The sequence below is a fragment of the Oncorhynchus gorbuscha genome, linkage group LG03, assembly GCF_021184085.1.
Source record: "Oncorhynchus gorbuscha isolate QuinsamMale2020 ecotype Even-year linkage group LG03, OgorEven_v1.0, whole genome shotgun sequence".
In the NCBI taxonomy this organism is placed as follows: domain Eukaryota; kingdom Metazoa; phylum Chordata; class Actinopteri; order Salmoniformes; family Salmonidae; genus Oncorhynchus; species Oncorhynchus gorbuscha.
Genome location: NC_060175.1, coordinates 41086157 through 41662872, shown reverse-complemented (window position 1 = coordinate 41662872; position 576716 = coordinate 41086157). Strand labels below are relative to the sequence as shown.

At 42.2% G+C, this 576716-nt stretch overlaps 5 protein-coding genes and 1 pseudogene across 6 annotated transcripts; 3 read left to right on the top strand and 3 right to left on the bottom strand.

The window, feature by feature from the left end:
* The first annotated feature begins 15817 nt into the window (after nucleotides 1-15817).
* LOC124020282 (leucine-rich repeat-containing protein 38-like) lies at nucleotides 15818-37845 on the top strand. Its single transcript, XM_046335634.1, has 2 exons — nucleotides 15818-17397; nucleotides 35751-37845. The coding sequence occupies exons 1-2, from the start codon at nucleotides 16770-16772 to the stop codon at nucleotides 35996-35998; spliced, it is 876 nt and encodes a 291-aa protein (XP_046191590.1). The 5' UTR covers nucleotides 15818-16769; the 3' UTR covers nucleotides 35999-37845.
* Nucleotides 37846-81597: 43752 nt separating this feature from the next.
* Nucleotides 81598-95362, bottom strand: LOC124031383 (short-chain dehydrogenase/reductase 3-like). Its single transcript, XM_046342542.1, has 6 exons — nucleotides 94651-95362; nucleotides 89415-89558; nucleotides 84756-84875; nucleotides 84135-84373; nucleotides 83876-84001; nucleotides 81598-82082 (listed from the first exon to the last, which is right to left on the bottom strand). Exons 1-6 carry the CDS (start codon nucleotides 94843-94845, stop codon nucleotides 81998-82000), a joined length of 909 nt encoding a protein of 302 aa, XP_046198498.1. The 5' UTR covers nucleotides 94846-95362; the 3' UTR covers nucleotides 81598-81997.
* Nucleotides 95363-98104: 2742 nt separating this feature from the next.
* Nucleotides 98105-105829, top strand: aadacl4 (arylacetamide deacetylase-like 4). The gene is made up of 4 exons (XM_046335621.1): nucleotides 98105-98356; nucleotides 102197-102422; nucleotides 104798-104861; nucleotides 104980-105829. The coding sequence occupies exons 1-4, from the start codon at nucleotides 98180-98182 to the stop codon at nucleotides 105767-105769; spliced, it is 1257 nt and encodes a 418-aa protein (XP_046191577.1). The 5' UTR covers nucleotides 98105-98179; the 3' UTR covers nucleotides 105770-105829.
* Nucleotides 105830-106234: 405 nt separating this feature from the next.
* Nucleotides 106235-108922, top strand: LOC124016996 (uncharacterized protein C1orf158-like). Its single transcript, XM_046332330.1, has 4 exons — nucleotides 106235-106380; nucleotides 108089-108194; nucleotides 108405-108593; nucleotides 108803-108922. Exons 1-4 carry the CDS (start codon nucleotides 106235-106237, stop codon nucleotides 108920-108922), a joined length of 561 nt encoding a protein of 186 aa, XP_046188286.1.
* A 2232-nt stretch (nucleotides 108923-111154) lies between these two features.
* On the bottom strand, nucleotides 111155-113403 carry LOC124023856 (annotated as a pseudogene).
* A 6173-nt stretch (nucleotides 113404-119576) lies between these two features.
* On the bottom strand, nucleotides 119577-402935 carry LOC124031382 (immunoglobulin superfamily member 21-like). Of its 2 annotated transcripts, none has more exons than XM_046342539.1 (10): nucleotides 402492-402935; nucleotides 297335-297447; nucleotides 252261-252382; nucleotides 212501-212619; nucleotides 159376-159491; nucleotides 145124-145619; nucleotides 130871-130977; nucleotides 127606-127798; nucleotides 121390-121428; nucleotides 119577-120101 (listed from the first exon to the last, which is right to left on the bottom strand). In XM_046342539.1, the coding sequence occupies exons 1-10, from the start codon at nucleotides 402628-402630 to the stop codon at nucleotides 120019-120021; spliced, it is 1527 nt and encodes a 508-aa protein (XP_046198495.1). In that variant the 5' UTR covers nucleotides 402631-402935; the 3' UTR covers nucleotides 119577-120018. The 2 variants fall into 2 exon arrangements, with proteins under 2 accessions (XP_046198495.1, XP_046198497.1); XM_046342541.1 differs by having other exon boundaries at nucleotides 130892-130977.
* Nucleotides 402936-576716: the final 173781 nt, after the last annotated feature.

Genomic DNA, 576716 nt, shown 5'->3' with positions numbered 1-576716 from the left:
CTCATGACTTTAATGGAAAAAGTGACACATGAAATAACTATACAAAATACAAAACAACAAACGGAACGTGAAACCTAATTACAGCCTATCTGGTGAAACTACACAGAGACAGGAACAATCACCCACGAAATACAAAGCGAAACCAGGCTACCTAAATACGGTTCCCAATCAGAGACAACGAGAATCACCTGACTCTGATTGAGAACCGCCTCAGGCAGCCAAGCCTATACAACACCCCTAATCAGCCGCGATCCCAAATACTACAAACCCCAATACGAAAATACAATATAACATAAACCCATGTCACACCCTGGCCTGACCAAATAATATAACGAAAACACAAAATACAATGACCAAGGCGTGAAAGGCAGGACCAACGTGGGAATCATTGTGTCATTTGAGCACCCAAGTCCTGGGGTTGAGGACGGACAGAATGAAGGATTTGGGACAAGGAAATCAGTGAGCACGTCCAACTTGTTAAGGTTTTAGAAGTCGTGTAGTGTGTGCTCAGCATTGTTCAAATAACATTATTTCAGGGGGAGAGAACTAAAAATAGCTCAGGTCTTGACATTACACCTTACCTCACTGATAGTGTTACTGTGACATTGCAGAACACATTCTGTTCGTGCTGGCACCATGTATAGATGGTAACAAAGTAATTAGCAAGGAGAAATTATCCAAACTTTGATGCCTGAGGTTAAACACAAACACATCCACCAATAGAACAGCTGAGTGGGAGTGAGAGGAACATTCTGTTGTGTAGGGGAAATACAACCCTGTTGTGTAGGGGAAATACAACCCTGCGACCAACCAGCCATCCCATCTGCCCTGGCAGTTGGTAAAGGGAGGGAGGTGTGTGTTGACTGTTGACAAGTCACGATAGAGTCATTGGTTGACAGGTGCACTGTGCACACTTCCACCGGTGGCAAACAACGTGACAGAGTTGAGAGCAAGGAAAGTTGTAACAGATTCGCAGATTTGCAGACCTAAGATTTCATCTCTCCCATACAGTACAGTATGACCGTCCATGGCATCAGCTCTCGTTGTATTCAGTGTTCGTGTAGGGTGGCTGGTGTCACTATCTCCCAACACTCCCATTATTATACATGCTGAGATATGACACACTTAGAAAGCCCTGGTTACTAACTGGTCGTCCCAGGGTTAGAGGGTTGTATTAGAGGGATAGGTGAGTGTTGTGTGTTTCCCCTGACTAATGGCCGCCCCGTCCACTGATTCCAAAAATATCAGGACCTCTTGATGGAGTCCTGGGCAATTATATGCACACAACATTTTCACCACACAGCTGCAGTGTTGCTTGTATTACAGACCTTGTGTTGTTGTGTACATGAACTGAAACATTATTTTCCCGGGTGATAGAAAATATTGAACACATCATGATTGTCAGAATGCTGTGACTCAGCAAGTTGCTTAACCTGTGTAATAAAATAATTTATGCCACTTAGCAGATGGTTTTATCCAACATAACTGACAGTATAGTGACTGCATACCTCTTCAGTATGTGTGTGTGATCCCTGTGGGAATTGAACCAACAACCTTGGTGTTGCCAGCTCCACACAATTACCAAATGACCCACACCCATTTCAGATTTCTTTTAAACTATATGTGTTTAATGTACACATTTCATAATTCTTGCGGGTTTGTGCGAACATGTGTGTGTGTATCTTTGTGTGTCTGTGCATGCGCTTGCATGTGTATGTCTGTCACCATGGTTGAATATGACAAGATGTTTGTGATTCCTGTCAATTCAATATCCCATAATCCTTAGACTCCGCATCCGTTAGTGAGGCTCCAGTGTTGAGTCTGCTCCCCATGCACGCCTGAGCTGCTCCACTGCAACTGGCCTGAACACACATCTGACATGGGCTGTGACCTCTGCAGGATGAGCAAAGACAGATTACATCTTGCAGAACTGGTCAAAAGGCATCTTCATCAGATCCCATATGCATATGCCTGCAGTATGTACACAACCACACACTGGCTGTTCATTTAGCTGCATATAGATATTGAACTATGTGTGTTGTACAGTAGCTGTAGAATACAGATTGGAAACTAATGCCGTGTTCTGACAAATAACTAAGGCAGGCATGAATCCCCCTCCCCCTTGAGGACATTACCGTTTTCTGAATCTGAATCTGACATGGCAGCAGCTCTTATGTCACCACATTTTAAATGTGCATAAGTACTTTAGAGTGGTTCCAGTCATATAGAATATGATATAATCTTTATGGCTCACCAAACGGATGATAGGTCATACTGTACTCTCCCACAAATCCGTAAGAGATTGGTGAACGTTGTACAGCCAAGGGTGTAGGAGCTGGGGGGGACAAGGGGGACATGTCCCCCCCCCCCCATGTTAGAAGCAGGTCAAATCGTCCCCCCCAATAAAATGTTTTAACCTTTTCACATGTGCCAAAAATGGGTGTGATCATTGCATACGATCAAACTGGTGTGATTAGAGCGCTTGATTGGAATGCTTATTTATAACATCCATTTCAATTAGTGCAACAATCAGCATTTGAGCTGGCCACACTTTTTTTTCACAGAAACATTTTGCACAAACACAGTCCTTACAAAGTTATGTTCAGACATTCACAAAAGTAGCAACAGCATAACACAATCATCCAAACTGTAAAATGTAGGCTACATTTGTCCTAGTGCTAACTGAGGAAAGATTGACATAACACAAGCGGTAATATTTTTATAACTTTTTGTTTTACTAGGCAAGTTAGTTAACAACAAATTCTTATTTACAATGATGGCCTAGGAACAGTGGGTTAATTACCTTGTTCAGGGTCAGAACAACCGATGTTTTACCTTGTCAGCTCAAGGATTCAATCTAGCAACCTTTCGGTTACTGGCTCAATGCTCTAACCACTAGGCTACCTGCCGCCCAAACTCTTGGCTAATGGACCTACAATATATATTTGCTAATAGCAATTACTATGTATAATCAATCACATCTTTCCAGAAATTGAAATTAATCTGACGATGGGTAGTTTGTGTGCGCCCGAATGTTTATTTGTTTTCCGCATCAACCAAAGATAATAAGAGGAGACAAGATGAGTTTGGTCTATAGTCTGCATGTTGAATGGGGTGTGTCGTCTACGATCATCCACTTCCCTTTTTTCACTTCCAGAAGTTCACCCAAAAGATCAGTGAACCATTCCTTCACCTCATTATAACATCTTTGGTCTGACAGATTACGTGACACCCAGAATGCATTGTATAATGTCAACAAACATGGCGCCACACATAGCTGAGAAATAGCTTAGCTCATTATCATCAGTACAACCTTCAAAAAAGTATTTTACACATTATAGTTGTCTAGTACAATAGATGCAATAATCGGAATGCATTATTTGTCACAAGTACTTGAAAATATGTGAATAAAACTGTAAATACATTATGCACCATACATACATACATACATACATACATACATACATACATACATACATACATACATACATACATACATACATACATACATACATACATACATACATACATACATACACACACACACACACACACACACACACACACACACACACACACACACACACACACACACACACACACACACACACACACACACACACACACACACACACACACACACACACATACATACATACATACATACATACATACATACATACATACATACATACATACATACATACATACATACATACATACATACATACATACATACATACATACATACATACATACATACATACATACATACATACATACATACATACATACATACATACATACATACATACATACATACATACATACATACATACATACATACATACATACATACATAGATGCCGTATGCGCCTACAGTAGAAACGATCACACGATATACAGAAAATCAGGAACTTGCTATCAAAGTAACGCACACATGTCCAAAGTTGTTATTTGTAAGGAAAACAAGGAAGGCAAAGCGTGCGCATGCAAGAAAATGTTCCAATTCTTGCAAGACTGCGCAAATATATGCATACTTGATCTGCACAAACATGAGTGAAGTGTGGTGGGCTCTCCTCAAAGTTTATCTGGCTCAGTAAAGCCTCAAACGTAAATTGTCTGCAGCGCTGAAATGGGCTACTTCTATGTGAATTAGAACACAATTCAAACTGTTGTTAGAATATACAACTTGCTAGAAAATAATTTGAAATTGACAAGTTGAAACATGGCCTATAGATCATTTGCAGGCGGCTCGTGTTAACTGTCCTGTTGCGTAATAATCACATTTTGCAACAGTGAGTGCATTCTGACATCACCTGCATAAAACAACTCACGCTGGGGCGATGGTTAGAGATATTTGGAAATCACATGTGAAAAGGTTAAATAAAAATAAATCTACGATACTTTTATTCTGAAAAACGTGTCGCCTCCTAATTCGTTGAGGGCTTTTATTTTGAAAATGCCACCACTTCTGGAACGTGAGTCACTTCACTCGTCTCCACTGACTGCTTTGTTCTCCATTTTGGTTGTTACAAGCAGTGTGGCAGTGTGTGAGTGAGAGAAAAGCACTGTGCAGCACCATGCGCCATCATTACTAAAGCGATTTTAGCATGTAAATCTTGCTGGGGCAAACTCAACCAATGTCTTTAGATGCATGCCAGTGAAGCCACTACATAACACTAAACAATACATTAAATGCACTATAAAGGTGACAAACGGTGCCCACAAACTGTTAGGGCCTACATGAAGCTGTCCCAACAGTGGAGCTTTCCTGTCAGCAGCATGGAGGGAATCCTTACCACCGCTGCACCTGCCTATCAGTAGAGCCTCATCTGGCAGCAAAACATTTAGTCATATTTACTGCCTTTTTAACAACGATAGAAGATATGGCTGACTTTCTTAAATAAATATGGTTTCTTCTTACTCCTTGTGGATTTGTGTAACACGATAAGAACAGCATTCTCCTTCAATAATAAGAAATGGTGACATGAGTTTTGAATTTTGAACCATACACAAACATTATTACATTTATGTTCAGTAAATTCATAATGTTTGTTCTTACAGTATATCATTAACACGTATATCTAAGTATAAGCAAGTGCAAGCAAATGAGCTGCGACAAGGTAGGCCTATTCGTTCAGCATTTTCGAAATGGACACCGACAGAAATTCAGATAGATGTTAGTTCAGATACATTTGAAAATAAAAGAAAGCCGCACACTCTTGGAGCTCAGATGCAAAAATGATTTCGCCTCTGCGTTATATTGGCATCGAACATGTAACCCTCCCGAGGAGAGGGGGTGACCTTGATAATTTATTGTTAAAACGAGAGGCTGCCTGGATCTTTAATTTAAAGACCCTTGCGCCCTTCGGTCTCAACGTAGACTTTGATCTTAAGCCATTCTTGTGATTATTGTGACTTTGCCATTGTAATTGTGTGTAAACTTGTATAGTCAAATATATCTATGATCGCATGCTATCCATTTGTTTGTATGCTGTTCTTTGTATGACATTTTAATATTTGATTATTAACCAATGATATTAGGCCACCCCTGGCCATGATTACAGACACCTGTGTCTTTTGACACTATATAAACGAGTCATCCCGCAGTGTTTGTGATTATACCCTGATGAAGACAGCTTGGCTGTCGAAACGTTGGTATTACATTTTTGCATCTGAGCTCCAAGAGTGTGCGGCTTTCTTTTATTTTCAAGTTTCTACTCCGCTAGCCAGCACCTCGTCTTAATAGGTGTGCGTTTTCCTTTTCTTCTAGATAGTTCAGATACATTTAGCAAGATGTTGAGGCCTTAACTTTAATAATCTTTAATTCATGACACACACACAGAGGGAGAGAGCGAGGGGGGGGGGGCTCAGCGGTTAGCCTATCTAAACATTTTATTATGTGGTCTAAAAAGGAAGGAAAATACAATCGCTAAGATCCACTTTTAAAGACAATACACCAACACACGGAAAGTGCATTGCACAAACAAAACAACCCTCGCAGCATGAAATGGAATTACATTGTTCTATGAATTTACTTTTTGTTTAACAAATATATTTGAATGGCAAAAGACTGTGACTGGCAATCATGGTTAAAGACCCAACCACATTATATAGTATCCCCCTCCTCATGGAGAAAAGCAGATGAGCTAATTATATTATTTGTTGGTTGTGAAGGTCTTGACTTGTCTATATGCGGTGTCTAGCTGAGCCAGAACGTTTTATTTCCCCTGTTAAATCAGTTTAACAGCGTTGCCTAAATGTGATGCACAATTCTCATGTTTTGACCCTTTCAGATAAATGTTTTAAATCCTTAAACCTGGACTTAGACCACACACTATCTTCACCGAATTGCAGGCAGGGGAAGCAAATTCGTTTTTTGGGGTGAAGCTTGGAGTTAGACACTGCTTCCTTCCCAACCACTCATTGGAAGCCTAGTGGTTAGAGAATTGGGCTAGTAACTGTAAAGGTTGCTGGATCAAATTCCTGAGCTGACAAGGTACAAATCTGGCATCCCCCTGCACCTCTCTGATTCAGAGGTATCCCCCTTTCAGTGTTGAATTTCCAACTTGTTTATGATTGAAGAGCACCAAGACATTTTATCTCTAATATCTCTTCATGTGACAAGGATTGAAAAGGATTTGCCATGGGTCATGAAGGTGTGTTCCAGGTAAGACTTTGTTTCATAATCATGGCAGGAGAGTGACAGTCATGGACAGACAGACAGACAGACAGGCAGAGAGAGAGAAAGAGAGGCCACAAACCAACATGTAAGATAGTGAGAAGTGCCTTTCCAAGCTAATAGAGTTCATATACTGGTGATCTGTTATAGTGTGGATCCATCTGAATTATCATATGATCTCTGAAAAGTATAGCAGCTGAAGTCCAGCGGGTGTATTGCATGTGGTCACTTCATGCAGGAGAGAAGCAGCAATGATTATATTTTATTTTTGATAATTGTGTAGAGTGGAGTTTGATTAATTCCAGTTTTACCTTTCATGCCTACTTTAAAAACATTTTTAAACACTTTTTAATTGTGTATGTAGGGCAGCAGGACTAACAACCTGACAGTGGAAGTGAGAAAAATACTAGGAAATGAATCATACAGTAGCAGAGAAAGTGTACAAAATGCTTAACTGAATATATCCACATTAACAGTTACAATGGTAATCAGCACAATATAAATCGCCATGGTCCTAAGACTGTTTGGACTGTACCAGAGTAGGTGCCCCACTGCAAGTCCCCGCTTAGTCTTGTACATTTGGCTATTTGTAAGTCAAGCTTTGTCTATCACTGGAAATTAGTATTTCAAAATAATTGTTCACCAACAACAACAAAAACGCGTAGCATAATGTTCCCCCCCAATGTCAGAGTTTCTCCTACGCCCCTATGTACAGTGTGTGTCAAACTGGCACTAACAGTAAACATCTCATCCTGTCTCCACTTGACGGGAGTCTAGAAATGTTCACACCCTGACCTTAGAGATCTTTTTTATGTCTCTATTTTGGTTTGGCCAGGGCGTGAGTTGGGGTGGGCATTCTATGTTTTGTGTTATGGTTCTCAATCAGGGACAGCTGTCTATCGTTGTCTCTGATCGGGAACCATACTTAGGAACCCTTTTCCCACCTGTGTTTGTGGAAGGTTGACTCTGTTTAGAGCACTTTGCATTTGAGCTTCAGTGTCAAGGCACCAATGAAATGTAACACTAGTACGTAGCACATTTATACTTCCTATATACAGCTCAAGATTTCAGGGAAAAAGAACACTGGAAAGCATTTGTTAAGTCATTGAGTAATCTGATTGGAGATGCTGGTATGCATAGACTAATCAGATGTTAAATTCTGGGATGCACTGGACTGGATATTATTCTACCACCAATCTGAAAGAGCAAATCAAGATCCAGAATCTTTGACTGAGCTCATCATAAAGAGCCTGAAACAATCAGCTTAAGAACTGGGGCTGGCTGGGTAATGTGTCTAAAGAAGGAACCACACAGCCACAAGGATGACCAGCATAGTGCCTGCCTGTTAGTTGAGGTGATGCTCTGTGTTGTATTCTGTCCCAGGTTTTGTGAGGCCTTTATGACAGTGACAGACAGCAGACCAGGGGTAGCTTGTGTGGACACTGTTGAGGACAAAGGTTATGTCTGGGTGATTCTGGCTCATAACATCATGATGGGGAGTCAGAAGTACCCGAGCCTCCCTGTCCACTGTGCCCTTGCCTGACAGACCACCTTTCCCACCTCCCTTTCCTTCCTGGCCTGGCACATGGCAAGCGTCCCAGATTCCCAAATGCCAACGGATAGCTTAAGACGTGACAGTTGCCCTCTGCAACTTGAGTGTACGTCTATTACATTCCCAGAAGTGTTGAAAGAAGGTGACATTTGGAGTGTGGCCCCTATAAACCCCCTACCTCCTGTCCTTGTTCCTCATTACCTTATTTCCCCTGCCCCCCTGCCCTGCAATGGCAAAGACCCAACATGGGGCACTAGCCAAGCCAAATAACACACTGCACTTGACATTCATCATTTATTGATATGCCCTGCTTTAATTGCAGCTGGAGAGCCTCACATAGTGGATGAACCGTGGGGAAGGAAGGCCCTCCTGCCTCGGCCCCACACTTAGCACACTGGCCTCTGCTCAATGCTGGGGTTATACAACCCTGGTGACACGCAGCTGCCTGCCTAACGCCTTGCTGGGGTTTTCTATAATTTCCCTCTCCACACGCTACTCCCTACTCACTACTCTCTACTTACTATTCACTACTCACTACTCACTACTCCCTACTTACTTCTCTGTACTTCCTACTCCCTACTTACTATTCACTACTCCATACTTACTATTCACTACTCCCTATTTACTATGCCCTACTTACTATTTACTACTCCCTACTTACTATTCACTACTCCCTACTCCCTATTTACTACTCCCTACTTACTATTCACTACTCCCTACTTACTATTCACTACTTCCTACTCCCTACGCCCTACTTACTATTTACTACTCCCTACTTACTATTCACTACTCCCTACTCCCTCTTTACTACTCCCTACTTACTATTCCCAATCCCTACTTACTATTCACTACTCCCTACTCCCTATTTACTACGCCCTACTTACTATTTACTACTCCCTACTCCCTACGCCCTACTTACTATTCACTACTCCCTACTACTTATTTACTACGCCCTACTTACTATTTACTACTCCCTACTTACTATTCACTACTCCCTACTCCTTATTTACTACGCCCTACTTACTATTTACTACTCCCTACTTACTATTCACTACTCCCTACTCCTTATTTACTACGCCCTACTTACTATTTACTACTCCCTACTTACTATTCACTACTCCCTACTCCTTATTTACTACGCCCTACTTACTATTTACTACTCCCTACTTACTATTCACTACTCCCTACTCCTTATTTACTACGCCCTACTTACTATTTACTACTCCCTACTTACTATTCACTACTCCTTACTCCCTACGCCCTACTTACTATTTACTACTCCCTACTTACTATTCACTACTCCCTACTCCCTAATTACTACGCCCTACTTACTATTTAGTTCTGTAGCTCAGTTGGTAGAGCATGGTGCTTGTAACGCCAGGGTAGTGGGTTCGATCCCCGGGACCACCCATACGTAGAATGTATGCACACATGACTGTAAGTCGCTTTGGATAAAAGCGTCTGCTAAATGGCATATATTATTATTATTATTACTATTCCCAATCCCTACTTACTATTCACTACTCCCTACTCCCTATTTACTACGCCCTACTTACTATTCACTACTCCCTACTTACTATTTACTACTCCCTACTTACTATTCACTACTCCCTACTCCCTAATTACTACGCCCTACTCCCTATTTACTACTCCCTACTTACTATTCCCAATCCCTACTTACTATTCACTACTCCCTACTCCCTAATTACTACGCCCTACTTACTATTTACTACTCCCTACTTACTATTCCCAATCCCTACTTACTATTCACTACTCCCTACTCCCTATTTACTACGCTCTACTTACTATTTACTACTCCCTACGCCCTACTTACTATTCACTACTCCCTACTCCTTATTTACTACTCCCTACTTACTATTCACTACTCCCTACTCCTTATTTACAACGCCCTACTTACTATTTACTACTCCCTACTTACTATTCACTACTCCCTACTCCCTACGCCCTACTTACTATTTACTACTCCCTACTTACTATTCACTACTCCATACTCCCTAATTACTACGCCCTACTTACTATTCACTACTCCCTACTCCCTATTTACTACTCCCTACTTACTATTCACTACTCCCTACTTACTATTTACTACTCCCTACTTACTATTCACTACTCCCTACTCCCTATTTACTACTCCCTACTTACTATTCACTACTCCCTACTTACTATTCACTACTCCCTACTTATTATTCACTACTCCCTACTTACTATTCACTACTCCCTACTCCCTATTTACTACTCCCTACTTACTATTCACTACTCCCTACTTACTATTCACTACTCCCTACTCCCTATTTACTACTCCCTACTTACTATTCACTACTCCCTACTTAATATTCACTACTCCCTACTTATTATTCACTACTCCCTACTTGTTACTTACTATTCACTACTCCCTACTCACTACTTACAGTACTCCTTATGTTTACTCCTTACTCCCTACTTAATACTCCCAACTCAATACTCCTTACTTATTACTCCCTACTTACCACTCCCTACTGACTAATCCCTGCTCGCTACTCCCAATTTACTTGTCCTTACTCACCACTCCCTACTCACAACTCCCAATTTACTTGTCCTTACTCACAACTCCCTACTCACTACTCCCAATTTACTTGTCCCTACTTACCACTCCCTACTCACTACTCCCAATTTACTTCTCCCTACTCACCACTCCCTACTTAATACTACCTACTCACTACTCCCTACTTAATACTCCCTACTTAATACTCTCTACTCTCTACTTAATACTCCCTGCTTAATACTCACTACTCCCGACTCACTACTCCCTACTTAATACTCCCTGCTTAATACTCTCTACTCCCTACTTAATACTCCCTACTTAATACTCCCTACTTTATACTCTCTACTCCCTACTTAATACTCCCTACTCTTTACTCCCTACATGTTACATACTACTCTCTACTTAATAGTCTCTACTCCCTGATTAATACTCCCTACTTAATACTCACTAGACCCTACTTAATAATCCCTACTTAATACTCCCTACGTGTTACTCCCTACTTACTACTATCTACTATCTGCTCTATAGGCTGAGGGGGAGGATGTGCAGTCATTATCCACTAACTTGGAGTGGGGTGGAAGAGGGCTTTGACTGGTCTGCGACTGATTGAAGATCCCCTCAAACACAACCTCTGGTCTAATCCTTGGATAGTGAGATCGATAGTGAGATCTCATTGTGGGAGATGCTACACTGCAAGAGCATAGAGATACACAGATTGTCAATGTGAAAACGCAATCTTGATCAAGTATGGGAAAGATTGGCTTTTCACAGTTTGTGCTGTATTCAGTACAGACAGCTACACATTGTTTTGACTCAAACACTCCAATATGGCTTTTCTGTTTTTAATCTATATCTGGACTGGGATTGATTCATCTACATAAGCAGCAATAGCAATGATATATTGAGCATTGAGGCTTAAGTAGCGCAACTGTGGCTGCTACATTAACGGCAAGGTCATTGACAGCAACGCTGATTGTTATTCTTCTAAATGAATCCCTCAGGACGAGGCGCGAGGTAAACCTGGATCAATTCTGGTGCTCAGCAGACAAGGACAGTAATCGCTGAAACCCAGGCTGATATTTCTCTGTCATGTTGCATTTACACTACCTTGAACACCTCAGTGATTCGACATTGGTCTAAATACCGGGGGATCAATTTGTGCTAGTAGCTGTCACGAAAGTGATGTTTCATACAGCCTTGCTTTTGACACATTAAATAGCTTCTCACAGTTTTTAGATGAAAAGTCTTACATAAATCATCCTGTTCTGTACTCTTGGTACATACTGCATAATACAGATATACAGTGGAGTTGTAATAGCAATACACCTATAGTGTGAAAGATAAGTATGGACTTTGACAAAAATTATCTGCAGAATATGAATAGCCTATTTGTGCCTTAGTAGAACAGTGCTGAACAGCCCACATGTGTATACTTGTCCAAAATACACCCCAGCATCTCCCTCTCTCTGGCAGCCATTATGAAGATCTTGAAGCCCTGTGCCATCACTCTCTAGTTACCACACTGCACCACCATTATCACACTGAAAAAAAGAGACTGTCCCAGGGGTCATGGAGGAATGAGCCTCAACAGCCACTTTGATGGTGTTGTTTATGTCTAATTGTACTGGCATCTTATGGTAATCAGGCCTAATTTAAAACCAAAATCAAGGATCCTTCAAAGGTTCCTATTACTCAGCCTTGCTCTTACACTGCATTAGACAGCCAAGAGAATGTACACACAACAGGGGTGGACTGGGACCAGAAATCGTCTCTGGCATTTCAAATACACCCATTATTGTCTTTGAGGCCCCCACAACGGCCCATTTTCCCCCTCCATTATTGGCAAAATAATGATTAGTAGGCTAAAAAACAAAAAAGGTTAGACAGGCCCAATAAGCTGGAAATTAATCAGCCCATCTGGCATTTGCCCAAAATGCCAGATGGCCAGTCCACCTCCGACTCACAAGATAACATTTTATGATTGAGCATAAACAGTATAGCTGTCCTCAGGGAGATAGAGGCCATTATACCGGCTAGGAGTGGTGCTGCTGATGCATTTCAATGTGGAAACTTCTCCATTTTAACTAAGGACGCTAATTCAATCAGTATTTCTGAAGTTCAGCGTTGCAGCGTGATTGAAATTTAAAAGGTAAACACTGCATATGTCAGGTCAGTTAGAAAATTACAGGTTGATGCTCTATTCAACCTGATACAGGTTGAATAGAGCATTAAATCCCTCTCAACTCTCAGTCCATTTTATTCTTAGCTGCTTGGTAATTACTCAGCTGGCACAAACAGGCCACAACAGGATGGGAGGAAGCAATATCCTAAACACTTTCATGAATATATATATATATATATATATATATATATAGTAATAAAAAATGTTGATAAAAAAAATACACTTGGAAATGACACTCATATAGCCTACGGTCTTTGGATTTGTCAATTTAGACAAAGTGCATTCGGAAAGTATACACACCCCTCGACTTTTCCTACATTTTGTTACGCTGCAGCCTTGTTCTAAGATTGATTAAATAGTTTTTTTCCATCATCAATCTACACACAATACCCCATAATGATGAAGCAAAAACATTTTTTTCGAAATTTGTACAAATTTATTTAAAAAAAACGTAAATAGCACATTTAGTTTATTAAGTCCTTTGATGAATCACCTTTGGCAGCGATTACAGACGCAAGACTTCTTGGGTATGTCGCTACAAGCTCGGCACACCTGTATTTGAGGAGTTTCTCCCATTCTTCTCTGCAGATCCTCTCAAGCTCTGTCAGGTTGTATGGGGAGCGTCGCTGGACAGCTATTTTCAGGACTCTCCAGAGATGTTTGGTTAGGTTCAAGTCCGGGCTCTGGCTGGGCCACTCAAGGACATTCAGAGTTTTGTCCAGAAGTCACTCCTGCACTGTCTTGGCTGTGTGCTGAGGGTCGTTGTCCTGTTGGAAGGTGAACCTTCATCCCAGTCTGAGGTACTGAGCACTCTGGAGCAGGTTTTCATCAAGGATCTCTCTGTACCTTCCTCCGTTAATCATTCCCTCAATCCTGACCAGTCTCCCAGTCCCTGCCGCTCAAAAACAACCACACTGAATGAAGATGCCACCACCATAATTCACTATAGGGATGGTGCCATGTCTCCTCCAGATGTGACTCTTGGCATTCAGACCAAGATTCTGGTTTCACCAGACCAGAGAATATTGTTTCTCATGGTCTGAGAGTCCTTTAGGTGCCTTTTAGCAAACTCCAAGCAGGCTGTCATGTGCGTATTACTGAGGAGTGGCTTCCGTCTGGCCACTAGACCATAAATGCCTCATTTTGGCCGGGTGGCTAACTTTAGGAAGAGTCTTGTTGGTTCCAAACTTCTTTTATTTAAGATTGATGGATGCCACTGTGTTCTTGGCGACCTTCAAAACCTCAGAAATGTTTTGGTACCCTTCCCCAGATCTGTGCCTCAACACACTCCTGTCTCGAACCTCTAAGGACAATTCCTTCGACCTCATGGCTTGTTTTTGCTCAACTGTGGAAGACGTTAAGGTGTCTGAATACTTTCCAAATGCACTGTAAATCATTTAGAGTCCTGGGTCTGTTTAATACAAAATCCCTGGTACAAAAAAAACATGCAAAAAAAGTCAGCTCATTCAGTGTTTTTGACATAAAACCTGTCAGTGTTATTATTTAATTTTCATAACAGCGGCGCTAAATCCTAAATAGAACACAAAGCACTATTAATAAGCAATCTGTGGCTTGGCCATGAATACAGAGATGGCTTGCCGACCACAGTCTGGGTAACACTGCTCATAGATACTCTGCCTGGCAAGTCTTCACACAAATCATCAGTCGAGTAATGAAAGAATGCCCAGCTTCCATTAAGCTTGGCATTTATGGTATAATAGAGATGTGCTTTCCCTTGCAAAACATATGAAACACTACATCATGGTGCTGGAATAGGTCAAAAAAACTTCAGCTCACACCGTAAAGCAGGGATGTAAGATATTGATTTAAAGATGACGAGGTCCTGTACACCATATATGAGTTGCTGTTATTCACTGACACCTGGAGCTGTTTGCATTGCCAAACACTATGCATGTTATGGGTCACTATTGGTAATAATGGCTCAGGCAGTTTTTTTAATTTACCCATTGATATACAGTATACTCCACATTCTCCCATTACATCCCATCAGACCGAGCGTGCTACTATTCCAACTCCCCCCACGTCTCTCAGGACCCCGCTCCTCCACTCCACTCTGTCCCTGTGCTACAACCTTGGTCTAATTCCATTTCCCTTTTGCTACAGATCCCATTGGGGAAATCTAATTTAGAGTCTGAATTCAAATCTGTTCCACAGTTATGGTTTGAGAGGCAGTCACTGGTCCCTTTGTGTTTTTGCCATTAAGGATATAGACTCTAGACACACAGGGGATTGATGGCTGTATGAAGCAGTTGTAGCCTAATCTTCCGTGCCAGTGCATCAAAATTATAATTGTATATCCTGAGCTGACTAAAAGTGCTGATGTTCGGCTCACAATACAAACAAGGGCAAAGGTTTTTACGTGCAGGTCATTTCCAATTGCAGGGATAACTAATGAAGCCTCTGTCTGACTGTGCCGTGGGCAGGTTGTGTAATGGTGTCTGTCTGTCACTCCGGGACAAGATCTTCTCGGCAATGGTGATGTAACTGTGAGGCTGTCTATCAAAGCATTTCTCGCCATTGTGAGAGACTCAGGGATTATAAGACTGTAAGGAGAGAGAAGTAAGATTGTGTTTGTGTTAGGACAAATAAAGAAATCTTACATTCATTACAGATTCATTAGTGAAATATAAACGATAAGTGATTTTTTTATCTTGAAATAAATGTTGAATTGATTAATTCGCCCAAATAATCCAGATAATTTAATCATGCATTTATTTTCATCAGTAACATAAAAAACTGGCATCATTTTTCATAGGGAATGGGCCCTCATATTTTCACAGTAGGAAGTGACATCATGTGTTCTCAACATTGTAAAGGCACACCTCCTTCATAGCAATGAGGAGGAGGGCATGAGATAAACCCTGGTAGCACATTCTGAGACAGACAAACATTCGATTGACTGCTACTGTGCTAAATTCAGGATTGTCATCCACGTGAATAACAACTCCTCCACGGATATTTGGATTCTCTCTCCATAGCAACAGAGCGTCGGGACCCAGCTGGGGAGTGTTTTATCTAGCTCTGCTCTGCCGACGAATGGCAGAGCAGAGCACAGGGAGGTAGAGACAGAATTTAAAAAAACTTGCATTCACTTCAGCTGTGTTACTGTGCGATTGTCTCTCTTAGATCAGCAGGCAGATCGACAAGCATTTCCACGCAGATACCAGAGACAAATGGAGAGATGCAACAATTTCACTCTTCACTTGATCTGCCTGAGACTGAATCACCCCAGCGCGTATCCTTTTGTGTCAGAGACCCATGTGTCCTCCTCAATCAATCCCCCAAGACCGACTGTGGGTTAACCCGGCAGACAGAGCCCCCTCCTCAGCCTCCCTCTCCCTGTCTGTGCCTCTAATGTTGCTCTGTTCCTGCTTTGCCAGTTTCTATTTACCCCAGCTAAGTAACCTTCCTCTTTCTGCAAAGCTCTCGCCCTTACTCTCGCTGTCTCCCTCTCACTGCTTGCTATCTCCCTACCCTAGCTTCTTCAAAGCCAGCAGCTTGCTTTTCTCTCCAGGCTGCTTGCTACATGATCTCTTGGAGAACAGTGCTCGAGGCTGCTCTCTCGCTGCTCGATGCCGGAGCTCTCTCAGATTTTCATCTCAAGAACGTCAAGATGCTCCTGCAGAGGGATTGATCCCACCTTTTCCCCTCTTGTTCTCCCTTTCCCCTCCCCTTTCCTAATCTCCTGACCTCTGACCCTCACGCCCCCTTCTCTTTCCAGACACCCCTTCCCATTCTTCCTCATCCCAAGTCTCCACTCCTCCTCTCTGCGCTTACCCTGTTGACCATGTTGCCATGTGTCTGCTGGCTCCAGCCTCTCCTCGTCTTGCTGTCCTCTGTCTTACGGGCTCAGGGGGAAAACTGCCCAGCGAGCTGCCTGTGCCCGGATCCCCACACTGTGGACTGCAGCGGCCGTGGACTCACCCGTCTTCCTGATGAGATCCCCTTGGACGTCCGCAGGCTCCTTCTGTCTGACAACTGGATCCCCCGCATTCCCTCTGACTTCCTAGTGCTCTACAGTGACCTGGTCTACCTGGACCTGCGGAACAACGCTCTGTCCCACATCGAGCCGGGCACCCTCAGCACCTCTTCCAGGCTGGTGTTTCTGGACTTGGGCAGCAACAACCTGACTGACATCCCCTCGGGCACCTTTGGGCAGTCCCGTAGCCTGATCAAACTTCGCCTGAGTAACAACCCCTATCTGAGCATGGTCAACGAGGACGCGTTCCTGGGCCTCACCTCGTTGCGTGAACTGGAGCTGGAGCGTAATGCCCTGTCTGGCCTTCAGGTGGGGGCGCTGAGTCAGTTGCCCTCTTTACGGGTGGTGAGGCTGGAGGGCAACCCTTGGGTGTGCAACTGCAACTTTGCCAACCTGTTTGCATGGCTGGAGGAAAACAGTCACAAGCTTCCAAATGGTAAGTGGCTTCGTCAGGGGGATGCTACTTTGCTTACAGCTTGCTTGACCTAAATAAAAAGGAAAGCCGTGCAACACTAAGATAATATTATCTTAGCAAATGTTCTGCCATGCTATTGCTGTGTGTTCTATTTATATTTTCCCAGTAGAAAGAGGAACCTCTTAGTCTGTTCTAATTTTGGCTTCCTCCTTCTTTCCTGGCTAAACCCACAGTGCCAGGGAGAGTAATGAAAGAGAATGAGAGACGAGCTCTGGGGGGAGACCTTCAGGGGGATGGTCTCAGATTTATTACACAACAGACTGTCTGTAGCTTCACCCACAGCAGCAACACAACAACAGAAAACCAACACCTCACGTTTTCTGCTTGAGCATGAGATGTTGCCATGGCTGTGTGCGTAGTGTACTGTCCATGCCAAACACCTGCCTCTCTCCTCAGGCCGGTGGTCTATTAACGTTGTGCTAAATCAATCAATTAGTGAGTGCTGTTTGTATGACCAATGTATCCAAGCCCTTCCTCTCTCCTTCCTGGTGGTGGAGGCTGGAGGCCATCGGGTCCTTCGCCATTGTGTTTCTGCCTGGGTTAGTTAGGTAAAATTGCGGCATTGATGTGTTGGCGTGGGCCCCATCTCTCTCTCTCTCTCTCTCTCTCTCTCTCTCTCTCTCTCTCTCTCTCTGTGTCTCAAGCACGCAAATCTGGAAAACAACAAAAGACAAAGGGGATGACAATTCTCCCACAGGAGTGTGTATCCCACAAAGGGTAACATCTGCTTACATGGAGATGATTAGACTGAACATCCAAACCCAGAGGTTATTGTTCTGGGATTCATGTGTTAGTAATGCAGAAGGAAACAAAGCCCAACTGAGGAGATGTTCATTTCTTCCACTCTTTCAAGATAGAAACATAACAAATCCCAGACTATGGGATTCACAGTAGCCTACACTGTAGCAACTCAATAGTTTCACATTTTACAACCTCGTCACTTTAAGAATTTACTCCACATTACTCCAATCACTAATCGTTGTATTTGGAGCTACTAACAATAGGACAGCCATATGTTGTTTGCTTGACATCCTATTTTAATATTATTTAGATATTGTCCTTGATTATCTATTCATGATAATCATTTTTAGCAAGACTAGCACTAACATACGGCACACTGTTTGAATATTTGCACGAAGAGTCAAATAGTTCAGGTCTGCTAAAATAACCCCTGATGAATGTGGTAATACACTGATGACATCTGTGGATGTACAGTATACTGCACATGTGCACAGTATTCAATTCCAAGATTCACAGCATAAACATCATGAATACATAAGTGGGCATATGAACCAATAGACATAGTACATAAATAAGCGTGCACAGCTGCCAAGGTCATTCCACGGGGGACATTAGATGACGATCTACATAAACATGGGACATCAACATAATGTAAAGACAAAGATCGTCCCATAAAAGCCTAAATAGGCTTTTATCCTTTTAAAAATATGATTTCTTCCGGTGATTGATGAAGAAAGTATTGCTAAGATACACTAATACAATCTATAATTCAGGCAAAGTGGGTAAAGCTTCTAAAAGCCCAGGGATCCTATCCATTATGTCTGTGTGCGGAGCTACAGTAAATATTAACATCATGATCACATAACCTTACTTCTTTATTTTTCACCCTGTTTTTCATTTCATGATAACTATCTTGTCTCATTGAGCTCAGGAGAGGCGAAAGTCAAGTTACGAGTCCTCCGAAACATGACCTGCCAAACACTCGCTTCTTAACCCAGAAGCCAGTCGCACCAATGTGTTGGAGGAAACACTGTTCAACTGACGACCGAAGCCAGCCTGCAGGCACCCGACCCGCCACAAGGAGTTGCTAGAGCGCAATAAACCAAGTAAAGCCCCCCCAGTCAAACGCTTCCCTAACCCAGACAACGCTGGGCAAATTGTGCGCCACCCTATGGGACTTCCCAGGCTGTAGTGATGTTGCAACACTGCGATACAGAAATCTTAGACCGCTGCACCATTCAGAAATCTCTCGTAACTTTACTTCTTTCTTTTTAAATCATAGGAATGCAAGTAGTTATGTTTTGTAGAGGCTTATGTGGACACAAGCAGTGGGTGGACATTGCAAACTGCTGACAACTAACAAAAACATTCTCACACATTTAGTTAGTGCTGTACCATGCAATTGTCTACCTTGTTTGTCTCCCTCCTACTCCTCAATAAGAAAGCATCCGCCAAAAGTTGGGTCTGTGTGAGAAGTTGATAAATTGGCAGGGATATCTCATTCCCCCTGGTAAGAAGCTGCAAATGCATTCATCACTTGTCCTCAGTGTTATCTACTGCAGGCTGTAATGAATTCTATTAGATATGCTGGAAGAGCACACATCAGCGGCAACTAATAACAGGCCATTGGCCCAGTCAGGCAACCCCTCTGGCATACCTGCCAACTGGGCCCCGAGATGCACTCTCATATTGAGTTAGCAGTGTAGCGTCTCACCTCATGTAATGTATTTACATTCAAATCAGTGTTTGCTGTGTGACCTGGCTAGGAGGCAAAAACCACCTGCTAACTATTAATAAACCATAGTGACCTTTTCTATTTAGCATCATCAACCAAACATACACACACACTCACACACAGACTTTATAGCTTTATTTAGCAGTAGACCTGAAGAACACTATGCAGTTTGCATCAGCACTGGGCATATGCGTGATACAGTACATACTGATGAATGCATTTGCAAGTAGGAAATTCGTAGAGCACAGGGGTGCAGTATTATTCTGGGACTGCCTCTGTGCTCATTAAAAGGAGGAAATGTTGTTGATGCATATGGGTAAAATTAAGAAAGCTGTACATTCGAAATCAAAGGAGAACTTGGGATTTCAAGTCCCTGGCTGAAGCTCCAAAGGCATTTTCAGGTAAATGTCATTTCTCATTGGACCAGGGTATCTGAAAATCTGTGTATGATTCAACCAGTCTCTTCTCAACTGCTCACATTTTGGAGGAAATGTTGTGAACCACACATACAGAAACTGTTCCAAGGATAGATTAGAGTCAGACACACCTACACACTGCTAACAATAACACGTTGCTCTTGCTGAACAGATGTGTTGGTGTGAAAACTTCAAACCACCCAAAAATGTATTGCATATTATGACAGGACCTGATTTATGAGTGGTGAGTGTGTGTGTCTGTGTGAGTTTGTGTGTGTTTGTGTGTGTGCATGCGTGTACGCTTGAGTGCATGTGTGCATGTGTTTTTGTGTTTGGGGGTAGGTCTGTTGACCACCACTACTCCTACAGTAAAGGATGGACAGTAATTTATAGAACAATGCTGACTTGATAAGCTCTTCAACATGTATCAACACTTCACAGAACCATCATCAGCATCCTCCTTGGGCGCATGATTTGTCATAGAATAATGGTACCCTTGAATCCAGAGCTAAAATGGTAATGGTTAGGATTGATGCACAACCAGCATCAACAGTCAGTTTATATTACCATAGAGTGGTCATGGAAACATGGAATAATGAAAATATAGACAAATTCCTCCACCCATCAAATCCTTCCCAAATCACCACCCAAGAATCTCCCCTTCTGTCCTAATCCTGTTATCATGGATTAGACCCTGTTTTGCATTACTTTAGCAGCAGCAGTGTAGGCATGCTCCGGACCTGTTTGTGCCTGTTCTCACATGCTGATTTCCCATGTGATAGACATACTGTATTGTACCAGTCCACTGCACTGCACACAGCATACGTTATGCATACTCTGTTTGCATAACTCTGATTGGGTAACTGTGTAAACTGTGTTATAAATGCCAAATATGTTGGGCTTTTATGGATTAAAAGGGTCACTGTCAAAATTGACAGATGTCCAAGACACATATTATCTAATTATACATATTGATTTCAGAGTCCCAATTGACTGTGGATCCCCATAGACAGTCAGTAGATAATGTAACTGTTGTAAAATGAGTAATAACAGATATTACTCTGCATAATATGTAAAGATTACCAACCTTGCAAATCAATTGACAACCTCTCTCCATAAACCTGTCAAGGATACAGTCTTTGTAATCAGATGTTTGTCAGTCCACTCTTCCGAGGGGACGTTCCTTTGCGCAGGTCTGCCATCAATCAGGTGCCTAAATGTTTTATCAGGGAATGAGTGTCAACATGATCCACTGCTGTCTCCAGTGCTCTTGGGTTAAGGAGGAACATGTATTATTTAGAGAAACACAGTTCTATAGCACCAACCTGGCCTCAGGTAACATAGTAAATGTAAATCTGGGACACTCCAATTAATATGATAAGTTTGGTTTTGTATGGTAAGTATTCATTTGTTTCGTATGATCCATTTCGTATGATATGTTACAAATTGCAATTTGTAAAATATATTAACAAAATTGCAAAACCTATGACATGATACCAATTCCAATATATTGTGGCTCATGTTAGCTAGGTGGTGAAGGTGGCTAACGCTAATGCTAAAGTAAGCTAGGTGGCGAACGTTAGCTAGGCTCTCCAAAAATGTCAGTTCCAATACCACACTTACAATGTGCAGGGATACTGGACTGATAGAGCTAGATACAGTGCCTTGCAAAAGTATTCATCACCCTTGGTTGTTTTTCCTATTTTGTTGCCTCTCCTATTTTGTTGCCTATATTTTAAATGTATTTTAATTTGGATTTCATGTAATGAACATAAACAAAATAGTCCCAATTGGTGAAGTGAAATGAAAACATTACTTTAAAAAAATTAAAAATTAAAAACGGAGAAGTGGTGCATGCATATGTATTCACCCCTTTTGCTATGAAGTCCATGAATAAGATGTGGTGCAACCAATTACCTTCAGAAGTCACATAATTAGTTAAATAAAGTCCACCTGTGTGTAATCTAAGTGCCACATGTTCTGTCACATGATCTCAGTATATATACACCTGTTCTGCAAGGCCCCAGAGTCTGCAACACCACTAAGCAAGGGGCACCACCAATCAAGCGACACCACCAAGGAACTCTCCAAACAGGTCAGGGACAAAGTTGTGGAGAAGTACAGATCAGGGTTGGGTTATAAAAAAATATCCAAAACGTTGAACATCCCACGGAGCACCATTAAATCCATTATAAAATATAATATGGCACCACAACAAACCTGCTAAGAGAGGACCACCCACCAAAACTCTCAGACCAGGCAAGGAGGGTGTTAGTCAGAGAGGCAACCATGAGACCAAAGATTACCCTGAAGGAGCTGCAAAGCTCCACATCGGAGATTGGAGTATCTGTCCATAGCCATAAACTCCACAGAGTTGGGCTTTACGGAAGAGTGGCCAGAAAAAAGCCATTGCTTAAAGAACAAAATAAGCAAGCACATTTGTTGTTTGCCAAAAGGCATGTGGGAAAACTCCCCAAACATATGGAAGAAGGTACTCTGATCAGATGAGACTAAATTGAGAATTTTTGGCCATCAAGGAAAATGCTGCGTCTGGTGCAAACCCAACACCTCTCATCACCCAGAGAACACCATCCCTACAGTGAAGAATGGTGGTGGCAGCATCATGCGGTGCGGATGTTTTTCATCGACAGAGACTGAGAAACTGGTCAGAATTGAAGTAATGATGGATGGTGCTAAATACAGGGAAATTCTTGAGGGAAACCTGTTTCAGTCTTCCAGAGATTTGAGACTGGGATGGAGGTTCACCTTCCAGCAGGACAATGACCCTAAGCATACTGCTAAAGCAACACACGAGTGGTTTAAGGCAAAACATTTACATGTCGTGGAATGGCCTAGTCAAAGACCAGACCTCAATCAAATTGAGAATCTTTGGTATGACTTAAAGATTGCTGTACACCGGCGGAACCTATCCACTTGAAGGAGCTGTTTTGCCTTGAAGAATTGGCAAATATCCCAGTGGCTAGTTATGCCAAGCTTATAGACTCATACCCCTATTGTTTCACAATAAAAAATATTTAGCATCTTCAAAATGGTAGTCATGTTGTGTAAATCAAGTGATACAAACCACAAAAGAGTACTTTTAATTCCAGATTGTAAGGCAACAAAATAAGAAAAGTGGGGTGAAGTCTTTCGCAAGCCACTGTATATATGGGGTAAGGTGACTAGGGATCAGGATATATGATAAGAGAGTAGCAGCAGCGTAAATGATGATTGTATGTGCTTGTGTTTGTGTGTGTGTAGAGTCAGTAAAAATGTGCGAGCATGTTATGTGTGTGTTGGAGTGTCAGTGTGTGTGAGTGTGTAGAGTTCTATGAGTGTGCATAAAGACAGTGCAAACATAACATACAAGGGTCAACTCCAATAGACCGTGTAGCCATTCTATTAACTATTTAGCAGTCTTATGGCTTGGGGATAGGGTTAGGTTCGGCTTAAGGTTAGGTTAAAGGGTTAAGGTTAGGGTTAGGGGAAGAGTTAGCTAACATTCTAAGTGGTTGCAAAGTAGGAAAACATGTGTAAGTTGTTGCAAAATTGCTAATTAACTAAAATACTAAAGTTGTCCAAGGTGAGAATCAAACACGCAACCTTTTGGTTGCTAGATGTTCGCATTATATGTCTACCCATCCACACTACCTTAGTTTTTGTTTAAAAGGTAAAGGTATACTTCGGGATTTTGGTAATGATACCCTTTATCTACTTCCCCAGAATTCATGGATACCATTTTTACGTCTCTGTGTGCAGTTTGAAGGAAGTTGCTAACTAGTGCTAGTAGATACCCATAGACTTTCAGTCATTGCGCTAACCCTAGTTAGCATTGGCTCGCAAAACTACCTCTGACTTCCTTCTTATTGGACACAGAGACATAAAAATGGTATCCACGAGTTCATTTGACTCCGACTTGCCAAAATCCAGAAGTATAATTTTAAGTAATCTTCTGTCTTATGTAACCATACCAAACGTAACATATCACACAATTTGAGTGCCCTGGATTTATATTTACTATGTTACGTCTAATCTATAAGACCAGGCTGATACCACAGTGACTAGCTGGGTAACAAGAGCCACAGTCATCCACAGGGCAGGCCAAAGCAGGGCATAGCAGTGCAGGGCGGCCTAGCTGCCATGGGTCCCATGGGCCAGTGTCTGAGGCCTAATAAGACAGCTATCAACACTGTTCATGATCCACAGCTCATGTGACAGGGCCAATGTCAAAATGTTCCTTCACAGCCTATCAGGTTACTCCACAAAGTGCTGTTACCACACTGCATGAGCAGCTCTGTAAATATGACGTCACTGTGAATTCACTGGCCTTCCACATCACTGTCTCATATTATATTCCGTATGGAGTTAACATTGCATTACATTACAAAATCATCAACTGTCTTTGCCTCGGGCATGGATGTCAGGAAAAATGTATTATTTCACTTGAGAAGAGAATGTATTTGACCTTGGCCATTTAATATTTATTTAACATTGAATGAATTCAAGCTGACATTGAAGTGTATAGCTTAGAAAGCAATCAAAAAGGTGCTACGTTATGAGTAATAGATGTCTAAATGGCAAGTATATCATTCTGAGAAAAGAAAGATCAAGCTAGTGCTTTTTCCAGCTGTGGATTGTGTGTCTGTTTTATGTGCGCACGTGTGTTGAATGAGCCGTGCTAAATGTTTGTGCTGAGAGTATCCCCATGTGACTATGAGATCACTGAGTCCCTGTGCATAAGGTAAACCCCTCCTGATTCGAATGACTCACACTTGGCCTCACTGTCACATGAAGGGTTGTCACTTTGTTCTTTCAGACACTCTATCTCTATTTGTCTCTTCCCACTCTCTATCTCCCTCTGACTCTCTGTTCTTATTTTTCTTTGATTTCTTCTCTGTGATTGTCTTTGAATAATAGAAAATACATGTATACCCATTCCACAGTTTAAATAGGAATTATGAGATAATTGCCTTTATGTCATGGGTCAATCTAATGATTCTCACTCTTCTGCTATCGACGTTGGAATAAATCACGACAGCCACTGTTGTGTTGAAGTGGGAGGAGAGACAATCCTCCAAAATCAGCCTACGACAGCCAGCTAGATCAATCGCCCAGGAGACAGGAATTTGGATACAAATGGATACCACTATTCCCAAGGCTGGCTGTAATCCTGATTGTAATCCATCACGAGGCAACACGAGCTGTAACATAACCGTGTGGTTGCCCATACCTGTGCATGCTGGCCAACCGGATTGGTTTCTAGCTGTATCATATTCTGGATGACTATATATTGGTGCACCTTACTCTTGTGGCCCATACTGTATTTATGGCGATAGCAGTAATAGACTATGGCTATTACTCACCAATATCTGATCCACCTCTACTCAGACGACACCATTCTGTATACTTCTGGCCATTCTTTGGACACTGTGTTAACTAACCTCCAGACATGCTTCAATGCCATACAACTCTCCTTCCGTGGTCTCCAACTGCTCTTAAATGCAAGTAAAACTAAATGCATGCTCTTCAACCGATCGCTGCCCACACCTGCCCACCCATCCAGCATCACTACTCTGGACGGTTCTGACTTAGAATATGTGGACAACTACAATTACCTAGGTGTCTGGTTAGACTGTAAACTCTCCTTCCAGACTTACATTAAGCATCTCCAATCCAAAATGATATCTAGAATCGGCGTCCTATTTAGCAACAAAGCATCCTTCACTCGTGCTGCCAAACATACCCTCGTAAAACTGACTATTCTACCGATCCTTGACTTCGGCGATGTCATTTACAAAATAGCCTCCAACACTCAACTCAACAAATTGGATGCAGTCTATCACAGTGCCATCTGTTTTGTCACCAATGCCCCTTATACTGCCCACCACTGCGACCTGTATGCTCTCGTTGGCTGGCCCTCGCTTCATATCGTCGCCAAACCCACTGGCTCCAGGTCATCTATAAGTCTTTGCTAGGTAAAGCTCTGTCTTATCTCAGCTCACTGGCCACCATAGCAGCACTCACCCATAGCGCGTGCCCCAGCAGGTATATTTCATTGATCACCCCCAAAGCAAATTCCTCCTTTGTCTGCCTTTCCTTCCAGTTCTCTGCTGCCGTTGACTGGAACGAACTGCAAAAATCTCTGAAGTTGGAGACTCATATCTCCCTCACTAGCTTTAAGCCCCAGCTGTAAGAGCAGCTTACAGATCACTGCACCTATACATAGCCCATCTGTAAATAGCCCATCCAAGTACACCTCAATCCCATACTGTTATTTATGTTATTCATTTTGCTTCTTTGCACCCCAGTATGTACTTGCATACTCATCTTCTGCACATCTATCACTCCAGTGTTTAATTTCTATACTGTAATTATTTTGCCACTGTGGCCTATATATTGCCTTACCTCCCTATCCTACCTCATTTGCACACACTATAGACTTTTTATATTGTATTATTGAATGTATGTTTGTTTACTCCATGTGTTACTCTGTGTTGTTGTTTGTGTCGCACTGCTATGCTTTATCTTGGCCAGGTCGCAGTTGTAAATGAGAACTTGTTCTCAACTAGCCTATCTGGTTAAATAAAGGTGAAATAAAAAACTAAAAAGATTTGGTGGAAATAAGATATTGCTCTGGCAATGATTGAGAATTTGATACACGAGCCTGTTAAGACTACAGTGGCCGTTTTTCAGACAATAGATTTACTGGTAATTACTGATATAATGTTTAAATTACTTATTTGATCAATGACAAGACATGACAAATGACAAACAGGCTAGGCCTGTCTTATCTGAAAGGAATGTTACTGGCCACCATGCTTCACCCATGAAGCAACGTGCCCCAGCAATATTTCATTGAAAGCAAAGCCGAACCTTCCAGCTCTGATGACCGACATAGTAGTACAACGAGAAGCACAGTTTTATAAGTCAGAACAATAAAAATGTGACAGTTCAAGGACACTCATAGGCCTCTCTGTCGAACAAACGTGTCTATAGCCCCCTCTAGCGGTTGGCTGTGTCATTACAATCCATTTGGTCATCTCTGCTACTTCACGTCAAAGGGGCGTCCTTAGAAAAGCAGCTCTTTCGGTTGACTTGCTCACTACACAGACATGACACTGGATTCCTATGAAACAGGCAGTTCTAAATATATAACTTTCATAGCTGTACAATAAAGAATGCGACCTACAGACTTCCTAAAATACGTTATTTATTATTTTACAAATTACAAATTACAAAAGTAATTTTGTCAAAAACAACGTCTCCTTGTCGATAGGGTGGACACGCTGAATAAATGCCCAAAATGTTGATTTAGATGTTCACAAATGTCATACATTTTGATTTGCACTAATGTCATGATATTTTGGGTAAAGTAATAAAAAGTTTAAATATTTTGGATAGATGTGCCTAAAACTGATTGTAACTCACATCAACAGCATCCTCCCAGATACCTTAGACCCACACCAATTCACATACCGCCCCAAAAGATCCACAGATGACGCAATCTCAATCGCACTCCACACTGCCTTTTCCCACCCGGACAAAAGGAACACCTATGTGAGAATGCTGTTCATTGACTACAGCTCAGCGTTCAACACCATAGCACCCACGAAGCTCATCACTAAGCTAAGGACCCTGGGACTAAACACCTCCCTCTGCAACTGGATCCAGGTGGTAATGGTAGGCAACAACACGTCTGTCACGCTGATCCTCAACACCGAGGACCCTCAGGTGTGTGTACTTAGTCCCCTCTTGTACTTCCTGTTCACCCACGACTGCATGGCCAAACATGTCTCCAACACCATCATTAAGTTTGCTGATGACAGCCTATAGGGAGGAGGTTAGAGAACTGGCAGTGTGGTGCCAGGACAACAACCTCTCCCTCAATGTGAGCAAAACAAAGGAGGTGACCATGGACTACGGGAAAAGGCGGGCTGGACAGGCCCCCATTAACATCAACGGGGCTATAGTGGAGCGGGTCGAGAGTTTCAAGTTCCTTGGTGTCCACATCACCAACGAACTATCACGGTCCAAACACACCAAGACAGTCATGAAGAGGGCACAATACAGGCTTTTCCCCCTCAGGAGACTGAAAAGATTTGGCATGGGTCCCCAGATCCTCAAAAAGTTTTACAGCTGCACAATCGAGAGCATCCTGACCGGTTGCATCAACGCCTGGTATGGCAACTGCTCGGCATATAAGGTGCTACAGAGGATAGTGCATACGGCCCAGTACATCACTGGGGGCGAAGCTTCCTGCAATCCAGGACCTATATAATAGGTGGTGTCAGAGGAAAGCCCATATAATTGTCAGAGACTCCAGTCACCCAAGTCATAGACTGTTTCCTCTGCTAGCGCATGGCAAGTGGTACCGGAGCACCAAGTCTAGGGCCAAAAGTCTACCCCCAAGCAATAAGACTGCTGAACAATTAATCAAATGGCCACCGGACTATTACATTGACTAACCCCCCCTCCATTTGTTTTGTACACTGCTGCTACTCGCTGTTTATTATCTATGCATAGTCACTTCACCCCTACCTACAGTACATGTACAAATTACTTCTAACTCGTAACTCCGCACACTAACTTACCAACTACCCCCTGTATATAGCTTCGTTATTTTTATGTTATTGTGTTACTTTTGATTATTTTTTACTTGAATATATTTGGTAAATATTTTCTTAACTCTTCTTGAACTGCGCTGTTGGTTAAGGGCTTGTGAGTTAGCATTTCACGCTAAGGTCTACACTTGTTGTATTCGGCGCACGTGACGAATAACGTTTGATTTGATTTGAACTACATGTCAAGAATTCATTATGATATCATCATATTTGTATATGGTTTATTATACTTTTATTCTGTACTACATAATATGAGTTGAAAGTGTTATGTTCAGGTGAAAGCCAATGTCCATAAGCCCATAGCAAAACAGTGCAAAACGGATGTTAGCTCAAGAGGCTAGCTGTTCTGTCTTGTAACATCTGCACATAATACCTTTGTGGTTTAAGGTTTAGAGGCCAGTTGCAGAGACTGTAATCCCAGCACCCAGAACCAAATCATATAAGTCTGTCACAAGATACTACAGAGCCTGTGACAGACAGGAACTAAAGGAGCTGTCTGTCATCTATAGGAAATCAAACTAGGATGTTTGTCTCAGAGCCAGACAGTATTTTGGAGATCGTCCCAGTCAGAATTATTGTGTCCGAATTATATAATAGGGAAGATTTGTGTAACAGGTGTCCACTGAAGCTTAGTGTATGTACAGTAAATTGCACAAATATTTGGGGCACAGTGTTCAAATATTTGGGGCACAGTGTTCAAATATTGGATTTTTTTTTCTATTAAAGCGGCAATCTACAGTTGCTACATCCATTTTTAGACTGATAAATGTATAATATGCACCCATTGATTCTTGAAGAATATAACTTAGATGAACTTAGTTAAAATCTCATCCCCCATCATAAATTGTAACGCCAGGGTAGTGGGTTCGATCCCCGGGACCACCCACACGTAGAATGTATGCACACATGACTGTAAGTCGCTTTGGATAAAAGTGTCTGCTAAATGGCATATATTATTATTATTATTATTATAACCCAAAATACAAGCGTGTTTTATTTACTCCAGTGTTTGTAAACAAAGTAAATGTCAACAAACCCTATATAGCCTCAACACATTGTTAAACCTATGAAACTATTGATAGTTGTTACATTTCTCCAGCTCAATCCCTTAGTTTTTACCAAAACAGGACGTTTTGTTATTGTTTCAACTGCTGATTGCTGCTTTAAATAAATTAGAATACCATAATACTGCTCCATTTGCAAAATAATTAAGGCCTATTGTTTTCGGTGTAAACTGATTTCACCCATTTTCAGTCATTTCCACATACCGAAAAAGTGTCTGTGGTTTCCTGCATAATGTATAAAATAACATGTTAAACCACTGGATAATCAGTACAGATTAAAAATATCCACTGTCAGCTGAGCAGGGATTCATTTAGTGCTGGGAAATGGGGCCTGTCGTCTTGCCCCACAGGGAGCAGGATAAAGTTAATATCAGCAACTCTAACAGGACCCTGTTAAACAGGCAAACTTTGATATCCAATCTCGTTAATCACTGTGTAGGGTGATGCTGGGACTGAGTGGCCAGAGAGACAGGCCCATCTCAGAGCCTAAGGCTGGGTCTCCTGGGTGATGAGTTTGTCATTTAAAGTGTGGTGTGAATATAAATAGAGACCATTAATCTCATACTTAAGTGGGCAACACAGCTGGCATAAGCAATGCATAAGATTCCCAAAACTATACCCGACTCCTCTCAACTTCGAGTTGAATTGATATGAGTTGAATTGATATGCAGCCTCTTTATACATTTTCTTTGGCTGTTCATGTGAACTTTCCATCTGACCATGTAATCCCATTATAAAAGCCTAAGTAAGTTGTCATTTGATTTTATTTGATTTACTAGGATCCCCATTAGCCGACGTCAATGGTGACAGCTAGTTTTACTGGGGTCATGCACTTCAAAGTGTTGTGAAGAACAGCATTGTGACACTTGTAAATGGGTGGAGCATATGGTGGATGATGTAACACTTTCATTTGAGCCTTAAGTTTATGAAACATATAAAATAAACAGCATTATGCCACACTGCATATATGGCAAGTTCTAAAGCAGAGTGGATTGTAATGTTGACAGCAGAACATGCTGCTACAATCTGGGCTATCTGTGTGAGAGCATGTGTGTGTGTCTGTGAGAGAGCGTGGGAAAGCATTTGTGAGTGCATGCTTTGGCATGTGGCAATGGTAAGTATGCACCCACCTCCTCTAGGCTTCCTTTCTGACCACCTGGGAGTTGACATTTGCATCGATATGTCTAGATTTTTCATCCCAGTGTAAAGAGGCAATTTATTTACTGTACATACGGTTCTCCTTTCAAGCGGCCAACCATGTTTGAGGAGGAAAATGCAGTTCTCATTTTATACCTACCTTTGCTAGGGGTTCTGATTATTAAACCGTGTTGATAATAGCCTGTGCTGTGCTACAATATTGAGGGAAGAAAGGGATATGGTCAACTATACAGCGATGACAGTTTAGAGATCAGGGGTCAATAAGTGTGTCAGTGTCGGTGACTAACCAGTGGCCTACAGAGCTTGTGTTAGACAACTATAAAAATGCATTTCAAGCAAAAAAGACACTTTGTATCAAACATTCATCACCAGCCGGCCTCCACCCAGTACCCTGCCCTGAACCTTAGACACTGTTACTAGCCGGCCTCCACCCAGTACCCTTTGATTTGATTTGATTTGTTTAGCTTATAGGGAAACATATCTGACTAAAGTACAGTGTCTAAGGTTCAGGGCAGGGTACTAGGTGGAGGCCGGCTAGTAACAGTGTCTAAGGTTCAGGGCAGGGTACTGGGTGGAGGCATGCTAGTAACCGTGTCTAAGGTTCAGGGCTGGGGTACTGGGTGGAGGCCTGCTAGTAACCGTGTCTAAGGTTGAGGGAAGGGTACTGGGTGGACGCCGGCTAGTGATGAATGTTTAATATTCTGATGGAGGTAGAAGCTGTTTATCAGTCTCTCAGTCCCAGTTTTGATGCACATGTACTGTCTCTGCCTTCTAGATTCTAACGGGGTGAACAGGCTGTGGCTTAGGTGGCTGAGGTCCTTGATGATTGTCTTGGCCTTCCTGTGACACAGGGTGCTGTAGATTTCCCTCTGCAGAGCCCTGTGGTTGCGGGCGGTGCAGTTGCCATACCAGGCGGTGATACAGCTCGACAGAATGCTATCGATGGTACATCTGTAGAAGTTTGAGACGGTCTTAGAAGCCAAGCCAACTTTCTTCAGCCTCCTGAGGCACGTCACTGAGGACAATTTATGTCCTCAGTGACATGCACGTTGAGGAACTTGAAGCTTTTGACCTTCTTCACTGCGGCCCTGTCAGTGTGGATGGGGGAGTGCTCTCTCTGCAGTCTCCTGTAGTCCACGATCAGCTCCTTCATAAACAGCCATGATTGTAATTTAGCACACAATACATGAGCTAATTAAACCAATGAATAAGCTGTTTAACAACGTAGTTTTGTCAACCAACATTTTTGCAGCAACAATTGTCAAGAGGCTTGTTTGTTCATTACATTGCATTGCTATTCTCGACAGCATACGAATAACCGAAGGCAGTAATAGCTCAGCTGGCAATGAAATCCTGGATTGTAAGTGCGTAGCATGACAAGGTTGTTTGAAGTTGCCAAAATACATTATAGCATTTTATTCTGTTCAGTTTTGGGAGTTGTGCAGCCAAAGCACCTGAAAATCTCTCTCACATAGCGCATAGCTAAAAGCCTTCCATTTGCGGAGGTAGAATCAGTGGAACTACAACAGCCTGTGAACTAGCCAGCTCTCTCGTCTCACGTAATGTTATCCCATCAGCACAGCACAGGGCATGTCAATGGCACTTTAAATATTTAGTCACTGTTAACAAATTGGTTCAGTGAGGCGATGATCCACATCTCGTGTAACCTTGGGACTCAGCCTTAAGACTAATGACGTTACAATGGAAAAAGACCAATGGTTTGTTCTTCCCTTAAAATGAATGGGATGAGTGAAAACTAACCTTGAAATCCACAATGTGTTGTGTTGTCATCACAGCCACAGGAAGATGTTTTTAGATGGGGATTAATTTGCATAGTACCATACAGTGGAGCAGACCAGGTTTTAGGAATTCCACACATGGGAATTTTTGTTGTTGTAGGGTTGGTAAAAATGTGCCTTTTATAAAAGCCTTTCATGCAATTCTACATCATTTACATGATAGAAGACATAAGCAGAATATTTTTTTCAACCACACAAATTACCAAATGCAGGCTACTGTGTAACACGCCATTCAGGTAGGATGCAATTTTGTAACTTGTTTTTATCATTATTCTTATTGAATATCATTGCTATTAAAGTAGGTATAGTGTCAAGAAAAAGTATGTGAACCCTTTGGAATTATCTGGATTTCTGCATAAATTGGCAAACAATTTGATCTGATCTTCATCTAAGTCACAACAATAGACAAACACAGTCTGCTTAAACTAATAACACACAGACAATTATACGGTTCCATGTCTTTTTTGAACACACCGTGTAAACATTCACAGTGTATGGTGGAAAACGTATGTCAATCCTTGGATTTAATAACTGGTTGACCCTCCTTTGGCAGCAATAATCTCAACCAAACGTTTTCTGTAGTTGCGGATCAGACCTGCACAATGGTCAGGAGGAGTTTTGGACATTCCTCTTTACAAAACTGTTTGAGTTCAGCAATATTTTTAGGATGTCTTTTGTGAACCACTCTCAAGGTCACGACACAGCATTTTAATTCGATTTGAGGTCAGGACTCTCACTGGGCAACTCCAGAATATGTATTTTCTTCTGATGAAGCCATTCTGTTGTTGAATTACTTCTGTGTTTTGGGTCATTGTCCTGTCCTGCAACACCCAACTTCTGTTGAGCTTCAATTGGCAGACAGATTGCCTTACATTCTCCTGCAAAATGTCTTGATAAACTTAGGAATTAACTTTTCTGTCAATGATAGCAAGCTGTCCAGGCCCTGAGGCAGCAAAGCAGCCCCAAACCACGCTGCTCCCTCCACCATACATTACAGTTGGGATGAGGTTATGATGTTGGTGTGCTGTGCCATTTTTTCTCCACACATAGTGTTGTGTGTTCCTTCCAAACAACTCAACTTTAGTTTCATCTGTCCATAGAATATTTTGCCAGGAGCGCTGTGGAACATCCAGGTGCTATTTTACGAACTTCAGACGTGCAGCAATGTGGCACCGTGGCTTCTTCCATGGTGTCCCCCCATGAACACTATTCTTGTGTAGTGTTTTACGTATCATAGACTCGTCAACAGAGATGTTAGCGTGTTACAGAGATTTATGTAAGTCTTTAGCTGACCCTCTAGGATTCTTCTTAACCTCATTGAACATTCTGCACTGTGCTCTTGCAGTCATCTTTGCAGGACGGCCACTCCTAGGGAGAGTAGCAACAGTGCTGAACCTTCTCAATGTTTGGACAATTTGTCTTACCGTGGACTGATGAACATCAAGGCTTTAAGAAATATTTTTGTAACCATTTCCAGCTTTATACAAGTCAACAATTCTTAATCTTAGGTCTTCTGAGATCGCTTTTGTTCGAGGCATGGTTCAAATCAGGCAATGCTTCCTGTGAATAGCAAACTCAAATTTTGTGAGTGCTTTTTATAGGGCAAGGCAGCCCTAACCAACATCTCCAATCTCATCTCATTGATTGGACTCAAGGTTATCTGACTCCTGACTCCAATTAACTTTTGGAGAAGTCATTAGCCTAGGGGTTCACATACTTTTTCCAACCTACACTGTGAATGTTTAAATGATGTATTCAGTGTAAACAAGAAAAATACAAGAATTTGTGTGCTATTAGTTTAAGCACACTGTGTGTGTCTATTGCTGCGGCTAAGATGAAGATCAGATCAAATGTTATGACTAATGTATGCAGACATCCAGGTAATTCCAAAGGGTTCACATACTTTTCCTTGCCACTGTATATGTATTCATCTTGCCAGTTCTTTAAATAAGCTACATGTGTTTTGTTTCACTCTGTTGAGACATTTTTGTTGGATAAATGAATTCAATCTGTTTTTTAATTGTGTGCTCTGTAATTAGTTTAAGATCATAAGTAGGCCTTTTGTAAAATAAATGTTATTAGTATATTGCTTTAATTTGTTTTGTACTGCACCAGCCTTTCTTGGTAAGTGCCTGTTAAAAAGGTTTGAATCATTTCACATGTGTTTGTTTTATTCTGCTGAGACATTTTCTTTCGCCAAATTAAGCTCCAACTGTAATGTGGCCTAATTTTGGCAAAATTATTTCAATATATCGGGGGGTGCAGCACCCCCAGCACCCCTACTTCCCTCAGCTATGGTTGTCATTGATGGTTTCATAGAGCCGCTGTATGATTGGTAAACGATATGTCATAGCGACTGGGACACTGGTGAGGATGACAGACCGATTTATAATGCTTACATCTTGAGATGAGTTCAGTGAAGGTGCTCCTTGCCTTCCGGCTGTTCCAGCAATGCCGTAAATAAAAACCAGAGGTTATGACAAGTGATTTATCTCTTTAATTGACTTATATTTAACCTCAAGGATCATAATTCATAGAATTTGAAAATAATCCATACATTCCATTTAGTAAAGAAGACGTAAAAAAAATGTGTCTTGAATAACAAAGGTTATTGCATCTAGAGGTCAAAATCTCTAGAGTTGATGTTATTTGTGAAGGTTAATATAATAGTTTCTGCCAGAGGAACGGTTTGTTTTACATGATGATAATGATAATGGGGGCTCTATTGTTGGGTTTTCTGTGTGGTCCTAAACATATCCCTCTTCTTTGTCCCCTTGTAGGAGTGGAGGGCATAGAGTGTTCACTACCCATGGATGGCAGACAGGTGTCCCTGAGCCAGCTCTCACAGGACAGCTTCCGGGAGTGCCAGATCACCCTTACTTTAACAGACTTACTTATCATCATCTTCTCCGGCATCTCTGTGTCTGTAGTGGCCATCATGACCAGCTTTTTCCTGGCCTCCATTGTCCACTGTTTCCAGCGTACAAGCAAAACCTCTAAGGGAGATGAGGAGGAGTGTGAGGAGTGAGACTGTCTTAGCCTCAGAGCATGCCTGAACTGACACTTCATCTGGTTCAACCTTGAGACCAGGCTGCTACCCAACAACAACTTTCCGCCTCACACTGGTAGAGAACTGGGAGAGGAATAGACTGTTTTAGTGGCACATTTTGCAGTGGATTGTGGGGTTTTATAGGAGCCCTGATATTGCAGGAGATATTGTCCTCTCTAGGTGGGAAAAATATATAAACATGTCCCAGTATGAATTATAGTCACAGACAGAATATACAATAGTCTCTGTCTGTGCTGGTGACAGTATACACTCTTAGAAGTAAAAAGGTCTGGAATATCTTTTTGGGTTTCAAAAAATTGCCACAGAGGTGGAACCTTTCCCGTTCAAAAAGGTTCCCTGAGGAACCCCTCTGAAAAGATTATTTGAAGAACCTTTTGCTACATTGAAACATTAAAGGTTCCTCCAAGAACGTCTCAACTAACCAAAGGTGCAAATATGAACCATTGACCGTCAATGCTTCCTTGAGGAACTCCAAGCATTCCTTGGGGATCGCCAGGGTTATGGAAGTCTCCACTAATTCTAAGAGTGTACTGTGGTTGCTCTTTGAAAACATACTGTATAGCTCTGTTATACACACAAATTCACTGGTGGCTGATGATTCCATAGGAACACCAAGATGTAGAAAAAAATCTCAAACAATGTTTAGAAAGAATTGCATGTTTTGCAGTTAGCTTTTCGGTGCCCAGACTCAAACAAAGACATGCATTCTTTGACGAAACATCTCCAATCAACAGTGGATGAACAGAAGAGAAAAGCAAATAATGCAGACTTTACAGGAAAACTATTTACATTTTAGGTTTGACATTTTTACATCTTAAAGATGTTTATACAGTCATCAAACTGTGAATAATTGTGAAATGTATTAACAGCACTAGCTATAAGTAGCAGCAGGCTCTTTTAAAGCCCAAAATGAATGCACTGAGCAAGTGAAAACGTTTGTAGGAGGATACTGTATGTGTCATATTGAACCAGGGCCTTAGACTGCCAGCCATGTAAAACACATGATACACTATATGGAGTGTCCTACCTTCTCAAGGAGGTTTTCAACATGTTTTATTCTGAGATTGCTTCACAAGTTAGCTAGCATTCTACAAAAATGGCTTTGCTGTTTCAGCATGCGATAGTGATTCAGGGCAGCAGCCTGGGTAAGAGGGGTGTGCTGTGATGGACAATATAATGAATCTGACACATGCAGATAGACTCCGATGTATAGGTCTACAAATGGTTTTATCTACAATATATCTCCACAAATGTCTGTGTCGATGGAAATATAGTAAGCAAAATTTTAGACAAAGAGGATAAATGTTTCCTAGATTGAGAATTGTGAATTGTGTAAAATTCCATGCATATATTCTCATAAACAATGAGAATTAAATAGGATTGATGTGTCAAATACTGCACTGTAAATGGTGACCATTGTACCTGAGTTTGGCCCATAAATTCATAGAGTGGACTAGTGTTACCTATATCTGCCAAAGATTAAGTGTAGAGGAAATTGGTGTTAGGAACTTACATGTGGATTATGTTGTGGACAGTGTAGGAGAGTTGGTCTTTAAAAGGAATCTGCAGTATAACCAAACATTTTATCAATGTAATTGTAAAATCACTTATTTATGGTCTCCATGCAGATTGAAAATAGCCTCAAACCTTGGATAGGTTGCTTATTCAAAATTATCATTCCAGCTATTGGTGTTCCCTCAAATGCAAAGAAAAATTACATTATATACAGTACCAGTAAAAAGATTGGACACGTACTTATTCAAGGGTTTTTCTTTCTTTCTTTTTTACTATTTTCTACACTGTAGAATAATAGGGAAGATATCAAAGCTATGAAATAACATATGGAATCATGTTGTAACCAAAAAAAGTGTTGAACAAATCAAAACATATTTATATTTGAGGTTCTTCAAAGTAGCCAACCTTTGCCTTGATGACAGCTTTGCACACTCTTGGCATTCTCTTAACCAGCTTCATGAGGAATGCTTTTCCAAGGAGGGAGTTCCAACATATACTGACACTTGTTGGCTGCTTTTCCTACACTCATCCCAAACCATCTCAATTGGGTTGAGGTCGGGTGATTGTGGAGGCCAGGTCATCTGATGCAGCAATCCATCACGCTCCTTCTTGGTCAAATATCCATTACACAGCCTGGAGGGGTGTTTTGGTTCATTGTTCTGTTGAAAAACAAATGATAGTAACACTATGTGCAAACCAGATGGGATGGTATATTGCTGCAGAATGCTGTGGTAGCCATAATTGGTTAAGTGTGTCTTGAATTCTAAATAAAACACTGAGAGTTTCACAAGCAAAGCACCCCAACACCATCACACCTCCTCCTCCATGCTTCACGGTGGGAACCACACATGCGGAGATAATCTGTTCACCTTCTCTGCGTCTCACAAAGACATGGCGATTCGAACCAAAAATCTCAAATTTGGACTCATCAGACCAAAGGACAGATTTCCACCGGTCTAATGTACATTGCTCATGTTTCTTGGCCCAAGCAAGTCTCTTCTTCTTATTGGTGTCCTTTAGTAGTGGTTTCTTTGCAGCAGTTCGACCATGAAGGCCTGATTCACACAGTGTCTGTTACTTGAACTCTGTGAAGCATTTATTTGGGCTGAAATTGTCATGGTTCAACTTGTCAACAGAGGGCGTCAGAGACCATCCTAGAGACAATTATGACACTTCGGTGCACTCTATTAGTCATTATGATTTCCCCTTTAAAAGAGGTGTGTTTTCCGTTTCTCTTTACAGAAGATTGAATTGTTTACCATGTGCTTTTGTTTCCTGAGTGAGTTTTAGAGACTTAGTATTTGTTTGTTTTTTCCAGTGTACTGTGATCCTGTGGCTACTGTTTCTCAGTAAAGTATTTATGTTTATCCTTAACCACTGATGGTTATATATATATTTGTTTTATTAAATGCTCGTGATTCACAGAATTGGGGGTGGAAGGAGCACAGATGGTTCACTGTGGGGGTAGTCCTGAATCAGGACAAGGGGTGACAGTGAAGGGTGGGGATACAAATATTGGTTAAGGGTATAGTAATTGATGCAGGGAATCTTGTTGGGTCTGGTCTCTTCTCTGCATCTGGGTCCAACCTCGCCATGTCACAGCAATATGAGGTGCTGTTAACTCTAATGAACTTATCCTCTGCAACAGAGGTAACTCTGGGTTCTTCCTTTCCTGTGGCATTCCTCATGAGAGCCCGATTCATCATAGCGCTTGATGGTTTTTGCGACTGCGCTGGAAGAAACTTTTAAAGTTCTTAATTTTCTGGATTGACTGACCTTTATGTCTTAAAGTAATGATTTGCTGTTGTTTCTCTTTGCTTATTTGAGCTGTTTTTGCCATAACATGGACTTTGCCATTTACCAAACAGTTTATCTTCTGTATACCACCCCTACCTTGTCACAACACAACTGATTGGCTCAAATCCATTTAAGAAAGAAAGAAATCCCGCAAATGAACTTATAACAAGGCACACCTGTAAATTTAAATGCATTCCAGGTGAAGCTAGTTGAAAGAATGCCAAGAGGGTGCAAAGCTGTCATCAACGCGAAGGGTGGCTACTTTGAAGAATCTGTTAAACACTTTTGTTGGTTACTACATGATTCCATAAGTGTTATTTCATAGTTTTACTGTCTTCACTATTATTTTAGAATGTAGAAAATAGTAAAAAGAAGGAAAACCCCTTGAATCAGTAGATGTGTCCATACTTTTGACTGATTAAATATATACTACCGTTCAAAAGTTTGGGGTCACTTTGAAATGTCCTTGTTTTTGAAAGAAAAACATTTTTTTTGTCCGTTAAAATAACAGAAATACAGTGTTGACATTGTTAATGTTGTAAATGACTATTGTAGCTGGAAACAGCATATTTTTAATGGAATATCTACATAGGCGTACAGAGGCTCATTATCAGCAACCATCACTCCTGTGTTCCAATGGCACATTATATTAGCTAATCCAAGTTTGTCATTTTAAAAGGTTAATTGATCATTAGAAAACCCCTTTGAAATTATGTTAGCACAGCTGAAAACTGTTGTTGTCACAGTCGTAAAGAGGAGACCAAAGCGCAGCGTGATTAGAATACATGTTATACATTTTAATAAAGACGGACACTAAACAAACAACAAAACAACAAAACAATAACCCAAGAAATACCCAAAGAAGATGGCTGCCTAAATATGGTTCCCAATCAGAGACAACGATAAACACCTGCCTCTAATTGAGAACCAATCTAGGCAACCATAGACACATATAAAACACTTGGATGATAAACAACCCCATAAACCTACAAAACCCTAGACAGTACAAAAACATATACAGCACCCATGTCACACCCTGACCTAACCAAAACAATAAAGAAAGCAAAGAATACTCAGGTCAGGGTGTGACAGTTGTGCTGATTAAAGAAGCAATAAAACTGGCCTTTTTTATACTAGTTGAGTATCTTGAGCATCAGCATTTGTGGGCTCGATTACAGGCTCAAAAAGTTCAGAAACAAAGGACTTTCTTCTGAAACTTGTTAGTCTATTCTTGTGCTGAGAAATTAAGGCTATTCCATGTGAGAAATTGCCAAGAAACTGAAGATCTTGTAAACGTGGTGTGCTACTCCCTTCACAGAACAGCGCAAACTGGCTCTAATCAGAATAGAAAGAGGAGTGGGTGGCCCCGGTGCACAACTAAGCAAGAGGACAAGGAGATTACAGTGTCTAGTTTGAGAAACAGACAACTCAAAGGTCCTCAATTGGCTGCTTTATTAAATAGTACCCGCAAAACACCAGTCTAAATATCAACAGTGAAGAGGCGAAAACGGGATGCTGGCCTTCTTTCTGAAACATTATATTTACATAAGTATTCAGACCCTTTACTCAGTACTTTGTTGAAGCTATTTTGGCAGCAATTACAGCCCCAAGTCTTCTTGGGTATGAGACTACAAGCTTGGCACACCTGTATATGGGGAGTTTCTCCAGTTCTTCTCTGCAGATCCTCTCAAGCTTTGTCTGGTTGGATGGGGAGTGACGCTCCACAGCTATTTCAGGTATCTCCAGAGATATTTGATCAGGTTCAAGTCTGTGCTCTGGCTGGGCCACTAAAGGACTTTCAAGGAGACTTGTCCTGAAGCTACTCCTGCATTGTCTTGGCTGTGTGCTTAGGGTCGTTGTCCTGATGGAAGGTGAACCTTCACCCCAGTCTGATATCCTGAGCGAGCTGGAGCAAGTTTTCATCAAGTATCTCTCTGTACTTTGCTCCGTTCATCTTTCCCTCGATCATGACTTGTCTCCCAGTCCCTACCGATGAAAAACGTCCTCACAGCATGATGCTGCCACCACCATGATTCACTGTAGGGATGTTACCATGTTTCCTCCAGACGTGAGTCTTGGCATTTAGGCCAAAGAGTTCAATCTCGGTTTCATCCGACCAGAGAATTTAGTTTCCATGAAAAGCCCTCATTTCAGCAAACTCCAAGTAGCCTGTCATGTGTCTTTTCCTGAGGAGTGGATTCCGTCTGGCCACTCTACCATAAAGACCTGATTGGAGTGCTGCAGAGATGGTTGTCCTTCTAGAAGGTTATTTTTCTTGGTCACCTCCCTGACCAAGGCCCTTCTTCCCCGATTGCTAAGTTTGGCCGGAAGAGCTCAAGGTAGGAAGAGTCTTTGTGGTTCCAAATGTTTTCCATTTAAGAATGAGAGAGGCCACTGTGTTTTTGGGGACCTTCAATGCTGCAGACCTTTTTTGATACCATTCCCCAGATCTGTGCCTCGACACAATCCTGTCTCTGAGTTCTACGAACAAGTCCTTCGACCTAATGGCTTGATATTTGCTCTGACATGCTCTGTCTACTGTGGGACCTTATATAGACAGGTGTGTGACTTTCCAAATCCAGTCCAATAACTGTAATTTACGACAGGTGGACTCCAATCAATTTGTAGAAAAATCTCAAGGATGATCAATGGAAACAGGATGCGCCTGAACTCAATTTCGAGAGTCATAGCAAAGAGTCTGAATACTTATGTACTAGTCAAAAGTTTAGACACACCTACTCATTCCAGGGTTTTTCTTTATATTTACTATTTTCCACATTGTAGAATAATAGTGAAGACATCAAAACTATGAAATAACACATACGGAATCATGTAGTAAGCAACATAATTGTTAAACAAGTCAAAATACATTTTAGATTATTCAAATTAGCCACCCTTTGACTTGATAACAGCTTTGCTCACTGATTGGAATCAATGTGCCCCATACACTTTTAGCACAGAGAATTCATATAATAATAATAATAATATATGCCATTTAGCAGACGCTTTTATCCAAAGCGACTTACAGTCATGTGTGCATACATTCTACGTATGGGTATATAAAATGAATACTTAAGAGCTCTCAGACACCGCCGTTGGTTGTTGATTATGTACTGATTTTTTTTTTCAATGGGATAGGTTGATCAGTAGAATATATTCTAGGAAGATTCTAGTTCATATTACAACCCTCAGATGATAGTTTTTCATCCTCTGAATATGATGTCTCCTATCATTAGTGTTGGTTGCCAAGGACAGCAGGGAAGATGAAGTTCATATATTTTTTGGGCAACTACATAAATGTTTTATTATAGTTAGTTTCTGATAACCTGTTACATGTCCATCATACGCCATGTAGTATAACATAGATATGTGTTACCAATATGTCTGTTTAGGCAGTTTCCTATGAACATAGCCTGGTGCATGAAGTAATGATAATAGCAATCTGTTAATTGTCAAGCATGTTTGTCATTCATCATATTCAATATAAAGGCAATTAATTATCCTGACTAATAATCTACCACCACCACAGTGGGCAATGTGAAAGGTATTGTTTTTCTTTTTACCATGAATAAGTAACAATCTGTAATAGCGGATATATCTTACATGAATCCTTAGAATATTGGAAGTTGAGGTCCTAAGAGCCACAGAAATACACCTTGTAAGTACCGCAGACTACTTCTAACTACCATGTAGTTACAGTGAAATTCATTACAGATATTTTTGTTAGCTTTGAGAAATTTTCAGCATGTCGTTTATTTAATTATTTTGATTATTTGTAAGTTAACAAACGTATCATTAGATACAAACAAAGAAGCATGTAACCCTAGTTTTTAATTCTGATTTCCAGATTCATTTGTATAGTTTTCTATTAAAGTTTATGGGATGCAAGTCTACTGTGTTTTCACATATCACATGGGAGGTCCCCTGGCTGTCTGTGCCAGTTCACCTAAACAATGGTTGTATAACCGTGAAGAACACGTCATCAATGGATACTCTCCTATGTGTTTATCTCGACATAAAATGAGACGTCACTCCACTTAATGTTGAAAAAGTCGAAAGAGGTTTCAAGGCTATTGAAACCATTTGTATGTTTGCAAACATTTGAAAGGTGTGAGTTGTGTGAATCCATGTCATAAAGATTGTAACAATGGTTTGTCAGTGTGAAGACTGTCTAAAACCATACGAGACAAAGTCAGTTAGGCTTCGTCTGTATTTGTAATGTTACCAGACCTGTAAGCCTTCTCGCGTAACGGCGTACTATTTTGCTCATGTCATGACATTTTTCTCTCAGGCTGTGTAATCTTGTGTTAAGTACATAAATCATTAGCATTTGCATGGCCTGGACATCCTCTTATTCTTTTACATGCATCAATACATTGTTACCTGGTAATTAATCACTCTTCAAGTGGCATATGCAGTAAAATGTGTAATACAGCTGTACATCTGATGGTAGGCTATATGCAATCGGAATGTTACAGTTGGCAGCACTTAGGAAAATAATGTTCTCAGAATATTTGTTTTGCTCCGTTTGCTGTGTTGCTGTGCGTTTCGTTGCCAACCTTACTTTGCTACCTGACAACTTTACGGTTTTTACTTTTTAATTACCATTTACATTTTTTGTTTTTCCCTCACTCAAAAATGTTTTCATTCATCTTTTTCACTCTGGACGTTTTATCTGGACATGGTTCATCAGGACCTCCAACAGCAGAAGCTAAGTAAGTAACATAAACATGATGCCTTCTAATTGCAGTGCTAATAATATACAGGAGAATGATCACCCTATGGCGAGGATAGCTCTGCTGCAAGCCCAGCTTCTGATGCAAGCGTTAGGCAAGGGTAATTTCAGTGTAGGAAAGGATGAAACAGCGTCTGTGCCACCAGTAAGTACAGATAGTAACTTTAGTATAAATCCCCTCGCACGGTCCCCGCAGCCGGACAACTTTCTCATGGCTTCTGGAGGGAAATGCTGTAGGAATGCTCAATCGGTGTCGCTCATTCAGCCGACAGAAACTTTCAACCGGTTTTCTCCATTAAACAGCCAGTTGGAGTCTGAGGCCGAGACTTCTCTTGTCTCTACTCCTCCAGTTACGGGGTCTGAGAAGTCGAAGCTTCCCACCATTAGCTCTGACAAATTGAAAACCCTAGTCATTGGCGACAGCTTTTTTCCATCTACGTAACATTGCAGAAATAGGAAACTTTCTGTCCAAAAATTATGCAGACAAATTAATGCATGCTTTTGTTATTTCTAGGTTAGACTACTGCAATACTCTACTTTCCGGATAAAGCACTAAATAAACTTCAGTTAGTGCTAAATACGGCTGCTTGAATCCTGACTAGAACCAAACAATTTGATCATATTACTCCAAAGCTAGCCTCCCTACACTGGCTTCCTGTTAAGGCAAGGGCTGATTTCAAGGTTTTACTGCTAACCTACAACACAGTACATGGGCTTGCTCCTACCTATCTTTCCGATTTGGTCCTGCCGTACATACCTACATGTACGCTAAGGTCACAAGACGCAGGCCTCCTAATTGTCCCTAGAATTTAAGCTAAGCAAACAGCTGGAGGCAGGGCTTTCTCCTATAGAGCTCCAATTTTATGGAATGGTCTGCCTACCCATGTGAGAGACGCAGACTCGATCTCAACCTTTAAGTCTTTACTGAAGACTCATCTCTTCAGTGGGTCATATGATTGAGTGCATTCTGGCCCAGGAGTGTGAAGGTGATCGGAAAGGCTCTGGAGCAACAAACCGTCCTTGCTCTCTCTGCCTGGCCGGTTCCCCTCTCTCCACTGGGATTCTCTGCCTCTTACCCTATTACAGGGGCTGAGTCACTGGCTTACTGGTGCTCTTTCATGCCGTCCCTAGGAGGGGTGCGTCACTTGAGTGGGTTGAGTCACTGACGTGATCTTCCTGTCTGGGTTGGCGCCCCCCCTTTGGTTGTGCCGTGGCGGAGATCTTTGTGTGTAAGTTGGTGGTTGAAGATATCCCTCTAGTGGTGTGGGGGCTGTACTTTGGCAAAGTGGGTGGGGTTATATCCTTCCTGTTTGGCCCTGTCCGGGGGTATCATCGGATGGGGCCACAGTGACTCCTGACCCCTCCTGTCTGAGCCTCCAGTATTTATGCTGCAGTAGTTTATGTGTCGGGGGGCTAGGGTCAGTTTGTTATATCTGAAGTACTTCTCCTGTCTTATCCGGTGTCCTGTGTGAATTTAAGTATGCTCTCTCTAATTCTCTCTTTCTCTCTTTCTTTCTCTCTCTCAGAGGACCTGAGCCCTAGGACTATGCCTCAGGACTATCTGGCATGATGACCCCAGTCCACCAGGCCGAGTTTCAATTGTTCTGCCTGCAGCGATGGAACCCTGACCCGTTCACCGGACATGCTACCTGTCCCAAACCTGCTGTTTTCAACTCTCTAGAGACAGCAGGAGCGGTAGAGATACTCTTAATGATCGGCTATGACATTTACTCCTGAGGTGCTGACTTGCTGCACCCTCGACAACTACTGTGATTATTATTATTTGACCATGCTGGTCATTTATGAACATTTGAACATCTTGGCCATGTTCTGTTATAATCTCCACCCTGCACAGCCAGAAGAGGACTGGCCACCCCTCATAGGCTGGTTCCTCTCTAAGTTCTTCCTAGGTTTTGGTTTTTCTAGGGAGTTTTTCCTAGCCACCGTGCTTCTACATCCGCATTGCTTGCTGTTTGGGGTTTTATGCTGGGTTTCTGTACAGCACTTTGAGATATCAGCTGATGTAAGATGGGCTATATAAATAAATTTGATTTGATTTTGATTTGCAATTCCAACAGCAAAAGTTATGAACGTCATTGTCAAAGCAGGATGTTTAATGTACATGTGTGTGTCAATGTTTAGCAAAATAAAAACACTTGAAAAAGTGCATTTTTAAAATAAATATGTCTTGTTTTTACCTTTTTCAGTAGGCATACACACACACACACACTCACAGGCATACATGCACACACTCTCACACACTCTTCTATAACACTCTAAATGAGGTGCACACTCTTCCCCTGTTGTGATCATCGTACAAAAATAGATCGAATGCGGCATCCCACACTCCACAGAGAGGTGAAGGAAGAGGCAGCATCTGACTTTGGTCAACTATATCCACTCTCAACTCACTGCTCCACCTTAACTTTCAAGGACTAAATTTATGATGATAATGGGCTAGTACACAGTCAATTTCCTGATACCAGTCATGAATACCAAGAATACCAATAATGGTTTGTTGTATGGGCTCAGCCATTCACTGAGCCCTGCTGTGTTCTGCAGTAAACATCTCTGTAGTCACTGCACACTTTGTTACCTAGCACAACACTGTTATCGTACAGTGGGTATGCAAACGCTACTCTATTTTTGGCAACTGTGAAACAGAGAAGTAAGATATTTTACCAAACCATTGTATCCCTCTCTCCATTCTGTATTTGAGCTGGTTGGTCCAGATATATTCTTCCAAAAATATTTAAGTCATTTATGATGAAAAAAGGTTGATGTACTGTTATTATACAAACGTATTATGAGGCCAAGTATAACACACTAAAGGAAATGCACAATTCCAAATGAATGCCACACATAAATTATTCACTTCACATCTGACAGTGGGGCTGCTTTTGCAGATTTCTCAGGTGAATATAAGTCGTAAGGGCATGGCAGTTGGCTGAAATCCGGCTTGTGTTTTTTCCCTTGAAGATTTTTCCACGTGTCTGGCACATACGCAGGTTTCTCACTATTATGTCCTATAGTGTTTGTCAGAGGCTGTCTTTACAAAAGAACAGGGCTGGAGAGTGATTTGACTAAAGCAAGATTACCCTATAGGCAAAGAGGGCACAAACCCAACCAGAGACATAGCATGGCTATTAATGGGAAGACTATCTCTGGAGAATTCCAAAATGCGAGGAAGGGGCATAAATAGTATGGAGTGTGTATAAGACCCTAGTGTGAGCCAATGAACAGAGCCCAGGGAGGTTGGTGGTGATGAGGATTCTCCTGCAACTATTTACCTCATTTGGTTGTCATGGCTACACAGCCAGAGGCTGGTGCTCTTGGAATGCAAGGTGGGAATGGAGAGAGGAGAGGGAGAGATGTGGAGCATGGCCCTGAGCATGTCTGCATTGCCTATCCCTCTCCCACTGATCTAACTGGACCTGGCATTTGTAAAAAGTCCACATAAATCACTATGCCTCTGTGAGCTGGTCTCTGACTCCTGCCTCCGACTAATATATTTTTTTATTTTTTTATTTCACCTTTATTTAACCAGGTAGGTTAGTTGAGAACAAGTTCTCATTTGCAACTGCGACCTGGCCAAGATAAAGCATAGCAGTGTGAACAGACAACACAGAGTTACACATGGAGTAAACAATTAACAAGTCAATAACACAGTAGAAAAAAGGGGGAGTCTATATACAATGTGTGCAAAAGGCATGAGGTAGGCGAATAATAAAAATTTTGCAGATTAGCACTGGAGTGATAAATGATCAGATGGTCATGTACAGGTAGAGATATTGGTGTGCAAAAGAGCAGAAAAGTAAATAAATAAAAACAGTATAAAAACAGTATGGGAATGAGGTAGGTGAAAATGGGTGGGCTATTTACCAGTAGACTATGTACAGCTGCAGCGATCGGTTAGCTGCTCAGATAGCTGATGTTTGAAGTTGGTGAGGGAGATAAAAGTCTCCAACTTCAGCAATTTTTGCAGTTCGTTCCAGTCACAGGCAGCAGAGTACTGGAACGAAAGGCGACCAAATGAGGTGTTGGCTTTAGGGATGATCAGTGAGATACACCTGCTGGAGCGCGTGCTACGGATGGGTGTTGCCATCGTGACCAGTGAACTGAGATAAGGCGGAGCTTTACCTAGCATGGACTTGTAGATGACCTGGAGCCAGTGGGTCTGGCGACGAATATGTAGCGAGGGCCAGCCGACTAGAGCATACAAGTCGCAGTGGTGGGTGGTATAAGGTGCTTTAGTGACAAAACGGATGGCACTGTGATAGACTGCATCCAGTTTGCTGAGTAGAGTGTTGGAAGCCATTTTGTAGATGACATCGCCGAAGTCGAGGATCGGTAGGATAGTCAGTTTTACTAGGGTAAGCTTGGCGGCGTGAGTGAAGGAGGCTTTGTTGCGGAATAGAAAGCCGACTCTTGATTTGATATATACCTCCTGCAAATCTCTGACTCCTCTACAATATGACTAATAGGCTTCCTAAGGCCTCTTTTTTGGCATCAGGCTTTTTGGTGCCATATTGACATTAGAAAAATCCTGCTACACATATCAGTAGATACTCCTACACTAATCATTTCAGATTAGAGATGTTACATCCAATCATCTCTGTGTTTTGTCTTTTTACACAAGATTGCAACATCATACACATTATAATGTCCCTGCAAGTACATGCCCAGCACACATTCTCTGTATGGAAAAAGATTGCAGTGGATTAAAATTCTATAAAAATACTAATACTTGTTTCCACCCCCTTATATACAGTGGGGCAAAAAAGTATTTAGTCAGCCACCAATTGTGCAAGTTCTCCCACTTAAAAAGATGAGAGAGGACTGTAATTTTAATCATAGATACACTTCAACTATGACAGACAAAATGAGAAAAAAATTGTAGGATTTTTAATGAATTTATTTGCAAATTATGGTGGAAAATAAGTATTTGTTCACCTACAAACAAGCAACATTTCTGGCTCTCACAGACCTGTAACTTCTTATTTAAGGGGCTCCTCTATCCTCCACTTGTTACCTGTATTAAGTGCACCTGTTTGAACTTGTTATCAGTATAAAAGATGCCTGTCCACAACCTCGAACAGTCACACTCCAAACTCCACTATGGCCAAAACGAAAGAGCTGTCAAAGGACACCAGAAACAAAATTGCAGACCTGCACCAGGCTGGGAAGACTGAATCTGCAATAGGTAAGCAGCTTGGTTTGAAGAAATCAACTGTGGGAGCAAGTATTAGGAAATGGAAGACATACAAGACACTGATAATCTCCCTCGATCTGGGGCTCCACACAAGATCTCACCCCGTGGGGTCAAAATGATCACAAGAACGGTGAGCAAAAATCCCAGAACCACACGGGGGGACCTAGTGAATGACCTGCAGAGAGCTGGGACCAAAATAACAAAGCCTACCATCAGTAACACACTACGCCGCCAGGGACTCAAATCCTGCAATGCCAGATGTGTCCCCCTGTTTAAGCCAGTACATGTCCAGGCCCATCTGAAGTTTGCGGAAACATCATGCTTTGGGGCTGTTTGTCTGCAAAGGGACCAGGACGACTGATCCGTGTAAAGGAAAGAATGAATGGGGCCATGTATCGTGAGATTTTGAGTGAAAACCTCCTTCCATCAGCAAGGGCATTGAAGATGAAACGTGGCTGGGTCTTTCAGCATGACAATTATCCCAAACACACCGCCCGGGCAACGAAGGAGTGGCTTCGTAAGAAGCATTTCAAGGTCCTGGAGTGGCCTAGCCAGTCTCCAGATCTCAACCCCATAGAAAATCTGAAAGTCCGTGTTGCCCAGCAACAGACCCAAAACATCACTGCTCTAGAGGAGATCTGCATGGAGGAATTGGCCAAAATACCAGCAACAGTGTGAAAAACTTGTGAAGACTTCCAGAAAACGTTAGATCTCTGTCATTGCCAACAAAGGGTATATAACAAAGTATTGAGATAAACTTTTGTTATTGACCAAATACTTATTTTCCACCATAATTTGCAAATAAATTCATAAAAAATCCTACAATGTGATTTTCTGGATTTTGTAAAATAATTTTGTCTGTCATAGTTGAAGCGTACCTATGAGGACAATTACAGGCCTCTCTCATCTTTTTAAGTGGGATAACTTGCACAATTGGTGGCTGACTAAATACTTTTTTTGCCCCACTGTATGTACTGTAAGTGACTAAGCTGCCACCAGTCCGAATCACTGTCATCCATGCAATGACCTGGAAACCACTGTGTCAGGAAACTCTGCAGCTTAAGGAGGAAGGTTTGAATGAATAATGGCATGCTGGCCCTCAGTGGGATTGGAGGTGAGAGAGGAGTGTCACGTTGACAACGGTAACGACAACGGTAACAGGAGCGTCTCCTCATACTAGCTTACCCAGGACTGGCATGAGTGCACAGGGACACGGGTGGTTTCAACTCTAGAGCTTCATGAAAGTAAAGTGTGGGTAAATCCTGAGGTCTATATATGACCATACAATGATTGTCAGTTTCTAAAGCCTTGTTGACCCTGCAGACCTTACTGCTGAAATCTGTTTTGGAATAGTGTCTGTCCAAAAACAACAATTTACAAGTGACCAAATCGAATATATGTGTGCTCAGACAGCAGTCATTTGGTGACATGGCTACATAAATTGTCATAGTAATGATGGGTGTGTCCGCAGTTGTGTAGGCTGATTGGTGGTGGTGCTCATGCTTCCTATCACACAGAAGTTATGTAGCAAGCTGTAGCAAGCTAAGATGACAACAATGCCTGTCATGGATGTTTCCCAGTTGCTTTGAATGGTCGAAATTGTAGTGTAAGAACACTTAAAGCGTCAAAGGATAAGATTATTCAACTTTCAAAACAATACCTTTTTGGCTAACTAGTTCTGTAGCTGTTTAGCTTTCTATCACATTCACTCATTTGTTTGTGTTGCCCCATGTTCTTGTCAAATTGTTAACGGAGTAGCTGGCAACAAGATTCTGTATGCCAAATAACAGTCTGAAAAACACAAATAAATCAGGTTTGACCGTTCAGACACATGGCCAGGAATCAGATTTGTATCTGATTTCAAAACCCTCACAAAAGTGGTTTGAAATGTGGCTTAAAATATCAGATTCCATGTTCTTTTTGGCTGTTCAGACTGCAAGAAAAACAACAAATTTGAAGCGGATATGCAAAAAAACTGCAAAGCTTTGGGAGGAATACCTACAATAGCGGTGGACATCCAAGCATTCACTTGGCTAAGGGAGCGGTCAGAATTTACACAATTATTACCTGGAGCAAAATGGGGAAGGGCCATGCTTTTTCAATTTCAGTATTTTTTTATTTAGTCCAGGGGAGGGTCATGTAATTTGTAATCGATTATATGTCATAATGTTCAGAGTTTGAGAATTAGTTTCTTATTATTGTATCTCATGTGTGCCCCTAATCCCTGATTCTCTGCTGGGCAGATTTCTGTCTGTACATAAATAAATAAATAATTTTTGATTGTCTTTTGTTTGGAGCGCTCCATGTGAACATTGAGTCTGTGTGTCTGGTTTCTCTGTTGAGGGAGCATGCGTGCCTGCGCATGCATAGACGTACCTGGCCTGCTGTGTGGAAATATAGGAAAGTGTTTTTTTAACATCCATTGCTAATGATAATATACAAAAACTATAGTTCCTCACAGTAAGCTATTTGACAAATCTTTACACAATCTCCCACTCGATAATCACCAATCCTCATTGTAAATGAGCAATGGAAGTTAAAGGCCTACTGATGCATTGGCCTATAGGCCATTAGATCCGTGTGCTCATTTCCAATGGATCATGGCGTCTCAATGTGTCCATATTGCAGAGACTTAACATTTAGATGATAATTTTAATTGATATTTTATGCTAAACAATGTGATAATGATTTTGAGAAACAAACATATTATTGTTGAAAGAACACTATTCCATGAAAATGCACATATGAAAATCATAACTGGCATGTTACAAATTGTAAGCTTGCCCAAACTTGAAACTCACATGCCACCTATGAAGGCTTATGAAAATAACTGCCTTCACATTTCCATTGTCGGATTTTGTATACAGTGCCTTCGGAAAGTATTCAGACCCCTTGACTTTTTCCACATGTTGCTACATTACAGCCTTATTCTACAACAAATTAAATAAAACAATATGTCCAGCAATTTACATACAATACCCATGCTTTGATTGATAAAAGCATAGGCCTACTCCTTGTTATCTTAAGATTTAGAAAAAAGTTAAATGGACCTGATTATATAACATGCAAAAAGACGCGAATCCAATGCATATGGAATATCTTTGGTTTGTCAATGATATTCTGACACTGCACTACAACCTACATATATATAGCCAAGGAGACTCTTTCACTATCAATTGACTTTCAACATTTCAAAAAAGCTATTAAACAACATACTAACACTAAGCAGGAATGAAAATGAATTATTTCGGCTACATTATGTTATTTTAAGGCTACAGTCTGCCATTTAAGAAGCAAATTGTGAAGCATATGTGACATGCTACAGGCTGGCAGGAGTGTTCAGCATTTCAAAAGCAACTACATGCCTATAAATGTCGCATTTAGGCTGTGTACAAATAGAAATAAATAAAAATAATGACTTTGAATTAAATAATGAAACAAAAAAATGCCTTATTAGGCTATACAGTCAATCTACAGTGCCTTTGAATTCACTTTTAGAAATATGAGTTTGGTCAGTCTTTGGTTTGAGGATCATGTGGTTAGCCATGCATGCCTAGTTTGTTAATTTAGCCCATCAGATGCTCTTATATTCCCATGCCCGTATCACAGTCAACACAAATCTATTTTGTAACAATATCATGGAATAAAATATAGTACATTTGAAAATTATATGTTCCCAAATGAAAAAAAGTTACAAGTGCATATAGGCCTTCATGATAAAATTAGCTGCTGTGTTAAACAACAAATGGACTTTTCTAGAATTCATCTATTTTCAGATACTATCAGGAATGTTTAATGTAACCACAGGCACATGGCTGGTGGGAATCATATTATACAACATACCACCAAGACAGTAATAATACAAGTGATATTAGTCTGTAGATAAGCACATCTAAAGTAAACAGGAGTAGTGAGGGGAGCAAGGTATATGACATAAAAACATTATTGTATAGATTTATCCCCATTAAACATGTGTATTATTTGCGTAGTCCTTTGTCCTGGGAAAAGATGGTATCATATAAATTACCCAACAAGATACAGTGGGGCAAAAAAAGTATTTAGTCAGCCACCAATTGTGCAAGTTCTCCCACATAAAAAGATGAGAGAGGCCTGTAATTTCCATCTGTAATTTTCATCATAGGTACACTTCAACTATGACAGACAAAATTAGAAAAAAAATCCAGAAAATCACATTGTAGGATTTGTAATTAATTTATTTGTAAATTATGGTGGAAAATAAGTATTTGTTCAATAATAAAAGTTTATCTCAATACTTTGTTAAATACCCTTTGTTGGTATTGACAGAGGTCAAACGTTTTCTGTAAGTCTTCGCAAGGTTTTCACACACTGTTGTTGGTATTTTGGCCCATTCCTCCATGCAGATCTCCTCTAGAGCAGTTAGGTTTGGGGCTGTTGCTGGGCAACACGGACTTTCAACTCCCTCCAAAGATTTTCTATGGGGTTGAGATCTGGAGACTGGCTAGGCCACTCCAGGACCTTGAAATGCTCAAGAGACATCAGGTGAAGGGGCTCAGAGACCAGAGAAGATCCAGACAAAGATTAGGAGTTTTTACCAATTGTGTAGACTTTTCACTGAGAAAGCGTAACAGAAATGAGCTCTGTGACCACAAAAGCAATGGCAGCAACTCCTACTGCTGTCTCCTACTGCTGTCTCAGGGAAAACATTACGCAAAACTGTTACTAACTTTAGCTTTCTGTGGTATTAGGAGAATGTTATGAGGTGAATAATGACTTTCTGTATGATCTATTAAATAGTTGTAGGACTCGCATGGTTGTTGAATGCAATCAAGGGTGGTCAGAGAGAGGGAAGAACAGCAATTATAGGGAAGTTTAACTTTGAAACCTTGGCACACAGAGAGCAATAATTTCTCTAAGGGTTGGTCAGCATGAGGGAGGACACTATCAAATTATAAAGTTTTATCAGGGAATAGCTACACTGTTTGTATTCGGTCATGTATCCGGTCACCTTGCCCTGGTTAAATGCAGTGGTTCTAGCTTTCAGTTTTGCGCGAATGCTGCCATCAATCCACGGTTTTTGGTTTGGGAATGTCTTAATAGTTGCTGTGGGTACGACACCGCCGATGCACTTGCTAAACACCGCTGATGCACTTGCTAATAAACCTGCTCACCAAATCAGCGTATTCGTCAATATTGTTGTTTGACACAATGCGGAACATATCTCAATCCACGTGATCGAAGCAATCTTGAAGCATGGAATCAGATTGGTCGGACCAGTGTTGAACAGACCTGAGCGTGGGAGTTTCCTGTTTTAGTCTCTGTCTATAGGCAGGGAGCAACAAAATGGAGTCGTGGTCAGCTTTTCCGAAAGGAGGGCGAGGGAGGCGCCTTATATGCGTAGCGGACGTTAGAATAACAATGATCTAGGGTTTTACAAGCCCTGGTAGCACAATCGATATGCTGATAGAAGTTAGGGAGTCTTGTTTTCAGATTAGCCTTGTTGAAATCCCCCGCTAGAATCAATGCAGCCTCAGGATATGTGGTTTACAGTTTACATAGAGTCAAATAAAGTTTGTTCAGGGCCATCGATGTGTCTGCTTGGGGGGGACTATATACTGCTTTGATTATAATCGAAGAGTGAGGAATTCTAATTCAGGTGAACAGAAGGACTTGAGTTCCTGTATGTTGTTATGATCACACCACGTCTCATTAATCATAAGGCATAATACCCCCCCACCCCTCTTCTTACCAGAAAGATGCTTGTTTCTGTCGGCGCAATGCGTGAAGAAACCAGCTGGCTATACCGACTCTGATAGCGTGTCTCGAGTGAGCCATGTTTCCGTGAAGCAAAGAACGTTACAGTCTCCTCTGTCTCTCTGGAATGCTAACCTTGCTCGGATTTCATCAACCTTGTTGTCAAGAGACTGGACATTGGCGAGTAGTATGCTAGGGAGTGGTGCGCAATGTGCCCGTCTCCGGAGCCTGACCAGAAGACCGCTTCGTCTGCCCCTTTTACTGCGTTGTTGTTTTGGTTTGCCGGCTGGGATCCGATCCATTGTCCTGGGTGGTGGGCAAAACAGAGGATCCGCTTCGAGAAAGTCATATTCCTGGTCGTAATGATTGTGAGTTGAAGTTGCTCTTATATCCAGTAGTTCCTCCCGACTATATGTAATAAAACCTAAGATTACCTGGGGTACCAAGGTAAGAAATAACACGTAAAAAAAACTAAATACAGCATAGTTTCCTAGGAACGTGAAATGAGGTGACCATCTCTGTCGGCGCCGGAAGTGTACAATGACACCTTTGTTTTTAAGCCCTTATTTTCTAATCTCTTAATATTATTGTTGGGTAGGATTTTAACAGCTAACGTTTCGATGGCAATAACAAATAGATATGCTGATAGTGGACAACCTTGTTTTACTCCTCTTGACAGATAAAAACTTTCTGAGATGTAGCCATTATTTAGTATTTTACACCTAGGTTTACTATACATAACTTTAACCCATTTTACATGGATCGTTCTTACAGTATTACAGACCCCAAGTCATAACCGTAGGATAAATAAAGGGCAGATAATGGAAGCTCTTACAATATTGTAACGGCGTTCTTCTGTTGAAGGAGAAGCGGACCAAAATGCAGCGTGGTGGTTACTCATGTTCTTTAATGAAGAATCGACGATACATGAAATAACTATATAAATACAAAACAACAAACGGAAAGTGAAAACCTATACAGCATGTCTGGTGAACAACTACACAGAGACAGGAACAATCACCCACAAAATACACAGTGAAACCCAGGCTACCTAAATATGGTTCCCAATCAGAGACAACGAGAATCACCTGACTCTGATTGAGAACCGCCTCAGGCAGCCAAGCCTATGCTAGACACACCCCTAATCAGCCACAATCCCAATGCCTACAAAAAAAAAACAATACGACAACACAATAAACCCATGTCACACCCTGGCCTGAACAAATAATGAAAGAAAACACAAAATACTAAGACCAAGGTGTGACAAATATTCGGTGATGACATTTCTCTAAAGCAGGCTAAAGGCTCCATGTGCACCACGAAGTCAGAACAGTAGGCTAAATTATGAGGGGAAAAGGGACCAAATTATTAGGGTGAGACACTTGGGCTACTAACACCTTACTACACAACATACACTTAATAATACTTTCTTAGCTACAGCATACATATCTCCCTGGCATATTAAATCATTTATGCAGCAGCGTATAAGACATTTTTGTGGTGTGCTCAGTTGAAGAGGAAGGTGGCGTGGCGGTCCTTCGTGGGCAAATTGTGTCATCAAACTTTGTCATCAAAGTCTGGAATTCTCTGGATTTATGGTGCTTTCAAGACAACTGGGAACTCTGGAAAAAACAAGGTTGAACTAGTGATCTTCATGTTGTAGCTCTAGAAAGAGGCCTGAGTTCCCCCCACCTTGCAATTCTGAGTTGGATGACTGCTCAAAATGTATTTTCCCAGTCGGAGCTCATTTCATTTCAATTTCCCAGTTGTCTTGAAATCACTGGATTCTGAAATTTCCCAGTTCTGAGTTTCCAGTTGTTTTGAGCGTGGCAGAAGTCATGTTGGATTGACAGCTTGGCCAATGTTCAATGTTTATCCTTTTAAGCTTGGAAAATATACTCTTAAACCTAGACTTGGACTACACACTTCCACTGAATAGAGGGTTAGTGATCGCTTTGCAATGCTTGCAGTTAGCCGCTGATTCCTTCCATCCCACTCATTGTTGAATTTGCAATTTCCAACTTGTTGTGCAATGTTTATGTCCAATGGCTGATGAGCACCGATATGTTTTATCCATAATTTCTGTTCATATGACAAGGATTAAAAATGATTTGCCAGTAGATTGTCGACTTGATTCATGATGATGACTGCTAGCTTTCTAGCTAAGGTTTTGACAGTATGATTTTGCCATTTGTTTTCGCTTAAGGTAGGGCTCAGGTAGGGCTCAAAACCAGGTAGGGCTCAAAACCAGGTAGGGCTAAAAACCAGGTAGGGCTCAAAACAGCTGGGGCTCTGCACCTGCCCTGAATGACCGGTCGTCACTGCATACACATAATCTGCAGAATGTGTTGTTCATACTCTGATGAGCTTTTTTTAAATTATAGGCTGTGATATGAAATGTATTATGATGACATTGAGAAATGAAACATGTTTCCGAATCATACTAAACTTAATGCCATCTCTTTTCAATTTTGCATGACAATGGTGATGTACAGTAATAGGTAGAAGATTGCCATCTAGTGATGTGGTTCTGTGACTACACTGCACTACTCTGAACCTACTTAGCTACAGCAAAGAAACAGATATCCTTCAGGTAGGTACAACTGAATTAGGAAAATTATTTTGAAATTAGGTCAACTATACCATCACGTTACTTGAAAAAGATAGTAAACTAGTAGTTAAAATATGGGTGATTTATACTCCCCACACTGATGTACTGCAATATGGAGAATTAAATGCCCATGGAAATTAAACAAAATTATGAAAGCATGTTTGCTTGCTTGCCTGATGTAGATAATATTTCATTAGAAATAAGAGGCTGGCTATAGCCTGGAGTTTGGTTGAACAAAGAGAGGGTTCATTCCCACCAGTAGAGGGCACCGTAACAATGTAGGAATGGCAGGTACGTTATCATGATACAGTCCTTTTTTATAAAACAGTAACATCTGAAACATAAATATAACAGCCAGAGGGATTTCACAAAGAAATAAGAGTAGAAAAAAACAAAAAAACACAAATCCACATTCTATATATTGTTGACAAAATGATTATAGAACAGTTACAGCTTCGGTTGGATAAGAATACAGGTTTGTATTCAATCCCTCCAAAGGAACACATTTCAAACCGAATTTAAAAGCAGAATTGGCCAGCTCACCTTAAAATCTATGTTTTATCTACAATTTATCTTGTGGAGACTTGGCTTGCCTTTGAGTCCTCGTGTGTCATCCCCACCCCATATAATGACACAATGAGGGAGATTTTACAGTATTATATTGTCATTCTAATGATGTGTTTAATCCTTAACTTTGTTTATTGGACTCATCGATTTGGCTGAGATTCAGCAGAGATCAAACTATTATCCACTCCACCAACACACTAGATCTGTTCATGGATATTATCTGATTATAGTATTAACAGGGTACTATACTATTATTACTATCTGAGAAAAATAATAATCCTACTGCAATTTATTTTTAAGATGCAGCCATTTTGTTGCAGTCCTGTCAATGACATGACTTGTCATGTCCTTATATTTGTAATGCAAGTCAGGTTAAAGGACAGGTTGACTTTTTTCACGTTATAAAAGTGTCCAGACACTTTTTTTGCGATTTCTCTTGGTTTTGCGAAACTTACCCCACCACCGATGGACTTCCTCATGTTCGTTCTGCAGTTCCAGTGGCACAGATTAACACCCAAATACATCATTTTAGAAGTGGCAATACTTCTTCTGTGTACTTCCGTGTAGCCTGTGCATGCACAAATGGAAAAGTATCGCTTGAGTCCAACTAAATGGAATATAAAGTTGCATATAAAGTTCAGAATGACACTATTTCATGTGTACAATATCTAAAAAAAGGTGAACCTGTCCTTTAACTATCAACTCAAACAGTTGTGCCACCACCACTGTACCGCAAGGGGGTGCAAAAATATATTTTTTTCACTCGTGTCAGCTGTACAGCTGACATTTTATTGATTCTACAGGTTAACAGGTTAACTTAATTTGATCAAATCAAATCAAATCAAATTTATTTATATAGCCCTTCGTACATCAGCTGATATCTCAAAGTGCTGTACAGAAACCCAGCCTAAAACCCCAAACAGCAAACAATGCAACCCCAAACAGCAACACTCTTTTGTTGCTGATCATTTTTCTGCACTGCAGGAAATACAGATGAGATTTGTGATTTACAAAAATGAACTGAAAACCCACACTAACACACAATTATGTTAACATTATTGCACTTTTCATGCAGTCTACTTTTCGCCAGCTGATAGCCTAAGCACTGATCAAGCAACATTCTGGATTAAAGGTGCAATATGCAGTAATCACTCCACCATTTCCTGATTGCAGAGATTCTAGTAGTTTGCCAAATTTCAGTTTATATGACAACACAAGCAGTCATTGTGTAGATAAACATTCTACCATCTAAACCGCTCTGAAATATATTTTCCATAACCCAAAATATTGTATTTTCAGCTGTTTCAAGTTGGTGTCCAAAACCAAAAGTTAAAGACGCAAAAACAAAACTTAAGAACAAGAAGCATAGAAATATTGTATATAGAACATATCTACTGCTTCTAAGACTTCTTTCAATGAGAATGACAGATCTATAACTCACATTCTATGTGAATTTGGTCGGGTCGCACAAAAAGTTACATATTGTAGATTTAAGCGTTCAAATGATGTTGCTGCAGAATCATTAGGTCAAATTAAGATCCTAAATCTGCAGGCTGTTTATTCATTAAATAATGTTGATAATTTTAAGAATAGGCTGTCACTCAGAGATAAATCAAATCAAATGTTATTTGTCACATGCGCCGAGTACAACAGGTGTAGACCTTACAGTGAAATGCTTACTTACAAGACCTTAACCAACAATGCCTTAAGAAGTTAAGAAAAAAACAGTGTTAAGTGAAAAATAGAAAAAAGTAACAAATAATAAAGCAGAGGCAGTAAAATAACAAGTGAGGATATATACAGGGGGTACCGGAACAGAGTCGATGTGACGGGCACCAGTTAGTAGAGGTCATTGAGGTAATATGTACATGTAGGCAGAGTTAAAGTGAGTATGCATAAATTATAAACAGAGAGTAGCAGCAGTGTAAAAGAAGGGTCTGGGTAGCCCTGTGATTTGCTGTTCAGGAGTCTTATGGCTTGGTGGTAGAAGCTGTTAAGAATCATTTTGGACCTCGACTTGGCACTCCGGTACTGCTTGCCGTGCACTAGCAGAGAGAACAGCCTGATATAGAGGTCCTGGATGGCAGGAAGCTTGGCCCCAGTGATGTACTGGGCTGTATGCACTACCCTCTGTAGTGACTTGCGGTCGGAGGCCGCACAGTTGCATTACCTGGCAGTGATGCAACCATTCAGGATGCTCTTCATGGTGCAGCTGTAGAACCTTTTGAGGATCTGAGGACCCATGCTAAATCTTGTCAATCTCCTGAGGGGGAATAGGCTTTGTCGTGCCCTCTTCATGCCTGTCTTAGTGTGCTTGGACCATGATAGTTTGTTGGCGATGTGGACACCAAGGAACTTGAAAGTCTCAACCTGTTCCACTGAGAATGGGGGCGTGCTCGGTCCTCCTTTTTCTGTAGTCCACAATCATCTTCTTTGTCTTGATCACGTTGAGGGAGAGGTTGTTGTACTGGCACCACACTACCAGGTCTCTGACCTCCTCCCTATCTCATCGTGGTCGGTGATCAGACCTACCACTGTTGTGTCATTGGCAAACTTGATGATGGTGTTGGAGTCGTACCTGGCCATGAAGTCATGAGTGAACAGGGAGTACATGAGGGGACTGAGCACGCACCCCTGAGGGGCCCCTGTGCTGAGGATCAGCATGGCGGATGTGTTGTTCCATACCCTTACCACCTTGGGGTGGCCCCAGGTGGTAACGTCCAGGATCCAGTTGCAGAGGGAGGTGTTTAGTCCCAGGGTCCTTAGCTTAGTGATGAGGTTTGAGGGTACTATGGTGTTGAAATCTGATCTGTAGTCAATGAATAGCATTCTCACATAGGTGTTCCTTTTGTCCAGGTTGGAAAGGGCAGTGTGGAGTGCAATAGAGATTGCATCATCTGTGGATCTGTTGGGGCGGTATGCAAATTGGAGTGGGTCTAGGGTTTCTGGGATGATGGTGTTGATGTGAGCCATGACCAGCCTTTCAAAGCACTTCATGGCTCCAGACTTGAGTGCTACAGGTCGGTAGTCATTTAGGCAGGTTACCTTAGTGTTCTGCTTGAAACTTGTTGGTATTACAGACTCTGTTAGGGACAGTTTGAGAACATCAGTGAAGACACTTGCCAGTTGGTCAGCTCATGCTCAGAGTACACATCCTGGTTATCTGTCTGGCCCTGCGGCCTTGTGAATGTTGAAGGTCTTACTCACACCGGCTACAGAGAGCCGTTGTCCAGAACAGCTGGTGCTCTCATGCATGCCTCAGTGACACTTGCCTCGAAGTGAGCATAGAAGTAATTTAGCTCATCTGGCAGGTTTGTGTCACTGAGCAGCTTGTGGCTGTATTTCCCTCTGTAGTCTGTAATAGATTGCAAGCCCTGCCACATCCGACGAGCATTGGAGCCCGTGTAGTATGATTCAATCTTAGTCCTGTATTGACGCTTTGCCTGTTTGATGGTTTGTCGGAGGGCATAGCGAGATTTCTTATTAGCTTCCGGGTTAGAGTCCCATTCCTTGAAAGCGGCAGCTCTATCCTTTAGCTCAGTGTGGATGTTGCTTGTAATCCATGGCTTTTGGTTGGGGTATGTACTTACAGTCACTATGGGGACGATATCCTCGATGCACTTTTTAATGAAGCCAGTGACTGATGTGTTGTACTCCTCAATACCATCGGAAGAATCACAGAATATATTCCAGTCTGTACTAACAAAACCATCCTGCAGCTTACTATCTGCTTCATCTGACCGCTTTCTTATTGACAGAGTCACTGTTGCTTCCTGCTTTAGATTTGGTTTGTAAACAGGAATCAGGTAGATATAATTATGGTCAGATTTGCCAAATGGAAGGCGAGGGAGAGATTTGTACGCATCTCTGTTTGTGGAGTAAAGGTGTTCTGGAGATTTTTTCCCCTCTGGTTGCATATTTAACATGCTGATAGAAATGAGGTAAAACTGATTTGAGTTTCCCTGCATAAAATTCCCGGCCTCTAGTAGCGCCGTATACAGTTGATTGATTGTGGTCTTAGTGCCAGCATTGGTCTACGGTGGTAGACATTTATGAAAAATATAGTTGTAAACTCTCTCGGTAAATAGTATGGTCCACAGTTAATCATGAGATTGGAGGGCGAGGGAGAGCTTTGTACGCTTATCTGTGTGGAGTACCTCAGGTGAGCAAAACCTCGAGACTTCCTTAGATTTTGTGCAACAGCTGTTGTTTACAAATATACCTAGGCTGATGCCCCTTGTCTTACAAGAGGCCGCTGTTCTATCCTGGCAAAAAGCTTAAAACCCGCCAGCTGTATGTTAATCATGTCGTCGTTCATCCGCGACTTGGTGAAACATAAGATATTACAGTTTGGTAGGATATACATGCTTGTAGTTTGTGTATTTTATTAATGATTGATTGGCTAATAGGACAGATGGTAAAGGTATCTCCATCTTTTCCTCCTACAAATGACGGGGACGAGGGCCTTGTCGGGTGTCTGGAGTAAATCCTTCCCGTCTGACTTGATGAAGAATTCCTCCAGTACGGGGTGAGTGTTTGGCGACATGAGTGAAGGAGGCTTTGTTGAAAAATAGGAAGCAGATTCTAGTTTTAATTTTGGATTGGAAATGTTTGATGTGAGTCTGGAAGGAGAGTTTACAGTCTAACCAGACACCTAGGCATTTGTAGTTGTCAGAACCGTCCAGAGTAATGATGTTGGACGGGCGGGCAGGTGCAGGCAGCTATCGGTTGAAGAGCATGCATTTAGTTATACTTGTATTTATGAGCAATTAGAGGCCACGGAAGTTGTATGGCATTGAAACTCGTCTGGAGGGTTATTAATTAATTACCTACAGTGGCTTGTGAAAGTATTAACGCACCCCGGCATTTTTCCTATTTTCTTGCCTACAACCTGGAATTAACATTTTTGGGGTTTTGTATCATTTGATTTACACAACATGCCTACCACTTTGAAGATGCAAAATATGTTTTCTTGTGAAACATAAAAAACTTGAGCGTGCATAACTATTCACCCATCCAAAGCCTTTTAGAGACACTTTTTGCACAAAGTACAGCTGCAAGTCTCTTGGGGTATGTCTCTATAACCTTGACACATCTAGCCACTGTGATTTTTGTCCATTCTTCAAGGAAATACTGCTCCAGCTCCTTCAAGTCGGATGGGTTCCACTGGTGTACACCAATCTTTAAGTCATACCACAGATTCTTAATTGGATTGAGGTCTGGTTTTTAATTAGGCCATTCCAAGACATTTAAATGTTTCCCCTTAAACCACTTCAGTGTTGCTTTAGCAGTATGCTTAGGGTCTTTGTCCTGCTGGAAGGTGAACCTCCATCCCAGTCTCAAATCTCTGGAAGACTTAAACAGGTGTCCCTCAAGAATTCCCTGTATTTAGCGCCGTCCATCATTCCTTCAATTCTAACCGGTTTCCCTGTCTCTGCCAATTAAAATCATCCCCACACCATGATGCTGCCACCACCAGTCTTCACTGTGGGGATGGTTTTCTCTGGGTGATGAGAGGTGATGGGTTTGTGCCAGACGTAGCATTTTCCTTGATGACCAAAAAGCTAAATTTTAGCCTCACCTGACCAGACCACTCTCTTCCATATGTTTGAGGTGTCTCGCATATGCCTTTTGGCAAACACCAAACATTTTTGCTCACTTTTTTCTTTAAGCAATAGCTTTTTTTCTGGCCACTCTTCCGTAAAGCCCACCTCTGTGGAGTGTACGGTTTAAAGTGATCCTATGGACAGATACTCCAATCTCCGCTGTGGAGCTTTGCAGCTCCTTCAGGATTATCTTTGGTCTCTTTGTTGCCTCCCTGATTAATGCTCTTCTTGCCTGGTCCATGAGGTTTGGTGGGCGGCCCTCTCTTGGCAGTTTGCTGTGGTGCCATATTCTTTCCATTTTTTAATAATGGATTTAATAGTGCTCAGTGGGATGTTAAAAGTTTTGGACATTTTTTTATAACCTAACCCTGATCTGTTCTTCTCCACAACCTTGTCCCTGACCTGTTTGGATAGCTCCTTGGTCTTCATGGTGCCACATGCTTGGTGGTTCCCCTTGCTTAGTGGTGTTGCAGACTCTGGGGGCTTTCGGAACAGGTGTATATATACTGAGATCATGAGACACTTCGATGGCGGACAGGTCAACTTTATTTAACTAATTATGTGACTTCTGAAGGTAATTGGTTGCACCAGATCTTATTTAGGGGCTTCATAGCAAAAGGGGTGAATACATATGCATGCACTACTTTTCCTTTTTAAGTTTTTAGAATATTAGTTATTTTTTATTTTCACTTCACAAATTTGGACTATTTTGTGTATGTCCATCACATGAAATCCAAATAAAAATCTATTTATATTACAGGTTGTAATGCAACAAAGTAGGAAAAACACCAAGAGGGATGAATCATTTTGCAAGGCATTGTACCCTTTATTTAGCAGACTTTTTGTGCAGTCATTATGTAGTATTGTTTGTGTTTTCATGTCAGGCGCTTCGCTTATTTTGTATCATTCCATGTTCGTTGTTATTAAACTCACTAACTGCACCTGCTTCCTGACTCCCTGCGTCTACGTTACAATGCATCACTTATTTTAGATCTATGTTAGACAGAACTGGAACGGACTAATACCACATTCCTCACCCCTCACTGTTTAACATCCAGCTCTCTCTATATTCTCTTCCCTCTTTTGCACGTACACATGCAAGCATGCACAGACACACACACTCCACATGCACTCACAATCCTTCACCATCAGGATGTAGGGGTAAGGAAGTGGAGTGGAGGGGCTATACACTTGAAAGGGCTCTCGTCTTCCTGAAAGAGAAGTCAAGAAAGCTAACTAGGTGACATGGAGTGGGGGTGGTGGTGGAGGGGTTTGATTCTTCTCTGGAAAATGTATTGGCCTAGTTGGAAAAACACACCAAAAAAAAGAGAAGAGCAGGAAAATGTGAGGGGTGAGGGGAACCGGAGCTGTGGCCTGTGGATGAACTCAACAGGGACTTTGCTTGGTGGGGTCATCCCAAGTTCAGGTCTTTCCCTCACTGACTCCACGAGAGTGGAGGAGCTGTCCGTGGCTGACGGCCTCCAGCCCCCGCAGAGAGCCCCCCAGGGTCCCTGTAACACAAACCCATTTCCAGCAGTCCTCTGGGCTGTGTGGGGGATTTGGGCTCACCATGGGTTAGGGAAGGTCACGCTGAGGGGCGAGAGGGTGGGGAGCCACCACGACCAATAAATATCTGCTTCACAGATAAGGGCCTGTTTTTTTAAAGTGCCCATCTCTATTTACCACTCTGTAAAGGTTCCAGTTACTCTCAATAGAAAAGCTTTGGTTCAGTAGAAAAGTCCTTATAGAGGAGCCACACTGACATGGGAAGAGTGGAATCTAAAACAGTCAGTTTTTTGGGGTGTTAAGTTTGTTATGGCTGCAATGATGATTTGATAATATAATAAGTTTACTTGAAGTTCCATCCCAAAAATACTTGATCAATGATATTCATTTTTCAAATGAATAGTCATAAATACTCACACACGTATGATTGAAAGGGAATGACAGGAGGTCCAGGTGGAGACATGACTGGTACAGATGGACACAGAGACTCCAGCGGTCTTTGATGGAGACAAATGAGAGACAATCTATTATTCTGCACTCACTGAGCCAACAGTAAGTCAGGGGTGGCCAACTAATCAGGCAGTTTGCACAGACAGCCCAGCATGGGTTCTTTGAGTGGATAAGTGGTCCCTCCCATTATGTCAAGAGTAAAGGCTGTACCAGGATGGTGGGGAGAGGTTGGCAGGGAGTTAATGAGACCTGTTCTTCCCCTGCAGAATGGACATACTTGTTTTACGTCTATCACGGCTAATGTAAGCATTCAAGCTCCAACTTAGGAAACAGAGCATCGCTACCCTATCCTCTGGGTCAGTTGTGTCATTAAAAGATGTGATTACGCTGCATTGTTGAATAGATTTAATTGTATTGAATTTTCCTCTAATCTTCAGTCTCTTTCAAAAATCTATATGTTGTAAGTTGCTTTTTTAAATACAATACTATATTCAGCAGTTTGACATAGCCTACACCTGATGAAGGTGTAGGCAGTGTAGGCGGGGCTTTCTGCAACAATAATAGAATTGGCTTTTTGCTGGTAGGAGTTCAGTTTCTCTTGATACAAACACCAACAGTCGAGCTTACTGTATACGGGTGGTGCCAGTGAGATGTGTCTACTGAGCCTTCATATAGAAACCTGCAGTCACAACTTCTAGGCGGCAGGAAGTTCCACATTTAAAAAAATGCAATCAAAACTAAAAGTAATTTTGCCTGTGTCAATAACATCCCTTACGGAAAAATCACATGCATTTGACATGTGTTCTTATGTGAAGTTAATGTGATAACATGTCAAAGCAACATGATAGATCACATGAAACTACACATTTGAAAACATTTGATCTCATGTGAAATCATGATATCATGTGAAGTGTTCCAAAACCACATGGTTTCACATGATTTCACATGTGTAATTCCACATTAAATAACATTTTACACGTCGAAGATGTGAACATTTCACATGTGAAATCATGTGTTTTTTTCATTAAGGAATGAACATGCTGAAACTTGTTTATGAGTGTGGTCTGTGTGGTTAAGTTATAACACAAGGTGTCTGGTATGTAAAGCAATTTGTTCCGAATGTGCATGTCTGTAGGAGCCGTCTTCCTGAAGTGCCAACATGCTGTGTAGAGACTGTTCCTGTCTTGTGACTACGGCATGCGAAAACTACACGTGAAAACATTTGAGCACATAAGAAAACATGATATCATGTGAAATAAATGTGACAACATGGGGATGCAAAATTTCAATATGTGATAGTTTCAAACTACACCTACAAATGCAGTTCCACATGTAAGAGTTCGATTTTCACATGTAAATGTTTCTTACATGTGGAATTGCAAATGAGATTTCACGTGTTTGTTTTTCATATGTGAACTTGCAATTCCACATGTGAATGTTTTTAACATCTGAAAATGCAATTCCACATGTGAGAATTCAATTTTCACATGTGAAAATTCTAATTTGATTTTCACGTGAAAGTTTCTGCAATTCACGTGAGGTGAAAACATGTTATTCGTCTCACATGTGAAAAGGTGGTAACATGTAAACTCAAAATGTAATACATGTGAAGATATGGTTTCCACTCAGCATGTGAAAACAACTATTTTCCATGTGAAATTCTTATTTGAAACGGCAAATTTCACGTTATATTTTTTGTAAGGAAAGTAATTAAATGCTATGAGGGGTTTTAAGGTAAGTGGTACGCTTTAATATCTTTAATCAAAGCTCATGACCTTTTACATTAACACTTAACTACCACTGACTTTTCAATATGACTCCAACTGGGATTTTAACTCACAACTTTGGAGTATGGCAATATTTCTGCTTCACCAGAAAGTCTGACGCATTCTCAGAAGTCCCCTAGAAATTCTCTGCATTCAGCAAAATAGTGCCATCTGCACTGCTTTTTTAGTTATCAGTTAATCTGACTTCTCTTATCATTGATTTCATTGACTTATTTCAGCAATTTAAGGGTTTTCTGCATAGTTGTCTAATGTTGGTGGGACATATTATTCTGTTTTAATGTTACTTCTGAATCACTATGAGAAATATAATAGCTTTTCTTAATTGCATTTTCTACAAAACTGAGATTTACTTGGATGTCAAATGTAGGAATATGGGTGAAATCAGTCATTGACACAGCCATGGTGGTGCAACAGGAAGATCAGAATGCCATGAACCAAGAGTTTCTGAGTCCCAAATCCCAAGTGAGGAGAATCACGTAATCACGTATGTCAAATAAAATATATAAGTTGAAAACACTGCGACTGTTTGGTGACATTCTGGGGACATCTTAACAACTCATTTTTGTTTGCAAGGCATCACCTGTGAAATCTCTTATAAAAAATATTCACATGTGAAATGTTTTAACCACATGTGAAAGGTTAGGTGATCACATTGGAAACGTCATGTGAAATATCATCACATGTGAAGTGTTCCATATGAAATAACACTTTGAAATCATGTGGTTTTTCAAGGGATGAACTTATTGAAATTTGTTTTATGAGTCTGATCTGTGTGGTTGAGTTATAACACAAGGGGTCTGGTATGTAATTTGTTCTACATTTGCATGTCTGTAGGAGCCGTCTTCCTGAGGTGCCAACATAGAGGCTGTTCCTGTCTGGTTAACTACGGCATGGTGGAGAGAGAAAGAGGGAAAAGAAAGAAAGGGAGTGAGTAATAGAACAGAGCACAGAGGGAAAGCTTGAGAGAGGTTGAGGGGAGAGGGAGGGTAAAGAGGTGAAGGAGGGTGTTGAGGGAGCTGAAAGGGGGTGAGGAGTGGGAGCGAGAGGGGGGAGAAGGGGGGCTGTGCGTGAGGAGAGGACCTCCTCGTGAACTGTGCAGTCGCGAGCCGGGTCATCGGGGCGAGGTTGTGAGAGCGTGCCTGAAACAGTACACCCAGGGGTTCAGCCAGAGTTCACACACTCAATGTGCAGGATCCATGTCCTTCAGTCAGCGCTCGCCAGCCAGCCCAGCCACACTGTACAACAGCACATACACAGAAACACAGCCACATAGCACACACTCACACAAACATGAGCTCAACACAGACAGGCAAACACATATACAAACATAAAACCTTATCAATCTGCTTAACTTTGAAAGATGCAGACCTAAATACACACATGCAAACATAACACATTGCCCCACATTGTCCAACAAGTCATACAGAGAACATGCTGCTACCATCTCAACGCATCACACGGATGATGACACATGATAAATACGCACACAACAACATGATCTGATGAACTCTGCAAAGTAAGTAAACAGAACTGTTTGCTCCAGGAAAAAAGGTACTTCTGTGAAACTAATACTGTAACTGATATTTCTGTCCGTAGCCTGTAAAAAGAGCCGCATGGTTTGAACTGTGAGAAAGATTGCACTAATTTCCAGTCAGTATGGTTTAAATAGGAAAGGCCACTAAGCCAGCATCCCCTCTGTGTTAATGAGCTCTTTGTGGGAAGCTGTCTGCTTTACTCCCATTGAAGACTGGTTGGCCCATTGTCAAACCCAGAGCTTGACCTGGTGCTGAACTCAATTGTCAAACTGGCAGTGTAGTGTGGGACTTTGGTGAGGGAGGAGGGGCAAGAGTGTGGCTAAGTTGAGTACAGGAAGTTTTAAACATTATGTGTCCCTTGTGATTTTATTTCGCTGTGCTCAATATACACAATCAGCCAAATATGTTTCTATTGTTGGAAAAGGCACAATTTCAGGACAAAACCATTGGCACACAATTCTTATACAATCACAGTACTGTTGGTGTGAAAAATGTTGGATATTCTATGTGCCTCAGAGGCCTATCCGTCTGATGGCCTGCCCTCCTCATTCTCAGGCGAGGGATAAGTCGTTTCTCTCCTCTGTCACATGAGTATTTGACAGGCAGGCCCAGCTGTGGCTGTCAGGCGCCAGAGCACCGCGCCCTCGGAGCCTGAGGCAGACAGGGCCCATAACCCAGAACAATTCAGCCTTTGTGGATCTACTGGAAACCATCAACTGCATCCAAATGACCGCAAGCTGCAGATACAAGCCAGATGTTGGAATTCCATGGCTCAGTTCAATCCCAGTCCAGTCCGGCTCATCCCAGCCTGGCTCAGTAAAGCAGTGGCAGTCAGGGTAGTTATGGAGCAATGGAAGACACAAACTCATCCCAATGGCAAGTTAGATTGGGATGTCCACAGTGAAAGTAATCTGCTGAGAGGGGTAACAAGTACACTGTAAACACCAATGCAATGTAGAAACAAAACATATTTATTAGGCCAAACATTACTGCTGTATACAGTAGCATACAACAAAACCATAAACATGTAAACCAAAAGTATATTCTTTAGAATACAGTAAAGAACACAATTGTGTGTGTGGGGTCCCGGGGGGGTGGTCCAGGAATTGGTGGGGGGGGGGGGCAGTCACCAGTGCTAAGTTACGCTTCATCTCTTCTCCGGCCTGGGTCTGGCCACAATACTTTGTCCACATCACAAGATACATTTTCTCTTGCCAAACATCAAGGGAAGTATCTCCTAACATGGCGTATCCAACCTTGGACAGAGGCAACCTCTATGTCCCCACATGCATCCTACATTCCCTGGAGAAGCGGCATGCGGGCATAGGGTTGACGATCATACACTTTCCAGCGCCAGGCTGAGAAGAATTCCTCTATGGGATTTAGAAAAGGTGAATATGGGGGTAGGTACAAAACTACAAATTGTGGATGGGTGGCAAACCAGTTTTGGACCAGAACAGCCTGGTGAAAACTAACATTGTCCCATAAAAACGACAAATGTAGCAGGCTCCTGATCTGGATCAGGGACAAGCATTGTGTACATTGCATCCAGAAAAGTGAGCATATGGCCGACGTTGTACGGACCCAGTGTGGCATTGTGATGGAGGACCCCGTTTTGAGTGATGGCAGCACACATAGTTACATTACCCCCACGCTGTCCAGGGACATTGGTAATTGCCCTCTGTCCTATTACATTTCTTCCGCGGCGCCTGGTTTTGGTGAGGTTGAAGCCAACCTCATCCACATAAATAAATTAATGGCGAATTACATGGGCATCCAGGTCCAATACTCTCTGTAAACGACAAAAGGATATACAGATGAGTAACTATGGTATGTCTGAAGTACTGGAAGTAGTGTTGCATACATACCTCTACAAAGTTATGTCGCATATTCTTGACTCTGTCAGAGTTTCTCTCAAATGGCACCTTGTAAAGTTGTTTCATCGTCACTCGTTGCCGTTGAGGGATGCGTTGTATGGTCGACAGGCTTACAGCATTGCTGATGTTAAATATGTTGTCATTATTCAAGATATGCTCTCTTATCTCCCGAATCCTAATTGCATTGTTGGCCAAAACCATATTTATAATTACAGTTTCTTGTACATACGTAAACAAGCGTTCTCGTCCTCCAATATGTCTTTGCCTTTCCACTCTGTACAGAATTCAAACACAGTATGTGTTCAGCACAGGAACTGTAAACAATGTACAAACAAATGTAGTACAGCATGATAACCAACCTCATTCATTCATTGCAGTGCAGTAAATGGATGGCTCTAGTTGCATACCTGTTCTCATTTCTGAAGGTTTGAATTATGGACGCCACTGTAAATCGACTCAAATTGGGCTGGACTCTCAGTCCAGCCTCTCTCATGGTCAAACCGTGGTTGATCACATGATCAACAAGTGTTGCCCTAATCTCATCATAGATGGGTCTCCTTCCTTCTCTTCTTTTCCCCCGTCCTCCTCTTCCTCTTCCTCTCCCTCCTACTCCTCTTGCTCTCTGTCCATTGTTGGCATCCATTGTTAAAAACAGGTAATCTGACCTTTGACCTATTTATAGGCCTATACTACAGTAAAGCAGTGATTGGTAAGTGATCAGTTAAGCTATTAGTGTTTGTGAGGAGTGTGTGTGTGACCTGGTAAATAATTGTAGCATTTTGATTGGTTGTGTTTGGAAAAGGAAAGCAAGTCACTTCATGTTAGATTTGTGTGTTTTAGGTAGAGAATTGTGTGTAGTGTTTTGAAAAAAGTGTTTTATACAATTGATAACTGAGTCAAAGGCTGAGAAATAGCTTATGGTTTTGGATATTTGGTGTGTAGTTTTGCACATTGAGTGAGAGGTTTCAAAAATTGTGTGACATGAAAAGATTTTGTGTGTAAGCAGTTGGAAAAAACTTTAGTAGTACAGACTAACCTATAAACAGAATGTTCAGGATGACATGATGACATCTTGTAAGGTCTTCCAGGGCCCAATTCAGACATGCCCAAAGCTGGTTGTTAAAATACTATTTTTTTCCTCTGCAGGATAATTACGACAAATAGTGAGAGCCCCTGTCTCCACAGTCGATCTTTCACCTCAGAGGTGTTGAGTAGACAATTACTCATTTCAGCTTCTGTGTGAGGCACAGACTGTTTTTGTGTGTGTGTGTGTGTGTGTGTGTGTGTGTGTGTGTGTGTGTGTGTGTGTGTGTGTGTGTGTGTGTGTGTGTGTGTGTGTGTGTGTGTGTGTGTGTGTGTGTGTGTGTGTGTGTGTGTGTGTGTGTTTGTGTGTGTGTGTGGGGGGGGGGGTCGTTCCATGAAAATAGTACCTTTTGTGTCCTTTTGGTATTTTAAGTAGAAATTGTGCATCAACATTGAATTTTAAAATTGAAATGCCCTTTAATATAGACCACATGGAAAATGTAATAAATCTGATGTTTAATATGAATAAAGACTTGCTAATGGCAAAATGAAGCTTCTGTGCATCCTGTGTGACTTCTTTTATCCCACTTAACCCCAACATTTCTCCAAGTTTTCAACATTATTGTAAAGCCCATGTGACCTACTTGTTGTGTGTATGTACTGGCATGTACAGTATGTGTAACTTATAGATGCACATACACACACACTACATATTCATGTTTTTAAATTTATGTCAATTGTAACATATTTTGTCTGTAATGTCTTTTTGGTTTTGTGTCGGACCACAGTCACCATTGACGTCGGGGATCCTAATAAATTAAATCAAACAATCATTGTAAAGCCTTAGTTATTTTATTGCTTTGACAAACTCATTACTGAAGACTATTATTTATTTCATGTGATTAGGCATTCATTTACATCTTTCCCTCATTTTAAAGTCAACCCTGTTATGTGAACTGAACTCTAGTTTTAATATGTTGAAACTATTCCTTTTAAAATATATATACAGTACCAGTCAAAAGTTTGGACATATTCAAGGCTTTTTCTTTACTTTCACTATTTTCTACATTGTAGAATAATAGTGAGGACATCAAAATTATGAAATAACACACAAGGAATCATGTAGTAACCAAAAAGTTATTTATCAAATCAAAATAGATTTTAGATTCTTCAAAGTAGCCACCCTTTGCCGTAATGACAGCTTTGCACACTCTTGACATTCTCTCATCCAGCTTCATGAGGAATGCTTTTCCAACAGTCTTGAAGGTGTTCTCACATATGCAGAGCACTTGTTGGCTGCTTTTCCTTCACTCTTCAGTCCAACTAATCTCAGGTCTGGTGAGGTCAGGTGATTGCGGAGGCCAGGTCATCTGATGCAGCACTCCATCACTCTCCGTGGTCAAATAGCCCTTACATAGCCTGGAGGTGTGTTTGGTGTCATTGACCTGTCAAAAAACAAATAGTCCCATAGTCCCACTAAGTGCAAACCAGATGGGATGGCATATCACTGTAAAATGCTGTGGTAGCTATGCTGGTTAAGTGTGCCTTGAATTTTAAATAAATCACAGACAGCGTCACCAGCAAAGCACCCTCCGTCTCCATGCGTCACGGTGGGAACCACACATGCGGAGATCATCCATTCACCTACTCTGCGTCTCACAAAGATACAGTAGTTGGAACCAAAAATCGCAAATTTGGACTCATCAGACCAAAGGACAGATGTCCAGCAGTCTAATGTCCATTGCTCGTGTTTCTTGGACCAAGCAAGTTCTTCTTATTATTGGTGTCCTTTAGTAGTGGTTTCGTTGCAGCAACTAGATCATGAAGGCCTGATTCACACAGTCTCATCTGAACAGTTGATGTGTCTGTTACTTGAACTCTGTGAAAACATTTACTGGGACTGCAATTTCTGAAGCTGATAACTCTAATGAACTTATCCTCTGCAGCAGAGGTAACTCTGGGTTCTTCCTTTCCTGTGGCGTTCCTCATGAGAGCCAGATTCATCATAGTGCTTGATGGTAATTGTGACTGACTGCACTTGAAACTTTCAAAGTTCTTGAAATGTTCCAAATTGACTGACCCTCATGTCTTAAAGTAAAGATGGACTGTCATTTCTCTTTACTTATTTGAGCTATTCTTGCCATAATTTGGACTTTGTCTTTTACCAAATAGGGCTATCTTCTGTATGCCACCCCTACCTTGTCACAACACAACTGACTGGCTCAAATGCATGAAGAAGGCAATACATTCCACAAATTAACTTTTAACAAGGCACACCTGTTAAGACACTAACAGCTTACAGACGGTAAGCAATTAAGGTCACAGTTATGAAAACTTAGCACACTAAAGAGGCCTTTCTACTGACTCTGAAAAACACCAAAAGAAAGATGCCCAGGGTCCCTGCTCATCTGCGTGAACGTGGCTTAGGCATGCTGCAAGGAGGCATGATGACGGCAGATGTGGCCATGGCAATAAATTGCAATGTCCGTACTGCGAGACGCCTAAGACAGCGCTACAGGGAGACAAGACGGACAGCTGATCATCATCGCAGTGGCAGACCACGTGTAACAACACCTGCACAGGATCGGTACACCCGAACATCACACCTGCGGGACAGGTACAGGATGGAAACAACAACTGCCCGAGTTACACCAGGAACGCACAATCCCTCCATCAGTGCTCAGACTGTCCGCAATAGACTGAGAGAGGCTGGACTGAGGGCTTGTAGGCCTGTTGTAAGGCAGGTCCTCACCAGACATCACCGGCAACAACGTCGCCTAAGGGCACAAACTCACTGTCGCTGGATCAGACGGGACTGGCAAAAAGTCCTCTTCACTGATGAGTCGCGGTTTTGTTTCACAAGGGGTGATGGTCGGATTCGTGTTTATTGTCGAAGCAATTAACATATTGTCGAGGCCTGTACTCTGGAGCGGGATCAATTTGGAGGTGGAGGGTCCGTCATGGTCTGGGACGCTGTGTCACAGCATCATCGGACTGAGGTTACTGTCATTGCAGGCAATCTCAACGTTGTGCGTAACAGGGAAGACATCCTCCCCCCTCATGTGGTATCCTTCCTGCAGGCTCATCCTGACATGACCCTCCTGCATGACAATGCCACCAGCCATACTGCTCGTTCTGTGCGTGATTTCCTGCAAGACAGGAATGTCAGTGTTCTGCCATGGCCAGCGAAGAGCCCGGATCTCAATCCCATTGAGCACGTCTAGGACCTGTTGGATCGGAGTGTGAGGACTAGGGCCATTTTCCCCAGAAATGTCTGGGAAGTTGCAGGTGCCTTGGTGGAAGAGTGGGGAAACATATCACAGCAAGAACTGGTAAATCCGGTGTAGTCCATGAGGAGGAGATACACTACAATACTTAATGCAGCTGGTGGCCACACCAGATACTGACTGTTACTTTTGATTTTGACCCCTCCCCCCCTTTTTTAAGGGACACATCATTCCATTTCTGTTAGTCACATGTCTGTGGAACTTGTTCAGTTTATGACTCAGTTGTGGAATCTTGTTATGCTCATACAAATATTTACACATGTTAAGTTTGCTGAAAATAAATGCAGTTGACAGTGAGTGAACATTTATTTTTTGCTGAGTTTTGTAGAAATAAAGAAAAACTCTTGAATGAGTAGGCGTGTCCAAACTTATGACTGGTACTGTATAGATTACACCTCAATTGCAATGTCAGGACAAGATAAGATAAGTGTGTTGAATATGACTGTCAGCTCTACCACATAACATCACATGAAAAGCTTGTAGGTAGAAAAAAAGTGGATAAATCCTCTTAATAAAAAAATGTCAGTCTTGTTCTTGACATTTGTTTTGTTATTTTTCCAGGTGGGAGATGTAACAATCCGGGTGAATACCGCTGCAGTGGTTATGTGTGTGTGTGTTCACAAGCACTTTCACAAATGACTGTACCACCTCCACTGTCAGTGGACCACCATGTGTAGGAGGATGCTCTGTTTACACCACCCACACTTTGTAAGCTCTCAGTCTTTGTGTGGGTGTTCTTTAACGCACAAACTTATACGTTTTGTACATTTGTTAGTCCAAGGGTTTTGGAGAACAATTTATATCCACGTTGGGATTCCATTTTCCTGTTTGATGCCCCTTTACATGCTCAGCTGTCTGGTAGACTTCTCGTTCTCCGACCCTATCCTCTCTGTCAGTATTTGGGGCGGCAGGTAGCTTAGTGGTTAGAGCGTTGGACTAGTAATTAAAAGGTTGCAAGATTGAATCCCCTAGCTGACAAGGTAAAAATCTGTCATTTTGCCCCTGAACTAGAGAGTTAACCCACTGTTCCTAGATCATCATTGAAAATAAGATTTTGTTTTAAACTGACTTGCCTAGTTAAATAAAGATAATAAATATTTAAAGGGGTTGTGGAAATGCTAGCCTAATCAATGTGAAGTAGGAGCTGCTGCCATGTGCAACAATGTGGACTGTCCAAATTCAACAATTGGAGAAGTCCAGAGCCAGTGGTGAAAAAGGAGGGAAAGTTATGTACCAAAGTGATCAGAGTGGTTTGATTATCACCTATATAATTACTGTATTTTTCCACAGTGATATTGCTGCCTAGACAGCTATCTTAGCTACTCACTCCTCTGGGAAAGAGCTATTCTTCTGTCCTGCACTGCTTGATAACCCACATCCACTCCTCAAAACACCAGCAAACAGCTCTCTGGGGAAATGCTTTCATCATGACGCACTCTGTGTATTTGGGCTGTTTCCATTTAGCTGGGTTCAGGTGTAGTTCACAGAGGCCGCCTCCAAACCCTGGTCACATGACTAGTGCTTAGGCCGTGGACGTGAGAGGCCCTTGTTGATGGAATATTGCCTTGGCATGGATTAACAGGTTTTCCATGCCAAGCCAGCAATAAAAGTGCAGTTTGACTATACCACCTTTTTATGTAAGTCCAGAAAATGAGATATTTATTCCATCAAACGTTCCTGTTAATAGTAACAAATGGCCAAAAAAGTCCACACAAAAGTTCACATCTGGTGTCTCACTCAGTCGTGACTTGGCTGCAGTGATTTGGAGAGAGAGAGAGTGCATAAGCTTTTTAAGATGGTCCCTGCTTTTGCCCAGGGCCCTGTGGTAAAGACTGTATCCTCCTCCCTTTGACCCACTTGTGATTCACCTTGATCAAGGCAGGCTGCTAGCAGGGCAGCAGAGAGAAGCTGATCTGAGGCTGATCTGACAGTAGAGTAAACTGATTCTGTGCACCTTTGCGTAACCTATACTGAACAAAAAATATAAATGCAACATGCAACGATTTCAAAGATTTTACTGAGTTACAGTTCATAGAAGGAAATTAGTCCATTGAAATAAATCAATTAGGTCCTAATCTATGGATTTCACATGACTGGGCAGGGGTGCAGCCATGGGTGGGCTTGGGATGGCAAAGGTCCACTTACTGGGGAGTCAGGCCCAGCAAATAAGAATTAGTTTTTCACCACAAAAGAGCTTTTCCCCCTCCTCAGATGATGCTTCAGGTGAAGAAGCCAGATGATGAGGTCCTGGGATGGCGTGGTTACACTTGGTCTGCGGTTTTGAGGCCGGTCGAATGTACAGCCAAATTCTCTAAAGTGATGTTGGATGTGGCTTATGGTATAGAAAGAAACATTACATTCTCTGGCAATAGCTCTGTTGGACATTCCTACAGTCAGCTACTTGTGGCGTTGTGTTATGCGACAAAACTACACATTTTAGAGTGACCTTTTATTGTCCCCACCACAAGGTGCACCTGTGTAATGATCATGCTGTTTCATTAGCTTCTTGATATGCCACATATAAAGAATATATCCACGTCAGATGGATTATCTTGGAAAAGGATAAAAATTTGAGAGAAATAGGCTTTTAGTGCTAATGGAACATTTCAGGGATATTTTATTTTGGCTCATGAAACATAGGACCAACACTTTACATGTTGAGTTTATATTGTTGTTTCAGTATATAAGGAAGCAGTTCAGTAATAAAGAATCTGCCTGAGACGGTCCATCTGGGAACAACATTTTTCAGCCTAGCCTCCTGACGTGATGCCTGGTGGGCTTTATAAATATCCCCGGCCCATTCACACAGTGTGAACTGTGTTTCACCTACACACACCCTTCCCTCCAACAGTTTGCCAAGGCTTTGCTTTGTTTGCCCCTGAGCGTTTACCTCCCACTTTCTCCAGTTAACTGTCAATGTTCAAAAGCATAACATTCAAAGACACACGCACACCAGTCCCCTCTCAGTTTGACCTTAAGATAATCATGCCTTTAGCAAATATCAGGAAAGATTAACAAATTCCATCCAACTTTAGGGTAGAAAAACTGAAACAAATCGCAAACATTGATTGACCGAACCCAGGTCTTTCATGCCAGACTGTTTCAACACAGAGATGCATGAAAGTGATCAAGTTTCTTTCACGAGAGTCGAGACTCCGTTATGCAATTCCTTGTCAGCTGGGCACGGCGCTCTCTGTGATCTCTGTGACAAGGTTGCTGTTCCTGATCAGATATGCCCACGTGATAAGCTGTTCCAGAAATAAACCTTCATGAAAAACAAGAGATAAGAGGAGAGGAAGTTTGCAGCTCCAACCCCCCCCCCCCCCCCCCATATGAAGATATGGTGTTCTGCACAGTTTGTTGAGTGACCAGTAGGGCTTTGTGTGGCCAACAGCCAATAATGAATTGCACTACACTCTTAGAAAAAAATGGTTCCAAAAGTGTTTTTCAGCTCTCGCCATAGGAGAACCCTTTTTGGTTCCAGGCAGGACTGTTTTGGGTTCCATGTACTATAGAACCCTTGGTGGAAAGGGCTCTACATAGAACCCAAAAAGGTTTTTACCTGGAACCAAAATAGTTATGACTGGAACCAAAAAAGGGTTCTTCACAGGGTTCTCCTATGGGGACAGCCAAAGAACCCTTTTAGGTTCTAGATACCACTTATATTTCTAAGACTCGTATTGAATTGGTACACTTTTCAGTCACTTAGTAGTATCAAGAAAATACTTTAAGATTTTGATTTTAAAAAATTACAAACTCAAGTAATTGCAAATATCAATCAATGTTAGGTAGTATATGAAGTAGTAAAGCAATGAAAATCACTCACATTTGACCATCATGGAGCTGTATAGTTGCTTGATTACTGTCAGAGTGGCTGGCCAGGTCACCTTCAGTGTACACAAACAGTTTGGCCACAGCGTGTGTGTTCGGCCACAGCTATAACCAAAGGCATTTACTGGCCTTCGACACCCTCTGAGCTCACTGGTCCTTTGACCTCTAACCTGCTGCTCAATATTTCTTATTGTTTGACAGGCCAACCGAGGCTGGAGGTTGGCCCCTTGCTGGGGGTTAGTACTGAACCTTTTATCACACAACCAACCTGCCTCTTGATGGATGAACATAGCATCAGAGTGGCAAGAATGCTAACAAAAACGAACTGAAAAATAGGATAAGGCAGTGCAGCAAGTAATACAATGAATGCACTCTTGGTCCTCCTATTTTGGGACATATCTGAGACATTTGTTTCTCTCATTGGAATACAATAACTGCATTGAGTCAGAATATTTATTGCAGGATAATTCCATTCCTCATTGTACTCCTTCCTAGCACTTATCAGGATTTTTTTTTTTTTTGGGGGGGGGGGGTGTGAGGAACCTACAGCCAGGAAAGTCAGAGTCAGGGGATCCATGAGATTATGGGAAGTGAGAGACGACAGAATCCTCCACTGCCCAGAATTTGACATGCGTTCGGCATCACTGCAAAACCAGCTAAATGGACTCCAGATCCTAGAGCCTATAACATATTTAATGGATCATTGGAGGGGGACTTTCCAAGCCCTTCTGTTGGGATTCCAAATGCTTGGAAATCATATAGGAAAGTACACTTAGGCTTGCAGCTTTAAAGTGAAGCACAAATGTGGTAGATTATTACAGTTAATTTAAGATCAATACAACAATAGTTCCTAATTGCTGATGGGGGAGAAGGCTGTGAAAGAGAGGACAGTGGACTATATCTGTCTTCGATTGAAACTTTTTATTTTTTTATTTCACCTTTAGTTAACCAGGTTGGCCAGTTGAGTACAAGTTCTCATGTCCAACTGGCCTGGCCAAGATAAAGCAAAGCAGTGAGACGAAAACAACACAGAGTTACACATGGGATAAACAAACGTACAGTCAATAACACAAAATAGCTATTGTCTTGATTTGAATCTAAGACAATTGCTGTGCTGAATTCTTCATCAGCTCAAATCCGTTACTATTACTGAAACTTTAGTAACTTTACAAAGCTCTGCATCCTATTTCTTTGGTTACTTCATGCCAGAATGTCATAAGTGTAGAGTTATTCTGGATGAGGTCAATCAAATCGTGTAACATGTACTGTAATTCTCTCAATCTCTCTCTATGCATCAACATCCCAACCCTAGTCAACCCTCTGCTGCCCCATGGTCCATCAAGCTCAGAGAGAGTGTGTGTGTCTTTCCAAGCCCCCCCCCCCTGTCTCCCCTCCTGATTTATCCACTATTTGGCTAACCTTGCTCTGAACCTGCCCCGTGAGACTCAAGCCATTTCAGCCCTCCTCTTCCACCATACTTGCACTACATGGCTCCCTCATCGACCTAGTTCTGTCTCAACATGCCTCTATCTTCTCCCTCCTCTTTCGCAACAGCTATAGCCCACTCAGGGAATGAAAAACAGGCCCTTAACAGAGGATAAGGTTCTCTCCCAGCAGAGCACATCCTTTCTCCCTCTATCCAGCCTGGTGTGGGTCACCTAGTGATCACAATGAGCGGCCCTATCGTGAGCGCACAGGAGGGCATTTATGGTTCGCTTGGATTCAAATGAATGTTTATGAGCCTTGTCTGGCAGCCAAAGGGCAGACACTATTCCCGTTTTTACAGTCATCTCTTATTGGTTGGCCCGGGGCTATGAGTGTGTGCTTGCCTTGACTTGTGCTCAGACATAGGGTATGTCACAACAACACAGCTCTGGGTCTCTAGATCTGTACACTATAGATCACTTCATTAAGTGGGTGAAGTTTATCTCTCATAGCAAGGAGTGGAAATCTAACTGTACATTCTTCCTCTGATGCTATGATACAGTATGTGAAAGTCAGAAGCAAGGCCCATTCATTAATCATTAAAGTCATTCTTCTAAATCAGGTATGCCCCCACACCACATATACTGTAATTTGGACAGGTTATCTTTGATGATCTCAGGAATACATGTTGCAAGGTCTTTTGAACCATGTTTTAGATTACTCAATAAAACATCTAATGGTTTCATGAATAACCTTTTTCCAGCATGTAACAACTTGAGCCGTGATTCAATCCGAGTGGCAAGTCGACAATGCAGCTCTTAAATGCAATTTAAAATGTCAAGCGCACTATAGCATTGTTTTGGATTGGATTCCAGGCCTCACCTACTTTACAATGTATAAGTTAACAGTGTACGGCTCTGTTTTGCCTTCCAATGAATGTTGCTTATTTCCTGTTTGGCATAACTGTGTTATCATTCTCTATCATTTCATCTGGTTAGCTCTGCTGTGCTGACGACTCACTAGACATTTGCCAGTCTATGTGAACAAAGGGACACTTTGGTTGTCTGTAACATCAATTTATTAATGTGATTCCATTCAAAGACACATGATTGGTAGAAAACAAAGGATAATAAAAAACAGACTTGAAACAAAAAACTGCTGTTTATCCAGACTAGTTTTGCATGGCTTCTGCTCAATGTGTGAATGGTATTTAGTCCGTCCAACTACACACAGGAGATCAAGAAGGAGACCAGGATAAGTTCCAGCAGCGTGTAAGTGAAATCTACCCCGTCGGAGCAACCATATACAGTACGCTAAAGTCTCCAAGACACCTTCCTGCATACTTTCAAAGGGCATCCATTGTTTCCCAATGTCCTGTAGCCCATGGATACTTCCCTTCAACATCCACCAGACATAGTGAGATTCCTCTGATATGTATTGACATTCAGGATGATTAGTTTTTATGTCCTCCCCTTGAATGTATTCATGCAGGTATAGCTTCCAGAGAACTTGTGGATCTCTTCAAGAGCAGCTTGTGGCATGAAGCTAGGGTGTAGAGACAGTAAAGAGATATGAGGTTACATATGAGGTTACATATGAGTGAAAGACATGTACAGTTGAAGAAGGAAGTTTACATACACCTTAGCCAAATACATTTAAACTCAGTTTTTCACAATTCCTGACATTTAACCCTAGTAAAAAAATCCCTGTCTTTGGGTCAGATAGGATCACCACTTTATTTTAAGAATGTGAAATGTCAGAATAATAGTAGAGAGAATGATTTATTTCAGCTTTCATTTCATCACATTCCCAGTGGGTCAGAAGTTTACATACACTCAATTAGTATTTAGAAGCATTGCCTTTAAATTGTTTAACTTGGGTCAAACGTTTCAGGTAGCCATCCACAAGCTTCCCAGAACAAGATGAGTGAATTTTTGCCCATTCCTCCTGATAGAGCTAGTGTAACTGAGTCAGGTTTGTAGGCCTCCTTGCTCCCACTCGCTTTTTTTCAGTTCTGCCCACAAATTTTCTATAGGATTGAGTTCAGTGTTTTGTGATGGCCACTCCAATACCTTGACTTTGTTGTCCTTAAGCCATTTTGCCACAACTTTGGAATTATGCTTGGGTTCTTTGTCCATTTGGAAGACCCATTTGCGACCAAGCTCTAACTTCCTGACTGATGTCTTGAGAAGTTGCCTCAATATATCATCATAATTTTCCTACCTCATGATGCCATCTATTTTGTGAAGTGCACCAGTCCCTCCTGCGGCAAAGCACCCCCACAACATGATGCTGCCACCCCCGTGCTTCACGGTTGGGATGGTGTTCTTCGGCTTGCAAGCCTTCCCCTTTTTCATCCAAACATAACAATGGTCATTATGGCCAAACAGTTCTATTTTGTTTCAATAGACCAGAGGACATTTCTCCAAAAAGTGCGATCTTTGTCAATGTGCAGTTGCAATCCGTAGTCTGGCTTTTTTTATGGCGGTTTTGAAGCATGGCATATAATAATAATAATAATAATATAATAAAATAATAATAATAATAATAATAATAATAATAATAAGCAGTGGCTTCTTCCTTGCTGAGCGGCCTTTCAGGTTATGTCAATATTGGACTCGTTTTACTGTGGATATAGATACTTTGTACCAGTTTCCTCTAGCATATTCACAAGGTCCTTTGCTGTTGTTCTGGGATTGATTTGCAGCAAAGTACGTTCATCCCTAGGACACAGAAAGCGTCTCCTTCCTGAGCGGTATGACGGATGCGTGGTCCCATGGTGTTTATATTTGTGTACTATTGTTTGTACAGATGAACGTGGTACCTTCAGGCGTTTGGAAATTGCTCCCAAGGATGAACCAGACTTGTGGAGTTTTTTTCTGAGGTCTTGGCTGATTTATTTTGATTTTCCCATGATGTCAAGCAGAGGCACTGAGTTTGAAGGTAAGCCTTGAAATACATCCACAGGTACACCTCCAATTGACTCAAATGATGTCAATTAGCCTATCAGAAGCTTCTAAAGCCATGACATCGTTTTCTGGAATTTTCCAAGCTGTTTGAAGGCACAGTCAACTTAGTGTATGTAAACTTCTGACCCACTGGAATTGTGATACAGTGAGTTATATGTGAAATAATCTGTCTGTAAACAATTGTTGGAAAAATTACTTGTGTCATGCACAAAGTAGATGTCCTAACCAACTTGCCAAAACTATAGTTTGTTAACAAGAAATTTGGGGGGTGGTTGTAAAACAAGTTTTAAGGACTCAAACCTAAGTGTATGTAAACTTCCGACTTCAACTGTATGTACTTTAAATAGCCAAAATGATATGAGACAATACCTTTTGAGGACAACGAGAGCATGCATGGTCCAGGGCATGTAAACGTAGGCTGTGTTAGTTCTGACTGCATCCACAGTCCTTTCAGCAACTGTCTCTGGCTTGAGGGGAGGGAAGAGCGCTGGAAACCTACAGGACCAGAAAACCCAGAGAGATTAGCTTTACAGTAACTACAATACATGCATGTAGAAAATGGTGCATATCAGTAGTGGTGGTGTAATCTAAACTAGATTGTGAAGAACCATGTTGTAGGCTTGCTCACCTGACTCTCATGCCCTGGAACATCTCAGTGTTGGTGTGGAAGGGGAGCACGGTGGTGCAGCCCACTCCTGGACAGTCCAGCAGGCCCAGAGTCAGGCTCTCCATGAAGGCCAGGGAAGAGGCCTTGGAGGTACAGTAGTCGATGGCCCCGGGGATGGGCGACTGGGACAGGATGGAGTTTATACAGACCACGTGGCCGTGCTGGAGCTCCAGCATCCGTGGCAGGAAGGCCTTTGTAGTCTGGATGAGGGAGAAGAAAGGGGGGGGCATTGGGGAAAATGTACAGTTATACACATGAAAAAGAGACACACAGAGGAAACAGGCCCAAGTGGAGCCACATATTGAGTTTCAATTTTTTTTAGCTGATGATTGCATTTATGCAACCTGAAAGTTTGATCTCTATTCAAACAGAGACTGCTATAGGTTTCAGAGGCCCTCTGATGTTCTACCTAGGGGCTGAAGCAGTAAGCCTATAATTTGGAAATACCCCAACACTCCTGTAAATTAACCTGAGACTGACACGAAGGGACATTGGCCAATAAAAGCACTTTTGGAGAATGATAAGACTGATCTAACTGTAAGGAAGCACGCACCTCTCTTCCTAAACCTCCACAACACTTACCCAGAACTGTCCCATTGTGTTGATATGTTGAGATTTCAAAAGACAGTCATCGTCGCTGTCCATCAGACTTTTCCCATGGACCACTGCAGCGTTATTCACCAGGATCGTAACATCTCCCACCTGTAAAAATAATAACAAAACAAATGTCAGAAACAAAACTGATGTTTTTTTATTAAGAGGATTTATCCACTTTTTCTACCTACTTTCTTTTCATGTGAAGTTATGTGGTAGAGCTGACAGTCATATTCTTATCTTGACATTGACATCTTGACATTGTAATTGAGGTGAATCATACAGTATCAGTCAAAAGTTTGGACACGCCTACTCATTCTCAAGGGTTTTTCATCATTTCTACAGTGTAGAATAATAGTGAAGATATCGAAAATATGAAAAAACACATAAGGAACCATTTAGTAAGCAAAAAAGTGCTAAACAAATCAAAATATATTTTATATTTGAGATTCTCAAAGTAGCCACCCTTTGCCTTGATTACAGCTTTGCACACGCTTGGCATTCTCTCAATCAGCTTCACGAGGAATGCTTTTCCAAAAGCCTGGATGGAGATCCCACATATGCTGAGCACTTGTTGGCTGCTTTTCATTCACTCTGCAATCCAACTCATCCCACAGCATCTCAATTAGGTTGAGGTCGGGTGATTGCGGAGGCCAGGTCATCTGATGCAGCACTCCCTCACTCTCCTTCTTGGTCAAATAGCCCTTACAAAGCCTGGAGGTGTATTTGGGTCATTGTCCTGTCAAAAAACAAAATGATAGTCCCACTACGCACAAACCAGATGGGATGGCGTATGGTTACAAAATGCTGTGGTAGCCATGCTGGTTAAGTGTGACTTGAATTCTAAATAAATCACAGACAGTGTCACTAGCAAAACACTCACACACCATCTCTTCAATGCTTTACGGTGGGAACCACACATTCGGAGAACATCCGCTCACCTACTCTGCGTCTCACAAAGACACGGCGGTTGGAACCAAAAATCTCAAATTTGGACTCATCAGTCCAAAGGACATATTTCCACCTTTTAATGTCCATTGCTCGTGTTTCTTGGCCAAAGCACATATTGTCTTCTTATTGGTGTCCTTTAGTAGTGGTTTCTTTGCAGCAATCTTATTTTCCTGTGGCGGTCCTCATGAGAGCCAGATTTATCATAGTGCTTGATGGTTTTGGCGACTTCACTTGAAGAAACTTTCAAAGTTGTTGAAATTTTTCAGATTGACTGACCTTAATGTCTTAAAGTAATGAGGGACTGTCCTTTGTTTTGCTTATTTGAGCTGTTCTTGCCATAATATGGACTTTGTCTTTTACCAAATAGGGCTATCTTCTGTATACCCCCCTACCTTGTCACAACACAACTGATTGGCTGAAATGCATTAAGTAAAGAAATTCCACAAATGAACTTTTAACAAGGCACACCTTATTTAAAAATATTTTTTTACTCCTCCGAGGAGGACAAATATCTTTTAGTTTTTTTACAGCTTTTCTGCTACATATACAGTTGAAGTCAGAAGTTTACATACACTTAGGTTGAAGTCATTAAAACTCATTTTTAAACCACTCCACAAATTTCTTGTTAACAAACTATAGTTTTGGCAAATCAGCTAGGACATTGATGTCATGGCTTTAGAACCTTCTGGTAGGCTAATTGACGTCATTTGAGTCAATTGGAGGTGTACCTGTGTATGTATTTCAAGGCCTACCTTCAAACACAGTGACTCTTTGCTTGACATCATGGGAAAATCAATAGAAATCAGCCACAAAAATAGTAGACGTCCACAAGTCTGGTTCATCCTTGGGAGCAATTCCAAATGCCTGAATGTACCACGTTCATCTGTACAAACAATATTACCTAAGTAGAAACACTATGGGACCATGCAGCCATCATACCGCTCTGGAAGGAGACACGTTCGGTCTCCTAGAGACGAATGTACTTTGATGCGAAAAGTGCAAATCAATCACAAATCAACAGCAAAGGACCTTGTGAAGATGCTGGAGGAAACAGGTACAAAAGTATCTATATCCACAGAAAAACTAGTCCTATATCGACATAACCTGATAGGCCGCTCAGCAAGGAAGAAGTCACTGCTTCAAAACCTCCATAAAACAGCCAGAATACGGATTGGAATTGCATATGGCGACAAAGATAAACGATCGTTCCTTGCTGAGCGGCCTTTCAGGTAATTTTTGGAGAAATGTCCTCTGGTTTGGTGAATCAAAAATGGCCATAATGCCCATCGTTATGTTTGGAGGAAAAAGGGGAATTCTTGCAAGCCGAAGAACACCATCCCAACCGTGAAGCACGGGGGTGGCAGTATCATGTTGTGGGGGTGCTTTGCTGCAGGAGGGACTGGTGCACTTCACAAAATAGATGGCATCATGAGGTAGGAAAATTATGATGATATACTGAGGCAACATCTCAAGACATCAGTCAGGAAGTTAAAGCTTGGTCGCAAATGGGTCTTCCAAATGGACAATGACCCCAAGCATACTTCCAAAGTTGTGGCAAAATGGCCTAAAGACAACAAAGTCAATGAATTGGAGTGGCCATCACAAAGCCCTGACCTCAATCCTATAGACAATTTGTGGGCAGAACTGAAAAAAAGCGAGTGTGAGCAAGGAGGCCTACAAACCTGACACAGTTACACCAGCTCTGTCAGGAGGAATGGGCAAAACTTCCCCCATCTTGTTCTGGGAAGCTTGTGGAAGGCTACCTGAAATCTTTGACCCAAGTTAAACAATTTAAAGGCAATGCTACCAAATACTAATTGAGTGTATGTAAACTTCTGACCCACTGGGAATGTGATGAAAGAAATAAAAGCTGAAATAAATAATTCTCTCTACTATTATTCTGACATTTCACATTCTTAAAATAAAGTGGTGATCCTAACTGACCTAAGAAAGGGCATTTTTACTTGGATTAAATGTTAGGAATTGTGAAAAACTGAGTTTAAATGTACTTGGCTAAGGTGTATGTAAAGTTTCGACTTCAACTGTACATACATTTTACATATATATTTTGCATGCACATTTTGAATACACATTTTATATACATGTTACTTTTATATAAAGTATAGTTGAATAAAAATAATACATTACCAAACATAAGCGCTTTAATCCCACCCCTCAGCCACTCTCAGCCAATCCTACTGTCACGCCCTGGTCATTATATTTTGTGTTTTTGGTATATGTTTGGGTAAGCCAGGGTGTGACATGGGTTTATATGTTGTGTTTTCGTATTGGGGTTTGTAGTAATTGGGATTGTGTATGATTAGGGGTGTGTCTAGTTAGGCTTGGCTGCCTGAGGCGATTCTCAATTGGAGTCAGCTGCTTATCGTTGTCTCTGATTGGGAACCGTATTTAGGCAGCCTGAGTTCGCGTTGTATTTTGTGGGTGTTTGTTCCTGTCTTAGTGTTGTAGTCACCAGATAGGCTGTAATAGGTTTTCGTTTCGTTTGTTGTTTTCATATACAGTTATTTCATGTACCGCTATTATCTTCATTAAAGTCATGAGTAACCTACACGCTGCATTTCGGTCTGACTCTCTTCATACAACAGACGAACGACGTTACACCTACCTATCACCATAGACCAGCCTCGTTTGGTTTCCATGTGCCATATATATTTCAATTGTGCTGTGATGTTTTATATATTTTTTTAACCTGTCTAATGTGGCGGGCCAGGCGCACGCAAGCTGACATGGTTGCCGGGTGTACGGTGTTTCCTCCGACACATTGGTGTGGCTGGCATCCAGGTTAAGCGGACAGTGCGGCTTGGTTGGGTCGTGTTTCGGAGGACGCATGGCTCTTGACCTTCGTCTCTCCCGAGTTCGTTTGGGAGTTGCAGCGATGAGACAAGACTGTAACTACCAATTGGATACCATGGAATTGGGGAGAAAAAGGGGTAGAAAATGACAACCTTTCCTATGAGTATTATTTATTGACTGACAATGGCTTTCCAAATGTTTTAACCATTCCTTAACCTGTGACCAGAAACAAGCTACATAGGGGCAATACCAGAATAAATGATCTATTGATTGTCTCTTTGCAGCAAAATCTATAGAGCTGAGAATGTTGTATGCCCCATATATATAGCATTCTGTAGGTGGCAAGAATTTTATATAATAATTTACATTAAAAACTCGAAATGTTGAATCAAGTGCAAGTGTAGTTTTTTTTCTTCTCCATGTGCCATGGAATTGGTACATCAGAAATCTCTTTCCATTTAGTTTGTAACCTGTATGGCACAACTGTTAATTGAAAGGCATGAGAGAACGCCAATAGTGTGCAAAGCTGTCATCAAGTCTACTTTGAATAATATAAAATATATTTTGATTTGTTTAGCACGTTTTTCGTTACTAAATGATTCCATATGTGTTATTTCATAGTTCTGATGTCTTCACTATTATTCTACAATGTAGAAAATAGTACAAATAAAGAAAACCCTGGAATGAGTAGGTGTGTCCAAACTTTTGACTGATACTGTATGTCAGATGGGGAGAGGAATTAAAATACAATGAATCCCTGCCAGTTCTGTAGACAGGAGTAACAGCACTGAGATAAACATTGACCCATGAGCGTTTCACTGGCTCCAAACAATATGTATGTGTGGATAAAAATTGGATTTATAATAGATCTAAATAGTGTACCTTCTCCCTGACCACCTTGGCCTGCTTGTAAACTTCCTCCCGATTGGCCACGTCGCACAGGAAGTAGTGGCACTCTGTTCCAAATTGGGAGATCTCTTCGCATGTCTCTTTCAGACACTTCTCTGTGCGGCCCCACAGGATCACCTGTAGAGGGTAAACATTAGCCAAGAGTTATAAAATAGGGTTATAAAATTGCATAATAGTGTAATATGCTCTGAATAAAATATGAGCAATTAGCTCAGCTGAATGAATAGTAATATTTTGCTTTTCAACAATCAGTCAACAATCAGCTATCTGTACACTTATTGTTGTCGAAATCCTGAGAAAACATGGCTAAAATAAGTTTCATGTGTAGCCAAAGCCAAACAACTATGCCGATGGCACATGCTCTCAACAGGTGTACAGACATTTCATGTTTGCAGCATTTGGCCCTAGGATGAGATGAGATAATTTGGTTGAAATGTTCCTTTCATTCAGAGAACAGAGAGGCCATGTTTAGAAGCAACAAATAGTTTCAGAGTGAGATTAAGGGGGTGGGGTTGCAGTGTGAATGAAACGTCTCTTCATCAGCCTGGAGAGGGTAAATTAAACTCAGTCATTTGAGCAGGGAACATGGGCTAGGATGGAGGTGGGGGGCAGCGATTGGGCAATTAGATCCGTCAGTCTATGGGGTCAAGGAAAGGTAATGAAATCAGGGGGTGAGCCCTCCTCATCTCTCAAACACACATTCTCAAAGAGATTACACGGCCTGTTGGGCAGATGAACCCAGTCATTTCTGGTCAGGGAGTCTGAAAACAGTTTGTGTGTGAAGTGCTGATGGGGCCAGTGTAGGGCTTGGCTGGTTGCCAGTGACCAAGGTTAATATTTTTGCAGAAAGTCCTCTGGAAAGTGATCCTGTGTGTGTGTGTGTGTGTGTGTGTGTGTGTGTGTGTGTGTGTGTGTGTGTGTGTGTGTGTGTGTGTGTGTGTGTGTGTGTGTGTGTGTGTGTGTGTGTGTGTGTGTGTGTGTGTGTGTGTGTGTGTGTGTGTGTGTGTGTGTGTGTGTGTGTGTGTGTGTGTGTGCCTTTCATCCACCCTTACAGTATGATATCAATATTGTGTGAATACAAACAAATCTTTCTACATGTAGATAAGGAAGATAACAAACACAAGCAGAGGTCACAGTGACATCCTTGTCCTGATGGAGAAGAGTACAGAGACAGCCAGGCTATAGCCACTCATTTATTTAGGAATGAATAGGAGGATAGTAAATGTATATCTCAACATCTTAAACATGCTTAGCTAGCTTGCCGAAGGTTTTGCCGCTATCTGTCTTGCTTTACTGCAACACCACATCTAGGGCAGCTGTCTGTGACAGTGTATTCAGATCCCACCAATGTTTTAATGATGCTAGTCCCTATGGGCTTATGTTTACTTGCATAATGGGAGCATTAAAACTGTAAAGCGAAATGTTTGCTTTGGGGGAGATACGGGAGGGTCACAATCTGCATGATATGCAGTTTTGAGCAAGTTCCAAGAGTAAAAAATGTTTGGCTTTCCACTGGATGGGTCTTTGTTTTCGTTTCTTTAGATTGCTTTTTTGTTTGCTTCGTTTGCCAGCCCATTTAAGTAATCAGCAGAGGTGAACGGATGGGTCTAGGTAAATTACTGAAAGCCTTTAATAGGATTTCATCCTAACAAACAAACCTGACATTTCTCATTAAAAATCACCACTCACCCTGTGCTCTCCTGTTATTTAATTCATTATGCTTATCTGCCAGTCCCAACACACTGGGGCTTCAGGATAAACAATGGCTGGCCAAATCTAGAGCTATCAGCTTAGAATGCCTAAGTGTTACGGAAAACGAATTCTAAATTCCCTCACATCGAGTGACTAAGTATCTCTGATAAACCAGTGATTACTCTGTCTGAGGTGCCATATCTGACTAGATTAAACAACATTCACCAATTGTGTAAAATTGATGGTCTGTTCAAGGACATGATTTATTCAAAGACATTAAGTCTTGCAAATCGCCAAGTGTTGGTGTATCAGGGTGCAATGATGTGGTGGACCTCATCCACATCCCTACAACAGAACGCAATAATATTTCACAAGGAAGAAAATGGGTTCAAGGATGGGCACGAACCCTCTTCTTCACACCAGTTGTAGGGGATAGGGGCTAACAGGGAGGGGAAACAGGGAGTTCAGGAGGCAGTCGCCTGCCCTACCGCTGTCTAATTAGTGCGGAGACAACAGGGTCAGTTGCAGGGCAATACCCAGCTGGGAACAGTGTGCTTCCCGCCTCCACAACCCATCCACACACACACACACACACACACACACACACACACACACACACACACACACACACACACACACACACACACACACACACACACACACACACACACACACACACACACACACACACACACACACACACACACACACACACACACACACACACACACACACACACACACACAATAGAGCTTGCCAATGTGTAAAGCCACTATCAACCTGAGTAGTGGCATATGTTCCCAGTTCTCCTAATGAGTAGCCGTGGCTGAGAACGATGCCAATATCTCTTACTATCTTCAATTGTACTTTCTTCGCCACATGTTCAAAATATTATGATCCACAAATTGAGTCGCAAAAACAAAATGCACAACTAAGTACCTTATTAAATTCTACATGCTGACATTTTTAACCAAGGGCATTTTGGATTTCTGGTTTGGGATGCCAGTGGAATATACTTGAATTGCATAGGGTACATTGAGAGCATATGTGAATATGTTGCTTCAACCTCTGAAACATTTATTGTGGTTGTGCTAGAGGCCCCCTCCCTCTTTCTCTGTTCTCTGAACTTGGGTGCTCAGCTTTTGTAAAGTTGCTGTGGTTTATTGTTTTAGTGCTTCACTCTGTAACGGCTCTTTTCACGACACACACAAGGCCTCACTCCCCCTCTCACCTCCCTCACTCCCCCTCTCACCTCCCTCTATCCCCCTCTCACCAGTCTCTCCTTTTCACCTCACATCATTCTTTCATCAATGCTGTGGCTAGTGCACTCCCTACCGTGAAAGCACCAAAGCTACTAGAGAGAATAGAGAAATTCCGTCTGCCAATCACAATGGACCTCAAACTGGGGTAAAGTCTTTCCTAGAGGTTATTTGTAATGAATGTCCTACTTCTTTTTAGCATATCTTAGGCGGGGAGTGATTGTGAGGCACATTAGTGCAGGTGTTGTTTTCAAAGCCTTTCACACCTTGATAATACCCAACAATGGGGTCCTGACAAGAATGGTGACTTCCTTTGTTGTGCAGCTGCAAATTATAGCGTTTAAAAGCCACAGTTTTTTTGTGGGTTGTTCCCGGAGGAGATGTTGATGGAAGGATGAAGAGCAAGGCCAAAGCACTTAAAGTTAAAATGGGATATTTTAGCTTGGACACATAATGTAAGGATATGCAAAAGCTGCTACATGTGGTGCTCCATCTGACAATTCATAAAGCTATAATTGTTCCTCTAAGTTTGCATCGGTGAAAATACAACTAGCTATTTAATAATTTGTAAAAAATAATACTGAAACAAATAAAGTGGGGTGGGTTGGTGGTATTCACATGGAATCATTGTGAAATGCTTATGTCGCCATCTGTGTGTCTGAGACTCTGTCCATTACAATTCAGAGCTAACAGAACACTATGGTGGCTCACTATGCACTCAGCTGTGTAATGTTTGGATTGTAATTGGAATAGTGGGTAGTCCGACCAGTAGTGGCGGCCTGGCGGGGACTGTCAATGTAGTCACTGGGGCATTTCAAGCATAAGTGGCTGTTTCTTGTTAAGGAGGAGGGTGGGAACAGGTTATTTATAAGAGCTTTGGCTGACGGATGCATGTTTTGGATGGGTGAGGCAGCTGAAACATGCCATTTTCCTCTGTGGGCTTAATTTCACCTCAATAATAAACTCAGTGTAAGGTAGCAGGTTGATGTTTATTGTCATGTGTCTTGTCCTGGGGGCAGAACTGGGCGATTTCTCCTTTGATAGGCCAGCTGCTAAGTCAAAATTGGCTATATTGTAAAAATTCATGAAAACAAAAATGTGCTTTTGGTCTTAAATTATGGTTAGGCTTAGGAATTATGGTTAGCAGTGCAGTTAAGGTTAAGTTAAGTTTCTGCCTTGCTGGTTTGCTTGAAAAACACATCTGAATCAGTGTTTTATTATGGCATTGTGATGTCTTGTGTAGGCACTTGGCACAGTTAGTGTTTTTCTGCTAATCCCAGCAGGACTACAACATTTCTCCTGTGAGGATAAGGTGATTAGCTTTTAAACATGTTTCTTCAGAAAGTTGAAAAACCTCATCCCAATTCCATAGAAGTGATATGTTATCACTTGATCAAGGTCACTCCTGTTGGCAGTCATCAACAATAAAACTTTATTCTGGACATTAATGATGCTTGATCTCATCCAATATCAATGTTAAGCCATAACTCCTTTTTCTGAGCTTTGGCTGAACAGAAATCATTCCGTGAGTCACTATAATACACTAGCAGTCAAATGGTCAGAGGGAGACTTTTGCCCTTCTGCAGAGCTACTCCTGAGTGGCGCAGCGGTCTAAGGCACTGCATCTCTGTGTTTAGAGGTGTCACTACAGACACCCTGGTTCAAATCCAGGCTTTATTACAACCGGCCTTGATTGGGAGTCCCATAGGGCACTGCACAATTGGCCCAGCATCGTCAGGGTTTGGCCAGTGTAGGGCTGTCATTGTAAATAATAGTCTGTTGTGCCAAAATTGAGGGCCCTGTCCTGCAATCTGATTGGCATGATCTACTCCGTTCATGTTACAGAGGAAACAATAGATTGGAGGAACATGTGGACAAACTAATGTCGTTGCCCTTGCAATGTTGGCTACCTGCTGCAAACCTGTGGTGCTTTTGGTTTAGGAGGATACGGGATACGTCAATACAAATAATAGTTATGGAAAGAAGTGTGCATAAAAAATACTAGGTATCTCACAGATGGTGTTCCGAGGTTGGCTACAGGGTATCAACTCAGTTATCGTTATAACCATGTAGCCTAATCAATGAGCGTACTAATTCAAAAGATAGAAAACATGCACAGGTCTGGGGAACTATAGGCTATTTTAGCAGTGCTTATATTACTCAAGGTTAAGTGAACCCAATCACGTTTGATGCTCAACAAGTTGCATAATACAATTAATAAAGTGCGAATACTAAACGCATGCATGTGTTTTATTTACCTTTTTAGCCCCCTGCTTGGCAAACTCCTGAGCCAGGTGACGACCGATACCTCGTCCCCCGCCTGTGATCAGGACCACCTCCTTGATCAGGGTTCTTCGTCTACTTGGTAGAATTAAGTACACACTTGCTTTCAATATGTAGTAGACAATGTGTATGGGGAAAAACACTATACAGCTCAAACACTTAAAATCCATGTTCCTTCTTCTTACAGTAACCTAAATGCTCGGAATTTTTCGAACACAAACAGTTTGATATAAGTTTGATATCCTCCAATCGTGATGTCCTTGGCAGAGCGGATTTTAGGTAAATATCTGGTTAAAACCAAACTCAAACTAGCCAACTGCAGCACTTGAAGTCAATGTTTCATAACATTTAGGCTATTATGTCCCAAGCTCAGAAATGCGTCAATATACGGAGCTCTGGCATTTTTATCGATTATTCAGTTTATTGGCAAACTATTTTTTTATATATTTTTTTACTAATGACCATATTACACCGGTAATCCGCTGTTACTTTTCAACTATCCTAAAGAAGGCGAGAGTGTCTCCGAAGGCATGCGCTACTGAATCGTCTACACAACAAGTGTGTTGTGTTCCTATCCTTGGCCGTTACCGCCTCTGACTCCGATAGCTTACTTTATAGCGCTCTGACTACCCGTCCCCGCAGTGTTGAAAAAAAGACCTGCGATCTGAAGGAAGTTTTTTTTTAAAGACCATTAATCCTGATTGACAGGTTGAATGGTGAGGAATATATTGCTTTACTGTGTGTCGACTGTGACTGGTTTTATTTCTACCCAGCCCCGAGAGGCGTCTGCCACAACTGCTGTGTTGCCGTGAAGTCATATTTCAGTATTTCAGTCCTCTATTAAAATCAAGAATTTTCTTCCTCCATAAATTATTAACAGTGAGCTAAATGCTCTGTTTTACGGTTTTTGAGATGTGCCAATGTTTCTCAATTCCCCTTCAAGCTGTGACACTCTCTGAGAAATAATAGTTGGATAAGCTTCTCATGCACTTGAGAAGTGCCATAACACACTTTGATAGCTTACTTTGAATAGTTTGATGAGACAACATTCACCCAAACTGGTTGGGCTTGATTACATCACATGTATCCTACAGTACTAGTATCAACGTTTAAAAAAAACACACACACACTTTCACATAAGATGCTGCGTGATGCTGCTCCTACTCTGTTTATTATATATCATGAATGCCTCGTCACTTTTACCTCTACCTACATGCTGTATTACCTCAATTACCTCAACTACCTTGTACCCCTGCACAATGACTTGGTACTGGTACTTCCTTGAATATATCCTAGTTGTTATTTTATTACGTTATTATTTCCTTATTATTTAAATTTATTTAGCAAGTTTTTTTCTTACTTTTTAACTCTGCATTGTTGTGAATGGGCTCATAAGTAAGCATTTCACAGTAAAGTCAACACCTGTTGTATTCGGTGCATGTGACCAATACATTTTTATTTGATTTTACACGCACGCACGCGCAAGCACACACACACACACACACACACACACACACACACACACACACACACACACACACACACACACACACACACACACACACACACACACACACACACACACACACACACACACACACACACACACACACACACACACACACACACACACACACACACACACACACACACACACACACACACACACACACACACTATCTCTCTCTTGCTCTCTCTCTCTCTACATGTATCTTTGTATCTCTTTGTGTATAATCACAATGTATCAGATATTTGTTATGACTGTGTGTTTTGCTGCTTGTAATAAAATATATTGATCCACTCCTTTTTTTAAAGTGTATACGGTGGGAGTAAAAGTGATGAATAGATTTTTTGGAGAACCACCCTCACGTGATGAGTAACCTTGCCTAAGACCTTAAGTCTTGCATGAGCTCCCTGAGCTAATGTCTAGACTTGAGTTCAGTGGGCTAACACAGTGGTGACCAGGTGACCCGAGTTCAAACCCAGTTGTCTACATCTGCATTGACCTACCTATTACAGGTAATACACAGGTTTTACTATCTGCATTGGCCTACCTATTACAGGTAAATACACAGGTTTTACTCTGTGCATTGGCCTACCTATTACAGGTAATACACAGGTTTTACTATCTGCATTGACCTACCTATTACAGGTAATACACAGGTTTTACTATCTGCATTGGCCTACCTATATTACAGGTAAATACACAGGTTTTACTATCTGCATTGGCCTACCTATTACAGGTAAATACACAGGTTTTACTATGTGCATTGGCCTACCTATTACAGGTAAATACACAGGTTTTACTATCTGCATTGGCCTACCTATTACAGGTAAATACACAGGTTTTACTATGTGATGTAAAAGTTGGTCAATCTAGCTGACATGAAAAAAGGGTGCTTTTGGCATATATAACGGTGGCATACATAATTACACACTACTTCATGTGATAAAAGTTCATTTCAATGCATGAGAAGATGGGGCGCTGTGAAGACTAGGCATAAAGACCCCTGATCTAGTGATCTGTCACTTGAAACACATCTCTCTCTGTGACAATACAGAATTGGGTCAGTGCCAGAAATTTGGCAAGGTAAGAATTAGGGACCTGCATAAATACCTCCTAAACAAATCCAGTAAATTCATGGGCTGCAGACAAGATTCCAGTCTGTGATTTTTGGGTCAGGCCCTGTGATTTTTGGGCCAGGCCCTGTGATTTTTGGGCCAGGCCCTGTGATTTTTGCTGGGTATAGCTGATGAATGGAGGGCTTTTTCAGAAACTGGGATGGGTTTAAGAGAGCAGTTTGACAATGGCGGCTTTGTGCTGGGCTCAGCTTCTCAGAAAAAAGGCTGAGAGACTCTTTGGGACAGCTAAAAGGTTGACTAGTCCTAGAAAACAGCTCCAGTTGCTGTCATGTTCATGCACATTTCACAGAGCTACAAATCATAATGCATTGAAATACAACACCAAAGTATTTTCAGAGATTTCATTCTGAATTATAATGAACATAAATTGTTTTGTAAACACCACCACATTATACGGTTTCAATTCGAAATAACATTCATTTGTTTACAAATGTGTCTAGACTAGAGATCTTATCTGACGGAGAACATCATCTGCTATCACTAGGCATCACTGCCATCTACAGATTAACATTAAAAGTTCAGATACCAGTGTCCTCTGCTTCACAATAAATGATATGATTTATTTAAAAGGACATTTAAAAGGAATTATTACAATTGTATTTATGCAAATCTATATTCATAAAAATATCAAATTGTGAAATATGTGTTTAATGTGTAATTGCTTTAGTCCATAAAATACATTGAATAAAATGATGAATGTTCCTTTGTCACTGGCACTCAAAGTCATCTAGATAGAACAAGGTCAGAGCAGGGTGTACACAAAGTTGTAGGAGGGGCAAGGATACCCAAGCAGCTGGATAACATATTCACACTTAATGACTTACTTCTACTGTAGCCTACTTGGGATCGCACTACAGCACCATGGACATCAGCACTGCAATTTTAATAATTGGCTTTGCTGCAGTGATTGCAGCCTTCTTCCTTCTGGTAATTGGTCTAATGTACTCTGAGATGATGAATTCAGACATTCCTCAAGGGGTTGCAAATCGAGGGAAACTGCATGTAGTTCATGGCTTGTTTGTTGGCATATCAATTGTGGTGAGTATCTACGGAATTGTTATTGCTTATTATTTTATGTTTTATGCAAGTCAAATCATGTTCAAGTCTGTAGAAGTAATGAATTATTCTTACTCTTTGGTGAAAACAAAAACATGCTTGTACTCGAATACTAAAAGAGAACTCTGCTCTTTTAAAAGATGCTTGTCCTTTCTCTCTGTAATCGAAACACTGATAAAGCGTCAAGTGTGTAGATAAGAGAACAGGTCTGAATAAATGATGAAAAGCCAAAGTCATTCAGGCCTTCCATTGTTTGGGTAAGGACATAGCAGCAGAGTTTCACGATACTAGCTAGGAGTGGTGAGGAGGAGGAGTCTACCGTGTCCGGAAGAGACTTCACCATTCACTTCCGGGATTCAGGTTCACTCAAACATCGTTTTAAGCTTCGATTTACTATTGACAGTTACAGCTGTCTGATTTCGGGAACTGTATATGGATTTGGTCTCTTTAAATACTTGCCACTGATTTATTATTTTGAGTCTCTGATTCGTTTAATCAGACTTTTCACCTCCGGCTCCTGATATCAAGGCATAAAACTTCAATCTAAAAGCAGATTCAGCTTTGAGATCTTGGAAGTGTGACAGCCTCTCTCCTCAATGGGATTTTTAGTAATTTCACATACACTCATACAGTAGTGGGCAGATACATTTTCATACTGGTCCCCCATGAGAATCAAACCCATAACCCTAGCCTTGCAAATGCCATGCCCTACCAACTGAGCCACAGAGGATATTTAGTAAGATTGCCATCAGAGCCACATATGTACACAGTCTTGTGCCCTTAACCCTTTCTAAACAGACTATTGTATTTGTTGATTAAATCTGACTTAATTTGTACTATTATTGTTATGTCATTTCTTTAGTGGGTAGATCAGCTTCAATATTGCAAATATATTGTGGCTTGTATCAATGTAATTGTCTGGATCATTTCCAATCCCCCATACTATTTTGGGGTAAATATGCATATATACTGAACAAAATTTTTAACGCAACATGTAAGGTCTTTGTCCCATTCTTCATGAGCTGAAATAAAAGATCCCAGAAATGTTCCATATTTCTCTCAAATTGTGCAGAAATGTGTTTACATCTCTGTTAGTGAGCATTTCTCTTTTACCAAGGTAATCCATCCACCTGAAAGGTGTGGCATATCAAGAAGCTGATTAAACAGCATGATCATTACACAGGTGCACCTTGTGCTGAGGACAATAAGGCTACTCTAAAATGTGCAGTTTTGTCACACAACAAAATGACAAAGATTTCTCAAGTTTTGAGGGAGCGTGCAATTTGCATGCTGACTGCAGGAATGCCAACAGAGCTGTTTCCAGACAAATGAATAAGCCACCTCCAACGTCGTTTCAGAACATTTGGCAGTACATCCAACCAGCCTCATAACTGCAGACCACAGGTACCCATGCCAGCCCAAGACCTCCACGGCTTCTTCACCTGCGGGATCATATATCGGGGGTGGGGGTGCTCAGGAGTATTTATGTATGTAATAAAGCCCTTTTGTGGGGAATAACTCATTCTGATTGGCTGGGTCAGGCTCCCCAGTGGGTGGACCTGGCTTCCAAGTGGGTGGGTATATGCCCTCCCAGGCCCACCCATGGCTGTGCCCCTGACCAATCATGTGAAATCCATAAATGAGGGCCTAATGAATTCATTTAAATTGACTGTTTTCCTTCTATGAACTGTACCTCAGTTATCTTCTTTGAAATTGTTTCATGTTGTGTTTATATTTTTGTTCAGTATATATACTGTATATATTTCAAATATATTTTTGTTCTTTATTATTTTCCCCTAACCCTACCACCCCTAACCAAATTGAAGTAAACTAATGGACAACGATAATACAGACACAGTGTACATTAGTTTTCTTTTGTTCTGCTTTTAGTCCCATCCTTCAGCTACTCTCAACCCATCCCATCTATCTCTAGCTGCCCTATATTTTTCCACTGTGCTGTGATGTTTCACAACAGTTCTCAACCTTCATATTCTCATAGCAACTCTACAGAGCGCCAATAGCTACCATGAATGGCTAAATTACTTCCGGACACGAATGGTCCACAGAGCTCCTCCTCCTCCTTGCCACTCTATTGGAGTCAATACAAAGTCCACCTATTGGTGAAACCTTACCTCTGTCATGGTGTCATTATGGCCCTATTCCCTGTATTACAATCTTTAATATTGCAACGATTCACAAGCATGTATGTGCAGACAATTACAGGGTTTATTTTCTTGTCTGTAGGCTACACTTTAGCTTCAAGACAAAAGCACAGAATTGCTATAATGGATGTCCTCAGTACCGTTAACCTAGCAAAAATGAACAATTAAACCTCATAAGAATTTAAAAGTACAGCAAACCTACCTTACAACGTTACAACACAATTACTCAAATGTAATCTAAATGTAAACCAGGCTTCATTTTTATCAACATCATGCAAATCCTTACCTGGTGAAATCCATTTGCAACTGAAAATGTGGGTATAAGTGAATTCACTGTGAAGAGCTGTTTTATATGGAAACCATATAAATGTTGACATATCATGCCACATGATTTGTCAACATGCACAATTAGTCTGTGCTTTAGTCTGATCAGCAATAGCCTACTGATAACAACCACAGCTGCAGGTAGCCTAGAGAAGCCTATGCGCTCTGATCCCATCTGGATCTGGCCAGGGGAAATGTAACATCACTTTTTCATAGCCTAAATGATGTATTTATAGCCTAAAATAGGCTCATTTATTTGTGTTCTGAGAAAATGTGAATGTGATTTTGCTTATATTCACACTTCGGTTGGCTATGCTACCTAGGCCTTTTTAATACCAAATTATTGTCTGGAATGAATCAATCAACACATTAGTGATGATATGCTGTCTGACTATCTTTTTAGTTACAGGTGCAAAGGCCGACACAATGCAACCTTGCATACAGCAAGCTCAGCCTCGTTAGTTTTTAACCAATCACATTTGTTGTCTCTGTCTGTGAAAAAGGTTTTCATGTTTTCATCCTCCCTAGAGCCAGGATTATTTTTTACTGTATGCCCTGATTAGAAAAATGATCTGGTCCCATCATAGCCCATAAAAAACTTAATTTTTTTTTTTTTTATGACTATGTCATACTCTACAACTATGGTCTGGAGTTGGTTAAGTTAGCCTACTACCAGATCAGAAAAAAATCTGTGACCCAATAAAACAATCCCCCAACTACTCTGGGACCTGTGGTACCACCTCTGAAATCACGACACAATGTTACAAATGAAAAAACATATCCTATTTGTATGATCCAACACAGTTATATATATGTTGGGGATGGGCTTCCATAGTTTTACGTGGCTCAGTGCAGCCGGCAGCTACTGTCACTATTTCAGAAAGTAACAGGCTGTTACTGCAATTTTAGTTAAAAACTCAAAATAAGTCTCAAATATTAGGAGAAAGTACTGTGTATACAGTAGGAGTGTTATCTCATCAAGACAATTCTGTATACACTGCACTGCATCAAGGTGGGCAACTGTCGAATGAGTGTTGTGCGCAACCTCTGGGGGTAGTGGTTGAGACGTAGCAAGTATCCAAGTTTACATTTGAGTCGCAGACCGTATTTAAGTGTGAAGAGGCTCCTTAAAATTAACTGAGCTGTTGCATTCATTGTAGCATAATTTGCAAGCAACAAGAAAAGCTATATTGTTGTAATTGAAAAATATTCCAGTTCACAATGGTTCGTGTTGACCTTATTTCTAAGATAGGCTATAGGCTAAGCCACCTGAATAAAGCTGCATACAATGTATTAGTCCTTTAACAAGATATGCCCCCCTTCTCTGTCTTGTCAGGGCCGTATCCTGGACCGACTGGGTCTGTGTCATCAGGTCAGGTTCACCAGGTGGTTCAGAAGACGGTTCCTGGTCCGTATAAGACCAGTTCCCCCAGGCCTACGTGTGAAAGACCTGACCTTCTCTGAGGTGCCAGTCAGAGTGTATGAGCCCACGACTGGTTCAGTGGGCCTGAGGAGGGGACTGGTGTATTTCCATGGAGGAGGATGGGTGTTGGGCTGTTTGGGTAATATGATAAGACAAAAATAATGTCTAGATGAAATACTCTGAGTCGATATTGACGTAATAATAAGGAATTCTCCTCGACCACTCCCACACATTATTTCCCATTGACCCCAGTGTAAAAGAGTCAACTTTGTTGTTGATTTTTTGTTATAAAGAAATACTGTAACAAAAGATGACGAAAAGCTGCTGTGTTATGCAATATACATGTAATTGGGTCAGAAATCCCAACATACAGTTCGCAATGCTCCCACAAACGGAAGTAAAGCCTGTGAGAAGAGCCCTGTGTTGTGGGAAATTGTGGGGAGCCGGTGTCCAAGTAGGATATATGTACAGTGTATTTGGAAATTATTCAGACGCCTTGACTTTTTCCACATTTTGTTACATCACAGCCTTATTCGAATTATTATAATTATTTTTTAAATCCTCATCAATCTACACACAATACTCCATAATGATGAAGCGAAAACAAGTTTTTAGGAATATTTGCAAATGTATTAAAATAAAAAACAGAAATAACTTATTTACCTAAGTATTCAGACGCTTTGCTATGAGACTCGAAATTGAACTCAGGTGCATTCTGTTTCCATTGGTCATCCTTGAGATGTTTCTTCAACTTAATTGGAGTCCACCTGTGGTAAATTCAATTGATTGGACATGATTTGGAAAGGCACACACCTGTCTATATAAGGTCCCACTGTTGACAGTGCATGACAGAGCAAAAACCAAGCCCTGAGGTCGAAGGAATTGTCGGTAGAGCGCCGAGACAGGATTGTGTCTAGGCACAGATCTGGGGAAGGGTACCGCAAAATATCTGTAGCATTGAAGGTCCCCAGTGGACTCCATCATTCTTAAATGCAAGAAGTTTGGAACCACCTAGACTCTTCCTAGAGCTGGCCGCCAATCTAAGCAATCTATGGAGAAGGGCTTTGGTCAAGGAGGTGACAAAGAACCCAATGGTCACTCTGACAGTGTTCCAGAGTTCCTCTGTGGAGATGGGAGAACCATCCAGAAGGACAACCATCTCTGCAGCGCTCCACCAATCAGGTCTTTATGGCGGAGTGGCCAGATGGAAGCCACTCCTCGGTAAAAGGCACATGACAGCCCTCTTGAAGTTTGACAAAAGGCACCCAAAGGACTCAGACCATGAAACAGGATTATCTTGTCTGATGAAGCCAAGATTGAACTCTTTGGCCTGAATGCCAAGCGTCATGCCTGGCGGATACCTGGCACCATCCCTACGGTGAAGCATGGTGGTGGAAGCATCATGCTGTGGGGATGTTTTTCATCGGCAGGGACTGGGAGACTACTCAGGATCGAGGGAAAGGTGAATGGGGCAAAGTACAGAGAGAGACTTGATGAAAACCTGCTCTAGAGCGCTCAGGATCTCAGACTGGGGTGAAGGTTCACCTTCCAACAGGACAATGACCTTAAGCACACAGCCAAGGCAACACAGGGGTGGCTTCGTGACAAGTCTCTGAATGTCCTTGAGTGGCCCAGCCAGTGCCCAGACTTGAACCCTATCGAACATCTTTGGAGAAACCTGAAAATAGCTGTGCAGCAACGCTCCCCATACAACCTTGAGAGGCTCTGCAGAGAAGAATAGGAGAAACTCCCCATATACAGGTGTGCCAAGCTTTTAGCGTCATAGCGGAGAAGACTCGTGGCTGTAAACACTACCAAAGGTGCTTCAACAAAGTATTGAGTAAAGGGTCTGAATACTTATGTAAATGTAATATAATATTTTTTTATTTTAAAAGATTTGCTAAAATAAACAATAAAACGTTTGTGCCTTTGTTCTGGTGTATTGTGTGTACATTGATGCGGGGGGGGGACTATTTAGGCTGTAACGTATCAAAATGTGGAACAAGTCAGAGGGTCTGAATACTTTTCTAATGCACTCTAGCTCAGTATGTGTCAAACATTTAATCACATGTAAGACATTTAACTTGTTTGGTCTAGTCTGTTTGTAACTCTATTCACTACTTGTAGCTGTATAGTCCGTTTATTTGTGTTGTTGGTCTTGGCTAGCTTAATTTTCTGGTTGGTGGCTAGCACTCACTCACGTGGCTGCTAGCACCATCATTAATTTTCTTTATTTTTTTCTGCGAAGTAGTGAGAAAGCTTGGGAGCAGGCAATATTGAAAAGTAATCTTTAGACATGTACTTTTCTTAACTGTAGTTTTACAATTGACTAAAACAACAAGAAAATTGTGTTTGAAAAAGTTTTTGCTGTGAGCAAATGGGGTAACCCAGCTAACCACAGGTTGTTTTCCTGACAGGCTGCGTGGCTTACCGATTGGGAGTATTGCTTGTCTTGCAAAATGTTCATCCTCTGTTTACTAAGCCTAAAACTAATTTTCTGTTTCTCGTGATTAGACACTGCAGATGATGTCTGTAGGCACATTGCCAAGGAGGCTGAAACCACTGTGATTTCTGTTGGGTAACTTTTACTTTCTGCCTCAAAATGTGATTCCAAAGCTGATTAATGCAGTGAAAGGGGCTGTGAAACTGTCAAAGACTTGACATGTTGCTCCTTTCTCTACCCTCATGCCTTTTAGATATCGGCTTGCCCCTGAACATCGGTACCCCACTCAGCTGGATGACTGTGACGCTGCAACGTGCCACTTCCTGTCTGTGGCAGAGGCAGAGTTCGGGGTGGACCCAGGCAGAGTGGCAGTCGGGGGTGATAGTGCTGGGGGAAACCTGGCAGCTGCACTATGCCAACGTCTGGCCAAGAGAAAAGATGGACATCTGCTGTCTCCCTGTGCCCAGGTTCTCATTTACCCAGCTCTGCAGATGGCAGATTTCAACCTGCCCTCATACCAGCAGAATCATGCTGTGCCCATATTGTTCCGTGGCCGGGTGGCATTCTACTTCCTGCAGTATCTCAACGGGGACACGTCAGTGTGCCAGGACCTGCTGGAGGGGAACCATATCCCTGCTGAGATGAGGCTAGCCTTCAAGGAGTGGCTCTCCCCAGAACACCTCCCTCCTGAGTGCAAAGTGCGGGGCGAACTCCAGCAGGTACACTCAGCCTTAGACTACAAAGGAGAGGTGTACCACATAATCAAAGACGGTTTGGATCCGGAGGTCTCGCCGCTTCTAGCGGAGGATGCTGTTATCCGTCTGACCCCACCGGCCTTTATCCTGACCTGTGAGTACGACGTGCTGAGGGATGATGGAATCCTGTACAGGAAGAGGCTGTTGGACCTGGGACTGGACGTCACATGGCATCATGTTCCAGACGGCTTCCATGGACTTGTGGATTTTTTCAAAAAGGGCTGGCTAACCTTCCCGTCTGCAACACAAGCTATAAATAGTATTGTAAGCTATGTAAAAACACTTTAAGAAATGAATGTTGAAGTTTGATCTCTCTTTCATGTTCCTGGCAAGGGAAAGCAAATAAACACCTACACAGCTTAGTACATGTTTTACTCTTATTTTAATCAATTAAGGCATTTGTTTTCATTTCTACAGAAAATCTAATAATATTCATTATTTTTTTAAATTAAGACATATATATCATGTATGAGCTATAGACTAACTGCCGCATAATTCTCTGACATTTTATGATACATTTTATAATGCAATTCTAACGTTTTGCATGCAGGTCTTATACAGGTCCTGTGCCTCCTATTTGCCTCCGCTACTGCTCCAGTATTCTGTCTGTCAATCACAGAATGTTTGCTGTATCCATCGCAACAGAGCTTCCTCTCCTGTTTGGTGCCTAAATCACAATAAGATCAGGAGGAATGCAACATCATCCGTTCTGTTTGATCTGACTATGCTCTGATATTAGGACCAAACCAGCTCATGGTCGATCAGCTGTATGTGACACATCATGTTCAGTACCATGTACAGTATGGGCAAACAGGAAAATGGACCCAACCTGGCTGGAGAATGGCGCAGAGGTATGCAAACAAAGTTCTAATTGGAAACTGGGTGGAAGAGAAGCTGCAGGTAGGGTTTATAATCTATTACATATTACATTTTCAGAGGAGACTGTCATGCCTCAAAGAAGAAAAAAACATTGGGGACTCAGCATTCTCCACCCTAGGCATTAGGCAATGGAATTCCCTCCCCACTACCTTAATCACTAGTGACTTAGATCCTCCTCCATGGAGGTCAAAGTGTGAATCAAGGAGAATCAATCCAGCACACATTGACTTATTCTTATTGCACTCAAGTTTCAAGTGTCCTGTATATATGGTATTATTTGTTCTATTTTGTGTTTCCTGTATTTGTTTTAATCTGTTTTGTGCAGGTGGGTCTAATCCTGAATGCTGATTGGTTAAAACCACATTCCAGACTGTTGCTATTCCACAAATTACCACCAGCGAAATCTATGACGTGCACAATCCACTGTCTCATCAGTTTAGCCAAACAATTTATAAACTTGACCTCCACTATAAAATGCATCTATACATTATTTCACATTTCCTTTAGACTAACATTTATTTTTCAACAGCAGAGATTTGAATAAACCTTGCTGTCTGTCTCTCCGACATTTGCAACATTGATTCAATATTCACATTTGATCTCCAGCTGTCCCATAGCTATAGAACAAAAAGACTGAACGACTGGGCCGCATCTCTAGCAACATAGCGATAGAACGAACGACGAGCCGGCTTGGGTAGCAACCCTAGATTTGTGTCGGGACTAAATCTTGTGGAATATAAATAAATTAATCAGAATAACGTTTTTAATGAAAATATGTCAATCATGATTTGAATATGTTGGTTGGTAACCCGTTGTATAAAAGTGATAATGCCCTTGAAGCCGGTGTTTGGAGGATATATCGGCCCTTCGTCTAGGGCTTAACAACACCCGTGCCAATATATCCTCCAAACCCCAGCTTCTTGAGTATTTATCACTTAAATATCCCACTATACTACTATGTGAATGATGTGTTTATGTATTGAATTAACTTAATTTAGGACTGCCGATGAAAATGAGTTAGGCTTAGATAACTCTGTTGCAAACATTCACTATTTGAAATTTGTTTAAAAATTGCAAATGGTCCCTTTAATGTAAACTACGACTATAATCATATAAGTTTATTTGGGGATTTTCAGCTAACTTCTATGAATTGCTGTTGCTATTATACGTTGCCTGTGATGAATGTTGATAATTCATCAAATAATGCAACATTTGGCAAGAGTCATGAACAGTAATTATCAAGAGTTTAAATTACAGCAAAGTGTTGGCACAGCAGCCTTTCCTTTCTATCCAAATGAGATTATCCCAAGAAAAACCTGCACTGAATGTGAGAATGTGCTGTATCTCCTGCTTTCGGTAGCCAAAGATCTTCAACAAACTAGTTCAATGGCTGGTTTCCAAGGGTTCTGCTGCTTCTCAGTTGGTTTGCAAAATCTATACAAAAATGATTAGAGGGCTTCATTTAAGCTATCTACATCAGCACAGACTCCCAGTGTGAGAGACTTGAGAGTCAATCTAATTGCATTGATGCCAAGCAGGGCCATGGGCTGCTGCTTCAGGATCTGACTAGAGGGATAACTTTAGAAATACTGTACAACAGCATGGATCGATGGTGATGTGTGAGTTTTGCTGAGCTCATGCTGGGCTCAAGCTTAAGTGGCTGAGCATTCCCTCTTCTTCTCATCCTCCTCTCTCCCTTTCCTCCTCCTCTTCCCGTCTATTTACCTTGTTCACCCGAGAGTGTAAGACAGCCACAACAGCACCAACTGTGCAGACTACCAGCCACAGAGGGCCAGACGTCATCGTGAGACAAATGGCGCCATGGAAAGCTGAGGTCAGCCTTACACAGCAGGATGATGATGTTATTAGCATTAGCAAAAAGCTAGTGAAGTTGGGTCTAAAAGTCTGTTAGAACAAAATCCAAACCTAGACCATTCGCATCCACCGAGATAATGAGCTAATCAATCAAAGAAACAGTGTGCCCTCTTGTCATTGTTTTAAAGCCATGATGACCAGAATAATAGTGTGTTGTGGTGTGTTCCAGGGCCTTGCTGCCAAGCTGCTCCTCTCCCACCATGGCACGCTGCCTTCCCATTACCTGGTCACCCTCTATGATGAGATGTACAGGCGCCAGGGCTCCTCCACCCTGCTCACATTGTGCTCCTGGCATCCAGACAGGCTGGCCAGGATGCCAGAGAAGTCTGACCACCACCGTTATCCAATCTTGTCAGCTGTAATTACAAACTGGTGTCAAGTAAATAAAAGAAGTCAAGAAAAAAAGAAGCAGTGTTCCACAGTTAAAGTTTAGGCAGAATAATAATTATTACAAATATGTCACAGATATACTGAAACTAATGGCTGCATCACTGTAACAGCTGAGCTCTCTCTCCTTCCCTTCCTTCTCCCTCCCACCTCCAATAACTTTGGCCTGGTGGAGTCTAGACAGGTCTGTCTGGACCAGCAGCAGCCCCCCTTCTCAACGCGAAGTGTGTACAGGACAGCGTACCAGAGGCACCCACTAAGTGCATTCTGCCAGCCCCGCTTAGCCAGTGTGCCACGTGACCTTTCCAGCAAGCTCCATCTTGCCAATCTGAACAACAAGGACCTGGAAATCAAACAACAGTCTTGGAGACAAGTCCAAGACAACTCAGTCTCCGCGAGCCTCTTCCCTCCCCTCTCTTGGGTGTAGTAACCGAGCTCAGGCTCACAAGCTGTTTAGATACTCAGGGGCCGTACTCAATGTGGTGCTGTTTGAGGATTACATTTTTTATTAGTCTGAGGCATGAAAAATTTAATGGAGCAGAACATTTGGGAAATCAAACGACGTAAAAATTAAACAGGAGTCTCATTATAATCTCTTAAAGTCTAGGCTCTCTCTTCCTCTGTGTGTGTGTGTGTGTGTGTGTGTGTGTGTGTGTGTGTGTGTGTGTGTGTGTGTGTGTGTGTGTGTGTGTGTGTGTGTGTGTGTGTGCGTGCGTGCGTGCGTGCGTGCGTGCGTGCGTGCGTGCGTGCGTGCGTGCAGGAGAGGGAGGGATGGAGAGTCCGCAAATCATCTGATAATTTAGGATAATCACATGTAAATTATTTTTCTTCACACTTATCTAATATTTGCTACTCAAAGGGCTGTTAGTAGTGCCCTACCCTAGGTACTTTGAAATCAAAGAAAGTGTTGATGTCAGAGCTGACCTGGGTATTCATTCAAATCAAGAGCCATGAGTCATGTAAGGGGAACTCTGAGGGGACCATTCCATTAGGTGTTTAATTACAGGGAATCAAAGTGTTTAATTAGGAGGAATCAAAGATGCTTATGTTTGATGGTCAACCATCTGCCTCAGCCAGTGCAGCTGAAGCCCTTTGCCTGCTTCTCTGTTACTCATCTCAATACTTAAGTGCACTGCTGATTTTGTGTGAGTCAGAAGACGGGTAGGTAGTGTGTTGTTGGTTATGCTACACACAGTGCAAATTACTCCTTTGCACTTTCATCTTTAGTTATTCAGACACAGAGTCTATATATACAGTGTACACACACACACACACACACATATATATATATATATATATATATATATATATATATATATATATATATACACACATAGACCAAACCACATGATGGCGCTATTGCGGCATGTCACAAACTGAAATCCCAGGCAAGGGTGCTGTATCACTCACTGTTGTTTTTAGTCTATGATTGCTCTTTGTAAGAACAAACAGCTTGTTTTAAACGAACAAAGAATTATACTTTTATTTCAAATATGTATATTGTCAATGTAATTACGCAACACATCCATTAACAGCCACATCTATCCTCCTACAAATGCATTAATGAAGTCTGCTGTCAGAAACGACACATCACACAGAGCAGAGCTCTGTTTGTTAGATTGTTGATGACTTATCATTGGAAATCTGTCACTGTTTGGAAGGAAAATGAATTTCATTTGAATCATGTTTAACCACATGACACAATAGCTAGCACATTGTTGCACAAAATGCTTACCGTTTTTTTTCTTCAAAGGGTTGTATGACTGCTTAGATAAGTCACCTTCAATGAAATCTGCATATTTCATTCTTCTGTTGATTAATACTGTACAAATGTAAGGATAAATATTTGTACTTTCATTACAGTCATTCGTTATTTTGGTACATGAATAACTGAACATGGTTCAGTGCTATCCTTATATCAACAATGTTGAAAACAACAGCAGAAATCAGGCGTATACTATGCCCCAATCTTGGAGGAGATTCAAAATGAGCAATTACTTTTGTTTATTGAAGCTCATATACATTATGCTGTAAGTCACAACCTTTTACATCATGTCATATTTATAGATCACATGTGGGTAATTATATTGAGTCCAGTCCCTGTGTGAGTAATATTTGTTCCCTATATAGTAACCAACTGTGATGGATTATTACTATATTACCCTACTGCTCCAAAGCATTATGGCTAGAGTGAATTAACTTAAGAATTTTTTATGAATTATTACAGGGGAGAAAGTGCACATCTTGCATGATTTAGAAGTAATGTAGTGCAAGGCAGGAGGAAAATGAAAAGAACAAAACACCTTCACAATACATAGAATTTCTATGGCAGTGTACCCTAAATAAATCTAAACAAGCAGTAATCGAATTACCATTAATGATGTTAATATTTTACTTTCATTGCCTCTGATTAAGACAGCTGTGCTTCTCAGTAGGATACACTCAGCTCTGAAAAATGGCCTTGGTGCACAAGTAAATTAGATACTCCCTCACTGCTCTGTCCTTGTCTGTGCTGAGGAGAAGCATTCCAGGTTACACACTGGTCTGGTAAGCCTTCGTATCAGGAAGTGAGAGGACAAACGGGAAAAGGATGCCCTTGGCTCCAGAGAGGACACTCAAATCATCTGCTACAAATCTTGGAGAGATCTCTTCAGCCAGGAAGCTCATGGTGAGCTGGTGGCTCATGCAGTAGATGGTGCCGTCCAAGGCGACACACTGGAAGGCGAGGCATTGGTCAAGGCGTTTGGTGCAGCACTCATAACATAGTCGTGCCACAGTGTGATAGCGGTACACACTGATGCCGAGCTGCGGGCTGACATCAAAGCAATATAGGAAGTTCCTCACTCCCACTATCTCGGTGGTTCTCTCTTTGCTGCCCGTTATTGAGCTTTTCCTCCACACGTTGATATTTGGGTTGTAGCGCAACAGTGTGTATCTCAGTGTTCCTCCTAGAACAAAGAGCTTCCTGTTGCACACTGTGACATGATGGGCCACAGCAAATGTATCATTGGGCAGTGGGGCCACAAAAGTCCATCTGTCAGAGCGGGGGTCATAGCGCTGTACGGTAGACAGACACTCCCCTCCGATTGCATAGATGTAGCCCTGCAGGGCTGCCAGTTTGCAGTGGGGCCTGGACTCGTTCATAGGACTGATCGCTTTCCAAATTGATGTTACGGGGTTGTAGCAGAACACTCTCTTGGAAGGCTTCATCTCTCTATCTGCGCCCTGCTGGCAGCCCCCCACTGCTACAAATAAGTAGTTGTCCATAGTGCACATGGCACAGCCTTTGGAGATGACTTCCTGAGGGATGGGACACAGTGGGTGCCAGCTGTCTTTATAATCATCATAATAGTAGAGACCACTACATGGTATGGTGGTGACTCCCAGCTCCCTTTTTGTCCCTTGAGGACTACTCCCCACCCAGTCCTGAGGGCCCATGTTGCCTGCCATTAGGAACTGCCTTCCTCTCATACTCTGTTTCTGGATCTCATCCTGATCACCTGCTCTCAGCCTCCCATACAGACCTGGGTCCCTGAGGATCTGGAGGTAGTTGTCAGACATTACTCTAAGAGCTGACTGCTGCAGAGGGGCCTGCCAATGCTTCTTAGACAGCTCCACCTCCACGCAGTTGCCCAAATCCAACTTGGCCTTAAAGATCTCCAACTCTGAGCTGCCCATGTTCTCTGGAGGCAGATTTATACATTTGGCCCCAGCTATGGTTTCTAGGCTGTGCTCCTCCCATGCACTGGGAGGAGCACAGTGTCTGTGGTAGGACTGAGTGGGCTGGTGAACTTAACTAAACGACGGAGAGTTTTGACTGTGTGATATTAGATTGCTTCTTGTGTAAATATTTTCTCTCTGGATTTTAATGATTTGTATGATCCTCTGATAAAGAGGCCCAAGAGTGGGGAGGCTCAGTGAGGCTGCTGCCACATCTTCCAAACTCCACCGACTGTGAGTCCAGTGAATTCCCCTCAAACAGACCTAATATGGAGTCTGTGATGGAGTGCGAGGAACATTCCACATAGTATTCATAAATCTTTCCTCGCACAACGCTCTGCTTCCCAGGTCCCTCCATCACGAGGTTGGCATCCTCCACTGTGATCTCTGCCTTTGAGAGGAAGGTGGAGTAGGCCCCATGCAGCCCCAGATCTTGCCTCAGTTACCTGCCCACACCCACCCCCACACTGCCCTCCAGCCTCTGCAGAAAGTAAGGGGACAGATGGCCCGATGGGCTGGCCAGACCACTGTTATTAGGATAAGGGAGTTTCAAGGTGGATCCAAACTTGCAATTTCTGATCTTAATCTCAGCCTCTTCAACTAACATGGGGATATCTATCTCAGCCTCCTCGACAAACACAGGGACTTCTCCCTCCAACTCCAAGCTGTTGTCTTCTACATTTGATCCATCCTGCGGCGTAACCATTTCTTCAGTGTTTGCGAGCCGGCAAAAATCTTTAGTGTGGGGCAATTCTTCTTCCCCTGTTCCTGTATTGGTGTTGTCAGGTCATCCCTCACAGGGCTAATCTGTGAGTGGCCAGGCTGTTTGTCCCCATTGTTGCTGGAGTCATGTTTGGCTGTGCTTTGAGGCCACAGTTCCATTTTGCAGTTCCGACAGATTCCATTGGGTGCTTCAGTGGGCCCGTCTGAAGGAGGCCTGTACCCATGGGGCTGTAGAATCTGTATACACAGGAGATGAGCAGCACAGCGGCCAACGAACACGTCAGCCTCCCCAGCAGGTGAATGTCAAACTGGACACCCAGCAGGTCTGCTATGGGCATATCTAAACGGACAAGTTGCCAAGTTTAACAACCTTCTTGTCTGGGTATTTCCTTCAGTGCATCTTAGCCAATGGTAGCCGGCACCCAGCGTGCTGCAGAGATCTGATGACTGTGTCTGTTCTCTCTTCTCTCTCTGGACAACATGTAAACTGATACATGCAGCAACACTATTTGCATAACAGGTGATCATATTTGCTCTTTCCTTCACTATGTAGAAAATAACATATTTATACCGGGATGTTTTTTGACTCAACTCAAGATGAGTTTATGATGTTGTTTACTGAGTGAGTATTTAAGTGTTTTAACAACTTGGAAACTACTGTATACCACCACAAGGTTAAACTTGAATTCAGACTATTTGTGCTGTTTAGACTAATGTTTGCATTATGTGTAGGAGTGGCCTGGATCATATGTCTCTATAGATATATCACACTCCCTCTCCAGTTAAACACATGGCAGGTTGCTATCTGCTGAGAACAGGGTTTGACTAAGGCGTGCAAAAGGCTGATTGGAGGCATTTGAGGCCATAATTACCAGGATACAGTTGTTTTCACAGGCAAAAGCCAATAGCAAATGTCTCTTACTATGGAACACACACTATACAACACATTTGTTTTGGCTCAGCTACAGAGGGAAAAAAGACCAGGGGTGATGTTCATATAAAATGTAACTATACATTTGGTAACACTTTATTTGGATAGTCCATCTGTACACGCTTAGAAAAAAAGGTGCTATCTAGAACCTAAAAGGGTTCTTCAGCTCTCCCCACAGGATATCTCTTCAAAGAACCCCTTTTGATTGCAGTTAGAACACTTTTGGTTCCAGGTAGAACACTTCTGGGTTCCATTTAGAACCCTTTCTACAGAAGGTTCTACATGGAACCAAAAATGGTTCTACCTGGAACCAAAAAGGTTTCTCCCTGGAACCATAAAGGGTTCTCCAATGGGGACAGATGAAGAACCCTCTTGGTAACCCTTTTTTCTAAGAGTGTAGATGCTCTACAGAGTATCAGTAACATTTCAAATAACTATGTACTAACCCTTATCCTAACCATAAACTTTACCCTAACCCTAACCTTTATTCTAAACCTAAACCTAATTGTAACCTTTGCAAATAGTTGCTTATCAACAGATAAGTTTAATATCAACAGTTTGTTGATAGTATGACAATCTGCAGAGCATCTACATATGGAAAATTCGGACTATTCAAATGAAGCGTAACCATACATTGGTAATTTAAGCACAGACTTTAAGTTTCGAACGAAATGACTGTGTTAAAGTATTAATGATGTTGTCACTTCTATCACACTCCAATGAACACGTATTGTATCATGTAAGAGGGGTGCAGTCAGACAACCGTCGGAGCCTCAATGCCAAAAAGGAGTGTTGACTGTATGAGTCTGACAATATCATCCATATTTATAGACTGAATGGGCATACACACATACATCTCTGTCACACTGGAGTCCTGTCGCTCAGTCACTGCAGTTGAGCTGTCAAATTTGAATTTGTGTTGCCGATAATGCTTGACTGAGTCCAGGGTCACAACAAAGAGCTGGTCCAGCAGCGATGCAGTGACACACAGGGAGACGTGTCACTCAGGTAGCCATTTGAACGAGTGTCCTCTGTGACATAGACACTATTTGGCCATCTGATAGCATAGCTTCCAGAGGCCCGTAAAGGGATCTGGATTCAGCAGGCACGGTTAGTCGTGAATAATTCACTGGTGTGCCACAAAGGCAGCTCCTTCTCTTCTGTGCCGCCGCTGTCTCAGGTGTACCATTCAGGAGCACTGCAGAACAAAATGATTGCCAGCATGTGCAGTGTTGTGCGGAGACTCTTTCACCTATTCCCCTTCTGTGATATCATATGGACAGAAAGTGGGAAATGTAAAGAGTTTAAACAGCCGTAACTATTTGAGGTGAACCATACTACTGCAAGCGTTATTCTTGGAGGATGGGATGGATTGTGTAATAGATTAAGATCATGAAAGGGAGGCTATGGGGAAGTGAATGCTGTGGCTACATGACTAGCAGAGGACGAAATAACCTTAAGGTAATTCTGATTACAAGTTTAGCACTGAAGTATGAACAAACAAAGCAATTGATGCGTATATGTAATTCAAGCAAATATATTTACCATACTCTATATTTTTTTCATTTGGTCTGAGCCCCTTTGAAAAGGCACTGATGTACTCATGAAAAACTATTATTGCATACTTCACAAAAATGATTACATTGGCAATCAGATATGCATGCCCTTCAAATAATGCGAACACAGCAGAAATGCATACTATAGAGCTAGGATGTCAAACAGTTTTCATAATTCAATGTGGTGTGCTTTAATTTGGTCTACTGTCTCTTTTATCATGGATGGCCTTCAATGAAGATCCACATGTACTTTTTGTAAGTTAAAGACTGGAAGCGTTCTTTTCTCAGATGGACTCTGAGAAACATAAATAGCAAAACAAATGAGTATAATCATGCACTCACAGAATTGATAATTTTGTAAATAAAGTAATGAAGTGCATTTTATTCAGGCAGAATAATTCAAGTCATTAAAATACAATTTGCATAAATCATAGCTGATCCAACAAATGTAAATGCCTGGATATGGCTAAACACCATTGGGACTTTGAACCGGTGCTTTGGTCAGATGACATGAAAATAGAACTCTTTGGCCTTGCACATAAGAGGTGATTTTGGCGTCTAAATGAGAATGCATAAGCAGAACAAAACCCCATACCTACTCTAAAATATGGTTGTTGATCTTTGATGTTACAGGGCTATTTTGCATCCAACGGTCCTGTGGCCCTTCTATACCTGCATTGCTTGCTGTTTGGGGTTTTAGGCTGGGTTTCTGTACAGCACTTTGTGACATCAGCTGATGTAAGAAGGGCTTTATAAATAAATGAGATTGATTGATTATGGTCAAAGACCCCATTAACTTTTCCTAGTACCAGGACATTTTAGCCATAGACCTGGTTGCCTCTGCCTGTGAATCTTCCAGCAAGACAATAACCCCAATCACACATCAAAATCCACAAAGAAATGGTTAATTGGTCACAAAATAATTTTGCATCTCAGTCTCAGGACTTGAAACCCATTGAAAACCTATGGTTTTAATTGAAGAGGGCTTTCCATAAGTGCAGACAAAGGATATTAAGGAACTGGATTGTTTATGTATGGAGGAGTAGTGTAAGATCCCTCCCAATGTGTTCTCCAACTCATAAAATATTTTAGAAAAAGGCTCAGTGCCATTATCCTCGCAAGGTGAGGTATTGAAAGGTATTGAAAACAGGGGTGTCAATCATTTTGACCCCTTCCTTCTTGAGAAAAATATGTTTAACTTGTTAAACAAAATATCTTTCTCTGAGCAATTCTATCGGTATAAAATAATATAATTTCCCAATTATTTTGAGAAAACAGTATATAGTACATGACCAAAAGTCTGTGGACACCTGCTTTTCAAACATCTCATGCCAAAATCATGGGCATTAACATGGAGTTGGTCCCCCTTTTTCTGCTATAACAGCCTCCACTCTTCTGGGAAAGATTTCCACTAGATGTTAAAACATTGCTGCGGGACTTGCTTCTATTAAGCCACAAGAGCATTAGTGAGGTTGGGATCGGTGTTGGGTGACGAGACCTGACTCGCAGTCGGCATTCCAATTCATCCCAAAGGTGTTTGATGGGGTTAAGTTTAGGGCTCTGTGCAGGTCAGTCAAGTTCTTCCACATCGATCTCTACATAAGAAATGTTTATGGACCTCGCTTTGTTACATAGGGCTTTGTCATTCTGAAACAGGAAAGTGCCTTCTCCAAGCACAGAATCATCTAGAATGTAATTGTATTCTGAAGATTGTATTCTGAAGATTTCACTTCACTGGAACTAAGAGGCCAAGCCTGTCCCATGAAAAACAGCACCAGATCAGTATTCCTCCTCCACCAAACTTGACAGTTGGCACTATGCATTTGTGCAGGTGTCACGCCTTGGTCATTGTATTTTGTGTTTTCGTTATATTATTTGGTCAGGCCAGGGTGTGACATGGGTTTATGTTATATTGTATTTTCGTATCGGGGTTTGTAGTATTTGGGATCGCGGCTGATTAGGGGTGTTGTATAGGCTTGGCTGCCTGAGGCGGTTCTCAATCAGAGTCAGGTGATTCTCGTTGTCTCTGATTGGGAACCGTATTTAGGTAGCCTGGTTTCGCTTTGTATTTCGTGGGTGATTGTTCCTGTCTCTGTGTAGTTTCACCAGATAGGCTGTAATTAGGTTTCATGTTCCGTTTGTTGTTTTCATATTTGTATAGTTATTTCATGTATCGCTTTTTTCCTTTCATTAAAGACATGAGTAACCACTACGCTGCATTTCGGTCCGACTCTCATTCTACAAACGAAGAACGCCGTTACAGCAGGCATCTGCCAAACCCAGATTCGTCTGTCGGACTGCCAGACGGTGAAGTGTGATTCATAACTCCAGAGAACGCGTTTCCACTGCTTCAGAGTCCAATGGAGGCGAGCTTTACACCACTACAAGCCGACGCTTGACATTGTGCATGGTGATCTTAGGCTTGTGTGCGGCTGCTCGGCCATGGAAACCCATTTCATGAAGCTCCCGCCGAACAGTTCTTGTGCTTCCGGAGGCAGTTCGGAACTCATTTGTGAATGTTGCAACCGACGACAGACGATTGAAAGTCACTGAGCTCTTCAGTAAGGCCATTCTACTGCCAATGTTTGTCTATGGAGATTGCTTGGCTGTGTGCTCGATTTTGTACACCTGTCATGCTTTGGTATATATAGATTAGCTCTGTATATGAATTCTTTATTTTATACAGTAATGTTTGGCTCATTTTTGTGAGGGTGTCAATCATTTTGGACCCCACTGTATCCAGATCAGCATAAAGGGGTTTAATGTCCGTGTCAGAATACTGTATATTCCAACCTAATTATTTCCAGAAACTGAACTTGAAATATTTGGCAGTTTTATTGTAGATCTTCTGTAAAGAAAAGGCCCAAGGGATAATCTCTTGACCCCTGTAAGGTCATCAAATATTCCTGCCAAATAACTCCATATACACTTTGTCATGTCCCCAAAGTAGAGAAAGTCATAGTTGATGTGTTGAGAGGACATTTGCATAGATTCTTAATTTTTCCTCATATATTGGAATATGATTATTCTAAAGGTCATGTATGTATATTAACCTGTTATCCAATATGTGATCAAATAAATTATTAGGTAGGCCCATCTATCTCCCATAGTAAAGAGAGTAAGGCCGTTTTACTGTATGCCATTTAAAACACCCTTAGGTTGTAGAAGTAAAGTCAAGGCAGATGATTTGATAATCTCTCCATTTTAATACAGGTGATATGAAACAAATGCAACAACCCTGTTAGCACTCTGCTTCAGGCGAGCATCTTCCTGGAATGGTGGCTAACATGATCCTACTAGGAGATGTCAGGGGGAAGAGTTACATATTGTACATAATGCAACGTCACTTAAGTATGTAACAAGTAAATAACTGGATTACAGGCCAGTGACAATGAGATGCAGTGTTGACCACTGCAAAACACGAAAAGGAGAACGAATTGTCAAACGTCACATGCACTACAAATCCAAAACGGCAGACATAATGTAGGAGATTTGCATTGTTTTTTCTGTCCTCATTTTCAAACTTGTCACACAGATGTAGAGACTGAATGAATGGGATCAGAAGGCTGTAAACTGTTCTGTCCTGACAGCCTATAGGATTATCTCTGGCAACAGCGATAAAGGATGAGAAAATACAAACAAAGGCTGTGAGCAGCTGCAAACCCTCCCAACTCTTCACCAACCAATCCTCACCTGAACCCATAAAACCTCTTTGATTATCTTCAATATTTACACAGATGTACACAAAATACACTCAAAAAAGGAGATTTTCCATTTTCTCTTTGCGTTTAGTCCTCTTGTACATTCCAAGCCATCCAAGAAAAGAAATACCTGTAATCGTGATAAAAAAAGAATGTGCTCATTGAGCGTTCACATTTGTTCCCAGTTGTTCATGTGTAGCTTAAAGACTGGGTACAACACAGCCCAGTGAATGGGACAACTGGTTGGCCCTCCCACACTCGTCGGCTCAGTGTCTCTCTTCACACTTGCAACATTTGAACATATCAAAACAAACCCAAATGCTTTTTATTTTCCTTTTTTAACAACTAATTTTATTGATCAACAGGCAGAGGTGTGACAAGAAACAAAAAGAAGGTGTGGTCGGGGGAAGGGGTATACTGGAGGTGGTTATTCTCATGTTCAGGAAGTTGTTTTCTTTATATTATAATCTTTGTTATTATTTCATTTCAAAAACAGAGTAGAGGCCCATCGGGTGGTGGCACTGGCTCCTGAAAGACTGATGCATGGAGGGCAGGTTGGATGACTGGAAAAGGCTTGCAGGACTGTGTGGTGTGGTTGTATGTGTGTCTGTTTGTGGTGTGGTGGTTTTTTGGGTGGTATGTGTATGTGGTGTGTGTATGTGTGTTGGAAAGGCTTGGGATTGTTTGTGTGTGTGTCTCTGTGGGTCTACTGTGTGTTGTGTGTGAATTGTGTGTGTATACAGAGTGTGTGTTGGCTGGGAGGGTTCACGTCAGTTCCACAGTCACTGTGAGGGCCAGGGACAGCACCATCCATATTAGTCCTACTACATCCACACGAGGGGCTCCATCTGCAAGGGCCAGAAAAAGAGAGAAGAGTCAGATACAATCACTATTTATAATTGCCAGTCACTAGACAAAACAGACTTTAATCTCAATAAAAACACTGATTGGTCAGTTACTTCTTGGTCAGGTCATAATTTCCTTTCTATGTAATGAAAATGAATGCAACCAAATCATGTACTGCCAGAGCAGATCTGGTCAGATATTGTGTCTCGGTAAAGCCTTTCAAATCAAGGGCAATTTGGGAATCCTGGCTCTTTGCTTTTATGTCAACTTAACCACATTCTCCACTGATGTTAATGATGCTAAACATGATATTCCTTCTAGAACTACAATTGTAATAGCCCTACGCATTCCGCTTGTTTAAGTAGGATTGCAATAAACAACTACTACGGCCCACTGCCCCACTTCCCATGCGTCTCTATACCTCAGTTAATTTCCATTATCATCAATATTCTAAAACATTTGTTAGGACAGCGAGAGGGTTGAAACTCTGACAGAGATGGATGGTGGCCCTTAAAAGGTATGTGGTTTGTTGCTGTTCTCTGCTGTGGCCTCTGTGCTGACTGACAGATAGGGTGGACTTCCCACACACACAGAGGGAGGAGTTGGCAGATCAGCCACTGAGCGATCAGACACGTGTGCGACCTCTCGGGGCCATGTTCTACACCGATTTGACTTGCATGCGAGGCATATCTGCGCCTCGCTCCGCGATCAGTACCTTCCTCACTGACCTGATTCTGTCCTTGCTGTGGCAAACCAGCTCCTGCCGGATCATTTGCATATTAAAATTTACATCCGTAAGATATGGCAAGCAAAGCAGCAGAGAGAGAGACTGAGAAAGAGAACTATCATATCCCTCTGCGCTTTTTTTGACAATGCCTCATCTTAACATATGATAATTGGAGGTGCTGCAAATGAGGCCCCACAGTGTGTATGAAACAACCCTAATCTCACAGTTCTCACAAATGTATACAAGTGGATGGTGACTGAAGGAGTATTGTATCTGAACATAGGGGGAGAGATTTCTGTTGACGATAGAATGACAGACAGTGTTCACCTGTCGTCAGTGTGTCTGTCCATCAAACCCTAACCAAGAAGTAGCTAGTAGCTAGTCATTTGTTACTGTCCCATTTTGGATACAGATTGCATGCTTGTCATCTCAAATGTATTCAAATACATCTTCAAAAATGTGTGAGAAAAACAACATTCAAACAAACAGAAAGGTGAAATGCTCTTTAAAAGACTACAAAATAAACTTTCTTTGTGAGTGGTCTTCATGGGTGCCATACTTACTGTTCGGATTCTGAGTGTTTTTCATCATGGCAGGATTTTCTGTTGATAGAGATGAAGGGAAAATAGAGAGAGGGTAAACAGAAAGAGAGAGAGAGATATTGTTTTAACACTGTACAGCCATAATATGTTACTATTACACTAAACACTTTGAGAGTGTAATGTTTACTGTTCATTTTTCATTGTTTATTTTACTTTTGTTTATTATCTATTTCACTGCTTTGGCAATGTAAATATATGTTTCCCATGCCAATAATGCCCTTTGAAGACAGACAGACAGACAGACAGACAGACAGACAGACAGACAGACAGACAGACAGACAGACAGACAGACAGACAGACAGACAGACAGACAGACAGACAGACAGACAGACAGACAGACAGACAGACAGACAGACAGACAGAGAGAGACAGAGAGACAGAGAGACAGAGAGAGAGAGAGAGAGAGACAGAGAGACAGAGAGACAGAGAGAGAGAGGGAAAAGAAGTGAAGTGATGATGAGAAAATAGTGAGCTGACATGGGTAAGGGATCTAATGAAGCTGAACTCTACGTTCCTTAAGCTCATGTTAAATGACATCCCACTGGTGATCCTGTATTCATGGAGCTGTGGACATTGGGCTCTCTGGTAAGTTAGAGCAGCAGTTAGGTGGGGCAAGAGGGCAATAGCAGAAAAGAAACTGCTGATCTATTAGCATCCACATGCGATTTCCCTACTCAGTCCACAAAGACAGAGATAAATCAGTGTGTTTGTGACAGCCAGCCTCTTCACTGCTGAGTAAGACCTTTAAACAGGTTAACATTTACAAGGCTGCAGCACCAGACGGATTAGCTGTGTCACGCCTTGGTCATTGTATCTTGTGTTTTTGTTATATGTTTGGGTAGGCCAGGGTGTGACATGGGTTTATATGTTGTGTTTCGTATTGGGGTTTGTATTAATTGGGATTGTGTATTATTAGGGGTGTGTCTAGTTAGGCTTGGCTGCCTGAGGCGATTCCCAATTGGAGTCAGCTGATTCTCGTTGTCTCAGATTGGGAACCGTATTTAGGTAGCCTGAGTGCGTGTTGTATTTCGTGGGTGATTGTACCTGTCTCTGTGTTAGTCACCAGATAGGCTGTAATTAGTTTCACTTGTTTGTTGTTTTGGCATTTTCAGTTATTTCATGTACCGCTATTATCTTCATTAAAAGTCATGAGTAACCTACACGCTGCATTTCGGTCTGACTCTCCTCAAACAACAGACGAACGACGTTACAAGCTGGCAAGTGTCTTCACTGAAATGTTCAACCTCTCCCTGACCTAGTCCGCAATACCTACATGTTTCAAGCAGAACACCATAGTCCCTGTGCCCAAGAACTCCAAGGTAACCTGTCTAAGTGACTATCGCCCCTGAGCACTCACATCTGTAATTATGAAATGCTTTGAAACGCTGGTCATACCTCACGTAAACATCATCATCCCAGACACCCTGGACCCACTCCAATTCACATACTGCCCCAACAGATCCACAGATTATGAAATATCTACTGCACTCCACACAGCCCTCTCCCACATGGAGGGGACTAATGTGAGAATGCTGTTCATTGACTACAGCTCAGTGTTCAACACCATAGTGCTCTCCAAGTTCATCACTAAGCTAAGAAACCTGGGACTGAACACCTCCCTCTGCAACTGGATCCTGGACTTCCAGAGGGGCCAAGTGGTGAGGGTATGCAACAACACACCCACCAACATGAGGGCCCCTCAGGGGTGTGTGCTTAGTCCCCTCCTGTATTCCCTGTTCACCCACGTCTGCATTGAGGTGCAAACTTCAACACCATTATTAAGTTTGCTGGCGACACAATGGTGGTAGGTCTGATCACTGGAAAGATGTAACGGCCTATAGGAAGGAGGTCAGAGACCTGGCAGTGTGGTGCCAGGACAACAACCTCTCCCTCAACATCAGCAAGACAAAGGAGCTGATCATGGACTACAGGAAACGGGGGGACGAGCACACCCCCATTTACATTGACGGGGCTGTAGTGCAGCGGGTCGAGAACTTGTTTCCAAACAGCTACAAGAGCATTAGTGAGGTTGGGCACTGATGTTGGGTGATTAGGCCTAGCTCACAGTCAGCATTTCAATTAATCCCGAAGGTGGTCGATGGAGTTGAGGTCAGGGCTCTGTGCAGGCCAGTCAAGTTCTTACACACTGATCTTGACAAACCATTTCTATATGGACCTCGCTTTGTGCACGGTGGAATTATCATGCTGAAACCGGAATGGGCCTTCCCAAAACTGTTGCCACAAAGTTGGAAGCACAGAAACATCTACAATGTCATTTTATTCTGTAGCGTTAAGGCTTAAGAGGGTGTGAACGATGCTGAATTTGAAACATCACATGCACTACAACTCCAAAATGGCAGACATACTGTAATGTAGGATATTTGTAAACTATTTCAATTGTTTCTACATAAGACAGAATCGAGGCAGTCGGTCACATATGTGACTCACCACCCGGATTCCGTCTTAGGTAGCAAAATTTGAAATGTTTTTTTTACATTGTCAAAAAGTAGAGACTCAGATCTACCAAAGGGTATGTCATACACTGCATGTTCGAAGAACAATGGGGAAGTAATTCTGCTTTGAAAGTTGATAAACTTGTAAACACATTTTGATTAAAACAAATAAAAATGTACGTTCAAACGGCTCTCCTGGGAAGTCGTGACTTGTGACATATGCCTAGTTTCCTGAAACCAGTCACATATATAATGTGTCATGTCCAGACACACCAACACAGTCATGAAGAGGGCACAACAACATATTTTCCCCCTCAAGATGGTTTAGCGTGGGTACTCAGATCTGGGACCATCTTGATTGGCTGTATCCCCGCTTGGTATGGCAACTGCTTGGCATCTGACCGCAAGGTCAAACAGAGGATTGTGCGTATGGCTCAGTACATCACCGGGGCCGAACTCCCTGCCATCCAGGACCTCTATACCAGGCAGTGTCAGAGGAAGGCCTTAAGAATGGTCAAAGACTCCAGCCACCCAAGTCATAGACTTGGTCTCTGCTACCGAACAGCAAGGGGTACAGATGCAAGTCTGGAACCAACAGGACCCCGAACAGCTTCTACCCGAAGCCATATCACTGCTAAATAGTTAGTTAACAAGTCACATATGTTGTATGGACTTACTCTGTGTGCAATACTAGTGTTTAACATGATTTTTTTAATGACTACCTCATCTCTGTACCCCACACAAACAATTATCTGAAAGGTCCCTTTGTCTAGCAATGAATATCAAGCACAGATTCAACCACAGAGACCGGGGAGGTTTTCCAATGCCTCGCAAAGAAGGGCACCTATTGGAGAACATTTTAAAAAGCAGACACTGAATATCACTTTGAGCATGGTGTAGTTATTAATTACACTTCGGATGATGTATCAATACACCCAGTCAGTACAAAGATACATGCATCCTTCCTAACTCAGTTGCCCGGAGAGGAAGGAGACCCCTCAGGGATTTCACCACGAGGCCTCATGGTGACTTTAAAACAGTTACAGAGTTTAATGGTCCTTCTGTAGCTCAGTTGGAGAAACCTGCCAGGATGGATCGGGACCACCCAACGTAGAATTGTGCACACATGACTGTACTTTGGATAAAAGCACTAAATACTAATTATATTATTAATTTGATGGGAGAAACCTGAGGATGGATCAACAACATTGTAGTTACTGCACAATACTACCATATTTGACAAAGTGAAAGAAGTAAGCGTGTACAGTATAAAACTATTCCAAAACATGCATCCTGTTTGCAACAAGGCACTAAAGAAATACTGCAAAAAGCTATTAACTTTTTGTCCTGAATACAAAAGTGTTATGTTTGTGTCAAATCCAATACAACATATTACTGAGTACCACTCTCCATATATTCAAGCATTCAAGCATAGACACGGGCAAATTAATTCACCTTTCAGCAGGGCAATAACGCAAGGCCAAATCTACACTGGAGTTGCTTACCAAAAAGACAGTGAATGTTCCTGAGTGGCCGAGTTACAGTTTTGACTTAACTCTACTTGAAAATCTATGGCACGACCTGACAATGATAGTCTAGCAATGAACAACAACCAATTTGAAAGAGCTTGAATACTTGAAAAAAAAATAATTGGTCAATGTTGCACAATACAGGTTTGGAAAGCTCTTAGAGACTTACCTAGGAAGACTCACAGCTGTAATTGCTGCCAAAGATGCTTCTACAAAGTATGGACTCAGGGGTGTGTATAATTATGGAAATGAGACATCTAAAACCATGTTTTGACTTTGTCATTATGAGGTATTTTGTGTATATGGGTGAAAAAACAAATATTGAATCCATTTTGAATTCAGGCTGTAACACAACAAAATGTGGAATACGTCACGTGGTATGAATACTTTCTGAAGACACTGTATGTACATATCTTCCTCAATTACATCATACCCCTGCACACAAACTCGATACTGGAACCCCATGTATATAGCAATGTTATCGATACTCATTGTGTATTTATTATTACTATTATTATTACATGTTATTTATATCTTTTTGTATTATGTATCAATTTTCTTTCTCTCTGCATGGTTGGGAAAAGCCTATAAGTAAGTATTTCACTGTCAGTCTACACCTGTTGTTTACGAAGCTTGTGACAAATAACATTTGATTTGATGAGTCACTTCAGTGTAATCACCAAGGGTACGTGGATATGTTCATGATCAAGATATGAGAACTGCTTTCTGCCAGTGGAGAGTCTCAATAGCATGCCATCCTTATACTCTGTTATACCTGATGATGTATAATGAACAGTTTGCCAAGAGAGCAGAGCTCCAAATATCCACTCTGCCCCTGGAGAGAGAACACACTAGGCACACACTGGTTGAATCAACGTTGTTTCCATGTCATTGTTAAATGACGTTACACCGAAGGAATGTGGAATAGATGTTGAATTGACATCTCGGCCCAGTGGGAAGTGTCCCATTTCGAGGCCGCGGGGGACGGTTTCAAGGTCACTCAATCACCATTCTGCTCCTCTAAACATGAGTGGAAGCCATCTACACGAGGACAGAGACATAGACACACAGACAGCCAACATTCTGCATGTAGCGTCAGGGTGTTAAATAGGCATTAGTGTTCTTTCTACAAAAACGCTCCCAAAGGTAACACCTTCCCAAAGAGACAGTTTCACTACCATATTTTTTAAACATTGCTCACTGGAGGATGTCCGGGTGCGGATTTATCAAACGATGGACAGATCATTTCTTAATGGCAGTGCAGGCAGATTACTGTGTGGAATGGCCTTCTCTGCTGAATGGACCTGAGCTGATTTACCCTCTGATTGTCCTGTGGTAGCTACACACATGTCCATATATATATCAATTCCAACTCTTGCATGGCAGTTATCTCTAACACGAGAGTAGATAATATATAATACAGGGGAGAAGACCTTCATCCTCATTGCAGCGGTTTTGATTAAAACAGAGCAGCTATGATTGACAGGCCTCTGATCAAGTTCTCACGCAGGAAGCAGTCATTCCACAGGGCCCAAGGGCAAACACACCAGGGCAGCAGGACATACAGCAGTAATAGAGTCAGGAAGCAAGCCAACTCCCACATCAACTAAAGCAAACTCAGGACTTTGGCACTGCGATAAATAGCAGCACATCATGAAAAGACTGATCTAGCTTGCTCAAGGTGGGTCGTTGAACAAAGAGATGACACTGTCAACAACAAAGATCATTTATTCTATTATGGGCCTTTCATGTGATTATTAGTAGTCAGTGTTGGAGAGAATGGGTACATTACATGCTGCTTGTGGGATTCCCATGGCTGTTGGATTTCTACTCACCCACATGAGGGGCATTACTCACTTGCATAAATCAGCCTTTGTACTAGAGGCATTGCTGAGTCATTTAGTGATACAATCACTTATTACTCATGCATTTAGTTCGCATTGATAATTCATATCTAAAAATGGGCAGATAAATATATATTTTTTACATAAATGCATTGCTTAATACTTCAGAGTATGTGGATGCATAATATTAACAGTTGAAACACAATTTTAATGGTGTTTGAAATTTGAATGAGGATATTCCTTTGACTAGTGGGAATAAAACATACCATGAACAAGAACAAGTACTACATTTGTGATTCTCTGCAATGCCCTCTAGGATGACAGAATATGGTAATGAGTTTGGACACATACCAAAGACGATGAGGCGGGTGTGCGTGTCCGTGGAGCCCAGAGGATTCTGGGCCGTGCAGCGGTACATGGAGCCGTTGAGTTCGGCTGGCACTCGCTCCAGAATCAGCTCCTTCCCATCCCGCTCAGCACTCCCATCAAGCAGACGGCCCCCGACCCGGGTCCAGGTGAAGAGGGGCTCAGGGAACACCTCATTCTATTAACAGACCACCACAAGTGTGTGTGAGAGAGGGTTGGACAAGAGGGGAAAAAGTTTAAGTCCCAGTCAAGAGATTAAGAGCAAAGGCTACATGAATAATACAAGCTCAATTCCCTAATGCAATGGTACGTTAGCAGTATGAATTAATAATCAACACTACATACTGACGCCACACACACACTCACACAAACACACTTTTGAAATCACCACATACGCTGCTGCTGCCTATTATCTATCCTGTTGCCTAGTCACTTACTACTACTATATGTACATACTGTACAGTAGCTACCTCAATGACCTCCTTCCCCTGCACATCGACTCAGTACTGGTACTCCCTGTATTTAGCCTTGTTATTTTGACTCCTTATTGTTATTCGTTATTTACTATGTATTTATTTCTCTGTTACCATTTAAAAATATATATATATCTTTATTTTTTAATATTTTGCTCTGCATTGTTGGGAAAAGGACCCCTAAGTAAGCATTTCACTGTTAGTCTACACCTACGAAGCATGTGACAAATAAAATATGATTTGATTTACATTTGCAAATGTTTTCAGATGCTCATGCCTCTCAAGAAATTTCCCAGTTTCAAAATATTCCCTTTTTCAAAATGTCATATAATTCTCCCTCTGAGGGAAGAAGCCTTTCTGCTGTACTCCTCTGGATGTCTTTTCTGCCATCTGCTGGATACAGACATGTTATTCAAATCAAAACAGCTGGAGAACATGTCAGTAGAGGAGGAGAGGACGTTTAGTAGTAAAGCGCAACGAGGGGTTGTTGCGCTCAAATGTTATTCAAAGGGAACAAAACACCATCAGGAATTATGATCACTTCACACATTGTCAAAGAAGGACAGGCGTTTCTTCTGTTTCTGTGAATCCAGCTAGGGAACCCCGTTTCATCTAGTTTATACTGCAGGGCCGAGGGCCAAGAATGTTGCTGTCATACATCTTGAGCGAAAGGCCAGAATAAGATAGATGTCTATTCCTGAAGTGTGATGCAACAGAATGAAATTCCATTGAGATAAACTATTGATAATCTGACTAGATATTCTTTTACCATTTTGAAATGTGACCTCCCAGCCCTTTTAATAAAGGCCCAATGCAACCATTTTTATCTCAATATCAAATCATTTCAGGGTAACAATCAAGTATATTACCGTGATTATTTTTAATGAAAATGGTCAAAAACAATAAAAAAATAGCTTATTAGCAAGAGCAGTTTCTCAAGCAAGAATTTAGCTAGGACTGTTTGAAAGTGGTCTGAGTGGGGAGTGGAAAACTGAAAACTAGCTTTTATAGGCAGAGGTTTGAAATTCTCTTTCTTATTGGTCTATTAAATAATTTGCCGCCTTGTGACGTCACCGGGCAGGCCAAAACTCCATCCCACCAAAACAGGCTGACATTTCAGGTAGTCTTTTCAAACAGCTCGCACACTACAAGGACATTATTATCAGTTCACAATTGAAAATGTATATAAACACAGATCAATCACATTTTTGACTGCACAGGGTCTTAAAGAAAATACCACGACTTGACTCTTGTCACTATGTGACCCATACTGTAGAAATGCTTTAATGAACTGAATGTATGCCTTTAAGGAGCTGGTGTGTCATCATTCTGACTAAGCTAGTGTGATTTGTGTAACCTTTAAAAATGACTGCCCTGATAGGAGTTCTGAAACCAAAGAATTCACATGGTGACAGAAGTGAAAGTAGTTTGTTGATCAGGGGCAGTCATGGCATAAGGTTCTATCAAGATAAAAAACATGAAAGGTCCTATCACATATCCCCAACGGCATTACAGAGCCTAAATGAAAAAGACAGCTCCAATAAAAGCACCAGGGCCTTTCTTATCTTCATATGGATTAATACAGAGTGGGGACAAAGCATATCAAGTGGAAAGAAAACTAAAAGCCCACCCTGTGTGATTATGTATAATTCTGATATTATAAACCGTAGGGGATACTGATATCTTTTTTTTATCACACAATGAGAAGACAAGAGAGGTATATGTCTTAGCACTAAATCTTATCTACTAGTGAAACCCTAGAGCCTTGGTCCAGTGAAGGATAAGGGAGATTTTCTTTGGGATGAATCTCCATTCACGGATGTTTGTTTCCGAAGGGCCCAATTGGCTCTATGTCCCAGTCAAGCCTGTTTATAGTGACCATTCTTAACACTATTCAAAGGAGATCTTCAAATAATATGACATTAATGGGTGGAGATAGTCGTATACATCTGCCCAGACTCTAAACTGCTACACTAAACCCAAGGCACCGAATAAGTGCCATTACTAGATTGAAAGTGGCAAACCAGAATAAAGCAATGAAAAACAAACACTTTATAAAAACACAGAGCGCTATCATGCCCAGAAATTCATGAAGCAGTGAATGAAAAGCAACAAAGGTGATTGGTGTGCTGGTCCATTAGCATGGCCTATCAGAATTTGCCTTGTACTCTCCACCTGGTTGGCTCTAGCAGGCAGCGCCAACACCGTGGCATCCCTATTCCTGTCACTGAGATGGGGATCAGCTACTACTGGAAACATATCATTTTTGGGGGCAGAGGATGATAGTTACACAAGGACAATCTCCTGACTGGAATGCTCTAGCAGGTACAAACCCAAACTCTGCTCTGCTGAGCAATCCTCTCTCTAACAGCTAGCTTGAGATGCATGCCTTAAGGAGATAGACTTAAGAAAATAAAAAACCATCAGAGAATTGGAGCTATCCATAAACAAACACATTTTGAATGGGTTATTTATTTCTCATTGAAATAGTTTATTGCCTTGAGGCATAGTCAGAACCCCACATTGAAAAATACATGTGAAAAGATAAAACAATTCCCCCATAATTCTAACAAGTCACTTTTTCCAATAGTGCACTTTTTTTCCAAACAAAAAACAGTATGCTAGTCTTAGACCGAGAAGACGTATGGTATATCTCTCACCCTGTAAGAATGGCCACTATATAAGAAAACTCGACAGGCTTAACTGCACATCTCCCTATCCCGTCCTATCCCAAACTGAACATGGCCCTCCGGTTTCATAAACCCCCATGCACTTACCCCAGGAACCCCGGCGCCTACCTGGAATCCTTGCACGGTGATGCGCACCGTATCCCCTACCTTTGCCCTGGTGGGGGTCATCAAAAGCTTGGGGCCCTTAGGAGCCGCTGGGAGAGAGAGAGAGAAACAAAAGAGAAAAGAAGTGTCAACCCAGTGGCATGTCAAGTAAATACAGGAGGTACCTATTTTGTTTGGAGGGAAGAAGAGGAGATGGAGGCGAATACAATTTCCTCAGGACCTCCATGTCCTTTCATCCACAGCTAGGGCCACTGCAGATGTACTCCCCCTTGGAGAGAGAGGGGACTAAATTGGATAGACAGTCATTACTGGAGGAGAATGGGAGCGCACCAGTTGGAGTGTGGTGGCAGCGAGAGAACTAATTCCCTTGTCTTAGCACAGACGGAGCCCCCAGATGGTATCCATTAGGTTCCTATTGAAACAATGGGAGTTTCAGGAGAAGGGACAGGGAAGCTTTCATATTGTTCACTTTCAGAGGGGCCTATATGGATTATGTATGGAGCAGAGATTGAATGAAGACATTGACTGATTTGCATATGATTGAAAGGTGCAATATGCAGAAATAATCAAGCTTTGATTATTTGAGTCAGATGTGTAGTGCTAGGGAAAAAAACTAAATGTGCACCCCTTGGGGTCTCCAGGACTGAGTTTGGGAAACACTTGTAGAGACTCATTGTACAATCTAAACCGCTGTGAAATATCTGTTCAATAACCAAAGATGTTGTATTTTCAGCTGTTTGAAGCTGGAGTACAAAACTTAAGAACGGGAAGCATAGAAATAGCGTACATAGAACATATCTACCGCTTCTTAGATTCGCTTTCAGTAAGATCTATACCTCGCATTTCTATGTGAATTTGATCAGGTCTCCCAAAAATGTACATATTGCAGCTTTAAGATTGAGTGTCATCCATTTAAGATTAAACTATGCAACCTTAGTGATGTACTATACATCATTGTAGCAGGAGGACAAATTGTAATTCTGTGGTGATGTGGTAGTCGTAGGGGCTTAAATTGGGCCTGCATAAACTGGTTCTGCTTCGCTTCAGTTGACTGACAATTTCCCTCTAGATAACCATATAGCACGCTTTCTGATCCCTTATGTTAGACAATGAACCAAATAGAAGTAATGAGATTTGGTTGGACGAGGGGAATCCTAAATAGGTCAGATATGCACGCCAACATCTAGTTATTCAGGAACCTTACAATGAATCAAATTCACTCTTCTCAATATAAATCACAATGTGCTTGTTTCAATTGATGAGCGAAACTAAAATAAATAAATAAACAGATAAATGACCTAAATTTCACCCATAAATCACGTCACAAAGCGTCGGCTGGAACTAATGAAGCATGCCTTTTCTTGGGCAGACACTGATTCTTATCCTGTATCTGGCTAATGGATTAGGAGATCTTCCATCACATTTGAAAATATCTGAACAAAAATATAAACGCAATATGTAAAGTGTTGGTCCCATGTTTCATGAGCTGAAATAAAGGATCCCAGAAAAACGAACAAAAAGCTTATTTCTCTACATTTTTGGCACAAATTTATTTACATCCCTGTTTGTGAACATTTCTCCTTTGCCAAGATACCTTGTGCTGGGAAAAATAAAATGCCACTCTAAAATGTGCAGTTTTGTCACACAACACAATGCCACAGATGTCTCACGTTTTGAGTGAGAGCGCAATTGGCATGCTGACTGCAGGGATTAAATGTTAATGTTCATTTCTCTACCATAAGTCGCTTCCAACGTCATTTTAGAGAATTTGGCAGTACGTCCAACCGGCCTCACAACCGGCCTCACAACACACCACGTGTAACAACGCCAGCCCAGGACCTCCACATCTGGCTTCTTCACCTGCGGGATCGTCTGAGACCTGATGGAACTGTGCGTTTACACAACCAAAGAATTTCTGCACAAACTGTCAGAAACTGTCTCAGGGAAACGAATCTGCTTGTTTGTTGTCCTCAACATAGTCATGACCTGACTGCATTTCGGCATTGTAACTGACTTCAGTGGGCAAATGCTCACTGAAGTGCTCTTCACAGATGAATCCCAGTTTCAACTGTAATGGGCCGATGGCAGACAGCGTGTATGGCATTGTGTGGTGTGAGTGGTTTTCTGAAGTCAACATTGTGAACAGAGTTCCCTATGGTGGCAGTTGGGTTATGGTATGTGCAGGCATAAGCTACAGACAACGGACGCAATTGCATTTTTATCAAAGGCAATTTGAATCCCCAGAGACTCATTGTAGTGCCATTCATCCGCAGTCATCACCTCATGTTTCAGCACGGTAATGCGCAAGGATCTGTGCACAATTCCTGGAAGCTGAACATTTCCCAGTTCTGGCCTGCATACTCAGACATTTCACCCATTGAGCATGTTTGGGATGCTCTGGATCGACGTGTGTTCCGGTTTCTGCCAATATACAGCAACTTCGCACAGCCATTGAAGAGGAGTGGGACAACACTCCACAGGCCACAATCAACAGCCTGATCAACTCTATGCAAAGGAGATGAGCATGGTCGTCACACCAAATACTGACTGGCTTTCTGATCCACACCCCTACTTTAAAAAAAGTTATCTGTGACCAACAGATGCACATCTGTATTCCCGGTCATGAGAAATCCATAAATTAGTGGCTAATTAATTTATTTCAATTGACTGCTTTCCTTATTTGAACTGTAACTCAGTAAAATCATTGAAATGGTTGCATGTTACATTTGTATTTTTGTTCAATGTACAGTATATCAAGTCAGGTGACCCTTTAAGATAACATGATCTCCTTCCTTCTACTTCTGTTACTATCTTCCAGAGATGTGAATTAGATTGTGGCGTTACCGCGTAGAGCACAGAGTGGTGAGATAGATGCAAGACAAGAGAGAAGCTTGTCAATACATACCTCAATGACAACAACGACTCCTTACAGTTACTATGTTGAAATGAAATGGATCTAAGTCAGGCTACCTAAACGTGGAAAAACAATTATCTGAAAGAACTGGACAGAACTGGGGAAACTATAGTCCAGCTCTTTCATAGAGTTAGGCCTAAAGTAGACATATCAATTATCAGCCCTAAATTAAAGATTTGACATTGAATCAAGCTCATCATACACATCAACATTACAGTATTACACTATAAGTGGTCTCAAGTCCATGATGAAGATGTCACTTGTCCAGTTACCTGGGGAGTGTGATTGCTACATTGTCTGCTTCCCACCTCCCACTTCCCGTCCGAAAGGTATTTTCAGTACTGGTGTCATGACGTCACAGTGCTTGCTGGCACCGTTGAGAGGATGATGGCTAATTTCTGGGACCCACTCCAACAACGACAGTTGGCGTCCAACGTCATCACCTTTGATTAGAACAGCATGCAATGTGACTAACATACTGCGGCACCTGGGAGGGCATTGGCCTCACAGGGAAATAAGCCCTACTCTCCCAAGATGTTGACCAGCAACCCAACCTCCTCACTGGTCAGCCTGGAACTGTTAGCATTGTGAGATGGGTCAGTGGACACACAGTGCTCTTAGTAAACAACAGCGCTCTCTGCATCAGGTGTGCTTTGTGATTCAGCCAAACATCAGCAGGCCTAGCTTCTGACTCTACAGATTTGGATGACTGTCGATAACTCAGAAATAGACAGAGAACCTGCAGCATTGTCTGGTTGAGTTGTAGTTGAAAAATAGTGATGGAAGAAATGTGAATGATTATAAAACCAGTGATAAAGATGCAACTAGCTTGGCGTGTTGATTCAATTTGGCATTATCCGTATGGATGGCTGTATCTCACAGGAGGGAGCCACACCTTTGCCGTGGCAATGTCCACGACGAAACATTAGCATGGAAGTACTGGGGTCACTGATGCCAGGAGAGGTGTGGCGACTGATGAAAAGTTGAATTTACAAAATGTATGTTACTATTTGCTTAACACTATAAGGATTGTTTTAGAGTGTTCTCATTTGTTCCAAACTCATCCCTCTTGAAGGGGGGGGAAATAATTGTTCATCACCGTATATTGTTTGAATTTTTATTTGCAATGATGCTGGATGGTAATGTTTTTTTGTTGTGCTTGTTTTTTACTTGTTTCCTTTTGTCCATTCAGAACTTGTATCTACTAACTCGTCCTCCGTTTGGGTCAGATAGTTGATGGGATAATTTTGTTGGCTATTTTCTATATTAATGATAGGGAAACTTTATTCACAACTCTTGTCATGAGACATTTACTGCGTAAACTCTATTTTTCATACATTGTAGAATGTTGGCAAGTTGAAGTGTGTACTTTCACTGTATTGCTATTTGGAATGTTTTCCAAGGCTTTCACAAAGACTGGAGATTCATCGAATTTGCAAACTGACTCCGATGATGGGCCTGAATTGTCCAGCTAACCCACACCTTCTGATGGAGGTGATGGAGGATTCCACGATGGGACAGCTGAGCATTCTATGCAGGGTACCTCTAAAGACTGACATTCCACCCTGGTGGGACTATACCTTCTATGAGGAGAGCTCCAGGACTGTAACTGCCATGGATGAGCAGTTCATGCAAGCCAAGCTGGGGGCGACCATCTTCTTGAGTGCCTCCACTGCCTTGGCCAAATACGCATACACCTGGGACTTGGTGTATCACGCATGCGTCTTGGCGAGCCTGCTTGTGGTAACTATAACACTGGTTCAATGCTGTTATTTCACAACTCAAAGGTTCCAAACGGGGGATTACTGTAGTTGCTAAAAATAGAAAGAGTGAACAAATGTGAACGATGATGAAGGCCAGCGACGAAGAGGTGTCTGGTAACTAGCCTGGCGTGTTGATTCAATTTGGCATTGTCCGGATGGATAGTTGTATATGCATCTCACAGGAGAGAGCCATACCTTTGCTGTGGCAATATCCAGGACTAGACATTCCCACGGACGTCCTGGGGTCACTAATGTCAGGAAAGGAGTGACAATTGCTAAAATAGGCGAAATGAATGTTACTGTGTGATTTAAATTGTCGTGTTTAGTTTGTTTCAAGAGCTTGTAAAGAGCTACACAATTTCGATGTCTCATTGCATTGTATGTTTTCTGGTTGATGTATTTTGGGTTGACTGGTTATCAGGCACATTCCTGTTGTCTGTTCATAACATTCAAATTGTGTTTATTAGATTGTAATCTGGATGTGTTGCTCCTGCCTTTTATTTCCACTAGGAAACTGCCAATAAATCTTAATTCAGGTTGGGATGCACTGCTTGAATTTGGTTAAAAGGGCAGTGAATTCACTCATACTTTGAGGACTTCTTAGCAAGCTTGTGTGTGTGTATCAGACACACATTTCTTTCTCTCAGAGATCATTCTGAATTGAAGACATGTGTAACCACGTTAAATCTTATTTAGTTGATAGTAATGTACTCTGTAACGCATCATGTATTTCATGTACACTGTAATTGTTTGAGTGTTAATTATTTCATGACTAATAAATCCAATTAGTTGAATTGAGTAAATATATTCCTAATTTTACAGAGTGATTATTTGATTGACTTTACAGTCATAATTTAGTAGGTCTATAGGTAGTTGTTATTTACACTACAGATAGCATATGATTGGGTTCCACCTTGACATCCCTGATCTACTTGACTCAATAAATTAATGCTAGAACACTGGTTGCCAGGATTAGCTATTTGTATCTAGCCTCTAAATAATTGCACAATGGTGCAAGATAGACACATGTTCATTATAGTCATACTGAGTCGGTGATGCAAGGATTAGCACAGGACTTGTTGCATTTATTCACATTATAATGGAGTCAGATTGATGAATGTATACATTTATAAACTGGGTGGTTCGAACACTGAATGCTGATTGGCTGACAGTCGTGGTATATTAGACAGTATGCCACTGGTATGATAAAGCATGTATTATTTTTCTAATTACGCTGGTAACCGGGGGTTTGTGGTATAAAGCCAATATACCACAGCTAAGGGCTGTTTTAAGGCACGACGCATTGCGGAATCGACTCCGCGATGCGTCGTGCCTTAGAACAGCCCTTAGCTGTGGTATATTGGCCATATACCACACTCCCTTGTGCCTTGTTGCTTAAATATAGAGTGGTTTCACTGTGTGGGAGAGAGAGCGAAGACATAACAAACAATTGAAAAGGGGTGACTGTGGGATCATTGCGTCATCATCAATCCAACACTATCATTCATCTCACACATCCAACCTGCAGCCTGCACTGGACTCCTTACAATACCAAGATGAGAGTGTGATAAATATGGAGATGAGACACAGGTGAACATAGAGACACACACACGCACAGATGCATGCATGCACGCACACGCACCACAAACATCAACACACAGACAGACACTCTCAAACTGTACACCAGCCTTCCTGAAATAGAACATCTGCTCTGTGATTATCACGGTCTGGGGAGGAAATGACTGGTGGACGCAGGCATGGATCATATTTCAGAATCGTATATGAAATGATAATTCCTCCAGTCTTTTCATGCTGCTGAATAATAGATGATGCAAATAAAAGGAGTACAGTCCTTTTAATTATTCAGATGCACTGAGTTAATGAATTCTGGAACTGAGGCGAATGGTGAGACCCAGGCAAGAAACTCATAGAGGTGTGGTCCATTCTGAGAAGCTCCCAAGGCCCCATCCCAAATCAATTTGTAAGGCGAGCACAGAGCAGCTTGTTAATATTCATGATATGTAATACAACTTTGGTCAGTTGCCAGAATGTCGCTCTGTCTCATTCGGTGTGCATACCATCCACTGCTTTCAAGTACATCATTCGCTAATGTTCGGTCTCTGGACAATAAAGTAGACGAGTTCAGGGCGAGGATCTCCTTCCAGAAAGACATCAAGGACTGTAACATAGTCTGTTTTACGGAATCCTGGCTTTTTACGGATAAATTGTTCCTGTCCATTCAGCCAGTGAGGTTCTCCATCCGTTATGCGGATCGACAGGAAGAAAGAACTCTCCAGGCAAAATAAAGGTGGAGGGGTTTGTTTCATGATTATCAACTCATGGTGTGATTGTGGTAACGTACAGGAACTCAAATCCTTTTGTTCTCCAGATCTGGAATACCTCATCAACATATGCCGAATGCATTACCTCCTGAGAGGTAATTGTCTTTGATCATCGTCATTGCTGTGTATATTTCCCCCAAGCTTACACTGAACTGTGAACTGCATATCCTGAGGCCACACTTATTGTATCTGGGGACTTTAATAAACAAAATCTTAGGAAAACACTACAGAAATTCTATCAAGATATCTCCTGTGCTACACGCACAACAAGGACCCTGGATCATTGCTACGCTCACTTCCGTGAGCATTACATAAGGCCCTCCCCACCCTTCCTTTGGCAAATCAGATCACGCCTCCACTCTGGTCCTCCCCACCTATAGGAAGAAACTTAAACAGGGCAGCATTCAGTAAGTTTTTATGTTCCGTAACGTTCAATTGAATGGAAAGAGTGCTGTGATGAACGACCAGTTGAAAAACAAGAAGGGTTTGGGTTGCAGGTTGGGGAACGCTGTCAGCATGGTCACTGCCCTTTACGTCATTCATTGCTTCAAGCCACACCTCGCCACACCCACCAAACCGGAGCAAAGGTACCTCAAAGGTTATTCAATAACATACAATAACGTTTTGGGGGACTGTGCTGACCAATCGGAATCTATGCTTCAAGATTGTTTTAATCACGCGGAATGGGAAAATGTTCCAGGTCGCCTCTGAGAACAAGATCGACAGATAAACTGACGTGGTGACGGAGTTCATCAGGAAGTGCATAGAGTATGTTGTTCACACTGTGACGATTAGAACCAAACCAAAACCTGTGGTTAAATGGCAGCATTTCTGCAAAAATTAAAGCGCTTTTAACCATAGAGACGTAACTACAGACGTAACTACCAGCTACAAACTCAGTAAGACAATCAAAGAGGCAAAACGACAGTACAAGGGCAAAGTGGAGTCACATTTCAACGGCTTAGACTTGAGAAGTACAGAACCAGTCAAAAGTTTGGACACACCTACTCATTCGAGGGTTTTTCTTTATATTTTACTATTTTCTACATTGTAGAATAATAGTGAAAACATCAAAACTATGAAATAACACATATGGAATCATGTAGGAACACAAAAAGTGTTAAACAAGTCTAAATATATTTTATATTTTGATTCGTCAAAGTAGCCACCCTTTGTCTTGATGAAAGCTTTGCACACTCTTGGCATTCTCTCAAAAAGCTTCATGAGGAATGCTTTTCCAACAGTCTTGAAGGAGTTCCCACATATGCTGAGAAATGTTTGTCTGCTTTTCCTTCACTCTGCAGTCCAACTCATCTCAAACCATCTCAATTGGGGAGAGTTTGGGTGACTGTGGAGGCCAAGTCATCTGATGCAGAACTCCATCACTCTCCTTCTTGGTCAAATATCCCTTACACAGCCTGAAGGTGTGTTTTGGGTCATTGTTCTGTTGAAAACAAATGATAGTCCCACTAAGCGCAAACCAGATCGGATGCAGAATGCTGTTGTAGCCATGCTGGTTAAGTATGCCTTGAAATCTAAATAAATCACAGACAGCGTCATCAGCAAATCACCCACACACCATCACACCTCCTCCTCCACGCTTCATGGGGGGAATCACACATGCAGAGATCATCCGTTCACCTACTCTGCGTCACACAAAGACACAAATTTGACACAAACTTGAACTCATCAGACCAAAGGACAGATTTCCACCGGTCTAATGTACATTGCTCGTATTTCTTGGCCCAAGCAAGTCTCTTCTTCTTATTGCGGGCCTTTAGTAGTGGTTTCTTTGCAGAAATTCGACCATGAAGGCCTGATTCAAGGTGACATGGTTAGAGCGTTGGACTAGTAAACGAAAGGTTGCAAGATTGAATCCTGAGCTGACAAGGTAAAAATCTGTCGTTCTGCCTCTGAACAAGGCAGTTAACCCACTGTTCCTAGGCCGGCATTGAAAATAATCATTTGTTCTTTACTGACTTGCGTAGTTAAATAAAAAAATATATTTTTTATAATCATGCGGTCTCCTCTGAACAGTTGATGTTGAGATGTGTATGTTACTTGAACTCTGTGAAGCATTTATTTGGGCTGCAATCTGAGGTGCATTTAACTCCAAAGAATTTATCCTCTGCAGCAGAGGTAACTCTGGGTAGTCCTTTCCTGTGGCAGTCCTCATGAGTGCCAGTTTCATCATAGAGCTTGATAGTTTTTGCGACTGCAACAGTTCTTGACATTTTCAGAATTGACTGACCTTCATGTCTTAAGGTAATGTTGGACTGTCGTTTCTCTTTGCATATTTGAGCTGTTCTTGCCATAATATTGACTTAGTGTTTTACCAAATCAGGTTATCTTCTGTAAACCACCCCTACATTGTCACACCCCCGATTGGCTCAAACACATTAAGAAGGAAAGAAATTCACTTTCCACATATTCACTTTAAAAAAATCACACCTGTTAATTAATTGAAATGCATTCCAGGTGACTACCTCATGAAGCTAGTAAAGAGAAGGCCAGGAGAGTGCAAAGCTGTCATCAAGCAAACGGTGGCTACTTTTTTCAACACTTTTTTGGTTACTACATGACTCCATATGTGTTATTTAATCGTTTTTTTCCTTCACTATTATTCTAAAATGTAGACGATATTAAAAATAAAGAAAAACCCTTGAATGAGTAGGTGTGTCCAAACGTTTGACTGGTATTGTATGTGACAGGGAGTCCAGACATTTGCGGATTATAAATGGAAAGCCAGCCACACTGACGCCTCGCTCCCGGATGAGCTAAACACCTTCGCCCACTTTTTGAAAAAAAACATAGAGCCGTCAACGCGCTCCCCCGACGGTCACTTGGACCATTTAAGCATGTTAACCCAAGCCTTATCTTAAAAGCATTTGTAGACCAGTTGGCTGGAGTGGTATACAGTATATACCGTATACCGGGGTATTTGGAAAAAAACACAGGATGGTTTTTCAATACAGTCAAAACTATTTCTTCAAAGATTTTCTATAAATTAGAATATTAGTAGCTACTTCATGAGTAAATACCTGCAGTCAACTTGTGCAATGCACTACATTACAAAGCTTACCGTAGTTCCCCAGAACAGTTGAGCCAGTCACGTGTTTGTTTGTTATAGCACAATGGGAGAAAGCGGGAGATGATGAGTCCATATTGTTCTGTATCTATCGGCGAATTTCTGTTGTGTGGCGCACATGAGGTGATGAAGTTACACTTGTATGCAATTCACTACTAAATATTTGCCATCAGATATCTAATAATGGATTTCTGCCAGAAATCAAAGAGCTCTGGATGAGTTATCTGTACAGTTGTCATTTCTTTCTACTTGCTTTCCCCCTCTGCTCCTTTCCTTCAGAAAAGCATGCATCACAACTTTGTTAATTTGCACTATTTCTCTAGTTCCCTTTCGCTTGAAAATGTCCACACTCAAAGAAAATGGCAATCGGTAGCTATTAGATATGCTTGTATTACTTTAGGAGCTGTATTTGCTTGTCTTTGCAATTAGTTTGTTCGTTTTCACTATTAGCATTTAGCTAACAGCGTCTATGTGATTTTGCTATTGGTTTGTGCTAATTTTGTTAGCATTATGGGAATTGAGGCCCAATGGGATTTTCTTATGTTTTTAGCACCACCTAGCCGATAATACCGTAAATCCCGGGATGAGAGAAGACCAATATGACAATATGATCATCTGGATACCACCCCAGCCTAATTACAGACATATTCAATCTGTCAATATCCCAGTCTTTTGTACCCAATTGCTTCAAGATGTCCACCGTTGTTCCTGTACCCAAGATAGTGAAAGTAACTTAACTAAATGACTATAGCCCCATAGCACTGACTTTGGTCATCATAAGGTGCTTTGCGAGGCTAGGGAACGACTATCACTTGTACCTTAGCCAGCACCCTAAACAAACTACAATTTGCATATCTCCCCAACAGATCCATGGAAGACATAATCGCCTTTGCACTGCACACTGCTCTATCCCACCTGCACATGAGAAATACCTATGTAAAAATCCTGTTAATCGACTACAGCTCAGCCTTCAACACCATATTCCCTCCAAGCTCATCACTAAGCTCAAGGCCCTGGGCCAGAACCCCTTCCTGTGTAACTGGGTCCTGGACTTCCTAATGGGTTGCCCCAAGTGGTGAAGGTAGGCAACAACTCTCCGCCATGCTGATCCTCAGCACATGGGGCCCTCAGGTGTACATGCTCAGCTCCTTCCTGTACTCCCTGTTCACCCATGTCTGGTTGGCCCCCATGTCTCCAACTCAATTATCAAGTTGGCTGACAACACAAGAGTGGTAAGCCTGATTACCAACAACGACAAGCCAGCCTACAGTGAGGAGGTGATGGCCCTGGTGTAGCGGTGCCAGTCCCTTCACAAAGACAGCGTGTTGAAGAAGGCGCACCACCAACTCAACCTCAGGAGACTGAAAAAAATTCAGCTTGTACCCTAAGACCATCACAAACTTTTACAGATGCACAATTGAGGGTATCCTGTCATGCTGTATCACTGCCTGGTATGGAAATTGCACAGTCTGCAACCGCAGGGCTCTCCAGAGGGGGGTGCGGTCAGCCCAACGCATCACCGGGGACACACTGACTACCTTCCAGGACATCTACAGCAGCCAGTGTAGATGGGAAAGACAAGAAGAAGATCATAAAGGACCATTTAGAAGGCTGGAGACAGTACAGGTGCATCAAGGCTGGGAACGAGAGACTGAGAAACAGCTTCTACAGTATTTTCAGGACAACAAACACTCACAACTAGCCGGCCTCCGCCCAGTACCCTGCCCTGAACCTTAGTCACTGTTATAGCCGGCTATCAACTGGTAATCTACCCTGCGCCTTAGAGACTGCTGCCCTACGTAAATAGTAATTGAACACTGGTCACTTTAATAATGTTTACATACTGTTTTACCCGCTTAATATATACTGTATTCCAATCATGATTCATCCTATAGCACTACCACTGTACACACATCTTCTATTCATATACTGTCCATACTGTCTTTACACACCATTATATGTATATATATTTCTATTCGGGTCTCTGGCATTGCTCATTCTGATAGTTACACTTGTATGCACTTTGTCTTTTACATGTTTATTATTGCTTGGTACTACCACATTGTTGGAGCTCGAAACAAACATTTTTCTGCATCTGCGATAGTATCTTCAAATCTGTGTATGTGACCAATAAGCTTTGACTTGATATTAAATCAGTGAAATATGTATTACTTATGGACAGTGCAAAAACTTCCCTCTGATTCAACACTGGTTGAATCAACGTTCTTTCCACGTAATGTCTATGAAATTATATTGAACAAACGTGGAATAGATGTTGAATTGACGTCAGTGCCCAGAGGGTTCCTTTTCATTTCCTCACCAAACACAGATCTGAAAGCCAGGGCCAAGGGACAGGAGTGAATGACAGGTCCCGGGAGCAATTAGCTGGATTAAACTGTATAATCAAAAGATAGGTTCTGGCCCGTCTGGGGGAAATACTTCAAATGTGTCCAGTTTTAGATTAATACATCAAACCAGGATAGACGTATATTAGAGATAATGTTTTCAAGTGGTGACATAATTCTAACCATACGTGATATTTACTACAGTATATGAACACATGTACTGGCTATTATTGCTACTCTATAACAACAGCAGCTCTCACTCATACTAACCCAGGTTCAATCTGCTTCAAGCAGGTTTATGAATGCTTTGAATTTCAAGTGTACTCCAATTAAAATCAACAAATGCACATTTTCTGTTCTCGACTCTCAGGGTGGTGAGGAGGAATGTCTGCAGAAGCTGTTTTCATCCCTTTAAAGAACAAAGCTACTGATAAATTAATGGCTTGAATCACAGCATAGAAAAACCTTGTCAAAATGTGAAAGCCATTGACAGTGAGCAAGGCTTTCTCTGGGCCTACACCCCTCTGGGTCCAGAATATTTTTACCATCAACATGTAACAACAGTAAAGAGGAGGCTGTTAAAATCATAATTTCAGCAATCTGTCTTGAGAAGACAGATAATATGAGTATATCCTTATGAAATAGATTCCCTTCCAAAATATGGCAATTAAGTATGTTAAAAAGCAGCTTTTTTGTGTTGGAATTGTGTGGGCGTATCCCAACAACAAAATGGTGTGGGCGTATACCGGTCATTAAAAATAATCATGCAAATAGACCTCTAATTGACCAGATCATCCTTCTCTAAACTGCTGATTTGCCAGCTCATCCTCCACAAGGAGATGACATCATGTTCTACGAGGAAATAGCAAGCATTTTTAAATGGTCTGTGTTTTTTTCCCTTCTACAATTTATGCTTTGGCCACAAATATGAGTATGGGACGAGTCAATGAAATTATTTGGATGAGTTAACAGAATATGAACTTTTAAAAGTGAGATTTTCACTGGGAAGTTACTTTAATATACAAGGGTATAATTATAAACAGATTGAACATGTATTATTTGCAGTATGCAGGCCCTTAAGCAGTGAGCTAGCTCTATGCTGACACATAGGCACTTGTTAGCCATGATTGGTAAACCCTTATAGACCCTAAACACTGGTCCTTCTGTGTTGGTTGAGGGTTGTTGTTCTAACAGAAAATCTCCAAAAGCTTCACACAGTTAAAGTGTGAGCGGTTAGAGCCGCGCCATGTCTATCAACACACCACGGAGAGAAAGGGACACTAGCAGGAGGAGAAGGTCCCTCTAAAGGTGTGAAGGAGATGAAAGCTGGCGCTCTGAGGAAATTAAGTGTGCACACAGCATGTAACTTGTACCATTACGAGCAGTAGCAGCTTCTCCTTACTGCACCACACTCCGCCCTCTACCATTTACTCTTTTCTCAGTGAACTCAATGTTTCTGTTTATCATATCTGCACTGCATCGCCTCATCCAAGAACCTCCTCCAATACAGGACATCACGTGGCTGATTGTGTATAAATTCTCATTTGACATCCTTAATTCAGGTTGACTTCTTCAATAACGGTTGTGAGTTAACTCAATTTAGCTACAGACAGCTCGATTAATTGCCTTGTCAGTCACTACACAATTAAGCATCAAATGGAAATCAGTGTTGTTCTGAGTAGATTCGCGAGGGATACATAAGGAGGCTCAGAGATTGAGTACGGCGATGGGGAAACAAGGAGAGAGGAGTGGGTTGGGAGAAGAATATTTCTGTTGTACTCACCCAGTGTGACCTCTGTCTGCATGGGCATGGAGAGTGCTGGGTGCTTGACCTCACAGCTGAACATGGCGTCATTGTCCAGCTGGGGGTTAAGGGTCCAGGTGAGTCTGGCCTGCACCAGAACAGAGCCATCACTCTGGGAGATGTGGGTGTGACTGAAGTAGTAGAGTGGATCAGTGCTCTGGACCCAGCGAGGGAACTCTCGGCTCACAACTGTCTCTGGAATGATCTCCGTGGCAGGGCTGGGCTGCTCCTTCTGCTGCCGACCCTGGGTGTGCTGGCCCGGGGTCCAACGACGCTCAGGGCTCTCGGTGAACATGCGGGCTGGCCGGCCCTCGGGGTCCAACAGGGAGAGGGACCTCTGCAGCTTGGTGTCGTCTAGGTCTCTGCTGATGAGTGGCCTGGCACCACGCACCCCTGCTGAGCCACCGCCGTCCTCGGCTGAGGGGTGGATGTAGGATATCACCTCTATCAACTCTCCATCCCGCTTAAAGTACACCTGAGAGAGAGAGACCGAGGGGAGAGGGGGAGAGATCGAGAGACAAACAAAAAATCGTTAAGAGAGGAGAGATTTGGGTTGAATTACAGCATATCCTTTCCAATTGTCTTATTACAACTTATTACAACCAGTTGTGTTAATGGTATGTGGTTATTGGTAACCACATACTATTGTTACAACTTATTACAACCAGTTGTGTTAATGGTATGTGGTGCACCCCTTCTGAAAAAACCTACACTCGATCCCTCCGATGTCAACAATTACAGACCAGTAATCCCTTCTTTCTTTTCTCTCCAAAACTCTTGAACGTGCCGTCCTTGGCCAGCTCTCCCGCTATCTCTCTCTGAATGACCTTCTTGATCCAAATCAGTCAGGTTTCAAGACTAGTCATTCAACTGAGACTGCTCTCCTCTGTATCACGGAGGCGCTCCGCACTGCTAAAGCTAACTCTCTCTCCTCTGCTCTCATCCTTCTAGATCTATCGGCTGCATTCGATACTGTGAACCATCAGATCCTCCTCTCCACCCTCTCCGAGTTGGGCATCTCCGGCGCGGCCCACGCTTGGATTGCGTCCTACCTGACAGGTTGCTCCTACCAGGTGGCGTGGCGAGAATCTGTCTCCTCACCACGCGCTCTCACCACTGGTGTCCCCCAGGGCTCTGTTCTAGGCCCTCTCCTATTCTCACTATACACCAAGTCACTTGGCTCTGTCATAACCTCACATGGTCTCTCCTATCATTGCTATGCAGACGACACACAACTAATCTTCTCCTTTCCCCCTTCTGATGACCAGGTGGCGAATCGCATCTCTGCATGTCTGGCAGACATATCAGTGTGGATGACGGATCACCACCTCAAGCTGAACCTCAGCAAGACGGAGCTGCTCTTCCTCCCGGGGAAGGACTGCCCGTTCCATGATCTCGCCATCACGGTTGACAACTCCATTGTGTCCTCCTCCCAGAGCGCTAAGAACCTTGGCGTGATCCTGGACAACACCCTGTCGTTCTCAACCAACATCAAGGCGGTGGCCCGTTCCTGTAGGTTCATGCTCTACAACATCCGCAGGGTACGACCCTGCCTCACACAGGAAGCGGCGCAGGTCCTAATCCAGGCACTTGTCATCTCCCGTCTGGATTACTGCAACTCTCTGTTGGCTGGGCTCCCTGCCTGTGCCATTAAACCCCTTCAACTCATCCAGAACGCCGCAGCCCGTCTGGTGTTCAACCTTCCCAAGTTCTCTCACGTCACCCCGCTCCTCCGTTCTCTCCACTGGCTTCCAGTTGAAGCTCGCATCCGCTACAAGACCATGGTGCTTGCCTACGGAGCCGTGAGGGGAACGGCACCTCAGTACCTCCAGGCTCTGATCAGGCCCTACACCCAAACAAGGGCAGTAATAAAGCCTCTCTTGAAAAAGCCAAACCTTGACCCAGAAAATATTTAAAAAAAAACTAGGAGGACCTGAGCCCTAGGACCGTGCCCCAGGACTACCTGACATGATGGCTCCTTGCTGTCCCCAGTCCACCTGACTGTGCTGCTGCTCCAGTTTCAACTGTTCTGCCTTATTATTATTTGACCATGCTGGTCATTTATGAACATTTGAACATCTTGGTCATTTTCTGTTATAATCTCTACCCGGCACAGCCAGAAGAGGACTGGCCACCCCACATAGCCCGGTTCCTCTCTAGGTTTCTTCCTAGGTTTTGGCCTTTCTAGGGAGTTTTTCCTAGCCACCGTGCTTTTACACCTGCATTGTTTGCTGTTTGGGGTTTTAGGCTGGGTTTCTGTACAGCACTTTGAGATATCAGCTGATGTACGAAGGGCTATATAAATAAATTTGATTTGATTTGATTTGATTTATATTGTACAGTAGTAACACAAATACAAATACAGAGCCTTGAATATAAATGAACTAATCAGTGCTGTGTTGACTGCACTGTGTAGGCCTATACCTGAAACATCAAGGGAGATTAAGAGCACTGTAGATTCTGGTATGTACTGACCTCAACGCCTCCTAAACTGACTCTGTTTAACAACTTTCACAACTCTAGAGTATCAGCTAATCATTGACCTTCCTCCCACCATTACCTTCTGTACTACCTACTTGCACAATAAAAAATCATTTTGTTTGGGTACTGTAGAAAACCAATTGGTAAGAAATGTGGAGAAAAAGGATAATGTAATGTGCTTGTTTTCTCTTGGGAAAACATTGTGTGGGCTGTAAGCATTTAATTACGTCACTGGTGATGGCTGGCTACATTGGCTGGCTACATTGACATTTAAAAAAGTTCTGAATCTATAAATCACCACTGTTTTGATCCAGAACATACAACAAAGACAAGCTCTATGATGTGTCATTCCTATTCAGAGAGGGGAAATATGATCAAGATTTGCAGAAGCAATGGCACATTTGATGCCAATTTGTAAGTCGCTCTGGATAAGAGCGTCTGCTAAATGACTTAAATGTAAATGTAAATGATGCAGTTCCATCTTATGTATCTACTCCTGACCAGTGTGGGGCACTATCTCTCCTACTTTCCCAAAAAATGAAGTTAGTGCTGTACCCATTGTAAGTCACAAGGACTCAGCCAATGCTGTAAAAACTGTAGTGTAGTGATCTCCAAGGTTAATACTACTGTACATTCAGTTTATTTATGCTTTCTTTAATTAAAATACTATACATTTTGACAGAGAAAACTGTTGCTCTCAAGGTTGTTTTGTACCAAAGGAATCTTTGGCACGCCATAGTTTTCCTGCATGTTCTCCAAGACAGTAAGAGTGAGGATACCTTGTGTTAGGCCTGGAAGGTTTGCATCATATGAACCTCAGGTGCCAGTGAGCGAGCATCATTACACATGTATATACAATCCCATTATTATTTTATTTTATCTTGAAGTGGCTCAATAATTCACACACAGGTACTGCATATGTGTGATAGACGGTACTCTCTGGGAGATAGAAGGCTTTAAAAATAGTTTCAATGATTGAATAGGAATTATTCTGTATTTTATTGGTTTACTATACGCATAGCTTACAATTACTACATAGTGGTGGGAAAAATACCTTTTGTTGCATTTCATGGATTCCCTTTTATGAAATCCTCTGTCACATTATGAAAGAAATACACTGATCACTCTAACGTTGCTTTAAATTTGTAAATACACCTTAGGTAGAAGAGATAGAAGATATCTTCATATTCACAAGTCAAACTGATCCACCTACCTAAAATACCTAACCGTCCAGTTTTCACTTACTTTAGGTTAGGCCTAATCAGCATGCTCCAGGCAATGAAACCCCAATTGTTATAGAGATGTCTTGAGCAGGCAATTTTTTGGGGGTCAGCATATGAGTCTTGCTGCTGGCTGTAATTTAGACAGTGGGCAGTGGTAGCTGTGCTGTAATGAGAAGCTGTTTGTGGTTTTCAATGGTCTCTATGCATGGCCATTCACAGTGGAATTAAGTGATTATCAATCACCCCTCTGTTCTACATCCCCAAATGCTTCAGACAATGGAGTCAGAGAACACTCCACCTGCTTCAGAGAGCTTCGACAAACAAACAAGGAAGTCATTCTGAACGCCCGCCAAAGCGCAATGCATTGGTAGTGGCAAAATTAAGCTGGTGCGTGTGCGCCATGAGGTAGGCTCTGCATTACGCCTGTGAATAGACATTGATGAAAAGCACCTGCACTTCAGATAGTGCCAGCCTTAACGCCCTGGCCCTAACACCTCGACTCCAAAGCTCATTTGAAACATAACAATTAGCGTTGCAAAGCTACCGGTACCTTACCAAAGTTACTGGATTCTTCAGTAATTTTGGTAATTAACTGACTTGCCTAGTTAAATAAAAAGATTACAGACACCTGTAAAAATAATAACTACCCAAAAGGACCACTAGATGTATTGTTATAGATTATATACAATCCATGAGAAATACCCAAATTCTAGGAAATTTACTGGCAAACATTGAAGGTTTCCAGTAATATACCCTCCCTTTGCAACCCTAGTAACAATAACACTTTCTCTTCACTCAATGGCCCAAATATACCTTAATGTTGCCACAATGAATCATTGTCTTGTCAGAAGGCGCGAGAGAGACAGAGAGAGAGAGAGAGAGAGAATGAGAGAGAGAGAGAGAGTAAAAAAGCGAGACAGAGAGAGAGCACATGAGAGAGAGAGAGAGTGAGACAGTGAAAGAGAAAGAAGCTTAATCATCTCTCATTATTTAGCTGTCATTATCCTTCCCGTTTTCAATCAATGGTTACTTGTGCTCTGAGGATTCTGTAATGGATGTCATGAGAACTATTACTATTATGTGAATAGCTTGTTAAAAGTATCTAAAACGGAAGATGATGCACCTTCTACAGTACCTAGTCACAACAACAACACGCTTGTTCCTTGTATAATAAGCTACAAACAGACAAATGAAGCGTTCTGATTAATAACTGGTGAAAGAAAGGAATGCACAGTCAGTGCACAGCTCTTTGTATACAGCCATTGATTTTGCTTACATGTTATATTTTGTCTCAACCAGTGATGTAATGGTACAAAAATATGTGGGTAAAACAATATTTAGTTGCAGTGAAATAAATACATGAGTTTTCTGCAAATTATGGGTAAACTTGCATTTACCCTTCACTACGCCACTGGCCTCAACCTAAAACATTCCTGCCTAGAAACAAATGGCGGCTGAGCACATAAGCTGCAATGTGAAAGGATGTATGCTACACAAAACTGTTGACCAGTTAAATGGTGTTTGTATAAACACAGAACATGCTTTGATAAACATTTAGAAAAGCATCTAAGACTGGGCTTGCAAAGATATGACATAAATAGAGCTGACAACAGCTAGTTTTGTATTAAGATGCCAGGCAACAGCACTGACAAAGAGAAAATGAGTGTCATTAAAAGGCAGAAAGGCCTCAGTATTCTCTCAGAAAAAAATAGTTTAGATTTGTCCTTAAAGGAGAACAACTGCTTGTCACTTGGTTTGTATCCTGTGAGGTCATCCTTTGTACCTTTTAGTTATAGGAACATAATTTCCCCCAGTTCATATCTGAGGTAGGAACTGGGGAACCCCCACAGTGACAAAGCCATATCCCACTGGGCGCAGATGTCAATTCAACATCTATTCCACGTTGGTTCAACATAAGATGGAAACAACGCTGATTCAACCAGCGTGTGCCCAGTGGGATGTTCCTAGTAAGTGACAAAATGTACCTCCACCATAGACCACTTTAACAGGTACAACACAAAAAGCCACACTAAGCCATGCCTCCAATATAGTTTCCCAGTGTGCCTTGCCTTTGAGTGAATTGTAGAGTTGTTGAATTCATTCAATTTCAGGAACATCAGGCATACATGTAGGGTTGCAAGATACCCGGATCTTTCCCAAGATACCTAGATTTTCAAGAAATCCTTGTTGATGGATTTCCTGCTTATTCCCTCCCATTTTCAGGAGGGAATATGGGATTTCTGAGGGATTTCTGGAAAACGTGGGACATTTGAGAAAGTTACCAGGATTTTGCAACTCTAGTTGCAAGTTACATTATACTGCTTTCAAAGTGATATGTAATTCCTATTGGAATCCAGACAGAATTAGGATATCCAACAGTTGGAATTTTTTATTCACCTGCAACCCTCATTCATAATTGGGATTAGGTACATTGTGAGGAGACTACTTAAACCATTTAAACTGGAACAACCATTTCAGTAATGGGTACATAAAATCTAACTAACTGATTGGATTAGTTGAGAAACATGTATGTTGTTTATCTTTGTGTAGCATACGATTAATCAATCAATCAATGTACATGTAAAAACACAGATATTAAAAACAATTCAAAAAAAAAATCTATGTGCAGTAGAGCATTCTAGGAAATATGATAATGATTATGGTACAAAGGGTACCATCTCAGTGACAAAGCCGTTAGTTTCTTGTCTGTGGCAAAACATGTGTCATTGTACCTTATGGTGGGTGGGTACTGAGGGTACACAAAAACATTTGTACCCTTGGAAACAGAAATGTAGCTTCACACCTTACCCCATTTTTGAGAGTGTGATTATTGTACCTTCATATTCAAAATGTTGGGTACAAAAATGTACCATTACTCGCTTTATCTACACATGTGCCCTAAAAGGTACTGGACAGTAGCATGTGAGATCCCTGTGTTTTCCTCTGGTTAGTTTCTGATATGCACAAAAAAAGTTGCAAACATTGGAAATACTATGCTGGTGATTTCTTCTGATTTGACTTATATTATTATCAATGCTTTCATCCACTGGACCACAGCACTAGATCTTCAAGGAGATTAAAAAGAGAAATGTGCAGGATTGAGGAGTCGAGAGACACTCCTGTTATAAAATCTATCTCTGAACACTGTCAAAATATGTTTACTGGGATTTGATTTAGTCCTACAGCACTGGGCAATTCTGGCAGGGTGATTAACTCTCCACAGAAGCATTACAACTTCTTCTGGAGTCAACAGAATTATTTGCCACTACTTAGAATTATAGCTTAGCTATGTTACAAACACAGACAAATTATTCATACAGTACTTCAAGCACAGTTGCTTTGACTAAAATGGTTACATTTCCTTAGAGACGACTCTCCTGGTCAACCAGTTTCCTCCTCATAGCCCTCTCTGCCCACTCATACCTCTTAATCTTCATCCTGAAAAATGTAAGATGAATGTTACTTGCCTCCTCTTAATGCTTGAAGCTCTGAGTGCTTTTGAATCGAGTCCCTGATCTATGCTTGGGCTGGCTTAGTGATGATTTATTTTTAAAGACATGGGATTAAATAATACTCAGCAATAAAAGGCAGGTTTCTTGTCTAATTTCCCACAGCCTAACAGTTAAACTAAAGTTCAAAGGTTATTTATTGAATCGGTTGAATGATACATACAGATGAAATCGGAAGTTTACATACCCTCAGGTTGGAGTCATTAAAACTCATTGTTCAACCACTCCACAAATTTCTTGTTAAAACCTCTTGTGACTAGGGGGCAGTAATTTCATTTTTGGAAAAATAACGTTCCCAAACTAAACGGGATATTTTGTCAGGACAAGATGCTAGAATATGCATATAATTGACAGCTTAGGATAGAAAACACTCTAAAGTTTCAAAACTGTAAAAATATTGTATTAATATTACTTTTTCTATGTATTCCCCAAGGTGTCTACAGCATTGTGATGTGGTTTTAAGCATTTATGTTGAAGAATACCCGTAAGCGGCTACATTGTGTAAGTGGTCATCTGATGGCTCTCAGAGTGATTCTCGAGTAAAATACAGAGGTAGCCATTTTTCCAATCGGTCCTACTGAAAAACCAATTGTCCCGGTGGATATATTATCGAATAGATATTTGAAAAACACCTTGAGGTTTGATTATTAACAACATTTGCCATGTTTCTGGTGATATTATGGAGCTAATTTGGAATATTTTTTAGCGTTTTCGTGACCGCAATTTCCGGTCGGTTTCTCAGCCAAACGTGAAGAACAAACGGAGCCATTTCGCCTACAAAAATTTTATTTTTGGAAAAAAGGAACATTGGCTATCTAACTGGGAGTCTCATGAGTGAAAACATCCGAAGCTCATCAAAGGTAAACGATTTAATTTGATTGCTTTTCTGATTTTCGTGACCAAGTTACCTGCTGCTAGCTGGGCATAATGCTATGCTAGGTTATCGATAAACTTACACAAATGCTTGTCTTGCTTTGGCTGTAAAGCATATTTTGAAAATCTGAGTTGACAGGGTGATTAACAACAGGCTAAGCTGTGTCTCAATATATTTCACATGTGATTTTCATGAATAGGAATATTTTATAGTAATATTTATGTCCATTGCGTTATGCTAATTAGCGTCAGTCGATGATTACGCTCCCGGACCCGGGATGGGGTGTCACTAGAGGTTATTAACAAACTATAGTTTTTGGCAAGTCGGTTAGGACATCTACATTGTGCATGCCACAAGTCATTTTTCCAACAATTGTTTACAGACAGATTATTTCACTCATAATTCACATCACAATTCCAGTGGGTCAGAAGTTTACATACACTAAGTTGGCTGTGCCTTCAAACAGCTTGGAAAATGTATGGCTTTAGAAGCTTCTGATAGGCTAATTGACATCAATTGAGTCAATTGGAGGTGTACCTGTGGATGTATTTCAAGGCCTACCTTCAAAATCAGTGCCTCTTTGCTTGACAACATGGGAAAATCAAATGAAATCAGCCAAGACCTCAGAATTTTTTTATAGACCTTCAGAAGTCTGGTTCATCCTTGGGAGCCATTTACAAACGCCTGAAGGTACCACGTTCATCTGTACAAACAATAGTACACAAGTATATACACCACGGGAGGACACAGACGTCATACCGCTCAGGAAGGAGACACACTCTGTCTCCTAGAGATGAACGGACTTTGATACGAAAAGTGCAAATCAATCCCAGAACAACAGCAAAGGACCTTGTGAAGATGGTGTAGGAAAGAGGTACAAAAGTATCTATATCCTGTCACGGCGTTCTTCGTTTGTCAAAAGAGAGTCGGACCGAAATGCAGCGTAGTGGTTACTCATGACTTTAATAGAAAAAGTGACACATGAAAATAACGATACAAAATACAAAACAACAAACAGAACGTGAAACCTAATTACAGCCTATCTGGTGAAACTACACAGAGACAGGAACAATCACCCACAAAATACACAGCGAAACCCAGGCTACCTAAATACGGTTCCCAATCAGAGACAACGAGAATCACCTGACTCTGATTGAGAACCGCCTCAGGCAGCCAAGCCTATGTAACACCCCTACTCAGCCGTAATCCCAATAATTACAAAAATCCCAATACGAACCACAACATGTCACACCCTGGCCTGACCAAACATATAACGAAAACACAAAATACAATGACCAAGGCGTGACATATCCACAGTAAAATGAGTCATATATCGACATAACCTGAAAGGCCGCTCAGCAAGGAAGAAGCCACTGCTCCAAAACCACCATCAAAAAGCCAGACTGTAGTTTGCAACTGCAAATGGGGACAAAGATTGTACTTTTTGGAGAAATGTCCTCTGGTCTGATGAAGCAAAAATAGAACAGTTTGGCCATGAGGACCATCGTTATGTTTGGAGGAAAAAGGGGGAGGCTTGCAAGCCGAAGAACCCCATCCCAACCATGAAGCACTGGGGTGGCAGCATTATGTTGTGGGGGTGCTTTGCTGCAGGAGGGACTGGTGCACTTCACAAAATAGATGGCATCATGAAGATGGAAAATGATGTGGATATATTGAAGCAACATCTCAAGACATCAGTCAGGAAGTTAAAGCTTGGTCTTCCAAATGGACGATGACCCCAAGCATACTTCCAAAGTTGTGGCAAAATGGTTTAAGGACAAGAAAGTCAAGGTATTGTAGTGGCCATCACAATGCCCTGACCTCAATCCTATAGAACATTTGTGGGCAGAACTGAAGAAGTGTGTGCGAGCAAGGAGGCCTACAAACCAGACTCAGTTACACCAGTTCTGTCAGGAGGAATGGGCCAAAATTCACCCAACTTATTGTGGGAAGCTTGTGGAAGTCTACCCGAAATGTTTGACCCAAGCTAAATCATCAAGGCAATGCTACCAAATACAAATTGAGTGTATGTAAACTTCTGACCCACTGTGAATGTGATTAAAGAAATAAAAGCTGAAATAAATCATTCTTATTTCACATTCTTAAAATAAAGTGGTGATCCTAACTGATCAAAGACAGGGAAATTTTATCAGGATTAAATGTCAGGAATGATGAAAAACTGAATTTAAATGTACTTGGCTAAGGTGTATGTAAACTTCCGACTTCAACTGTAGATATGAATGGTAAAAATGACCTCGGTAGGTTTTAGCGGGATATGCTAGGGCATAAAGTGCATTAACAAGCCCAATCGAATCAATCTCTGTGAATAATCTAATAGCGTTCTATAATGATTAGCATATTGTAAAACTGAAAGCACGTATGCATTTAATCATGGCAAAGCGACTGGAAATATGGGTGAATACAAACAGTGTAGTTATTCCCTCCGTAAGGCAATCAAACAAGCAAAGTGTCAGTACAGAGACAAAGTGGATTCGCAATTCAACGGCTCAAACACGAGACTACCGTTCAAACGTTTGTGGTCACATAGAAATGTCCTTGTTTTTGAACGAAAAGCACATTTTTTGGTCCACTAAAATAACATCAAATTGATCAGAAATACAGTGTAGACATTGTTAGTGTTGTAAATTACTGTTGTAGCTGGATATGACAGGTTTTTAATGGAATATTTACATAGGCGTACAGAGACCCATTATCAGCAACCATCACTCTTGTGTTGCAATGGCACGTGGTGTTAGCTAATCCAAGTTTATAATTTTAAAAGGCTGATTGATCATTAGAAAACCCTTTTGCAATTATTGTTAGCACAGCTGAAAACTGTTGTCCTGATTAAATAAGCAATAAAACTGGCCTTCTTTAGACAAGTTGAGTATCTGGAGCATCACAATGCTGTGTGCTACTCCCTTCACAGCGCAAACTGGCCCTAACCAGAATAGAAAGAGGAGTGGGACTGAGCAAGAGGACAAGTACATTAGAGTGTCTAGTTTGAGAAACAGACGCCTCACAAGTCCTCAACTGGCAGCTTCATTAAATAGTACCCGCAAAACATCAACATCAACAGTGAAGAGACGACTTTGGGATTCGGGCCTTCTAGGCAGAGTTGCAAAGAAAAAGCCATATCTCAGACTGGCCAATAAAAATAAAATATTAAGATGGCAAAAGAGCACAGACAATGGACAGAGGAACTTTTTGCGCGCTTTGATGACAATACAGTGCCACCAACGCGGCCCACTACCAAAGACTGTGGGCTCTGCTCCGTGGCCGTTGTGAGTAAAACATTTAAAAGTGTTAACCTTCACAAGGCTGCCGCCCAGACGGCATCCCTAGCCGCGTCCTCAGAGCATGCGCAGACCAGCTGGCTGGTGTGTTTACGGACATATTCAATTAATCCCTATCCCAGTCTGCTGTCTCCACAAGCTTCAAGATGGCCACCATTGTTCCTGTTCCCAAGAAAGCTAAGATAACTGAACTAAATGACTATCACCCCGTAGCACTCACCTCTGTCATCATGAAGTGTTTTGAGAGACAAGTCAAGGATCATACGGTATCACCTCCACCCTCCATGTCACCCTAGACCCCCTTCAATTTGCTTACCGCCCCAATAGGTTCACAGATGATGCAATCGCCATCACACTGCACACTGCTCCATCCCATCTGTACAAGAGGAATACCTACTTAAGAATGCCGTTCATTGACTACAGCTCAGCATTCAACATCATAGTACCCTCCAAACTCATCAATGAGCTTGAGACCCTTGCTCTTGATCCCATTTGTTGCTACTGGGTCCTGGACTTTTTGACTTGCCGCCCCCAGGTGTTGAAGGTAGGAAACATGCCCACACCGCTGATCCTCAACACTCGGGCCACACAAGGGTGCGTGCTCAGCCCCCTCCTGTACTCCCTGTTCACCCACGACTGTGTTGCCATGCACGCCTCCAACTCAATCATCAAGCTTGCAGACAACACAATAGTGGTAGGCTTGATTACCAACAATGACAAGACAGCCTACAGGGAGGAGGTGAGGGCCCTCGGAGTGTGGTGTCAGGAAAATAACTTCTCACTCAATGTCAGCAAAACAAAAGAGATGATCGTGGACTTCGGGAAACTGCAAAGTGAGCACCCCCATTCTCACATCGACGTGACAGCAGCGGAAAAGGTGGAAAGATTTAGGTTCTCGGTGTACATTTCACCGACCAAATGAAATGGTTCACGCACACAGACAGTGTAGTGAAGAAGGCGCAACAGCGCCTCTTCAACCACAGGAGGCTGAAAAATTTGGCTTGCCCCCGAAAAACCTCACTAACTTTTACAGGTGCACAATTTAGAGCATTCTGTCGGGCTATATCACCGCCTGGTACGGCAACTGCACCGCCCACAAACGCAGGGCTCTCCAGAGGGTGGTGCTGTCTGCACAAAGCATCACCGGGGGGCAAACGACCTATCCTCCAGGACACCTACAGCACCCGATGTCACAGGAAGGCTAAAAAGATAATCCAGGACAACAACCACTCGAGCCACGGCCTGTTCACCAAGTTTCCACCCAGAAGGCAAGGTCAGGACAAGTGCATGAAAGCTGGGACAGAGAGATTGAAAATAGTTTTTTATCTCAAAGCCATCAGATTGTTAAACAGTCACCACTAGCACAGAGAGGCGGCTGCCTACCTACAGACTTGATATCATTGGCCACTTTAATAAATGGAACACTAGTCACTTTAATAATGCCATTTAAGAATGTTTACTTATCTCGTATTACTCATCTCATTCGTGTATCATGTATACTGTATCCTTCAATATCTATTCTTTATGATCTATTTAATCTTAGCTGCTCTGTCACTGCAATATTTCATCCATGTATTTTATACTTATATATTCTCATGTCATTCCTTTACTAGATTGTGCGTATTAGGTTTTGTTGTGGAAATTGTTAGATATTAGGTTTTTTGTTGTGGAATTATTAGATATTTCCTGTTAGATACTGCTGCACTGTCGGATCTAGAACCATAAGCCTTTCGCTACACTCACAGTAACATCTGCTAACCATGTGTATTTGCCCAATAAAATTTGATTTGATTTGATATTTGCTCCAGAGCAGGAAGAGCAAATAATGGCCATGCATGGTCAGCATTTACTCTTTATACTACCTTCTATATGTATTTAGACAGAAGATTACAGTCTGACCAAGTCCGTAGAAGCATCAGTGATTTGATGAGTCATCACCATCTCTGAAAACAAATTTCTAACCAATTGCATGAGTTGATTCTCCCTATTACCAGGGCTACTCAGGGAGTCTAATGAACAGAGTACAGGCATGTTTGGAGAGATGGCCTTTCAGATCTAGCTCATTTCCTTGGTAGAAAAGTCCAGCAGCGCAAGAGTGTAATAACTGTGGGATCCTTATACCAGAGTGCTAGGAAGACCATTGCATGTACTCGTGTGGCTTTATATAACCAGTCAGTCAGTCCCTGAGAGACGGAAATAATGTTCACCTTGTATTCACCTCTCACTGGGTTCATAATTGCAGGAGATAAGCTGTGAGATGGATCTGGAATACATTATGATACACCCGTGGACCATGATTAATGGACCGGTAGGGATGAACAACGAGTGGCTTCACTCAAGCAGCTCATATGCTAGAAGACAGAGGAGCATGAGGATTCAGCTATCTCTACTACCCTGTCTGCCATCTCAAAAAGTTGAGGGAATAGCATTGGGGGCCATTACGATGTCTAATGGCAATTCCTGGTACAATCATTATTAATGATTCACTTTGTGATAAGATTAATGATCCTAACTCGGACTACACATGTGTCTCTGGTTGATATATTTTTTAAATAATCTCTATAGTGATTACTTTGCCTGGTGTATTTGTAGTAATTATGATTCACAAGTCAAACTTCCATAGAAATGTATCTCTTCAAACATCCCCCTCTACAACTACTTTTCCTCATACTGTATGCTTCAACCGTGACTGTGGTCACAGCTCAATGTGGTGGGGTACACATGACTGGAACCTTTCAGAATTATTGTTAACAGTGAATTGGCTTCAAGTCATATGTGTGTCTGTCCCTATATATAATGCACTGAATGTGCACTGTATAGCATGTTCAAGTGCCTAAATGTGACTCACTGAAGGTGCAGGTTTGCCTCCCTTTGCAGTGCACAGCAGTGTGAAGTTCTGGGCCTGGTACCGGCTGAATGGAGCTGGACAGTTCTCTGCCGAAACTGAGATGTTGTTTGGAGGTGCTGTGGAAAGAGAAAAGGACAGGTTAGGCAACAACACATGACGGCTAAATACATTGACACAGTGTGCTCAGTATTGTTTGTGTCATAAAGCAGGGCTGTTGGCTAGGGCCCTATGCTGTGTTCAGGATCACCTGAACACAGGGGATCCTGTGGTCCAATGGGGCTGGTTGAAGATGTGGAGCGGAGCTCATGCATATCATACAGTATCAGCAGTCTATCGTCTGGCTGTCTTAGTGGAAACCTACAAGCTTGTCACTGCAAAAGTAAAACATGTGAGCACAACTTCACAGCAGAGTGGAGCAATGGGAGTTAAGCGGAGGAAAAAGGAAATAGACCCCACATCAAATGAGATGCTTAGCATGTGATACATATTACAATATACTGGTGATGCTTTTTTGAATGCAAGTTCCTAAGATAGCAACCTTTCACTGAATGTGTAAATCAATAACAAATCAATCAAGGCTGATATAGAAGTGGATGACCAGGCATGTGAAAAGGGGTTGAGTTGAATAAATGGATGAATCACTATGTAAATTCAGATGGCTGTCACAGTGACAACATCAGTTGAGGAGGATGTCTAAGTCTAAGACATCTGCATTTCCTTGCTACTCTGAATGTTTAATGCTTTCCCAGTTGCTGCATTCTCGTGGGGGGGTATTAGATATTCTGTCTGCTATATTATCACATGAAACACTTCCTGTGAATTTCCCTTCACACCCGGCGTAAAGGAAGCAGAATGCGGCAGTAGCACTGTTCTGGTCCGTTTGACTTCTCTGAGCCTTTATAGGAAATAGAAACAGTGTGTGTAACCAGGGGAGAGGGTTAAAAGAGAGCCCAGTGGGAGTTCCTCCATGAATCTCTCAATTGATAAGATCCCACATCAGTAGTGCTGGCCTGGGAATAGAGATGTTTCATGTGTCACTTTTACGTCTAAATCCATTTGGGGGTTTCAAACAAAGATGCCAAAGTGATTCATTGATTAAAACAAAGGGGGAAAATGTCTGCTGGCCAGAGTGCCTTTCATTTCCACACCTCTTAATTGCATATTGATGCAGGACGTATAGCTGGAAATTAATATTAGACAACTCCATTAGCTGTCTAACAGAGGCCGGTCTCAAACAGGAGCATGATTAGCTGTTAGAGGCATCACAGGTGCAGATGGCCAGGGCTAACAGTAGAGCCTAACATTAAATGTACAGTAGCCATACATTTATCTAATCAGTTCTCAATTGTTTTTATTCCCCTTTCTGCATTTCACAATTCCTCTTCATCTTCATTCCATTTCCAGGTTGAAACTAGAATTTTTACTGCATGGTAGAAAATCTACTGTATGTAAAAACACTTGTAAAATGTGGTAAGTGGAAAAGCCATAGCAGCTAAGTTTTCTAGACACACGTGAACAGTGACCAACTAATTTCATATTAAAAAACAATATCCCCTTGTTATGTAAGAAATCCAGGGCAGAGTAATATTTACACTTTGAAGAGGATGTCAATGTCTTTGACAGCTGAGGTTTGTCAAAAAAAAAACTGAGCGCAACTGGATAGACCAGCCAGAGAGACCAGGCCTCAATGCTGTTAAACACAAATAATATTGAACATTTCTGCCTTTTCTCTGTACATGTAAAGCCTCACATTCTAGTGCTTTGCACATGCTGCTTAACTTTGTGCCTTTGCATCCTGACTGCTACAGCCTCAGTAGCAATATCACGGCATTAAATACAAAGGCAAAGTGTGTTTGAGAGGACATTTGAGAGAAGGCCTGGGAAGAGAATCAAAGGACAAAGGCCCTCAAATCCAGGATATTAATCTTATCAACCACTACATTTGAAAGGGTGTATGGTAAAACTCTGCTCTGAACTTATTGGCTACGACAAGGTCAGAGCCTTTAAAGATACAGCCCCTTCTCCGACATCTATCAACTCTAAAGAAATATAACAAAGTGGAAAACTATTTATTTTCCCTTCTCAGTCAACGCGACAGAACGGTTTATACCACTAACTGTCCATGCCCCCCTCCCCCTCTACCACTTCCTCTGCACACCCTCAAGCACCATTACCCTGAAGTCTTTAAAAAAACTGCAAATGGGATTGGAGAGTGTGTGGAGCAGGACCACGTTTAACAGAGCTCCCTGGGGACTGCTCTCCCAGGCCTGCTAATTAAGGGATTTAGTGCTCTGTAGACAGTGTTTGAACAAGGCATACTCCCAACATCCCTTTTTACTCAGCGTGCAGGTCTCAAGTCCACATCTCCAGGGTTTGAGGGAGAAAGGACAAAAGGAGAAGGTCACCGAGGCCATTCTTGGCTCCTTTTCACAGAAAGTAATTTAGTGATAACTATTTAATGGATTTGTATATTTTTTATCATGTGCTAAGAGGTCCCAAAGTAATCAGTCTAAATGTATGCATGGCCTCTCATTTGTTTCAGTCTCCCAAGAGATTGTTAGAGGTGTTGTCCTTTGTGGCTTGCTCATAATCACAGACAAATTACCTTCTTGACAAATGAACCTCCTGTGTAAAATTGGACTCAATAATATCCATAACAGCTCTCTGTCATTGATGGTGATAAGCTACTTATCAGACTGTAGGGCGTTCTGACTCCAAGTGTCCATATGACCTAATTTGAGTAACATACTGTATCTCCTCCCTGTAACTGGCAATTGGTGCTAAAATGTAACCTTTGTATGAAGTTATTATTGAGGAGTTGGAAACATACATTAATATTCCAATGAATATTTAAACTGGATATGTGCACATTACTCAGGCTTGTTAATAAATCATGCATTTGTAACCATAGTTTTACTGGGTGGCAGGTAGCATAGTGGTTAGCGCATTGGGACAGTAACTGAAAGGTCAGTAGGTCAAATCCCCAAGCTGACTAGTTAATTATCTGTTGTTCTACAAGGCAGTTAACCCCACTGTTCTTTGGCAGTCATTGTAAATAAGAATTTGTTCTTTAACTGACTTGCCTGGTTAAATAAAAAAATGGTGTATATAATCAAATTAAGCTGGGTGCTTATCCAGAAATGAATATGCACCAGACAAATTATTATTATTATTATTCCTAAAAAAATTCTTTCAAGAATTTAGAAAAACAGTAATCTCAAGTAAGCAATTAAATACAACAATTCAGAAATAAACCAATGCCCATAGTAAAGGAAACCCTCCATCAAAAAATGCATATCTAAGTGGTACCACATTCTGCACAATGTTTTTGAAGATTCCTGATGTGATGGAGTTGGATCTATGTAGGCCACTAGATGATCCTTCGCGGATCATGTAATCCTTCGTGATTACTTCAGAACCAGTTCCACCTTGTAGCAACAACAATGGTGAACAATGTACAGGTGCCCACAGATCAAATCATATCAAATAAAATATTAATTGTCACAAGCTCCGAATACAACTGGTGTAGATTTTAGGTTTTGAGGAAAGAGATGAGGTGACGAGTGGCTAAACTGCCCTTGCCTTCCATTCTGCTAGCTAACGTTCAATCGCTGGAAAATAGATGGGATGAACTGAAAGCACGGATTGTCCGGACCCGGTTACAAACCCGGGTCTCCGGAGTGAGAAACAGTCCCTTAACCAACTGAGCCACGAATAGTCGGCAGAACCCAGAAGATGAGGCAGACACAGCAGTACTTGAGACGGTGTATTTAATGAAGTAAAAAGTGAAGTTCTTCAGGAAAACATGTAACTCCACAACCTCAAAAGGAATCCTACAAGAACAAAGGTAATCCTCCAAGACAAAAAAGGTAAATCCACAAGGTGGAAGGTAAAGCACAAAAAGCCTCAAAAGATACTCAAAAAAGCAAACAAACAAGAACAAAAACAGAATTCCACAAGAGAGTCCACCGGGTATTAGGGCTGGGTGCTAACATACAAACACAGAGCAAAGAACAGAGGAAAACAAAGGGTTTAAATACAATCAGGGGAAACGAGGCACAGGTGCAAATAATAATGGGGATCAAGGGAAAACAAAAGGTCAAAAGGCACAATGGGGGCATCTAGTGACCAAAAACCGGAACAACCCTGGCCAAATCCTGACACGGATATCCTACCAACGGGACATTAAAAACTGTATTATCTTATGTTTCACCGAGTCGTGGCTGACCGATGACATTAAGAACATACAGCTGGAGGGTTATACACTCTATTGGCAGGACAGAAGAGCAGCCTCTGGTAAGACACGGAGTGGGGGCATATGTATATTTGTAAACAATAGCTGGTGCATGATATCTAAGGATGTCTCAAGGTGTTGCTCGCCTGAGGTATAGTAAAGCTGTAGACCACACTATCTACCTAGAGAGTTTTCATCTGTATTTTTCGTAGCTGTCTACATACCACCACAGACCAAGGTTTGCACTAAAGCCGCACTCAAACATCCAGAGGTGGCGCTCCTAGTGGCCGGGGACTTTAATGCAGGGAAAATTAAATCAGTTTGACCTAATTTCTATCAGCATGTTATATTTGCAACCAGAGAGAAAAAGATTCTAGACCACGTTCACTCCACACACAGAGGCGCGTACAAAGCTCTCGCTCACCCTCCATTTGGCAAATCTGAACACTCTATCCTCCTGATTCCTGCTTACAAGCAAAAATTAAAGCAGGAAACACCAGTGACTCGGTCTATAAAAAAAGTGGTCAAATGAAGCAGATGCTAAACTACAGGACTGTTTTGCTAGCCCAGACCGGAATATGTTTCTGGATTCTTCCAATGTCATTGAGGAGTACACCACATCAGTCACTGGCTTTATCAATAAGTGCATTGAGGACGTAGTCCCCACAGTGACTGTATGAACATACCCCAACCAGAAGGCATGGATTACAGGCAACATCTACACTGAGATAAATGGTAGAGCTGCCACTTTAACCTCTTGAAGCTAGGGGGCACTATTTTTATGTTTGGAAAAATAACGTTCCCAAAGTAAACGGCCTATTTTTCAGGACCAGATGCTAGAATATGCATATAATTAGGATAGAAAACATTCTAAAGTTTCCAAAACTGTCAAAATATTGTCTGTGAGTATAACAGAACTGATTCTGCAGGCGAAACCCTGAGGAAAATCAAACCAGGAAGTGGCTTCTATTTAGAAAAATCCATGTTCCATAGCCTGCCTTTGCTCCATTTAAAGGGATATCAACCAGAATCGTTTTCCTATCGCTTCCTCAAGGTGTCAACAGTCTTCAAGACATAGTTTCAGGCTTTTATTTTGAAAAAATGAGCAAGAAAGATAACATCGTGCCAGGTGTTTGCATGAGTTTTGCTCGCGCAACAGTTTGGGCAGCATTTGTCACTCCCTCTCCTACTGATAAAGACAGTTGCGGTTGATATATTATCGATTATATATTTTAAAAACAACGTTTGACATGTTTCTGTGGACATTACGGATATTATTTGGAATTTTTTGTCTTGACCGCCAAACAAACGGAGGTATTTTGGATATAAAAATAGTCTTTATGGAAGAAAAGGAACATTTATTGTGTAACTGGGAGTCTCGTGAGTGAAAACATCTGAAGATCATCAAAGGTAAGCGATTAATTTGATTGCTTTTCTGATTTTCGTGACCAAGCTACTTTGATGCTATGTTCATAATGTTTTGTTGAGTGATCGATAAACTTACACAAATGCTTGGAACGCTTTCGCTGTAAAACATATTTTCAAAAATCTGAGACGACAGGTGGATTAACAAAAGGCTAAACTGTGTTTTGCAATATTGCACTTGTGATTTCATGAATATAAATATTTTTAGTAATATTATTTGAATGCGGCGCTGTGCAATTCAGCGGTTGTTGATGACAATTATCCCGCTAAAGGGATGAGTAGCGTCAAGAAGTTAAAGGAGTGTGACTCTAACCCGGAAGAAATCACGCTATGCCCTCTGACGAACCATCAAACAGGCAACGCAACAATACAGGACTAAGATCGAATTGTACCACACCAGCTCCGATGCTCGTCGGATGTGGCAGGGCTTGCAAACTATTACAGACTACAATGGGAAGCACAGCCGAGAGCTGCCTGCCTACCAGACGAGATGAATAACTGCTATGCATAAAAGCATAATCCGTTCTGGACGACTGTGTGATCACGCTCTCCACAGCCGATGTGAGTAAGACCTTTAAACAGGTCAACATTCACAAGGCCGCAGGGCCAGACAGAATACCAGGACATGTACTCTGAGCATGCCCTGACCAACTGGCAGGTGTCTTCACTGACATTTTTAACCTCTTCAGGTCTGAGTCTGTAATACTAACATGTTTCAAGCAGACCACCGTTGTCCCTGTGCCCAAGAACACTAAGGTAATGTGCCTAAATGACTACCGACCCATAGCACTCAGGTTTGTAGCCATTACATGCTTTGAAAGGCTGGTCATTGCTCACATCAACACCATCATCCCAGAAACCCTAGACCCACTCCAATGTGCATACCACACAAACAGATCCACAGATGATGCAATCTGTATTGCACTCCAAACTGCCCTTTCCTACCTGGACAAAAGGAACACCTACGTTAGAATGCTATTCATTGACTACAGCTCAGCGTTCTGATGCCCTCAAAGCTCATCACTAAGCTAAGGACCCTGGGACTAAACACCTCCCTCTGCAACTGGATCCTGGACTTTATGACGGGCGGTTGGTTAGGGTAGGTAACAACACATCCACCACGCTGATCCTCAACACGGGGGCTCCTCAGGTGTGCGTGCTCAGTCCCCTTCTGTACTCCCTGTTCACTCATGATTACATGGCCAGGCACGACTCCAACACTAACGTTAAGTTTGCTGATGACAAAACAGTTGTCGGCTTGATCACCGACAACGATGAGACAGCCTATAGGGAGGAGGTCAGAGACCTGACTGTGGTGCCAGGACAACAACCTCTCCCTCAACGTGATCAAGACAAAGGAGATGATTGCAGACTACAGGAAAAGCAGGACTGAGCACGCCCCCATTCTCATCTACGGGGCTGTAGTGGAGCAGGTTGAGAGCTTCAAGTTCCTTGGCATCTACATCACCAACAAACTAACATGGTCCAAGCACACCAAAACAGTTGTTGAAGAGGGCACGACAAAACCTATTTCCCCTCAGGAGACTGAAAAGACTTGGCATGGGTCCTCAGATCCTCAAAAGATTTTACAGCTGCCCTATTGAGAGCATCCGGACGGGTTGCATCACTGCCTGGTGTGGCAACTGCTCGGCAGTTGAGTGTCAATTTAATGTGTGTGAGCTTTTATATGGTTTGCATACAGTATATAGTTTAGTGAGGGTATGTAGGGTCAGTGCAAGATAAAGTCAGTGCAAATAGTTTGGCTATTAACTGTTTGGCAGTCTGGCTATTTAGCAATCCTATGGCTTGGGGGTAGAAGCTTTCTCGGAGCCTGTTGGTCCAAGAGCCAATGCTACAGTACCATTTGCCGGATGGTGGCAGTCAACAGTCTATGGCTTGGGTGGCTGGATTCTTTGGCAATTTTTTGGGTCTTCCTCTGAAGATGTACTGTGCTGCACCACCCTCTGTAGCACTTTGTGGTCAAGAGTGGTGAATTTGCCATACCAAGTGGTGATGCAGCCAATCAAGATGCTCATGATGGTCTTGCTGTAGAACCTTTTGAGGATCCGAGGGCCCATGCCAAATCTTTTCAGACTCCTGATTGGGGAAGAGGCACTGCCGTGCCCTCTTCATGACTGTGCGGGTGGGTGTATGTGGACCATGTTAGGGCAGTAGTGATGTGGACAACAAGGAACTTGAAGCAATCGACCAACTCCACAACAGTCCTGTCGATTTGGAGGGCGTGCTCTCCCCTCTTTCTCCTATAGTACACGATCAGCTCCTTGGTTTTACTGACAGGGAGGGAGATTTTGCTGTTCTGGCACTATACTGCTAAGTCTCTGACCTCCTTCATGTAGGCTGACTCATCATCGCTGATGATCAGCCCTACCATCGTCATGTCGTCAGCAAACTTATTGATAGTGTTGGAGTCGTGCGTAGCCATGCAGTCATGCAGTCAGCCATGCAGTCACACTGACCCCCTGTGTTGAGGGTCAGTGTGAAGGAGGTGTTATTGCCTACCCTCACTGCCTGGGGCAACCCCATCAGGAAGTCCAGGATCCAGTTGCAGAGGCAGGAGTTCAGTCCAAGGATCCCTAGCTTGGTGATGAGCTTGGAGGGGACTATGGTGTTGAACACTGAGCTGTAGTCTATGAACAACATTCTCACATAGTTCTGTTCCCTCTTGTCCAGATGGTAGACGGCAGTGTGAAGTGCTATTGAGATTGCATCATCTGTGGATTTGTTGGGGCGGTATGCAAATTTAAGTGGGTCTAGGGTGTCTGGGATGATGGTGTTAATGTGTGTCATGACGAGCCTTTCAAAGCACTTTATAACTACAGATGTTAGTGCTACAGGGCAATGGTCATTTAGGCAGGTTACCTTGGCGTGCTTGTAAACAGGGACAATGGTGGTCAGCTTGACACAGGTTGGGATAACAGACTGGGACAAGGATAGATTGAAAATGTCTGTGAAGACACTTGCCAACTGGTCTGAGCATGTATTCAGAACAAGAATGTGGCGACTTCAACCTCCCAACATCTGCCTTCGATTAATTTCTTACCAACTCTCACTTTCCCCTCCTTGCCTCCTTTTACCTACCCTTTCCCAGTCCCCTCCCACTCACAAGGCAGGCAATACGCTTGACCTCATCTTTACTAGAGGCTGTTCGCCTACGATCATTTGAGAGATATAAAGGTGAACCCTAAAGAGCATGGAGGAGAGGCACTTCATTCCCACTGCGCCCTGCCCTCTAAGACCATCCTACTCTACAGAACAAACTGCAATAGGAACATTGAGCTGTACATTCAGGTTTAAATATAACCACAACATGAAGCCATGAAAAGAAAACAGAGGGAATGAAGAGTGGAGTGAGACAAGCAAAGACAAAGCCCACCCACTGGAAGGAGAAGACCTTAGACCCCAAAAGAAAGACTGCATCCATTATTCATATTGTAAAATGACACAACGTAACACTTGCATTTTGAGTCAGACCCTCCTCTGACTCAGAAACGAGCTTAGGCATAATAAAAAAATAAATGTATCCATACTTTCATGCAGATTTAGGAGATATTAGTCCCTGACATCTGAGTCAGAGTTCCAGGGAAGGCATTTTGCTGTTGCACATATTCCAATGTCTGATTCACTCTATAGAAATGTATAAATTCTCACAGCACTGTGTGTGTGTGGGAGATGCTAAGATGATGAGAGCATCACTATAGCAGACAATGAAGCATAGACAGATGTTAATGTTACAGGGAATTTACCATTGTAACCAACCAACAAACAGCAGAAGCTCTTTTATAATAACTGACACTAGCTCTTCAGATGGGACTTACTATGCACTTGAGAACTAAGAAAACTTGTATACTGTAGTTACACCTCCACAATGACAGTAATTCTCTCAGATGAAACTAGAGTGGGGCTAAGTGAGACAATGACATGCGACAACTTTGCCAAACTGCTTGCTTTAAGTAGTCCTGCACTTGGAAGGTATATGATAGAAGGCAGAAGATGGAGGGCAGCCTAAAAAACTACCTACATTAAGTCCTCTCTGGGGGGGGGGGGGCACGTTGAAATGAGTGCTGGTGAAAGGCTCCAAGACCTACAGTGGAGAGAACAAGTATTTGATACACTGCCGATTTTGCAGGTTTTCCTACTAACGAAGCATGTAGAGGTCTGTATTTAAAAAAAATCATCAACTGTGAGAGACAGAATCTAAAACAAAAATCCAGAAAATCACATTGTATGATTTTTAAGTAATTAATTCGCATTTTATTGCATGACATAAGTATTTGATCACCTACCAACCAGTAAGAATTATGGCTCTCACAGACCTGTTAGTTTTTCTTTAAGAAGACCTCCTGTTCTCCACTCATTACCTGTATTAACTGCACCTGTTTGAACTCGTTACCTGTATAAAAGACACCTGTCCACACACTCAATCAAACAGACTCCAACCTATCCACAATGGCCAACACCAGAGAGCTGCGTAAGGACATCAGGGAAAAAATTATAGACCTGCACAAGGCTGGGATGGGCTACAGGACAATAGGCCAGCAGCTTGGTGAGAAGGCAACAACTGTTGGAGCAATTATTCGAAAATGGAAGAAGTTCAAGATGACGGTCAATCACCCTCGGCCTGGGGCTCCATACAAGATCTCACCTCGTGGGGCATCAATGATCACGAGGAAGGTGAAGGATCAGCCCAGAACTACATGGCAGCACCTGGTCAATGACCTGAAGAGAGCTGGGACCACAGTCTCAAAGAAAACCATTAGTAACACACTACACCATCATGGATTAAAATCCTGCAGCGCACGCAAGGTCCCCCTGCTCAAACCAGCACATGTCCAGGCCCGTCTGAAGTTTGCCAATGACGATCTGGATGATCCAGAGGAGGAATGGGAGAAGGTCATGTGGTCTGATGAGACAAAAATATTACTTTTTGGTCTAAACTCCACTCGCTGTGTTTGGAGGAAGAAGAAGGATGAGTACAACCCCAAGAACACCATCCCAACCGTGAAGCATGGAGGTGGAAACATCGTTCTTTGGGGATGCTTTCTGCAAAGGGGACAGGACGAGTGCACCGTATTGAGGGGAGGATAGATGGGGCCACGTATCGCGAGATCTTGGCCAACAACCTCCTTCCCTGAGTAAGAGCACTGAAGATGGGTCGTGGCTGGGTCTTCCAGCATGTGTGTGTGTTCCACCAAAACACACAGCTAGAGCAACTAAGGAGGGGCTCCGTAAGAAGCATCTCAAGGTCCTGGTGTGGCCTAGCCAGTCTCCAGACCTGAACCCAATAGAAAATCTTTGGAGGGAGCTGAAAGTCCGTATTGCCCAGTGACAGCCACGAAACCTGAAGGATCTGGAGAAGGTCTGTCTGGAGGAGTGGGCCAAAATCCCTGCTGCAGTGTGTGAAAACTTGGTCAAGAACTACAGGAAACATATGATCTCTGTAATTGCAAACAAAGGTTTCTATACCAAATATTATGTTTTTATTGATGTATCAAATACTTATGTCATGCAATAAAATGCTAATTAATTACTTAAAAATAATACAATGTGATTTTCTGGATTTTTGTTTTATATTCCGTCTCTCACAGTTGAAGTGTACCTATGATAAAAATTACAGATCTCTCCATGCTTTGTAAGTAGAAAACCTGCAAAATCGTCAGTGTATCAAATACTTGTTCTCCCCATCAAAGTCTGTGCCTTTGAAATCCCCTTCACAGGACGAGCAGTACCAGGAGATAAAAGACACTGAACTGATTTTTAATCACTTTTCCATTGTGCTTTCAGCATTTGCATTTACCTCCACCCCTTCATTTGCATTCATCATAACTGCGCTGTCAGCTTTTATCAAGTTCTCTCACCGCTAACGAACCAGGAACAAGGAGCAGGAGGGAGGGTAAGATGGGGTTCCTTCAACTCTGTTGACTGTCAGGAAGAGGAAGAGGATGACACACACAGACAAAAGCTTGTGTCACTTTGAACTAATTTCCTAGTTAGGAAGCCCATTAATCAAACCAAAAGCTGTTGAAAATGCAGCATGTACACCAGTGGCAGTCGGTGATGTTTAAGATGAGGGAGGACACTTCTTTTTTGTTCATGAGCATGTCCTTATTTCTATTATAGAGTTTTGGATGACTGTCATTTATTTTCCATTCACCCTGTTCAATATATAACATCGATAGGTTTGGGGTACTAAACTCAGCAAAAAAAGAAACGTCCTCGCACTGTCAACTGCGTTTAATTTCAGAAAACTTAACGTGTGTAAATATTTGTATGAACATAACACGATTCAACAACTGAGACATAAACTGAACAAGTTCGACAGACATGTGAATAACGGAAATTGAATAATGTGTCTCTGAACAAAGGGGGGTGTTCAAAATCAAAAGTAACAGTCAGTATCTGGTGTGGCTACCAGCTGTATTATGTATTGCAGTGCATCTCCTCCTCCTGGACTAGATTTGCCTGCTCTTGCTGTGAGATGTTACCCCACTCTTCCACCAAGGCACCTGCAAATTCCTGGACATTTCTGGGGGGAATGGCCCTAGCCCTCACCTTCCGATCCAACAGGTCCCAAATGTGCTCAATGGGATTGAGATCTGGACTCTTCACTGGCCATTGCAGAACACTGACATTCCTGTCTTGCAGGAAATCATGCACAAAACGAGCAGTATGGATGGTGGTATTGTCATGCTGGAGGGTCATGATGAGCCTGCAGGAAGGGTACCACATGAGGGAGGAGGATGTCTTCCCTGTAACGCACAGCGTCGAGATTGCCTCCAATGACAACAAGCTCAGTCCGATGATGCTGTGACACACCGCCCCAGACCATGACGGACCCTCACCTCCAAATCAATCCCGCTTTAGAGTATAGGCCTCGGCGTAACGCTCATTCCTTCGATGATAAACGAGAATCCGACCATCACCCCTGGTGAGAAGAACTGCGACTCATCAGTGAAGAGCACTTTTTGCTAGTCCTGTCTGGTTCAGCGTCGGTGGTTGGTGCCCATAGGCAAAGTTGTTGCCGGTGATGTCTGGTGAGGACCTGCCTTACAACAGGCCTACAAGCCCTCAATCCAGTCTCTCTCAGCCTATTGTGAACAGTCTGAGCACTGATGGAGGGATTGTGCATTCCTGGTGTAACTCGGGCAGTTGTTGTTTCCATTCTGTACCTGTCCCGCAGGTGTGATGTTCGGATGTATCGATCCTGTGCAGGTGTTGTTATATGTGGGCTGTCAGTGCAATGAGGATTTATTACCCTGGCCACATATGTAGTCCTCATGCCTCCTTGCAGCATGCCTAAGGCACGTTCATGCATATGAGCAGGGACCCTGGGCATCTTTCTTTTGGTGTATTTCAGAGTCAGTAGAATTGCCTACCGTCTGTAAGCTGTTAGTGTTTTATTGACCGTTCCACAGGTACATGTTCATTAATTCTTTATGGTTCATTGAACATCCATGGGAAACAGTTTTAAACCCTTTATAATGAAGATCTGTGAAGTTTACCAATTATCTTTGAAAGACAGGGTCCTGAAAAAGGGACGTTTGTTTTTTGCTGAGCTTACATGATACTCAAATGTTCCCTATACCCATCATGAGTTTGCTATAACCTAGCCAATGAATGAAACATAGGTGCACACAGATTGAGAGAAACATTTGAGGTGACAGACAATGACACGTTCAATACCTCTTAGTACACTCTTGCCTGCATCTAGCTGATCTAGGGTGTAATCATGAGTCCAACAGTTGCAAACCAGAGATTCTATTGGACAAATTCAGGTATGTTTATCCCCGTTTCGTTCCGTTTCAGAAACGTTTTTCAACAAAATCTGCAGAATGAATACACCCCTGATCACGCATAAACACAGTTCCCTTTCATGGCAGCCATGTGTTATTCCTTTTTGCATCTATGCGCTCACCTCCACTCGCCTTTTCCCTTCGCTTGTGGACTTTAATGCACAACACATCAGCTGTAGGAGACCAGGGGAAAAAAACTTTGCAAGCCAAACCATATCATAACCAATACACACAGCCTACATTGTTGTCACCATATTAGCTAAAGTAATCATAGTCAACATGGCTAAAAGATATAACGCATTAGTAAACCCGCTACAATCATGCAGTAACATTACAGTGTACAGTCAGTCATTAAGCAGTTAAGCTGTTACACCAGTGGGCCCCAGTGACAGAGAATTAGTAAAACCAAAAGCTTACCTTGACTTAGAAGAGTTCCAGTGTTGTGTTGGATAGATATAGCCAGCTAGCGAACATAGCATCCCTCTGTTTGAGCAGGGTGTTTGAGTAGGATAAACTAGCTGGCTAGCTCAGTAAGTGAAACTGAATGTGAAAAAAAGAAGAAGAAGAAATCTCTCTCTCCATCTTGCTTCACCTTCATTTTTGAAGAAATTAACTTGTTAAAAATTATTCAGCTATTGTTTTTCTCTCTCTTTTAGTCAACTACTCACCATATTGTTTGCACTGCAGTGCTAGCCAGCTGTAGAATGTGCTTTCAGTACTAGATGCATTATCTGACCCTTTGATTGGGTGGACAACATGTCAGTTCATGCTGCAAGAGCTCTGATAGGTTGTAGGATGTCCTCTTCAAGTTGTTATAATTACTGTGTAAGTCTATGGAAGGGTGTGGGAACAATTATTATTTTTCCTTTAGGCAAGTCAGTTAAGAACAAATGATTTTCAATGACGGCCAAGGAAACAGGGGCAGAATGACAGATTTGTACCTTGTCAGCTAGGGGGTTTGAACTTGCAACTTTCTGGTTACTAGTCCAATGCTCTAACCACCAGGCTACCCTGCTGACCATCAGCTTAATAGGTTTTGTATTAAAGTCAATGTACCCAGAGGAGGTTGGAAACTAGCTGTCCTCTAGTACACCATTGTCCATCATTGAAAAATAGTGTTTTAATCAACTATTTGGTGACATTAATATATTTAGCATAGTTTTATCTAAAGATGATCCTTCTAAATAAATAAATAAATACATTTCTTAATTAAATTTACTGAGGAGGATGGTCCTCCCCTTTCTCCTCTGAGGAACCTCCAATGATGTACACATACTATGTGTTGGAGAGCTTCTGTGAGTGCATGTGTGATTTGTGTGTTTGCGTCTTTGGAAACATATGGTTTCATTGATATACTGTATCACCTAGATGGAAGGGCTGTCATTAGCCTAGGGGTTCACCGGCCTCCTGCTACCAGGCAGGAGGCCGGTAGTATGGGAGTCTGATCCATGGGCTGCTCTTCTGTGTCATACAGCCGGGACAGTGAGTCTGCCTTAACCTGGTCTGTAGGACAGGGTAAACACAAAATGGGTAAAAAACATGGTCCACCTTGCCTGATGAGGATTCAGTCTCCTCTCTGCCCAGATGTACTCCAGGTTGCGGTGGTCAGTCCAGATGAGGAAAGGGTGTTTAGACCCTCAAGCCAATGTCTCCACCTTTAACAACAGCCAACAGCTCCCGGTCCCCCACATCATAGTTCCACTCTGCCGGGCTGAGCATCTTTGAGAAGAAAGCACAGGGGTGGAGCTTCGGTGGCGTACCCGAGGGCTGAGAGAGCATGACTCCTATCCCAGCCTCGGACACGTCCACCTCCACTATGAACGCCAAAGAGGGATCCAGATGGGCCAGCACGGGAGCCGAGGTAAACAGAGTCCTTAAGTGCCCAAAAGCCCTGTCCACCTCAGCTGACCACTGCAAACGTACAGGACCCCCCTTCAGCAGTGAGGTAATGGGATCAGCCAAAACCCTAAAAACACCTGCACCTCCTTTACCGTGGTGGGAGTCGGCCAATTACGCACGGCTGAAATCCGGTCACTTTCCATCTCCACCCCTGATGTGGAAATGCAATACCCTAAGAAGGAGACAGCCTGCTGAAAGAACAGGCATTTCTCAGCCTTGACGTACAGGTCATGCTCCAACACTCGTCCAAGTACCCTGCGCGCCAAGGACACATGCTCGGCGCGTGTAGCGGAATATATCAGAATTTCATCGATATACACCACTACAAACTGCCCGTGCAGGTCCCTAAAAATCTTGTCTACAAACAATTGGAAGACTGATGGAGTATTCATCAACCCGTACGGCATGACGAGGTACTCATAATGCCCTGAGGTGGTACTAAACACTGTCTTCCACTCGTCTCCCTCCCGGATACGCACCAGGTTGTAAGCGCTCCTGAGATCCAGTTTAGTGATTTGATTAAGCTTCGATAGTCAATGCACGGGCGCAGACCTCCCTCCTTCTTCTTCACAAAAAATAAACTTGAGGAGGCGGGTGAAGTGGAGGACCGAATGTACCCCTGACGCAGGGATTCAGAGACATATTTCTCCGCCGTCTCCGCTTGTGACAGAGGATACGGGTGACTCCTGGGAAGTGTAGCGTCTACCAGGAGATTTATTGCACAATCCCCCTGTCGATGGGGTGGTTTTCCCACTCCAGAGCTCTCCCCGAGAGACACGAGACGAGGGTGGACACCCCTCCCTTCCCGAGGGAGCTGGGTGAACGGTGGCGAGGTATAGGTCCAGTTGTAATGGGAACCCCTGGCACCATGTTGTTGTCCCATCATACTCCCTGGGAAAGGAGAGACGCATCCCACTGGGACCGTATACAGGAGGGACGGCTAGAGGTAACCCCGTTTGTGCTGGTTGAGATGCTGGAGAGACTCCCTGTCTCTCCCAGTGGTCCATGGTCTGGACAACGCGATCCATCGTGGCACCGAGATGTTGTAGCATCGCCAAGTGCTCTCGGACATGCTCCTCGACTCCTCTGACCAGGATACCTGCTCCTGCAGACTCCATGGGTGGTGTGGAATTCTGTCCGGGTTTTTGCTGCTGGTCATTCGAGTCAAGTGCAGGAGAGCAGAGATAGGTGATCAGGCGACTTTATTTGCCAAGAGCAATAATAGACGGGCGCAAACAGCTATAACTCAAGCCAACCGGCAAAAGGGCAAAATACCGTCAAGAATACAACCATACGTTTCACCAAAATTTCCCCAATAGGGTACAGGCAATGGCCAGAGTGGCAAAAACAGACTGGCGCGAAACAAAGCATTTTCACACAAAGACATGGGGGGAACAGAGGAATATATAGATGCAGTGTGATTAGGGAATGTAAATCAGGTGTGCGGGGAACAAGACAAAACAAATGGAACAAAGAAAAATGGAGCGCGATGGCTAGAAGTCCGGTGAACTCGACCACCGAACGCCGCCTGAACAAGGAGACGAGACAGTTATGACAAGTCGTGACAGTTATGACTAATTTATGAAAAAATACAGGTAATTCCAAAGGGTTCAAATACTTTTTCTTGCCACTGTATGTATAAGATGTTGGAAAATATACATTCCAGTCAAAAGTTTGGACACAGCTACTCATTAAAAGGTTTTCTTTAGTTTTTACTATTTTCTGCAATATTAGTGAAGACATCAGAACTACGAAAAAACACATATGGAATCATGTAGTATCAAAAAAGTGTAAAACAAATCAACATATATTTTACATTTGAGATTCTTCAAAGTAGCCACCCTTTGCCTTGATGACAGCTTTGCACACTCTTGGATTCTCTCAACCAGCTTCATGTTGTAGTCACCTGGAATGCATTTCAATTAACAGTTATGCCTTGTTAAGAGTTAATTTGTGGAATTCATTTCCTTCTTAATGGATTTGAGCCAATCAGTTGTGTTGTGACAAGGTAGGGGTGATATACAGAAGATAGCCCTATTTAATACAAGACTAAGTCCATATTATGTGTCATGACGTTGGCCTCTTTGGGTATAGCAAGCCCCATCCCCCTCTCCCTGCCTCCCCCTTTGCCACCTTCAACTAGGTTGCTGTGGTCAGAGAGGTCGTACATAGCTGAGAAGACCATGCCACATGGTCACACAGTATAGGGAGAGTAGATTTTCATGGAGAACAAAGGGGTACGAACAAATTTCGTGTTCCGGAGAAAGTATAAAAGATCGGTGAAGAATCCAGCTACGAACTGGTCTGTTTGTCACAACTTGGGGAAGCTCATGGGAGACGGTGTGGCCACATTACCATAACACTGTTTATATAATAGCCCCATATATGAGGTTTACATCTAATTGTTGTATAAGATGAATGAGTGAGTATGATACTGTTTACACAATTTTACAATGTGATTTTGGTTTTCCTTCTAATGAAGGAAAACTCAAAAAGGGAATTGGATTTGAACTAAATCAGAGGACCGCCCCTGAGCCCAGTTAGGGTCAGACATCCTGGGACAGCCCTTTTCTGCCATTCCGAAAGAAAAAAAACATTCGGGTTTTCGATCAGCAGACCGAGTTTACCTCAATTACGAGATGGCTAAAGGTTGCAGACCATGTTTTTCTCCATTAGGAAGACAAAGGTTGTAGACCATTGCTCAATCTTTGAACCATACCACGTGGTTAAACTCTTAGACTATTGATACCGACAGAATAAGAACAAGTCTTTGATATTAATTACTAGTCTGCAGCTAGGAATTCGGTATCATAGAACGCGAAGAACGACAACCGCCGAAACATCCACTCTATAATGAGACGAATGAATGTCACTCTGAACTATCCACTATAACCACGTCAGAGAGAGAGAGGGAGAGAGACGGACATTCTACAAAAGAAATGAACTTTTCACCAGCGATCAAGATGACACACTGAGCGTAAATATATATTTTGATTGCAATTGTTCCCGAATGAGTGAGCATTCATGTGCAAAGGATTAGCATTTCAATTGTTATAGTTATCACTTGTAGTGACTTCTTAGTCGACCCGCACTTCCCCTTTTGTCTAACAAGCCACCATGCTGGTTTAGGCCACTAGGGCACATTCTCATTTCATGTAACCACATTTACCTTGTTTGTTTGTTTGTTTATGCATTTCTGTGAATTACTTAGTTAGTAATAAATAAATAATTGAAGACAATTGATGTATGGATGACTCATAGTGAAGACTGGGTTTGTGGAGATAACCAACAATTTACGACGTTTGGAATGAGACTAACATGAGGTAAAGTAAATAATTCATTAATTCGAAGACTAATTGATCAGATAAAATATCTGAAAAGTTATTTTAGGAAATGATAACTTTGTAATCTTAATATTTTTCCTTGGTGCCCCGACTTCCTAGTAATTACGGTTACATGATTAATCAGTCTAATCGCGTAATAACTAATTACAGAGAATCTTTGATAAAAACTTTCAGTCTTCAGTTAATGATAGTAAAGACACGACATATGGTTAAGAACAGCTCAAGTAAGCAAAGGGAAATGGCAGTCCATCATTACTTTAAGACATGAAGGTCAGTCAATACGGAACATTTTAAGAACTCTCAACATTTCTCCAAATGCAGTCACCAAAACCATCAAGCGCTATGATGAAACTGGCACTCATGAGGACCGCCACAGGAAAGGAAGACCCAGAGTTACCTCTGCTGCAGATGATTAGTTCATTAGAGTTACCAGCCTCAAAAATTACAGCCCAAATAAATGCTTCACAGACTTCAAGTAACAGACACATCTCAACATCAACTGTTCAGAGAAGTGTGGGAATCAGGCCTTCATGGTCAAATTGGTGAAAGGAAACCACTACTAAAGGAAACCAATAAGAAGATACTTGCTTGGGCCAGGAAACATGAGCAATGGACATTCGATGTGGAAATCTGTCCTTTGGTCTGATGAGTCCATATTTGAGATTTTTGTTTCCAACAGCCGTGTCTTTGTGAGACTCAGAGTAGGTGAACGGATGATCTCCACATGTGTGGTTCCCACCGAGAAGCACGGAGGAGGAGGTGTGATGGTGTGGGGGTGCTTTTCTGGTGATAATGTCTGTGATTCATTTATAATTCACGGCACAATTAACCAGCATGGCTACCACAACATTCTTCAGCGATACGCCATCCCATCTGGTTTGCGCTTAGTGGGACTATAATTTGTTTTTCAACAGGACAATGACCCAGCACACCTCCAAACTGTGTATGGGTTATTTGTACAAGAAGGAGAGTGATGGAGTGCTGCATCAGATGACTTGGCCTCCACAATCACCTGACCTCAACCCAATTGAGATGGTTTGGGATGAGTTGGAACACAGAGTGAAGGAAAAGCAGCCAACAAGTGCCCAGCATATGTGGGAACTCCTTTAAGACTATTGGAAAAGCATTCCAGGTGAAGCTAGTTGAGAGAATGCCAAGAGTGTGCAAAGATGTCATCAAGGCAAATGGTGGTTACTTTGAAGAATCAAAAATGCAAAATATATTTTGATTACTTTAACCCGTTTTTGGATACTACATGATTACGTATGTACTATTTTATAGTCCGATGTCTTCACTACAATGAAGTAAATAGTAAAAATAAATAAAAACCCTTTAATGAATAGGTGTGTCCCAACATTTGACTGGAACTGTATGTGACATCATACGAAAGGGGTATTTTCTAGGAGAGCTAAATATTGACTGGTTGTCATCAAGCTGCCCACTCAAAAAGAAGCTCAAGCTGTAAACAGTGCCTGCAATCTGTTTCAAGTCAACAGTCAACCTTTACAATCAGAACAGGAACTAAATCATCCACGTGTATGGATAGCATATTTAATAATGTTGCAGAAGTCTTCTCTGAAGCAGTCTCCATACCCATCGGATGTCGTGAGAATAATATAATAGTCATATAGAGAAAAAACTAAGTTCCAAATATTGGACCTAAAATTGTTCATAAACGATCATACAAGAGGTTTTTCAATGATTCCTATTTCAAATATGTGAAAAATATTTGTTGCTCTGATGTGTGTAAGAGGAACATCCGGACACTGCACTTGAACCATTTATGAAACAAATCCCCATGGATAGATGATGGATAGATGATGAATTGAAAAACTTTATGGTTGAGAGTGTCACGCTTTGGTCATTGTATCTTGTGTTTTTGTTATATGTTTGGGTAGGCCAGGGTGTGACATGGGTTTATATGTTGTATTTCGTATTGGGGTTTGTATTAATTGGGAGTGTGTATTATTAGGGGTGTGTCTAGTTAGGCTTGGCTGCCTGAGGCGATTCCTAATTGGAGTCAGCTGATTCTCGTTGTCTCGGATTGGGAACCGTATTTAGGTAGCCTGAGTGCGCGTTGTATTTCGTGGGTGATTGTACCTGTCTCTGTGTTAGTCACCAGATAATAATAAATAATAATAATATATGCCATTTAGCAGACGCTTTTATCCAAAGCGACTTACAGTCATGTGTGCATACATTCTACGATAACAACATTAGACCATTAGACCATAACAACATTAGACCATAACAACATTAGACCATTAGACCATAACAGCATTAGACCATTAGATCATAACAACATTAGATCATAACAACATTAGATCATAACAACATTAGACCATTAGACCATAACAACATTAGACCATAACAACATTAGACCATAACAACATTAGACCATAACAACATTAGACCATTAGATCATAACAACATTAGACCATTAGACCATAACAACATTAGACAATTAGATCATAACAACATTAGATCGTAACAACATTAGATCATAACAGCATTAGACCATTAGATCATAACAGCATTAGACCATTAGACCATAACAACATTAGACCATAACAACATTAGACCATAACAACATTAGACCATTAGACCATAACAACATAGATAGGCTGTAATTAGTTTCACTCGTTTGTTGTTTTCTTCTTCAGTTATTTCATGTACCGCATTATCTTCATTAAAGGTCATGAGTAACCTACACGCTGCATTTCGGTCTGACTCTCTTCAAACAACAGACGAACTACGTTACAGAATCACCCACCACCATTCATGGACAACAGAAGCAAGGAGTATACTAGGTGGGAAGAAATCGACAGGTGGGCGGCCGACCCAGAGCGAGTGCAGGAGCCCGCCTGGGATTCCCTACAGCAATGCGAAGAGGGCTATACACGTATGGAATCGAAAAGGAAAGCACGGCTTTACAGAGCGAAAACCGTAGATAACGGGGAAAGCGCAGAGAGAGAGAGTGGCAGAGTCAGGAGTCAGACCTGAGCCTACTCTCGCTGTTAATTGTGAGGAGCAGCAATATGAGGACTTCTGGTCTTGGGAGATGATATTAGACGGAAAAGGACCCTGGGCGCAGCCGGGAGAATATCGCCGTCCCAAGGAGGAAATAGAAGCAGCTAAAGCGGAGAGGCGCAAATATGAGGAGGCAGCACGGTGACGCGGTTGGAAACCGGAAAGTCACCCCCAAAAAATAATTGGGGGGGCTAAAAGGGAGAATAGTTATGCCAGGTAGGAAACCTGCGCATACTCCCTGTGCTCACCATTGGGCTAGAGAGACCGGGCAGGCACCGTGTTATGCTATGGAGCGCACGGTGTTTCCAGTGCGGGTGCAGAGCCAGCTGCGACACATACCAGCCCTTCCTATTGGCCGGGCTAGAGTGGGCATCGAGCCAGGTAAGCTTGGGCAGGCTCGGTGCTCAAGAGCTCCAGTGCGCCTGCACTGTCCGGTCTATCCAGAGCCACCTCTACACACTAGTCCTCCGGTAGCAGCTCCCCGCACCAGGCTTCCTGTGCGTGTCCTCGCGCCAGTACCACCAGTTCCAGCACCACGCACCAGGCCTCCAGTGCGCCTCGCCTGTTCAGCACAGCCAGTGCCTTTCTCCTCTCCTGCGCTGCCGGAGTCTCCTGTCTGTCCAGCGCCACCAGTGCTACCAGTCGGCCCAGCGCGTCCAGTGCGCCTCGCCTGTTCAGCGCAGCCAGAGCCTTTCTCCTCTCCTGCGCTGTTGGAGTCTCCCGCCTGTTTAGCGCAGCCAGAGCCTTTCTCCTCTCCTGCGCTGCCTGAGTCTCCTGTCTGTCCAGCGCCACCAGTGCTACCAGTCGGCCCAGCGCGTCCAGTGCGCCTCGCCTGTTCAGCGCAGCCAGAGCTTTTCTCCTCTCCTGCGCTGTTGGAGTCTCCCGCCTGTTCAGCGCAGCCAGAGCCTTTCTCCTCTCCTGCGCTGCCGGAGTCTCCTGTCTGCCCAGCGCCGCCAGTCGGCCCAGCGTCACCAGTCTGCCAGGATCCACCAGAAGTGCCAGTCTGCCAGGATCCGCCAGAAGTGCCACTCTGCCAAGATCTTCTAGATCGGCCAGACAACCTGAATCATCCAGTTCCACCAGCCAGCCAGGATTTACCGGAGCCTACTACCTGCCTGAGCTTCCTCTCAGTACTGAGCTTCCTCTCAGTACTAGGCTTCCTCTCTGTACTGGGCTCCCTCTCAGTACCGGGCTTCCCCTCTGTCCCGGGCTGCCCCTCTGTCCCGAGTTGCCCCTCTGTCCTGAGCTGCCCCGCTGTCCTGAGATGCCCCTCTATCCTGAGATGCCCCTCTGTCCTGAGTTGCCCCTCTGTCCCGAGTTGCCCCTCTGTCCCGAGCTGCCCCTCTGTCCCGAGCTGCCCCTCTGTCCTGAGCTGCCCCGCTGTCCTGAGATGCCCCTCTATCCTGAGATGCCCCTCTGTCCTGAGTTGCCCCTCTGTCCCGAGTTGCCCCTCGGTCCCGAGCTGCCCCTCAGTTATGTGGGGATCAGGGTGAGGACTATTAGGCCATGGTCGGCGGAGAAGGTGGATTATCCTAGGACGCGAAGGGGAGGAACTAGGACATTTATGGAGTGGGGTCCACGTCCCGAGCCAGAACCGCCACCATGGACAGACGCCCACCCGGACCCTCCCTATGCTCTTGAGGTGCGTCCCGGAGTCCGCACCTTAGGGGGGGGTTCTGTCACGCCTTGGTCATTGTATCTTGTGTTTTTGTTATATGTTTGGGTAGGCCAGGGTGTGACATGGGTTTATATGTTGTATTTCGTATTGGGGTTTGTATTAATTGGGAGTGTGTATTATTAGGGGTGTGTCTAGTTAGGCTTGGCTGCCTGAGGCGATTCCTAATTGGAGTCAGCTGATTCTCGTTGTCTCGGATTGGGAACCGTATTTAGGTAGCCTGAGTGTGCGTTGTATTTCGTGGGTGATTGTACCTGTCTCTGTGTTAGTCACCAGATAGGCTGTAATTAGTTTCACTCGTTTGTTGTTTTCTTCTTCAGTTATTTAATGTACCGCATTATCTTCATTAAAAGTCATGAGTAACCTACACGCTGCATTTCGGTCTGACTCTCTTCAAACAACAGATGAACAACGTTACAGAGAGGGATGAGGCAAAGGGAATAGTAAATAAGTCTGACAACATAGCAGACTGGCAAACATAGAGTAAATTGAGAAATCACGTAACTAAACTCAACAAAAAGATTAAGAAACTACACTCTGGAACAAAGATAAATTATATAAAAGAATATCAGTAAAAAGCTCTGGAGTATTTTAAATGAAATTCTAGGCAAGTAAGCAAACTCGGCACCATCTTTCATTGACGCAGATGGCTAGTGCATAACAAAATCCTTTGCTGTTGCCAACCACTTTAATAACTTTTTTGTTGACAAAATTAGCAAATGTAGGTATGACATGCAAACCACACTTGCTGAGCCTTCATTGTAATGAATACTCAGGGAGAAAAAGGTGTAGATTCACGTGCAGGGCGCAGCAGATGTTTATTACACCATCACAGAAGGCAGGAATTGTGGTCACAGGCAGGCAAAGGACAAACACAGGTAGGCAGTTCTTATGGATTTTATGAATAATGACTAAACAATGTATACATTTAACTAGGACTATAACTAATTGAATTCTACCCTGTTTTATTATATCTGATTAATAATGTTAGTTCATAAGAAAGAGGTTATGTAGCATGGACAAGGTGTAATTGGAAATGATAACCTTTGTGGAAGAAGGAATGTATGTGTGTGCCTAAAGTAAGCAAAGGGAATCCTTAACCTATGTTTGAACCGACCCGGCTATAACTCCTTGGACATAAAATAAGACAGCGAGAGCCCCTCTGGGTTTTCCGTATCTGGGGGGGGACTGGAACTGTTAGCTAAGTGGTAATAAACTGTGGTTAGACTTCAGGAGATAATCCAGTAATATTGTGTAATGTATGTGCGTTAGTGGGTTGGAATGGACTTTTGAAGCTGCTTTGTCCTTGTCGGAGAGAAGGAGGGGCATTTAAGATGCTATGACGAAATGTGATGTGTATAAACCAATGTACATGGTATTATGACCAGAGCTCTCGGGAAGAAACACTATTAATTTATTTTGAGACTGATCTTTGTCTATTTTATGAAACGGACAAAGTGCTTTGCTTTGTTATAATTTAATTGGTTAATGAACATATAGGAATTGTTCAATTCCTTTAATTAACACCAGTCAAAAACAAACAATACCTCACAACCATACAAACAGAAAGAACTGAACTAAATAGGGAGCTGAAGAGACCAGGTTAGAAACAAACGAAGGTGAAATCAATGAACAAAAATAAAAGGCAGGGCTATGTTCCAGAACACAAAGAAACAGGGCTACGTTCCAGAACTCAAAGAAACAGGGCTATGTTCAAGAACACAAAAAAGAACAGAAGGTTAACTAAGAAAAGAAAAGCAAAACCTTACATTCATATGCATGAATAATGGAACAAATAATGAAAGACAAGTACTGTAGTTTTGAGTTCCATAAAGTGGATGTGGAAGAGGTGATTTTTATTTTTAAATTAGGCCAACCACCTGGTACCGACAACCTGGATGGTAAATTGCAGAGGTTGGTAGCGGAATACATTGTGACTCCTGTTTGCCAAATCTTCAATTTAGGCAAAGGTCATTCTGCTACCCAAGAATAGCAGAGCAACCTTTACTGGTTCAAAATGCCGATCAATCAGCCTGTTACAAATGCTTAGCAAACTTTTGGAAAAAATGTTGCTTGTTCGAGTACAAAGTTATTTTTACAGAAAACAAATTAACAACAGACTTTCAGGATGCATGGAGAAGGACACACAACATCCTCACCACTGACACTAATTACTAATAATTGGATGAAAGAAATTGATAGTTAGAAGATTGTGAGAGCTGTTTTTTAAGACTTCAGTGCAGCTTTTGATGTAATTGATCATATCCTACTACTGACAATGTTTTGGTGTTATGGATTTGCATCATCTGTCATATTATGGATTGAGAGTTACCTATCTAATACAACACAGGGTTTTAGTTAATGGAAGCCACTATCATGCAAATTCAGTGTGGTGTACCACAGGGCAGCCAGCTAGGGCCATTACTGTTTTCTGTTTTTACAAATGACCTTCCACTGACCTTAAATAAAGCCAGTGTGTCTATGTATGCTGATGACTCAACAGTATACACACTGGCTGCAACATTAAAATAAATAACTGAGTCACTTAACATAGAGCTCCAGACAGTTTTAGAATGGGTAACTAGCAATAGGCTGGTGCTAAATATCTCAGAACTAAAGGCATAATTTTTCGGACAAATCACTCGCTCAAACCTAAACTTCATTTAGATTTAATATTGAATAATGTGGCTATTGAGCAAGTTGAGGAGACTAAACTGTTGGATGTAACCCTAGATAGAAAGCTTCATCGTCAAAACATTTAGACTCAGTGGTTGCTAAAATGGTAAGAGGTCTGTACTGTACATGATGGGCATTGCTCTGCCGTCTTGACATCTTAGTCGACCAGACAGGTCCTACAGGCTCTAGTTTTGTTACAACTGGACAACTGCCCAGCTGTGTGGTCATGTGTGGCAAAGAAGGACATCTAGTTGAAGTAGGATGTTTACATACACTTAGGTTAGAGTCAAAACTCATTTTTCAACCACTCCACAAATTTCTTGTTAACAAACTATAGTTTTGGCAAGTCAGTTAGGACATCTACTTTGTGCATGACACAAGTAATTTATCCAGTTAGGGCTAGGCAGAATACTGCCCCCTTTGGATGAATTGCGTGCCCATAGTAAACTGACAAAAAATCTGTCCAAAATTGCTAATATATGCATATAATAATTATTAGAAAACACTCTAAAGCTTCTAAAACCGTTAGAATTATGTCTGTAAGTATAGCAGAATTCACAGGGCAGGCAATCTCTCAAACTATTTTTGGGAGCCTGAAACGTGGGGCAACTTTGACGTCATCGCCTCCACTCTTCCCAACCAGCTATGGATCTGGAGACACTTTCTATGTCTTCCACTAGATGTCCTCATTCAGTACAGCGTTTAATTGTGCAAATTGACCCTTTGGGAGGCGAAAGAGTGGATGTCGCGAGAAAATACCTGGAGACTAGAGCGCACATTTAGGACAGACCTTCCTTTGTTCCAGAATGCCTCAGAAGAAGCACGTTTGTCCGATAGATTTGAGAATGGTTTTGTATGTTTAGAACATCCTAAAGCTTGATTCTGCACTTAGTTTGAGCAGTTTAGTCGAAATACAATATGTAATTTTGAAGTTTTGATGCGCAACTGTTCGGGACCAGAAATTTGGTAGCATTTCAGCTGGAACTCGTAGCATATACTAATACAAAGACACACGACTTGAAACCAAACGATGTATTGGGTAAGTATGACTCCTTCCACTACATTCTGATCGAAGACCATCAAAGGTAAGGGAATATTTATGTTGTAATTTTGTGTTTCTGTTGACTCCAACATAGCGGAGAAATATTGCTTATGTCTGAGCGCCGTCTCAGATTATTGAATAGTGAACGATTTCTGTAACGTTAAAAAGAAATGTGACAAAATGAATGCATTAAGAAGCCGTGTATCTTTCTAACTATATGTAGAACATGTATATTTAGTCAAAGTTTATGATGTGTATTTCTGTTATCTGGCATTATCTGGTGGAGCTATCTATAATTTCTCCGGACATATTTTAGCATTTTCTGAACATGGCGTCAATGTAAACGGAGATTTATGGATATAAATTGCATGTTATTGAAAATAACAAATGTACTGCGTAACATGTCCTATTACTGTCATCTGATGAAGATTTTCAAAAGGTTAGTGAATTATTTTTCTTTTAATCCTGCGTTTGTGATTGCATCTTTTGTTCGACAAAATGGCTACATATCGTCTGTGTCTTTGTGGTGGTTTGATATAAATATGTGCCATGTTTTCGCCGTAAAACATTTTAGAAATCTGACACGCTGGGTAGATGAACGAGGTGTTTATCTTTCATTTGAGCTATTGGACTTGTTAATGTGTGGAGGTTAAATATTCCTAAGAATATTTTTGCATTCTGTGCGCCACTGTTTCAGTTGAGCGGGGGGGGGGGGGGGCGGGGTGGTAAACCTGTACCGTTAACACGTTATCCAACAACAGACAGATTATTTCACTTATAATTCACATGATCATAATTCCAGTGGGTCAAAAGTTTACATTCACTAAGTTGACTGTGCCTCTAAACAGCTTGGATAATTCCAGAAAATGATGTCATGGCTTTAGAAGCCTCTGACAGGCTAATTGACATAACTTGAGTCAATTGGAGGTGTACCTGTGGATGTATTTCAAGGCTTACCTTCAAACTCAGTGCCTCTTTGCTTGACATCATGGGAAAATTAAAATAAATCAGCCAAGACCTCAGCAAAAGAATTGTAGACCTCCACAAGTCTGGTTCATCCTTGGGAGCAATTTCCAAACACCTGAAGGTACCACGTTCATCTGTACAAACAATATTACGCAAGTATATACACCATAGGCCCACCCAACCTTAATACCGCTCAGGAAGGAGACACGTTCTGTCTCCTAGAGATGCACGTACTTTGGTGTGAAAAGTGCAAATCAATTCCAGAACAACAGCAAAGGACCCTGTGAAGATGCTGGAGGAAACAGGTACAAAGGTATCTATATCCACAGTAAAATGAGTCCTATATCGACATAACCTGAAAGGCCGCTCAGCAAGGAAGAAGCCACTGCTCCAAAACCGCCATCAAAAAGAGAAACTATGGTTTGAAACTGCACGTGAGGACAAAGATTGTACATTTTGGAGAAATGTCCTCTGGTCTGATGTAACAAAAATAGAACTGTTTGGCCATAATGACCATCGTTATGTTTGGAGGAAAACGGGGGAGGCTTGCAAGCTGAAGAAAACCATCCCAACCGTGGTGGCAGCCTCATGTTGTGGGGGTGCTTTGCTGCAGGAGGGACTGAGGCACTTTATTAAATAGATGGCATCATGAGGGAGGAAAATTATGTGGATATATTGAAGCAACAATCTTAAGACATCATTCAGAAAGTTAAAGGTTGGTGTCAAATGGGTCTTCCAAATGGACAGTGACGACAAGCATACTTCCAACATTGTGGAAAAATGGCTTAAGGACAACAAAGTCAAGATATTGGGGTGGCCGTCACAAAGCCCTGACCTCAATCCTATAGAAAATGTGTGGGCAGAACTGAAGAAGCGTGCGCGAGAAAGGAGGCCTACAAACCTGACTCAGTTACACCAGCTCTGTCAGGAGAAATGGGCCAAAATTCACCAAACTTATTGTGGGAAGCTTGTGGAAGGCTACCCGAAACGTTTGACCCAAGTTAAACAATTTAAAGGCAATGCTACAAAAAAATGTGTGTATGTAAACTTCTGACCCACTGGGAATGAAATAAGAAATAAGAAATAAAAGCTGAAATAAATTATTCTCTCTACTATTATTCTGACATTTTACATTCTTAAAATAAAGTGTTGATCCTAACTGACCTAAGGCAGGGCATTTCTACTAGAATTAAATGTCAGGAATTGTGAAAAACTGCCTAAGGTATATGTTAACTTCTGACTTCAACTGTATGTAAATTGCAGTTGGTCCAGAACAAAGCAGCATGTATCGCAATTAGATATACACAGAGGGAAAGTGTCAGTCACATGCATTTTAGTCTCTCCTGGCTCAAAGTTTAGGAGATTATGACTACATCACTATTGGTCTTTGTGCAAGCTATTGATCTATTGAAGGTACCAAACTGTCTGTTCAAGCAGTTGGCACACAGTTCGGACACTCATCGGTACAACACAAGACATGCAACCAGAGGTCTCTTCACTATCCCCAGGTCCAGAACAGAGGCTGGGAAACACACAATATTAAATGGAGCCATGACTACATGACTCTCTGCCACCCCAGGTAACTCAATCTAGCAATAAAACCAGTTTACAAAACTGATGAAAGAACACTTTACGGCACAAAGGGTATTTTGAAGAGACACAGCCATTTTATATATCTTGTATTGTAATTTGCACTGTACCATGTATTTGACCTAGATATTGTGTGTATGTACTGATATGTAGGCTTTGTGTGAAGTTTCACAATATACAGTATGTATTTTTTTAGTCCTTGACTAATTTCATGTGGACCCCAGGAAGAGTAGCTGATGCTTTTATTTAACCGAAAATACCAAAAGCCCAGTCCTACCTGCTGTCTGCAGTGTTTGGATGTATCGCGGTGGATATGTCTCTGTCAGATAAAGAAAGCTCTATTGACCTCTTTTTTTAATCCATTGTTTCTTAAATATGCCACCTTGGACTGATAATTCTTAGTCTTTCAGAGCAAAACCTCTCAACGTTTCCAATCAAATAAGAGCACACACATTTACAAAGGATGGCTTTCTTTTACTAGGGAGCGATTTGCACATTTAAACTCAATTGTGAGATTATCTGTTTTCGCCCTCTGTTCCCATACGATGTGTACAGCTTTATTGTCACTCCACTCTCCTGTGCCTGCAGCTCTCTGAGGGTAAAAACCAGCTGTGGAATTAGAGCTCTGTGAATAAGGCCTGGTTCAGAAGGGACAAAAGGGAAGGATTTTTTTGTGAAAAGCAGAGAGTGGCAGATGGGCACCCAATACATGGCACAGTATCAGTAATGCCTCGACTGGCACCTTCATCCATAAAGTATTTTTTCCTTTTCGGATGGAGAGAAAGGGGAGGGTTGGGGGAAGCTATGCAATCTGCTCTGACTTGGCCCCCTTTTACATCTGGCCCAGTCCCCTTCACTTCGGCAGCTTGGTTATTTACAGGGTCCAGGCCTGCCGGCTCCTTTAGGGCTCCCTGGTGCCCACGGTCCCCAAGACAAATTAGTTGATCAGTGTGGTTGTAAGGCCTGGTTCAGATGCTTTCTTTATGACACCTAATTTATAATACAGGGGGCCATAAAATTATATGAGGCCAAAGACAGTCAGACGATGAGGTGGAGTATCTATCATTCAATTCTCCACCGTTGGTCCTTGACCATCTTTTGAGCAATCCCTAAAGAAGTCTTTGAAAGAGTTTACATCAAATTCCCTCAGCTAGACGGCCACTAGCTCCCCAACTGTCGGCAAGTAGTATACTCAGCTTTCGAGGACAGACAGGCAGAGGAATTCATATTTCAAACTGACAACGCCTGGGGGTTTGATGGGGAACAGCCATGAACTCATAACAAAGACAGATGGATGACAATGCACCCAAGAGTTCTTTTCAAAACTAGAAATTCTGTACCCCCAGAACCTCTTTAAAGAATTCCTTTGGTAGTGTAGTGAAGGAAGTAGGCAGCAGGTAACATTAGAAAGGAGCAATAGCACATTTTGAGTGGATGTCTGTGTATCTGCCTCAGTGGTATCATGGAACACAAACTTTGTTTTACCTCTGTAAACCAATAATTAATTAAATGATTATGGCAAAATGGCACTGTCTATTTTCCCATTTCTGATTGTGTATGTCAAGGAGTCGTGTGGCTCAGGGACAGAAGCTGTTCAGGAGCCTATTGGTGTCTGACTTGATGCACCGGTACCGCTTGCCATGTGAAAGCAAAGAGAACAATCTATGGTTTGGGTGACTGGAGTCTTTAAAGATTTTCCGGGATATAGAGGTCCTAGATAGGAGGAAGCTCGTCCCCAGTGATGTACTGGGCTGTCTGCACCACCCTCTGTAGGTCAATGCGATTGAGGGGGTTGTTGTTGCCATACCAAGCAGTGATGCAGCCAGTCAAGATGCTCTCAATGGTGCAGCTGTAGAACTCTTTAAGGATTTGAGGGACAATGCCAACCCTTTTCAACCCCCTGAGGTGGAAGACTGTTCTGCCTTATTATTATTTGCGCTGGTCATTTATGAACATTTGCTTGGTCTTCTTCTCAGAAGAGGACTGGTGTTCCTCTCTAGGCAGAGCCTGTGTAATATGATTACACTTTATTCCTATAATGTCCTATTGCTCGTTTGATGACTCTGTGGAGGACATAGTGGGACTTCTTGTACTAGTTCCTGTCCCCAGCCGTAGCTTCAGGGTTGTCTGTGATACCCTGTGTGTGGTAGCCCTGTCATTTAGCTTTGCTACAAGCTCGGTGTTAATCCAGGGCTTTTGACTGGGGAAGCAACAAACCTTCACTGTGGGGACAACGATGCATTGCCTTACTAAGGATGGTGGTCAGCTCGTCGACATTATTGGCGGAACATTTTCCAATCAGCACTAGCAAAGCAAATTAGAGCCTTGCTCAAGGGCAGATCGACAGATTTTTTACCTGGTAGGCTTGGCGATTCGAACTAACAACCTTTTGGTTCCTGGCCCAATGCTCTAACCGCTGTGTGTGTGTGTGTGTGTGTGTGTGTGTGTGTGTGTGTGTGTGTGTGTGTGTGTGTGTGTGTGTGTGTGTGTGTGTGTGTGTGTGTGTGTGTGTGTGTGTGTGTGTGTGTGTGTGTGTGTGTGTGTGTGTGTGTGTGTGTGTGTGTGTGTGTGTGTGTGTGTGTGTTAAAGCATTTAAAATGGTGAAGTCACCCTAGGTGGTGTTGGTAGCACTGATTGGAAACTCTGCCAATATTACCTCTCACTGGTTGCCCACAATAACCAAAGAGCTCTGTGAAACAACTTCAGAGGCTGTTGAAATAAATGGCATATAAAATATTTACACTTGAGAATCCACTGATGTAGTTCGACCCAGAGTGTGCCGATCTGCCTGCAAATCAACTGTTCACTTTATATCCTGCACTCCCCCTCTTGCATAACACAACTGGTCAGCCTAGATGTTAACGTAAATGTCGTCATCAGGATATGGAAATACAGTAGTCACGCTAATAATGGTAGTTATTTTGTATATTTTTTCTCCATCCAACGTATTATTCTTACTTCCTGAATAGGTACATGTTCTGCTTTGACAAAATACCCTTCCACCCTGAAAAGCTCTATTTCTTGCTAGATCTGCACATTTCCTGTGTTAAGCAAAGGGAAATGTTGCCTAGGTCTATTTTTGGGAGGGATGGTGGTTACGACATAATATCGGACTGGGAATTAATTCATAAGCAAGGAAATCCATTCATGAATTCTTCATGGGGATATTTTCCATCTGCATCCAGAGAATTTCACATGGATGATGTAGAGGTGTTGGGATTGTCTCTTATATCGTAAATAGCAGATTGTGTTGGGGACTGAGAACAGCTCTGTTCATTTAAGCCTATAACTGACAAGCTGGACCTCTTAGCAGAGCCTAAAACAAGGAAAGAACAATTAAGAATTATCCCAGAGTATCTTTGTTGCTGATATGTTTTAGAAGAAGGAGACACAGGGGAATTAATGAAAGAAAACAAATTAAGGGAGTTTGTAGGAATATTTAAATACATTTGTCAACCTCTGTATCCACTATATATTTGTAGTGTCAATTTAGTTGCAAAAATAGGGCATTCCGTTGGGATAACTGTATATAAGTCTGCAGCACTGGGAATTTGTCATCATCAACCCCTCCTCAATCTGAAAAACAAAAAAATTCAATTTTCCACCTGAGATATTTCACTCTCAGCAGATTGCCAAACATCCTAAATTGAATCTGTAACGTTTTCCTCTGGACATGAGATACTTGGTTTCAAGGGTGCCTTTCATTACTCAAATACTTCAGAATTTCATCTCCCAAGTGAGCCTTTTATTGTCATAAACCCAGTGGCTATGGTAGTATTGGCAATGCTATAATAGTAAAAGAGCAATGGAGAGGAAAAGTAATTATATGTTGAGCAGGTAGAAATGTGCTGTGAATGAAAATAACAGGAATATCTCACTGAAGTGCATTCCTCTGTGGTCTGTGCGCATGTGTATGTGTGTGCCTGTGTGTGTCTGTCTGTCTGTGTGTGTGTGTGTCTGTCTGTGTGTGTCTCTGTCTGTCTGTCTGTCTGTCTGTCTGTCTGTCTGTCTGTCTGTCTGTCTGTCTGTCTGTCTGTCTGTCTGTCTGTCTGTCTGTCTGTCTGTCTGTCTGTCTGTCTGTCTGTCTGTCTGTCTGTCTGTCTGTCTGTCTGTCTGCCTGTCTGTCTGTCTGCCTGTCTGTCTGTCTGTCTGTGTGTGTGTGTGTGTGTGTGTGTGTGTGTGTGTGTGTGTGTGTGTGTGTGTGTGTGTGTGTGTGTGTGTGTGTGTGTGTGTGTGTGTGTGTGTGTGTGTGTGTGTGTGTGTGTGTGTGTGTGTGTGTGTGTGTGTGTGTGTGTGTGTGTGTGTGTGTGTGTGTGTGTGTGTGTGTGTGTGTGTGTGTGTGTGTGTGTGTGTGTGTGTGTGTGTGTGTGTGTGTGTGTGTGTGTGTGTGTGTGTGTGTGTGTGAAGCATGATAAGGGTTCTTTGATGTATTCTGAGCCAGAGCAAAAGCTTAATTACATGACTCTGGGCTTATATTATGAGCCCCAGCATGTCTTTTTCTTGTAGGCAGTACTGACATCATTTCAATAATAAAGTATCAGTGTAATATCAGGAACAGGGGACAGCAGCACATTAATGTATTCTCTGTGAGATTACCACTTTATATCCACACCCCAACCCCAGTTGGTGCTAAATATTCTCTCTTAAAAAACTCACATTGGAGTTTGGTATCTAAGCTTGTCAGACACACACATTGATGTTTCCACCCCTTACTCCTAAAGCAGACAACCTACCTAGTATAGCAGTATGAGGACAGAACAAACCAAAAGGACATGGAAAACCATATGACTTTAAACTGTCACTTTCAAAGTATAGATTTAGGCTAAATACTTCCTAGTGACAATAGGTTGAGACTGAATGTACATTTACAGTATAGAGTACATGCCTACTGAACACACTGTCTTTGATCAGAAGGTCATGAATGTGCATAGAAATGTCTCCGTATGAACCTTATGTTGATCATCAGCAGAGCGCTCCCTGAACTCTCCTGTATGTCTGTCTGTGACTGTGATTAAAGGCTGGCTTCAATCCCCTGCCTGTCTCTGATACAACATGCAATAATTAGGATGACCAGATTGCTCTGATTTACCATGGGGGCTGTAGAGTGGAGAGGGGGGGGGTTGTGTGTCCGCTAAACATAGTCATTTGTCACTCTTAGACGCTACTCCTCGAAGCAGTGTAACTACAGGGCCAGACTGTCTCACACAATCCTCTTCACTTGTACGTTTCAATAGGGAAAATATATCAAAGGAATAATTATTATCCTCTTCTCATATTACAAATGGAACATGGAAATTATAAGTTGACATGAGTAAAGTCATCAGAGGAGAGCTTCAGAAGAAAGGTAATTTGTGTTCTACATTCTTTAGACAATGAGCCACTTTCACTCATATGTTTGGTCACTGATGTAGTCAAGTTCATTCTCTGAAGGTTCAGCCCAGCCTCTAAGGTCAACCAACACTAACACACTGTCACACAAGGTTGATGGTGAACTTCACACTGCTGGTCATTGAATCCAAGGACATTCACCCACCACAGTGAAAATCCTTGCATGCTGATGTAACATGTTGTGTTGAAGGACAACAGTGTGGATTACGAATCTTGATATGTCCATATAATACCTCTTAATGAATGACACTAATGCCTGGCTGACACATTACCATTGTGTCATCTGTCAACTGATAATGGGTGTCACGTTCTGACCTTAGTTCCTTTGTTTTGTCTTTTGTTTTAGTATGGTCAGGGCGTGAGTTGTCTATGTTAGTTAGGGTCGCCAGTCTGTCCTGAGCTGCCAGGACCGTCAGTCAGCCAGGAGTTGCCAGAATCGCCCTTCACTCCGGTGCTGCTGGAAACTCCCGTCCGTCCGGTGCTGCCGGAATCTCCAGTCCATTCGGGTCTCCAGTCCGAGGTCGGCGGCGAAGGGGGCCGCGTTAAAGAGGCCACGGAGGTGGTTAGAGAGGCGGAGAAGGACTATGGTGGGGTCCACGTCCCGCACCAGAGCCGCCACCGCGGACAGACACCCACCCAGACCCTCCCCTATAGGTTGAGGTTTTGCGGCCGGAGTCCAAACTTTGGGGGGGTACTGTCACATTCTGACCTTAGTTCCTTTGTTTTGTCTTTTGTTTTAGTATGGTCAGGGCGTGAGTTGGGTGGGTTGTCTATGTTCGTTTTTCTATGATTTTCTATTTCTGTATTTGGCCTGGTATGGTTCTCAATCAGAGGCAGCTGTCAATCGTTTCCCTGATTGAGAACCATATTTAGTTAGCCTGTTTTCGATTGTGTTTTGTGGGTGGTTGTTTTCAGTCTTTGTGTGTCTACACCAGACAGAACTGTTCCGGTTGTTTCTTTGTTGTTTTGTTATTCAGTGTTCAGTTTACTTTATTAAAAGGGTGAACACGTACCACGCTGCGCATTGGTCCTCACTTATTCCAGCGACGACGGCCGTTACAGTGGGGCTGCAGTCATATCATTAATAATGGATGGATGATTCTCATAAGTTTCTGTGAAATCAAGCTACTAGATATAAATCTGCTAGGTAATTACCTGTCAAAAGATAATGACAATAAATCATGGAAATATGAGGAGAATTCAGTAGGGAAAAGAAATTCGCTTTTTGAATTGTCATCTAAAACTTTAAAGGCAAAATGCATAATATTAGCTACTCTGGTTTGAATGTAATTATGCATTAAAGACATGATAGATGGTAATCTTCACCTCTCCTTGATTTCATTGACCTTCACCAGGGTCAGTTAACTTCATTATATTCTGTTTGGAGAAAGAAGAAAAACACCACCATTATACATCTCTCCATGTATTTCTCTTCAGATCAGTAGAGCATAAAGCCAGGGCAGAGACAACCTCTCACGTCCTAACAGGAATAGTCTGGCTATAATTGTAAGTCAGGTTGTGAGCCCATTTCTATTCGACAGTCATTCAGTCACAATAGGTTAGAACAAGTGAGAATATGCTCTCGGGCAAAGTCACAGCCAACAGCAAGTGCCAAGTGAAAGAGTCTTCATTATATGGAACAAGGTATCATTTATGGAGCCGGGCTACTCTGTTCAGGGGCAATCTGACAAACATATTGACTTTGACACCATTTGAGGCTGCAGATATTTCTGCACCTCGTTTCCATTATGCCCTAATATGATTTCGGAGGTACCTTGGCTCAGTAGAAAGATACCTTCATTTATGCACCTCATACCATTTTGGGTGTCAACATTACAATGGAGGTATTTCAAGTCTCAAAAGAAACAGAAATTAAATGTATAATACAACTACATCAATTGACTACAATATGGTATAATAAAATATTTGGATTTTCCGACTTAGGGATTTTTAAGAACAGACGCTGGGAGACGAGAAGCAAGTAAAGGGAGTGAACATTTAATAAATAACTGACAAAAAAACAAACAAGGACAGTGTCAGAACAGAGGAAACATAACGACAATAATGATGACACAGGGAACAAACTGAGGAACAGGCAGCTATAGAAGGGCTAATCAACAAAGTGAAGGAGTCCAGGTGTGTGTAATTATGGGCAGTCTGGCGCCCTCGAGGGCCAAGGAGAGGGGAGCGGGAGCAGCCGTGACATTACCCCCCCTAAGGCACCAACCGGCGTCCCACCTGGGCGAGCCTGACGGGCCGGCTCGAGACGTGGGAGCCGGACGAGCCGGCTGAGGCGTGGGAGCCTGACGAGCCGGCTGAGGCGTGGGAGCCTGACGTCCCGGCTGAGGCGTGGGAGCCTGACGAGCCGGCTGAGGCATGGGAGCCTGACGACCCGGCTGAGGCGTCAAATCAAATGAAACTTTATTTGCCACATGCGCCAAATACAACAAGTGTAGACTTTACCGTGAAATGCTTACTTACAAGCCCTTAACCAACAGTGCAGTTCAGGAACAAGAAAAGATGTACCAAGTAGGCTAAAATAAAAATAAATAATAAAAAGTAACACAATAAGAATAACAATAATGCGGCTATATATAGGGGGCACCTGTACCGAGTCAGTGTGCTGGGGTACAGGCTAGTTGAGGTAATCTGTACATGTAGGTGGGAGCAAAGTGACTATGCATAGGTAAAAAACAAACAGCGAGTTGCTGCAGTGTACAGGGGGGGGGGGTGTCAATGAAAACAGCCTATTCTGGAGTCTCTGACAATGTTATGGTCTTTCCTCTGACACCACCTATATTATAGGTCCTGGATGGCAGAAAGCTTGGCCCCGGTGATGTACTGGACCGTTAGCATAGCCCACTGTAGCACCTTACAGTCAAATGCCGAGCAGTTCCCATACCAGGCGGTGATGCAACCGGTCAGGATGCTCTCAATGGTGCAGCAGTAGAACCTTTTGAGAATCTGGGGGCCCATGCCAAATCTTTTTAGTCTCCTGAGGGGGAAAAGGTTTTGTTGTGCCTTCTTCACGACTGTCTTGGTATGTTTGGACCATGATAGTCCGTTGGTGACGTGGACACCAAGGAACTTTAAACTCTCGACCCGCTCCAGTGCAGCCCCATCGATGTTAATGGGGGCCTGTTCAGCCTGCGTTTTCCTGTAGTCCACTATCAGCTCATTTGTCTTGCTCACATTGAGGGAGAGGTTGTTGTCCTGGCACAAAACTGCCAGTTCTCTGACCTCCTCCCTATAGGCTGTCTCATAGTTGTCAGTGATCAGGCCTACCACTGTTGTGTCATCAGCAAACTTAATGACAGTGTTGGAGTTGTGCTTGGCCACACTGTCGTGGGTGAACAGGGAATACAGGAGGAGACTAAGTACACACCCTTGAGGGGCCCCAGTGTTAAGGATCCGCTTGGCAGACATGTTGTTGCTTATTCTTACCACCTGGGGGCGGCCCGTCAGGAAGTCCAGAAACCAGTTGCAGATGGAGGTGTTTAGTCCCAGAGTTTTTAGCTTAGTGAAGAGCTTCATGGGCACTATGGTGTTGAACGCTGAGTTGTTGTCGGTGTACATTCTTGCATTCTCACAAATCTCAAGCCACTTTAATAATAAATAATTGAATGTAATAAATTTATCACTAGTCACTTTATACGTAACAATGCCACTCTATATAATGTTTACATACCCTACATTACTCATTGCATGTGAATATACTGTATTCTATACCATCTCCTGAGTCCAATATTGCGCTGATGCGCATAATGATGGTGACAGGTGCGCATGATTATGGGCAGCCTGGCGCCCTTGACCGCCAGGGAGAGGGAGCGGGAGCAGGCGTGACAGGATTTTAGTGTGTTCAGCACAAGTAATGCGAGAGTATTGCAGATTACATTAGCATCCCTCTGTTATTCAATAGTTGGTCATGCATGGATATGTGGCATACAGACACAACTCTTTCCAACCACTACCTCATGCTCTTATGGTTGGAATGTGCCATAGAGTACATTAATAATTCAATAACAGTAATGGTACTTCATAAGTACACAAAAATAGTTGCGCCGTGTCATTGACATTGCCTGAGGAGCTCACCATTTGTGACAGAGTTTGCTCAAGTTACAGTGAGAGGCCACACATAAACTACATGAATATGTAATAGATAAAAGCCAGTAGTGTTGTTCTCCCATGAGGAGTCGTTACACATCTCTCACTCCAGTGCAGCCTCGTAGTTACATTCCAGACATCTTGTACATTGCTTTTCCATTTAGTCAATTAAAATACCCTCCCACCCTCATGGTCTAACGTGATGGATTCTGCAGTTGAAAAGTAAGGTCCCAAATTCAGGCTGAATTTCCCTTTCTGATGTCTCCCTTTTCGCTCCCCTCATCTAATTTGTATTCAAGTTTAGAAAAATGGGCATAGTGGAATGAAATCCATTAGATGCATGCCCAAAGGCTGCTTTCAGGAGCTCCTAAACCTGTATTTCTTCCATCTCCACAAATGTATCGCCTGTCCTGCTGCCTTTTGTGCAGCCGCCAGAGATGAGTGTGGAATATCCAAGACCACTGTCAAGGGATGCTCAGCAATGCTCCAAAATGTCTGCCACATGTCCCTCTCAGACTATGGCCTGTTAAAGTTTGGCCATACCAAGTGTCATGTACAGTGTAAGCTCAGGATGTTTGAAAAGGACTAGGATTTGAACCTCACTAGTTGGTAACAGCTATGCCATCAACTATACCCCTACTATTGTATAGTTGTGCTGGCTGTGCCAGAGAGCTTGGCTTTATGTAAAGACCTCCAATTGAAAGCTACAACACTCCATGGTTATGCCAATAATATCACATGGTTGGTTTTATTTCAATTGTAGATTAAAAAAATTTCTGACACAGTAAACTTTTGTTGAACTTATAAAGTCAGGGACTATTTTAAGAGGAGGTAGTTTAAAGGAAAGGGAAAGTTATTATGCACAGTGATATTCAGGCTTCCAATAAAATAGCTTGTCACACAGAGGGAAAGGGTAATATGAAAAAATATATATATTTTCTCATCTTCGGGTACAATCAGCGTATCTCTGTGGAGGAGCTGTATCTCTTCTGTCGCCCCCCTGCTCAACAGAGGGGACCTTGGCGGGGAGCGGGAGTTGGTAGGGTGCTGGGAGCAGAGTCGAGGCAGTGATAGAGACATCCTGGGAGGGGAGCGAGATAGACACACTTCTACACCAGGAATGAAACCCAAACCTCACACTGATGAGACGTCAGGAGAGGACTGTACACAATATCAGACACACATCAGATACAGACAGCAGGATGAAGGGTGGAATGCTACTCAGGAAAACAGAAAAGAGCTGCATCATAAAAGACATCACAAGGTTATGTTTTAAGCAAAACATTTTTGTATTTTTTTTTAAAGGAGTTTGGGAACTATTTGAAGATGAATACTTTCAGAGGTTTTTAACTGTATTCCTCTTAAAACTTTGCTGAAAGTTACTTTTTGTCAAGAGTGGCTCTATGTCTGCATGAATATGATTATCACCAGTTATCACCCAAGTGTGAATAATTAATAAGGGTCATGTTGATATTGTGATTCAGAGTGCACACTCATAATGACGACTCATAAACATATAAATCAACTCTATTACAAGGGAGGTTAGAGAGATTATCTGAGATTAACACGCATCCTACAGCCTTTAATAAAGAGTCGTTGGGCTCATGCTGTGAAAATAATAATGTTTTTTCCACAGGGCTGCCCAATCTAAATGCATGCTGTTAAACAATAGCCCTGCATGGGGGAGAACACACAGCAGGTCCTACTCAGGGCACTGAAAAGTCAAGTGAACCACTTATGTGCCTGCAGGATCCCTTGTCTGTAGATAAGTACACTTAGTACGGAGAAGTACACAAACACCTTCAGAGACAGGTGCTGGATTGAGCGGTTGGGTTCATCAATTACTATGTAGAGACATGTACTCTATTTTCTTTGTTTTCATATGATTGTCAATGCTACTGCTTACTAGTTAAAAGAGATTGACATTGGTTTCAATGCATATTATTCACAATGGCAATGTGTCAAGACTTCCTATACAGTCCTGACATCAGCACAAACCCATCAACAACAACAAATATCACTGTAATATTAAAGAACGGGAAAGCTGCTTACAACCTTGATGCAGAACTATTTAAATGTATTCTATTCAAACATAGACATGTAGCTGTAAATCGAACGCAGAAGGGTTCACTATCAAACTGCAACAACACGTGGAACATCACATTTTGGTTTACACCATTTTTTAAATACATGTTTTAATAGGCAAGTCAGTTAAGAACTAATTCTTATTTTCAATGATGGCCTAAGAACAGTGGGCTATGTGCCTTTTTTCAGGGGCAGAACGACAGATTTTTACCTTGTCAGCTCAGGGATTCAATCTTGTAACCTTTTGGTTACTAGTCCAACACTAACCACTAGGCTACCTGCCGCCCCACGGAACATCACACTTTGATCTATACCGAGAAGAAAACAATATACACACCACGTTATCAACCATTGACCAGCAATAAACAAGCTGATTTCAGTAAAGGAAGGAGCTGAAAATACCAGGATTTTGCTCTTGGGGGCATTCTAACCAGTGTCAATGAGCACCACTGAGCATTGCAGCACATGGTAGTAAGTGGTAGCTCATCTGCCCGTATTGTAAACATCATTCAGTGGTTCAACAGCAATGTTATTTAACAACTAGACAAACTTTGATAGACAAATACAGTATGTTAGGTCAGTGTATCTTTCTTTTTGTTTTCAATAAACTGGGCCATGCAACATACAAGACAAAGCATGAGGAATAGAAAGCAGATGAAGAGCCGATGCCCTTGCCCGTTTCTCATACACCGACAGACATACCAACACATACTGAAGAGAAGAAAGAGACGTCAGTCCTATGGATAGAAAGTCAGGTTGGTTACCAACTGCAACAACAGCACAGGTCTGCAAATCATCAACATAGAAAGTAAGACCTGAGGAGTAAAATCTTGAGTCAATGTACAATTTCACCTAACTGTAAGTCGCTCTGGATAAGAGTGTCAGCTAAATTACTAAAATGTACATGTAAGGAAGTAAAAACTACAAGGACATCTAACCAGGGATAGCAAAACATTATGTAAGTATACCCTTCAAAACTATTCACGGCTAGTTTAGGAATCAAGTCCAAAGGCACTTGTACAAATATGAATGTGTATGTAAGTGCTTGTAATGAATTTCCTCCTCTTCTTCCGAAGAGGAGAGGCGAAACGAAACGGATCAGAGGACCAATATGCGGCGTGGTAAGTGTCCATGGTTCTTTTTAATACGTTAAGGCACACATGAACAACTGACTACAAAAAACAAGAAATGTGAAAACTCAAAACAGTCCTATCTGGTGCAATCACAGACACAGGAACAATCACCCACCAAACACACAGTGAAACCCAGGCTACCTAAGTATGATTCTCAATCAGAGACAACTAATGACACCTGCCTCTGATTGAGAACCATACTAGGCCGAAACATAGAAATACCCAAAACCTAGAAAAACAAACATAGACTGCCCACCCAACTCACGCCCTGACCATACTAACTAAATACAAAACACAGGAAATAAAGGTCAGAACGTGACAGTGCTCCTTGACAATACAAACAATTTCAGATTTGTTCTCGTGGGTAATTACTGTCCCATTCGGAATTAATTGGCCAAAAACTCACAAATCAGTCGACACTTTTTCAGATAAAGGTTTAAAAAAAATACTTTAACAAATTCACTTAAACATTTTGAGCAGGGGTGTCAAAGTCAAATGGACGGAGGGCCAAATAAAAAATTTAGCTACAAGCCGAGGGCCGGACTGTTCGAATGTTCATTGAAAATTTTTTAAATGACGCATATAGTCTAGTGAACCTAATTGAACCTACTGAAAACCTAACAAATATATTCCAATATGATCAGATAAATAAAGCAATATTTTCTTATGGCTCTGTCAGTAATCTTTAATTTTCAACAGACACAAAAGACAAATTTCCTTTATATAAAAATCCCCATAACATGAACATTAAATGAAAGAAACCGGTATTCAAGGCACCATCAGTAGCCTATATTTTCTATTTTAGCAAAAGTGGGCTAAATTTACTTCAAAGAAAAAAACAATAATAGCAATTTTCTATCATCCACTCAACTGAAATATTTTAAAATATAATTGGATTGAAATACAATAAAATAAAGTGCAAAAATCTATTAATCAAAAACAACACTTTGTTTAAGGAGAAGTAACATGCAGTGAAAACAAATATTAAACTTTAACTTTTAAACTTGAACTGAGTAAAAACTCTAAATATGTGATTGCACAGTAATGTTCACTTGTTTGAGGTTGAGGGTGATACTTGGTGGTGTCCCATCTTTTCCACAAGTTCATCAATGTTCGGGGTAAGGCTCTGAGCTGAGGAAATCCTCAGAATTGAGTGGAGGTGTTCAGCAGTAAGTCGACTTCTGTGTGATGTTTTGTTCAAGTTCATCAAAGAAAACAGTTGTTCACACAGGTATGTGCTGCCAAACATAGACAACGTTTGAGCAGCCTGGATGCGCAGCTGGGGCATTGTGTCGGGGAGGAAACGGGCGAACTCCGCAGCACCCACTGCCGCATATTTTGCCCTCAGTGCATCATTGCATTGGAGGTCAATCAACTCCATTTGGAGGTTTGGTGGTGAGCTTTCCACGTCAACAGCAAATGGGTTACCGAGCAGTTCCAACCTGCTTTTTGTGCTTCAAAGTCAGCAAATCGGCGTCGAAAGTCAGCGGCAAGCATACCTATTTTATCAGCCAACTGTGCGCTCGGGAACGCACTGGTAGAGAGCTTCTCTTTCATGGTCTGGCAGCTGGGAAAGTGGCTCAAATTTTCTTTCCGCATCTGCGTCTCCCACAGAGTCAGTTTGGTTTTAAATGCCTTCACTGTACTGTACATATCAGAGATGACACGATCCCGACCCTGCAGCTGCAAGTTCATTGCATTCAGATGACTCGTAATGTCACACAGAAAAGCCATTTCACACAGAAACATTTCGTCTCGGAGTTGTGTTGTGTCTTTCCCTTTGCTGTCCAAGAACAGACAAATCTCCTCACGAAGCTCGAAACATCTTTGAAGCACCTTTCCCTGGCTTAGCCATCGCACCTCTGTGTGATAAGGCAAATCACCATGCTCCGTTTCTAACTCCGTCAGAAATGCCTTGAACTGGCGGTGATTCAAACCTTTGGCTCTGATAAAGTTAACTGTGCGCGTGATGATGCTCATTACATGCTCCATTTTCAAGGCTTTACCGCACAACGCTTCCTGGTGTATGATACAATGATAAGCTGTCAGCTCACCTGTCGCGTTTTCCTCTTGCATCTTTTCCCGTATCTTTGCCACCAGTCCGCTCCTGTGTCCACACATCGCAGGTGCTCCGTCGGTTGTCAAACCCACGAGTTTTTCCCAAGGCAGCTCCATCTCATTTACACATCTTGACACCTCTTCATACAAATCATGCCCCGTAGTTGTGCCATGCATAGGACGTAAAGCCAAAAACTCCTCTGTCACGCTTAGGCTGGAGTCCACTCCGCGGATGAAAATTGACAACTGGGCAATGTCAGAAATGTCGGTGCTCTCATCCACAGCCAAGGAATATGCAATGAAATCTTTTCCCTTTTTCACAAGCTGCTCTTTTAGATTGATGGACAACTGGTCTACTCTCTCGGCAATGGTGTTTCTGCTCAGACTCACATTTAAAAAGAGTTGCCTTTTTTCTGGGCAAACTTCGTCACAAACTTTAATCATGCAGTTTTTGATGAAATCCCCTCCGTAAATGGCCGGGCTGATTTAGCGATCTCTTCTGCCAAAATAAAACTGGCCTTGACAGCAGCCTGGCCTTGTGATTTGACTTTTTTGAACAGAGCCTGTCGAGATTTGAGGCCTCGTTTTAATTCCTCTGCCTTTTGTAGCCTTTGTTCCATGTCCATATTCTTGTTGTTGTCCGCGTGTTTCGTTTCATAATGTCGTCTCAGATTATACTCTTTCAGTACCGCCACACTTTCTCCACACAGAAGACACACAGGTTTTCCAGCTACCTCCGTGAACAAATACTCCGACTCCCACCTTGTTTGAAACCCCCGGTTCTCAGTGTCCACCTTCCGTTTTGCCATTTTTGATGGGTATCTGAAAGTTAATTTTACTGTGATGCTGACAACTGCTGTGCCAATAAATATTGAAATGAAGCAGCCTACTGCTCGGTGCGTCACCGTTGCATTGTGGGAAATGTAGTATTGGTGCGTGTAAAAGATCTGCGGGCTGCCGGCTTGCTGCGGTCTGCGGGCCGGTTCTAATAATAAATCAAGATCATCCCAGGGGCCGTAAAAAACCTTCTCGCGGGCCGGATGTGGCCTGCGGGCCTTGACTCTGACATATGTGATTTTGAGGCTTCAAATCAACAGATAACCAACATGGTTTTATGTCTCCAAACTTCAGGAAGCAAAACACATTAAAAATAGGAAAAATTAAATAGGTTTAGTATTTTTATTATGTGATGTGCATACTGTTCGATGTTGGAGAGGAAATCCTTGAGGAAGTCAATGGGTTGTTTATTTTCCCCTCAATTATCACCCCAGAGTTTAGCTCAGAGAGTGTCACACCCTGATCTGTTTCACCTGTCCTCGTTATTGTCTCCACCCCCTCCAGGGGTCGCTTGTTTTCCCCAGTGTATTTATCCCTACATTTCCTGTCACTCTATGCCAGTTCGTCTTGTATTTTTCCAAGTCAACCAGCGGTTTTCCCAGTCTCCTGCTTTTTGCATTCTCCTTTTTCTAGTTCTCCCGGTTTTGACCCCTGCCTGTTTCTTTATTTTGTACCAGCCTGCCTGACCATTCTGCCTGCCTTGACCAAGAGCCTGTTTGCCACTCTGTACCTCCTGGACTCTGATCTGGTTTTGACCTTTTTGCCTGTCCACGGCCATTCTCTTGATAAACATTGTAAGACTCCAACCATCTGCCTCCTGTGTCTGCATCTGGGTCTCGCCTTGTGCCTTGATAGATAGATGTTTAATAATTCAATACATTTTGATTACATTTCAGTCTTTATTTTCAATTAGAGCTCCAAGCCAACCTATTATAATGCCACAAAATGCAGAAAACATCAAGGGGTCTGAATACTTTCCGAAGGCACTGTATACACCGATCAACACTATTTAATATATATTTGTGGTGTATACAGTGCCTTCGGAAAGTATTCAGACCCCTTGACCTTTTCCTCATTTAAAAAAAAGACTGAGGTAACAACATGTGGAAAAAGTCTAGGGGTCTGAATACTTTCCAAATGCACTGCATACGGACAGATTGCATTTGGATTACTGATGAAGAGCTATTTGGGTTGTTCATTCGATTCGTTCTGACATTTTTTTATTTGAGTTTTTTGATTATTTTTTGTGTACTTCTTTGACATTTTACTGCACTGTTAGGAGCTAGTAAGACAAGCATTTTGCTGCACCCGCTATTACATCTTTAAACTTTATGTTTGATTTATTCGCATTAAAGAAAATGAGTGAAAGAGAAAACAGTACAGGTAACAAACTGGTAAAAACAGTGTGCAATTGAGGTTGGAAGTCCAAAAAGCAGGAGAACGGGAAAACCGCTGGTTGACTTGGAAAAATACGAAAATATGAAAACCACACCACAAATATAAGTACAAATGTTTGTTCAATCAGTTAGAGAAATCATATTGATTTTAATTGTACATAATATACTCAGTAGACAAGAAAAACAAGAAAAACACTTTTGATTAAGTGTGTGTGCATGTGTGTGTGTGTGAGAGTTAGGCTACATGGAGGGGATTATTGGGTAGTTTGGTTCATCAGGCTGACCCCCAGTCTTCGCTTGAAGTTATTGATGATGAGGTTTTGGCAATGTGAAGATAAGAATTCCAGAGTACGGTACCTCTGTATCTGATAGAGAATGTACTGTCTGAGGTGCGGCAGCAGGGAGGGTAAAGGTCATTGCAGTTATGGTGTTATATAGATGGATTTCAGAATTAATCTGGAAGAATCAATTAAAGGGTTTCGGTAAACTATTTGGGAAGTATGAGAATTTGTAGATGAAAGTGCATAATTGTTGTACATGTTGTAAATAGAGAAAATATAGAATTTCACAGAGTTGCAGGTGGAGACAGGTAATTAGTATGGTAAAATGTATTTTGCATGATGAGTAATTTGTGTAGGTAGGAGGCATATGTACTTAACCAGACAATATTATAGTGAATTATATATGGGTAAATTAAACTATAGTATAGAGTTAGCAAGCCTGATGTACCAAACCACTAATCTTTCTGATGATACTGTACTAACAGATTTTGTCACTTTGCTACAGACAAATTAAATATGATCTTTCCAGGATTACTTTTCATCAGTTACAACTCTTGGGAATCTAGTGGATGTGACTTATTCTATTTCATTCCCACCAATTGCGATTATGGCTCTTGTCCCCAATTTTTTTTATACTGTATGTGTACATGTGTTTTTATTCTTATTCTTACTAGTGAATACAATAAAGTTACATTTTTTTGTGTGTGCATTAGTGTGACTCATTAAAATATGATACAGACAAAACAGTCAGAGGAACGTTGGTACATGATTAGTTAAATGGCTTGAGAGGAGTGGATCAGAGAGACAGTAATCAAGGACACTGTGTGCTGGTGACCTTAGGCACATTAATGCATAGTGTGGTGGCATACACTTCCTAATGCATGTGATGAATCTGCCATGAACTGAGTCTTTCTCAGGAGCGGATGATGATTAGCCCATTGTGTTTGAGTCCTTCCTTACGTCAGGCATGGGATAGAGGTGCTCTCTCATCTCCTAACAAGTCCAGGGCACAGGGGGAATAGCTGCCCCATAGCCATCCAACAATAGCCCACTGCCCCGCTATCCCTAAACTCTGACCACTAAAGCATGAAACATACCGAGAATCTCACTGCCGATATACTGCCGATAGGTACTTATCACAGTAGGAGGCTGTTCCTTCTCTTGCTAGAACAAAAGCTGTACCTGCTGCTTGTCAACCCGATAGCAACGAACCTACAGACTATACTTAGAAAATCGCAATGCTCGTCAGTGACTTTGAGCCAATCAGTGAGAACAAACCCCCACTTGAGGGAGCCAAAAATAAAAGGGAAAAAGAAGGCCTTATCTCCGTACATCCATCCACATCCATAGCAAAGTATGCTATGGCAGGTTTTCCAAAACTCTGTCCTGGGGCACCCCATGTTGCTGGTTTTTGGGCTGGCTGTGACCATCAACAAGGGCTTTCTACAGAATAGCAACATTATCGTAGATAGCTTCAAATCTAGACCATAAGCAATATGCACGGATATGCATTGCCAAACAATGCTACTGCCACCTTCTGGTTTGGAGTATTTAAACAAGGCTGAGTGGCTGACGACTTGCATGGTCTATGCTATGTGAACACAAAAGAGATTGATTGCCGACTCCCTGTTCAGAGGCGCTAAATACTGTCGACAAGCAAATGTTTGACAAATCTACTGGCGTGTCTGAGCTTTAACCCTTACTGCTGTGTCTGCAGGCGTTGCTGTGTTTGGGAATGACTGGAAGGTCATTAATCCAAGCCGTTTATAAACGAGTGGCTAAATATACACAGTGCTTAATTACAGTTCTTAATTAAAGAAGGTATCCCAGTTTTATAGGATGAGAGTAATTAGTCCTATACACCTTAGAGCTCATCTCACTGTTTATGGGTATATACAGAAGTCGGAAGTTTGCATACACCCTAGCCAAATACAATTCCTGACATTTAATCCTAGTAATATTTCCTTGTCTTCAGTCAGTTGTGATCAACACTTTATTTCAAGAATGTGAAATGTCAGAATAGTAGTAGAGAGAATGATTTATTTAAGCTTTTATTTCTACACATTCAACGTGGTTCACAGGTTTACATACAATCAATTAAAATATGGTAGCATTGTTTAACTTGGGTCAAATATTTTGGGTAGCCTTCCACAAGCTTCGCACAATAATTTGGGTGAATTTTGGCCCATGCCCCCTGACAGAACTGGTGTAAATGAGTCAGGTTTGTAGGCCTCCTTGCTCGCACACGCTTTTTCAGTTCTGCCCACACATTTTCCATAGGATTGAGGTCAGGGCTTTGTGATGGACACTCATTCCTTGACTTTGTTGTCCATAAGCCATTTCGCCACAAATTTGGAAGTATGCTTGGGGTCACTGTCCATTTGCAAGACCCATTTGCGACCAAGCTTTAACTTCCTGACTGATGTCTTGAGATTTTGCTTCAAAATATCCACAAAATTTTCCTACCTCATGATGCCATCTTTTATGTGAAGTGCCACAGTTCTTTCTGCAGAAAATCACCTCCACAACATGATGCTGCCTCCCACATTATTCACGGTTGGTATGGTGTTCATCGGCTTGCAAGCATCCCCCTTTTTCCTCCAAACATAATGATGGTCATTATGGCCAAACAGTTCTATTTTTGTATCATCTAACCATAGGACATTTCTCCAAAAAGTACGATCTTTGTCCCCATGTGCAGTTGCAAACCGTAGACTGGCTTTTTTATGGCAGTTTTGGAGCAGTGGATTCTTCCTTGCTGAGCGGCCTTTCAGGTTATGTCGATATAGGACACGTTTGACAGTGGATATAGATACTTTGTACCTGTTTCCTCCAGCATCTTCACAAAGTCATTTGCTGTTGTTCTGGGATTGATTTTCACTTTATGCACCAAAGTACGTTCATCTCTAGGACACAGCGTCTCTGTCCTGAGCGGTATGACGGCTGCGTGGTCCCATGATGTTCATACTTGCATACTATTGTTTGTTCAGATGAACATGGTACCTTCAGGTGTTTGGAAAGCTTCTAAAGCCATGACATCATTTTCTGTAATTTTCCAAGCTGTTTAAAGGCACAGTCAACTTAGTGTATGTAAACATCTGTCCCACTGGAATTGTGATACAGTGAATTATAAGTGAAATAATCTGTCTGTAAACAAAGTAGATGTCCTAACTGACTTGCCAAAACTATAGTTTGTATACAATAAATGTATGGAGTGGTTGGTAAACTAGCTTTAATGACTCCAACCTAAGTGTATGTAAACGTCCAACTCAGCTGCCTCATGAAGGGTATCCTCTAAATTCCATATTTGTGCCCTGCAAAGGTTACAACAAGGGATTACTTGACATGCCGTTTAAACCCAGCACGTGTCGCAGAGATGCTCTTCATCAAGAAGGTGAATCTAATCCTGATATTCATTCAGCTGATGTGTTTTATAACCGACACTTGAAACACAGGAGGTCAACAGATCAATAGACAGTTGTCTTAATATGGCTCTCAAGGTTCCTCTGAGGTGCTGGACAACCACATGTACATACTGGATAAACAGTAGCTGAATTGGCGTGCTGAGCCAAGGTCAGTCTGATCTCTAAGACATAAATTACTACTCCTAATATTTGAAATGTCACAGAGGTAATAACAAATAATGACTCTATTTCTACCATTGGGAAAAGAGCTATTGATTTTTTTCATTTAGCAATGTCTGGAATTATGACCTTTGCATGCGATTTACAGGAGATTGATATGTCGCTGGAACTCTAGTAAAATGAAATTCTTTAATCTTTCGTGGTTAGTAGCAGTCAGTAACTGAACCTCCGGTACTGTGAAAACATCAAAACCAACCCAATCACTGTATCTGAAACTTCCCTTTCATTTCACATGTCTACTAAATGACTTTTCTATACCTCATGATTCATTAGTTTTTCAGATATGGACAAAATAAATGAATTCAAAATGACTGAAGAGGTCATACAGTTTAAGATCTACAGTACCCAAGGGTTCTCTGATTTCCATTTCAAAACCCAGCTCTTGGATTTAATTGATGTCATAATTTGCTCAAGTGAGCTAAAATTGAACTGGTGATCGTTTTAAGATCACTTGTATTGGTATTAAAATGTTCCCTGTCTGGCTACATTTCCACTGGAACTATGGGCTCAGTAGAGAGATGTGTGAAACACATGCACTGAATCAAATCTTTATGCATAATACTGTATGTGACAGAGCACTAGCCAACCAGTAAAGAGGACAAAGAGGAAGCAGCTGTAGCAATGAATATGATGCATTGTCACCCTACAACAAGTTTGCAAGATCTAAGTATATAGAAGTAACTGCATGGCCATGTTAAACTACAGATGAACTGCTGAATAGGAGATTATATGTTAATTTTCTGATATTTCATAATGGTTGGACATGCCCTGTCAAATGTATATGTTTTTTCAACATTGCTTTAACCATAAGATGACTCAAATGTTTTCTCCAGCACTCTCTAACCCGTTAACTATTTTACTCCAATGGAGAAAAGAGACATCAGAGGAACAAGTTTTTTGTTATCTTGAGCATACCTTTGAGATATAGTTTTAGTGGTTAACTGTCAATAACCATTGGTTATAATAGCATTGCCTTAATAATACTCTAGCGTTGCCTTAATAATCCTCAAGGCAAAAGTCTCCCATGCCTTGAGGCATCACCAAACCATTGTGAATTTACACAGTTGAGGATAAAAGTAAAGAACATAAACTTTCCTTGAGTGAAGGAGAGTGGCAGAAGTACCAAGAGTTCGAGGGGTTTGGCCTTCTGAAACTGAGTGATTGAATTTCTTGGCAGGGGATTCATTAAAATTATAATTCTTATTTATGAAGCCCTTTAAAAAAACTGCTTCCTATTAATTTACTTTTTTCTCTCATTTTCTTTCTTTCTCCCTTTTCCTTTTTTTCTCACTTCCCAGTGAACTTGGCACACTAATAGGTTATGAATAATTCTGTTTCAGCTTAGACGGCAATTAGCCACAATGCCAGAGGCCATTCTTCTTCTCCTCCACCAGGGGAGATTTAACACCCAGCTGAGAGAGAGTTCCCACACTTTCCCCTGGCTATATCATTCTTATATCTTGACCACCACCCCTTAATGATTAAGGGGTTAACTTGGGTGAATCCTCTCCCATTGATAAACCTCTTTTCGCTTAAGTCTGTGAAGAGTTCATCTGGTTTGGTATTTCTTGTATATTGTATGGTTTTATGTTATTATGGGAAAGTGAAGGTCAGCGGAGGAGCTCTGAGAACCTAAACTAGTCTTTGGGTACACCTGCAGCCCAATGTCAAGAGCCATTGGCAGGCAATATGGTGAGGGAACAAAATGAACAAATGGACTAATTATGTCCTTGTCTTTCTCTCTCTCATGTTTTTGCGAGAAATGTTACTGTTGGTAATTAGCGATAGGCTGTACATAGAAATCCTTGCTGCTGGACATCAAACACCAGAGAGAAGTGAGCCAGCTGTCATTAGAGAAAGTTGCACCAACAATTACTACAAAGAGGGAGCGAGAGAAGCAGCTCCTCAGGTCACTGACAGAAACATGGGAACAAAGAAACAAGTAATTCTCCAAAATAGGGTAGGTTTGCAATTATACAGATCGAGACTGGTTCAAATCCCTGTCTAGTAGTGGTCTCAGAGGCAGCATTAGATGGCATTAGAGAGGGGAATGGTTCAGTTTTTTGTTGTTGTATTTTTATTGTTGTTGCTCCAGTCATGGTTGCCGTATGGAACTTGGGATTGAAGAAGGGAGAGTGAAATTGTGTTACAGCATGATATAGTACAATCTCCCAAAAACACTGCCTCTGTCTACTCTTGAATCTCTTAGACATTCCTCTAGCAGTCCCACTATCATCATGGCTGTCTCTTACCTTCACTCACAAGGAGTGCCAATGTAGATTTCTTGTCATTTTTTTGCTGCTTTAAAGTATTTCCCCTTTACATTTATCTTATATAATGTGTTATTTCTTACATTTCTAGCTATCGAAAGTCAATCCCGTTAGAAAGACAGCAGAACACCCGAGAGATAGAACTGATTAATGTTGCAGGATGTCAGAGTAGAGCAGAGCCAGCCATTTTTGCATATTCACAGTCACAGGCTGACTACAGAGTAAAAATGACTCACACATAACGGTGAGAAAGACGTTTCCTGATGCCAAGACCACCTTTTCTCTCGTCGCTCGGTCGTAGATGCCCACGTGGCATTCATATGGTCCATTGTCCGAGATCCGTACCTCCGGGAGCCTGCAGAGAAGAGGCAAACATTTGAATAAATACATAGACATTTTTTCATAATATATCATTTTCACAGGAAATAGTTTGGATATTTTCAGATAATTCAATCCACTTGCAAATTGCATGACAATGTCCTTTATTGTGTTCCTGCTTTTCCTCCAAATGTCCCTATTGAATGATGTTGAAAGGAGGTGAACAGCAGACATACTCAGAACACTCAATTTGTTTGAATTCAGGAATAAATCATTTTACCAAAACCTCATTCTTTTTCAGGAGTAAAACCTCCATGTTTGTGTGGAGAAGTAAATGAAACCAAACAATTATTCAGCCAGCCAGCAGATATGATACGACCATTTTTGAAAGCTCTGGAAGCTCAATCTGTATTCTGTTCCCAACTAATGTGTCAACAGCAATAATCAAAGTGAGACATTACCAGTAGCATCACGGCCCTGTGATTCATTACCACAAAACGGGAACAATTGTCCTTCCTGCCCGGCAGTTTCAGGTGGAGACCTCTGTTGGAACAACGGCAGGGCACCCAGAGCGCCGGAACTCTAATGAGTTCAGCAGTGCTGAGTGTGTGTGTGTAGTGTGGAGGGTAAGAGGTGATCATTCTGTTGGTGAACAGTCAACCCTGTGTGGGGCAATCATGCACCCTTCACACCCCCAGCCCATATAGAGAACATGTCCACAGTCACTTTCAAGAGTCCCCATTGGGTCACGGCTGCAGATGCTGACTGATAGAACCTCAGTGGCAGTCACATTACCATTGTATTTTATTAAGTGTTTGCTAGATTAAGATTTTACTATTTGATAATTACAGTGGACAGTATATGATTGATGTTATGATTGTAAATTGGTGTACAATTCAGTCTATGGTTGCAAGAAACCAATTAAACATACTACTACTACATGACAGGGCTGTGTTAATGCTGCCTTCAACAAAGACCTCCAGCTTTAAACAACTTCACCAAGATGATAATCACGTGATGATTGACTGGCAGTAGGCTGATTTGTATTGAAAGGTGGCAACAGTGGACTCCGCTGTGCATCTCATAAACATTGCTCTGATTTAGCCGAACGTTTTTTTTCATCATGTCAGATCACATGCTATGAATCTTGACCAGATATGTACTGGAATTCTTTTCACAAATGGATAATAACAAAGATGACCACAACAAACAAAAAACATTTTCCTTTAGGAGTAGCATGCAATTTCACCCCACTAATTCTAGTTTTGAGGGCACTTTGTCAAACTGTGATTATTATGTTGTGATGAGCCCTGGCACCGGTGATACCTATGCTGGCATTACCCTCGCATCCCTCTCAATGAATTTGGCTCCACGAGCTGTACCCACCAACTGCCATGTGACTCCAGTCCAGCACATCTCTTCTCTTTGTCTCTCTCTCTCTCTATCTTGCTCTCTCTTGCTCTCTCTCTTGCTTTCTTTCTCTTGCTCTCTCTCTCTTGCTCTCTCTCTCTTTCCCTCTCTCTCACTCTCTGTCTCTCTCTCTCTTGTGCTCTCTGTCTTTGACTTTCTCTCGCTCTCTCTTGCTCTCTCAATTCAATTTAAATTCAAGGGGCTTTATTGGCATGGGAAACATACAGTGCCTTCGGAAAGTATTCAGACCCTTCCACATTTTGTTATTTTGTAATAGTGATCAATTACGTTTTTTTCCCTCAGCAATCTACACACAATCCCCCCATAATGAAATAGTGAAAACAGGTTGTTTGAAATGTTTACAAATTTATAAAATGAAAAAATGGCAGAAACACCTTATTTACATTACAGTATTCAGACCCTTTGCTACGAGACTCGAAGTTGAGCTCAGGTGCATCCTGTCTCCATTGATTATCCTGGAGACGTTTCCACAACTTGGTTGGAGTCCACCTGTGGTAAATTCAATTGACTGGACATGATGTGGAAAGGCAAACACCTGTCCGTATAAGGTTCCACAGTTGACAGTGCATGTCAGAGCAAAAACCAAGCCATGAAGTTGTCCGTAGAGCTCCGAGATAGGATTGTGTCGAGGCACTGATCCGAGGAAGGTACAAAAAAATGTCTGTAGCATTGAAGGTTCCCAAGAACATGATTGGCCTCCATCATTCTTAAATGGAAGAAGTTTGGAACCACCAAGACTCTTCCAAGAGCTGGCCGCCTGGCCAAACTGAGCAATAGGGGAGAAGGGCCTTGGTCAGGGAGGTGACCAAAAAACCGATGGTCACCTAGAGATGGTCACCTAGGTCACAGAGATCTAGAGTTTCTCTGGGAGATGGGAGAAACTTCCAGAAATACAACCATCTCTGCAGCACTCCACCAAGCAGGCCTATTATGGTAGAGTAGCCAGATTGAAGCCACTCTTCAGTAAAAGGCACATGACAGCCTGCTTGGAGTTTGCCAAAAGGGAGCTAAAAACTCCCAGAACATGAGAAACAAGATTATTTGTTTCGATGAAACCAATATCATGTCTGGAGGAAACCAGGTAGCAACCCTAAGGTGAAGCATGTTGGTGGCAGCATCATGCTGTGCGGATGTTTTTTAGCAGCAGGGACTAAGAGACTAGTCAGGATCGAGGGAAAGATGAACGGAGCAAAGTACAGAGATATCCTTGATGAAAACCTGCTCCAGAGTGCTCAGGACCTCAGACTGGGGTGAAGGTTCACCTTCCAACAGGTATAATGAAATAACTGCAACTCTGAAAGTGTACATTCTATTTATCAAGTTTACATCTAAGTGTAAACTTGATTCATTATGAGAGTACATTTGTGAAGGTAGAAATGTGATTTTATTCTTCAAAACTTTTGCTCAGTCAGTAACCATGCCCAAGTGAGCACAGCCATTGTGTTGGCGTGATGGAACACCCCCTTTTTACACGAGGATAAAAGCCTTGGTAACAAAATTTACATTAGACCAAGCAGACGGACGGTGTAAGCCGGACGTTACAAATGGCTGAAGCTACCAGACCAGAAAGCATGGAGTGGTGGCTACACTTTGAAATGGTTAGAATCTCTGAAACCACGCAACATGTGAGAATAAGATAAAAACTAGACCAGAACATTTGACAGTCTGCAGCTGTGCATGTAAAGAGACCTAGAACTTTGACTAAAGTCACAAGGTTGAAACAAGAAACCTCATCTCAGACTATCACTGATGCATCTGAAGTATCTGTCAAACAAACACTTCACTATCAAAGAAGCTCAACAACTAAGAAGGACATTGTGACCTCTGGTGGACAACCAGAGTCTTACATTGAGCCACTCCCCAGAGACGGATCGATTGGTTTCAACAGAGAGACGACAAAGAAAGACATCTAGACGTAAATATATACATCACATTTCTTATCCGAATGAACTGTGGTTCATGTGCAAATTATTACTATGCCTTTGAGCTTAGGGTCCAAATGTATCCAAGTGTTGTCTCTCTTTGTCTCTTCCTCTCTGTACCCCCCTCTCCATACGTGTAACAAGCCGTCATATCTTGTCAGTCCACTAGGGACTTTTATCTCATGTAAGTGTGTATGTGTGTTCTGTGTTATTATTTAGTTAGTTTTGTATTTATATTTGTATTTATTATGGATCCCCATACATTGCTGCCAAGGCAGCAACCATTCTTCCTGGGGTCTGCAAAATTAAGGCAGTTATTTAATTTAAAAAACATCACAATGCATTCATGACATTATTCACAACACACTAAGTGTGTGCCCTCAGGCCCATACTCCACTACCACATATCTACAACCCAAAATCCATGTATACGTGTGTGTATGGCGTGTATGTTATCATGTGTGTGTATGCATGTGTCTGTGCCTATGTTTGTGTTACTACACAGTTCCCGCTGTTCCATAAGGTGTATTTCACCTGCTTTTTAAATCTGATTATACTGCTTGCATCAGTTACCTGATGTGGAATAGAGTTCCATGTAGTTATGGCTCTATGTAGTACTGTGCGCTTCCCATAGTTTGTTCTGGACTTGTTCTGGACAAGACTGGCATGTCTTGTGGTGTATGCAAGGGTGTCTGAGCTGTGTGCTTGTATTTTAAACAGACAGCTTGGTACCTTCAGCTTGCCTCTTACAAAAACAAGTCATGTGGAAGTCAATCTCTCTTCCACTTTGAGCCATGAGAGATTGACATGCATGTCAATAATGTTAGCTCTCTGTGCACTTTTAAGGGCCAGCCGTGCTGTCCTGTTCTGAGCCAACTGCAATTTTCCCAAGTCCCTCTTTGTGCCACCTGACCACACGACTGAACAGTAGTCCAGGTGCGACAAAACCAGGGCCTGTAGCACCTGCCTTGTTGATAATGTTGTTAAGAATGTAGAGCAGTGCTTTATTATGGACAGACTTCTCCTTATTTTAGCTACTTTTGTATCAATATGTTTTGACCATGACAGTGTACAATCCAGGGTTACTACAATTAAGGGGTGGAAGGGTAGCCTAGTGGTTAGAGCGTTGGACTAGTAACCAGAAGGTTGCAAGTTCAAACCCCCGAGCCGACAAGGTACAAATCTGGTGTTCTGACCCTGAACAGGCAGTTAACCCACTGTTCCTAGGCCATTATTGAAAGTAAGAATTTGTTCTTAACTGACTTGCCTGGTTAAATAAAGGTAAAAAATAAAATAAAAAGTAGGTAAGTCACCTCCTCATTATTCATTACAAGATGTAGTTGAGATTTTGGGTTTCGTGAATGATTTGTCCCAAATACAATGCTTTTAGTTCTGGGAATATTTAGGACTAAGTAATTCCTTGCTACTATTCCAAAATTAACTGCAGCTCTTTGTTAACCTCTTGAAGCTAGGGGCACTATTTTTATGTTTGGAAAAATAACATTCCCAAAGTAAACGGCCTATTTCTCAGGACCAGATGCTAGAATATGCATATAATTGTCAAATTAGGATAGAAAACTCTAAAGTTTCCTAAACTGCAAAAATATTGTCTGTGAGTATAACAGAACTGATATTGCTGGCAAAACCGTGAGGAAAATCAAACCAGGAAGTGGCTTCTATTTTGAAAACTCCATGTTGCATAGCCTGCCTTTGCTCCATTTAAAGGGATATCAACCAGATTCCTTTTCCTATCGCTTCCTCAAGGTCTCAACAGTCGTTAGACATAGTTTCAGGCTTTTATTTTGAAAAATGAGCGAGAACGATAACATCGCATCATTGTTTGGCTGGGTGCCAGCAGCGTTTTGGTTGCGCAACAGAGTTTGGGCAGTCATTGCCATTCCCTCTCCTACTGAAAAAGACAGTTGCGGTTGATATATTATCGATTATATATTTTAAAAACAACCTGAGGTTTGATTACAAAAAATGTGTGACATGTTTCTGTGGACATTACGGATACTATTTGGAATTTTTGCCTGCGTTGTCGTGACCGCTCTTTCCTGTGGATTTCAGAACATAACGCACCAAACAAATGGAAGTATTTTGGATATAAAAATAATCTATATGGAACAAACTGGGGGTCTCGTGAGTGAAAACAACCGAAGATCATCAAAGGTAAACGATTCATTTGTTTGCTCTTCTGAATTTCGTGACAAAGCTACTTGATGCTAGGTGTTCATAATGTTTTGTCGAGCGATCGATGAACTTACACAAAGGCTTGGATTGCTTTCGCTGTAAAGCATATTTTCAAAATCTGACATGACAGGTGGATTAACAAAAGGCTAAGCTGTGTTTCGCTATATTGCAATTGTGATTTCATGAATATAAATATTTTTAGTAATATTATTTGAATGTGGCGCTTCAATTCAGCAGTTGTTGATGACAATTATCCCGCTAAAGGGATGGGTAGCGTCAAGAAGTTAAGTGTTGCAGTCATTTCAGTCGCTGTGGTAGCAACACTGTATAGTGTTGAGTCATCATGCATACATAGACACACTAGCCTTACTCAAAGCCAGTGGCATGTTGTTAGTAATGATTGAAAAAAATCAAGGGACCTAAACAACTACCCTGGAGAATTCCTACTTCGACATTGATTATGTTTGAGAGGCTTCCATTAAAGAACACCTGCTGTGTTCTGTTAGACAAGTAACTCTTTATCCACAATATAGAGAAGGGTGTAAAGCCATAACACACATATTTTCCAGCAGTAGACTATGCTCGATAATGTCAAAAGCTGCACTGAAGTCTAACAAGACAGCCCCCACAATCATTTTATCATCAATTTCTCTCAGCCAATCATCAGTCATTTGTGTAAGTGCTGTGCTTGTTCAGTGTCCTTCTCTATACGCATGATGAAAGTCTGTGGTCAATTTGTTTACAGTGAATTGGCACTGTACAATGGGCCAAAAAAGTATTTAGTCAGCCACCAATTGTGCAAGTTCCCCCACTTAAAAAGATGAGAGAGGCCTGGAATTGTCTTCATAGGTACACTTCAACTATGACAGACAAAATGAGAAGAAAATCATTATTTGTACGATTTTTTATGAATTTCTTTGCAAATTATGGTGGAAAACAACTTTGTTATATACCCTTTGTTGGCGATGACAGAGGTCAAAAGTTTTCTGTAAGTCTTCACAAGGTTTTCACACACTGTTGCTGGTATTTTGGCCCATTCCTCCATGCAGATCTCCTCTAGAGCAGTGATGTTTTGGGGCTGTTGCTGGTATTGAGATAAACTTTTAGTTATGGACCAAATACTTATTTTCCACCATAATTTGCAAATAAATTCATTACAAATCCTACAATGTGATTTTCTGGAGAAAAAAATTATCATTTTGTCTGTCATAGTTGAAGTGTACCTATGATGAAAATTACAGGCCTCTCTCATCTTTTTAAGTGGGAGAACATGCACAATTGGTGGCTGACTAAATACTTTTTGCCCCACTGTATCTGGTCAAACCACATTTTTCCCAGAAGTTTACTAAGGGCTGGTAACAGGCTGATTGGTCTGCTATTTAAGCCAGTAAGGGTGGCTTTACTATTATTAGGTAGCAGAATGACTTTAGCTTCCCTCCAGGCCTGAGGGCACACACTATCTAGCAGGCTTAAATTGAAGATTTGGCAAACAGGAGTGGCAATATTGTTCACTATTATCCTCAGTAATTTTCCATCCAGATTGTCAGACCCCGGTGTCTTGTCATTTCTTCCAAACTGACTTTACGGATTTCAAAAGTACAATTTTTGTCTTTCATAATTTGGTCAGAAATATTTGGATGGAGGGCCATCCTCCTTAGTGAAATATCATAAAAATAAAAATAGTGAAACATTAAAAAGTTATCCTTTTTCAAATAATAAAAAAAATCACCAAATAGTTGATTAACTAACTTTTTTGCAATGAAGGTCTACAGTACTTTCAACAGCATTGTCTGAGGTAGCACCACAGTGCAGCTGGAGAACAGCTAGCTTCCGTCCTCCTCTGGCTATGTTGACTTCAATACAAAACCTAGGAGGCTCGTAGGACTCACCCCCTTCCATAGACATGCATGGTAATTATGACCACTTTCTGGAGGACGTCCTCCAACCAATCATATCTTTTGCAGTATGAACTGACATGTTGTCCTTCCAATCATATAATTATAATCAGAGAATGAACCTATTGAGTTGTATAGGAATTGTTCCACAGAGCATTATGGGGTTTCTATGTGTTGAGAAACTTGGTGACATTGTTGGATAGAGATAACATATTAAAGAGAGAGTTTGACGTGGCAAAATGTTTTGTGTGCGCTCAAGTAGGCTTTCCACTTTCCTCCGGTATTTATTTAGCAAAGATGATAACACATAATCACTCCGGACAGACACAAGCAAAAAACGAATTATCTAAATGTTGCAGCAGCCTAGGCAACACCTAAACATTAGAAATCTGACATGATGTATGGGACGAAAACTAGACCATTTTTTATACTGATCAACTGTAGGCTACTAATAAGTGCAGCTGCGTACAGCCTCTGTGCCCTGTCCATTCGGTCAGGGTAAACTAGTTGGTTATGAACGTTACAAATTTATAGTCCATTTGTGTGTCAGGAGAAAATGTGAATGTGATCAAATTTATACACGTTTTTAATCCATAATGCTTAACTGGAATGAATTAGTCAACATAATAGTGATGTGAGTAAATCTTTTGCCTACAGTTGCAAAGGCATGCATGATGCAACCATGGATAAAGCAAGATCAGCCCTGTGAGTGCTATTGTGTATCAGTTGAGAAACTCGTTGTACAAACCTACGATGGTACAGCTGTAATGGAATGTATCTGCTATTTACAGTGAGCACCATAATTCATTGGACAGTGACCATTGTTTTGTTATTTTGGTTCTGTACTCTAGCACTATGAGTTTGAAAGGATACAATGACAATGAGGGTGAAGTGCAGACTGTCAGCTTTAATTTGAGGGTATTTTCATAGATACCGTTTAGAAATGATAGAAGCTTTTGTCACCCATCCTCCTTAACTGACCAGCCTTCACGGGTGTAGTGTCAGCGTTTTTTGCTGGCATGTCGTCCCTATGTTTGTTTGGCTTGTCAATGAAAAAGTAATTAAATTAGTTGCCAATATCAGTGGGTTTTGTGATAAATGAGCCATCTGATTCAATGAATGATGGAGCTAATTTTGCTTTTTTCCTCTAAACGTAATTTAAGGTGCTCCAAAGCTTTTACTATCATTCTTTATCTTTCTTTCATAGTATAGTTGATTTGTATTTGTATTTAGCTTAGTCACATGATTTCTTAAATTAAAGTATGTTTGCCAATCAGCTGTGCTGCCAAACTTATTTGCCATACCTTTTGCCTCATCCCTCTCAACCATGCAATTTTTCAATTCCTCATCAACCCAAGGGGATTTAACAGTTTTTAGTAATTTTCTTAATGGGTGTGCGTTTATTAGTCTAGAGGCGAAAGAAACGCACACCTATTTCGGTGAGGTGCTGGCTAGCGGAGTGGAACACTTAAAAAATAAAGGAGAGCCACACAATCTAGGAGCTCAGATGCAAAAAGATTTATGTCCAACGTTGCGACAGACAAGCTGTCTTTATCAGGGTATAATGACAAACACAATTATTTGTGAAGAGATTCAATGTAATTTCAGCTTCCAAATGAGAGATTTGGGTTTTCATAAGGTTAGGGCTCTGCTCAATCAGTGCCCCGCCCCTGTGGAGAGACATGGGTTATAAACTATGAAACACACCCTTATCTCCCTCCACTATATAAGCCATTGATGAAAATGTAATCTCCTGTTCCGGGTACATTAGGATAACGATCCAATGTCAGAAGGGTTCAGATAGTAACTACAGAACGAACCCAACCTCAGCGTGAGCTTTGGTTGCGAATGGTATGAACTTGGAACTCTTATTCGCTACAGAAGTGATACCTCCTAGCTGTTGAGTTAGCAACGGCCACTGTAAACGTGGGCTAGGAAAGGACGGATAGAGTATCCCGTGTAACACACAACGACGACACCACAATGTTTCCCGTTCCCCACCAGAGACACTCTTCAAAGGACAAAGGACTCTGTTGGGCAACACGGCCTTCCATCTACCACCAACCTATTGAGGCGCAGCTCCAAAAAATACAAATAAATATAGGTTATATTTACCAATGGTGTTTGTTCTTCACCTGTTGCCCTTTTCTTGTGGCAACAGGTCACAAATTTTGCTGTGATTGCACACTGGCATTTCACCCAATAGATATGGGAGTTAATAATGGATTTGTTTTTTAATTCTCTCTGGGACTTTGTGGGTCAGTCTTACAACAAAAATGCACAGATACCTAAGGCTGCTACTAGCTCTTACGAAACTTTGCAGTATTTTGTTTTTTAATGTTATTTCTTACATTATTAGACCAGAACTTTTGGATATCAGAGCGGCGGTAAGTTATCAGCATTACCAGCATTATGACCAGGAATACGACTTTCCCAAATCAGTTCCTTTGTTCGTACTCCCCAGGGCACTGAACTGATTCCTGAGGCTGACCAAAAACATTCCGGCGGAGGAGAGGAACTCGGAGTGGACTTCTAGTCCGACTCAGGAGGTGCGCACACCACCCACCGCTTCTGAGTATATTACTCGCTAATGTTTAGTATCTGGATAATAAAGTTGACGAGCTCAGGACGAGTATTTCCTTCCAGAGAGACATCAGGGATTTTAACATACTCTGTTTCACTGAAACAAGGCTCTCTCGGGATATACTGTCTGAGTCTGTACAGCCTGCTTTGAGGATGACACAGTGGCACCGACGCGGCCCAAGGACTGTGGTCTCTTCTTCTCCGTTGGCAAATTGAGTAAGACATTTAAACGTGTTAACCTTTGCAAGGCTGCCGGGCCCAGACGACATCCCTAGCTGTGTCTTCAGAGGATGCACAGACCAGCTGGCTGGAGTGTTTACGGACCTATTCAATATCTTCCTATCCCAGTCTGCTGTCCCAACATGCTTCAATATGTCCACCATTGTTCTTGTACCCAAGAAAGTAAAGGTAACTGAGATAAATGACTACCACTGAGAAGCAGGTATGGGGAGTCAACATTTGAATGAGGAACAGACTGGTAAAAGGACAGGAACAGTATCAGCACACGGGTATACAAAGACATACAAACATTAATGCAGAAAGCAGGGAACAGAGCAGGGAACCAGGCAGATATAGGGAAGGTCATGACAGAGATGAGTGAATCCAGGCGAGTCCAATAATCGCTGATGCATGTGATGGGGGTAAGGCAGGTGTGCGTAATGATGATGGCAGGAGTGAGCATTGCTGGGGAGCCTGGCGCGAAGGAAAGAGTGAGAGCAGGCGTGACATATACCCACTTCAATTTGTTTACCGCCCCAATAGATCCACAGACAATGAAATTGCCATCGCACTGCACACTGCCCTCTCCCATCGGGACAAGAGGAATACCTATGTAAGAATGCTAGTCCATTGACTATAGCCCAGCATTCAACACCATAGTACCCTAAAAACTCATCATTAAGCTCGAGGCCCTGGGTCTGAACCCCGCCCTGTACAACTTAATCCTGAAGAGCCGCCCCCAGGTGGTGAAGGTAGGAAACAACACCTCCACTTTGCTGATCCTCAACACTGGGGCCCCACAAGGGTGTGTGCTTAGCCCCCTCCCTGTTCACCCACCCTGTTCACCCATGCAGATGACCACGCACGCCTCCAACTCAATCATCAAGTTTGCAGACGACACAACAGTGGTAATCCTGATTTCCAACAATGACGAGAAAGCCTACAGGGTGAAGGTGAGGGCCCTGGGAGTGTGGTGCCAGGAAAATAACCTCTCAACCAACATCAACAAAACAAAGGAACTGATTGTGAACTTCATGAAACAGCAGAGGGTGCACCCCGCTATCCACATGTTTGTGTACATGGATTTTAATAATGTCGTATGTTTTTCTCCCAACACCACGTTCCACTAATTTGTATAGCAGACCCTCATGCCAAATTGAGTCAAATGTTTTGAAATCAACAAAGCACGAGAAGACTTTGCCTTTTGTTTTTGTTTGTTTGTCAATCAGGGTGTGCAGGGTGAATATGTTGTCAGTCGTACCGTAATTTGGTAAATACCCAATTTGACATTTGCTCAGTACATTGTTTTTAGTGTGCTGTTAATTCCAGTCACAACTTGCAGACTTGTTTACGTGTTGCTGTGCGTTTTGTTGCCAACCTTACTTTGCTACCTGACAACTTTACGGTTTTACTTTAATTACCGTTTATATTTTTAGTTTTTCCCTCACTCAACTTTTTTTTTCATTCAACTTCTTCACTCCGGAAGATTTATCTGGACATGGTTCGTCAGGACGTCCAACAGTTAAGTAGTAACACTAACATGATGCCTTCTAATTGCAGTCGCTGGACTCATAATATACAGGAGAATGATCGCCTTACGGCGAGGATAGCTGTGCTGCAAGCCCAACTTCAGACGCAATCGTTAAGCAAGGGTAATTTCAGTGTAGGAAAGGATGAAACAGCGTCTGTACCACCAGTAAGTACAGATAGTAACGTTAGTATAAATCCCCTCGCACGGTCCCCACAGCCGGACAACTTTCTCATGGCTTCTGGAGGGAAATGCTGTAGGAATGCTCAACCAGTGTCGCTCATTCAGCCGACAGAAACTATCAACTGGTTTTCCCCATCAAGCAGCGAGTCGGAGTCAGAGGCCAAGCCTTCTCTTGTCTCTACTCCTCCAATTACGGGGTCTGAGACGGCGAAGCTTCCCACCATTAGCTCTGACAAATTGAAAACCCTAGTCATTGGCGACTCCATTACCCGCAGTATTAGACTTCAAACGCATCATCCAGCGATACACTGTTTATGGGGGGGGGCAGGGCTACCGACGTTAAGGCTAATCTGAAGATGGTGCTGGCTAAAGCTAAAACTGGTGAGTGTAAAGAGTATAGAGATATTGTTATCCACGTCGGCACCAACGATGTTAGGATGAAACAGTCAGAGGTCACCAAGCTCAACATAGCTTCAGCGTGTAAATCAGCTAGAAAGATGTTGCGGCATCGAGTAATTGTCTCTGGCCCCCTCCCAGTTAGGGGGAGTGATGAGCTCTACAGCAGTCTCACAACTCAATCGCTGGTTGAAACTGTTTTCTGCCCCTCCCAAAATATAGAATTTGTAGATAATTGGCCCTCTTTCTGGGACTCACCCATAAACAGGACCAAGTCTGGCCTGCTGAGGAGTGAAGGACTCCATCCTAGCGGGAGGGGCACTCTCTTCTTATCTACCAACATAGACAGGGCTCTAACTCCTCTAGCTCCACAATGAAATAGGGTGCAGGCCAGGCAGCAGGCTGTTAGCCAGCCTGCCAGCTTGGTGGAGTCTGCCACAAGCACAGTCAGTGTAGTCAGCTCAGCTATCCCCATTGAGACCGTGTTTGTGCATCGACCTAGGTAGGGCAAAACTAAACATGGCGGTGTTCGCCTTAGCAATCTCACTAGGATAAAGACCTCCTCCATTCCTGCCATTATTGAAAGAGATCGTGATACCTCACATCTCAAAATAGGGCTACTTAATGTTAGATCCCTCACTTCAAAGGCAGTTATAGTCAATGAACTAATCACTGATCATAATCTTGATGTGATTGGCCTGACTGAAACATGGCTTAAGCCTGATGAATTTACTGTGTTAAATGAGGCCTCACCTCCTGGTTACACTAGTGACCATATCCCTCGTGCATCCCGCAAAGGTGGAGGTGTGGCTAACATTTACGATAGCAAATTTCTATTTACAAAAAAAAGACGTTTTCGTCTTTTGAGCTTCTAGTCATGAAATCTATGCAGCCTACTCAATCACTTTTTATAGCTACTGTTTACAGGCCTCCTGGGCCATAAACAGCGTTCCTCACTGAGTTCCCTGAATTCCTATCGGACCTTGTAGTCATAGCAGATAATATTCAAATTTTTGGTGATTTTAATATTCACATGGAAAAGTCCACAGACCCACTCCAAAAGGCTTTTGGAGCCATCATCGACTCAGTGGGTTTTGTCCAACATGTCTCTGGACATACTCACTGTCACAGTCATACTCTGGAACGAGTTTTGTCCCATGGAGTAAATATTGTGGATCTTAATGTTTTTCCTCATAATCCTGGACTACCGGACCACCATTTTATTACGTTTGCAATCGCAACAAATAATCTGCTTAGACCCAAACCAAGGAGCATCAAAAGTTGTGCTATAAATTCTCAGACAACACAAAGATTCATTGATGCCCTTCCAGACTCCCTCTGCCTACCCAAGGACATCAGAGGACAAAAATCAGTTAACCACCTAACTGAGGAACTCAATTTAACCTTGTACAATACCCTAGATGCAGTTGCACACCTAAAAACTAAAAACATTTGTCGTAAGAAACTAGCTCCTTGGTATACAGAAAATACCCGAGCTCTGAAGCAAGCTTCCAGAAAATTGGAACGGAAATGGCGCCACACCAAACTGGAAGTCTTCCGACTAGCTGGGAAAGACAGTACCGTGCAGTATCGAAGAGCCCTCACTGCTGCTCGATCATCCTATTTTTCCAACTTAATTGAGGAAAATAAGAACAATCCAAAATTAATTTTGGATACTGTCGCAAAGCTAACTAAAAAGCAACATTCCCAAAGTGAGGATGGCTTTCACTTCAGCGGTAATACATTCAAGAACTTCTTTGAGGAAAAGATCATGATCATTAGAAAGCATATTAAGGACTCCTCTATTAAGTCTACGTATTCCTTCATAGCTCAGTTGTCCTGAGTCTGCACAACTCTGCCAGGACCTATGATCAAGAGAGACACAAGTGTTTTAGTACTTTTGACACAATGATGAAAAAATCATGGCCTCTAAACCGTTAAGCTGCATACTGGACCCTATTCCAACTAAACTACTGAAAGAGCTGCTTCCTGTGCTTGGCCCTCCTATGTTGAACATAATAAACGGCTCTCTAACCACTGGATGTGTACCAAACTCACTAAAAGTGGCAGTAATAAAGCCTCTCTTGAAAAAGCTAAACCTTGACCCAGAAAATATAAAACAGTATCGGCCTATATCGAATCTTCCATTCCTCTCAAAACTTTTTGAAAAGCTGTTGCGCAGCAACTCACTGCCTTCCTGAAGACAAACAATGTATATGAAATGCTTCATTCTGGTTTTAGAGCCCATCATAGCACTGAGACTGCTCTTGTGAAGGTGGTAAATGACCTTTTAATGGCGTCAGACTGAGGCTCTGCATCTGTCCTTCTGCTTTTGATAACATCGATCACCACATTCTTTTGGAGAGATTGGAAACCCAAATTGGTCTACACGGACAAGATCTGGCCTGGTTTAGATATTTTCTGTCGGAAAGATATCAGTTTGTCTCTTTGAATGGTTTGTCCTCTGACAAATCAACTGTACATTTCAGTGTTCCTCAAGGTTCCGTTTTAGGACCACTATTGTTTTCACTATATATTTTTACCTCTTGGGGATGTCATTAGAAAACCTAATGTTAACTTTTACTGCTATGCGGATGACACACAGCTGTACATTTCAATGAAACATGGTGAAGCCCCAAAATGCCCCTCACTAGAAGCCTGTGTTTCAGACATAAGGAAGTGGATGGCTGCAAACGTTCTACATTTAAACTCAGACAAAACAGAGATGCTTGTTCTAGGTCCCAAGAAATAAAGAGAGCTTTTGTTGAATCTGACAATTCATCTTGATGGTTGTACAGTCGTCTCAAATAAAACTGTGAAGGACCTCGTCGTTACTCTGGACCCTGATCTCTCTTTTGACGAACATATCAAGACTATTTCAAGGACAGCTTTTTTCCATCTACGTAACATTGCAAAAATCAGAAACTTTCTGCCTAAAAATGATGCAAAACAATTAATCCATGCTTTTGTTACTTCTAGGTTAGACTACTGCAATGCTCTACTTTCCGGCTACCCAGAAAAAGCACTTAAATAAACTTAGAGTAGAGTTCCACATCTCTATTTAAAGTGAAACTTATGCTGCCTCTAATTGGGAACCATACAAAAGACCAACATAGAAATATAAATTAAAACACCCCCCTGGTCACGCCCTGACCTACTAAACCATAGAGAACCAAGGGCTCTCTATGGTCAGGACGTGACAGTACCCCCGGGGGAGATTAGAGTTGGTGGCGGCTCCGGTGCAGGTCGTAGCCTGCACCGTAGCCGGATCCGGGGGTCTGGGTTGGACGCCATGCCTGGACTGGGCACCACCGCAGAGGAATGCTCCTGCGATGGAGTGGGACTGGACGCCATGCATGGACTGGATGCCGTGCCTGGACTGGCCACCGGCGCAGAGGAAGGCTCCGGCCATGGAGCAGGACTGGACGGCGTGTCTGGACTGGGCACCGGTGCAGTAGACGGCTCCTGCCATGGAGCACGATTGGACACCGTGATGGGCATCGGCGCAGAGGAAGGACTGTGGATGCACACTGGAGGCCTGGTGCATGGAGCCGGCACAGGTGGCACCGGACTGGTGACACGCACTTCAGGGCGGGTGCGGGGAGCTGGCACCGGACGTACCAGACTGGGGAGGCATTCCGGAGGCCTGGTGCGTGGAGCCGGCACAGGTGGCACCGGACTGGTGACACGCAATTCAGGGCGGGTGCGGGGTGCTGGCACCGGACGTACCGGACTGGGGAGGCACACTGGAGGCCTGATGCGTGGAGCCGGCAAAGGTGGCACGCACTTCAGGTCGAATGTTGAGCAGAACACAACTGCACAACATCGCTCCTCTCTCTCTCTCTCTCCCAACTTCTCCATCGCCTGCCTGACGGTCTCTGGCTCTTCAGGGCGAGTGCGAGGAGCTGGCACAGATGGCACCGGACTGATGAACCGCTCTTCAGCACACCTGGGCTGCAGCATACTCGCTAACCAAGGGCTCTCTATGGTCAGGGCGTGACACCCACTGTAGTTATTGGGGTCAAATGTGTCTCCACCTTCTTGGATTGGGGTGATCAGTCCTTGGTTCCAAATGTTGGGGAATATACCAGTGCTAAGGATGATGTTAAAGAGTTTATGTATAGCCAATTGTAATTTGTGGTCTGTATAGTTTATCATTTCATTATTAAGGGTACTATCAACAGCACAAGCCTTTTTGGGTTGGAGAGTTTGCATTTTGTCCTGTAGTTCATTCAATGTAATTGGATAATCCAGTTGGTTCTGTTAGTCTCTAACAGTTGATTCTAAGATTTGTATTTGATCATGTATATTTTTTTGCTGTTTGTTCTTTGTTAGAGGGCCAAAAAGATTGGAGAAGTGGTTTACCCATACATCTCCGTTTCGGATAGATAACTCTTCATGTTGTTGTTTGTTTAGTGTTTTCACAGAAGTGGTTAGAGTCTATGGATTCTTCAATTACATTAAGCTGATTTCTGACATTACATTTACATTACATTTAAGTCATTTAGCAGACGCTCTTATCCAGAGCGACTTACAAATTGGTGCATTCACCTTATGACATCCATGCTGTTACTTCTTTTTCTGAAGGCATAGGCTCAGGTTTTCTGGGTCTCTATGTTTTTGGTTAGATAGGTTTCTCAATATTTTTCCTTGGATTTTGCATTCTTCATCAAACAATTTGTCATTGTTGTTAATTTTCTTCAGTTTTCTTTTGGACATGTTTTGATTTGATATGGAAGCTGAGAGGTCAAATACACTGTTTAGGTTTTCTACTGTCATGTTTACACCTTCACTATTACAGTGGAATATTTTGTCCAGAAAGTTGTCTAAAAGGGATTGAATTTGTTGTTGCCTAATTGTTTTTTGGTAGGTTTCCACACTACTTTCCTTCCATCTATAGCATTTCTTAATATTATTCAGTTCCTTTGTCTTTGATGTCTCATGATTGAGTGTTGTTGTGTTCAAGTAGACTGTGATTTTGCTCTGATCTGATAGGGCCGTCAGTGGGCTGACTGTGAATGCTCTGAGAGACTCTGGGATGAGGTCAGTGATAAAGTAGTCTACAAGATTTCTGCCAAGAGATGAGCTATAGGTGTACGAACCATAGGAGTGCCCTCGAAGCCTACCATTGGCATATCTGGATCCTGGAATGTGATGAGACAACATCAACAGGAGAAAGAGCAAGAGAAGAACAGAGCACTAGAGGAGAGGATCAGAATGCTGGAGGAGAGGGTGAGGTGGGATGGCGTGTGACAGAGAACAACACATTAGAGAGCTGGCCACCCCCACAGAGAAGCCAGCAGAACAGCCCACCTCAGCCCCATACCAAAGTCTTGCCACCACAGCAGAACAGTCCACCCAGGTTTGGCCGGGTTGGGCTGCCAAGTAAAGGTTAAAAAAGGCAAGTCAGTTAAGAACAAATTCTTATTTACAATGATGGCCTACCCCGGGCCAAACCCGGACGACGCTGGGCCAATTGTGCGCCGCCCTATGGGACTCTCAATCACGGGCGGATGTGACACAGCCTGGATATACCCAGTGTGTGACAGAGCTGCAGGAGTTGTGACCCGTTTTGTTGGTTATGTTGTATTAGTTGTGCCTAGGGGGGCATATGGGGGAGTGAATGCTGTCACCTTCAGATCGGTGTTTGTCGCACTGTGTGCTGAGGATGTCAGGTTCTTGTTCAGTTCTGGAATTTAGGTCGCCACTATTACATGACTATTACATGTCCCTGGGCCTGGAAATGATTGATTTCCCCCTCCAGGATGGAGAAGCTGTCTTCTTTAAAGTATGAGGATTCTAGTGTGGGGATATAGGTAGCACACAGGAGGACATTGTTCTCAATTAAGATCATTTCCTTTTGAATTTCTAGCCAAATATTAAATGTTCTTGTTTTGATTAATTTAATAGAGTGACTTGGGTCTGTTCTATATCAAAATAGCATACCCCCTGAGTCCCTTTCCTGTTTCACCCCTGGTAGTTTGGTGGATGGGACTACCTGCTCTCTGTAACCTAGGGGACAACCAGTGGGTCCATCTCCTCTATACAATGTTTCTTGTAGGATGACAATGTCTGTATTTCAGATTTCTTTGATGAAATCCAGGTTCCTGCTCTTTAGGCCAAGATGACCTCAGGCCTGGGATATTCCAGGATGAGAAAGTGAAGGCTTTGTGTTCCAATGTGTCCAATGCTGTTAGTTGTGTGGTCTGGCCTCAGACCAGTAAGTGTAAGCAGAGCCTGCTGAGCATCTGGTACATGCCACTGGCTTGGCCTAATGTAAGAGTGGGGGTTGGGCCTGGTTGCCTGCTCACGGCTTTGGCATATTTGTAACTTTCATTTTGAGGCCCTCTTTGCAGGAGTTGGGGGCATGGAATGGGCAGGTGCAGCAAATGTCTGACCTGAGGAGGCCTAAATGGGGTGTGGGCATGGTTGACATGAAGGGGGTGTTGATTGGTTGGGGTGGGGGTGTGGATGTGGCTGGGGGTGTTGTGGTCTGGATGTACGGTCTTCTCAGCGTGTGTCCTCTATGTGTAGGTCCGAGGAGGGGGGGTCCCGCAGGTCTGGGAGTGTGTCTCGCTGGTCTGAACGGGGTGTTTATTGATCTGTTGCTCCTGTGTGAGGTGTTGTGGTTGCGGTTGAGGGCGATGTCCTTTAGGGTCCGGGCGAAGGTGGGCACGGCTGTCTGTGCTTCTACACCTGCATTGCTTGCTGTTTGGGGTTTTAGGCTGGGTTACTGTATAGCACTTTGTGACATCAGCTAATGTAAGAAGGGCTTAATAAATACATTTGATTGATACATTTTATAGATGGACCTGGTTGTAAAGGCTGTTCAAGTCTGAGAGTGGAGGGCCAGGTAAACCTTTGGTTTTGAGGCACAGTCACGGGAAATACTTGCGTTTACCTGCTGTATGGTAGCAGGGTGGAAATATTTTTGTGGTAGTATGGTGGAGATAACCACTTGTGCATTGGGGAAAGTATAATACACTTATTCAATCACTCCGTTGAGGCCACCCTTTCTTACTGTGCTCTCAGGTTGTTCGTGCCTTTGTGTATTAATATGTGGCTGGCTGACCCTAGTTGGTCCACAGACAGAAGGTCAAGGGTGCGCTGAGTGTTTGGACACCAGAGTTTAGACACTGTGTTTGGGAAGAAGTTTATTTTCTTGTATATATTTCCATTTGAGTCCATAAGGAGTACAATCTGCGGCTTGTGTATGTCCTCAGTGGGTGTGGGGGGGGTTGTCAGGAGGGCTATCAGTGTGGCTGACAGGGGGTGCTCAGAGGGGTGGTATCGCCTGGGCTTGGAGTTCTTCATTTGTCTGACCTGCTGTAATGTTGAGGATATGATCAGTGTCTGTTTGGACTGTTCTGCTGTGGTGTCAAGACTTTGGTACGGGGCTGAGTTGGACTGTTCTGCTGGCTTCTATGCGGGCGTGGCCAGCTCTCTGTGTTGTTCTCTGTCACACGCCAGCCCCCTCACCCTCTTCTCCAGCACTCTGATCCTCTCCTCTAGCGCTCTGTTCTTCTCCTTCTCCTGCTCCTTCTCCAGTTGATGTTGTCTCACCACGGTCCAGAGTGCAGGTATGTCTCTATCCACTTCCAGCTCACCAGGTCTGGTTGAAAGGGTGTTGTTGAGCTGGACTATTTTTTGTGCTGACTGGAGTGTATTCACCTGCTATTCCAGCTCCACCGGTCTTACCAGCTGGGTGAGTATTACTCTGTGCTGAAAGGTTGACTTTCTGCTTGGGGTTGCTCATTTGTGGGTTTGTGTAATGAAGAGGTCTAGTCTGACACGCTCGGGGTGGGGGTATCTTTCTCAAGAGAGAGCTTATCCAGCTATCTCTTTGATAATGTGAAAGTCTAGCTGAAACTGTATGGGATTGCCCAATACAATTACTGTTCCAGATTTGTACACGTTCACATTGGCTGACTCAGAGTCCTGGTTGTCTAGTATCTTGAGTTTGCAACCATCGGTAACAGTTGCTTATGTTCCCATTTTTATAATAGCCAGCAAAAAGTATCTCTGGACTTTCCATAAAGACCTTATTTTTGTACTCTTTTCGTACCTTATCATTTTTTACATCCAGCGGGTACTGTATTGTAATTACCTCTGAACAGCAGGAGGGGGGCTTCAAAGGCCTCTGCATTTGGGTGGGTTAGGCTTTAAGACTCTCCTGCCATTGTTGGGCTCAAGGGCTTTGACACCTCTCACTTCAAACGTCAGTGCTAATTGAAGTTATATCTGTTCTGTCTTGCAAGCTTGGTAGCCTTAACTTAGCATTCAGTCCTTATAAAGTAAAACATATAACTGTAATATATTTTTCTTCTTGGCTTTAAAATAGTTTCAGACTGAACGTCACTCACTCAGTTACAGGTTGGATGGTGTTTTCAGGTTTCTGTTGTTTGTTTTCCAGAGCATTTGCTGTGAAGCTTGGAAATAATAATTTTTTGGTATTAGGAATACTTCCAGGTGATTTTGTTCAAAATCAGGTTGTAGGTTTGGAGTTTTGATTTCCAAGTTTATCTGTCACTGTCATGCTGGTAAAAGAGGACCCAAAAGCGACTTAACAGAAGCAGAGTTTAATAATGTTCAAAACGGAATAACTGACATCCTCTAGATTTGTAGAGGGGAAAACAACTGGAGAAGCGGCCACAGACTGCAGGTCGCTTCGGGTAGGCGCAGGCCGTAGTCGACTGAGACACCTGCTCACACGCAGCGTCTGATGAAGGCACAAAACACGACAGAACAGGGTGATACACAATCACGGCAAAAAACACGACAGGACAGGGCGAAACGCAATCACAGCATGGAATATACAATATAAGGAACCGACGGAACAGGAACGGATTACAAAGGAATAAATAGGGAATCTAATCAGGGGAAAGGATCGGGAACAGGTGTGGGAAGACTAAATGATGATTAGGGGAATAGGAACAGCTGGGAGCAGGAACGGAACGACAGAGAGAAGAGAGAGCGAGAGAGTGAGAGAGGGAGGGGGAGAGAGAGGGATAGAACCAAACAAGACCAGCAGAGGGAAACGAATAGCATGGGGAGCACAGGGACAAGACATGACAATAAATGACAAACATGACAGTACCCCCCCACTCACCGAGCGCCTCCTGGCGCACTCGAGGAGGAATCCTGGCGGCAACGGAGGAAATCATCGATGAGCGAACGGTCCAGCACGTCCCGAGACGGAACCCAACTCCTCTCCTCAGGACCGTAACCCTCCCAATCCACTAGGTATTGGTGACCCCGTCCCCGAGAACGCATGTCCATAATTTTATGTACCTTGTAAATAGGTGCGCTCTCGACAAGGACGGGAGGGGGGAGGGAAGACGAACGGGGGTGCGAAGAAAGGGCTTAACACAGGAGACATGGAAGACAGGATGGACGCGACGAAGATGTCGCGGAAGAAGCAGTCGCACAGCGACAGGATTGACGACCTGGGAGACACGGAACGGACCAATGAACCGCGGAGTCAACTTACGAGAAGCTGTCGTAAGAGGAAGGTTGCGAGTGGAAAGCCACACTCTCTGGCCGCAACAATACCTTGGACTCTTAATCCTGCGTTTATTGGCGGCTCTCACCGTCTGTGCCCTGTAACGGCAAAGTGCAGACCTCACCCTCCTCCAGGTGCGCTCACAACGTTGGACAAACGCTTGAGCGGAGGGAACGCTGGACTCGGCAAGCTGGGATGAGAACAGAGGAGGCTGGTAACCCAGACTACTCTGAAACGGAGATAACCCGGTAGCAGACGAAGGAAGCGAATTGTGAGCGTATTCTGCCCAGGGGAGCTGTTCTGCCCAAGACGCAGGGTTTCTGAAAGAAAGGCTGCGTAGTATGCGACCAATCGTCTGATTGGCCCTCTCTGCTTGACCGTTAGACTGGGGATGAAACCCGGAAGAGAGACTGACGGACGCACCAATCAAACGACAGAACTCCCTCCAAAACTGTGACGTGAATTGCGGACCTCTGTCTGAAACGGCGTCTAACGGGAGGCCATGAATTCTGAATACATTCTCAATAATGATTTGTGCCGTCTCCTTAGCGGAAGGAAGTTTAGCGAGGGGAATGAAATGTGCCGCCTTAGAGAACCTATCGACAACCGTCAGAATCACAGTCTTCCCCGCAGACAAAGGCAGACCGGTAATGAAGTCTAAGGCAATGTGAGACCATGGTCGAGAAGGAATGGGGAGCGGTCTGAGACGACCGGCAGGAGGAGAGTTACCCGACTTAGTCTGCGCGCAGTCCGAACAGGCAGCCACGAAACGGCGCGTGTCACGCTCCTGAGTCGGCCACCAAAAGCGCTGGCGAATAGACGCAAGAGTGCCTCGAACACCGGGATGACCCGCTAACTTGGCAGAGTGAGCCCACTGAAGAACAGCCAGACGAGTGGAAACAGGAACGAAAAGGAGGTTACTAGGACAAGCGCGCGGCGACGCAGTGTGCGTGAGTGCTTGCTTAACCTGTCTTTCAATTCCCCAGACTGTTAACCCGACAACACGCCCATAAGGAAGAATCCCCTCGGGATCAGTAGAAGCCACAGAAGAACTAAACAGACGGGATAAGGCATCAGGCTTGGTGTTCTTGCTACCCGGACGGTAAGAAATCACAAACTCGAAACGAGCGAAAAACAACGCCCAACGAGCTTGACGGGCATTAAGTCGTTTGGCAGAACGGATGTACTCAAGGTTCTTATGGTCTGTCCAAACGACAAAAGGAACGGTCGCCCCCTCCAACCACTGTCGCCATTCGCCTAGGGCTAAGCGGATGGCGAGCAGTTCACGGTTACCCACATCATAGTTGCGCTCAGATGGCGACAGGCGATGAGAAAAATAAGCGCAAGGATGAACCTTATCGTCAGACTGGAAGCGCTGGGATAGAATGGCTCCCACGCCTACCTCTGAAGCGTCAACCTCGACAATGAATTGTCTAGTGACGTCAGGAGTAACGAGGATAGGAGCGGACGTAAAACGTTCTTTTAGAAGATCAAAAGCTCCCTGGGCGGAACCGGACCACTTAAAACACGTCTTGACAGAAGTAAGAGCTGTGAGAGGGGCAGCAACTTGACCGAAATTACGAATGAAACGCCGATAGAAATTAGCGAAACCTAAAAAGCGCTGCAACTCGACACGTGACCTTGGAACGGGCCAATCACTGACAGCTTGGACCTTAGCGGAATCCATCTGAATGCCTTCAGCGGAAATAACAGAACCGAGAAAAGTAACGGAGGAGACATGAAAAGAGCACTTCTCAGCCTTTACGTAGAGACAATTCTCTAAAAGGCGCTGTAGAACACGTCGAACGTGCTGAACATGAATCTCGAGTGACGGAGAAAAAATCAGGATATCGTCAAGATAGACAAAAACAAAAATGTTCAGCATGTCTCTCAGAACATCATTAACTAATGCCTGAAAAACAGCTGGCGCATTGGCGAGACCGAACGGCAGAACCCGGTACTCAAAATGCCCTAACGGAGTATTAAACGCCGTTTTCCACTCGTCCCCCTCTCTGATGCGCACGAGATGGTAAGCGTTACGAAGGTCCAACTTAGTAAAGCACCTGGCTCCCTGCAGAATCTCGAAGGCTGATGACATAAGGGGAAGCGGATAACGATTCTTAACCGTTATGTCATTCAGCCCTCGATAATCCACGCAGGGGCGCAGAGTACCGTCCTTCTTCTTAACAAAAAAGAACCCCGCCCCGGCCGGAGAGGAAGAAGGCACTATGGTGCCGGCGTCAAGAGACACAGACAAATAATCCTCGAGAGCCTTACGTTCGGGAGCCGACAGAGAGTATAGTCTACCTCGAGGAGGAGTGGTCCCCGGAAGGAGATCAATACTACAATCATACGACCGGTGAGGAGGAAGGGAGTTGGCTCGGGACCGACTGAAGACCGTGCGCAGATCATGATATTCCTCCGGCACTCCTGTCAAATCGCCAGGTTCCTCCTGAGAAGTAGGGACAGAAGAAATGGGAGGGATGGCAGACATTAAACACTTCACATGACAAGAAACGTTCCAGGATAGGATAGAATTACTAGACCAATTAATAGAAGGATTATGACATACAAGCCAGGGGTGACCCAAAACAACAGGTGTAAACGGTGAACGGAAAATCAAAAAGACATAGTCTCACTGTGGTTACCAGATACTGTGAGAGTTAAAGGTAGTGTCTCAAACTTGATACTGGGAAGATGACTACCATCTAAGGCAAACATGGGCGTAGGCCTGTCTAACGGTCTGAAAGGAATGTTATGTTTCCGAGCCCATGCTTCGTCCATGAAACAACCCTCAGCCCCAGAGTCAATCAAAGCACTGCATGTAGCACCCGAACCGGTCAGCGTAGATGGACCGACATAGTAGTACAAGATCTAGATGAAGGGACCTGAGTAGTAGCGCTCACCAGTAGCCCTCCGCTTACTGATGGGCTCTGGCCTCTTACTGGACATGAAATAACAAAATGTCCAGCAACTCCGCAATAGAGGCACAGGCGGTTGGTGATCCTCTGTTCCCTCTCCTTATTCGAGATGCGAATCCCTCCCAGCTGCATGGGCTCAGTCTCAAAGCCAGAGGAGGGAGATGGTTGCGATGCGGAGCAGGGAAACACCGTTGATGCGAGCTCTCTTCCACGAGCCCGGTGACGAAGATCTACCCGTCGTTCTATGCGGATGGCGAGAGCAATCAAAGAGTCCACATCTGAAGGAACCTCCCGGGAAAGAATCTCATCCTTAACCGCTGCGTGGAGTCCCTCCAGAAAACGAGCGAGCAGCGCCGGCTCGTTCCACTCACTAGAGGCAGCAAGAGTGCGAAACTCAATGGAATAATCCGTTATGGACCGTTCACCTTGGCATAAGGAAGCCAGGGCCCTAGAAGCCTCCTCACCAAAAACTGAACGGTCAAAAACCCGAATCATCTCCTCTTTAAAGTTCTGGAATCTGTTAGAGCAATCAGCCCTTGCCTCCCAGATAGCTGTGCCCCATTCTCGAGCCCGGCCAGTAAGGAGTGAAATGACGTAAGCAACCCGAGCTCTCTCTCTAGAGTATGTGTGGGGTTGGAGAGAGAACACAATCTCACACTGCGTGAGAAAGGAGCGGCATTCAGTGGGCTGCCCGGAGTAGCAAGGTGGGTTATTAACCCTGGGTTCTGGAGGCTCGGCAGGCCAGGGAGTAACAGGTGGCACGAGACGTAGACTCTGGAACTGTCCAGAGAGGTCGGAAACCTGAGCGGCCAGGTTCTCCACGGCATGGCGAGCAGCAGACAATTCCTGCTCGTGTCTGCCGAGCATGGCTCCTTGGAACTCGACGGCAGTGTAACGATCGTCTGAAGTCGCTGGGTCCATTCCTTGGTCGGTTCCTTCTGTCATGCTGGTAAAAGAGGACCCAAAAGCGACTTAACAGAAGCAGAGTTTAATAATGTTCAAAACGGAATAACTGACATCCTCTAGATTTGTAGAGGGAAAACAACTGGAGAAGCGGCCACAGACTGCAGGTCGCTTCGGGTAGGCGCAGGCCGTAGTCGACTGAGACACCTGCTCACACGCAGCGTCTGATGAAGGCACAAAACACGACAGAACAGGGTGATACACAATCACGGCAAAAAACACGACAGGACAGGGCGAAACGCAATCACAGCATGGAATATACAATATAAGGAACCGACGGAACAGGAACGGATTACAAAGGAATAAATAGGGAATCTAATCAGGGGAAAGGATCGGGAACAGGTGTGGGAAGACTAAATGATGATTAGGGGAATAGGAACAGCTGGGAGCAGGAACGGAACGACAGAGAGAAGAGAGAGCGAGAGAGTGAGAGAGGGAGGGGGAGAGAGAGGGATAGAACCAAACAAGACCAGCAGAGGGAAACGAATAGCATGGGGAGCACAGGGACAAGACATGACAATAAATGACAAACATGACAGTCACGCCCTGATCTGTTTCACATGTCCTTGTGATTGTCTGCACCCCCTCCAGGTGTCGCTTGTTTTCTCCAGTGTATTTATTCCTTCGTTTCCTGTCTCTCTGTGCCAGTTGGTCTTGTATGTTTTCAAGTCACCCAGCATTTTTCTCGTTCTCCTGCTTTTTGCATTCTCCTTCTTCTAGTCCTCCTGGTTTTGCCTGTTTCTGGACTTTGTACCTGCCTACCTGACCATTCTGCCTGCCTTGGCCACAAGCCTGTCTGCCACTCTGTACTTCCTGGACTCTGATCTGGTTTTGATCTTTTTGCCTGTCCAGTACCATTCTTTTGCCTACCCCTTTAATTAATAAACATTGTAAGACTCCAACCCTCTGCGTCCTGTGTCTGCATTTGGGTCTCGCAAATAAGAATGTTATTTAAAAACATTCAGAACAATGCAGGTGCTCATCTGCTCATGACCCCCCGATGATGCATTGTGAGTACAGTGTATTTTTAGAGCATTTAGCATTTCCAGAAGTTCTCTATACTGCCTTAAAACCCATGGCTCATTAATCAGCAACTGATACAATCTTGGCATCAAAATTATCATTGGTGTACTTAAAATGTGTATAATTAATTGATTGAGCACAGTACAGGCGAAAAAACATACTATGTACTGTTTTATTCACACTTTAGAGACACAAACACACCCCCCCCACACACACACACACACACACACACACACACACACACACACACACACACACACACACACACACACACACACACACAATGATAGGGTCGATGGCCTCTCAGAAGAGCAGCAAAAGCAAAAGAGAGGGAGTGGGAAAGAGAGGGAGAGATCAATCCTCCCTGGGGAGTAGCCTCTTACTTTAACTCTGTGTTTTCTTCTTGTGGCCCTCTCTGTGCTGTCCATGCCTGCCAGCTGTGCCGTGTTACAGGGACAGGGAGGGAGAGAGAGAGTCATCCTGACAGAACACTGCACAGAGCAGGCCCTGTTAGCTCAGCCAGACAATCTCTTCAGCAAATCACCTATCGTGGTGTCAGGAACTGGGCTACTGCTTCACTGTGCTCTTCTTAGCCTTAAGTTCAGGCACCCTGTATCCCTGCATTAAGGCTGACTAGTGGGAGGATTGGCTGATTTAAGTATATGAGAAACACAGACTGTTAGCCTAGAGGACAGCGATATGAAGAGAATAGAGAGGTGTGTAAGGTAGTAAGGCAGAGGCACACTGTGTCTCTGACATTGTTTCCTCTGGAGATAATCATGAAAGGGAAAGTCCTATTATAAACACAATTCCATTGATGTGAACACTGAGTCTTTGTGCTGGGAGAGGGAGATGGCTTTGCAGGCTACTATGTGTAACATATATGCAGATCTGGCCCATGTCTGTGTTTATACTCAAAGCTGTATATTGTTGCTGTCCACAAGCCTGGGTGCTAAATGGAGCCTAACTCACACAAGAACAGAGGAATATTCTGAAAAGACTGCTCTTAAACAAGGTGGTGCAAGGCATGGAGAGATAGGTGAAACAGTGGCGAAGGGTCACAGAGAACCCTCACAACACAAAGTTATTTTCCTAAGTAAGAGCCTGTCTGTGAAGCCTCTTGAAGAATAACAGCGGGTCTTGCTCTTCAGATTTAGGAATGGGGAAAAAGGGAAAAGGATGTACAAAATGAGTATGATGCATAATATTGTAATTCCTATTAAATATTCAGACTGATGGATTTACATTTCAAACATCTTCAACTTATTTTTCCATGACAGTGTTACATAAACAGTCAAAGGCTGTGCACACGAAGAAACAATCTTTAAATTGGCATTTTGAATGTAGTTTTATTTTTTAAATTTGTTTTACATATTAATTGTCATTCATCTTTTCCCACAAGGTTTTGATTTTTATCAAAAGCAATCAACTCATCCTTACCTTATGGTCATTATCACTGCCATTTTGTTAAGCAGCTACAGTAGCAGTCTAATTCGAAGCCCAGTGGCAGTTGATGACAATAGAAAAAAACATTTAAAAAATCCCTCCAGCTAGTACATTTGGTTCCCTGAACGTTGTGAGAATGTACATTTTTGGTTTCCCATTAGTTCTGGGAATGAAGCCATACGTTTCCTGACCGATAAAACTGAAGTTGTTTAAACGTTTTGAGAATGGAAGTGAACATGTACATTTTTAGGTTGCAGGGAGGTTCTGAAAACGTTTTACTATGGTTCCAAAAATGTTTTCCTAGTGGTTTTATAAGTGTTCTGAGAACAGAAATGAAAGGGTTTGTAACGTTCGTCGTCCTCGTCTGAGGAGGAGTAGGAGAGATCGGACCAATATGCAGTGTGGTACGTGTCCATGTTAATTTATTCAACAGAACACTAAACAACATAACAACGGAGAATGAAACTAAACAGTTCTGAAAGGTGACGTACACTAAACAGAAAACATTCACCCACAAAACACAGGTGGGAAAAGGCTACCTAAATATGATTCTCAATCAGAGACAACAAACGACACCTGCCTCTGATTGAGAACCATACCAGGCCAAACACATAAACACAACCTAGAAAAACAAACATAGACTGCCCACCCCAACTCAGGCCCTGGCCATACTCACACAAAGACAAAATAAATGAACAAGGTTCAGAATGTAACAGGGTTATTAAGGTTGCTAAGACTTTTAATAACCCAAACTAAGAAAGCAGTGTTAACTGTTTTCAACTCCAAGCACAGATAGGACACATGGATATGAATTTGCTTAGGAATGAATTAGCTCTGACATGTATTTTTTATTCTGGCAAGGCGTCATATGATCTTCTGTTCTCTATTCATGGTTTAGTCTACTGCGCCACCAGAATGAACACAGCATAGCGTGTTGTTTTACCTATACAAAGCTGTGAAATCTAGTCTATTCAAACAGACCCCATTTCAAAGGAAATTAAGATAAAGATCAGTTTTGGCCAATTAGTGAGCACGGCCAACACACTTGAACACGCTTAATAACAAGATAAAGGATAGATGGGTTGGTTGTTTAGCAACAAAATCGATGCATGGAACTATGGGGCAAAACAGATGGAGTTGGCCTAGATTGTTGACTACATGTAAACTATATTCAGGCTCCAATGTTTATTGAGAACGCAAAAACATTTGCACAATGACCGTGGCCAGACCTTGCTGTTCTGCCACCCTAGGAGAGACCAGAAAAGGTCTCCCCCGCAAAACTAGAATTGTCACAGTAAGCAAAATTACATTGAAAAGACATGTAAAATATATATTTTCCAGACATTGAAGTTAGGTTACATTTCTGAATGAAAGATGAAAAGATGTATTTTCCATTGGTTTAAAATATTTTTCCGGACTTTGAAAAGGCGTCTTTTCAAAGTCCGGAAAAAAAAAAAAATACTTATTTTCCAGATGTTGAAATCAGGTTCATTTTCGGTTCTGAATGAAAGTTGAAAATACTGATTTTCCAGATATTGAAATAGTTTTTTCAATGTTTTTCAAGATGTTGAAAATATAAATACATCCCAATGTATTGAAATCAGGCTCTTTTTTTTGTTCTGAATTAGTAGACAATAAGTATTTTATACATGTCTATGTTTGAGCCAAATCAACGCTGATCCAGATCGGACAAAATCTAAACCAAACATAGACGTCTATGATTGATTCAAAATTTGTCCAGGCTGGACCAAAAACCAATGTCTGTGTATGTGGAAACCAAGGCCGGTCTGGACTGCACCAAAAAAAGACATTCGAAAGACGCCTGCTCGTGTTTCTTGGCGTGTAGCCTACTATCGCGGCCACAATGGAATTTTATGAATACGTAAATGGTATGTCCACCATTTGTAAAACAGGCCATTTTATTGGTTTTATTAGTCCTTATTCCTGTGAATAATCAATTTGGCTGTTCATTAAGCTCTGAATATCAGCTACCCAACTTCATCATGAGTTGAGCCTGTTTGAAATGTGTTTACAGAGTGGGAAATGCAGAAGAATTTTCTTTTTCGCTATGATCAGCTTGTCAAAAAATATACTGATACAAACTTGAAACCACTGATTATGACAATGAGGTGAAACTCCTGGACAACAGTTGTGATTGTCCATTCCATATTGTCCATTTTACACTGACCTGTCCTGTTTTTAGGATATGTTGTTCGTTAACATGACAGCACATGTTTTATTTGACTGGAGAAACCTGCATGATGTAAAAAGTGTCTGTCTTATTACAAAATCATACATTTTATCTCCAGCCTGTAGGCTACACAAAAAGCCACATACTTTCTACCATATCCTATATTTTCTACATGATTTATGTTAGATTCCTTTTGGGATGGAATGTTGGTGGAGCACCGCAGCGATGCGTCTCTCTAGCAGGACCCTGGAGAGGGGCGCTAGTAATGGACAAGAAAAATATTTTGCTCCTCTACCATGCCTTTGACCAAGTGGGCACTGTTAATCACATGGTGGCCATCTGGCCATCCAGAATCACAACAACACACAAACTTCTGCCCCATTGAAGTGCGTGCATTGTTTTTGTGATGTTGTCAGCTAACCAGAGAGAGTTTTGTCAACGCTGAGAATGGCATGCATATGTTTTTAAATAACATTCTTATTACGTTCTTTGAATGTCACTAATGTTTTCTTGTGGTCTTTATTGACATTTTTCATAATGTTCGGAGAACATGACTTTAACCTCTTGCTCCTACCTGACACGTGGGTGTCCCATCTAGACATGTGGAAATGCAAATGCGCTACGCTAAATGCTAATAGTACTAGTTAAAACTCAAACGTTCATTAAAATACACATGCAGGGTATTGAATTAAAGCTACACTCGTTGTGAATCCAGGCAACAAGTCAGATTTTTAAAATGCTTTCGGCGAAAGCATGAGAAGCTATTATCTGATAGCATGTAACACCCCAAAAGACCCGCAGGGGACGTAAACAAAATAATTAGCATAGTCGTCGCTACACAAACCGCACAAATAAAATATAAAACATTCATTACCTTTGACCATCTTCTTTGTTGGCACTCCTAGATGTCCCATAATCACTATTGGATCTTTTTTTTAATTAAATCGGTCCATATATAGCCTAGATATCGATCTATGAAGAATGTGCGATAAACGAAGAAAATAGCGTCTTATAACGTAAAGTCATTTTTTTAAATTAAAAACATTGACGATAAACTTTCACAAAACACTTCAAAATACTTTTGTAATGCAACTTTAGGTGTTAGTACACGTTAATAAGCGATCAAATTGATCACGAGGCGATGTATATTCTATATGGGGTACGTCTGGAAATAATGTCCGGGTAAATCTCAACCAAAATATCCGGTCGGAGACCTGAACAAATGGCTTGTCTCTTCTTTGTTTGACCAAGAAACAAAGCCTAGGCAAATGACAAGACTGTTGACATCGTGTGGAAGCTGTAGGAATTGCAATCTCGGCTCCAGGTAATTTGCTTTCACATAGACAATTCATGCAAGTGGCGCATTGATATATTTTCCAATTTTTAGTGATCAGATTTTCCTGCACTTTTCGATGAAACGCACGTTCTGTTATAGTCACAGCCGTGATTTAACCAGTTTTATAAACGTCTGAGTGTTTTCTATCCACACATACTAATAATATGCATATACTATATTCCTGGCATGAGCAGCAGGGCGCTGAAATGTTGCGCGATTTTTAACAGAATGTTCGAAAAAGTAGGGTAACAGAGTAACAGGTTAAATAGAACCAAGAGGAAACCTGTAGGAAACATTATGCTGAAGTACTGGAATTCCCATAGAATGTTGTTTTTAACATTCTTGGAACAGTTTGTGGAAGTTATTTTGAGTAGAATCACGAGGAAACCTTTGGGAAGCGTTAGGCTGGAGTACTGAAATTCCCACAGAAAATGTGTGTTTCTTGACGTTCTCTGAACTATTTGAAAACATTTCCAATGTCAAATCATTCCTGAAACATTCCTGAAACATTCCTGAAACATTACCAGTTGAAATGAAACATAATCATGAATGAAAAGTAATTCAATATCAAGAAAATATAAATATAAATATAAAAAAAAATATATAGAAATATTTTTCTATCAAGTTCCTTAAAACCTGTTGCGACTCTAGGGGCAGTATTTTCATTTTTGGGAAAAAAACGTTCCCGTTTTAAATGGGATATTTTGTCAGGACAAGATGCTAGAATATGCATATAATTGACAGCTTTGGATAGAAAATACTCTATCGTTTCCAAAACTGTAAAGATATTGCCTGTGAGTATAACAGAACTGATGTTGCAGGCTAAAGCCTGAGAAAAATCCAATCCGGAAGTGCCCCATATTTTGAAAGTGCTGCGTTCCAGTGAGTCCCTATTGAGCTTTGAATGTGCTATCAACCAGCTTAGGCTTTCTACTTATTCCCCAAGGTGTCTACAGCATTGTGACGTAGATTTACGCATTCATGTTGAAGAATAGCCGTAGGCGGCTACATTGCGTAAGTGGTCACCTGATGGTTCCCAGGGTGACTCTCGCATAAAATACAGAGGTAGCCATTACTCCAATCGGTCCTACTGAAAAACGAATTGTCCCGATGGATATATTATCGAATAGATATTTGAAAAACACCTTGAGGATTGATTATAAACAACGTTTCCCATGTTTCTGTCGATATTATGGAGGTAATTTGGAATATTTTTCGCCGTTTTCGTGACTGCAATTTCCGGGCAATTTCTCAGCCAAACGTGAAGATCAAACGGAGCTATTTCGCCTACAAAAATAATATTTTGGGAAAAAATGAACTTTGGCTGTCTACCTGGGAGTCTCGTGAGTGAAAACATCCAAAGTTTATCAAAGGTAAACTATTTAATTTGATTGCTTTTCTGATTTGTGACAAGGTTGCCTGCTGCTAGCAAGGCATAATGCTATGCTAGGCTATCGATAAACTTACACAAATGCTTGTCTAGCTTTGGCTAGCATATTTTGAAAATCTGAGATGACAGGGTTATTAATAAAAGGCTACGCTGTGTATCAATATATTTCATTTGTGATTTTCATGAATAGGAATTTTTTCTCGGAATATTTATGCCCGTTGCGTTATGCTAATTAGTGTCAGGCGATGATTACGCTCCCGCATGTGGGATGGGGAGTCAGTAGAGGTATTGAGCAGAACAAAATGCAAATTCTGGGTCGATATTTAACCCATTCATCTTCCTTACTCCTCTCCACTTTGTGAACTCAAATCCGAGGTTTACTCCATCTTGGCCCAGGCTCTATCACTCCCCAAATGTATCTGTATCTTTGGCTTAGATGGAGGAGTAGTTGCTGTTGGGTCGGGTATTTTTCCCCTCATGTCTGCCATGTCTGTAAGCTAGCTATCTTTGATAGCCATTAGCCAAGTGTTGGCTATGGGCTCAACTAGCAAGTTATCACACTGCCTCCTCACTCACAGAAAACACTTCACTCTTTCTGCGCGCCACAAAATCTGGCGGGAAAATTTGACCCGACTGGGAAAATGAATACCAGCAAATACAGCAGTTCTCAAGCAGGCTAGGGGCACACTATTGTTATTGTTGCATTACATTGGATGACCACTAGTGATTTATTGGAGCTTTTTAACATAAAAAATACAAAACTTTACAAATTACAGGTTTAAATGGAAGAATATGGAGGTAACTTATCTTTGGTATATACATTTCTAACAACAAACCTAGATCAATGTATACCTGTTTATGATGCTATGATAAATTAAAATAAAACCTTTTCTTTTCAAACTTTTCTCTTCCAACATCAGTCAATTGCTACAACTCAATTATGTTTTATCAAGCGAGCAGATACACAGCAAATTGGCCAGTGTAACCTAGTTTACATTTTTCTGTGTAACATATATGTGGAAATGCAAATGTGCTACGCTAAATGCTAATAGTACTAGTTAAAACTAAAACGTTCATTAAAATACACATGCAGGGTATTTAATTAAAGCTACACTCGTTGTGAATCGAGGCAACAAGTCAGATTTTTAAAATGCTTTTCGGCGAAAGCATGAGAAGCTATTATCTGATAGCATGTAACACCCCAAAAGACCCGCAGGGGAGGTAAACAAAATAATTAGCATAGTCGTCGCTACACAAACCGCACAAATAAAATATAAAACATTCATTACCTTTGACCATCTTTTTGTTGGCACTCCTAGATGTCCCATAATCACTATTGGATCTTTTTTTAAATTAAATCGGTCCATATATAGCCTAGATATCGATCTATGAAAAATGTGCGATAAACGAAAAAAATAGCGTCTTATAACGTAACGTCATTTTTAAAATTAAAAACGTTGACGATAAACTTTCACAAAACACTTCGAAATACTTTTGTAATGCAACTTTAGGTATTAGTACACGTTAATAAGCGATCAAATTGATCATGAGGCGATGTATATTCTATATGGGGTACGACTGGAAATAATGTCCGGGTAAATCTCAACCAAAATATCCGGTCGGAGACCTGAACAAATGGCTCGTCTCTTCTTCGTTTGACCAAGAAACAAAGCCTAGGCAAATGACAAGACTGTTGACATCGTGTGGAAGCTGTAGGAATTGCAATCTCGGCTCCAGGTAATTTGCTTTCCCATAGACAATTCATGCAAGTGGCGCATTGATATATTTTCCAATTTTCAGTGATCAGAAATTTTCTGTGTAACATTTCTAGTGTTGATACAGGAATTAAATTAACTTTGTAAGACAAAAGCATTTTCGGCAATTAAACGAAACTAAACATTATTTTAAAAAAGCTATATATTAATATGTTTTTTAACACTGTAGTTTGTTTACAAGAATGATAGCTGGACTTTTAGTGTATGGTTGACACAGCTTGTTGGCCATTAGCCAATCAGTTTTTTTTCAACGAGTTCAAAGCATGTGAATGCATCAAACTGATATTTACGACTTCACAACTGGTAATTACTCATTACCATGCCCATAGTTATCATATTTCCCAGCATACTCTGCTGCAGATATATTATGTGTTTTTGCATGTACTGTATATTGATTGATGAATCTTACAGTATTCTACTTAAAGTTAATTTACACATTTTTCAGTTTGTTAGATTTGTTACTGATATGGTTGTTCCAGTTTAAATGGTTTAGGTAGTCTCCTTTTGAGGGTTAATAAAACATTCCAACTGTTGGATATTCTAACTCTGGCTGAATTCCAATAGGAATTACACATCACTTGCAAGCCAGCATAATGTGCCTTGCAGGCCTGATGTGGCCTTTAAACCATTATTTTCAGGCCACTGTATGAGGGTAAAATTATTCCTTTAAAGTACGCCTTTATGATATAAGTAATGTATTGCCATAAAGAGTTGAATTTTAATGATAACATTCACATAGGACATGGGTGGTCAAACTACGGAAGGGGCGGTGCAAATAAAGATTTTGTTTGAAGGATGTCTGTGAGCATAACAGAACTCATATGGCATGCAAAAACCTGAGAGAAATCCAACCAGGAAGTGGGAAATCTGAGGTTTGTAGTTTTTCAACTCATCGCCTATCAAATATACAGTGTCTATGGGGTCATATTGCACTCACTAAGGCTTCCACTAGATGTCAACAGTCTTTAGAACATTGTTTGAGGATTCTACTGTGAAGTAGGGGCGATTGAGAGCTGATTCAACCAGAGGTCTGGCAGAGTGGCATGAGCTGATCACCTGCGTTCTATTGCATTTCTAAAGACAAAGGAATTATCCGGCTGGAACATTATCGAAGATTTATGTTAAAAACATCCTAAAGATTGATTCTATACCTCGTTTGACATGTTTATACGAACTGTAATATACGTTTTTGAACTTTTCCTCTGAACTTTCGCCATGACTTTCCCGCACCTCGTGAGTTTGGATTTGTTTACTAAACACGCTAACAAAAGGAGGCATTTGGACATAAATGATGGATTTTATCGAACAAAACAAACATTTATTGTGGAACTGGGAATCCTGGGAGTGCATTCTGATGAAGATCATCAAAGTAAATGAATATTTATAACGCTATTTCTGACTTTTACTGACTCCACAACATGGCGGGTATCTGCATTGCTTGTTATTGCTTGTTATTTTTTAAATCTGACACAGCGGTTGCATTAAATGTGTTGAGAATGTTTCAAAGCTAAGCAACTATCCTGAACTATTCCCAGAAAGTTGTGGGAAAGTTGTATACAAAACACCTTAGGAATAAAGGTTAAATAAAATAAAAAATAATTAACCGCGCCCTCACCCAGCTCTAAAAACAAATATGGTTTTCAGAACATGATATTCTAGCTGGGACCTCCCTTTCTGTTTATGAAACTACACCAGTAATATAGACACAACAAGCACAGCATATTCCTGATATTTAACTGTATTCTGAAAAAGACAGACTTCTATGAGAATCTAGGGCTTTCTGTTAAATTTACAATGTTACAGCTTTCATTTGTGGTCATACGGTTGGATTTGTCAGAATGCCAGGGCTTTGAAGAGAAGACTTACCCCTCTCAGGTGGAAATGGGAGATTATGTTCCACATCCCTCTTTGCTGTTGAGCTCCGTGTTCTGCCATAGAGGAAGGCATGGGATACATAAGGGAGAGTTCAGATTCCTCCTGACTGGTCTTGTGTGACTGTTGCAGTAGCCTCTTTACCTCTCTGCTTGACGAACACTGGCTAAGCACACCGCCAAACAGACAGGTCAGAGCAGGTACCGTCGAACTGTTTCTCATGCTGGGTCTGCCGATTCAAATCCTACTGAGTGCGTCAGTGTGTGTGTGTGTGTGTGTGCACAGTTGTGTCTGTATTCTTGTGTGAGCACATGTGTAAAATAGTCCATTCTGATGGTGACTACTCCCCTGAAGGTACTGTGGGATTTTCTGAGCACATCGTACTCAGTTGGGAAATGCTTAGTAGCTCAGAAATAAAAGATACATTTGAGAGAGGACAGGAAAAGTGGGGAGGGGAGGAGTGGAGGAAAGAGTAGTGATAGGGGGGAGATACTATTTTTGCACTTGTTAGCTGTTCCTGCACAGAAACTCCAGTATTTTTCTTCATAGCTTGTTCTCCATCTTCTTTTTAAATATGGAGGCAATTTTGTTTCAGCACTTTTATTTCCATGACTGATCAAAACAATTGGTTATTATGAAATTGTGGAGAAAAGGGGGTAAAAAGTAAATACAAAAACTTGTTTTCTCATGGCTCTCTCTTGTCCCTCTCCAGAAGACACATTTTGAGCAATATGTTTGGAACATCGAATTGCAATAAAATCACAGCATCAAATCGCAAAACATATCGTATTGGCACCTACGTACGTATCGCTAACGTGGTATCGTGTAGCCCTAAAAGACAGTGAAGGAAAAAAACATGAAACTAAGGAGTGATGAAAGAGTGGGAAGAAAGAGGAAAGGAATGATATGGGGAGCAAATAAAAGGCAGGGAAGGAGAGAGGTAGAAAGTTATTGGAATAATGACAGGGAAAGACAAAAATGCATTATAATCAGCATGGGTCATAAACACATTACAGAGAAATGGTAACAGACCGATGCAGTGTGTGGGCTTCTATTACTCCTTTATACAAAGAATGAGTGCCAATATGAGAGAGGGATGGAGGGAAGGAACGCAAGTGGGGAGAAAGCAAGACAGGGAAGAGAGGGAGAGGGAGAAGGAGGGGAGCAGATGCCAGCCATATTGTTGAGAACTAAGGTATAGGAAGATAGTCCCCAGGACTACTCAAACGTGTAATCTACCCAACAAGATCCAGATGATTTCTAACGCATCCCTCTCGTAAAACTTGCTCATGCATAAAGAGCAGGGCTCTTTATTCTGGCATCGGCAGGACTGTATATGTACAGTATGTGTGTGAGGGTAAGGAGGTGTGATGCATGCAGCATAGGCCTCCATGCAGTAGTACTGCCCCAAGCTGTGCCAAAATTGAACCACACTAACTGGAAAATATGCAGCTCTGTGGTGGGAATGACGATTGGTCTGGCCAGCTGTTCAGTCAGAGTTCAACACTGAAATGTACATCCTGAGCAGCAGATTGGCTGAGTAGAGCCTCACCACTTCCTTTCCCCTCCCTCTTTCTGCCAAGACGATGATGTATTGACCCTCCATCGGGGTCATCACATCCAGGCCCAGTATCACCCGCAGCAGATGGTACAGTAGGAAGGAACTAGCAACGCTTCGCAGTAGTACCATAGCTAAATATTGGCTAAGGCATACTGCATTTCTACACAATTTATAAACTATAAAATGTTATTTGGACAACAGCAAAAACAAACAAAAATGACTACAGCCATTAATTATCGCTGCAATATTCGGTTTAAAGGTCTATGGAATAGCGTGAGTAAAGGTATGTGGATTTAAAATACTTAAGTATCAAAAGTAAATGTATTTGGTAATATATACTTCATTATCAAAAGCAAAAGTATAAATCATTTCAAAATCCTTATATTAACCAAACGGCACAATCTTAATTTGTTTTACATTTACAGATAGCCATTGCATGATTCGGACCATTTTAATATGCTGCTAATGTAACGAGTACTTTTGGGTATCAGGGGAAATGTATGAAGTAAAAAGTGCATTATCTTCTTCAGGAATGTAGTGAAGCAAAAATAAAATGTGTCAAAAATACCCCCCAAAACTACTTAAGTAGTGTTTTAAAGGCGCTTTTACTTACAAGACTGGTGTTTTCCCAGTCATCTGTAATAATGATTAACAGACAGTGCTGATGTCATCTTGCGTGGACTTACAGTTTGTTGTCATCTTGCTGCAGGTCTCTTTCAGGACATCCACCTCTCCTGCAAACGGTTCTTGTGGTCTTGGACATTTCTGGTCAGATCATCCATTATTTTGGTAGTTGAGTCCACCAGTATTTGGACAAAGCTCTTGAAGCTATTTTCCTGTTTCTGTAACAACTGCTTGTAGACATCTTTTTGTTTATTTAAAAGATCATGCACCTGTGATAGCGAAACACTGTCCTCTCCATTACTCCAACCTACTTTAACTTTCTGTTGCATGATGGTAGCAATGGTCGATGGAAACAGCAACAAGCAGCAGGGATTTAAACAGCCACAAGCCCGGGACTATCCGCGGTCCCAGCCACAAAAGGGCTAACCGCGTCGCGGGCTGTGTTCAAACTGCCAAGGAAACGTGGCTAGCTTAGGCTAGCTGCTTCACCTAGCAGTAGCTCTTCAGACTTTAGGGTTTGGCAGTATCCTGGGACAGATAGAAGTGGTCCCAGCAACTGAGGCTAACCGTGTCGCAAATTAAACGGGTAGGCTAGTAAACAAGCACGTTTTCAAGGAAAAACTTTTTTTTTAAACATTAAAAACAACAAATTGTTCCGAGTTCAGCATGCACCCTCATGATAAACTGTAAGGGCCAAACTAACAGTAATTGGTTGTGATGCTTACCGGACTGTAGATTGGTAGACAAGATCTTCCCGTTTGCGGTAGTCCTCCATATGAGAGTAATTGGTATTAAACATAGCATCGTAGGTGAAGATTTTCTGCTTAATGGTGCCCCCGTCTGTGACCTGTCAAGTGAAAAGAGAAAGAATTAATCAAATAATATGGTCTATAATACATGGAACAGATATTTCTATACCCACGGACCTACCCTATGCATAAACCTGTGTTCTGCTCCAATTAAATATATTATAAAACTTTGCTCAGAGGCAAACTTAGTACCCTGGCCATCAATTATCTAATTCATCAATTTAATGCCACGTTAAGGTGTTTTTTCTATCTTAAAGGGGGAGTGAGGAAGAGTCTTTCAAGCTAATTCTGAAAACTGCCAACATATGAAATCAGTGTGACACTCACTTATATAGCTTTAGGTATGTGCCCATGTATACAGCCGAGTCTTAATAAAGAGTGATGCTCTGCAGCGTTCTGTAGGTGTCAAGGAGTCAGAGGTCATTGGCTTGTGACGAGATATTGCGAAGGTGGGGATATATTCAAAACAACATAGTCTCATTTTGCATCCACTCCTCTTTTTTTTGTGCTGCATGGTAAATGATGGAGCAATACTCTCCTCTCTAATATTCACAGGGGAGAGGAAGTCACTTAGCATTTGAATGACTGTGATTTCTCTACTCCTCAGCGCCACAGACAGACGTAAAGAAAAAGGGTGACAGGATTTTAATGGAACCGCTAATGCCGCTTTGAAGGAGGAAATTGTTGGGGGGCTAGGGATCTTTCTTCCCTTCGCCACTCAAAATGCCATCGCCCGCTTCCTAATCCAATCCCCTCAGAGGTAAATAAGGCCTATGTGATTAGTTCCTGCATAATGTACACAACACCTCACGAGGGGACAGTACTGGGTAATTACTTTATTTGAGTGAATAATTCCCGGTGCCCCATAAATGTCTGTGGGACAACTCATCACCTCTCTGCCTCTAGGGGAAGGGAGCTAAATACCTCAGGCTGTTGCTAAATGATGGGGTACACAGAGGTAGAAGAGCTGAGAGGTAAACGTGCTGGAACAACAAATACTGTGGGTGGGTTTTAGAGTATGCAGAGCAGTTACACGCATGTGGGTGGCATTAGTGGATTACATTTACTTTCCTCTCCTGTAACAAATGTCCCACTAGGCACAGACGTCAGTTCAAGTTTTAATGTCACATGTACAAGCATAGTGAAATGGCTGTCTTGCTAGCAGCAGCATATATGATGATTGTATCTGAGTAGGTGTGTTTAGACTCAGTATAAATGTATGTGCTCATTATGTGTGTGTGTAGGCAAACAATGGTGTAAGTGTTTGTGTGTTGGAGTATCAGTGTGTGTAGTGTGTAGGGCCCTGTGAGTGTGCATAGAGACAAAAACAATAAGAAAATACAAAGGCAACTCAGATAGTCCATGTAGCCATTCTGTTAGCTATTTAGCAATCTTATGGCATGGTGATAGAATTTTTCAGGAGCCTGTTCAGAACCCTAACTCTAACCATAATTCAACATCTATGCCACGTTGGTTCAACATAATTGAAATGACATGGAAACAATGTTTATTCGATCAGTGTGTGACCGGTGGGGTGGGTGACATCACATGTTCATTGGTATGGAAGATGAATTGCAGGGAGGTGTAATCAGTGAAGGTCACCAGGACCCACTGGTGGGGCTAGGGACCATGACCCTCCACAGGTAAAAAGTGTTCACTTGGCTTGGCCACAAACAGAATTTCCTTCCCTTTCCTAATGAATGCTTTGGCACCACATTCAAGGCCCCACGATTATTATAGCCATCTGTTCCTCTTTTAAATGTCAATTCAGTGATGTAGAGGCACACCGGCAAAGTGGCATCATTCTGAGGTTTACAGGGAGAGGCAACAGCAAAAGGTTTGCCGTTAAAAGCAGAGCCATGTTGGAAAATTGTACTTTCCCACCAACCTGCTCTGTTCCTGGATTGTAGCGATTGTAGAAATACTGTAAGAGGTATTTCTGTCTGACATCACTGTACAACAAAGCATGGAAAAAGTATAAGTGCTCTGTGCAACTGAACACAAATATATCCGTTCTGAGTGAGTGGACAGAAACATGACGATGGTAAGTTAAACTCAGGGAAATGTGGTTAGTTTGAGATATAAAAGTTAGCTATCATAAAATAATATGACATTTAGCATAGTTTAATGACAATTATTTAGCAAGTTCAATGACAAGTTCAGGTCAATGACAAATACAGCATTCATAACATAGAAGGGTGTATTGTACACACCTGAAAAATTAGCATAAACGTGCTTAGTCAGAAAGTGCAAAATAAGCTTTATTCTACAGTATGTGCTTTAACAACAAGTGCACAAGGCCAGTATGAAAGTATCATGGCAACATTACAACTACCCTATAGGAACAGACTCACTGCACTCCCAGTACTACAGTAACACTGTCCCTGGTGCTGAGTCATGAGGCTTTCAAAAAGCCTAATGATAATGCTCTCTGGGCCCTGAAGTACTATACAGAGGTGTGTAAAATTGACATTTTCAGCCCCTCTCTCTTTTCACAGTCCATCTAATCCAATAGACAAAACAACACCTGTCTCACAATGGACTCATCAGTGGACAGACCCTGTTCCCAGAGAAGGGACAGCTTTGTGGTGTGAGTGAGAGAGAGTGAGAGAAAGAGACATATGGAGACAGACAAGAGTGAGGGGCGAAGGCGAGAGGTAGAGGAGCACTCTTTGATGGTAGAAAAACACGGTTTCCAGGCCATGATTTACCGAGGCACGAACAAAGGCATCAAAGCCTATCCCAACACCTCTGCCATCTGGATTTATAAAAGACAGGCATGGGTGGGCACACCACTTCTCTTCCTCCCTCTGTGACCAGGAATGACCAAGGGACCAAAAGGGGAGAGGGGAAAAGGTAGCTGACAGGGGTTGAGGTTTGGGCACACACAGTAGAGCGTGCTACAAAGGGTCCTACAGTGACCTAGAGATATGATAGTGCAGTGATCTCTCCAGATGGAGAGTGAACCATATCCTACCTACTCTCTCTGCTGTGCTCCCTGTTGTTAGGATGCTGCTCCATTATTGAGGTCAGGCGAGGGAGGCCCAGGTCTCTGGGGTTAACCCCTTTTCCTCAGCTCATCAGAAATGTGCTTTTTTATAGGCCGCAGCTGAATCAGTCACAGGAGAGAATACAGCGAACTAGCTACAGTAACACTGCCGTCTAACTTGAGGAGTATAAACCAGAACACTTCAGGTCAATCTGGCATTCTTTCACATCACAACCATGACAAAGACTTGCATAACTAAACAAAGATAGACCACTGCCTGTCATTTCCAATGGGAATAAATGAGTCATAGTGGGCAGAAGAAGCAAGGAGGTGGGCAGAGCCAAGCGCAAGCTAGCAAAATCCTTTTTGTGCGTTCTAGCATACATCTGCATATTTCCGTTAGGAAACACCTCCTCTGTGAACTGTGCGTGTGCAAAGTGTGTGTGCAATGCAAAACTTAATTCGCTTGTGCAATGCAATTTTTTAAAAGGGTAAAGTTTACAAATCTTAGTCCACTCTGTTCATAACAGATTATACTTTTGGGAACAGAAAACTGTATTGAGATCAAATGTTCCATCGATGAGAATATTTGCAGAATGTCGGACAAAATCCATCTCATTCCATCTTCTCCCACTGCCAGCCAGAGGGCTTCCTCTCACTACCATATTTGGTAGTGAGTGGAAACGCCAAGTGGATGCTTCACATTTAGACATCTGGTGAATAATCTGTCCCATTGTTCTATCTGTCCCATGCAGTCTCCTCTACTGCTGTTACTATAGCTTAGGTGTGGGCTGAGAGGATAGATGGAAAGGATCACTTACTTTCTGGGAACATTTCACATGAAATTGTACTTTTACAAAAATTCTCACTTGGTATTTTTAAATCTACAGGGAGGCGGAGCAATAGTAGCTTCTGGATCAATCGGCTGTTAGTTGTGAATAATGAATGGGAATAAGACACAGAGCAGTCATAATAACTCTTTAGCTGCTCCATTTAGCTGTTCAACTGAGGCCTCAAAGGAGGCCTAAATGGGAAGCTACACTAAACAAAGAAAACAACCAGTATAACAAGACATGGTATATTCTCTGAAATCATTTGTTAAGGCACAGCGATAACGATAAAACATTTCACTTATACAAAGCAGAAGAGCTTCACCTTAATGGCAGTCAGTGGTGACAGCTGTCAACACAGAATGCTGCAGTGGGTTGTCCACTGATCCTGTTAAGATGGGGTGTGCTGCAATGCTTTACTCAGTACGTGTGGTGCTGGGTAATGAATCCTGTAAGTAAACATTGTTCAGCTGTACAGTCATCCAACCTAGTTAGTGCTCCACCCTGTTAACCTGTAGATGTACTGGACTGTCTGCTGCATGTGGCCTCCTGCTGGGCCCTGAGGGTCACACAACCTGTTTAAGGGGATTTCACGGACCAGATGGCACGCTCCGCTCCTACTTACCTCCTCTCCTCCCTCCATCGCTCAGTCTCTGCTCCCCGCAGGAAGGAAAATATGCTAATTAAACCATGTTTTTCATAGATGACGCACACATTCTTCCATTCACATAGATGTTGGTGACCCTACTTTATCATTCTGACGAAGATGGTCTGTGCTTTGACAGATAAAAAGGCTTTGGTGGTGCGGTAGTTCAGTCATGTCACACGTGAACTAAGAAAGGGGAGTTTTGCTTTTATGTCTGTAACAGAAAGCAACAGGGAATCTGATGCACATTGCGGTCCTTTATTCCATATAGAGCCAACTACTGCAACTGACGTTTTTCAATGCAATGTAAATAACCATGAGCTTGATTGCTTGGGATCCCTTAGTGTGAGCAAATACACCAGCCAGAGATGACTATCAGCGTGGTGGATATTTTCGCTCGCCTGTTATCTATGTCACATTCTCTCTGCATGCTATCACTCATTTTCATCCCAATTTAACAGAGTAGCACTGGCTTGCGATTGCCTAAGGCTTGGTTTGGCAGATTGGCATGCAGGGATTAAAGCTGTGGCTTCATGAATCTGTGTCACCAACAGGGAGGACCAAGCCTTGTTTGCAACCATGTGTGGGCGAGGCAGAGGTAGGTTGGGGGAAACAGTGTGGAGGTCAACCAACCTATTTCAGGGAATGACATGCAGGTTGAAAAACAATGCACAAGGGCCTACTAAAAGTGCCCATCTACAGCCATTAGACAAGGCAATTGAGAAGTGGTTATTAATGTTGTCAGTGACAGGGAGACAGCCTGATTGTGGCCAGATATTTAGCGTGCAATGAGATCAAAGCAAACCAGACCTGAAGGAGACTGCTGGTCTGGATCAGATATTATGCGTATACCATGACTCTCTACTTAACCCCCTGACAAAAAGAGAGTTGGACCAGAGCAAGAACAATATGAACCCTTCCCCTCACTCTAGAAAAAGCATTTTGTTTTTAAATGAAATCCGAGCCAAAGTTGGCAGGATCAGAGCTTTAGCTGTAGAACGGAAGGCACCGAACACAAAATGAGTTCCAAATAGCTCCCACACCTATCAAAAAGTTAACTCTGCCATCCCATGGATATCGTAAAGAGAGGGTTGAATAAATACAGTATACTGCTGCAAATACCGTGAGTAATACAGGACTTGGTGCTACTTAGCGGACCGAAAATGTAGCCTTGGTGCATTACTAACATCACATGATTTAGAATTTTTGTCCTTGGGGAACCAAGTTAGACCAAGGATTTTTTACAAATGCCTCAGCAACTCTTATAAACATCACATATTAAGCAGCACCAGAAGGTCACAAATAATAACATTAAAGTGGAAAAACAAGAAAGCCTTAACTTAGCATAACTGCAGAAGTGAATGATATGTTGTGTATTACAGTGTTTCTATCTGAAAACAAAGGGGATGATCAAGGACAGGTGGATAATGAAATACAGCTTCATGTCAAAGTGAAAACATAATTTTGTGCACTTGTTGTAAGGGTTTTCTAGGTGTGGTGAAGGAGAGTCGGGCCAAAACGCAGCGTGTAGATTGCGATCCATGTTTAATCAAACAAACGTAAACACGAAATAACACAAACACTACAAAACAATAAACGTAACAAAACCCAAAACAGCCTATACTTGTCAACTAACACAGCGACAGGAACAAAGACACTCAGGACAATCACCCACGACAAACTCAAAGAATATGGCTGCCTAAATATGGTTCCCAATCAGAGACAACGATAAACACCTGCCTCTGATTGAGAACCACTCCAGACAGCCATAGACTTTGCTAGATACCCCACTAAGCTACAATCCCAATACCAACACCAAAACCCCAAGACAAAACACACCACAATACAAAAACCCCATGCCACACCCTGGCCTGACCCAATACATGAAGATAAACACAAAATACTTCGACCAAGGCGTGACACTTGTCCTTAAAGTTGAACTAAGCAGAAATTGCTCCGCCATTTCCTGACTGCTAAAAATCTCCAAAGAAGTTACATATTACCACTTTAATCTGTTTAATCAATGAGCACTAATTAAGTGAACCCAGGACTACACACTCACACCTTCCTCTAATTTGGAATTAATCATCAGACATCCAGTGGACGTCTTCTCTCTCTCATCTCCACGTACAGCAGCAATGTCACCAGAGGACTAGACTTATGGAGTCAGCACGTTCCACACTTGGCTTACATGAAGTCTGGAGCCATTTAAGTTGAACTAAGTATCAAATCAAAGCTTGCAAAGCTACCAGTAATTTACTAAAGTGACAGGTAATCTATGGCAGTCTATGGTAACTTTGGTAATTAATACTTTAATGATAAAAAAATATATATATATTAATATTTGTGCAGTACATATTTTTTATACACTATCTGTGTTCATGTTGTCCATATAGTAGACAAACCATATGGTTCAAAAGAAAATGGCCTGATAAATGAAAAAATTATCTAATTAACAATGGCATTATTTTCTATTAACTCTGCAACTCGTCCAACTATTGCATTTTTTCACAACTACCACCAGTTTGGCCTCAAAACATTTACAACACAGACATATTGACATAGTAACATAAATAAAAGTTTGTAAAAAATAGATATTCTGAAATCTACCAATGGTATTCACTAAATTGATGGTTTATATTTAGGATAATGTTTAATGGCTTTGTCATTCGGCTTTGTCATTGTTTTTTGAAAGTCAACTTATTACATTTAAAATATATATATTTTACATGTAAGAAGGCCACAGAGAGGGCCAGAGACATTAATAGACACCTGTGATAATTTGTTATCAGTATAAAAGACACCTGTCCACAACCTCAAACAGTCACACTCCAAACTCCACTATGGCCAAGACCAAAGAGCTGTCAAATGACACCAGAAACAAAATTGTAGACCTGCACCAGGCTGGGAAGACTGAATCTGCAATAGGTAAGCAGCTTGGTTTGAAGAAATCAACTGTGGGAGCAATTATTAGGAAATGGAAGACATACAAGACACTGATAATCTCCCTCGATCTGGGGCTCCACGCAAGATCTCACCCCATGGGATCAAAATGATCACAAGAACAGTGAGCAAAAATCCCAGAACCACACGGGGGGACCTAGTGAATGACTTGCAGAGAGCTGGGACCAAAGTAACAAAACCTACCATCAGTAACACACTACGCCATCAGGGACTCAAATACTGCAGTGCCAGACGTGTCCCCCTGCTTAAGGCAGTACATATACAGGCCCGTCTGAAGTTTGATAGAGAGCATTTGGATGATCCAGAAGAAGATTGGGAGAATGTCATAAGGTCAGATGAAACCAAAATATAACTTTTTGGTAAAAACTCACCTCGTCGTGTTTGGAGGACAAAGAATGCTGAGTTAAATCCAAAGAACACAATACCTACTGTGAAGCATGGGGGTGGAAACATCATGCTTTGGGGCTGTTTTTCTGCAAAAGGACCAGGACAACTGATCCGTGTAAAGGAAAGAATGAATGGGGCCACGTATCGTGTGATTTTGAGTGAAAACCTCCTATCAGCAAGGGCATTGAAGATGAAACGTGGCTGGGTCTTTCAGCATGACAATGATCCCAAACACCGCCCGGGCAATGAAGGATTGGCTTCGTAAGAAGCATTTCAAGGTCCTGGAGTGGCCTAGCCAGTCTCCAGATCTCAACCTCATAGAAAATCTTTGGAGGGAGTTGAAAGTCTGTGTTGCCCAGCAACAGCCCCAAAACATCACTGCTCTAGAGGAGATCTGCATGGAGGAATGGGCCAAAATACCAGCAACAGTGTGTGAAAACCTTGTGAAGACTTACAGAAAACGTTTGACCTCTGTCATTGCCAACAAAGGGTATATAACAAAGTATTGAGATAAACTTTAAAATATATATATATATATATATGTATTACTCCTTTTTCTCCTCAATTTCATGGTATCCAATTGTTTTAGCAGCTATTACCTTGTCTCATCGCTATAACTCCTGTACGGGCTCGGGAGAGACGAAGGTTGAAAGTCATGCGTCCTCCTATGCACAACCCAACCAAGCCACACTGCTTCATAACACAGCGCGCATCCAACCCGGAAGCCAGCAGCACCAATGTGTCAGAGAAAAGACCGTGCACCTGGCAAGCTTGGTTAGTGCGCTCTGCGCCCGGCCTGCCACAGGAGTCGCTGGTGCGCAATGAGACAAGGATTTCCCTACCGCCCAAACCCTCCCTAACCCGGACGACGCTAGGCCAATTGTGCATCGCCCCACGGACCTCCCGGTCGCGGCGGGTTACGACAGAGCCTGGGCGCAAACCCAGGGTCTCTGGTGGCGCAGCTGGCGCTGCAGTACAGCACCCTTAACCACTGCGCCACCCAGGAGGCATAGTGAAAATAAGTATTGACCAAATATTTATTTTCCACCATAATTTGCAAATAAATTCATAAAAAATCCTACAATGTGATTTTCTGGATTTTTTTTCTCATTTTGTCTGTCATAGTTGAAGTGTACCTATGATGAAAATTACAGGCCTCTCTCATATTTTTAAGTGGGAGAACATGCACAATTGGTGCCTGACTAAATACTTTTTTGCCCCACTGTATACAATTTCTCCTATTTTCCTCCTACCACTGCAGATGGGTGCGGGCTCACAAAGGCGTGCGAGCTGGAATACAGATGGTTTAAAAGACATCGGGGCACTGTGGACATGACAAGTCTGCATATATTTTGGAGATATACAGTTCCTATCCACCCCCCTCTATTCCTTATACACTCTAGATAGCTACATTTCCCATCTGCAACTGTTGGAAGCACAATATTAAGATGTTGTTATTCATTACATGGAAAAAGAGCAGGTTGGCTGAACAAAGGGCTGAAACAGATTTGGTGTTTAAGTAATTGTGAAGGTTTGCTTAGTTTGCACAGTTCTATACTTCATTGTAATGCTTATGTATTTAACGTGTTTCAAGGTTTAAAGTTTATTCGCCAAGTGCACAGGACACAACAGGTGTAAAACAGTACAATGAAACTCTTACCTTGAGAGCTCTTTCCCAACAATACAGTGATAATAATAATAATATAGATACTTGTGACTTTACTTTCATTTATTCTGATGACTGTATTTATCTAATCAACTATGTTTAATTGTTACCCGATTAAATTAAAAACATAACAATTAACTCATTAGGAATTTGGGGCACCAGAAGAGTGGTTGTTAAAGAGCTACCATCTTACCTATCACATCCATAAAACAGTCAATGTATTAATCATAACCTCGTATCATATCATCATTCTGAACAGTTGTAACCTCCTGCATCTACAAACCCCCCAGCCTTACTTATGATTCAGTACTACACAAATTGGTTTAATTATTTATTTACTAACTAACTAAATGGTAACACAGGAGAAACATACACACTTAATACAAATAAACAGGTCCCTAGCGGACTGACAGAACATGGCAGCTTGTTACAAAAGAGATAGAGAGGGCGAGATGGAGAGCGCAAGAGGGAGAGTGAGAGAGAGGGCGAGAGAGAATACTTTGGTACATTTAGAAGCTACTCTCACAGCAATCATATGCATTGCACACAAACCGCCGCCCGATTGGAGTAGGAAATCATGAAGATGTTTACATGTAAAGGCCTTGGTTTGCCAGGTATCTCTGTCAGAACCAAGCCTTCTTAGAAAGGGACTTGGTTGGACCTTTCTGCGGCTCGCTTGTAATGCTGTGATTCTCCAAAAGGGGTCCCTACGCATTTATTCTACTGTTGCTCTCCTCTTCTGTCGCCCTGCATCCGGCAACCCAACGTGTAGTCCTGAACAGAACTACAGAGCTCACTCTGCTTCCACTCGCTATGGAAGATGATTCTTTGAAGATAGGCTAGCCATACATATTGATGGTTCTCAGTGGGGTGATGAGAGTCGTAGAATATGATGGTTTGAAGAGTAGTAGAATGGTCCCGCATAAATACTATTTTCTAGATATTTTACTTAGTACAGCTACTCAGCCATACGAGTGATTGTCCGGGACGTGACGTTATCGTCTCTCATGTTGAGATTGAGTTCGAACCACTTTCGACATGAGCTGCAGCTAAATGTCTCTTTGGTCTGACATGTTCATTCTTAACCCACCGTTTTATACAGTTAATTCAAAACATTCCGGTCATGGGTGGTGCAGACAGTGAAACAACCAGACAGTGAAACAACCAGGATGCTCTCAACGGTGCAGCTGTAAAAGCAGCTGTAAAAGCAAATCCGCGATCGGAGGTCATCCAGTGACTATTAGTCAATAGATTGGAGGAAAGTAGTTGCTGGTTTCCCCTTCGCCTTAGTCTCAACAGGATGCCCAATCTCTTGACACTTTTTTGTCTGTTTTCTCTTGGGTGCCCCGAAGATTGGATCAGAGGTACATAAAGAGCTCAGTGGAAGTCGAAATTGAGGTTAGTAAGTGCCGAAATGATGTTCAAACTTTTTTTTCAGATCATAAGAAATGATAGCAAATAGATTTTGTGCAAAAATAGTAAAGATAAATGCCAAAATAATCACAAAATAGAAAAGTTGGGTCGGAGCTCTCAAGACGCCAGCCATATAGTAGGGCAACATCTTGTACACTCAATTAACACTTTGTTACTTTTTTACCAATGACTAAATAACAATTTCAGCTCTTCAATATTAATCTGCAGATGAAAAAACTAAATCCTGCCTATAATTCATTATTGCAATTTAAAAATATATATTGTATATAGAATTTCCAAATCAATGATGAATTTAATCTGTTGTAGCTATTTGGGTTACACCTATTAAAAGGCAGCATTGCCTCCCCATATGGGAAGTTTATCAGTAATCCAGTGGATGAATTTAGCTTTTATTAAGTTGTGATGAGGTGTCAGGCAGGTTACTGAGGGATTAACAAAAAATATTTGCACCAATCCTCCTTCACATTCTCAGTGCAACCACTGAATATGGATTCTTCCTGGGTTGGGGGAAATATTAATCAATCTGCAATGTGTTGAGCACAGGGGCTCATTTCATGCTTAAATACATAAACTTTCTAATCCCTAATGTGTTGTGGGCCCTAAGACATTCTTGAGTTAAATTGAGGAAGCAGACAGTGGTACACATTATTTACTAGTAATGCATGTTTTCAGGGTGACTTTGCATTCCTATTGAACTGAGTGCAGTACTTAATTATGAAACAAATATCGTCATTCAATATCAAATAGTTACATTTTTTTTCATTTTCACCACACGTCTAATCTGATGTTCCACTGTTTATATTTTTTTCTTGTGGTGTTGACTGAAGAGCTTTGGCGCTTTGGGGATATTCTCTGACAGCTAAGTGCACACCTAAGAGACTTGTGCTTTAAATTAGATGTAATGCTGTGATCTAAATAGAGACCAACTTCCAGACAGTAGGCTACCTAGTGTTTCTTGCCATAATGCAGCACTGATGAGCGCTAATGTCTCTGTGTTTTTCATCTGTAAACTGTTCCATTTACAGTGGGGAGAACAAGTATTTGAAACACTGCCAAGTTTGCAGGTTTTCCTACTTACAAAGCATGTAGACGTCTGTAATTTTTATCGTAGGTACACTTCAACTGTGTGAGACGGAATCTAAAACAAAAATCCAGAAAATCACATTGTATGATTTTTAAGTAATTCATTTGCATTTTATTGCATGACATAAGTATTTGATCACCTACCAACCAGTAAGAATTCCGGCTCTCACAGACCTGTTAGTTTTTCTTTAAGAAGCCCTCCTGTTCTCCACTCATTACCTGTATTAACTGCACCTGTTTAACTCGTTACCTGTATAAAAGACATCTGTCCACACACTCAATCAAACAGACTCCAACCTCTCCACAATTGCCAAGACCAGAGAGCTGTGTAAGGACATCAGGGTTAAAATTGTGGACCTGCACAAGTCTGGGCTGGGCTACAGGACAATAGGCAAGCAGCTTGGTGAGAAGGCAACAACTGTTGGCACAATTATTAGAAAATGGAAGAAGTTCAAGATGACGGTCAATCACCCTCGGTCTGGGGCTCCATGCAAGATCTCACCTCGTGGGGCATCAAAGATCATGAGGAAGGTGAGGGATCAGCCCAGAACTACACGGTAGGACCTGGTCAAGGATCTGAAGAGAGCTGGGACCACAGTCTCAAAGAAAACACACTACACCATCATGGATTAAAATCCTGCAGCGCACGCAAGGTCCCCCTGCTCAAACCAGCACATGTCCAGGCCCGTCTGAAGTTTGCCAATGACCATCTGGATGATCCAGAGGAGGAATGGGAGAAGGTCATGTGGTCCGATGAGACAAAAATATAACATTTTGGTCTAAACTCAACTCGCCGTGTTTGGAGGAAGAAGAAGGATGAGTACAAACCCAAGAACACCATCCCAACCGTGAAGCATGGACGTGGAAACATCATTCTTTGGGGATGCTTTTCTGCAAAGGGGACAGGACGAATGCACCGTATTGAGGGGAGGATAGATGGGCCATGTATCGCGAGATCTTGGCCAACAACCTCCTTCCCTGAGTAAGAGCACTGAAGATGGGTCGTGGCTGGGTCTTCCAGCATGGCAACTAAGGAGTGGCTCCGTAAGAAGCATCTTAAGGTCCTGGAGTGGCCTAGCCAGTCTCCAGACCTGAACCCAATAGAACATCTTTGGAGGGAGCTGAAAGTCCGTATTGCCCAGCGACAGCCCCAAACCTGAAGAATCTGGAGAAGGTCTGTATGGAGGAGTGGGCCAAAATCCCTGCTGCAGTGTGTGCAAACCTGGTCATGAACTACAGGCAACATATTATCTCTGTAATTGAAACAAAGTTTTCTGTACCAAATATTAAGTTCTGCTTTTCTGATGTATCAAATACTTATGTCATGCAATAAAATGCAAATTAATTACTTTAAAATCATACAATGTGATTTTTTGGATTTTTGACCTCTACATGCCTTGTAAGTAGGAAAACCTGCAAAATCGGCAGTGTATCAAATACTTGTTCTCCCCACTGTTTATAATTCCTCCAGTACAGTACATGATGCAAGTTGAGTTCTCACATATCAAGAGAGTTCATTAACAACAACATTGACAATTCCCTGAACCTTCCATTAATGCAATCAACGACTTTAATCATCCTGGTGTATACCTGCTCTACCAGAGAAAAATATGCCAAAATGTTTTTTGGTGTTGTCGCGCCTTGGTCTTAGTGTTTTCGTTGATTGTTTGGTCAGGCCAGGGTGTGACATGGGTTTGTTTTGTTGTATTTCGTATTGGGGTTTTGTGATTATTGGGATTGCGGCTGAGTAGGGGTGTTGTATGGGCTTGGCTGCCTGAGGCGGTTCTCAGAGTCAGGTGATTCTCGTTGTCTCTGATTGGGAACCATATTTAGGTAGTCTGGGTTTCGCTTTGTATTTTGTGGGTGATTGTTCCTGTCTCTGTGTAGTGTTTGCCAGATAGGCTGTAATAGGTTTCACGTTCCATTTGTTGTTTTGTATTTATTAGTTATTTCATGTATCGTTCCGTATCGTTCCGTTTTTTAACCACCACGCTGCATTTCGGTCCGACTCTCTTTTGACAAACGAAGAACGCCGTTCCAGGTGTGTTACTTTGAAACAATCACATTGCACTTCACCAAATAACTCAGCTTTGCATTCCACATTATATCCAGGAGAGCTAACCGGCATTTCTTAATTAAAAGGATGGCTCTCAAATAACAAAATGCTAATTAACAACGTTGGCACTGAGTAGCCAGAGTAGCCATTTGGAGCACACAAACCTGACAGCTACAAAAATATATTAATTGCCTATGACATGACAAGTAAACCAAATCAAGGGGTAAATTATTATTAGCAGGGGAAACCTGTTTATAATTACCCATAAAACAGTAACATAATAGGCTTGTTTTCTTGTCACAGGGAGATTTTTCAAGGCCTTCAAAGCTTCTTAACAGTAAGTAAAATGTGTCATTCACACTGCATTCAGTACATGGCAAACACAATGGTTGTCTTCAACGATCTGATTTTGTCCCCTATGTGGAATAAATGTCACAGTCTCTGGAGATGGAAGATAGAGAATTATTCAATTTCACTGCAAAGTGATTGAACATATTGCAGGATGGTATGTGATTTGAAGTGAAGGATTCTCAGTAGGCCAGCTTGGTATGAGGAGTAAGGCATCATACAATCACAGTGTGAGCTACTGAGGTACAGTTGGAGTGAGCACATCCGTAGCATTGACGCAAGACACACACAGACACACACACGTTTGTTTTACTATCCGCGTGGAGACCAAACAATTGATTCCCATTCAAAATCCTATTTTCCCTAAATCCTAAACCTATACTTAACCCCTAACCGTAAGCATAAAAATAGCCTTTTTCCTTGTGGGGACCGGCGAATATTCCTTATTTCTCATGTGGCACAAAGATAGTAAACCTCCATAAACACACATACACGCATTAGCACCCCTAGGCCACTAGAAGAAGATATTGCTTATATCTAAATAAATAAATATTCCCCCAGGGTTATGAGGCCTCCAGCTGTGTTGACATTAAAGGGCTTCTGAAGCGGCAGCCATGCTTTTGCTGAGGCAACACATTTTGCACAGCCCTGGTATGGTAGTCCAAAATAGTTCCGATTCAGGGCTCTGGGTGGAGGGATAACAGCATCAAAACTGTGCCGCTGGGCACCAGATCTGTCTGTCCTTGCATCATCCAGTCTGCTGTGATGGACAGGGACTCCGGTCCCCTCTGTGACCCACTGTGAGAGGAGTCTGGACAGGACAGGACGGCTAATCCGACAGGACTGGGAAGAAGACTGGGCAGCCATTTGATCTCTGCCCTCTCCCTGCAGGGCACATTCTCACTGCAAAGAGCCATCAGCTGGTCCAATGATGAGCAGCAGGCAGTAACCTCTCCACTGATCACAATTCACACTTTATAAGTCGGGGCATCCAACACGTGTGATCTGTTGACCCATAACCACACCAGTAGCCACGTCACTACCCCCCCCCCCCCCCTCCAGTCTATGGAGGCTCATTCAAAAAGGATCTTTAAAAGGGACTGGTGTTACTATCCACTGTAAAGACATAGTAATGGCTCCCAATGTGAGAGAAGAAGCAGAGAGAAAACGATGAGCGTGTCAATGGCGGAAATGTTTACTTGTGGCAATGAGAACATTAAACATGGCCTTGATTCAGATGAGTCTCACAGCTAAGGGGAGATAGGGTGGAGCAAAATCGTGTGGTGGACAACTTGTTACCGTCTCGGGACCAAAGAAATATGAACCGTGTTTGAGAGGCATTTTGGTCGTCTGGCGAGGGCTGGGGGGGATTTCAAAGCCCTGTGATCAAGCGGCACTGGCTAATGAAGTGAGAGACACATCACATGGCAGAGAGGGTGTAAGGTGTAAATGGGATGGAGGAAAAGTCTCTTTCTATCTATCTCATTCTTTCTTTCCCTCGCTCTACTTAACAAATCTCCTCTCATTAGTCTGTTTCCTAGTGTTGTGCACAACATTTCAAGTCTGCTGCAAGCAAGAGCTGTCAAATGAAAGTGTTAAAAAAACTATTGATTCCTTAGAGGGAGGTCTTGGGAAAAGATTCCAGAGCACAGTCAAATCACACACTGCAACTGTAAAACTCACATGAGGTAGCAGGCGAAAAACAGTGTCTGTCTTCTGAAGAAAACCATTACATGAGGTTAGCTGTCCTCAAGGTAGAGCCCACACTTGGTGCAGTGATTTTTGTCTGTGAATAGATGTTTTCTTCTCCATACTGATCTTCAAAGCATAAAAGGTAGCTATAACAATGTTTCAGTGGGGTTGGGAAAGCCTGAAAGCTAAAAGCATCCAAACATTCCCCATGGGAGGTCTAACAGACTAAACATGGAACAAAACTGTCAGACTAGTCAAGATAATAAAATGTTACCATAAATAAAGCTCCACAAACATTAAAGTCATACCTACCACCTGGACACAGAGAAACATTATTAAACAGTGCATTCGGAAAGTACTCAGACCCCTTGATGTTTTCAACATTTTGTTAGGTTACAGGCTTCTAAATCTACACACAACACCCCATAATAACAAAGCAGAAACAGGTTTTTAGACATGTTTGCTAATTTATAAATAAATCAAACGGAAATATGACATTTACATAAGTATTCAGACCCTTTACTCAGTACTTTGTTGAAGCACCTTTAGTCTTCTTGGGTATGATGCTACAAGCTTGGCACACCTGTATTTGGGGAGTTTCTCCCATTCTACTCTGCAGATCCTCTCAAGCTCTGTCAGGTTGGATGGGGAGCAATGCTGCACAGTTATTTTCAGGTCTCTTCTGAGATTTTCGATCGGGTCAAGTCCGTGCTCTGGCTGGGCCACTCAAGGACATTCAGAGACTTGTCCCGAAGCCACTCCTGCATTGTCTTGGCTGTGTGCTTAGGGTCTTGTCCTGTTTGAAGGTTGAACCTTTGCCCCAGTCTGAGGTCCTGGGCGCTCTGGAGCAGATCTTCATTAAGGATCTCACTGTACTTTGCTCCGTTCATCTTTGCCTCAATGCTGACTAGTCTCCCAGTCCCTGCTGCTGAAAAAACATGCCACCACCATGCTTCACCATAGGGATGGTGCCAGGTTTCCTCCAGACGTGACGCTTGGCATTCAGGCTAAAGAGTTCAATCTTGGTTTCATCAGACCAGATAATCGTGTTTTTTATGGTCTGAGAGTCTTTAGGTGCCTTTTGGCAAACTCCAAGTGGGCTGTCATGTGCCTTTTACTGAGGAGTGGCTTCCGTCTGGCCATTCTACCATAAAGCCCTGATTGGTGGAGAGCTGCAGAGATGTTTGTCCTTCTGGAAGCTTCTGGTTGGGCAACTCAAGGACATTCAGTCACTTGTCCCGAAGCCACTCCTGCTTTGTCTTGGCTTTGTGCTTAGGTTCGCTGTCTGTTAGAAGGTGAACCTTCGCCCCAGTCAGGTCCTGAGCACTCTGGACTAGGTTTTCATCAAGGATCTCTCGTGGCCATCGTACCTTGCACTTTCATATTTCCCCTCAATCCTGACTAGTCTCCCAGTCCCTGCTGCTGAAAAACATCCCCACAGCATGATTCTGCCAACACCATGCTTCACCATAGGGATGGTGCCAGGTTTCCTCCAGATGTGACGTTTGGCATTCAGGCCAAAGAGTTCAATCTTGGTTTCATCAGACCAGAGAATATTGCCTCTAATGGTCTGAGATTCTTTAGGCTGTCATCTGCCTTTTACTGAAGAGTGGTTTCCATCTGGCCACGCTACCATAAAGGCCTGATTGGTGGAGTGCTGCAGAGATGGTTGTCCTTCTGGAAGATTCCCCATCTCCACAGAGGAACTCTAGAGCTCTGTCAGAGTGACCATCCGGTTCTTGGTCACCTCCCTGACCAAGACCCTTTTCCCCCGATTGCTCAGTTTGGCCGGGCGACCAGCTCTAGGAAGAGCCTTGGTAGTTCCAAACATCTTCCATTTGAGAATAATGGAGGCCACTGTGTTCTTGGGGAGCTTCAATTCTGCAGGAAGTTATGCTGCAGAATGTTTTTGGTACCCTTCCCCAGATCTGTGTCTCAACACAATCCTTTCTCGGAGCTCAACGGACAATTCCTTCAATCTCATGGCTTGGATTTTGCTCTGACATGGACGGTCAACTGTGGGACCTTATATAGACAGATGGGTGCCTTTCCAAATCATGTCCAATCAATTGAATTTACCACAGGTGGACTCCAATCAAATTGTAGAAGCATCTCAAGGATGATCAATGGAAACAGGAATGCACCTGAGCTCAATTTAGATTCTCATAGCAAAGGGTCTGAATACTTATGTAAGGGGTTGCTCTGTCATTATGGGATATTGTGTGTAGATTGCTGAGGATTTTAAAATACAGGTAATCCATTTTAGAATGAAACAACATTTTTTTTAAATCAAGAGTTCTTAATACTTATCGAAAGCACTGTACTGTATAAATAACCTGATGAGAGATGTCCTTGACGTGATTCTAAAGTCTTTGTCAAAATGGATGTTCTTGTAAGAGGTCTTGGTGTTTGTGTTTTTCTCCTCTTGCTGCAACTGGATTAGTGTTGGTCTAGCTCTGGTCAGGCTAAGGAAAAATGACCCGTTCATTCCAACAGTAAAATGTGATAAACAGCTTTGCCATGAACAGTAACCCTTCTCCTCTGAATTATACTATGTTTTTATGGTTGAGTAGGCAATGAAATAATGTCTTTTTTTTTAGACGGACCACAATGCTGAATGGTTCAAAGAGAGGCAGTGGGAAAAATGATGCTCAAACGGCATGACTGTTTCGCGCATCACAGATTCCTGACCTTTGTGAGCTAAAGGGAAATGCTTTGTTTTGTTGGCGGGCAATTGAAGAGGTCTAATAAATCTGCCATGGCTAAAACCGTGTCGCGCCGTAAATGACTGGCTATCTGTCTTTTACAAACACATAAGTGATTAGGTTTGATGAGACGATCTAAAACAAGGCTACAAATAGCCATGGGATATCTGTGTGAGTGTGTCACAAAGCCTGATGCTTATACAGTAACACTGAGCTGGAATGAGGAGGATCCATTAAAAGTACCTTATCCTTTTACTCGCCCCATACCTTTCCAGACATGCTTACATCAGTTAGTTGCATCACATTCAATAGACTGAGTCAAAACAGAATGAAATAAGAATAAGCTGCTTATCATGTCCTTGTCCTCATAGGAAATCCTTAGAAAAATGTGAAAAGGTGAGAAGAAAAGACAAAACAAAGATGTGAAAGGTTTATAAATACTCCTGACGGTGCTGGCATCTTTTGTGAATATCAGACACAGAAACACCTACATGGTAAAAGGTTTCTAAGATTATATTTTAAAAAACACTATCTGAAAATAAACATTTGCATTAACCCAAAACAACATTTTAGTTTTTTCTGTTCTCCCATATGCTCACAAGACTAAACAAGAGCTTTGTGTTTATAAAAAATTATTCAGCAGGATGTTGAGTGGTTTTTCAGATATTTTAGCATCTCCAAGTCCAAGGTTACAAGTGACATGATTTTACTGAAACATAAAAAAGCTAAAATGCATGATAGATAATTAAAAAATACATGATGGAACAAGCTTAAGCTCCATATTCTTCAGTTGTTGCTTCAATGTGGATTTTTTTACTACAATGGTGGAGCTTGTATGTACAGATATCAATTCTAGCACAACACCAGAATCTGCCGAGCAATAACCATGTTGCCAAGAGGCCACAGGGGAGGGAGGCAGTGGTTAGACTACATACAGTACACAACCACATCCACATATCCAATCAAATGTCTTGTTTTATTCAAAAGCGGCCCACTGGAGATGTCAGCTAAGGACTAGGGATGTCAAAGCACTATCAATGCATCACAGCTGCTCTACATCTCAGTCTATCTTTCTGTCATTGTTCTCAACTCAATTCATCAGGGCTTTTACTCTGCAGCCATTCATTCACTCACTGAATTGTACTGATAGGAAGGAACATGGCTTGACTTAGAGATATCTTAACAACCTTTAATAGACGCATGAAGAAACCCAGTGACAGGTTTATCTGATGCTATGAATTTCAACTGATGTTTATGTATCTCTGCCTTTTATGAGACTGTAATTAATAGGGTAATTGAACCAGTAAACAACAGGCCTTTTAAAATACTAACTGCACTCCTGAGGATGCTCTTCCTCCCTCATGGGAATCCCGACATGGGTTGGGCACTCTATATCAAAATGATATGTTCACTACAATTACAGGAGAAATAAAATCAAGCCAAATAAGGTTTACTCTGAAAATAATTACTTATCTTAGAGCATGGTATCCATTTTAATAGTAACTCGCTTCCAAATGAGATCATATTCAGGGATAACATTTGTTTTAAATACTTTGAAAACATAATTGTCGCATAATTGTCAAACTTTTCAAACAGGTATTCTATCTGTTCTATCTGCATTACATAAGAGAGGTGAACATTTCAAATGAAATGATCAGAGTGAATAGATGAATAGACCGAATCTGTAAAGTTCACATCAGCTGTGGTTGCATGTTGTTCTTTATATAAATGCCACATAACATTAACAGTGGGATGTTCATGAAGTACCCTCTGGGCTGGAGGGGGATCAGTCGGAAGAGGGACCCATTAAATAATAGTAGCTATAAGTACAAAATAATTCTTACAAGATTTAAAGTGGGACATTTGCTGTCGCAAGTCTCATGGAAAGAAAAGATACAAACGTTCTGCTCCTCTGCTCCCGACTGCATGTGCTGTCATATAAATAAAATGAATAGAACAGGCATCCCCCTTCAAGTCATTGACAGCATAATACCCATAGGAGCAAATCAGAAAGTTAAAGCAGGAAGTTATGCTGCAGAATGTTTTTTGGTACCCTTCCCCAGATCTGTGCCTCATCACAATCCTGTCTCTGAGCTCTACAGACAATTATTTTGACCTCATGGCTTTTCTTGCTCTGACATGCACTGTCAACTGTGGGACCTTTATATAGACTGCTGTGTGCCTTTCCAAATCATGTCCAATCAATTGAATTTACTACAGATGGACTCTAAGTTGTAGAAACATCTCTAGGATGATCTATGGAAACAGGACGCTCCTGAGCTCAGTTTCAAGTTTCATATCAAAGGGTTTGAATATTTATGTAAATAAGTTATTTCTGTTTATTATTTTTTATATATTTGCAAACATTTCTAATAACCTGTTTTCGGTTCGTCATTATGGGATATTGTATGTAGATTGATGAGGACATTGTTTTTATTTAATCAATTTTAGTATAAGGATGTAACGTAACAAAATGTTGAAAGAGGGAAGGGATCTGAATACTTTTGAATTCACTGTATGTTGTAAACTTTTTTTCATAGGCTAGGTTGTCGAAACTTCATGATAGGTACAGGGAAAATTTGAGTATCATGTAGTAGCCTAAACCTATCGCTGTTACATTGAACTGGGTGAAAGGAGTATGAATGACAGTCATCCAATTTGCTGCAATAGAAATAATGCCATGTTCATAAAAAAAAAATAATACTCTCTCATCTTAAACGGCAGCGCCTGCCACTGGATAGACTACTGTAACAGGCTGGCTGTTGGAGATAAATGAAAACAGTGGCCATGACTTGTGCTCATTTTTACTCATCTTTGTGCTTCCAGGATGCTTTAAGGATTCTTCTTCAAAGGAATTGTTTGTATTTTTTCTGAACTTAGATACTACATGCCTTAAAACCTTTTATGGCTGCTATCCCTGTACAGGGATCAACATCAGTGAAAATTTCAGAGTGACAACTAATAGTACTCAATACAACTCAAACTTTCATTAAAACACACATGCAGGGTACTCAATTAAAGCTACACTCGTTGTGAATCTAGCCAACATGTCAGATTTTTTAAATGCTTTTCGGCGAAAGCATGAGAAGCTATTATCTGATAGCATGCAACCCCCCGAAATACCTAAAGGGGACGTAAACAAAAGAATTAGCGTAGCCAGCGCTACACAAAACGCAGAAATAAAATATAAAACATTCATTACCTTTGATGAGCTTCTTTGTTGGCACTCCTATATGTCCCATAAACATCACAATTGGGTCTTTTATTCGATTAAATCCATCCATGTATACCCAAAATGTCCATTTATGAAGCCCGTCTGATCCAGGAAAAAACTGCTTTCCAAAACGCAACGTCATTTTTTTTAATTAAAAAAGTTGCCTATAAACTTTGACAAAACACTTCAAACTACTTTTGTAATCCAACTTTAGGTATTAGTAAACGTTAATAATCGATCAAATTGATCACGGGGCGATCTGTATTCAATAGCAGCAAGTCTTGAAATCATGGTCCATATTATCTCTTTCAAAACTTCCTCCTGTGTACTCGATGACAGGAAGTGCCTATTTCTTATTTCACCAAGGATTAACTTCAACCCAATTGCCAAGACTGGCGACATCGCGTGGAAGCTGTAGGAACAGTAAACTGGGCCCTATCTATTTTGCCTTGCCATAGACAATACAGACTGGCGGAGGGATATTTTTTGTGTGTTTTTTTGTGAACAGTTTTCCTTGGGGTTTTGACTGCTACACACGTTCTGTTATAGTCACAGACATGATTTAACCAGTTTTTAGAAACTTCAGAGTGTTTTCCATCCACACATACTAATCATATGCATATACTATATTCCTGGCATGAGTAGGAGGACGTTGAAATTTTGCGCAATTTTTTACAAAAAGCTGAAAAAATTCACAGCCTCTTTAAGAGGCATTTAAGAAGTATTTGTCAAATGAGTATTCATTAAAAAAAGTTAAAGTATCAATTGAATTAAAAATATCAAGCGTTTCTGTAAATTACAACTGTCATGCCCTGATCTGTTTCACCTGTTCTTGTGCTTGTCTCCACCCCCTCCAGCTGTCGCCCATCTTCCCCATTACCCCTGTGCATTTATTCTTGTGTTTTCTGTCTGTCTGTTGCCAGTTTGTCTTGTTTGTTCAAACCTACCAGCGTTTTGTCTTAGCTCCTGGTTTTCCCTAGTCTCTCTTTTCTCGTCTTCCTGGTTTTTGACCTTTGCCTGAGCTGAACCTTTACCCGCCGGTCTGACTACTGCCTGTCTCTGAACCTGAGCCTGCCTGCCATCCTGTACCTTTGCTCCACCTCTGGATTACCGACCTCTGTCTGACCAGACCCTGAGCCTACCTGCAGTTCAGTACCTTGGCCTCTGCTCTGGATTATCAACCCCTGCCTGCCTGGACCTGTCGTTTTCCTGCCCCTGTGGTTACAATAAACATTGTTACTTCACACAGTCTGCACTTGGGTCTTACCTTGATTCCTGATAACAACATAATCCAGGTAGAATCAGAAATTCCCCAGGGCAGCTGTCTAGGTCTGTTACTTTTTTCAATCTTTACTAACAACCTGCCACTGGCTTTGAGTAAATCTATGCGGATGACTCAACACTATACACGTCAGCTACTACAGCGACTGAAATGACTGCAACACTTTACAACGAGCTGCAGTTATTTTCGGAGTGGGTGGCAAGGAATAATTCAGTCCTAAATATTTATAAAACTAAAAGCTTTGTATTTGGGACAAATCATTCATTAAACCCTAAACCTCAACTAAATTTTGTAATAAATAATGTGGAAATTGAGTAAATTGAGGTGCCAACTGCTATGGTCAAAACATATTGATACAACAGCAGTCTGTCTATAATAATGTGCTGCTCTACGTTCTTAACGGCACTATCAACAAGGCAGGTCCTACAGGCCTTAGTTTTGTCGCACCTGGACTACTGTTTAGTCGTGTGGTCAGGTGCCACAAAAACAGACTTAGAGAAATTGCAATTGACTCAGAACAGGGCATTACAGCTGGCCCTTGGATGTACACAGATAGGTAACATTAATAATATGCATGTCAATCTCTCCTGGCTCAAAGTGGAGGAGAGATTGACTTCATCACTACTTGAATTTATGAGAGGTATTGACATGTTGAATGCACCAAGCTGTTTGTTTGAAGTACTGGCGCACAACTCGGACACCCATGCATATCCTACATGACATGCCACGAGATCTCTTCACAGTCCAGAACAGACTATGGGAGGTGCACAGTACTACATAGAGCCATGACTACATGGAACTCTATTCCACATCAAGTAACTGATGGAAGCAGTAAAATTTGATTTTAAAAACAGATAAAAATACCCCTTACGGAACAGTGGGGATTGTGAAGCAACACAAACATAGGCACAGACACATGCATAAACACACACGTACACATGGATTATGTAGATATGTGGTGGAGTAGGGGCCTGAGGGCACACAGTGTGTTGTGAAATCTGTGAATGTATTGTAATGTTTTTAAAATTGTATAACTGCCTTCATTTTGCTGGACCTCAGGAAGAGTAACTGCTGCCTTGGCAGCATCTAATGGACATCCATAATTCCAGGGCATGTTTGGACCTACAGTAAATCAAGGATACAACATACACACACCAATGTGAAATGTACTGTATCTTGGGCGGGCCACATGGTGATGAAACATTATACTGTACATCTGATGGGATTGTTTTCATGAATTTAAATACATTGTCTCCTATTTTTTTATCTACATGTACATATGCCCTGAAGCATGGCTAGACTGAATTCATTACAATACTTTATGAGGCAATCATTTTGAAGCAATTTTTAGCAATCACAGAGTGGGTGGAATTGGATGATCAAGTCTACATTCAGGAGTATGAAAAAGCATGAAGATGCCATTAGAAAAGATTAAAACATTACAGGCACTAGCATACACACTGTAGCTCAGGACAATGGTCAGCAAAACAAGGCATCTGGGAAAGCACTAGCAATGATTGTGGGATTTCAATCCTCTGAAAGTTCTGCAGCTATACCATTGAGAACAACTTGACTGGCTGCATTACTGCTTGGTACGGCAACTGCAAGGCACCCGACTGCAAGGCACTAAGAGGGCAGTGTATACTACACAGTACATCACTGGGGCTGAGTTCCCTCCCATCCAGGACCTCAATACCAAGTGATGTCAGAGGAAGGCCCCAAGAAATGTCAAAGTCTCGAGCCAACCAAGCCATAGACTGTTCTCTCTGCTACCGCAAGCCAAGCACCAAGTCTGGAGCCAACAGGACCCTGAACAGCTAAATATCTATTCAAGTAGCTACCCGGACTACCTGCATTGACTTTTCTTTGCACTAACTCTCTTGCACTGACTCTATGCACACACACTGTGCTCTACCCACACACTCACACATACTTACACTGCCACCAGAACACACACACACACACACACACACACACACACATATATATATATACACAAACACACACACACACACCCACACACACAAAAATCCGGACACATGCATACTAACGCCACACACACACCCACACACGCACTCACCACATACACTGCCGCACCTACTCTCTTATCTACCTTGCCTAATCACTTATGTATAGTACATAGCTACCTTAATTATCTCGTACTCCTGCATATAAACTCAGTACTGGTACTCCCTGTAGCCATGTTATTTTTACTCATTATTGTTATTAGTTTTTTTACTTTGTATTTATTCCTTGTGTGTGTCACTATTTAAATGTATTTTTTTTGTAATTATCTTTAACTCTGCATTGTTGGAAAAGGACCCGGAATTAAGCATTTCAATTTTAATCTACACCTGTTGTTTACAAAGCATATGTCAAATCAAATTTGATTTGATTTTGATTCCGACAAACAGAATAATGTACGTAACACAGTAAGCTTTCTTGTTGACAAATTAAGGCTGTGTTTAAATAAATAAAAAATGCTAATAATCTGAATACATTTGGCAGTGTATTTTTGCTTGAAAAAAAATGAGGAAGGATTCAAAAATGTTTGATGCCACTTGGCTCAGCATGTCTCAGTCATTAGCTTCGTAAGGAAAAGGGTTTAACCAGACCATAGATAATCCCGGCTGAGATGCCGGTCCTCAAAGAAAGCCTGGAATCACAGTCTCTCTCCAAAATTATGACAAAGACCATGGATGAAAGAGAGCTTTCGGGTTTCTAGTAGATTCCAAAGGCTATACCATTGACATATAAAGAGAAAGGAGAGATGAAAGCTGTGGGGTTTTCTATCATTACATCTGGGTAGTAGTGGTAAAAAGCCTGAAAGTAGATCATAAAGCATTTGCTTTGTGTTTGGAGTTTTGGCGTGTTTAAACCTACAATTGGGTTATAAAAGCACTCATGCTAACAGCTTTTCTTATAGATCCTTATATGTTTTTTGACATTGAGCTCAGGTGCATCCTGCTTCCATTGATCATCCTTGAGATGCTTCAACAGCGTCCACCTGTGATAAATTCAATTGTTGTTGTATGGACATGATTTGGAAAGGCACACCCCTGTCTAAATAACAGTTGATAGTTGATAGTGGATGTCAGAGCAAGAACCAAGCCATGATGTGGAAGGAATTCTCCGTAGAGCTCCGAGACAGGATTGTGTTGAGGCACAGATCTATGGAAGGGTACCAAAAAACGCTGCAGCATTGAAGGTCCCCAAGAACACAGTGGCCTCCATCATTCTTCAATTGAAGAAGTTTGGAATCACCAAGACTCTTCCTACAGCTGGCCTCCCGGCCAAACTGAGCAAGGGCCTTGGTCAGGGGAGGTGAGCAAGAACCCAATGGTGACTTTGACAGAGCCCCAGAGATCCTTTGTGGAGATGTGAGAATGTTCCAGAAGGACAACCACCTTTGCAGCACTTGACCAATCAGGCCTTTATTGTAGAGTGGACAGACGGAAGCCACTTCTCAGTAAAAGGCACATGACAGCCCACTTGATGTTTGCCAAAAGGAACCTAAAGAACTCTCAGAACATGAGAAACAAGATTCTCTGGTCTGAAATTGAACAAAATGAGGATAAACATACCAGAACTTTAAACATACCACTAAAACACTCATTTGCAACTGTTGGACTAATGATTAAACCCTAGACCAGCTAAATGCAGGCAAGAGTGTGCAAGGTGGTATTGAATGTGTCACTGTCTGTCACCTTGATTACTCAAAATTATCTCGATAAAAGTTTACAACATAGGCTATGTTGCAGCAACCTCATGAAGGGTACAGGGATAATTTTAGTATCATGTAGTAGCCTAAATCTATAGAATTTACATTGAGCTGGGTTAATGAAATATGAATCAGTCATCCAATATGCTGTAATAGAAATTAGGGTACGCTCATAACTTCTCTATTTCATTTTTTTTTCTGCAGAGGTGCTTATTTATCTAAATAATAGCAGCAGAAAACTTTGCCTTAATATATTACAATCTGTTAACACCTTTATCAACAAAGCAATGTTCTCCTTTACTTATCGCATACATTAATATACTAACAGGAAAATCCACATTTGAGATAAGTGAAATTAAGTAAAACTACCCGCATCTCCCTATAGAATTGCGTATGTACATGCATATCAATTTGCATTTGTATTCTATTTGTGAAACAAGTGTTGTGATGTATGTTATGGCAATTTAGTCACCCCAGCTCCAATTTAGGTGATAGTATTTTCAGACATGCAAAGTCATTTTAATGAAAGAGTATTTGGTCACAATAATCCTTTTCGTGATTCTAACTTTACCTAAAAGGTTCATGATGGCCCTTGCACCAATCACCAATACCAGGGTGAGAAATATAGAGCGGGCGAGCAGCTTGTCAATACTTCAGTGCCGCAGTAATGGGAAAACTAACATAACACTTTGTCTCAGTGGATGATCGATCGTAAACGAGTCAACATAAGCTACATCGGCAGGGAAGAGAGGCCACGGAAGCCTAAATTACAGAGACATCTTTGTTTGGAAGTGGCTAATCTTCTGGATCACATCAGTCCCGGGGAATAACATCATTCTCACATACCAGGAAGTATTTGTATACCTAATCCAGGAAGAAATATTGGTTTTACTAAATGGATGCATGTTTCTACACAAAATAGTACTTGAATATAGAATATTGCTTCTTTATCATCACAATATTGAATCAGGGGTAGTCCAACAATGGATGAAGTTGACCTTAGGAATATTACTTTGGTCTAGCTCATGGGGAGACTGAGATATCTATCTCTCTCCATTTGGCAGGCTGAGAGTTGCTGGAACAAAGCAAACACGGGAAACAAATATGACGTTTTCAGGTAGCCCAGTCAAGGAGTTTTTATAATTGTCATGGCATTTGTCATCTTGTTTCCTTATTCCTTTAACTACATAAGGGGTCTGCCAGGCAAGCTATAATACAGACAATGATTCATGGCAACCAGTGAGAAACCATTTACACAACAGGACAGAGAATAGCCATCTGTATAAATAGTTGAAAGCTTGTCAAGATCAGTCCTAGTATGATAAAAACAATGGACAAATAGTGTATAGAAAAATATAATGATTCAAAATGCCTGAAGAATTATTCACATTACAGAGCACACACACACACACTGCCCTACCTCATCCTTAATGGACATATCAGACTATAAAACCAGTGACACAATCTCAGAGAAAATCGTTATACTATAATAGTGTCCATTGATAATGTAAACAAAGAAGCTAAATACAACAATGTATCTCAGTCCATTTCACACATGCTTTGGTGCTTAATGTGACTCATTTTCACTTATCATCCCTACTCATTGTAGATGATGCAATTCCTGTGTTAAACGGCTGTGGTTCTTGTGCATAGATTAGGGGGAATATGATTTTTGTTACAACCCTAAGGTAACAGTGTAAAGCAAAATAATATGAAAAATATATTCCATAAGAAAATCAGCCGTTTCCAGCCACAATAGTCATTTACAACATTAACAATGTCTACACTGATCAATTAGATGTTATTTTAATGGAGAAAAGTTGTGCTTTACTTTCAAAAACAAGGACATTTCCAAAGTGACCCCAAACTTTTGAACGGTAGTGTATATTTCGCCTGAGTGACACTACACAATAGCACATAGAGTAATTTTGCACTTTGGTTGGTTCTAAAAGTCACATGGTTATAGAGCTGATAAGGGGGTATTAAAAAGTGAATCATGGAAACAGTTGGGGAAACTGTAAAGGTCGGATAAGGCAGCCACTGGATTATTTCAAAGAAAGGCCACAAGAGATGCACCCAATGGGGAAGGGCATGCTAAAGTTAGGGACAGATTAAAAGAGAAATTAACAACCCCAGAGAGTGAAACTTATAAAGTCATACAGTAGATACAGTCAGTGCATGAGTGGTGCAGGGCAGAGGTTGTAACTTCTGGAGTGACCAGAGGACTAACCAGGAGGAAATTATTGTTCACCTCACCAATTATAGACTTGGACCTCAGCTGCAATGATTGATTCCGGTCAGTCACCAACACTTGACTTAACCACTCACTTGAGTTTCTATCAAAAGGAGTTTCAAACCAATCTCTTGCTGAACTACACACAACAAATCCCCAAAAATGTTTTTTTTTTTACTAAGGGTGGATTAAATGATGGTAACAACCATTTAGTGTTGTTATTCTGTGCCTCTATAAAAGCTGGACAACGTCATACATCATGCCTTACAAAAATATGGGCTATTCACCATTCTCTTCCCTGCTGGCCCTTCTGAAAGCAGAGATGGAGGTCTCAGCATGATACCCATGTTAAACGGCCTTTAAAGACAACAAAGAGCCCAAATAACTGACACAGCTGACCTCCCTATCCCTCTAAAATGACAAAGTGCAAACGACTATGTCCAAAAGCCTCTGACGGCAAATTGCAGGATTTAAGCAGCGGCATCATGTCTCCCTCGGCCTCACCCAGATTAAGTGGTCCTCTGAAAGCTCCCTCTCCTAACTTAATATTTGTGGCTGATCTACTGTAAATAAGGGGAGCATTTGTGGACTCTTACTGATGCATACACACACACAACACAAACAAACACACACACACTAAAGATAAGCTAATGCTTTTATCCTGTTATCCTGTAAATGGTCTGGTATATTGTCTGGTTCAAATGCCTCTTCTCCCATTGCTGGAGGTTGCCATGACATCCTTGTGTTCAGTATATCGCTCTTTTTAGTTTGGTGTTTGGCATTCATTCCCGGAACCAGTCTCTCTTTCCAATGTCCCCAGAGAAACTCACTTAGTTGTATTTACAAACAGGCTACTGCTAAGACTCAAAAGCATGGAAATCTCTTCCCCCTCTAAGGCAAATGTCACAATCAGCCCCTGATCCACTCCTAATCGCTAAGTAATCACTTTCATGTTTGATCATTCTGTGATAGCAAAATGGATTTAGAAAATCTGCTGTGGTTTTACTTTGGAGATTGTCGTTGTCCAAGCTTTCTAAAAGTTACCAGAGCTTTATGTTTCTGTGGAGAGGAGGAGTATGTCATGTTTTTCTTCAGCATCATTAGATAACACAAACCACTGAGGAACGGAATACAGAATTGGACCTGTCGTCTGCACCACTATAATCCATGAATATGGTTCATTGCATCATGGGAGGAATTATATAAATTGTAAGTATTGAGATGGAGAGTAGTGTAAGATTACACAGGAACGTCAGAAACAGTTCAAGTATGTTTCAATGAGTCATCCAATTAGGTTAATGCTCATAGAGGTATAACGTAATGAATTATATACAGTACTGTAAGTATACTTACAGTACTGTATACTTGATTATACTTAAGTATACTTGATTATGTCAGAATCCTGGGCGATCGAAAAGGAATTCAATGTGAGGAGATGGTGCTTATTCACTGATAACAGTGCAACAATACCATGCGTTTACCCTAATTACCTTTGAAACATACAGATGTAATGCCTTCGGTCCCAGCATCATGAGTGAAAAATTACTTCTTGCAGTTTGTTGACACAGCAGAGTAATTATAATGTAATATAGAACAGGCGGCTTATTTGCCATGGTGACATCCTCAAAAGGGAAGGCTGTGGTGCAGTGATCTATATCACCTTATCTCCACTATCCCCTTGGGGCCAGATTCACCAGAGAGCAAGAGACTGATTGAGATTATGACAGAGGCTTTTGTTAGGAACAGGCTGTGGACTCTTATCATTGTTTTAGTAAGTTTTCTATTTTCATGTAAAGTATACATCGGAAAGGAACGCACTGCAATAGTTATTTTTATTTAAATAAACATTGCCAAAGTCTCAGATCAAAAGCATTACTGGATGATTTTCACTGCAGAAATTTGATGACAAATGTATAACTACTTTGCAACACCCAGGGATAAGAATCAACAGCAAAGGAACTGATTAGAAATCAGTGCTGTTTCATATGTCCCATTATACCCGGTTTCTATTTAAATTGTACATGCTCATGTAATTACCAGCCAGACCAGGAAAATCATTATAACAGACTGTAATAATAAAACTTCCAATGTATTTCGAAGATTTCCTTTTCTTTTGGAAACATAGATCATGCATATCATTCCACCGCCTATCTAACTAGAACTAATTGCAATTTCCACAACATATTAACAAGGATAGTACTCATTAGTAAATAGTATTATGTTGGGGGGGGGGGTCATCTACATAGTGTGATCTTCAGTGGATGAAATTAGGGGTGGCTGAGGACCCAAATATCTGAGTGGACAATAACCCCATTATCAACATAAACTTAAGCATCGGACACTAACTTTTCGATTTTCCGCTTAAAATGACATACCCAAATCTAACGGCCTGTAGCTCAGACCCTGAAGCAAGGATCTGCATAGTCTTGAAATTTGCGGAAATGTGAAATTAATGTTGGAGAATATAACACATTAGATCTGGTAAAAGACAATACAAACAAAAAACAAACAATAACAACATTCCATAATATTTTGCATCTTTGAAATGCAAGAGAAAGACCAGACAGTGATGAAGGATTCTAGGTGTAATTTAGATGTTGTCCACTAGATGGCAGCAGCGTGTCTGCAAAATGTCAGACTGATCCAGTAAAGAATTACATCACTAGACAATATTTTGTATCAAGTCTGCCAGGAGTTTACCAAAATGTGCCGAATTGGTCAATTTCTACATTTTCAAGTACATAACTATGGAGAACATACAAAAATGTTATGGTAATAAAAAATGTGAGGCTACACACTCACAGGAATGTCATACATGATGGATCATTAGCTTCCTTACAGAAAATACACTAACCTTCACATATCTAGATGGCCGTGCAGGGTGGGTGTGGAGCCGGAGATAGCAGTGGGGTCAAACTGCAGAACCCAGTTCCTACATTCGAATATACAACTTGATTTTATCAAACAAAACTACTCTACATGTTATCTCTGGGACCCTCAGGATGACAAATCAGAGCAAGATTACCGAATGTAAGTACATTGTTTACCTTCAGATGTGAATGTTTCAAACCAGTTTCTGTGATAAAAGTGTTTTGTTGTTGTGCACTATTCTCAAATAATAGCATGGTGTTTTTTTTAGCTGTAGTAGCTTCTTTAAACTGGAAACTGCAGTTAGATTAACAATTATTAAAGTTTTCTGCCCATATAAGACATGTCTATGTCCAGGAAATTTGGCTGTTGTTTACAATGGCATTCTAGTCACATTATTGCATATTGAGCAACAACTGTGCCGGTTTAGGGACACCGATCCCATAGAGCATAATAGGTCAACAATGCATCTCTGAAAGTTAAAGTCTATTAAACAAATGCTAAACTGTCTTTAAACATCTGAGCATGTCAAACAACTACTTGGATCATTGATTGCAAGATTCATGATCATGGTGCTGTATGCGACTCCACTGGGCCAGCTTCAAACATAAATGTATCAGTGAACAACCAAAAGAGTCAACATGGATTTCAGCCCCATGTTCAGAAGAACTACCAACTGGAACAAATGTCATTGGTCTTTCTAAAATAGTACTCACTCATTTATGTGGAGAGTTATAGACAATATCCAAATAAATTACATTCACTGCCTGAATATGTCCTATTCTTGTTAATACAGCAATGTGTCTTTGCACCGTATGATCTACACTGAGTATACCCATTCTTGATACACACGGGAAATTGTTGAGTTTGAAAAAACAGAAAGAAAAAAACAGACCTGGCACCTACTGCCATTCCCCTCTTCAAAGGCATTTTTGTCACGACTTCTCCCGAAGTCGTTGCCTCTCCTTGTTCGGGCGGTGTTCGGCGGTCGACGTCACAGGTCTTCTAGCCACCATTGATCCATCTTTCATTTTTCATTGGTTTTGTCTGGTCTTCCTACACACCTGGTTTCAATCCCATTCATTACTTGTTGTGTATTTAACCCTCTGTTTCCCCTCATGTCTTTGTCAGAGATTGTTTTATGTCAGTGTTGTTTATGTTTGTATAGGTGTGCAACGGGTCTTCGTACCCTTGTTTCTTATGTATGTACATTTAGTGTTTTGGAGCATGTTTAGTGGACATACATTAAAAGGACTCCATTACACTTGTTTTCACTCTCCTGCGCCTGACTTCCCTGCCACCTATACACATGACTTTGACAATTTTAGTCTTTTGTCTGGCACATTCACCCTCTGAATGGCTCACATACACAATCAATGTCTCAATTGTCTCAAGGCTTAAAAATCATTTGTTTAACCTGTCCCCTTCCCTCCATCTACACTGATTGAAGAGAATTTAACAGGTGACAACAATAAGGGATCATAGCTTTCACTTGAAGTCACCTGGTCTGTCTATGTCATGTAAAAAGCAGGTGTTCTTAATGTTTGTATACTCAGTGTATACCTCAGTGTATATCAGTTGTTGGGTTAAGAATCCAGATATATTTTTAAGCTGCTACACATTATTCAGATTCACCCATCACTATATACCGTTGGAGTCTGAAGTTTACATACACCTTAGTCAAGTACATTTAAACTCAGTTTTTCACAAATCCTTACATTTAATCCGAGAAGAAATTCCCTGTTTTAGGTCAGTTAGGAGCACCACTTAATTTTAAGAATGTGAAATGTCAGAATAATAGTAGAGAGAATTATTTATTTCAGGTTTTATTTCTTTCATCACATTCCCAGTGGGTCAGAAATCTACATATACTCAATTCGTATTTGGTAGCATTTCCTTTAAATTGTTTAACTTGGGTCAAACGTTTCGGGTAGCCTTTCACAAGCTTCCCACAATAAGTTGGGTGAATTTTGGCTCATTTCTCTGGTCAGCTGGTGTAACTGAGTCAGGTTTGTAGGTCTCGTCACTCACACACGCTTTTTCATTTCTGCCAACAAATGTTCTATTGGATTGACGTCAGGGATATGTGATGGCTACTCCAATACATTGACTATGTTGTCTTTCAGCCATTTTGCCAAAACTTTGAAAGTATGCTTGGGGTCATTGTCTATTTGGATAACCCATTTGGATGACCCATTTGCTTGTTTCTTGGCCCAAGCAAGTCTCTTCTTTTTATTGGTGTTCTTTAGTAGTGGTTTCTTTGCAGCAATTTGACCATGAAGGCCTGATGGCTTGAGATGTTGCTTCAATATATCCACATAAGTTTCCATCGTCATGATGCCATCTATTGCAGCAAAGCACCCCCACAACATGATGCTGCCACCCCCATGTTTCACGGTTGAGATGGTGTTCTTCAGCTTGCAAGCTTCCTCCTTTTTCCCCCAAACATAACGATGGTCATTATGGCCAAGCAGTTCTATTTTTGTTTCATCAGACAGGAGGACATTTCTCAAAAAATAACGATCTTTGTCCCCATGTGCAGTTGTAAACCGTAGTCTGGTTTTTTATTGGGGTTTTGGAGCAGTGGCTTCTTCCTTGCTGAGTGGCCTTTCAGGATCTGTCGATATAGGACTAATTTTAATGTGGATATAGATACTTTTGTACCTGTTTCCTCCAGCATCTTCACAGGGTCCTTTGCTGTTGTTCTGGGATTGATTTGCACTTTTTGCACCAAAGTACGTTCATCTCTAGGAGACAGAACACGTCTCCTTCCTTAGCGCGGTGATAGCTGCATGGTGTTTATACTTGCGTACTATTGTTTGTACAGATGAACGTGGAACCTTTGGAATTTGCTCCCAAGGATGAACCAGACTTATGGAGGTCTGCAATTTTCTTTCTGGGGTTTTGGCTGTTTACTTTTGATTTTCCCGTAATGTCAAGCAAAGAGGCACTGAGTTTGAAAGTAGGCCTTGAAATACATCCACAAGTACACCTCCAATTGACTAAAATTATGTCTATTAGCCTATCAGAAGCTTCTAAAGCCATGACATCGTTTTCTGTTTAGAGGCACAGTCAACTTAGTGTATGAAAACTTGTGACCCACTGGATTTGTGATACAGTGAATTATAAGTGAAATAATTTGTCTGTAAACAATTGTTGGAACTATAGTTTGTTATTAACAAGAACTTTGTGGATTGGTTGAAAAACAAGTTTTAATGACTCCAACCTAAGTGTATGTAAACTTCCGACTTCAAATGTATATATACAGTACAAGTCAAAAGTTTGCACACACCTACTCATTCAGTGTTTCTTCTTTATTTTTACTATTTTTTACATTGTAGAATAATAGTGAAGACATCAAAACTATGACATAACACATATGGAATCATGTACTACCTAAAAAAGTGTTGAACAAATCAAAATATATTTTAGATTTTAGATTCTTCAAAGTAGCCACCCTTTGCCTTGATGACAGCTTTGCACACTCTTGGCATTCTCTCAACCCGCTTTATCTGGAATGCTTTTCCAACAGTCTTGAGTTCCCACATATGCTGAGCACTTGTTGGCTGCTTTACCTTCACTCCGCAGTCCAACTCATCCCAAACCATCTCAATTGGGTTGAGGTCGGGTGATTGTGGAGGACAGGTCATCTGCTGCAGCACTCCATCACTCTCCTTGGTCAAATAGCCATTACCCAGCCTGGAGGAGTGTTGGGTCATTGTATTGTTGAAAATCAATTGATAGTCCCACTAAGCCCAAACCAGATGTTAAGTGTGTCTTGAATTCTAAATAAATCACTGACGGTGTCACCAGCAAAGCACCCCCACACCATTACACCTCCTCATCCGTACTTCACGGTGGGAACCACACATGTGGACATAATCAGTTCACCCACTCTGTGTCTCACAAAGACACGGTGGTTGGACCAAAAATCTCAAATTTGGACTCATGTACCACCAGTTTAATGGCCATTGCTCGTGTTTCTTGGCCCAAGCAAGTCTCTTCTTTTTATTGGTGTTCTTTAGTAATGGTTTCTTTGCAGCAATTTGACCATGACGGCCTGATTCACGCAGTCTTCTCTGAACAGTTAATGTTGAGATGTGTCTGTTACTTGAACTCTGTGAAGCATTTATTTGGGCTGCAATTTCTGATGCTGGTAACTCTAATGAACTTATCCTCTGCAGCAGAAGTAACTATTGGTCTTCCTTTCCTGTGTTGGTCCTCATGAGAGCCAGTTTCATCATAGTGCTTGACATTTTCCAGATTGACTGACCTTCATGTCTTCAAGTAATGATGGACTGTCATTTCTCTTTGCTTATTTGAGCTGCTCTTGCTATTATGTGGACTTTGTCTTTTACCAAATAGGGCTAACTTCTGTATACCACCCCCACCTTGTCACAACACAACTGATTGGCTCAAACTCATTAAGAATGAAAGAAATTCCACAAGTACATTTTTAACAAGGCACACCTGTTAACTGAAATGCGTTCTAGGTGATTACCTTGTGAAGCTGTTTGAGAGAATGCCAAGAGTGTGCAAAGCTGTCATCAAGGCAAAGGGTGGCTACTTTGAAGAATCTAAAATGTAAAATATTTAGATTTGTTGAACACTTTATATATATAATATATATATATATATTTTTTTTGGGGGGGGGGGTTGAATCCGAATACAATCGAGATACTCCAACTAACTGAGCCATTTTTACAATGACACAATTACACTTGGGGGTTTAAAGCAGCAGGAAGTTGGGCACACAAAAAAAACCACAGGAGTGTGCTGTGTGTACACAGTCAGAGAACTCTTTACTGTGCTCGCAGATTCCTGTTGCCTGGGCAACCCCGTCTCTGAGTTTTTCCAACTCGGATTTGGAATGTGACGCCTCCCTCGTCTCTCCGCAGTCAGGAAACAGGATTACCGGAGAGAGAAACACACCACTTCTGCGTCAAGTATCAAATAAGCCATCCTCTCCCTGTTCAAATGTACATATATTTGGACAGAACCACTTAACTCTGGACTGAATAGTCCAGCCAGCTATAGATTTTGCCCTTAGACAATGCACTTGGTGTTGTACTACTGCCAAGTGAAAAGTAATTTGCATACCCATGATCGTGTGCTCTTTCAGTGTCAATATCTTTAATGGGATGTGTACAGAAATGTGGGCCACAAGTTAAATCTGATGCACAAACAAAGACAGTGTAAACGTAAGAGATATTAGAATAGGATGAGGTACAGGGGGAGTCTGTGTGGGCAGCAGCAGCATCTCTCTCATTCTCATCATCATGCCACGATTGCTTTTATGTTCCAGCTTAGACTGCAGGAATCAGGTCACAGTGTGTTAGGAAACACTTATTTTTTTAATTAATTCTCTAAGGAAACCAAACGGAAGGACTGAAACAATGTATTTTAATAATATATATTTCCAGGAAACTTCCATGTTTCCATATCTGAAAGATGTGTAAGCAGTTAGCTAACATTTACCAACAAAAGTTTGGATGGTTATTGAGGGGGAGGTACAGTATTGATCAGTATATCACATTTGAATATAAGTTCTCAGAGAATGACGGCTTTGCGTTCCTTTGTTTACTCCTTTGGTAGTTATAGGTTCATTGTTCATGCTCATAGCACTGTATTTAGCAGAGATAAATATGATTCAATGTTCTTCTCATATATCCTAATCATTTATGCTACCTCTCTCAAATAACTGGTTTCTCATTGTCTAATAGTCCCAAGTGAAGCACTCGTGGGAGACTGTAATGTATTACACAGAAGAAAAGCAAAATCAGTGAAAAAGAAAATGGATTCCACACCAAATAAGTGCTACTCCCATTACAGCGCACTGAACTAGTGACAGCAAACATCAAAGTCCTTTCAGTAAGGAAATTCTGAGATAGGCTTACTTTCAATATAGCCTACCTCTATTTAGAAGAGCAGCACTTACTGTACATCTCTCCTTGTCTGTCTTTAAATCACCTCTCTCTCCTTGCAATCTGTACTTGTCAATCAACAGTAATTTCTGCATGAGAGTCCATGTGATCTATTCAAGTGGAACAATAGCAAGTGTCTAACCAAATTCACACGGCAATACTCTAGAATTCAACTTAATCAAGACAAGGCTCATGAATGACATAAATTATTTTCATATAATTTACTTGAACTTAAACATCACAGATGGCTTGCCATGTCTATAATCACACTGTTGAAAGCAAAACAGTATCTTAACAGCATCTTCTCTCTCTCCCCTGTAAGAATTACTATTATTAACAATGAGGGTAAGAATAGAGCTCAAATTGACAAAGAGCATGTTGAAGACCAGACGTGATTCATAATGGAACAGGCTGACGTTAAAATGCCTGAACCATGTGGACCATATGAGTGAGATAGCATTCATTCACACACATGAGCCTATCAGATAGGTCAGTGGTAAAAGGCCCACGTTTAGAGCACTAGGCTATGCTGGCTATGCTGGCCAGAGAGATGATCCCATAAGAGTGCTGTCAGAGTGGGTGGAGGGATGTGGTAATGAGACAGGGGACGAGGGAGAGGGGGATGAGGGATATATAGAGAGAGGTTAACTTAGGGAAGATTAAGCGTAATGCAGAATGACACTCAACAGGCATCCAAGCGGAAACCCTGCACCGTCACCGCCAGCACTACTGAGGTCCCCATAGGGAGAGGGTCATGGGTATCTCTTCATTAGAGTGACATAATCAGAACAAGCACAGCATTAGGTGAGCTGCCATGAGTCTCAGTGAGGAGAAGTCTCCACAGGCCTCCCCAGCCAGCATCGTATCCTTCCATGTCCCTACTGCACATGTTCAGGATGGTTTCAGAGCTGATAGAGATTCTCTCCTCCACTCTATCTGTAGCCCCATCAGGATGAAATGCTATTACAATGTTGAGGACAGCTTGATGGTATTACATATCCACAGTGCCTAATCCATGGCCTGACAGAACCCACTGCACAATACATGAATGTGGCTCTCAGTGGAATATAACATGCACTCAAGATGCTTTTATGTGTTTGCTTCAGGAGCATTAGTGCTTCGGTCTGACTAATACATTTAAACATCCAATAGATGGGAAAACACTCATTGTTGAGTGAGCCCTCTCATGTATTATAGCCCACCTGTTTTTTCTTGACTTTTTTGCTCTTCACTAGAGCTACCGCACCAAGACCGCTAGAAATATTTAATTGAAGATTCTTCCGATTCTACTTTTGGATACAAATTGTATAAACTGCCATTTTGCATTATTGTTGCAACAATAATCTTGGATGTTGGAGTAGTCATCCATTTTCCAATATTTACCCCAAAATTACTTTTAGCCCCAAATGGGGTTTCTTCCAAGTGAGCTGAGCTTTGTGTGATTCAGGGGCTTATATATCCTCTCACAGAGAAATCCCTAACATAAACATTGTGTTGACATAGAGTATGATGCAAATCTGCTCTACCTTCCTGGGAGATATCTGGCATTGTGCTGATCTGAATAGCTTCTTTATAAGGTGCAAATAAACAATATTACATTCCCAAACTATAAAAAGAGGCATGCAGAAAACGGTACAAAAAAAACAAGCACATTGAACTTCCATCAGTATATGCAGGTTGTCTGACTATGTGATGTTCACAAATATCTTTATCAGGTGTATGCCCAATGTCAAATGCCACACATGAATTGTTGAAAAAAATCAAATGAACAATTTTGAATAGCAGTAAAAGCTTTTAACAATGAAATTAAGAAGAGATTACTATTGTATATCTTTCTACGTACCAAAATACTGCGCAGTAGTACTCTATTAGGCCAGCCTGAAAGCTTCTCAATAGCAATCTTGATTATCTTGAGTGGCTACACTAGGTCTTAGCAATGCTAAGGATGTGCATGGTTTCAAGGAGCAGGCTGCCACTGGTGTGCATTACAGAATCCTCAAACAGAATCTGTTAAGATAACGGCACCCTGGTAATGAATGAGGCTAGCTGAGGTATTTAATTCATTCAGCTTCTGTCTCGTTGGCCAGACTTTGATTAGATATGATGATTCCCAAGGTGGGCGTCAACCCCAGTTACATTTGAACGTGGGGGGGAAATTAGAAGTCGACAGTTTAGCCAAATAAAAGACAGAGATTAAAGAAACTTTGGCAGCCGAGTGTGGATAATTTATGAGCTGTTGCATTGAGTAGTGTGCACAAGAGAGATGAGCCTGGTTTCTCTTTACAACCTTTGCATTTTCCTCACTAACCAATAGTTGATGTGGACAGCCTCACTCTCAGTGAGTGGAGATTGTTTTACACTACAGCTGTAAATCCCAAGACAGTCTGGTTCCTGCCTGGCAAAAACGATAGTGAGGACTACATTAAAAATGATCTATTATTGAGTAAATGTGCATTCTATTAACTTTCCTCTTCCAAACCCATTTCCCCAAAGAGAAGACAGTTTCACTGTGTAAAAAGCATTGCATTGATCAAGAGAAACTAAATTACTTCAAATTCTCTGCATTCATATCTGCACCAAATGTAAACATTGTAGAATAACGCTTGAGAGCAAGAAACTTAAAAGCCCAACAAAGGTAAGGACTCCATATAAACTTAACTAAACCCTCAAAATCCTTCCTGATTCAATGACATTTTCAAAGCGGAAAACATTATGTATTATACTGAGGTTGATATGTAAAAGTGTCTTTTTGTGTCCTGTCTTGAAATGTCAGCATTTGTAAAGATGAACCTAGAGAAAAGGTTTTCTTCCAAGAAAAGTCTATATAAAAGAAACAATCTAACAGGAAATCTCATAATAGAAGTGTCACTGCCTCAACCATATACAGTGCATTTGGGAAGTATTGAGACCTCTTGACTTCATTTTGTTACAGCCTTATTCTAAAAAAAAATCCCCTCATTAATCTACACACAAGAGCCCATAATGACAAAGCAAAAACAAGTGTTCAGACATTTTTGCAACCAAAAAATAAAAAATACCTATATATCAAATTTACATAAGTATTCAGACCCTTTACTCAGTACTTTCTTGAAGCCCCATTGGCAGCAATTACAGCCAAGCTACAAGCTTGCAATACCTGTATTTGGGGAGTTTTCCCCATTTTTCTCCGCAGATCATCTCAAGCTCTGTCAGGTTTTAATGGGGAGTGTCGATGCACAGCTATTTTCAGGTCTCTCCAGAGATGTTTGAACAGGTTCTAGTCCAGCTCAAAGACATGACTTAAGGACCTTCAGAGACTTGTCCCGAAGCAACTTTCCCTCGATCCTGACTAGTCTCCCAGTCCCTGCCGCTGAAAAACATCTCCACAGCATGATGCTGCAGCCATCATGCTTCACCGGTCCTTCTCCCACGATTGCTCAGCTTGGCCAGGCAGCCAGCTCTAGGGAGGGTCTTGGTGGTTCCAAACATCTTAAATTTAAGAATGATGGAGGCCACTGTGTTCTTGGGGACCTTCAATGCTGCAGACATTTGTTGGTACCCTTCTCCAGAGCTGTACCTCGATACAATCCTGTCTTGCAGCTCTATGGACAATTCCTTCGACCTGATGGCTTGGTTTTTGCTCTGACATGCACTGTCAACTGTGAGACCTTATATAGACACGTGTGTGCCTTTCCAAATCATGTCCAATCAATTGAATACAATCAAGATGTAGAAACATCTCAAGGATGATCAATGGAAAAATAATATATCAATGGAAAGCTAAATTTGGAGTCTCATTTTTTATTTTATTTTTTTATTTCACCTTTATTTAACCAGGTAGGCTAGTTGAGAACAGGTTCTCATTTGCAACTGCGACCTGGCCAAGATAAAGCATAGCAGTGTGAACAGACAACACAGAGTTACACATGGAGTAAACAATTAACAAGTCAATAACACAGAGAAAAAAGGGGAGTCTATATACAATGTGTGCAAAAGGCATGAGGAGGTAGGCAAATATGATCAGATGATCATGTACAGGTAGAGATATTGGTGTGCAAAAGAGCAGAAAAGTAAATAAATAAAAACTGTGGGGATGAGGTAGGTGAAAATGGGTGTGCTGTTTACCAATAGATTATGTACAGCTGCAGCGATCGGTTAGCTGCTCAGCTAGCTGATGTTTGAAGTTGGTGAGGGAGATAAAAGTCTCCAACTTCAGCGATTTTTGCAATTCGTTCCAGTCACAGGCAGCAGAGTACTGGAATGAAAGGCGGCCGAATGAGGTGTTGGCTTTAGGGATGATCAATGAGATACACCTGCTGGAGCGCGTGCTACGGATGGGTGTTGCCATTGTGACCAGTGAGCTGAGATAAGGCGGAGCTTTGCCTAGCATGGCCTTGTAGATGACCTGGAGCCAGTGGGTCTGGCGACGAATATGTAGCGAGGGCCAGCCGACTAGAGCATACAAGTCACAGTGGTGGGTAGTATAAGGTGCTTTAGTGACAAAACGGATGGCACTGTGATAAACTGCATCCAGTTTGCTGAGTAGAGTGTTGGAAGCAATTTTGTAGATGACGTCGCCGAAGTCGAGGATCGGTAGGATAGTCAGTTTTACTAGGGTAAGCTTGGCAGCGTGAGTGAAGGAGGCTTTGTTGCGGAATAGAAAGCCGATTCTTGATTTGATTTTCGATTGGAGATGTTTGATATGGGTCTGGATAGCAAAGGGTCTGAATACTTAAGGTATTTTGGTATTTTATTGTTAATATATTTGCAGCAGTTTTCGCATTATGATTATTGGGTATTTTGTGTAGATTGATTATAAATTTTTTTAATCAATTTTAGGATAATGTTGTAACATAACAAAATGTGGAAAAAGTCAAGGGGTCTGAATACTTTCCGAATGCACTGTAGTTTGACTCAATAATCAGCAATGTTGAGGCAGTACAGTTAAGGGAACAAAGATCAATGGGATAGCGTCAAGTCTACTTATCGTAGACATTTCATTTAAACTTGGTCATTGATGCACTTCTATTTAAACAGATTTACATTTAGAATAATGACCTGTATTTCAAAATGTAGGATGCTCATATTGGAAAATTATGGGCAATTAAATGGGCAATCTGCAGTAGATACATCTGTTTTTGGACTTACAAATGAATGATATGTACCCATTGATTGCAAAATATGCTAAATATTATCTTGTTTTAGCTAAATGTAGCAAACATTGTATAGCCTCAAAACATGGTTAAAACTATTTTTTAATATAATGGACGGTCAGTCCTTGCATCCAGATCTATGTCTATGAACTTGAGAGTGGTTACATTTATCAAGCACTATCCCTGTGCTTTTTAGCCAAACAGCGGTGTGTCCACATAATATTTCCCCTAGGATTTAGACTTGGTTAGGTGGGTTTATAAGAAGTTCAATAAGGCTTTCTTGTGTCTCGTTCAGCAGTGGGGTCTTCTTATGTTTACCAATGACCAAATGAACGAACACCCTCCCAACAATCTAACATGGGGGAGGTTCGATACTGCTGTGGGGTTGCTTTGCTGCCTCTTGTACTCGTGGCCTTGAATGTGTGCAAAACATCATGAAATCAGCAGATTATCAAGATTTTTTGGGAGTGGAATGTTTAACCCAGTGTCCAAAATGGGTCTCTGTTGAAGGTGGTGGTTATTCCAGCAGGACAATGTCCCCAGACACACATCAAAGCAACAAAAAATGGTTCAAGAAAAAACGAATTGCAAAAAACGCTGGGGTTATATCCTTCCTGTTTGGCCCTGTCTGGGGGTGTCATCGGATGGGGCCACAGTGTCTTCTGACCCCTCATGTCTCAGCCTCCAGTATTTATGCTGCAGTAGTTTATGTGTCGGGGGGCTAGGGTCAGTTTGTTATATCTGGAGTACTTCTCCTGTCCTATCCGGTGTCCTATGTGAATTTAAGTATGCTCTCTATAATTCTCTCTTTCTCTCTTTCTCTCTCTTGGAGGACCTGCGCCCAAGGACCATGCCTCAGGACTACCTGACATGATGACTCCTTGCTGTCCCCAGTCCACCTGGCCGTGCTGCTGCTCCAGTTTCAACTGTTCTGCCTGTGATTATTATTATTTGACCATGCTGGTAATTTCTGAACATTTGAACATCTTGGCCATGTTCTGTTATAATCTCCACCCGGCACAGCCAGAAGAGGACTGGCCACCCCACATAGCCTGGTTCCTCTCTAGGTTTCTTCCTAGGTTTTGGCCTTTCTAGGGAGTTTTTCCCAGCCACCGTGCTTCTACACCTGCATTGCTTGCTGTTTGGGGTTTTAGGCTGGGTTTCTGTACAGCACTTTGAGATATCAGCTGATGTACGAAGGGATATATAAATACATTTGATTTGATTTTATTTAAGAAAAGCGCAAAGCTGCAAATATATTTTGTCCAAACTGTATGACTGCAGAATTCCACAGAATAAATATAGCATATTTCATACTGCGTACTTGTATAATTCTAACCGCCGCATAATTGGGGAGTTCTGAGTAAATGAAATAATCAGGCCGTGAGCTAACAGCTGTTGCTGCATTGACATCCATCCAAGTGCTTCGGTGTGACCTCTTTGGAACACCATTGTTTCAGTAGATAAAACCTCTGAACTGTAATCATCTGCTATTAATGTCACATTAGCTTCTATTTTATGCAAAATATCCGGGCATAACTGAGAGTAAAATCATATTCCTAACCAAAAGCCAGAGTGACACCCTTCACACCTGGCATGAATTACCTGGCCCTTATTAATTCTTAAAATTGGAATTTGTCACACTATACCACTAGAGGAAGAGAGGCTAATTGGTATTTGGTCAAGAGTTAAATACCTACATCATATAAAATATATGAAATAAAAATTAAATGGATTAAGTCACACTGATTAGTATTGAAAGGCTGGTGTACATGGCATGCATATACAGTATAGTGTATGAACTTGCTTTACTTACCCTATACCACACGATCTCTCGAAGTCTTCCATCAGTCTTGAAGTTGCACTTCAGGGTGACAGTCTCTCCCACAACAACAGGAGGAAGGGGCTCAATGGTTACTGTCAAATATCCTATAGGACAGAAGACAGAAATAATGAGTATGGTTTGTAACGTCACTTCATGACTATATACAGTGCCTTCAGAAAGTATTCACAACCCTTGACTTTTTACAGATTTTGTTGTGTGAGAGCCTGAATTGAAATGGCCTGCACACAATACCTCATAATGTCAAAGTGGAATGATGTTTTTCTTCATTTTTACAAATGAATACAAAATGAAAATCTGAAATGTCTTAAGTCAATAAGTATTCAACCCCTTTGTTATGGCAATCCTGAATAAGTTCAGGAGTAACAATGTGCTCTACAAGTCACATAAGTTGCATGGATTGTTTAATATGATTTTTTAATGACTACCCCATCTATGTACCCCGCACATACAATTATCTGTAAGGTCCCTCAGTTGAGCAGTGAATTTCAAAAACAGATTCAACCACAAGGACCAGGGAGGTTTTCCAAAGTCTCGCAAATAATGGCACCTATTGGTAGATGGGTAAACATTCAAAAAGGAGACATTGGATATCCCTTTGAGCATGGTGAAGTTATTAATTACACTTTGGATGGTGTATCAATAGACCCATTCACTGCAAAGATACAGGTGTCCTTCCTAACTCTGGTGCCAGAGAGGAAAGAAACTGTGCAGGGATTTCACAATTAGGTTGATGGTACCTTTAAAACAGTTACAAACTGAGGATGGATCAACATCATTGTAGTTACTCCACAATACTAACCTACATTTTAGAGGGAAAAGAAGGAAGCTTATACAGAATAAAAAATATTCCAAAACATGCATCCTGTTTGCAACTAGGCACTGAAGTAATTCTGCAAAAAATGTGGGAAAGCAATTAACTGCATGTCCTGAATACAAAGTGTTACAGTATATTTTGCGAAAATCCAATACAACACATTACTGTGTACTACTCTCCATATTTTTAAGCATAGTGGTAGCTGTATCATGTTATGGGTATGCTTGTAATCGTTAAGGACTGGGGAGTTTTCAGGATAAAAAATAAATGGAATGGAGCTAAGCACAAGCATAATAATCCTAGAGGAAAACCTGGTTCAGTCTGCTTTCCACAAGACACTGGGAGATGAATTCAGCTATCAGCAGGTCAATAACCTAAAGCACAAGGCCAAATCTACACTGGAGTTGTTTACAAAGAAGACAGTGAAAGTTCCTGAATGTCTGAGTTACAGTTTGGACTTAAATACACTTGAAAATCTATAGCAAGACCTGAAAATGGTTGTCTAGCAATGATAAAGCTCTTAGAGAGTTACCTAGAAAAACTCACAAGTTTAATCGCTGCCAAAGGTGCTTCTACAAAATATTGACTCAAGGGTGTGAATACTTATGTATATGAGATATTTCTGTATTTAAGTTTCTATAAATTAGTAACATTTTCTAAAAACACATTTTCACTTTGTCATTAAGGGGTATTGTGCATAGATGGGTGAGAAGAAAATACTTAATCCATTTTGAATTCAGGCTGTAATAACAAATGTGGAATAAGTCAAGCGATAGGAATACCTTCTGAAGGCTCTGTAATAGGAAGCTTGCTATCAACAATTCAATGGTAGATCAAACTCTGATCCCTGTTAGTGGAACATCAGCACATGCATATTGATATGATTGTTTCAAACATGGAAATATGTCTAGTTTGACGAAATGTTGTATTATTATATTTTAGAGTCTATTTCAGTGGGACTTTCTAAATATTGACTTGATCTGAAACAGATTATATAATGTATTGACATGTTTTTTTTTCATTACTACTGTCATGCCTTGGTCATTGTATCTTGTGTTTTTGTTATATGTTTGGGTAGGCCAGGGTGTGACATGGGTTTATATGTTGTATTTCGTATTGGGGTTTGTATTAATTGGGAGTGTGTATTATTAGGGGTGTGTCTAGTTAGGCTTGGCTGCCTGAGGCGATTCCTAATTGGAGTCAGCTGATTCTCGTTGTCTCGGATTGGGAACCGTATTTAGGTAGCCTGAGTGCGCGTTGTATTTCGTGGGTGATTGTACCTGTCTCTGTGTTAGTCACCAGATAGGCTGTAATTAGTTTCACTCGTTTGTTGTTTTTGTATTTTCAGTTATTTCATGTACCGCATTATCTTCATTAAAAGTCATGAGTAACCTACACGCTGCATTTCGGTCTGACTCTCTTCAAACAACAGACGAACTTTGTTACAACTACATGTATGGGGAATACATTTTCAGGGGATTGCACACTTCTCATTGAAATGAATTAGAAAAGGGACCAAAAGCAGTGTAAGGTACTGTATACACATGTATTATACCTGTATTTTAAATAGATTTGGATTACACCACAGTAAACATCCAAAACCAATATATTTTACTTCTGATTGAGTGCCCAACATGATTTATTCAAAGTTTTCTCAAATTTTTGAGGTCCCAATAGATAAAAACAGTGACAAATACATGGATTCAAAACCAACAAAAACCAAACCAAAATAAAATTAGTCTGTGCAAAGCTCCGCATGTTTTGCATGTTGTTTCAGCGACTTTCGCTTATGTTACGATAACTAGACAAGAAACAGCTGAAGTGAAACAAATGTTACTGAAACAACATAAACCTTGCTCAGCTATACTTTGAACATTCTTATATACAGTATAACAGCTTTGTTTGTGTAAAATTAGAAAAAAAACATAGATCAGGCTGTTTGACATTGGATTATAACTTCCTCTCTCAAGCAGCACCAATTTGCACATACAGTGCCTTCAGAACGCATTCATACCCATTGACTTATTCCACATGTTTTGTTACAGCCAGAATAGAATTAAAAGTTCAATATTTTTTTTGTATCATCTATGTACACAATACCCAAAATTGACAAAGTAAAACATGTTTTAAAGAAATATCAAATGTATGACTCAGCTGTTGCTGCTCAAAGCCCAGCTAACTAAGATGCCAGATTTTCTATCTTAATAGACTCACAGTGGGAAGGAGCTCTCTTCTTCCCTCCAGTCACTTACAGTAAGTCACACTTACTGTTCTGTTATAATCTCCACCACGCACAGCCAGAAGAGGACTGGCCACCTCTCAAAGCCGGGTTCCTCTCTAGGTTTCTTCCTAGGTTCCAGCCTTTCTAGGGAGTTTTTCCTAGCCACCGTGCTTTTACTGCTAACCTACAAAGCCGATTTGGTCCTGCCGTACATACCTACATGTACGCAATGGTCACAAGACGCAGGCCTCCTAACTGTCCCTAGAATTTCTAAGCAAACAGCTGGAGGCAGGGCTTTCTCCTATAGAGCTCCATTTTTATGGAATGTTCTACCTACCCATGTGAGAGACGCAGACTCGGTCTCAACTTTTAAGTCCTTATTGAAGACTCATCTCTTCAGTAGGTCCCATGATTGAATGTAGTCTGGCCAAGGAGTGTGAATGAGAACGGAAAGGCACTGGAGCAACGAACTGCCCTTGCTGTCTCTGCCTGGCCGGTTCCCCTCTCTCCACTGGGATACTTTGCCTCCAACCCTATTACAGGGGCTGAGTCACTGGCTTACTGGTGCTCTTCAATGCCGTCCCTAGGAGGGGTGCGTCACATGAGTGGGTTGAGTCACTGACATGATCTTCCTGTCTGGGTTGGCGCCCCCCCTTGGGTTGTGCCATGGCAGAGATATTTGTGGACTATACTCTGCCTTGTCTCAGGATGGTAAGTTGGTGGATGAAGATGTCGATCTAGTGGTGTGGGGGCTGTGCTTTGGAAGAGTGGGTGGGGTTATATTCTGCCTGTTTGGCCCTGTCCGGGGGTTTAGTCGGACTGGGCCACAGTGTCTCCCAACCCCTCTTGTGTCAGCCTCCAGTATTTATGCTGCAGTCATTTGTGTCGGGGGGCTAGGGTCAGTCTGTTATATCTGGAGTCCTGTGTGAATTTAAGTATGCTCTCTCTAATTCTTTCTTTCTCTCGGAGGAGGACCTGAGCCATAGGACCGCGCCTCAGGACTACCTGGCATGATGACTCCTTGCTGTCCCCAGTCCACCTGGCCGTGCTGCTGCTCCACGTTCAACTTTTCTGCCTGCGGCCATGGAACCCTGACCTGTTCACCGGACGTGCTACCTGTCCCAGACCTGCTTTTTTTTCAACTCTCTAGAGACAACAGAGATACTCTGAATGATCGGCTATGAAAAGCCAACGGACTTACTCCTGAGGTGCTGACCTGTTGCACCCTCGACAACCACTGTGATTATTATTATTTGACCATGCTGGTCATCTATGAACATTTGAACATCTTGGCCATGTTCTGTTATAATTTCCACCCGGTACAGCCAGAATAGGACTGCCCACCCCTCATAGCCTGGTTCCTCTCTAGGTTTCTTCCTAGGTTCTGGCCTTTCTAGGGAGTTTTTCCTAGCCTCCGTGCTTCTACACCTCCATTGCTTGCGGTTTGGGGTTTTAGGCTGGGTTTCTGTACAGCACTTTGAGATATCAGCTGATGTAAGAAGGGCTTCATAAATACATTTGATTTGATTTGATGAGTGCTGCCAATGCAATTGTGTAGAAAACCCTAATCTCAGTTTTCAAATGTCTCTAGCTGTATGTTTGCTATGGAAAGCCAACTGTTTAATGTATGTTAGAAGACTATTTAGAAGGATCCAAACTTGTATGCAATTAAACATGAGGTAAGTCTGACATACTGTAATATAATTCTACACACGTTAATTGTGATAGTGTGTTGCTTGTCATAGTCAACAGGCCCTTAAAGTGAAACCACAGAGATCTGTGATGGAACGATTAAGCTCCACAGCTTGAGGAAAGACTAAGGTCTCTCCCTTTTAAAGCACCTCCATACACTTATTACAGACTTGAGAAATCCTCTCTGTGGAGTTGATTTGAATGGATAAGCCCTGCTGAAGACTGCAGGTCATTAACACGAGCTGATGCTCTTCGAGCAAATCCCAACCACTTAGTACCGACGCTCCACATTGCTCTCTAAGACATGAGGAGCCCAGCCACGGCTCGTGCAGTACTGGCCTCCCTCCCTGTGAGTTCTCTTTAAATGGATGCAACTCTCACATGTTGAAGGGAAATAAAAAATGTAACCATGGAAATGTCAACTGAGTCAGTGGGATGCAATGTCACTCACCAGGGGAAAGAGTCTATCATGCCTTGTCTAAATGGCAAATGTCACAGTAGAGGCTGTGGAAACTTATCACTGTATGAATAATGCAGTTCCACATACAGTGCCTTCAGAAAGTTTTCATACCCCTTGACTTATTCCACATTTTGTTGTGTTACAGCCAGAATAAAAAATGTATTAAAGATATATTTTTTGCATCCATATACACACAGTACCCCATAATGACAAGGTAAAACACATTTAAAAAAAATATCTAATTTAGATAAGTATTCACACCCCTTGCAATGACACTCCAAATTGAGCTCAGGTCCATCCAATTTCCATTGATCATTCTTGAGATGTCACTAAAACTTGATGTCACTACAACCACCTGTGGCCAATTCAATTGTTTGGACATTATTTATAAAGAAATACACCTGTCTACAGAAGGTCCCACAGTTGACATTGCATGTCAGAGCAGAACTTATACCATGAAGTCCAAGGAACTGTCCATAGATCTCAGTGATAGAATTGTAATGAGGCATACTATATATCTGGGGAAGGGTAGAAAACCATTTTTATAGTGTTGAAAGTTTCCAAACGTGCTGTGGTCTCCAGCATTGGGAATTAAAAACAAATGGAACTACCCAGACTTTGCCTAGAGCTGGCCATCCGACCAAAAAGAGCAACCGGGTAAGAAGGACATTGATCAGGAAGGTGACCAAGAAACCAATGACCACTCTGACAGAACTACAGTTCCTTGGCGGAGATGGGAGAATCTGCCAGAAGGAGAATAGACTCTACAGCACTTCACCAACCTGGGATTTATGGGAGAGGGGCCAGACAGAAGCCACCCCTTAGAAAAACATGACAGCACACCAGGAGTTTGCAAAAAGGCACGTGAAAGATTCTGAGAGCATAAGGGAAAAGATTCTGTGGTCTGATGCGAAAAACATTTTACTCTTTGGCCTGAATGCGGAACACTATATCTGGAGAAAGCCAGGCTCAGCTCATCACCCGTCTAACACCATCCCTACAGTGAAGCACTGTGGTGACAACATCATGCTATGGGGATATTTTTCAGCAGCAGGGACTGGGCGACTGGTAAGGATAGAGGGAACAATGAAAGGAGCCAAATACAGGAAAATCAATGATGAGAACCCGCTTCAGAGTGCAAATTACCTTAGACTGGGCCAAATATTTACATTTCAACAGGACATTGACCCCAAGTATACAGCCAAAGCAACACTGGAATAGCTTCAGAACAAGAATGTGAATGTCCTTGAGTGGTCCAGCAAAAGCCAAGACTTGAATCCCATGAAACATCTGTGGAAAGACTTGAAGATTGCTGTTCATTGATGCTCCCTGTTAAACTTAACAGAGCTTAAGAAAATCTGCAAGGAAGAATGGGAGAAAATCCCCAAATCCATGTGTGCAAAGCTGATACAGATACATCCAAATCAAATCAATCTGTATTTGTCACATGTGCAGAATACAGCATGTGTAGATTTACAGTGAAATGCTTACTTACAAATGCAACAATGCAGTTTTAAGTTTAAAATAAAGTATTTTGTCAAATAAACTGAGGTAAAAAATAAGTAAATAAAAAATATATACAAAAAATAAGAACAAAAATTTATTAAGGAGTAACAATAAAATAACAGTAGCAAGGCTTTACACAGGGGGTGGCGGTACAGAGTCAGTGTGCAGGGGCACCGCTGAGTTTAGGTAATTGAGGTAATATGTACATAGGTAGGAAAGAGGTAAAGTGACTATACATGGATAATAAACAGAGAGTGGCAGGAGCGTAAAAAATGGGGTTGTGGGGGAAATGTAAATAGTCCGGGAAGCGATTTGATGAGCTGTTCAGGAGTCTTTTAGCTTGGGGGTAGAAGCTGTTAAGAAGCCTTTTGGACCTAGACTTGGTGCTCCAGTAGAGAGAACAGTCTATGACGATGGAGGCTGTATTCTGGCAATTATTTGGGCCTTCCTCTGACACCGCCTGGTATAGAAGTCCTGGATGGCAGGAAGCTTGGCCCTAGTGATGTACTGGGTTGTTCTCACTACCCTCTGTAGTGCCTTGCGGTCGGAGGCCGAGCAGTTGCCATACCAGGCAGTGATGCAACCTGTCAGGATGCTCAAAATGGTGCAGCTGTAGAACTTTTTGAGGGTCTGAGGACCCATGCCAAATCTTTTCAGTCTCCTGAGTGGGAATAGGCATTGTCATGCCCTCTTCACGACTGTCTTGGTGTGTTTGGATCATGATAGTTTGTTGGTGATGTGGACATCAAGGAACTTGAAACTCTCAACCTGCTCCACTACAGCTTCATCGATGAGAATGCTCGGTCCTTCTTTTCCTTTAGTCCACAATCATCTCCTTTGTCTTGATCACATTGAGTGAGCGGTTGTTATCCTGGAACCACACCTCCAGGTCTCTGACCTCCATACAGGCTGTCTCATTGTTGTCGGTGATCAAGCCTACCACTGTTGTGTCATCTGCAAACTTAATGATGGTTTTGGAGTCGTGCCTGGCCATGCAGTCATGGGTGAACAGGGAGTACAGGAGGGGACTGAGCACGCACCCCTGAGGGGACCCCATGTTGAGGATCAGTGTGGCAGATGTGTTGTTACCTACCCTTACCACCTGGGTGTGGCCAGTCAGGAAGTCCAGGATCCAATTGCAGAGGGAGGTGTTTAGTCCCAGGGTCCTTAGCTTAGTGGTGAGCTTTGAGGGCACTATGATGTTGAACGCTCAGCTGTAGTCAGTGAATAGCATTCTCACATTGGTGCTCCTTTTGTCCAGGTGGGAAAGGGAAGTGTGGAGTGCAATAGAGATTGCATCATCTGTGGATCTGTTGGGGCGGTATGCAAATTGGAGTGGGTCTGGGGTTTCTGGGATAATGGTGTTGATGGGAGTCATGACTGGCCTTTCAAAGCACTTCATGGCTACAGATGTGAGTGCTACGGGTCGGTAGTCATTTAGGCAGGTGACCTTAGTGTTCTTGACAGCAAGCTTCAGTCCTCCTCTTGGTACTTTTACTTCAATACAAAACCTTGGAGGCTCTTTGTTCTCACCCTCTTCCATAGACTTACACAGTAATTATGACAACTTCCGGAGGATGTCATCCAACCTATCAGAGCTCATGCAGCATGAACTGACATGGTGTCCACCCAATCAAATGTTCTGAAAATGAATCTAGTACTGAAAGCATAAGCTACAGCTAGCTAGTACTGCAGTGCATAAAATGTTGTGAGTAGTTGACTCAAAGAGAGAGACAATAGTTGACCAGTTTTCAACAAATTAATTTCTTTAAAAATGAAGGAGAAGCAAGAGAGAGAGAGAAAGAGAGATTTGGTCATTTATTTTCACTTTCAGTTTCACTTACTGTTAGAGGAAATCTAAATTCCAATATGTGTTGTAGCAAAAAAACAAATTTACACTCTATCTATTTCATAATAAGTTGTAAATTTATAATTTCTTGCATGAAATAGATCGAGACCAGTCTTAAAAGTCAGGTAACAGCGTTTAATTCAAGAGAGTACTGACTCAAAATACAAAGAACATTACATTTTAAAGAGAGAACATAAAATGACCTCATCAGTTTCTCACACTCTGTCCGATCCACACAATAGCGCAGTGTCTTCAATTCTGGAGATCTTCTTCTACTCCCCTCATAAAACAAACATTCCAATCGGTCTAAAAATACATTTTCTCGTCCACTAATGGAACATCAAAGAACATTATTATCTGTCTGAAAAGATATGCCATCCCTCTCCCTTAAACCCACAAGGTACATGTAACTGCGTTAGTCTGTTGGAGAAAGAGAGTCGGACTGAAATGCAGTGTGTAGGTTACTCATGACTTTAATGAAAGATATGACGGTACATGAAATAACTGAAATACGAAAACAACAAACGAAACGTGAAACTAATTACAGCCTATCTGGTGACTACAACACAGAGACAGGTACAAACACCCACAAAATACAAAGCGAAAGTCAGGCTGCCTAAATACGGTTCCCAATCAGAGACAACAATAAGCACCTGACTAATTGAGAATCGCCTCAGGCAGCCAAACCTATACCACACCCCTAAATCAGCCGCGATCCCAAATAATACAAACCCCAATACGAAACACAACATATAAACCCATGTCACACCCTGGCCTACCCAAACATATAACAAAAACACAAAATACAATGACCAAGGCGTGACAGAATCCCCCCCCCCCCCTAAGGTGCGGACTCCCGGACGCACCTCAAGAGCATAGGGAGGGTCCGGGTGGGCGTCTGTCCATGGTGGCGGTTCTGGCTCGGGACGTGGACCCCACTCCATTAATGTCCTAGTTCCTCCCCTTTGCGTCCTGGGATAATCCATCCTCTCCGCCGACCATGGTCTAATAGTCCTCACCCAGATCCCCACATAACTGAGGAGCAGATCGTGACAGAGGGGCAGCTCGGGACAGAGGGGCAGCTCGGGACAGAGGGGCAGCTCGGGACAGAGGGGCATCTCGGGACAGAGGGGCAGCTCGGGACAGAGGGGCAGCTCGGGACAGAGGGGCAGCTCGGGACAGAGGGGCAGCTCGGGACCGAAGCAGCCCGGGACTGAGGGGAAGACCGGTACTGAGGGGAAGCCCAGTACTGAGAGGAAGCCCAGTACTGAGAGGAAGCCCAGTACTGAGAGGAAGCCCAGGCAGGTAGTAGGCTCCGGTAAATCCTGGCTGGCTGGCGGAACTGGAAGAGTCAGGTTGTCTGGCAGATCTGGAAGAGACTGGTTGTCTGGCAGATCTGGAAGAGACTGGTTGTCTGGCGGTGCTGGGCTGACTGGCGGCACTGGCGGCGCTGGGCAGACTGGCGGTACTGGCGGCGCTGGGCAGACTGGGAGCACTGGCGGCGCTGGGCAGACGGGAGACTCCGGCAGCGCAGGAGAGGAGAAAAGCTCTGGCTGCGCTAAACAGGCGGGGGACTCCGACAGCGCAGGAGAGGAGAAAAGCGCTGGCTGCGCTGAACAGGTGAGGCGCACTGGAGGCCTGGTGCGTGGTGCTGGAACTGGTGGTACTGGATCGAGGACACGCACAGGAAGCCTGGTGCGGGGAGCTGCTACCGGAGGACTGGTGTGTAGAGGTGGCTCTGGATAGACCAGACCGTGCAGGCGCACTAGAGCTCTTGAGCACCAAGCCTGCCCAAGCTTACCTGGCTCGATGCCCACTCTAGCCCGGCCAATAGGAAGGGCTGGTATGTGCCGCACCTGGCTCTGCACCCGCACTGGAAACACCGTGCGATCCATAGCATAACACGGTGCCTGCCCGGTCTCTCTAGCCCAACGGTGAGCACAGGGAGTTTGCGCAGGTCTCCTACCTGGCATAACTATTCTCCCTTCTAGCCCCCCCCAATAATTTTTTGGGGCTGCTTTTCCGGCTTCCAACCGCGTCGCCGTGCTGCCTCCTCATACCAGCGCCTCTCCGCTTTAGATGCATCTATTTCTTCCTTGGGACGGCGATATTCTCCAGGCTGAGCCCAAGGTCCTTTACCGTCTAATTCCTCCTCCCATGTCCAATTCTCCAAGTGGTGCAGCCTCTCCCACTGCAACTGCTCTTCACGATTAACAGGGAGATTTGGCTCAGGTCTGAACCCTGACTCAGCCACTTTCTCTCTGCGCCCTCCCCCAATAAATAATTGGGGGTTACTTTCGGTTTTCGCTCTGCGTCGCCGTGTTTTCCTTTTTGACCTTTAGCCTGTAGCCCTCTTCGCACTGCTGAAGCGAATCCCAGGCGGGCGCCTGCACTCTCTCTGGGTCGGCCGCCCACCTGTCGATTTCTTCCCACGTCGTATACTCCATGCCTTTACCTTCCATAACGTCCTCCTTTAGCTCCTGCCAGTTATCTACGTCGTTGCCATTTACACGCTGCTCGGTCCGTGAGAGGTGGGTGATTCTGTAACGGCGTTCGTCTGTTGGAGAAAGAGAGTCGGACCGAAATGCAGCGTGTAGGTTACTCATGACTTTAATGAAAGATATGACGGTACATGAAATAACTGAAATACGAAAACAACAAACGAAACGTGAAACTAATTACAGCCTATCTGGTGACTACAACACAGAGACAGGTACAAACACCCACAAAATACAAAGTGAAAGTCAGGCTGCCTAAATACGGTTCCCAATCAGAGACAACAATAAGCACCTGACTAATTGAGAATCGCCTCAGGCAGCCAAACCTATACCACACCCCTAAATCAGCCGCGATCCCAAATAATACAAACCCCAATACGAAACACAACATATAAACCCATGTCACATCCTGGCCTACCCAAACATATAACAAAAACACAAAATACAATGACCAAGGCGTGACAGTACAGACAATTAATTTGTTTTACTTAAATTTTCAGTCCTAGTTTAACCAAGAACCCATACATTTCATACCATAACATAATAGTATTAAAATAAATGGTTATAATTTAAATGTATACATAATTAATAATTTCAACTATAATTTCCTCCAACACTTACTTAGCCAGCAAATGCAGCTGTCTAGTTAAGCCTACTCAATATGTTAGCCTCAAATGTTTCTCTCAACCTGTGTGCATCTACGTTGTAAGCTTTCATTCATAGGCTAGGTTGTAGAAACCCCATGGAGGGTATAGGGAAAATTGGAGTATTATGTAGCCTAAACCTGTCTATGTTACATTGAACTGGTTGAATGAAATATGAATGACAGTCATCCAATATGCTGTAATAGAAATAAGGCCATGCCCATGAAAAAAATGTAATGTACACCCTCATCTTAAATGGCACTGACCACCACTGGTACTCAGTAAAGTCTTGTATTTGCCCCAAATATATAACATGTTCTATTCAGGACATTAAGATCATTTCTTTGCTACATCATTTGCAGATTTACTTTAGTGCCTTACTGCATGTTTTTGATTGTTTATATTCTGTAGACGCTTCCTTCTTTTCACTGTCATTAATGTTAGTATTCTGGCATAACTACAATGTTGTTGATCCTTCATCAGGTTTCTACTATCACAGTCATTAAACTCTGTAACGGTTTTAAAATCACCATTGGCCTCTTGCTGAAATCTCTGAGCAGTTTCCTTCCTCTTCGGCAACAGAATTAGGAATGACGTCTGTATCTTTGTAGTGACTGGGTCTGTTGATACACCATCCAAAGTGTAATTATTAACTTCACCATGCGCATAGGTATATTCAATGTCTGCCTCCTTATTTTCAAGCACGGTGGTGACTGTATCGTGCTAAGGGTATGCTTGACATCAGCAAAGACTGAGGAATTTGTCCGGATAAAAAGAAAGGAGATGGAGCCATAGCCATGACAAGTAGGGGTGCTGAGGGTGCAGTAGCACCCCACTAATAAATTGAAATTTATCAGGGGTGCTACGTTGACAAAAATCTCCTCAGCACCCCCAGCAAAAAAAACAGCAGTTGCTATGGGCTAAGGACTGAAAACACGGGACATTGGAAAAACATTGCCTGGTCGGATTAATCCCGTTGCCTGCTGTTTCACGCTGATGGGAGGACTAGAGTATGTAGAATACCACGAGTACATGCATCCATCATGCCACATATCAACATTGTAGGCTGATGATGTAAGGGTGTGTTTTCATGGCACATATTGGGCCCCTTGATAAAAGTGGAGCAACGTTTGAATGCCACAGGATATCTGAACATCATTGCCAATCAGGTGCATCCCTTCATGACAGCAGTGTATCCATCTGCAAATGGATTTTCTTTCAGCAGAATAATGCCCCATGCCACAAGGCTAGGATGGTTCCATGAACATGGAAGTGAATTCAGCTTACTACAGTGGCCTGCCAAGTCACCAGATCTCAATCCAATTGAGCATCAGTGGGATGAGATGAAACAAGCTATTTGGAGTAGAGGTCCAGGACCAGCCAACTTGACACATCTCTCTCGGTAATATTGGAGTAAACATGTGCCAGCATCCCTGTGGAAACTTTGTAGAGTCCAGGCTCCGATGAATTGAGGATATACTGAGGGAAAAAGGTGTTTCAGCTCAATATTTGAAAGGTGTTCCTAATGGTTTTGGCACTCAGTGTATACCAGTTATGGCACAGGTGTAACCAACTATTTTTTTATTTCACCTTTATTTTACCAGGTAGGCTAGTTGAGAACAAGTTCTCATTTACAACTGCGACATGGCCAAGATAAAGCAAAGCAGTGTGACACAGACAACAACACAGAGTTACACATGGAATAACATGGAATAAACAATAAACAAGCCAAAAACACAATAAACAAGTCAATGACACAGTAGAAAAAAAGAAAGTCTATATACAGTGTGTGCAAAAGGCATGAGGAGGTAGGCAATAAATAGGCCATAGAACCGAAGAATTAAAATTTAGCAGATTAACACTGGAGTGATAAATGAGAAGATGATGATGTGCAAGTAGAGATACTGGTGTGCAAAAAAGCAGAAAAGTAAATAAAAACAGTATGGGGATGAGGTAGGTAGATTGGGTGGCTATTTACAGATGGACTATGTACAGCTGCAGCGATCAGTTAGCTGCTCAGATAACTGATGTTTAAAGTTGGTGAGGGAAATTTTGCAATTTGTTCCAGTCACTGGCAGCAGATTACTGGAAGGAAAGGCGGCCAAATGAGGTGTTGGCTTTGGGGATGATCAGTGAGATATACCTGCTGGAACGTGTGCTACGGGTGGGTGTTGTTATCGTGACCGGTGAACTGAGATAAGGCGGAGCTTTACCTAGCATAGACTTATAGGTGACCTGGTGCCACTGGGTCTGGCAATGAATATGTAGCGAGGGCCTGCCGACTAGAGCATACAGGTCGCAGTGGTGGGTGGTATAAGGTGATTTCGTAACAAACTGATGGCACTGTGATAAACTACATCCAGTTTGCTGAGTAGAGCCACACTTCTGTAAAAGGCACATGACTGCCAGATGAAAGTTTGCCAAAAGGCACCTAAAGGACTCTCATACCATGAGAAACAAGATCTGGTCTGATGAAACCAAAATTGAACTATTTGGCCTGAATGCTAAGCGTCACGTCTGGAGGAAACCTGGCGCTATCCCTACGGTAAAGCATGGTGGTGGCAGCATCATGCTGTGGGGATGTTTTTCAGCAAGAGCGACTGGGAGATTAGTCAGGATCAAGGGAAATAATAACGGAGCAAAGTACAGAGAGCTCCTTGATGAAAACCTGCTACAGAGCCCTTAGGACCTCAGGCTGGAGTGAAAGTTCACCTTCCAACAGGACAATGATCCTAAGCACACAGCCAAGAAAACATAGGAGTGGCTTCGGGACAAGCCTCTGAATGTCCTTGAACATACCTGTGCTGAAAATACCTGTGCAGCGAAGCTCCCCATCCAACTTGACAGAGCTTGAGAGGATCTGCAGAGAAGAATGCTTGTAGCGTCATACCCAAGAGGACTTGAGGATGTAATAGCTGCCTAAGTTGTTCAACAAAGTACTGAGTAAAGGGTCTGAATACTTATGTAAAAGTGATATTTCAGTGGATGTTTTTATACATTTTATACATACATTTGTAAAAAAAATCTAACAACCTGTTTTTGCTTCATCATTATGGGGTATTGTGTATAGATTGATGAGGGGGAAAATCCATTTAATCCATTTTAGAATAAGACTGCATCGTAACAAAATGTGAAAAAAGTCAAGGAGTCTGAATACCGAATGCACTGTATATACAGCACAAGTCTAAAGTTTGGACACACCTACTCATTGAAGGGTTTTTCTCAATTGTTTTTCTCTACATTGTAGAATAATAGTGAAGACATCAAAACTATGAAATAACATACATGGAATCATGTAGTAACCAAAAAAGTGTTAAACAAATCAAAAAATATTTTGTATTTGAGATTCTTCAAAGTAGCCACCCTTTGCCTTGATGACAGCTTTTTACACTCTTTTTTTTTAAATGTAAAAAAAATATTAATTGAATATTTGAAACATACAATATACTTGCATTGAAGCTGCTCAACAGCTACATCATACCAGTCATCCAACAGATTCCCATTCAGAGCGATACACAAAAGCATCCGGGGTCAATGCCCTGCTTAAGGGCATGTTGACCGATCTACCACCAAGCTAAAAGACGTGAACCCGAAACCTCCAAGATCCCTCCACAGTTCCGCAATAGCTGTCCCTCAATAGCTTTTCACACTCTTGTCATTCTCTCAACCAGCTTAATGAGGTAGTCACCTGGAATGCATTTCAATTAACACGTGTGCCTTGTTAATAGTTCATTTTTTAATTTCTTTCCTTCTTAATGCATTTGAGCCAATCAGTTGTATTGTGACAAGGTAGGGGTGGTATACAGAAGATAGCCCTATTTGGTAAAAGACCGAGTCCATATTATGGCAAGAACAGCTCAAATAAGCAAAGAAAAATTACAGTTCATCATTACTTTAAGACATGAAGGACAGTCAAGAACTTTGAAAGTTTCAAGTGCAGTCGCAAAAAACATCAAGCGTTATGATGAAACTGGCTCTCATGAGGACCGCCAAAGGAAAGGAAGACCCAGAGTTACCTCTGCTGCAGAGGATAAGTTCATTAGAGTTACCAGCCTAATGCTTCACAGAGTTCAAGTAACAGACACATCTCAAAATCAACTGTTCAGAGGAGACTGTGTGAATCAGGCCTTCATGGTCGAATTGCTGCAACGAAACCACTACTAAAGGACACCAATAAGAAGAAGAGACTTGCTTGGATCAAGAAACACGAGCAATGGACATTAGACCGGTGGAAATCTGTAAAGGAAAAGCAGTCAACAAGTGCTCAGAATATGTGGGAACTCCTTCAAGAATGTTGGAAAAGTATTCCAGGTGAAGCTGGTTGAGAGAATGCCAAGAGTTTTCAAAGCTGTCATCAAGGCACAGGGTGGCTACTTTGAAGAATCTCAAACATAAAATATATTTGAATTTGTTTAACACTTTTTTTTGTTACTACATGATTCCATGTATGTTATTTCATAGTTTTGATGTCTTCACTATTATTCTACAACGTAGAAAATAGTACAAATAAAGAAAAACCCCTGAATGAGTAGGTGTGTCTACACCTTTGACTGGTACTGTATATATACACACACATGGAGTCAAACTATCGATGCAATATTGTCTAAAATAACATTGTGATATGTAACTCTGTGTCGATATTTCCCCCCATCACTGCATTCCTGATAAACATAACATTCATTGTGTCATTCAAGTTGAAGAGGGGCAGCTGCAGGATTTAGACATAGGCCAGGCAGAAGCTGGGCAAATCAATTTCCTTTGGAGACAATTACATTTGTTTAGGAAGGTACTATTCAATATGAGCTCTGCATTCGAATTTACTTCATAATACCAAGTTACAGTGAAGAAATTCCATCTTTAGTGTCATGTGGTGGATATCTCCAGTAAGCTCTGACAAGGTCTGTCTGTGTAGAAACACCTCAGGTTTAGTTGGGCTTAAATTCAACAGGGAGGCTTACATTCTGTTTTAATAGTAGTACTGCACAATATTGATCCTTCAAGTGCCATAAGCCCTACATTCTGAGGAATCTGAGAAGATACAATTATATCCTTTCTCACCACCATCTGTTCCTATCCTTAGGAATCAGTAGTTCAGTTGGACTGATTTTCCCATCAGATGTCACACAGCCAAGCACAGTGAATACACCATCATGGCTCCTCAGGCATTGACTAAAGCACAGTGTCTCCAGACTGACATGAACAACTGGGGTAGTTATAATACCATGGAACTGGTGTGGTGCTGGGTTGATACGAACTGCTGCCATCGGCGCAGATCCCTTACTAAAACGCTAAACATAAACTACTGTAAGGGTAAAGTAGTGTAAGTGTACACCTCCATAACATCAAAAGCTCTGTGCAATAAAGCGGCAGACTGCATTATCATTGTTGGGCAACATAAAACACTGTGGAGAGGCTGCAGAGTGTATGGCTTTAATTGGCTCATGTTAACTTGTTGTAGAGGCAGACGAGGCCTCCGTCTGAGGCGCTCAACATCTAATGAGGGCGGCAAACTATGCTTTCTTCCATTATTAACAGCAATTTGCTCAACTGCAGTGAGAAAACAAAACCATTCCCAATGATGAACATGCCCAAAATGTCCTGCTATCGTGCGGCACAAAATGTTCTACTACATAGATGTCAGTGCTACTGACTGTATGAGAAAAATGTATGGCAGAGTTTGTGCTCCTCCGGGTCTCCTTCTCCCTGCTTCGAAAGCTGCGTAAACAAGGAGACCTGATTTGTAGTGTCTAGGACATATTTCAGCAATATCATGTCAAAAGAGGGGGAGAGTGAGAGCAGAAACTGTAATGACAATATGTAGTGTTTCATGTAGATGATGCTTGTTGAGAACAAAGACTGGTGATGCAATAGTAGCAGGACACCAGAAAAAAATGTATTGGGTCCATGTTTCATGTATTGTTTCAGTCAATGTTAAGCTGACACCTACATTGTGTTCTTTTGAACTGCAGTATAACATAAGCTTGCCCACAAAAACAGGGAGTAGGGATGGGTACTGAGCAACTATATAATATGGCATTAATACTCTATTAATACTGGGCAGAATGCCCAGAAGGCTCTGCGTGTTTTCACCACTTCAATGACTTCTAAGCAGCAAGTCTTTTTCTGATAATTTGTTCACTCCTGCCTTTTCACCTATGGTGAAAGGAATACATGTAATTAGCAGAAATACTAGTTCTGGTCAATATGTTCCATTAAATGGTAAGATATTTCATAATGCAGCCAAGGCCTTAGTCTGAATATAATATGTGAATCTACAAATATAAAATTTAGATGCAGACTTTTCACACTCTGATAATGTGTAATATGAGACACTCGCTGGTGTCAATTAAAGCTGTTGAGTAGAGAGGCGGCTGAGCTGATGCTGGGAACATTGCCTCTTGTCTCTCAGCCCAATCTGCACATCAGAGTGGGTCAATGAAAGTCAACTCCAACTCGGAAAGAAAAACATTGTGAGAAATGAGATCAGAAGAAGAACATTTCACCGATATAATCCAACTATCATGATATCGTAACTGAATATAATCTATAACATTTTAGAAAGTGGTTTAGTTATTCCGGCGTCGAGTGGTTGTCCTTTGTAACATTATTGTAACAGTCTGTTATGTGGACATAACCATTTTAAAGAACTCAAACTGGTTATTGTAACATTATAAGCATCAGTCTCTATAAAGCCTGAATGTAGAGTGCATCTTTTTGCTCCAAAATGCTTCATTTCCTGTGGCACTAACAATCTAAATGGCATTCCTGACAGCAAATTATAACTGGAAGCACAATGATGCTACACATAATTGCTGCATGACTGAGCGTTATGTTTGTCACATCTTACAAACACCAAGAAAATCATGATGAGTCCATGACTAGTATGAGTCCATGAAAAGTACATTTTTATCCCCCAAATAATAGGGTACAGCATGTGATGATTTGTCATTGAATCAATTTCCAAAGGGGTTGGTTGAGGAGTGCTCTGAGTGGTGTGAACCAGGAGTATGACTGGCTCTTGATTTATGCTGCTGAAGAACACAATCTGGGCCTGTGGAGCAGGTCTTGCTTTGTAAACAGGATGCTGGGAGATGATGCGTTTTTCAATCAGAGTGATTTACTGTTTAATGACACGCTTCAGCTTGGAGAGTGTCAGCGCCGTCCGCTGTAATCCTGCCCCCTCCCACAGGCCCATGCTGCCACAGTGGATAGCAATCAGGAAGAACTCATATCACCAGGACCTCATTCTGAAGAGCCCTGGGCGAGTGGAATTATCTCTCCGTCGCCAGCACAAGGAGTCTGGGGCAGTAGGGGAGGGCAGCCAGGCAGGCTACTTGGCTACGTGTGCCTCGATGCACTGGCATATCTGCTAATGGCACAGCTGACCAGGCACAGTCTAATGAAACCACAGAGCTCTCTCTCTTCTCTCTATCCCTTTGTCTTTCTTTTTTCCTTTTCCTCAATTTTTGCAAAAGCCTGCCTCCCAGAGTATGGTCGCGGATGACCACTAGTATGGCGTGCTAAAGTTCCCCAGGGACTGTGAGAGTCAAGTTTTCTCACAATAAGTGCAAATCATTCTCAGAGTCTGATTGGAGGAGTAAAAAGTTGTATTGCATGTGCAAAACAAATGAGCCCTAATCCTGTGTGCCTTTTTCTGGAGATTGTACCAATGCAAACAACTCAACTCTAATGGATGATATAATATGTTAAGGCAAGTGGAAAGTTGAGGTCGTTTTTGGGGTGACATGGAAGGTTTTTTTGCTATGCAAATGGTTTTATTTCTATTTATGGACCTACAGTACAAGAAAAAAGAAAACAGATTGCCTTCAAAAAATGAGAGTCCAGGGAAATCAAAGATAGACCGTTTGAGGCAAACCGAGATTGATTTGGAGAAAGTTTTCCCAAGCAATTTTGTCTCAGTGTATGAAACAGTCAAAACTCATAAAGGTAGGGGAGAAAAAAGGCTGCTTCTTTGACTTGACATTGGAAATTATCTTCTGAAATACAAAATGTATGAAAACAAAATTACTATTTTGATCACTCTATCTGCTGAAGAAATAGAAAATAAATAATGTATGGATTACAATGGCAATGGCTTCCTTTTCACACGGTATTGTTCTTAGCCCCGGGCTATCTTAGCCCTAGGCTAAGACTGGCCCGGAGCTAGCTTATCCTGTGTTCACACAAGCATTTGTTAACCTTTTTGTTAAGCTTTAGCCCTGGGCTAAGGTTTGGTGTGAATATGCCTAAAGAAACCTGTCACAACATCTCATAATATAATTGTGATTAAACATCCAGAGATAAAGATGGTCTACTACACTCAATCAAAACCTTTTGCTCAGACATCGAGTATACAAGGTTTTTCTTACCATAATGATAGCATTTCACTGCACCATGTTGACCTCTAACCTAACACTTGTGTTCCACATTTTTTATCTTTCAATGAACAGCCCTAAAAGCCCTTACCTAACGACAAGCCAGTCAGTCCACAGTTACCCAGGGAGCATGTTGTCCCGGTAACCCAGAGAGATCAATCACTGTTTGTTCATTCAATCTGCTCCCCCTCACACCTATGCTGCTGCTAAAATGATTAGTGATTAGATGTATTACTACCACTACGCTGCTGTTCATTGATTGTTGATTTACATTACCATTAGAATCTACCTATATATCCTGCTACTGGTCACTATTACTCCTGTTTACATGTATATATTACCAGTAGTCATAATTATATATTTCTGCTACCAGTCACTTTTCAGCCTTGTTTACATGTATATCCACCTATCATACCTACACTGACACACACACACACACACACACACACACACACACACACACACACACACACACACACACACACACACACACACACACACACACACACACACACACACACACACACACACACACACACACACACACACACACACACACACACACACACACACACACACACACACCACCACCACCATGCACACCCACCCACCACATACTGATTATTATTATTATTATTATTAATCCTGCTACTAGCCAATATCTCCAAATCCCTGCCTACATGTACATATAGCTTCCTCTCTTCTTTCTTATTTCTCTTGATTTCTTTTCTTATTAGTTATACTTTTTTGATATTGAATACTGCATTGGGATAGGCTTGCAAGTTAGTCATTTCACTGTACTTGTGCATGTGACAAATAAAACTTGAACTTGAACAATCTGGAGACCTCTGCATCACTACAGGTCATGAGCAATGGCATGAAATGAAAGAGGAGACGGGGGCAGTGTAGAGAAACTGCCATTCTCAATTGTCAAATGGGCAGATTCGAGGAACGCATGCTGCATACAGGAACATAAACTGCAGAGTCCATCTATCAAAGTGGAATTGCTGCTGTTACATTTCATGGAGTAGAGTGAACCCTGTTTCAATCTCATTTGCAATCTCTCCAAGGGTGTGCTCTTCTCACTTCCTCCTCTTGCATGCCTCACTCTAAATAAAGTACCACACTCGTCACATCCAAAGACCACAGGCAGTAAGTAGTCTTTCACAGTTAAAAACCACACAACTACTGAGGGTGAAAACAATGTATTTCCAGCTTGTCTTGATGTGTCCAAAGAATAGAAAAACCAATGTTCGGGGACTGGCCTCAATTATGAGATCAAACCGCCTTTCGAGTGTGCTTGAGTGAGCCTTGCCGGGTTGCAGTGTTGCTAGTGCTCATCTCCCTTGCGCTGTATAATGTATTTCTATTAACTCGCTTGGCCCCCAAAACAAACTTCCCTGAAGTTGGATCCTTGTCTCTTTGCTTATGGCCCTGCATGTGTACTTCCCTCTCATACTGAAGCAATGCTACAAGACACCACCGGAAAAAAACTCTATCCACTCTCCATCTAAATGGGGACACAAAAGACACATTGTGCCTGACGTAATGAAGAACTGGATCGCATAATCTACAATCTACGCCTACACAATCATGATGCAGCTTAGGGGGTGCTGGAATCAATTTATAAAATGAGAGAGAGAGAGGATGCCGACTATTTCACAGGAAAAACCAACAAAACAAAACACTTACATTATTTTCTATAAGGCCAGGCTGAAATTACATTTTTTTTGCATCTACATATCAAGTTTGAGATTTGATGGTATTTTGTTCCATTAATATTAGTATTTTCAAAAAGTAAACATAAAAATGTTAAAAACTTGATAATAAATATATATTTTCTTTAGTTTATCATCCTACCGTTATCAAAATAATGATTTTTAACTGCTTTATAATTGACATACATCAATCATTTCTAAGCTCACTACATTAAATTACACATACTTGAAAATCCCAATTGATAGAAAATGTTAACCACTGGACTATATTAGGTAACTTAATTTGAAGAGATAGTGATTGGTTCTAAGCATACTGGCGTTTGAAAGTCTAAGTTCAGTGTACTTGTCTTTAACCTTTTACACTGGTAGGAATTGTCATATTTGGATAGGGCTAAATTTACACGTTTCTTACAGAAGAAATATGAAATGCATAGCCATGGTAGCAGCTGAAAGGGAACAATTTCAATGCACTTTTATGACTCAAAGAAGACTCTTCAGCTATAAGGTGCTTTTTCGAGCTCTCCTAGCTGTGCCGTTGAGGAGCTAGAACATGCAAACTTGTAGTAGTTTTGTTTGGAACACAACTCCACATCCCTACCATCACCAATTACTGTTGTGTTTCATGCAATCGAAAAATGGCCCATTATAAATCACAATCTGAGTCACATGGGCATCATTTGAAAGCTTATTCTATTGCCAAAATGACGAGTAAAGTCATAAAATATGATATTACAGCGTTAAGCTTTCACAATGCAATTCAGGGAAACAGATAATTGTGGTGCGCATAGAAAGTCATGAAAGCATTCAGGTGTCTTTTTCTTTGGAGAAATACGTTTTGAGTATATGTCTTTAGTATTTTACAGATACAAAGACGGACAAAGAATTTATCTATATTTATTTATCTTCTCTGGACAAGTCAAGTCCTCATTTGCATATGCTAATACAATCTTTCAGAAAAAAAATATACAAAAAAGTATTATTTGTGTCGACATTCAACTGGTAACAGTTGGGGGAAAAATATCCTATGACGACATGGTGCCTGGCTTTATGTGCTTCCCAAATGCAAAAATACTCTGAGGGTTTGGTTGACATATTGGACAGGAATACATCAAAGAGTGGGCTAACTAAACTGTGCAGCTATGATTCTTACAAAATACAACAAGGAGAAAAAATAAAGATGGTCTGCAAAGACTGAAAAGACCTGGTTTAAGGTCTGGTGAAACAGCAACACTTTCTGTACATTTGAGTAATTTAGCAGATGTTCTTAGCCTGAAGGTAGGGAGGGGAAGTTCCCCATGTTGTTCCATATAGAGGTGGACAATTCTTGTTCTATAGGGTTACAGGTTGGAGAGGCTTTAGTTCCAGACCAGGCTGAACATACCTGTTTCAAAGATTCAGCCAAATTATCAATTCAAACCACAACGAGAGTTGTTATTATTATACCTCTGGACCACAGTCTTCGTGGCCATACAACAATAGTCATGATTAACCTCTCCATTTGTGCCACCCGGGTAACAGGTCAAGCAGAGTTCAGGTGCAACACTTGAGGCACTCTGTCTCTCATTGTTTCAAAGAGTGGGAGAGAAGGGAGGAGAGATCCCAAGTAGCTTTTATTGGCTGTGCTTGGTTAACTAGGGAGGAGTGATCTTGGTGTGTCCGGAAGTGAGATGGAACGTTCTGGCTGTGTTTTAAGCTGCACCGCTCCCCAGTGATCCAGTGAACCACAGGACCATGCACCTGCTGGCCCATCACTCCCCTCAACCAATCTGTCGCGAGGCAGTGGGGGTAATCTGGGGTTGGATATTTGATCAAAGGGCCTGAGAGGCGAGTGGGGGTTTGTTCATTACTCAAGGGCCAGGCAAACTGGTGAGGAGGATAAAAATGAAACACGCATGCCGATTTATCAGCACTGCGGCAAGGATTAAAAGACTGCCAGCCTCCTGCCTGCGTTGCCAACCTGCTGCCGGCTTGCTTTGTTTCAGCAGCTTTTAAACCCCCCCTGTCTCTCAAGATGTGCTTCATCACTTCAGTAGAATTATGCCTTCTTCTCACCCACATCGCAGAAAAAGAATTGCATGGCAGAGCAGAGATAGAATGCTCTGCTTATTGATACAAATCACATCTATCAAGGTACATAAGCATTCTGGTGAGAAGAGTAAAGAGCTTTTTTCATAACTCAACCTCTGCCTTCATATGAAGGAGAAAGGAGCACACCCAAACCCAATTACAGGGTTTGTTTTGATTCAAACAGAGGCCCACATGCATACTGATAGATCATACCACCCCCCACCACCCCACCATCATCCCCTTCTGTATTTCTCCTACACTGCAGTCTACAACCAGTCCTGCCATGCTTTTGTATTGTGGAGAATATCATTCAATTCGGTTGCAAAATCCAAAGTAACTACTCAGCCCAGGCTGGAATTATTCATTACGAGGGGAAGGCAGCGGCAAGCGGACCTGTATTAAAATTTGCCTGAAGAGGAGACAGCTGTCCCTGCCCACGTTCTTATGTGATCTCTGCTTAGGGAGCAGGCTGGTATTTCCAAAACCCCATCTGAAAACAAATTAAAGAGGATTAGAGCCTGCCACTGCAGCTCCTCTGCTCTCCATTGTAGGAAATAGAAGGTCCTGCCTGGTGGCCAAAACTGTGACCTTCACACCAAGTTCCAGGCCTCAGTAACAGGAGCAGAGCGGGAGGGCTACATGTGAAGACAGAAACTAGTATTGTCACATAGCAAGAATTGAAAGTAAGAAGTCTTATTACCGTACTTGTATAAGGTACTGTTGCCATGTAACTTCCGGAGAATGGCTGAAATTGCAGTTTTACAGCACAGTAATTTTCATGACTGCACGTTTGTTGGTAATATTCACTGAAATGTTAGAGGACAGATAACAAAGGATGTTATTGGACTGAAATCATCATACACTTCAGGAGCCTATATGTGTTTAATGATTAGCCTACAATTAATCTAAGTTGCTCTTGTAAGAAAGAATTGCTATTGTGGTTAATATGATAGATACAGGTTCTAAACTTGTGAGGAACATCTGCAGAGGATCTAGCATGTCTATATAACTGTGATGAAACCACACCAGAATTCTTCTTAGCAGGTCATATATAAATACTGTATGCTTTTCACACACAACAAAACATGTTTGTCACAAATATGAATCATGCCAGGTATCATAACCCTTCAACTAAACAATATCAACATGTCACAATAACAAGGAGATTACTGATTCTTGGTTATGCAAATCGACTACACGTCTTTCCCCACTCACTGACCGTTAGAGTCCCAGTGTTCTGACGGATGTCAATGCATCCCATCCCTACAGCTGTCCTACCTACTTTGACTTGAACCAAGGGCATCAGTACTGATTAGACAGACACTGGTGTGATCATCTTCCAACACATTTACTCTGTGGCTACATGTATACCTAACATTAATCAGCCTTCATGACCTTTGGGGTTACATGTATAATTCTGCAGTCCTTTCACCTGCATATCCACCCCCCTACTTCCCCTGATCCACAGGTATGAATGTGAGATGAGCTACTTTGTCTTTATCCTGCAGGGATCGTACTCAGGATTAGAAATACAGAGAACTGACAGTGATAACAGTAATAGCGGATGCCAGTCTAGTCAGAGTCTGGGGATCAAAGTGCAGAGGTTTAGAATTGAGGAGTGGACAATCTGAAAACAGCTAAAAGAGATCGCTCCATTATATTACCAACCAGTGTGTTTCAAGATAGAGGGGAATCTCACTGGCTGACAGTTCTAGTTGTCACTTTTCTGCAGGGCTGAATTGGCTAAATTTATTTTACTATGTCAGACCCACTTTCCTAATCTTATGAACCTCAATTAACTTCCTCCATCCTAGCTTCTGCAGCTCTTTTTGTTTATATTTTTTAGAGGTGCTGGTTCACAAACTTAGCATGAAGATGGAGCAGTGGCAAAAAGATAGAGAGCGAGAAAGAGAGAGAGAGAGAGAGAGAGAGAGAGAGAGAGAGAGAGAGAGAGAGAGAGAGAGAGAGAGAGAGAGAGAGAGATGACTCCGCCATCACCACTTGCCTCTAGTGAGGGGAAATGGGAAGCATTGGTATTCACAGACATGTCTCCATTTTGGATCTCCTTCAGCACTTGGCCGCGGCCAACTGCAGCCCTAACACATGCACATCTTCCCTCACACTGTTAGTAAAAGAGCCACTGTGTTAATTGGGCTAAACTGCATTAGGAGGGAAGGGGAAATTAATGCACGGCTCTAAGCAGGAATGGATTAATCACATCTGTCAGGTTTATGAGATCAAAGAAGACGTACAGTGCGTGTGTCTGTAGCGTTTTATTTTCTGTTTGTATCTGGTGCACTGGACAGCTTGCTCTACTTAATGGAAAAAAATCGACATTAAAATCACTATGTGTGCTATTTCCACATAGCAAATCCTGCAGTGTGTGTCGGTATGTTATACATTTGAGGACAGACGCTGGGAGATGAGAAGCAAGTATAGTGAGTGAAAGTGTAATGGATAAACGGACATATAACTAAACAAGAACAGCGTCTCAACAGGGGGAACAAAACAACATTAATGCAGAGACACGGAGAAGAAACTGAGGAAGTGACAGATCAAATCAAATCAAATTGTTTTGGTCACATACACATGGTTAGCAGATGGCCTTTCTAGGGAGTTTTTCCTAGCCACTGTGCTTGCTGTTTGGGGATTTAGGCTGGGTTTCTGTACAGCACTTTGATATATCAGCTGATGTAAGAAGGACTATATAAATACATTTGATTTAATGCGAGCGTAGCTTCTAGTTCCGACTATGCAGTAAAATCTAACAAGTAATCTAACAAATTCACAACAACTACCTTATAAACACAAATACACACTAATGTAAAGGGATGAATAAGAACAGGTACCTATAAATATATGAATGAGCGATGGCGTGCGGCATAGGCAAGATGCAGTAGATGGTGTAGAGTAGAACATATACATATGAGATGAGTAATGTAGGATATGTAAACATTATTAAAGTGGCGTTATATAAAGTGACTAGTGATACCTTTATTAATTCTGATTATTTAAGTGGCCAGAGATTTGAGTCTGTATGTTGGCAGCAGCCTCTCTATGTTAGTGATGGTTGTTTAAACGTCTGATGGCCTTGAGAAAGAAGCTGTTTCTCAGCCTCTCGGTTCAGTCCCAGCTTTGATGCACCTGTACTGACCTCGCCTTCCGGATGATAGCGGAGTGCAGGCAGTGGCTCGGGTGGTTGTTGTCCTTGATGATCTTTTTGGCCTTCCTGTGACATTGGGTGCTGTAGGTGTCCTGGAGGGCAGGTAGTTTGCCCCTGGTGATGTGTTGTGCAGACCGCACTAACCTCTGGAGAGCCTTGCGGTTGAGGTGGGTGCAATTGCCGTACCCGCCTGGTACGCCTCAGATATAGGGGAGGCAATCAATGAAGTAACATAGTCCAGGTGAGTCCCATGAAGCGCTGATGCGCGTAACGATGGTGACAGGTGTGCATAATGATGGCCCGCTTGGCGCCCTTGAGCGCCAGAGGGAGAGCAGGAGCAGGTATGACAGTACCCCCCTCCGAGCCTGACAGGCCTGCCGAGGCGTGGGAGCCGGACAAGATGGCTGAGGCGTGGGAGCCGGACCAGATGGCTGAGGCGTGGAATGCCCGACGAGCCGGTTGAAGCGTGGGAGCCCGACGAGACAGCTGAGGCGTGGGAGCCCGACGAGCCACCTGAGGCGTGGGAGCTCGACGAGCCACCTGAGGCGTGGGAGCTCGACGAGCCAGCTGAGGCGTGGGAGCCCGACGAGCCACCTGAGGCGTGGGAGCCTGACGAGCCGGTTGAGGTATGCCGTGGGATGGGAAGCTGACGAGCCGGCTGAGGCATAACGTGGGATGGGAGCCTGCCGAGCCAACAGAGGCAAGAAAACCTCTCGAGCCAGCTGGCATGGAAGCCCAACGAGCCAGCTGAGGCACCCCGAAGCTTCCAATATTGGTGTCTGCATTCTGTGAGGACAGATGCTGGGAGACGAGAAGCAAGTACAGGGAGTGAAGATTTAATAAATAACCAACATATTACAAACACAGACAGCGTATGGATAGGGGAAAGTAACAACAATAACGCAGACACCGGGAAGAAACTGTGGAAGTGACATATTTAGGGGAGGCAATCAATAAAGTAATAGAGTCCAGGTGAGTCACATGAAGAGATGACGCGCGTAACGATGGTGGCAGGTGTGTATAATGATGGGCTGCCATCATTATAGAGGGGGAGCAGGAGCACGCGTGACAACACAGTTATATTGGGTCTTTCATCAAGAGAAGCCACCGTTTATTTCCAAGTGTCTGGCTTATGAGTTACCCCCTTATAACAACCATGAACCGTGTGATGTTATACTGTAGCTATCTGATTGTCGTGACTCGAGTAATCATGTACAGTAGATCTACAGAGACACCCAGACAGTAAACATCCATGTCCATCTCTACAGTACATCTGACAAATCAATGTCTGAAAACACGTGTTACGACATCTTTATTTCCCATGTAACCGTAAAATCAAACCATGCTAATCCTCAAGCTGAAGCAACCACTGTCACGATTCAACTGCTGAAGTGTCTCTCTCTCTCTCTTTTTGTGTGTGTGTGAGACAGTGTATGTATGAGTGTGTGTGAGAGAGAAAGTATCAATGTTCAAATCAAATTAACAATTTGTGAAGTGCCTCTTACAATTGCAGGTGGCTTCACAAAGCCAATCAATCCCAACTAAAGAACAAATTACCATTATAGCTAATAATGGTTCCCGGATACCTGAATTATTTCTTTAATATTAACATGGGATATGTTAATTCTCTAAATTAATTGTGTACATTTCTGTAGAGCTCCATGTTTAATGGCAGGTAGTCTTCTCTAGGGACCCTATCACTAGCCTGAGCTATGTCCCAGTGGAGCCTCACTGACAAGACACAATGCCTATGGCTAATAATATGGTTGCACTGAACACAGGCTGATGGTCAACATTTTCAAACACAACTCATACAAAAAAGATGCATTGGCAAAGATTCTGGGCGATCTCATCCTGTAGGAACTGTTTAAAACCAGGAAGTTAGGCTTAAATTGTTATCATATATACATTATTGATTTATCCTTATAGTCCCTCTCCTTTAGTGAAATATTATAGGAGGCACACTGTATGTAGAAAGCACACCATTACACTCAACATGTTGATATGGAAGAAAACATCTTGAAGCATCCTGCATCTTGAAATTAAACAATGGCTGAAAAATACAACATTCCGCAACCATTATTTGATATACTTCAAGAATTTTCTACAATTTGCTGCATATCAGCCTGTTGAGTCATATCGTGTACTAGCAACTAACATGAATGGTTAATCAAATTCATCTTGAGCCAAAAAAGAAAATCTAATTATTATTAATTTTCTCTTAGTGGATACTTGGACCAAAATAAAAACAGTTCCTACTCCCTGTGTACTTATTTGGAATAATTATAAACAGAGGGAGGCAGAGCATGTAGTTGGTTGCTGCCAGTGTTGGTTGCAATCAAACACAAACCATATGAAAGACTGGTGATTTTTAGACCTAGCAAGGCACTTTAAGTGGAACTGACTGTTATAGCAACATGTATGATCTTATTCAAATCTGTTCATATAAACCCCCAGGAAGAATATGACAACGCATTTTACATTATCTGACAAGCGACCACTTAAATATGGTCCTTTTCACATTTTCATGAATTAATTTAATCTTTAGGAATGACGTTGTCATGTTTTGTCATTTATTATCTTGTCTTGTCCCTGTGCTTCCCATTCTATTCGTTTCCCTCTGCTGGTCTTATTAGGTTCTTTCCCTCTTTCTATCCCTCTCTCTCCCCCTCCCTCTCTCACTCTCTCGCTCTCTCTTCTCTCTATCGTTCCGTTCCTGCTCCCAGCTGTTCCTATTCCCCTAATCAATCATTTAGTCTTCCCACACCTGTTCCCGATCCTTTCCCCTGATTAGAGTCCCTATTTCTTCCTTTGTGTTCCGTTCCTGTCCTGTCGGTTCCTTGTTTAGAATTCACCGTGCTGTGATTGTGTATCGCCCTGTCGTGTCGTGTTTTCCTCAGATGCTGCGTGGTGAGCAGGTGTCTGAGTCTGTCTGGTTCGAGTGCCTTCCCGAGGCAACCTGCTGTTCACCTGCTGTTCAAGATCGAGTCTCCAGTTTGTCCTCGTCATTTCGAGTGAAAGTTGTGTTTTTTGTTTGTATTCACCTTACTGGATTAAAGACTCTGTTTTCGCCAAGTCGCTTTTGGGTCCTCTTTCACCTGCATGACAGAAGGAACCGACCAAGGAATGGACCCAGCGACTTCAGACGCTCGTTACACTGCCGTCGAGATCCAAGGAGCCATGCTCGGCAGACACGAGCAGGAATTGTCTGCTGCTCGCCATGCCGTGGAGAACCTGGCCGCTCAGGTTTCCGACCTCTCTGGACAGTTCCAGAGTCTACGTCTCGTGCCACCTGTTACTTCCTGGCCTGTCGAGCCTCCAGAACCTAGGGTTAATAACCCACCTTGCTACTCCGGGCAGCCCACTGAGTGCCGCTCCTTTCTCACGCAGTGTGAGATTGTGTTCTCTCTCCAACCCAACACATACTCTAGAGAGAGCTCGGGTTGCTTACGTCATTTCACTCCTTACTGGCCGGGCTCAAGAATGGGGCACAGCTATCTGGGAGGCAAGGGCTGATTGCTCTAACAAGTTCCAGAACTTTAAAGAGGAGATGATTCGGGTTTTTGACCGTTCAGTTTTTGGTAGGGAGGCTTCTAGGGCCCTGGCTTCCTTATGCCAAGGTGAACGGTCCATAACGGATTATTCTATTGAGTTTCGCACTCTTGCTGCCTCTAGTGAGTGGAACGAGCCGGCGCTGCTCGCTCGTTTTCTGGAGGGACTCCACGCAGTGGTTAAGGATGAGATTCTCTCCCGGGAGGTTCCTTCAGATGTGGACTCTTTGATTGCTCTCGCCATCCGCATAGAACGACGGGTAGATCTTCGTCACCGGGCTCGTGGAAGAGAGCTCGCATCAACGGTGTTTCCCTGCTCCGCATCGCAACCATCTCCCTCCTCTGGCTCAGAGTCTGAGCCCATGCAGCTGGGAGGGATTGCATCTCGACTAAGGAGAGGGAACGGAGGATCACCAACCGCCTGTGCCTCTATTGCGGAGTTGCTGGACATTTTGTTAATTCATGTCCAGTAAAGGCCAGAGCTCATCTGTAAGCGGAGGGCTACAGGTGAGCGCAACTACTCAAGTCTCTCCATCAAAATCCTGTACTACTTTGTCGGTCCATCACGCTGGACCGGTTATGAAAACATGTAGTGCCTTGATAGACTCTGGGGCTGAGGGTTGTTTCATGGACGAAGCATGGGTTGAAACATGACATTCCTTTCAGAGAGTTAGATAAGCCTACGCCCATGTTCGCCTTAGATGGTAGTCATCTTCCCAGTATCAGATTTGAGACACTACCTTTAACCCTCACAGTATCTGGTAACCACAGTGAGACTATTTCTTTTTTGATTTTTCGTTCACCGTTTACACCTGTTGTTTTGGGTCATCCCTGGCTAGTATGTCATAATCCTTCTATTAATTGGTCTAGTAATTCTATCCTATCCTGGAACGTTTCTTGTCATGTGAAGTGTTTAATGTCTGCCATCCCTCCCGTTTCTTCTGTCCCTACTTCTCAGGAGGAACCTGGCGATTTGACAGGAGTGCCGGAGGAATATCATGATCTGCGCACGGTCTTCAGAGCCAACTCCCTTCCTCCTCACCGGTCGTATGATTGTAGTATTGATCTCCTTCCGGGGACCACTCCTTCTCGGGGTAGACTATACTCTCTGTCGGCTCCCGAACGTAAGGCTCTCGAGGATTATTTGTCTGTGTCTCTTGACGCCGGTACCATAGTGCCTTCTTCCTCTCCGGCCGGGGCGGGGTTCTTTTTGTTAAGAAGAAGGACGGTACTCTGCGCCCCTGCGTGGATTATCGAGGGCTGAATGACATAACGGTTAAGAATCGTTATCCGCTTCCCCTTATGTCATCAGCCCGAGATTCTGCAGGGAGCCAGGTGCTTTACTAAGTTGGACCTTCGTAACGCTTACCATCTCGTGCGCATCAGAGAGGGGGGACGAGTGGAAAACGGCGTTTAACACTCCGTTAGGGCATTTTGAGTACCGGGTTCTGCCGTTTGGTCTCGCCAATGCGCCAGCTGTTTTTCAGGCATTAGTTAATGATGTTCTGAGAGACATGCTGAACATCTTTGTTTTTGTCTATCTTGACGATATCCTGATTTTTTCTCCGTCACTCGAGATTCATGTTCAGCACGTTCGACGTGTCCTACAGCGCCTTTTAGAGAATTGTCTCTACGTAAAGTCTGAGAAGTGCTCTTTTCATGTCTCCTCCGTTACTTTTCTCGGTTCCGTTATTTCCGCTGAAGGCATTCAGATGGATTCCGCTAAGGTCCAAGCTGTCAGTGATTGGCCCGTTCCAAGGTCACGTGTCGAGTTGCAGCGCTTTTAGGTTTCGCTAATTTCTATCGGCGTTTCATTCGTAATTTCGGTCAAGTTGCTGCCCCTCTCACAGCTCTTACTTCTGTCAAGACGTGTTTTAAGTGGTCCGGTTGCTTTTGATCTTCTAAAAGAACGTTTTACGTCCGCTCCTATCCTCGTTACTCCTGACGTCACTAGACAATTCATTGTCGAGGTTCCTTCAGAGGTAGGCGTGGGAGCCATTCTATCCCAGCGCTTCCAGTCTGACGATAAGGTTCATCCTTGCGCTTATTTTTCCGCCATCTGAGCGCAACTATGATGTGGGTAACCGTGAACTGCTCGCCATCCGCTTAGCCCTAGGCGAATGGCGACAGTGGTTGGACGTTCCTTTTAGTTTGGACAGACCATAAGAACCTTGAGTACATCCGTTCTGCCAAACGACTTAATGCCCGTCAAGCTCGTTGGGCGTTGTTTTTCGCTCGTTTGAGTTTGTGATTTCTTACCGTCCGGGTAGCAAGAACACCAAGCCTGATGCCTTATCCCGTCTGTTTAGTTCTTCTGTGGCTTCTACTGATCCCGAGGGATTCTTCCTTATGGGCGTGTTGTCGGGTTAACAGTCTGGGGAATTCAAAGACAGGTTCCGCGCGCTTGTCCTAGTAACCTCCTTTTCGTTCCTGTTTCCACTCGTCTGGCTGTTCTTCAGTGGGCTCACTCTGCCAAGTTAGCTGGTCATCCCGGTGTTCGAGGCACTCTTGCGTCTCGCCAGCCTTTTGGTGGCCGACTCAGGAGCGTGACACGCGCCGTTTTGGCTGCTTGTTCGGACTGCGCGCAGACTAAGTCGGGTAACTCTCCTCCTGCCGGTCGTCTCAGACCGCTCCCCATTCCTTCTCGACCATGGTCTCACATCGCCCTAGACTTCATTACCGGTCTGCCTTTGTCTGCGGGGAAGACTGTGATTCTTACGGTTGTCGATAGGTTCTCTAAGGCGGCACATTTCATTCCCCTCGCTAAACTTCCTTCCGCTAAGGAGACGGCACAAATCATTATCGAGAATGTATTCAGAATTAACGCCGTTTCAGACAGAGGCCCGCAATTCACGTCACAGTTTTGGAGGGAGTTCTGTCGTTTGATTGGTGCGTCCGTCAGTCTCTCTTCCGGGTTTCATCCCCAGTCTAACGGTCAAGCAGAGAGGGCCAATCAGACGATTGGTCGCATACTACGCAGCCTTTCTTTCAGAAACCCTGCGTCTTGGGCAGAACAGCTCCCTGGGCAGAATACGCTCACAACCGCTTCCTTCGTCTGCTACCGGGTTATCTCCGTTTCAGAGTAGTCTGGGTTACCAGCCTCCTCTGTTCTCATCCCAGCTTGCCGAGTCCAGCGTTCCCTCCGCTCAAGCGTTTGTCCAACGTTGTGAGCGCACCTGGAGGAGGGTGAGGTCTGCACTTTGCCGTTACAACAGACTGTGAGAGCCGCCAATAAACGCAGGATTAAGAGTCCAAGGTATTGTTGAGTGTGGCTTTCCACTCGCAACCTTCCTCTTACGACAGCTTCTCGTAAGTTGACTCCGCGGTTCATTGGTCCGTTCCGTGTCTCCCAGGTCGTCAATCCTGTCGCTGTGCGACTACTTCTTCCGCGACATCTTCGTCGCGTCCATCCTGTCTTCCATGTCTCCTGTGTCAAGCCCTTTCTTCGCACCCCCGTTCGTCTTCCCTCCCCCCTCCCGTCCTTGTAGCACCTATTTACAAGGTACATAAGATCATGGACATGCGTTCTCAGGGACGGGGTCACCAATACTTAGTGGATTGGGAGGGTTACGGTCCTGAGGAGAGGAGTTGGGTCCCGTCTCGGGACGTGCTGGACCGTTCACTCATCGATGATTTCCTCCGTTGCCGCCAGGATTCCTCCTCGAGTGCGCCAGGAGGCGCTCGGTGAGTGGGGGTACTGTCATGTTTTGTCATTTATTATCTTGTCTTGTCCCTGTGCTTCCCATTCTATTCGTTTCCCTCTGCTGGTCTTATTAGGTTCTTTCCCTCTTTCTATCCCTCTCTCTCCCCTCCCTCTCTCACTCTCTCGCTCTCTCTTCTCTCTATCGTTCCGTTCCTGCTCCCAGCTGTTCCTATTCCCCTAATCAATCATTTAGTCTTCCCACACCTGTTCCCGATCCTTTCCCCTGATTAGAGTCCCTATTTCTTCCTTTGTGTTCCGTTCCTGTCCTGTCGGTTCCTTGTTTAGAATTCACCGTGCTGTGATTGTGTATCGCCCTGTTGTCGTGTTTTCCTCAGATGCTGCGTGGTGAGCAGGTGTCTGAGTCTGTCTGGTTCGAGTGCCTTCCCGAGGCAACCTGCTGTTCACCTGCTGTTCAAGATCGAGTCTCCAGTTTGTCCTCGTCATTTCGAGTGAAAGTTGTGTTTTTTTGTTTGTATTCACCTTACTGGATTAAAGACTCTGTTTTCGCCAAGTCGCTTTTGGGTCCTCTTTCACCTGCATGACAGACGTACTGTAGAGTAAGGCACTTGTGAAAATTCTATAGCAATATAGAGTGGGAAATCAGCCATTCGTTTGGACAAGTAATAAACACCTCAGTAAATAAAACCTAATAAAAAAAACTGCAGCGTCCAGGAACGGCATCTACGCAGACCGGTGCGCCATAGCCAATCACACCGGTGCGCCATAGCCAATCACACCGGTGCGCCATAGCCAATCACACCGGTGCGCCATAGCCAATCACACCGGTGCGACATAGCCAATCAGAGCTACAGTAGCCCTTTATGCAAATAAGCCATTTGCCACACAGGCCTGCCATCATTCACTTTGAACTGGACTGTGTATTTGTTTATAGGCCTTAGGAATAGCTTGACTTTATATAATCAGAACACATTCTCCAAAAGCCACAAATACACCTGAATGTATTTCTGCAAATATATACACTAAATACCACAGCGAGTTGGCCATCAAAATTGCAATTCTAAAATATGTGGAATAGTAGCCTGCTGTAAGGTTCTGTATTTATTTCCTTTGTCAACCTTGTGTTCTGTTTTGTTGTGTTCTTGAACATAGGCCTGTTTCTTTGTGTTCTTGAACGTAGCCCTGTTTCTATTTTAGTTCACCTGTGTTAGTAACTCACCTGGTATCATCAGCTCTTTATTTAGTTCAGTTCATTCTGTTTGTGCCTTTGTGAGGTATTGTTTGTTTTGACTCTACTAAGCCTTTTCCTAGCTTGTTTGTGAGAACCAGTTACAGCTTTCAGTCCTAGTTTTGTTTCACCTGCCTGTATATGACCATTGCCTGCCTGTGACCAGGATTCCTGCCTTCTGCGAAGGCGAAATAAACACCTGCTGTGCTCTGCGAGTGAATCTACACCTTTTTCTCCCTGAGTATTCATTACACCTGCTCATCTTTCTGCATCTTACCTGCTAATGCATGCTTTTCCCAACCCACGTTTTGACAATTGAATGGGAACTTGCCTGTCTGCCGATTTGGTCAATGCCAAATACATTTGATTGACAACTAAGGGTGCATTCGTAAATTGCCTCCAGTGTGCTCTGCGTTCGTATACCATAACATTGTCAGACTGTCTGTTCATAAATTTAGAGCGTTCACTGTCCTTGCGCACACTGCACTATTGACACTAGACGCTCTGGCCGAGGAGTAGACTTGATTTGAGCGTTCCACAGTGGCAGTCAAGCACGAAAGATAACTGGTTAAAGTTGGCTAGCTTGCTTGCTACTTCCAGACACAAATGAGAGAATACCTCACCCTGATCATTTTACTCACCCTAGCAGAGCTGGTTAGGAGTAGTATATTATTCACCTGGAGTGAAACTGCTCAAAATTGCATAACATTCAATCATCTAGCAGACGCTCCCATCCAGAGCAACCAGGGTCAAGCGCACCACCCAAGTACACATCCTGAATATGTGTATTGAAAAAATTTAGTAATTGAAACAGTGCATCACAAATGGGTGGAGGCAGCATACAATGTACCAGGCCAGCTGTGATTTACATACAACCTGATGGCAATTTTTGGGGACTTCCAAGAAATGTATTGGTGAATTATATTAATCATGCATTGAACGGCATCTAATGCTTTACTGTATGTCATGGAATTGAGTCCAATAGAACCTATTTTTAAAACCTCAATGTTTGTTTTGTAGAATAAACTGGGAATTGTATATTTTTTACTGATATTATGATTGCCTGTTTCATATATCTAAAACGGTCTAAGTTCCACTTTAGGCTGCAATAATTGCATGATGGTCTTGATATACATGAGTAGTGTTTTGTCTGGATGTCTTAAACTGACACTGTTTTGTCTTTTACTTCAGCGACTTCAGCTGTAAACTGTTCAATAAAAACATCTTAAAAGTTTTCTTTACAGCAACATCAAAACACAATATTATTTTTGACAGCTCCTTTCACGCCTTTGAGAAGGCAATAATTGTGTGCGATGAGGGGATTTCAGCGGCAAAGGACAGGTACATGTGTCACATAGAGGCTGTTAAACGCTTGGCTACTTTTGATGGTTACACTGCTACCATTTTCTTTGGCTTGTGTTTGTGCTTATTTATTTTCAGCGTGTCATAAATAATTGAATTTGTTTCAAACAATACATATCTGCCAGAAAAATATGTCCCTTCTAAATAACCAAAGTCTGAGCACAGAAACAATTTAAGGTCCAGAGAACATTTTAAATACGTGGTCCTCTGTGGCTCAGTTGGTAGCGCATGGCACTTGCACTGCCAGGGTTGTGGGTTTGATTCCTGGGGGCACCCATATGAAAATAATATGTACATTACTGTAATTTGCTTTGTATAAAAGCATCTGCACAATGGTATATATTATAACAGTGAGCCAGCTTAGAATGGCAGCTGTCTCTCCCTCAGCAGCACTGTGCTACTGCTACCCTTTCTGTCACTCACTGCAATGAGAGACAGGCCCCATGTCCCTGCACACAACAGGGGTCTCTCACAATCTCTTCTCATTATCTACACCTAGACTTGCTCATTCAGAGAACTTTGGTAAAAGCAGCATGTGCTTATGGTTATAGCACTGAACATGAGCAAAGCTGATACAGTCCTAAATATGCACAGGTAAGAAGCATTTCCAAGAGGGGATAAAATGTATGAAAATGTATGAAAATCCCTGCTGTAGGTTCAACTTACAGAACATTCTTTTGTTTCTGATTCCTGCTCACAAAAGCAAACTAAATAAGGAACACAGGACGCATCCTTGCCGTGGCTCTGAACTTCTCCACAAGGTCAGCCATCCCATAAGGGCCCTGGGCTACTGTCAGGAAGTCTGGAGCAATCAGGTGTGAACATCTGCTCTCAGAGAGCTTTCCCTGGGCTCCATGGTGCTGCAGCTCCAGGGGCCCACTGGGCAGTCGTGAGGGTAGAGAGGCTGGGTGAGGCCAACAAAGGTCTAGGTGGAAAAAGGGATGAGGGAGCTAAGCCAATACTCCTTGACTCTAACACAAACACACTGCTTTGATGGAGCTCAATAGGCTACATGATATGCTTCTACTAATTGTTTATTTTGCAGAAGAGGCTGATATCCAAGGTTCACATTTCATTGATTTTCTAATTGGTCCTTTAATTTATGAGGTAATCCTTACTTAAGTCACCAGAAAAATAGAGAGATCAATACATCATTTAGTTCTCTCCATGGCAAGGCGTCCCCTCCCTGAGGCCCTGTCGGGTGAGGACACACACCTTTACAGCTGAATGGGAGCATTGGGTGGAAATAACAATGATTGTCTGTGGTAGCTTGTGATAGTGCGATCCAGACTAGCCATATCCAGTGAAGGTCAGTGGGATACTAGGAGAGATGACAGAGATCTGACAGATACGTAGGCTTTGTTTTCTCTCTGGTTCGTCCCACTATCCATTCCACCTGCCTGCAAAGTCACTATACACACATTCACCTGGGTAAAAAAAAAAGAAATAGGCTTCCAGGTTCAAATCTGCCCTCATTTAATTTATTCACCTTTTGTATCTAAATTCACCTTTTGTATCTAAAAATGATTCCATGATGTCCCCAACCTCAAAATGGTACACTAGTTTGCTTGTCCCAAATATGAAGTTTAATCTTGTTCACTGCAAAAGCAACAAAGTGACTCATGGGCATGTCTGTTGATAGATTATTTTGCGAGCTGTCAGGTTTGGGGCCTGTAATAATGTGACAACGCCTCATTGACTTTTAATAGGATGCAATTTGAGCAGCATTTCAGTGTTTAGAGCAGTGTGGTGGTAAAGGGGGAGATGAGTGTTGCCCCTGTTCCTCCTCACCGCTGACATGGGCTCCTTTGAGGCTTGTAAACATGTAGCAGTAGGAGATATAAAGAACAACAGTCAAGGGAGGCCTACCAGACTACAGGGGAGACTGAGGAGATCATTTTGACTTTGTGGCATAGGAAAGGAGCATCAATGTCAGCCAATGACAGGAAGACAGATGCAATAAACATTAGCTCAGGAAGACATATGCTGCATAAGATGATGACACTGAGCTGCCCGAATTGGCCGTCAATCACTCATTGAGTGTGTAAGGTAAATGTGGTATATAGATGCGTGACCCTTGCATGAACTGGGGGATTTTTTCTGCTTGGGTGAAGGAGAAAAGGACAAAGGGATTGCTTGAGATGGATGGAGCAGTGGAGGAGTGGAGGTAGGGAGGGAGGGGATGAAAAACAGGACTGTTTTGACATTGTCCTCTCTTGACATTCATAATGGCTAAAGGACACAGCGAGCATCCAAAGCCCTCCTCCTCTGTCGCTTTATGACAGGCTCAGACACTCTGCAATCTGGTGGCACCCAGGTACCATCACTCCAGTCATTATCTCTAGAAACCCATTCCATTCGACCTCTACTGTTGATGCACATTATTCACGATAGGGAGATTCTCCTTCACACGCACACACCTCAGCACTGGTGAAGGAGAAGCAGATGTAGGGAGAGGAGGAGAGGAACAGAGAGACAGCAACAAAGCATTCAACTGAAATGTGTCTTCCTCATTTCACACAACCCTTCTGACACAGTACTGGGTTAAACAGCTCAGGGGAGTCTGATCACACACTAACTCACATTAAGAACTGGTGGTCACCTTCAAATAAAAATAAAGTGACCGCTGAACGTCTCCACCCCATGGCCAGCGTCCCTCCTGCCTCCTCATTAGCGCGTAAGTACACCTCTAATGAGTAGGAATAAACCTCTGTGTTCCAGACAAGATGAATGGATGTGAGGAGTCTCCACACTCATCTGTCTGATACCAAAGGGCCCCAAGAGCCAGTCATTAAATTATTTAACAAATAACTCACAAAAGCACTATACCATGGAAACCTATTCAGATGAAACCTCTTCATGGATCAAGAGCAGGTAATGATGCTTATTGAGTGACGTGTGTCTACAGATGGGGAACAACATGGTCACTCATTTCTGTTCCTGTATCTCTCTTCACTTCTGGGCAAGGCCTTATTGGTCTACTAGAGTATTGTGAGAGACTTTGGACGTCCAGGGCTGTCCTGGTTCAATCTGATAGTATCTGTGTTTTTATGTATCCTAGCAGAGTGGTCAGACAGCAAGACTAATTTTCTTGGGTCTGACCTTTCAACCACTTTAGGTCAACCACAGGAAAGTAGAGCATGCCATTAGTGCTGTGCATCAATTATGGAACCTGAAAATACACACAGTTTGGCTGAGGGGAGATAATGCTCTTGGACGATCCCTTGGAGTAGACTAACTTTGCTGTATTTCCCATCGAATACAATAGAAAAAATTGGCTTAAAGTGAAAGGGTTTTGAAAAAGCAATGTAGGCCTATTGACTGACAAATTATTAGAGCTTGTTCATACCTGGTTACTGTATGCAGAAAACTGCATCATGAGTGGCTAATACAACATTGTAATAAGGGGTAGGGCATTGTGACTAACCAAACAGTACTTTCACTATTATGACTGATTACCTTTGAAATCTTTGTTATTACAAGTTTGCTTCCAAGTTATGAAATACGGTGGTTCTAGTGCAGGGCCAGAGTGGAACACATAATCCAGTATGTCATAATTCTTTCAGAAAAAAGGGTACCTAGATTCATCAGACCGAACAGAGGGGGCTAGTAGAAGACTGTGGCATACTGAACTCAGTGATGGATAGAGCTGTTCTGTGGTTCTCATGACTCATTTGGAATAATCATTGTTCGGAGCTAGAGAGCATAGTGTAATGCAATTGCTTGCAGAGAAATTATTAGTAGACTACTGATTCAGAATCATTATAACTTCCTTTGTGTCCTATATGAAAGCATGTTCTAACAAAATGATGCATACACATGCTAATGAACCTAATTGTTTACAGCACGTGGAACTAATTTAATATTGTAATTCCAGCACTGCTAAAATATTATAGTTGAACATATGATGTATTTTCTGCTAATTTCAGTGAAAGTGGTCTGTTGTTTGGAGTAAGTGCAGCTTGTACTTAAAATCTCTGAATATATTCATTCAGACTTTGTTTTCAAAGGTCTTCACAGATATACCAGCAACAATGGAGGCTGGCACAATGGTTGAATTCCCTATAATTTCATTTTTCAATACATTTCCAAAGGCCGGCATGGCTGGTCTGGCGAGCAGAACATTTACATTGAAATGGACAAATGGATGTAATGAGGAGATAATGGATCGTTGAAACTCAGCTGAGAAAGGCACCAGGCAACGTAGCATCTGCAGTCCCACTGTTTGCAGGGCAGTAATTTGGAAACATTGTTGCAATACATTACTGGCCACTCAGCATTCATTGAAAAACCAAACTGCTTATCCAAAATGGATACAACACTCCATTTGACTATCCCATTTAAGAATAGGACAGTTAGTCATAAAATAAGCAGCAATAACTGCGAAAGACATTACTGCAGTATATAGTACGATGCCTGATCTAGTTATGAATGGGAAGTATACCATCTAATAATTGAGATTCAGGGAGCATTTCAAGGTGCAAAAATATGTAATGAGCAACAGCAGGCGAGCTATGATGAAACAACATATCAGTGCTTTGATCTGTGTGCATTGATTATTAGTCCCTTCAACCCCTCTCCTTTCTCTACTCTGGCCATCTGATTGTGAACTCGGGTATACTGATTTGTTGTCCAACTATTTACCATGTCGGTCATCTAGGATTATGCACTGGACTCAGGCACACCTGTGTCAACCATGACAGACACTCCACTTATATGGTTTAATGAGGTGGTTCAGCACAATGTGACACATTGCTGGAGAGAAGGAGACCACGGTGCAAGGCTTGGCATTTTTGAGGCAATTCCTTGAGGGCTGTAATTTATGTGTCAAGGACTGTAGGAGAGGGATGGTTGTAGAGTTACAAAAACAGTTTAAAAAGTATCACAAAGTATCACTGATCTAGGTCAAATAAATCAGAAAAGTTTATCAGACAATCACAGTTTGGTAATATTCTGCCTACCTTAATAATGTTATCCCCAACTCCCCCCTGCTTTGTCTGACAGATACATTATCCATTACATGGAGAGGACCCAGTGGGCACAGATTTAATTTCAACATATTGGTTTGATTTACATTAGGTTGAGATGTCAACTAACGTGTATTCAACATGAAATCAACAAAAAAATGTCACTATGCCATTGGATTTAAGTAAAAAGTTGTGAAAAAATATGAAATTCCCTTACGTTGATGACTTTTGCAAGTCCAATCAGTTTTCTACCATGATTCAATGTCATCAGATAGATGTTTTTGTTGAAATAACGTGGAGACAACGTTGAATGCAACCAGTTTTTATCCAGTGGGGACTTTGAATCAAAGTCGGCCCAACTGAAGGGACACCTTGTACTCTTCTGCTGTACCCTGTCCTTTATGTTCCCTCGAAAGGAAGGTGGCTGTTTTGTATGCACCCCCTGCCTCTGGCACCAAGTTCACATTGTGTTGTTTGAAATAAACTGATCGAGCTTCAGTTGAAACTGTGTTATTTTGCATACGGGAACATTTGCAAAGCACAGCTAAATTAAAACACTTGTCTGTGCGAGAAAAGGAAGGGAGCTTGGAGACACATTTTTATCTTGAAAAATACATTTTGAAAATAGTCTTCCGTAGATGCGAGAGTGTTTTAATCTTCCTGTCTCTAGTTGCTACTCTGCAGTTTCAAGATGCGCTCTGGGTACAAACTTTTGACTTATCTGCTGAAATGAATCTGTTTTATTTGGTATTTTAGAATGTTGTTTCCCAATTCGAAATGGTAGAGCAAACCGTTGCACAAGTCAGTTATTAACACAGCGTAAGACTTTTTCTTCCCATCCTACTCGAATACATTTTACAATAGTAGGAATGTTACCCCACTGTGACCTAAGGGAAACAATGGACATGACAGAAATATGAGGCATACTATTCTAAAGAGGCATGGGTGATGATTGGAGTACTGCTGACTAGAATTCCTCCTCCATCAAGCAAACCAGATGTGACAAGTGTCACAAATTGGTTGTGATTTTCTATAAATTACTCACTGTCAATTCAGAAGTGCAGGGAAGAGCAAATTTTCGGACTGATAATTGTAATTGAGATATCCATGATCTCTTTATGGTCCTATCCCTATGTTATTTTAATTTACAGGGACACGAGTCAATTCATAATTCATGGGTATAAACTCATGAAATAATGTGCCATGCCTGCAAATGGTACAGATGTAGTGTAGCTCTAGGCTATTGAAACTACCATGGAGGTCTCTTCATTATAGCATATTAAAAACTCATCGTGGTGAAAGTGTTACATACAGTGCATTCGGGAGGTATTCAGTCCCCTTGTTATGTTAAAGCCTTATTCTAAAAGTATTCAATTGTTTTTCATCCCATCAACCTACATACAATACCGCATAATGACAAAGCAAAAACAGGTTTTTAGATTCTCTTGCTAATTTTATATATATATATATATATTTAAAAAAAATGAAATATCAAATTTACATAAGTATTCAGACTCTTTACTCAGAACTTTCTTTAAAGCACCTTTGGCAGCAATTACAGGCTGGAATCTTCTTGGGTATGACGCTACAAGCTTGGCACACCTGTATTTGGGTAGTTTCTCCTAATCTTCTCTGCAGATCCTCGCAAGCTCTATCAGGTTGGATGGGGTGCTTCACTGTACAGCTATTTTAAGGTTTCTCCAGAGATGTTAGAACGGGTTCAAGTCCAGGCTCTGGCTGGGCCACTCAAGGACATTCAGAGACCTGTCCCGAAGCCACTCCTTCATTGTCTTGGCTGTGTGCTTAGGGGCGTTGTCCTGTTGGAAGATGAACCTTCACCCCAGTCTAAGATCCTGAGCTCTCTGGAGTAGGTTTTTAATCAGGATCTCTCTGTACTTTGCTCTGTTCCGCTTTCACTCGATCCTGACTAGATGCTGCCACCAACATACTGCACCATAGGGATGGTGATAGGTTTCCTCCAGATGTGACGGTTGGCATTTAGGCCAAATAGTTCAGTCTTGGACTCATCAGACCAGAGAATCCTGTTTCTCATGGTCTGAGAGTCCTTTAGTTGCCTTTTAGCAAACTCCAAGCGGGATGTCATGTGCCTTTTACTGAGGAGTGTGTTACATCTGGCCACTCTACCATAAAGGCCTGCTTGGTGGAATGCTGCAGAGAAGGTTGTCCTTCTGGAAGGATCTCCCATCTCCACAGAGGAACTCTGGAGCACTTTCAGAGTGACCATCGGGTTGTAGTTCACCTCCCTGACCAATATCTTTCTCCCCCGATTGCTCAGTTTGGCTGGGTGGACAGCAGTAGGAAGAGTCTTGGTGGTTCCTAATTTCTTCCATTTAAGAATGATGGAGGCCACTGCGTTCTTGGGGACCTTCAGCGCTGCAGACATTTTTTGGTACTCTTCCCTAGATCTGTGCCTCGACACAATTCTGTCTCGGAGCTCTACTGACAATTCCTTCAACCTCATGGCTTGGTATTTGCTCTGACATGCACTGTCAACTGTGGGATCTTATATAGACAGGTGTGTGCCTTTCCAAATCATGTCCAATCAATTCAGTTTACAACAGATGGTCTCCAGTCAAGTTGCAGAAACATCTCAAGGATGATCAATGTAAAAGGATGCACCTGAGCTCAATTTCAAGTCTGTTTTTTGTATATTTTTTTGTATATATTACAAAAATGTCTACAAACCTGTTTTCGCTTTGTCATTATGGGGTATTGTGTGTAGACTGATTAGAATAATGCTGTAACGCAACAAAATGTGGGAAAAGTCAAGGGGTCTGAATAGTTTCTGAATGCACTATATGTTTACTCATAGCATTATGAAATAATAATCTAAGAAGAATAAAATCTGTGAATAGTATCAACGTATACACTGAGTCAGTGACTAGGTTCATCAGGAAGGGCATAGAGTATGTTGGTCCTACTGTGATGATTAGAACTCATCCAAACCAAAGAAATGTGGATAGATTGCAGCAGTAGTGCAAAACTGATGACGCGAACCACCACATTCAACCGCTGCAAGGTGACGGGGAACATGGACGTGCACAAACTGACCAGCTATGATCTCTGAAAGGCAATCAAAGAGCCAAAACTGCAGTATGAGGACAAAGTGGAGTTGGATTTTAATGGCTCAGACACGTGATGCAAGTACCAGGGACGCCAGACAATGATGGACTATAAAGTGAAAGCCAGACACGTCGTGCACACCGATGCCTCACTCCCAGACAATTTAAACACATTCTTTGCCCGTTTCGAGGAAAACAACACACAGCCAATGATGTGGACCCAATATGCTCACGAGGACTGTGTGCTCCTGATCTTCGTGACCGACGTGAGTAAGACATTCAAGCGTGTTAACCTTTGAAGGCTGCCGGCACAGACGGCATGCCAAGCCATGTCCTCAGACCATGTGCAGACCAGCTGGATGGAGTGTTTACAGACATATTCAATCTCTCTCTATCCCAGTCTGCTGTTTCCACTTGCTTCAAGATGTCCACCATAGTTCCTGTATGCAAGAAAGTGAAGGTAACTGAACTAAATGACTATCGCCCCGTAGCACTCACTTGTGTCATCATGAAGTGCTTTGAGAGGCTAGTGAAGGATCATATCACCTCCACCTTTTCCAACACCCACCCCCGCGAAAAAAATGTAATTTAGCAGATTTCTCCAAAAAGTACGATCTTTGTCCCCATGAGAAGTTTCAAACCGTAGTTTGTTTTGGAGCAGTGGCTTCTTCCAGGCTTAGCAGCCTTTCAGGTTGTCGATATAGGACTTGTTTTACTGTGGATATAGATGCTTTTGTACCTGTTTTCCTCCAGCATCTTCACAAGGTCCTTTGCTGTTGTTCTGGGATTGATTTGTACTTTTGCACCAAAGTACATTCATCTCTAGGAGACAGAAAGCATCTTCTTCCTGAGCGGTGCAACAGCTGCATGGTCCCATGGTGTTTATACTTGCTTACTATTGTTTGTACAGATGAACGTGGTACCTTCAGGCGTTTGGAAATTTCTCCCGAAGATGAACCAGACTTGTGGAGGTCAAGATTTTTTTTTGCTGAGATCTTGGCTGATTTCTTTTGATTTTCCCATGATGTCAAGCAAAGAGGCACTGAGTTTGAAGGTAGACCTTGACATACATCCACAGGTACACCTCAATTGACTCAAATGAAGAAGCTTCTAAAGCCATGATATACTTTTCTGGAATTTTCCAAACTGTTTAAAGGCACAGTCAACTTAGTGTATGTAAACGTCTGACCCACTGGAATAAGTGAAATAATCTGTCTGTAAACAATTGTTGGAAAAATTACTTTTCATGCACAAAGTAGATGTGCAAACCGACTTGCCAAAACTATAGTTATATACTATATACCTAGAAAATAAAACATAGAATGCCCACCCGAATCACACCCTGACCAAACCAAAAAAGAGACATTAAAAGGCTCTCTCAGGTCAGGGCGTGACACCCACTTTATATGCACGTACTGTATTCTAGTCATGGCTAATCCTATATAACATCTGGGTTCGATTACAGGCTCTATATGGCCAGAAACAAAGAACTTTCTTCTGAAACTTGTCAGTCTGTCATTCTTCTGAGAATTAAGGCTTTTCCATGCGAGAAATTGCCAAGAAACTGAAGATCTCATATAACACTGTGTACTACTCCCTTCACAGAACAGCGCAACCTGGCTCTAACCAGAATAGAAAGAGTGGAGGCCCCCGTGCACAACTGACCAAGAGGACAAGAACATTAGAGTGTCTAGTTTGAGAAACAGACACCTCACAAGTCCTCAACTGGCAGCTTCATTAAATAGTAACCGTAAAACAGCAGTCTCAACATCAACAGTGAAGAGGTGACTCCGGGATGCTGGCCTTCTAGGTAGAGTTGCAAAGAAAAAGTCATATCTCAGACTGGCCAATAAAAATAAATGTTTAAGATGGGCAAAAGAACACAGGCACTGGACAGAGGAACTCTGCTTAGAAGGCCAGCGTCCCCGAGTCGCCTCTTCACTGTTGATGTTGAGACTGGTGTTTTGCGGGTCAACATCCCACAGCTGGCTTGACTGGAGGATGGTGCTGGTGGAAAGCTATGGCTGGCAACAACACCTAACAACAGCCACTGCCACAGATCAAGCAGTACCAGCACTTCAGGTGAATTTAAGTTTCATTGCATTGTATGAGGTTATTCTTCTTATCTAAACATGGGAGGTGAATTGATGTTGTGCAAGGTTGTAATATCTTCTCAATTTGTTTTGTTATTTCCTTTTTTACTGCTTCGATGCTCTGGAGCCTGGTGTTATTGTCCCCAAGGAGCGTTCGAACTCAGTCGGGACCATGTTTCAGTTGCTGCGCAACACTGCCATCCTTCTTCCTGTAGATGGTCTGCCTGTACAAGCACCACCTGGACTGGACACAGCTAGACAAATTTTTATTTTTGAGAACATCAGGAAATGTTGCGACAAAGAGGCTATGGACATCACATGCGCTGCACCAAAGTCAACGGCACGACATAAACAGGCTCTCCGAATATAGATTCCCTTGTTCATGCGTGGTTCAGATGGACCAGTCATCAGCACTATCTGCAGTGCCTCTAGTCACATGACTCTCTCCCAACACACACGCCATATGCTGCTAATACTATTAAAAACATGTATTCCACTGCTCAGCCACTTTACCCCTGATTGTAGGCATATAACTACCTCATCTATCACTGAATATCATTATTGATATTGTTCTTGTACATACTGTATATTATTTTATTTATATTGACACTAACTATTTCTGATATTGCTACTATGCAAGTAATCATTTGGCTGTACCGTTTACTTTACACCTTCTGTAGAGACCCATCCACTTATCGAGATGTGGCTGGGGGTTGTAGCATTTCTTCCACATGACCCATCAATTTAGTGTGTCTGGATAAGCGTCATCTAATATTTATTAAATATTTTTATGTATTATATTTTTTACTTTCTGTTTACCTGAAAATGTTCCTTATTGAAACACTTTTAGTCTTAATCTTTACTACAATGACTTTTCAAGCAACAAATTGAGGAAAAATCTGATTTTCAAGGTAGGTCTATTTCAGTACTTGAATTTCTGAGCTCCAAATTCAAGTTAATGTAGGCTACTTCAAGCCAATTTTATTGTTAATAATTACAGGTGTAACATGGAAATCAAAATGTATTTGTCATGTTATTTCATTACCAGATTATATTGCGAATAAACCCACTAGGCTATGTAATTTGTTGTCATTATTTCCAGAATAATTCATAGGAATAACATTGGGTGTTGCGCAATAGTCTACCCTACACAGCGGCGAACAGTACACTCTGTGTCTAATCCGAGACACAAAACATATGATAACATGAACTCGTGATTCACCTTCAATTGTTAGAGCCAATGTGGATCCAGGCACAACTGTCTTCACCTGCATAACGAATGAGAAGCAAGTATTCTGGACATTACTCACAAACACATTTCTTTCCAGCATCTGGGCTGTTGTTGCATCACTTGCACTTTCACAACAGCTGATCCTACTTGACTGTCATTCAGAAAATTCCTTCCTGGATTAGATGAGTAACTAATCGGCTGGTCACCAAATGCCCATCCAAGAAGTGTTATGCATAATGATTGAAGAACCACGTTGGACAGTATTGATTTGTGATTAAGTATCAAGACAAGGTGACTCTTTTGGTTAGAAGCATTCGATTTTGCAATCGCATGTATTATATTGGATTTGTGTGCCCATTATTTTTTGTTTACCCCATTACATAAGGAGATATTCACTGTATTTGAGATCTTTATACAAAGAACTGTCCAACAGCTAGATCCAGGATTCTTACAGGGTTCAAGTTCAATGTTCAATTTAACTGATTAATGATTAATATATGATTTGTCTTCCACTTACACTGTCATACATGCAAGGACAGAAAAGCAATCTTTTATGTCACACGATTTTGGACAAATCCATCAAGACCATGATAAAGTTAAACATAGGTTTTACATTTATTGAATATAGCTATGATCCCCCTTTAACATTGGCAGATTATTAATAGTGACTTAACAACAGTGGTAACAAGTTGTCCAGTGTAGGACTTCCTCACTCGTACCCTAGTTTATATTACTGTTTGATCATTGTAATTGCTAGATATTACTGCACTGTCAGAAACATAAGCATTTCGCTGCACCTGCAATAACATCTGCAAATCTGTGTTCAAGACCAATAAACTTTAATTCGATTTGAAATGGCTTTACTATTTTAAATTTAAGTGGAGTTGAAGGGTAAGTATAAGAGCTATAATTCAAATACTGATTTTGCCTGAGCATGAGGAAAATATATTTTGCTTTGCCTACTGATAGAAGAGGGTATCTATATCAATGCACGGAACTAAGCTTGCAAAGTGGCCCTTGAAAGCAAAATGGATAGCTCTCATATCAGGCACCAATATAAATATTATATTAAATTAAAATAAATGCATAGCTGCGGGAAGTAGGGATGCTGAGGCTGCTGCAGCACCTCCCGATAAATCACAATAAAACATATAATGAATATAACAACAACAACAAAAATATATATATTATAAATTATTTTACCAAATTTGTGCACTAGGCCTTTAATACCCATGTATGAATGGAGTGGAGCAAAAACGTATACAGAAAATGTGTGGAGCCTCAATTGATCGGGGCATGGACTCTACAAGGTGTCGAAAGCATTCCACAGGTATGCTAGCCCATGTTGACTCCAATGCTTCCCACAGTTGTGCCAAGTTGTCTGGATATCCTTTGGGTGGTTGACCATTCTTGATACACATGGGAAACGGTTGTGCGATGAAAACCCAGCAGCGTTGCAGTTCTTGACACAAACCATTCCACCTGGTACCTACTACGATACCCTGTTGAAAGGCACTTTAATATTTTGTCTTGCCCATTCACACTCTGAATGGTACACGTACACAATCCTAGTGGCAATTGTCTCGAGGCTTATTATTTACCCTCTCTCTTACCCTTCATCTACACTGATTGAAGTGAATTTAACAACTGACATCAATAAGGGATCATAGCTTTCACCTGGGTTCACCTGGTAAGTCTATGTCATGGTAAAGGCAGGGGTCCTTAAATGTTTTGTACACTCAGTGTATTCTGTTTGCATGGAAACAGTTTTTTTTACCACTCAAAAGCAGCTACTGTATAAGGACTCAATTCAAACGATCCACTGAAAAATGGCTCGAAAGAATACAATTGCAATACCACATTGGAGCTGAAGTTCTTTCTGCATTTCATTAAAAACGGCTTACAAGTGTCTTAGAGATCATTTGTTGTCTATATGAATGCCTACATGTCACAATAAAAGGTAAGGGGCTCTCTAGAAACAATACTCATCTGCAAACTCAGAGAATCCAAAAATAACTTGCCTGCTTTAAATCATGATGAGTGCAATTACAAACTATTAGAACGTGTGCAGCTTGATGATGTGATTTTGAAAAGTTATTATAGTGTTATTCGAGTATTTATGCAAATATCGATCACCCTCCACTGATTGCAACATACTGTAAGTTTGTTATGATAAGAAAATCCTTGACCCTGACCCTGAGTCCGTCCGTCCGACTGCCGTGCTGTACCTTTGCCTTACCTTGGATCTTCGACCCCTGCCTGCCTTGACCTGTCTTGTTGCTACAATAAACATTGTTACCTCGACAGTCTGCACCTGGGTCTTAACTTGATTCCTGATAGCCGGACTGTCTCAGACAATTTCACTCTGCTGGAAACAGCCACCAGGAGCGTTCATATCAAATGTCTGCTTCCCTTATTATTCTAATCATCACTGTCAATGTTGATGGATTAGCATGTGCATTATCGATCTAAAACTACAAGAGAGACAGGCTCAGCACGCATCATTGAAGGAGCAGTTTGGTTTTATGGGCAAACCCATTAGGGGCGTTAATAAGGATAAAATGTATATCTCATCTATTTTCAGTGGCTGACCTCAATAATGAGTCATTAGCTATTGTGTTTCAGAGAAATCCATCCCCATCTTATCCCAAAAATTCTCTGAGATTCATATTAGTCCCCTCTCTCAACCAAAGTAAAACAGAATATATCATTTTAAAGACGTTTGCAGTGGAAGATAGACCTAGCAGAAATAGATAAAACAAATGCATTATGGGGCTAATCAGAGAAAGGCAATAATGCCTGTGCTTGTCAAATAATTTTAAGAGAAGACCTATTTCCATTATTCCAGCAGAATGTAACTATTATGCTAGCCTTGCAAAATGAAAGATTCACTTGATTCCATGTTGGAAAGAGTTTCAGGCTATTGTGTTACCGTTTTATAAAGCAAATATGTTTATTATGACGATGCAATATAAATAATTTGTTAAAACTGTCTGTATTCAGATGTAGATGTAGAAACTAACAATAATTTGTTACATATTCAGATGTTTTTAATCTATTCAAGAAGGTTCAAGAGTGCCTTAAATGATATACAATAATAAGAATTAATTTGTTCTACCATTGCTCAGTAAGAAACTCTCAAAGCTCGCATGCAGAAAAAATAGGTTTTAATATTAAAATGACCCATTGAATTCCCCTCTCTGTTCTCCAGCAAGAGCATGACATGCATTTGTTAAATATAAGGCTCTTTAGCTAATTAAATATTATCATTTTGTCAAAATTGTATGTTAGGCATGTGTTAATGCTACTTAGTCTAATTGAATTAGCTATGTGACAATAATGCAATGTGGAGTGATTTTGGTTTAGCGAGTCTCTTTCACACAATGTAGAGAGAAAGTGTATTAATAGATGACAAATTAAAGGGGGAATCTTCAGCAGAAGAGTGTATAGGATGCTGCAACAACAGAGAGTAACATCATTTGCTTCCATAGATCTTTCTTGACCTTGACACAAACTTCACCTCAACAGAAACCATTTCATAAGACTCGTACAGCTGCTCACATGCTGTACAGAAAACTGGAGGAAACACGAAAGTACAAGTGAAGGGATAGGCACCGAAAACCAAAGTGGGGCCCAGTTTCCACACTCTTAATATGCAAATAAGTCTGGATAGTGAGATCTATGACCACCCAGAAACTGGGGAGCGTATTGATTTTGTTAATGAAAGGATGTCCTATTGGTTTAGCAGCTCCAGGGAGAGCTGAGCTCTTCAGTTTTGCATTTCCTTAAATACAAAGGCTAAAGACTGCAGGATAAGGTGTAAGGATTCTCTGGTGGACCTCCAGAGAACACATCTGTCTACTTCTAAACTGGCTTCATTATATCAGACAACTCAGCCAAAATGAAAGAAGAAATTTAATGCGCTCATATAAAACAAATCACCTGAACAAGCGTACTAGAATAAATGTAGCAATATCAACTTTTATTAGCTTTTTTCAACAAGGTGTTTTCAATGTCTGGTGCCATCTATAGCCTCAAGTGTCTAAGCATACAGTGTATTTGGAAAGTATTCACACTGTCGTGTCTGGAATATCATAAAATGTGAAGACTTATATCAAATCAGTTCTCTAGGTTGAATTATTACGTGATTAAACTAATCACAAATATGAATTAACTAGGAAGTAGGGGCACCACGAAAAATGTTGACATTACAAAGTTATAATTTTCTGAATATAACTTCTCAAATATTTTAATATCTGATCAATTAGTCTTCTATTCATGAATTATTACCTCATCAGTTCTCATTCCAAACGTCGTAAAATTATTGGTTATCTGTACAAACCCTAGTTTCCATGATGAATCAGAAATATACAAATTGGCTTTATTATTTATTTACTAACTAACTAAATAATCACACAGAATTACATAACAAACAAACAGTAGATATTGGTTACTAACAATGATGGAAAAGTCCCTAGTGGGCTAAACCGATATGATGGCTTGGTAGACAAAGGGAAGAGGGTGTGGACTGAGAAAGAGCGGGAAAGACAACGTCTTCCTCACACACAGTCTATAATTATATTCATTGAAATGCTAATCCTTTGCACATGAATGGCCGCTCATTCGAGAATAATTGCAAAATATATATATTTATGTCCGTATGTCGTTGTTTTCTTCTCTGTTGGAATGCCCAATCATCTTGTAGGGTTCATCAGAGTCTCTGGCTAACTTTCATTGAAGTCACACAGTCTTTCGTGGTTAGAATGGATACTTCAGAGTATCATTCATAAATGTTTTCATACGATAGATGCTTCAGCAGTTGTCGGTATTCTTGTTCTAGGTTTACGTAATTTCTAGCATAATATTGGCTTGTTGTAGTTTAAACCACTTCACACACCAGCGTCACCCGGCATGCTTTGGTCTTAGAAATTCAAGCATTTCCAAACTTAGTTTACACCGTGGTTTGCGTGGTCTTAACCATTTAAGAAGTCCGGGTTACTGTGGGTCTCTTTGGCATGAAATGTACATTTCGTCATGGGAGGTTTTATACATTTCAGAGAAAACGGAAGTTCCATGGCCACTGACAAGTTCAACTTTACATGGAAGGCAATTATCTCATAATTTCATCTTTACTCATTCATTTTAAACAGGAATTAGATGCAAACCCCTTAATTGAGAAATATACACAATCAGAAGTACAGTTGTGTGTTTCCTGTCCTTCATGAGATCACCAAATGAAACACACTCAACATGACGGTCCCTTAAGTGTCCACTGACCATTCCCACGGTCTCAAAAGTAGAAATATTGTTTAATTCTCTAATTTTGTGGATTTACATTTACATTACATTTAAGTCATTTAGCAGACGCTCTTATCCAGAGCGACTTACAAATTGGTGCATTCACCTTATGACATCCAGTGGAACAGCCACTTTACAATAGTGCATCTAAATATTTTAAGGGGGGGGGGTGAGAAGGATTACTTTATCCTATCCTAAGTATTCCTTAAAGAGGTGGGGTTTCAGGTGTCTCCGGAAGGTGGTGATTGATTTAGGAGTTTGGTCAAGTCTTTATTTGTTCTCTCTAGGCTCTCTACCTCCATACTGCATGGTAGTTTCTACCCGGTATTTATGGAAATGTTTAAAAAGTTTTTAAAAAACAGAAATACCTTATTTACATAAGTATTCAGACCCTTTGCTATGAGATTTTAAATTGAGCTCAGGTGCATCCTGTTTCCATTGATCATCCTTGAGATGTTTCTAGAACTTGATTGGATTTCACCTGTGGTGAATTCAATTGATTGGACATGATTTGAAAAGGCAAAGACCCATCTATATAAGGTCTCACAGTTGACAGTGCATGTCTGAGCAAAAACCAAGCCATGAGGTTGAAGGAATTGTCTGCAGAGCTCCGAGACAATATTGTGTCGAGGAACAGATCTGGGGAAAGGTAACAAAACATTTCTGCAGCATTGAAGGTCCCCAAGAACACTGTGGCCTCCATCATTCATAAATTGACAAAGTTTGGAACTACCAAGACTCTTCCTAGAGCTGGCCGCCCTTCCAAACTGAGCAATCGGGGGAGAAGGGCCTTGGTCAGGGAGGTTACCAAGAACCCAATGGACACTCTGACAGAGCTCTAGAGTTCCTCTGTGGAGATGGGAGAACCTTCCAGAAGAACAGCCATCTCTGCAGCACTCCACAAATCAGGCCTTGATGGTAGAGTGGCAAGACTGAAGCCACTCCTCAGTAAAAGGCACATGACATACCGATTGGAGTTTCCCCAACAGTCACCTGAAGGACTCTGACCATGAGAAACAAGATTCTCTGGTCTGACGGAACCAAGATTGAACTATTTGGCCTAAATGCCAAGCGTCATATCTGGAGGAAACCTGCCATCATCCCTACTGTGAAGCATGGTGCTGTGGGGACATCTTTCAGCAGCAGGGTCTCGAAGACTAGTCATGCTTGAGAGAAAGACAAATGGAGAAAAGTACAGAGAGATCCTTGATGAACACCTGCTCCAGAGCACTCAGGACCTCAGACTGGGGTGAAGGTTGACCTTCCAACAACGACCCTAAGCACACAGCCAAGACAATACAGGAGTGGCCTCGGGACAAATCTCTGAATGTCCTTGATGTTACGTGGGGTGGAGCAGTGCAGACTCAGACAAGGAGACAGGAATAAGGTAACCAAGGTATTTATTGAAAAGCCGGGGGGGGGGGGTGTTGGCCAGGGGGAGCCCGGGCGGGTAGCAGGGAACTAGAAATTGAGGCTGCGGTTGGGTTAAAGGGAGTAGGGTCAGGGTAAGCAGGTCAGGAATGGAATCCAAGGAAGCAGTAAAGCAGGTTCAAGGGCTGGGAAGCAGGACCGACAAGACAAGGGACTGGAGACAGGGACCAGAGTCAGAGTGGATGGAACTGTAGCGGAGAGAAAAGCAGCATCAGGCTAGGGAAAACAGGCACCACAGGATAACAAGATCTATGTAGGAACAAAAGTCTTGAAATGCAGACTGACTGAGGAGAGGCTACGATCTGACAGCGTAGACGTGGCAGGGCTGAGTATTTGTAGAGGTCTTGATTATGGAACAGGTTGCAGCTGGTGGGGATCTGCTCTGACTCCAGGACACGTCTCCACTCACACAGTCAGATACACCCACACATAGAGAGAGAGAGAGGGAGAGAGCACTGGGGGAGTGGCGGCAGGTTAGGGAAACAGGATGAGATGTAGAGGGCGTGGCAGAGGCATATGTAACATTTGAGTGGCCCAGCAAGAGCCCAGACTTGAACCTGATCAATCATCTCTGGAGAAACATTAAAATAGCTGTGCAGTTTGGCTCCCCATCCAACCTGACAGAGAATGAGAGGATCTGCAGAGAAGAATGAGAGAAACTCACCAAGTACAGAAAGCTTGTAGCATGATACCCAAGAAGACTTGAGGCTGTAATTGCTGCCATTGGGGCTTCAACAAAGTAATGAGTAAAGGGTCTGAATACTTACAGTATGTAAATGTGATATTTCAGGTTTTTTTATTTCATAAATTTGCTAAAATATTTAATAACCATTTTTTGCTTTGTCATTATAGGCTATTGTGTGTAGATTGATGAGGGGAAAAAACGATTTCATCAATTTTAGAATAAGGCTGTGACGTAACAAAATGTGAAAAAGTCAAGGGGTCTGAATACTTTCTGAATGCACTGTATTTGAAATTTATGTATTCTTATATAGTTTAGTGAGTTTTCTAGCATTTTTGCACAGTTCAGTGCTGTTTTGTAATTTGAGCCCTGAGGCACACAATATAGTTGACAAAAAGGTATGCCTGAGGTGGAAACTCACTTGCCAAGTTGTATTCCTCAACAACATACTGTCCTTAGCCTCTTTTAAATTTACCATGAGGTGTGTGTGAGTGTTTGCAAGAGGGCAATTATATACAAAACAAGATTATTTGCATGTGCCTTTTAATTAGCCCAGCAGATTGCTCTGCCTAGCGTTTAATCGAGCATTTAATCAATTCACCATGTACAGCTGTGGAGCTTCACTGTTTTGGTCTTCTTCTAGGCCTCTCGTCTCTCACTCAACCCAGCCAAGCACAGCAACCTGACAGCCTGGCTCATTCAATCATAGATTTTCTTAAAAGTATACTATCGATGAGATACCAATGGTAGGTATTCAATATGTTCTTTGATACTGGAACATATTTGGTTAAATCCAGGCTGAATAAAAATAAATTGAGAGAGAGAGAGAGAGAATCCTGTATTAATGTTCAAATCAAATTAACAATCAAAGCCAATCAATCCCAATTAAAGAAAAAAATACCATTATGGCTAATAATGATTCCCAGATACCTTAATTATTGCTTTAATATTAACATGGGATATGTCAATTTGATCAATTGTGTCCATTTCTGTAGCGCTCCGTGTTTAATGGCAGGTGGTCTTCTTTAGGGACCCTGTCACTAGAGAGTGAGCGCGAGAGAGACGGAGAGAAGCTGCATTTGATAAAATAAACCTAAGGTAAACTTCCACTGCTAACCAAACCAACATGTATGATAAATAGTTCTGAGGTGGGCATTCAAAATGAAGGATTGTAAACAACAACAAAACATTGCCACAGTATGAATGAGCATATCCTGGGATATAATGAGTGCTTAAAAAAGTAATCCACTGTTTTCATTACAGTAAAAAAATGTTTTTAATATAGTCAGAGTCCACACTATAAATCATTTTTACATTTCCATTGTTGTTGAAATACACCGTTAAAATGAAATGCTCTGTAACACTAAATCTAGTGGCAACTGAGCTAACATCAACATTGACCTTAAATAAGAACGGAAACCTGAAATTTGAGTTAGTATTATAATACACGGTTGTGATATTATTGGGACAGATTTATGGTGTACTGAAATATTCGTCCTGAGGTGTTCTGAAACATGACATGGTGTGTTGTAACATCACCTAATCAAGAATTGTGCAACACCTTGCCAGAGACTGGGAGCACTAACTAGGAAAAGGTTGAAAACACTATTATGGGGTTTCGAGTCCTGTGTAGTGCAGAATTAGGATGGTGAAACTTGCATCCAGCCAACTTGCTTGGCCATTTGGCCATCACTCATCCATGTATTTATAAGTACATATTTTTATTAATTACTTTACTTGTTCGATATTATTGCACGGTCGGAACTAGAAGCACAAGCATTTTGCTAAATGTATTAACATCTGTGTAACCATGTGTATGTGACCAATTACATTTTATTTTATTTGAACAAGAAAAGCAAGGAGCAGCAAGTCAGGCATTCTTGAAAGTCGAGACAATCATTGCCCTGCAAAGAAACATTATTTTATTAGCTGAAAAACACATTTAGCAAGCTGTAAAGTATAGAAATAAATGTGGTGCTTTATAGTTATGTGACAACATCATGTGCCCCATATACCTTCAAAATTATTAGGCAATCATAATTTATTCAGAAAACATTGTTTCCATCAAAGTTTAATAAAGAAATACGAAGGAATTTTTTGTTGTTGTTAATATTTTCAACATTTTTCTTATAGCTGCCATTTCCATTACACGTCGTAATGTTTGTTTTTTTCCGACATTGATTTTGTAAAAAAAAAAAAAATGGGTCAATGGAAACCAGCATAATTACTGCTAATGTCAGCAGTAGCACTTATACAAAACTTGTAATCAGTAGTACTGATTCAGAAGTTCCTCCTTTTTAAACTATTTCACCTGTGTTTCAAATTGAAAGTCCAGTGTTTGTTTGGTTCAATAGAGTGATAAGGGGCATGCAACTGTAGTTTTTCTTCCCACAAAATACATTAGTGCAACACATTCAGCAGAAAATCATTTTCATCAGATGACAACAACTGTGCAACACTTTTTGAAGTATAATATTATTATTATTATTTGGCTAGCAGCCACACATAACTAAATTAGCTTACAATGAAAAAGCAAAGTATTTTTTGGCAAAAACAATGCATGGCCATCATATTTTTAGTATTTACTAAATAAATATTTTAGCGAGCTACATTTCCTAATGTATTGTTTGAAGTTAATCTTGCTATCGGAGAAAAACTACACAGAATGAGAGTTCCAGAGAAAAGTAGCCTATACATCAGTCAGAGCGCTGTCTAATAGTCCAATGACAAAAGCAACTATGGTTCATCCGAGTGGAGAAGTGCAACATTTATCCTTTTCCATTTGTGATTTGGAGTGAACCCTGACTGAAGCGGAGCAGAATTTACAATAAGAAACATTTCATATCTGCGTAAAAATACTTTTTCTGTGTTTCATCTTTTCCTTTCTGCGTGAAAAATGCAGCCTACTGCATTAACGCTAGCCCTGAGCACTTATACAAATTTCATCCCAGTCCTAAATACGATCTACCAGTCATCCATTATACTAGTGTATCTGAACTGAGTCTTTATATTCAGATGATGGTACATGGTATGGAAGGTTGTTCAAATGGAGTGAATCACAGTACAGTTGAGTTAGATGATATGATTGACAGTTTACAGTTCAGTTGGAATTGGTCTGTGATTTTTGTCTTTGGTTAGGATTGGCCAGCCAATGGGTAACGTAGTATGTACAGTGCATTCGGAAAGTATTCAGACCCCTTGACTTTTTCCACATTTTGTTACGTTACAGCTTTAATCTAAAATTGACTCAATTGTTTTAGTTTTATTCGTCAATCTACACAATACCCCATAATGACAGTGTAAAAACTGTTTTTTTAAATGTATTTTTCAAGTATCTAAAAAATAAATAAAAACTGATATCATATTTACATAAGTGTTCAAAGCATTTACTCAGTACTTCCCCAGATCTGTGCCTCAACACAATCCCGTCACGGAGCTCTACGGACAATTCCTTCGACCTCATAGCATGGTTTTTGCTCTGACATGCACTTATGTAAATAATAATAATAATAATTTAATTTTTAATACATTTGCAAACATTTCTAAAAACCTGTTTTTGCTTCGTCATTATGGGGTGTTGTGTGTTAAATGTTGAGGACATATAGTTTTATTTAATACATTTTAGAATAAGGCTGTAATGTAACAACATTTTGAAAAAGTTTTTAAAAATGTCAAAATGCACTGTATGTATGTTTATCTACAGGGAGACAGAGAAATATGAAAAAGCAAGAATTATAGTGCATGAGTGCATAATTATAGGAGTGGCAGGTAGCCTAGTGGTTAAGAGTGTTGTGCCAATAACTGAAAGGTCGCTAGGTGAAAAATCTGTTAATGTGCCCTTAAGCAAGGCACTTAACCCTAAAAGCTCCTGTAAGTCACTCTAAATAACTAAATAACTAAAACGTAAAAATGATTAAACATATTAATTGCAAAATGCATACGTGATTAAGCCAATTACATGGGCTTGCTCCTACCGATCTCCCTGATTTGGTCCTGCCGTACATACCTACACGTACCCTACGGTCACAAGATGCAGGCCTCCTAATTGTCCCTAGAATTTCTAAGCAAACAGCTGGAGTTAGGGCTTTCTCCAATAGAGCTCCATTTTTATGGAATGGTCTGCCTACCCATGTGAGACGCAAACTCGGTCTCAACCTTGAAGTCTTTACTGAAGACTCATCTCTTCGGTGGGTCATATGATTGAGTGTAGTCTGGCCCAGGAGTGTGAAGGTGAACAGAAAGGCTCTGGAACAATGAACCGCCCTTGCTGTCTCTGCCTGGCCGGCTCCCCTCGTTCCACTGGGATTCTCTGCCTCTAACCCTATTACAGGGGCTGAGTCACTGGCTTACTAGAGCTCTTTCATACCGTCACTAGGAGCGGTGCGTCACTTGAGTGGGTTGAGTCACTGATGTGATCTTCCTGTCTGGGTTGGCGCCCCCCCCTTGGGTTGTGCCGTGGCGGAGATCTTTGTGGGCTATACTCGGCCCTAGGACCATGCCTCAGGACTACCTGACATGATGACTCCTTGCTGTCCCCAGTCCACCTGGCCATGCTGCTGCTCCAGTTTCAACTGTTCTGCCTGTGATTATTATTATTTGACCATGCTGGTTATTTATGAACATTTGAACATCTTGGCCATGTTCTGTTATAATCTCCACCCGGCACAGCCAGAAGAGGACTGGCCACCCCACATAGCCTGGTTCCTCTCTAGGTTTTGGCCTTTCTAGGGAGTTTTTCCTGGCCACTGTGCTTCTACACCGGCATTGCTTGCTGTTTGGGGTTTTAGGCTGGGTTTCTGTACAGCACTTTGAGATATCAGCTGATGTACGAAGGGCTATATAAATACATTTGATTTGATTAAGCTATGCAAATTTACCAACAATAAAACAATATGAATGTCAAAAGTAGATGTGGGGGCCTCCCGGGTGGCGCAGTGGCAAAGGGTGCCATACTGCCACCAGAGACCCTGGGTTCGTGCCCAGGCTCTGTCGTAACTGGCCGCGTCCGTGGGGCGACACACAATTGGCATAGCGTCATCCGGGTTAGGGAGGGCTTGGCCGGTAGGGATATCCTTGTCTCATCGCACACCAGCGACTCCTGTGGCGGGCCGGGCGCAGTGTGCGCCAACCAAGGTTGCCAGGTGCACGGTGTTTCCTCCGACACATTGGTGTGGCTGGCTTCCGCGTTGGATGCGTTGTGTATCGGAGGATGCATGACCCTCAAACTTCGTCACTTCCGAGCCCGTACGGGAGTTGTAGCGATGATACAAGATAGTAACTACTAACAATTGGATACCACAAAATTGGGGAGAAAAGGGGGTGAAAAAAATATTTTAAAAAATATAAAAAAGTGGATTTGATAACATGTGGTGTGGTAGGTCAATGCTAGAGCAGGATAAATTGGCAGCAGCTATTTAGTGTAGAATATAACATGTGGGTCATACATAAAAAATAGATTAAGCTCATAATGTTAGTAGCCAGATAAGCCAGCAGTATTAACTAAAAAGCAGGACTCAATTTGTATATAAAACAATTGCATGAAAAGTGCAAACAATGACTGGTGTAAATTAAGAACTGCACGTAACATCATGAAAACTGATCAATGAATCAAAATGTCTGTTTGGACTATTAGCATTAGCGGACAAAATGCTACACAAAACAAATGTTCTTCTTGAGTGAATCCTTTCATATAATGATGTTATGTTTCATACCAGAGCTCAGAGACATGCGTCAAATTCACGAAGCAGTGTACTTCGAAGCAGTGTATCGATGCCTTTTTCCCTTTTTCAGAAGCATGTTATCAAATATGTCCGAAGCTTAATTTTGTCCAGCAACTACCTTATTGGTTTGGTAGAAGACAAAAAGGCTAAACTGGGCCCGCGCTACTGTTTGTGACCAGCCGCCGAGGGCAGCATCTTGCTGGGGGCGGCATGGGGCGCCCGCACAAAATTGTTTGAAAAGGTGACATTTGTGCAATCATTTTTTTATCGCTTATTTGCACATCATTATATCATGTCACAGTGTGGGACTGTGGGTCAATTAACCTTGTCGGAGTGGGCACCCTGATTATAGTTTGTGAGCTAGGCAGGCTACTGCCTGGGAAGGTCTCCCACTCAGAAGTACGAGATGGGGAGGGGGGCGGACGGAGGTTGACCTCAGGTCTCCCCACTGGAAGCCCGAGGTAGGTGGAGCGGGAAAATCTATCAAATAGCGCACCTCTAACTTTTTACAGTGCTCATGCAATTAGTAAAATCAGTCACACACTGAAATGCTACCAAATAAATTCATTCATAATACCCTGAATATAGTTTCACAGACATATTGTTGCATTTTTTTTCTGGTTTGTGCGAAATTGTTAAGAATAATATAAAACCCATCTGCACACCAACAATGTGAATTGGTTTAGTCTTGTCTCTCTGTTGTCAACACAAATTTGTTTCTATTTGTCTTTGTTACTTCTGTAGCACAGGCAATACATTTTTTCCTGCATCACCACCCAACCCGCCCAACCCTAACGCATTGGTGAAAAGAATCGCATCACCCCAAAATACTTGCCTCCAGTAATGAACCTATTTTCGACAAAATTGTCTGGAAAACCTCAATTCTTGTGTGATAACATTTTGTATTCACATTTTCATCGACACATACTTTCTTGGATTCTTTTGGAGAGTTTAATCTGGTCGTTTGCTCTGCTCTCACCTGTCTGAGTTCGTGCAGGTCCCAAATACAGGGGAGGCGCTTGCAAATGTTCCTGCTTTTATACTTCACCATAGTTACCACAGACATAAAGTCATAAATCCTGCCTATTTCTTCAATTTCTCATCCTAAAATGTGATTTTAAACGTAACTTAACCCTTCTAATCGTATGCCGAATTCTTACCTTAAATGTAAGACCAAAAAGCACATTTTTGATTTCATGAATTTTTACTATATAGCCAATTTTGCTTTTGTGGCTGTGGTAACTAGGGGAAAGCCATAGAGTTTTCTAGAGGGTACACCTGCCACGCATGTTCTTTTTCCACCTCCATGCCACAGACTGGCTTCTGATATTGTGTCCCAAGTTCTTCACACAGTATGTTGGGGGTTCATTTCCCACTTTCACCTGTCCATCTTTCACTCCTTCTTTGTCTCCTCCTGTTTCTAATCTGTTGTAAAATTATTTATAATCTCTAATCTCATCTCAATTATTTATAATCTTTATAATGATTTATAATGGGCCTGGTAACTGTAGCTTATAATAGGTGTCAAAGTTTAACCAAGGAAAATATTAATTTCCCAGTCTCTTCTTTAAAATGTTAATCAAAACATTGACTGAAAATCATCAATCTATATTTATGCAATAAACGTATTATAAATTGATAAACCATTTGATTGCATGAGAGACAGTCTGTTTTGGTGCTGCCTTTTACATGCACTGAAACACCAAAAAGTGTCTTCACAAAACTCTCAAAAAAAACACAATTATTCAGATTGAAGAACCACTTTGGGTATGTCAGAGTACTTCCATTCTGTTTTGAAATATATTCAGTGTATCATAACACTTACATTGGGTTTACATTCAAACACCCTCCAAACCCAAAATCTCAGCTTGGTTGCACTACTTTTCAAGGCTTTACTCCACAATGTTTTGTCTTTCTATTTCATCCTTCATTCGAGATTTCGGAACTATTTCCTCGGACTTTGCTGTCTAATCCAATTCCCATACTATTCCCCTCTAATGTTATTTCTTTATTTCACACTGCCTCGTCTGACAAAATAAGTCATGTTCACACACCAGACTAACACTGAAAGATTTATATTTCAAGTAGCTGCCCCTCGATTGGAAAACCCTGCTTTGGTTAGAATTATGAGTGTGGAACACGGGGGAGCGATCAAACGGTCTCTTATAATGTGGGCAGATTGAGCAAGAGTAATTCAACCTGTTCTTTTCTTTTACAGCTGGCAAAGTCTTTGAACAAGACCGATGCACTGAACTGTCCCCTGAACACATATAACGGTATCCAGAGCAACAAAAAAGGAGCTATAACATCTTCTATTTAATGTATACAGGATACATGAGAAATGTAATTGCCCTTACAATCCACATTTATCAGTGTTAACTTGAATACAGAGTATTTTATTAGGCTGCTGGCATCAGACTTGTTGTTGGAGTGGCTTTAGTTGTATAGTGGAGGAGGGACTTTAATGAGTATGACGTGTGTTTAGGAAACGTACAGCTTAGGAACTCCCTGCTTGACACGTCAGTGCTTTTGACTCCCTTTAAAAAGAAATGTCCTTGTTAACCAATAGCCAGTCCCATATCTTATCCAGCTGTTTCACACTCAGACAAAGCAAAGGTTAAATTTTTCCTTTATTTAACTAGGCAAGTCAGTTAAGAACAAATTCTTATTTTCAATGACAGCCTAGGAACAGTGGGTTAACTGCCTTATTCAGGGGCAGAATGACAGATTTGTGCATTGTCAGCTCAGGGATTCAATCTTGCAACCTTTCGGTTACTAGTCCAACACTCTAGCCACTAGGCTACGCTGCCGCCCCAGGTTAGCTCTGCAACTGTACAGATGTATTTGATCACTCCTTTGTTGCTGAGAATTCCGCTGCACAGCAGGAAATGCAAACTTGTACTATATTTGAGTTTAAAAAAGCTTCTAAAGTTTGTAATTTACACTTGATTTGCCCTAATAAAAAATGTATCAACCCCTACAAAAATGTCCTCTCATTATAATCCACATTTCCTATTGCTGCAGGATTTTTTTGTCTGCTGTAGAAAACTGGCTCAAGTTAAGATCCTACATGTACTCTCCATGTGAGTGGGATTCATATCCACCCCCAATTAGACACTGTGGTGGAGGATCAAATCTGACACGTTCTCTACTTTTCATCCACTTCCTTCTGTCTCCCTCTCTTTCCAGCTGTCTGAATAAATGTCAAATATGAAACTAAAAAAGCACAACAATGTCACAATGATGCTTGAGATAAACGTTCAAGATATACAGGAAGTGGGTTCCTTTAAGTGACTGTTAGGATGCACAAGCACACAAACACATGCTGATGGCTGTGAAATGTTTTTCCCTTCCTCTGTAAATGTGTAATGATTGCCCAATGCGTACACTTTGCAGCAGAGGAAGTTGATTTTCTCTGGGTGTCTTCAGAGAAGAAATACATGTGGTAAAACGCCTATTGGAGATTCCCAGATAGGCTGACATTTCACACTGATGAGGAGGACTATAATCTTCATTGGGAACACTGGACTGGCTCACATTCAGTATGTATGTACTCTAGTCCCCCTCCTCTCTCAATTCATAAAAGCACCTGTCTGACTGGCCTCGTGATACAAGAACAGTTATGTTTACTGCAAGTCAATGATTGTGTTAAATGGTTAAGACAGTTAAAAACCTCTAAATGGTTTTATGTATCAACCTTCCTAAAGTTAGAACTTACATTCAAAAATAATCAACATAGCATCTCTAACTACATTAAACCCTCATACTGTATGTGCAGTGGGCATAAACAATGAAGATGGTGCAAACAGAACAAAAACATGTTGAGTTCTAGCCAAGAGGACTAGCCAAGGTCAGCTTCAAACAATACACTCATCCTTGCCCCTGGTCGTTTGACTTTAGCATTCACATGAAACACTGTCATATATCACAGTGTCCGGAACCCCTGGAGGCAGACTTTAATATTACTGTGTGGTGCTGAGAGCACACAAACATTTTAATATAACTAAAACTATGGAATCTCCATACTCATTCAGAGATTAGCATATCAAAATATACATACGTAATATCATACTAGCATGCTAGCAGATATGACCTCACCCCACATACCTATCATCCCAATAACAAAAACTCCAAGACAATAAAAGTCTGAAATTGCTAAAACGACTGACATTTAGACTTTAAAGTCTCATCACGTTGTTATTGTCCCTTTCCCCGCAACGGCAAGGGCATTTTACTGCCCACTTAGGTCATCTGGAGGAAAACTATCCATCTGAATATCAAACAGTCTGAGCTTCGTCACCTGCCCTTTTCCATGCCACTGACTTCATATATCACAGGCTTGTCTGGCCACAGCCCTTGGAACATGGAATTTATATGAGATTAGTTTAACTGTCTCCGATTATTCCTATGGCACCAAGCCAGGGCTGTGACAAAATAACCACTAATGCAGTGGTTGTGGGGGACAAGGCAATAGAATTTACTCGCAATATTTATGTGAGACATATAAAGGTTGAGGGAACTTCAGGCATAATCAGACATACCGAATTAATACAGAGATTGTTTCTGCCGAGGAGACTATGAGCCTGGAAGTTTATTAGAGGTAGGCATGATGAAAGAAATGTGGGTTTTGGACTTCTTAGACTCACCATTTATTTTATCAGGATGACTTGCTCAGCCAACTCAGTCTCAATATTAGCCAAGATGTATTTCTGCAGAGCGCATGTCCTTGGCAGTGAGAGCAGATTAAATCTTAGCTGCTTCATTACATGTTGTTAATGCAATTTGGTTGTAAATATCTGACATTTTCACTTAGCCTATATACTGTATACACTGCATGTTCACGCATATCTAATTTAGAAATAGAAATACTGCTACAATAGTGAGGTTACATAATATATAATCAATTTGAAAGAATGTAAGTTAATGTACTGTAGACATAGATAAACTGACATGTCATCCAATGTTTGACCAAAACATATTTCCTCAGCTTGTTCCGCTATGGCTAAGAAGTGCTTCTGCTCTCATCACAGGTCTGAAGCAGTGGTTTGCTTACATTTTAACAATACATCCATAATAAAGCAAACCTGAAATACAATTTTAATCGATATATATTTTCCAGTTGAAGTTATTGTGTTATATATACAGACTACTGTTAGGATCATTAGTTCAGTTGTGTTGTATTTGATCACGACCAATCAATACCATTTCACACCGTTCGTCATCATCATCATCAGTCCTGTTTCTTTATTTCTTATTAAAGCTCAGATTTCAGGGAACAATGTTGTGTCAGTGACTAATTATTGACTGCACGCTGAAAGATATGAATCAGAGTAGACTCACTCAGAGAAACACGTCAATATTCATTACCAATTGGCACAGTCACCTATCACATTGCTTTCCTTATATCGACTATCTTGTTATTCTAGAAAATGAAAACCTTATAACAATGTCATCCTGGATTGATGGTTGTGAGATTCATTTGAGTCCACCCTATCACAATGTAATTTCCTGTTTTAAATGTGCAACCTTCAACAGCTCATATAGCCTATATGTCCCAATAAATTATATACTTTTTTTCGATAAAAGTAATGGGAATTCATTCACACTTCAGAAATGCTATATATCATAAGTTTAAGGAACTTATGAAAGAGATTGGTGTTTTTTCACTATCTAATCAGGGTTGTGATTAGATATGTATTAGTTTAACCTGTTACTCTTACCCCCCTACTTTTTCGAACATTCTGTTAAAAATCGCGCAACATTTCAGCGCCCTGCTGCTCATGCCAGGAATATAGTATATGCATATGATTAGTATGTGTGGATAGAAAACACTCAGACGTTTATAAAACTGGTTAAATCACGGCTGTGACTATAACAGAACGTGTGTTTCATCGAAAAGCGCAGGAAAATCTGATCACTGAAAATGGAAATATATATCCATCCGCCACTTCAACCCATTGATAAAGGCGAACCACAATAAATGGGGCTGAGGTTGCAATACCTACAGCTTCCACACGATGTCAACAGTCTTGTCATTTGCCTAGGCTTTGTTTCTTGGTCAAACAAAGAAGAGACAAGCCATTTGTTCAAGTCTCCGACCGGATATTTTGGTTGAGATTTACCCAGACATTATTTCCAGACGGACAGCTAAAGAATATACTTTGCCTCGTGATCAATTTGATCGCTTATTAATGTTTACTAATACCTAAAGTTGCATTACAAAAGTATTTCGAAGTGTTTTGTGAAAGTTTATCGTCAACTTTTTTTATAAAAAAAAAATGACGTTACGTTATAAGACGCTATTTTTTTCTGTTTATCACACAGTCTTCATAGATCAATATCTAGGCTATATTTTTATTTATTTTGATTTATTTTATTAATTTCACCTTTATTTAACCAGGTAGGCTAGTTGAGAACAAGTTCTCATTTGCAACTGCGACCTGGACAAGATAAAGCATAGCAGTGTGAACAGACAACACAGAGTTACACATGGAATAAACAATTAACAAGTCAATAACACAGTAGAAAAAATGGGCAGTCTATATACAATGTGTGCAAAAGGCATGAGGAGGTAGGCGAATAATACAATTTTGCAGATTAACACTGGAGTGATAAATGATCAGATGGTCATGTACAGGTAGAGATATTGGTGTGCAAAAGAGCAGAAAAATAAATAAATAAAAACAGTATAAACAGTATGGGAATGAGGTAGGTGAAAATGGGTGGGCTATTTTCCTATAGACTATGTACAGCTGCAGCGATCGGTTAGCTGCTCGGATAGCTGATGTTTGAAGTTGGTGAGGGAGATAAGTCTCCAACTTCAGCGATTTTTGCAATTTGTTCCAGTCACAGGCAGCAGAGTACTGGAACGAAAGGCGGCCAAATGATGTGTTGGCTTTAGGGATGATCAGTGAGATACACCTGCTGGAGCGCGTGCTACGGATGGGTGTTGCCATCGTGACCAGTGAACTGAGATAAGGCGGAGCTTTACCTAGCATAGACTTGTAGATGACCTGGAGCCAGTGGGTCTGGCGACGAATATGTAGCGAGGGCCAGCCGACTAGAGCATACAAGTCGCAGTGGTGGGTGGTATAAGGTGCTTTAGTGACAAAACGGATGGCACTGTGATAGACTGCATCCAGTTTGCTGAGTAGAGTGTTGGAAGCCATTTTGTAGATGACATCGCCGAAGTTGAGGATCGGTAGGATAGTCAGTTTTACTAGGGTAAGCTTGGCAGCGTGAGTGAAGGAGGCTTTGTTGCGGAATAGAAAGCCGACTCTTGATTTGATTTTCGATTGGAGATGTATATATATATATATGGACCGATTTAATCGAAAAAAAGACCCAATAGTGATTATGGGACATCTAGGAGTGCCAACAAAGAAGATGGTCAAAGGTAATGAATGTTTTATATTTTATTTGTGCGGTTTGTGTAGCGACGACTATGCTAATTATTTTGTTTACGTCGATAGCCTAGCATAGCATTATGTCCAGCTAGGAGTAGGCAACTTGGTCCCGAAAATCAGAAAAGCAATCAAATTAAATAGTTTACCTTTGATGAGCTTCGGATGTTTTCACTCACGAGTGAAACAGTTATATAGTAAATGTTCCTTTGTTCCAAAAATATAATTTTTGTAGGTGAAATAGCTCCAAGTTTGTTCTTCAATATTGGCTGAGAAATCGACCAGAAATTGCAGTCACGAAAACGCCGAAAAATATTCCAAATTAGCTCCATAATATCGACAGAAACATGGCAAACGTTGTTTATAATCAATCCTCAAGGTGTTTTTCAAATATCTATTCGATAATATATCAACCGGGACAGTTGGCTTTTCAGTAGGACCGAGAGGAAAAATGGCTACTTCTGTATTTTATGCAAGAATCACTCTGAGAGCCATCAGGTGACCACTTACGCAATATAGTCGCTTACGCTCATTCTTCAACATTAAATGCGTGAAACTACGTCAAAATGCTGTAGACACATTGGGGAATACGTAGAAAAAGGAATCTGGTTGATAGCCCATTCACTGCTCAATCCTAAACTGTCCATTAAATGCATATTCTAGCATCTTGTCCTGACAAAATAGCCCATTTACTCTGGGAACGTTATTTCTCCAAAAATGAAAATACTGCCCCCTAGTTACAATTAAAGGATAGCACCACCACCATTGTACAAGCTGTCAGTCCTTTATTAGAACATGGAGGAGCAGAAAATATGACGTATCTTATCTGGGTTTTCCTTGCCACTCTTTTCATAGCCCTTTACACTCGTACCCATTGAATATGCAAGATTTGGACAATGATAATCACCTATATTGGAACGCAGTGGCTGTACAGTACCATGCAATACATGACATCAGAGCTCAGTGTCCCTTCACAGGGTTTTGACTGACAGACGTTTTGAACTTGAGCACCACTTGCACGTAACAAGAAGTTGCCCCCTTCCCTCCTGCTAACTGGGTAACTTTTGAAAAAAAAAACTAGAAATCTGAGTGAGGAAAATGCTGTAAATTAATAGGACGCGCTGTACGATGAGACATTGAGGATTATAATAAATACTACTTTGATGTCATACAAGCGAACCAAAAATTTTGAAATATGTGCTTCACATCTCCATATAATAAAAGTCATGTAATATACAGTGTCAAGGTTTATGATCACTGTGTTTGATGTACAGTTACAAGATGACATGGCGTCATACCCCGGGGTTGTCCTGAACAGAGTGAGCGTATGTTTGTTGTATTGTGAAGAAAATTTGCCCCGGACCACACATCTGATTGCACTCATTCTATGTGCACCAAAATTACAATCTGCTTCTCTGAATTCATTTGTGAAAGGCTAACACTGTAAGATCATATTTGATAATTTAGCAAGTTATGTTGATAATATAACAAACTTTTAAATTATGCCCACCTGACCCAGATTACGGTTTATAATGGACCATTTTTGGATTGCGTAAACAACAGCAGTAATTGTGTAAAGGCAGGGATGTAGGTCCAAATAAAAGTGTGCTTGGTCCAGTTCCTCAATGGCCAACTTGGTCTCAGAGCATTTCATATTATTCTGTATGTAAAACCAAAACACTCCATTTAGTATGATATGTTAAATTTCATATGGTATGTATTAATTTGTGGATGTCCATCACCCATTTCTTTTTATATGGTATTAATTAGCCATATTCGTCGACCTGGCCAAGGCTTTAGACTCTGTCAATCACCACATTCTTATTGGCAGACTCAACAGCCTTGGTTTCTCAAATGACTGCGTCGCCTGGTTCACTAACTACTTCTCAGATAGAGTTCAGTGTGTCAAATCGGAGGGGCTGTTGTCCGGACTTGTGGCAGTCTCTATGGGGGTGCCACAGGGTTCAATTCTCGGGCCGGTTCTTTTCTCTATATACAACAATGATGCTCTTGCTGCTGGTGATTCTCTGATCCACCGCTACGCAGAAGACACCATTCTGTATACTTCTGGCCCTTCTTTGGACACTGTTCTAACAAACCTCCAAACAAGCTTCAATGCCATACAAATCCTTCCGTGGCCTCCAACTGCTCTTAAATGCATGTAAAACTAAATGCAAGCTCTTGAACCGATTGCCGCCTGCATCCACCCATCTAGCATCACTACTCTGGACGGTTCTGACTTAGAATATGTGGACTACTACAAATACCTAGGTGTCTCATTAGACTGTAAACTATCCTTCCAGACTCACATTAAGCATCTCTAATCCAAAATTAAATCTAGAATTGGTTTCCTATTTCGCAAAAATGCTGCCAAACATACCCTCGTAAAACTGACTATCCTACCGATCCTTGACTTCGGCAATGTCATTTACAAAATAGCCTCCAACACTCTACTCAGCAAATTGGATGTAGTCTATCACAGTGCCATCCGTTTTGTCACCAAAGCCCCATATATTACCCACCACTGCGACCTGTATGCTCTCGTTTGCTGGCCCTCGCTTCATATCGCCAAACCCACTGGTCATCTATAAGTCTCTGCTAGGTAAAGCCCTGCCTTGTCTCAGCTCACTGGTCACCATAGCAGCACCCACCCGTTCTTATATCTCCCTCACTAACTTTAAGCATCAGCTGTCAGAGCATCTCATGTGTAACTATGTGTTGTTGTTTGTGCCGCACTGCTTTGCCTTATCTTGGCCAGCTCGTAGATGTAAATTAGATATTGTTCTCAACTGGCCTACCTGGTTAAGCAAAGGTTTTATCATTTGTTTTAAATTACAATTCGTATTATACGTAATGAATTAGCAAATTTCTAAACGTACAATATGTTACCAATTTACTAAATGTAATGCAAAATGAATATTATGTTATGAATTTGCAAAATGTATGATGTTACGAATTCTATCTAGGTGGCTAGGTGACTAACGTTAGCTAGCTCGCTAACATTAGCTAGGCTCGGGGTTAGGGTTCGGGGTTAGGGTTAAGTTTAGAAGTTAGGTTAAAAGGGTTAAGGTTTGGATTAGGGGAAGGGTTAACTAAAAGGGTTGAGGTTAGGGTTAGGGTTATCTAGCATTCTAAGTAGTTGCAATGTAGCTAAAAAGTAGTAAGTCGTTGAAAAGTTCCTAATTAGCTAAAGTTGTCTGTGATGAGATTTGAACTCTTAACCTTTGAATTGCTAGACATTCACATTACATGCTGACCAGTTCACTCAAACCAACCACCCTCCTTTTGTTGTTGCCTTAAGCAACCATCTGTCTTATGTACCATACCAAACCATACCAAACGTAACAAATCAAACTAAATGAAGTGTCTCGGATTTACATACACAGAATAATACGAAATGCTCTGAGGTTGCAACTGCAGATTGGTGAGCTTAAAAAAGCACCTGGTAGTTGAAGACTCTTTGAGTCATAAAAGTGCATTGCAATTACTTAGGAACTGTGCATTTTGCACCTACCCCAAAATAATATTCTTAACGTGTAATTGAATGTACTGATAGTATTTTGTTATCAACAAATGCAGTAAAAAAGTACATGGAATATAAAATGCACATAACATCAACAGTGTAATGTTTGGATTCAGTCTTGTGTCAAGTGAACTGTTGTCTCCTCACCTTCAGTCTAATAATTTTCCTATAATCCCCAAACTGTTCCCCTTTAATTGCTACCACGGTTATGCATATGCTTTCAATATTTCTTCCGTAAGAAACATTTCAATTCAGCGGTGTGCATATAGGCCAATTCCCAAGAGTGTAAGGGGTTAATTAGATCCACATATTGTCTCACCTCAGTCCTCCACTTCTTTGGCAACCTCTTGATTGTTGATATAATCAGTCTTATTTATGTGTTCCATTTTCAGTCTCATTTATGTGTTACATTTTCACACAGATTCCAAGTTGCTTTCTCCATGGCCTTTCCTCCTTATCAGTGCTAAAAATGATCTATGTGGCCATTCTGTTTTGACAAAAATGACATTGTCTTTCTTTCTGTGATGTATCTTGGAATTAGCTGACAGTATAGACTGACCCATGTTCATTTTCATCAGAGATGTCATATTGTTAAGCTACATAAAATATGTGAGGTAGACCTGTGTAGCTGACATTTAAAAAAGCATTTTGGTGCGTATATCATCAAAACCGATGGTAAATGCCACACACTGTAAACACAGACATCAGCAATTAGCCACCAGCAGTTAATAATGCAGCTCTTAACATCAGTACATTAATGATTCCATCATACTCAGCAACGACACTGGAAAGCATTTAGCTGTAGGAATTATTATGTGATTTGCCATCTTCAAGATGGAAAATAAAGACACAAAATGCCTCTCAGTCAAAGTGTTTTCTATCCTTATGGAAATGTTGTTTAAGAGAGCAAAGAAGTCTGACTGAAGTGTAGTTACGCAGTAAGCTTTCAGATCACAGTCATGTCCCTAAATTGAATTCAATTGTGAATGCAAAGACAACTTTGAAAAGTACTAGAAACATTGCACTGTTCTCAGTTGAAAATAAAGTTACAGAAATTTTATTGGATGTTTTCCAATTGCTCAAATTCACTAAACAGTTTAAGAATTACTTAATGCTGCTGTAAGCCTACAAAACTAAATAAAAATCCTGCTTCTTTAGCCAAAAAGTAAGACAAGGCTTATGGAAAAAAAGACATGCTTAAAATCACATGATTGTAAGCTCCTGACAATGATTTCTAAAAGCATGATGGAATTAATCAAAATATTAATAAGTATTCAACCCATTTGTTATGGCAAGCCGAAATAAGTTCAGGAGTAAACATTTGCTTAAAGGAAAAGTTCACCCATTTAGAATTGTGTATTGTTTTTGTGCATCTTTGAGTGATGTTCTATCTATACCAAGCTTGAAATAAAAAAAGGTTAAATAAATAAATATAATGAATTCAAGCAGGCAGAAATCCGGCTGGTATGACGTAGCATTGTGATAAAGTTGCTCTCACTACAGGACACTTGAAGTTAATAGGAATACATGTCAGATTTCAATACTGGCCGAGAGGATGTCTTCTCTCGAATGAGCGATTGATCATATTTTTATATGTCACGATTCCAAAGCTATTCGATACTACAGATAGCAAGTTAACTGTCTCACATTGCGGAAAATATTTGTAATGTTGATGAAATTCGTGCTAATGTTGATTTTTTGATCTAGCAACCAATAGAATCCCATTCACTCCTTGAAGGAGAGTGCTCCTTGTCCCGGAATGCACTACTTGGCCTATTGACATTGCATGGGCAACGTTTCCCATCTCCTCAAAAGTATATCTGGCTTTGTGAATGTTAGACTCCACTCTTTCAGGCACATCGATCTGCAGGTTGAACATGGTGAGATTCTAGACTCTTAAATTGACAGTGTTTGTTTAGAATATTTTACAGCTAACCTGTTACGTTACATGCTAATATTGTCTTTGGTATTATTGTTTGTAGCTACGTTTGCTAGCTTCTTATGGCTGGGGGCAGTATTGAGTAGCTTGGATGAATAAATTGCCCAAAGTAAACTGCCTGCTACTCAGGCCCAGTTGCTAATATATGCATATTATTAGTATATTTGGATGGAAAACAGTCTGACGTTTCTAAAACTGTTTGAATGATGTCTGTGAGTATAACAGTACTCATATGGCAGGCAAAAACCTGAGAAAAAAATCAAACCAGAAAGTGGGAAATCTGAAGTTGGTCGTTTGTCAACTCATTCCCTATTGAAGATACAGTGGGATATTGGTAATGTTGCACTTCCCAAGGCTTCCACTAGATGTCAACACCCTTTAGAAACTTGTTTTATGCTTCTACTGTAAAGGAGGGGCTCATAAGGGCTCTTTGAGGCAGTGGTCTGGCAGAGTGCCACAAACTCGTGACGCTCGCTCACGAGAGGGGTAGCTTGCGTTCCATTGCTTTTCTACAGACAAATTAATTCTCTGGTTGGAACATTATTGAAGATTTATGTTAAAAACATCCTAAAGATTGATTCTATACATCGTTTGACATGTTTCTATGGACTGTAACGCAACTTTTTGACATTTCGTCTGCTCCTAGGTGAACGCGCTTCGTGACTGGATTTGTTTACAAAACGCGCTAACAAAAGTAGCTATCTGGACATAATTGATGGATATTATCGAACAAAACAAACATTTATTGTGAAACTGAGATTCCTGGGAGTGCATTCTGATTAAGATCATCAAGGGTAAGTGAATATTTATAATGTTATTTCTGACTTCTGTTGACTGCACAATATGGCGGATATCTTTTTGGCTTGTTTGGGCTCTGAGCGCCGTATGCAGATTATTGCATGATTTGCTTTTCCGTAAAGCTTTTTTAAAATCTGACACAGCGGTTGCATTAAGGAGAAGTGTATCTAAAGTTCCATGTATTGTATTTTCATCAACATTTATGATGAGTATTTCTGAAAATTGATGTGGCTCTCTGCAAAATCACCGGATGTTTTTGGAACTACTGAACATAACGCGCCAATGTATCCTGAGAATATTTTATATAAATATGAACTTTATCGAACAAAACATCCACGTATTGTGTAACATGAAGTCCTATGATTGTCATCTGATGAAGATCATCAAAGGTTAGTGATGAATTCTATCTCTATTTCTGATTTTTGTGACTCCACTCTTTGGTTGGAAAAATGGCTGTGTTTTTCTGTGACTTGGCTCTGACCTAACATAATCGCTTGTGGTGCTTTCTCAGTAACACCTATTTGAAATCAGACACTGTTGTGGGATTAACAAGAAGTGTATCTTTAAATGGTGTGAAATACTTCTATGTTTGAGGAATTTTAATTATGGGATTTCTGTTGTTTTGAATTTGACGCCCTGCACTTTCACTGGCTGTTGTCATATCGATCTCGATAGCGGGATCTCAGCACTAAGAAGCTAGCTAGATACGTTTGCTAGCTAGCCAGCCAGCCCATAGAGAGAGCATTGTATTGTGGATTCTGTAGTTGATTAAAACTGCAAGAGACTTCCCCAAAGAATAATAATAATAATAAAGGCAAAATATTTAACACTGTAAAGTAAAGGAATTTGTGGTTTTGAGGGAGTGTTTCCTTAACAAGTCACATAATAAGTTGCATGGACTGACTCTATGTGGAATAATAGTGTTTAACATGATTTTTCAAAGACTACCTCATCTCTGTACCCCACACATACAATTATCTGTAAGCTCCCTCAGTTGAGCAGTGAATTTTAAACACAGATTCAACCACAAAGATCAGATGGGTAAAAAAAAGCAGATAATGAAAGTCCCTTTGAGCATGGTGAAGTTATTAGTTACACTTGGATCAATACATCCAGTCACTACAAAGATAAAGACATCCTTCCTAACTCAGTTGCCGGAGAAGACGAAAACCATTTAGGTATTTCACTATGATGTAAATGGTGACATTAAAAAAAGTTTGAGTTTATTGGCTGTGATAGGAGAAAAATTAGGCTGAATCAACAACATTGTAGTTATTCTACATTAATAACTTAAATGACGTGAATGTGAATAGAAGGAATCCTGTACAGAATATTCTAATTTTTATGGCACTAAAGGAAAACTGCAAAGAATGTGGCAAAGAAAATAACTTTGTCTTGAATACAAAGTGTTATGTTTTGGGCAATTTGTACACAACACATCACTGAGTACCACTCTTCATATTTTCAAGCATACTGTAGTGGTGGCTGCATAATGTTATGGGTATGCTTTTCACTAGGGAGGTTTTTAGGATAAAAATAAATGGAATAGTCCTAAGCACAGGCAAGATCCTAGAGGAAAACCTGGTTCAGTTTCCAACAAACACTGGTAGTGTTTCAGCAGGACAATACCCTAAAACACAAGCCCAAATATACACTGGAGTTGTTTACCAAGATGACATTGAATGTTGCTGAATGGCCTAATTACAGTTTTGACTTAAATCGGCTTGAAAATGGCTGTCTAGCAATGATCAGCAACCAACTTGACAGAGCTTGAAGAATGTTTAAAAGGATAATACAGGTGTGCAAAGCTCTTAGAAACTTACTCAGAAAGATTCACAGCTGCCAAAAGTAATAATAATAATATATGCCATTTAGCAGACGCTTTTATCCAAAGCGACTTACAGTCATGTGTGCATACATTCTACATATGGGTGGTCCAGGGAATTGAACCCACTACCCTGGCATTACAAGCGCCATGCTCTACCAACTGAGCTACAGAAGGTCATGTATTGACTCAGGGGTGTGAATACTTATGTAAATAAAATATTTCTGTCTTTCATTTTCATTAAATTTGCTACAGATTCTAAAAACATGTTTTCACTTTGCATTTATGGGGTATTGTGTGTAGATGGGTGAGAAAAAATATATTTAATCCATTTTGAATTCAGGCAGTCAAGGGTTATGAATACTTTCAGAAGGCACTGTACAAGTATTCAAGCAAATTGGGTGTTCTCTGATATTGTCTAAAGCATTATCTGCTGTGCCACACTAGGAATCTGGGGCACTGACCATTGGTCCTTCCTTCCATCCAGAAAAATGACTCGGGGTGAGCCTAACAGGATAATCCCATAACCCAATGAGTCATGCTTAGTTGCTCCTGTGTGCAGGGCTGCCCGTCCTTTTTAGTTGAATGGAATCAAAATAGGTTATTTCTAATTATATGACAGTGGTCTCATTGTTGTTGTCAATATCACATATCAGATATCTAACAACTGAAGCCAACAATATCACCATAAATCTGATCAAAGCTACAAACGTATACAATATGATACATTATTTATTTGCTATTACTGTGAAACGTGTGCATTCATTTTCATGAGCCCGGTCTGGGGGAATGGATAATATAGTAAACAGGACACCCAATGGGGTTATCTACAATCCCAACGCATACGTTAACTGCCATTTTACATTCCAGCGTGCTACTGCAACATGACCGAGGTCTCAGAACCCTGCAGAATGTGATGTTCAGTCAGCTGTGACCAGGACTAATGTGAGCCTTCCATCATGTGCCAGTCTCCTAGAAAAGAGGCAGTCACACGCGTAAACTGCACATCTGAAAACATAGGTCAGTCTAACTGAAGAAATGACTTTACACCAACTGAGAGGATTACTAACACTTTCCCACTTAAACGATTCACAGTGACACCGAGTGACCTCAGGCACAGGATTTACATTATATTTCAGCTAAGTTTATATATCTATCTTTATAATATCTAATATACGCTAAACAAAAATGTAAACGCATATGTAACGATTTCAAAGATTTTTCTGAGTTACAGTTCATATAAGGGAATCAGTAAATTTAATTACATTCATGAGGCCCTAATCTATAGATTTCACATGACTGGGAATAGATACAGTTGCATTTCTTGTTAACAAACTCTAGTTTTGGAAAGTTGGTTAGGACATCTACTTTGTTCATGACACAAGTAATTATTCTAATAATTGTTAACAGACAGATTATTTCATCAAGGAAGAAGCCACTGCTCAAAAACCACCATAAAAAAACGACTACGGTTTGCAACTGCACATAGGAACAAAGATCATACATTTCTGAGAAATGTCCTCTGGTCTGATGAAACAAAAATGGCCATAATGGCCATAAAGACCATTGTTATGTTTGGAGGAAAAAGAGGGAGGTTTGCAAGCCGAAGAACACCATCCCAACCGGGAAGCACAGGGGTGGCAGCATCATGTTGTCATGTGTCTGAGCTGTGAGCCAACACTTCTTACAAAAACAAGTAGAGATGAAGTCAATCTCTTATCCACTTTGAGACATGCATGTCATTAATATAAGCTCCCTGTGTACATTTAAGGGCCAGCTGTGCTGCCCTATTCCAATTGCAATTTTCCTAAGTCCTTCTTTGTGGCACCTGAACATACAACTGAACACTGGTCCAGGTATAGTGTTGTTAAGATTTCAGAGTAGAACTTTATTATGACATACTTCTCCCCATCTTAGCTACTGTTGTAACCATATGTTTTGACCATGACAATTGCTTGTTCAATTTCCACAGTATTCATTTTACCTTTATTTAACTAGGCAAGTCAGTTAAAGAACAAACTCTTATTTTCAATGACAGCCTAGGAACAGTGGTTTTACTGCCTGTTCAGGGGCAGAATGACAGATTTGTACCTTGTCACCTCGGGGATTTTAACTTGCAACCATCCGGTTACTAGTCCAACGCTCTAACCACTATGCTACCCTGCCACCCCAAAGAAACAAGATTTAGTTGAGGTTTAGGATTTCTAGAATGATTTGTCCCAAATAAAATGCTTTTGGTTTTGAAATATTTACGACAAACTTTTTCCCAGCCACCCATTCTGGAAATACCTGCAGCTCTGTTAAAAATTGTTGTAGTCATTTCAGTCGCTGTAGTAGCAATTCAGACTCTGTAGTACTTATGCATGAATAAATCCAAATCAAATCAAATCACATTTTATTTGTCACATACACATGGTTAGCAGATGTTAATGCGAGTGTAGCGAAATGCTTGTGCTTCTAGTTCAGACAATGCAGTAATAACCAACAAGTAATCTAACTAACAATTCCAAAACTACTGTCTGATACACAGTGTAGGGGGATAAAGAATATGTACAAAAAGATATATGAATGAGTGATGGTACGGAGCAGCATAGGCAAGATACAGTAGATGGTATCGGGTACAGTATATACATATGAGATGAGTATGTAAACAAAGTGGCATAGTTAAAGTGGCTAGTGATACATGTATTACATAAGGATGCAGTAGATGATATAGAGTACAGTATATACGTATACATATGAGATGAATAATGTAGGGTATGTAAACATTATATTAGGTAGCATTGTTTAAAGTGGCGAGTGATAGATTTGACATCATTTCCCATCAATTCCCAATATTCCCATTATTAAAGTGGCTGGAGTTGAGTCAGTGTGTTGTCAGCGGCCACTCAATGTTAGTGGTTGCTGTTTAACAGTCTGATGGCCTTGAGATAGAAGCTGTTTTTGAGTCTCTAGGTCCCAGCTTTGATGCACCTGTACTGACCTCGCCTTCTGGATGATAGCGGGGTGAACAGGCAGTGTTCAGGGTGGTTGTTGTCCTTGATGATCTTTATGGCCTTCCTGTAACATCGGGTGGTGTAGGTGTCCTGGAGGGCAGGTAGTTTGCCCCCGGTGATGCGTTGTGCAGATCTCACTACCCTCTCGAGAGCCTTACGGTTGTGGGCGGAGCAGTTGCCGTACCAGGCGGTGATACAGCCCGCCAGGATGCTCTTGATTATGCATCTGTAGAAGTTTGTGAGTGCTTTTGGTGACAAGCTGAATTTCTTCAGCCTCCTGAGGTTGAAGAGGCGCTGCTGCGCCTTCTTCACGATGCTGACTGTGTGGGTGGACCAATTCAGTTTGTCTGTGATGTGTATGCCGAGGAACTTAAAACTTGCTACCCTCTCCACTACTGTTCCATCGATGTGGATAGGGGGGTGTTCCCTCTGCTGTTTCCTGAAGTCCACAATCATCTCCATAGTTTTGTTGACGTTGAGTGTGAGGTTATTTTCCTGACACCACACTCCGAGGGCCCTCACCTCCTCCCTGTAGGTCGTCTCGTCGTTGTTGGTAATCAAGCCTACCACTGTTGTGTCGTCCGCAAACTTGATGATTGAGTTGGAGGCGTGCGTGGCCACGCAGTCGTGGGTGAACAGGGAGTACAGGAGGGGGCTCAGAACACACCCTTGTGGGGCCCCAGTGTTGAGGATCAGCGGGGTGGAGATGTTGTTGCCTACCCTCACCACCTGGGGGCGGTCCGTCAGGAAGTCCAGTACCCAGTTGCACAGGGCGGGGTCGAGACCCAGGGTCTCGAGCTTGATGACGAGCTTGGAGGGTACTATGGTGTTAGTTATCAATTAGTTATCAATCTTCAGTTATTTAGTCTTATTTCTTGTTTATTTCACAATAAAAACATATTTAGCATCGTCAAAGTGGTAGGCATATTCTGTAAATCAAATGATACAAACCTAAAAATATATATATTTTAATTCCAGGTTGTAAGGCAACAAAATTGGAAAACTGCCAAGGGAGTGAATACTTTCGCAAGCTATTGTAGGTATTCTTCTTGTCCAGATTGGATAGGGCAGTGTGCAGTGTGATGGCGATTGCAGCATCTGTGGATCTATTGGTGCAGTATGCAAATATCAGTGGGTCTAGGGTGTCTGGTAAGGTGGAGGTGATATGGTCCTTAATTGAACTAGCCTTTCAAAACACTTCATAATGACAGAAGTGATTACTTCGGGGCCATAATAATTTAGTTCCGTGACATTCGCTTTCTTGTGTACAGGAACGGGACATCTTGAAGCAAGTGGGGACAATAGACTAGGATAGGGAGATATTGAATAATCCGTAAACACTCCAGCCAGCTGATCTGCGCATGCTCAGAGGACTCAGCCTCTGGGCCCGACAGCCTTTTGGGGTTTAATATTATTTAATGTTGACCTCGGAGAACGAGAGCTCACAGTCTACCAGGCCGTTTTCCTCTGAACAGGTGAAGAAGGTGTTTAGCTAGTCCTGGTTGTCTGTAGACCTTGCCACATATGTCTTGTATCTGAGCCGCTGAATTGCGATTCCACTTTGACTCCGCACTTATGTTTTGCTTGTTTGACTGCATTACGACTGAACTGTTTGTACTCATAGTATATCATCCCTATATACTTCCTCATTAACTCAGTCACCGTGTCAGTGTATACTATGTAAGAATACTGTTTATTAACTACAGCTCAGCATTCAACACCACAGTACCCTCTAAACTCTTCATTAAGCTCGAGACCTCGGGCTCGACCTCGCCCTGTGCAACTGGGTCCTGGACTTTCTGAGGGGCCGCCCCCAGGTGGTGAAGGTAGGAAACAACATCTCCACCCCACTGATCCTCAACACTGGAGCCCCATAGGGTGCATTCTCAGCCCTCTCCTGTACTCCCTGTTCATCCATGACTGCATGGCCATGCACACTTCCAACTCATTCATCAAGTTTGCACATGACACCGCAGTGGTAGGCCTGGTTACCAACAACGACGAGACAGCCTACAGGTAGGAGGTGAGGGCCCTCGGAATGTGATGTCAGGAACATAAACTCTCACTCAATGTCAGCAAAACAAAAGAGATGATCGTGGACTTGAACAGAGGGAGCACCCCCCATCCACATAGACGGTACAGAAGTGGAGAAGGTGGAACGTTTTATGTTCCTCGGCGTACACATCACAGACAAACTGAAATGGTCCACCCACAGACAGCGTGGTGAAGAACAGGAGGCTGAAGGAATTTTCTCTTGTCATCTAAAACACTCACAAACTTTTACAGATGCACAAGAGCTATGGCAATTGCACCGCCCTCAACTGCAAGGCTCTCCAGAGGGTAGTGCGATCTGCACAAAACATCACCAGGGGCAAACTACCTGCCCTCCAGGACACCTACTGCACCCGATGTTACAGGAAACCCAAAAAGATCATCAAGGACAACAACCACCCAAGCCATTGCCTGTTCACCCCATTATCATCCAGAGGGCGAGGTCAGTACAGGTGCATCAAAGCTGTGAACGAGAGGCTGAGAATTAGCTTCTTTCTCAAGGCCATCAGACTATTAAACAACCATCACTAACATAGAGAGGCTGCTGCCAACATACAGACTCAAATCTCTGGCCACTTAAATAAATGGACTGAATAAAGGTATCACTTGTCACTTTAAATAACACCACTTTAATCATGTTTACATATCCTACATTACTCATCTCATATGTATATATTCTACACCATCTACTGCATCTTGCCTATCGCTCATCCCTATATGTATATATACGTATTTATATGTACAGTCGTGGTCAAAAGTTTTGAGTATGACATAAATATTAATTTTCACCAAGTCTGCTGCCTCAGTTTGTGTGATGGCAATTGGCATATACTCCAGAATGTTATGAAGAATGGTCAGATGAATTGCAAAGTCACTCTTTGACATGCAAATGTACAGAATCCCCCAAAAACATTTCCACTGCATTTCAGCCCTGCCACAAAAGGACCAGCTGACCTCATGTCAGTGATTCTCTCGACAACACAGGTGTGAGTGTTGATGAGGACAAGGCTGGAGATCACTCTGTCATGCTGATTGAGTTTGAATAACAGACTGGAAGCTTCAAAAGGAGGGTGGTGCTTGGAATCATTGTTCTTCCTCTGTCAACCACGGTTATCTTCAAGGAAACATGTGCCGTCATCATTGCTTTGCACAAAAAGGGCCTCACAAGCAAGGATATTGCTGCCAGTAAGATTGCACCTAAATCAACCATTTATCGGATCATCATCAACAACTTCAAGGAGAGCGGTTCAATTGTTGTGAAGAAGGCTTCCAGGCGCCCAAGAAAGTCCAGCAAGCACCAGGACCGTATCCTAAAGTTGATTCAGCTGTGAGATCGGGGCACCACCAGTACAGAGCTTGCTCAGGAATGGCAGCAGGCAGGTGTGAGTGCATCTGCATGCATAGTGAGGCAAAGACTTTTGGAGGATGACATGGTGTCAAGGAGGGCAACAAAAAAGCCACTTCTCTCCAGGAAAAAGATCAGGGACAGATTGATATTCTGCAAAAGGTACAGGGATTGGACTGCTGAGGACTGGGGTAAAGTCATTTTCTCTGATGAATCCCCTTTCTGATTGTTTGGGGCATCCGGAATAAAGCTTGTCCGGAGAACACAAGGTGAACGCTACCATCAGTCCTGTGTCATGCCAACAGTAAGACCATTCATGAATAAAGAATGTTACCAACACATCCCGAGAGCAACTCCTCCCAACCATCCAGGAACAGTTTGGTGACGAACAATGCCTTTTTTCAGCATGATGGAGCACCTTGCCATAAGGCAAAAGTGATAACTAAGCGGCTCGGGGAATAAAACATTGATATGTTGGGTCCATGGCCAGGAAACTCTCCGGACCTTAATCCCATTGAGAACTTGTGGTCGATCCTCAATAGGCGGGTGGACAAACAAAAACCCACAAACTCCAAGCATTGATTATGCAAGAATGGGCTGCCATCAGTCAGGATGTAGCCCAGAATTTAATTGACAGCATGCCAGGGCGGATTGCAGAGGTCTTGAAAAAGAAGGGTCAACACTTCATGTAATTGTCAATAAAAGCATGAAATGCTTGTAATTATACTTCATTATTTCATAGCAACATCTGACAAAAAATATCTAAACATACTGAGGCATCAAATTTTGTGGAAATTAATATTTGTGTCATTCTCAAAACCTTTGACCACGACTGTACATATTATTTTCAGCCCTTTACAATTGTGTGTATTTATGTGTATAAGGTAGTTTGTTTGAATACTTGTTAGATTTTACTGCAGTCAGAACTAGGAGCACAAGCATTTCACGACATTCACATTAACATCTGCTAACCATGTATGTATTATTATTATTTTTATTTTTTTACCTTTATTTTAATAGGCAAGTCAGTTAAGAACAAATTCTTATTTAGAGCCTAGGAACAGTGATTTGTAGCTTGTAAGCTCAGGGGTTTGAACTTGCAACCTTCCGGTTACTAGTCCAACGCTCTAACCACTAGGCTACCTTGCCGCCCATGTATGTGACCAATAAAATTGGATTAGATTTGAAAGTCACTGAGCTCTTCAGTTAGGCCATTTTACTGTCATTGTCTGTCTATGGAGATTGCATGGCTGTGTGCTCGATTTTATACACCTGTTGAAATAGCCAAATCCACTCATTTGAAGGGATGTCCACATACTTTTGTATACATAGTGTATGTGTCCCAAAGATTCATGAAGAGTGTGAAAGTGTGCAAATCACAGCAAAAGAATGGAATGTCTTTCTCTCCTAAATGGGATTAGATTAAAGCAGTATAATTTACCCATGTTTCCTCTAAATAAAGTGTATGATATGCAATTTTCAAGCTCTAAGTCTGTATTTTTATACAATGTTAAAAACACCATTTCAAATTTTGGAACATAGTATTGAAAAGAGACGGTGGCTCACATTTTTTAAAATTGTAAAAACATACCATAAATTCCCTTGATGCTCTTAACCAGCGACAGTTTATTGAGTTGCTGTGTTTGGTATATGAAGATCATCTTTTAAATCTCAGTTTAAGTCTGTTTTTGCAATGTTGTCATATACTCACATAAACCACAATTTATTTTCTTAAAAGTAAGGATGTTTACAAAAAACGCCCTGCAGACTAGTATATAACTTAATGTTAACTGCAAAGTCTGTTTGCACATCGCTAATGATCCACAAAATAAAGATTGGGCTCAACCTCTTATATAAATGAGCATCATGCATGAGAATGAACAATAAATGATGTACTCTGCTTTGGCCTTGCATATTGAGACACAACGATAACACATCTTCCCATCATTATTCACATTAAGTGACAAAGTGTTCCATACCAGATGTACTTCCACAACAACTGCTAGACCTGAAGTAGTGACACATCAGTACAAGGTAAAGACAGTTTTGAAAGTGTCAACATTAGCATTATCCATCACGTGGCAGGAGCCATTTGTTAACGTTAATTCATATTTCCACTGAGTGTCACCATGAGAAATCCAATTTGCTCATGGGAAATTAACTCAGTGAACTTGCGTGTCAGGTCAAGCAATGGATCAAAGGTTTTAGTGAGCTAGGTGAACATTGTACTAAATGACAGATGTTATGTGATGATTATGTACTGTAGGGCTTATATAGACTCCTTCAATAAAACCCTTCCCAAATACTGTGGCTAAGACCTCAAGTGGCGGAGGATTTGGCTAAATTATGTTTTTACGATTTTTGGTAATGGGAAGAAACACCTCGGGACTGCAATCCCCAGGAAAGAAAGCTTGTCTATGGCTCACAGGGAAGAAGTCGCCATGCATAATGGGAGAAAAAAAGCCTGTGGTCATAAGACGCACTGCCCACACAATCCCCCCCCCCCCTCAATCATCCCGTCCTGCGCAGCTCCTTTCCATCCAGACTGACGTCAATGGGCAAATTAGGATACTACTCCTCTTTTTTCTATCTCTTATTCCCCCTTCTCGCCTAATCTGAATGCAGGACAACCGAGAAAACAGAGATGGTGCATTCCCTGTAGGGAATATGGGTTTTACATACTGTAACTGGAGATGTAAGTAACTGGGTTCCCTCACTAAGGCAAACTTAATGTCACACCAAAAGCACTGATATACAATAATTTCAGCTAGAATCTCAGGCTATTGGAGACAACAATGCTAAGTTAATGGAAATGCAGACAAATCAATAATACCCAAATGTAACGTAGTTAAGGAAGGCTTGAGGTCACATCAACTCTGGGATGGGGCAGGAATCATAGAAATGGTAGGGTGGATATGGCAGGTATCACTCTGTCAGGGCAGAAGATGAAGGCAGAGTTGGAAAGATAAATCGTTTCAACACATTAATGTCACACACACTTATCGGGTGCTGTAGGGTTCATTACAAGGGAGGGCTTTAGCCTGCAATGGTGATAGTACCAGCAGTATTTGTCAGATATTTGAATGTGCGTGCTCAAGCACATTAAGACACTCCCTGTCATGGGGACCTAAAAATCTTTCAGGATGTTCCTTGAAGAATATTTTTTTCCTGTAAATGTGCCAGTCCTTTCTTTTCTCCATGTAATTTCCACACACATATTTCCTTTTTAGAACAGGCACTGCAGCGTGAAGACATATTTCTCATCTTATTATCTCAGATTTGACATACTTTATAAATGCTAATGGGTTCCATGCCGATACTTTATTATGTGCATTTCTATTCTTGATATAGCATGCATCAAGGAAATGCAGAAGCATATTGTTTAAAGCTGAGGTCATGGTGACACTGAATAAATCTAGTGCTTCCTGGTAGGCAAATGTTCTCGTCTCTTGGGGAATGTTATTGTATGAATGGTAGAAGGGAAAAGGATAAGAATGAGTTAAGATGTTGACAGAGATGAAAAATCCTCAGTGCTTAGGAGTGCTATTCCTAGAGGCTTAAGCCCCCTGTGATGAACCATGAACACAGAGATAAGTGGCACACTGTATTGTAGGCTGAGGTACTTTACCAAGCCTCTAATAAGAAGCCTAATGTGGGGACACAGTGGGACAGCAATTTTTATTGCTCAGCAGCCATGTTTGAACACAATAAACAAGACCAGATAATACATATTAGGATGTAGGAAACAATGAGGAGAGATTTCAGTGAAACTGCTGATCAAGACATCCCAGGTTGTGACAGTCACTAATCTCACTAAAAGTAACTGCAGAGATAAGGATTTTCTGCTATTTTGACCAATCCACAAAGCTGTCATGTACATGATGTACACGACTCACACATACAAAGTTATCACGGGTGAAGCTTGTTGTAAATTGCTAAAGATGTATGCCATTTTCTATCAAAGGAGGGGAACCTACCTCTAAATTCCACCATGTGCCCTATAGAGATCATGGACAAGAGCCACACATGTTGTGCTTCACTGTTGGACCCCATTGACATCACAGCCTATCCACTCATTTGCACCACCAGCTGCTAGCAGCAAGCATGCTCTCTTCAACACAGCACACAGTGCAGGACTTTGGGTCAAGGGGGAAGTTACCATGCTGTTTGAACTCTCTTGCCCCTAGCATTTACTTGTCTCCACTAATCATAGTTTTTATCATATCCAAAGCCCTTGCCTGAGATGGGAGACTGCACTGTAGCAATACAGGCCAAGCAAAGTTCATCTACCAGGACTTTCCCTTTGATTTCCCCCACTACACAAGAAGCGGGTATGATGGCAGCGAGGGAGGACAGATTTGGTATAATGGCTGCAGATTTATTTTACATTATTTGCAATATGGGAAGTCCTCGGGTGTTCCCCTATGATGTAAGGCAACTTGGTAAAAAGTGATCTTGTATGCAGAACCCATTTCAGTGGATTCACTGTTAATAAAATATGCTAATTATATTACCATGACTGGTTTTCAACAAATGGAGCACTTAAAGGTGGTCCCAAAATGGCAAAAGTATGGTTAGGGATTACCATTATCTGAAAGGCAAATAGATCGGACATTCATGCAAATACCCAATGGGAATGCTGATTGGCTGAATACCTGGGGTGCGGGGTGTTTGGAGTAGTCAACAAAGCAGCATGACAGAAATATGATGGCAAGTTTTCTAACAACCGGTATTTTCTTTGAAAAGATACAGTACCTTCGGAAAGTAGTCAGACCCCTTTCACTTAATAAATTGATTGTCTCTTTTAAAAAGTGGAGGATCCATTCAGCTTTCTATAGGCTAGGCCTACTATATTGATTTCTCAACTTTCCTAATATTAAGCAAATACTAAGCACATTTCTTCTACCTGGCTGGCATGAAAATGAACCACAGGAAAAGTGTCCTCCATTCGCTGTTGGCATGCCCTGACCTTAGTTATCTCTGTTTTCTTTATTATTTTGGTTAGGTCAGGGTGTGACGAGGGTGGTATGTGTGTTTTGGATTGTCTAGGGGTTTTTGTATGTCTATGGGGTTTTGGGATTGTCTAGGTAAATGTAGGTCTATGGTGGCCTGAATTGGTTCCCAATCAGAGACAGCTGTTTATCGTTGTCTCTGATTGGGGATGTCATGCAGGTGAAAGAGGACCCAAAAGCGACTTAACAGAAACAGAGTTTATTTAAGTCCAAAACGGAATAACAGAAATCCTCTAGACTTCTAGAGGGGAAACAACTGGAGAAGCGGCCACAGACTGCAGGTCGCTTCGGGTAGGCGCAGGCCGTAGTCGACAGAGACACCTGCTCACACGCAGCATCTGATGAAGGCAAAAAACACGACAGGACAGGGCGATACACAATCACGGCAAAAACACGACAGGACAGGGCGAAACGCAATCACAGCATGGTGAATACAATACAAGGAACCGACGGGACAGGAACGGATCACAAAGGAATAAATAGGGACTCTAATCAGGGGAAAGGATCGGGAACAGGTGTGGGAAGACTAAATGATGATTAGGGGAATAGGAACAGCTGGGAGCAGGAACGGAACGATAGAGAGAAGAGAGAGCGAGAGAGTGAGAGAGGGAGGGGGAGAGAGAGGGATAGAAGGAGGGAAAGAACCAAATAAGACCAGCAGAGGGAAACGAATAGCATGGGGAGCACAGGGACAAGACATGATAATAAATGACAAACATGACAGGGGATCCTATTTAGGTTGCCATTTTCCATTTTGGTTTTGTGTGTTATTGTCTATGTGTAGTTACCTGTCAGTGTCACGCCTTGGTCATTGTATCTTGTGTTTTTGTTATATGTTTGGGTAGGCCAGGGTGTGACATGGGTTTATAAGTTGTATTTCGTATTGGGGTTTGTATTAATTGGGAGTGTGTATTATTAGGGGTGTGTCTAGTTAGGCTTGGCTGCCTGAGGCGATTCCTAATTGGAGTCAGCTGATTCTAGTTGTCTCGGATTGGGAACCGTATTTAGGTAGCCTGAGTGCGCGTTGTATTTCGTGGGTGATTGTACCTGTCTTTGTGTTAGTCACCAGATAGGCTGTATTAGTTTCACTCGTTTGTTGTTTTGTATTTTCTATTATTTCATGTACTGCTTTATCTTTATTAAAGGTCATGAGTAACCTACACGCTGCATTTCGGTCTGCCTCTCTTCTAACAGCAGACGAAGATCATTACAGTCAGCACTTGTGTTATATAGCTTCACGTTTGTTTTGTTATTTTGTTAGTTTGTTTAGTGTTCTTTGTTTTAATAAAGAAGAATGTATTCATATCACGCTGCACCTTGGTCTCCTCGTTATGACAGAATAACCCACAAAAAAAGGACCAACCAGCGTGAAAGGGAGGAACAGTGCTTTGTGGAAAAATGGACCTGGGAGGAGGTAATGTCATGGAACAAGACTCTGCCATGGAAGCAGGTGGAGATAGCACAGGAGAAAAGGTGATGATACGAGGAGTCAGGGCAGCCACAGAAACCCAAATTTAAAAAATTGGCGGGGGCACATGGAGCAGTCGGCGGAGACGAGGAGTAAACCTGAGCCAGTCTGGGAGAAGGAGGAGGATTCACAGGAGAGAGAAATGGGGGAGTTGTTGAGTTGGTGGAGGACTCACGGATTTGGAATAAAAGAACGTGTTGTCAGTTTGGTGCCACCTGAGTCAGCTCTCCGTACTCGTCCTGAAACGTGTGTTAAAGTTCCGGAACAATTGATGCCGGCTATACACACCAGGTCTCCAGTGTACCTTCACGTATTATTGACTTGTTAATTGTTTACTCCATGTGTAACTCTGTGTTGTCTGTTCACACTGCTATGCTTTATCTTGGCCAGGTCGCAGTTGCAAATGAGAACTTGTTCTCAACTAGCCTACCTGGTTAAATAAAGGTGAAATAAATAAAAAACTTTTTTTTAAAAGGAGCCAGTGTGTCCTGTGCCAACTCCTCGCACTCTCCCTCAAGTGTGCTTTCCCAGTCAGGTGTGTCCTGTTCCTAATCCTTGCACTTGCCCTGAGGTGCGTGTCACCAGCCCGGTACCACCAGTTCCGGCACCACGCACCAGGCCTCCAGTGCGCCTTCAGAGTCCAGTACGTCCTGTCTCCTTCCCGAACTCACCCTGAGGTGCGTGTCCTCAGCCCGGTACCGCCAGTTCTGGCACCACGCACCAGGCCTCCAATGCGCCTCCAGGGTCCAGTACGCCCTGTCCCTCCTCACCGCACTCGCCCTGAGGTGCGTGTCCCCAGCCCGGTACCACCAGTACCGGCACCAGGCCTACAGTGCGCCTCCCCAGTCCAGAGTGTCCGGCGACCAGTACCCAGTCCAGAGCGTCCAGCGACACTACCCAGGGCAGAGCGTGCGGCGACAGTACACAGACCGGAACCTCCAACGACGGGCCACAGTCCGGAGTCACTAGCGACGGTCCCCAGTCCGGAACCACCAGCGACAGTCCCCAGTCCGGGGTCTCCAGAGACGGTCCCCAGTCATCCGGCGATGATCCATGCTGCGAGGGTCCCCAGCCCGGGGCATCCGACGATGATCCACAGGTCAGTGCTACAAGAGCGGACTCAGTATAAAGAAGGGGGGCGGCGTCCAGAACCAGAGCCGACACAGAGGTTAGATGCCCACCCACACCCTTCCATATAGGTTTAGGTTTGCGGCCGAGAGTCCGCACCTTTGGGGTGGTTACTGTAGGCCTTCAAACCCTAGTCTGTTTGTTTTATGGCGGTTTTGGAGTAGTGGCCGCCATTCAGGTTATGTCGATATAGGACTCGTTTTACTGTGGATACAGATACTTTTGTACCTGTTTCCTCCAGCATCTTCGTAGGGTCCTTTGCTGTTGGTCTGGGAATGATTTGCACTTTTCGCACCAAAGTACATTCATCTCTAGGAGACAGAACGCATCTCCTTCCTAAGCGGTATGATGGTCCCATGGTGTTTATACTTGCATACTATTGTTTGTACAGATAAATGTGGTACCTTCAGGCATTTAGAAATTGCTCCCAAGGATGAACCATATTTATTTTCTTAGGTCTTGGTTGACTTCTTTTCATTTTCCCATGATGTCAAGCAAAGAGGCACTGAGTTTGAAGGTAGGCCTTGAAAAACATCCATGGGTACATCTCCAATTGACTCATATGATGTCAATTAGCCTAACAGAAGCTTCTAAAGCCATGACATCATTTACTGTAATTTTTCAAGCTGTTTAAAGGCTCATTCAACTTAGTGTATGTAAACTTCTGACACACTGGAATTGTGATACAGTGAGTTATTGTAATTGCTGCTTGGTCTTTTTGTGGTGTGGAGTTCTGTAACGACTCTCGTGGGTCGAAGAAGGAGACCAAGTTGCAGCGTAGTAGGCGTTCATGATTTTTAATAAACACCGCAACAAAATAACAAAGTAGAAAAAACGAAAGCGCACAGTTCTGTCAGGCAAGAAAACAGCTAAACAGAAAATAACTCCCCACAAAACCCAAATGGAAAATCACAACTTAGATATGATCCCCAATCAGAGACAACGATAGACAGCTGCCTCTGATTGGGAACCACACTAGGCAAAACAACAAAAAAATAGAAATCATAGATTGTCACACCCTGACCTAACCAAACATAGAGAATAAATAAGGATCTCTAAGGTCAGGGCGTGACAGTACCACCCCAAAAGGTGCGGACTCCGGCTGCAAACCTGAACCTATAAGGGAGGGTCCGGGTGGGCATCTACTCTCGGTGGGGGCTCTGGTGCGGGACACAGACCCCGCCCTGCTTTAGGCTCCCCCCACTTCGGTGGCGCCTCCGGTGCAGGGATCGTCGCCGTGACCTCCGGTCCGAAGATCATCGCCGGGGGATCTGGACTGCGGATCGCCGCTGGAGGCTCGGGACTGGGGACCGTCGCTGCAGGCTCCAGACTGGGGACCATCGCTGCAGGCTCCGGACTGGGAACCGTCGCTGCAGGCTCCGGACTGGGGACCATCGTTGGAGGCTCCGGACTGTGGACCGTCGCTGCAGGCTCTGGACAGGGACCGTCGCTGCAGGCTCCGGACAGGGACCGTCGCTGCAGACTCCGGACTGGGGACCGTCGCTGGAGGCTCCGTGCCATGGATCGTCACTGGAGGCTCCATGCCATGGATCGTCACTGGAGGCTTCGTACGTGGAGCCGGAACAGGTCTCACCGCACTGAGGAGACGTACTGGAAGCCTGGTGCGTGGAGCAGGCACCGGATACACTGGGTCGTGGATAAGCAATGGAAGTCTCAAGCGTAGAGCTGGCACAACCCGTCCTGGCAGGATGGTTACTTTCGCCCGGCAAATGCAGGGCGCTAGCACACGACGCACTGGGATGTGCAGACGCACCGGACACACAGTGTGCAGAGCCGGCGCAGGAAATTCTGGGCTGAAGAGATGCACCGGAGGCCAGGAGCGCTGAGCCGGCACCATCTGTCCTTGCTGGATGCCCACTCTAGCCAGGCCAATGTGGGGAGCTGAAATATAGCGTACCGGGCTGTGACTGCACACTGGAGACATGGTGCGCATCAACGCATAACACAGTGCCCGACCGGTCACACACTCCCCAAGATAAGCACGGGGAGTTGGCTCAGGTCTAAACCCTGACTCCGCCAATCTCCCTGTGTGCTCCCCCCAAACATTTTTTGGAGCTGCTTCTCGGGCTTCCGTGCTAGCCGTGACCCCTTGTATAGTTGCTCCCGCCTTGCTGCCTCCGTCTGCTCCCATGGTAGGCGATCCTTCCCAGCCTGGATCTCCTCCCACGTACAGGATCCTTTAGCATTCAGAATGTCCTCCCACGTCCATTCCTCCTGACCACGCTGCTTGGTCTTTTTGTGGTGAGGAGTTCTGTAACGACTCTCGTGGGTTGAAGAAGGAGACCAAGGTGCAGCGTCGTAGGCGTTCATGATTTTTTATAAACTGAACACCGCAACAAAATAACAACGTAGAAAAAACAAAAGCGCTGAGTTCTGTCAGGCAACAAAACAGCTAAACAGAATATAACTCCACACAAAACCCAAAAGAAAAATCACAATTTATATTTGATCCCCAATCAGAGACAATGACAGACAGCTGGGTCTGATTGGGAACAACACTAGGCAAACAACAAAGAAATAGAAAACATAGATTCTCCCACCCGAGTCACACCCTGACCTAACCAAACATATAGAATAAATAAGGATCTCTAAGGTCAGGGAGTGACAGTTATAAGTCAAATAATCTGTCTGTAAACATTTGTTGGAAAAATGCACAAAGTAGATGTATTAACGGACTTGCCAAAACTATAGTTTGTGGTTGAAAAACGGGTCTTCATGACTCCAACCTAAGTGTATGTAAACTTCTGACTTCAACTGTATTTATAAAAAATAATGGATGTATTGTGAAGGGTAAGCTATATTACATGGATTCACTATACGTTTTAAAATGTAGATGTTCCCAAAGTCTGCATCATTGGCTAGTAGGCTATGTGTGATAGCCGGGAGATGCTAAATGTGTTCATGTTAATTAACAGTCAGTTACAGTGAGACCGACAGTTATTTGCTTGACAATCACCGTCTGATGAAATTTCATGACTGCTACAGCCCTAGGTGAAGTTACACGTGGTCTGTGGTTGTAAGGCCGGTTGGACGTACTGCCAAATTAAAGTGGGCTTATTAAAGAGAAATTAACATTAAAATCTCTGCCAACAGCTCTGGTGGACATTCCAGCAGTCAGCATGCCAATTGCACACTCCCTCAAAACTGTAGACATCTGTGGAATTGTCTTGTGACAAAACTGTACATTTTAGTGGCATTTTGTTGTCCCCAGCACAAGGTGCACCTGTGTAATGATCATGGTGTTTAATCAGCATCTTGATATGCCACACCTGTCAGGTGGATGGATTGTATTGGCAAAGGAAAAATTCTCACTGACTGGGATGTAAACAAATTTGTTTTTTGAGTGTATTAGTGAAACATTTCTGTGATCTTTTATTTCATCTCATGAAACATGGGACAAGCACTTTACATGTTGCATTTTTTTATATATATTTTTTATTTCACCTTTATTTAACCAGGTAGGCCAATTCAGAACAAGTTCTCATTTACAACTGAGACCTGACCAAGATCAAGCAAAGCAGTGCGACACAAACAACACAGAGCTTCACATGGAATAAACAAATGCACAGTCAATAACACAATTGAAAGATCTATATACAGCGTGTGCAAATTAAGTAAGATTAGGGAGGTAAGGCAATAAATAGGCCATTGTGGCGAAATAATTACAATTTAGCAATTAAACACTGGAGTGTTAGATGTGCAGAAGGTGAATGTGCAAGTAGAGATACTGGGGTGCAAAGGAGAGAAAAAAAATAACAATATGGGGATGAGGTAGTTGGGTGGGCTATTTACAGATGCAATAATCTGTAAACTACTCTGACGGCTGATGCTTAAAGTTAGTGAGGGAGATTTGAGTCTCCAGCTTCAGTGATTTTTGCAATTCGTTCCAGTCATATTTTTGTTCAGCATATTTAGAATGAGCAGCCAGCTAATGAACAAGTGAGTGCATCGGGGAGATAGCAACAAACATGCAGATGCAATAAGAGAAAGTAGATTATCTAACTGAAGATACTGTATCTAGCTAACATGATGTCACACAGCATGATGCGCTAGCCAGCATTCAACGCCCGGCTATTGTCATACTGAAACAGGAAATTGCCTTCCCCAAACTTTTGCCACAAAGTTGGATGCACAGAATAATCTGGAATGCTATAGCGTGAAGATTTCAATTCACTGGAACTACGGGCCCTAGCACGAACCATGAAAAACAGCCCCAGACAAAATTATTCCTCCTCCACCAAAATGTACAGTTGCCACTATGCATTTGTGCAGGTTGAGTTCTCCTGGCATCCTCGAAACCAAGATTCGTCCTTCGGAACCACATTAGGGTGAAGTGTGATTCATCACTCCAGAGAATGTGTTTCCACTGCTCCATAGTCCATTGGTGACGAGCTTTACACCACTCCAGCCGAGGCTTGGCATTACGCATGGTGATCTTAGGCTTGTGTGCGGCTACCCGGCCATGGAAACCCATTTCATGAAGCTCCTGATGAACAGTTCTTGTGCTGACGTTGCTTCGAGGCAATTTGGAACTCATAGTGAGTATTGCAATCATGGATAGACAAGTTTTACGCACTTCAGCACTCTTCAGTAAGGCCATTTTACTGTCAATGTTTGTCTATTGAGATTGCGCGGCTGTGTGCTCCATTTTATACACCTGTCAGCAACAGGTGTGGCTGAAATAACCAAATCCACTAATTTGAAGGCGTGTCCACGTACGTTTGTATACATAGTGTAGATGTTCCGTTTATCAGGTCCCAAGCTCCAATGACTGTAATGACTATTTATTTACAAGTTAATTACATTATTATTTTTGCTTTAGCACCATCTGTATCTGATATAGTCTCACGTCCGGAATTATGCCGTTTGGCGGAAGATACTTATTGAGAGAGAGAATAGAGCAGACCCAGAGGTTCTGACTGGAGGTGACAGGATGGTCAATTTACTTTGTGCTGTTATAATTTATGCTATCAAACCCTGCGATTTCAATGGGGCAGTTCCCCATCATAGCAAATAGCTAGCAAAACAATCCAAGCAATGTTCGCACGGCCTATGTGGCCTCGCAGCTGCTGGCAGGGTCACAGAGGGGCAGCATTTATACCCATCCACAAAAAAAAACCATTTTGTGTCGGAGGAAACACCATACACCTAGTGACCGTGTCAGAGTGCATGCTCCTAGCCGCCACAGGAGTTACGACAGCGTGATCGAAGAAGGACATCCCGGCCAGCCAAACCCTCCCTTAACTCGGACAATGCTGGGCCAATTGTGTGTCGTCTCATGGGTCTCCCAGTCATGGACGGCACGGGTCTCAAACCAGCATCTGTAGCAACCACTGCAGTGTCGTAAACCGCTGCCCCACTCGGGAGGTGCCATCTACAAAGTTTTTAAAGCTTATCAAATTGCCTTGCACAAAGTATCAATATACTAAAATACTACACAGGACTCAAATATATTTTTTAAAACGTTAATTTTATTTTTTGATCACAGAAACAATTAGGAAAATATGGACAAAATAAATAAATTATTAAATGTTAATTATATAAATTAATTATATAAAGCAACCCGTGTAATTATCTGCCAGAGAGTAGCCCCAATGTCACTCCTGCTCCCGCTCTTCCCCCCTGGCGCTCGAGGACACCATGCTGCCCTGTATTTCATACTCCTGCCACCATCATTTACACACACCTACCTTCCCTCTTCACGCACAACAGCGATATTGAACTCACCTGGACTCAATAACCTTATTTCCTCCCCTATATTTGTCAGTTCCCCAGCTCTGTTCCCCGCTTCTGCATTGATTGTATTTAGTCTGTGTTACCCGTGTGCTGACGCTGTCCTGTCTCGTTCTATGTCCATTCCCTATTAAATGTTTCACTCCCCGTACTTGCTTCTCTCCAGCGTCATCCTTTGACAGAATGCAGCAGCCAACACAGGAAGCATTGGGGAGTACTGGCGTTCCGATTGGTGGTGACGTCGGCCCTGGGTCGCCGCCAATGGAACCGGGGGTGCATAGCCAGCTTGTCGGGCTTCCATGTCCTAGCTGGCTCGAGAGGTTTCCTTGCCTCGGTTGGCTCAGCAGGTTTCCATCTGACGTCATGCTCCACCGGATCATCGGGGTCCCACGCTGCAGCGGGATCGACAGGCGTCCTTTCCTCAGCCGGATTGTCAGGCTCCTATGCCTCAGCCAGCTCTCCAGGCTCCCACGCCCCTGCCGGTTTGTGGGGAGTTTTCCCCCAGCCGGCTTACCCAGCGCCCATATCTCGGCTGGTTCGCCCAGGTGGGAAGCCAGGTGGCGCCCTTAGAGGGTTGAGTACTGTCACGCCTGCTCCCGCTCTTCCCCGATGGCGCTCGAGGGAGCCTGGCTGCCCTGCATTACGCACTCTTGCCACCATCATTTACGCACACCTGCCTTCCCTCGTCACACGCATCAGTGATATTGGACTCACCTGGACTCACTCAATCACCTGTTTATTACTTCCCCTATTTTGTCAGTTCCCCAGCTCTGCTGCATTGATTGTATTTTGTTTGTGTTACCCGTGTGCTGTATCGTTCTATGTCCGTTCCCTATTAAATGTTTGACTCCCCGTACTTGCTTCTCCTCTCCATCGTCATCCCTTGACACCCAATGGTCCCGAGCCCCAAGTAATACATTTGGGCCAGATAACTCTCACCGGAATTGGCCCGAGCCTCAAATAATACATTTGGGTCAGATCACTCACACCGGAATCGGCCTGAGCCCCAAGTAATATATGCATTTGGGACAGATAACTCTCACCGGAATCGTCCCAAGCCCCAAGTAATACATTTGGGCAAGATAACTCGCACCAGAATTAACCCGAGCTCAATCCCCGCATCCTATCCATAAGTACTACTGCCAATTGCGGTTCAGACTCGTGCCACATGACGTCGGCCGAGTCTCACTCTCAGCCGTGTGCCCCGAATCTCAGCCGGCTAGCTTTAAACAATATATTTTTGAAACAGGAAAATGTACACATTTACCACACTTTTATGAGCATTTAAAACTTAATCCATGAATAACATAATATATATCATTTTTGTATACTTTTTTACCAATCACAAGTGGGGCGCAGCCCCTAACACCCTAATGGGCAGCCTCCACTACAAAGACCCTATGAGCTTTGGTGGTATCCACAGTAAAAAAAAAAAAATACGTGGCTCAATATTGTGCCATAAAAGATCAAACAAATTCATATGTTGCCATATCATGGCATGAATCTTAAAGAATCTGTGATTGGGTACTAAAAAGTAAAGTAAGGCCATTGCTCTCAACTATAGCACTGTCTGAAGAAGAGAGTAAACAAAAATAATGCAAAACATGATTGAATGTGGCCAAACATTTGATGATTGTAAACTAGATGGGTCCACACCGGTTTATAAAATTGTTTTATATGACAGCTGAGCAGCATTATAGAGCAGCAGTTCAGAACATGGTGTATTGGTGGAATCTAAACAACACATTACAGTTAATTAGGAAGAAGCTTCCAGCCCTGCCTCCTCTTTCATCTCGGTTCTTTCCTTTCCTTTCCTTATCATTGATAGAACACAAAGCTATTTCACCGGGGAAAAGCTTTTTGAGCTACACAATACTAGAAAGGCAATGTTAGGTCAATTTGATTTTCTATAACAGCCAAATGACTTGCAGTCCATTGGTCTACGTAGAGGTAAAAGCTGAAAATCTTCGTAATGTGTGAGTCACTGTGGTCTTTGTGGTTTCTTATACCTCTCTTTTTACAGGGGTCACAAGGCTTCAGAAGATCCAAATTGCAAGGTTAAAAAGGTTCAGAATTCAACAGGCAATCATTGTTCTCCATCTAGATGGAACAAAAGCACGTCTACTTAAACTTTGTTCAGGATATCATTCGTTTATTGCTCGTAACAGCGCCCACTGTAATCCCAAACATATTTTCGGAATCACAATGCATGGTTGCCACATTACATGACCCTGCATGTAAAGAAGACACATATCAGATAAATCAGGAAGCTGCGCTGACACAATAGCAAAATAACATCAAATTAAACCACAAAGAGGGTAGGCTTCGGATTTGTTCATAATCATTTATATAACTGCTGAAATAAAGCCCAGTGATTGGTGGATGTAGGCACAACCAAAGCCCATATTCCTGCCAATATCTATTCTTACTTCCTGTGAGTCAAGCCCAGCTGTCACTAGCAGACATGGACAGTGCACAGAAAAGCCTCAGATCAGCTCCAACACACAGCTTTTTCATTCTCCACTAAATCTGCCCCCTGTGTTATGATCCACTGAAGTGAATCAAGCCATCAAAGTAAACATCTAAGATGACTTATACTGTAGTCTTGAAAGAACTAGAAAGAGACTAAACAGACTACAAGCCAAAACAAACAAGAATGCTGTATGTAAAACTATGATTTCAAATATTTCACCATCTGATCAGTCTTAACGAGATGTGGGTTGATACAATTGAATCAGTACATTGGCCTATAACAGAGCAGAGATGCAACTACAGTGCGTAGCCACCACACAGTATTTGTGTCTGTGGAATTGGAATAACACATGATGTTCAGTATTCGTGAGCCCTCTGTCCCTGGTGTGCCTAAACAGCAATTATTACTATACTTAACCCTGTAATGGAGAGATGTTCCTATCAGATCCAACCAGCAGCACATCATGTGACCACATCCCGTTTCTTGATTCAAATATTTTTAAAAGGGCTTTGTTCATCCCACATTGCCCTTTAAACCCACAGAGTTTAAATTTCATGGTGTTACCTCGCTCAGACTTTGCATGCATCAACAAATGGTTGTGTGCCACTTCACTGACTGTGTCAGTGAATGAGAGATTGCTTTAACATTTGATGTGGTTAGCTTATATTTAAAATACCTCATGTTGTAAGATCTGGCATGCATCAGCAACGCCTACGCAGAGGAATGGACCCTTCAACTTGATTTCCTTTTTCATATTGAATTGGTTTCAAATTGGTTTGGTTTCATATCGAATTACCAAGATCACGTAATAATGATCTTATAACATCAATTTAGTCAAATTCATCAATTTATCTTGTGGTATTTACAAACAATTTAGTAAACTGTATAAAGCATTAAATAACTAAATCACTCATGCAAAATGTATGCTGACAAAATGTGTCCTCTCCATTGGAACTGTTTCTAATCGATTTTTGATTCTGTTTGCATTTACACCCTGATCCTGTGGAGGAGAGGGCGGCGTGGGTAAATAGGATTATGGCTAGTTCAATGTAGAAGGTTAAACTCTGCCCTATGACCTAAAGAATTGACATGGAATACATTAGAGCAAGCTACAAATCAATACAAAATATCATTTGGCTTGTGTCTTCTCCACAGACTCAAACATGACATGAACAGCAATTAAATACATCTGAAGCATTTGGAATTCAGCAATAATAGACAATAGAGTGTTGCTACAATGTGCTCATAAAAATAGGTGACTAAAAAAGTCTCTCCACGTGGGGGGTACTTATACAAAGTGGCCAGCTAGACAAAAAAAGAGCCACTAGGCGTTCAGTTGCTCTGGCAGAGTTGACTCACAGAAAACAAAAGAGAGCAAGACGTTTAGGTGAGAAAACATATGTCCACAGTTGGACAACGCTGCCAAGAAACATTGAAGACAGAGTTGCATTGGAATGCAAAAGGAGTATACTGAACAACATGACAAACTATTGCTGTGTATCTATACCATGGCAATTTTATGTGTATATCTGTGGGAAAGACTTCCAACCTGGCCCCTCATACAATCATGGCCATCTAATAATCCCATGATTCCAATTGGACAATGAACCCCTCACCTCTCCACTGTGATAGCTGATGTGTGGTGAGTAGTCATGCTTAAAATGGATTAACCAGGTAGGGGCTTTACATTGGTGCTGGATGTGGTGAGTTTCTCAATGTAAAATGTTTTGAGATCCATTGAAAAGTACTATATACTGTAAATGCAATCTAGGATCATCTGTATAATTATACTTTTTTTATATAGATATTTATATATACTACCGTTCAAAATTTTGGGATCACTGAGAAATGTCCTTGTTTTTTAAAGAAAAGCACATTTTTTTGTCCATTAAAATAACATCAAATTGATCAGAAATACAGTGTAGACATTGTTAATGTTGTAAATGACTATTGTAGCTGGAAACGGCTGATTTTTAATTGAATATCTACACAGGCGTACAGAGGCCCATTATCAGCAACCATCACTCCTGTGTTCGAATGGCAAGTTGTGTTAGCTAATCCAAGTTTATCATTTTAAAAGGCTAATTGAAAACCCTTTTGCAATTATGTTAGCACAGCTGAAAACTGTTGCCCTGATTAAAGAAGCAATAAAACTGGCCTTCTATAGACTAGTTGAATATCTGGAGCATCAGCATTTGTCGGTTGGATTACAGGCTCTATATGGCCAGAAACAAAGGATTTTCTTCTGAAACTTGTCTGTCTATTCTTGTTCTGACAAATGAAGGCTATTCCATGTGAGAAATTGCTAAGAAACTGAATATCTCGTACAACACTGTGTACTACTCCCTTCACAGAACAACGCAAACTAGCTCTAACCAGAATAGAAAGAGTGAGTTGGAGGCCCCGGTGCACAACTGAGCAAGAGGACAAGTACATTAGTGTGTCTAGTTTGAGAAACAGACGCCTCACAAGTCCTCAACTGACAGCTTAATTAAATAGTACCTGCAAAACACCAGTCTCAACATCAACAGTGAAGAGGCGACTTTCGTTTGCTAGGTTGCACAACAAAATATCAATCATGCATTCCCTGGATATGTCAGATGAAATGGCTTACTTTTTTAAACATAAAACTACAGGCCCTCAATGCATTTATAAACTGACAGTGATAAAAAAAAAGTTAACATTGAAACCTGACAAAATCTATCCAAATCAATGTAAGAACATAGGGGCATGCTAATTTAAAAAGGACTAGTCATTATTAGCCTGGTTCTGTATGGAATGCAGGTACATTATGGGACCCAGGTTAGGTCATTATCTCCTCAGGTTGGTGCGACCAAATCATGTGCTGATGCCATTTCCAGAGCAGCATAGATCTAGTGGCATGTGACCTTACTTTCCTGACTATGCATTCACTAGAAACATCATCGTCCCCAGACATTGTGTAGCGGACATGAGTCAGACTCATGGTCCTGTGATGAGGTATCCCTGACTGCAACTTCAAAATCAGTGTTACCCTTGTCAAATGGTCAACATGTTGGTTTTTCCCATGGGAGACTAGGGTTCATTTCCTGCCCATGACAATGGTGCCCAACTGTGGCAGGATCTCTCATGGGGGAGGAGGTCAAAGGTGGGTGAATGTAGAAGATATACATCTGGCTCATGGTGTCGAGATGATGTAGCCCTGCCGGCGACTTCAAAATGAGTATCACCCTCGGTTCAAGAGGAAAGTGTCAAAGTCTTCACCCCCTCAATTGGTTATTGTGCAGTTATTGATGATTTGCGTGAAGTTCAACTTTCCTCAAACATTTCATCTCAAACCTTCCATTGAAAATGAATGACATAATATTTTGTCACCATCTATTGCTTTCAGTGACCAGTTGGTTAGATTGTTCAGCCACTGTATTTCAAACGTCTTATTTAGCAGAAAAGTTATTTTAACATTGTATGAATGGGACAGGACAGTCAAGAGGCCGCCTATAGATTACATCTGTGAAGGCCAACGTGTGAATGTAGCTTGCTTCAAAAAAGGATGGGAAGGTCGGCTCTTTTTACTGATTCTGATCTTTTTGACGTGTGCAGTCAAAAGAGCGAATGTTTCGACTCATTTCGTTCGAGTCGTGACCACATTTACATGCACACCAATATCCCATCATTATTCGGGATACTCAAGTATTGTGTTTTTGAGTTGACGCATATAAACATAATATCCATTTTACAATAACCCTCATAGTTCCTATCCCGATTTTCAGAAACCCGAACAAGATACCTGGGATTTGCTGATCATAGACTGGATACTGTGGCATGTAAATACCTTATCACATTTGATATTATTTTTCGCGGTCTGCGCAGGCTCAGTTCAGATAGGAACAGCAATAGTTGGAATAGGAACTGAAGTCATTTTCAAAGATGTTCATTTCCTTAATTAAAACCGGTCAACAAACTGATGTAATATGGACATTTTGCACGGAAAAATCTCCCCAGTCCCTAAACTCCTTTGTTCAGCGAGAAAATCAGAAATGAAAGGCAAAACTTTACTGATGTCAACTAGATTGTTGATGATTTACTCAATCAATTGATTCCATTATTTTGGTGAGTAAGGCTTTATTTAGTATTCTAGAGCGCTAAGTAATGACAGAAGAGAAGCTGCATGCATCTAATTATAGACAAGTTGCCTAACAAATATCCAACCTAATGTCGGAAAATTATAAGCAGAGAAATATCTAAATGATGCTTACATTTATTAGAATTCGCATGTCATAAAATCTTTCCGCAAAGTAGGCAAATTAGGAATATTCTGCTAATTCATGGATATAGAAATGCTCGTTAGCGGGATATGAAAGGTGCATGTAAACTGCTTCTCCAGTAATTCCGTTATCCGGAATACTGTGCACATGCAAAGTAGTCGATAATGCCCAGAGCATACAGGACCTCTACTGGCAAACATACACTGGAAACTCGAGAAATTCATGATTCTACAAGCCTTGTTCACATGTTGTTCACCTTAATGGGCCTATTTGAGCTGTCATTTGGTACCGATACTTGTAAAATCGTGATTTAAACTATGTACATTTGTTGATTGATTGGCAGCCTACATTTGAAACAAGGCCTAGTTGTGGCCACAATCGGACTAGATGGTGAACGACTATTGGCAAAATGCATTGCTTAAATGCCATGAGGGACCAGAGCACCCCAAACGGTTCGTTTTCGAGTTCGAGTTTGTTGAGCAGAGGCTGTGAATGTTTTGGTTCTACAAAGATCATAACATTCAATAATCAATTAATGGATTCATTATTGTACCATATGATCAATTATCGGTTCTTAATATGCATTTTGTCTTCTCTATGCTGCCTGCTGCCTCAGCATGATCGATTTTGCCTGCGTGCATATATGACAGACAGTTGTTGGTCTAAGCACGTCTCCGGAGTCACCAGAGGAGCGCATATTAACACTGCTGTGGAATTCATTGCGACCCGCAGGCCAAACGAACGGCTAAAATGAAAGAGTCACTCAGTACAACGAATAATGAGTCAGTAAAAAGAGTCTATCAAAAACAACTATTTGATAGCGAACTACACATTATTAGCTTCAATGCTGTAAAATCTTGCCAGATCTTTGAGTGTCAGGCAAATAAACAAAATCTACTCTCATGGCGAGTGTGATGTAGCCTTGTTTGGATAAATACATGCTATTGATCCACATCTTATGTGTAAGCTTAAGGCAAACCCTTTGGAGCCCATGTACAGCCTTCGATTATGTTTATAAAATATGCAGCAGTGCACAACGCCTCGATCTTATCAGAAAGTTGCAGCATCCTGTGATTCATCTGTTTCCCACTCACCATTTTAACTATTATATGTGGGAGATATGTACCTGTTCCAATTGTCTTTAACCACAGATAATAGGCTATTGTTAATTTGTTTTTACTGGAAGTCTGGTCCTCACTATGGAAAGCAGTTGAGCTAAGGATGCAGTTAATGTGAGTCGCCCAAGCGCCCTAAATATACCGGTAGCCTATACTGTAGCTGAATGCCATTATTCAAAGGCAGCAACAGAAAGCGATCTGTTGCTGATTTATATCACATTGCAAAACATGGTAGACCAAAAGTAGTAGGCTAGTGGTATGGTACAAGTAATAACAGTATAATGATAATAATCATAACAAAATACTAACAAGAAGAATAATATTACTTAATTTTACACTGTAAAGCTTATGGACCATTACAAGTAAATAGCTTGATGTGTGTGTATTTAACCCCCCCGCCCCCTCCTTTACACAACCCTAGTTGGGTATCATATCGGAGAATGCCTGCAGTCAAAACTGAAGCTGCGGAGGAATATCATTTTAGGGTCTTAAGGAAACCATTCACTCCATCGGAAGGGGCAAAAGTTGAGACAATCGTATGTGGATATGATACATATTGAATGCTATGGTTCATAATATGAGCGACCAACATTAAAAGTGCTTAAAATGTACACGGACTGAGCCATCTGCTTTCCACACGCGTCTCTAAAATGATGACCTCACGAATGATGAAATATGTGAGAGGCTTTTGTATCCTACTCTCACGGATTGTTTTATGCAGAAATAATGACTTACCAACAGCTAAATCCAGTAGATCTGCGCACAATAGGAGACACAAAGAGAAGACAGTCATCTTTCCCTTATTTTGCAATAAATCCCAAACTCCATCCGCGTTTACATGCTCCCCGTTTTTCGGCTGTGTAATCCCCACCATTCCAAAGGTATGAGATCGAGAGGTGCCCACAAACTATTCATGATGCAGTTTAAGTATAAATGGGAAATATGAGAAGTTCGCCACAAATACACTTAAATTACAGCAATGAGGACCAATATTCGTCAAAAGAAACGACGTAATAGGCTAATACAAAATATTGTCCTGCAAGACAATCAACGTTAAGCAGTGCAGTCGAGGATTAGAAAAAACAGATAGGTTGGATGAAAATCTATGTTTCTCAGTCAATGCGTATCGCCCTCTCTCTCACTCTCTCTCTCTCTCGCTCTCCTGCGCGCTCTATCATCCTGCCCTCCAGACACAGACGCACGCACACAGTCACTCTTGATCACTCGCTCTTTATTTCGCACAATTTTCCTTAATCCTACCCTGTCCCCAAACCCTTCCCCTCTAATTCTGCCCACTAAGCCGATTTATTTCTGCAGGATTTTGTTTTTACTTAGTGAAAAGGTTTTTTAAAGATTATTATAACCTCCCATATACTGTGATGATTTACAGTTAACAGCAATGGACGTGGATAGTTTCAACATCTTTGTCTGCCACTCATCATGGACAAGAGTATTATTTTACCCCGATTTGTACCTGCCCCACTATTCGTTTTTTAGTAGCCTGTGTGCCATGCTACTATTTCAATGATGTCAATTTCAGTCCCCTCCTTTACTCGTTTTCACGAGTCCCTTCAAATACAAATGAGTCATTGAGGTTATTGTGGATTTTGTGTCCACAAATACATTATTGGTAAGTGATCCATTGTCCATTTCTGTAAAATAATACACAATAGAGTGACTCGGGCATGAGCATTACCATGCAATTCTCTAGGGTTATGCACTCACTGCAGGTGCTCACAAAAATAGTTAGGAGTTAGATTTTTAACTCAGAGACAGCATTTCCACTAGAACAAATGAAGATGACATGGTAGTACAGCCTGGTGTAAAAGGACCAGGTTGCTGCTTTCACACTGTACAAAAACAGAAACACCTGAAGCTGCATCAAGGTCCACACAAGGTGTTCACTTCCACCCACATACCAGGTTGTAATCCTTCAATATTATAGAGCATAAAGTATGCACTTTGATATATACCAGTAGAATAAACAACAAATGGTGGCTTATTTATCCTCTCTGGTCAGTGTATTCTATAAAGAGATTTGCATCTTGTATGACCTTGCCTATACAACACTTCTCCCCAAAATGAATTAGCAAGAAGAGATGTTACATAAAAAGAGAGAACTAGAGGCTGCTGGGATAAGGTCTGCAGTACTAATGCACTAAGGCTGTCTAGGATAAGTTCTGCAGTACTAATGCAGTATCACACATCTCTAGAGGGCAGTGTAAACAGCAAATTATTGAGGCAACAGAGTCAAACGTGTTCCTGTCTATATGGCACCTGCCCCATGAACAAAGAGGGGTATCCAGTCTTTAGGGCATACACAACTTCCATTGTTGTCATGTATGGTGTTGCCAGCACAGGTTTCATACCAATCAACATTAAGTTAGGGGACACAAAGGGAAGCCTTTGGTTCGATAAACCATACATGGTGTTTATTCCTTTATTTGTGAACTGAAGGACAGCAGATAGATAAATAGACTTGAGTCTAAATCCTGTTTTTTCTTGTCCCAGATATCCTAGTCATAATAAAAAAAAGGCAATATCATGTTTTCATTGACACCTGTACTAAAAATGCACTTGTATCCCACAGGCATAACTTTACGCTGTCAGCTACCACACTATTTCACATAACTGCCGCCAGAGAGTTTTCTCCTATATGTCAAACTGTAGCTCAGTTGGTAGAGCATGGTGCTTGTAACGCCAGGGTAGTGGGTTCAATCCCTGGGACCACCCATACGTAGATTGTATGCACACATGACTGTAAGTCGCTTTGGATAAAAGCGTCTGCTAAATGGCATATATTATTATTATTATTACACCATTAAAATATGTGCAGACTCGTTACAACTTTAGCTTTAAGCACAAAGTGATTTTGTCCGTCTGTGACCAAGATAAGTGGTCTTGTTTCAATTCTATAAATTGATTTAGTGTATTCCCACCTGAGAATATCCCAGCGAGATGAAACCGCAATGGTTGCTTTCACAAGACTGTCATCTTTTTCACCATATCATGTCTCCCAGGCTGGTCGTCATTCAGAGGAGAAGCAAATCGATTATTTGTCTGGATAGGCCAGAAAATGTGACACGTCACTCCCTATGCAAATGTGGGGTGTGAAACCAGACTCTTCAAGTCAACTCAGTTGAGAGAGTGGAAGAGGAGAGCAGACAGATGGGGCTTCCTGGCACTAAAAGGCATGGGACCCTACGGCGATCACAGAGCCCTTTGTACACCAAAATATCAGTCGGACCCAGTCCAGAACCGTTCAAAGTCCCCCATATAGGGGATTTTCAACTATTGTGTTTGTGAAGTTCACATTTTATTCAAATGTGTAAATTTCAACCAGCAGTAAAATGTCATTGGTTAAACTCTAAGATGTAGAATTTTGCATCAAAGAACACATTCCATACTCAAAAGCAAGGGAATGAGTGCAGTATAGTATGCCTCTGTCCTTTCCTCCCTCTTACTGCTGACACTCACAGCGTTGAGGCTCTTACATGGTGCAAATGCTAATTTTCAAGCACATGTGAGAAGCAGAATTGCATGCATATTATGTATGGGGGGACGACTCAGATGTCTGCCAGCAGGAAACACATTGCAATGTTCCCGTACCATCACCTAAGATTAGGACTGATTTCTGAAAATGGAACGAGATCAGGCTTGAGGGGTTGACCAGGTCAGAACCAGCTGTAGACATGCTGGAGCTGCAACATTTTACGTCAAGCAGCCTGTGTAGGTACAGACAATAAAACCTTGATGTCAGCTTAAGGTTTTTCCTAGACCCGCTACCTCACATGCTACCTCACGTGACCTGTAGAAAGGTATTATGCTTTATACTGTTTTTGTGATAGTCATGTACATTTGATTGAGCTGTGGCTATTTCGCTAACTGAATTAGTTTGTAAGACCTCTATTAATTGGAAATATTACAGGATGATCTAAATAGATCATTTAAATGTCAGCCTTACAGATGCACTTGAGCATCTGTACTAATGTACCCTAATGGTATTTTGTACTCTCCTGTACCTTCTTTCCTTTTGTCAAACCAGCTGGATGTCTTCAACTGGTCTTAATCACATGTTAAAATCCTAAATCACAGGCTGTGTCACTGGAAAAGCCTCCCACTGGTTGGGTTGGCCTACATGGGAACTCTCAAGAACACATGTATCTCTTTGTGATGTCAGATTGGGGTGCAGGGGATGGCTTTATAGGGCCAGATTCAATCATTCCTGCTATAGCAATCTTTACACAGTTCCTTTTTGACTGCTGGCACACATACAGTATCTGTCTTACTCTGAAGGTCTCAACAGTATTTACAGTGTCTAAAACAAAAAACAAAAAGCAATTTATTTGTTTACTAGGAAAGGTATGTTATTGCTCCTGACTTGCATAACAGTGCCATCTGAGCTCTTAGAGTGAATTTGATATAATACTTTTCTTTTATCAGATAAGGAAAAGTAACAGTCTAGAGTATAGTGTATGATTCATATTTTGTTAGGACATTTTCAAATGCAAAACCTTAATAGTGAATGAAAATCAACAATCACAAGCTTCTCATACAGTTGAAGTCAGAAGTTTACATACACCTTAGCCAAATACATTTAAACTCAGTTTTCCACAATTCCTGACATTTAATCCTAATCCTAAAATTCCCTGTTTTAGGTCAGTTAGGATCACCACTTTATTTTAATAATATGAAATGTCAGAATAATAGTATAGAGAATGATTTATTTCAGCTTTTATTTCTTTCATCACATTCCCAGAAGTTTACATACACTCAATTAGTATTTGGTAACATTGCCTTCAAATTGTTTAACTTGGGTCAAACGTTTCTGGTAGCCTTCCACAAACTTCCCACAATAAATTGGGTGAATTTTGGCCCATTCCTCCTGACAGAGCTGGTGTAATTGAGTCAGGTTTGTAGGCCTCCTTGATCGTACACACTTTTGCAGTTCTGCCCACAAATGTTCTATAGGATTGAGATCAGGGCTTTGTGATTGCCACATTTTTGCAAGGTTCTAACTGGCATTTCATCAGGAAATCCATGTTGTTATTAAAATTAAAATAAATCTGTCATAGTTGATTAGTGGCAATCCACTGGAAACATGAGGGGTGTTTCCATAATGTGGTATGCTGAACAGATTACAGGCAGTTAGCTTTAGGACAGGTCTTCCATATTTAGGCACTGCACCTCAAGATAATACTAGCAAGGCAGTATTGACCAATGGACCAGCTTTCCTGAGGGTCACCTTTACATTAGTCTCATTGAGTGCCCCTTAACAGAGCCCACTGTACATCAAACTGATTGAATTATCCTGAAATGTACAAGAAAAGAAAATGCACTGGGCAGAGAAAACCCTTGAGGTTGAGAAATTCAAATACCAAAGAAAAGTGAGCTGAGCTCCACAGTGGGATTTATGTTTATTCCTACTAGTTCTCCCAAGGTCATGGCTCATATGTATTCTCAGATGTGTGTCCTGTCTTAAACATAATCCTGAGTAAAATGATATGTATTTGTTGGATATGTCCTCTATTTCTGAGAACTCCATTTGGGAAGTACAACAAGAACAGTGCCTCCCTAGCCAACCTTTGTGATGCACTCACATTCTTGGAGTGTAACATACTGAATAAGGACAAGAGGACATAAGACAGGACCAGTATTTTCTCAGTCAATTGCTAGGTTTCCATCCATAGGCTACAGATTTTCATGCAAATATTCAAACATCTGCTTAAAGAAAACATGCACATTTTCCCCACCAGTGGTGTTTCAATCAAACATAATTTTGCGGATAAAAATCATTGTGTGATGACGTAGTGCACACAACATTGTCTTTTTCACTTACATTTTTAGTTCAATGTGTTTCCATTGCATTTTCAGCTCTCACAAAACTGGTGCATTAGATAATAAATGTGCCTCCTGTGGTTTTGGCACATATGCTCTAGCCAGCAGCTCGCAGATACAGTGTGGGTACGCTGTAATGTTTGCTAGTCTACATGATCATGATGAGATTATTATGGACAAGAGCAAGAATATTTTTATTTGTCAAATAGCAGTCAAGCATCGATCATCATGTCACCAGAATAAGACCCTCAATATTTATTGGAAGGGAGCATCAAGTTCATCGCTTTGCACTTTCACCACCCTGTGAAGTTCATCATAACCTATTTAATATGTAGCCTAATAAACTACATGGTTTTCCAAGTCATAGTGGGAGGACCACACACCATATCATTTTGTGACTACAAGATTACTTCAATATGATGGTTATTATATCAATGCTTGCACATAAAAGAGATTCCACCGCCATTTCTCACATAATTAATTTTACAGAAAAAAAAGATCTCGAACACACACATTATTATGGTTGGCATTTATAAAATTCCTGTTTCCATTACACCTGTTTTAAAAAAATATGTTTTGACTTTACTCGCATATAAACTGTGGTTAGAAACGTGGTTATTGATTGGTGTATTCTATAAAATGAGAGAAAACGGGACATGTACAAAACATACCTTCTAAAATGTAATTTAAAAAATATACTGTGAATGATATGACTAAGGAAAGGAGTGGGCTTCTAGGAATCCTGGAAAGAAGTGCTGTCTTTTGTCAGAGTGGTGCTGCACTGAGCTGCGCTGTCCATGGGGCTGGTCTTGTCTCTATTCAGCAACATTGTGTTGTACTGAACTGTCCATGGTGTTGAGCCCATATCTAGTCAGCAACACTGCTTTGATTACAACTGTCTATGATGCTGAATCTGGATCTGTTCAGTAGCATTACATGGTACTGTCCATGGTGCTAAATTGAGATATTTTCAGTAACACTGCATTTCAGAGAACAGTCCATGGTGTATCTCTCAATGCCACAGAACCCTTAAATTCCCCTTGTGTTGCTACACAATGTTTATGACTGTGAAACTTGCCAAGTACAGACTACCCATGGTTTTTAGCCAATGATCATGGGATGAGGTTGTGGCTGACAAATCATCCATTGTTCTATCACTATGCTGAAAACAAATTGAGACAATTCAGTCGGAAGCTCTTATAGGAGAAGATCCCCCACGCACTATACACATTACTTGGCAATGCCTTTTGTCAGCTTCGGTTGCTTGCCTGCATCACAGATCTACATTGGCTTTCATATTTCTCTGCTATCCGTCATAGAATCTCTATCCGTACCTCTGTCGCTGTCTCCGTCGTACTTTATCAGACTAAATGCACTGAAGGGACCAGACCCACTCATCTCGCTCCCCTCATCTTCTTATTGATAGTAAGCAATAACCGCATGAATGTGTGTGCACTGGACCTCAACACCATTAATCCAAACAAAGCAATATGCAAATTCTGCATGCTTCTTGAATTTCCCAGTACTGACAAATTGAGATAATATTAAGCCATCCATAATAGCCCTAAAGCTTATTTTCACGTTAAATGGTCACCCATACTGTGCAATGTTATTACAACCAAATAAAGGAATACCATAGTCATGTTAAGATCCTGGCATCACTGTTATTATTTGCCTAAATTACTTTGTAGAGGATATTCTTGTACTGTAAATGGGATGAATGAAGGGTATCTAAGTGATGCGTTTAGGGATCACTTTTCAAAAACATTACGCAATCTCAGAACATTATACGAATCAACACAAATTATAATTCATTTCAGGAGAGAAAGAGGGAACAAGAAAACGACATCTCTACGCACACAGAGCTGTTCCAGATTCAGAATTTGAGTGTTAATTGTGTAGTGTAAAATGGTCTTCCTGAATAGATATGATGATGGCCATGTTGACAACCAAAGCATCATATCGATTGAAGGAATGATACAGATTTCAAAAAGAGTGTCATACTTTTCATTTACTCATTCAAACACGGAAGGATAAGTGGGAACCCTTGAGGCCTCAGATTACAGATAACAGGACGCGTAGTCATGTTAGTTTTGCACTCATACTATTATGCCTCTTTCCAGTGTCCATATTTTACAGGGGATGTTACGCTCAATAGGCAATCAGGACAATTGACACAATGTGCATCATCTTCATGTCTGGAGAACACAATGGTCTCCCATCTGGATTACTAAATTTGCCGTGAATGTGCTAATAAGAAACAGAGAAGGAAAAAAGGAGACAAAAACATCAATAACATGTAATGTAACAAAGTGGCCATGATTGGAATTCAGATCTAGATTTATTTTCTCCCCTCACTGTGTTTGATCTCTTCACACCTCTCTGGAAATTTAACTCTGGAATCAATTGACCCTTAGCTAAGCCTCTACCCAGAATTTGGGACAACCAATCGTAGCACTCCAATGGAGAGCAACTGTCGTCCAGTCCAACACCTCAGACAAGCTCACAACACATGAAAGCCATTGAGGGCATTAAAAAAAATAGTTTAAATTGCTTAATAATAATTGAAGAGTGCATCAGAGGTACTTCCTGAAAAACAGAGCCTGTTGGAGTATCAAATCAAATCAAATGTTTTGTCACATGCACCGAATACAACAGGTGTTGACCTTACAGTGAAATGCTTAATTACAAGCCCTTAACCAACAGTGCATTTTTAAGAAAATATCTCATACTTTTTTTTTAGGTAAGAATAATAAACAATTAAAGAGCAGCAGTAAATAACAATAGCGGGGCTACATACGGGGGGGTACCATTACAGAGTCATTGTGCAGAGGCACCCATTAGTTGAGGTAATTGAGGTAATATGTAGGTAGAGTTATTAAAGTGGCCTTGCATAGATAATAACAGAGAGTAGCAGCAGTGTAGAAAAGGGGAGGGGGCAATGCAAATAGTCTGGGTAGCCATTTGATTAGCTGTTCAGGAGTCTGATTCAGGAGTCTGCTTCGGGGTAGAAGCTGTTTAGAAGCTTCTTGGACCTAGACTTGGCACTCCGGTACCGCTTCACAATTTTTAGGGCCTTCCTCTGACACCGACTGGTATAGAGGTTTTGGATGTCAGGAAGCTTGGCCCCGGTGATGTACTGGGCCGTACGCACTACCCTCTGTAGTGCCTTGCGGTCGGAGGCCGAGCAGTTGCCATACCAGGCAGCGATGCTCTCAATTGTGCAGCTGTAAAACCTATTGAGGATCTGAGGACCCATGCCAAATCTTTGAGGGGGAATAGGTTTTGTCGTGCCTTCTTCACGACTGTCTTCATGTGCTTGGACCATGTTAGTTTGATTGTAATGTGGATATCAAGGGACTTGAAGCTCTCAACCTGCTCCACTACAGCCCTATTGATGAGAATGGGTGTGTGCTTGGTCCTCCTTTTCCTTAGGTCCACTATCATCTCCTTGGTCTTGGTCATGTTGAGGGAGAGGTTGTTGTCCTTGCACCACACGGTCAGGTCTCTGACCTCCTCCCTATAGGCTGTCTCGTTGTTGTCGGTGATCAGGCCTACCACTGTTGTATCATCAGCAAACTTAATAATGGTGTTGGAGTCATGCTTGAATAGGGAGTACAGGAGGGGACTGAGCTCACACCCCTGAGGGGTCCCCGTGTTGAGGATCACCATGGAGGATATGTTGTTACCTACCCTTACCACCTGGGGGCGGCCCGTTACGAAATCCAGGATCCAGTTGCAGAGGGAGGTGTTCAGTCCCAGGGTCCTTAGCTTAGTAATGAGCTTTGACGGCACTGTGGTGTTGAACACTGAGCTGTAGTCAATGAAGAGCATTCTCACATAGGTGTTCCTTTTGTCCAGGTGTGAAAGGGCAGTGTGGAGTGCAATAGAGATGGCATTATCTGTGTATCTGTTGGTGCGGTATACAAATTGGAGGGGGTCTTGGGCACAATGGTGGCACAATGGTGGCACAAGGGTTTGTGGCACAATGGTGTTGATGTGAGCCATGACCAGTCTTTGAAAGCACTTCTTGGCTGCAGACGTGAGTGCTACGGTTCAGTGGTATTATATGCAGATTACCTTAGTGTTCTTGGGCACAGGGACTATGGTAGTCTGCTTAAAACATGTTGGTATTACAGACTCAGACAGGGAGAGGTTGGAAATATCAGTTAAGACACTTGCCAGCTGGTCAGCACATGCTCGGAGTACACGTCTTGGTAATCCATCTGACCCTGCGGCCTTGTGAATGTTGACCTGTTTAAAGGTCTTACTCACATCGACTGCGGAGAGCTTGATCACACAGTCGTCCGGAACAGCTGATGCTCTCATGCATGTTTCAGTGTTACTTGCCTCGAAGCGAGCATATAGGTTATTTCGCTCGTATGGTAAGCTCGTGTCACTGGGCCGCTCTTGGCTGTGCTTCCCTTTGTAGTCTGCAAGCCCTGCCACATCAGACGAGCGTCAGAGCCGGTATAGTAAGATTCGATCTTAGTCCTGTATTGACGCTTTTCATGTTTGATTGTTCGTCTGAGGGCATAGTGGGATCTTTTATAAGCTTCCGGGTTAGAGTCCCACTCCTTGAAAGTGGCAGCTCTACCCTTTAGCTCAGTGTGAATGTTGCTTGTAATCAAAGGCTTCTGGTTGGGGTATGTAAATACAGTGCCTTGCAAAATTATTCATCCCCCTTGGCGTTTTTCATATTTTGTTGCTTTACAGCCTGTAATTTAAATGGATTTGTATTTGTATTTCATGTAATGGACATACACAAAGTAGTCCAAATTGGTGAAGTGGAATGAATATAATAGCTAGTTAAAAAAAACATTTTAAAAGTGGTGTGTGCATATGTATTTACCCCCTTTGCTATGAATACCCTAAATACGATCTGGTGCAACAAATTTCCTTCTGAAGTGACATAATTAATTAAATAACGTCCAACTGTGTGCAATCTAAGTGCCACATGATCTCAGTGTTCTGGAAAGCCCCAGATTCTGCAATACCACTAAGGAGGAGGCACCATCAAGCAAGCGGCACCATGAAGCCCAAGGAGATCTCCAAACAGGTCAGGGACAAAGTTGTGTAGAAGTACAGATCAGGTTTGGGTTATAAAAATATCAGAAACTTTGAACATCCCACAGAGCACTATTAAATCCATTATTAATAAATGGAAAGAATACGGCATCACAACAAACCTGCCAAGAGAGGGCCGCCCACCAAAACTCACGGACCAGGCAAGGAGGCCATTAATCAGAGACGCAACAAAGAGACCAAAGATAACCCTGAAGAAGCAGCAAAGCTCCACAGTGGAGATTGGAGTATCTGTCCACTTGACCACTTTCAGCCAATCACTCCACAGAGCTGGGCTTTACAGAAGAGTGTCCAGAAATAAGCCATTGCTTAAAGAAAAAAATAAGCAAACACGATTGATGTTCGCAAAAAGGCATGTGGGAGACTCCCCAAACATATGCAAGAAGGTACTCTGGTCAGATGAGACAAAAATGTTGCTTTAAAACTATCAAGGAAAAAGCTATGTTTGGCGCAAACCCAACTCCTCACATCACCCCGAGACCCTATCCCAACAGTGAAGCATGGTGTTGGCAGCATCATCCTGTGGGGATGTTGTTCATCTGCAGGGACTGGGAAACTGGCTAGAATTGAAGGAATGATGGATAGCTCTAAATACAGAGAAATTCTAGAGGGTAACCTGTTTCAGTCTTCTAGACTTTTGAGACTGGGACAGAGTTTCAGTTTCCAGCAGGACAATGACCCTAAGCATACTGCTAAAGCAACACTTGAGTGGTTTAAGGGGAAACATTTAAAAGTCTTGGAATGGCCTAGTCAAAGCCCAGACCTCAATCCAGTTCAGAAACTGTGGTTTGACTTAAAGATTGCCGTACACCAGCGGAACAGATCCAACTGGAAGGAGCTGGAGCAGTTGTGCCTTGAAGAATGGGCAAATATCCCCGTGGCTAGATGTTCCAAGCTTATAGAGACATAACCCAAGAGATGGTGAAAAGTGGGGGTGAATAGTTATGCACGCTCAAGTTTTCAGATTTTTTTGTCTTATTTCTTGTTTATTTCACAATAAAAAAACATTTTGCATCTTAAAAGTGTTAGGCATGTTTTGTAATCAGATCATAAACAAAAATATATTTTATTTCCAGGTTGTAAGGCAACAAGATAGGAAAAATGCCAAGGGGGTGAATACTTTCACAAGCCACTGTCCAGTCACTGGGAGACACTGTTCTCGATGCACTTATTGATAAAGCCAGTGACTTATGTGGTTTAATCCTCAATATCATCGCAAGAATCCCGGAACATTTTTCAGTCTGTGCTAGCAAAACAGTCCTGTAGTTTAGCATCTGCTTCATCTGACCACTTTTTTTATAGACTGAGTCACTGGTGCTTTCTGCTTTAATGTTTTTAATCCCAAATTATACTTTTGTTACATTGTTTGCTAGCCCAGTAGTTTTTCTAAATGTATGTTAGCTAAGTTATCTATGTTATGAAATGTTATGTTATGAATAAAACTATCATCTTGTATAAAAATAACTTGTAGGGGCCTGTTCAAGACTACTGTAGAGGTGTGGTGGTCTTTCTGGTGCTCTTATAGTCGTCGAAGCATCATCATGGTGGGTGTTACACTTTGAAAGTGGATGATCCAGCGTACTTACGGAGGTGGAAGAGACGACGTGCCTGATGAAGAGCTATGGGCCTGTCTACCAGTAACTGAATGAAGTTTTCTTCCTGCCCATCTGTCTCATCAATGCTCACTCTGCTCAAGCTACTGCTGCTGACTGCCTTTCTGAACCGCCTTGACATCTGAAGCTGTGGAAGACCATCAGCCATGAACTGACAGATCCCTACATTTGTTTTTGTTTTCAAGCGACTTTGAGATTGTTGTTTGTAATGAAAAGCGCTATTTATAAAAATGTAATGTATTACTATACTACCACTACTACTATTATTATTATTATTATTATTATTATTATTATTATTATTATGTGCTGTCGACATTAGGATACAATTTGAGAGCAGTAATGTAACTTTGGCTGCATGCCATCCATTGGCTAGCCACACAATATTTTACCAGGTTCCTGTGAAGCAATTTTAATGACAGACAATGCACCACAACATACGCGAGAGACTCCTGATGAGCAAGGGGTAGTCTGTGTTTAATTTCATTGTGTCTTAAAAACACAGTTTGAGATCAGTGGCAATTTATGCCAGTGTTAAGAAGGGGAAATTGGACATCCCGGGACAATGTTGGCAGGCATTCCAGGAACAATCATGAGCACAATGGGCAAGGTTTCCAGGAAGAATATTCACCAACCTATCTGCAGATTTTGATATACTGTATGGTATTTATTTTTTAAATGCCATTAAAATATATTGACCCAGTATTACTTAATTTGACACAGATCCTCTGGGATAATATGACAGGGATAGAATATGACCAGCATAGAATTCCTTAGGAGAATGGATGGCTATACCTGAAGCTCAGTGATACATTTTTAATAAAGTGTTTGGTAAGGATAATAATATATCTGTAAAAACAATTATTTCTCTTTTTAAAAATCTTTTTACACTCTTTCCTTTCATATCTCACATGACCAGAAGCTTTTTCAGTCTGTCCAGTGGTGAAATTGTTTTTCCTTTTTTCTCTGCAAGGCCCCTGGCCAGAGCTTGAGAGATTCTAATTTAAGTCTGAGAGAGCATGAATGGGGAGGTGAACATACAGTAGCACTGGCTAAGGAAGATGGATTGTGGCTTCCTTGGGAACCTTTTAAAGGAGTCTTTCAAGGGTCATTTTGAAATGCAAGGGCCTAGAACAGCATTTGAATAATAGCTGGGGGGGGGGCAGAGTACAGCATAACCTAATAGGAGGTACCAATTGCACACTTTAAAGAGTTTGTTGGTTGATTGATTTAGCTAACTCTGAGGTCCTGTACTGTCTTTAACAACTATGCTTTCTACACTTACATCAAGGAACCTGCAGGTAATCAATCTAATATGGACCAAATTAATAGGTAATTCCCTCATCTGCAGCAATTAAACCCTCTGATTCCAGAACAGCTGAATCATGAGTTATCTTCATAAAGCCACCCATACTCACACATATACAACAACAAAAATGTTTTTACAGTGAATACGGAAAGTATTCAGACCCCTTCACTTTATTCACATTTTGTTATGTTACAGCCTTATTCTAAAATTGATTCAATTATTTTCTTCTTCATCAATCTACACACAATACCAAATAATGACAAAGCAAAAACATGCTTCTCGAAATTTTTGCTAAATGAAATATCACATTTACATAAGTATTCAGACCCTTTACTCAGTACTTTGTTGAAGCACCGTTGGTAGCGATTACAGTCTTGAGTCTTCTTGGGTATGATGCTATAAGCTTGGCACACCTGTATTTGGGGCAATTCTCCCATTCTTCTCTGCAGATCCTCTCAAGCTCTGTCAGGTTGGATGGGGAGTTTTGCTGCACAGCTATTTTAAGGCCAAAGAGGTCAATCTTGGTTTCATCAGACCAGAGAATCTTGTTTCTCATGGTCTGAGAGTCCTTTAGATGCCTTTGGCAAACTTTTCTTCAGATCAGTACCCTTCTTCAGATTTGTACCTCGACACAATCCTGTCTCGGACCTCATGGCTTGGTTTTTGCTCTGACATGCACTGTCAACTGTGGGACCTCATATAGACAGATGTGTGCCTTTCCAAAATCATGTCCAATCAAATTAATTTACAACAGGTGACCCCAATCAAGTTGTAGAAACATCTCAAGGATGTTAAAAATTGTCCAAAGTATAACAAAATAAGTAAAAGTTAATAATGAAACAATTGCCCTGTAGCTAGTACATGTAGAACAATTGTATGGTAAAACAATTATGTTTGTGAAAAACAGAATTAACAAGTACGTGGATGTATACAGTACATACCTGTTACAAGGTCATACATCAGCTATTCATTTTATAGTTACCATTGAATAATTTAATGTAGGCTCAATGTTCTGCCAATGAAACCTTCACATGAAGCTGATCTGAGAATACAAGTTGTGGTTGAGAAATACGTTTGCCGGGAACATTTGTAATTACTACTCATTTTTCACAGACCTATTACCTTTTTCTCTCCCCAATTGGGTTCTCATAATGGCATATTGAATATCACGAAAATATATTAAGTGTGCAATGAAATTCCTTTATTATCACAAGGTTCACTCAATTAGCAATTGTGTCTCATAGTGCGCCATTCTTCTGCAGAAGAGTGGAGTTGAAAATGGAGTGTGTCTGAAAATACTGCCATTTAATTGGTGCAACCTGCTTCCCTACCTTATACCCAATCCACTTATAAGGGTCGTCAGTCATCCCCTGACCTGAGTGTAAAGTCATAGGAACCCCATGCCATCGCCTACTGAATAGAAGACTCATGTGGGCTGGGTTTAAAATACCGTCCATTGTTCTCTGCTGAATTCAGACAGGGCATATACTCCCTCAAGTGCTAACAACTGTTAGGGAATTAAATGCAACTTTTTAAAACATTCTATTAGCTGTTGGAAAAGGTATGTCATGCAGGGAGAAAACTCTGCGTGGTTGACTGAGAAGTAAATGTAATGGTCTGAATCACTTCTCTTTTATTCTTTCTCGAAAACAAATGTAATGGGGTAATTACTTCAATTTGTGTTTCAGCCATGTTACTATCACTTATTGAGACCTTGATTCTAGGCTAAGCACAGCTCATACCTTCATCCTGTTTTCTTTCCAATCTTCTAAGGGCCAGGGACTGGGCTTCTACTAAGCTAACACACAAAATTGTTTTAAGAAAGTCATACCAAAGATAATTTGCCTCTTTTATTTAGAATTGTAGGACCCCTGTACATATAAAAACATATAGAAAATAATTTTTTGATGAAACATTGAATTTGGCTTTAATGCTATTTTCCCATAGAAATGCATTAAATAACATATTCGGTCCCACTTTAAATGACATTAAGCTCAAAAAGGCTTCATAAAGCCTCCAAAATGCGTTCATAAATTCCAAATTAATGTGTTACAAAGCATCTATAACCATACGTCAAGCTTTATAAATGGTTCATAAATGTGGCCTAACTGACTTCTGCCCGAATGCACGGAAGAACTGGTGGACCAAGGCATCAAACCTGTGCTTCATTAGTTAGGGTTAGGTTTAAAGTGACATTTTAACAAGATACATTGTGGAAATGGGCAGGATTTTGCCATAATTATGACTTGTGGATGTCTTTCATAAATCAGCAGAATGTTAATAAACTATTCATTGACACAAATGAAATGTCCAGTAATACTTAGTTTGAAGTGAGACACCTTCGGTAATTCATAGCACATACATAAAGGCTTAATGATACAAAACCAAATGTATTAACACTTCAGGAATTATCGCTATCAGCTAAAACAAAATAAACATTAAAGACATGTTTAAACCTTTACACTTCATTTTATTTTTACATTTTTAAAACAATACAAATACATTAAGTTTTAAAATGTCCAGCGATGTAATTGTCATGGCCGTCGTAAAGAGGTGACCAAGGCGCAGGGTGGAAAGTGTACATACTTCTTTAATTAAAGAAAGAATACTGAACAAACTATCAAAACAACAAAACTGTCACGAATATTACCGAAGGAGACTCCCCTTCTTGTTCGGGTGGCGCTCGGAGGTCGTCGTCGCCGGTCTACTAGCTATCGCCGATCCGTTGTTCTGTGTTCGTTTAGTTTTGTCTATTGGTAGCACCTGTTTCTAGTTTGGTTGTTAGGATAGGGTTATATATAGTCTGTTCAGCCCGCTTCTGTTTCGTGCGGGCTTGTTCTCCTGTTTCCTTGTTTGAGTGTATTTTTGTTGGCATTTTGGGTTTCACGCTGTCCATTTATATTTCTGTTAATTTGTGTTTCCACTTTTGTTCATGTTATGTTTCCAGGACATTAAAGCGTGTTGTTTTTCCCACATCCTTTGCTCTCTGCGCCTGACTCCACACCTCTTCACTCATTTACTCTTAACAAAAACGAACCGTGAAGCTAATATGCATAGTGCAGACAGGCAACTAAACATAGAATAAGAACCCACAAATACCCTATGGCAATCTAAATATGGTCCCCAATCAGACACAACTGTCACGCCTTGGTCATTGTATTTTGTGTTTTCGTTATATATTTGTTTCAGGCCAGGGTGTGACATGGGTTTATTGTGTTGTCTTATTGGGTTTTTTGTAGGCATTGGGATTGTGGTTGATTAGGGGTGTGTCTAGCACAGGCTTGGCTGCCTGAGGCGGTTCTCAATCAGAGTAAGGTGATTCTCCTTGTCTCTGATTGGGAACCGTATTTAGGTAGCCTGGGTTTCACTGTGTATTTCGTGGGTGATTGTTCCTGTCTCTGTGTAGTGTTCACCAGATAGGCTGTATTAGGTTTCACGTTCCGTTTGTTGTTTTTGTATTTATTAAGTTATTTCATGTATCGTCGTTTCTTCATTAAAGAACATGAGTAACAACCACGCTGCATTTCGGTCCTACTCTCTTTCGACAAACGAACGCCGTTACAACAACGAAAAACAGCTGCCTCTGATTGGGAACCCATTCAGGCAATCCTAGACCTACATATACCTAGACATACAAAACCCCCTAGATATACAGTGGGGAGAACAAGTATTTGATACACTGCCGATTTTACAGGTTTCCTACTTACAAACTATGTAGAGGTCCCAGCCACGACCCATCTTCAATGCTTTTACTGAGGGAAGGAGGTTGTTGACCAAGATCTCGCGATACATGGCCCCATCCATCCTCCCCTCAATACGGTGCAGTCGTCCTGTCCCCTTTGCAGAAAAGCATCCCCAAAGAATTATGTTTCCACCTCCATGCTTCATGGCTGGGATGGTGTTTTGGGGGTTGTACTCATCCTTCTTCTTCCTCCAAACACGGCGAGTGGAGTTTAGACCAAAAAGCTGTATTTTTGTCTCATCAGACCACATGACCTTCTCCCATTCATCCTCTGGATCATCCAGATGGTCATTGGCAAACTTCAGACGGGCCTGGACATGCGCTGGCTTGAGCAGGGGGATCTTGCGGCGCTGCAGGATTTTAATCCATGACAGCATAGTGTGTTACTAATGGTTTTCTTTGAGACTGTGGTCCCAGCTCTCTTCAGGTCATTGACCAGCTCCTGCCGTGTAGTTCTAGGCTGATCCCTCAGCTTTCTCATGATCATTGATGCCACACGTGGTGAGATCTTGCATGGAGCCCCAGACCGAGGGTGATTGACCGTCATTTTGAACTTCGTCCATTTTCTAATAATTGTGCTAACAGTTGTTGCCTTCTCATCAAGCTGCTTGCCTATTGTCCTGTAGCCCATCCCAGCCTTGTGCAGGTCTACCATTTTATCCCTGATGTCCTTACACACCTCTCTGGTCTTGGCCATTGTGGAGAGGTTGGAGTATGTTTGATTGAGTGTGTGGACAGGTGTCTTTTATAGAGGTAATGAGTTCAAACAGGTGCAGTTAATACAGGTAATGAGTGGAGAACAGGAGGGCTTGCCAAATGGAGCTATAGGAGAAAGCCCTGCCTCCACTTAGAAACTAGGGACAATTAGGAGGCCTTAAAGAAAAACTAACAGGTCTGTGAGAGCCGGAATTCTTACTGGTTGGTAGGTGATCAAATACTTATGTCATGCAAAAAAAGCAAATTAATTACTTAAAAATCATACAATGTGATTTTCTGGATTCTTTTAGATTCCGTCTCTCCCAGTTGAAGTGTACCTATGATAAAAATGACAGAACTCTACATGCTTTGTAAGTAGGAAAACATGTAGTGTATCAAATCAAATCAAATCAAATTTATTTATATAGCCCTTCGTACATCAGCTGATATCTCAAAGTGCTGTACAGAAACCCAGCCTAAAACCCCAAACAGCAAACAATGCAGGTGTAAAAGCACGGTGGCTAGGAAAAACTCCCTAGAAAGGCCAAAACCTAGGAAGAAACCTAGAGAGGAACCGGGCTATGTGGGGTGGCCAGTCCTCTTCTGGCTGTGCCGGGTAGAGATTATAACAGAACATGACCAAGATGTTCAAATGTTCATAAATGACCAGCATGGTCAAATAATAATAAGGCAGAACAGTTGAAACTGGAGCAGCAGCACAGTCAGGTGGACTGGGGACAGCAAGGAGCCATCATGTCAGGTAGTCCTGGGGCACGGTCCTAGGGCTCAGGTCCTCCGAGAGAGAGAAAGAAAGAGAGAATTAGAGAGAGCATATGTGGGGTGGCCAGTCCTCTTCTGGCTGTGCCGGGTGGAGATTATAACAGAACGTGGCCAAGATGTTCAAATGTTCATAAATGACCAGCATGGTTGAATAATAGTAAGGCAGAACAGTTGAAACTGGAGCAGGAGCATGGCCAGGTGGACTGGGGACAGCAAGGAGTCCTCATGTCAGGTAGTCCTGGGACATGGTCCTAGGGCCCAGGCCAGTTGAAACTGGAGCAGCAGCATGGCCAGGTGGACTGGGGACAGCAAGGAGTCATCATGTCAGGTAGTCCTGGGGCATGGTCCTAGGGCTCAGGTCCTCCAAGAGACTGCCTTCTGGCAAATAAGACAAAGTGAGCTAGTTTCTTTATGCAGTACAATGAAATACTTGTCTGTCCATTCCTCTTGGAACTTTCTGTGTTCTTCTTAAATCAACCGTATCCTTCTCTTAGCCACGTTAGCTACGTTAGCTAGCTGCATTTCGCCGCCACCATCTACCTGGTTCTCCGGTGGTTGTTTGTTCATAGCTGTCACGTTGTTTTCCAGCTCTTCCCCCTTATTTTCATTGTCAAAAGATTTACATTTATTTTTTACAATAAATTGATCCATGTCTACCAGACTGCAAAATTAGCTAGTAAATTGATATGTGTCGGTCGCAGTAGCTGATCAGTTGCGTTCGATTTTGACAAACGTTCTATTTTGGCCTCCCTGTTCAACAGTTGCACTATACTGCCATCTATCTGCCGTCCAGGGAACAATATAAATATTCGATTTAGTGATTCAGGCCTACATTAAACACATTGAATTGACATTGTCTAGTTGTTATGTATTATGAATTGAAAATAGGAAAATCACTGTGAGCTACAATTTAAGGGCCACGCAAAATTTCATAACCAAGCTAACAAGCAGTTGCTGTTTCAAAACTATTTGAAATACTGATTGAGGTAGCTATGTAATCTAATTTAATACTAAACTACTACAAAAATATATATCCAGATAGCTGATGTTCTGAAAGAGCTGCAAAATCTGGACCCCTATAAATCAGCCGGGCTAGACAATCTGGACCCTCTCTTTCTAAAATTATCTGCTGAAATTGTTGCAACCCCTATTACTAGTTTATTAAACCTCTCTTTCGTATTGTCTGAGATTCCCAAATATTGGAAAGCTGCCGCGGTCATCCCCCTCTTCAAAGCGGGAGACACTCTAGACCCAAACTGCTACAGACCTATATCTATCCCACCCTGCATCTCTAAGGTCTTCGAATGCCAAGTTAACAAACAGATTACTGACCATTTTGAATCACATCGTACTTTCTCCGCTATGCAATCTGGTTTCCGAGCTGGTCTTGGGTGCACCTCGGCTACGCTCAAGGTCCTTAACGATATCATAACCGCCATCGATAAGAGATATTACTGTGCAGCTGTATTCATCGACCTGGCCAAGGCTTTCGACTCTGTCAATCACCACATTCTTATTGGCAGACTCAACAGCCTTGGTTTCTCAAATGATTGCCTCGCCTAGTTTCACCAACTACTTCTCTGATAGAGCTCCGTGTGTCAAATCGGAGGGCCTGTTGTCCGGACCTGTGGCAGTCTCTATGGCGGTGCCACAGGGTTCAATTCTCGGGCCGACTCTCTTCTCTGTATACATCAATGATGTCGCTCTTGCTGCTGGTGATTCTCTAATCCACCTCTATGCAGACGACACCATTCTGTATACTTCTGGCCCTTCTTTGGACACTGTGTTAACTAACCTCCAGACAAGCTTCAATGTCATACAACTCTCCTTCCCTGGCCTTCAACTGCTCTAAAACGCAAATGAAACTAAATGCATGCTATTCAACCAATCATTGCCCACACCTGCCCGCCCATCCAGCATCACTACTCTGGACGGCTCTGACTTAGAATCCGTGGATAACTACAAATACCTAGGTGTCTGGCTAGACTGTAAACTCTCCATCCAGACTCAGAAATCAGAAACCTGGAAAAACAAAACTGAGAAAATAGGATTTGGGAAGAAAACAAGAATTAATTTTAATAGGTCCTACCAATGTCTTTTGCTGTGTACAACTGCATTTTAGCATGCTTCTTTTCCTGCAGCACCACATTTTGGTGAACGTTGAGGTCAGGTCCAATATTGGCTATGTACCCAGGAGGGAAAGAGGTTGGGCCATCCTACATTTTTGGGGGATTAATATAATACATACAATTTTGCAGACAGCTTCATCCAAAGCGATTTAAAGTCATGCGTGCATACATTTTTACGTATGGGTGATCCGGAGAATCGAACCCACTATCCTGGCATTGCAATGCTCTACCAAGCTGCAGTACAAGGTTATAAATGTTTTGTGAAGCCTCAATCTAATATGATTTATGAAGCTTTTATTAAGCAGTGCTTATGCCACACTTTATAAAGCACAGGTTTATGTCATATTTGACCATAGTGTGTTATGTCACATTTTACATTGGTGGTTATGTCACACAGTTATGCCACATTTATGACATATGAGCGTGACATTTGTGATATATTCTGTAGTGTTTAAGAAGGCTTTATGAAGCTTTTACATGCTAAACATAATTTAAAGCAGGACCACATATTCATACATGGCAAAACAGTCAAAACATTTATCAATCCTCCTTCCGTGGCCTCCAACTGCTCTTAAACGCTAGTAAAACCAAAATGCATGCTTTTCAGCCGTTCGCTGCCTGCACCCGCACGCCCGACTAGCATCACCACCCTGGATGGTTCCGACCTAGAATATGTGGACATCTATAAGTACCTAGGTTTCTGGCTAGACTGTAAACTCTCCTTCCAGACTCATATCAAACATCTCCATTCTAAAATCACCACTGGAATGTTTATTTTTTATTTTTTTAAAGCTGAAATGTCTTGAGTCAATAAGTTTTCAACACCATTGTTATGGCAAACCCAAATAAGTTCAGGAATAGGAAATTTGCTTAACAAGTCCCATAATTAGTTGCATGGACTCACTCTGTGTGCAATAATAGTGTTTGACATGATTTTGAATGACTACATCATCTCTGTACCCCACACATACAATTATCTGTTCGGTCCCTCAGTCGAGCAGGGAATTTCAAACACAGATTCAACCACAAAGACAGGGAGGTTTTCCAATTGGTAGAAGGGTAAAAAAAGAAAAGCAGACATTGAATATCCCTTTGAGCTTGGGGGGGGGGGGGGGCTCAGCGATTTCAGCATGAGGCCAATTGTGACTTTAAAAGAGTTTATTGGCCGTGATAGAAAACTGAGGTTGGATCAACAGCATTGTAGTTACTACACAATATTAACCTAAATGACAGAGTGAAAAGATGGAAGCCTGTATAGAATTAACATTTTCCAAACATGCAACCTTTTTGCAATAATGCATTAAAGTAAATCTGAAAAAGATTTGACAAAGGAAATTAACTTTGTCCTGAATCCAAAGCGTTATATTTGGGGCAAATCCAACACAACACATCACTGATTACCACTCTTCATATTTTCTAACTTGATGGCGGCTTCATCATGTTATCTGTATGCAAGGACTAGGGAGATTTGAATGGGCAAAATCCAGAAAAACCTGGTTCAGTCTGCTTTCCAACAGACACAGTCCACCTTTCAGAAGTAGAATAACTTAAAACACGAGGCCAAATATACACTGGAGTTGATTACCCAAATTACATTGAATGTGGCCTAGTTACAGTTTTGATTTAAAATCTATGGCAAGACTTAAAAATGGCTGTCTAGCAATGATCAACAACCAACTTGACAGAGCTTGAAGAATTATCTAAAGAATACTGTTCAAATAGTGTACAATCCAGGTGTGCAAAGCTCTTAGAGACTTTCCCAAAAAGACTCACAGCTATGATTCTAACATGTATTGACTCAGGGTTGAGAATGCTTATATAAATGATATAGTTCTGTATTTCATTTTACAATACATTTTCAATAATGTCTCAAAGCAAGTTGTCATTTTGGGGTATTTTGTGTAGATGTTTGAGAGAAATATATTAAATACATGTTTAATCCAGGTTGTAACAACAAAATGTGGAATAAATCAAGGGTTATAAATCCTTTCCGAATGCAATATGTGATTACTAAGTAATCAAATCAAATTTGATTTGTCACATACACATGGTTAGCAGATGTTAATGCGAGTGTAGCGAAATGCTTGTGCTTCTAGTTCCGACAATGCAGTAATAACCAACAAGTAATCTAACTAACAATTCCAAAACTACTGTTTTATACACACAAGTGTAGGGGGATAAAGAATATGTACATAAAGATATATGAATGAGTGATGGTACACAGCGGCATAGGCAAGATTCAGTAGATGGTATAGAGTACAGTATATACATATGGGATGAGTATGTAAACAAAGTGGCATAGTTAAAGTGGCTAGTGATACATGTTTTACATAAAGATGCAGTAGATGATATAGAGTACAGTATATACGTATACGTATATGAGATGAATAATGTAGGGTATGTAAACATTATATTAGGTAGCATCGTTTAAAGTGGCTAGTGATACATTTTACATAATTTCCCATCAATTCCCATTATTAAAGTGGCTGGAGTTGAGTCAGTGTGTTGGCAGCAGCCACTCAATGTTAGTGGTGGCTGTTTAACAGTCTGATGGCATTGAGACAGAAGCTTTATGGCCTTCCTGTAACATCGGGTGGTGTAGGTGTCCTGGAGGGCAGGTAGTTTGCCCCCGGTGATGCGTTGTGCAGACCTCACTACCCTCTGGAGAGCCTTACGGTTGTGGGCGGAGCAGTTGCCATACCAGGCGGTGATACAGCCCGCCAGGATGCTCTCGATTGTGCATCTGTAGAAGTTTGTGAGTGCTTTTGGTGACAAGCTGAATTTCTTCAGCCTCCTGAGGTTGAAGAGGCACTGCTGCGCCTTCTTCACGATGCTGTCTGTGTGGGTGGACCAATTCATTTTGTCTGTGATGTGTATGCCGAGGAACTTAAAACTTACTACCCTCTCCACTACTGTTCCATCGATGTGGATAGGGGGGTGTTCCCTCTGCTGTTTCCTGAAGTCCACAATCATCTCCTTAGTTTTGTTGACGTTGAGTGTGAGGTTATTTTCCTGACACCACACTCCGAGGGCCCTCATCTCCTCCCTGTAGGCCGTCTCATCATTGTTGGTAATCAAGCCTACCACTGTTGTGTCGTCCGCAAACTTGATGATTGAGTTGGAGGCGTGCGTGGCCACGCAGTCGTGGGTGAACAGGGAGTACAGGAGAGGGCTCAGAACGCACCCTTGTGGGGCCCCAGTGTTGAGGATCAGCGGGGTGGAGATGTTGTTGCCTACCCTCACCACCTGGGGGCGGCCCGTCAGGAAGTCCAGTACACAGTTGCACAGGGCGGGGTCGAGACCCAGGGACTCGAGCTTGATGTCGAGCTTGGAGGGTACAATGGTGTTAAATGCCGAGCTGTAGTCAATGAACAGCATTCTCACGTAGGTATTCCTCTTGTCCAGATGGGTTCGGGCAGTGTGCAGTGTGGTTGAGATTGCATCGTTATTTAAAGCAAGTTAGACCATGTAGTATTGTATTGTAAATGTCAATGTCATTATATGCAATGGTAACCCACTGTAAAGAGAATTTTCAGGTAAATAAAAAGGAGAGCAGTTGTAATAATATCAATCAAAAATCTATCTGGTTTATTACAGGGAGACATCTCCAGAACAGAAGCAGAGAAAATGTGACCGATTTGAGCTTATGTAGAAATATTTTAAAATGTGTTTTTTACATTGGATAAAAGTAGAGACAAATTCTGCTTTGGAAGTGTCACGAGTCCGACCGAGGGTGTTTCCCCTTCCCGGGCGGGTGGAGCTCGGCGGTCGTCATCGCCGGCCTATTAGCTGCCACTGATTTTCCTCCCCCTCCTTGTATGTTTAGTGGTAGCACCTGTTCATGTAAATTAGTTTGTCTTTATTAGACAGCCGGCCCGCCTGGTTGTTGTGCGGGATTATTTCATTGTAACCTTCGGCTCTTTTGTAAAGGTACGTGTTAGTCCCTGGTCGTGAATTTTTCCATTGTATTTTTTGATTCCCTGTGTTTTGGGAACGTAACTTTTGTGAGCACCCTGTGGTGCGTTGGTGCTATTAAAAGACGCACAGCATTGAACTCTGTCTCCTGCATTTGACTCCACACCCACGACACCCGGAGCATTACAGAATCCCGCACCACCAAATCGAATGGAGTCAGCAGGAGCAGCAGCCAACCCTCTCCCATCGATGGAGGAACGGGTTCTCCACCACACCACCGTCCTCCATCGGATCGCAGGGGCATCATAGGGAGCGTATCAGTTTCTTTCTTATTGATTCGCCTGCGTTTCCAGTGGTGCTGGGGACTCCCTGGCTGGCCCGGCACAATCCTAAAATTTCGTGAAGACAGGGGGTTCTCCAGGGGTGATCAGAGGAGTGTTCCGGAAGGGGTTTGGGAGTGTCCATCGGTGCCACGTCGGTGGAGAGTCCAGACCAGGGTTCCACGGTGTGCATTCCCCCCGAGTATGCCGATTTGGCAATCGCTTTCAGTAAAGTGAAAGCGACTAAATTACCACCTTATCGACCAGGAAGGGATTGTAAGATAGATCTCCAGGTAGACGCTGCGCTTCCCAAGAGTCAGATGTACCCGCTGTCCCAGGAGGAGACGTTGGCAATGGAGACATATGTCATGGAGTCGCTGGGACAGGGGTACATTCGGCCCTCCAATTCACCCGTCTCCTCGAGATTCTTTTTTGTGAGAAAAAAGGAGGGAGGTTTGCGTCCGTGTATCGATTATAGAGGTCTAAACGCCATCACAGTGGGGTATAGTTACCCTCTACCTCTCATCGCTACGGCGGTGGAATCGTTCCACGGAGTGCAGTTCTTCACAAAACTGGATCTCAGGAGCGCCTATAGTCTGGTGCGTATTCGGAAGGGAGACGAGTGGAAAACCGCATTTAGTACTACATCCGGCCACTATGAGTACCTCGTCATGCCGTATGGGTTACAAAATCCTCCAGCCGTTTTTCAATCTTTTGTAGACAAGATTCTCAGGGACCTGTGCGGGCAGGGAGTGGTTGTTTATATCGATGACATTCTGATCTACTCGGCCACTCACACCGCGCATGTGTCTTTGGTGCGCAAGGTGCTTGGTAGACTGCTGGAGCATGACCTATACGTCAAGGCTGAGAAATGCGTGTTCTCTAAATGAGCCGTCTCTTTTCAGGGATATCGCATTTCCACCTCGGGGGTAGTGATGGAGAGTGACCGCATTAGGGCCGTGCGTAATTGGCTGACTCCGACCACGGTAAAGGAGGTGCAGCGGTTTTTGGGTTTTGCCAACTACTACCGGAGGTTTATCCGGGGTTTTGGCCAGATAGCGGCTCCCATTACCTCACTGCTGAAGGGGGGCCCGGTGCGGTTGCAGTGGTCAGCAGAGGCGGACGGAGCATTCAAAAGTTGAAGGCGCTGTTCACTGATGCGCCCGTGTTGGCGCATCCGGACCCCTCTCTAAGCATTCATAGTGGAGGTGGACGCGTCTGAGGCTGGGGTGGGTGCCGTGCTATCACAGCGCTCGGGTACAGCACCAAAACTCCGCCCCTGCGCTTTCTTCTCAAGGAAGCTCAGCCCAGCGGAGCGTAACTATGATGTGGGGGACCGGGAGTTGCTAGCGGTGGTTAGAGCTCTGAAGGTGTGGAGAAACTGGCTTGAGGGGGCTAAGCACCCTTTTCTCATCTGGACTGACCACCAGAATCTGGAGTATATTCGGGCAGCTAGGAGACTTAACCCACGTCAGGCAAGGTGGGCCATGTTCTTCACCCATTTCCGGTTTACTTTGTCTTATAGACCGGGCTCCCAGAACGTGAAGGTTGACGCACTGTCCCGCCTTTACGACACGGAGGATGGGTCCAGCTAACCTACTCCCATCCTTCCTGCCTCAAAGCTGGTAACCCCAGTGGTATGGGAGGTGGACGCGGACATCGAGCGGGCGTTACGGGCTGAACCCGCGCCTCCTCAGTGTCCAGCGGGGCGAAGGTACGTGCCACTTGGTGTTCGGGACAAACTGATTCGGTGGGCTCATGTCCTACCCTCCTCGGGTCATCCTGGGGTGACGAGGACAGTGGGTAGCCTTCAGGGGAGCTATTGGTGGCCTACGTTGGCTAAGGACGTTAACCTCTTCCTCCTACCCCCTAATTTTTCGAACATTCTGTTAAAAATCGCGCAACATTTCAGCGCCCTGCTACTCATGCCAGGAATATAGTATATGCATATGATTAGTATGTGTGGATAGAAAACACTCAGACGTGTATAAAACTGGTTAAATCACGGCTGTGACTATACCAGAACGTGAGTTTCATCGAAAAGCTCAGGAAAACCTGATCAATGAAAATGGAAATAAATATCCTTGCGCTACTTCCAGGAATTGTTCAAAGTGAACCAAATTACATGAGACCGAGGTTTCAGCACCTACAGCTTCCACACGTTGTCTAGAGTCTTGTCATTTGATTCAGCTTTGATTCTTGGTCTAACCGGTTCAAGGGAACTCCTTCCCTCCGGTCTCCGACCGGATGTTTTGGTCGAGCTCTCTCCGGACATGTTTTTCCAGACGACACCTATAGAATTTACATCGCCTCCTGATGAATTTTATCGCTTATTAACGTGTACTAATACCTAAAGTTGCATTACAAAAGTTTTTCGAAGTGTTTTGTGAAAGTTTATCGTCGACTTTTTGAATTTTAAAAAATGACGTTACGTTATGAAACGCCATTTTTTTCGTTTATCACACAGTCTACATAGAATGATATCTAGGCTATATATGGACCGATTTAATCGAAAAAAAGACCCAATAGTGATTATGGGACATCTAGGAGTGCCAACAAAGAAGATGGTCAAAGGTAATGAATGTTTTATATTTTATTGTGCGGTTTGTGTAGCGCCGAATATGCTAATTATTTTGTTTATGTCCCCTGCGGGTCTTTTGTGGTGTTACATGCTATCAGATAATAGCTTCTCATGCTTTCGCCGAAAAGCATTTAAAAAATCTGACTTGTTGCCTGGATTCACAACGAGTGTAGCTTCAATTCAATACCCTGCATTAGTATTTTAATGAACGTTTGAGTTTTAACTAATACTATTAGCATTTAGCATAGCGCATTTGCATTTCCAGAGCTCTAGATGGGACGCCTGCGTGGCATGTAGTAGCAAGAGGTTAAGTTTTAGCCCCACCCATCTCTTTAAGGGTTCACATGTGAGGTTATGTACTAAACAACCAAAGATTAAGACTAAAGGCTGGTTTATACTACAGGTGTGCTCTTAAATTTAATCTGGAGTGCCAGAGTGTGCTCTGGGCGTCCATAAACTCAGAGCGTTGTCAAATTGTACGTTTGTAAATTCAGGGCGTTTCGCTCTCGTACATTACTACCCTGCACGAATCTGCAGGTAGCTAACCAACAAGGTTCAAAGTTAGCTAGCTAACATTAGGCTATAACTAGCAATGCAAATGGCTCTGAGATACGAATAAAACTACTACACAGATCATACATGTAACGTTAGCTAGCTAGCAAGCCAGCTAACGTTCGCTAACAGATGGCACACAAATTTGATATTAAGGCACATGGAAGTTTAATGTTCCAGAAGTTATTTCTGCCAAAAAACATTCAAATGGAGCTCCTGTGAAGTAGTGATGTGCGACATATGTCTAGCTAGCTAGCTAACACTACACTTTAACTTGAAATGAAAACGACTCTGACAAAATTAGAAACGTGTAATATCTGAAAATGGTGCTAGCTAGATTATCTTACCATATACATGGATATCAAATCAATTTTCAAATCAAATCAAATTTATTTATATAGCCCTTCGTACATCAGCTGATATCTCAAAGTGCTGTACAGAAACCCAGCCTAAAACCCCAAACAGCAAACAATGCAGGTGTAAAAGCACGGTGGCTAGGAAAAACTCCCTAGAAAGGCCAAAACCTAGGAAGAAACCTAGAGAGGAACCGGGCTATGTGGGGTGGCCAGTCCTCTTCTGGCTGTGCCGGGTAGAGATTATAACAGAACATGACCAAGATGTTCAAATGTTCATAAATGACCAGCATGGTCAAATAATAATAAGGCAGAACAGTTGAAACTGGAGCAGCAGCACAGTCAGGTGGACTGGGGACAGCAAGGAGCCATCATGTCAGGTAGTCCTGGGGCACGGTCCTAGGGCTCAGGTCCTCCGAGAGAGAGAAAGAAAGAGAGAATTAGAGAGAGCATATGTGGGGTGGCCAGTCCTCTTCTGGCTGTGCCGGGTGGAGATTATAACAGAACGTGGCCAAGATGTTCAAATGTTCATAAATGACCAGCATGGTTGAATAATAGTAAGGCAGAACAGTTGAAACTGGAGCAGGAGCATGGCCAGGTGGACTGGGGACAGCAAGGAGTCCTCATGTCAGGTAGTCCTGGGACATGGTCCTAGGGCCCAGGCCAGTTGAAACTGGAGCAGCAGCATGGCCAGGTGGACTGGGGACAGCAAGGAGTCATCATGTCAGGTAGTCCTGGGGCATGGTCCTAGGGCTCAGGTCCTCCGAGAGAGAGAAAGAAAGAGAGAAGGAGAGAATTAGAGAACGCACACTTAGATTCACACAGGACACCTGAATAGGACAGGAGAAGTACTCCAGATAAACAAACTGACCCTAGCCCCCCGACACATAAACTACTGCAGCATAAATACTGGAGGCTGAGACAGGAGGGGTCAGGAGACACTGTGGCCCCATCCGAGGACACCCCCGGACAGGGCCAAACAGGAAGGATATAACCCCACCCACTTTGCCAAAGCACAGCCCCCACACCACTAGACGCTTCTCCCACTCTGTCACGGATACCATGGTTTCCCTTAGTTTGAAGATGTAATCTGGTGACAGGTGTTTTATACAACAGCCTTCTGTGTGTTTTCTTTTCAACTCCGTCTGCATATTTGCAATCAAATGCCAGAATTTTCACCATCTCCTTAGCGATCATACTCCAATTCCACTGATTTCAAAACTCGGTTCTCCAGAAAGTGGAGAGCAACACTTATGCAGTTCTACTACGTGATATCTTTGAAAAAGCCATGTTAGAAAGGATTACCTACACATACTGACCAGCTCATGTTATAGACAGAAGCGAGCTACATGGCACACCAATCCAAATTCATATTTCGGTATACCCAGCCCACTCATTATCTCAGCCAATCATGGCTACTGGGAAGGTTTCTGTTTTTTTCTCAGTGGCTAAACCAACTAGGCTCGTAATTTAAAAACTGTATTTGCATATTTACAGATGGCACATACATTTGATATTAAGGCACATGGAAGTTCACATGTTCCAGAAGGCATTTCTGCCAAAAAAACATTCAAATGGAGCTTCTGTGAAGTAGTGACGTGCGACATATGCCTAGTTATCTGATACAAGTCACAAATGTCTAACAGCCCTTTTCTGAAAAGGCATTTATATATTAATGACACAGCACAGAAGTCTCAAGGTATTGCTCGCCTGAGGTAGAGTACCTCATGATAAGCAGTAGACCACGCTATCTACCAGTTTTCATCTATATTTTTCTTAGCCATCTATTTACTACCTCAAACCAATGCTGGCAATGAGACCACACTCAACAAGCTGTATAAGGCCATAAGCAAACAAGAAAATGCTCATCCAGAAGCTCATCCAGAAGACTTTAATGTAGGCAAACTTAAATGTTTTACCTAATGTCTACCAACGTATTGCATGTGCAACCAGAGGAAAAATAACACTAGACCACCTTTACTCCACACACAGAGACGCACACAACGGTCTCCCTCGACTTCCATTTGGTAAATCTGACCACAGTTCTATCCTCCTGATTCCTGCATAAAAGCAAAAACTGAAGCAGGAAGAAACAGTGACTCGCTCAATACAGAAGTTGTCAGATGAAATAAATTCTACGCTACAGGTCTGTTTTGCTAGCACAGAATGGAATATGTTATGGGATTCATCCAATGGCATTGGATACACATCAAATCAAATCAAAGTTTATTTATCACATGCACCGAATACAACAGGTGTAGGTAGACCTTACAGTGAAATGCTTACTTATAGGCCCTAACCAACATTGCAATTTTTAGGCAACAAAATAGGTATTAGAGGTGAACAATAGATGAATGAAGAAATAAAAAACAACAGTAAAAAGACAGTGAAAATAACACTAGCGAGGCTATATACAGTAGTGAGGATATAACAGTAGAGAGGCTATATACAGTAGTGAGGATATAACAGTAGAGAGGCTATATACAGTAGTGAGGATATAACAGTAGAGAGGCTATATACAGTAGTGAGGATATAACAGTAGAGAGGCTATATACAGTAGTGAGGATATAACAGTAGAGAGGCTATATACAGTAGTGAGGATATAACAGTAGAGAGGCTATATACAGTAGTGAGGATATAACAGTAGAGGCTATATACAGTAGTGAGGATATAACAGTAAAGAGGCTATATACAGTAGTGAGGAAATAACAGTAGAGAGGCTATATACAGGCACCGGTTAGATGGGCTAATTGAGGTAGTATGAACAGTACATGTAGATATGGTTAAAGTGACTATGCATATATAATAAACAGAGAGTAGCAGTAGCGTAAAAGAGGGGTTGACTGGTGCTGGGTGGCGCAATGCAGATAGTCCGGTTAGCCAATGTTCGGGGGCACTGGTTAGTCAGGCTAATTGAGGTTGTAGGTACTTCGACCTGGCCAAGGCTTTCGACTCTCTCAATCACCGCATTCTTATCAGCAGACGCAGTAGCCTTGGCTTCTCAAATCACTGCCTCTCTTGGTTCACAAACTACTTTTCAGAGAGAGTTCAGCATGACAAATCGGAGGGCCTGTTGTCCGGACCACTCTACTGGTTTGTTGGTGGACATCAAGGAACTTCAAGCCTTCAAACTGCTCCACCACAGCCCCATCGATGAGAATGGGGACATGCTCGGTCCTCTTTTTCCTGTAGTCCACAATCATCTCCTTAGTCTTGGTTACGTTGAGGGATAGATTATTATTCTGGCACCACCCTTCCAGGTCTCTGACCTCCTCCCTATAGGCTGTCTCGTTGTTGTCGGTGATCGGGCCTACCACTGTTGCGTCATCTGCAACAGCAACTTAATGATGGTGTCACTTTACCCCTACCTACATTACAAATGGCCTCTACTAAACTGTACCCCCACACATTGACTCGGTACCGGTAGCCCCTGTATACAGCTTTGTTATTGTGATTTTATTGTGTAATTCTTTCCTTTTTGGTTACCTTATTTTATTTAGTAAATATTTTCTTACCTCTTTTTCTTGAACAGCATTTTTGGTGAAGGGCTTGTAAACTAAGTATTACAAGGTAAGGAAGGTCCTGTTGTATTCGCAACATGTGACTAAAAAATATTGATTTAATTTGTTTTGTAAACACCAGCCTGATACAGAATCACACAGTGTCACAGATATCAGTGTGTCCTCGGTTCAGTCTGGCATCAAACTATAACCATAACATTCGACACTGTTAGACATTTGATACTGGCAGTTAAACAGGTCAAAAAGGTAGGAAGATCAGTAATTAGTTACAACAGATAATTATAGACTCAAATTAATTAATCAAATCATTTCCCATTACACCCACAAAGTATCCTCCACATTCAGTATATTATGTATTATTCATTCCTGTGAACAGAAAGTTGATAGGAGTTCACTGTTTTCAGAATGATGGAAGGTGACACTGAGGGGAAAAATACCAATTATGAATTAATCAAGGCAGTTTCCAAGTGCCCTTGAAGCCCAAATGTATTATTTTGTCCAATAAATTAAAATCACTCGTGAATCAAACATGGCTCAAGGGTAAGCGAGTTACAATGCAAATCTGCAGCTGTTAAATCATTGTGAAGTTCTGGCTTGGTATCATATTCCTCGCATACTGGACATACAACACATCTCAAGTGATGGATAAAACAGCATCTTGACAAAAGAGACACAACACCTCCAACAGATTATTGTGTGAAATCTTGGAAATGTATGCATCCATTTAACCACTCAATGGAATGCCATTTGAGAGAAGCATTCATGTTCATAACATAGAATTCAGGCCAATAAGTGCCAGGGAATCTAGCTTGAACAACTCTCGCCCCCTCCATATTGTATAGTAATGCATGTTTACCAGATGGGATGAAATTTAACATTGAATATGTACTCAGTCTTATTGCATTTTCCTCTGCACACTTCAGTGTGCTGTTGTCAGTTGTTTTGCCCTTGGGCAGAGTTGAATCTGAAGATGGGGGTATAGGGCCCTGGAGACAATCATGCTGCACTTTTATTCATTTATGTTTTATGTAAAGATCCTTTTCCACCTGTGTTCCCCCTCAGAGAACACAGTGGCTGAGGATAGCCACTGAATATTCATTAGGACAGTGAATGGACCAAAATACAATCAGTTTGAATTATTTTATTTTCTAATCCAGCAGATGGATCATGGATCTAGATGTAATTTGGGCTTAAATGCAATATATACAATCAACTTAATTGATACAGTCTATACATGGGCTGTACTACAAGGAGAGCAAGGAATATTTTATTTATCAGACTGATAGTTGGTGTTGCAATGCCCAGAATGCTCTCTGCAAATGAGAAACAGGAAGCAGGGATAGATAAAGTATGACCAACACATGAGATCATCATCAAAGTCCATTAATGATTAATCACATGTATGAAATTATTAATCAAATGTATGTCTGTGTGTGTGTGTGTGTGTGTGTGTGTGTGTGTGTGTGTGTGTGTGTGTGTGTGTGTGTGTGTGTGTGTGTGTGTGTGTGTGTGTGTGTGTGTGTGTGTGTGTGTGTGTGTGTGTGTGTGTGTGTGTGTGTGTGTGTGTGTGGAGTATGGATTCATTTAAGTGAATACTGTGTACCGAAAGCCTTCAATTGTTTTAATTCAAGGTGGGCCCAGGGAAGATGCCAATTGAACATAGATTTATGTCTCCACCCACTTAAAATGACCACAACCTATCCTTCTGTAGTTTAGAAAATCAACTGATTGTTATGTACAGTTTGTAACTACATAGATAATGTGACAGCAATTAAGTAAGAGTACATTTTATAAAGTCAAAGTCAAAGTCAAATAAATAATTACTACATTTTGAGTTGATTAATTAAATATTTGGGACACACACACCATTCTTTAATTCAATCTCAAGGGGGAGCCTTTGGTGGTGTCTTTGTACTTTAGCGATTTTATTTAAATCATATTTCAGTCACGAGTTAAAACAGACCTTATCTGTCGAACGTTTAAATATTTATTGTAAGACACAAGGGCCAGCCAAGCTCAGGGGAGGCCTTGCCTCCAGAGAGTATACTGTACCTACAGTAAAACTTCCAGTACATTCCAAATCTACAGCAAATGACATTGTATGTCATCTTCTCATTTGCCTGTATTCTCAATCATTTTTATTTTCATATTATTTTTAATTTTACCTTTATTTAACTAGGCAAGTCAGTTAAGAACACATTCTTATTTTCAATGACGCCCTAGGAACAGTGGGTTAACTGCCTTGTTCAGGGGCAGAACGACAGATTTCTACCTCGTCAGCTCGGGGATTCAATCTTGCAACCTTTCGGTTACTAGTCCAACGCTCCAACCACTAGGCTACGCTGCCATCATTCAGTAGTCTGAATGATCATATGTTTTATATTACCCTCAGAGAATTACCCTCAGCTCTAACTAAAAGTATCTCTGCTATTGCATCCGAGTAGGTTTGGACCATTAGCTAATTTACAACTGTTGGAGAGGAGATGAGGTGCTTTCATATTCATATTCCCAGCACCTGAATACATTATAGTGGTATTGTTGGATCTTTAGGTAGAGCAGCAGGTAATGAAGCTCAAGGCTGGGAACATATAAGCCTTGGAGTTTGGGCTGTAAACAAAATATTATTTCCATAGCAAGTGGAAGCTAGGTAGTACAATCTTCTACAGAATGGCCAATATGTGATTCTTTACCTAGTTATTGGACACAGTTGAAGTGTCACGCCCTGACCTGAGATATCTCTGTTTTTCTATATATTTTGGTTAGGTCAGTGTGTGACTAGGGTGGTACTCTAGTTTTTTTTATGTCTAGGGGGTTTTGTATGTCTATGTTGGCCTGATATGGTTCCCAATCAGAGACAGCTGTTTATCGTTGTCTCTGATTGGGGATCATATTTATTTATTTATTTATTTAAAGCATGTGCGAGCAAGGAGGCCTACAACCTGTCTCAGTTACTCCAGCTCTGTCAGGAGGAATGGGCCAAAATTCACCCAACTTATTGTGGGAAGCTTGTGGAAGGTTACCCAAAACGTTTGACCCAAGTTAAACAAGGCAATGCTACCAAGTACTAATTGAGTGTATGTAAACTTCCGACTTCAACTGTACACGTAATCCCTGGTGGCCAGCTTGTGGCTGTGACAATGGAATGAGAAGAAGTGACACATGACAGCACCCAGAGAACTGTCTGGGTTGACACCCACAACCTGAGTTTAACCTGATAAGAGCGGTGATAGATGAGTATAGGGTCTTTACTTTACTGTCTTTAAGTGCCAACCTCAACTCCATGGAAGCTTCCATATAAAGTTATAAAGACATTGAGGGCATGGGAAATCTAAAATGTTCATGTGATTGTCTGGGAGACAATCACATGTAGGCATGTACTGTGCACACGACATGTGGCCAAGCTCTAGCCTTGGAGCTGAGGAGTGTAGGCTTGCCCACTTCGAGGCAGTTAGCTGCTGAGGCAGGGATTTTTGCGCACTACAATGGCTCCCAATGATGTGTCATGGCCCCTGCATGGATACTTTGATATATACATAAAGCCAGGACAGGCTTAGTAAAGCTGGTTCTCTCTCAGTCCAGTGACAGCACTGGCCGTATATCTAGGAGGAGATGGAGGAGGCACTGCTCAGCAGTGTTTGTGAGTCTCTGTCATAAGGGTTAGAGATGCAGGCTCATCAGGTAGTGGGGGTGGGCCCGAGTGATCTTTATTATTAGACCCAACAGCAAGCACAGCATGCTCTAAAATCAACTTTATTTACAGATTGTACTAATGTTTTGTCTGAAGTTTCAGTGAACAAAGATACTCTAGAATAGATCATGTAGTGTGGACAATGTGCACCACTGACAGCAGCATGTCCAACAAATATCCTAGCAGGATGTTTAAAATAAATACGTAGAAATGTAGTCTCATTTTGCCACATCTGAGTATGATAATAATGCAAATGTGATGAAAGTATGAAAGTGATTCCAGTCAATGCAGATTTCCAAATGAATGTTATCCATAGTCAAAATGGGCTCTTTACCCTTCAACAGGTCCCGTTAGTCACTAAACCCCAGGTGGTGTAACTGTGCTGAGACCAGAAGATGTCAAGTGGCATCAGGTCTCAAAAGCCTCGCCATTACTTAACTGAGGAACTTCCACACATTCTCAGCCCAACTTCTTCTCTGGCAAAACACTCTGTGTTTGACAGTTTGAGGAGAAATACATTCTGGAACAGCAGCTAATAGTTTATTATTTAAAAGTTCCTGAAGCCTGCTTTGAAGTGGATGTTACCACAGTAAAGGAGAGGAGCCTGCATTGTTTTAATAAAACAGGCTTTACAGCACAGCTCCGTCCACTGTGCTCCATCTTTATTATAACAATCTGTCACGGTACATCAAACAGCTCCTGGCTTATAAATTATAAAGATAATTAATGGAATGTGTTCGTCAGAGTGCAGCAGCAGTGGCACCTCCAGGCTCCTTGTTTTCAACCCCAGCAATACCACAGGGGGCTCTATTTTTGGCTGGCGTTAAGCCAGTGCAATTGTCAAACGCACGCTCATTTGCAATTTTGACCTGTGAAGCTGGCGTTTTTCTATTTTCAACCCCCTAATGCAAGGATTTGTAATTTACCGGTCTTGTATGAGCTCCTTAAACCGAGGTGGGAGGGGTAGCAATATCTGAGGTGTGTGCTTAAAACGTGCGTCAAAGTGCCAATATCAGTATGTGCTGGTGGGGATATTTAAGACGAATCGAAAGCTGGTCTAAACGGTAATGTAGGCTCGGTCATAATATACAATGCATTCAGATATTATTGAGACCCCTAGTCTTCTTCAAAACAAATTACGTTACAGCCTTATTCTAAAATCAATCTACACACACTACTCCATAATGACAAAGCAGAAACAGGTTTTAATAAATGTTTGCAAATGTATTTAAAATAAAACACCTAATTTTCATAAGTATTCAGAACCTTTCCCATGAGACTCAAAATTGAGCTCAGGTGCATCCTGTTTCAATTTATCATCCTGGAGATGTTTCTACAACTTGATTGCAGTCCACCTGTCGTAAATTAAATTGAATGGATGTCACAACCTGATCTGTTTCACCAGTCCTTGTGAATGTCTTCACCCCCCTCTAGGTGTTGCCCATCTTTCCCATTATCCCCTGTGTATTTAAAGCTGTGTTCTCTGTTTGTCTGTGGCCAGTTAGTCTTCTTTGTCAAGTCAACCAGCGGTTTTGTGTCTCAGCTCCTGCTTTTCCCAGTCTCTCTTTTTCTCGCCCTCCTGATTGTGACCCTTGCCTATCCTGACTCTGAGCCCGCCTGCCTGACCACTCTGCCTGCTTGCCGACCTGTACCTTTGCCCCACCTCTGGATTGTTGACCTCTGCCTACCCTGACCCTGAGCCTGCCTGCCGGCCGGTACCGTTGCCCCGCCTCTGGTTTACTCACCACTGCCTGCTTTGACCTGTCTTTTGCTTGCCACGTTTGGAATATCAAACCATTGTCAATTCGATGTGTCTGAATCTGGGTCTTATCTTGATTCCTGATATTGGACATGATTTGGAAAGGCACACACCTGTCTATATAAGGTCACACAGCTGACAGTTCATGTCAGAGCAAAAAACAAGCCAAAAGGTTGAAGGTATTGTCTGTAGAGCTCCGAGACAGGATTGTGTCGAGGCACAGATCTGGGGAAGGGTACCAAAACATTTTGGCAGCATTGAAGGCTCCCAAGAACACAGTGGCCTCAATCATTCTTAAATAGAAGAAGTTTGGAACCACCAAGACTCTTCCTAGCGCTGTCCACCCAGCCAAACTGAGCAATCAGAGGAGAAGGGTCTTGGTCAGGGAGGTGACCAAGAACCTGATGGTCACTCTGACGGAGCTCCACAGTTTCTCTGTGGAGATGGGAGAACCTTCCAGAAAGACAACTATCTCTGCAGCACTCCACTAATCAGGCGGAAGCCACTCTTCAGTAACAGGCACATGATAGCCCGCTTGGAGCTTGCCAAATGGCACCTAAATGACTCTCAGTCCATGAGAAACAAGATTCTCTGATCTGATGAAACCAACATTGAACTCTTGGCATGAAAGCCAAGCATAATGTCTGGAGGAATCCTGGCACCATCACTACGGTGAACCATGGTGGTGACAGCATCATGCAATTGGGATGTTTTTCAGCAGCACGGACTGGGAGACTAGTCAGGATAATGGGAAAGGTGAACGGACCAAAGCACAGATATCATTGAAGAAAACCTGCTCCAAAGCGCTCTGGACCTCTGACTGGGGCGAAGGTTCACCTTACAACAGGACAATGACCCTAAGACAGGAGTGGCTTTGGGGCAAGTCTCTGAATGTCCTTGAGTTGCCCATCAGTAGCCTGGACTTGAACCCAATCGAACATCTCCGGAGAGGTCTGAAAATAGCTGTGCAGCGACGCTCCCCGTCCAACCTGACAGAGCTTGAGAGGATCTGTAGAGAAGAATGGGAGAAACTCCCCAAATACAGTTGTGCCAAGCTGTATTGTCATACCTAAGAAGACTCAAGGCTGTAATCGCTGCCAAATGTGCTTCAACAAAGTACTGAGTAAAGAGTCTGAATACTTATGTAAGTGTAATATTTATATTTTTTTCAGAAAAATCTGCTTTTTGTTTGTCATTATGTGGCATTGTGTGTATTGATGAGGAACTAAAAAAAATAATCAATTTTAGAATAAGGCTATAACATAACAAGTCAAGGTGTCTGAATACTTTCCAAATGCACTGTATGTAGGGCTGCATGGCAAATGGCCCAGGAAGACAGAAAGGACAATGATTTATGGGCCAGTATGACCTTCCCCCCTTTGAGGGGCCAAACTGTATCTCTCTCTCTGTGACAGTATCCAGTAGACTGACTATTGAAATGTGTGCTAGTGATGTGTTACGTTCTTTAGCAAGAAAACCAAAAATTGTCGCTCAAACAGAAGGGGGAACTAACAAAGGGTCACTGACAACAACCAAAACGAAATAGAGAGGTTTTAGGAGGGGTTCTGAAAGACACTCACAGGGGTATCCACTTACATTTGGACTAGCAACAACAACTGGGACCTAAATTACATCCACCATGAGGGCCCACTAAATTTGACCAAGAAGAGGCAAACAAAAGAAAAACCCAAACCAAACATGAAGACAGGAAGCAAACCAGAAACTGGAGCAAAACGAAAACATGGAATGATATTTTTTTTCTAGAATAAAATAAATAATAAATAATAAATAAAATAATAATTTAATAAAATTAAATAGCGAGAGCCAACTAAAGGTGTTAACCCTCCACATCTCTCGAGACAACTGGAGCACTGGGCCAGGCACTCTTAATAAATATAAACTGGACCAGCACAGGAGAAACACCTTCCGATTAACGAGGTGGCATTAATCGATGAGCCCCACGTGCTGTGCTAAACGTCCAACCTGTAAATATAAATGGAAAAACCAACGACTGTAACAGATGCTATTACACCCATTTTTGGTATGTATCTAAAACTTGACCTCCGAGGAGATCTCTGATGCCATCTATATGGATGCATGATCTCTGTGGTAACTTGTATCTGTAAAGGGTGAGCTACTTTATGCAGAAGGGGTTTATTGACTTTAGGAATTCTGGAAAAAGGGATCGGTGGCAGCTAGTAGACCGGCGACGACGACCGCGGAGCGTCACCCGAACAGGAAGGGGAGCCACCTTTGGTGATATTTGTGACAGTTATTTAATAATACTTGCAGGTGAGGTATATACACTCAGTGTACAAAACATTAGGAACACCTTCCTAATGTTGAGTTGAACCCTTTTAACCTTCATGCAAAGAGCAAGTATTTCTGATGTTTTGTCCACTCAGTATATATAAATAGTTATATATACAATATTACCACACTACAGTAACGTGGTTGGTTGTGGCATGGATTTTGACAACGGAAGCCCATGTGCACATGGAACAAGAGAGATATGTATTTGTCCTGCCCAATGCATTTGCCAAGTAGGCCTCGTCAAGAATATCATAAAGGTTTTGGCTCATGAAACCGCTTTAAAGAAAATTAAATTAAAAGATCACGTTTCGGAGCATCCCCTTTTCATCTATGTAGGCTATTGTACAATATTTTAGCCAGCTCTTGTTATTATTTTGGATGTGCGTAAAAAAACTATGTCGGCTATATGCCCATCATATAACAAGAGATGAGATGATCAGGAGGCACTCCCATTTAAAAACCCTCATAGGCTATCCTTACCCTACTATAACAAAAGCTGGTTTAACAGAAATGTGTCTGTTGTCTTTCTTATCCTGGCCCTGAATTAGCAAAATAGCCTGTCCATAAAGAGTTTCTAAATAGCCTACTTGTGAGACTTTGCCGTCATGCTTTTGCATTATTCACAATTCACATAGGCCTAACTGCAGTGCATAGGCTACTCCATTTGGCTTGTATCTAGCCCCATTTCCAAAGAGCCTCTTGTCCGGTTACCAAAGACTCGCTTCTCCAAACATATTCAAATTATTCAGTCCTATGATGCCAATGACTGACTGTCAGTGAGTGACAGATAAAAATATCTAAATTGCTGATGCACAACCAGGTTTTGAAATTGCACCTTGCGTGTACTAACGCTAAACAGTAAGTTGAGAGTAGTACAGAGGTCGGTGTCCTTATATGTAGTTATAGCCCTGAACACCATATCGACGGTAGGCCTAGGCTATATCTTGCTTATTGAGAACATGCCTCACACATACAATACAATTTACCGAAGCTTGATATTTTTTATTTGTGGAGAAGTGCGATATGTAAAGGCCCTTACTTGTTGAAGTCAATTGCAACAATGTTGACTGTCAACACACATATTAAGCAAACGCTGGATGTTTTTTTTTTTTTACTGTTGCAGAGACAAAGTGGAATCTCAATTCAATGGCTCAGACACAAGAGGCATGTGGCAGGGTCTACAGTCAATCACGGACTACAAGATGAAATCCAGCCCAGTCACGGACCAGGATGTCTTGCTCCCAGGCAGACTAAATAACTTTTTTGCCCGCTTTGAGGACAATACAGTGCCACTGACACGGCCTGCAACGGAAACATGCAGTCTCTCCTTCACTGCAGCCGAGGTGATTAAGACATTTAAACGTGTTAACCCTCGCAAGGCTGCAGGCCCAGACGGCATCCCCAGCCGCGCCCTCCGAGCATGCGCAGACCAGCTGGCCGGTGTGTTTACGGACATATTCAATCAATCCCTATACCAGTCTGCTGTTCCCACATGCTTCAAGAGGGCCACCATTGTTCCTGTTCCCAAGAAAGCTAAGGTAACTGAGCTAAACGACTACCGCCCCGTAGCACTCACTTCCGTCATCATGAAGTGCTTTGAGAGACTAGTCAAGGACCATATCACCTCCACCCTACCTGACACCCTAGACCCACTCCAATTTGCTTACCGCCCAAATAGGTCCACAGACGATGCAATCTCAACCACACTGCACACTGCCCTAACCCACCTGGACAAGAGGAATACCTATGTGAGAATGCTGTTCATCGATTACAGCTCGGCATTCAACACCATAGTACCCTCCAAGCTCGTCATCAAGCTCGAGACCCTGGGTCTCGACCCCGCCCTGTGCAACTGGGTACTGGACTTCCTGACGGGCCGCCCCCAGGTGGTGAGGGTAGGCAACAACATCTCCTCCCCGCTGATCCTCAACACGGGGCCCCACAAGGGTGCGTTCTGAGCCCTCTCCTGTACTCCCTGTTCACCCACGACTGCGTGGCCACGCACGCCTCCAACTCAATCATCAAGTTTGCGGACGACACAACAGTGGTAGGCTTGATTACCAACAACGACGAGACGGCCTACAGGGAGGAGGTGAGGGCCCTTGGAGTGTGGTGTCAGGAAAATAACCTCACACTCAACGTCAACAAAACTAAGGAGATGATTGTGGACTTCAGGAAACAGCAGAGGGAACACCCCCTATCCACATCGATGGAACAGTAGTGGAGAGGGTAGCTAGTTTTAAGTTCCTCGGCATACACATCACAGACAAACTGAATTGGTCCACTCACACTGACAGCGTCGTGAAGAAGGCGCAGCAGCGCCTATTCAACCTCAGGAGGCTGAAGAAATTCGGCTTGTCACCAAAAGCACTCACAAACTTCTACAGATGCACAATCGAGAGCATCCTGGCGGGCTGTATCACCGCCTGGTACGGCAACTGCTCCGCCCTCAACCGTAAGGCTCTCCAGAGGGTAGTGAGGACTGCACAACGCATCACCGGGGGCAAACTACCTGCCCTCCAGGACACCTACACCACCCGTTGTTACAGGAAGGCCATAAAGATCATCAAGGACATCAACCACCCGAACCACTGCCTGTTCACCCCGCTATCATCCAGAAGGCGAGGTCAGTACAGGTGCATCAAAGCTGGGACCGAGAGACTGAAAAACAGCTTCTATCTCAAGGCCATCAGACTGTTAAACAGCCACCACTAACACTGAGTGGCTGCTGCCAACACACTGTCATTGACACTGACCCAACTCCAGCCATTTTAATAATGGGAATTGATGGGAAATGATGTAAATATATCACTAGCCACTTTAAACAATGCTACCTTATATAATGTTACTTACCCTACATTATTCATCTCATATGCATATGTATATACTGTACTCTACATCATCGACTGCATCCTTATGTAACACATGTATCACTAGCCACTTTAACTATGCCACTTTGTTTACTTTGTCTACACACTCATCTCATATGTATATACTGTACTCGATACCATCTACTGTATGCTGCTCTGTACCATCACTCATTCATATATCCTTATGTACATGTTCCTTATCCCCTTACACTGTGTATAAGACAGTAGTTTTGGAATTGTTAGTTAGATTACTTGTTGGTTATCACTGCATTGTCGGAACTAGAAGCACAAGCATTTCGCTACACTCGCATTAACATCTGCTAACCATGTGTATGTGACAAATAAAATTTGATTTGATTTGATTTGATTTACTATAGCCTAAGCTATTTAATAAACTGTATCGATCCAAAATGGACTGTGAAGATAATATTTGGTGTCCCCAGCTGAATTGGAGTTGATGAGAACACAAAGACGGCAAATAACCTACAAAACATGAGACAAGGGCATGCAGTATTAAGCTATGAAAATTGGCCAAGCCCTCCTCACACCTAAAATGTATTTATTAACTAAAACCCAGCCCTTTTGCACCACCACCAGCTATTGCGCTCATAATTCCAGCAGTAAAAATATTTCTGACACACACCCAGACCTATAGCCCTACCGCCAGCGTTAAGATTTACCATTGCCTTAGGTTTGTTAAAATAGAGCCTTACTGTATGAGAGGAGGTGCAGAGGAAATAAAAAGTTCTGATGAAGCAAGTAGGCATAGCTATCGCTCCTTAGTTTATAAATACATCCTTTATACAATAGTTTAAAAACAGCATTGACATTTTGGACAGTGCTCATATGTCTATGAAAAAGAAGAGAACATTTTTAGTGTATTATGTAATAATGTGATCAGTCCAAGATCATCCAAAGTCTTTAGGCTACATAAAATCATCTCATGGATGGTCTCTATTAGTCTTTCTACACACAGTCACCCTCAGTATAATTTGGCGTCAATTGTTTCAGGCAATTGCACAGTCCGCATCCAGGGCATCTTCATGAGTATCACTGTCTCCACTGGGATCTATTGTGATTGGTGGTAGGCAGAGTTTTCCAAATAGGATGTTTTGCAAACCTGGCATGATAGAGAGTGTGCCAGACTTCTGATGAGTAATTATGGCGTTTTCTTCAGATAGTAGTATTCAACAGTCCTATTAGCTACAAACCTCTTTAAAAGCTCTCATAAACCATGTTTCCATCCACAGTTTTTGTATTGGAAACAGGTAATTTCAGTTGAATTCTATAAATGTCAACAGATAATTTGTTCTTTGGACATGATGGGATCTTTTTGTGTCTGTAATATTAATTATACAAGAAATGGTGGTGGAAAAGCCTTTATGCACAAATACAACTAAACTTGGAGTCACACGATGACATGTTGTGTTGTTCTCCCACTATGACTCAGGAAGCAGTGCAGTTTATCAAGCTACAGATTAAATAAGTTACGATGAACTTCACAGGGTGGTGAAAGTGCATGGTGATCTAGATGCTCCTTTCCAGTAAATATTGAGTGTCTTTTTCTGGTGACATGATGATCGATACTTGCCTGCCGTTTTGAAAAATACAAATATCCATAATAATCTCATGTAGACTAGCCTACCAGCACAGCCTATCCGCACTGTATCTGTGAGCTGTTGGGCAAGTGCCAAGACCAGAATAAGCTCATTTGCTATTCAACGCAGAAGTTTAAAAAGTGTTGAAAATGTGATGGATACATTGAGCCTTAGATTTTTATTCAGGTACACGAAGATTAAAGCAAAAAGGTACATTATCTGGGTACTATGTACTTAGATGACTAAAAGTGAGTATATTCAAATTGGCCCATAACTCCAACTATATAACAACATAGGCCTATGACTATGCTGTACATCTTTTAAGTAGGGTTCACACAGACATTGGCAAGTCAAATTCAAGGACTTTTTCAAGCACTTAATTGTAATTTTCAAGGACCTGAATGTTATGCAAGTGTATAATTTATATAATTGTACACATAGGGCCCAATATAGAACCCCCCTCTCCAAAAAAAGAATGCAAAAAGAGTACAAAAAAAGAGGCCATTACCACTAAGAATAATGCATTGATATATCAATGCCAATGCATTGATGTACAAATTATTATTACATTAAGATATGTGAGAATCATGTGGACATTGCTTGACTAAATAGATTGGATGCAAGCACAGCGATTTTACTGTAGACTATGTGGCCGACGCAGGCACACATAATAAAGCCATGAATAGCGGTAGCATTAATCTCACCATTTGAATCACACCGTCACTGTTTTATAATGAGAAAGTGACCAAAAAACAGGTTCCAACCAATAATAACAGTACATGGTTTTTCCACAACAGTGTAGCGCAACGCACTTCAATTGAAGTGGCTGGAAACAAACAAAAGTGACAACATCTCTCACAAAAACAGATCAAAAATTAAATCATGGATAAATATAAGTGAGCAGGAGAATCTTATAAAATTGCCTACAATAATTAAAATAACTAAGCACTTAATGACAAAATGTCTGATTTTAAAGGTAGGCCTACCGCTAGAGATCCAAGAACCTCTACAGGGTTCAAGTTCAATGTCTAATTTATCTGAGTAATGCTTAATATATGATATAATGACAATTTACACTGACACTCTGTGTGCATTACTAGTATTTAACATGATTTTTGAATGACCACCTCATCTCTGTACCCCACACTTACAATTAATGATATGTAAGGTCCCTCTGTCGAGCAGTGAATTTCAACCACAAAGACCAGGGAGATTTTCCAGTGCCTCACAAATAAGGGTATCTATTAAAAACAAAGATGGTGTTGGCTGCATCATGTTATGGGTATGCTTGTCATCGGCAAGAACTAGCGAGTTTTTTAGGATACAAATATATGTAATATAATTAAGCACAGGCAAAATCCTAGAGGAAACCTGGTTCAGTCTGCTTTCCAAGAGACAAATTCACATTTCAGCAGGACAATAACCTAAATCACAAGGCCAAATATACACTGGAGTTGCTTACCAATATGGCATTGAATGTTGCTAGTTACAGTTCTGAATTAAATGGGCTTGAAAGTCTATGGCAAGACTTGAAAATCTCTGCCTAGCAATGATCAACAACCAACTTGAGAGTTCGAAGAATTAAAAAAAGATTAATATGCAAATATTGTACAATCCATGTGTGCAAAACTCTTACGCCGTTCCCAAACTGGCCGAGAGCGTGCGCCATTGTGCGCAAATGGATTTTGTCCCCCCACCCAAACGCGATCATGACAAGCAGGTTAAAATATCAAAACAAACTCTGAATCAATTATATTAATTTGGGGACAGATCGAAAAGCATTAACATTTATGGCAATTTAGCTAGCTAGCTTGCAGTTGCTTGCTAAATTGTCCTATTTAGCTGGTTTGTTGTTGCTAGCTAATTTATCCTGGGATATAAACGTTGAGTTGTTATTTTACCTGAAATGCACAAGGTCCTCTACTCTGACAATTAATCCACACATAAAATGGTCAACCGAATCGTTTTACCATGACGACGACCAACCTCACCTTCCGGGCTTTTTCTTCTGTGGACTTTATATGACGATTGGCATCTAATAGTATTACCATGACCATGACCAACATCAGTTCATCTTTCAATCACCCACATGGGTATAACCAATGAGGAGATGGAACGTGGGTTTATGCTTCTATAAATCAATGAGGAGATGGGAGAGGCAGGTGTTCAGCATCACAAATAGAACGGACTTCTATTTTAGCGCTTGGCAACGCAGGCGCTCGTTGGCGCGTGCGAGCAGTGTGGGTGCAATAATTGAATAACATGTATGTTTACATTTATTTTGCAAGCACGCGGCGTGACGCGAGCGGTAAGCATGTTAGAGACTTACCCAGCAAGACGCACAGCTGAATCTCTGCCAATGTATTGACTCTGGGTTGAATACTTATGTAATCACGATATATTAGTGTTCTATTGTTCATATTTGTCTTTACAAATGTTACAATTTTGTGTAGATAACAATTAAAAATTACAATTAAAACATTTTAATCCCAACTTGTAACAACAAAATGGGGAAAAAGTCAAGTGGTGTGAATATTTTCCTAAGGCACTGCAACTAATCTATGTGCCAAACACTCCACAATCAGCAAGAACCTACAATTATCTTGTGTTCGTTGCAGCAAAGTCTTTACTCATAGATACTAATAACATGCTGTATACTGATATATGCTTTATTGACGCCATGTCCTCTGGTTTCACTTTTGATAAATCTGCCCCATTGTTTATGTTTTAAATCTATTTCAATATACCCTGAAAAGTGAAAGATGTGCTGACAAAGGGACTTCTGAGGTTCTCTCATCCTGAGCATTCCCTTACTTTATTCCTGTTAACTTCAATGTACTAAAGCACGGAGAAGAAAGAACCCATAGGTTTTGGTCCCCAGAGAATGCCCTTAAAAGGTGACTGAACTCATCGATTATGCCTGGGATTTTCTGCTGAACAAAAAAATAAAAATGTGCACCTTGGGGGTGTGGTTGGATGTCGGTGTGTTATGTTCGCGATATCGTACCCTGGAAGTTATTGCTGTTTGTCCCTCTTGAGTGATGGTAGCAACATTTCACCTTCAAAATAGATAAATTAAAACATTATTTGTATGTTTTTGCATAGGTCTTACTTGCACAATTTTACATCTGCTAAGGTTTTTGGTGCAGTACTTCTCATGTAATTTGTTTGCATGAACTCTAGTATCAAGTCAGCTGCTAATGCGCTAAGGACTGATTTCTAAGAACATGTCTACAACTTAAATCAGCAAGCTATCAAACTATTGTAAATAAAGCACAAACTGCACGCTGTTTATCAGTGCCCAATATATATTTTCCAGATAACTAAATTCAATCTCTGTTTTTGTCAATGAAGTTAACTAGAAGCTAGCAGGCACACTGAACAGATAAGCTGCATTAGCTGAATCAGCTTATCAAGTCACAGGTGAGTGGCGATATGTGCTTCAGTAGGTTTAGTTTTTCCATCTTTCTCACTATAGATTAAATGAGTGTGCGTATGTCAAATCAAATCAAATCAAATCAAATTTTATTTGTCACATACACATGGTTAGCAGATGTTAATGCGAGTGTAGCGAAATGCTTGTGCTTCTAGTTCCGACAATGCAGTAACCAACAAGTAATCTAACTAACAATTCCAAAACTACTGTCTTATACACAGTGTAAGGGGATAAGGAATATGTACATAAGCATATATGAATGAGTGATGGTACAGAGCAGCATACAGTAGATGGTATCGAGTACAGTGTATACATATGAGATGAGTGTGTAGACAAAGTAAACAAAGTGGCATAGTTAAAGTGGCTAGTGATACATGTGGCTAGTGATACATATGCATATGAGATGAATAATGTAGGGTAAGTAACATTATATAAGGTAGCATTGTTTAAAGTGGCTAGTGATATATTTACATAATTTCCCATCAATTCCCATTATTAAAGTGGCTGGAGTTGGGTCAGTGTCAATGACAGTGTGTTGGCAGCAGCCACTCAATGTTAGTGGTGGCTGTTTAACAGTCTGATGGCCTTGAGATAGAAGCTGTTTTTCAGTCTCTCGGTCCCAGCTTTGATGCACCTGTACTGACCTCGCCTTCTGGATGATAGCGGGGTGAACAGGCAGTGGTTCGGGTGGTTGATGTCCTTGATGATCTTTATGGCCTTCCTGTAACATCGGGTGGTGTAGGTGTCCTGGAGGGCAGGTAGTTTGCCCCCGGTGATGCGTTGTGCAGTCCTCACTACCCTCTGGAGAGCCTTACGGTTGAGGGCGGAGCAGTTGCCGTACCAGGCGGTGATACAGCCCGCCAGGATGCTCTCGATTGTGCATCTGTAGAAGTTTGTGAGTGCTTTTGGTGACAAGCCGAATTTCTTCAGCCTCCTGAGGTTGAAGAGGCGCTGCTGCGCCTTCTTCACGACGCAGTCAGTGTGAGTGGACCAATTCAGTTTGTCTGTGATGTGTATGCCGAGGAACTTAAAACTTGCTACCCTCTCCACTACTGTTCCATCGATGTGGATAGGGGGGTGTCTGGCAGTGATTCATGCTAATCATGTTATAAAGTAGATTGTGGCGGGACACAAGATCCTCGTAAATGGGTTTCAAATGTTGGAATATTGACATGTCGTTGTTGGGATGCAAGTGCACATCATCTCAATTCTCATTTTGCCCAAAACAGTGGCAGACTGGAGTGATCACTATCAAACACTTGGTTTATGGGCCACGTGTTCTTTCAACATAACATTGGTGATATGTTGTCTTATGTAAACAAGTCCGAGGTTAACTGGCAGGTCTGTGTCACTGTCTGGAGGTTCTGCTGCTATGATAGGATAGAGCACAATCAGCACTGCTGTTTCCCCGTACATGACAATTCTCCCTAGGCAACATATCGCCAATCGCCATCCTGTGTTAGTGGGAAAGTGAGCAGCATTTAAATAAAAACCCAACTCCTCCAAGAAATGTAACGCTTCCATAAATCTCAGTTTTGGACATGAAATGGATTCTTGTTCTAGAGGCAGCACTGCAAAGTGATCATTAGCTTACACATAACATCCTAAACAAACCTAAACTTAACGCTAACCTTAACCACACTGCTAATCCTAATGCCAAACCCTAACCTTAAATTAACACCAAAAAGCAAATGTTTGTTTAAATTTTTTTGAACCATATATCTAAAATGTATATATTTATTAGGGATCCCCATCAGCTACTGCCAATGGGGACCCCTCTTCCTGGGGTCCAAACACATAATACAAAGAGAAAACAGTACATCATATAACATTATTACACCACGACATATCTACAATACAGAATGTATAATATCAGCATACAACAATATTACAATGTAGATATGTGTGTGCTAGTGCTTGTGTGCATATGCGTGTGTTTGAACCTTTGTGTGTGTCTCTTCACAGACCCCACTGTTCCGTAAAGGTGTATTTTTACTGGTTTTCAAATCTGATTCTACTGCTTTCATCAGTTACCTGATGTGGAATAGAGTTCAATGTATGAATAGAATAGAGTTCAATGCTATCCATTTGTTGTTTGTATGCTGTTCTTTGTATGACATTTAATATTTGATAATTAACCAATGATATTACGCCACTCTTGGCCATGATTACAGACACCTGTGTCTTTTGACAAAACATAAACGAGTCATCCCGCAGTGTTTGTGTTTATACCCTGATGAAGACAGCTTGCCTGTCGAAACTTTGGTCATTACATTTTTGCATCTGAGCTCCTAGAGTGTGCGGATCTCTTTAATTTTCAAGTTTTCTACTCCGCTAGCCAGCACCGCGCCTAAATAGGTGTGCATTTATTTTTATTTTAGATTATGTCTTGTGGGGTATGCATGGGTGTCCGAGCTATGTGCTGGTAGTTTAAACAGATAGCTCGGTACATTCAGCTTGTCAACACTTCTTACAAAAACAAGTAGTGATGAAGTCAATCTCTCTTCCAGTTTGAGCCATGAGAGATTGACATGTTAGCTCCCTCTGTACTTTTAAGGGCCAGCCGTGCTGCCCTGTTCTGATCCAATTGCTATTTCCCTAAGTCCCTCTTTGTGGCACCTGACCACACCATTGAACAGTAATCCAGGTGCGACAAAACTAGGGCCTGTAGGACCTTCCTTTTTTTATAGTGTTGTTAATTAAGAAGGCAGAGCAGCACTTTATTATAGACAGACTTTTCCGCTAGCCTATCTAAGGGAAAATCATTCAGTTATGCCTCCAGGACAAGACTCATGACAATAAATGTCAACCTGCCTAAATGAACGGGTGCAGCTCTAAAACCTCCCATTAATGGAGATACTGAGATGAGGCTATTCATTAATCAAATAAAATCAAATTCTATTTTATTGGTCACATATACATGTTTAGCAGATGTTATTGCAGTTGTAGTGAAATGCTTGTGTTTCTAGCTCCGACAGTGCAGTAATATCTAACAAGTACTATCGAACAATTTCACAACATATACCCAATACATACAAATCTAAGTAAAGGAATGTAATTAAGAATATATAAATATACAGACGAGCAATGTCAGAGCGGCATAAACTAAGATAAAGTAGAATAGTATAGAATACAGTATATACATATGAGATGAGTACTGCAAGATATGTAAACATTAATAAAGTGACTCGTGTTCAGTTTATTAAAGTGGCCAGTTATTTCAAGTCTATGTATATAGGCAGCAGCCTCTAGGTGCTAGTGATGACTATTTAACAGTCTGATGGCCTTGAGATAGAAGCTGTTTTTCAGGGTCTCGGTCCCAGCTTTGATGCACCTGTACTGACCTCGCCTTCTGGATGATAGCAGGGTGAACAGGCAGTGGCTCAGGTGTTTGTTGTCCTTCATTACCTTTTTGGCCTTCCTGTGACATCGGGTGCTGTAGGTGTCCTGGACGGCAGGTAGTTTGCCCCCGGTGATACCATGGGCAAACCGAACCACCCTCTACAGAGCCCTGCGGTTGCGGGCGGTACAGTTGCCATACCAAGTGGTGATACAGCCCGATAGGATGCTCTCAATTGTGCATCTTTAAAAGTTTGAAAGGGTTTAAAGTACCAAGCCAAATTTATTCTGCCTCCTGAGGTTGTGATGTGTGATATGTACGCCAACGAACTTCAGGCTTTCCACCTTCTCCAATGCTGTCCCATTGATGTGGATGCTCCCTCTGCTGTTTCCTGAAGTCCATGATCATCTCCTTTGTTTTGTTGACGTTGAGTAAGAGCTTACTTTCCTGGCACCACACCCCCACAGCCCTCACCTCCTCCCTGCAGGCTGTCTAATCCTTGCTGGTAATCAAGCCTACTACTGTTGTTTTGTCTGCAAACTTGATGATTGAGTTGGAGGCGTGCTTGTCCATGCAGTCATGGAAGAACAGGGAGTACAAGAGGGGGCTGAGCACTCATCCTTGTGGGGCCTCCTTGAGGATCAGCGAAGTGGAGATGTGGTTTCCTACCTCCACCAACAGGGGGCGGCCCATCAGGAAGTCCAGGACCCAGTTGCACAGGGCAGGGTTCAGACCCAGGGCCTAAAGCTTGATGATGAGCTTGGAGGGTACTATGGTGTTGAATGCTGAGCTATAGTCAATAAACAGCATTCTTACATAGGTATTCCTCTTGTCCACATGGGATAGGCAGTGGTGTAAAGTACATAAGTAAAAATATTTAAAGTAAAGGCTATTTCATTTCACAAATAATATTTTATATTATTAATTTCAAACAATGGCATTGGCATGAGAAAAACTTTCCAGTCCAAAACGATGTCCTCTCCGTTCAAAAAATATTCCTCCATTTAGGAATCGCTAAATGAATCGTCCTCCAATAATCTCTGTCTCATTTTCCATATCAATTTCTTCTAAAATTGTGTGTACATCTGTATATCTAGACTTAGATTTAGCTTTCCCTGACTTAGTCGCCATACTGATTGATATATAAACAGCTGAAGATGCGCTTTACCAAAACAACGCTGTGCGTAACATGCGTTGCTCCTTCCGGTATGAAACTTCAATGGCGAATGAACCTCTTTACGCCGAAGTTTACAACATGGGTTGGTCTTCCAACACATAAACATTACATATTGCCATTTACCTCAGCTCATTGGCTATCTACCCAGCTAGATTTCAAGACGATCAGTGGTCATTGGGTTAAAATACAGTCAATCAACAAAACAACGGGCAAATCAATGGTGCACAATGATGGCATTACTTGTTGTCATCAAATCAGTTTCTTTCAGTCAATACGTCCTGCGAAATGACCCATCAGGTTTGGTTGTGTTACCAAAAAACAGTTGATTGCAATGAAACCAAACATGACTGGAAAAGTCACGTTTTGTGTGTGTATTTACCTCGAATGTGTCGTCGAAAATGGAATGAGACGGAATTCACGACACAAGCAGTTCACAAAATGTTTTGTGTTAGGCTATAAAAATGGATTTTATCAAACAAAAGCCCATTCATTGTGTAACAATGAGCATTGGGATTGCAAACAGAGAAAGATCGTCAGATAGGGGCTCTATCCTCAGATAATCGCATCATATTCTTTCGCAGTAAATCCTTTTTTAAAATCTTACAACGAAGTTGGATTAGCAAGATTCTAGGCTTTCGAAACATGTGAGACACTTGTATTTTCATGAATGTTTAATATGACTATTTTTGTAGCGATCACCGTATGTTGTCGAATTTCATCCCGCTACCGGGATCGGTGTGCAGAGAGGTTAAGGGATCTTTACTTTTACTCAAGTATGACAATTGGATACTTGGCAGTGTGCAGTGTGATGGCGAATGCATCGTCTGTGACTCTATTGGGGCGGTAAGCAAATTGAAGTGGGTCTAGGGTGACAGGTAAGGTAGAGGTGATATGATCCTTGACTAGCTTCTCAAAGCATTTCATGATGACAGAAGTGAGTGCTATGGGGTGATTAGTTGGGTACAGGAACGATATCAAGATGAGTAGAACTTAGCTGAATAAAATAGAAAGGATATTTTTCCCATTCTGGAGCGTGTGCTCATATGAAGTGACTACATTGAGCGTAAAAGTGATCATTTGAAACAGGTCCTATGTGCTAGATTTAGAGTTATTTGGCAATGTTCATTGTGAATTATACAAACCTTTAGATTGTCTTAGAAATCAAAACATAATTTATATGGTCTGCAAAAAGTTTTTAAAAAGCTTGCACTATGTTCCTTGCCTCAGTCTGCAAAACCATTATCATCAACTGATCATCTTTTCACACAACAGACTATTTTCAATTTTATCTTGTCTGGGCTAATATGTAAAGTTAGTATTGATTTAGAATGGCCCATTATTAAATGGGCAGGAGCAGGGGAACAAATACCTGTTTAGCGAATTGGGGCCACATGCCAGGTAGGCTACATTGGTTTATAGTGGGAGAAGGGAGACGAGTGGAAGACGGCATTTAGTACCACCTCAGGGCATTATGAGTACCTAGTCATGCCGTATAGGTTGATGAATGCAGTCTTCCAATCATTTGTGGACAAGATTTTCAGAGACCTGCAAGGGCAGGTTGTAGTGGTGTATATCGACGACATTCTGATATACTCTGGAAAGCTGGGATAGGAGCAGTGCTCCCAGCATCTTGTTTGGTGGCGCCTGTAGTGTGGGCGTCTGTACGTTCCGTCTGCTGTTCATGACCGACTGATCTATTGGGCCCACACGTCACCATCCTCTGGTTATCCTGGGATAGGTCCGACGGTGCGCTGTCTTGATAGGAGGTAGTTGTGGCCCACTTTAGCTAAGGACGTGAGGATTTATGTTTCCTCCTGCTCAGTGTGCGCCCAGAGCAAGGCTCCTAGACATCTGCCCAGAGGTAAGTTACAACCCTTACCCATTCCACAACGGCCGTGGTCACACCTGTCAGTGGATTTTCCTGATCTTCCTCCTTCAGAGGGTAACACCACGATCCTGGTCATTGTGGATCGTTTCTCTAAGTCCTGTTGTCTCCTCCCGTTGCCCAGTCTCCCTACGGCCTTACAAACTGCGGAGGCTCTGTTTACACACGTCTTCCGGCACTATAAGGGTGCCTGAGGACATAGTGTCTGATCGGGGTCCCCAGGTCACGTCAAGGGTCTGAAGGCGTTCATGGAACGTCTGGGGGTCTCGGTCAGCCTTACCTCAGGTTTTAACCCCGAGAGTAATGGGCAGGTGGAGAGAGTTAACCAGGATGTGGGTAGGTTTCTGCGGTCTTATTGCCAGAACCGGCCGGAGGAGTGGGCGAAATTCGTGCCCTGGGCAGAGATGGCCCAGAACTCACTACGCCACTCCTCCACTAACCTTTCTCCCTTTCAATGTGTATTAGGGTATCAGCCGGTTCTGGCTCCATGGCATCAGAGTCAGACCGAGGCTCCTGCGGTGGACAATTGGTTCCGGCGTGCAGAGGAAACCTGGGAGGCAGTCCACGTCCACCTTCAGCGCGCCATCATGCGCCAGAAAGTCATCGTCACGGTGATGCCCGGTGTTCGCACCAGTGGACAGGGTCTGGCTTTCAACCTGAAACCTGCCCCTCTGCCTGCCCTTCCGGAAGCTGGGACCGTGGTTTGTGGGGCCGTTTAAAGTCCTGAGGAGAGTGAACGAGGTATGTTATAGGTTACAGCTACCCAATAATTACCGTATTAACCCCTCGTTCCCATGTGTCTCTCCTCAGGCCGGTGGTGGCTGGCCCGCTCCAGGAGACTGAAGTGCGCGATGTTCCTCCGCCCCCTCTGGACATCGAAGGGGTCCCAGCGTACTCCATTCGATCCATTTTGGATTTGAGACGCCGGGTGAGGGGCCTTCAGTACCTTGTGGGCTGGGAGGGGTACGGTCCGGAGGAGAGATTATGGGTTCCGGTGGAGGACGTGTTAGATCCTTCCATTCTGCAACAAATTCCACCTTCTTCATCCGGATCGCCCTGCGCCTCGCCTCCGGGTCGTCCCCGAGGCCGGTGTCGATGCGCTGCTGGAGCCGCGCTTCAGGGGTGGTACTGTCTTCTGCCGAAGTTGATGCCTCTCCTTGTTCGGGTGGTACTCGGCGGTCGACATCACCGGTTCTCTAGCCATCATTGATCCATTTTTCATTTTCCATTGGTTTTGTCTTGTCTTCCTACACACCTGGTTTCAATCCCATTCTTTACCTGTTGTGTATTTAACCCTCTGTTTCCCATCATGTCTTTGTCAGAGATTGTTTTATGTTTGTGTTATTTTGTATTTGTTGCACGACGGGTCCTCATACCCAATTTGTTTCATTTGTACAGTATTTATGGTTTTGGAGTTGTTTTGTTTTATTAAATTACTCCATTTTTACCAAGTTTAATTCTCCTGCGCCTGACTTCCCTGCCACCTATACACATGATTGTGACAGATATTCGGTATATCTAAAGGTAATGTGTCACCAATTAATTATGAAAATGAAAAAAATGCCTAGGGTTTTACGTTCTATCCCAGACTCATAGATAGAAATTTGAGCATAAGGTAACCAGTCCATCCAGTATGAATAAAAATACAGTCCACACTCATAGGCAATTACTCAAATTTGTTTAATTTTGGAGTATAGGCTACACCAATTATGTACCAAAGTGATCTTAAATTTATTTTTGTTCTTTTTTTAAAATGTGTAGGCTATGTATTTTATGCAGTAGCAGCACAAACATCATTTTTATCAGGGAGGTTTTCAGGCTTGGGCTCATAAGCCTATGCATAAACTCTAATATGCATATGAGTGTTTTGAATTAATCATCACCTTAGAAAACACTGTCCGTTTTCGTTGTGTTCGGCTTTGAAACAACATCCACAACAACTATGTTTTACATTCAGTTTCAACCTGCTGTTGATCTTCTTTCTTCAAATTGATCATCACAGTCAGGTGAGTTTTAAAAGCATGAGTACCGGGCCATTAATACCTAATGGTAGTTAGCAAGTTAGGTACAGTACTACCAAACCATGTCTAGAGTGCATAAAAGGAGATTACCGTGACTCAATTGTCACATGGAATTTTACTGCGGTCATGACTCATGACTCATGTGGCGATAATACGGTCATTGCAACAGCCCTAGTCGTGGTACAGACATGGTGGACTTCTGTAGCGATATCTTATTAATATAACAGAGTGTTATTAAATATGAATTTATTTGACACTCTATTGGACACACTTCAACATAATTTGAATGCAAGTTTATAGAAGTCTATAGAAATCAGTTATAGAAGATGAGAATTGTGTTTTTTATCCTCTCTCCATTTCAAAGAATTGAAAGCAGGAAAATTGTGTATTTGATGAGTTTGGTAAAGCTATTTATACAGTAATAACAGTCATGAGGAGAGGCCTTGTTTAAAGTGGCCCTTCTGCAAAAAGCATAATTAAAACGCACCATTCATACACAAAGGATATGTTCATAGTGTGAGTGGTATTAAATTCGATTTGCATTATACTGTAGTGCATGTTCAGAATTATTTATTTATTTTTACCTACACTGTCAACGTAATTACACAATCTTGTTCTGTATAATATGCAATTATATGTCTTAATGGTCTGTTCACATCTTGGTTGAGCAAAAAGTAGCCAGAGTTGAAACAGAGAAACTAACATTTTATTATTTGAATCAATCATATTGGAAAAAGAAGGGTTGTTCTGTAAATATATTCACGACTAGAAGAAGATAAGCATAGAACTCACAGAACAGTAAATACATTCATTAAAAATAAATGCTATTGATTTTCAGTTCTTATCAAAGCGCACATTCACAAATAAGTGCTAAAATAATGATAAATAAACAAAAAGGGAAAAGACAAAAATCCAATGATGCTAAATCTAATTACACGTGTAAATCAGATATTTATTTGGCTTACTATGACTAATGCATTTCTATTCAATCACAGATATACAGACTGTCAAACTCTTGCTAGGCAAAAATACCTTGATGGGTTACATTTTTCCCAGTGACACATTCAACATTCATGCCACTTGTCTTTGACTCAGACATGGGGTATCAGTCTCCTTTGCCAGGATTTAATGGAATTCCTGCTGACATTCAGAGTAAGCTATCTGCTTGCAGATGGATTTCCTCATTTCATTAGTGTTTGACTTGTTCACAGGTCACCTTGAGCAACCCTGAAATTACCAATATGAATGACAGGGTGGCTAAAATATCTATATTTAACATTGAAGGATTGCTGATGAGCGGTACACATAGAGTAGGCTACATTACATGTGTACATACCACGTCTTGCAGTACAAATGCATAATATATGTTTGCTTAGCATGTTAGGATATAGTCTTTGAACTTCATTCATGCCCATGCATTCGTAACTTGTTAATAGCACAGTGAGGTAAATGTACTGCATGTGGTATATCTTAATACATTAGCTAATTAGCTACCTAGGAAACAAGATAGCCTAGCTATCTACAGTGCCCTGCGAAAGTATTCACACCCCTTGACTTATTCCACATTTTGTTGTTACAGCTTGAATTCAAAATGGGTTACATATATTTTCTTCTCACCCATCTATAGACAATACTCCATAATTATGATGTGATTTTTTTACATTTCAATTTATTTTTAATTGCAGCAAATTCATTGACAATGAAATGCAGAAATACCTACATTTACACAAGTATTCACAGCCCTGAGTCAATACATGTTAGTATCACATTTGGCAGAGATTACCGATGTGAGTCTTTAAGAGCTTTGCACAGCAGGATGGTAAATTTATTTTTGCAAATTATTATTTTTATTTTATTCTTAAAGCTCTGTCAAGTTGGTTGTTGATCATTGCTAGACAGTGATTTTCAAATCGCCATATATTTTCAAGATGATTTAAGTCAAAACTGTAGCTAGGTCACTCAGGAACTTTCATGGTTGTCTTGGTAAGAAATTCCACTGCATATTTGGCCGTGCGTTTCAGGTTGTTGTCCTGCTGAATGGTGAATGTGTCTCCCAGTGTCTGTTGGAAAGCCGACTGAACCAGTTTTTCATCTAGAATTTAGCATATGCTTGGCTCTATACTGTTTAATTTCATCCTAATGTCATGCAGGTGAAAGAGGACCCAAAAGCGACTTGGCGAAAACAGAGTCTTTAATCCAGTAACGTAAATACAAACAAAAAAACACAACTTTCACTCGATTGACGAGGACAAACTGGAGACTCGAACTTTGTTGCCTCGGGAAGGCACTTGAACCAGACAGACTCAGACACCTGCTCACCACGCAGCATCTTAAACAAGGAACCGACAGGACAGGAACGGAACACAAAGGAAGAAATAGGGACTCTAATCAGGGGAAAGGATCGGGAACAGGTGTGGGAAGACTAAATGATTGATTAGGGGAATAGGAACAGCTGGGAGCAGGAACGGAACGATAGAGAGAAGAGAGAGCGAGAGAGTGAAAGAGGGAGGGGAGAGAGAGGGATAGAAAGAGGGAAAGAACCTAATAAGACCAGCAGAGGGCGAATAGAATGGGAAGCACAGGGACAAGACAAGATAATAAATGACAAAACATGACAGTACCCCCCACTCACCGAGCGCCTCCTGGCGCACTCGAGAGGAATCCTGGCGGCAACGGAGGAAATCATCGATAAGTGAACGGTCCAGCACGTCCCGAGACGGAACCCAAATCAGGACCGTAACCCTCCCAATCCACTAAGTATTGGTGACCCCGTCCCCGAGAACGCATGTCCATGATCTTATGTACCTTTGGAAGACAGGATGGACGCGACGAAGATGTCGCGGAAGAAGCAGTCGCACAGCGACAGGATTGACGACCTGGGAGACACGGAATTCTGTCGTAATAGGGAGGTTGCGAGTTTGCGTTTATTGGCGGCTCTCACAGTCTGTGCCCTGTAACGGCAAAGTGCAGATTCCAGGTGCGCTCACAACGTTGGACAAACGCTTGAGCGGAGGGAACGCTGGACTCGGCAAGCTGGGATGAGAACAGAGGAGGCTGGTAACCCAGACTACTCTGAAACGGAGATCTAGCAGACGAAGGAAGCGAATTGTGAAAGGCTTGCGACCAATCGTCTTCTCATGTCTCTATGAATTATGATGTAACCCATGCTTCAAATATCCAGTTTGAAACTGAGCCCACTGAAGAACAACCCCCTTGCACCAATCAAAGGAACTCCCTCCAAAACTGTGACTGAACACCTCTGTCTGAAACGGCGTCTAACGGAGGCCATGAATTCTGAATACATTCTCGATAATGATTTGTGCCGTCTCCTTAGCGGAAGGAAGTTTAGCGAGGGGAATGAAATGGAACCTATCGACAACCGTAAGAATCACAGTCTTCCCCGCAGACAAAGGCAGACCGGTAAGATTTTGATGGAGAATTAGTCTGCAGTCCTCAAGCCACCAAAAGCACTGGCGAATAGACGCAAGAGTTACACCGGGATGACCAGCTAACTTGGCAGAGTGAGCCCACTGAAGAACAGGCGAGTGGAAACAGGAACGAAAAGGAGGTTTTATTAACATAAGGAAGAATCCCCTCGGGATCATAGAAGCCACAGAAGAACTAAACCAGCATCAGGCTTGGTGTTCTTGCTACCCGGACGGTAAGAAATCACAAACTCGAAAGCTCGAGCACGGGCATTAAGTCGTTGGTGTACTCAAGGTTCTTATGGTCTGTCCAAACGACCGTGCCCCCTCCAACCACTCCTTGATCATGCGCTCAGATGGCGACAGGCCAAGGATGAACCCCAGACTGCTGGGATAGAATGGCTAGCTCACCTCGACAATGAATTGTCTAGTGACGCCGAGGATAGGAGCGGAGTAAATAGAAGGTCCCTGGGCGGAACCGGACCACTTAAAACACGTCTTGACAGAAGTAAGAGCTGTGAGAGGGAGCAACACCGAATGAAATGCCATAGAAATTGCGAAACCTAAAAGCGCTGCTCGACACGTGACCTTGGAACGGGCCAATCACTGACAGCTTGAGCGGAATCCATCTGAATGCCTTCAGCGGAAATAACGGAACCGAGAAAATAACGGAGGAGACATACCTTCTCAGCCTTTACGTAGAGACAATTCTCTAAAATAGAACACGGAACGTGCTGAACATGAAGAGACGGAGAAAAAATCAAAGTCAAGATAGACAAAAACCAGCATGTCTCTGAATGGAAAAACAGCTGGCCCGGGCAGAAGTACTCAAATGCCCTAACATCCGTTTTAATGCCACTGCGTTACGAAGGAGTAAAGCACCCTCCAGAAATCTCGAGCTGATGACATAAGGGGAAGCGGCGATTCTTAACCGTTATGTCATTCAGCCCTCGATAATAACCGGCAAGAGACTGTTCCACGATCAATACTACAATCATACGACCGGTGAGGAGGAAGGGAGCTTCTAGGTCAAGAAACCCGGAAGGAGATCACTAATAGAAGGATTATACTGAACTAGAGGCAGCAAGAGTGGAAACTTTCATGGACCGTGCGCAGATCACACTTTGAGAAGTAGGGACAGAAGCGGGAGGGATGGCAGACATTAAACACTTCACATGACAAGAAACGTTCCAGGATAGGATAGAATTACTAGACCAATTAATAGAAGGATTATGACATACCCTGACCCAAAACAACAGGTGTAAACGGTGGAAAAATCAAAAAAGAAAAGTCTCACTGTGGTTACCAGATACAGTGTCTCAAATCTGATTGGGAAGAGTTCTGGAACATTGCTTATTAACTCTCTGAAAGGAATGTCAGAACCCATGCCGTCCATGCCTCCCAGAGAGGCAGCTAGCACCCGAACCGGTATTTGGCCCTCCGTACAGATGAGCTCTGGCTTTTACTGGACATGAATTAACGTCCAGCAACTCCGCAATAGAGGCACAGGCGGTTGGTGATCCTCCGTTCCCTCTCTTAGTCGAGAGAGCTGCATGGGCTCAGTTGAGCCAGAGGAGGGAGATTTCATCACTGCGGATGGCGAGAGCAATCAAAAGGAAGGAACCTCCCGGTAGAGAATCTCATCCTTAACCACTGCGTGGAGTCCCTGGGCTGTTCCACTCACTAGAGGCAGCAAGAGTGCGAAACTCAATAGGTGGGTTCACCTTGGCATAAGGAAGCCAGGGCCCTAGAAGCCTTACCAAAAACTGTTGTGCCCCAAGCCCGGCCAGTAAGGGTCACTGCGTGAGAAAGGAACTCTGGGCTGCCCGGAGTAGCAAGGTGGGTTATTAACCCTAGGTTCTGGAGGCTCGGCAGGCCAGGAAGTAACAGGTGGCACGAGACTAGACTCTGGAACTGTCCAGAGAGGTCGGAAACCTGAGCGGCCAGGTTCTCCACGGCATGGCGAGCAGCAGACAATTCCTGCTCGTGTCTGCCGAGCATGGCCTTGGATCTCGACGGCAGTGTAACGAGCGTCTGAATCGCTGGGTCCATTCCTTGGTCGGTTCCTTCTGTCATGCAGGTACTTGGCGAAAACAGAGTCTTTAATCCAGTAACGTAAATACAAACAAAAAAACACAACTTTCACTCGATATGACGAGGACAAACTGGAGACTCGAACTTGAACAGCAGGTGAACAGCAGGTTTTGAACCAGACAGACTCAGACACCTGCTCACCACGCAGCATCTTACACAAACACAGCACGGTGAATACTAAACAAGGAACCGACAGGACAGGAACGGAACACAAAGGAAGAAATAGGGACTCTAATCAGGGGAAAGGATCGGGAACAGGTGTGGGAAGACTAAATGATTGATTAGGGGAATAGGAACAGCTGGGAGCAGGAACGGAACGATAGAGAGAAGAGAGAGCGAGAGAGTGAGATAGAAAGAGGGAAAGAACCTAATAAGACCAGCAGAGGGAAACGAATAGAATGGGAAGCACAGGGACAAGACAAGATAATAAATGACAAAACATGACACCTAAAAGACTTCCTTGTTCTTGCAGATGATAAGCATACCCATAACATGATGCAGCCACCCCATGCTTTAAAATATGAAGAGTGGTACTCCGTGATGTGTTGTGCTGGATTTGCCCCAAACAAAATGCTTTGTATTCAGGGCAAAAAGTTAATATCCTTGTCTCATTTGTTGCAAACAGGATATATGTATTTAAATATTTTTTATTCTGTACAGGCTTCCTTCGTTTCCCTGTTATTTAGGTTAGTATTGTGGATCCATCCTCAGTTTTCACCTATCACAGCCATTACACTCTAACTGTTTTAAAGTCACTATTGGTCTCATGCTGAAATTATTGAGTGGTTTCCTTCCTCTCCAGCAACTGAGTTAGGAAAGACGCTTGTATCTTTGTAGTGGCTGGGTGTATTGGTACACCATCCAAAGTGCAATTAATAACCAGACCAAAGTTATGTTGGTCTGTTCAACTAGGCCAAAACAGCATGGGATACAGTTATGCATGGGATACAGAAATGCATCATCAAGTGAAGTTAGGAGGCTGCAGAATGCACAGAACAAAGCAGCAAGTATGGTTTTAAGGTGGATACATTATTCTTCTGTTGCAGTCATGCGCAGTGTCCTTAGTTGGTCATCAATCGACAAGATATAGTGGGGAGAACAAGTATTTGAAACACTGACGATTTTGCAGGTTTTCCTACTTACAAAGCATGTAGAGGTCTGTAATTTTTATCGTAGGTACACTTCAACTGTGTGAGACAGAATCTAAAACAAAAATCCAGAAAATCACATTGTATGATTTTTAAGTAATTAATTTGCATTTTATTGCATGACATACAGTAAGTATTTTATACATCAGAAAAACAGAAACCTTTGTTTGCAATTACAGAGATCATACGTTTCCCGTAGTTCTTGACCAGGTTTGCACACACTGCAGCAGGGATTTTGGCCCACTCCTCCATACAGACCTTCTCCAGATCCTTCAGGTTTCGGGGCTGTTGCTGGGCTATACGGACTTTCAGCTCCCTCCAAAGATTTTCTATTGGGTTCAGATCTGGAGACTGGCTAGGCCACTCCAGGACCTTGAGACGGGGCCACTCCTTAGTTGCCCAGACTGTGTTTTTCGGGTCGTTGTCATGCTGGAAGACCCTGTCATGACCCATCTTCAATGCTCTTATTGAGGGAAGGAGGTTGTTGGCCAAGATCTCGCGATACATGGCCCCATCCATCCTCCCCTCAATACGGTGCAGTCGTCCTGTCCCCTTTGCAGAAAAGCATCCCGAAAGAATGATGTTTCCACCTCCATGCTTCACAGTTGGGATGGTGTTCTTGGGGTTGTACTCATCCTTATTCTTCCTCCAAACACGGCGAGTGGAGTTTAGACCAAAAAGCTCTATTTTTGTCTTGTCAGACCACACAACCGTCTCCCATTCCTCCTCTGGATCATCCAGATGGTCATTGCCAAACTTCAGACGGGCCTGGACATGCGCTGGCTTGAGCAGGGGGACCTTGCGTGCGCTGCAGGATTTTAATCCATGACGGCGTAGTGTGTTACTAATGGTTTTCTTTGAGACTGTGGTCCCAGCTCTCTTCATGCATGGAGCCCCAGACCGAGGGTGATTGACCGTCATCTTGAACTTCTTCTATTTTCTAATAATTGCGCCAACAGCTGTTGCCTTCTCATCAAGCTGCTTGCCTATTGTCCTGTAGCCCATCCCAGCCTTGTGCAGGTCTACAATTTTATCCCTGATGTCATCACAAAGCTCTCTGGTCTTGGTCATTGTGGAGAGGTTGGAGTCTGTTTGATTGAGTGTGTGGACAGGTGTCTTTTATACAGGTAACGAGTTCAAACAGGTGCAGTTAATACAGGTAATGAGTGGAGAACAGGAGGGATTCTTAAAGAAAAACTAACAGGTCTGTGAGAGCCGGAATTCTTACTGGTTGGTAGGTGATCAAATACTTATATCATGCAATAAAATGCAAATGAATTACTTAAAAATCATACAATGTGATTTTCTGGATTTTCGTTTTAGATTCCGTCTCTCACAGTTGAAGTGTACCTATGATAAAAAATTACAGACCTGTACATGCTTTGTAAGTAGGAAAACCTGCAAAATCGGCAGTGTATCAAATACTTGTTCTCCCCACTGTAGTTGAAAAAAACATGCTTATTTTATTTCATAATATACATCATTTAAAACGGCCAAGTTCTATTCACAACGGTATTCTGTTGGTAAGAGACAGACATTCCGTAAATACTAGGAATAGATTGTCCACCATCTATGTGTTATCCAGACAGAAAAGAGAAATAGGCAATAGAACATTTCGATTTAGAGCAATAAAAAATTTGAATAAATTAACTGAGCAAACTAAGAAACCTTTCAATATATAAATGTAAACATTATTTAAAAAATATTTTAATATAATACACTGGCTAGCTTAATACAGTACATAGAAATGTTGTGGGACTATAGTAAATGAAGAATCAGTATTTTTTAGATTGAGTTTTTGGGGGTCATTATGTTAGTATATTATGTATGTTTGTAATAGTGTGTTATATGTGAAAATGTGTTCGTATTATAAATTATATTTTAATGTTTAAGGACTCTTGGAAGATTAGTCCAAATGGGGACTAACAGATATCCAAATCAAATCAAATCAAAGAGGTATTCAATGCCTGCTTTTTAAATGTTTATTCATCTACCAATATGTGCCCTTCTTTGCGGGACATTGGCAAACCTTCCTGGTCTTTGTGGTTGAATCTGTGTTTGAAGTTCACTGCTCAACTGAGGGATCTTACAGATAATTTTATGTGTGGAGTACAGAGATGAGGAAGTCATAAAAAAATTATGTTTAACACCATGCAGGTGTTAAACTTACTTATTGACTCAAGACATTTCAGCTTTTCATTTGCAATGAAATTGTAATAATGTCTGAATAAATAATTCCCCTTTGACATTATGTGTGTAGGCCAGTGACACAAAATCTCAATTTAATCAATTTTAAATTCAGGAGTGTGAATTCTTTCTGAATGCACCTAGCTAGCTTACAATGGATTGCTGCTTGCTAGTTAGCTAGCTACAATATTCTAGTTTACAATGTTAAGCTAGCAAGTTCTCACATTTGTTTGTTTTGAACTGGGTTTTAGCTAGCTAGCTATTTATTGATTAGATACGAATTGGCTCCGGTTGCTAGCTATCTTTTGTTACATTAGCTAGCTAATCAGTACAATATTCTGGTTTACAATGTTGAGCTAGTAAACTAGATACCATAAGCAGACTTCCTACTTGGAATTCCACATTTCATAGACATCTGCCTTCTAAGTTAGCTAAGCTAGCTCAACTTTCTAATACCCTGGGGGAAACTGTACAATCCTACTACCTTGAGGGTACCTACTGCCTCGAGGGTACCTATAAACATATACTAAGCACATATATTTACATCGGATCTGGAACCCCTTAACTGAAGCTAGCCAGCTAACTAACAGCTATCAGTCAGAAAACCATTGCTAGCGGTCATCAGCTAACCTTTAGCTCGGAAAGCTCTCGCCAGTTCGAACAACGCGACTCTAACCAGAGCATAACGGACCTATTATTTTTATACCCGGATTCACACCGCAAACGGAACATTTTCATCTGGATCTACACAACTAGCCAACCGCAACCCCGGATGACTACTCCTGGCTAGCGTTTCTATCCACCTAGCTTGAAGCTAGCCCGGCCAGAGCTCCTGTGCTACCACCGAAGCATACTCCTGGGCTACAATATCCAGACCCACGACCGGTCTATCAATGTCACCGCATGAAGAGGAATAAACAGACTCACCCCATCGCGACGTCCCCCAAAGGCTAACTCTTTATCCCTCGCTATCTCCCTGCTTGCTAATTCGGCCTGCTAACTGCTAGCTTGTCTAGCCCGGGCCTACGAACTGTTAGCTTGTTAGCTCAGGCCTGCTAACCGTCTGAATCACCTAATGTAATACGGAATCGCTATTATTTTTTATTTTTTAGAACACACTTAAGAACCTCCAGACGCTAACCAGCTAACTAGCTACAAGCTATTTAGTCATTGTTATTTTCTTTTACCTGGATAACACTCGCCAGTCCAGCTTCCCTGCCCATCCACCGCTGCCCCCTGGACACTGATCTCTTGGCTACATAGCTGATGCACGCTGGACTGTCCATTAATCACGGTACTCCATTCTGCTTGTTTGTTTTATCTGTCGGCCCCATTGCCTAGTCAACGGCATTTTACCTGCTGTTTGTTGTGCTAGCTGATTAGCTGTTTTAGCTAGCTTTCCCAATTCAACACCCGTGATTACTGTATGCCTCGCTGTATGTCTCTCTCAAATGTCAATATGCCTTGTATACTGTTGTTCAGGTTAGTTATCATTGTTTTAGTTCACAATGGAGCCCCTAGTTCCACTCTTCATACCCCTGTTAACTCCTTTGTCCCACCTCCCACACATGCGGTGACCTCACCCATTACCACCAGCATGTCCAGAGATACAACCTCTCTCATCATCACCCAGTGCCTGGGCTTACCTCCGCTGTACCCGCACCCCACCATACCCCTGTCTGCGCATTATGCCCTGAATATATTCTACCATGGCCAGAAACCTGCTCCTCTTATTCTCTGTCCCCAACGCTCTAGGCAACCAGTTTTGATAGCCTTTAGCCGCACCCTCATACTACTCCTTCTCTGTTCCGCGGGTGATGTGGAGGTAAACCCAGGCCCTGCATGTCCCCAGGCACCCTCATTTGTTGACTTCTGTGACCAAAAAAGCCTTGGTTTGATGCATGTCAACATCAGAAGCCTCCCCCCTAGGTTTGTTTTACTCACTGCACCAAAAATTCTGAGATTTCCATACCCAACTATAACATCTTCCGTCAAGATAGAACTGCCAAAGGGGGAGGAGTTGCAGTCTACTGCAGAGATAGCCTGCAAAGTAATGTCATACTTTCCAGGTCCATACCCAAACAGTTCGATCTACTAATTTTGAAAATTACTCTCTCCAGAAATAAGTCTCTCACTGTTGCCACCTGCTACTGACCCCCCTCAGCTCCCAGCTGTGCCCTGGACACCATTTCTGAATTGATCGCCCCCCATCTAGCTTCAGAGTTTGTTCTGTTAGGTGACCTAAACTGGGATATGCTTAACACCCCGGCAGTCCTACAATCTAAGCTAGATGCCATCAATCTCACACAAATCATCAAGGAACCCACCAGGTACAACCCTAACTCTGTAAACAAGGGCACCCTCATAGACGTCATCCTGACCAACTGGCCCTCCAAATACACCTCCGCTGTCTTCAACCAGGATCTCAGCGATCACTGCCTCATTGCCTGTATCCGCCACAGAGCCGCAGTCAAACGACCACCCCTCATCACTGTCAAACAATACCCTAAAACACTTCTGTGAGCAGGCCTTTCTAATCGACCTGGCCCGGGTATCCTGGAAGGACATTGACCTCATCACGTCAGTTGAGGATGCCTGGTCCTTCTTTAAAAGTAACTTCCTCACCATTTTAGATAAGTTTGCTCATTTCAAAAAATGCAGAACTAAGAACAGATACAGCCCTTGGTTCACTCCAGACCTGACTGCCCTCGACCAGCACAAAAACATCATGTGGCGGACTGCAATAGCATAGAATAGTCCCCGTGATATGCAACTGTTCAGGGAAGTCAGGAACCAATACACGCAGTCAGTCAGGAAAGCTAAGGCCAGCTTCTTCAGGCAGAAGTTTGCATCCTGCAGCTCCAACTCCAAAAGTTCTGGGACACTGTGAAGTCCATGGAGAACAAGAGCACCTCCTCCCAGCTGCCCACTGCACTGAGGCTAGTTAACACCGTCACCACCGATAAATCCATGATTATCGAAAACTTCAATAAGCATTTCTCAACGGCTGGCCATGCCCTCCGCCTGGCTACTCCAACCTCGGCCAACAGCTCCGCCCCCCCCCCGCAGCTCCTCGCCCAAACCTCTCCAGGTTCTCCTTTACCCAAATCCAGATAGCAGATGTTCTGAAAGAGCTGCAAAACCTGGACCTGTACAAATCAGCTGGGCTTGACAATCAGGACCCTCTATTTCTGAAACTATCTGCCGCCATTGTCGCAACCCTATTACCAGCCTGTTCAACCTCTCTTTCATATCGTCTGAGATCCCCAAGGATTGGAAAGCTGCCGCAGTCATCCCCCTCTTCAAAGGGGGAGACACCCTGGACCCAAACCGTTACAGACTTATATCCATCCTGCCCTGCCTATCTAAGGTCTTCGAAAGCCAAGTCAACAAACAGGTCACTGACCATCTCGAATTCCACCGTACCTTCTCCGCTGTGCAATCTGGTTTCCGAGCCGGTCACGGGTGCACCTCAGCCACACTCAAGGTACTAAACGATATCATAACCGCCATCGATAAAAGACAGTACTGTGCAGCCGTCTTCATCGACCTTGCCAAGGCTTTCGACTCTGTCAATCACCATATTCTTATCTCAGTAGCCTCGGTTTTTCGGATGACTGCCTTGCCTGGTTCACCAATTACTTTGCAGACAGAGTTCAGTGTGTCAAATCGGAGGGCATGCTGTCCGGTCCTCTGGCCGTCTCTATGGGGGTGCCACAGGGTTCAATTCTCGGGCCGACTCTTTTCTCTGTATATATCAATGATGTTGCTCTTGCTGCGGGCGATTCCCTGATCCACCTCTACGCAGACGACACCATTCTATATACTTTCGGCCCGTCATTGGACACTGTGCTATCTAACCTACAAACGAGCTTCAATGCCATACAACACTCCTTCCGTGGCCTCCAACTGCTCTTAAACGCTAGTAAAACCAAATGCATGCTTTTCAACCGATCGCTGCCTGCACCCGCATGCCCGACTAGCATCACCACCCTGGATGGTTCCGACCTTGAAGATGTGGACATCTATAAGTACCTAGGTGTCTGGCTAGACTGCAAACTCTCATTCCAGACTCATATCAAACATCTCCAATCGAAAATCAAATCAAGAGTCTGCTTTCTATTCCGCAACAAAGCCTCCTTCACTCACGCCGCCAAGCTTACCCTAGTAAAACTGACTATCCTACCGATCCTCGACTTCGGCGATGTCATCTACAAAATGGCTTCCAACACTCTACTCAGCAAACTGGATACAGTCTATCACAGTGCCATCCGTTTTGTCACTAAAGCACCTTATAGGTATAAACAAATTAAAAATCGAAAAGAGATAGAGAGTAAATATGGGTCTAGTGAGTGTTTGGGACGAAGCGATTCAGACAGTTAGCAGGCCTGTGCTAACAAGCTAACAGTTTGTACAAAGTCTATCGGTAAATAGCCCACCCAATTTTACCTACCTCATCCCCATACTGTTTATATTTATTTACTTTGTTGCTCTTTTGCACACCACTATCTCTACCTGTACATGACCATCTGATCATTTATCACTCCAGTGTTAATCTGCAAAATTGTAATTATTCACCTACCTCCTCATGCCTTTTGCCCACAATGTATATAGACTCTCTTTTTTTCTACTGTGTTATTGACTTGTTCATTGTTTACTCCATGTGTAACTCTGTGTTGTCTGTTCACACTGCTATGCTTTATCTTGGCCAGGTCGCAGTTGTAAATGAGAGTTGAGAGTTGAGAGAATTGAGAGTTGTAAATGAGAACTTGTTCTCAACTAGCCTATCTGGTTAAATAAAATAAATATATATAAACAGCTACTAAATTAGCTCAACTTTCTTCTGCCCTGGGGGAAACTGTACAACCTTGCAGCTTTGAGGGCAACTAGCAATAACATACCTCTAACAAGTGCAACTTTCTTCTGCTCTTGGGTAACTGTACAACCTAGCTGCTTAGCACCTATAAATGCATCTCTAGCTAGCACTACTTTCTTCTGCTCTAAGGGCACCTAGTGTGTACACAAAAAAATGGAATAATACTACCCTGCAAGCAGACTGAGATTGATGCTTATTAATGTATAAAGGGTAACTACCTTATTAACAATAGCCTATTGCTTTTCACGGTAGCTTAATATCCCACTTGCCAAAATGACATTATACATTGAGTGCTTTGGCAGTATAAGTGTTAACAATCTAATTATCTTTTACAATGTTCAGAAAATGTAGAATTACTGGCTGAGGTGAATTGAGAGAAACCTAAAGAAATGAAAGACAACAGGTTCCATACGGAGGTGCTGAAATATACATGAGGATGAGAAGGAATTCATGCAATCATACATTAACATGGCGCAAGAGGAGAACAACTCTTATTTCCAAGCTCCAGTGTCCACCAGCAAGGACTACAACAACTAGGCATGTGAAAGAGCCAATAAAGCTACAGGAAAAAGCAAAGGACAAAGAACAGGACCAACTCTTGTGGGGCATACATTTGCTTCAAAATGATGCTGTTTTAAAACGTTTAGTAATTCATCAAATTCTGCAACACACTGGCAATGTTTCACATTAAAACCCCCGAAACAAAAATGAGGAGTGCATAGATGTGTCAATCTGATGTGTCACATTTTTTAACCAACATTATAAATAGGTGATATACAGTGCCTTTGGAAAGTATTCAGACCTCTTGACCTTTTCCACATTTTGTTAGGTTACAGCCTAATTCCAAAATTGATTACATTGTCCCCCATCTCATCAATCTACACACAATACCCTATAATGTAAAAAAAAAGAGGATTTAAATTTTTTGTTTGCTAATTTATTAATAATAAAAAAACTGAAATATCACATTCACTCAGTATTTTGTTTAAGCACCTTTGACAGCGATTACAGCCTCGAGTATGAAGCTACAAGGTGGTTACACCTGTATTAGGTTGGATGGGGAGCGTCACTGCACAGCTATTGTCAGGTCTCTCCAAAGATGTTTGATCGGGTTCAAGTCCGGGTTCTGGCTGGGCCACTAAGGACATTCAGAAACTTGTCCTGATACCACTCCAGCATTGTCTTGGGTGTGTTGGAAGGTGAAGGTCTGGAGGTGAGGTCTGGAGGTGGTTTTCATCAAGAATCTCTCTGTACTTTGCTCTGTTCATCTTTGCCTCGATCCTGACTAGTCTCCCAGTCCCTGCCGTTGAAAGACATCCCCCAAGCATGATGCTGCCACCCCCATGGTCCACCTCCCTGACGAAGACCCTTCTCCCCCAATTGCTCAGTTTGGCAGGGCTGCCAGCTCTAGAAATAGTCTTGGTGGTTCCAAACTTCTTCCATTGAAGCATGATGGAGGCCACTGTGTTCTAGGGGACCTTCAATGCTGCATTAATGTTTTGGTACCCTTTCCCAGATCTGTGCCTCAACACATTCCTGTCTCGGAGCTCTACAAACAATTCCTTCAAAGTCATGGCTTGGTTTTTGCTCTGACATGCACTGTCAACTGTGGGACCTTATATAGACAGGTGTGTGCCTTTCCAAATCATGTCCAATCAATTGAATTTACCACATTGTGCTCCAATCCAGTTGTAGAAACATCTCAAGAATGATCAACGGAAAAAGGATGCACCTCAGCTCAATTTTGAGTCTCATATGACACCACCCGCCCATTGTAAATCATAAGGCAGCAGTAAAAAATCACGTTGTCCTCTAAGAATGGAGGAATGTAATGTATAGTGGGCCTATGAAGAACCTACCTCAGAACAGTAACATGCAATAAATGGACTTTGGACAATATGTTTCGTCAGCTAAAATGATAGTAATGACGATAGATGGAATATGAAAATGAATATAGTTTTTGTTATGTTATGCTATTACACTCAACTGAACGACTTGATCAGTGTAGTGTTAGCTAGCTACATAGCTGTCTTTGCTGTCTTCGTATCTTCGTTCCAAGATAATTGTGTTGTTTAGGTTTAGAGTGTGTAGTCTTAGAGTGATTATCTTAATTTACCGAGGTTAGCTAGCCAGCTATTTGTCGTCCTTAATGTAGGAGACTCTGCTAGCTAGCCAACAGCTAGCCAACGCTAGCCAACGTCTTCTGAATAGAACTCAACAACCCGGTCGCATTCACAGGTAGTATCACATTTTCATTTCATTTCATTACAGTACAACAGTTTGATTTGTTTGATCGTAGCTAGCTACATAGCTAGCTACATAGCCGTCTTTGTATCAAAGATAATTGTGTAGTCTAGAGCAATTTTCTAGGTTAGCTAGCCAGCTATTGTCGTTCTTTTAACGCAACGTAACGTAAACAACACTACTAGCTAGCCAGCTAGCCCCCGAATAGCAGCACTGTAGAAACTATTACACTCAACGGAACGACTTGATTAGTGTAGTGTCAACAACGCACCCACTGCCAGCTAGCCTACTTCAGCAGTACTGTATCATTTTAATCATTTTAGTCAATAAGATTCTTGCTACGTAGCTTAACTTTCTGAACATTCGAGACGTGTAGTCCACTTGTCATTCCAATCTCCTTTGCATTAGCGTAGCCTCTTCTGTAGCCTGTTATCTATGTGTCTGTTTATCCCTGTTCTCTCCTCTCTGCACAGACCATACAAACGCTCCACACCGCGTGGCCGCGGCCACCCTAATCTGGTGGTCCCAGCGCGCACGACCCACGTGGAGTTCCAGGTCTCCGGTAGCCTCTGGAATTGCCAATCTGCGGTCAACAAGGCAGAGTTCATCTCAGCCTATGCCTCTCTCCAGTCCCTCGACTTCTTGGCACTAACGGAAACATGGATCACCACAGACAACACTGCTACTCCTACTGCTCTCTCTTCGTCCACCCACGTGTTCTCGCACACCCCGAGAGCTTCTGGTCAGCGGGGTGGTGGCACCGGGATCCTCATCTCTCCCAAGTGGTCATTCTCTCTTTCTCCCCTTACCCATCTGTCTATCGCCTCCTTTGAATTCCATGCTGTCACAGTTACCAGCCCTTTCAAGCTTAACATCCTTATCATTTATCGCCCTCCAGGTTCCCTCGGAGAGTTCATCAATGAGCTTGATGCCTTGATAAGCTCCTTTCCTGAGGACGGCTCACCTCTCACAGTTCTGGGCGACTTTAACCTCCCCACGTCTACCTTTGACTCATTCCTCTCTGCCACCTTCTTTCCACTCCTCTCCTCTTTTGACCTCACCCTCTCACCTTCCCCCCCTACTCACAAGGCAGGCAATACGCTCGACCTCATCTTTACTAGATGCTGTTCTTCCACTAACCTCACTGCAACTCCCCTCCAAGTCTCCGACCACTACCTTGTATCCTTTTCCCTCTCGCTCTCATCCAACACCTCCCACACTGCCCCTACTCGGATGGTATCGCGCCGTCCCAACCTTCGCTCTCTCTCCCCCGCTACTCTCTCCTCTTCCATCCTATCATCTCTTCCCTCCGCTCAAACCTTCTCCAACCTATCTCCTGATTCTGCCTCCTCAACCCTCCTCTCCTCCCTCTCTGCATCCTTTGACTCTCTATGTCCCCTATCCTCCAGGCCGGCTCGGTCCTCCCCTCCCGCTCCGTGGCTCGATGACTCATTGCGAGCTCACAGAACAGGGCTCCGGGCAGCCGAGCGGAAATGGAGGAAAACTCGCCACCCTGCGGACCTGGCATCCTTTCACTCCCTCCTCTCTACATTTTCCTCCTCTGTCTCTGCTGCTAAAGCCACTTTCTACCACGCTAAATTCCAAGCATCTGCCTCTAACCCTAGGAAGCTCTTTGCCACCTTCTCCTCCCTCCTGAATCCTCCCTCCCCCCTCCTCCCTCTCTGCAGACGACTTCGTCAACCATTTTGAAAAGAAGGTCGACGACATCCGATCCTCGTTTGCTAAGTCAAACGACACCGCTGGTTCTGCTCACACTGCCCTACCCTGTGCTCTGACCTCTTTCTCCCCTCTCTCTCCAGATGAAATCTTGCGTCTTGTGAAGGCCGGCCGCCCAACAACCTGCCCGCTTGACCCTATCCCCTCCCCTCTTCTCCAGACCATTTCCGGAGATCTTCTCCCTTACCTCACCTCGCTCATCAACTCATCACTGACCGCTGGCTACGTCCCTTCCGTCTTCAAGAGAGCGAGAGTTGCACCCCTTCTGAAAAAACCTACACTCGATCCCTCCGATGTCAACAATTACAGACCAGTATCCCTTCTTTCTTTTCTCTCCAAAACTCTTGAACGTGCCGTCCTTGGCCAGCTCTCCCGCTATCTCTCTCTGAATGACCTTCTTGATCCAAATCAGTCAGGTTTCAAGACTGGTCATTCAACTGAGACTGCTCTCCTCTGTATCACGGAGGCGCTCCGCACTGCTAAAGCTAACTCTCTCTCCTCTGCTCTCATCCTTCTAGATCTATCGGCTGCCTTCGATACTGTGAACCATCAGATCCTCCTCTCCACCCTCTCCGAGTTGGGCATCTCCGGCGCGGCCCACGCTTGGATTGCGTCCTACCTGACAGGTCGCTCCTACCAGGTGGCGTGGCGAGAATCTGTCTCCTCACCACGCGCTCTCACCACTGGTGTCCCCCAGGGCTCTGTTCTAGGCCCTCTCCTATTCTCGCTATACACCAAGTCACATAGTCTCTCCTATCATTGCTATGCAGACGACACACAACTAATCTTCTCCTTTCCCCCTTCTGATGACCAGGTGGCGAATCGCATCTCTGCATGTCTGGCAGACATATCAGTGTGGATGACGGATCACCACCTCAAGCTGAACCTCGGCAAGACGGAGCTGCTCTTCCTCCCGGGGAAGGACTGCCCGTTCCATGATCTCGCCATCACGGTTGACAACTCAATTGTATCCTCCTCCCAGAGCGCTAAGAACCTTGGTGTGATCCTGGACAACACCCTGTCGTTCTCAACCAACATCAAGGCGGTGGCCCGTTCCTGTAGGTTCATGCTCTACAACATCCGCAGAGTACGACCCTGCCTCACACAGGAAGCGGCACAGGTCCTAATCCAGGCACTTGTCATCTCCCGTCTGGATTACTGCAACTCGCTGTTGGCTGGGCTCCCTGCCTGTGCCATTAAACCCCTTCAACTCATCCAGAACGCCGCAGCCCGTCTGGTGTTCAACCTTCCCAAGTTCTCTCACGTCACCCCGCTCCTCCGTTCTCTCCACTGGCTTCCAGTTGAAGCTCGCATCCGCTACAAGACCATGGTGCTTGCCTACGGAGCTGTGAGGGGAACGGCACCTCAGTACCTCCAGGCTCTGATCAGGCCCTACACCCAAACAAGGGCACTGCGTTCATCCACCTCTGGCCTGCTCGCCTCCCTACCACTGAGGAAGTACAGTTCCCGCTCAGCCCAGTCAAAACTGTTCGCTGCTCTGGCCCCCCAATGGTGGAACAAACTCCCTCACGACGCCAGGACAGCGGAGTCAATCACCACCTTCCGGAGACACCTGAAACCCCACCTCTTTAAGGAATACCTAGGATAGGATAAGTATCCCCCCCCTTTAAGATTTAGATGCACTATTGTAAAGTGACTGTTCCACTGGATGTCATATGGTGAATGCACCAATTTGTAAGTCGCTCTGGATAAGAGCTTCTGCTAAATGACTTAAATGTAAATGTAAATGTAATTAAAAGTAAAATGACGACATTATAACAAAAACATTGTAACTTGAAGAGTTTTCACAAGATGTACCTGATGTTTGCATATTGTACATTTTGTGGAAAATGCCCAGATTGAATAGAATGTTTTTGTAAAGATGAAATGTGAAGTTAGTAGTCTAAATTGGATCTGAGTAAAATCCACACCTTGCCTCATAACTAGTTATGCCCAGAGAACTTGCCTAAAGACAGAAACGCCTATTTCTGACCCGAGAGTATAAAACATGTAAGGTAGGAATTAACATGATGACTAGGGAACACGAGCTGCAGCCAAGGTCCGATTAGTTGTAAACCCAAACCGAAACTTGAGGCTTAAGAAGGCAAAGGCACCTTTTAACAATCCATGCTATGGATGAGTATCTGTGTCTAAGAGAGTGAATTCAAGCAGGACCACCCGGTTATTCTCTCCAATGAATCGTGTTTCTACACTGTTTTCATTCCCACACTTGAACCATCTACACGACTGATTAGCCATCCTCAGAAGACCCCTCTTTCAGAACAAGGGCGAGGAAATAGAACACAAAGAGAAAGGACACTGACATCATGAGGACAAACAGAGAGTTACACCCGGTAACCGAAGAAAGGCCGTCATCAGAGAAGGCAAACCTGGTCCACGAAGAGACACCCCATCGGAGACCTTCGATACGTAATTACATAATTATTTTCTGACCCATAAGAGCGGCAGTTCAGGGAAAGTTTATGGTTAAACTAAGCATAGCTTACAAATGTACCCTAGTATACCATTTCTCTCGGGCACTCTCTCTTTCTCTCTCCATTGTGTGTAACACATATTATATTGTGTTGGTCCACTAGGGACCTATTTCATTGTACTAAGCTCTAATCAATAGCCTAGACTGTGTGTTTGTGTACGTGTATCTTATATTATCATTTTAACGTGTTAGTTAATAAATAGTCAACTCAACTGGTGTGGTACGGACTTAATTAGTGAGACTTGGTGCAGATTCCCGGATTATGCAACATTCAGAATGAGACTTTAGAGGAAATTGATTAATTACCGATTGTTGTAAAATTGATATTCTGATATTCTTTAAATTATTTTGGGAAATAGAAACTAAATAAATCCAAACTTTCCCATGGTGCCCCAGGTTAATGAGTTAATAATTACCTGATTCAGTTAATCACATAATTATAAACAATGAATCATTTGATGAACATCAGTCATCACATTAACCAATAAAACTTTACGACATATATGGCACTCCCTGTGAGGATTCTAAGATAAAACTAGGCCCCACTTTTGGGTTAATTCCATACCAATTGTGTAGCAAGATACATATATACCAATAATAGCTCTAGGCAGGATTATTGTTGTGTCACACCCTGACCATAGTTTGCTTTGTATGTTTCTATGTTTTGGTTGGTCAGGGTGTGATCTGAGTGGGCATTCTGGATGTCTTGTTTGATGTTGACAAGCGCAGCTCGCATTAGACGGTTGTTTTGTTTACTGTTTTTGTATAGTGTTTCAGTGTTCAGTGTTTTCTTTATTAAAATTCATGATGAACACATATCACGCCGCATTTTGGTCCTCCGATCCTTCTCACCTCTCCTCTTCAGATGAAGAGGAGGACGACCGTGACCGAATCACCCACCACAACAGGACCAAGCGGCGTGGTAACGGGCAGCAGCAGGAGCAGCACGAGAGAGACTTCTGGACATGGGCACAGCCTGGAGAATATTACCGCACCAAAGAAGAGCTGGAGGCGAACAAAGGCGCTTCTGCGGCGTCCAGCCCAGATGGAAGCCCGAGAGTCAGCCTCTCCGGCGCCTGCCGGAGTCTCCGCCTCCTTGTTTGTCTATCCGGCGCTCCGAAGCCGCCCCTCTGTCCCGAGCTTCCCCTCTGCGCTGCTGCCGGAGTCTGAGACGCCAGAGCCCCTCAGCCCAGAGGCGCCAGAGCCCGTCAGCCCAGAGGTGCCAGAGCTCCTCAGCCCAGAGGCGCCAGAGCCCCTCAGCCCAGAGCCCCTCAGCCCAGAGGTGCCAGAGCTTCCGCCCCTCTGTTGCGAGCTTCCGCCCCTCTGTCCCGAGCTTCCGCCCCTCTGTCCCGAGCTTCCGCCCCTCTGTCCCGAGCTTCCGCCCCTCTGTCCCGAGCTTCCGCCCCTCTGTCCCGAGCTGCCGCCCCTCTGTCCCGAGCCGCCGCCCCTCTGTCCAGTGGGGTCATTAAGTAGAGTTGCCGTGGCTAGGAGGCCACGGAAGCGGACAAGGTGGGGGACTAAGACTACGGTGAAGTGGGGGCCACGTCCAGCACCAGAGCCGCCACCGCGGACAGATGCCCACCCAGACTCTCCCCAATAGGTTCAGGATTTGCGGCCAGAGTCCGCACCTGGGGGGGGGGGGTGGTACTGTCACACCCTGACCATAGTTTGCTTTGTATGTTACTATGTTTTGGTTGGTCAGGGTGTGATCTGAGTGGGCATTCTATGTTGGATGTCTTGTTTGTCTATGTTGATGGCTTGTTTCAGCGCAGCTCGCATTAGTGTCACGGTTGTTTTGTTTACTGTTTTTGTATAGTGTTTCAGTGTTCAGTGTTTTCTTTATTAAAATTCATGATGAACACATATCACGCCGCATTTTGGTCCTCCGATCCTTCTCGCCTATCCTCTTCAGATGAAGAGGAGGAGGACGACCGTGACATGTTGAGAGGGCCGTGTGAGTGGTTTTCATTTTCACCCAGATACTGGTAGGGAGAGAACCATTCCTGTGTAGTATATCTGGTGTCTATATTGCACATTACTAACAGTTTTGTGAATTTCCACCTTTGCTGGTCCCCCGTCAATTTTAGCTGGTGCTACCAGTGACCTCTGAAGAATAGCCAGTATTATTTTTAAATAATTCAGGTTGCACTGGATGGTATCCAACCATTCTCAGAGGATTGGATACCATTGTCTTGTTCAATTTATTACATAGGTTAAATTGCCATACTACCTTTTCAGGTCGTTTATTGGGATAATACACAAACTGATGTGTTCCAACCAATGAGAAATTGTTGAACTTTTCCACATTAATTAACTTAGATACAACAATGCTTGCATCTAAGTTAATGCAAATAGCCTATACAGGTTTGATTTATCATTAAAATGTATTCATCAATGAAATCTACTTTTGCAAATTCACCAATAGCCCAACTTCCACATTACTGGCCCAGTCTTGATGATTCATTGACGTTTATAAACTGATTTAAATCGTGTTTGCAGCTTCCAACTCAAAACCCGAACTTGACAAATTTAAATAACTGATAATCATAATAATGAACAAGCTATCAGATGGGTTTCCACACATTCCCCCTCTAATAAGTTAACCTGCACCCACGGAATGATTGATCGCTGACCTCAGCAGCGATGCATATCCTAACTACGCCGAGGGGCTGAAAATGTTAGACATTGCGACAGACGATCTCCGAAATTAACCATCAGGCGGAGGCCTTGTGAAGGTTCTCTCCAGTTTAACCCTAAATTATGCCCACCAGTAGTTATGGAACAGTGGTCCAATACCTCAGTCCCCATCAGAGGCACGAGCAGGAAGCTGTGGAGTTCAAGGGACAGCTGGAGAGAACCAGGAAGTTGGCGTTAAAAAATGAAAAAGACAAGCTACTGCTAGCCGAGGAACTGCATTTGAGAACAGATCAATTGAAATATCTGCCTAACACTTATGACAAAGAACGCAACAAACTCTTGACCAAGTCCGTATTCTACAGGAGCAACTTGTTTTAGCCAAAACTAAATACGATGAGGTCCATGCAAAACTAGATGAATCTGACGAGCTAGCTAAAAACAAGGGTGAGCAACTTGATGCCCTGCAATTTTTTTTAAATTAAACCACTCAAAGCAATAATGTTCTATTCCAAAAGCTGCAGACCAAAGATGATGAGTTAATGAACACAATGACCAAGATGGATGAAAAAACAGCAGAACTCCTCAAAGTCGCTGATTTAATGAAGGATGAGAAAGACCAAGTGAGAAAGTTGGAAAACATTCCCATTCCTGCCCCTGTTCTTCCAAACCACTCCACTTTGTTGGGGGATATGACAAGAAAAACCAACTCAAGCAGGCCATACCTTAGAGCAGTCTTGGAGGACTGTTTGACCTGTGATGCTCTGATCAGGTTCAACAATTTCCCTCATATCTGAAACTTCGCTGGATGAACTCAAAGGGCATTGGACCCAGCAAACGCTTGTTGAAAACGGAACGTTGCGATACAAAACATTGAGGTTTCACTCAAGCTTCTAACCAAGTGTCTCCTACTTAAACTCAAATTGGAAAGCATGTCACTGATCCACCCTGTGTACGTGACTAGCATTGACACCGAACGGATGCTGATTGGGATAGCTTTAATTGACCATTTGGTATCTGGTCACAAATAACAATGCCAACTCCGTTGACTTTACTGCACTATGGTTGAGGATGCCACACTGGCAACCTGGTCGGAAAAATCCACAATCAGTTTGGATATGTTCACTTCGAAAACGGCTAACTGCCATCCCCTTGTTCCGAAAATGTTCAGATTTCCGCTGGGAACGACTCCCCAGAAGACACTCACTGCTATAGGGGTGTGTGCGCTATCAATCCACATTGGAACCAAGGAAGCATCTCACTACCTACTGATTGTCATGGACCTCCCACATACAGTCTATGTGGGAGAGGACAATTTTGGTAAGATTGGGTGTTAAACTCGATACCATACACCAAGTATTTTGGCGCAGCCAAACCAACATGCCTTGTCTTTTGACCCAGTGCGAATGGCATCTGGGCAGACTATATTGAAGCTTGCAAGGTGATAACAGAGTCCGCTATGTTGATTCCAGCAAGAACCACAGAGGTTTCTGTAAGACTGAACCTGGCGCCCGCATACCGGATGGGAGGCACCACTGCATTTTTACAACCCTCTCCGCGACTATTTCACTTGGAGCTAACTATCAATGGCAACCCGCTGTTGGAACTAAACGCTAGATCCACTTCCCTCCTGGTACAGAATCTAACTCATGTGGATATTTCCATTCCTCGGCACACTCAGCTAGGAACATTGACTGATTACTTCTTCCATGATTTTGAACTTGCTGTTCCCGTGATTTGGCCTCTTCCGTCCTCTCTAGACCTAGGGGGCGAGGATGGTATACAATAACTCCTGTATTGCCACTTCACGACGTTCAGGCTCTATGTTGATTCTGACAACATCCTGTCATTATAATCCATCGTCATGGAGGACGATATTGCATCTCCTCCTGCATGTGAGGTACACCCTTTTTGAGGTAACAACCAAAAATTCTCCCAATGAGGACTGTACAATGTTACCAAACCATATCCTAGTTTCCAAGCACAGGTAGTACAACAACTGTCGGAGGCTGATACACTTGTCAATGACATCGAACGACATCAGTTGAGAGAATTGTTTAACTTCTTGGTGACAGGGGGCAGTACTTTCACAACTGGATGAAATGCATGCCCAAATTCAACTGCCTGCTACTCATCCCAGAAGATAAGATATGCATATTATAAGTAGATTTGTATAGAAAACACTCTGAATCATGTCTGTGAGTATAACATAACTTATTTAGTAGGCGAAACCCCGAGGACAAACCATTCAGATGTTTTTTTTTATTTCATTGGGAATCCAGATTTCTAAGGGACCTTCTTGCAGGTCCTAGCGCTTCCACTGGATGTCACCAGTCTTTAGAAATTGGTTGAAGTTTTTCCTTTGTGTAATGAAGACGTACGAGGGTCACTTGAAGTGTACTGTTAGATAGAGGCCCGTGACCAGAAAGCTAGCTACAGTTTGTTTTACTCCTGTATTGAACACAGATCATCCAGTCTTCAATTTTATTGATTATTTACGTTAAAAAATACCTAAGGTTGTATTACAAAAGTAGTTTGAAATGTTTTGGCAAAGTTTACAGGTAATGTTTGAGATATTTTGTAGTCACGTTGCGCAAGTTGGAACCAGTGTTTTTCTGGATCAAACGCGCCAAATAAATGGACATTTTGGATATATATTGACGGAATTAATCGAACAAAAGGACCATATGTGATGTTTATGGGACATATTGGAGTGCCACCAAAAGAAGCTTGTCTGTTTATTTCTGCGTTTTGTGTCATGCCTGCAGGGTTGAAATATGTTTTTCTCTCTTTGTTTACGGAGGTGCTTTCCTCAGATAATAGCATCATTTGCATTCGCCGAAAAGCCTTTTTGTAATCTGACATGTTGGCTGGATTCACAACAAGTGTAGCTTTAATTTGCATGTGTGATTAAATGAAAGTTAGATTTTTATAGTAATTTATTTGAATTTGGCGCTCTGCATTTTCCCGGGCTTTTGGCCAGGTGGGATGCTAGCGTCCCACATATCCGAGAGAGGTTAACAAACACAGTGAGATCTGGTCGACAGTCTTACGGGCATTCATGTGATGCGTATTCCTAAGCCACCTGGAGCAGCTCCTATGTTTGTGAGATAATACAAAATTCCGCTTTGCAGCGGTCCAAGAAGTTATCGACTCCCTATTAGCTAATCCGATAATCAGTTCTGAAACCAACAGGTAAATGGCTATAGACAACTCAACAAGCTGGTTCCGTTGTCTCGTTGGCAAATGCCCAGCTGTACCAAGAGTTGCCAAAGGTGGCAAATGCCAAGTACTTCTCCACCGTCAATGAGGCGAATGGTTTCTGGACCATGACAGTCGACCCTCGTGACCAACACAAGTTGGCTTTCTCTTTCTCGAACAAGCTCTTCACTTTCAATCATTGCCTATTCAGGTATGTGAACTTCCCCTAAGTTCAACATCTTCCTGTACAAGGCAAAGCCAGACACAGCTTCCAGGGGGATGATAATCTACGTGGATGACATTCTTATGAGAAGTGAGACTTGGTCACATCCCCTCAATGAGATGAACCACGTTCTTACCCAACTTGGGAAGGCAGGGGCTACCCATCCCTGTAGCGGGATCATTTTCGGCAGCAACCGCTGAATAGCATAGCACAACAATCAAATAATATTACTAACAAATATTCATAAAGTCACAAGTGCAATATTGCGAAACACAGTTTAGCCTTTTGTTAATCCACCTGTCGTCTCAGATTTTGAAATTATGCTTTACAGTGAAAGCAATCCAAGCGTTTGTTTAAGTTTATTGATTGCATGCCAAAACATTAAGTACAATAGCATCAGGAAGCTTGGTCACGAAAATCAGAAAAGCAATCAAATGAACCGTTTACCTTTGATGATCTTCAGATGTTTTCACTCACGAGACTCCCAGTTACACAGCAAATGTTCCTTTTGTTCCATAAAGATTATTTTTATACCCAAAATACCAACGTTTGTTTGTCGCGTTATGTTCAGAAATCCACAGGAAAGAGCGGTCACCACAACACTGACGTATATTCCAAATAATATCTATAATGTCCACAGAAACATGTCACAAGTGTTTTATAATCAATCTTCAGGTAGTTTTTAAAATATATATTCGATAATATATCAACCCAGTGTGTAGCTTTTTTCATAACAGAGGGAGGAACAATGGCAGCTTTACTCAATTGCGCACAAACTCACTCTGAGAGCCCCCACCTCTCCACTTACGCAATGTGATCCTTCACGCTCATTTTTCAAAATAAAAGCCTGAAACTAAGTCTAAAGACTGTTGACACCTTAGGAAAGTCACAGCAAAAGGAATCTGGTTGATATCCCTTTAAATGGAGGCTAGACATGCGTAGGAATAGAATGGTTTCAAAATAAGAGGCATTTCCTGATTGGATTTTCCTCTGGGTTTCGCCTGCAATATCAGTTCTGTTAAACTCACAGACAATATTTTGACAGTTTTGGAAACTTTAGAGTGTTTTCTATCCTAATCTGTCAGTTATATGCATATTCTAGCATCTGGGGCTGAGAAATAGGCTGTTTACTTTGGGAACGTTATTTTTCCAAACATAAAAATAGTGCCCCCTAGCTTCAAGAGGAATGGCAAGGTGCATGTTATTCTTGTTCGAGTCTGACTGCAGGCTCTTGTTGTTTGGCTGCACGCTCATCTTGTATTTCCCTGTGCTCCAACTTTAATTGATGTTGTGCCAATTTCTCTTCACATTATCTTTCCCTTTCCTTGTGCCCAAGCTCTAATTTCTGTTGCTCTAACTTTGCTTTTAGTTCTAACTCCCTTATTTACGCGTCTATGGGGTGTACTTTACCACCTGTAGGACGCTTTTCACCAACCTCCCCGCCGGAAGGATTTTCTCCTCCACTAAAGCAGTACCGATCAACTCTTTGACTCCTGCTTTTGGATCGCCAGATGCCACCTTGATGTCATAATGCTTTACAATGATGAGCAGATTTGCCTTTGTACATTTATCTTGCATCTCACATGTAGAGTTTATTTTTGATATGAGATGTTCAACCAAAACCTAATATTAGATAAAGCGAACCTGAGTGAACAAATAACACAACAATTACTTAAATACTTATTTCATTAACAAACACCCAATGTAAATTCACACTCAGAAACTGGTTGTGCCACCTTTAGCTGCAATGACTCCAACCAACGTATTTTATCTGGCAAGTCAGTTAAGAACAAATTCTTATTTTCAATGATGGCCTGGGAACAGTGGGTTAACTGCCTTGTTCAGGGGAGGAATAATCGATTTTACCTTGTCAGCTCAGGGATTGAATCTTGCAACCTTTTGGATACTAATCCAATGCTCTAACCACTAGGATACCTGCCACCTCAAACACTTCCTGTAGTTGTTGATCATTCTCTCACGTCACTGTGGAGGAATATTGTCCCACTCTTCCATGCATAACTTCTGTAACTCAGCAACATTTGTGGGTTTTCAAGCATGAACTGCTCGTTTCAAGTCCTACCACAACATCTCAACTGGGATTAGTTCTGGATTTTGACTAGGCAATTCCAAATTTTCAAATGTGTTGCTTTTTAGCCCTTCTCATCTAGTCTTGATTGTGTGTTGGATCATTGTCTTGCTGCATGACCCAGCTGAACTTCAGTTCATAGATGGATGGCCTGACATTCTCTGATACAGAGCAGAATTCATAGTTCCTTCTAAAGGCAAGTCATCCAGGTTCTGAGGCAGCAAAGCATCCCCAAACGATCACACTACCACCATGTTTGACCATTGGTATGAGGATCTTACTGTGGAAAGCAGTGTTTGAGTTTTGCCAGGCATAATGGGACAATTTTCTATTTATTTGTAATAAATCAGTGTATTCAGTGTATCAGTGAATAAGATTCATAAAAAATGTATTGAAAGAAAAATGGATCTGGTTTCATATCTCTACATCAGAGTGGCGTATATGTCCTTGAGGGCATTTTTTAAATATTTGAAACATATGCACATTTTTACTTACCTGAAGACAGGCCACTTTACACCATTAAATGATGTCTGTGTCTAAGCTATGTTCCTTGCCAGATGTGGGCTTTTGGCAAACTATATTTGTACAGTTATTCCTTAAGTAATTTTATTACCTTTACTATAGTGTTATACCCACAGTAGCCTACATGGTGTGTTTAATCTGAGTCATAAACAGAACAAAGTTACTGAAGATATGCAGATGGACTATGTTTAATTAAGTAGGTAGCCTACTGTACCTATGTAAATCAGCACTGAGCTCCATGAAAGCAAACTGAAATGTGATTGATGGAGCAATGCTTTCAGTTTTCATGGAAGTAAGCAGTGTTTTACCTTGCCATCTGTTCAAATTGCATGTTCTTGATGATTTATAATCGCTATGGAGGTCTTGGTTGGCATATCTGAAATGAGGCTAGTTACAGAGGTACACAACTGTTTCATTAAATCACTCAATCTCGCTCCCTCTCTCTCAAAATACCTCTAGTCAATCATATACTCAATGATTCAAAAAATACATGGATAAAAGATCATCTGAGTAGTGTTATTGTCTGAGTTGTCTGAGTAGTGAGTAGTGTAGTGTAGTCTGAGTAGTGTTATTAGTTATTATTAGTAGTGTTAGGTGTCTGTCAGCTGAGGAAATGATATGCTTGAAGGTTGTCTCAATGGATGTGCTAGCTTCTGTGCCATAATAGAGCTTAATGAGAATTTACATTTTTACTGACAGTCACCAAATAACAGATATCCTCCCATGAACTGTCTACACTTGGATATATATGAAAGCACATTTTGTGTGGATTCAGCAGGGTCCTTTCCACTGGAATTTAATTATCTAAACAGATAAGGCATTGCAAGGTCCCTGGGTAACAAGCAAAAATGAGTACCCAGAGCAGCCATATGTTCAGCATGGATGACCAGGGGCTTGAGGTTAAACCTGATCAAATTAGCTAGGTGATGTAATCTCCCACTTCTCAGGCAGTCTCTCCACTCCAGCTCTGAGATGGTGGAAGCACATGAGAGCTCAGCAGGTTATACAATCTGTGTAGATCCTTCCCATATCAGTAACATTTGCCCAGTGGTGGAAAAAGTACACAATTGTCATACAAAAAATAACTCACCCAGTAAAATTCTACTTGAGTAAAAGTCTAAAATTATTTGATTTGAAATATACTTAAGTATCAAAAGAAAAATGTAATTGCTAAAATATACTTAAGTATCAAAGTATAAATAATTTTAAAATCCTTAAACTAAAGGAATCTATTTCCCCAGAGTCAGATGAAATCATGGATAACGTTTTATGTCTCTGCATCCAGTTTGAATGAAGTTAGTGGTAGTTTTGCAAGCCAATGCTAACTAGCGCAATGACTGGAAGTCTATGGTATACTATATGGCCAAAACTTTGTAGACACCCTTTCAAATGAGTGGATTCTGCTATTTCAGCCACACACATTGCTGACAAGTGTGTAAAATTGAGAACACAGCCATCCAATCTCCAAAGACAAACATTGGCAGTAGAATGGCCTGTACAGAAGAGCTCAGTGACATTAAAAGTGACAGAATCATAGGATACCACCTTTCCAACAAGTCAGTTCGACAAATTTCTGCCCTGCTAGAACTACCCCAGTCAACTGTAAGTCAAATCAAATCACATTTTATTGGTCACATACACATGGCTAGCATGTTAATTTGAGTGTTGCGAAATGCTTGTGCTTCTAGTTCAGTAATATCTAACAAGTAATCTAAAAATTCCTAATCTACCTAATACACACACGTGCTGTTATTGTGAAGTTTAAATGTTTTAGGAGCCACAACGGCTCGAACGCAAAGTGTTGGGCCGCAGAAGTGCGCAGCACATAAGAATAGTCTGTCCTCAGTTGCAACCTTCACTACCAAGATAAAAAATGCCTCTGGAAGCAATGTCAGCACAAGAACTGTTAGTCGAGAGCTTCAAGAAAAGGGTTTCCATGGTTGAGCAGCTGCACACAAGCCTAAAATTACCATGTGCAATGCCAAGTATTGGCTGGAGTGCCATTGAACTCTGGAGCAGTGGAAACGCGTTCTCTGGAGTGACAAATCATGCTTCACCATCTGGCAGTCCGACGGACGAATATGTGTTTGGCGGATGCCAGGAGACAGGTACCTTCCCCAAAGCATAGTGCCAACTGTAAAGTTTGATGGAGGAGGAATATTGGTCTGGGACTGTTTTCATTGTTCTGGGTAGGCCCCTTGCTCCATTCAAGGGAAATCTTAATACTACAGCATACAATACATTTACATTTACATTTAAGTCATTTAGCAGACGCTCTTATCCAGAGCGACTTACAAATTGGTGCATTGACCTTATTACATCCAGTGGAACAGTCACTTTACAATAGTGCATCTAAATCTTAAAGGGGGGGGGGGAGAGGGAATACTTATCCTATCCTAGGTATTCCTTAAAGAGGTGGGGTTTCAGGTGTCTCCGGAAGGTGGTGATTGACTCCGCTGTCCTGGCGTCGTGAGGGAGTTTGTTCCACCATTGGGGGGCCAGAGCAGCGAACAGTTTTGACTGGGCTGAGCGGGAGCTGTACTTCCTCAGTGGTAGGGAGGCAAGCAGGCCAGAGGTGGATGAACGCAGTGCCCTTGTTTGGGTGTAGGGCCTGATCAGAGCCTGGAGGTACTGAGGTGCCGTTCCCCTCACAGCTCCGTAGGCAAGCACCATGGTCTTGTAGCGGATGCGAGCTTCAACTGGAAGCCAGTGGAGAGAACGGAGGAGCGGGGTGATGTGAGAGAACTTGGGAAGGTTGAACACCAGACGGGCTGCGGCGTTCTGGATGAGTTGAAGGGGTTTAATGGCACAGGCAGGGAGCCCAGCCAACATCGAGTTGCAGTAATCCAGATGGGAGATGACAAGTGCCTGGATTAGGACCTGCGCCGCTTCCTGTGTGAGGCAGGGTCGTACTCTGCGGATGTTGTAGAGCATGAACCTACAGGAACGGGCCACCGCCTTGATGTTGGTTGAGAACGACAGGGTGTTTTCCAGGATCACACCAAGGTTCTTAGCGCTCTGGGAGGAGGACACAATGGAGTTGTCAACCGTGATGGCGAGATCATGGAACGGGCAGTCCTTCCCCGGGAGGAAGAGCAGCTCCGTCTTGCCGAGGTTCAGCTTGAGGTGGTGATCCGTCATCCACACTGATATGTCTGCCAGACATGCAGAGATGCGATTCGCCACCTGGTCGTCAGAAGGGGGAAAGGAGAAGATTAGTTGTGTGTCGTCTGCATAGCAATGATAGGAGAGACCATGTGAGGTTATGACAGAGCCAAGTGACTTGGTGTATAGCGAGAATAGGAGAGGGCCTAGAACAGAGCCCTGGGGGACACCAGTGGTGAGAGCGCGTGGTGAGGAGACAGAGTCTCGCCACACCACCTGGTAGGAGCGACCTGTCAGGTAGGACGCAATCCAAGCGTGAGCCGCGCCGGAGATGCCCAACTCGGAGAGGGTGGAGAGGAGGATCTGATGGTTCACAGTATCGAAGGCAGCCGATAGATCTAGAAGGATGAGAGCAGAGGAGAGAGAGTTAGCTTTAGCAGTGCGGAGCGCCTCCGTGATACAGAGGAGAGCAGTCTCAGTTGAATGACTAGTCTTGAAACCTGACTGATTTGGATCAAGAAGGTCATTCAGAGAGAGATAGCGGGAGAGCTGGCCAAGGACGGCACGTTCAAGAGTTTTGGATGACATTCCAGACGATTCTGTGCTTCCAACTTTGTGGCAACAGATTGGGGAAGGCCCTTTCCTGTTTCAGCATGACAATGCCCCCGTGCACAAAGCTAGGTCCATACAGAAATAGTTTGTCGAGATAAATTTACATTTACATTTAAGTCATTTAGCAGACGCTCAGATACCTTTGGGATGAAATGGAACTCCGACCTTGAGCCAGGCCTAATCGCCCAACATCAGTGCCTGACCTCACTAATACTCTTGTGGCTGAATGGAAGCAATTCCACACAGCAATGTTCCAACATTTAGTGGAAACCCTTGCCAGAAGAGTGGGGGCTGTTGTAGCAGCAAATGGGTAACCAATTCCATATTATGAGATGTTCGGCGAGGAGGTGTCCACATACTTTTAGTGTATCTACTAGCATGCTAGCATGTATCATAGACTTCCAGTCAATGCGCTATAGATACAATAGGCTTCCAGTCATTACACGAATGCTGATTAGCAATAGGACTAACGCTGGTTAGCAACTTCCTTCAAACTGCACACAGAGACAAAAATGTTATCCACGAGTTAATCTGACTCTGAGGAAGTAGATAAAGGTCTTCATTGCCAAAATCCTAAAGTATCCTTTTATGCAAACCAGATGGCATGGTTTTCTTGTTTTTTATTTATTTACCTATAACCAGCAGCACACTCCAACACTCAGACATAATTTACAAATGAAGCATTTGTGTTTAGTGAGTCCACCAGATAAGAGGGAGTAGGGATGTTGTTTTGATCAGTGTGTGAATTGGAAAATGTTCCTGTCCTGCTAAGCATTCAAAATGTAAAGAGTACTTTTTGGTGTCAGGGAAATTGTATGTATTAAAAAGTACATTATTTTCTTTAGGAATGTAATGGAGTTAAAGTTGTCAAAAATATAAATAGTAAAGTAATGTATAGATAGATATGTGTACTTTACACCACTACATAGCCACATTTATTGCCAACACCTAAATATTGCTTAACTATCGAACAGGTGCCAAAAGCGATTGTTCTTTTGGAGGGGCAAACTTGATTTGAAGCATCTGGGAATATTTCCGCCAAAGGGCCCCTGGAGAAGGTTGCTTGTTCATTTGTAAATGCAACCGCTGGCCAGTACCCCTAATGAGCACTAACACACTTGATTCAAAGCCCATCAGTGTTTTAATTACCGGTCCAACAGCACTTCATTTTCAATCATTATTTCTGTCATTGCCAATGCCCAATCACTTTGCCACCCAGGTCCCAGGTTACGTTTACATAACACACCCAGCAGAGGAGACTCAACATTCGAGGAGTCTAAAATGCCACAAGAAAGTTGAATACTTCTTCCCTCAAACAATGGTCTGTGTTATCAGCAGTCAGCCTCCCCTTGGCAATGTACATTACTTTAACACTGGAAAAATCGAGGGTAAAGTTAATGGTATACCCATATACAGGGCCGGCTCTACCCTAAGCAAGGTTTGGTTGGGGGCCGCTCCCCACATCATGGGCAAAATATTTTAGTGACCACCCCACCTCCCTTGAAGGCAGAGACATTTACATTTTAAAGTGCTTTTCCTGCAATTCTATACATTTAGCCATGGGGTGGAGATACAATAAAGCAATTTTATAAAAAATGTCATGTAATTCTACTAATTTTGCCATAGGGAAGAAATAAAATATTTGTAATTTTACATATAATTTCCTCCAATTCTACCCATTTTGCCATGCGGTGGAGATACATTTTTTCAGTTTAAGGAAATTTCCTGCACAGCTAAACTACACATTTTTCCATAACTTATGCCATGTTAATGATATCTGAGTGAGAGTGCCTAACACAATCAATGAGGGACCCTGATGGCCAGGGCCCCTGGGAACGTGCCCTGCGTGACTGGTTGGTATTTGGCTATGATTACTACAAATGTTGATAGCTGGCTAGACTAATTTACCATTTGAAAAATTGTTAGCTGGCATGGTTATTGAGTGACTATCAGTGACTGACATAACAAGATACAAATGTCTGATGCACTACCACATTTCGAACTTGAACCTTGTGTATTCTACTATTCTTTTTTGAGGGGAGGTTGGGCTCTCTTGCGTCCTGCGTCCCTAAGCGACCGCTTATGATGCTTATGCCCGGAGATGGCACTGCCCATATAATACATACTAGTAACAATGATGACCTTTTTATCCCTCTTATATCTTTTAACAGATACAGTGCCATTATAAATTATTCATATCCATTGACTTATTTCACATTTTGTTGTTACAGCCTGAATTCAAAATTGATTAAATTGATTTATGGATTAAATGGATTAAATTGATTTATTTTCTCACCCATCTACACACTAGTGAGAACATGTGTTTAAACATTTTTGCTAATTTATTGAGAGCGAGGTACACTAATATCTCATTTGCATAAGTTTTCACACCCCTGAGTCAATACACTTTAGCTGTGAGTCTTTGTGGCTAAGTCTTTGAGAGGTTTGCAAATGTGGATTGTACAATATTTGCACATTTTTTTATTTATTCTTCAAGCTCTGTCAAGTTGGTTGTTAATTCGATTGAAGTTAAAACTGTAATTAGGCCGTAATTAACTGTAATTCTAGGTCATTGTCCTGCGGAAATGTGAATTTGTCTCCCACTGCCTGGGAGAAAAACTGAACCAGGTTATCGTCTATTCTGTTTCTTTTATCATAAAAAAACTCCCTAGTCCTTGTCGATGACAAGCATACCCATAACATAATGAAGCCACCACCATGCTTGAAAATATGAAGAGTGATACTCTTGTGATGTGTTGGATGTGCCCCAAACATAATGCTTTGTATTCAGGACATAAAGTTAATTTATTTGCCACATTTTTTGCAGTTTTACTTTGCCTTATTGCAAAGAGAATGCATGTTTTGGAATATTTGAATTCTGTACAGGCTTCCTTCTTTTCACTCTGTCATTTAGGTTATTATGTTGTTGTTGATCCATCCTCAATTTTCACGTATCACAGCTGTTAAAACTTCTTGACGCTACCCATCCCTTTAGCGGGATCATTTTCGTCAGCAACCGCTGAATAGCATAGCGCAACAGTCAAATAATATTACTAAAAAATATTCACATTCATGAAATCACAAGTGCAATAATGCAAAGCACAGTTTAGCCTTTTGTTAATCCACCTGTCGTCTCAGATTTTGAAATTATGCTTTACAGTGAAAGCAATCCAAGCGTTTGTGTAAGTTTATCGACAGCATAACATAACATTATGTCCACTAAGCATTAAGTAGCTAGGTCACAAAAATCAGAAAAGCAATCAAATAAATTGTTTACCTTTGATGATCTTCGGATGTTTTTACTCACGAGACTCCCAGTTACACAACAAATGTTCCTTTTGTTCCATGAAGATTATTTTTATACCCAAAATACCTCTGTTTGTTAGTCGCGTTATGTTCAGAAATCCACAGGAAAGAGGGGTCACGACAAAGCAGACGTATATTCCAAATAATATCCATAATGTCCACAGATACATGTTTTTTATAATAAATCCTCAGGTTGTTTTTAAAATATATATTCGATAATATATCCAACGGGTGTGTAGGTTTTTCAAAAACACCGGGAGAAACAATGGCCGCTTTACTCTGTAGCGCAAAACTCACTCTGAGAGCCCGCACCTATCCACTTGCGCAATGTGACCTTTCACGCTCATTTATCAAAATAAAAGACTGAAACTATGTCTAAAGAATGTTGACACCTTAGGGAAGCCATAGAAAAAGGAATCTGGTTGATATCCCTTTAAATTGAGGTTAGGCATGCATAGGAACAGAGAGGTTTCAAAATAAGAGGCACTTCCTGATTGGATTTTCCTCAGGTTTTCGCCTGCAATATCAGTTCTGTTATACTCACAGACAATATTTTTACAGTTTTGGAAACTTTAGAGTGTTTTCTATCCTAACATGACAATTATATGCATATTCTAGTTTCTGGGGCTGAGAAATAGGCAGTTTCATATGGGTACGTGTTTTAGCCAAAAACGAAAACACTGCCCCCTACACGCAAAAGGTTAAACACTAACTGTTTTAAAGTTACCATTGGCCTAATGGTGAAATAATTGAGCAGTTTCCTTCCTCTCTGGCAACCAAGGTAGGAACGACGCCTGTATTTTTGTAGTAACTGGGTGTATTTATACAACATCCAAAGTGTAATTAATAACTTCACCATGCTCAAAACGATATTCAATGTCTGCTTTTCTATTTTTACCCATCTACTGTACCAACAGTAGAGGCATTGTGAGGCATTGGAAAGCCTCCCGGGTTTTTGTGGTTGAATCTGTGTTTGAAATTCACTGATCCACTGAGGGACCCTACAGATAATTGTATGTGTGGGGTACAGAGATAAGGCAGTCATTCAAAACTCCTATTAAACATTTGTATTGCTTGAAGAGTGAGTCCATGCACCTTAAAATGTGCTTAACAAGTCACATAATTACACCTGAACTTATGTAGACTTGCCATAACAAAGGCGTTGAATACTTTTTGAATCAAGACCTTCCCTTTATTCTTAATTTGTAAACATTTCTTAAAGCTTTTTTGAAATCTGACACAGCGGTTGCATTAAGGAGAAATGTATCTAAAGTTCCATGCTTAACACTTGTATTTTCATCAACATTTATTATGAGAATTTCTGTAAATATATGTGGCTCTCTGCAAAATCACCGGATGTTTTTGGAACTACTGAACATAACGCGCCAATGTATACTGAGATTTTTTAAAATAGAAATATGAACTTTATCGGAAAAAAAACATAAATGTATTGTGTAACAAGAAGTCCTATGAGTGTCATCTGATGAAGATCATCAAAGGTTAGTGATTAATTCTATCTCTATTTCAGATTTTTGTGACTCCACTCTTTGGCTCGAAAAATGGCTGTGTTTTTCACTACTGACGATGCGCTCCCCAAATTTCACCACGCTCACTGTTCATTAACTCTTGGAAGTGCTTGCACAAAGGATAGTAACATCTCATCCTGTGTTCTTGGAATCTGAATATCTGGACTTGTCCAGTGACTGCTGAGAAAGATCAGCTGACAACAGGGGAAAGTCCTTGTGGCTGCACGGAGAGACGGCTGACAGGAGGGAATAGACCCCACTGGGACAGTCATGGGGTAGCTTCCCATTTCTGTAGTTTCCCATGCTTCGCAGTATGTTGGAAACACCCACTTCAGCTACAGAAAGTCAACATACGAGAATACCCCTAGAGTCTGCGAGAGCGGGGGCGGAAGATGACTCATCGGCTGACAACATGGTAATGACTGGACTGGAAACGACTATGAGTAATGAGAGCACAGCACAAGAGAACACCACAGCAACTGTCACAAGTTCTGCTACAACAGTGGGCCACAAACAGATGCAGGTATGTGTCTGTGGTTGGAGGAAAGTTACATCACACCATGGGTTGAGGATCCACCAGGGGAAGAAGGGGTGTTTGGGTAAAGAGAGACAGAGAACTCGCATTGATTACTTTCTGCGAAAGCGATCAAATCAGTCGAATGAAGCACAGCAACTGGGCGCAAACCATAGTTTGCAGTGCATCAGTACCACTGTCATGGAGGACATGAACTCAAGCACCGAAGTAGCAACTGAGGTGGAACCAACAACAGGAGTGGAATTCACCCAGCCTCCCAGACCTGCAGTCGAGAGGAGACTACCAGGGCACAGACCGTATGTGAATTGGCCTGGCGCCAGTGACAAGAAGTTGTGGGAAACAGTGAATACTGACCTTACTTTGACCCTCGAGAAACTTCGAGGCACAGTGGAGAAGAAGTTGGAGAGGATGGGGGACATCATCTATGCGTACGGGACAGAAAGATTTGGAGTGGAAGAGGCAAAAGGCGGGAGAAAGGTTCCAACCCCACCAGTTTCCAGGAGGCAACAATAAATCAAGCGCCTCGTTCAAGAAAGGCGGCAGCTTAAGAAACAGTGGAAGAAGGCCTCGGAAGTGGAAAAGGAGGGCATAGAGGCACTTCAGGCTGACACCTACGGAAACGCAGAAGGAAGAAAGAACAAACTAGAACACGATTCTATAAAGATCCCTTCAAGTTCCTTAAAAGTCTCTTCACAAAGGAAAAAAGTGGAGTTCTAAAAACAACAAAGAAAGACCTAGAGGAGCACCTGAGAATAACAAACTTTGACTCAAAGCGACATGAACATCTGGCCATCCCATCAGATATCCCACCTATTGAACCCCCGGAACATCATATTGAGACCAGCCCTCAGACATGGAAAGAGGTGGAAAACACAGTTCGACGGGCAAGAACAGCATCAGCCCCGGGGCCAAATGGAGTCCCGTACAAAGTGTATAAGAACGCACCAGACGTCCTGAGGTTCCTCTGGAGGCTTATGAGAACAGCTTGGCAGAAGAAGATAATACCCAAAGTGTGGCGTAGGGCAAGCGGGGTCCTGATCCCTAAGGAGAAGGATGCAGTGAACATCAGCCAATTCCGCCCAATCTCCTTACTGAATGTCGAGGGTAAAATCTTCTTTAGGGTCATTGCCCAGAGGATGGCCGAGTACCTGCAAAGGAATGTGTCCGTCGATACATCTGTACAGAAGGCAGGAATATCAGGGTTCTCTGGCTGCTTGGAACATTCCAGCATGATCTGGCACCAGATCCAAATGGCCAAGGTGGAGAAAAGGGACCTCCATGTAGTCTTCCTCGACCTCGCCAATGCATTTGGCTCTGTGCCCCATGAACTCCTGTGGTCTGCCTTCAGATTTTTCCACATACCGGACACCATCACAAACCTGGTGAAGTCGTACTTCCAGGATCTGCAGTTCTGCTTCACCACCTCAGAGTTCACCACCTCATGGCAGTGCCTGAATGTAGGTATAATGGCGGGATGTACCATTTCTCCGTTGGCATTCACAATGGCAATGGAGGTTATCATCAGATCCTCAAAATGGGTTGCTGGTGGACAGCGAGTCGACTCTGGTTTCCGCCTCCCTCCACTCAGAGCCTACATGGACGACATTACAACATTGACCACCACTGTCCCATGCACCAGGAGACTGCTCAGAAAACTTGAGGAGAACATCAGCTGGGCCTGTATGAAGATTAAACCATCCAAGTCACGCATCATCTCGATTGTGAAGGGAGTACTCTCTGACCTGAAATTCTTCATCGGAGATGACCAAATCCCAACAGTGTCTGAGCAGCCGGTAAAAAGCCTTGGAAGGTGGTATGATGCAAGCCTGAAGGACAAAAACCAGGTGCAACAGCTGCGCAAAGACATCAGTAGTAGCCTACAGTCCATCGACAACACCCAGCTACCTGGAAAGTTAAAGGCCTGGTGTCTGCAGTTTGGTCTACTACCCCGGGTGTTGTGGCCCTTAGCACTGTATGAGGTTCCAATCTCAACAGTGGAGAAGATGGAAAGAGGAGTCACAGGCTACTTAAAGAAGTGGCTTGGAGTTCCATGATGCCTTACCACCATAGGCCTCTATGGAGATGGTGTCCTCAAGCTGCCCCTCACCAGTCTAACAGAGGAATTAAAGTGTGCAAAAACCAGGCTCCAGATGACACTGAATGAATCTCGAGAACCAGTGGTGAGCAACAACGCGCCGACCTTGGCAACTGGGCGCAAATGCAGGCCAGGAAAAGCAGTCCAGGAGGCAACAGCAGCCCTCAGACATGCTGACATTGTGGGTCATGTTCAGCAAGGGAGAGGAGGCCTTGGGCTAACTAGCCGTGCTGCTTGGAGTAAGGCCACTGCACCAGAGCGGCGGAAGATGGTAGTGCAGGAAGTACTTGCACAAAGGATAGTAACATCTCATCCTGTGTTCTTGGAATCTGTGACTTGGCTCTGACCTAACATAATCGTTTGTGGTGCTTTCACCGTAAAGCTTATTTGAAATCGGACACTGTGGTGGGATTAACAAGAAGTGTATCTTTAAAATGGTGTGAAATACTTCTATGTTTGAGGAATTTTAATTGTGGTATTTCTGTTGTTTTGAATTTGGCACTCTGCACTTTTACTGGCTGTTGGAATATCGATCCCGTCAGCGGGATCTCAGCCCTAAGAAGTTTTAATCTCTTAAGGATATACCCCTTTTTTTTCGATTTTAGCCTAAAATGATATACCCAAATCTAACTGCCTGTAGCTCAGGCCCTGAAGCAAGGATATGCATATTCTTGGTACCATTTGAAAGGAAAGACTTTGGACTATGTGGAAATGTGGAAGGAATGTAGGAGAATATAACAGAATAGATCTGGTAAAATAATACAAAGAAAAAAACAACCATTCTTTTGTATTTTATTTGATCTTTGAAATGCAAGAGAAAGGCCAGAATTTGTTATTCCAGCCCAGGTGCAATTCAGAGTTTGTCCACTAGATTGCAGCAGTGTACAGTGTGTACAATGTTTTAGACTGATTCAAAGAACCATTGCATTTCTGTTCAAACTTTTGTATCAAGACTTCCAAATGTGCCTCATATGTTTATTAGTAACGTTTCATGTTCAGAATTATGCACTCTCCTCAAACAAGAGCATGGTATTCATTCACTGTAATAGCTACTGTAAATTGGACAGTGCATTTAAGAATTTAAGCTTTCTGCCAATATCAGATATGTCTATGTCCTGGGAAATTTTATTGGTACTTACAACCTCATGCTAATCGCATTAGCCTATGTTAGCTCAACCGTCCTATGGAAGGGACACCGAACTGAAGCAGAACACACAGACCTGCTGAGCCACGGTATATTTCTGGGGAGATTCAGTGAGTTGTTACCTGAAATCAAGGAGTTTGTCAAGGTTTCCATACATGCAGCATATACACAGCTAGAGGACACACAATGGCTCCTGGATATAGCTTTTCTCACTGATCTAACTTACATGATTAAATGTCAACAAGTTTATTTTTCGAACGGTCAGTCATATTCGCCAGTGTCCTCTCCGTGTTAAACTCCTGCATCTGCCCATTTTGTTTCAACACCTGACTGAACCACTTTTAATAGCTTCTCCCCCTAAGGGTCTTACAATAACTAAAACTCCTACAAGCATATGGCTTGAGTCAAAATATTTAGTTCAAAGAGGGGGTCAGTGCAGATAGTCCAGATAGCTATTTGGTAAGCTATTTGGTTAACTATTTAGCAGTTTTATGAGTTGGGGGGTAGAAGTTGTTCAGGGTCATGTTGGTTCCATACTGCACCGGTATCACTTGCCATGCGGTAGCAGAGAGAACAGTCTGACTTGGGTGGCTGGAGTCTTTGAACATTTTTAGGGCCTTCCTCTGACACCGCCTGGTATAGGTCCTGGATGGCAGGGAGCTCGGCGCCAGTGATGTAGTCTACAGCGATGTTGTGCCTTCTTCACAACTGTGTTGATGATGATGTTGGAGATGTGTGTGGCCAGTCGTTGGTGAACAGGGAGTACAGAAGGGGATTAAGCACGCACCACTGAGGGGCCTCCGTGTTGAGGGACAGAGTAGGCGGATGTGTTGTTGCCTTCCCTCACCACCTGGGTGACGGCCCGTCAGTAAGTCCAGGATCCAGTTGCAGAGGGAGGTGTTCAGTCCCAGGATCCTAAGCTTAGTGATGAGCTTCGAGGGCGATATGGTGTTGAACGCTGAGCTGTAGTCAATGAACAACATTCTCACATAGGTGTTCATCTTATCCAGGTGAAAAAGGGCAGAATGTAGTGCAATGGAGATTGCGTAATTTGTTCATCTGTTTGGGCAGTATGCAAATTGGAGTACGTCCAGGGTGTCGGAGATGATGGTGTTGATGTGAGCCATGACCAGCCTTTCAAAGTATTTAATGCCTACAGATGTGAGTGCTACGGGGCTATAGTTATTTAGACAGGTTACCTGGGCGTTCATGGGCAAAGGGACTATGGTGGTCTGCTTGAAACATGTAGGTATTACAGACAGGGTCAGGGAGAGGTTGGAAATGTCAGTGAGTACACTTGCCAACTGATCAGTGCATGCTCTGAATGTTAACTTGTTTTAAGGTCTTACTCACATCGGCTACAGATAGGAGAGTTATTGTGGAATGATCCATGAATTTTCCAACATTTAGAACAAGCAATCCATGTTCCTTTATTAAAGCAAGAGATTTCTTGAGTCTGTAGAGCTTTGGCTGCATTATATGTACCAACCTCTATTAGTAATGGCCCACGAGACTGGTGATCCTACTGTTGTCGTCAGTCAGGTGATAGAACACAGGGCAGATGGTGTGATAGATCTGGCCCTGGGCAGTAAATACATAGGCTTGGTGTCCGTACAGAGCTGCTGTGTGGACCGTATTGACTCAGAGAAATTACTGTGCGGCCAAGGGAGCTAACGCATGGGGCCTGAGAGGTAAAATGAAACAGTTAAAAAGAAAAGGAAATCAATGAGTCAGTTGAGCCAGGGACGTGGCTCTCTCCCTCTGGGTATCGTCCCCTGTGTTTGTTTCAGTGACACATCTGTCAGAAGGAGTAAAAATAGTTTTAGTCACTGTATCAACTGAAATTAAGAAAACACTTCACTGCCATCTGTCATATGTCACCGTCATCTGTCACTTGTTTCATATACAGAAGCTTTTTATTTAATTTTAACATTAAACAGTTGGATGAATACTAATTAAAATCAAACATTCATACTAGGTCATTACAGATTCAAGTTATGACTTGGTGGCCGGAAGAGAGTTCCATACAAAAGGAATGATTAATGATTCATTGAAGATTTAAATGCAGGAGCATCCCTTTGTACTAAGTTGTTTATGCCTGACTGAAGAAATTATCCCCATTTGGCAAGTTTAACTTCTCCCTTTCAAGACTGTCTGCTGGTGCTACAGCTGCTGATGCTGACACGGTGACACTGATTAAAGTGTCAGCTTAGAGTGGAGAACAGTGAGAGGTAGTGGAGGTTAACCTAGGCCAGCCCGCTGGACCCACACTATAATGAGACGCAGCCATATACCATTGGTCCTTCTGTTTCTACTGTGACAGTTCAATTGTTTAATGTTAGTGAAAGTCGGAGTGGATTTCCATCGTCACTCTTGATTGTCTGCACCTTTTTGTGTAAAAATAAATACTACCTGGAGAGAAAGTTTGAATTAAGAAACATGCCCATTGGTAAGTACATGTTTTTTTTAAGTACAGCGCTAAAACAATAAAATACTGAGTTCCTCTCTAATTACACAATATTTGTATTCCAAGTTTAAGAATACACATTGCATAGGAATTCATGCATTGAAACGTTATGTTATGGTTTTGCTAGCATCCTAGAGGACATTCCCATCATAACATCTGTCAACCTAAAAACTGAAAGAAATCAATGTTGAATTTCCTTTACATCAGCTGAGTATCTATTGTACATAATGGGTTGGTCTGAGATTTTCATAATAAAAAGAATAACAGTAAAAATTGCACTGAATGTTCTGAAAATACACTGAGTATACAAAACATAAGGAATAACTAAATATTACAAAGATGTTCCTAATGTTTGGTATGACTGAATAGAAGATGACAATGAGTAAGTATTTTATTTCAGAGACCTGGCTCCTTAGTGATTCTGATTAATCTAATAGCACATTTAGACCGTGTACAAGATATACACTGCTGTCAGAAAGTATTCTCACCCCTTGACTTTTACCACATTATATTGTGTTACAGCCTGAATTTTAAATCGATTAATTTGAGATATTTCTTCTCTGGCCTACACACAATACCTTATCATGTCAAAGTGGAATTAGTAGCTTGGATGAAATCAAATCAAATCAAATGTATTTATATAGCCCTTCGTACATCAGCTGATATTTCAAAGTGCTGTACAGAAACCCAGCCTAAAACACCAAACAGCAAGCAATGCAGGTGTAGAAACACGGTGGCTAGGAAAAACTCCCTAGAAAGGCCAAAACCTAGGATGAAACCTAGAAAAGAACCAGGCTATGTGGGGTGGCCAGTCCTCTTCTGGCTGTGCCGGGTGGAGATTATAACAGAACATGACCAAGATGTTCAAATGTTCATAAATGACCAGCATGGTCGAATAATAATAAGGCAGAACAGTTGAAACTGGAGCAGCAGCATGGCCAGGTGGACTGGGGACAGCAAGGAGTCATGTCAGGTAGTCCTGGGGCATGGTCCTAGGGCTCAGGTCCTCCGAGAGAGAGAAAGAAAGAGAGAAGGAGAGCATTAGAGAACGCACACTTAGATTCACACAGGACACCGAATAGGACAGGAGAAGTACTCCAGATATAATAAACTGACCCTAGCCCCCGACACATAAACTACTGCAGCATAAATACTGGAGACTGAGACAGGAGGTGTCAGGAGACACAGTGGCCCCATCCGAGGACACCCCCAGACAGGGCCAAACAGGAAGGATATAACCCCACCCACTTTGCCAAAGCACAGCCCCCACACCACTAGAGGGATATCTTCAACCACCAACTTACCATCCTGAGACAAGGCTGAGTATAGCCCGCCATGGCACAACCCAAGGGGGGGCACCAACCCAGACAGGATGACCACATCAGTGAATCAACCCACTCAGGTGACGCACCCCTTCCAGGGATGGCATGAGAGAGCCCCAGTAAGCCAGTGACTCAGCCCCTGTTAGAGGCAGAGAATCCCAGTGGAAAGAGGGGCACCGGCCAGGCAGAGACAGCAAGGGCGGTTCGTTGCTCCAGAGCCTTTCCGTTCGCCTTCCCACTCCTTGGCCAGACTACACTCAATCATATGACCCACTGAAGAGATAAGTCTTCAGTGAAGACTTAAAGGTTGAGACCGAGTTTGCGTCTCTGACATGGGTAGGCAGACCGTTCCATACCAATGGAGCTCTATAGGAGAAAGCCCTGCCTCCAGCTGTTTGCTTAGAAATTCTAGGGACAATTAGGAGGCCTGCGTCTTGTGACCGTAGCGTACGTGTAGGTATGCACGGCAGGACCAAATCAGAGAGATAGGTAGGAGCAAGCCCATGTAATGCTTTGTAGGTTAGCAGTAAAACCTTGAAATCAGCCCTTGCTTTGACAGGAAGCCAGTGTAGAGAGGCTAGCACTGGAGTAATATGATAATTTCTTTTGGTTCTTGTCAGGATTCTAGCAGCTGTATTTAGCACTAACTGAAGTTTATTTAGTGCTTTATCCGGGTAGCCGGAAAGTAGAGCATTGCAGTAGCCTAAATTAGAAGTGCCAAAATCATGGATTCATTTTTCTGCATCATTTTTGGACAGAAAGTTTCTGATTTTTGCAATGTTACGTAGATTTAAAAAAGCTGTCCTTGAAATGGTCTTGATATGTTCTTCAAAAGAGAGATCAGGGTCCAGAGTAACGCCGAGGTCCTTCACAGTTTTATTGGAGACGACTGTACAACCATTAAGATTAATTGTCAGATTCAACAGAAGATCTCTTTGTTTCTTGGGAACTAGAACAAGCATCTCTGTTTTGTCCGAGTTTAAAAGTAGAAAGTTTGCAGCCATCCAGTTCCTTATGTCTGAAACACATGCTTCTAGCAAGGGCAATTTTGGGGCTTCACCATGTTTCATTGAAATGTACAGCTGTGTGTCATCTGCATAGCAGTGAAAGTTAACATTATGTTTTTGAATAATATCCCCAAGAGGTAAAATATATAGTGAAAACAATAGTGGTCCTAAAACGGAACATTGAGGAACACCGAAATTTACAGTTGATTTGTCAGAGGACAAACCATTCACAGAGACAAACTGATATCTTTCCGACAGATAAGATCTAAACCAGGCCAGAACTTGTCCGTGTAGACCAATTTGGGTTTCCAATCTCTCCAAAAGAATGTGGTGATCGATGGTATCAAAAGCAGCACTAAGGTCTAGCAGCACGAGGACAGATGCAGAGCCTCGGTCCGATGCCATTAAAATGTAATTTACCACCTTCACAAGTGCCCTCTCAGTGCTATTATGGGGTCTAAAACCAGACTGAAGCATTTCGTATACATTGTTTGTCTTCAGGAAGGCAGTGAGTTGCTGCGCAATAGCCTTTTCTAAAAAAATTGAGAGGAATGGAAGATTTGATATAGGCCGATATAGGCCGAGAGGCTTTATTACTGCCACTTTTAGTGAGTTTGGTACACATCCGGTGGATAGAGAGCCGTTTATTATGTTCAGCATAGGAGGGCCAAGCACAGGAAGCAGCTCGTTCATTAGTTTAGTTGGAATAGGGTCCAGTATGCAGCTTGAAGGTTTAGAGGCCATGACTATTTTCATCATTGTGTCAAGAGATGTAGTACTAAAACACTTGAGCGTCTCTCGTGATCCTAGGTCCTGGAGATGTACAGACTCAGGACAACTGAGCTTTGAAGGAATACGGAGATGTAAAGAGGAGTCTGTAATTTGCTTTCTAATAATCATAATATTTTCCTCAAAGAAGTTCATGAATTTATCACTGCTAAAGTGAAAGTCATCCTCTCTTGGGGAGTGCTGCTTTTTAGTTAGCTTTGCGACAGTATCAAAAAGGAATTTCGGATTGTTCTTATTTTCCTCGAGCAGCAGTAAGGGCTCTTCGGTACTGCACGGTACTGTCTTTCCAAGCTAGTCGGAAGACTTCCAGTTTGGTGTGGCGACCATTTCCGTTCCAATTTTATGGAAGCTTGCTTCAGAGCTCGGGTATTTTCTGTGTACCAGGGAGCTAGTTTCTTATGAGAAATGTTTTTAGTTTTTAGGGGTGCAACTGCATCTAGGGTATTGCGCAAGGTTAAATTGAGTTCCTCACTTAGGTGGTTAACTGATTTTTGTCATCTGGCGTCCTTGTGTAGACAGAGGGAATCTGGAAGGACATCAAGGAATCGTTGTGTTGTCTGTGAATTTATAGCACGACTTTTGATGTTCCTTGGGGTCTGAGCAGATTATTTGTTGCAATTGCAAACGTAATAAAATGGTGGTCCGATAGTCCAGAATTATGAGGAAAAACATTAAGATCCACAACTTTTATTCCATGGGACAAAACTAGGTCCAGAGTATGACTGTGACAGTGAGTGGGTCCAGAGACATGTTGGACAAAACCCACTGAGTCGATGATGGCTCCGAAAGCCTTTTGGAGTGGGTCTGTGGACTTTTCCATGTGAATATTAAAGTCACCAAAGATTAGAATATGATCTGCTATGACTACAAGGTCCGATAGGAATTCAGGGAACTCAGTGAGGAATGCTGTATATGGCCCAGGAGGCCTGTAAACAGTAGCTATATAAAGTGATTGAGTAGGCTGCATAGATTTCATGACTAGAAGCTCAAAAGACGAAAACGTCATTTTTTTTTGTAATTTGAAATTTGCTATCGTAAATGTTAGCAACACCTCCGCCTTTGCGGGATGCATGGGGGATATGGTCACTAGTGTAGCCAGGAGGTGAGGCTTCATTTAACACAGTAAATTCATCAGGCTTTAGACATGTTTCAGTCAGGCCAATCACATCAAGATTATGATCAGTGATTAGTTCATTGCCTGTAATTGCCTTTGAAGTAAGGGATCTAACATTAAGTAGCCCTATTTTGAGATGTGAGGTATCATGATCTCTTTCAATAATGACAGGAATGGAGGTGGTCTTTATCCTAGTGAGATTGCTAAGGCGAACACCGCCATGTTTAGTTTTGCCCAACCTAGGTCGAGGCACAGACATGGTCTCAATGGTGATAGCTGAGCTGACTACACTGACTGTGCTAGTGGCAGACTCCACTATGCTGGCAGGCTGGCTAACAGCCTGCTGCCTTGCCTGCACCCTATTTCATTGTGGAGCTAGAGGAGTTAGAGCCCTGTCTATGTTGGTAGATAAGATGAGAGCACCCCTCCAGCTAGGATGGAGTCCGTCACTCCTCAGCAGGTCAGGCTTGGTCCTGTTTGTGGGTGTGTCCCAGAAAGAGGGCCAATTATCTACAAATTATATCTTTTGGGAGGGGCAGAAAACAGTTTTCAACCAGCGATTGAGTTGTGAGACTGCTGTAGAGCTCATCACTCCCCCTAACTGGGAGGGGGCCAGAGACAATTACTCGATGCCGACACATCTTTCTAGCTGATTTACACGCAGTAGCTATGTTGTGCTTGGAGATCTCTGACTGTTTCATCCTAACATCGTTGGTGCCGACGTGGATAACAATATCTCTATACTCTCTACACACGCAAGTTTTAGCTTTGGCCAGCACCATCTTCAGATTAGCTTTAACGTCGGTAGCCCTGCCCCCTGGTAAACAGTGTATGATCGCTGGATGATTCGTTTTAAGTCTAATACTGCGGGTAATGGAGTCGCCAATGACTAGAGTTTTCAATTTGTCAGAGCTAATGGTGGGAAGCTTCGGCGTCTCAGACCCTGTAACGAGAGGAGTAGAGACCAGAGAAAACTCGGCCTCTGACTCCGACTCGCTGCTTTAATGGGGAAAACCGGTTGAAAGTTTCTGTCGGCTGAATGAGCGACACCGGTTGAGCGTTCCTACAGCATTTCCTTCCAGAAACTGTGAGAAAGTTGTCCGGCTGCGGGGACTGTGCAAGGGGATTTATACTACTATCTGTACTTACTGGTGGCACAGACGCTGTTTCATCCTTTCCTACACTGAAATTACCCTTGCCTAACGATTGTGTCTGAAGCTGGGCTTGTAGCACAGCTATCCTCGCTGAATAAGGTGCCCAGTGTAAACTGCCTGCTACTCAGTCCCAGATGCTAATATGTGCGTATATTTGGATAGAAAACAATCTGAAGTTTCTTAAACTGTTTGAATAATGTCTGTGAGTATAACAGAACTCATATGGCCGGCAAAAACCTGAGAAAAAAATCCAACCAGGAAGTTGGAAATCTGAGGTTGCTCGTTTGGGTTGTGGGTAGTTGTTTCCTGTTTTGTCACCTAATAGGACTGTTTCGTTTTTGTCGTGTTTTCTCCTTTGTTATTTTTGTGTTCAGTTTAATAAATATAACATGAACACTTACTACACTGCTCATTGGTCCGGTCCTTTATACTCCTCGTCAGAAGAGGAGGAAAACCGTTACAGAACTACCCACCACCAAAAAAGGACCAAGCAGCGTGGTAAACAGGAGCAGAGGGTTCTGCACTCCTGGACTTGGGAGGAGATACCGGAGAATGGAGTTGGCGACACAAAAAAGGCAGGGCAACAGGCAACAGAGGCAGCCCCCAACATTTATTTTGGGGGGTGCACATGGGGAGATTGGCAGAGACAGGCGATAGACCTGAGCCAACTCCCCGTGCTTACCGGAAGAAGCGCAGTACTGGTCAGGCACCGTGTTATGCGGTCAAGCGCATGGTGTCACCAGTACGCGCTCATAGCCCGGTGCGCTATAGGCCAGCAAGTACCATGCGAGAGTGGGCATCCAGCCAGGGCGTATTGTGCCGGCTCAGCGTGTTTGGTCTCCGGTACGCCGTTTCAGCCCAGGGTAACCGGCGCCGGCTCTGCATGCTCTGCATGCAGCTGTCAATCGATGTCTCTGATTGAGAACCATACTTAGGCAGCCTGTTTTCCCACTATGGATTGTGGGTAGTTGTTTCCTGTTTTGTCTTTTGTCACCTAATAGGATGGTTTCGTTTTTGTTGTGTTTTCTCCTTTGTTATTTTTGTGTTCAGTTTAATAAATATAACATGAACACTTACGACGCTGCGCATTCGTCCGATCCTTCATACTCCTCGTCAGAAGAGGAGGAAAACCATTACATGGGCGTAAATTCTGATGAATATCATCTAAGGTAACTGACTTCTGTTGACTGCACAATATGGCGGATATCTTTTTGGCTTGTTTGGTCTCTGAGCGCCGTACTCAGATTATTGCATGGTTTGCTTTTTCCTTAATCTACCTATCATATCCAATTTCAAAAAGGCTTTACAGCGAAAGCACAACATACGATTATGTTAGGTCACGAACGCGTTACGTTCATTAATGTTTTGCTTCCAAAACATCCGGTGATTTTGAAGACAGCCACATCAATTTACAGAAATACTCATAATAACCATTGATAAAAGATACAAGTGTTGTTCAAAGAATTAAAGATAGACTTCTCCTTAATGCAACCGCTGTGTCAGATTTCAAAAGATTTTTACGGAAAAAGCACACCATGCAATAATCTGAGTATAGCGCTCAGAGACCAAACCAGCCAAAGAAATATCCGCCATGTTGTGGAGTCAACATTAGTCAGAAATAGCATTATTGTCACGTTCTGACCTTAATTCTGTTATTATATCTTTCTTTTAGTACGGTCAGAGCGTGAGTTGGGTGGGTTGTCTATGTTCATTTTTCTATGTTTGGTTTCTGTGTTCGGCCTAGTATGGTTCTCAATCAGAGACAGGTGTCGTTAGTTGTCTCTGATCGAGAATCATACTTAGGTAGCCTTTTTCCACCTGTGTTTTCGTGGGTGTTTGTCTTCCGTGTCAGTGTTTGTCGCCACACGGGACTGTTTCGTTCATTTCACGTTTATTGTTTTGTATTTCGTAGTGTTCTTCTGTAGCTCAGTTGGTAGAGCATGGCACTTGTAACGCCAGGGTAGTGGGTTCGATTCCTGCGACCACACATACGTAGAATGTATGCACACATGACTGTAAGTCGCTTTGGATAAAAGCGTCTGCTAAATGGCATATATTTTTATTATATATGTTTTAAAATAAACATAATGGACACTTACCACGCTGGGTTTTGGTCCTCCGATCCTTCTCGCTTCTCCTCCTCAGAAGAGGAGGATGAGATCCGTTACAATTATACATATTCACTTACCTTTGATGATCTTCATCAGAATGCACTCCCAGGAATCCCAGTTCCACAATAAATGTTTGATTTGTTTGAAATTCATCCTTTCTGTCCAAATTCCTCCTTGTTGTTAACGCTTTCAGCACAGTAATCCATCTTCATGAGGCGCGAGCACTAGGTCCAGATGAAAAGTCCAAAAGTTCCGTTACAGTCCGTAGAAACATGTCAAATGATGTATAGACTCAATCTTTAGGATGTTTTTAACATAAATCTTCAGTAATATTCCAAGTGGAGAATTCTGTTGTCTTCAGAAATGCAATAGAACACGAGCTACCTCTCACATGAACGAGCGTCACGAGCTTGTGGCACTCTGCCAGACAACTGACTCAAAGAGCCCTTATGAGCCCCTCCTTTACAGTGGAAGCCTTAGGAAGTGCAATTTGACCCCATAGACAATGTATATTCAATAGACCAAGCTTTGAAAAACTACAAACGTCAGATTTCCCACTTCCTGGTTGGAATATTCTAAGGTTTTCACCTTCCATATCAGTTATTTTATACTCACAGACATCATTCAACCAGTTTTAGAAACGTCAGAGTGTTTTCTATCCAAATCTACTAATACTGTGCATATATTATTAACTGGGACTGAGTAGCAGGCAGTTTACTCTGGGCATGCTTTTCATCCAAACGCGAAAATGCTGTCCCCTATCCCAAACAGGTTATTAACATGTGTAAATATTTGTATGAACATAACAAGATTCAACAACTGACACATGAACTGAACAAGTTCCACAGACATGTGACAAACACAAATGGAATAATGTGTCCCTGAACAAGGGCGGAGGGAGTCAAAATCAAAAGTAACAGTCAGAATATGGTGTGGCCATCAGCTACATTAAGTACTGCAGTGCATCTCCTCCTCATGGACTGCACCAGATTTGCCAGTTCTTGCTATGAGATGTTAACCCCCCCCCCCCCTCAAGGCACCTGTAAGTTCTCAGACATTCCTGGGTGGAATGGCCCTAGCCCTCATCCTCCGATCCAACAGGTCCCAGACGTGCTCAATGGGATTGAGATCTGGGCTCTTCGCTGGCCATGGCAGAACACTGACATTCCTGTCTTGCAGGAAATCACACACAGAACGAGCAGTATGGCTGGTGGCATTGTCATGCTGGAGGGTCATGTCAGGATGAGCCTGCAGGAAGGGTACCACATGAGGGAGGAGGATGTCTTCCCTGTAATGCACAGCGTTGAGATTGCCTGCAATGACAACAAGCAGTCTGATGATGCTGTGACACACCTCCCAAGAGCATGACGGACCCTCCACCTCCAAATCGATCCCGCTCTAGAGTAAGGCATCTGTGTAATGCTAATTCCTTTGACAATAAACATGAATCTGATCATCACGCTTGGTGAGATAAAACCGCAACTCGTCAGTGAAGAGCACTTTTTGCCAGTCCTGTCTGGTCCTGTGTCGATAGGGGATGTTGTTTCCGGTGATGTCTGGTGAGGACCTGCCTTGCAACAGGCCTACAAGCCCTCAGTCCAGCCTCTCTCAGCCTATTGCGGACAGTCTGAGCGCTGATGGAGGGATTGTGCATTCCTGCTGTAACTTGGGCAGTTGTTTTTGCCATCCTGTACCTGTCCCGCAGGTGTGATGTTCGGATGTACTGATCCTGTGCAGATGTTGCTACACGTGGTCTGCCACTGCGAGGACGATCAGCTGTCTGTCCTGTCTCCCTGTAGCGCTGTCTTAGGCGTCTCACGTTTGGACATTGCAATATATTGCCCTGGCCACATCTGCAGTCCTCATGCCTTCTTGTAGCATGCCTAAGGCACGTTTACGCAGATGAGCAGGGACCCTGGGTATCTATCTTTTGGTGTTTTTCAGTCAGTAGAAAGGCATCTTTATTGTCCTAAGTTTTCATAACTGTGACCTTAATTGCCTACCGTCTGTAACATGTTAGTGTCTTAATAACCTCTTCATTCTAGCCATCCCGGATCCGGGATCGTGAAATACAGCCTCAAGCTCTTTACCATAACGCAACGTTAACTATTCATGAAAATCGCAAATTAAATGAAATAAATATGCTAGCTCTAAAGCTTAGCCTTTTGTTAACTACACTGTCATCTCAGATTTTCAAAATATGCTTTTCAACCATAGCAAAACAAGCATTTGTGTAACACTATTGATAGCTAGCGTAGCATTTAGCGTTAGCATTCAGCGGGCAACATTTTCACAAAAACAAGAAAAGCATTCAAATAAAATCATTTACCTTTGAAGAACTTCAGATGTTTTCAATGAGGAGACTCTCAGTTAGATAGCAAATGTTCAGTTTTTCCTGAAAGATTCTTTGTGTAGGAGAAATCGCTCCGTTTTGTTCGTCACGTTTGGCTACCAAAAGAAAAAACGAAAATTCAGTCATCAAAACGCCGAACTTTATTCCAAATTAACTCCATAATATCGACTGAACTATGGTAAACATTGTTTCGAATCAATCCTCAAGGTGTTTTTCACATATCTCTTCGATGATATATAGTTCGTGGAAGTCTCCTCTCTCCTCTGAATCACACGGATGAATGCGTGCAGCTGAAGATTACGCACCAATTTCGACAAAGGACACCGGGCGGACACCTGGTAAATGTAGTTTCTTATGGCCAATCTTCCAATGATATGCCTACAAACACGTCACAATGCTGCAGACACCTTGAGGAAACGGCAGAACGCGTAGGCTCGTTCAGGGCGCATTCACAGCCATATAAGGAGACAATGGAAAACAGCGCCTCAAAAAATTTCCTAATTTCCTGTTTGAAGTTTCATCTTGGTTTCGCCTGTAGCATCAGTTCTGTGGCACTTACAGATAATATCTTTGCAGTTTTGGAAACGTCAGAGTGTTTTCTTTCCAAAGCTGTCAATTATATGCACAGTCGAGCATCTTTTCGTGACAAAATATCTTGTTTAAAACGGGAACTTTTTTTATCCAAAAATGAAATACTGCCCCTAGTGTTCCAAGAGGTTAACGACCGCTCCACAGGTGCATGTTCATTAATTGTTTATGGTTAATTGAACAAGCATGGGAAACAGTGACGTTTTTTGGATTTTCATGAATTATCTTTGAAAGACAGGGTCCTGAAAAAAAGACGTTGCTGTTTTTTGCTGAGTTTTTGTCCTTTCAGTGTCAAAATGGCTAGTAGTTCCTCCTTTGTACTCATGTTGTCAAAAACCATTTTGATGAAAATGTATATCTGTGCCACATCTATCATATCTGTGGACTCGTCAAACTGGAGGGAATAACACTCGCAGTTGTCAGTATCCTTCTTCAGTTGGTACTCAAGGTTCTCCGCTATTCCCTCATCTTCTTGTCTCCGTATTTCTGGTCAACTGAATGCCATTGATGGCAGCCATAATTTCAGTCTTATTCTTAAAATACCAAAACAGCGAGTCTGCAGCCTCCATAAATGGTTCATTGATCATCTCCCTATCTTTGAACAACGATTTATGCTTTGCAAAAACCCGACTCACACGATAAGATACTATGGTTGCTTCCTTCCCTTTGGTCACAGGCCTTGTGAAAATTGACTGCTGCGCTGCCAGTTGTTTTTTTAGTTCTTGTACCTTTCTTCTACGTAATTCAGTCTTTGCTGGAACATCTCTTTCCAGGATTTTGTGTGTTGTTTTAAAATGTTGTTCTATGTTACCTTTCTTTGGGATAGCGATGCTATTATGGCAGATGAGGCACACACGTTTTGAGTTTAACATGACAAAAAAATAATCCTCCTCCCACTCAGTTTATTTGTATCCTTCCCTTCACTCATTATTGCTGCTGTCGACCACACAACGTAAGAACAATTTAAGAATGAATCTGGCTACAAAGTTAGCTAGCTAGCTTCCTGCCTGGCGTTACCGTTACCTCGACTTGGAGTTGGCGGGTGGCATCTGACCGCACTAACTAGGCATACGTAAATAAGTGGGCAGGAACTGGTCATATTTTATGTAAATCATGTGACTTTTCAGACATTGCTGTGAACATTAAAACAGAAAGAGATTACAGGCATTTATTTGTGTGGCTGAATTTTAGTAGATGTATAATCATCTCACGATCGACTTGCAAGCACTTTGGAATCGACTGGTTGGGCACCCCTGCTCTAGCTAGCTCATCTTTCTTCTGCCCTGTAGGAAACTGTACAACCTTGCTACTTTCTGGGCACCTATAAACATTTATCTATATAGCTCAAGATCTTTTGCCCCAGGGGAAACTGTAAAACCTTGCTTTGAGGGCACATATGAACGTTTCTCTAGATGATATGACACCTCTAGCATTAATTTATCTCTCTGTAGGACCTAAGAGAGGTGCACAGATATGAGCCTGGTGTGCTCGTCTCAACACTAGCTGATGATAAAGATGAAGCTGAGTTCGAGGCTGCAGCAACACAGCAGCGTGCAACACAGGTTGTGCTGCTGCTCCAGTTTCAACTGTTCTGCCTGCAGCTATGGAACCCTGACCCGTTCACCGGATGTGCTAACTTGTCCTAGACCTGCTGTTTTCAACTCACTCTCTCTACAACACTTGCTGTTCGACCTCTGAATGCTCAGGTATGAAAAGCCAAGTGACATTTACTCCTGATTTACTGACCTGATGCACCTTCTACAACCACTGTGATTATTATTTGACCCTGCTGGTCATCTATGAATGTTTGGAGAACAATCTGGCATTAATGGCCATTTACTTATATAATCTCCGCCCGGCACAGAAAGAGGAGAACTGGCAACCCCTCAGAGCCTGGTTACACTCTAGGTTTCTTCCTAGGTTCCTGCTTTTCTAGGGAGTTTCTCTTAGCTACCGTGCTTCTTCATCTGCATTCTTTGCTGTTTGGGGGTTTAGAGTGGGTTTCTGTATAGCCATTTGTGACATCTGCTGATGTAAAAAGGGCTTTATAAATACATTTGATTGATTGACTTTACACTAGAACCGCCATAGACCAATGGCCACTGACGCTGGATTTTGTAAAAATAATAATAATCTGAACCTCAAAAAAGCTGTGTCTTGCTCCTTCCCTGACTTTTCCTAAATGGTTTTATTTTACACACTAATTTTGAAATCACAAACAGAAAAGCATTTAGAGCCTTTTTACCTGTTTTCTTCACACCTATTTCCAACTTAACCTGCCAAGACAATGTGTTGTAGAATGTTGGTACCCAGCCAGGCACTAATGCATCTCTCTCTCCTCACTGAATGAATGACAAATGGATGAATGGGCGATAATTGGGCACCATACTCCACAATCAAATTTAAATGAGGCCTAACGGAATGATAAGGAGGGTGAAGAGGTTGATTTAATTTAGGAATACAATAGTATAATTGTGAGTTTGTGTTATGCCTATTGATCAGAAGCTAATATTTTGCCCGCATGCCTTGCAGATTGATACCACTCTGTAGCTCAGTTGGTAGAGCATGGCACTTGTAACGCCAGGGTAGTGGGTTCGATCCCCGGGACCACCCATACGTAGAATGTATGCACACATGACTGTAACTCGCTTTGGATAAAAGCGTCTGCTAAATGGCATATATTATTATTATTATTATATTACTATGTAAAAAATAAACTGTTATGGTATAATTGTATTTACTGTAACTCTTTACTAATCAAATGTATTGTAAGTGAAATGAAAACATGTGACATGTTGCAGTAGGCCTTTAGAATAATGCTAAACTTAATCCATGACTATCCAGGGAAGCAAACAATGCGAGCCCACTGAATGAATGATAAATGGATGGAATGGGTGATAATTGTGCAAGTTACTTCACAATCTAATTTAAATTAGGCCAAACTGAATGAGGGTGAAGAGGTTGATTTAATTTAGAAAAACATTAGTGTAATGATGAGCTTGTGCTGTGGTTATTTATCAGCATTGACTGTTTTATGTATGGTAACTCTATTACTAATTGTATTATAAGGGAAACATTATACGTGTTGCTGTAGTCCTTTAGAATAATGTAAAACATATCCTTGACTCCATTCAAGTTGACAAGCAGGAAACAAATGATGCTAGTCAGCCTGCACAGCCAGCACATCGAAACTACATCTAAGCAATACCGAAACTAATTTGACACATTGTAGGAGTTAGCCTATAGACAATATTAGATTGACAATAATCAGGCCTATCAGTTGTCAAATTGATCTGTACTTCCGGGTTGGAGCGAGCGGTCGCATCCGCACATCGGTCCGCAGGTAGTATAACTTTTCATTACATTTCATTACATTTCATTATAGTACAACTGTTTGATTTGTCTAATCTTAGCAATTTCTTCTTAGCTAGCTACATAGCCGTCTTTGTATCAAAGATAATTGCGTAATTATCGTATTTCGTCGTCCTAACGTAGTCTACACTGCTATCTGCCCAGCAGCTAGCCAGCTAGCATACGTCCACCGTCTACCGAATAGCAGCACTGTAGAAACTATTACACTCAACTGAACGACTTGATTAGTGTAGTGTTAGCTAGCTACATAGTTGTCTTTGCTGTCTTCGTATCCAAGATAATTGTGTAGTTTAGAGTGTGTAGTCTTAGAGTGATTATCTTAATTTACCGAGGTTAGCTAGCCAGCTATTTGTCGTCCTTAATGTAGGAGACACTGCTAGCTAGCCAACAGCTAGCCAACGTCTACAGAATTGAACTACCGCACTCAACAACCCGGTCGCATTCCGCTTCGCTCCACAGGTAGTATCACATTTTCATTTCATTTCATTACAGTACAACGGTTTGATTTGTTTGATCGTAGCTAGCTACATAGCCGTCTTTGTATCAAAGATAATTGTGTAGTCTAGAGCGATTTTCTAGGTTAGCTAGCCAGCTATTGTCATTCTTTTAACGCAACGTAACGTAATCAACATTGCTAGCTAGCCAGCTAGCCCCCAAATAGCAGCACTGTAGAAACTATTACACTCAACGGAACGACTTGATTAGTGTAGTGTCAACAACGTAGCCACTGCCAGCTAGCCTACAAAGTCAACAACGCAGCCACTGCCAGCTAGCCTACTTCAGCAGTACTGTATCATTTTAATCATTTTAGTCAATAAGATTCTTGCTACGTAAGCTTAACTTTCTGAACATTCGAGACGTGTAGTCCACTTGTCATTCCAATCTCCTTTGCATTAGCGTAGCCTCTTCTGTAGCCTGTCAACTATGTGTCTGTCTATCCCTGTTCTCTCCTCTCTGCACAGACCATACAAACGCTCCACACCGCGTGGCCGATGCCACCCTAATCTGGTGGTCCCAGCGCGCACGACCCACGTGGAGTTCCAGGTTTCCGGTAGCCTCTGGAACTGCCGATCTGCGGCCAACAAGGCAGAGTTCATCTCAGCCTATGCCTCCCTCCAGTCCCTCGACTTCTTGGCACTGACGGAAACATGGATCACCACAGATAACACTGCTACTCCTACCGCTCTCTCTTCGTCCGCCCATGTGTTCTCGCACACCCCGAGAGCTTCTGGTCAGCGGGGTGGTGGCACCGGGATCCTCATCTCTCCCAAGTGGTCATTCTCTCTTTCTCCCCTTACCCATCTGTCTATCGCCTCCTTTGAATTCCATGCTGTCACGGTTACCAGCCCTTTCAAGCTTAACATCCTTATCATTTATCGCCCTCCAGGTTCCCTCGGAGAGTTCATCAATGAGCTTGATGCCTTGATAAGCTCCTTTCCTGAGGACGGCTCACCTCTCACAGTTCTGGGCGACTTTAACCTCCCCACGTCTACCTTTGACTCATTCCTCTCTGCCTCCTTCTTTCCACTCCTCTCCTCTTTTGACCTCACCCTCTCACCTTCCCCCCCTACTCACAAGGCAGGCAATACGCTCGACCTCATCTTTACTAGATGCTGTTCTTCCACTAACCTCATTGCAACTCCCCTTCAAGTCTCTGACCACTACCTTGTATCCTTTTCCCTCTCGCTCTCATCCAACACTTCCCACACTGCCCCTACTCGGATGGTATCGGGCCGTCCCAACCTTCGCTCTCTCTCCCCCGCTACTCTCTCCTCTTCCATCCTATCATCTCTTCCCTCTGCTCAAACCTTCTCCAACCTATCTCCTGATTCTGCCTCCTCAACCCTCCTCTCATCCCTTTCTGCATCCTTTGACTCTCTATGTCCCCTATCCTCCAGGTCGGCTCGGTCCTCCCCTCCCGCTCCGTGGCTCGACGACTCATTGCGAGCTCACAGAACAGGGCTCCGGGCAGCCGACCGGAAATGAGGGAAAACTCGCCTCCCTGCGGACCTGGCATCCTTTCACTCCCTCCTCTCTACATTTTCCTCCTCTGTCTCTGCTGCTAAAGCCACTTTCTACCACTCTAAATTCCAAGCATCTGCCCCTAACCCTAGGAAGCTCTTTGCCACCTTCTCCTCCCTCCTGAATCCCCCACCCCTCCTCCCTCTCTGCAGATGACTTCGTCAACCATTTTGAAAAGAAGGTCGACGACATCCGATCCTCGTTTGCTAAGTCAAACGACACCGCTGGTTCTGCTCACACTGCCCTACCCTGTGCTCTGACCTCTTTCTCCCCTCTCTCTCCAGATGAAATCTCGCGTCTTGTGACGGCCGGCCGCCCAACAACCTGCCCGCTTGACCCTATCCCCTCCTCTCTTCTCCAGACCATTTCCGGAGACCTTCTCCCTTACCTCACCTCGCTCATCAACTCATCCCTGACCGCTGCCTACATCCCTTCCGTCTTCAAGAGAGCGAGAGTTGCACCCCTTCTGAAAAAACCTACACTCGATCCCTCCGATGTCAACAACTACAGACCAGTATCCCTTCTTTCTTTTCTCTCCAAAACTCTTGAACGTGCTGTCCTTGGCCAGCTCTCCCGCTATCTCTCTCAGAATGACCTTCTTGATCCAAATCAGTCAGGTTTCAAGACTAGTCATTCAACTGAGACTGCTCTTCTCTGTATCACGGAGGCTATTGTAAAGTGACTGTTCCACTGGATGTCATAAGGTGAATGCACCAATTTGTAAGTCGCTCTGGATAAGAGCGTCTGCTAAATGACTTAAATGTAATGTAAATGTAAATCCTTCTAGACCTATCGGCTGCCTTCGATACTGTGAACCATCAGATCCTCCTCTCCACCCTCTCCGAGTTGGGCATCACCGGCGCGGCCCACGCTTGGATTGCGTCCTACCTGACAGGTCGCTTCTACCAGGTGGCGTGGTGAGAATCTGTCTCCTCACCACGCGCTCTCACCACTGGTGTCCCCCAGGGCCCTGTTCTAGGCCCTCTCCTATTCTCGTTATACGCCAAGTCACTTGGCTCTGTCATAACCTCACATGGTCTCTCCTATCATTGCTATGCAGACGACACACAATTAATCTTCTCCTTTCCCCCTTCTGATGACCAGGTGGCGAATCGCATCTCTGCATGTCTGGCAGACATATCAGTGTGGATGACGGATCACCACCTCAAGCTGAACCTCGGCAAGACGGAGCTGCTCTTCCTCCCGGGGAAGGACTGCCCGTTCCATGATCTCGCCATCACGGTTGACAACTCCATTGTGTCCTCCTCCCAGAGCGCTAAGAACCTTGGCGTGATCCTGGACAACACCCTGTCGTTCTCAACTAACATCAAGGCGGTGGCCCGTTCCTGTAGGTTCATGCTCTACAACATCCGCAGAGTACGACCCTGCCTCACACAGGAAGCGGCGCAGGTCCTAATCCAGGCACTTGTCATCTCCCGTCTGGATTACTGCAACTCGCTGTTGGCTGGGCTCCCTGCCTGTGCCATTAAACCCCTACAACTCATCCAGAACGCCGCAGCCCGTCTGGTGTTCAACCTTCCCAAGTTCTCTCACATCACCCCGCTCCTCCGCTCTCTCCACTGGCTTCCAGTTGAAGCTCGCATCCGCTACAAGACCATGGTGCTTGCCTACGGAGCTGTGAGGGGAACGGCACCTCAGTACCTCCAGGCTCTGATCAGGCCCTACACCCAAACAAGGGCACTGCGTTCATCCACCTCTGGCCTGCTCGCCTCCCTACCACTGAGGAAGTACAGTTCCCGCTCAGCCCAGTCAAAACTGTTCGCTGCTCTGGCCCCCCCAATGGTGGAACAAACTCCCTCACGACGCCAGGACAGCGGAGTCAATCACCACCTTCCGGAGACACCTGAAACCCCACCTCTTTAAGGAATACCTAGGATAGGATAAAGTAATCCTTCTCAACCCCCCCCCCTCAAAAGATTTAGATGCACTATTGTAAAGTGGCTGTTCCACTGGATGTCATAAGGTGAATGCACCAATTTGTAAGTCGCTCTGGATAAGAGCGTCTGCTAAATGACTTAAATGTAAATGTAAATGTACATGAAGAGATGTGCACATCTTGTAATTGACAGATGCAGGGAAAGGAGCATCACTTTATCAAATCCTCCGTCAGAGTCACATGTAGATAAAACGTTTTGATTTCTATGTATTATGAGAAAGATGACAAAGAGCATATTATGCAGTTTCTATGACACTTACCTTTGTCAAATTACTCTCAAAATTCAAGAGGGGCAGCTCTATTTCCAAATGTTACTTTTTCCAAGAATATCGGTGCTGTCTATGCATTCACCACATGACCACTCACGCAGCAGCATTGCTCTTGCTACTAATCAAAAACTAGTAACATAATAAAATTGAAATATGCTATTCTGTTGTCAATGGATGAAGGGGCGATAGAAACCAGATAGAACTGATAATGGTGCATTTGACTTCAATGAGCTGAATGATGAGGAGGTTGAACAGGGTAATTTAACTTGATTGATCTGAATGATGAGAGTGAAGTGGATGATTGAATTTAGAACAATATTGTAATGATGATGAAGAATTGTTGGTGTTGTAGGCGGACCAATTATTTTATTATGAAAGGATGGAAATGGTTATAATTTCTCCTTAGAGAGTCAAATAAGACACTGAGTACCACATACAATGTGTGTTGTTCACAATGGCGAGCCGAACCAACAGAATTGACACACATGAATTTAGGTGAGTTGGAGTTGGGTGGAGGGTCGGATATTGAGCTTGAAATCGACATTGCTGATGAAGAGTCTTCATCTGATTCGTGTTGTTGACTTCGAGCCTCCACCTCTGATGCCTGAGCCACACCGCAGAAAAACAAAAGCAGAGCCAACTAATATGGTGATCCCAACTGCCACGATGAGACAGTAGTCTGGGAGGGATGGCACGGTTTGGGTAGAAAAGAGTGATGAGTTTATGTGACATGCAGATGTTGCAACACATCAGACATTGTATTGTTGCTCGTGCGAACTGAAAAGGAAACAGTACTTTGGACATGTCTATGGACGAACTCAAAGCATTTATTGCACTCTTGTATATCCGCAGGGCACACGGCAGAAAGACATGGATGTTGAGTCATTTAGGTCTGATAGGTATGGGGTGGACTTTTTCAGAGAGACCATTCCACGCATCCACTTCAGAGAGATTACGCGGGACCTGCAGCTGGTGCACACGGAACAAGGCCCATGAAAAATGTATGCAGTTCAACTGATTTGTTTGTGGCGCTTGCTCACACAAAGCCTCTAAGCTGTGTCCTGACTGTGAACCTAAATCATAAAGAGAAGACGAATCATGCGTAAAAGCAAGTGTATAAATAACGAGACATGGTGTGGTCATAACAACATACAGGAACTCAAGTCCTTTTGTTCACCTGACTTAGAATTCCTCTGAGCGCATTTGATTCTCTTCGATCATAACCACAGTCGTTTATATTCCCCCCAGCAGACACATCGACAGCCCTGAACGAATATCATTTGACTCTATGTAAACTGGAAACCACATATACCTAGGATGCATTTATTGTAGCTGGGGATTTTAACAGGGCTAATCTGTGAGCAAGGCTCCCTACATTTTATCAGCATATCGATTGTGCGACCCGGGCTGGCATAACCCTGGAACATTGTTATTCTAACTTCCGCAACGCATATAAGGCCCTCTCCCGCCCTCCTTTCAGAAAAGCTGACCACGACTCCATTTTGTTGCTCCGAACCTATAGACAAAAACTAAAACAGGAAGCACCCGTGCTCAGGTCTGTTCAACGCTGGTCCGACCAATCGAATTCCACGCTTTAAGATTGCTTCGATCACGTGGACTGGGATATGTTCCGCATAGTGTTGAACACGCTGATCCGGTAGGCGAGTTAATTAGCAAGTGTATCGGTGGTGTTGTACCCACATCATCTATTAAAACATTCCCCAACCAGAAACCGTGGATTAATGGCAGCATTCGCACAAAACTGAAAGCGCAATCCACTGCTTTTAATCAAGGCAAGGTGACCGGAAACATGGCCGAATACAAACAGTGTAGCTATTCCCTCCGCAAAACAATCAAACAAGCTAAGTGTCAGTATAGAAACAATGTAGAGTCAAAATTCAGTGGCTCAGACATGAGAGGTATGTGGCAGGGTCTACAGTCAATCATGGACTACAAAAGAAAAACCAGCCCTGTCGCGGACCATGATAAACTAAACAACTTCTTTGATCGCTATGAGGACAATACAGTGCCACTGACACGGCCCGCTACCAAAACCTGCAGGCTCTCCTTCACTGCAGCCAACATGAGTAAAACGTTTAAAATGCTGGCTGGTGTGTTTAAGGACATTTTCAATCAATCCTTATGCCAGTCTACAGTTTCCACATGCTTCAAGAGGGCCACCATTGGTCCTGTTCCCAAGAAAGCTAAGGTAACTGAGATAAATCTCATCATGAAGTGCATTGAGAGACTAGTCAATGACCATATTACCTCCACCCTACCTGACACCACAGACCCACTCCAATTTGCTTACCGTCCCAATAGGTCCACAGACGACGCAATCGCAATCACACTGCCCTAAACCATCTGGACAAGAGGAATACCTACAGAGGGAAGAACAAGTATTTGATACACTGCCGATTTTGCAGGTTTTCCTACTTACAAAGCATGTAGAGGTCTGTAATTTTTTTTATCATAGGTACACTTCATCTGTGAGAGATGGATTCTAAAACAAAAATCCAGAAAATCACATGTGATTTTTAAGTAATTAATTAGCATTTTATTGCATGACATACGTATTTGGTACAGAAACCTTTGTTTGCAATTACAGAGATCATACGTTTCCTGTAGTTCTTGACCTTTTTGCACACAATGTCCTTCTGTAGCTCAGTTGGTAGAGCATGGCGCTTGTAACGCCAGGGTAGTGGGTTCGATCCCCGGGACCACCCATACGTAGAATGTATGCACACATGACTGTAAGTCGCTTTGGATAAAAGCGTCTGCTAAATGGCATATATATATATACAATGCAGCAGGGATTTTAGCCCACTCCTTCATACAGACCTTCTCCAGATCCTTCAAGTTTTGGGGCTGTCGCAGGGCAATACGGACTTTCAGCTCCCTCCAAAGATTTTCTATTGGGTTCAGGTCTGGAGACTTGGTAGGCCACTCCAGGACCTTGAGATGCTTCATACGGAGCCACTCCTTAGTTGCCCTGGCTGTGTGTTTCGGGTTGCTGTCATGCTGGAAGACCCAGCCACGACCCATCTTCAGTGCTCTTACTGAGGGAAGGAGGTTGTTGGCCAAGATCTCGCGATACATGGCCCCATCCATCCCCCCCTCAATACGGTGCAGTCGTCCTGTCCCCTTTGCAGGAAAGCATCCCCAAATAATGATGTTTCCACCTCCATGCTTCACGGTTGGGATGGTGTTCTTGGGGTTGTACTCATCCTTCTTCTTCCTCCAAACACGGCGAGTGGAGTTTAGACCAAAAAGCTCTATTATTGTCTCATCAGACCACACAACCTTCTCCCATTCCTCCTCTGGATCATCCAGATGGTCATTGGCAAACTTCAGACGGGCCTTGACACGTGCTGGCTTGAGCAGGGAGAACTTGCATGTGCTGCAGGAATTTAATCCATGACGGCATAGTGTGTTACTAATGGTTTTCTTTGAGACTGTGGTCCCAGCTCTTTTCAGGTCATTGACCAGGTCCTGCCGTGTAGTTCAGGACTGATCCCTCACCTTCCTCATGATCATTGATGCCCCACGAGGTGAGATCTTGCATGGAGGCCCAGACCGAGGGTGAATGACCGTCATCTTGAACTTCTTCCATTTTCTAATAATTGCGCCAACAGTTGTTGCCTTCTCACCAAGCTGCTTGCCTATTGTCCTGTAGCCCATCCCAGCCGTGTGCAGGTCTACAATTTTATCCCTGATGTCTTTACACAGCTCTCTGGTCTTGGCCATTGTGGAGAGGTTGGAGTCTGTTTGTTTGAGTGTGTGGACATGTGTCTTTTATACAGGTAACGAGTTCAAACAGGTGCAGTTAATACATAGTGGATATATAGTGGAGAACAGGAGGGATTCTTAAACAAAAAACTAACAGGTCTGTGAGAGTCGGAATTCTTACAGGTTGGTAGGTGATCAAATACTTATGTCATGCAATAAAATGCTAAAAATTGGTTAAATAAAGGATAAATAAAATAAAAATGACTAATCTCACATGTATATACTGTACTCTATACCATCTACTGCATCTTGCCTATGCCGTTCTCTACACTCTCATTGACATCTGTTAAATGTGTATGTGACAAATACAATTTGATTTGATTTAATGGCACAATATAGTGTACAATACGATCAACAAATGACTGTTTTACTATCTTGTCATGAATATATCCTTCACAATTGATCATGCACTGGTGCGTTAGTTTAGGAATTTAGCAAATAATTTCACTTGTGCACCTGGCTGATTATATTATTATTAATATGATCTTTTTTGTTTATAATTTGTAAAAAGAAGCTGTAACTAATTTATTAATTACTATTACTCTATTGCTAATCGAATCTAGAAATATATTTGATAAATGCTTACACTGTAATGTCGTAAGGTAAACGAAAATAGGCTTGAAGCCTTTGTTTTTTTCTAGCACTGTAGAATTATGCAAAACATGTCTTTGACTTGAGATAACAATTCCTTTAAAAAATATATATTTCCACAAATATTTCTACATTCAATTAATCCTAGAATAAATAAAAAAATCTCCATTAATATCGGTCAGTTTAAGATAGAGATATCTGTTTTTTTGCATTGAATGTATCTCAATCCACTGCATCACACAGCTTGACGGGTGTACGTTCCGCTGGAGGTTCAGGACAGGCTGATCTGGTGGGCTCACATGTCCCCCTCCTCTGGTCATCCGGGCAACAGTTGGAGGGTGCGATGTCTTACTGGGAAGTACTGGTGGTCCACTTTGGCCAAGGACGTGAGGGTTTATGTGTCCTCCTGCTCGGTGTGCACTCAGTGCAAGACTCCTAGGCACCTGCCCAGAGGGCAGTTACACAGCGGCCTTGGTCACACCTGTCGGTTGACTTCCTGACCGATCTGTCTCAGTCACAGGGCAACATCACGATCCTGGTCATTGTGGATCGGTTTTCAATGTCCTGTTGTTGCCCGGTCTCCCTATGGCACTACAGACTGCGGAGGCCTTGTTTACTCACGTCTTCCAGCATTATGGAGTGTCTGAGGACATTGTTTCTGATCGGGGTCCCCAGTTCACGTCCAGGGTGTGGAAGGCGTTCATGGAACGTTTGTTGGTCTCGGTCAACCTGACTCAGTTACACCAGGTCTGTCAGGAGGAATGGGCCAATATTCACCCAACTTATTGTGGGACGCTTGTGGAAGGATACACAAAACTTTTGACCCAGGTTAAACAATTTAAAGGCAATGCTACCAAATACTAATTGAGTGCATGTAAACTTCTGACCCACTGGGAATGTGACGAAAGAAATAAAAGCTTAAATAAATAAATCTCTCTACTATTCTGACATTTCTCATTCTTAAGATAAAGTGGTGATCATAACTGACTTAAGACAGGGAATTTTTACTAGGATTAAATGTCAGGAATTGTGAAAAACTGAGGTTAAATATATTTGGCGAAGGTGTATGTAAACGTCCTACTTCAACTATAAATACACGTATACATATATATATATATGTATATACCAAAAAATACATGGAGGATTGGAAATGATGCAGAAAATAACATTGATGGAATGTACAATCTATCTCAGTATTAAAGCTGATCTATCCTCTTAAAAATCATACAAAACAAGAATGTCAAACAACAAGAATAACATAAATCATACCTTTTGTCTCTCTTTAGACAAGCTCCTACCTCCTCCATGTTATTTGTGTAAAATTAAACTTCATGATTTCCCTTACAATTCTAGGACAGTTCATCCTGCCTTGTAGCTTTTGCTGTACTTTTGCCCCTCTCAGATTCAACATTGTTGATTCATGGTAACAGTCCAATTAACGAAACTGCAAAATGCAGTCATCTTGTAAGAGCCTCTGAATCCCCCTGTAGATATGGCATTATCACCTATTTTTTGCTAATCACAAATGGAATGCATTATCTCTGGATGATTTGTATCAGTAAGTACATACAAGTTGGATATGGCAGAACACAATCATTCCTTCTGTCTCCATTCGTCTCAGAGCTGAGGTAGAGGTCAGTCTGTAGGGGCTTACATCAACCAACTAACTAGTCAAGAGTTGAATTAGACCAGGTGTTCTCCATATAGGTACGATCACTTCTCTTTACTGTATGTTTTATTAGACTATGTCTGAGTAATCTTAATGGTCATGGCAACTACTCATTGCTTTTATTACAACTTTTTGAAATAGAAAGTGTTAAAAGCCCCAAGCATAATTTAAATAGCTACACACATAATCTTCATTAACTTAGTTGAAAGGCTCGTTCAATTGAATACATATTTTTTAATGTGTGTAGTCATTTAAATTTCAGCACACCTAATGAGGCATTATAGAGTAATAGACTTTCAGAGCTAAACAAACTGTTATCCCCTTATTTCTGATATATCTATCACTGATGGGGCCTCCCGAGTGGCCCAGCTGTCTAAAGCACTGCATCGCAGTGATTGACGCGTCACTACAGACACAGGTTCCATCTGGGCTGTGTTGCAGCCGGCCGCGACCGGAAGACCCATGAGGCGGCGTACAATTGGCCCAGCATCGTCCAGGTTAGGGGAGGGTTTGGCCGGCCGGGATGTCCTTGTCTCATCGCACTCTAGCGACTCCTGTTGTGGGCCGGACGCATGCATGCTGACACAGTGGACAGTTGTGTAGTGTTTCCTCTGACACATTGGTGCGGCTGGCTAAGTGAGCAGTGTGTCTCGAAGAAGTGTGGCTTGGCAGGTTCGTGTTTCAGAGGAAATATGTCTCTCGACCAGTGGCGGATTTAGGTATAGGTGACATGGGCAGCCGCCCTATGAGGCATCTTGCGTGGGCACCCGTACAAAAACCATTGGAATGGTGACATTTACAGGATTGGTTTTCTATTGGTCATTTGCACTTCACGTCAATGATATTATGTCATCGTGTGGGAAGCCAGCCGCACCAATGTGTCAGAGGAAACACTACACAACTGTCCACTGTGTCAGCATGCATGCGCCCGGCCCACAACAGGAGTCGCTAGAGACAAGGACATCCCGGCCGGCCAAACCCTCCCCTAACCTTGTCGGAGTGGGCGCCCTGATTCTAGTTTGTGAGCTAGGCAGGCCACTGCTTGGGAAGGTCTCCCACTTAGAAGTATGGGATGGGGAGTGGGCGGGGGTAGGTTGACCTCAGGTCTCCCCACTGGAAGCCCGAGGTAGGGGGATCGGGGGAATCTATCAAGTAGCACACCTCTAACTTTGTACAGTTTCTAATGCAATTAGTAAAATCCGTCACATTACAAAATGCTACCAAAAAAAAACACAATTTATTCATAATACTGTGAATATATAGTTTCACAGACATATTGTTGCATTTCTTTCTGGTTTGTGCGAAATAGTTAAGAACAATATAAAACCAGTCTGCACACCACCAAGGTGAATTGGTTAAGTCTTGCCTCTTGGTTGACAGTAATGTATTGATGTTCGAGTGCCAAATCAAATCAAATCAACACAAATTTGTTTCTATTTGTCTGTGTTACTTCTTTTTAATATTTATGAGTCTTATTTTTGTATATTTTTGTAAATGTATAAATGTTATGATTATTTATTTGTGTCTAAATAAAAATTACAGTTAGTGAAGGCAGGGTTTGCCCAGGGAGCCATACAAGCTATAACCTCCACTGCTCTCAACCTTCGCCTCTCCTGAGTTCATACGGGAGATGCAGCAATGGGACAAGACTGTAACTACCAGTTGGGGAGAGAAAGGGGTAAAAAAATAAAATATATAAGATTTTTGTTTGCAAACTGTTCTTCAATACATCAATATCTCACACAACGACCAATTATGATACAAGCAAAAACTAAATCAGGAAGTACCTGTGAGTCTCTCAATACGGAAGTGGTCAGATGACGCAGATGCTAAGCTACAGGACTGTTTTGCTAGCACAGACTGGAATATGTCCAGGATTCTTCGAATGGCATTGAGAAGTACACCATATCAGTCACTGGCTTCATCAATAAGTGCATCGATGAAAATAGGGTCTGATCCTTAAGAGCTTTAAGTATATTTAAAACCAAATACTTTTACTCAAGTAATATTACAGTGCTTGTCTATCATTATTTGGTCCATTATGCATGAATATGAAGGCTCAACATTTGTTGTTTGCATATGTCATACCAAAGTTAATCTTGTGAACTAAAACGTTATTAAAGTGGTTGCCAATGTCAAAGGGTTTTGTAATGAACAAGCCATCTGCCCCAATGAAGGATGGAGCCGAGTTTGTTTTCTTGACTAAAATTTCATTTAAGGTACTCCAATGGCTTTTTACTATCATTCTTTATATAATTTATCTTCGTTCCATACTACAGTTTCTTCTTTTTATTTTGTTATATGATTTCTCAATTTACTGTATGTTTGCCAGTCTGCTGTGTTTCAGACTTATTTGCTCTTTCCTTTGCCTCATCTCTCTCAGCCATACCGTTTTTCAATTCATCATCTATCCATGGGGCTTTGGCAGTTCTAACAGTTTGTTTCTTGATGGGCGCATGCCTATCACTAACCGGAAGAAGCAGTTTCATAAATGCTTCAAGTGCAGTGTCTGCATGTGTCATGTTTTGTCTTAGATTGTCTCGTCATTTTGCTTTTCCCTCTGTTCATTTTCCCCCTGCTGGTTTTTTTAGGTTCGTTCCCCTTTTTCTCTCTCCCTTCCTCTCTCTCTTCTCTCTATCGTTCCGTTCCTGCTCCCAGCTGTTCCTATTCCCCTAATCAATCATTTAGTCTTCCCACACCTGTTCCTTATCTTTTCCCCTGATTAGAGTCCCTATTTCTTCCCTTGTTTTCCGTTCCTGTCCTGTCGGATCCTTGTCTATTGTTCACCGTGCTGTGTCTATGTATCGCCCTGTCGTGTCGTGTTTCCCTCAGATGCTGCGTGGTGAGCAGGTGTCTGAGTCTGCTACGTTCAAGTGCCTTCCCGAGGCAACCTGCAGTTCTTGATCAAGTCTCCAGTCTGTTCTCGTCATTACGAGTAGAATTATGCCTTTTGATTGTAAAGTTACTTTACTGGATTAAAGACTCTGTTTTCGCCAAGTCACTTTTGGGTCCTCATTTACCTGCATGACAGCATGTTCCTCATTACACACATCAGACCAACAAACATTTTTCACACCATCGACATTAGGAATCAATGCAAAACCTTGTGTCATCATTTATTCACAATTTTAGGTCAAATCTTGGAAACATAGTTTTTCAAGATATGGCTATTATATTATGATCACTACATCTGATGGGTGTGGATAGTGCTTTGGTGTAGATTTCTGCAACTTTAGTAAAGATATGATCAATACACATGGATGAGTTAGTTCCTGTTCTGTTTGTAATTACACTGGTAGATTGACAGATGATTTGAACGACATTAATGGCAATGGTTACAGTTGGAGCTTATTTTTAAGCGGGCAGTTTGATGACAACCAGTCAATATTTAGGTCACCCAGAAAATATACCTCTCTGTTGATATCACATATAGTCCAACTACTGACGACTTTTAGCACTTGGTGGTCCATTGCAACTTCCTACGGGAATAGGCTTTAGGTGAGGCGGATTGACCTGTAGCAATATTACTTCCACATCATCATGAGAACCTCGCTGAGCCTAACAGGAGGGAGTTAATGTCTTGGACACGGGCGCTTGGGTGACAGTGGATCTTGGTCGGCCCACAGGTCTCAAAATCTCTCACCATCGAGCTGCCCACGATGATGGTGGTCGTGATGGAATCCAATGGGGAAGGAAGAGGGGGAACAGAAGGACCTCGCGCAGGAGGGAGGAGGTTTGCCTCGACCCAAGCTAGCCTGACTCACCGCACATGTACCAGCAGCAGCGGATGGAGTCTGAATTCTCGGGGGGATGGAGGAGGTCCCAAAACCGTGTTTCCTTTGGTCAGCGACAGGCTGAGCTGTGGAGGGTGCCCCTGGATGGCTGCTGGCTGTCCATGTACTCCCAGGATCAGAGCTGACTACCGGGGCCGGGATATCCGCCTCCAGCCTGGCAAAGCTGTTTAGTAGCTGGATCTGATCTTCTAGGATATATGTAGGCCAACCATACTGCCTCCCACCTGCCCTTCTTTGCTGTGCCAGTGTCCTGTCTTCCACTGGCCACAAAGTTGAGCTTACCATCTGTTCAGTCAATTGGAGCAGGTCAGTACCATCCAACTCATTGACCATCTTCATGGAGGAGGCATTCAGAACTGAAATTCTGTGTGCCTGGGCTGCATCAAAGTACTTAGAAAGCACATCTTGTATTTCCCGCAGCTGAGCAAGCAGCCGGAGAATCTCTTCCCTAAGCTGCTTGATGATGATACATTTGGAACAAAGAAGATATTTCTTTATCAGTTCCACCATATTTTTCTCCTCTTGCGTATACCTGAGCTAATATAACAAGTCCTCACGATGCTAAGCATCAAGCCTTACAGTGATGGTAGACATCAACGCATACTGCTGGTAGTGTCCCAGAGAGTGTGAGAAGGAGATGTCAAGTGTCTCTTGTGCTCTTAGTCTGGTTCCTTGGTAGGGACCAGGAGCAGTACATACCCTGTAGTCATTTGACATTTAGAGGGAATTGAGAGCAAAACTGATAGTCAAAGAAGATGTTCTTTTATCAGAATGTACCATTATTTTATTTAGCCTATCCGTCATGACACTTTTAGTAGCACTAGAAATGGCAGATTAATGTCAGGTGTGAAATTCTCCCAGTCTGTACGCTTTGGAAACATAGAGATTGGGTGAAAGGTAGATTCACCATGTTCAAAAGTACATGTCCAGCTATGTGGAGCGAGTTAACAGTTGATAAATAAATCTAATCAACAATCATATGAGCACTGAATGACCCCATCAGTACTGATATGCAAACGTTGCATCATTTTAAAAGGCTTAATAAATCCAGCCCACAGACTTTACATTTCCATCGTGTGCAATACCATAGTGTGCCAAAAGAAAAGAAAAACATTTTAGAGAACCAATCAAACCCATTGCACAATTTCTGAGCGAATATTGCATTAACAAACAACCTCCTTTCCAGACCAGTGTGTCACAGCTCTCCCTGCACTGTGAGTAGGGTTGCAAAATTTCAGTAAATAAACTTTCAATAAATTCCCTGGTTTTCCCAAAATCCTGGTTGAAGTATTCTGGATTTCCTGCTTACTCTGTCTTGATTCCGGGAACCCTCCAACCGTGATTTCGGTAAAACCAGGGAATTTATTAAACCTTCCAGGGGCCTCATTTATCAATATTGCATATAGACTTTTCTAAAATACATTATATGAATGGAATTTAGAATGTTTGTTAGCATAGAAAGTGTGATTTATCAAAAAATCATACGAGTGTCATACGCACACAGGTAGGAGATCACCATTGATAAATACCAATGTTCTCAGCATCAGTGCTGAGAACGCCCATAATTAATCATATATGGTCAAAATCATTCCTTTAAAGCATGTGGGGAATATACAACGCCGTAACGTGAAATACAATAGTGCAACCAAAAAAAGATAAGAGATTAGCACTTTCAAAAATATTCAAATCAAATCAAATTGTATTTGTCACATGCACCAAATACAACAGGTAGACCTTACAGTGAAATGCTTACTTAACCAACAATGCAGTTTTAAGAAAATATCCCCTCAAAAAGTGGGTAACTGGCAGCAGGGAAGTCAGGCTCGGGAGAGCAGAAATGTGTAGCAAACGGAGCCCTTTATTGAGGCGAACAAAACACAGCACTCAGAAAACTAAACACACACATACATTTACACATAACAATTTCACACACAGACATGGGGGGAAACAGAGGGTGAGATGCAAGACAAGTAATGAGGGATTGCAAACGAGATGTGCTGGAAAACAAGACAAAACAAATGGAAAACGAAAGGTGGATCAACGATGGCTAGAAGACCGGTGATGTCAACCGCGGAACACCACCCGAACAAGGAGAGGGACCAACCTCGGTGGAAGTCGTGACACTCATTGAGTGGTTTTAGGTAGATAGTGTGGTCTACAGCTTATCGTGAGATACAGCTGTTGTTTACATGTATGCATAGGCCCCGCTCCGTGTCTTACCAGAGGCTGCTGTTTTATCCTGCCGATATGGTGTATAACCCTCCAGCTGTGTGTTATTAATGTCGTTGTTCAGCCACGACTCGGTGAACCATAAGATATTACAGTTTGTTATGTCCCGTTGATAGGATATACAGTGGGGCAAAAAAGTCCTCTCTCATCTTTTTAAGTGGGAGAACTTGCATAATTGGTGGCTGACTAAATAGTTTTTTTCCCCACTGTACGTGCTATAAGTTTGTCCCATTTCTTTTCCAATGATTGAATGTTAGCTAGCAGGACGGAAGGCAAAGGCAGATTAGCCACTCGTTGCCTGATCCTCACAAGGCACCCTGATCTTTTTCCCCCAAATCTCAGTTTCCTTCTCCAGCTAATGACGGGAATCTGGGCCTGGTCGGGTGTCAATAGTATATCCCTACCGTCCGACTCATTTAAGAAAAACTCTTTATCTAATCTGAGGTGAGTAATTGCAGTTGTGATGTCCAGAAGCTCTTTTCAGTCATAAGAGACATCCTCGATGCACTGGAGGTGCTAGTGTTGAGTACAAACAATTTTTTTTATTTTGCTTGCTCAGTTGTGGTTTCTCCAGCAAAAATAAAAACATAGCTACAAAGAGAAGACCATTAGGACTATTAAAGTTGCTTTAGCAATTGCAAATATACAGTACTGCAATGATTAGAGAACAATAAGCCATCCATCCTCAACAGCTCCCTCCTGTCGGCTTATATGCCAACATTGCTGTTCTGCAGAGTGAATGAGTCGTGCGTGCCACCTTGCCACCATTTTCAGCAGCATATTTGCACATCACAGAACTTATCACCTGCACATTAAGAGTGGCAGACTTTTCTTTTCACATAGTTTAACTCGTTTTAGGATGGTGCTTTAATGGTGATGTTGGTGCCGTCTATTGCTACATTCATATTTGGGAACTCATTGATGTCAAGGAAACCCCTCTTGACTTCAACCTGTTGTGCAATGGTGTATGGAAATTATATGTAACTGTTCATTTTTCTGATGATTGCATCCAAAATATAGGCTCATAGAGGGATGCAGATAACACTTGGATGTGCACAGAAATGTCATGTGTTTGACTTTCTAAAGTAGGTCTTAAATCCTTGCAAAAATTAAATAAGATTGGTTTTAGCAAATTATATCTGATGAGCCATTCAGTACTTTCTGTAAAAACAAAATCACACCTGCCTGTCTCTAAAAATGCACTTTCTGGGAAATGCAGCATGTGCCAAATCGTCCAACAGAGCAATATCAGCCTCTCATTCAATTACTCATTATCTGAGTTTTTTGGTTTCACTTTTATACGTGCCTCTAATTCAACACATTTCTGTACTTTATATGGATTACTATTGTAACAAATGCACTGATGTGGTCAAATTGTTGGATGTAGCCTGTCAAGATGTTGCACGAATTCACAATGGCAATACAATGAAATTGAAAAATTATTTAGTTATTGCTCTCACAATTTCAAAATGTTTCAACAAACAGTATATTTTCTCCATTCACTAGGCTACGCTTGACAAGCAGTTCCCTTATTTCACCACTTGGTACTGTGCGTAATCATAGTAATGGCTGTGCGTACATTTACCACACTCTCAAGGAAACGTTCATGTTGATAAATCTCACACTTTGCATGGAAATGATCCCACACATGGTTTACGCACAGATTTATGCCTATGCATGATTGATAAATGAGGCCCCAGGAATTTTGCAACCCTAGCTGTGAGCCATGTGGGGTCGTGTCAGCCAGGCTAGGTTGTTACTGTAATGATGTTATTTTTCTGTTGCAGCCATTACCTTTGTAAAACATGTTTCATGAAGCATGCTTCCCATACGGCGAATGGGGGGGAGTGATTGACTGAATTTATCTAATTACCTCTAAAGTTCTCTTTTGCCCATCTGTTCCCCACGGAATCCAATCCAGGCATCCTGCGCTGTGTTCTGTTTACTATACAAAGACATGCTCCGGGTTTTTGAAAGACCTTGAGAGTATAGTAGATTTAGACATATGCACACATTTTTTGTAAACTGGTTTTAGTCCATGAGTCCCAATACTATATTTACAATACCCCTTGTGGTCAAGTTATTGTGCTTTAAGTAATACAGCATCTACAAAGCCAAAAGCATGTACCTTCTCATATCCCCATTGAAAGACAAGGAAAGAGTTGAATAACGACTTATAAAATAGTGTTGTTGAGAAGCAGATGGTTGGTTTGTCTCTCTTTGCTTATTTTGTTTTCTTCTTCAAAACAAAGTTGCAATGTAACATCTGCTGTGAAAGACATGCATTCTGATGAAGTCTTATGAAAGTCTATATCAAGTGGAAAGATATCAGAAATCTAATTCATCCATATCCAACAATGGCAGATTGTCTCTGACTGTAACGGTTTTCTTCTGGTGAAGAGAGGCGGACCAAAATGCAGCGTGGTGGTTATTCATGTTTAATTTATAAAGATACTATACATGAATAAACTAACAAAAACAATAAACGTGCGAAAACCTAAACATCCCTATCTGGTGCAAACACAGAGACAGGAACAATCACCCACAAAACCCAACACAAAACAGGCTACCTAAATATGGTTCCCAATCAGAGACAATGACTAACACCTGCCTCTGATTGAGAACCATATCAGGCCAAACATAGAAATAGACAAACCAGACACACAACATAGAATGCCCACCTAGCTCACCTCCTGACCAACACTAAAACAAGCTAGTAGAAAGTCAACCTTTCCAGGTGGATTGGCAGGTCACGTCACTGAAGATGTACAGTCATTGCCAAAAGTTTTGAGAATGACACAAATATGAATTTTCACAAAGTCTGCTGCCTCAGTTTGTATGATGGCAATTTGCATATACTCCAGAATGTTATGAAGAGTGATGAGATTAATTGCAATTAATTGTAAAGTCCCTCTTTGCCATGCAAATGAACTGAATCCCCCAAAAACATTTCCACTGCATTTCAGCCCTGCCACAAAAGGACCAGCTGACAGTGATTCTCTTGTTAATACAGGTGTGAGTGTTGACAAGGACAAGGCTGGAGATCACTCTGTTATGCTGATTGAGTTTGAATAACAGACTGGAAGCTTCAAAAGTAGGGTGGTGCTTGGAATCATTGTTCTCCCTCTGTCAGCCATGGTTACCTGCAAGGAAACACGTGCAGTCATCAAATCAAATCTAATCTAATCAAATCTAATTTTATTTGTCACATACACATGGTTAGCAGATGTTAATGCGAGTGTAGCGAAATGCTTGTGCTTCTAGTTCCGACAATGCAGTAATAACCAACGAGTAATCTTGCTAACAATTCCAAAACTACTACCTTATACACACAAGAGTAAAGGGATAAAGAATATGTACATAAAGATATATAAATGAGTGATGGTACAGAGCGGCATAGGCAAGATGCAGTAGATGGTATCGAGTACAGTATATACATATGAGATGAGTATGTAAACAAAGTGGCATAGTTAAAGTGGCTAATGATACATGTATTACATAAAGATGCAGTAGATGATATAGAGTACAGTATATACGTATACATATGAGATGAATAATGTAGGGGATGTAAACATTATATTAAGTAGCATTGTTTAAAGTGGCTAGTGATATATTTTACATCAATTCCCATTATTAAAGTGGCTGGAGTTGAGTCCGTGTGGAACTTAAAGCTTACTACCCTCTCCACTACTGTTCCATCGATGTGGATAGGGGGGTGTTCCCTCTGCTGTTTCCTGAAGTCCACAATCATCTCCTTAGTTTTGTTGACGTTGAGTTAGAGGTTATTTTCCTGACACCACACTCTGAGGGCCCTCAGCTCCTCCCTGTAGGCCATCTCGTTGTTGTTGGTAATCAAGCCTACCACTGTTGTGTCGTCCACAAACTTGATGATTGAGTTGGAGGCGTGCATAGCCACGCAGTCTTGGTTGAACAGGGAGTACAGGAGAGGGCTCAGAACGCACCCTTGTGGGGCCCCAGTGTTTAGAATCAGCGGGGTGGAGATGTTTTTACCTAACCTCACCACCTGGGGGCGGCCCGTCAGGAAGTCCAGTACCCTGTTGCACAGGGCGGGGTCGAGACCCAGGGTCTCGAGCTTGATGACGAGTTTGGAGGGTACTATGGTGTTAAATGCTGAGCTGCAGTCGATGAACAGCATTCTCACATAGGTATTCCTCTTGTCCAGATGGGTTAGGGCAGTGTGCAGTGTGGTTGAGATTGCATTGTCTGTGGACCTATTTGGGAGGTAAGCAAATTGGAGTGGGTCTAGGGTGTCAGGTAGGGTGGAGGTGATATGGTCCTTGACTAGTCTCTCAAAGCACTTCATGATAACAGAAGTGAGTGCTACGGGGCGGTAGTCGTTTAGCTCAGTTACCTTAGCTTTCTTGGGAACAGGAACAATGGTGACCCTATTGAAGCATGTGGGAACAGCAGACTGGGATAGAGATTGATTGAATATGTCCGTGAACTCCCCAGCCAGCTGGTCTGCGCATGCTCTGAGGGTGCGGCTGGGGATGCCGTCTGGGCCTGCAGCCTTGCGAGGGATAACACGTTTAAATGTTTTACTCACCTCGGCTGCAGTGAAGGAGAGTCCGCATGTTTTGGTTGCGGGCCGTGTCAGTGGCACTGTATTATCTTCAAAGCGGGCAAAAAAGTTATTTAGTCTGCCTGGGAGCAAGGCATCCTGGTCCATGACTGGGCTGGTTTTCTTTTTGTAATCCGTGATTGACTGTAGACCCTGTCACATACCTCTTGTGTCTGAGCCGTTGAATTGCGATTCTACTTTGTCTCTATACTGATGCTAAGCTTGTTTGATTGCCTTGCGGAGGGAATAGTTCCACTGTTTGTATTCGGTCATGTTTCCGGTCACCTTGCCCTGATTAAAAAGCAGTGGTTTGCGCTTTCAGTTTCACGCGAATGCTGCCATCAATCCACGGTTTCTGGTTTGGGAATGTTTTAATCGTTGCTATGGGAACAACATCCTCAACGCACATTCTAATGAACTTGCTCACCGAATCAGCATATTCGTCAATGTTGTTGTATGACGCAATACGAAACATATCCATCCCAGTCCACGTGATGGAAGCAGTCTTGGAGCGTGGAATCAGATTGGTTGGACCAGCGTTGAACAGACCTCAGCGTGGGAGCTTCTTGTTTTAGCTTCTGTCTGTAGGCAGGGAGCAACAAAATGGAGTCGTGGTCAGCTTTTCCGAAAGGAGGGCGGGGGAGGGCCTTATATGCATCGCGGAAGTTAGAATAGCAATGATCCAAGGTTTTACCAGCCCTGGTTCCGTAAAGCAAAGAGCGTTACAGGCCCTGATGTCCCTCTGGAATGCTACCCCCGGATTTCATCAACCTTGTTGTCAAGAGACTGGACATTGGCGAGTAGTATGCTAGGGAGTGGCGCGCGATGTGCCCGTCTCCGGAGCCTGACCAGAAGACCGCTTTTGGGTCGCAGGCTGGGATCCATTCCGTTGTCCTGGGTGGAAGGCAGAACACAGCATCCGCTCCGGGAAAGTCATATTCTTGGTCGTACTGATGGTGAGATGACGCTGCTCTTATATTCAGTAGTTCTTCTCGACTGTATGTAATGAAACCTAAGATTACCTGGGGTACCAATGTAAGAAATAACATTTAGAAAACTAAAAACTGCATAGTTTCCTAGGAATGCGAAGCGCCGGAAGTACAGCTGTACATCATTGCTTTGCACAAAAAGGGCTTCACAGACAAGGATATTGCTGCCAGTAGGATTTTAGCTAAATCAAACATTTATCGGATCATCAACAACTTCAAGGAGGGCGGTTCAATTGTTGTGAAGAAGGCTTCAGGGCGCCCAAGAAAGTCCAGCAAGCGCCAAGACCGTCTCCTGAAGTTAATTCAGCTGCGGGATTGGGGCACCACCAGTACATAGCTTGCTCAGGAATGGCAGCAGGGAAGTGTGAGTGCATCTGCATGCACAGTGAGGTGAAGACTTTTGGAGGATGGCCTGGTGTCAAGAACGGCAGCAAAGAAGCCACTTCTCTCCTGGAAAAACATCAGGGACAGACTGATATTTTGCAAAAGATACAGGGATTGGACTGCTGAGGACTGGGGTGGTCATTTTCTCTGATGAATCCCCATGCCAATTGTTTGGGGCATCTGGAAAAAAGCTTGTCCGGAGAAGACAAGGTGAGTTCCACCATCAGTCCTGTGTCAGGCCAACAGTAAAGCATCCTGAGACCATTCATGTGTGGGGTTGCTTCTCAGCCAAGGGAGTGGGCTGACTCACATTTTTGCCTAAGAACACAGCCATGAATAAAGAATGGTACATCCTCTGAGAGCAACTTCTCCCAACCATCCAAGATCATTTTGGTGAAGAACAATGTATTTTCCAGCATGATGGAGCACCTTGCCATAAGTCAAAAGTGATAACTAAGTGGCCTGGGGAACAAAACATTGATGTTCTGGGTCCATGGCCAGGAAACTCCCCAGACCTTTGAGAACTTGTGGTCAATCCTCAAGAGGCGGGTGGACAAACAAAACTCCAAGCATTGATTATGCAATAATGGGCTTCCATCAGTCAGGATGTGGCCCATTAGTTAATTGACAGCATGCCGTGGCGGATTGCAGAGGTCTTGAAAAAAAAGGGTCAACACTGCAAATATTGACTCTTTACATCAACTTTATGCCTTTGACACTTATGAAATGCTTGTAATTATACTTCAGTATTCCATAGTAACATCTGACAAAATATCTAAAGACACTGAAGCAGCAAACTTTGTGAAAATTAATATTTGTGTCATTCTCAAAACTTTTGGCCACGACTGTACTATTTGAAGGATTGTATGTTATAAATGTTATAATTTATTAAGATTATTTAAAAATATTAAATATAAATGTAGTGTTTCTATGTCAAACGGTTTTGTTATATTTCAGTCTTCTGTGATGTATGTTAAGTGTAATATTGGGATGCAAACTCAAAATGGCATACATTTCAACTCGATATCTGACATGGTACAGGTGACTTCTTCTTTTTAAGCCCATAACCATGTGTGTGAAGTGTAAACTTTTGTTCCAAAGTAGATTTGTTTACGACTTCCAAGAAACACTTTGTTTGACCATGATTTAGCCCACTGCAGTACATTACCAAGCACTTGTGTTTATTTAACCTGTGCAGAGACAGAACTGTAAAAGAGTCCCTGGACAAAGAATACTAAATCTGTCTGTTAGAGAGTATATTCCCTGGTTCAGTGTTGGGTAGGTTACTTTCTAAATGTAATCTGTTAGAGTTACTAGTTACCTGTCCAACATTTGTTATCAGTAATGTAACTTGATTACTTTCAGTTACTTTCAATTAATTTCCTCTTAAGAGGCATTAGAAGAAGACAAAAAAGGATCCATCAAATGGATTTGGTGTGTCATCATAGTGGTCTCATAGCTGAACAAACTTAAACATTTGCATTTTGTCAATAAAGAATTGAATGTCATTGAGAAAACAGAAAGGTGTCATAATGTTTTTTTTTTTGCAAAAATATTTTCTGAATTTAAAAGTAATCCAAGAAGAAAACATCTCGTTTTTCAAAAGTATCTGTAATCTGATTACAATATTTTAGCTGGTAACGTAACTGATTACAGTTAGTGTTTTTGTTGGGGTTGTAGGAGTAGGCAGTATTTAATGTCACACTTTAAGATGCATTTCAAATGCAGTTAATGGGTAAATCTTAGGCTATTTACAATGTGTATGGCCCAGTAGTGCCATACTAAATGTGTTTTTGTGATTGATCAATAACTATAACTAAAGTTTTGAAAACTGGGTGAGGCAGTGTAGCTCCTTTTTTAAGGTCAAAACAGTGCTTTGTGTTCTTAAATGTGAAAAATAGCAACATAGATAGACTTGTTGTAATCTGTGTTTTGCTGATTGAAAATGGAGCCCTACTGTAGGTTTCAATTCACAGTCATTCAGAACTTACTGGAGATGGTATACAAGGACAGTGATAGTGTTGCAGGTCAACACAAATAGCCTAGTTCCATGCACAATACAAACGTTGTAAGAACTTGTTTCATTATAAGGTTTTACTGGTCTTGTTGTACCTATGCCCCTTTTATGCAGCATATGTCTATGCAGTACATTAACTACTGACACTGGCATCCAACAAAGGTTCATTAGTATTTAAATAAGAGAAACCCCTAATGGAGGTGAAAGTCAATGGGAGCGTGGTGACGGTGACACCAGCGAGAGTGCCAGGTCTCCTGGACGATGATGGATGGTGACAATGGCTTCCATTATTTCAGAAGAGAAGGAGAATGTCTTTTGTGATGTTGAGGAGGACATTATTACACAATGCCCTGTCAAAACACATCAGACTAATGGAGGTCTTGGAGTTCATTCCAAAATATTAATTAAGTGTGTGTTGAAAACAGGCGTACTAAATTATGGAGGGTAGACAGCTTAATGACATGGATGTACAGAAACAGGGGAATATTAAAAGCCCACTCCTTTTTTTCCGTGGTCTTTATTCCTGGTAATGTTATGAAATAAGCAATAATTAGTCTAACCAGTAGTTATAGTTGCTTTAGGCTACTCGTTTAGTTTTAGTTTCATGGCTAAATAGAATGTAGTAATAATTTAGCTCTGTAACTTGCATAACGCAGACATCCAACAGCTTGTTGATTGCCTCCCCAATATTCTTAATTGAGAGTCCAATGGGCTGACACTGAACGAAGTTTAGCAGAAGCAGTGCATGAGATGGTCACCGTAATTTACCGTGACAGCTGCTCTTTTCACTTTCCTAAAACTAATAGATCCCGCTGGTTATCAGGTCTAATGCAGAGAAGAAGTGAACAACTGGCATCCAGCCATTCTTTTGATGTGATGTGATACATTTTCCCAGGAAACTCAACCAAAGACATACACTAAATAAAAAGGGAACATACAGTGGGGTCAAAGCTTGTACAGAAAGCACCAGATCAAACATATTGTTTTGGTGTCAAGATATGATTGAGATTTTCTAACAAATGTTTTCACACTTTAAAAACCAATGTTATTTATGTTAGGGATGACTTCCTTGCAATAAAAATCTGTACCCAAACGATGATCTGCTAATCAAAGTAAATTGCAGCATTTAGTGAAGATCCCAACGGCATAAACACATAATTCCTTTCAGCACAATTGATGGCTTGTTTGCCCATGGTCCTCTGAGAAATGATGATTCTGTCTTTTCACACTGCATGTCTGCCGACAGCCCTGCTCCACGGTTAGCAAACAATGTCCAAATATTTTATTAATATTAAAGAAAAGCTATTTAGCCAGGTATCAATTATTCCACACAACATTGCTTGCTCCACTGCCTTCAACCTTCACTATCAGCACACAGTGTAGAGACCACCTTACACAGAATACCCTCTTCAAAGTAATGTTAACAGTAATGGAAAAAAAGTAATGCAAATGTGAACTCAGTTACCAGGATTGATTGAAGATGACAGAGTTCTGGAATATACCGATCATATAATATTAAGGGTGATGTAGCAATAAAGTTATGAATAAATAAAGTAACCAATAATGTATTTTCTGTCATGATAAATAATGTAATTCTGTTAGTTAATGAGCTAAAACAGCCCGTTGGAAACACTGAAATATAGAAACACTGTTACAATGATAATTCTCTCATTAAAAGCTGTTCCAGATTATTCATAGCCATTCATGCCAAATCAAAGTTAGACAAAGAATGTGAGCAAGATGAAGCAAATAACGAGTTTGGAAAAAACATGCTTTCCTGATTGATATTCAAATAAACCCTAGAGGAATCAACATGAAAAACGAAAGACCAGATGGTCTCTGTGGCAGATACTTTGGAATTTGCACATGTAAGAAAGTGATGGCAATCAAAACAAGGAACACACACTGAAATAACTTTATTCTTGACATTTTACTTGTTTTTAATTTAATGCCCAACATCTCATCCTTTCCATCTCATCCCTTCATATTGGAAAATCGGGTTCAGCATTTGATATGGCACCTGCCCACTGGGCACACACTGGTTGAATCAATTTTGTTTCCACATAATTTCAATGAAATTACATTGAACCAACATGGAATAGACATGGAATTGACATTGGTGCCCAGCAGTGGTGTAAAGTACTTACAGTTTTTACAATTGCTTAAAGGCACACTCATTGAAACCATTATTAACACAATGGAGGCCAATTTTGGAGAGAGAGTGAGAGTAAGAGGGGGACGAGGACAAGAAGGAGGAGGAGGAGGAGGAAGAGGACAAGGACGAGGAGGAGGCCTGTGGTGACCTAGATGAGGGGGCATGCCAGGGCTGGATACGCCACTCCAGACACTTCTTCCCCCGCTGTTTAGCCAGAGAGAATATTGCTTGTGATGTTGATGAGATGCTGTGGCCAGACCAAAATAGGAGACAGGTTGCACCCTAACTGTTTTTTTTATAGTAACAAGCCTATTAGTTTATCTTCTACTGTATTTGTTTTGTCTGTTACTGTTCATCCCACTGCACACTGAACATGCAAAAAACACAAGATAGTAATGTTTGACATTTTTCACATCTGTGTGTAGTTGGCGTGTATAAGATCTAATCATTTGATGGTTAGTGTGTAGAGTTTTGATGCAAAAAACACCATTATGAGAGAGTTGAAATTGTTTTGAATGGATTGCTTGGTTTTGGGGTTTTCTGTGTAGAGTCTGAAGAAAAGGAGCTATAATTTCAGAAATCATGTGTACACAATTGTCAAAAAGTGTAAGTAAAAATACTTGAAAGTTCTAATTAAGTCGTTTTTTGGGGCATCTCTACTTTACTTTCTTTATAATTTCGCCAACAGTTACTTTTACTCCACTACATTCTAAAGAAAAGAATGTATTTTTTACTCCTTACATTTTCCGAGACACCCAAAAGTACTAGTAACATTCTGAATGTTTAGCAGGACAAGAAATTGTCTAATTTACACACGTATCAAGAGAACATCCCTGGTCATCCCTACTGCCTCTGATCTGACTCACTAAACAAAAATGCTTCGCATGTCAATGAAGTCTGAGTGTTGAAATGTGCCCCTGGCTATATGTAAATTTTAAAAAACAAGACAATTATGCTATCTGGTTTGCTTAATATAAGGGATGTGAAATGATATGTAGTTTAGTGATTACATTTACTTTTGATACTTAAGTACATTTAAAAACAAATACTTTCAGACGTTTACTCAAGTAGTATTTTAATGGGTGACATTTACTTTTTACTTGCGTCTTTTTATTTTAAGGTATCTTTACTTTTACTCTAGTATGACAATTGGGTACTTTTTCCACCACTGGTGCCCAAGGGGGTGTGTCTGTAATATTTCTCATTAGACAGCTTTCTTGGGTATGTGCATGAGAACATACCCTTACAGAGTGTAGGCATGGAAGTGGTATCATAGAGGGTTGACTTGATGACAGTTTCGATAGTAGCTGTTCAAACATTGTTTCTGAAGGACAAAAGCCTGAGAGAGAGAATCTGCTCAGCTGCTTGAAGAAATCAATACTATTGAAGGATCAATGGCAAATATTTAGCAAGAACATTTGATTTTTTATTGTTTTATGTCACCTTTATTTAATCAGGTAGGCTAGTTGAGAACAAGTTCTAATTTACAACTGTGACCTGGCCAAGATAAAGCAAAGCAGTGCGACACAAACAACAACACAGAGTTACACATGGAATAAAAAGCATTCAGTCAATAACACAATAGGAAAAAAGTCTATATACAGTCTGTGGAAATAATGTAAGATAAGAGAGGTAAGGCAATAAATAGGCCATAGTGGCAAAATAATTACAAATGAGCAATTATACACTGGAGTGATAGATGTGCAGAAGATGAATGTGCAAGTAGAGATACTGGGGTGAAAAGGAACAACAACAACAAAAATAACATGGGGATGAGGTAGTTGGATGGGCTATTTACAGATGGGCTATGTACAGGTTCAGTGATTTGTGAGCTGCTCTGACAGCTGGTGCTTAAAGTTAGTGAGGGGGATATGAGTCTCCAGCTTCAGTGATTTTTGCAATTCGTTCCAGTCATTGATAGCAGAGAACTGGAAGGAAAGGCGCCAAAGGAGGAATTGGCTTTGGTGTGACCAGTGAAATATACCTGCTGTAGCGCATGCTACGCGTGGGTGCTGCTATGGTGAACAGTGAGCTGAGATAAGGCGGGGCTTTACCTATCAAAGACTTATAGATGACCTGGAGCCAGTGGATTTGGCGGCGAATATGAAGTGAGGGCCAGCCAACGAGAGCATACAGATCGCAGTGGTGGATAGTATATGGGGCTTTGGTGACAAAACGGATGGCACTGTGATAGACTACGTCCAATTTGCTGAGTGGAGTGTTGGAGGCTATTTTGTAAATGACATCGCCGAAGTCAAGGATCGCTAAGATAGTAAGTTTTACCAGGGTATGTTTGGCAGCATGACTGAAGGATGTTTTGTTGCAAAATAGGAAGACAATTCTAGATGTCATTTTGGATTGGAGATGTTTAATGTAAGTCTGGAAGGAGAGTTTACAGTCTAAATAGACACCTAGGTATTTGTAGTTGTCCACATATTCTAAGTCCGAACTTTCCAGAGTAGTGAAGCTAGTCGGGCAGGATGTTGCGGGCAGCAATTGGTTGAAGGGCATTCATTTAGTTTTACTAACATTTGAAAGCAGTTGGAGGCCACGGAAGGACTGTTGTATGGCGTTGAAGCTTGTTTGGAGGTTTGTTAGCACAGTGTCCAAAGAAGGGCCAGCTGTATACAGAATGGTGTTGTCAAGACGTTGGCCTGTGGGTAAGGTTTATGACCCCCCCCCCATAAATATGTTTCTCCCTTCCCTCTCTCTTGACTCTACAGAGGGACTCTTGAATATCCTTGGTTAACCTGTAGTGACACCCCATCCCGTGAACGGGACCGTTGTCATCATCTGACACTAATTAGCATAACGCAACGGACATAAATCTTCCTAGAAAATATTCCTATTCATGAAAATCACAAGTGAAATATATTGGAACACAGCTTAGCCTTTTGTTAATCACCCTGTCATCTCAGATTTTCAAAATATGCTTTACAGCCAACGCTAGACAATCATTTGTGTAAGTTTATCATAGCCTAGCATAGCATTATGCCTTGCTAGCAGCAGGCAACCTTGTCACCGAAATCAGAAACGCAATCAAATTAAATAGTTTACCTTTGATGAACTTCGGATGTTTTCACTCACAAGACTCCCAGGTAGACAGCCAAGGTTCATTTTTTCCCAAAATGTTATTTTGTAGGCGAAATAGCTCTGTTTGTTCTTCACGTTTGGCTGAGAAATCGCCCGGAAATTGCAGTCACCACAACGGCAAAAATATTCCAAATTAGCTCCATAATATCGACAGAAACATGGCAAACGTTGTTTAGAATCCATTCTCAAGGTGTTTTTCTAATATCTATTCAATAATATATCCGTCGGGACAATTCGTTTTTCACTAGGTTCGATTGGAGTAATGGCTACCTCTGTATTTTACGCGAGAATCTCTCTCGGAGCCACCATGTGACCACTTACACAATGTGGCCGCCAACGGCTATTCTTCAACAGAAATGCGTAAAACTACGTCAATGCTGTAGACACCTTGGGGATACGTAGAAAGTGTAAGCTCGTTGATGGTACATTCACAGCTGAATAGGGAGTCATTGGATCTCAGCACTTTCAAAACCTGGGGCACTTCCGGATTGGATTTTACTCAGGCTTTCACCTGCAACATCAGTTATGTTATACTCACAGATAATATCATTACAGTTTTGGAAACGTTAGAGTGTTTTCTATCCAAAGCTGTCAATTATATGCATATTCTAGCATCTTTTCCTGACAAAATATACTGTTTAAAACGTGAACGTCTTTTTTCCAAAAAAGAAAATACTACCCCCTAACACCAAGAGGTTAAACAGAGATTTTGGGAATCCAACCAGCTGAACATATGCGTTGGTACTTAATGAATATGATGTCAGTTCGGTTGTCATCTGAGACATTCTCATCAATGATATGATGACATAAACGGTACAGTGGAAAGTCTACACATTATAGTTATCACATTCACATGGAATTGTTTATTTAAATGTTTGAATATAGAATTAATAGTGAAAAGATTAAATGTCATTTTAGCTTCCAAATGAGAGATTTGGGTTTTCATAAGGATAGGGCTCTGCTCAATCAGTGGCCCACACCTGTGAAGAGACATGGGGTATAAGACTACGAAAACACACCCTTCTCCCTCCACTATATAAGCCCTTGACGAAAATGTAACCTTCTGTTCCGAGGACGTGAGGACGACGGTCCATACGTTAAAAAGGAATAACGTGTCAACTGCAGAACTAAGCCAACCTCATCGTGAGCTTTGGTTGTGAATGGTATGAACTTTGAACTCTTATTCACTAAAGAATTGAGACATCCTAGCCGTTGATTTAGCAACAGCAGCTAAAAATGTGGGCTAGGAAAGGACAGACAGAGTATCCCGTCTACCACCCAACAACGACACTACAACATTTCCCGTTCACCACCAGAGACACTCTTCAAAGGACTCAGTCTTCCCGCTCTTTCACTCAAACCCAACCCACTTTCCTTTGTGTAAACAGCTGTCATCTGCTCTGTCCGCTAGGGACGTTTTCCTTTATGACATATTTTGTAATCAAGGTATGATTCATTCTGTGTATATGTAATTCGGGGTGATTAGTTAGGTATTTGGTAAATAAATAATCAAACACAATTTTGCATTGCTGATTCAACTTGTTAGCCAGGGTTTGTGAAGACAACCAAGAATTTACAACTTTCAGATGAGACTGAAATAAGGTGACGATTAATATTGACTGCTATTGATGTAAAATATTACTAGATCTAAGAGTTTATTCGGAAGATAACGGCTCTATAAATGTTCTTTCGTGGTGCCCCGATATTCTAGTTAATTACATTTACATGATTAGCTCAATCAGGTAATATTAATTACAGAGAAAGGATTTTATAGAATAGCATGTCATATCACTTAATCTGGCATAGCCAAAGACACGACAGTGTCATCTGCGTAGAGGTGGACCATAGAATCACCAGCAACAAGAGCAACAACATTGATGTATACAGAGAAAAGAATCGTCCCGAGAATTGAACCATGTGGCACCCCCATAGAGACTGCCAGAGGTTCGGAAAATAGGCCCTCCGATTTGACACACTGAACTCTGCTCTGTCTGAGAAGTAGTTGTTCAACCAGGTGAGGCAGTCATTTGAGAAACCAAGGCTGTTGAGTCTGCCGATAAGAATGTGGTGATTGACTGAGTTGAAAGCCTTTGACAGGTCTATGAATACATCTGCACAGTATTGTCTCTTATCGATGGAGCTTATTAAGTCGTTTAGGACCTTGAGTATGGCTGAGGTGCACCCATGACCAGCTCTGAAACCAGATTGCATAGCGGAGAAGGTACGGAGGGATTTGAAATGGTTGATGATATATTTTTTTACTTGGCTTTCGAAGATCTTAGAAAGGCATGGTGTGTAAGATGTAGGTCCGTAGCAGTTTGGGTCTAGAGTGTCTCCCTTTTTGAAGGGAGGGATGACCTCGGCGGCTTTCCAATCTTTGGGGATCTCAGACTATATGAAAGAGGTTAAACAGGCTAGTAATAGGGGTTGCAACAATTTCGGCTAACAATTTTAGAAAGAGAGGGTCCAGATTGTCTAGCACTGCTGATTTGTAAGGGTCCAGATTTTCAGCTCTTTCAGAACATCAGCTATCTGGATTTGGGTGAAGGAGAAATGGGGGAGGCTTGGGTAAGGGGCTGTGGGGGGTAAGGGACTGTTGACCAGGGTAGGGTAGCCTGGTGGAAAGCATGCCCAGCTGTAGAAAAATGCTTATTGAAATCAATTATCGTGGATTTATCGGTGGTGACAGTGTTTCCTAGCCTCATTGTAGGGGGCAGCTGGGAGGAGGTGCTCTTATTGTGCATCCTGCAGTTTGTGCTGCGGGATGCACATTTCTGTTTGAAAAAGCTAGCCTTTGCTTTCAACTTTTTCACTCCGGACGCTTTATATGGTTCATCAGGACCTCCAACAGCGAAAGCTAAGTAGTAACATTAACATGATGCCTTCTAATTGCAGTCACTGTACTCATAATATACAGGAGAACGATCGCCTTACGGCGAGGATAGCTGTGCTACAAGCAATCGTTAGGCAAGGGTAATTTCAGTGTAGGAAAGGATGAAACAGCTTCTGTGCCACCAGTAAGTACAGATAGTAACGTTAGTATAAATCCCCTCGCACGGTCCCCGCAGCCGGACAACTTTCTCACGGTTCCTGGAGGGAAATGCAGTAGGAATGCTCAACCGGTGTCGCTCATTCAGCCGACAGAAACTTTCAACCTGTTTTCCCCATTAAGCTGCGAGTCGGAGTCAGAGGCCGAGCCTTCTCTTGTCTTTACTCCTCCCGTTACGGGGTCTGAGACGCCGAATCTTCCCACCATTAGCTCTGACAAATTGAAAACTCTAGTCATTGGCGACTCCATTACCCACAGTATTAGACTTAAAACGAATCATCCAGCGATCATACAATGTTTACCACGGGGCACGGTTACCGACGTTAAGGCTAATCTGAAGATGGTGCTGGCTAAAGCTAAAACTGGCGAATGTAGAGAGTATAGAGATATTGTTATCCACGTCGGCACCAACAATGTTAGGATGAAACAGTCAGAGATCTCCAAGCGCAACATAGCTTCAGCGTGTAAATCAGCTTGAAAGATGTGTCGGCATCGAGTAATTGTCTCTGGCCCCCTTCCAGTTAGGGGGGAGTGATGAGCTCTACAGCAGAGTCTCACAACTCATTCGCTGGTTGAAATCTGTTTTCTGCCCCACCCAAAGATAGAATTTGTAGATAATTGGCCCTCTTTCTGGGACTCACCCAAAAACAGGACCAAGCCTGACCTGCTGAGGAGTGACGGACTCCATCCTAGCTGGAGGGGTGCTCTCATCTTATCTACCAACATAGACAGAGCTCTAACTCCTCTAGCTCCACAATGAAATAGGGTGCAGGCCAGGCAGAAGGCTGTTAGCCAGCCTGCCAGTATAGTGGAGTCTGCCACTAGCACAGTCAGTGTAGTCAGCTCAGCTATCCACATTGAGACTGTGTCTGTGCCTCGACCTAGGTTGGGCAAAACTAAACATGGCGGTGTTCGCCTTAGCAATCTCACTAGGATAAAGACCACCTCCATTCCTGTCATTATTGAAAGAGATTATGATATCTCACATCTCAAAATAGTGCTACTTAATGTTAGATCCCTTACTTCAAAGGCAATTATAGTCAATTAACTTATCACTGATCATAAGCTTGATGTGATTGGCCTGACTGAAACATGGCTTAAGTCTGATGAGTTTACTGTGTTAAATGAGGCCTCACCTCCTGGCTACACTAGTGACCATATCCCCCGTGCATCCCGCAAAGGCGGAGGTGTTGCTAAGATTTACGATAGCAAATTTCAATTTACAAAAAAATGACGTTTTCATCTATTGAGCTTCTAGTCATGAAATCTATGCAGCCTACTCAATCACTTTTTATAGCTACTCTTTACAGGCCTCCTGGGCCATATACAGCCTTCCTCATTGAGTTCCCTGAATTCCTATCGGACCTTGTAGTCATAGCAGATAATATTCACATGGAAAAGTCCACAGACCCACTCCAAAAGGCTTTTGTAGCCATCATCGACTCAGTGGGTTTTGTCCAACATGTCTCTGGACCTACTCACTGTCACAGTCATACTCTGGACCTAGTTTTGTCCCATGGAATAAATGTTGTGGATCTTAATGTTTTTCCTCATAATTCTGGACTATCGGACCACCATTTTATTACGTTTGCAATTGCAACAAATAATCTGCTCAGACGCCAACCAAGGAACATCAAAAGTCGTGCTATAAATTCACAGAAAACACAAAGATTCCTTGATGTCCTTCCAGACTCCCTCTGTCTACCCAAGGACGCCAGAGGACAAAAATCAGTTAACCACCTAACTGAGGAACTCAAGTAAACCTTGCGCAATACCCCAGATGCAGTTGCACCCCTAAAATCTAAAAACATTTCTCATAAGAAACTAGCTCCCTGGTATACAGAAAATATCCGAGCTCTGAAGCAAACTTCCAGAAAATTGGAACAGAAATGGCGCCACACCAAACTGGAAGTCTTCCGACTAGCTTGGAAAGACAGTACCGTGCAGTACCGAAGAGCCCTGACTGCTGCTCGATCATCCTATTTTTCCAACTTAATTGAGGAAAATAAGAACAATCCGAAATTCCTTTTTGATACTGTCGCAAAGCTAATTAAAAAGCATCATTCCCCAAGAGAGGATGGCTTTCACTTCAGCAGTAATAATTTCATGAACTTCTTTGAGGAAAAGATCATGATTATTAGAAAGCAAATTACGAACTCCTCTTTAAATCTACGTATTCCTTCAAAGCTCAGTTGTCCTGAGTCTGCACAACTCTGCCAGGACCTAGGATCACGAGATACACTCTAGTGTTTTAGTACTATATCTCTTGACACAATGATGAAAATAATCATGGCCTCTAAACCTTCAAGCTGCATACTGGACCCTATTCCAAATAAACAACTGAAAGAGCTGCTTCCTGTGCGTGGCCCTCCTATGTTGAACATAATAAATGGCTCTCTATCCACCGGATGTGTACCAAACTCATTAAAAGTGGCAGTAATAAAGCCTCTCTTGAAAAAGCCAAACCTTGACCAAGAAAAAAAAACTATTGGCCTATATCGAATCTTCCATTCCTCTCAAAATGTTTAGGAAAGGCTGTTGCGCAGCAACTCACTGCCTTCCGGAAGACAAACAATGTATACAAAATGCTTCAGTCTGGTTTTAGACCAAATCATAGCACTGAGACTGCACTTGTGAAGGTGGTACATGACCTTTTAATGGCATCAGACCGAGGCTCTGCATCTGTCCTCGTGCTCCTAAACCTTAGTGCTGCTTTTGATACCATTGATACCATTATCTGTCGGAAAGATATCAGTTTGTCTCTGTGAATGGTTTGTCCTCTGACAAATCAACTGTACATTTCGGTGTTCCTCAAGGTTCCGTTTTAGGACCACTATTGTTTTCACTATATATTTTACCTCTTGGGGATGTCATTCAAAAACATAATGTTAACTTTCACTGCTATGCGGATGACACACAGCTGTACCTTTCAATGAAACATGGTGAAGCCCCAAAATGCCCCTCCCTAGAAGCATGTGTTTCAGACATAACTTTCTACATTTAAACTCGGACAAAACAGAGATGCTTGTTCTTGGTCCCAAGAAACAAAGAGATCTTCTGTTGAATCTGACAATTAATCTTAATGGTTGTACAGTCATCTCAAATAAAACTGTGAAGGACCTCGGCGTTACTCTGGACCCTGATCTCTCAGGGTCCATATCAAGGCTGTATCAAGGACAGCATTTTTCCATCTACGTAACATTGCAAAAATCAGAAACTCTCTGTCCAAAAATGATGCAGAAAAATGTATCCATGCGTTTGTCACTTTTAGGTTAGACTACTGCAATGCTCTACTTTCCGGCTACCCGGATAAAGCACTAAATGAACTTCAGTTAGTGCTAAATACGGCTGCTAGAATCCTAGAACCAAGAAATTTGATCATATTACTCCAGTGCTAGCCTCCCTACACTGGCTTCCTGTCAAGGCAAGTGCTGATTTCAAGGTTTTACTGCTAACCTACAAAGCATTACATGGGCTTGCTCCTACCTATCTCTCTGATTTGGTCCTGCCGTACATACCTACACGTACGCTACGGTCACAAGACGCAGGCCTCCAAATTGTCCCTAGAATTTCCAAGCAAACAGCTGGAGGCAGGGCTTTCACCTATAGAGCTCAATTTTTATGGAATGGTCTGCCTACCCACGTGAGAAACGCAAACTCGGTCTCAACCTGTAAGTCTTTACTGAAGACTCATCTCTTCAGTGGGTCATATGATTGAGTGTAGTCTGGCCCTGGAGTGTGAAGGTGAACAGAAAGGCTCTGGAGTAACGAACCGCCCTTGCTGTCTCTGCCAGGCCGGTTCCCCTCTTTCCACTGGGATTCTCTGCCTCTAACCCTATTACAGGGGCTGAGTCACTGGCTTACTAGGGCTTTTTCATACCATCCCTCGGAGTAGTGCGTCACTTGAGTGGGTTGAGTCACTGATGTGATCTTCAACAGTGTCTCCTGACCCCTCCTGTCTCAGCCTGCAGTATTTATGCTGCAGTATTTTGTGTCGGGGGCTAGGGTCAGTTTGTTATATCTGGAGTACTTCTCCTGTCCTATCCGGTGTCCTGTGTGCATTTAAGTATGCTCTCTCTAATTCTCTCTTTCTATCTTTCTAGGACCATGCCTCAGGACTACCTGACATGATGACTCCTTGCTGTCCCCAGTCCACCAGGCCTTGCTGCTGCTCCAGTTTCACCTGTTCTGCCTGTGATTATTATTATTTGACCATGCTGGTCATTTATGAACATTTGAACATCTTGGCCATGTTCTGTTATAATCTCCACCCATGCTCCTCCATGCTCCTGATGAGGTGGCGGATGGTCTCCTGAGGGATCTCCTCCCAGACCTGGACTAAAGCATCCGCCAACTCCTGGACAGTCTGTGGTGCAATGTGACGTTGGTGGATGGAGCGAGACATGATGTCCCAGATGTGCTCAATTGGATTCAGCTTGTTTCAAGCTAAGTGGATGGAAACACTAGCCAGGAGTAGTAATCCGGGGTTGCGGTTAGCTAGTTGTGAAGATCCAGATGAAAATGTTCAGTTTGCAGTGGGAATCCGGGGATAAAAATAATGGGTCCGTTATGCTGGGGCGAGTTCGAATCCCTGAGCTGACAAGGTACAAATCTGTCGTTCTGCCATCATTGAAAATAAGAATTTGTTCTTAACTGACTTGCCTAGTAAAATAAAGGTAACATAAAAAAACAAACATTAAATGCTCTGGTTAGAGTCACGTTGTTCGAACTGGCGAGAGCTATTCGAGCTGAAGGTTAGCTGATGACCACTGACAATGGTTTGCTGACCGATAGCTGGTAGTTAGCTGGCTAGCTTCAGTTAAGGGATTCCAGATCCGAAGTAAATATAGATTAAAAAAAAAAAAGCAGATCCACGCTATATTGGGTGAGGTGGGTTGCAGGAGAGTATTTAGATGTTGAGGTTTAGCAAAATATTTTAAAAGATATTCATAGAAAAATATGTAAAAAACTATATATACAAGGGACACGACAGGACAAAGACATCTGACTGCTAAGCACAGGAGGCATTATAAATCATATTCTTCAAGAATCAATTGGTACATAGGACTATTTTAGTTTTTAGTCCAAAAATGGATGTAGCAACTGCAGATGGCCCATTTAAGTAATATGACCCAACCAACCACCTGCAGCTACATGCAATGTACTTTATATCAAGTAGTCGGCAAGGACGGCAATTGATCTTCTGCCCTTCTAGACTCCCTCCACCTACCCTAGGACATCGAAGTACAAAAATCAGTTAACCCCTTAACTGTAGGATCTAAATTTATTCTTGCATAATATCCTAGATGCACTTTTCCAACCTAATTGAGGAGAAGAACAATCCAACATTTATTTTTGGGGTTTTAGTCTAGGTTTCTGTATAGGCATGACATCTGCTGCTGTAAAAATAGCTTCATAAATACATGTGAATTATTGATCTTGGTACATGGGAAATATTCAACCTATCTAATTAGGCAACCGTATATAGTATGAACCCGCTTGCCATGAATTTATCCAAAATAGATTAACCACCGGGTGGCTTCGTGAGGCAGGACGCGCTGTCAGCTTGGTATATAAGGATATTCTACCTACTGGACCACGGAGCTGACACAATCATGATCATATTGCATGAATTGAGCGGCCCATAGCTCCAATCAAATGTTATTTGTCACGTGCTTTGTAAACAATAGGTGTAGACTAAGAGCGAAATGTTACCTTATGTGCCCTTCCCAACAATGCAGAGAGAAAGAAAATAGATAAACAATAGAAAAGTAATAGCACAAAATATACAATGAGTAACAATAACTTGGCTATTTACACAGGGTACCAGTACTGAGTCGATGTGCAGGGGTATGAAGTAATTGAGTAATTGAGATACAGTATGTACAATGCCTTCAGAAAGGATTCACATCCCATAGGGATTTCCATATGTTGTTGTCTTACAACCTGAATTTTAAATGGATTATTAATAAAAAATGAAATGTCTTTAGTCAAAAGGTATTCAACCCCTTTGTTATGGTAAGCCTAAATAAGTTGAGGAGTAAAAATGTGCTTAACAAGTCACATAATGAGTTGCATGGACTCACTCTGTGTGCAATAATAGTCTTAAACCACTGGGCCTCGGGGGACACCCCTTCAAGCTAATGAGCAGTCAATTTGAGTGCAACATACTGACAGTGTAATTAATACATCTCATATATGCTCCTGCAAAAATAATTATTTTGGTTGTGTTTATGAAGGTCTAAGGTAAGGTAGCATTAGACAATAGCATTTTTATCAGTTTGTTCCTGTGAAAAAAAAACACCCAAATTCAAATGTTCAATCCATTTTATTTGTGGAATGAGTTTAACTATGAAACAGAAACATAAAGCATATGTGTTGGAACAGGGTAACAGCTTATTTTTAAAACTACTATTTTTTTTTTACCCCAACCACCAAAATGCACGAGCAGCAAGACAAGCGGTCAAATAAACATATCAGTAGTGTAACGGGATTCTTCTGTTGAAGGAGAGGCAGACCAAAGTGCAGCGTGGTTATTGTGCTACATCTTTAATAAAGATGAAAATAGAACAAAATACAAAAACTGTGAAAAAAAACTAAAACAGCCCTATTTGGTGTAACAAACACAAAGACAGGAACAATCACCCACAAACCCCAACACCAAACAGGCTACCTAAATATGGTTCCCAATCAGAGACAATGACTAACACCTGCCTCTGATTGAGAACCATATCAGGCCAAACACAGAAACAGACAAACTAGACACACAACATAGAATGCCCACTCAGATCACACCCTGACCAAACAAAACAGAAACATACAAAGCAAACTATGGTCAGGGTGTGACAAGTAGCCTAAACATCTTTATAAGTGACAAGTGTGCTTGATAAATAGTGAAAATCAGCACAAAAGCAATAATGGCATTCAAATTCATATAAGTGTCAATATGACAGCAGTAAAAAATAGTCAACTATTTACACGCCGGATTCCATGAAAAATTTGTCTGTTTCTTTGTCATCAAAGTGGAGATAATATATGATCTCTCTGAAGCAATCCTGTGACATGGTTCCTCCAAAGATAAGTATGCCATACATATCTGACCAGAAGCTCTTCATATACACGCTCTTTTTACTGAATGCTCCACGGACATACAGGATTGAAATAAATTCTTCCAACTCACCAACAGACAGATCCCAGACAGTGTCTCCTTGCGTGCCTAGCCACAGTACAGTCCCTGAATGCTGTCATATAAACATCAAAAGGTTGTGAGTGCATTGCTAATGTTGTGATCATATTTTGTGCTGATAATTGGTCCTTTTTCATTTTCACTTGCTTGCTTTATCTAATTGGTACCCCTTCCTCTCTCCTGAATCACTCTTTCAATTGGTAGTGGTGCGGGCACCTGCTCAGTGCTCACCGTTTTTGGCTTTTTTGCTCTTAGGCCTCGGAGGTGTAGGTTATTCAGGCTGAGGCTCAGAATCAGAAGAATAATAATCAGAGATGTCATGATTCATTTCTTTCCCGCCATCTGAGTAATTTTCGTTCAGTTCTTGTAGCTGCGCTAATCCATTCGTCTTGTTCTTCTTGCCAAATTACACATGCTCTCACTGTGTACTCCAAGTAGACTGATAAAACTGCTTGGATTTGGTGGACTGATATAGGGCACATACCATTCTCAGATTATAATTTGAATATACCAATGCAATAAAATGGCACACCCTGTTCTTCATTCACTAGTGGTTACATTATTATGCATAATTCGCTTCCCCTTGCTTATCAACTCACCCATTCTCCCCATCATACTTTACTTAATTTATTTAATCTGTTGTTATATGTGTGAAATTAGTTTAGATAAAGTTTAGGTTCAGTTTCGAGGCAATTATCGGGATGATTATCAACTGGACATGGCACATTCCACTGTCGGGAGAATGAGCGGAGCAGGCCCTACTGTAAGGAGAAGGAGGGGAAAAACCTTTTAAAAAATGACAAGCTCTCATAAAACTGGTTATAACTCCAGTTCTGTTTGTGTTATTGTGATTCTAACAAATGGCAGTGTGTTAAATAGACCTATTTAGGAAAATTCAAGGACGAGGGCATGAGTTAAACGTATCACACAATACCCCATAATTACATAGCAAAACAGGTTAAACCTCTTGATTCTAGCCATCCCGGATCTGGGATCGTGAATACAGCCTCAAGCTCATTATCATAATGCAACGTTAACTATTCATGAAAATCGCAAATGAAATGAAATAAATATGCTAGCTCTCAAGCTTAGCATTTTGTTAACATCACTGACATCTAAGATTTTCAAAATATGCTTTTCAACCATAGCAAAACAAGCATTTGTGTAAGATTATTGATAGCTAGCGTAGCATTTAGCATAGCATTTAGCGTTGCGTTTAGAGTAGCATTTAGGGTAGCATTCAGCGGGCAACATTTTCACAAAAACAAGAAAAGCATTCAAATAAAATCATTTACCTTTGAAGAACTTCGGATGTTTTCAATGAGGAGACTCAGTTAGATAGCAAATGTTCAGTTTTTCCTGAAATATTCTTTGTGTAGGAGAAATCGCTCCGTTTTGTTCGTCACGTTTGGCTACCAAAAAAAAACAAAAATTCAGTCATCAAAACGTTGAACTTTTTTCCAAATTAACTCCGTAATATCGACTGAAACATGGTAAACGTTGTTTAGAATCAATCCTCAAGGTGATTTTCACATATCTCTTCGATGATATATCGTTCGTGGAAGTCTCCTCTCTCCTCTGAATCACATGGACGAATGCTTGCAGCTGGAGATTACGCACCAATTTCAACAAAGGACACCGGGCGGACACCTGGTAAATGTAGTCTCTTATGGCCAATCTTCCAATGATATGCCTACAAACACGTCACAATGCTGCAGACACTTTGGGGAAACGGCAGAACGTGTAGGCTCGTTCAGGGCGCATTCACAGCCATATAAGGAGACAATGGAAAACAGCGCCTCAAATTTTGCTCATTTCCTGTTTGAAGTTTCATCTTGGTTTCGCCTGTAGCATCAGTTCTGTGGCACTCACAGATAATATCTTTGCAGTTTTGGAAACGTCAGAGTGTTTTCTTTCCAAAGCTGTCAATTATATGCATAGTCGAGCATCTTTTTTGTGACAAAATATCTTGTTTAAAACGGGAACGTTTTTTCATCCAAAAATGAAATACTGCCCCTAGTGTTCCAAGAGGTTAAAAACAAAATGGAAATATCACATTTACATAAGTATTCAGATGCAATACTCAGTACATTGATGAAGCATCTTTGGCAATGCTTACAGCCTCGGGTCTTCTTGGGTATGACGCTACAAGCCTGGCACATCTGTATTTGGGGAGTTTCTCAAACTCTTCAGAGCAGATCCTCTAAAGCTCTGTCAAGTTGGATGGGGAGCGTTGCTGCACAGCTATTTCTCTACAGAGATGTTCGATCGGATTCAAGTCCTGGCCCTGGCTGGACCACTCAAAGACATTTAGAGACTCATCCTGAAGCCACTCCTGCAATGTCTTGGCTGTGTGCTCAGGGTGAACGGTCCAGAGCGCCCTGGAGCAGGTTTTCACCAAGGATCTCTCTCTCTACTTTGCTCCGTCCATCCTGACTAGTCTCCCAGTCCCTGACGCTGAACAACATCCCAGCCCTTCTCCCCCGACAACTCAGTTTGGCCGAGCGGCCAGCTTTAGGAAGAGTCTTGGTGGTTCCAAACTTCTTCCATTTAAGAATGATGTTGGCCACTGTGTTCTTGGGGACCTTCAATGCATCAGAAATGTTTTGGTACCCTTCCCCAGATCTGTGCCTAGACACAATCCTTTCTCGGAGTTCTACAGAACGATTCCTTCAACCTCATGGCTTGGATTTTGCTCTAACATGCACTGTCAACTGTGGGACCTTATACAGACAGGTGTGTGCCTTTACAAATCATGTCCAATCAATTGAAATCGGCACATGTGGACTCCAATTTCAAGGATGATCAATGGAAACAGCATGCACCTGAGCTCAATTTCGAGTCTCAAAGAAAAGGGTCTGAATACTTACAGTACCAGTCAAAAGTTTGGACACACCTACGCATTCAAGTTTATATATATTTTTAGACTATTGTATATCTGGTAGAATAATAGTGATGACATTGACACTATGAAATAACACATATGGATTAATGTAGTAACCAAACGTGTTAAATTCATTATTCAAAGTAGCCACCATTTGCCTGGATGACAGCTTTGCACACTCTTGGCATTCTCTCAACTAGCTTCACCTGGAACACTTTTCCAACAGTCTTGAATGAGTTCCCACATATGCGGATCACCTGCTGGCTGCTTTTCCTTCACTGGGGTCCAACTGATCACAAAACATCTCAATTGAGTTGAGATCAGGTGATTGTGGAGGCCAGGTTATCTGATGCAGCACTCCATCACTCTCCTTGGTCAAATTGACCTTACACAGCCTGGAGGTGTGTTGGGTCATTGTATCACTGCAGAATGCTGTGGTAGCCATGCTGGTTAAGTGTGCCTTGAATTCACCAGCATAGCACCCCCACACCATCACACCCCCTCCTCCATGCTACACAGCGGGAACCACACATGCGGATATCATCCGTTCACCTACTCTGCGTCTCACAAAGACACAGCGTTTGTAACCAAATATCTCACATTTTGACTCATCAAACAAAAGGACAAATTTCCACCGGTCTAATGTTCATTGCTTGTGTGTCTTTGCCCAAGAATGTCTGTTATAATTATTGATGTTTATTTTGCAGCAATTCGACAATGAATGATTCGAGCAGTCTCCTCTGAACAGTTTATGTTGAGATGTGTCTGTTACTTCAACTCTGTGAAGAAGTTTTTTGGGCTGCAATTTCTGAGGCTGGTAACTCTAACTAACTTATCCTGCAGCAGAGTAAACTCTGGGTCTTCCTTTCCACGTGAGAGCTTGTTTCGTCATAGCGCTTGATGGTTTTTGCGACTGCACTTGTAGTTCTTGAAATGTTCCAGATTGATTGATCTTCATTTTTTATAAAAAATTGCATTTTAAATGTAACCTTTATTTTACTAGGGAAGTTAAGAACAAATTCTTATTTACAATGACGGCCTACACCGGGCAAACCCAGACAATGCTGGGCCAATTGTGCACAATGGGATTCCCAATCACAGCCGGTTGCAATACAGCCTGGATTCGAACCAGGGTGTCTGTAGTGACACCTCTAACACTGAGATGCAGTGCCTTAGACCGCAGCGCTACATGGGAGCCAATGTCTTAAAGTAATGACGGACTATCAATTCGATTAGCTTATTTGAGCTTTTCTTGCCATAATATGAACTAGGTCTTTTACCAAATAGGGTTATCTTCTGTATACCAACCATACGTTGTCTCAACAGAACTGATTGGCTGAAACACATTAAGAAGGAAATACATTTCACAAATTAACTTTTAACAAGGTACAACTGTTAATTGAAATGCATTGCAGGTGACTAACTCATGAAGCTGGTTGAGCGAATGCCAAGAGTGTGCAAAGCTGTCATCAAGGCAAAGGCTTGCTACTTTTATATTCTCAAATATAATCAAAGTTTATTTGTCACGTGCGCCAAATACAACCTTATAGTGAAATGCTTACTTACAGGCTCTAACCAATAGTGTGTGTGTGTGTGTGTGTGTGTGTGTGTGTGTGTGTGTGTGTGTGTGTGTGTGTGTGTGTGTGTGTGTGTGTGTGTGTGTGTGTGTGTGTGTGTGTGTGTGTGTGTGTGTGTGTGTGTGTGTGTGTGTGTGTGTGTGTGTGTGTAGGTAAGTAAAGAAATAAAACAGTAAAAAGACATTTGAAAATAAGAGTAGCAAGGCTATATACAGACACACTGGTTAGTCAGGCTTGTTGAGGAGTATGTACATGTAGGTATAGTAGGTAAGTGACTATGCAGGTATGATAAACAGAGAGTAGCAGTAGTGTAAAAAGAGGGGTTGGGGGGGGGGGAGTTACACAATGCAAATATTCCGGGTAACCATATGGTTACCTGTTCAGGAGTTTTATGGCTTGGACTGTTGAGAAGCCTTTTTGTCCTAGACTTGGCACTCCGGTACCGCTTACCATGCGGTAGTAGAGAGAACAGTCTATGACTGGGGTGGTTGGGGTCTTTGACATCTTTTAGGGCCTTCCTCTAGCACCGCCTGGTGTAGAGGCAGGCAGCCATCCAGGACCTCTCTGAAGTGCCCTGCGGTCGGAGGCCGAGCGATTGCCGTACCAGGTAGTGATGCAACCGGTTAGGATGCTCTCGATGTTGCAGCTGTAGAAGCTTTTGAGGATCTCAGGACCCATGCCAAAATCATTTTAGTTTCCTGAGGGGGAATAGGCTTTGTTGTGCCCTCTTCACGACTGTCTTGGTGTATTTGGACCATTCTAGTTTGTTGTTGATGTGGACATCAAGGAACTTGAAGCTCTCAACCTGCTACACTACAGCGTCGATGAGAATGGGGGAGTGTCAGGTGCTCCTTTTCCTGTAGTCCACAATCATCGCCTTAGTCTTGGTTATGTTGAGGGATGGGTTGTTATTCTGGCACCACCCGGCCAGGTCTCTGACCTCCTCCCTATAGGCTGTCTCATCGTTGTCGGTGTCGTCAGCAAACTTAACCTCTTGCTCCTACCTGACACGCAGGCGTCCCATCTAGACATCTGGAATTGCAAATGCACTACGCTAAATGCTAATAGTACTAGTTAAAACTCAAACGTTCATTAAAATACACATGCAGGGTATTGATTAAAGCTACACTCGTTGTGAATCCAGGCAACAAGTCAGATTTTTAAAATGCTTTTCGGCGAAAGCATGAGAAGCTATTATCTGATAGCATGTAACACCCCAAAAGACCCGCAGGGGACGTAAACAAAATAATTAGCATAGTCGGCGCTACACAAACCGCACAAATAAAATATAAAACATTCATTACCTTTGACCATCTTCTTTGTTGGCACTCCTAGATGTCCCATAATCACTATTGGGTCTTTTTTTCGATTAAATCGGTCCATATATAGCCTAGATATCGATCTATGAAGACTGTGTGTTAAACAGAAAAAAATAGCGTCTTATAACGTTTTTTTAATTAAAAAAGTTGACGATAAACTTTCACAAAACACTTCGAAATACTTTTGTAATGCAACTTTAGGTATTAGTAAACGTTAATAAGCGATGAAATTGATCACGAGGCGATGTGTATTCTATAGGGGTACGTCTGGAAATAATGTCCGGGTAAATCTCAACCAAAATATCCGGTCCGAGACCTGAAGAAATCGGCTGTCTCTTCTTTGTTTGACCAAGAAACAAAGCCTAGGCAAATGACAAGACTGTTGACATCGTGTGGAAGCTGTAGGAATTGCAATCTCGGCTCCAGGTAATTTGCTTTCCCATAGACAATACATGCAAGTGGCGCATTGATATATTTTCCCATTTTCAGTGATCAGATTTTCCTGCACTTTTCGATGAAACGCATGTTCTGTTATAGTCACAGCCGTGATTTAACCAGTTTTATAAACGTCTGAGTGTTTTCTATCCACACATACTAATTGTATGCATATACTATATTCCTGGCATGAGCAGCAGGGTGCTGAAATGTTGCGCGATTTTTAACAGAATGTTCGAAAAAGTAGGGGGTAGGAGTAACAGGTTAATGATGATGTTGGAGTCGTGTCTGGCCATGCAGTTGTGGGTGAACAGGGAGTACAGTTGGGGACTGAGCACGCACCCCTGGGTAGCTCCAGTGTCGAGGATCTGTGTGGCCGATGTGTTGCTACCTACACTCACCACCTGAGGGTGGCTCTTCAGGAAGTCCAGAATCCACTTGCAGAGGGAAGTGTTCAGTCCCAGGGTCCTTAGCTAAGCAATGAGCTTGGAAAACACTATGGTGTTGAACGCTGAGCTGTAGTCAATGAAAAGCATTCTCACATAGGTTTTCTTCATGTCCAGGGGGGAAAGGGTAGTTTGGAGTGCAATAGAGATTGCACCATCTGTGGATCTGTTGGGGCAGTATGTGATTTGGTGTGTTCGGGGTGTCTGGGATGCTGGTGTTGATGTGAGTCATGACCAGCCTTTCAAAGCATTCCATGGCTATAGATGTGAGTGCTGCGTGACAATAGCCATTTAAACAGGTTACCTTAGAGTTCTTGGGCACAGGGACTATGGTGAACTGCTTGAAACATGTATGTATTACAGACTGGGTCAGGGAGAGATTGAAAATGTCAGTGAAGACACTTGCCAGCTGGTCAGCAAAGTCCACGTCCTGGTAATCCACCTGGCCCTATGGTCTTGTGAATGTTAACCTGTTTAAAGGTCTTACTCACATCGGCTAAAGAGAGCATGATCTCACAGTCATCCGGAACAGCTAGTGCTCTAATGCGTGGTTTCTGTGATACTTGCCTCGAAGCGAGTATAGATGGTATTTAGCTCATCGGGTAGGCTCGCGTCACTGGGCAACTCACGGATGGGCTTCCCTTTGTAATCAGTGATAGTTTGAAAGACCTGCTAATTCTTTTATCTAGGGTTGTTTGAGAGTATTGTTTGTGGTAATGGCTGGTTTCCATGTGTTTGATGCCATTCCATTCACTCTGTTCCAGCCATTATTATGAGTCATCCTCCCCTCAGAAGCCTCCACTGATAGCAACAAACACCCAAAACCACAACTAAATGTTAGCTACATAACCACCTGAACTATCTACACTGAACAAAAAAAATTACGTAACATGCAACAATTTCAAAGATTTAACTGAGTTAAAGTTCATATAAAGAAATTGGTCAATTTAAATCAATTCAATGGGCCCTAACCTATGGATTTCACATGACTGGGAATGCAGATATGCATATGTTGGTCACAGATGCCTTATAAAAGGTAGGGGTATGGATCAGAAAACCATTAAGTATCATCATATAGCGTGACACATCTCCTTGCATAGAGTTGATCAGGCTGTTGAATGTTGTCCCACTCATCTTCAATGGCTGTGCAAAGTTGCTGGATATCATCACGAACTGGAAGCTTACTAAAAGGGATGTAAACAAATTTGTGCAACATATTTGAAAGAAATAAGCTTTTTGTGTGTATGGAAAATGTTTCTGGCATCTTCTATTTCAGCTCATGAAACATGGGACCAACACTTTACATGTGCATATTGAATTTATATTTTTGTCCAGTGTAAATAGTCTAACGTCATACTGATTCTGCTCAACAGTAACTGACACATCTGCAGCATATGCAAAGAGTGCACAGTGACAATCTAAAAATCTAGACCTACAATATAGTCTAGCTGAAGGTTTATGTCTAATGGTATACTATATCCTGTGTAAGCCTTGAAAGAAGAAAAGACGATGACCTAATAATGAGAAGAAAATACCCAATATATTACTTGAATAAGCCTGCATATATGACTGTCTGAAATAGCTCTCAAAAAAACATTTCCATTAGAGGCAATGCACGCCAACAGCTGATGCCCATGTGGATGTTTTGCAAGCTCAGTGCATGCTAGGTAATGCTAGTATCAACATCACATCCAACATAGCTGAACGCTATAGCGAGCCTTGATTAGTCATCGCACGACTATACAGCGTCAGCTTCCCCACTAATGTCCAAGGTAATAATTTTACATCTGAGGAAATAAGGATTATGATTATAGTTAGGCAGCAGTAATCCATTTAAAATGAAGATATACTTCTGTGAATATATGCTTAAATGATGGAAAGGATACAGTAATGTTTAGCCGGTGGCAGACTGATGCCATCCAACTTGCACAAGATATCACACTGCTTGACTGCTAAACGGCGCATGTACTGTAGCCTACAGTACACTCCTAAGTACACTAGTACACTCCTAAGATGTTGCCTAACCTGATGCTTCATGATCACTACAGCGAGAATGAAAGATGAAATAACTATTTCATAGGTACAGTTGAAGTCGGAAGTTTATATCCACCTTAAACAAATATATTTAAATACAATTCCTGACATTTAATCAGGGTAAAAAGTCCCTGTCCAAGGTCAGTTAGGATCACCACTTAATTTTAAGAATGTGAAATGTCAGAATAATAGTAGAGAGAATGATTTATTTCAGCTTTTATTTATTTCATCAAATACCGAGTGGGTCAGAAGTTTACATACACTCAATTAGTATTTGGTAGCATTGCCGTTAAATTGTTTAACTTGGGTCAAACATTTTGGGTAGCCTTCCACAAGCTTCCCACAATAATTTGGGTATATTTTGGCCCATTCCTCCTGACAGAGCTGGTGTAACTGAGTCAGGTTTGTAGGCCTCATTGTTCGCGCACGCTTTTTCAGTTCTGCCCACAACTTTTCTATGGGATTGAGGTCAGGGCTTTGTGATGGCCACTCCAATACCTTGACTTTGTTGTTCTTACAACATTTTGCCACAACTTTGGAAGTTTGTCCTTTTAGAAGACCCATTTGCAAACAAGTTTTAACTTCCTGACTGATGTCTTCAGATGTTGCTTCAATATATCCACATAATTTTCTATCCTCATGCCATCGATTTTGTGATATGCACCCATCCCTCCTGCAGCAAAGCAGCCCCACAACATGATGCTGCCACCCCGGTGCTCCACAGTTGGGATGGTGTTCTTCGGCTTGCAAGCTTCTCCCTTTTCCTCCAAACATAATGATGGTCATTATAGCCAAAAGGTTCTATTTTTGTTTCATCGGACCAGAGGACATTTCTTCAAAAAGTACGATTTTTGTCCCATTGTTATGCAGGTGAATGAGGACCCAAAAGCGACTTGGCGAAAACAGAGTCTTTAATCCAGTAAAGTAAAAATACAATCATAAAGCACAATTCCACTCGTAATGACGAGAACAGACTGGAGACTCGATCTTGAACTGCAGGTTGCCTCGGGAAGGCACTTGAACGTAGCAGACTCAGACACCTGCTCACCACGCAGCATCTGAGGGAAACACGACACGACAGGGCGATACACAGACACAGCACGGTGAACAATAGACAAGGATCCGACAGGGCAGAAACGGAAAACAAGGGGAGAAATAGGGACTCTAATCAGGGGAAAAGATAGGGAACAGGTGTGGGAAGACTAAATGATTGATTAGGGGAATAGGAACAGCTGGGAGCAGGAACGGAACGATAGAGAGAAGAGAGAGCGGAAGGGAGAGAGAAAAAGGGGAACGAACCTAAAAAGACCAGCAGGGGGAAAACGAACAGAAGGAAAAGCAAAATGACAAGACAATATAAGACAAAACATGACAGTACCCCCCCACTCACCGAGCGCCTCCTGGCGCACTCGAGGAGGAATCCTGGCGGCAACGGAGGAAATCATCAATAAGTGAACGGTCCAGCACGTCCCGAGACGGAACCCAACTCCTCTCCTCAGGACCGTAACCCTCCCAATCCACTAAGTATTGGTGACCCCGTCCCCGAGAACGCATGTCCATGATCCTACGTACCTTGTAAATAGGTGCGCTCTCGACAAGGACGGGAGGGGGGGAGGGAAGACGAACCGGGGTGCGAAGAAAGGGCTTGACACAGGAGACATGGAAGACAGGATGGACGCGACGAAGATGTCGCGGAAGAAGCAGTCGCACAGCGACAGGATTGACGACCTGGGAGACACGGAACAGACCAATGAACCGCGGAGTCAACTTACGAGAAGCTGTCGTAAGAGGAAGGTTGCGAGTGGAAAGCCACACTCTCTGGCCGCAACAATACCTAGGACTCTTAATCCTACGTTTATTGGCGGCTCTCACAGTCTGTGCCCTGTAACGGCAAAGTGCAGACCTCACCCTCCTCCAGGTGCGCTCACAACGTTGGACAAACGCTTGAGCGGAGGGAACGCTGGACTCGGCAAGCTGGGATGAGAACAGAGGAGGCTGGTAACCCAGACTACTCTGAAACGGAGATAACCCGGTAGCAGACGAAGGAAGCGAGTTGTGAGCGTATTCTGCCCAGGGGAGCTGTTCTGCCCAAGACGCAGGGTTTCTGAAAGAAAGGCTGCGTAGTATGCGACCAATCGTCTGATTGGCCTTCTCTGCTTGACCGTTAGACTGGGGATGAAACCCGGAAGAGAGACTGACGGACGCACCAATCAAACGACAGAACTCCCTCCAAAACTGTGACGTGAATTGCGGGCCTCTGTCTGAAACGGCGTCTAACGGGAGGCCATGAATTCTGAACACATTCTCGATGATGATTTGTGCCGTCTCCTTAGCGGAAGGAAGTTTAGCGAGGGGAATGAAATGTGCCGCCTTAGAGAACCTATCGACAACCGTAAGAATCACAGTCTTCCCCGCAGACAAAGGCAGACCGGTAATGAAGTCTAGGGCGATGTGAGACCATGGTCGAGAAGGAATGGGGAGCGGTCTGAGACGACCGGCAGGAGGAGAGTTACCTGACTTAGTCTGCGCGCAGTCCGAACAAGCAGCCACGAAACGGCGCGTGTCACGCTCCTGAGTCGGCCACCAAAAGCGCTGGCGAATAGACGCAAGAGTGCCTCGAACACCGGGATGACCAGCTAACTTGGCAGAGTGAGCCCACTGAAGAACAGCCAGACGAGTGGAAACAGGAACGAAAAGAAGGTTACTAGGACAAGCGCGCGGCGACGCAGTGTGCGTGAGTGCTTGCTTAACCTGTCTTTCAATTCCCCAGACTGTCAACCCGACAACACGCCCATAAGGAAGAATCCCCTCGGGATCAGTAGGAACCACAGAAGAACTAAAAGACGGGATAAGGCATCGGGCTTGGTGTTCTTGCTACCCGGACGGTAAGAAATCACAAACTCGAAACGAGCGAAAAACAACGCCCAACGAGCTTGACGGGCATTAAGTCGTTTGGCAGAACGGATGTACTCAAGGTTCTTATGGTCTGTCCAAACGACAAAAGGAACGGTCGCCCCCTCCAACCACTGTCGCCATTCACCTAGGGCTAAGCGGATGGCGAGTAGTTCGCGGTTACCCACATCATAGTTGCGTTCAGATGGCGACAGGCGATGAGAAAAATAAGCGCAAGGATGAACCTTATCGTCAGACTGGAAGCGCTGGGATAGAATGGCTCCCACGCCTACCTCTGAAGCGTCAACCTCGACAATGAATTGTCTAGTGACGTCAGGAGTAACGAGGATAGGAGCGGACGTAAAACGTTCTTTTAGAAGATCAAAAGCTCCCTGGGCGGAACCGGACCACTTAAAACACGTCTTGACAGAAGTAAGAGCTGTGAGAGGGGCAGCAACTTGACCGAAATTACGAATGAAACGCCGATAGAAATTAGCGAAACCTAGAAAGCGCTGCAACTCGACACGTGACCTTGGAACGGGCCAATCACTGACAGCTTGGACCTTAGCGGAATCCATCTGAATGCCTTCAGCGGAAATAACGGAACCGAGAAAAGTAACGGAGTAGACATGAAAAGAGCACTTCTCAGCCTTCACGTAGAGACAATTCTCTAAAAGGCGCTGTAGAACACGTCGAACGTGCTGAACATGAATCTCGAGTGACGGTGAAAAAATCAGGATATCGTCAAGATAGACAAAAACAAAGATGTTCAGCATGTCTCTCAGAACATCATTAACTAATGCCTGAAAAACAGCTGGCGCATTGGCGAGACCAAACGGCAGAACCCGGTACTCAAAATGCCCTAACGGAGTGTTAAACGCCGTTTTCCACTCGTCCCCCCTCTCTGATGCGCACGAGATGGTAAGCGTTACGAAGGTCCAACTTAGTAAAGCACCTGGCTCCCTGCAGAATCTCGAAGGCTGATGACATAAGGGGAAGCGGATAACGATTCTTAACCGTTATGTCATTCAGCCTCGATAATCCACGCAGGGGCGCAGAGTACCGTCCTTCTTCTTAACAAAAAGAACCCCGCCCCGGCCGGAGAGGAAGAAGGCACTATGGTACCGGCGTCAAGAGACACAGACAAATAATCCTCGAGAGCCTTACGTTCGGGAGCCGACAGAGAGTATAGTCTACCCCGAGGAGGAGTGGTCCCCGGAAGGAGATCAATACTACAATCATACGACCGGTGAGGAGGAAGGGAGTTGGCTCGGGACCGACTGAAGACCGTGCGCAGATCATGATATTCCTCCGGCACTCCTGTCAAATCGCCAGGTTCCTCCTGAGAAGTAGGGACAGAAGAAACGGGAGGGATGGCAGACATTAAACACTTCACATGACAAGAAACGTTCCAGGATAGGATAGAATTACTAGACCAATTAATAGAAGGATTATAATAATAATAATAATAAATGCCATTTAGCAGACGCTTTTATCCAAAGCGACTTACAGTCATGACATACTAGCCAGGGATGACCCAAAACAACAGGTGTAAAAGGTGAACGAAAAATCAAAAAAGAAATAGTCTCACTGTGGTTACCAGATACTGTGAGGGTTAAAGGTAGTGTCTCAAATCTGATACTGGGAAGATGACTACCATCTAAGGCGAACATGGGCATAGGCTTGTCTAACTCTCAGAAAGGAATGTCATGTTTCCGAGCCCATGCTTCGTCCATGAAACAACCCTCAGCCCCAGAGTCTATCAAAGCACTGCATGTAGCACCCGAACCGGTCCAGCGTAGATGGACCGACAAAGTAGTACAGGATCTAGATGGAGAGACCTGAGTAGTAGCGCTCACCAGTAGCCCTCCGCTTACTGATGAGCTCTGGCTTTTACTGGACATGAATTAACAAAATGTCCAGCAAGTCCGCAATAGAGGCACAGGCGGTTGGTGATCCTCCGTTCCCTCTCCTTAGTCGAGATGCGAATACCTCCCAGCTGCATGGGCTCAGTCTCTGAGCCAGAGGAGGGAGATGGTTGCGATGCGGAGCAGGGAAACACCGTTGACGCGAGCTCTCTTCCACGAGCCTGGTGACGAAGATCTACCCGTCGTTCTATGCGAATGGCGAGAGCAATCAAAGAGTCCACACTTGAAGGAACCTCCCGGGAGAGAATCTCATCTTTAACCACTGCGTGGAGTCCCTCCAGAAAACGAGCGAGCAGCGCTGGCTCGTTCCACTCACTAGAGGCAGCAAGAGTGCGAAACTCAATAGAGTAATCCGTTATGGATCGATCACCTTGGCATAGGGAAGCCAGGGCCCTAGAAGACTCCCTACCAAAAACTGAACGGTCAAAAACCCGAATCATCTCCTCTTTAAAGTTCTGGTAATTGTTAGAGCAATCAGCCCTTGCCTCCCAGATAGCTGTGCCCCACTCTCGAGCCCGGCCAGTAAGGAGTGAAATGACGTAAGCAACCCGAGCTCTCTCTAGAGTATGTGTTGGGTTGGAGAGAGAACACAATATCACACTGGGTGAGAAAGGAGCGGCACTCCGTGGGCTGCCCGGAGTAGCAAGGTGGGTTATTAACCCTAGGTTCCGGAGGCTCGGCAGGCCAGGAAGTAACAGGTGGCACGAGACGAAGACTCTGGAACTGTCCAGAGAGGTCGGAAACCTGAGCGGCCAGGTTCTCCACGGCATGGCGAGCAGCAGACAATTCCTGCTCGTGTCTGCCGAGCATGGCTCCTTGGATCTCGACGGCAGTGTTACGAGCGTCTGTAGTCGCTGGGTCCATTCCTTGGTCGGATCCTTCTGTTATGCAGGTGAATGAGGACCCAAAAGCGACTTGGCGAAAACAGAGTCTTTAATCCAGTAAAGTAAAAATACAATCATAAAGCACAATTCCACTCGTAATGACGAGAACAGACTGAAGACTCGATCTTGAACTGCAGGTTGCCTCGGGAAGGCACTTGAACGTAGCAGACTCAGACACCTGCTCACCACGCAGCATCTGAGGGAAACACGACACGACAGGGCGATACACAGACACAGCACGGTGAACAATAGACAAGGATCCGACAGGGCAGAAACGGAAAACAAGGGGAGAAATAGGGACTCTAATCAGGGGAAAAGATAGGGAACAGGTGTGGGAAGACTAAATGATTGATTAGGGGAATAGGAACAGCTGGGAGCAGGAACGGAACGATAGAGAGAAGAGAGAGAGGAAGGGAGAGAGAAAAAGGGGAACGAACCTAAAAAGACCAGCAGGGGGAAAACGAACAGAAGGAAAAGCAAAATGACAAGACAATATAAGACAAAACATGACACCCATGTGCAGTTGCTAACCGTAGTCTTGTCTTTTTTTAACGGGGGTTTTGGAGCAGTGTCTCCTTCCTTGCTGAGCGGCCTTTCAGGTTATGTAGATATAGGACAAATTTTACTGGGATATAGATACTTTTGTACCTGTTTCCTCCAGCATCTTCACAAGGTCCTTTGCTGTTGTTTTGGGATTGATTTGCACTTTTTGCAACAAAGTGCGTTCATCTCTAGGAGACAGAACGCGTCTCCTTCCTGAGCAGTATGATGTTTGCGTGGTCCCATGGTGTTAATACTTGCATACCATTGTTTGTACAGATGAACGTGGTACCTTCAGGTGTATGGAAATTGCTTCCAAGAATGAACTAGACTTGTGGAGGTCTACAATTTTAGCTGATTTCTTTTGATTTTCACCTTGATTTCAAGCAAAGAGGCACAGAGTTTGAAGGTAGACCTTGAAATATATCCATAGGTACACCTCCAATTTATTCAAATGATGCCAATTAGCCTGAGAAGCTAATCAAAAGCTAACCAAAAGCAAATGACGTTGTGGGGAAGGCTTCATTTTGGGCCTACTTTTCTAATGGTCGCTGCGCTTAGACCGAGCGAGCTACGGTCAAGCGGGGCATCTCGTTGAACTCGGCACGGCCTAGAGAATATGGAAATGCCATTGCAGGCTCTGTGTGTCTTTAAGCACCGCACTTTGTCACTCCATCCTTGCTGTGTGTGTGTGTCTGTGTGTGTGTGTGTGAGAGAGAGCTTTGCTTTGACATCTGTTGGGAGAAATGACTGACTTACAGTTTATGGGGGTTGCCTAATCACACATACGAAGTTTTGAAAAGATCTGACCTTGTTAACCCTTGGAAACTGCCACTATGACACCATTTAAGGCACTTCCGGTTGGCACAGGAAGCTATAAATAAACTCATATCCTGATTGGGGTATGCCTTTACAGAATCCTGAGTTTTAAGTCTTTATGTTAAGAACTGAGTTATTTATGGAGGGTTTAGTGAGTGTGTGTTATTTAAAAAAATCACAGAAATCTCGCAGAGCTCCGCAGCACACTTTAAAAAGATTCGTATGAACACCCTGCAACTGGATCAGTAACTGTTTTTTTTTAAACTATCTTTGAACATCACCAATCCGTCATTGTACGATTTCTCTTAAATGACAATAGATAAATGGCTGGTTCTTTTTTTATTGACACCGGAGGCTCCTTGACTTTGACGTGAAGTGTAAAAATAATTTCTCTATTTTCATTTTGGACCTTTAATCCCAGAGAAATGGCCATAACTCAAAAACCGTTGAGGCCTAGACGCCATCTTGATCGGGGCCAACTGCCCATTATGCCAAACCTACGCTCACCAAGTTTCAGCTTCGGAAGTATTTTCCGTTTTCGAGATAAGGCTCCGTCGTGATTCGTGATGTTTTGTCCAATCCCGATATGATTGCTTATGCCCTCTTGTGGGATTTTCCGGGACAGCGGAAAAATGACCAAAATTTGAATATTTTATAAAACGGAAACCGAATGTCCGACAAAGTTCATTTGATGACTTCCCGGTAGGTCCGGCCCTGCCGCTCGGCCCGACGCCATCCGCAAATTTTACAAACGTTTTCGGACGTCTAGTAAGGGACCGTACATTTGCAATATGGACTTTCTCACTAACCATACAGCAAATGTCAAAATGTTCCCTTAAGGTATGTCATGCACAAAGTAGTTGTCCTATCCGACTTGCCAATACTATAGTGGCTAGGGGGCACTATTTTCATTTTTGGAAAAATAACGTTCCCAAAGTAAACGGGCTATTTCTCAGGACTAGATGCTATAATATGCATATAATTGACAGCTTAGGATAGAAAACACTCTACAGTTTCCAAACTGTAAAAATATTGTCTGTGAGTATAACAGAACTGATATTGCAGGCAAAAGCCTGAGAAAAATCCAATCAGGAAGTGACTCTTATTTTGAAACCTCTGCGTTCCTATGCATCCCTATTGACCATTGAAAGGGATATCAACCAGATTCCCTTTTTATGGCTTCCCTAATGTGTCTACAGCCACTAGACATAGTTTCAGGGTTTTATTTTGAAAAATGAGCGTGAACGAAAATATTGCGTCAGTGGTCAGGTGGTGGCTCTCAGAGGGATTTGTGCGTATTAGACAAAGGCGGCCATTGTTCCACTCGCTCCTACTGAAAAGCCAAATGTCCCGGTTGATATATTATCGAATAGATATTTGAAAAGTACCTTGAAGATTGATAAAAATAACATTTGCCATGGATCTAATTTGTACATTTTTTTCGGCATTGTCATGACAGCAATTTCCTGTGGATTTCTGAACAAAACGTGAACAACAAAAGGAGGTATTTTTATGGAACAAAATGAACATTTGCTGTCTAACTGGGAGTCTCGTGAGTGAAAACATCTGAAGCTTATCAAAGGTAAACAATTTCATTTTATTGCTTTTCTGATTTGTGACCAAGCTTCCTGCTGCTAGCTGGACATAATGCTATGCTAGGCTATCAATAAACTTACACAAATGATTGTCTTGCTTTGGCTGAAAAGCATAATTTCAAAATCTGAGATGACAGGGTGATTAACAAAAGGCTAAGCTGTGTTTCACTATATTTCACTTGTGATTTCATGAATATGAATATTTTCTAGTAAGATTTTTTTTCCGTTGCGTTATGCTAATTAGTGTAGTTGATCAAATCAAATGTATTTATATAGCACATCGTACATCAGCTGATATCTCAAAGTGATGTACAGAAACCCAGCCTCAAACCCCAAACAGCAAGCAATGCAGGTGTAGAAGCACGGGGGCTAGGAAAAACTCCCTAGAAAGGCCAAAATCTAGGAAGAAACCTAGAGAGGAACCAGGCTATGTGGGGTGGCCAGTCCTCTTCTGGCTGTGCCGGGTGGAGATTATAACAGAACATGGCCAAGATGTTCAAGTGTTCATAAATGACCAGCATGGCAAATAATAATAATTACAGGCAGAACAGTTGAAACTGTAGCAGCAGCACGGCCAGGTGGACTGGGGACAGCAAGCAGTCATCATGTCAGGTAGTCCTGAGGCATGGTCCGAGGGCTCAGGTCCTCCGATAGAGAGAAAGAAAGAGCGATTTAGAAAGAGCATACTTAAATTCACACAGGACACCGGATAGGACAGGAGAAGTACTCCAGATATAACAAACTGAGCCTAGTACCCCAACACAAACTACTGCAGCATAAATACTGGAGGCTGAGACAGGAGGGGTCAGGAGACACTGTGGCCCCATCCGATGACACCCCCGGACAGGGCCAAACAGGCAGGATATAACCCCACCCAATTTGCCAAAGCACAGCCCCCACACCACTAGAGGGATATCTTCAACCACCAATTTACCATCCTGAGACAAGGCCGAGTATAGCCCACAAAGATCTCCGCCACGGCACAACCCAAGGGGGGGCGCCAACCCAGACAAGAAGATCACATCAGTGACTCAACACACTCAAGTGACGCACCCATCCTAGGGACGGTATGAAGGAGCCCTAGTAAACCAGTGACCCTGTAATAGGGTTAGAGATAGAGAATCCCAGTGGAAAGAGGTGAACCGGCCAGGCAGAGACAGCAAGGGCGGTTCGTTGCTCCAGAGCCTTTCCGTTCACCTTCACACTCCTGGGCCAGACTACACTCAATCATATGACCCACTGAAGAGATGAGTCTTCAGTAAAGACTTAATTGTTGGGGAAACCCGTTCCCAGTTGGGAACGTTTCTACATAAATTGCCTAATATGTAATTATCAAAAATATTTAACTTCAATTAAATCAGAAATGCAGCACACCAAATGAAAGCTAAACCTCTTGCTAATCCAGTCACCATGTCAGATTTTTTTTTTAAATGCAGCCAATCCGCTTATTGATCACATTGGGTTACAGCAAAGTACATTTTTCACAAAAGTCAAAAATTGCACTAAAATTCATCAATTACCTTTGAATATCTTCTTCTTTTGGCAACAGTAAAGGTCACCACGAAACAATAAAGGGTTGTTTTGTTCATATAATCCATTTCTATAGCCTAACCGAAACATTTTGGAAATGTTCATTTTTTTCTTCAATTTTCCAAAATATATGTTTCCGGGTATGTGTGAATATTTTTTTTAAATTTTGTATATAGTTATTTTCAGCAATGTACCCATGTACCAATTCGGCCACTTGGGTACATTTGGGAAACTTGTGAGGGACACCTGGGTGACTACATACCCAATGGCATGTACCTCACTCATTCCTAGAGGCATCTGTCTGAAACTTTGGGGAAATACTGTTGCCTGGTTATTCTCTCATGTAAAAGTATCCAGAGTATCATAACTGAATATGTTGATGTTCTAGTTGATTTTAAAGATGCTACAACAATAAAATAACTGAAAAACGCCTGTTTATTTCCTTGTATTTTCTTCTACCAGATCTATTGTGTTATATTCTCCTACATTCAATTCACATTTACACAAACTTCAGAGTGTTTTTAATCAAATGGTAACAAGAATATGCATATCCTTGCTTCTGGGCCTGAGCTACAGGCTGTTACATACATTTTTGCAATGTATGTAAACTTCTGACTTCAAATGTAACTATAAGAATGCCTGTTTTATCCTGTAAGGGGCAATCTGAGATGAAGCAAGAACAATTATCAACCACTATTAGATAACTATCTAGCTGGGGAGAAGCCGGAGAAGGTGACCACTAAATGTTAACGACAGCCATGGATGAAGGAAAAACCAGATAATGTATGAGAACATGGGTGTGAACATTCTACTAACTCAACTGAGAAAAACTAGAATATGAATTAGCTAATAGCATTTGCTATTTACAATTCATGAAATCATGGATGAGCTCACCAGTGATCGAAATGATTGAGTAAAACAGTATTGTAACGGCGTTCTTCGTTTGTAGAAAGAGAGTCGGACCGAAATGCAGCGTGGTGGTGACACATGAAATAACTATACAAATACAAAAACAACAAACGGAACGAGAAACCTAATTACAGCCCATCTGGTGAACACTACACAGAGACAGGAACAATCATCCATGAAATACACAGTGAAACCCTGGCTACCTAAATACGATTCTCAATCAGAGACAACGAGAATCACCTGACTCTGATTGAGAACCGCCTCAGGCAGCCAAACCTATGCGACACCCCTACTCAGCCGCAATTCCAATGACTACAAAAAACCCAATACGAAATACAACAAAAACCCATGTCACACCCTGGCCTGAACAAATAATTAAAGAAAACACAAAATATTAAGACCAAGGCGTGACAGAACCCCCCCCCCCTAAGGTGTGGACTCCCTTGACGCACCTCAAAACCATAGGGAGGGTCCGGGTGGGCGTCTGTCCATGGTGGCAGTTCCGGCTCGGGACGTGGACCCCACTCCATTAATGTCCTAGTTCCTCCCCTTCGCGTCCTGGGATAATCCACCCTCGCCGCCGACCATGGCCTAATAGTCCTCACCCAGAACCCCACTGAACTGAGGAGCAGCTCGTGACTGAGGGGCAGCTCGGGACTGAGGGACAGCTCGGGACTGAGGGGCAGCTCGGGACTGACGCAGCTCGGGACTGAGGGGCAGCTCGGGACTGAGGGGCAGCTCGGGACTGAGGGGAAGCTCGGGACTGAGGGGCAGCCCGGAACTGAGGGGAAGCCCAGTACTGAGAGAAAGCCCAGTACTGATAGAAAGCCCAGTACTGAGAGGAAGCCCAGTACTGAGAGGAAGCCCAGTACTGAGATGAAGCTCAGGCAGGTAGTAGGCTCCGGTAGATCCTGGCTGGCTGGCGGATCTGGAAGATTCTGGTTGACTGGCAGATCTGGAAGAGACTGGTTGACTGGCAGATCTGGAAGAATCTGGTTGACTGGCAGATCTAGAAGATCATGGCTGACTGGCGGATCTAGCTCCTCTATGCAGGCTGACAGCTCCTTGCAGACTGACAGCTCCTTGCAGACTGGCAGCTCTTTGCAAACTAGCAGCTCTGGCTGCTTCATGCAGACTGACAGCTCTGGCTGCTTTATACAGACTGACAGCTTTGGCTGCTTTATGCAGACTGACAGTTCTGGCTGCCTCCTACAGACTGACAGCTCTGACTGTTCCATGCAGGCTGACAGCACCCTGCAGACTGACAGCTCCTTGCAGACTGACAGCTCCTTGCAGACTAGCAGCTCTTTGCAGACTGACAGCTCTGGCTGCATCATGCAGACTGACAGCTCAGGCTGCTCCGAACAGGCAGGAGGCTCCGGCAGCGCTTTAGAGGAGGAAGGC

Bases quoted from the DNA above. Each gene is read 5' to 3' on its own strand.
- LOC124020282 (XM_046335634.1), top strand. From the start codon at position 16,770: ATGTTGCCATGTGTCTGCTGGCTCCAGCCTCTCCTCGTCTTGCTGTCC. The intron at 17,398-35,750 runs GTAAGTGGCTTC...GTCCCCTTGTAG, and splicing joins CAGTCACAAGCTTCCAAATG to GAGTGGAGGGCATAGAGTGT.
- LOC124031382 (XM_046342539.1), bottom strand. From the start codon at position 402,630: ATGGTGGGGATTACACAGCCGAAAAACGGGGAGCATGTAAACGCGGAT. The intron at 252,383-297,334 runs GTAAGTAAAGCA...TTCACTTGACAG, and splicing joins GAGAGATCGTGTGGTATAGG to GTCACAGACGGGGGCACCAT. The intron at 120,102-121,389 runs GTAAGTATGGCA...TGGCCCTTGCAG, and splicing joins AAACACTCAGAATCCGAACA to ATGGAGCCCCTCGTGTGGAT.
- aadacl4 (XM_046335621.1), top strand. From the start codon at position 98,180: ATGGACATCAGCACTGCAATTTTAATAATTGGCTTTGCTGCAGTGATT. The intron at 102,423-104,797 runs GTAATATGATAA...TCTCGTGATTAG, and splicing joins ATGGGTGTTGGGCTGTTTGG to ACACTGCAGATGATGTCTGT. The intron at 104,862-104,979 runs GTAACTTTTACT...CATGCCTTTTAG, and splicing joins ACCACTGTGATTTCTGTTGG to ATATCGGCTTGCCCCTGAAC.
- LOC124031383 (XM_046342542.1), bottom strand. From the start codon at position 94,845: ATGGATTTTAAGTGTTTGAGCTGTATAGTGTTTTTCCCCATACACATT. The intron at 84,374-84,755 runs GTAAGTGTTGTG...TCCCTCATCCAG, and splicing joins ACACAATGGGACAGTTCTGG to ACTACAAAGGCCTTCCTGCC. The intron at 82,083-83,875 runs GTATTGTCTCAT...TCTACACCCTAG, and splicing joins GCTCTCGTTGTCCTCAAAAG to CTTCATGCCACAAGCTGCTC.
- LOC124016996 (XM_046332330.1), top strand. From the start codon at position 106,235: ATGGTCGATCAGCTGTATGTGACACATCATGTTCAGTACCATGTACAG. The intron at 108,195-108,404 runs GTCAGCCTTACA...GGTGTGTTCCAG, and splicing joins TGGCGCCATGGAAAGCTGAG to GGCCTTGCTGCCAAGCTGCT. The intron at 108,594-108,802 runs GTAATTACAAAC...GGTGGAGTCTAG, and splicing joins GTTATCCAATCTTGTCAGCT to ACAGGTCTGTCTGGACCAGC.